This window comes from Cyprinus carpio, chromosome A17 (assembly GCF_018340385.1).
Source record: "Cyprinus carpio isolate SPL01 chromosome A17, ASM1834038v1, whole genome shotgun sequence".
Classification (NCBI taxonomy): Eukaryota; Metazoa; Chordata; class Actinopteri; order Cypriniformes; family Cyprinidae; genus Cyprinus; species Cyprinus carpio.
This window is the reverse complement of record NC_056588.1, coordinates 11,020,786-11,484,740: the sequence shown is the minus strand read 5'-3', so window position 1 is coordinate 11,484,740 and position 463,955 is coordinate 11,020,786. Positions and strand designations below refer to the sequence as shown.

At 36.7% G+C, this 463,955-nt stretch overlaps 27 protein-coding genes, 4 long non-coding RNA genes and 1 pseudogene across 56 annotated transcripts in view; 17 read left to right on the top strand and 15 right to left on the bottom strand.

Moving 5' to 3' along the window:
• The first annotated feature begins 3,574 nt into the window (after nt 1–3,574).
• On the top strand, nt 3,575–17,819 carry LOC109044986 (phospholipase B1, membrane-associated-like). Its single transcript, XM_042774090.1, has 42 exons — nt 3,575–3,733; nt 4,084–4,143; nt 4,227–4,290; nt 4,637–4,669; nt 5,627–5,680; nt 5,767–5,818; nt 5,900–5,956; nt 6,070–6,138; nt 6,222–6,274; nt 6,363–6,444; nt 6,606–6,710; nt 6,957–7,025; nt 7,305–7,373; nt 7,695–7,784; nt 7,869–7,929; nt 8,016–8,074; nt 8,183–8,256; nt 8,416–8,459; nt 8,838–8,946; nt 9,947–9,998; nt 10,284–10,364; nt 10,477–10,542; nt 10,945–11,045; nt 11,163–11,244; nt 11,442–11,546; nt 11,640–11,735; nt 12,025–12,096; nt 12,175–12,252; nt 12,353–12,413; nt 14,697–14,755; nt 14,836–14,903; nt 14,984–15,027; nt 15,165–15,264; nt 15,346–15,397; nt 15,506–15,586; nt 15,816–15,881; nt 16,267–16,361; nt 16,462–16,543; nt 16,646–16,750; nt 16,966–17,061; nt 17,140–17,214; nt 17,304–17,819. Exons 1-42 carry the CDS (start codon nt 3,655–3,657, stop codon nt 17,505–17,507), a joined length of 3,204 nt encoding a protein of 1,067 aa, XP_042630024.1. The 5' UTR covers nt 3,575–3,654; the 3' UTR covers nt 17,508–17,819.
• A 635-nt stretch (nt 17,820–18,454) lies between these two features.
• Nucleotides 18,455–27,277, top strand: LOC109108411 (serine/threonine-protein phosphatase PP1-beta catalytic subunit-like). The gene is made up of 8 exons (XM_042774089.1): nt 18,455–18,611; nt 23,891–24,022; nt 24,389–24,619; nt 24,769–24,873; nt 25,023–25,094; nt 25,456–25,607; nt 25,731–25,865; nt 25,949–27,277. The coding sequence occupies exons 1-8, from the start codon at nt 18,491–18,493 to the stop codon at nt 26,051–26,053; spliced, it is 1,053 nt and encodes a 350-aa protein (XP_042630023.1). The 5' UTR covers nt 18,455–18,490; the 3' UTR covers nt 26,054–27,277.
• A 628-nt stretch (nt 27,278–27,905) lies between these two features.
• Nucleotides 27,906–29,363, bottom strand: LOC109108007. The gene is made up of 3 exons (XR_002020833.2): nt 29,300–29,363; nt 28,142–28,273; nt 27,906–28,066 (listed from the first exon to the last, which is right to left on the bottom strand). It is a non-coding gene; the product is annotated as an uncharacterized LOC109108007 (long non-coding RNA).
• Nucleotides 29,364–29,565: 202 nt separating this feature from the next.
• Nucleotides 29,566–44,213, top strand: LOC109108004 (RAB3 GTPase activating protein subunit 2 (non-catalytic)). 2 transcript variants are annotated; one of them, XM_042774088.1, is made up of 35 exons: nt 29,566–29,912; nt 30,755–30,828; nt 31,636–31,753; nt 31,853–31,934; nt 32,215–32,262; nt 32,712–32,787; nt 32,976–33,077; nt 33,249–33,348; nt 33,474–33,572; nt 33,880–34,028; nt 34,127–34,206; nt 34,327–34,416; nt 34,547–34,686; nt 35,254–35,449; nt 35,542–35,685; nt 35,789–35,871; nt 36,038–36,102; nt 36,190–36,280; nt 36,376–36,497; nt 36,588–36,792; nt 39,007–39,104; nt 39,210–39,315; nt 39,402–39,562; nt 39,667–39,841; nt 40,338–40,478; nt 40,611–40,717; nt 40,961–41,027; nt 41,133–41,203; nt 41,286–41,321; nt 41,417–41,491; nt 41,673–41,888; nt 42,157–42,246; nt 42,480–42,680; nt 43,107–43,271; nt 43,351–44,213. In XM_042774088.1, exons 1-35 carry the CDS (start codon nt 29,801–29,803, stop codon nt 43,501–43,503), a joined length of 4,038 nt encoding a protein of 1,345 aa, XP_042630022.1. In that variant the 5' UTR covers nt 29,566–29,800; the 3' UTR covers nt 43,504–44,213. The 2 variants fall into 2 exon arrangements, with proteins under 2 accessions (XP_042630022.1, XP_042630020.1); XM_042774086.1 differs by having other exon boundaries at nt 41,417–41,536.
• A 2,290-nt stretch (nt 44,214–46,503) lies between these two features.
• LOC109097951 (isoleucine--tRNA ligase, mitochondrial-like) lies at nt 46,504–53,753 on the bottom strand. Its single transcript, XM_042774085.1, has 23 exons — nt 53,457–53,753; nt 53,143–53,265; nt 52,608–52,761; nt 52,296–52,444; nt 51,774–51,823; nt 51,538–51,647; nt 51,335–51,425; nt 51,131–51,246; nt 50,864–51,033; nt 50,687–50,777; nt 50,407–50,558; nt 49,865–50,025; nt 49,677–49,779; nt 49,454–49,547; nt 49,194–49,303; nt 49,024–49,125; nt 48,821–48,946; nt 48,375–48,506; nt 48,169–48,275; nt 47,920–48,065; nt 47,639–47,829; nt 46,949–47,093; nt 46,504–46,704 (listed from the first exon to the last, which is right to left on the bottom strand). Exons 1-23 carry the CDS (start codon nt 53,634–53,636, stop codon nt 46,559–46,561), a joined length of 2,949 nt encoding a protein of 982 aa, XP_042630019.1. The 5' UTR covers nt 53,637–53,753; the 3' UTR covers nt 46,504–46,558.
• An 887-nt stretch (nt 53,754–54,640) lies between these two features.
• Nucleotides 54,641–56,225, top strand: LOC109108005. Of its 2 annotated transcripts, XR_002020830.1 has the most exons (3): nt 55,029–55,043; nt 55,175–55,330; nt 55,537–56,225. It is a non-coding gene; the product is annotated as an uncharacterized LOC109108005 (long non-coding RNA). The 2 variants fall into 2 exon arrangements; XR_006162149.1 differs by having other exon boundaries at nt 54,641–55,330.
• A 207-nt stretch (nt 56,226–56,432) lies between these two features.
• Nucleotides 56,433–58,026, top strand: LOC109108003. The gene is made up of 2 exons (XR_002020829.2): nt 56,433–56,770; nt 57,455–58,026. It is a non-coding gene; the product is annotated as an uncharacterized LOC109108003 (long non-coding RNA).
• Nucleotides 58,027–64,388: 6,362 nt separating this feature from the next.
• On the bottom strand, nt 64,389–79,811 carry LOC109108409 (glutamyl-tRNA(Gln) amidotransferase subunit A, mitochondrial). Its single transcript, XM_042774084.1, has 11 exons — nt 79,679–79,811; nt 71,005–71,164; nt 70,492–70,590; nt 70,297–70,393; nt 69,097–69,255; nt 68,518–68,693; nt 68,315–68,427; nt 67,676–67,868; nt 67,387–67,504; nt 65,648–65,853; nt 64,389–65,245 (listed from the first exon to the last, which is right to left on the bottom strand). The coding sequence occupies exons 1-11, from the start codon at nt 79,739–79,741 to the stop codon at nt 65,028–65,030; spliced, it is 1,602 nt and encodes a 533-aa protein (XP_042630018.1). The 5' UTR covers nt 79,742–79,811; the 3' UTR covers nt 64,389–65,027.
• On the top strand, nt 71,835–72,443 carry LOC122148160. Its single transcript, XR_006162148.1, has 3 exons — nt 71,835–71,974; nt 72,061–72,204; nt 72,307–72,443. It is a non-coding gene; the product is annotated as an uncharacterized LOC122148160 (long non-coding RNA).
• LOC109061908 lies at nt 79,304–85,604 on the top strand (annotated as a pseudogene).
• A 4,369-nt stretch (nt 85,605–89,973) lies between these two features.
• On the bottom strand, nt 89,974–99,138 carry LOC109108501 (beta/gamma crystallin domain-containing protein 1-like). The gene is made up of 15 exons (XM_042774082.1): nt 98,242–99,138; nt 97,579–97,617; nt 97,300–97,418; nt 97,033–97,207; nt 96,753–96,892; nt 94,562–94,688; nt 94,414–94,449; nt 93,486–93,664; nt 93,166–93,292; nt 92,812–92,957; nt 91,700–91,826; nt 91,557–91,586; nt 91,069–91,181; nt 90,792–90,923; nt 89,974–90,109 (listed from the first exon to the last, which is right to left on the bottom strand). Exons 1-14 carry the CDS (start codon nt 99,136–99,138, stop codon nt 90,797–90,799), a joined length of 2,382 nt encoding a protein of 793 aa, XP_042630016.1. The 3' UTR covers nt 89,974–90,109; nt 90,792–90,796.
• Nucleotides 99,139–100,219: 1,081 nt separating this feature from the next.
• Nucleotides 100,220–128,430, bottom strand: LOC122148159 (mucin-17-like). Of its 3 annotated transcripts, XM_042774080.1 has the most exons (5): nt 126,610–128,430; nt 115,346–115,493; nt 104,711–105,876; nt 102,117–102,362; nt 100,220–102,065 (listed from the first exon to the last, which is right to left on the bottom strand). In XM_042774080.1, exons 1-5 carry the CDS (start codon nt 126,912–126,914, stop codon nt 100,220–100,222), a joined length of 3,711 nt encoding a protein of 1,236 aa, XP_042630014.1. In that variant the 5' UTR covers nt 126,915–128,430. The 3 variants fall into 3 exon arrangements, with proteins under 3 accessions (XP_042630014.1, XP_042630012.1, XP_042630015.1); XM_042774078.1 differs by having other exon boundaries at nt 100,220–102,362; XM_042774081.1 differs by lacking the exons at nt 115,346–115,493; nt 126,610–128,430 and adding an exon at nt 108,945–109,352 and having other exon boundaries at nt 100,220–102,362.
• An 894-nt stretch (nt 128,431–129,324) lies between these two features.
• On the bottom strand, nt 129,325–150,195 carry LOC109108001 (chloride intracellular channel protein 4-like). The gene is made up of 6 exons (XM_042774083.1): nt 149,811–150,195; nt 134,906–135,015; nt 133,289–133,414; nt 132,496–132,602; nt 130,856–131,037; nt 129,325–130,235 (listed from the first exon to the last, which is right to left on the bottom strand). The coding sequence occupies exons 1-6, from the start codon at nt 149,877–149,879 to the stop codon at nt 130,071–130,073; spliced, it is 759 nt and encodes a 252-aa protein (XP_042630017.1). The 5' UTR covers nt 149,880–150,195; the 3' UTR covers nt 129,325–130,070.
• A 2,027-nt stretch (nt 150,196–152,222) lies between these two features.
• srrm1 (serine/arginine repetitive matrix 1) lies at nt 152,223–166,051 on the bottom strand. The gene is made up of 17 exons (XM_042774075.1): nt 165,992–166,051; nt 165,211–165,300; nt 164,500–164,622; nt 161,528–161,698; nt 159,314–159,408; nt 158,988–159,176; nt 158,567–158,764; nt 158,368–158,484; nt 157,566–157,741; nt 157,286–157,366; nt 156,904–156,990; nt 156,567–156,708; nt 154,884–154,976; nt 154,004–154,777; nt 153,737–153,920; nt 153,325–153,501; nt 152,223–152,299 (listed from the first exon to the last, which is right to left on the bottom strand). Exons 1-17 carry the CDS (start codon nt 166,010–166,012, stop codon nt 152,288–152,290), a joined length of 2,730 nt encoding a protein of 909 aa, XP_042630009.1. The 5' UTR covers nt 166,013–166,051; the 3' UTR covers nt 152,223–152,287.
• Nucleotides 166,052–167,248: 1,197 nt separating this feature from the next.
• Nucleotides 167,249–173,825, bottom strand: LOC109108406 (L-threonine 3-dehydrogenase, mitochondrial-like). The gene is made up of 9 exons (XM_042774077.1): nt 172,657–173,825; nt 172,323–172,467; nt 171,532–171,574; nt 171,218–171,288; nt 170,405–170,554; nt 170,070–170,242; nt 169,458–169,548; nt 169,060–169,329; nt 167,249–168,278 (listed from the first exon to the last, which is right to left on the bottom strand). Exons 2-9 carry the CDS (start codon nt 172,456–172,458, stop codon nt 168,133–168,135), a joined length of 1,080 nt encoding a protein of 359 aa, XP_042630011.1. The 5' UTR covers nt 172,459–172,467; nt 172,657–173,825; the 3' UTR covers nt 167,249–168,132.
• A 100-nt stretch (nt 173,826–173,925) lies between these two features.
• Nucleotides 173,926–180,747, bottom strand: LOC109107996 (myotubularin-related protein 9-like). Of its 2 annotated transcripts, XM_019121174.2 has the most exons (11): nt 180,438–180,747; nt 179,759–179,785; nt 179,025–179,133; nt 178,491–178,616; nt 177,626–177,799; nt 177,204–177,421; nt 176,936–177,097; nt 176,071–176,212; nt 175,674–175,894; nt 174,878–175,029; nt 173,926–174,687 (listed from the first exon to the last, which is right to left on the bottom strand). In XM_019121174.2, the coding sequence occupies exons 1-11, from the start codon at nt 180,620–180,622 to the stop codon at nt 174,506–174,508; spliced, it is 1,698 nt and encodes a 565-aa protein (XP_018976719.1). In that variant the 5' UTR covers nt 180,623–180,747; the 3' UTR covers nt 173,926–174,505. The 2 variants fall into 2 exon arrangements, with proteins under 2 accessions (XP_018976719.1, XP_042630010.1); XM_042774076.1 differs by lacking the exon at nt 179,759–179,785.
• A 2,873-nt stretch (nt 180,748–183,620) lies between these two features.
• LOC109108000 (protein FAM167B-like) lies at nt 183,621–185,944 on the top strand. The gene is made up of 2 exons (XM_019121178.2): nt 183,621–184,038; nt 184,917–185,944. The coding sequence occupies exons 1-2, from the start codon at nt 183,736–183,738 to the stop codon at nt 185,178–185,180; spliced, it is 567 nt and encodes a 188-aa protein (XP_018976723.2). The 5' UTR covers nt 183,621–183,735; the 3' UTR covers nt 185,181–185,944.
• Nucleotides 185,945–188,817: 2,873 nt separating this feature from the next.
• LOC109107999 (tyrosine-protein kinase Lck-like) lies at nt 188,818–212,359 on the top strand. Of its 2 annotated transcripts, XM_042774072.1 has the most exons (14): nt 188,818–189,106; nt 191,896–191,999; nt 193,781–193,844; nt 193,930–194,020; nt 194,254–194,355; nt 194,817–194,920; nt 195,245–195,394; nt 195,542–195,694; nt 201,014–201,112; nt 201,543–201,688; nt 201,920–202,112; nt 202,238–202,350; nt 202,441–202,651; nt 202,985–203,301. In XM_042774072.1, exons 2-14 carry the CDS (start codon nt 191,901–191,903, stop codon nt 203,092–203,094), a joined length of 1,635 nt encoding a protein of 544 aa, XP_042630006.1. In that variant the 5' UTR covers nt 188,818–189,106; nt 191,896–191,900; the 3' UTR covers nt 203,095–203,301. The 2 variants fall into 2 exon arrangements, with proteins under 2 accessions (XP_042630006.1, XP_042630007.1); XM_042774073.1 differs by lacking the exons at nt 201,014–201,112; nt 201,543–201,688; nt 201,920–202,112; ... (1 more) ...; nt 202,441–202,651; nt 202,985–203,301 and adding exons at nt 204,228–204,407; nt 208,281–208,357; nt 211,158–211,311; nt 211,454–211,585; nt 211,720–212,359 and having other exon boundaries at nt 188,832–189,106.
• A 136-nt stretch (nt 212,360–212,495) lies between these two features.
• Nucleotides 212,496–216,120, bottom strand: LOC109060745 (transmembrane protein 54-like). The gene is made up of 6 exons (XM_042774074.1): nt 215,942–216,120; nt 214,741–214,937; nt 214,479–214,538; nt 214,120–214,311; nt 213,305–213,433; nt 212,496–213,053 (listed from the first exon to the last, which is right to left on the bottom strand). The coding sequence occupies exons 1-6, from the start codon at nt 215,952–215,954 to the stop codon at nt 212,925–212,927; spliced, it is 720 nt and encodes a 239-aa protein (XP_042630008.1). The 5' UTR covers nt 215,955–216,120; the 3' UTR covers nt 212,496–212,924.
• Nucleotides 216,121–216,793: 673 nt separating this feature from the next.
• Nucleotides 216,794–219,953, top strand: LOC109060742. 2 transcript variants are annotated; one of them, XM_042774070.1, is made up of 7 exons: nt 216,794–217,171; nt 217,254–217,425; nt 217,504–217,600; nt 217,682–217,767; nt 217,853–217,938; nt 218,825–219,779; nt 219,855–219,953. In XM_042774070.1, the coding sequence occupies exons 1-7, from the start codon at nt 216,901–216,903 to the stop codon at nt 219,871–219,873; spliced, it is 1,686 nt and encodes a 561-aa protein (XP_042630004.1). In that variant the 5' UTR covers nt 216,794–216,900; the 3' UTR covers nt 219,874–219,953. The 2 variants fall into 2 exon arrangements, with proteins under 2 accessions (XP_042630004.1, XP_018933441.1); XM_019077896.2 differs by having other exon boundaries at nt 216,795–217,171; nt 219,852–219,953.
• A 1,567-nt stretch (nt 219,954–221,520) lies between these two features.
• On the top strand, nt 221,521–232,421 carry pabpc4 (poly(A) binding protein, cytoplasmic 4 (inducible form)). 2 transcript variants are annotated; one of them, XM_042774069.1, is made up of 14 exons: nt 221,521–222,133; nt 226,219–226,412; nt 227,151–227,266; nt 227,714–227,853; nt 227,930–228,024; nt 228,219–228,356; nt 228,451–228,546; nt 229,089–229,358; nt 230,184–230,382; nt 230,586–230,719; nt 231,028–231,118; nt 231,380–231,510; nt 231,811–231,912; nt 232,042–232,421. In XM_042774069.1, exons 1-13 carry the CDS (start codon nt 221,938–221,940, stop codon nt 231,907–231,909), a joined length of 1,899 nt encoding a protein of 632 aa, XP_042630003.1. In that variant the 5' UTR covers nt 221,521–221,937; the 3' UTR covers nt 231,910–231,912; nt 232,042–232,421. The 2 variants fall into 2 exon arrangements, with proteins under 2 accessions (XP_042630003.1, XP_018933440.2); XM_019077895.2 differs by having other exon boundaries at nt 230,184–230,397.
• Nucleotides 232,422–232,875: 454 nt separating this feature from the next.
• Nucleotides 232,876–235,535, top strand: ppie (peptidylprolyl isomerase E (cyclophilin E)). Its single transcript, XM_042774071.1, has 10 exons — nt 232,876–233,029; nt 233,229–233,327; nt 233,440–233,483; nt 233,677–233,703; nt 233,812–233,893; nt 234,016–234,119; nt 234,280–234,403; nt 234,567–234,752; nt 234,901–235,043; nt 235,382–235,535. Exons 1-10 carry the CDS (start codon nt 232,924–232,926, stop codon nt 235,448–235,450), a joined length of 984 nt encoding a protein of 327 aa, XP_042630005.1. The 5' UTR covers nt 232,876–232,923; the 3' UTR covers nt 235,451–235,535.
• Nucleotides 235,536–236,064: 529 nt separating this feature from the next.
• On the bottom strand, nt 236,065–240,292 carry LOC109060740 (kelch repeat and BTB domain-containing protein 11-like). Its single transcript, XM_019077893.2, has one exon. The coding sequence runs from the start codon at nt 240,177–240,179 to the stop codon at nt 238,047–238,049; it is 2,133 nt and encodes a 710-aa protein (XP_018933438.1). The 5' UTR covers nt 240,180–240,292; the 3' UTR covers nt 236,065–238,046.
• A 3,603-nt stretch (nt 240,293–243,895) lies between these two features.
• LOC109060748 (rho guanine nucleotide exchange factor 10-like) lies at nt 243,896–284,444 on the bottom strand. Of its 2 annotated transcripts, XM_042774067.1 has the most exons (29): nt 284,261–284,443; nt 276,401–276,504; nt 272,515–272,874; nt 271,276–271,581; nt 270,272–270,308; nt 269,904–269,992; nt 269,568–269,624; nt 268,950–269,137; nt 268,017–268,133; nt 266,497–266,608; nt 266,288–266,397; nt 265,650–265,727; nt 265,319–265,498; nt 264,806–264,922; nt 264,518–264,610; nt 263,991–264,161; nt 263,167–263,312; nt 262,809–262,999; nt 260,211–260,326; nt 259,968–260,095; nt 258,666–258,766; nt 258,185–258,303; nt 258,010–258,096; nt 257,354–257,565; nt 257,060–257,217; nt 253,316–253,458; nt 250,722–250,896; nt 245,095–245,217; nt 243,896–244,391 (listed from the first exon to the last, which is right to left on the bottom strand). In XM_042774067.1, exons 2-29 carry the CDS (start codon nt 276,450–276,452, stop codon nt 243,898–243,900), a joined length of 4,260 nt encoding a protein of 1,419 aa, XP_042630001.1. In that variant the 5' UTR covers nt 276,453–276,504; nt 284,261–284,443; the 3' UTR covers nt 243,896–243,897. The 2 variants fall into 2 exon arrangements, with proteins under 2 accessions (XP_042630001.1, XP_042630002.1); XM_042774068.1 differs by lacking the exon at nt 268,017–268,133 and having other exon boundaries at nt 284,261–284,444.
• A 2,181-nt stretch (nt 284,445–286,625) lies between these two features.
• LOC109107975 (protein CLN8-like) lies at nt 286,626–292,660 on the bottom strand. 4 transcript variants are annotated; one of them, XM_019121160.2, is made up of 4 exons: nt 292,470–292,660; nt 291,954–292,225; nt 290,769–291,128; nt 286,626–287,900 (listed from the first exon to the last, which is right to left on the bottom strand). In XM_019121160.2, exons 2-4 carry the CDS (start codon nt 292,140–292,142, stop codon nt 287,580–287,582), a joined length of 870 nt encoding a protein of 289 aa, XP_018976705.1. In that variant the 5' UTR covers nt 292,143–292,225; nt 292,470–292,660; the 3' UTR covers nt 286,626–287,579. The 4 variants fall into 4 exon arrangements, 3 of the variants coding, with proteins under 3 accessions (XP_018976705.1, XP_042629999.1, XP_042630000.1); XM_042774065.1 differs by having other exon boundaries at nt 291,954–292,179; XM_042774066.1 differs by lacking the exon at nt 292,470–292,660 and adding an exon at nt 292,266–292,283 and having other exon boundaries at nt 291,954–292,179.
• Nucleotides 292,661–293,101: 441 nt separating this feature from the next.
• Nucleotides 293,102–421,252, bottom strand: LOC109107962 (disks large-associated protein 2-like). 7 transcript variants are annotated; one of them, XM_042774064.1, is made up of 16 exons: nt 420,968–421,252; nt 410,122–410,176; nt 359,342–359,374; nt 332,429–333,582; nt 323,010–323,203; nt 317,420–317,488; nt 316,679–316,838; nt 315,665–315,884; nt 307,561–307,620; nt 304,985–305,137; nt 304,107–304,350; nt 300,526–300,621; nt 299,950–300,404; nt 298,603–298,694; nt 297,517–297,669; nt 293,102–297,040 (listed from the first exon to the last, which is right to left on the bottom strand). In XM_042774064.1, exons 1-16 carry the CDS (start codon nt 421,121–421,123, stop codon nt 296,840–296,842), a joined length of 3,495 nt encoding a protein of 1,164 aa, XP_042629998.1. In that variant the 5' UTR covers nt 421,124–421,252; the 3' UTR covers nt 293,102–296,839. The 7 variants fall into 7 exon arrangements, with proteins under 7 accessions (XP_042629998.1, XP_042629992.1, XP_042629993.1 ...); XM_042774058.1 differs by lacking the exons at nt 293,102–297,040; nt 297,517–297,669; nt 298,603–298,694; ... (3 more) ...; nt 304,985–305,137; nt 307,561–307,620 and adding an exon at nt 308,966–313,357; XM_042774059.1 differs by lacking the exons at nt 293,102–297,040; nt 297,517–297,669; nt 298,603–298,694; ... (3 more) ...; nt 304,985–305,137; nt 307,561–307,620 and adding an exon at nt 308,966–313,357 and having other exon boundaries at nt 316,679–316,811.
• Nucleotides 421,253–431,077: 9,825 nt separating this feature from the next.
• On the top strand, nt 431,078–441,247 carry LOC122148112 (cytospin-A-like). The gene is made up of 5 exons (XM_042773389.1): nt 431,078–431,336; nt 432,807–432,868; nt 433,773–434,129; nt 434,733–434,806; nt 440,975–441,247. The coding sequence occupies exons 2-5, from the start codon at nt 432,829–432,831 to the stop codon at nt 441,245–441,247; spliced, it is 744 nt and encodes a 247-aa protein (XP_042629323.1). The 5' UTR covers nt 431,078–431,336; nt 432,807–432,828.
• A 21-nt stretch (nt 441,248–441,268) lies between these two features.
• On the top strand, nt 441,269–446,594 carry LOC109107964 (cytospin-A-like). Its single transcript, XM_042774057.1, has 8 exons — nt 441,269–441,322; nt 442,891–442,975; nt 443,100–443,166; nt 443,301–443,379; nt 443,481–443,586; nt 444,900–445,016; nt 445,105–445,164; nt 445,552–446,594. Exons 1-8 carry the CDS (start codon nt 441,273–441,275, stop codon nt 445,639–445,641), a joined length of 654 nt encoding a protein of 217 aa, XP_042629991.1. The 5' UTR covers nt 441,269–441,272; the 3' UTR covers nt 445,642–446,594.
• Nucleotides 446,595–448,165: 1,571 nt separating this feature from the next.
• On the top strand, nt 448,166–451,720 carry LOC122148158 (UDP-glucose 4-epimerase-like). Of its 2 annotated transcripts, none has more exons than XM_042774051.1 (10): nt 448,166–448,295; nt 448,758–448,870; nt 449,336–449,449; nt 449,653–449,829; nt 449,901–450,014; nt 450,124–450,190; nt 450,957–451,042; nt 451,130–451,207; nt 451,392–451,506; nt 451,624–451,720. In XM_042774051.1, the coding sequence occupies exons 1-10, from the start codon at nt 448,175–448,177 to the stop codon at nt 451,686–451,688; spliced, it is 1,050 nt and encodes a 349-aa protein (XP_042629985.1). In that variant the 5' UTR covers nt 448,166–448,174; the 3' UTR covers nt 451,689–451,720. The 2 variants fall into 2 exon arrangements, with proteins under 2 accessions (XP_042629985.1, XP_042629983.1); XM_042774049.1 differs by having other exon boundaries at nt 448,755–448,870.
• Nucleotides 451,721–452,105: 385 nt separating this feature from the next.
• Nucleotides 452,106–456,717, top strand: LOC109079571 (zinc finger and BTB domain-containing protein 8A-like). Of its 3 annotated transcripts, XM_042774047.1 has the most exons (5): nt 452,106–452,542; nt 453,258–453,422; nt 453,529–454,364; nt 455,438–455,607; nt 455,841–456,717. In XM_042774047.1, coding segments are annotated over exons 2-5 (1,329 nt in total). In that variant the 5' UTR covers nt 452,106–452,542; nt 453,258–453,420; the 3' UTR covers nt 456,162–456,717. The 3 variants fall into 3 exon arrangements, with proteins under 3 accessions (XP_042629981.1, XP_042629982.1, XP_042629980.1); XM_042774048.1 differs by having other exon boundaries at nt 452,109–453,445; XM_042774046.1 differs by lacking the exon at nt 453,258–453,422 and having other exon boundaries at nt 452,113–452,542.
• Nucleotides 456,718–457,597: 880 nt separating this feature from the next.
• On the top strand, nt 457,598–461,291 carry LOC109108399 (hydroxymethylglutaryl-CoA lyase, mitochondrial-like). Of its 4 annotated transcripts, none has more exons than XM_042774052.1 (8): nt 457,598–457,739; nt 457,903–457,992; nt 458,178–458,285; nt 458,405–458,500; nt 458,622–458,770; nt 458,889–459,141; nt 459,381–459,506; nt 460,290–461,291. In XM_042774052.1, exons 1-8 carry the CDS (start codon nt 457,614–457,616, stop codon nt 460,389–460,391), a joined length of 1,050 nt encoding a protein of 349 aa, XP_042629986.1. In that variant the 5' UTR covers nt 457,598–457,613; the 3' UTR covers nt 460,392–461,291. The 4 variants fall into 4 exon arrangements, with proteins under 4 accessions (XP_042629986.1, XP_042629987.1, XP_042629988.1 ...); XM_042774054.1 differs by having other exon boundaries at nt 457,632–457,739; nt 457,892–457,992; XM_042774053.1 differs by lacking the exon at nt 458,178–458,285.
• Nucleotides 461,292–461,664: 373 nt separating this feature from the next.
• LOC109107973 (gap junction beta-3 protein-like) overlaps nt 461,665–463,955 on the bottom strand; it is a 6,218-nt gene continuing 3,927 nt past the window's right edge. For both annotated transcript variants that reach the window (XM_019121158.2, XM_042774056.1), the window contains exon 2: nt 461,665–463,955. This exon is cut by the window's right edge and continues 263 nt beyond it. In XM_019121158.2, the coding sequence (XP_018976703.1) occupies nt 463,187–463,955 (769 nt within the window). In that variant the 3' untranslated portion in view covers nt 461,665–463,186.

Below are 463,955 nucleotides of genomic sequence, written 5' to 3'. Positions count from 1 at the left end.
AAATATGTAGGCCTACTGTAGTATATACTTCACAAGCAATTTTTAAAACTTTTAAAATGTCCTTGAAATTGTTTTATATTTCATAGGAGGATCTTCAATACATTTAAATTCAGTGCCATGTCAGAAGAATCCACGCCTCATCAAAACAATAAATATCATAAAACACAAATCTCTATAGAGCTGACTCTGCTGTCAAGTGTTAATTGCAGATGTTGGTGTTGTCACCCAAAACAGCAACAAATTGGGTTCCTGCAAGACATTGGTTTAGCCATTAACCTCAAAACATAAAATATAATGATATTCCAAAAAAGACCTCGCAACCAAGACCACAAAGATAACAAGTCCCCAGAACATGCTCAAAACTGCCTGTGTATTAAAATCAGAAGCACCACAGAAAACGTAAACAAGGCTGTGGATCTCTTCAATGGCACAAAGGAGAATATATATCAAAATTGAGACCCCCCCCCGGAATCTGGCTAAAAATAATCAAACCTGTTATAGATCCCATTGCGCTCTATGAATGTGAAGTCTAAGGCCTACTCACCATCCAAAAATCCACCACTTGGGACAAACTAGAGAGTAGAGAGTCCACAGGTACAATTCTGCTTTTATGATTGAGACAAAACACCCCATAATGACAACAGGAAAAAAAATGCACTTCTAATAATAAATGGAAATGGAGACATTACATCTCATGAAATCAAATTCTTTAATTCACGACTGATTATAGAATCACATTATGGTGTGTTGTTAAATTTATCATTTGTTCCAACTGATTAATTTAACAGCTTGTCATATAATCACAATCTTGAAAGCAAGATTTATATTGCATTTAGTTCACAAAACATTCATACTTTCAGGCTCCACAATAAGGCTTAACAGACATCCAAACTGGCACCTTAGTGCAGTCACAAGCATCTTAGCCCAGAAATATAGTGGTTAGACTCATTATAAAAGCACTGCATAGTGCTTATCATTTTTTTTATCAAGTTTCTGACAATTTTACATTCAGTATTTCAGATTTTTGGTATAGCCTTTGAAAGCATTTTGATATCTGACTTTTTGATTCATAGACCACCAGCAATCAAATCCACACAGCTGACCATTAACACTCAGCCACTCGATTATCATTGCAACCAGAAAGACAAACTTTGGTTTTATAATTTCATTTATATAAACATGACAATGCTCAAAGCCTAACCCTACTCATTAGGACTTAATTAACATTTCAACCATCCATCATCTTATTCACATGTAAATCATTTTGAGCTGTAGATGCATGTGCAATGTTAAACAAATTAGTTATCTTCTATCTGCCAGTGTTTAGTAACCTCAGGGTGATATCTTATCAATAAGTGTTTATCTTGTCAATCGGAGAAGAAATCTTCAGAAATCTTAATGACTTTCATCATTCTCAGCATATCTAATCATATCTAATCAGACTCAAGAGCTGCACTCCTGAACCTCCAAACACACACATTAATGACAACAAAAACTGTTTAAATATATGTTTTCTTCACTTTGGCACTGGGATAATTAGCACAGAAATTTAAGTTTTCTGTCAAAACTCATTTAAGATAAAATAAACAATTTTTCTGTTCAATTGAATCTATTTGTTTAGCGATTCTCACTAACAAATGTGAATTAAGTGAACTGACATAAAAAACACAGAATATACCCAAATGTTGTCCCATCTAGTCAAACACAGTTGTTTGAACAAAGCATTTCAAATAGAGCAATATCAATGAAATCTTAAGGGTGTGTGAGTGCAGCATACTTTGCAGCATGAATAAATTATGTAATTATAAGATTATTGTTTTGCTGTTTGCAGACTTTTTTTTTTTACTTTGTTGTTTTTTAGGCTTTTTAGGCTGCATTAATTAATTAGGTAAACTGGAACCTGGAACACTTCCCATAACACCCGATGTACTGGCTACATCGTTAGAAGAATGGCATCTACGCTAATATTAGTCTGTTTCTCTCTTATTCCGAGGTCACCGTAGCCACCAGATCCATTCTGTATCCAAGTCAGAGGGTCACTCCAGTCACCCGGATCCAGTACGTATCCAGCCCAGATGGTGGATCAGCTCCTAGAAAGGACCTCTACAGCCCTGAATGTCAGCGGAGACCAGGACAGCTAGATGAGCCCCTGATACAGATCCCCTGTAAAGACCTTGTCTCAGATGACCACCGGGACAAGACCACAGGAAACAGATGATTCTTCTGCACAATCTGACTTTGCTACAGCCTGGAATTAAACTGCTGGTTTCGTCTAGTCAGAGGAGAACTGGCCCCCCGACTGAGCCTGGTTTCTCCCAAGGTTTTTTTCTTCATTCTTTCACCGATGGAGTTTTGGTTCCTTGCCGCTGTCGCCTCTGGCTTGCTTAGTTGGGGACACTATATTTACAGCGATATCGTTGACTTGATTGCAAATGATTGCAAAGATACTATTTAAACTGAACTGAGCTGCATGATGGCATCAGTGAATTCAATGATGAACTGCCTTTAACTTTCATTTTGCATTATTGACACACTGTTTTCCTAATTAATGTTCAGTTGCTTTGACACAATCTGTTTTGTTTAAAGCGCTATATAAATAAAGGTGACTTGACTTGACTTGTTGTTTTGTTCTTATTGTTAGTTATTTGTTGTGAAGTAATGTTAAGAGCTCATCTTTTTACATATGTTGATTGTCACCATGACTTGATTTTTGTCTGTCAAGTGTTGAGGTCTTTGTACAAACTTCTAAACTTTCTTTGCTTTGAAAAGTAAAAAATATTGCATAGTTCACTTCACATATATTATATAATATGGCTACCAAAATTATATACCAATACTGTGTTAATAGATTAATAAGAAATCTGTAGTTGCTTTGATGACTTTATTAGCTGAATGAGGCATTTTGCATGGAGTGAACAAACAAATTGAAATGACAAAACAAAGTAGTGCTGCTTAGGACAATTTGAGAACAGTTGAGAAAACCAAAAAATCTGAATGCTTCTGAATTTTTCTCAATATCTTGTTTTACAGTGTGTTGTAAAACAGCTTTAGAAACAAAGAATAGTGCCTTTCAAACTACTTTACAAAGCCTTTATAATATCCACATTTTAGAGAGTCCTCTTCTGGACCATTTCTTCTTTTCAGTGAAATTTCTTCTTGGACCAAAACATGTTATATCAAGACATAAAACCAAGGGCCATTTGCATAAAAATGGTCACTATGACTGTCAAGAATGTTTCTTAAGAACTATTTTGATCTGCTACCAAGGGTTATTCAGTATCGTTTTTCAGATTCAAATTAGGCTACTCTACATTTTTATGTAATTCTTTTTTTTTTTATGTACAGTAATTAATATAAAATGTATGGCCAGTCTCAAAGAAGAAGAAAAATTAGATCTTGTAAGACTAGTCTAAGCAGTTTATGCAACCGGCCACAGGACTATAGACCTAGCCAATATCTTACCAATAAACACCTTGATAAGATCAATAAAAAATAAATTCCATGCCATCTACCTTGAAACATGCAAACTAACAGGAGGCGTGTCTGAGTGATTGAGGATTACAGTCATATATTAGAGCAGGTGTCGCTAAACGTTTCAACAGTTTAGTTTCAGAACTGCTCTTTACTCCACGCTGCTCCAAACAGATTTCCATCATGGGAATAAAAGATAAAACTTTCTCTTCCTGTGTACAGATTATGATCCTGGCACTTCTAGCATGCAGGTGTTCAGCAGGTATTTAATTACTTTTGATATTCCACCACTCTGCTTCCAATCTACAGCTTCCTTAGATTATTTTCCTGACATTTTAAGGACTGGTATGATAGTACTTTAGAAATTATTTCTCTTTTAGCCCACTGAGAGGTTAATGATTACTCTGTCATGGAGCAGATGTGAGACTGTATGCATTATACACTTTCTATCTGTCTTCTAAGTCTTTTAATTCTAATTCATCCAGTGCAATGTAGGTAACGCATTCACAGAAATGTATTTGTCACTCCAAAGTTGTGCTTCTATGTCAATACAGTGAGTCAAGTTTGATGATGTGTGCCAGTGTCGTATCAGGGTTTGTTTTGTTTCTGCAGTTACAACTGGTCCTCTTTATTGTGCTGCTTCATCTCCTTCACCCAGCACTCCAGTTTCTGGTAAAGGAATCTACAAGAATCTTGTGAATAAGACAACTAAACTTGATTTCATTGTATTAACTGTCCTATCATCCTTCTCACAGTCCATTCTCTGAGGCCAGCTGATGTGTCTGTGGTATCTGCACTGGTTTTGTCTGATGTGGAGAGGTATGTCCAAATTATCACAAGTGCATTAAAATATCAATTAAGCTTCACTGGAGTTAAGGAAGAAATGTAAGGTCAAAAAACTTACTAGCATAAAAAAGCACATTAGTTTAACTAAAGTTAATTAATACCTAAATTCAGGTCATGCTCTGATTTTAATAGAGAGTTTTGTTATTCCATATTTAAAATGAGAATAGAATTATGCAAAAAACAGAATATGCATATTATCATTAGCATAGATCAAACTGGTGTTTCATTCAAATTTTAAGATTTAATTAATTAATTTCCTTACTTCAAATGCTATTATTATGCCCCTCAAAATGATTAAACTTGGTGTTTTTTATGGCAGATCTGATGAAATTAGAGCCCTGAACATGGTATCCTATAAGGCAACAATCCAATCCTATACAAAAAAAAAAAAAATACAAATAACACCATTAACAACATTTATCATTGTAATTGCATTAGACTGTCATTGTTGAATCTGCACGGCTTAAACTTACCCTTTTTTTTTTTTTTTTTACCAAGTTATCACATTGATTTAGCTCACAAAGACCAATCACATGTTTCTGTGTGATTGTCAGGCTAGATTAAACCAGATCTTTGTATAAAGATTTTGGAAAGATTAAGCCTGAGACCTTGAAATGAAAGTCAAGGCCAGAGGAGAGATACACTAAACTCTGGTTTTCAGATGTTAATTTTCTGAGATAAACAATAAATGACATGACAAGAAAAAAAATATAGGCTATGTATATACAGTGTATATATATATATAGAGAGAGAGAGAGAGAGAGAGAAAACATATATTTTATTACAAGGAGGAAATCCTTCAAACATGTCCCTAATCTCAATCAAATGTGATAATATTGTCTTATCTTGCACACTTAAGAACTTTGTTTTGGGTCTTGCATCGGTTGGCCTGATACTATTGGTCTGTTAACTACTGTTTGCGATAGAGTTATCGATGATCGTCTGCTCTGATGTCCTCTGGAAAACCTCAGAGGACTACAGATATCTTTATTTCTCCTCTTATAAATGCGACATTGTTTAGTGTTTCTGTAAATTCTGTTAAAGTTTATCTTGAGGAGTTAAGGTATATATACAGTATATATACTGTGTAATGCTTCATGAAAATGTTTATATGATAAAAGGTAGAAAGGGAAACAGGAACTGTATAGATAACCAATAAAGTCAATATAGCAGGTGCACTGACACAGGGTAAACACAATGTTTATAGGGGGTGAAAATGGTATATAATGCTACTTTGTCAGTATCTGAAAGAGAGGCAGAATGCCTCAATTTCAAAATACAAAATAACATCTTTTCTCTTTTCTGCCTTAGAAATATTGTTCGCCTTTAATCCGGATGTGTCAACTGTTCTACCTGAACAAAGGTATCATAGAAAGATATTAATATTCACTATTTAATTACAGACACTACATTTTCTGTATGTTTACAATGACTGTCTTTGTGTGACAGAAGCTTGATTGATAAAGCAGAGTACATTATGGAGTCACTCAGCCCTGCTCAGGTAAACACAGTCAGGCCTTTACAACAGTTAGTTCCGGTGTTGTGCCGAATTCATTAAAGGGGTCTTGTCCTGTCATTTCAGTGGAAGTTGCTTCTGCTCTTCATTCCAGTTGATGAGCTCTCTGTGTGTACAGACCAGGTCAGTCATTTGTCCACAAATCCTATCAACCTCTATTACTTATTACATGGGACTTAGTAAACAATCAAAGTACGTACAGCTTTAATTCTGTATTATTCTGTACTTGTCCTTAGGACTTTAGTGCAACCATTGATGCAACAGTGAATAGAGTGGAACAGACACTGGACTCTCTTCATAAGAAGGTGAAGATATTCAATATCCTTCAAACAACAGTTTGAATCATCAATAGAGTTTGTTTATTACAACAGCTTTCATTTTTCTCTAGTTGAAACTTACACTGGTTCATGTTGTTGTTTGGAGTGGACTGTCACATGACCGGTCAGTATTAGACAACATTCTTCAAAACCTAATTCTGGCAATATTCTGCAATGAACAGTTTAATTTAAAAGGCGTCTGTGCATTTTAGAGTGTGTCAGTTCCACTGTGAGGAAGGATATGATGAAAACAGACGCAGGTTGAATACAATAGTACTCATGGCTTCATTGCAGGTACAGTCAATATGATTTGTATACCAAAAAACACACGTACACACACACACACACACACACACACACACACATGCACACACACATTGATACATGTGTGACTTTTGAATATCTGTGCTAAAATAGTTTGACATTGTCAAACATTATATGTGTTTATTGAACAGGAATCTGTCAGTGCTCTTCTAGAGAGAAGAGGCTGGTTCAGTGACCGAGAAGATTTCAGCGTATTGCTTCAGTCCAGTCCAGTGCACACCGATCTGTCAAACCCAGTGAGTCTGTAACACTCAGATATCATTTTAAACAGGCCACTATGTATAAATGTAACCTTTCTAGTGATTCACTCAGTCAGACTTGTATGGAGACTTAAGAGTGTTATTAGTTTTTGAATCAATCTGCTCTTCTAAAACCATAGATATGACTTACGCTGTGCTACAGAAACAAGCCCATTATGACAAGTTTATAAGGATAATTTTGGAATCTTATTATGCAAATTTGTACTTTTTTCTTGTTTTCAGATGAAAGACTCAATGTCTGACTCCTCACGTGACATAAGCATGCTGACTTTACAACTCTGGAATAATTTGGTAAGTTAATATTAATGCAGTCAACACGTGTACATTGTTCCTATAGACGAGGTAGAGGTGAAGTCCTGGACACTTTACTCTTAAGTTACAAAAGTTCAAAGTGTTAAAGGCCCTGAGGTGACTGATAACAAGTAGACTGATAATCAGCTCTTGTGATAACATCTAATCTGAAACTTATTCAACTTAGAAACCCATCTAAAACCACCTATCTAATCTTGCCTTTATATGACGAAGAACTGTAGCCTTCTTTCTGACCAGTCCTAATTATTCTATTTTCAGCTGCAGCCAATGACAGACAAGCCTGAGATGGATGGGCGGGGAATATTCACCATTCCGTGCCCCACTGAGGTGAGGGAGATATTTGATTTATGAGCTCCTTAGCTTTCATAATGCGAATTGCTGAATCAGAGTGGGTTCATAAATATGCCTTTATCTCACCAAACTGGTGAAGACTACGTTTTATGCAAGTTTTTGTCCTCCACCTGTGATAAGGTGAAGTGTATTTCATTTCCATTTCATTTATGTAGCACTCATGTTGTCCTATATGTTTGCCAGTAGTGACACACAATGTTCATAATGTGTATGTTCAAGTCAAGTCTGGATGATTTTCTTTTCTAAACAGACATACACATTCACATATGCTTTACTGAACCTGTTGTTCTGTCCCAGGAAAAGCCGTTTTTGCGAACGCAGAAAAACTCATACTCACCTGAGCTTGGTATCTCTCAAACAGAGGATCCCTCTCCACTTCCCAACACAGTGAGTCCATTCTCACCATAAATTTGCCCTGTTTCTTTGACTTACTTACAGTGTGACTCACTTGTGCTGCATCTGACGTTTCAGGTGATGGGGAGTGAGCTCACCTGTGAGGACCGGTCTCCATCTCCCAGCATACCTACCTCAGGTAACCAGAGATCTCACAATTGTAGCACACCAAGGCTGGAAATTCTAGGAGTTTTTAAAGCTTGTTTCTGTCTGTCTCTTCTGTAGTCCATGCCTTACGACCAGCAGATATCAAAGTGGTGGCAGCAATGGGTGATTCTTTGACGGTGAGGTGATAAACATCAAAATTTAAATTTATCGATGATATTTGCTAATACTGATCCTTTTTAACAAATATGCACAAAAATTTAAAAAAAAAAAAAAAAAAAAAAAAGGCAGCCAATGGGGTAGGTGCTGCACAAAACAATCTCCTGGGAGTGCTCACACAGTATCGCGGCCTGTCGTGGAGGTGAGTGTCTACCCTGATCACTCTGTAAATCATTTGTTAATTGCACACATATGTTGCTGGATTAGTTTTATACATATGATTTACAGGTTTAAATTCTTATCTAAATTTTTAAGGATCTCATGAAGCACAAGACAGATATATTTCATTTTTTGTTTTCAGCATCGGTGGAGATGAGAACCTAACAACTATAACCACTTTACCAAGTATGTGCAAGTGCTCATGTTACTGTCATGTTCTTATTATTATGTACTGTAGATTTATGATTAATCATTAATAAGAATATAATCAACTCAGAAATTATTGTAGTCATTAAGTGTTTTAAACCATATAATAGCTAATCATAACGCTAGAGTTTATAGAGTAAATAGCTGCTTTTTAATCTGTATGACGTACTACGTAACTTGCAGTAGTCCAACGGTGGAGTTAGAGACGGAGTATTATTCTTGAGTCTCTCCTTAAAAAACAGCAAGCCAAATATGTTTACCCTTACCAACTTCTTTTTCTTTATCAGGGATTAGATGGACATGCAAATCAGATTTAGAGGGATTGTGTGTATAAGATAATGTTTGTTTGTCATTTAGATATATTGAGAGAGTTTAACCCTTCACTCACTGGCTATTCATTGGGAAAAGGAAGTGCGAATTCTTTACGGAGTTTTCTGAACCAAGCAGTACCAGGAGCCAAATCTGAGTGAGTAGCTTGTCATCTTATAAACCAGTGACTGAATAAATGATTGATTTAGTATGAAGCATTGTTTATTTTTTTATTTTTTTACATTAACACACACATATGTTTTTAATTTTAAAATCTAATTTATATCAGTGATGTCCAAGCTGAATGTTTTTTTATTTTTATTATTAGTAGCCATTATACTCCAGTCTTCAATGTCATATGATCCTTCACAAAAAATTCTAATATGCTGATTTGATGCTCAAGACACATAGTGTTGAAAACAGTTAAGCTGCTTAATATTTTTATAGAAACCCTGATACATTTTTTTCAGGATGCTTTAGTAAATAGAAAATTCAAAAGAACAGCATTTATTAGAAATATATAATTTTTTAGCACTGTAAATTACTTTACTGTGACTTTTGATCAATTAAATGATGCATCCTTGCTGAATAAAAGTATAACTCATGTATAACTCTCAGAAGATTGTAGTATGGTAATGGATATGACAATGTTAATGTTTTTGTTCTTGGCGGACTGCTACACTGCTGCTGCTGCTGAATTGCTGCTGGTGTTGGTTATTGCTGTTGTTGTAGATTATTGTAAAGCAATTACAGAAACTTGCTACCGGCAATACATGTGCCAATATGGTGCTATGAGTATTTAAGAAATACTGCTGCTGCTCAAATGGCATTTAAAATAACCCACAGCAGATCCATACAGGTGGAGCTGGGGAAGGTGGAGGGTTTCAGAGGAACTCTGAAAGCATGTTGCTAAATGCTCTAGTCTAATGAATACTAACCAGTCATAAAAATTTAAAGCATTAAGCACATTGGCTGTGTATGCAACATGAACCAATCAGTTTGTGCCAAGTAGTTTAATGCTGTGAATATCATCAGTTTGTGTTAATGACCCACCAGCCTGTGCCATCTAGAGTTTGAATTATAGAACTTGGCATTCATTTCTATCAAAAAAAATTGAATACTGTATAATTACTAAAATGTGATTTTTCATTTTGCAGTGATATGGTCACTCAAGCTCATGCTCTCATTAAAAGAATGAAAGCAGACTCGGTTAGTCATTCTCAAAATCTCAAACATACACACTTTTGCTTTTCTTTTGTGGTTGAAAATGTTGTCATAATGTTATAATAATATTTTCAATTCTCATATTTTGATTAAGGTATTATTTAGTTTGTATGTTTGTATTTTTACTGAGCTATTTTCTTTTTGTAAGATATTAAGATTACTATTGTTGTGAGGGATATTTAGTCCCCCACAGCAGGCAAAATCTGACCTGCACAGGGTGCTAAATCTGAACCTCATTCAGACTGTCTGAAAATTTTTGTCTCTTTTCAGCGAATTGATTTCCAGAATGATTGGAAGATTATCACAGTCTTCATTGGAGGAAATGACATATGTGCCCACTGCTCTGATACTGTACGCTGATATTAATAGAACCTGTTTTATTTATTATCAGAGTTTCAGTAATAGATCTGCAATTACTGCTCTATCTCTCTTTATCACTCTCCCTCTTTCTCTCTTTCCTCAGCGGTACTATTCTCCTGATAACATTGTGAAGTATATTCGTGAAGGTCTGGACATATTGCATAATGAGGTGAGGCAGTTTTAGCTCTAGTGCTCTAGTGCCATTTGTTATACAGATTTTCTTTCCAAAATACAGTAGGGTCCAAAAGTTTTTAAAAATCTGGTATTCAAACTGTAAACCTTGAAATAAAGATTTAAGATTTTAAAAAAAAAGTGTTAAACAAACTAGCGAAAAAAGAAAATAATGTATTAAAAAAATAAATAAAAAAATAATAGATAAAATAAATTGGTTTCTCTTTTGGAGCCCTCTTTATATTTCTCTTCATATATCTTATTTATTTTAAACCTATTTAATGTTTGTTATGATAGGCCTGCATTGTAGCAAAAACAATGGTCAAAACCAGATCATTGGTAACAAAATGCCATTGTAAATCCCTGCTGCCTGTTGGAGTTAATCAGGTCTCCTTCTCAGGTCCCTCGTGCCCTGGTGAACCTAGTGGAGCTCCTGGATATAATTCCACTGCGCCGTCTCCATCAGGACCCTACTCTTGGATGCCCTACCTGGCTGGTCAAGTGAGTTTTCCTTATGGTTGTCATGATCTCTGCTTGATTCAGGTCAAAGAACTGAATTCTAATGCTTTTGGTACATGTTAGTCTTGCATTATTTTGCTTTGTGTTTTATTTTTTCAGCATGTTATGTCGCTGTGTTCTGAAACCTAATGATGGATCTCATGAATTCCAGATGTTGCAGAAGTTCAACCAAGCCTACCAGGTACACAACTTATTACATGAAAATGAATTTGTGTAAACATCTGTATATTAAAATTTATTATGAATGTGATTATTGATAATGCAAAGCAAATGTACAGTTTAAAATGTTTATATTATTTATATTAATATGATTCTAAAATGTAGCTGTGCTAAAGTGCATATTAATATTCAATGTATGCTGTTGTGTTTTATTCTCAGCGTGGTATGAGCGAGCTGGTGAATTCTGGGCGATATGACACACATGATAACTTCACTGTGGTCATACAGCCATTCTTCAGAAATGTCTTTCTCCCTGTGTTGGAGGTGCACAGCAATATTAACATCATTTAGTACACAAGCTATCCTTTCTTGAACTATTTGTACTTATTATCTGATATTATTTCCATGTTCTTTTAGGATGGGAGGCCTGACCGTTCCTATTTCTCTCCAGACTGTTTTCATCTCAGTCAGAAAGCTCACACACTCATGGCTCGGGCTCTCTGGAATAACTTGGTGAGCATATGAGTTAAAAAGATTAGATACACATATGTAAATGTATAAGCCTGATAATATTTTATTAATATATTGTATGTAATTAGTTTTACAAGCATGTTGTATGCTTGTATGCATTTATTATTTGGTGTATATAGAGGTGTAATTGAATTGTGTTAATTTAAAATACAATTCAACAGGAAAAAGTACATTTCCATAGATTTTCTTAATAATTGTCATTTCACAGCATCTTAACTCTCAAAAAGGATTTCCAGTTTCATTCATTCTCTCCCTCTCCCATATACTGTAGATGGAGCCTTTAGGTAATAAGACAGATAGTGAGGATTTTACTGCAGGTGTCCCTCTTAAATGCCCAGAAAAGGTGAGTTTAAACTCTGCAGTCTTTCTGTAAGCTCTATCATTCTGTCACATTGTAATGCTTTTTCATATTCTTTTTTAGTTGTCACCCTATTTGAGGACCTATCACAACAGCAATTACACATACAACACCCCTCCTCCTACTCCTCCACCCACAACTGTAAGTCACATAAATATATTACGTACAATATTAATGAAATACAATACAACCTTAAAGTGATCACAATTAATTATGAAATGATTTCTCCCTTTCACTTCAGAATTGGGGAAGTGATTTCACATGTGTGGACACAGCATCCTCTGACACTGTGCCAACATCTGGTAAGAAAAAGAGAGGACAGAAATTAGTTTGCTAACTTTTTCCCACCAGATAACTTTCCAGCTCTCTAACTAACTATTTCTCCTTGTCTTGTATTTTTATATAACAAATCTTTGTTTTATCTTTTTAAAGTATTACAGCATTAAAGTTATTAAAATTCAAATGTTTTTACTTTTTACGTTTACGTTTTACTATTTTGGTATTTAATTAACAGATATATATTATATGTATACAACACACATACAGTATAAATGTATATTCTGTTAATGAAATCACAAAATGTAAAAATGTTGCTTGAATTTTAAGAAATTAAATGATGTAATACTTTATAAAATATTAAGGAGTATAAAATTTGTGATAGATAAAAAATTACTAGAAAAATTAGAAAATACTGATGACGTACATAGGTTTATGGATAGAGACAAAGACGTAAGACAGGCTTTCAGATATCCTGCCATTGTTTGTTATCTTTTTAGGTACAAGAAGCACTGCATTGTTGCTTTGTTGTTGTGTTCAGGTGTCCAGGTAGTCACGGTTGAGATAAAGTTTAGATACGGAACTGTTATGTATTAACACAACCCCACATATTCTTCAATCTATCTGCCGCTGCTCTCTATTTTTGTTTTGGTTTGTTTTGCCGTTTTGAATTATACCTTTTGGACATTGTGTTTTTTATCACCCTTTATCAGAGGATTATAATCTAAAAATTTAATGAAAATCTCTATATGTACTAAACACTACTACTTGAGTTAATAAGTGAATGCTGATCTCTGTCTGTCTGAAATACTTTTACAAAGACTCAATTGTGTAGCTGGGTTTCAGGGGTCTGTGCTGGAGTGGTTTGCCTCTTACCTCAAGGAAAGAACTTTTTCTGTTAATGTTGGTGAATTCTTCTCATCTTGTGCACAAATCTCTTATGGTGTTCCACAGGGTTCCATTTTGGGTCCCCTTCCTTTTGTATTATATGCTTCTGCTAGGTCATATTATTCAGAGACACAACTTATCTTATCATTTCTACACTGACGACACTAAGCTTTATCTTCCTGTTAAAGATAACAGCTGTTATGTGTCCAGTTTTTTTGATTGTCTGCGTGACATAAAATGCTAGATGGATATAAAACATTTTTACAGCTAAACAATGACAAAACTGAAATAATCATCTTTGGCCCATCGGTTCTGGCCTCTGAAATTGTTAATCACCTTGGTCCCCTCTCTTCTAATGTACATGACTGTGTCAAATACCTTGGTGTTACATTTGGTCCCATCTGTGTTTTGATGAACAGATTAGTGCTGTCTTGAAAAGCAGTTTCTTTCAGTTAAGATCTATTTCTAGACTTAAGATGATGATTTCTAAGGAGAAACTCAAAACCGTTATTCATGCTTTCATAACATCAGGAATGGACTACTGTAATTCGCTCTACCTGGGTTTGCCTAAATCAGCTTCAGATCGCTTTCAGATGGATCAAAATGTGTCACTGACCAGCACTAAAATGTGAGCTGTTCTCACAAGTTCTGTGCTGTTTTTAATGTTGCTCTTTGTATGGACTTGCACCTCAGTACATTTATGATCTTCTCACTCTGTATACTGCTTCAAGAGCCCTTCAATCATCTAGTCAATTCCTACTCTCAGTTCTTCATTCTCGTTTTAAAGTTAAAGGTGATAAGGCTTTCTCGGTGGCTGCCCCTAGTGTTCCTCTCTATCTACAGTACTTCTTCTATTTCTATGTTCAAATCATTTTTGAAGATTTTTATTCTGTGGGTTAATTCTTCCTGAGAGTGTACATTTTCATTTGTCCATTGGGTTGTGTTTTGTATACTGTCTAGTTTTTATTTTGTTTTAATCCTGTTGTATATTTCCTGTACAGCACTTTGGTTTCAACAGCTGTTGTTTTCAAATGTGCTCTATAAACCAATAAACTAAACTAAACAATAATATTTTATTTATATATTCCATGTAATGAGATTTGCAAATGTTTTACAAGTATATTATATATTATTTATTTATTGTATTTATTATTTTATTTTAATATGTTTATTTATTTTATTTTGTGTAAATGACTGAATGTTTTAAAACATATTAAGGAGGATAAAAAGAAAGATTAATAACAGATTAAAAAAAATACAAGAAAGAGGAGAAATAGTAATAGGTTGATGGATTGGGACGAGCAGGTTTTCAGATATCCTGTCATGGTTTATTATCCTTTTAGGTTCAAGTAGCACTGCACAGTTGCGTTGTTGTTGTATTTGGGCGTCCAGGTAGTCACATAATCACATTTCTTTCTCAGTTCACAGGCTGCGTCCAGGTGACTTTAAAGTGGTAGCATCTCTGGGAGATTCACTTACTGTAAGTGCGTGTGCATATTTGTTTATTTTGCGATGTTTTGTCATGCTGTAATTACCATTCTCTCTCTCTGAATCTGTCAGGCTGGCCTTGGTGCAAAAGCTGAAAACCTTCTGCAGTTGTTGGATGAGGAGCGAGGGGTTGCATGGAGGTCAGTTTGTGTCAGTCTACTGTATAGAATTATTTTGTTCCGCATGTTTTCTAAGTGTCTGTGTTTAATTTAATTGACAGCATTGGCGGGGATGATACTTTGGAGACTGTCACCACATTGCCAAGTGAGTATAACTTTATGTAACATTTTGTCATTTTATTGTTTGTTATTAGCAGTATAGTTATACTTTTAATATACTTTATTATACTTTGTTTAATAACATGATAATCATGAGTGCCTTGTGTCATTATTTGGTATCAGACATTCTTAAGAAGTTCAATCCAAATGTTTTCGGCTTCTCAAAGGGGAAAAGTAAACGGCCAAATGGCCTCAATATGGCAGTGACCGGTGCCAAAGCAAGGTAAGCAACACACATAGACATATACATGAAAACACAATTTACAGTATCCTCTCAGCTAATGATTTCATTATCTCTATTCAGTAATATACCAGCACAAGTGAGGGATCTTATCACAGCTTTAAAGGATAGCACGGTCAGTATGCGTATTTAATTATTTAATTTAATTAACCAGTTATTGTAGGGCAATAAAGAATCTGATTTATTCAAAGAAAAAAATTTAAACGCTACTCTTATTTTTCAGGAAGTGGACTTTGAGAAGGATTGGAAACTGGTGACACTATTCATTGGGGGAAATGACCTTTGCCAGTACTGTCATGACCGGGTGAGTGCATGATTCTTAATAAAGGCTCTCAGCTCCCCATCAAAAATAGTTTCTTCTTGCATAAGAGAACCTCAGCAGTGACCTTTAAGCAGCTAAAATACATTCTGATACTAACAAACAGAGATGTGCCACTGTGTCATGTAAATGTTGTTTTTCGTATCTAAGACCAGTAAATAACAATTACATTTTGCTGGGGGAAAAAATGTCTGTTGTGTTTTTCTCTACCCAGGCTTCTCTGTCTCCTTCTAAGTACATCAGTCACATCAGAGACAGTCTGGACATGCTGTACAATGAGGTGAGAGAGATGCATTTACTGATCCATATCACATTCATGAATCTTCTTTCACCCACAAAATCAAAAGAAACAATAACAAATTAAATTCTTATTAATTAGAAAATCATTTTGCATAAGAAATTAAGAGTTTTTGCACAGTGACAATTTCACATTTTCACTTATATTTTATTTATATGTGAAATTATATAACAAGATTATAAATCATATAGAATGAGATTTTGAAAATCTAAAATAGAGTAAGTTTTCTTTGAGGGGTATGGTTAGGGTAAGAGGATAGAAAATACAGTTTGGACAGTATAAAAACCATTACACATATGGAATGTCCCTATAAAATGCATGAAAACCCAACGTGTGTGTGCATCCGTGTGTGTGTATGTATGTGCAGGTTCCCAGAGTGCTGGTAAATTTTGTGGGAATCTTAGAGATTGAGGATCTACGAATGATAAAGAGGGACACATTGGGCTGCAGCCTCCTGCAAGAGTAAGTCAATCAATAAATAAACAATTTAATCTAAAAATCAGTGTACATTGTCATGTTCTTATGTACACCAACAGCATTTTCATGACTGTGTGTGTGACAGGAACATTTGTCCATGTTTTCTGAAACCTCGTGAGAACTCTCCAGAAATAAATGAAATGAAGAAGGTCAACAGAGATCTGCAGGTCTGAAGCCAATAAAGTTGTCATTTCATTGATAACTGATTAGCTGAGTGGGCTTTAGATTATCTTGATCTTCAATAATAGAAGTGTTGTTTTCTGTGTCAGATGGAGACTGAAAGACTGGTGTATGGGGGACGGTATGACGGAAGACAGGACTTTGCAGTAGTGCTACAGCCCTTCTTCGAGAACTCTGCTGTTGCAATGGTCGAAGTCAGCACCCTTAAAATACCTCTCTCTCCATAGAGCCTCATGAGATCACATATAAACAATACATTCAGATATAAACTGTTTAAATATGTGTAGAAATATGTTAGGCTACTGTAATGGTTTTAGAGATTGGATTTGAACTCACACTACAACAGCTTAAACCTAGAGTTGCAGTATTAGGGCTAATGTTAAGAGATGAATATCTCTTTCTGCTTTAGGATGGCACACCAGACCTGACTTTCTTCTCTGTGGATTGTTTTCATTTCTCTGAGCGTGGACATGCAGAGATGGCAATTGCGCTCTGGAACAACATGGTAAATACACATACATACACACAATCTCACAGCAGCTTTATTGTATTTAACTGCAAATGTCCTGTGTTGTGGTTTTAGCTGGAGCCTGTGGGCAGTAAACAAAACTACAATAATTTCACATATGACCGCAGTAAGATCCACTGTCCCACAAAGGTGAGTAAATATCCAATGGAAACCACTGTCAGGACAACTTAACCCAGCATGGTCTTTCAATTAATGATCTCTCTTCATATCTTCTCCAGGAGCATCCCTTCATCTTTACACAAATAAATAGTGTCTCTGGCGCAGACTGCCCCACTGATACTATACCGGCCTGGGCAGCTGCTGTTCTGGCTGTAGGAGGCTTGATTATTGGTTGGATCATAACCTGGATCATCTTCTACTACAGAGAACGAAAGAACAGAAAGAGAAACAAAACCACAGAAATGAACGGAACTAAGTTCTAATAAGATTTATATATATATATATATATATATATATAATATATATATTATATATATATATATAGACTAAACCCACCCCTAAGCTTTCCCCTTTTTGCATTTTTTTAAATTAAAAGCATATACTGTTTATTTCATAAATATATTTTATTTATGAATGGATTTTCCAGTTGAGAACATTTTTTAATTCCAACCCTAGCTATATAAACACTCACTCACCGAATCAAAAACAAAAAATTTTTGAAAGAAGATGAAGTGTTTAGATGTCAATAAATTAATGTATTGCTGTAAGTTATTTAAATGATAAATAATTGTAATACTTGTGTAGCAAGTTGTACTTAATGTTTTTATTGAATAAAATAGTGAAATAAAAAATATTATTTGTTTAATTGTTGTTTAATTAAAGTGCAATTTGGTCAACAGTATTTTTATAATTATTTTTGGTATATTATTTTTTAAAAGATTTATAGATTATTATTTCCCTGTATTTGTTACAGAATAAGATCATTGCAACTTTCTGTATATATACATGACCAGAGGATGGCAGCTTCGCTAGTAACGCAGCGAAGCCTCTGGGATAATAAATAATATACAACAATATACAACCTTTTTATATTTAGGAGCATTTTGTTACACTACAGTAAACTGATGGCTTGCAAAAAATACAATTGACAAAATGAATTATTTTAAATGTAATTAATTTTACTCACAGAACACACTGTAATCTGAATCAAGCTTAATAAATTATTACTGATTACATATAAACTATAGCCTAAGTAAATAAATAAATGCCAAAAGTAAACGTACTCTGATAAAAAAAATTTTTTTTAAAAAATCCTCCAAGGAAGGGAAACCAGATACACAAATCGCTAAACGTTAAACAATAGAAAATACCATTACAAATTAAGTTGCTTTCAACAGGCCTTCAAAGCGATTAAATATTCACGAAAAGATCGGTGACATTGACGTAACCGCTTGTAACTAAGCGAATGACGTCATTGCTAGCGCTACCTAGCGGCCGTTGCTCGAAGCGCTGCATGCAGAACTCGGCTCTGAAGATGGCGGAGGGGGAATTAAACGTTGACAGTCTCATTTCTCGGCTTCTTGAAGGTAAGCTGTTAGGATGTGAAGGCATTTTAACGTTTATATAAACATACCCGGCAATTAGCTACTTGTAGTGATCTGTATTTCTGCTGGTGAATGGGAAATTGTGCGCGTAGAGAGGGCTATCTGCGCCCTGTTTACAAACACGGCAGTGGCCCTGGGGTTTGGACAGCCTTCATACCAACGATGGGAGTTTCAGATTAGAGCTAACCTTCCCTTTATCTAGCGAAGCAGGGACGAAAAGTGAATGCCTGTAGTAGTTTTTTTATATATATACAGCAGTAGTTAAAGACACCGAACAAATGCGAGAGAGGGCAGGACGATGCAGTGTCCGCTGCGTCGTTGACTTCAGGCGAATGTAACCGAAGTAATTCTGATTCTCCATTCGACTTTCCTCATACTGTATTCACTAAACAAGGTTACCGTGTGCTTACTCTTAATTAACGTTACAAGTGTGTTTTCTAAATCCTCCAATTAGCGTTACACTGTATTTGTTGTAATATTGCACCGAATCTTACGCATAATTGTACATTGTATGTTTACAGCGTTACGTTAGTCTCTTATGACACTGTTTTTTTCTCTTAGCAACGTTTAACTTTAATTGTTTTCAGTTTTTATATTTATATAACACGGAGTATTACACTGAATCCTCTTGATAATGAACAAATAAATATTCTCTTAATAATATTAGACTGCATACTTTTAGTAATGTTGCACTACGTTCCCTTTTATGAATTTACTTTGTTTTCTTTTTAGTAACACTGCAGTGTTACATGGAATATATAGAGTTCATTATCATTATGAAGAGGATTCAGTGTAACGTTGCTAAGGAAAATACAAAGTAATGTCATAAAGGGAATATAGCATAACCTTACTAAAATAATACAATGTAACGTTATGAAAAGAATAGTGTTTTATTATTTAGTGGGTTCGGTGTAATGTTATACTTTTAATCATGTTACACTGATATTTTATCAACGTTATGTTACAATCCCTTTGTGACATCACTTTGTATTCTCTTCAATAATGTCACACTGAATTTGTGTCGTAATAATGCACACTAAATATTCTCTCTGTAACATTACACTATATTCTCTTAGTAATGTTACACATTATTTTCTCTTACTGTAAAGTAACTTTACTCTGTGACTTTGCTAAAGTTCGCTTTATTTTCAGTATGTCAGAAGTGAATAATTAATGGATGGGATGGTAATTTTGTTCTCTGTTACAGTGTATCAGCTTCCTGCTGTAAAAAACATTTCAATCGGAACATCACATTCTACTTAACATGAATAATCTTTATAATCATTTATTATAATCTTCTGCAATCTGGTGTTTGGCCGCTTGGCTCTGTAAAGGTTCCTGTACTGTAGACTGGATTGTTGGCTTTAATAAATGCCTTTTATAAATTTACTAGCCTGTATATTAAATTTTAAAGAAATTTTGAGTAGTAGAAAGATGAATATTTCTGTCCCTCTATCCTTGGTCAATTTTGTCCATCTCAGTGACTTCTTCTTCACAAACTTTCGCTGTTCATATACTTTTGATAAAAGCAAGCGCTGTGGATTATTGCACCACCCTAATAACTGATATGGCTTTGTGCCCGTCCATCTGTCCCAACACCCTCCTGCTGACCCTCACTCAGCAATGCCATCTGTGATTCTGTGTGACCCTAACGTCCCATTAGTGTTGGGTGATATGGTCATTTTTCAAATCGTCATATCGTCAGCCCATGAGAACCGCACCTGCGTGGTTTAAAACACCAAATAGTTATGCTATGACAAGTACAGAGAGTCTCTCTCTTGCTCCACCCATGCACGATAATATCGTGTATCGTCGATCTCACGGGCTGACGATAAAAATCAATAGTAGATTTCATTTAAAGACCAACAGTTTAACACTAAATATTGGGCATAAACGAACACTTTAAATATAAAGTATTTAAAACAGGTAAGTTCATATATTTGGAGTAAAGTTAAATTGAACAGATGCATCAGTCATACAGCGCTCTGGACCGTGTGCCCCATGATGAGCCCAAAGCAACCCCAACAGAAACCAATGAGATGCATTCTAACATAACTGTGGCATAAAACTCAGTTAATGAGGGCTCATTTAAAATATTATACATATATAGGCCGTTCAGATTACTTGTTAAAGTGGAGTGAAATGCCTTATATCTGCAGACGATGTAGGCTACGTCTGTTTGTGCTTGGAGACTCCTTCACCGGCTCTAATCCTCATTTGCGTGCGTGTGTGTGAAATGCGGTGCTGAAGTGAAATAGCGAGGCAATTTCATAGCTAGGGATGCCGATCCGAACCGATCCGATCCGATACCGAAAATTCTGAGAATCTGCCAATACCGATCCAGTCCGATACCAGCAGTTTTTTTTTTTTTTTTTAATCAGTGTAGAATTTCTATACTTCTCTGTGTTGACCTGATCATCACTCTTTTGTGTTAATCACAATCTACTATAGACAACATCATTTTAATGAAAAATAACAAATGATAAAATATATAATCATATTCTATGACAAAAATACTATTATAAGTGGATAATTCAGCAGCAAAAGATACTCTAGATTCTAGAAAAATCACGGGTGCACAATAATTTTATAAAATCTAGTAAAATATTTTATTTACAAATAAAAGTGAATAAGTCTAAAATCTGGTAAAATGATACACATTGCTCTTTGTATTGTTGTAAAATACATTCATGAAAAAAAAAGTATATACATTTATATAGAAATCTAAAAGCCGTTTCTTTTAAATGTATAGAATGGAGGATGACAGACAGCCGCAGCAGAAAGAAGAGTTTATGTGAACTTGAATTTAATGACTTCAATATTAATCTCTACCTCACATGGAACTATGGAACAGCTTCAGAACTCAAATGTTTTGGTGAACAATAACACATAATAGTACACACAGACTATCGGATTTGGATCGGTTCGTCTGACCGATACCCAATCCGCAGAAAACGCCAGCATCGGAGCCGTAACCGATCCCGAGTATCGGATCGATGCATCCCTATAGATAGCCGAATTATAATAGGCCGGCAAATAAAATAATAATTATTATATTATTATTATAATTTAATACATTAATACGAGAATGAGCCTAATAATGTCTTGACTTATCGACAAAGACATCTGCAATCATCGATACACGATACACACTCCTCTCGGCACAACCCTACATCCCATTTTTCATTTCTTCACACTGCGATTCTCATGGTCTCACAGACACATCTCTGTATGTTTCTCTCATATTCCATCTGTGTCTCTCAATCACACTGCTCTCTCTGTGAAGATCAAGTGGCCTGCTGTCCCAACGGTGGTCATCTAATGGCTGCCCGTCAGGACTTGGATAAGCTTGTGGATTGCTGTAAAATGCTTTAGTGGGAAAGTGGATCAGTTTAGCCTGTCTGTGTCATTTCTTTCTTATTTATTGTTATGTAATGTGACACTAACATGATAGGAATCAGAGCACTGAATTAGTTTTACGAATTGAAGTTGATTGCCACTTTGAACAAGTTGTTTCTGGCAAGCTCATAATCTATCTTAGACTGGTCTGGACTGCGGCTTGTCAAACACACACACACACACACACACACACACACACACACACACACACACACACACACAATCAGATTTTGCTTGTGTTTAGTCATGCTGCAATAACAGGGACATTTCATCAGTTCATAGACTTATACACACATCTACACTTCAGTCTGTACAAATGGCACCATGCTTTCAATCTCGTAAAGTGCTCTTCACTTACTCACACACACACACACACACGCACACACACACACACACACTGTAGTTTGGGTTATAGCGTTCTTTTCAAAGAGCCTCCAATATTTCTGGTTTGTGTAGGATATTGTGAGGGTGGACAGCCTGAAGACTAAAATGGTTAGTGCCTATTATATAACCGTAATCATGGCTGTAAGCAAAGAGCACAACTTTTCCTTCTCTGTGACACTTATACTGTCTCTCAGCTATTCTGAGAATTTCTTAGACAAACTTCTCTGCAAAATGGTTGTCTCGACTGTGTTCGCCAAGGCGGGAACATTCCTGCAGAATTCCAGACACTCTCAAGATTCCCACTCTCTCTCATACTCACTAAGGTTGCTTTTTTTAACTCAAAAATATAGGAAAACGGTAATATTGTGAAATATTATTACAATTTAAAATAACTGTTTTCTATTTTAATGTAATTTATTCCTTTGATGACAAAGCTGAATTTTAAGCATCCATAACTTCAGTCTTCAGTGTAACATGACATTCAGAAATCATTCTAAAATGCTGATTTAATGTTCAAGAAATATTTGTTATTAATACCAATGTTGAAAAGTGTTGTTCCGTTTAATATTTTTGTGGAAAACGTCATAAATGTTTTTTTGTTTTTTTTTTCAGGATTCTTTAAATTAAAAAATAACAGCATTTATATGAAAAAGATTTTTTGTAACAATGTAAAAGTATTTGTAATTTATTGCATCCTGGCTGAAGAAAATTATTAATTTCTTAATGACCCCAAACTGTTGAATGGTAGTGTAAATCATAAGACAGTGTTCAAATAAAAGTATTATGATCAGTTAAATCAAAGTTGTGAGTTTTTTTATATATATATATATATATATATATATATTTGTTACATTAGACCCTGATTGGATAAAGGCACAGCAAGACCTTTGACTGTTGACAAAGTCCACTTTGTAGCCTGTTCTGGCCCACTTAGACAGGAAGAGACCTGTCTGATAAGCATGTGAATTTACCAATCATGGTTTTAAATGTTTATAGTGCCTATCTGAAATGGTAACTATGGTAAAAGACCAGTTTGGAAAAAAGCTAAATCAAATAATAAGCATAGATTAATTCCTAGTATTCATTCAGAAAATAAACTAAATATATAATTCTTTTCATAGATATCTATCCCACCGAGCATAACTCTGAATGTCCTCCAAAGTTTTCATGTCACAATTCAGCCTTTGGCAAATCTAGTGGCTAGTTCTTCTTCCGAAGCACTCATGCAGCTCCTTATAAATATGCCATTGTTTCCAGGCATTAAAAATCTGATCAATCAGATCAGAGCCAAACTGTGAAAGTATATTTTTGTGTGCAATATGTTAAAGTGGATAACTGTATGATAAGTGGGCCAATATGAGCATTGAGTGATTAGAAAATCCCGCATTTGGCCCAGTTATTGAGGCTGCAGTGAAGTTGTCACACTTAGGAAATGATGTTAACCAGATATTAAAAAATGTTGATGTCTACTGTTCCAGTGCGAGGATGTCGTCCAGGGAAGATCGTCCAGATGACGGAAGCAGAAGTTCGTGGACTCTGCATTAAATCTCGAGAGATCTTTCTCAGTCAGCCCATCCTGCTGGAGTTGGAGGCTCCACTTAAAATCTGTGGTAGGTTCGATACTCCCCTTTTCCAGAGGGGAGAACATCTCCACTGTTTTAATTACATTCCTTCCCCTCCATCTCGCAAGGTTTTTGAAATCAGCATGTATGTAGAGCAGGTTATAAATATGAATATAATGAGGATAGGTTTGAGGTCATTTCTCTTTTCTCTGTGGCACACCTGAGACCCCTGTGTGTGTGTGTGTGTGTGTGTGTGTGTGTGTGCATCATAGTCATTAACCTGAATTTTGCATGTTGAGATCTTTAGGCCACTCTTTTCTTTTCTTTTCTTTTCTTTTCTGAATCCTAATCTGATAAAACCCATATAACTTTATTGATTTATTATGTCAGTTTTATAACTCTCTCTGTCTCTAGGTGACATCCATGGCCAGTATACAGATTTGTTGAGGTTGTTTGAATACGGCGGGTTTCCACCGGAGGCAAACTATCTCTTTCTGGGTGATTATGTTGACCGAGGGAAACAGTCTTTGGAGACCATCTGCCTCCTACTGGCCTATAAGATCAAATACCCTGAGAATTTCTTCCTCTTGAGGGGAAACCACGAGTGCGCCTCCATCAACCGGATCTATGGCTTCTATGATGAGTGTGAGCATCTGAGCATATACATATATAAATACACCAAACGTTAACACACACCCACACAAAAAATCTGAAATCATATTGATTTCTCACCCACTGAACAAACTTTCAGATCATACTTTATTTTTATGAATATGTACGTTTTTCTGTCACAGGCAAGCGCAGGTTCAACATAAAACTCTGGAAGACGTTCACAGACTGCTTCAACTGCCTCCCAATTGCTGCCATCATAGATGAGAAGATTTTCTGTTGCCATGGAGGTGAGATCGGGTGCATGAAAGATGGATAGTTTTATAGAAGTGACTCTTGGCCTGATGAAATAGGTCAGCTGAGTCTAAAAATATGAATGCATGCTCTTTGTTACACTTTTTCTGTGTGATGACTTGTCTCTTTTATGTCTGTCTTCTAGGTCTCTCTCCTGATCTGCAGTCAATGGAACAGATACGTCGGATTATGCGACCAACTGATGTCCCAGATACAGGTGTGTAACGCATGTATTACAAAAATAAATACTTGGTTTAGGCCTCAATGTCTCAGTTGTAAAATCTGACAATTTTCTTTATTAAAATATTTCCTGCAATTAAATTGTATTTTATAATTATATTTTCTACAGTGTTATTTTAGTATTATATGTATTATAGCTTTTATTTATTAAATGAGCTTTTATTTTTAGATTTTCAGTTTGAGTTTTAGTTCTTTTATTTCCAGCTTACAGTTTATTTCAGTTTGTCACCTAGTATAACATTTCATTTACAATTAATATTGGTTGAACACTAATAAAAACATTTAGATGTAATGAAATATTATCACAGATACATATTCTCTGTCTCTCTGTCTTGCAGGGTTGCTGTGTGATTTGCTGTGGTCGGATCCAGATAAGGACGTTCAGGGATGGGGGGAGAATGATCGTGGTGTTTCATTCACTTTCGGTGCCGACGTAGTCAGCAAATTCCTCAACCGCCACGATCTGGACCTAATCTGCAGGGCACATCAGGTACTAATTCATTTTAAGCAGTCAGGATCCACTATCCATGTCATAATTTGGAATGCTTGTGGTTAAGGCTTCTATATGTAGATTGTGTTTTAGTTTATGCAGTGAGTGTGTCGTGTTTCACAGGTGGTTGAAGATGGTTATGAGTTCTTTGCAAAGCGGCAGTTGGTCACTCTGTTCTCGGCACCAAACTACTGTGGGGAGTTTGACAATGCCGGTGGAATGATGAGTGTGGATGAGTCACTCATGTGCTCTTTTCAGGTGTGTTATCATCCACATACACACACACATACACACATGCATTGCTCTCACAATGTATTCACACACTCTCTTTTCTCTCTCAGATCCTGAAGCCATCAGAAAAGAAGGCAAAGTATCAGTACAGCGGGGTCAACTCAGGGCGACCTGTGACCCCGCCCCGTACGGCCCAAGCCCCCAAGAAGAGGTGAGCGGCTCGCCACATAGAACCTCACCCTCCATCCCCCCACCTTCAGCAAACTAGCCCTATCTGGGGCAGCTTTACCTTCCCAAATTCCCTCCGAAATCTCTCTACTCGCCCTGCCAAACTTCTTTCTCTTTTCTTAAAATTTGTGTACAGAAATTTTGCTGTGACCAGTGGGATTCTCTTTTCTTTTGCTCTGCTTGTTTGTTTATTGGTATTTTAATAACATGAATAATAATACTTCTTTGGGAAGAGATGCTCTACAAAAAACCCAGAGCAAAACACACACTCATTCTCTCACATGAAGATCTCAGTAGTGTCCTGATATATAAGCATTTTATTAAACTTTACTTCAGTATTCTTTGATTATTGAACATTAATGTTGATTCTTAAAGAAAGAGTGACGATTGTAAGTATTTGAAGGTTGTTGTGTATTTCGCTACACGCTGAAGTTTCAAGACCAGAGGCTTTAACACGCACACAAACTCACACTTAACTCTGTCGATGTGCTTGATCACAGGTCAGCAGATATTTTACATGAATACGGACACAATCCATTGTCGATAAACTAGTTTAATGTGGACAAAGCTAGAAAAGGGATTTTAACTCAGATACCGTGACACACACACATTTTCATAGCTGCATTTACAAACAGCATTGCATGGTCTGTTTTCTTAATACCTCTGGGATTTACAGTGAAACTCTATAGACTTCTGTTTAATGTGCTGTTTTTATGTCTTACGATAGTAATAATTCAGGAGAAAAGTGTCGCGGCATAACACTTAAGACTTGCATGACCCTTGTACATGTCAGTAATAACCTGTCTGAAAATGTAGTCCACCAGCCATTTTTTTCATTGGATAACGAGAACTGACAAAAAAATAGAGCCTCCAAGTGTATGTTCAATATTAAAGAAGTGTACTTGTTTGAAGTTCCCCAACATCATTTAGAAGGTTAAAACTGATTCTATTGGATTTGTTTAAGAGCTTATTACCTAAAAGAGTAGCACATGTGACTAAACAATGCCTTTCTGTGAGGGTTGCATTTCCTCATATTCCTGATATTCACCTGTCAGAATTCATTCTTGTTTTAATGTTTTTATTTGTGTGTTGCTGTTTACTTCTTCTCCTTAATTTATTTCCAGATGTTGGGAAAGCTATCAAAGTGTTCTAAAAGCAGTTCATGAGTTTTGTATAAGTGGGCTTCAAACTTAATAAATGGAAGAAAACTCTCTTTGCCTCCTCTGTGTCCGTGTCCCTTAGCAACCGTATAAATACCAGGCTAATTAAAGTGGCGGAGACCATAGTTCTGGATGCTATTCAGCAGAATTATTCCAAGTGTTTCATTAAAATAAGCAGCTCTGTAACTCGCCAGTGCTGGAAAATGTGCACGAGGACAATCTGTGGTCTGTTGTCATGGCTACTCCAGCCATGCAGGGTCAGGCTCTATTTCAATGCAGCCAAAAGCAGACAATGAGCTACAATTGTGTTCAGTTAATTGAAGCAGTTATATAGGATTGATTTGTCTTTATTATCCCCTTTTTATTTATCAAAATTTGTCACATCTGGTCCATTTTTCTTTCTCCAATCAATTTTAAATGTGACTGTACCTTTATGGACAGAGCTTACATTCTGATTCAAAATTCCTGTTTAATAGAATTGCCCAGCTCAAGTTGGGCTTTGGTGTATATAATCAATAGTGTTTGATCATAAGGTTATGACCTTGTTCCCTCTGAGCAGCCATCAGTGTGCGGCGTCTTCACCACTTTAGCCCTTACAGAAGCTGTAATCCAGTTCCAGGCTGTGTTCACTGCCCTCCTGAGTGGCCCGTCAAACAGGCAGCCACACAGAAGGAGGCAGGGCAGGACTACGTGCAGTTCCGCCAGGAGCCAGACAAACAGCAGGAAGAGGCCGGCTGTCAGCAGCTGGAGTGTGACAGTATCTGCACAGATCTCACTCAGCCAACAACCCAGCTTGCTGTTTCTCAGCAACTGAACCAGCCTGCAGTCTCTGACCGTGTTCTGCGAGGTGAAGGGGACTGATAAGTGACAGGCAGGCCCAGTCTGCACCGCTTCTAATGTGTGTTTCTTTATTACCTGTTGGTCTTGAGTTGAAAGCTGAGATCTGTTAGATGTCTTCATGCAGACCTCATTGCCTCCTGGTGAAATTCTTCTCTTAGCACAATCTGTTCTTAAGCGAAATCTCTTCTCCATGATCAGACTTCTTGTCTAGAACATTTTATTTCATTAGTAAATCTATTTACAGCTGTGTTCTTATAAAGTTAAGCACTAATACACATGAATGCTTCTGGTGCTAGAATCTTATTTTTGCTTTAACTCTTGGGTAAGCAAGTGAACAATAAAATCACTGGCAAACATTCAGACAATAGTATTTCAACTGTTCTCGGGATAATTTATTTATATACCTTTACCTTTACATCTGCCTTTTACATTTGGTTGTTTTTATTATTTCATTGTTTAATGTCAGGTTCCATAATCCATATACTGTGACAACATGGTCCTCTGTGTTAATGTATTTGTCTATAAAGAAAATAAATAAAATGTGACAACTAGCCCTGTAACCATTTCATAAAATATATTCTCTTAAAGTAATCTTTAATTTTAAAGTGTCACCAACAGATCATAACATTCATATATTACAACATAAACACATAACTAAAAAATATATTACTTTGTTTTATTTATTTTTTTACAGTCAAACCAAAATTTATTCTGACATCTTTAACATTTCACAGTTTATTCTTTATAGTTTAGAAAATGGTAATAAAATATGACAAGAACTCAGAGTTAAACTGTGTCAGAACAAATTCATCTTGATAAAAAAAAGACAAATAAACATGGTCAGGTCCCAATTTTATTAAATTTTTTAGTTCACTGTATGAAGAATGTTTTGGTATAATATGTGACAGTTTACCTTATTTTGCTATCCTCACATACATAAATGAACTATAGTGTCTTGCACCCACTAGTTAAAACAAAAACATCAAAAATTATATCTGGTGTCTGAATACATTTTGGTTCGACTGTATGTGTGTGTGTGTGTGTGTGTGTGTGTGTGTGTGTGTGTATATATATAATATATATATATATATATATATATAATATATATATATATATATAAAAAACACACACTGTATGTATGTATATATATATATATATATATCCTGTGTGTATATAATATATATATATATATATATATATATATGTGTAAAAGTGCTCAAATAATCAGCATACCTGAACAAAAGGATCTGTTGTCTTTACCTCTTAAAGAATTTGCTGTCTGAATCAGGAAAGAAACAGTTTTTAACAGTTTAAATGAAAACATTCTACACTGAATCTCTACACTGACACTCTTCAATTATTATATTATATTATATTATATTATATTATATTAGATTAGATTAGATTAGATTAGATTAGATTAGATTACTTATAAAATTATATTATAAAACACATTTAATAGCATTGAAAAGTGCGTGTCCTCCAGGTCAGCAGGGGGCAACAGCGCGATTAGCTTGTCTATAGCGGATGTGTATGTGTCATGTCAAACTCACAGCACAATAACACACTAACAGCTCAGCTGGATATTCTGACCCGCTCGGGTCCAAAAAAACACTCAACACCTTCACAAACTTCACTGACAGGCTCATAAACACACTAAGAGGCGGTTCGCGCACCGGGCGTAGGGTTTATGTGGTAGAATCCGCAGGTTTTGGGTCCGGTTCCGCCCGAAACATGTCCTGCTGTCTGCTGGATTTCGGCCGGGTCCAGGAGCTCAGACAGGTGCGAGACTTTCTCTTCCCCAAGCACAACAACGCCGGGCCCGAGGAAGAGAAAACACGAGCAGGTACTGCTGGAGTTTTTATGTCTGTGTATGTAAAGTCCAGTTTAATGCTGGTTCTCCTGTATTGTGTCAGTTCGGGTGTGTGGGTTTCGCCCTGGATGGTTGGTTTTTGATAGGAAAAAGCAGAATAACACAGTCATGACCAGACCTGGAAGGGCTGTGTGTGTTGGGTTTTGTTTTGCATACATTACGGAAACTACAGTGTCCCCACAGCGATAATAAAACGACAGTGATTAACTTACTAAATAATGTTTTAATTAAAATACATAAATGCAGAACGATTTGCATGAGGCTTAGATGTAAGACTTAAAGGATATAAAATATACTGTTTTATATTGAGCTAATAATAAACAAATTGCATGTGTTTTTGAAGAAAAGGAAACATTTGTAAAAAGTGAATCGTATGATTGTGATGCAGAATAACTTATTCACTCCCTGCAGAGAAAGAGAGAGGGAGATGTAGGGAGGAAGGGAGGTGTATTTGCCCTTGGTGAATGAGTCATCCTGCAGAAAGGTCCTGAAACACATGACTGCGTTAGAGACGGTGAATGAGTGAGCGAAAGACGAAGAGAAAATAAACAGGAAAGGGTATATTAAGAGGTTGTAAGTAAGGTAAATCTTGCATTCATGATTTTGTCATGCGGATGGCAGGTGATTTTTGTCAAAACACTTGACCATAGAGATGTAAGTGAGAAATGAGCATGCAGGGGATGAAGAAGAGAAAGTGTGTATGAACTCTCACAGAGGTTGAAGGACACCAGATCAAGCCGACTGACTGTTTAATGCGAATAGATTCATTCTTGCTGACCACATTATTTACAGCACATCCTTTTCTCTTTCTCTAGAGAATGAGTTAACGTGGGATGACTCCGACTGGGGCTCTTGGGAAAATCCGGATGGTAAAGAGGATGGAGCTCAGGTTTGTATTTAAAGATTGGTACACCAAAAAATGAAAATTAATGTCATTATTTACTCAACGAAATGTCATTCTAAACTTGTATGTTATTATTTTTCTGTGGAAGACACAAGTTGAAATTTTAAAGAATCGATGCACCCATCTTTTCCATACAAAAACTGTTCATAATAACCACAAAATAACATAAATCGGGAAGAACAAAAGAAGGAAAGAAGAAAAGCACCAGGCCCAGATGGCGTTACACCAGCCTGTCTGAAAACCTGTGCTGACCAGCTGGCCCCCATCTTTTCACAGATCTTCAACAGATCTCTGGAGTTGTGTGAAGTGCCCTCCTGCTTCAAACGCTCCACCATTACCCCCGTTCCAAAGAAATCCAAGATAACAGGACTTAAATACCAGAACAGTCAGGCACAAGAACAGTTTCTTCCCTCAGGCAATCTACCTCATGAACAGTTAAATGTTCCCCACTTATGCAATAAAATGTGCAATATCCTTATATTTATTTGTTACCCCTCCATCCTAGTACATCTCTGCATCTTACTATATTCTATTCCATTATTATCTATAGAACAACTGTTCATATAATTTTTTTATTTTTTTTTATTTTGTAATATTTGTACTTTTGTTTTCTTCTTTTTTTTTGTCTGTGTGTGTTGTTGTCTCTGTGTACTGGAAGCTTATGTGACTAAAACAAATTCCTTGTATGCGCAAGCATACTTGGCAATAAAGCTCTTTCTGATTCTGAATCTGATTCTAAATGCACAATAAAAACAAATTTTTTGCTCTGACTTCTGCATGTTCTTCTCTTAGGCTGAGGAGGAGGAGGAGCAACAGAGTGCCCCCTGGCTACAGGACTGTGTGCTGTCTCTCTCACCCTGCTCAGATCTGCTGGTCATCGCTCGAGAGCATAAAGCCACATTTCTCTCTGGTACACACACACACATACACACAGTAGTAATTAGTCTCTTCTTTATTAGTGATTGGTTATTGATTGGCATAACTCGTATGTGAATTGATTGATTGGCAGCTAAGTGGCGGACAGAGGAGAGTGGGCAGGAGGAAATGACCCTCACTGTGACCTGGAGTGGAACGCTGAGCGCTGACGAGGGGTGAGAGACTCAAGAGGAGAGGGGAGGGTCAGGATTGGATGGTTTCATGGGAAATATTTTGAAGGGATTTAATCCCTGAAAGAAGAAAGAATGAGCAATATTATGTGTAATAATGAGTTTGTAAATGTTTTAAAAAAAAACATGTCTATTATAAGGAGGACTGTAAAAAGCAAGAGAAGATAAGATGCAGGAGAACAAAAATTAAAAAATAAAGAGTGTTAAAATGTTTTTTTGTTGCTGTTCACTGGTTTTCAATTTTTTTTGTCTTTTCTTTCCACAGGGAGTGTATCTGTAGTGTTATCTGTATTCCACTGTCCAGCCAGAAGAGGTAAGAACATCACACGCACATACACGCTCCTGTATACAGTGATAGTAAAGCCTTTTATTTTGTTTCTAAATTAAATTGTAGCAAAATAATTGCTTCTTTCTGCTCATCTAAGAATCCTAAAAAAATGTACCACACTTTCCACAAAAATATTAAGCAGTACAACTGTTTTCCAAAACGAAAATAATGAGAAATTTTTCCTGAGCACCAAATCTGCATATTAAAATGATTTCTGAAGGATCATGTGACACTGAAGACTGGAGTAATGGCTTAAAATAGAAAACAGTTGTTTCTTTTATAATAATATTTCACAATATTACTATTTTTTGCTGTATTTTGGATAAAATAAATGCAGACTTGGTGAGCATAAGAGACTTATTTCCGAAACATTAAAAAAATTGTACCAACCTCAAATGGTAATGTCTGTGCTCGTAATGTGTTTATGTGTTTAGGAGTTCTACTGGCCGCCCTGATTGGACCTGTGTTGTGGTTGGATTCAGCTCAGGTTATGTCCGTTTCTACACAGAGGTAGCGTGACGTTTTCTGACCTATGAACTCACCAGCTGAATTCAGACTCTAATGCATTGATATGTTTAATAAAAGGTCATATTAAACAAAAAAATAAAAACAAAAACAAAATCAGCAGAGCAAACAATCAACTGTCTCAACCAACAAATTACACATAAAAGTGTGTGTGTGTGTGTGTGTGTGTGTAGAGTGGTGTTCTTCTGTTGGCCCAATTGTTGCATGAAGATCCTGTGCTGCAACTGAAGTGTCGCACCTATGAGATTCCACGTCACCCTGGAGTAACAGAACAGGTACAGATACCCCTTACGCTGACTTGATGTATTCAGTTCTGCATAAAGCATGTGTTAAGCAATTGTTAGCAAGATTAAACATGACATCTTATCTTAAACAGTGGACCAAACTCAGTCTGCCTACTCTGATGACGTTCTGATCAGATGTTGAAATGTCTGTTTCTCTATCAGCATGAGGAGCTCAGTATTTTGTACCCAGCAGCCCTTGTCACCATTGATGGCTTTAGTCTCTTCCAGTCTTTACGTGCCTGCCGAAACCAGGTTGCCAGAGGTAGGAGAGAGAGACGTTGACCAGGTTATCATGTGACCAGTAGTCCCTGACCTACTTTTTAATTTAGTATCATGTTATTTGTTTTCACCTGTTTTATTCCCTGCATCTGTTTCTTTACCTTTCAGCTGCAGCAGCAGGAAGTGATGTCATCCAGCCTCCACCACTGGCCTATAAGAAGTGGGGCCTGCAAGACATGGACAAAATTACAGACCATTCCAGCATAGGTAAAAGAGTTCTTAACTCTTACGGTTTCTTTTTTATCCTTCAGAAATAATTCTAATATGCGGATTTGGTGCTCACTTTTTATTATTATCAGTGTTAAAACTGCAGTGCTGCTCCATATTTTTTGTGGATTCTTTAATAAATAGAAAGTTCAAAAGGACAACATTTATTGGAAATATTATAAATGTTTTTTTTTTTCGTCACATTTAATCAGTTGAAAGCATCATTGCTTATTAATTGCTTTCAAAAAACGAATTACTGATGCTAAACTTTTGAATTGCAGTGTAAGGTAATGTTTTTCTCTTTCAGGTATTACTACTCTCAGTGTGTTCGATCAGATGAAAAATGCATCTATGCTTGGAGGATTTCATGCTTCGGTTAAAGGAAGCCCTCCTGCTATGAGTCAGTATATCACAGTGGGAGGTGGACCCTACACTGGGTTCTACTATGCTATAGAGGTACAAACACACATCTTTTTCTAGGTGTTGCTGGTGTTTGTGGCTTGTTTGTAGCTGTTCTTGTTGATTATGGCCATTTTTCCTCTATCTCATCTCAGGGTAGTTCTCAGCCTCTTCTCTCCCATGTGGCTCTGGCTGTGGCCAGCAAACTCACATCAGCTCTGTTCAGTGCTGCCAGGTCTGTGTGTCTGGGTTATTTTAAGTCTTGGCTCTTATTAGCACTGACCTGTCATGTTCAGTCTCACTCCATGTTTACTCATTATTGGTCTCAGTCTTTCTCTCTTATCTTCCTCCTTAGTGGCTGGTTGGGATGGAAGAGTAAAAATGAAGAGGAGTCAGTGCAGAAACAGAAGCCAAAAGTGGAGCCGGCCACAGGCCTTCCTGTTAGGTAACTTATGTACAGTAAAACTACCTCCCACCATGCACATAACTGCCTTTTATCTTCTTGTAATCATATACACACAATAAAAAAAAAAAACTCATTTAAGAGCACAATTTCATTTTTTGGCTTTCTTCAGGTTTGGTCTTCCAGATTCTCGTCGGCATGGTGAATCTATCTGTCTCTCTCCATGTAACACTATGGCTGGAGTCACAGATGACTTTGGCAGAGTTACGCTGCTGGATGTGGCAAGAGGCATCGCTATCAGGATGTGGAAGGGTGAGCAGTGTAGCACGACTAATGTAGTCCGATTTGAGAACAGGCGTCTTATGACCCTGTTTCTATTAAATCGCACAAAACAACACGTGACTCACAGGATTTGAATCAGTGTGATGAATGCTCCACTTAACAACTGCACACAAAGCATCACAGCTGCTACTTAAATCAGTATCATTACCGACGGACAATCTGTCAATCTGGACAGTTTGTGTTGAAAAGTTATTCATTTACATTTTTTAAAAATCTTTTTAAACATTAAAAAGTATCATGGTTTCATTATAAGCAGCAAAATTTCCTTATAATAAATGTTTCTTGAATTATTTCTGAAAGATCATGTGACACTGAAGACTGGTGTAATGGGTTCTAAAAATTTGCCTTTATTTATTATAATGGAAAATAGTCATTTTAAATTGTAATAATATTTCAGTATTATTACAATAATATTGCCTTGCTGAGCATGAGACTTCATTCAAAAATATTAAAAAAGAACATTTGCCTCCAAATTTTGAACAGTAGTGTATATAAACAATTATGTTTTTACATAATATCTGTATTATGTCCATGCAGGCTATCGTGATGCTCAGCTCGGATGGGTTCAGGTGTCAGAAGCTCGTGGGGAGAGAGATCTAGCCACATCTCCTTCTATGCCCCGCCGGCATGCCCAATTTCTGGTGATTTATGCCCCACGTAGGGGCATTTTAGAGGTGTGGGGAACTCAACATGGGCCACGAGTAGGGGCTTTTACAGTGGGCAAACACTGCAGGTACATACTCGCACACAAAAACTAAAAAACACACTCCTGATTGCTGCCACCTAAAAAAAAAATGCATATTCATTCAGGTTTCTCTCTTTCAGGTTGCTGTATGCAGGTCACAGGTTAATGGGTGTGAACAGTGTAACCAGTCAGGGCTGGCAAATCCACACACAACAAGTGTGTCTGTTTGACCCAGTTAATGGAGCCCTGAGAGCCGTCACCATACCATTCCACCTGGCACTCAGGTACACAATCATACATAAATATTCATGAAGGTGTGCACATTAATATTCACAAACACGCATACAATGCAGGTTAGTGCAAATGTGTCTGTTCTGTGTTGGTCAGTGATAAAAAGAGCGAGCGCGCTAAAGACATGCACCTGCTGAGGAGACTCACCACTCTTCTGAGGAGCAGGGAGGTGGAGCCAGGTCAGACCTACCTCATTAATATTCATGATAGGACATGCATATACATGAAACACCTCAAGTTGTCATCCATAACATTTTTAAAGAACCACTTCTCAGTGTTGTCTTTTAGTTCTGTTGCACAGATGTGTTCACATGTTTGAGTTGACCTGTAAACTTTGATTGACAGCTCTGCTTGAGAGTGAAGCACAAAGTGTGTTACTGGACATTAAACATCCAGCTATTAAGAAACAGGTTTGTAAGACAGACATATACAAACATAAATATGTTATACAGTATATGATAACAAATTCTTTAATAAAATATCTGATTGATTGACAGGCTCTAGAGTCACTTCTGTCCAATAAGAATGCACCAGTGTCCTGTTTGACCAATGTTACTCGTGCATTATTGGCTAGCCTGAAAGAACAAGGTAACACCCTCAGTCCTCACTGGGCATTGTGTATTTTTTCATATTTAAACACTTATGTCAATGTTTAATCTGTTTTTCATGTGTGTTTGTATTAGATCCTGAAGCAGTGGACGAGTCGTTGCTTCATTTTCCTCCCAACCAAAACAAACCCATCCATACACACACAGACGTTCAATTACTGCACACACCAGATATATCACCCACTGAGCCAGAACATGTGAGTAATCCAAAAACTATCTAGTTGACCTAAACTTATATATCATCTTCACACTAGGACTTGAACTAAAGGCTTCTCCTTTCCATACAGCCATCATTTTCTGGCATTGAGGAGGATCTTGCTCGTGTCGGCCCAGTACTGCAGCGATACACAGAGATGAACTCTCGGCCCTGCGTCTCATTTGCTCAAGACTCAAGTGGGCCACTGCCAGTCAGAACATTTCTGTCTCAATTGGAGTGGGTGAATGGAGAGCTCAGAGTGATTAAACAACCTGATACCGATTGGACCCAACTGGGTAAAACTGATTTATTTCATTGTGCATTATTTGTATGCTTTTTAGCAAATCTTTAGCAAACCTCAAAATGATTACACATTTTTCATGTTGTATGTTATGATGTTGTGCACTCATTTGTAGCATTTCAAATTTTAGTAGTTAATGTTTTAGCTTTAATTTATTTAGACAAAATAGTGTAGAATTTTCTGTACTATCAGTTAAAACACTTAACAATATAATAATCAGCAATATTAGCAGGGCTTAAATTTCTCCGGCACCGTGCCGGATCTCCGGCGTGCGGTGTTTGGCTGTGGGAAATAAAAGTCGTCCTACATTTAAAAACACTTGTTGATATCACGTTCAAGTTCATTAACACGAAAAGGAACACCGCTTTCACTCTCAGTCAGATTAACATTACTAACCAATCAGAAGTTTTTGCTCTTATTAACACGAGACAAGCATTAACTGATAAGTGGAAAAGAAGCCTGGGTCTCGAATGCGATACACTGAAAAAGCTGCGAGGCGCAATGGTCAAAGATTTCCATCTAGCGTCATATTTACATAGAAAAGCTATTAAAAAAGCAGCGGAGCTTTGTAAACAGCTCAGAGTAATCATATGATCTAATAACGATATGATTGCCAGAATGAATTTACCAGGATTTTTGAAACTTTTATGTTCATACATGATCTCTTAACGGTAATTTACCAGTAAAGAGTCAAGACTGTATGTGTGAAAGGGGCTAAACTCTTCCTCTGCATATGCGGTGAGTTTGGGTTGCTTAACGTTCATCTGGGAAAACTCACTTGATTTGTAACGTAAATCATTTAAACCTATGCCAACACAGGAGAATACGTCAACATATTTCTAAATATGCGATTTATTGTACATCGCGATTTCAAAATAAAAGTTTCTGACTTTGCATATGGCCAAATATTAAAATTAAATGGATTTAAACTTCATTGAATCACATGTAACGTCACCAGGCCGTTGGCGCCCTCTGCAGGTATTTGTTATAATATTGGCATATTACATTGTGAATTTAACAGTGTTGTTCAGTAAAACCATGTACTTGGTTTTGATACTTTATTTGAGGCCAATTATTATTGCCTCATTGTTACTTTATATATAAATAGTCATATTAAAGCCTGTTTTTGCACTTAGTTCTATTTGTATTACTAAAAAATAACCAGATTACTCACTTGTCAAAATAATCAGTAGATTACTTGATTAGCAAAATAATCATTAGTTAAGCACTGGATTAGTTAAAACATTTCAAAATACAACTGCATTGTTTTACTTACATTGTTTTGTGGTTAAAAGACAAATATTTTGTCATTTGAAAACTTCTTAAAGTATTATAACATTTTCTTGTTCTAGTGAAGCAAGTATCTGCATCAAGCTCATAATTTTCCAAGTGTATGATATAGATTTTATTCTTCAGGTCAATCATTTAATCATAAAAAAAAAAAAAAATCAGTTTGAATAAGGAAAGCGATAACTTTGCCATAGTATCCTTTCGAATCTTAAAGTTGCCACAGTCATTGCATTCTTTGCATGTGCTGCACTTTATTGTACCATTTTGTTTTATTAGTTAATTTATTATAATTTGAAAGATAATAACAATATTGTTTGATAAGTGAGATCTGATTTTAGTCCTTGAAAACCTAAAAAGTAGTGCAAGTCCTTGAAAGTCCTGGAATTTTATTTTGCAGTTTCTGTACAAACCGTTTAAGTTACCAGTTCTTGGACAATTTTTGTTAATTTAACTGAACTGTAGTTTTCTGTAGTAAACTGTCCTTGTATATTTCCTATTTTATATTAATTTCCTAGTATTTAATTTACCATTATTTCTTTTGAACAAAACAATTTCAGAAATGTCATGTTTTAGATTGTAGGTCATCTTGTACCCTGTCAAGGACAAAGCTAACCAGCAAAACTTGATATCAAAAGCATCCTAAATGTTTCATGTGTTTGCACTATATTGTAGTGAGTAAACTTTCTTGATATTGCTGTTTCAAATATCCCACCATAATCTGTAGTCTGAGCAATGGCAGATACGTTACTAGTTAGTTTCAAGGAAAATCATTTTCTTTTTTTGTTTGCCAAACAACCCTGTGTATGTGTCCGACCCTGCAACCCCCAGAAAAAAGTTCAGGCTCACAATTATTTTTTTTTGCTTTAACCCCTGTATTAGTATTGATGCATAACAAATGTGATTTTTGTATGCATTTCAGGTAGTTTTTTGTTCTGGGGTTGTCTGTCTGGTCAGAGTCCTTTACAAAGAGTTTGTGAGACTCTGCAGGAAAGTGGCATCAGTCCTCAGCAGCTGCTGGTAAGTGATATAAAGAGAAAAACAGAAGGGGTTGATGGGGAATGGTAAGAATAGAACATGATTTGCTTAAATATAATTTCTGCTTTTTTTATGTCTGTCTGGCAGTCTTTGCTCTTGTCAGGTTGGCTGAACAAAGAGAAGGATGTACTGAAGTACCCAGATGCCGTCTCACACCTGGGCACGCTGCTGTCCACCCTCAGCTCCATGAAAGGTCTTTAGCATAATCTGTGAGAGAGATCAACCTGTTTATTTTTATCCAGTATAATACATTTTTAAATGTGCACATATGGATATCAGGAGCGGTGGATGAGTCATGGGACGGCCAGTCTGTCTCGCCCTGGTGGCAGCAGGTGCGCACCGCTTGTGTTCAGTCTGAGAGCACCGCCGCCGCACTACTGGCGGCTCTAGTCGCTCATCGTGTAGCCAAGAATTCCATTACCAGGCTGGCAGAGAGCAAGGTGTGTGTTTGGGGGGTGTTTTTTTTTCTATATCTGAAGAGATAATAGAGTGCAGTATGTGTGTAACACTTTCTCATTCTCTCTCTCTCTCTCAATCTGTACAGTTTCAGGAGGAGTGGGAATGTGTTTCTATGGAGCTGGAGCAATGGGTGGTGTGTATAAAGCAGTTGGAGGATGTTCTTGCTCTGCAAACACTGCTCTGCCTGCCATCTCCTCAGGGCTCTACAGGTGGCGCTGTTACACGCTGCTCGGTCAAAACGCTATTAGAGAGTGGCAGAGGTACATAAACACACAATAAACTACTGTTCCAAAGGTTTGGGTCAGTAAGAAAAAAATTAAATTCTTTTCTTTTTATAATTATATTAATTAATACTTTTATTTAGCAAAGATGCATTAAATTGATCAGAAGTTTATATTTATCAAAAAAATCACTATTATTAAGAAGAATGGAAGAATGGCTGCTGAAAATTCAGCTTTGCCATCACAGGAATAAATTACATTTAGAAATATATTAGTATATTAGTTATTTAAAATTGTAATAAAATTTTACAGTATTACAGTTTTTCTGAATTTTTGATTAAATAAAGCAGCCTTGGTAAGCATAAGAAACTTCTTTCAAAAACATGTAATATATCTTATTGACCCAAAACTTTTGAACAATTGTGTATACGTCGGCTGACAGTAACAATAAGATTTCAAATATCTGCTTTCATACAAGCTAAGATAAAATGATATGAATTAAAATGTTTTCTTATTTGATTTTTTTGTCTTTTAGGTGGTGTAGCAGACTATGTTTCTAAATTGATCTTCAGACAGGGTATGTCTCCAGATGTCCTGAGGGATATTCTACAACGGAGGGGAGAGAATGAGCCCGTGGAACAGCAATTACAGCAAGGCAAGGAGGAGAAACTGGAGGGTAATCACGTTACTTAGATATTAGATCGTTTAAAAATTTTCCATGGTGTTTTCCATTTATAATAGTTCTTTAAGCTATGTGTGTGTTCTGTGCTTGACTGAAGCATCTGTGTGTGCGTTTTTGTTGTCTTAGAGCTGCTGGAGTGTGTGTGTCAGCGGTTCCCAAATTCTCTGTCTCCTGATGTGCTGTTTGCTCACTGTAGCTGGGAAAACGTGGTCCAGTGGAACAAAGACCCCGAGGTAAAGACTATAAACAATCACAAAGCTGTCTTATTAGAGTTGGTAACTAAAAACTAGTTCTTGTTTAGAAATTACCCGAAAAATACCGGAACCAAATTAGTTTTGTTTTTGTTCATTGTTCGTTTGCATTTATTTATTTCTAAGTACTTGAACGTAAAAGTAAAGGAGTATTGAAGGAACTGGAATTCCTTGCAATTTGCTACTGGAGAAATATCAACCAGTCATCTCTCCCTTTCTCTTCAGGTGGGGCAGTACTTAGAGTGGTCAGTGGAGTTTTTAAAGATGATATCCAATCCTCACATTCAGTTTGGTAAGAGATATATGGCGTATATTGATTAGATGAAAGCTGATTTGTGTTGGGAGATCAATGGATAGGAAGTTGCCACAGCATATTTCTTCTATGCTCTTCTATCAGGTGTCTCTGCTATGATGTGGCAGACCTTCATAGTGAAGCGGTTTTCAGCTGCTGCCTTCCTAATGGAAAAGGTTTGCATTTCTGTGTACTCTGGCTCTTCCTCTTTGTGTGCTGTTTAAGATTTAAGAATTGACTGTGCATGTGTTGATGTAGGTGGGAAAGGCACCTAAAGACCGACTGTGCAGACGGGTAAGAGAAGTCACAAAGCATAAATTAATTTCAGATCTGTTTCATTTGAATTAACATCTGTGTGTGTTTGTGTGTGTGTGTGTGTGTGTATTTAGGATGTAGGAATGGGAGACGCAGCTATGAGGAGTTTCCTGGGCTCCAGTGTGCAGTTACTGCAAGCCCTGATGGAGGTCTCATATTCCTCTGTTCTTCCTTCCTTTCCTTTTTTCTCCAGAGTAAGGACTGATTAAACAGTGGATGCATGGGCGGAAGCATGTCTTAAGTTACTGTGGATTTTACAATGATGATGATGGGCAATGAATGGGTTGAAATAAAATGAGACGTATATTCTAATCTTCTTTTCTCTCTCAGGCGGATTCAGCGGTGGAGGAAGTGTCTGCTCCAGATGTGTGCGTAGAGGAAGTGTGGGGTGGTGCTGAGGGTCCAGTGTCTATAGTGGAGTTGGCTCTGGATCAGAGGTCTGTTCACTATCCTCTCGTTCAGCATCATTGTGTGTTAGCGTCACTGCTGCACGCCGCCATGACCTTCTCTCTGCGCCTGAAACCACTCAGCCTGTTTGACAGCAAGGTAAAAGCACACAATTCTGCATTTATACATGTACACCTCAATAAAATTTTGAAATTTGATGTTTGATGCCTTAAAAAAAGTAATGGTGAAGTGATTGTGTGTGAGACACAGGTTCAACTCAACATGTACTGACCTAATTCTACTTCTACATTTCTTCAAATTCAAGAAGCCATTTTACTCGAATATACATCACTATAAGGAAGAAAAGGTTATTGAAATTTCTGTTTTATGATGACTTATTCATGTTGTCTTTTTCTGTCACCTACAGGGTAAGAATGCATTTTTTAGAGATTTGTCATCTATCCAGTTGCTGCCCAGTGGAGACATGGACCACAGTCTGGTGGCTGTGAGACAAGAGGTGAGTCACAATGCCACTCTCAGCATGGGAGGGAGAACTGCAGTCATCAAGATCCATGCAAAATTGCTTTTTATTCCAAATATTTTATAGTTACATGCATCTTGTACAGTGACACTGAAGTGTAGACCAAAAGATTCTTGAATAACAGATCATAAGATGTTTATAGCTTGCCTCTGAAACCAGTGTTGATGTATTACTCTCTTGTGTGTGTGTGTGTGTGTGTGTGTGTGTAGTTTCTGATGAACGTGTTAACAGGCTGGGTGAAGGTTCTAGCTGAATCTGAGGAGAACGGTGTCAAACACAGCAGCACTGAAGACATGTGGCCGTCTGTGTGTATGGAGCTCTCGTCTATACTGCAGGTCAATACTGACATCCTGCGCAGACACCTCGTCTGTGAGCTCTACAACCAGGGCCTGGACCTGCGGGCAGAGGAGGTAAACCTCCTGAGCATATATACAAGAGTGAAATATAGAGATGCTAATGAGCTTTCTGTTTGCTTTTCCTTTTTTTAACCCTTTATTTTGGTTTTATTTTTGTATTTTTTTTTCTCTTTTGTTCTATTTTTTTTTTTGTATATATATTTTTTTCTCTTTTCATTTTGTAATTTTTATTTTATTTCTCTTTCCTTGTAATTTATTGCTTAATTTTCCTTTCTTTATTTTTTCCTTTTTCCATTTTTTTTCCTTAGTATGCATTTTGTCTTTCTACTTTTCTCATTTTTCTTTTTGTAATTTTCTTATTTTATATGTATTTTTTATACATATACTTTTTTTCCTCTTTTAGTATATATCTTTTTTCTTTCTTTTTTTCTTATTTTTAACTTTCTCTTTGTACTTTTTCTTTTTATTGTTATCTCACAGGTGATGATGGAGGTGCAGGACAAAGATGTTTTAGGCTCTCAGCTGCTGGTGTTGACTGGTCAGAGACTCGCTTTCTCTTTGCTCCACTCCCAGTCACAGACCAAACCCAACATGGAGCTGTTGGCCCGTCTGCCGCCCACCCTCTGCACCTGGCTGAAGGCTATGGTGAGATCACACAGACTGCACAGTTCTCAAATCTCTTACCATCTTACACTCATCTGTGTCATGGTTTGTGTGTTGCTAGGACCCCAGTGAGCTGCGCTGTCCCTCAGTCCCTCTGTCTCAGAGCAGTCGACTGATCAATAAAGTCATCGAGATGCTCCCCGAAAACCATGGCCAGTACAGCCTTGCCCTCCACCTGCTGGAGGCTGTGGACTCTTTACATGAAGAGCCCTGATATAAAGAAATGCACAGGAAGAGAGAATGAGAATCATGTTTTTTAAATATTCTAGACTTTAAATGTTTCCAAGAAGCCTGAGACCTGGAAACCCACCCAGTCAGCAGCATAAATAAACACATCTTCATCAGTAATCTGCTTAATTTAGCAGACTTGAATTTCTTTTTCACAACTGCCACTAAAATAACATCTATAGCACTAGCACGTCTAGAAGATGTGCTCTCCCACAATGCCTGTGCACACTGAATGTGTCACAAATAAAGGGCCTGGAGTCTCTAGTGTCTAGAGTGTTATTAGGATAAAAAAATGTTATTCATGTACAATAGTCCTGTAATTAAAGAAGAATGGCGTTCTTTACAAGGAAGCTTTAAAATAATATTGTGCTGTAATCATTATAATCAAAACTACAGTATATTAACACCATGGGGGTTATATTTTTTATTCCAAATTCTAGATGTTCTTGTTCATTTATTCTGCCGATTAAACATGTCTCATTTATGCTGTTTATTAGTAAACAAGCACTAAATGTCATCTGTTATTGTATGTTTTATTTTAAATGTACAAGTTTAAGTGTGGTTGCAAGGTGAGACAAAAGAAAGATTTCGCTTCAGTAGAGCTTACCTTTTATGCAGTCCTGTACCAGCTGTGCCTGGCTGCTCATGTAATGCAACGTTAACCATGATACCAAAAATAAAGACAATTTCAGAGAACTGTTGTGTAGCTCATTGTACTCTAAATGAAAGTGGTAAACTAGCAACAACATTAGAAAATAGTTAGAATAAAAGAACCACGAAGATATTTAATTCTATTTGTTGCACCGAATTATGTGACCCTAGCAGGTGCTGGAGTGAGGGTAGGTTTAGGATTAGGATTGGGTTGGGGACCACGGATCACCATTTAGCCTACCTCAGGAAATCCATCCAATGTCCACTACAGCAGCTTGTAAAGGAGAACTACATGACGAGCTTATTTACTTCACCTTTAAATGGTTTGTTTGATTAAAAAAATATGCATGCCATTAAGAGACTGTTACCGTACTGTGAAAATCTTATACGTTACACACCGTATGATAACCGTCTATTTTAATACAGTTTATGTCGGTATACCGTTCTGTAGATATCGGTATATACACTATTGGGACCAGATGGAGAATCTTACCTGTGTGAACATCTTTCCTACTCCACTCACTGCCTCAGACTGGTCAGTGTGTACTACAAACACACACACAGTGCTCCACACACATTTTCTTATGAGAAACAAAGTCTCAGCTTTCAAGTTCTGTCCATTTCCTCATGAAATCCAAACAATAGATGCCGTTTTGGCGCTCTTTAACGTGACGCCACAAATTTAGCATTATTTGTTGTATTGGGGAAGGAAATGCATCCAGACTGGAACCTCCTGTGTGTGTGTGTGTGTGTGTGTGTGTGTGAGCTCTTCTCTTTACTACTACTTACAGCAGGATATAAACATTAACGAACACAATGTGGTATACAAGAAGTGTTTTAGCTTTCACGTCATATATTTATCTCATGAAAGCCATGTCCAATATAGCTCATTAGTCATGAACTCGTTTACTTAACTTGTTAGTAATTTACATATGTTTGTGTAAATCTGTCATGAAGACAAGTTTTTAATGAATAATATTATTATATAAATTTGGGAAAGTGGGAACACATGAAGAATTACATTGAGATTCATATTCTCTTTCCTGTATGTACTGTTTATTGGCTTAGCAATAAAAGTGACGTCATAAAGCATCAATTTACAGGTGAACCAAGAAACTAAAATGAACAAACTCTCCTCTCACTGAGCCTCATTAATGAAACAAGCAGAATGAACGTGTAAAGTTTGTAAACCCATTGTAAGATAAACTGACATTACAGTAGGTCTTCAGTTCAAATTATCACAATAAAATATACCCCTTCATGACCTGAATACACATAAAAATAAAGACAGACGTGTCAACCAAACCTTTCACCCACCACAAAAACAAGGCCCTTTGCAGTGTACTGAATCATTTTGCTTAAAGGGTTAGTTCACCCAAATCCAAAAACACAAATTAACAAACTAATCACCCTCATAAAATCTCAAAAACATAAGACCTTCGTTCATCTTCGGAACACAAATTAAGATATTTCTGATGTAATCTGAGAGGTGTCTGACCCTGCATAGACCGCAACACAACTGAAATGTTCCCAAGTCCAGAAACGTAGCAAGGAGATCTGTGAATTAATCCAATTATACGAAGCTTCGAGAATACATTTTGTGCACAAAAAAAAAAAAAAAAAAAAAAATTTATTCAGCAATTTGTCTCCTCCGCATCACCCTGGTGCCATTTTGGAGAATATCTCAGCTGCGTCACACTGATACGCTGTTTCCGTTCAGATCAAATCACATAGGAAACCGTTCCAGCGTGACAGTTCAAGTTCTTTTTCTTTTGCACACAAAAAGTATTCTCGTAGCTTCGTATAATTGCGGATAAACCACTGATGTCACATGGATTAATTCACAGATCTCCTTGCTACGTTTCTGGACTTGGGAACACTTTAGTTGCATTGCTGTCTATGGAGGGTCAGACAGCTCTCAGATTCCATCAAAAATATCTTAATTTGTGTTCCGAAGATGAACAAAGGTGTTACGAGTTTGAAACGACATGAGGGTGAGTAATTAATGACAGAATTTCCATATTTGGGTGAACTAACTCTTTAAACTTGTTGCAGAGAACTGCACTGTTCAAATCAGTCAGATCCCAGGTTAGTGCTCACATTGAAAGTATGATCTGAATCTGTTTATTTGTAGATGTTTTTGTGTCAGATGAATCTCCTGTTTGGTTTTTCCTTCCAAATTCCTCCTTTGTTCATTTATAACAGTTCATCTCCCGTTTGACCCCTGAGAAACATGATCCCCCTCTCCCACACCTCCAGACAACTTTCTGCATGTTACAATAGCAGCTTCATTCTGGTCCATGTTAGCCCTTGCAATCTTTTTCACCGGAGGAGGAGGAGGAGAAGGAGGGCCAGTGGGTGAGCAGTCGTCATGGCAACAGTCAGGGTGATTACTTGGCATTTTCCAGCATGGTCTGGCATCGTGGGCAGAGGCAGTCAGGCTCATCTGATGTGTATCGTCGACATCTCGGACAGCGTGAGAGAGAGGTGGGCATCGCAGCTACGATGTATGCACTCTCCTCCCGGATCATGCCCCCTACACAACACACAGATGAGCAGAAGAAAATGCAGTGCAAAACTTCCTGAACAAGTTACTTCAGTGTTACATACTTTTTATAATATTTCTCTTAATAGGGATTAATAAGGATTATTCTGTTTCCGAAGTAAAGACAAGTTTAACTGCTTATCTTTCTGACTTGAATTCTCACCAAGAAAATATTAAAAAAATAAATAAATAAAAGAAACACTGGATAATTTATATCTGAAGAAAAGTATCTTACCTTCCAGGTTGATGAGGAAGGTTCCTGTGCTTGTGATGGCATCCAAAGGCAAATCCCGCGGGAGAGAGTTTGCCAGAGTCGTGCGTGAGGCCATCATGAGCTCTGTCAGCTGGGAGCAGGTGGAAGTGGGCTCCTCTTGAAGAGACTGACAGAGAAGGGTGAAAAAAACTTTAGCTGTGAGCAAATGAAGTACAAAATTGTATTAATTTGAATGCACAGACGGTAATTTTTTTCATAATAAAAAAAAAAACATCATCACGCCAACAACACCAATTTTTTTTAAGCATTTTTTTTTTTTTAAGCAGAGGTGTTCTAATTTCTTTTCCATTGCACTACAAAGAAAACTGGCCAGTAAATAAGTTTTGTGCTTTTGTTCACAGGCCCAGGGCCACTGCTGTCACATAAAACCTTCATGGCACCCATAGCGAATACAAAAATCTAAATGGTTGTTTGAAAACATGTAAATTGCAGATTGACTTCTTTTTTATCTCTGTGACAAACGAGTGTCAGAAACAGAAAGTTGCATAGTGCTTTATGTACAGGGTTACCAGGACTACCTACTGTCAGGTATTGAACTTGCATGTCGATCTTCCATTTTTATGCACTTGTCTGAACAGACACATCACAATCAGGCTGTATTTCTGTGTCCAACATTTGTAGTGTGAACAGGCCTTAAAATCAATGATGTACCTCCATGAGCTCAAAGAACAGGCCGGGCTCAATGACAACAATGAGCTCAAACTCAGCAGCATTACATCCTGGAATAGATGACAGGAAGGAATCTCTGATAGCACACGCCCCCTCCACTGCTTCCTCCAGTCCTGGCCTCCGCCACACAGAACTGGTCTTAATCCAACCGCTACGAAACAAAGTGTCCCCCTCTACAGACAAAGACAGAGGTGAGAGGTGCTACAGTGAGATAACATGTCCATAAATGTACAGCATCTGTTTTGTAAGGAAATTGCGTGTACCATCATGTCCAGGAGCGTGTAGGTACACCTCCTCAGCGAGATGTGGGAGTACAGGAGCGATAGAACGACTCACTCCATCCAGAATCTCTTCTAAAACTGTCTGACATGACCTCCGACCAAGGGAGTCCTCAGGGTCACAATACAGCCTGAGAGACAAAAAGAGAGAGTGAGGCTTTTTGCTACAGAACATTAGAAATATAGCTTAAAGATTTTAAAATCACAAAGTTACATAATCAAATGATTGGTTACCGATCTTTAATGATGCTGAAATAGAAGTTAGATAAATCTCTAGTGATGAAGGATTGCAGCAGACGGATAACACGGCCATTGTCAAACTCACTGTAAGCATCCGTTACTCAGTAAACACAAACACGCATGACATGATCGACTGCAGTGTAGAGCTGGTTCATGCCCAGGTTGTACAAACATTTTAACTCCTTAACTCTGACACTCACCTTCATGCTGAACTCTCTGAGCACGTGCAGCATGTACTGATCTATGTAGTGCATTTGTTTAGGGTCCACGGCCTGGGAACGAGGATCAAAACTCTGGAGATTCCCCAAGAGAAACCTCAGCGTTCTCCTCAGCTGGAGAGAGAGAGAGGGAAGAGCAGCTGAAAAAGAGGCCATTAGCATATAAAAATTTTGATCTACACTACTGTAGTGCAAACTGTGACATTTTTATTTCAGGATTTGAGGAATATAAAGTTCAAAAGAACAGCATCTATTTAAAATAGAAATCTTTTGTAACATTTTAAATGTTTTTTTTTTTTTATCTATTGCATCCTTGATAAACAACAGTATTTTTGAAAAATTCTTTCACACCCCAAACTTTTGAAAGCTAGTGTAAAAATCTCCTTTTGAATTAGCATTATTTAGCAGCATTAGTTGATAAGCCAAACCTTGCTGATGCTGTCTTTAGCAGCGTTTAGTGTGTTCGGTCCGATCTGAACTTCAGAAAACACGTTTGACTCTGCAACCCACCATCTCAAAACATCAGCGCCATATGGAGGAGAGACAGACAAGTCCTGGGAGAGAGAAATCGATGTTTGAAAACACTGACTGATTGGTATTTTCATTCTATTATTGTTTGATCATATTTTACCTTCCCTCCATTAATAACAACGTCTGGGTCGATCACGTTGCCTACGGACTTAGACATTTTTTCTCCTCTCTCACTCACAGCAAATCCATGGACCACAAAAACACAGAAACACACAAAAATTCACCAATACGTTTATCTTTATTTGTATATACATTACCAGTTATGACTTACTTGTAAGGGGCTTTATTCCGCACTGCTACACTGGTGAGGAGAGACGACTGAAACCAACCGCCGATCTGATCTTTCCCCTCCACATATGAGTCTGCACGCGGGTCTGATTCTGAAAGAGAGAGACAGTAAGATCACATTACAACACAACAAAGCTTACAAAAGGACCCAAGACAAGCAGATAAAAAAATACTTATGGAACTAGACAGACACCAAATACTTTAATGTGTAAATACAATTGAGCACCACTTTGACTACTCACCTGGGAGCACAGCGGCCCATGAGGCCCCGCTATCAAACCAGATATCCAGGACATCTTCACCCCGTACATACTCAGATACCGCACCTGCTTTACTCTGACAAACAATTTATAACATATACTGCATCTTTCCTGATCACCAATTAGAATGATTTCATGTTACATAAGAGACTTCTTTAAAAAAAAAAAACATTTTTAATTCTACCGGTAGTATATGAAAATGTACCTTTTGAAGAACCTCTGGAGTCAGAAATGTCTCTACTGGCTCCGTCCACCAGCTGTCACTCCCCTTCTCAGAGAAAACTTTAGCGATGTGTGTCACTGAATGTCTGAGAGAGAAAGAGGGAACTAAACGTACAGTTTAAGATGAGTTTATATGTGTTTGAGTGTGTCTACGACGGTGTAAGTATATACTTGTTTAAGAGTGGCTCTCCAGTCTCTTTATGGTAGAACACTGGGATGGGGACACCCCAGCTCCTCTGCCGAGATATACACCAGTATGTTCTTCTGTCCAACATTGCCAACAAACTGGACCTCGCCGATTCGGGTATCACACGCACCTTCTGCAGGGCATCCTATAGGAACACACAACGAGAGTTTATTTTCTGCAGATAAGCACTTATATAACTTGAAACTTATTAGAAATCTGTCACCTTTGTAATACTTCTGCATGAGTAACTAAAAACTAACATGCTCTGATCAATAAATACATAATATATTTTTTGCAATATTTTTTTACACATTACAGTAATGAGATTTTTTTTTTTTCAGCACTACGGAATAATTTAATTTCAATTAAAAAAAAAATCACTATGTAAAAAATCTAAACAGTCCTAAAAACAGTCTTCGTTTACTTAAAGCAAAATACTACAAATAAAAATTTTGGGGTGAAATATGACCCAGATATGTTCTTGATAGGTTTCATCCAGCTGATGCTGTGGAGTCTATTGTCTCACCTTAGCTTTGTCTTTGAGGCTGGCTGTGTTAATAAACCATTGTTTACTGGCTCTGATCATGACTGGCTGTTTGGTCCTCCAGTCATACGGGTAACTGTGAACACAGTCCTCCTCTTTCACAACGGCACCTGCTTCCTGCAGCACTGAGATTACTGCCCACGCACACAAAACATTAGTTAAGATTCCTAGAATGCATATTCTTGTATTATTTCATATGGTCTAATCTATTTCTATTTCTCTTGTATCAACATGATCTCTTTCCTCCATCTGTCTATCGCACCTGTGGCATTGCCGTCAGTCATCACAGATTTCTTCTGCAGTTCAGGCCCAGCCAGTTCTGTAAACCTGCCCTCCTCATCCACCATGCACTCCTAATGAAGAGAGACAGCCAAGTAAAAGACATGCCAACAACCCAATATTCTTGCTATTTCAGCATACAAAGGTTGTGGTGACTTACAACTGGCAGATTAAAGTGTGTAGCAACACCGTAGTCCTCCATGCCGTGGGCAGGAGCTGTGTGGACCAATCCCGTTCCCTTAGTCATGGTCACATGATTAGCCGGCAACAAAGGCACTTGTTTTGAAGGAATTGTGGGATGCTGACAGACTCCACCTTCGAGGTCTGTCCCTGGAGATGAATGAAAGAAACAGAGAGATGCTTTAAAAGGCCAGTTTAAAAGGCATCATGTGAAGTAATTCAGGCCACAAACGAACACTGGATCTACCTGGGAATGTGGCCAAACTTTCTAGATTTGTCTTCAGTATAGAGGCGAGGCTGTTGATGCGCTCTGAGGCCACTAGGAGGAGCTGCTCATTATCAGCTCGCTTCACTACAGAGTACCTGAAGAAGAGGAACAACATGTGATCATGAACTCCATCAAAACATATCATGTGCATTCCACTCACAGATGCATGGGTGTGTGACTTACTGTACTTTGGGCATATAACAAACCGCTTGATTGGCTGGAATTGTCCATGGCTGAGTCGTCCATATCAGAGCAGACACACGACCCCAACTTTCTAAATCACAGACAAAGATACTGGCATCAGAAACAGCTAAATAATTTTAACTCTGTGTATACGGCCTGTATAAAGAGTGTGTGGGACAGGGACAGAAGGCATACACACACACCTGCTTTCGCAGCGAGTTTGGCTGGCAGGGTGAGCAGGGGGAAAGTGATGTATAGAGCACGGCTCACATGTTCCGGATTATACTCCAGCTCAGCTTCTGCAAGCGCCGTCCTTCACCGAGACAGAGAACATAGCAGAAATACTGTACAACAGCTAAATCCTCAAACACAAAGCGTCATGTCTTTTAAGCTTTATTAAAGGCTTTATGTGAGACTGCACACACTGAGCTTCTCTCACCTGGAAGATGGTGACCAGAAAACAGGCTTGTAGTCCTGATAAATTAAACCCTGTACACAAAGATAGAAAAAGACGGGTAAAGTGAGAAAATTTTCAAAGTCATGAGGGTGCATACACTACTGTTTAAAAGTCTGGGGACAGACGATTGTAATGTTAGAAAATAGTTCTATTACAAAGAAACACTTGAATTTATTCATTAAAGAATATGGCCAAAAAGTCCATAAAACAATCACAGTTTTGACAAAAACACAACTGTTTTCAACAAATTAGCATATTAGAAGGATTTCTGAAGGAACATATGACACTGAAGACTGAAGTAATGAAGTATATATTTTGAAATATATTCAAATATTAAGAAAAAAAGATATTTTTGATCAAATTAATTCAGCCTCACAATCTTGCGTTTTTTAACTTTTACAGTAGCATAAACAGTAATGTAAATGATTGCAGAATATTCAAACTACTCCTTAATACAGAATGAAATCAAACATGTCAAGCTGTGTACAGAAAAACCTCTCTCACCTTGTTGTGCATCTCCTGGAAGACTTTCAGTTGGGCCGCTTCATATTTCCCATCAAAGGTGTAATAACAGTTCTCCCAATCCGCCATCACACCCCAGCGCTGGAATGCAGCACGCTGCCGAGATATGGCCCTCTCTGCAAACTCCCGCGCTGAACAGAGACACACAGGCAGTTTTTGATTCACCAGAAGGAACATATCTTAGCAACATCACTTAACGGACTGTTTCTTTGTTTTTTCAGATAAACACAAGCTTCTAAGATCTAGACAAATTACTTATTTGACCGGAGCTTTCATTATATGTGACATTCTGACCTTTCTGTCTGATTTGTAGAGGACTCAGCTCATTGGTTCCCAGGTCTCCGAGTGCTTTGAGCTCAATGGGAAGCCCATGGCAGTCCCAACCGGGCACGTAGTGCACTTGTCTACCTCTCAGCACCTCAAAACGGTTCCGGATGTCTTTGAGGATCTGCGGGAGAGATCAAATGAAGATGTATATTTCCATTCCTGTAGATTAAGGTATACAACTATATAAGATGTGTTTGAAGTTAAAATAAAGGATCTGGATTCAGGAACATCTACTTGTCTAAAAGCTGTACCCACCAGACCTCTGTATATTTTCTGGTGTGTAATAAAAGTTGTGAAATATTTTTTTTTTAATAATAATACCCGCGCTTGGATGCTGCAAAGATATTGCACAATGTATACTTTACACATAAATAGGGAATCAAGGGATTAAAATTTTTTCTGAGGGGCCCGGAATTCCCCAAACAAGCTCAGCTATTGGACCTTGGTATTTCTAAAACCCTGCATGTGTGCAACTGTGTTCTTCTGATCTGACAGAATGTACCTTATTGAGAGCATGCCCAACATGCGGGTCCCCGTTGGCATACGGTGGTCCATCATGAAGACAGTACTCCTTTTTAGCTTTTTTCTCTCTTTGCCATGTGTACAGCTGGTCAAAACCACATTTCTGTAGAACAACACAGAAAAGTTCAAACTCCATCAAAAGACCACTTCATCCGTGACCTCAAGGTGTGTGGCTGTTATGGAAGTAAGTTTCTACAAATGCTATCTCTTAATCATTAATGAACGTACAGAACAGAACCGCTTAACAGTTTTAACAGCAGCTTTTGTATCTGTATCTGGACCTGTCACATTTACCTGCTGGATCTGGATCTCTCGTTCCAGTAGATTCGGCCCGTTCACTCTCATGGGGAAGTCAGTGCGGGGCAGCAGCACAGTGTCCCGGTACCGACCCGCTGCGTCCCCAGAGCACAGACAGCGCAGTCCCCATCGAGCCACACCGCCGAAACCTACTGCCGAACGCCGAACCAGCAGCATGAGGAACTCTGACAGGTGAGTTTGCGACCAGGATGAGAGTTTGTTGTGGGATGTGACCTCCTCCTCCGCATGCACGTCACTCTGTGTCTACCGGAACCATAAAAGCACCGGCCATCTACGGAAGCGGAGAAGAAACAAACCATAAACGAAAACGCCTTTTTCATGTTGTGAATGAGGATTTGAAACGCAAGAGGGCGCTGCGGGCGACTAATAAGGACTTCGAAGGCAGTGATAAGAGAAATATACAGGGGGCAAGGAAGTCGACCGGAAGTTGAAGTCGGCCGCGTGCCGCCATCTTGTAGCAGAACTTCACTTGCGTTTAGCATCCCATTGACTCCCATTCATTTTTGCGTCACTTTGACAGCGAATAACTTTACATCTGAGGCGTTTAAAGACTCCATTTGGCCATTATTTATTTCTAAAGATACACGACAATGTAGTAAAGGGCTCCATTACCTTCTATGTTACATTATGGCCCCGTAGAAACAGTTTTTGTAAAAATAGGCTAACGATTGCGTCATAAACACCCGACTCTCTGTCGCACAGTAGAGAAATTACCGTACAGACAGGAGGAGAAGCTCGCAGACAATCGGGGAGACGTCAAGAGATATGGCGTACTGGCGTTACATTTTAAAATACTATACAAAATAATTAATCAGAATACTTACCCGTCGCTCACTCACGCCAAAGAACTCCCCGCTCAAGCTCGCCGTCTCTGCAAGATTAACGATGGCAGTTTGCACGCACAGCTACTAGAGATAAAATCGCTAAAAACAGGTTGCTGACGTCATCAAGCTTAGTTTGAGTCTGCGCGTCAGAAACGGAAGTTCTAAAAATCGCTAAAAACGGGCTTCACTTGTCTAAATTGAGTTCAAATTTTCACACTTTATCCAATCCTCCCACTGCCCATCCAAATATACAATCTTTAAAATGTTTAGTTTTATGATCGAATCTTTTATGGGGGCAAAACATATAATGCAATACAAAGAGGACTGAAAGAAAAAAAACTCTGTTGTATCATATTTGATACAAACATTTTAACCAAGTTTCTTCAGTACAGTAAATTCTCATCTTGAAATATTACTAACAATATAAAATTAATCTTAGTTTTATTTTTTCATCAACAGAACTATGCTGTTAAATGACTGTATTTCTGTTTCCTTTAGGAAAGCACATTGTACACTGATCATGTTAATTCTGAATAAACGTCAAAAAAAAAAAAGATTTCACAGATTAAAATGCACGCGTATCACGACCTGAAGGTGGCTCTCCTACATACGCTTTAAACATGAAACTACAGTTTTTGTTATTCAGTTGTTGTACGTAAACATATAGCATAGTGATAAGTAATAAGTTTTGTCGATTTACTTAACGATATCTTAACGGAAAGCGTTCGAGCATTATACTGTACTGTTGCCATTGTTATGAATAACTTTAGCATATAACTTTTAATATATTATTTCAATAAATTTGAGAACCCGTAATGGTTATTGAATACATTAACAGTTTATCATTACTCTTTCCTAATCGGTGGGCAGGTGTTTTTGACGTCACTTTGGGTTTAAAAGACTGCCCCATCACTGAGCATTGAACCTTGATCCAGCAGGAAAGAAGACGACACAGGCATAACAATGAATAAAATGTGGATACTGTGTTTTGCGATGCTGGTCATCACCTTACCATTGTCAACTCAGGTAGGCACTATTATTTTTTCATGTATAGTCTTAGGTTTATAGAAAATGATTTGTGCACTTATTGCATACATGCTTTACATAGTTAGCATAATTAATAATATATGGTAGCAAATGCATTTTCATGTAGATCAAGTTTTATGAAATTGCTCTGTAACATGGACACAGTAAAATGTGAGCACTTTCCTTTGTCTTCATGTCTGGTGTAGGATAGCCCCACTGATCTGAAGTCCTCAGATGCAGGCAATAGCCCACCCGCAAATTCCAGTGCTGTAGGATTGGGTCCTGTGCCTACCACACTGTGCCTGCTGATCCCTGCAGCCACCCTGGGCTTCATCCACAGTAGATCCTAAACTGATGGATGGAGAGCGTTCGCCATTGATGACCAAGAACGAGACAGTGGTGAAATGGACAGCCATTCACCCAAAGAGCAAACGTCCGCACATTTTGAAGACAGAAGAAACCACAACTCACATTCATTTTTGTAATGGATTTTGACTAATGAAATTAAGTAAAGTTTGGAGAATTTCTCCAAGAGGGATTTGTTTGGTTGCACCTGTTTTAGGGAGCTTGAAAGACAAATGCAACTCAGGGTTCTGCTACAGAACCACACCATTGGGCTCTTTGTCGTGTTTTGCTCCATAGTCACTGTTTTAGATCTCACCTACTCAATGGCAAGTTCTCTTGGAAGAGTTTGTTTCTCCTGTGCTAAGTATATGATTGAGGTTAAGCAGATTAAAAACAACATTACTTAAATCAGTAATCACGCATTTAAAATTTCAGCCCGATTTCCATTTCTGTAATGACATTATTTGTACTACAGATTTTACATTTAAATGTGATCAATGTACTACATCTCAAAATGTGTCTGTATGCACAAATAAAATAGATGATTATATATGTTTGTATGTCTTTTTTTTTCAGATTGGGATTAATTTGTTCTTCTAAGATATGTAATCAGAGCTTTATAATAGTTTTTTCCTTATGTGTTTTATCGAAGAATTAGATGAGTACAAATACTGTAAATTTAGCATAATTGAATTCTCCACATTTGTTTTCATGCCAACAACAGACAGAACAAAGTAACACAAAAGAGAGTTTTATAATAGTTTTATTAACGGTAATAGAGTAGAAAATACGGTTACCCTAGATTGGAATTTCTTTTAAAGAATGTAGTGTATTTGATATTTTTGAAAAAAGCTTTTATTTAGAGATCTTCTCGAATAAGAGGATGTGATACTCCTAAAACCAATGAGCAGGCGTTTAATCACGTCACACATCAGAAACTGTGAGAATAAAACACCACGCCTGTCCTGCATAACTGAGCACAGACTCTCTGGCCCACAGCAAACATCTCTGGAAGAAGAAGAAGGCATCATCATGAATAAAATACTCGCATTGTGCCTTGGGTTACTGATTATAACCTTACCCTTTTCATCTCAGGTAGTAGGCAATGCAATTTCTTTCACTCTTGACTTATGAAGATATATATATATATATATATATATATATATATATATATATATATATATATATATATATATATATATATATATCAGCATTTTCCATCTTTCTTATTTATTCTTTAATCATTTTGTTAATTAATTTGTAATAAACTTAGATACATTTGGTACATAATTAGTTGCATGTATATGCAAAATGTTGATTATACAAGAAAGATGTCATCCGTTCTCTGCATACCACATTGATGCAGAAGCGTGAGTGGATTTTGTCTCCTCTATTTCTTAACATTATGGAGTCTAAGTTAATTATTATGTGTCAATATAATTTATTAGAATAGTAATAACATCAACAAAGTGCATTTTCAAGCAGCTTCTCAAAATAAACTTTAAATTGACATATAAAAAGTCTGTATTAAAAAGGTTTGTATAAAAGGGCGGGTTACCTACCGGCTTTGTGGTAACATCAAAATTAACTAGCTCTAATTAATGACTTAATTAAAAAAATATTGTTAAATATGGCTGTATCAGCCTGACTAAACTAGCTTACAGCAGCAAACATTATTTAACAGTCTACTCAACTGCACATTTCTACTTTTAACAGTTTACATTACAGTAATAAAAAATATTCTGCATATTTATTCTGATTTTTTTCATGTTGGTGTAGGGAGAGACTAAACCTAACAACACTGATGCTGGTACTCAAAAAGGGCCCAGTTCTGGAGGATTGGGTCCGCTGCCCACCGCGCTGTGCCTGCTGATCCCAGCAGTCACCCTGGGCTTCATCCACAGTAGATCCTAAACTGGCTGGAGAATGTTTAGATGACCAAGAGGAGCAAAGACACGAAGAGCAAACTTTTCCAAAATTCTTGAAGATAGAAGACACAGCAAGAACAACTCAACAAGGAGGTGCCACAACAACTCACATTAGTTACAGATTAACAGGCTATTATTTTTTTTTTAAATAATAAAAACTGGGATTTTGAAGGAATTGCCACTGTATACTGTACCGAGGGTCCTCCAAACCCCAACAAAACCACACCATGAGACTCTTTTTTGTTGTGTTTTAGTCTTGCTTTAAATTGAACTTAGAAATCAGTCGCAACATCTTGTGAAAGACTGTATGAATCTGATCATTGTAATCCATGTCCTCCAAAATATTTTTGTACTAATTGTGATGAACTATCAATTGTAATGATTAAAATGTGTCTATATGCAAAATTAAAGTGGATGATTTGATATGATTGTGTGTAACTTTTTTTATCCAAATTCAAATGTGTTATTTTTAAACATGCTATAATCAGACTTTTATTAATATGTTTAGATTGTAATATTACAATATTTGAATTGAAGTTTTATAATTCCTCTTTCACACTAACGTCGATATAATAAGTGCGATCTTGGCTTTGAAACACTCTATTTGGCACACCTGTGTTTAGAGGAAGGAAGAGGGACGTGTAACCAATCAAGCAGGTTACAATATCTGTCAACTAGAGCAGAATTAAATAATAATAGTCTATGCTGTCACACCACTCAGGACAATAAAAAACGACTCAGACATCCACTCAAACAAGTTCTCAGATCAGAATCAGTTTGACTGCTCAGGATTCAATTAATCTGACATTAAAGAAAAATCTTCACATCACGTGAATGTTTACTTTTGCTTTTTCAGCTGCCCACATCCTCCATCTCTGGAACAGATGTTTCCTTTCCTTCAGTCTCTCTCTTCATCATCGTCTCTCTTCTTTTGTATCTATACTCACTTCAATCACACTTCTTTCTCTCTATCCAGATTGAAACATTATTATTTCAAACTACAACTCTTCCAGTTTATTGTATCCTATTTCACTTAAGCTCATTAGAAGCTGGCCTGCAATCTTATTTTAAATAAGAGTTTCAGTTTCTGTATTTAAGAGTAATTAATTGTGAAATTTACTAGTAATTTCTGAGTGAAAACGGCTTCTACACTTTTTTTTTTAAAGAAATGATAAGTAAACACTGAATAAACCAAAGTTGAAATACTGAAATAGTATTTTCTTGAAAAAAAATGTTTTTTTGTACTACTCCAAAAAAGGTTACATTAAACAGTGTGTAAGGTCACTTTTGAGATGCTGATGTCTTTTTTCCGATGTAAAACAACATTAGGGTGATATACAGAAAGTGGTAAGCTCAGCCGAAACTCAAATAGGGAACTTGATTCACTTATTTTAGGAGTGTGTTTGTGAGAAACTGCATTTATCTCTTCATATTAGTTGGCCACTTAACCCTCCTGGGCCAACAGCAGGCCTCTCAATGAACATGCAGACACTCTCGAGATGTTTGGTCAATAAATGGTTACCTTGGGTCATTTCAAGTAAAGACTGTATTGTTTCTCATAATGATCCCATAGGGGCCGAACTGATGGTGAACAGAATGTCTCAGCTGTGTTGAATATTTACAGTAAACATCATACCTTTTTTTCGTCTCATAAACAGCTGAGAATGTGGGATGATTCGCAGTGTGTTTGACCCCTGAATTAATAATTTAGAGTTGATATTGAAACAAACAGCCTTTAATAGAATCTGCTGTTGTTAACTAAAACTACTTATTCGATTTCAGTAATTGAAAAAAGCTGAAATAAAATAAATGTTAGACGAAGAACTTATAAAGCTATAATAAAAATGATAAAAATAAAAATAAAGCTATATTTAAAAGAACAAAAATTAATAAAAATGACAAAAGCATGTTAAAAAATACTAAAAAGTTAATGTCAAAAATCTCAAAATTAAAGCTTCAAATGAATGCTTTTGTAGATAATAAAAAGTATATAATAAATAGTAAAACAACAGATTCTAGATTCTATATTTGAATGCATTTTATGAAGAAATAAACCAGAACAAAAAGGGTGTATTGGCTCTGAGCTGAGAGTAAAGACCAGCAGCTATATCTTCTGTACCTGACAGACATGTTTAAGATCATCTGTAACCCTTCCTCTATCTCTTCGAAGCTATCTTTCAGTCTGTTGTGTAAACGTGAAGGCAGAACACTGTTTGTGTTGACTGAAATCATCAGTAACATGCCTTGAAAAGTTTCTTTTCTTTACTCTGTTCAGAGCATCACTATATCAGTAGTTCTGCTCATTTATTACAGTTGACCACCTTTTCTGGTCATAGGATGGATAGCCAAGCTGTATGCAAAACTCACTAATTTATTTTCTTACAGAGACTGCTTTTCTCTCTCTCTTTATTTATATAACCTCCCTATTTCTGACTAGAAGTGAATGGTTAATCTGTGGCTAGTGTAAATGAAAACAGTTGTAGCTCAGTCAGAGAGAACATCTCAGTTAAGACCTATTCAAACCAAGGAAAATACATGTAATGACACCTATAAAGTTTAATACTTATTCTAATTCTATGTGAATAATAGTAACACATTTTATTTATAATGCACTTTATATTTCAACAAAATCCCAAAGTGTTAAAAAACAAAAATAGGCTTTTTTTTTTAAGCTGATGAACAGCAATTCATAATCTATCCTGCTTTAAAGAGCTTGAATATTTCAAATGACAGACAACATAACTGCTGTGTGCGCTTAGAATAAACAGAATGTTACTCTGCTTTGGTGTGAACTCTATATAACTGTTCTTGGTGTGAATGGGACACGCGTGGATTTACACGCGGACACACAAATATTATTCTATTTCTAACATAATATGCCTGCTTGCATTGCTTCTGACAACAAAACAAATGGATTTGGAGCATTCACTTTGAAGCATCTAGTGTAGATAGCCATTGCGTAGACTCAACAGATGTGCTTGTGTAGATATACTGCAGTGATAAAGTGCGTTAACATTAGCACTGATAAAGGTTTATGTTATTAGAATAGCAAGGTATGGATCACTGGCCAAGCAGAAGCAGCTTTATGTTAGTCTAAATGACAAATTAGAATGACTAAATTCTGCGTGGAGAACATTTTCACCCTTGATGAATCACCATCTGTTTTAAAGAAAGCAGAAGGACAGGCTGAAGTGTCGTCTGCAAATATTATCACATTTTTGTCACTGATGGTTGTGGTTTTGTTTTGAGAAAAGAAGTGAAAAAGCAGCGAGAACTAACTGTTATGAATAACAGTTCTAAAGCTTTGCATGCCCATTGGGCCTAAATTCATTATTCATTAGCCACTAATGGTAAATAACTAGTATAATATAGTTAAACGATAAAACTGTTTGCGCTACAAGCTAGTGTGTTTATGAGACCAAAAATAAATTAATATAACATTTATTTATTTTTTTGTATGGCTAAAATTAACAAACCCCCCACCCACCCCCACTCTGTTCTTTGTAAATAGTTTTCTGTGTTGAATCTGAAGATAACTAAGAGATTCATTGACTTAATCTTTATTAAGATTGTTTTATATTATTTATTTTTATGAACAACTTGTCTTTTGTGAAACCTGTATTTTTTTTTTTTTTCTGTGCGAGGTGAAAGATATCTCAACCTCAGATTTACCACACTGAACGGAAAAATGCTTTGTTTTTAAAGTGTCAACACTCAAGTTGGCCAAAGTGTTTTCCAGTAAGAGCAGAAAATAATACAGTTAAACGAAAGTATAACTGGCTAGAGCAAAATAGGTAAAATAATTAACTATAAAATACACGACAATATCACAATATTGCTATTAAAAGCCAGTCTAAATAAATAGGTTTTAAGCCTATTTTTAAAAAGACCCAGATCAGTAATAGTACGCATATCAAGGGAAAGCTTGTTCCAAAGCTTGAGCAGCTGTGTCTCACATATATTTAAAAGTCCAGTGTGGGATGAAAAGCCATGTGATGTGTGTGTGTGTGTGTGTGTGTGTGTGTGTGTGTGCGTGTGCGTGTACATTTACTCTTCTGACACTGAGGGCCCACAGATGGCCAGTTTATTGGGTGGAGATGGATTTGAGTGCACTGCTTCAATGATTAAATTAGATCAGCTTGCTGTAGTGCTACTGAGAGAATCACGTTCAATTGTAATGAACTAATGAGCAGCCTTTAAGGACTAATGACTGAAGAAATACTGTACCGTATTGGGCCAGTGTGTGAATGTGTGTGTGTGTGTGTGTGTGTGTGTGTGTGTGATGTGGTCAGGTGTTTTCATACTGCGATGTGAAGATTGTGTGTGATTTAATTAGTACCTCTGTCTTTCTCTCTCCAGGCTAATGAGAACAGTTCTGACACTCAGAACAGTTACATTACAAGAGGCAGCAGAAAAAAATAACAAACACAAAAAATATTAACCATCACAACAAGACAAAACGTTTACACAAAAACAAAATCATCATATAACAACAAAATCAGAATAATAAAATGACACTGAAGACGGGAGTATTGGCTGCTGAAAATTCAGCTTTGCCATCACAGGAATAAATTACATTTTAAAATAGATTCAAATGGAAAGCAGTGATTTTAAATTGTAATAAAATAATACTGTTTTTTTTTATAAAATAATGTTTACTGTGTTTTTTATAAAATAATGCAGCCTTGGCGAGCATGTGAGATTTCTTTCAAAAAATGTAAAAAAAAAAAAAAAAAAAAAAAAAATTAATGACACCAAATTTTTGAACAGTATATATACAGTACATATAACACTGCATTCATTTTAAAGATTAACTTTTCATACTGTTCTTTTGTAGAACCCTTTTAAGATTTTCATAAGAATTTTTAAGTTACAGAGCTCAAAAGATACTTAATTTTTTTTCTTTCACATGTGTGTAGACATTGTTTATCAAGTGTTAAACACGATTGTGATTGTGTGCCAAACAACTCAACCCACTATTATGGTCTAAATTAACCATAACTTATCAAAATGTGATTAATGATTTCAACACAATCAACACAAGAATCTTAAGGCAAACAGAATTAGATGATTAATATATATATACATATATATATATATATATATATATATAGTCAGGTCCATAAATGTTGGGACATCGACACAATTCTAATCTTTTTGTCTCTATACACCACCACAATGGATTTGAAATTAAACAAACAAGATGTGCTTTAACTGCAGACTTTCAGCTTTAATGTGAGGGTATTTACATCCAAATCAGGTGAACAGTTTAGGAATTACAACAGTTTGTATACGTGCCTCCCACTTTTTAAGGGACCAAAAGTAATGGGACAGATTAACAATCATAAATCAAACTTTAACTTTTTAATACTTGGTTGCAAATCCTTTGCAGTCAATTACAGCCTGAAGTCTGGAACGCATAGACATCACCAGATGCTGGGTTTCATCCCTGGTGATGCTCTGCCAGGCCTCTACTGTCACTTCAGCAAGTGAAATGCATGCTCAATCGGATTCAGGTCAGGTGATTGACTTGGCCATTGCATAACATTCCACTTCTTTCCCTTAAAAAACTCTTTGGTTGCTTTCGCAGTTTGCTTCGGGTCATTGTCCATCTGCACTGTTTAGCGCCGTCCAATGTGTTCTGAAGCATTTGGCTGAATTGGAGCAGATAATATTGCCCGAAACACTTCAGAATTCATCCTGCTGCTTTTGTCAGCAGTCACATCATCAATAAATACAAGAGAACCAGTTCCATCGGCAGCCATACATGCCCACGCCAATGACACTACCACCACCATGCTTCACTGATGAGGTGGTATGCTTTGGATCATGAGAAGTTCCTTTCCTTCTCCATACTCTTCTCTTCCCATCACTCTGGTACAAGTTGATCTTTGTCTTATCTGTCCATAGGATGTTGTTACAGAACTGTTAAGCCATTTTTAGATGCTGTTTGGCAAACTCTAGTCTGGCCTTCCTGTTTTTGAGGCTCACCAATGGTTTACATCTTGTGGTGAACCCTCTGTATTCACTCTGGTGAAGTCTTCTCTTGATTGTTGACTTTGACACACATTACACCTACCTCCTGGAGAGTGTTCTTGATCTGGACAACTGTTGTGAAGGGTGTTTTCTTCACCAGGGAAAGAATTCTTCGGTCATCCACCACAGTTGTTTTCCGTGGTCTTCCGGGTCTTTTGGTGTTGCTGAGCCCACCAGTGCGTTCTTTCTTTTTAAGAATGTTCCAAACAGTTGATTTGGCCACACCTAATGTTTTTGCTATCTCTCTGATGGGTTTGTTTTGTTTTTTCAGCCTAATGATGGCTTGCTTTACTAATCGTGACAGCTCTTTGGATCTCATATTGAGAGTTGACAGTAACAGATTCCAAATGCAAAGAGCACATATGAAATGAACTCTGGACCTTTTATCTGCTCCTTGTAAATGGGATAATGAGGGAATAACACACACCTGGCCATGGAACAGCTGAATAGCCAATTGTCCCATTACTTTTGGTCCCTTAAAAAGTGGGAGGCACATATACAAACTGTTGTAATTCCTAAACCGTTCACCTGATTTGGATGTAAATACCCTCTCATTAAAGCTGAAAGTCTGCAGTTAAAGCACATCTTGTTTAATTTCAAATCCATTGTGGTGGTGTATAGAGCCAAAAAGATTAGAATTGTGTCGATGTCCCAATATTTATGGACCTGACTGTATATATATATATATATATATATATATATATATATATATATATATACATACTGTGTATTATGAATGGCAACCTAACTTTTGATGTAAAGACACCAGCTCTCTTTATTCAGTAAATAAACATTCTGTAAATAACTGTAGCTCATTTTGGATGTAAAAGGCTATAGTCATCCGTTAGAAACAGGATGTGTGCACTTTCAGAGTGTGGTTAAACTGCACACCACATATGCAGTTTGCTGCTTTTGTTGTTGTGCAAATGGTGGATTCAGAAATCTATAACCATTCTCTCAGACTGCAAGTTACCTTCATTCAAATTTTCCCTCCCTGAATTGTTTTCATGCTTTTACAATATCTACTACTGTACTATGGTGTAAGGTTTACAGGAGGTCATTTTCAAGATCACAGTTTATAACACAATGCCATATTTAATTTCTTGCACATTCACAAAATGTTTATATATGGCACTACTAGTCAGTTTAACTCAGTGACTCCACTTATGCATCTGCTGCAGAATAAATGTAAGTTGTATTTTGATCAAATGAAGAAGAATGAATCATACAGACCACAGTCCAAAATAGAGACAGTCTCATATAGATCCAGTGTGTGTGGATACAGCACTCACACTCACATTCTCACTTCTTATGTACCTAGACACCAAATTGAACTCTCATTGGTTTTACTTCTTCTGAACTCTACCAGTTCAGTCTTTGCATTTTGGTTATGATCCTATTGTGTGTGTCCTTTCTCTGACCGATCGGTCCAGCTTTCTCTCATCTGAGTCTCCATGCAAATGGATCATTGGAAAGTTGACTTGTTGTTCCATCCAGTGGGCTACTGTCAACAGCTTCCAGTCCTGTAGTGTCTGACCAATCAGCTGCAGGCTGATGGGAAGACCTCGGCGTGAGAGTGCTGTTGGTACCGTGACAGCAGGCAAACCTGTGTGTGAAGATCATGTACTGTAAATACACATAAATAAACTGAATCCCAAATACCCATACGTAGGATTTATTTTGACTTAGAAAAGATCAGAAAAAGGTGAATGGATTTTGTTTTGTTGGTCAGTTCATTGATCCATTAAAACTTAATTGGGAATTTGTTTATACTGCTTCAGGAAAAGACCCTACTCAGAGGGTCACATTTAGCTGGAGGTCTCATGGCCTTCTTGGTTGTTGTTGCCATGCAAAACTCCCTGACTGACCTCAGTAAGGTTATTTTATTTCGCCTGTCAAATCAGGTGATACAAATCACATTTGCACAGGTAAACCAGAGAAGCCCTCAAGGAACCTTCTTGGAATTAAGCGGAGTAACTTCTCCCTCAAATCCACTTCCTGTGCATACCTGCCATGTTGACAGGCTGGGTGAAGACATCCTCCTGAGCACTGCGTGTTCGGTTGTCTTCCTGTATGAAGTCAGTGTAGCGCGCCGCATCGCTCAGCGTTGTGGGTGTCAGGAGAACGTCAATGCCAGAGCGGAACACATTTTTTAAATCTTCAGTGATAAGACGCCGCATCTGTTGAGCCTTCACAAAGTAACGCTCATAGTTTCTGAAAAGATAAGGAGTGAAATGTGAAGATTCGAAACGCTGATCTCTGTAACACCTCTGTGAGAGCAAAACCAAGACACAGCTGCGTAAAAACACACGACTGCACTGTACGGTTGGATTTACACCAAAATCTTTGCAAATTGAAGATATCAAGATAAAATTTTGGAAGTGCTACTTGTTTTTAGTTACAAATTTTTATAAAAATAAATAAATACAATACAATACAATACAATACAAAACAGTGCAACCCTACAGCTTTAGCTTCAAACTTTGGCATATTGTAACTGCTGTGTAATCATTTCTATTTGGCAGACGATTTCTCACCCAAATTACTTGAAGAAAGTGCATGTTATGTGTTACAATAACTTCTTCTAAAGGCTCAGTATCTAACAGGGCGTGAGAACCAGAAGGGTGTAACTTTACAGGAGGGCCAAAACAAAAATTTGACTTTGTTTATAATAAAAATGTGTACACACATGGATGACAGTATACTTTACAGATGCCTTCCCTAGTGAAAAATAAATATACAATAATGTATTTGAATTACATTTATTTCATGCTAAGTATACTACAAATACATTTACATATTACTAATCTAATTACTAATAAGGAGAGATGACTGATAGGACAATGGTGAATCATTTGCAGATGTCTATCAGCCATCGGCGATGTCATCGTCATCAGCCCAACCTTATAAGTTATATATTTATATGTGTATAAGAGTGATATGTCAGTAAACAGACAATGAATAAAGCAAATAAAATGGTAATAGATTTGAGTATATTCTCATGGTTGACCTACTGTACCAGGCTTACTTCATGTACTATCCACAGGCTTTACCCTCAATACATTTCTCAATGCAAAAGTGGCAAAACAAGTGCAGTTACTTCCTTTTGGCTACAACAGGCTTGGTATTTTCAGTGTCAAGTATTTGGTTTCTAATGAATAACTCCAAAATTATTATTCACTTATGCCCTTTTGGCAGGAGAAAGAGCTCATCAAGAGCTTTCATTTGATATATTTCACCCAAAATGTCACTTACGCTCTTCTGTTTCTTACCCCTCGTGTTGTTGGTAGGATTTTTTTATGTTTGCATTTTTCTGAACAAACATACAGTAAAAAAATAATATTGTAAAATAGTATTAAAATTTAAAATAACTGTTTTCTATTTTAATATATTTTTAAATGCAATTTATTCCTGTTGTGGCAAGGCTGAATTTTCAGCAGCCATTACTCCAGTTTCACTGTCACTTTAGTTAATCAATGTAATGCATCCTTAATAATATATTAGTATGTTAAAAATAAAATTAAGATTAATAAATGCTTTAGAAGTACTTTTAATTGTTAGCTCATGTTAACTAATCTAGTTAATGAATGGAAACTTATTGTAAAGTGTTATCATCAAATCTTACTGACCCCAAACTTTTGAACAGTTATCTAACTATGAATACTAATGTAGTACTAATGCAGTAGTAGAAACAAAGTTTTGTTGCTAGAAGTGGTCAAACATTGGTTCCCTTTTTGAGACTCTCACGATTTCAGTAGGAAGTAGTTTCCAGAGAGAATTCTTCTGCGAACCACATTGTTGAAGCCTTCATGTCGTGTGGTGGCATACATGGCATCTGTGGAGCTGTCGATGGTACTACGATGGCCTGAGGACAAAAAGGGGCATTTTTAGAAACATAGCACTTTTCAAAATTCGAATGGAGATGTTACAATTTTATTTTGTAATTGTAGCTTTAAAATAACACAGAGATTTTAAATCCATCATGTTTGCATGTATGTGCATCATGTGCCATGTGACATGTTTAAGCTTTATGTACCGTATTCAAGCCCATCGAAACGTGCCATGTTGGATGCAACCTCGCAGCAACACAGGACATGGTAACAGACAATAGAGTGCTGTGTGTGTGGCAGAGATACTTCTTGAACCCGCGCCCCTGCCTGCTCAAACATGGCTGCGACTCGACTCCACTGGGCCAGAGTGTCTGTAGACAGGCCCGGGGCGTGATATTCCTAAAATCAAAGAAACTCTATTACAATATCATACAAACATAGGTTAATCTTACAATCTTACAATGAAATTTATGGGTCACATTTCACCCAAAAATCTGAAAAAAGGAAATCTATTTTAATGACATTATTATTTTTTGTCACATTATTGTGCCGCAAATTCTCCTTACTATAAAAATAAATAAAAAAACAGTATACAATAATGTCAGGTTCATTACAGTATTACAGTAATCCTGCCTGGATACAATTTTTTTTTACATATAAAGCAGCATGATTTAAATTTAGAAATAATTTTACCATGATACTGTATAAATATATATATATATATATAGATATATATAGCAAATTTTTTTTTTTTTTTATTTTAAAATAATCTACACCCAGCCTACACCCTTCTGCCGTTTATCCACACTGAGCAGTCCCAGTGGACGGTCTGAATGCAGCTTTACCTTTGGTATACCGACACATATGTCTCTAATGTCAAAGTGTTCAGGAAGGCTGGGTGGGGTGCTGGGTGCCTGGACAGTTGTTGAGTCTCTCTCATCTCGGCCCTGCAGAATCCCTGAAAAACAGAACCGCCCGAAAAACATAAAATACAGATTTAAATCGGTGGTCCTCAAATGTTAATCTCACACTCAAGCAGATCTCATACTCAAGACAGTGGCAGCATCATGGACACTCCTAGTCATGATTCCTGGCACATCCATTGAGTTGACCAGAGGGATGAGTCCGTGACGAGAGAGCAGGCCATAAGTGGGTTTCAGAGCCACAACCCCACAGAGAGAACCAGGGTTTCGTGTAGAACCTCCTGTATCAGATCCCAAGGCTCTAAAAGAAAAGAGCTGATCAGATTTATGTAAACATTATCTGAAGCCTCATAATAATGTTTTTTACATACATAACTCACGATGTGCACATGAACCCCTATTAATCAAATGCAGAGCACTACATTGCAAGCAAATACATTTTGTTCAATTATGCACCAATAAAGTCTCACAAGAACCAAAATTAGAAATATGTTACTGTATATCTACATCTGTTCTTAAAATAATGCTAAAAATATTGAATTATATGATACATTAATTCAGATATATTAAGAACTATTCCTCTGCCTTCATCTTAGAGCACATGCTCAAATATATGAACTAAGCTTTATGAGCATGCTTGTATTGAAGCAAAAGTCCAGGCATACAGTATATTGACTATTAAATATAGCTTGCATGACACTCACAGGAAGCTGCTGAGAGCTGCCACTGCTGCAGCACTACCTCCTGAACTTCCTCCTGAGATTGCCCAGTCAGAATCTGGATCTTCTGTGCTCTGCTCACGGTATAGGGTTGTGTAGCTCCATGGGTTACGAACGGGACCAAACACCTCCAGCTCTAACCAGCTCTTAAGAAAGACCATGCAGACCATAATCCATGGGCGTTCCTAGGCCATTTTTAGGGGAGCTACAGCCCCCTAAGAAGTGACACTCAGCCCCCTAAAATTTTGAGATTACATAAACTGTACACGAATTGTGGCCACCCCGGTCCCCTTTAAATTTCATATGAAAAACGGCAGGATCGGCTCCTTTTGTCTTTCACGTATTCACAAGACCTCAGTGGCACAGAGCGAGAAACAGAGGACAAGGTGTGTTCGATAAATTGTTCTAATATCATATGTGCAGTTCTTTGTCATAAATACAGTTTACAAACATATCATGAGGGAGCAATTGGTTCCACATGTATTTTACTGCGTTTACCCCTCATCACACCACAGCTGTTTCCCCCAGAGAAAATAAAGCACATATAAACGCATACTGTATAAAACGATGTTGCCATTTTTCATTTGAATATATATATATAATATATATATATATATATATATATATATATATATATATATATATATATATATATACCCTCATTGGGGGCTAAGCACCCCTAAAATAAAAAACTTGGAATCGCCCCTGGCATAATCTATTGGTTTTTATAAATTATTTGCACTACAGATTAAACGTTCGTAAAGAAGAGTAAAGAAGTCTGTTATGCACACCAAGGCTTACATTCATTTGATCAAAAATATGGTAAAAACAGTAATACTGTGGAATATTATTAAAATTTAAAAATAACCGTTTTCAAACTGAATATATTTTAAAATGTAATGCATTGCTGTAAATGCAAAACTGAATTTTCAGCTTCAATGTCACATGATCTTTCAGAAATCATTCTAATATGCTGATTTGGTGCTCAAGAAACATTTCCTACTATTATCAATATTGAAAACATTTGTTCTGTTTAATAATTTGTCAAAATTGTGACACTTTTTTCAGGGGTCTTTGATGAATAGTGAAAATTCAAAAGAACAGCATTTATTTGAAATATATACATTTTAAACACTATAAATTCCTTTATAGCCACCTTTGATCATCCTTGTGTGTGAGTCTTACCCCATTGCAAACTCATCTAAATTAGTTTTTCCAACAAGTACTGCTCCTTGATCTAACAGCTTCTGCACAACTGTAGCACTGAATGGAGGAACATAACCTACAAATGCAAACAGACGAAATATGACGTTCACAAATCATGTCTGACACAGCAATGGTTTCTATGTTTCAGTCTTGTGTTAATGTACTTTTGCTGACCTTTAAGCATTTTTGATGCACAGGTGGTCTTGATGTTCTCCGTGCAGAAGTTGTCTTTCACAGAGAAGGGAATGCCATCCAAAGGACCAAGAGGTTTACCTACAAGAAAATACATGGAGCATATGTATTTTATTCAGCCATTAAAGATATATACACTTTACGTGACACACACACACACACACACACACACACACACACACACACACACACACACACACACACACATAGCTATCTAAATGGGGGCATTACACAGACTTCTATAGTTTTTATATACCGATAGTTATACACTTTTTAACCTAAACCCACCCCTACCCCTAACCTACCCTTCACAGAAAAATTTCTGCATTTTTACAATTTAAAAAAAACTTTGTTTACTTTATTTTTATACCAGTTTTATAAATAAGGACGTCCCCAAATGGAGGTTTTTGGCAATTTTGTAAGTTTTTGCTCACTTTTGGGTACAAATTTATCCCCAAAATATGATTAAGTAGGTACACACACACACACACACACCTGTGCGGATCCTGTTGTCTGCTCTCTGTGCTTGCTCCATAGCTGTCTCCCCTGTAATGGTGATAAATGCATTCAGGTAATGTGTTCTTTGTATTTGGTCGATGCATTTTCTGCAGAGCTCAGTGGCGGACACCCTCCCATCCCTCAGTGCCTGGGACACCTGTAGTAAGCAAGGGACATTTGATTTTTTAAAAACATTTTTAAACAGAGTGTTTTGTAATTTTAGTAGGTAGATATATAAAAACCACGTGTCTAGATATTAAACTATATGGTTGGGCGTTAATGTATATATATATAAACTAAAATAATATATATATATATATATGTGTATGGTTGGGCGTTAATGTGTTAGAGTGCTGATTTAATTAGTAGCAACAGATGCTTCCCATCTAGCACCCTATTTAATGTGTGTGTTTGCGTGTCTTGTTTGTCAGTACGTTGCAGCTGCTACTGGGGTTCTGTCGTGCTCTCCCTGTCGGTTCTAGACGTGGTGTTTCTTGAAGTTTCCAGTGAAGTTTTCCTTGTGTGAAATTCTCTGAGATTCCTGCTTTCATTTGCCCATTGCAGTCCCTGCGTCACAGAGCACCCCTGCAGCCACCTGCTTCTCATCACCTTTGCCACTTATGAACTTTCTGAGTTTTTGGTGATAATAAACTGTTTACCTCGCATTTGGATCTTCTGCGCTTCTTTCTTCATTATATCATCACAGAACGAACTGACCAACCATGGATCCAGCGAGAACTACGGATTTACAGGAATATCTAGCAAAGAGTGCACATCATATGGATCAGCAGGACAAACAAGCGCTCACCATAGCTCGGGCTGTGCAGATTTTGGTGATGCAGGTGTCCGAGCTGACTACCCAGGTAGAACATCTGTCATCACCCACTGCGCCAGTCCCACCGCCTGTCCCTCATCAACTTCTTCCCGTGACCAGTCATCACGAGCCTTGGATACCGACACCTGAAAGGTACACTGGTGAGCCTAATCTCTGTAGTGCATTCTTAACCAAGTGTGCCATATTTTTCTCTCTTCAACCGGTGATGTTTGCTTCAGAGGAATCCAAGGTGGTGTTAGTCATGACTTTACTGTCTGGACGTGCGGCTCTGTGGGGGACAGCGGTGCGGGAGAACCACCATCCTTGCTGCTCCTCGTTCACTACACTCTCTCTGGAAATGAAGCGGGATAAGATGCACCCATGTGGGTTTTTTTCTCATCGCTTATAGACTGCCGAAGAGCCTTCAGTGTTACGCCGATTGTTTAGTGTCTGGATGGCCATCTGTCTCGTGTTCTGTGTTACAGGAGGAGCCAGTGAACCTGTCCAACGTGCCAGAGGACTACCTCGACCTGAAGGGAGTGTTCAGTAAGTCCCGGGCTGCTTCACTTCCTCTGCATCGTCCCTATGACTATGCCATAGACTTATTGCCAGGTACCTCTCCGCCTAAAGGTAAGTTATACTCGCTTTCTAACCCAGAGAGGGAGGTCATGGAGAAATCTATTTCTGATTCTTTGGCAGCTGGGCTCATTCGTCCTTCTTCGTCTCCGGCTGGTGCCGGATTTTTTTTCATGGGTAAGAAGGATGGTTCTCTGCGACCGTGTATTGACTATCGAGGGCTGAACAACATCACGGTAAAGAATACTTATCCTTTGCCGCTGATGGTTTCAGCCTTTGAACCGTTGCAGGGAGCGTCTCTTTCCACAAAATTAGATCTGCGTAACGCTTATCATTTGGTCCGCATAAGGGAGGGGGATGAGTGGAAAACGGCATTTAATACCCCCAGAGGGCACTTTGAATACTTGGTCATGCCTTTTGGCCTGTCCAACTCCTCCGTCGTTTTCCAAGCACTTGTTAATGACGTGTTGAGAGACATGGTTGATCAGTTCATATATGTCTACCTGGATGACATTTTGATATTTTCCTCTTCTCTCCAGGAACATGTTCAACATGTCAGATGAGTGCTCCAGAGGCTGCTCGAGAATGGGCTTTTTGTCAAGGCAGAGAAATGCGTGTTTCATGCACAGTCAGTTCCGTTCTTAAGGCCCGTTCACCCCAAGGAATTTAACTATAAAGATAACGATAAAGATATAGTTCTAAAAATCGTTTTCAGTATTAAAGAACAGCAGACTCCTCACCACAACTATAACGATAAAGACAAAGAAAAACAATATCGTTCAAAACAATTTTTTTTCCAGCTGATGAACGATAAAAAATTGACAGTCAATGAGAATCCATCCTGCTGTAACAAGCTCGAGAATTTAAAGCGCCATACAAGCGTGCGCTTAGAATAAAAAGAAGATATTGTTCGCTGGTGTGGACGCTAATATCGTTATCTTTATAGTTATCGTTCTTGGTGTGAACGGGCCTGTAGGGTATATCGTTTCGTATATCGTTAAGGCTGTGGTAGATTGGCCAATCCCGGACTCTCATAAGGCCCTGCAGAGGTTTCTGGGATTCGCTAATTTTTATCTGCGTTTTATTCGCAATTTCAGCCAACTAGCCACTCCTCTGACCGCCTTGACCTCCACCAGAACGACGTTCAGGTGGTCTAATGCAGCTGAGGCTGCATTTTCCAACCTTAAGAGCCGCTTTGTTACAGCTCCCATCCTTGTAGCCCCTGATCCGTCACGTCAGTTCGTGGTGGAGGTTGATGCGTCAGAGGTGGGGGTAGGAGCAGTTCTTTCCCAGCGCACCAGCGGACGATAAGATGCACCCATGTGCGTTTTTCCTCATCGCTTATCGACTGCTGAACATACTTATGATATTGGTAACAGAGTTGTTGGCAGTCAAATTAGCATTGGAGGAATGGCATCACTGGTTAGAAGGGTGTCGGGGGTATCTTTTATCGTCTGGACAGATCACAAGAACTTGGAATACATCAGGTCCGCCAAACGACTTAACTCCAGGCAGGCTCGGTGGGCTCTTTTTTTCAGTCGTTTCGATTTCTCTCTTTCGTATCGTCCTGGGTCCAAAAACATCAAACCTGACATGTTATCTCGTATTTTTGATCATTCCGAGGGCCCGTCTATTCCAGTGTATTTTACCTGAGAGACTTTATCTTCACACTCACATGGAATCGAAGGTCCGCACGGCCTTAGAAGGGGTTACGCCTCTGCCTGGGGGTCCACCAAGTCGGTTATTTGTGCCGGAGGGATTATGGTCAGATGTTATTAGGTGGGAGCATGGTTCCAATGTGGCTTGTCATCCAGGAGTCAGTCGGACCAGGTTTTTGGTCAAGCAATGATTTTTGTGGCCCAGTATGGCTCATGACATTCAAAATTTTATTTTGGCTTGCTCGGATTGTGCTCGTGGTAAGACTTCCAATCGTCCCCCAGGTGGACTCCTTCAACCGCTGCCTGTCCTTTTGAGACCCTGGTCCCACATAGCGCTAGATTTCGTCACAGGTCTCCCTCCTTCACGGGGTAATAGAGGTGTCAATGAATTGACGTCACTTCCTGTTTGTTGCTGCCGTATGCCTCTAGTTTGAGCTCTGTCACGTTATTTCTTTATCGTCTATTTTTTATTATTGAAATCTATTTTATACACCATCATTTTCGTTTCTATAACGTGTGAATATATCCTCTATATCATATTATACAACAAAAACAATCAGAGCACCTTGTTATCACTAGTTTTATTTTGATTTCCCAAGTCCGCTAGTAGCATCGCCAGCGTGGTTGTCGCTAAACCCGCGTGCATTGCTAATACTCTATTCACACACATTACAATTGCTTTACTCACTGTTACTTGCTTTAATGGCGGATGTATGTCTACCTTTGAGTGCAGGTGACGACACGTTTGAGCTGTATTCGGTGCAGCTCGAGTTGGAGGCTGTGGAGAAGCAGATTCGGGTCCTCGAGCAGAGGCAGGCCCAGCTGAGAGAGTGGAGAGCCACGCTGGAAGGCCCTGGGCGACGACCTCTCCCCCTCCGGTCTTCGAGATCTCCACATGGAACCGCTTCTCTCCCCTCCGCGAGACGGAACGCGATGCTGTGATCGTTGGAGACTCCATCGTCCGACACGTCTGTGCTACATTAGCCGAAGTTAAAGTGCACACTCACTGTTTCCCTGGTCCTCATGTTTCTGCGCAGATACCCGCGATCCTGAAGGCCGACGAGAGCCCCAGAGCGGTCGTGCTTCACGCCAGGGTTAACGACACCACGCAGCGGCAGACGGACACTGAAGAGGGACTTCAGGAGCCTGATCGAGACGGTTCGCAGCATGACGCCCCCGGCGACGATCATCGTGTCAGGACCACTGCCCACGTATCGACGAGGACACAAGGTTCAGTAGACTTTTTGCTCTAAATGAATGGTTATTGTCATGGTGTAAAGAACAAAAACTGCTCTTTGTTAATAATTGGAATCTTTTCTGGGAGCGTCCTAGGCTTTTTCGCGCTGGTGGCCTGCACCCCAGCAGTTATTCTAAATGAAATGATCACAGAGAATAGTTTTGATATACTCTGCTTGACTGAAACCTGGCTAAAACCAAATGATTATATTGGTCTAAATGAGTCTACTCCACCAAACTACTGTTTTAAACATGAGCCCCGTCAGACTGGTCGTGGGTGAGGTGTTGCAACAATATATAGTGATATTCTCAATGTTACCCAGAAAACAGGATACAGGTTTAAATCACTCAAAATACTTTTGCTTAATGTTACACTGTCAGATATGCAAAAGAAATCTATTGTATCTCTTGCTCTGGCTACTGTGTATAGACCACCAGGGCCATATACAGAATTCCTAAAAGAATTTTGGAGATTTCCTCTCAGACCTGTTGGTTACTGCTGATAAAGCACTAATTTTTGGAGATTTTAACATTCACGTTGATAATACAAATGATGCATTAGGACTTGCGTTTACTGACTAGTGGCTAGATTAACAAAAAACCAGACGCCACCCGATCTAAATATTCCCTCACAGTTAAATAGTAATGACTTTATGAATTTCTTCACTGATAAAATAGATAACATCAGAAATACAAAAACAAATGTAGATTCTACAGCATCTAATACTTTAGTTTTATCCATCGCACTCAAAGATAAACTGCAGTGCTTTACCACTATAGGACAGGAAGAGCTAAATAAACTTATAAATGCATCTAAACCAACAACATGTTTATTAGATCCTGTACCCACTAAATTACTGAAAGAGTTGTTACCTGTAGCAGAAGAACTGCTTCTCAATATTATTAACTTGTTGTTATCTTTAGGTCACGTCCCAAAACCATTCAAGCTGGCATTTATTAAGCCTCTTATTAAGAAACCACAACTAGATCCTAGTGAACTGGCAAATTACAGACCCATTTCAAATCTTCCATTTATGTCTAAAATTTTAGAAAAAGTTGTGTCTGCTCAATTGTGCTCCTTCCTGCAAAAAAATTATCTCTATGAAGAATTTCAGTCAGGTTTCAGGCCCCATCATAGCAAAGAAACTGCACTTGTTAAAATTACAAATGACTTGCTTCTTGTGTCAGACCAAGGCTGCATCTCATTGCTAGTTTTACTTGATCTTAGTGCTGCGTTCGACACCATAGATCACGACATACTCATAGATAGATTACAAAACTATACAGGTATCCAAGGGCAGGCTTTAAGATGGTTTGGATCCTACCTGCCCGATCGCTACCACTTTGTTTATTTAAATGGGGAGTCATCTCATTTATCACCAGTAAAATATGGAGTGCCACAAGGATCTGTCCTAGGTCCTCTGCTATTTTCAATATACATGTTGCCCCTTGGTAATATCATTAGAAAATACGGGATTGGTTTCCACTGTTATGCTGATGATACTCAACTATATATCTCAACGAGACCAGATGAAACTTCTAAAATTATCTAAGCTAACAGAGTGTGTTAAAAAATGTAAAAGATTGGATGACCAATAATTTTCTCCTATTAAATTCAGATAAGACAGAGATATTACTTATTGGACCAAAAAACATTACACAGAATCTCGTAGATTACAATTTGCAATTAGACAGATGTACTGTTACTTCCTCTACTCTTAAAAATCTGGGTGTTATATTAGACAGTAACTTTTTTTTTTTAAATCATATTTCCCATGTTACAAAAACAGCATTCTTCTATCTAAGAAACATTGCCAAGCTACGAAACATGTTACCTGTTTCTGATGCAGAAAAGCTAGTTCATGCATTCATGACCTCTAGACTGGACTATTGTAATGCACTGCTAGGTGGTTGTCCTGCATCCTCAATAAACAAGCTACAGGTAGTCCAAAATGCAGCGGCTAGAGTCCTTACCAGGTCAAGAAAATATGATCATATTACCCCAATGTTACAGTCTGTGCACCGGCTACCTATTAAGTTCCGTATCAGTTACAAAGTATTATTACTTACTTATAAGGCCCTTAATGGTTTAGCTCCTGTGTACCTAACTAGTCTTCTACAACGCTACAATCCATCACGCTCCCTAAGGTCACAAAACGCTGGACTTTTGATAGTACCTAGGATAGCAAAGTCCACTAAAGGAGGTATAGCTTTTTCGCATTTGGCTCCCAAACTCTGGAATAGCCTTCCTGATAATGCTCGGGGTTCAGACACACTTCCTCTGTTTAAATCTAGATTAAATACACACCTCTTTGGCCAAGCATTCAAATAATGCATCTCATAATTTTGGACTGCAGTTATATCTGATCAAATGCGCATTATTATTCTTTAGCTTGGGTTAAACTAATTAATTTTACTTGGCTGGAACAGCAGCTACGCTAATTATGTCTGTATTTGTTTCTCTGTAACTAGGATTTACACAAGCTCCAGTCTGGATCCAGAACACCTGAGAAGAGATGATGCCAACCCTTAAGAGGACTTCAGATGATGCTAACCCAGAGACAACATACAGAACTACCACATTTTGCTATAAGTTTGATTGCATAATTGCTGTTAATAGTGTTAATCGTCAGTTTGTTTACGTCTCTTATTGATTTTTCTGAACATTTCTGCCGTATCCACATAAACTGACAGTCACCACTGATAAGCTACTACTAAATATTGTAGAAACTTAATTTTCTGTAAAGTTGCTTTGCAATTATTTGTGTCATAAAAAGCGCTTTACAAATAAACTTGAATTGAATTAATACAGTAATTTTAACTGTAGGGGACCGGTTCTCGAAGGCGGCACACTTTATTCCCTTGCCCAAATTACCCTCAGCCAAGGAGACAGCAGTTACTGTCATTGATCACATCTTTCATATCCATGGCCTCCCGATTGATGTGGTTTCCAACAGGGGATCCCAATTTACTTCCAAATTTTGGAAAGAATTTTGTCGGTTACTGGGAGCGACTGTCAGTCTGTCATCTGGTTTTCATCCCCAGAGTAATGGACAAGCCCAGAGGGCCAACCAAGATTTGGAGAGAATGTTACGATGTAGGGTGGCTCAAAATCCTTCCTCCTGGAGCCAACAACTCTCATGGGTTGAGTACGCTCACAACTCGTTACCAGTATCATCCACGGGTCTTACGCCTTTTGAGTGTAGTATAGGTTACCAGCCACCAGTTTTTCCTAGTCTGGAATCTGAAGTCGTGGTCCCCTCTGCTCACGCCTTCGTCCAGAGGTGTCGTCACACATGGAGAAGAGCCCGTGAGACTCTTCTTCAGGTGGGAGCACACACCAAGGCTCAGGCCGATCGCCACCGGCTGAAACCTCCCATATACGTTGTTGGTTAAAAAGTGTGGCTTTCTTCAAAGAACATTCCTCTCCGGTCCGTTTGTAATAAACTTGCACCTTAATTCACTGGCCCCTTTCCTGTCACTAAGATCCTTAGTCCAGTGACAGTCCGCCTTAAATTTCCTCCTGCATACAGGAGAATTCATCCCATCTGCCATGTGTCCAAATTAAAACCCATTTTTCATTCCCACATTAATCCACCTACCCCGGTTCCTCCACCGCCGCGCCTCGTAGATGGGGAACCCGCTTATTCGGTTCGTCATATTCTGGACCCTAGACGGAGGGGACGTGGATTCCAGTACTTGGTGGACTGGGAAGGTTACGGTCCAGAGGAGAGAAGTTGGGTTCCTGCTAGGGACATTCTGGATCATTTCCTGATAGATGATTACAATCTACAGGTAGGTTCTCCAGGGAATGCCAGGAGGCGTTCTTAGGAGAGGGGGTACTGTCATGGTTCATGATTCACTGACTCGCCCTTGCGTGTGTGTGTATGGTTGGGCGTTATAATGTGTTAGAGTGCTGATTTAATTAGTAGCAACAGCTGCTTCCCATCTAGCACCATATTTAATGTGTGTGTTTGCGTGTCTTGTTTGTCAGTTCATTGCAGGTGCCTCTGGGGTTCTGTCGTGCTCTCCCTGTCGGTTCTAGATTGTTGAAGTTGTCCTTGTGTGAAATTCTCTGAGATTCCTGCTTTCGTTTGCCCATTGCAGTCCCTGCGTCACGGAGCACCCCTGCAGCCACCTGCTTCTCATCACCTTTGCCACTTATGAACTTTCTGAGTTTTCTGTGATAAACTTTAACTCGCATTTGGATCTTCTGCGCTTCTTTCTTCAGCATATCATCACAGTCAGGCTGGCTTATTGAATTAATTTAGAGGATGTTTTCAACATTATGTAACACGGTGCCAAGAAAAACAGTGCGGTGAACCATTAGTTAAATTTTTGGTTACGAGTAAGCTGTTAAGTTAATCAAATTAAGATAAGAACATACCTCTCTAATGGACAGGCTGAGCATCGCTGCCGCCGGACGAAACGCTGCACTGGGGGCTGACATGACACTTCCCGTGACGTCTGGCCATCTCTGCTTTTTGATTGGTCAATCGAAGGGCTCTGCGGCATGTGATTGGTTCAGTCAGTGGTGTGAAAGTTCACCGGTTTGTTTTGACTTTGAAGGGCAAGAGATGCGTTTCGCTGAACCTGAGAGTGTTATAAGGCAGTTATGTTTTTTTTATAACCAGTGACGGGTTTATGACACCGTTGAGAGATTCTCAGGAGAAGAGCTTTGGAATGTTTTAGACTGATCAGTCATGTGCTCGCTGAGGGCTCATTATAGGAGCTTCAGTTTCTCAGCCTCCCTCACGAATGTAATGCCCGCGTGGGTCATCAACAAATATGGGAAAAACGAGGTGTTGAGGTTCACCAAGAACGCGGCGCTTCCGATCATTCATTATTCCAATGAAGTGACCGTGAAGGTGCACGCTGCGGGTTTAAATCCCATCGACATCAGTATGAGAGGTAACTTATGTGACAGGCGTTCAGCCCACATCACTGATATCACTGTTCACTCAATTCTCTTGTGGCCTTTAAAATATTGAATGTATGAATCTTACATGGTTAAAAAACGTTTTCTATGACAGTGAGTGACATATGACAATATTCCATAAAGAAAATGTTTGAACTGTCATTCAATCATAATTTGCCTAGTCATTATGAACTGTCATTAGTGAAGCTTATTTATATACTATTTAGATTTTTTTTATATTTGTAAATTTCATTTTAATTGTAGTTTAAGCGCCAGTATTTTTAATTTATATATATATATATATATATATATATATATTATATATATATATATATATATATATATATATATATATATATATAGTTTAATTTTTACATCTGTTGAACAATATACAATATAATCATATATTATCATATACTGTATTAACCAATCAGGACCAAGTTTTCTTAAAAGTCCTAAACCTCATCCTGAAGTCTTTCAGAGGACATAGGCAAGGTGTAGTTATTTAAAAAAAAAAAAATTCATCAAATATTAAATATCTTTACTACTGATCAAAATCAGTGGTCTTTACAAAAGTGCCTTAAATGTACAGAGTGAACCCACCTTTGCACCAGTTTGCCTATATGCAAACTCATGTAAAAACAAACCACTTGATTGTGTTATTGTTTAAGAATGAGTCACAAGGCATGTTGGGATCGGCCTAACCTAGTCTTTAATGCCATAAATGGTTTAAAAAAAAAAGAGCATGTATTTTATTTTTTAAATGTACAGTGAATATATTAAAACATTTTTGGTAAGAGCTTCTAGTATACTTAAGTCTGTCTTTGATCTTTCTTGTAGGTTGTTATGGAGCAGCTACTATGGCCATGAAACGTGACGCACTGAACATGAAGCAGTCAGGCAGTGGGTTTCCTCTAATCCTGGGGCGTGATGTATCCGGAGAGATCGTGGAATGTGGGCTAGATGTGAAGTACTTTAAACCAGGAGATCAGGTGCCATATTCAGCTATTATTCCATATAATATTGTAACATATATATATAATGGACACTAATAACCCTATACCTTAAGCTGTCAGTTATTGAGGCCAGTGTCTGCTTGTGTTTCTCTGTCAGGTGTGGGCTGCTATCCCTCCCTCCGTTTGTAGTCCTCAGTGCCAATGAGGTAATATTCAGACTCATTTTTTATAGGATAAACAGATAAAACATTTAACACATGGATCATTCACATATATAAATTAAGAGCACAATACAGCTGTTGTCCTTAATGCTGTTTCATTGCCTCTATGTCTAGAAGTTTAATGTTCATGTCTGTGACTCAGGTGTCACATAAGCCCAAATCCCTGAGGCATGTTAAAGCTACATCCATCCCGTATGTGGCTGCAACAGCCTGGTCTGCCATCGTCAATACTGGTGGCCTGAACAAAGACAACTCTTCTAAGAAACGGCAAGTACTAATTTGCAAGTATTTCAGTGATCGCCCCATATTGTCTGTTGTTCCTGTTGAGTCGAGTAGGTGCATTTCAGGTGTTTATTTCATCCAGTTAAAGGTGTCATATTGCGTGGAATCAAGCTAAAAAAAAAAAAATCCCCAGCAGCATTGATTTTAGACTATTATTCCTAACTCCTATATTTCATTTCACATTCAAAAATGATTGAAATGCAATCAATTTAATCCCAAGGAACAGAGAAAGGTAGGTTTATGTCATTAGTGGAAAAAAATAAATCTTATAACCCCTTTAAACTAAAAATACTTGTTGTTGTTCCTCTCTGCTTTTTATTGTCTTGTTCTGTCTCTTGTTTTATCTCCAGCCTCTAATTGATTCCATTAATTATGTCTTTGTAGTATTTACTGAATTAGAATGTATCAAAATTAGATTGGGCATCTCAAAATAATTACAAATAACATTAACTACCAGACTGAAGCATTTATTTTACAAATGTGCTACGTTATGTAGCAGATTCTTCTTAAAGACAATTTTATGCAGGAAGTTCCGCTATGCTGCTACATAGTGATCTCAGCAACACTTAAACACAACCAGGATGATTTTATATCAGTCTTACTTTATTTTTAGCGGTTTGGATGAATCATGATAGATGTGGAGTTAATTAAGACGGGCTGTAATAGATCTATCCTTTCCTTATGCAGTGTTCTTATTCTGGGAGGATCAGGAGGAGTGGGAACTTTAGCTATGCAGGTGATAATAATGATTAAAAAAAAAAAAAGTTTTTGCATTTTCCTTAAACATTTTTTACAAAAAGAGTCACATTACCTTGTATTTCATCTCCTCAATGAGTAATAAAATATAATCATCTGTGTGTGATACCTCTATATAAGTGACATTTTGATTAAGTTTTAATCTAGGTTTTTGCTTCTCTACAGATGGTAAAGGCCTGGGGCGCCCATGTGACTGTAACATGTTCCCAGAATGCCGAGCGGCTGGTGAGAGAGCTGGGTGCTGGTGATGTTGTGGATTACACTGCTGGACCGGTTGAAAAACAACTACAGACATTACAAAAGTTAGTATGTTTTTTTTTAAACTTGTGATTGACATTGAGTTTATTTCTTCCCCTTTCACTCTCTCTCTCTCTCTCTCTCTCTCTTTCAGGTTTGATTTGATTTTAGATAATTTTGGGGGTGAAAGTGAGAAATGGGCATTAGATCTTCTGAGACCCTGGAATGGTGCTAAATATGTTACTCTAGTAACACCGTTCCTGCACAACACAGACCGACTGGGCCTCGCAGATGGAATGATGCAGTCTGGATCACCATAGGAAGCAAAGTGCTGAAGGTAGGGACTTCCCTTCCATGAGCTGAGAAAGAATAAGTGAGTTTCTTCTTCCACAGAGACTGGAATTCCTCTTATATTTATGGTTTATCTGTTTATAACCATGACCTTGTGTGGGTGACTTAGCAGCATGAAAGTGATTCTCTTAAAAATATGCTCATGCTACACTATTTCACAAAGTCATGAGCAGTGATCTCACCATAGCTGCTGCTGACCCAGTAAATGGCTAAACATTTCATTATCAAACACACTTTTTCTTTTTCTTTTCACAGCCATGACCCACCCTTTTCCCAGCTTTACACCACCCTGTCCTGTGGCATGGGCACAGAATGAGTGATTTAATGAGTGTATATACTGATCCAGAATGGGAGAAATGAAATGAAGAAGGGTCGGGAATGTAAACCTGATCACCTGACACCGTTTCATTGTTTCGTCAAGGAGGTAGAAGTCTATTGAGTACTAACTCTCTCTCTTTCTCAGCACCACAGGAAAGGAGTGCACTATCGCTGGGGTTTCTTTGCTCAAAGAGGCCCTACGCTAGATGAGATTAGCGAAATGGTTGATTCTGGAAAGGTACAGCAGCCTGTGTGTGTCTGACATGTCTGCTTCCTGTCTCTTCGATCAGTTCTCATAATGGTCAGCTCCTACACGTGATTCTCAGTTTTTGTAGTTTGGGTTGTTCACACTGACAGTGATTTACATCAGTCAAAACTCAACTAAATAGATAAATCACATCTAATTTCCCCTGAAGAATCTTGCAGGAAGAAAAATGACTCCTTATCAAAACAGAACGACATCTTATCTTTACCAGCAATACAAAATGTCACAGAAACAAGACAGAACAGTCATTATGAACTTGTGTTATGTGTTATGTGCATCTGCTTCATGGTGGGAACAATAGTGTGAAGTGTAGCTAACCTACTGATAAACATCAGGTGTTGCAGATAGCAGATGTATTCACAAGAAAAACATTTCATTGAAAGAGTAGTTCTGGAGCTGAGATTTTTGTGAATTTAATAGACATTATAGAAAAGAAAGAAACCATATGAAAACGTTGAAGTACTATAATATTTGATTATTTCTGATTTGAATATATTCTTTATTGTTTAATGTTAAGCAGCATTTAAGGGAGCTTTTCAATATTGGTTAGCAGAAAAACATTTACAGGAACATTACAGCAGTGCAGCAGGCAGGAAATGTCTCTCATCTTGTTTCCTTTAAAGTAGTGTGCTGTTGTGCCTGTATGTGATGTGTTTGCCAACCAGCTATGTTTATGTTTCCGTTCTCAACTTTAAGACTGTGGTTAATGAGTGTCTTGACAAGATATTCATGATAGTAAAATGTTCAATACTTAAGGACAATTTTGGCAAGACTAATTAGTAACACTTAACCACATTGGAAGTCTAAAGTATTGATTTTGTTCATATTAGTGTTATTAATGCTTCAGATTGTAGACATTAAGATTAGAATCAACTGACATCTGATAAGGAGTTAAATAAATCAGTTCATCAGATCATATGTTTCCTCAAGGCAACAGTACATTTACCACGAAGGTGACTTTAACTCTTTACAGGTTCACAGCAAACCGATGAATCTTGGTTCTTTTGTGTATCATACGAGCAGTTTCTTGTTTACTAGCTCTGAGTTTTAACCACAACACCACACTACACCCACAGCTAACCTACTACACACCCACCACTGACTCGACCCCACCACCACTCGAGCAGTGTCTAATGTATTGCAGGCGCATTTTAAAAGTTGATGTTCAGTGGATTTGGATGAAATTAACGTGACACCGATGAGTCATCATCACGTTAAACTGCAGGCATTATTCAAGTCCTCCCAGGATGTTCAATTTCAGTTCTAATATTTGTGTGCTGTTGTGTTGTTGCAGGTCCGTCCCGTGGTGGAGGAAGTGTTCTCATTTGCTCAGGTGCCTCGAGCCTTTCAGAAAGTAGAGCAGGGTCATGCTTGTGGCAAAACTGTAGTCTCCATCGAGGCCCAAAAAGAGTAACTACAGCAACTAAAAAAATACTTATGCTGACAGTTTTTACAGTGTCTGTTGAATTAAAAATATTTATCTAATGTCTAGTGTCTTTATTTCGCATTATAAAATTAGCAGACAAGCCCTGTTCATTATTTAAAACATATTACTATCATATTCGTAAACAAAAAGTATTCTAAATGTAACAGTATATTTTGGAAATATGGGTATGAACATACAAAAACATTAAAACAGATTACTAAACATGTCAGAAAATGTACACAAACATACAACAACAACTACCAAAATATCTGCCTAAAAGAAAACAGAGAGAGACAGAAAAAGCTCGGAGCAGAACAGCAGATCAAGAATTAGCTGCCTTTCAAATTTCTGTGAGTTTTTTGAGCAGGAGTGAACTGATGCCTGATCAGCACAGCTAGGAGGAAATGTTTTTAAAAAAATTCTAATATGTGCAATAGTGCTTTTTATACTTATTTCGCAGAATAATCTGACATACTAAAAAAAAAAACCTTTGTACAGCAACTGTAAAATTGTACGATTCAACAAGTTCCCACATTTTGTTTTCAGTTGAGTATGAATGGCAATAAATGCTGCCTTACATTCAGTGAGGTCTATAATACCTGTTTGTATTCTCATTCATCTGAACAGTTACTCATTTGGTGCAGGAACCCTTGGAAGTATGTCATTTAAACTGTACACAAACTTTTTTCTTATGGGCGCTTAGTTCTGCAGCAAGGTTGTTTTGAGCCAATCATCGAAGCCATTAATGTGATTAATTACTCTGAATGAAATAATGTCATGTCTGCTGATTGGCTGATGGCACCACAAGTACATGCACCAACTCTTTACTAGTGACCAACCTTGAGATTTGACATGAAAGGCTGCAGACAAGGGGGGGAAAAAAACTATTTGAAGCTTTTAGGAGCCCTTAAGCTATTAAGGCACTAGTACTAGTAGTATATGACTATACTAAGTATCTATAACTTACACATTTCTTGCAAAAAATAATTTAGTTAGAATACACAGATACTTATGAAAGGAAGAAGATGCTTTTTGCCCCTATAAAGTGTAATTAGGACAGACAAGGAGTAAACTGGGACATACTAACTAAATTAACCTTGACTCTTTGCTGACACAAAAGATGAACAAGGTCACCTAAAGTGAAGCTACATACAAATCATTATGCTACTGCGCCCTCTTTGGTAATATCATTGCATTGCAAGCAGGACAGTACTTTGTGTTTGTAGGTCAATGCAGAGTAACAACAAAAAAAGTACTAGCACACAAGATGAAGAAACTGTGGGAGGTCTCATTAGGGTCCTTGATGGAGTCGATGAACTTCAGTTGAACGTCCAAAGACAACTGTCATCTATATGGATGATTTCAAAAGGTTTGGTCCCCCACACGTTCTCATCTCGGGATAATAATCCCATCAGTGACAGAGACTCATCTGAGCCGTTTTTGGGGTTTAGATTTAGATCCTCTTCTCAGTGCACAACAGCCTCAGACATTTTAGGGTTTCTGCTGAATAGCAGGAGTTATAGAAACAGCCTCTGTTTTTGACTCAAGCACTAAAGGATTTCCACAGTCCATCTCTGGTTGGGTTTCTGCTCATCAAAGGTGTTGAGAATCACCTGGTTTTTATCATACTGTTGGCCACCTGGATAAGGAGTAGATTAAGAAGTTCAAATTCTTCTCAAGATTTCAACAGGCAGTAACTTTAAACTCACCTCTTCGGGTTTAAATTACACTACCATTTAAAAGTTTGGTTTATAGAAATTAATAAGAAGAGAGATTTATGTTATAAAAGATTGCAATTTCAAGTAAAAGCTGAACTTTCTATTCATCAAAAACGATTTTCACAATATTATGCTATTATTAATATTATTAATAACTGTTTTCAACATTATAATAAAAATATTTTTTTTTTCTTGAGCAATGTTACTTGCAACAAATCAGCATATTAGAATGATTTCTGAAGGATCACATGACACTGAAGACTGGAGTAGCGGCTGCTGAAAATCAGCTTTGCCATCACAGACATAAAGTACATTTTAAAATAGATTCAAGTAGAAAACTGTTACTTTTAACGGAAATAATATTTTATAATATTGTTTTACTATATTTTCTGATCAAATAAATGTAGACAGACAAGGTGTAATACATAAAGAGGGTACAAGGTGGCATCGAATGGGGGTTTCCACTGTGCTGGCTGACTTACACAGAAAGTTACACAGAAATTTGAACAACAAACAGCCTCATTCTGAATTCAGACAAACAAAAGGAGCCAAACAGCAGTGATCTTTCATCACAGAGATTATTGTCACAGTCCAAATGAATAATTTACCTTCATCTTACTCGTTTTTCGATGTCCCTTATCTCCTGCTTTACACATAAAAATCATTTTTCAAATTATTCCCTTTCAAACAATTTCTGACCAATGAATGACTTTTCCAGCTGAGTAAGAAATTTAAAAAAAATACAGTTGTAAAGAAGGCACTTCCAAAGAGTAATTTCTAGCTAAATAAATAACTGAGGATCTCATATTGACAAGAGAACCTTTTAAAGTGTTATTATTAAATAATTTAAAAATTATTTTATTTTATATAATGCTATAAATATTTTTTTAAATACATATTTTGTTTTATTCTATTTTAAAAATATTCATATTTTATAAGAATCGTTTTAGAATATTATTGCCATTTAATTAATATTCCGTTTAGTGTTAAATGGTAGCCCCTTCATCTGTGCTACAGATTCAGACACATCTTCGGCCACATGTGCATGTGAATGTTTCTCTGTTTATTGTTCCACTCCAACTATTCTGTTTCATTTCATGTCTTTTCTTTTATTCAAGTGTATAAAGTACTGACCTTTGACCTCCAGCACAAGGTCGGGCTTGAGATTGTTGCGTATGATTCCGTCTCCTGTGATGCTCCAGAACTGATTGTCTTTGCCTGGTTCAGGTGAGATATTCAGCCTGCCACCTGCCATCACCACACCTCCAGATGTCTCCACGCAACAGTCCTCGACCATCTGAAGAGAAAAAGCAAGAGAGATCGTGGTCATTTGAAAATCAGATTGCACATTTTAACAAAAATAGCATTCTTCCATCTTAGAAACATCACCGTGCTACAGAACATGTTACCAGTTTCTGAAGCAGAAAAGCTAGTTCATGCATTCATGACCTCTAGACTGGACTATTGTAATGCACTGCTTAGTGCATGTCCTGCATCTTCAATAAACAAGCTACACATAACTGCAAAATATGATCATATTACCCCAGTTTTACCATCTCTACACTGGCTATTTAAGATCTGTATCACTTACAAAATATTACAACTTGTATATAAGGCCCTAAATGGTTTAGTTCCTGCATACCTAACTAGTCTTCTACCATGCTACAATCCATCACGCTCCCTTATGGTAGTACCTAGAATAGCAAAGTCCACTAAAGGAGGTAGAGCTTTTTCACATTTGGCTCCCAAACTCTGGAATATCCTTTCTGATAACATTTGGGGTTCAGAAACACTCTCTCGGTTTAAATCCAGATTAAAGACACATCTCTTTAGCAAAGCATTCACATAATGCATGTCATAACCTCGTATTCCAGTTATATCCGATCTAATGCACATGAACATTTTTTGCTTGATTTGAACAGCAGCTATGCTAATTTTTGTCTATTTGCTTCTCTGTTTTTGCATTGGAAGGGAATCCTGAGGTAACTTGAAATTACACAAGCTTCAGTCTGGATTCAGCCTTTACAAAGATCTGAGATGACTGAACACCTGAGAAGAGATGATACCAACCCCTTAGAGGACCTCACCTGACGCCAACCCTGATCCAACATACAAAACTACCAAATTTTCCTACAAGTTTGATCACAACATATAATCATTGCTGTTAATAGTGTTCACCGTTTGTTTGAATACATGTCATTAACTAACTGCATGATTTTTACTCAACATATGGATATCACTTTGACATAGTCACCACTGATAAGCTACTCCTAAATGTAATGTAGAAACTTTCATTTTATGTCAAGCTGCTTTGCAATGATTTTTATCGTGAATACAAATAAATGTGAATTGAACTGAATTAAACAGAACGAGAGTGGACATCACAGGTGCACTCGAGTACAAAATTGGATCTGGAAAGGTGACCAAAGTCTCGAGTACCTTGCAGTGCAGTAGTCCATTCTCATAGACCCATATCTGCTCTGGACCACCAGTTTCCTCCAGCACTTGCACACGGAGCAGCTTTAAATCATCCAGTGGTCCAGTCAGAGACATCAAGAAGCCCGTTTCGGCACTACGCAGCCGGAAATAAGCACGTTTCTATTGAGAAAGACAGAAAATACATGATCGTTTTTGGATGTTTAAAACTAGCAATACTATTATTGATAGAAACTACTACTGATAAAGATCTGCTTTCGTAAACTTTAACTCTCTTAACAATGTATTATTATGTCATCTTGGGTATTAACGGTGTCATTTTGGATTTACTGGAGTGTCTTTATGTCCACATGTTGTGCTGGGTTTGCCCTGCCTTTATATGTGTGGTTCCCAAATAATTAACTCTCACACCTAAAAAGCAAAACTAGCCAAACCCCACTGAATCTGAACACACACACGGCAAAACACAAGTAATTTCGCTTACTGAGAACTAGGCATGTGGTGGCATTTAATACCTGTAATAACGGACGCAGAGAACCAATCTGCTCCCAGCCTTGGAATTTCTGCCAATCACCGATCTCGCTGGGATGGAGCAGGACCTGACGACCATGGAAGTTGCTGTATTCATACAACACCCAGCTGATAATAACAAACACAAATACACAGAGAAAAATCTATTCATTTACATTATTTTCATATCCAAAAGAAACGTAAAGGAGAATAATATCACTAAATTTGGTGTTCTACACCAACACTGAAATCTGAGCTTTGAATGTGCTTCAGAAACCACTCACATTCCTCCATTAACCAATAGAGAGCTGACCCGCCCATCAATGCCAGCCAGAGACAGATTCAAAACGCCATCGGTCAGAACCACTTTACGTCCTCTGAAGCCAGATTTACCGAAGAGTGTGATGGAGGGCATAGAGAACTCCTGAGCGGACAGAGAAACATAGAACAAATGTTTATTACAAAAGCCCAATCATTTTATTATAGAAATCATAATCAGCTATGACAGCCTTGTTTTCAGTCATGTCCTTTGAATACGTTGCACTGTTTTGTACCTTTTAGCCCACAAAACACTGAAGATGTCATAAATCTCTCTAGAATTATTTCCTGCCAACATTTTCACTTTCATTTTGCCTCAACACAATCATGACAAATATTTTTAGCAACATTTTTTGTCAGGAAAAAACAAATAGCCATAATGTAACTATATGACAGACTGCATGAACACACCTCTGCTGAAAGACATGGTGAACTGTTTTTTTATAAAAAAAAAAAAATATAATTAAAAAAAAAAAAAATTAGGTATTCTTTTTAGATTTTCAGCATTGTCCTTCTTGGCATTACAACAAATTCTCATCCTGTTTAGCCAGATTAATAATATGTTCAATGCTAATGTCTAGTTGTTTAAGTTGACAAGGCTTATAAATACATCTAACATGATCAATCAAAGTAATATGTAGTGCCAAAACAGCACTCGTCTAATAGGGCATGAGAAAAGGGTCCATCCTCAGTCTCATTTTCAGTCGGAACAAATTAAATATTCTGCACAGCCTAGGGATGATAGCCCATAGCCTTTTTCTTGACCCCATCATCTCTTCAGTACTCACATGTCCTACAGTGTGGAGGGAGCTGATTTTGCAGTCTGAGTTGAGTAAGCCCAGAGCCTCAGGACTGGGGTATTCTCCTTCTTCCAGTACATACATGTTGTCAGTGAACTGTGGGCCATCGAACACCACCCACTTCAAGCAGAGACATACACAATGAAATGCTGATTATTTTGAAACACTCTCCAATCTTGCTGATTATTTTGAGCAAAGTCCTCTTGAATTTTCAAAAGGTTTATGCACATTTAATGTGTTTCTTTTATAAGGCAAAATTTCTCACCTCCCAGCCAAAACCTTGCAGGACATGGGGTAGAAGCCCTCTGGCAGGGACGCCACATTTTCATCTAAAGACTGCATTGCTCCCTTGAACCCTGGTTCAGCAAACAACTGCACCTGAGAACCAACAAGAGCCAGAGTGTTTCATTAAAGTATCACATGAATGAAGCTTTAAAAAAGGTGCTTCTTAATATAAAATCACTTTGATAAGACGCAGAAGATGATCTGAAAAATGTATCTAGTTGACTGGAATAACTAGATCTTCACTTGAAACTAGGAATCTGTGCCTACAGAATTCCTGAATGCCTGTCATTCACAAAGCTGTACACATCCTGCCTAGCATCTTCATTTATCAAATTTTTTATCATTCTTTCAGCTGAACACAGGACTGTAGTACTCTTAGCTCTTAGCTTTAAATCCACTGCACAGATTTCCATTTATAATCAGACTCCACATGGAACCATAACATTTGGGCATGTCCATTAAACTCACCTTATATCTGGACAGTCCTTCAGCCTGTTCCTGAGGCAGAAAAAAATTAATTATAAGACATGGCAATTCAAACACAAGCAATGTTTTATTGAGTAACAAATACAATTTCGAAAATACGGCAGATATTGCAGACAAATGATTACCAAAACCACAGGCTGAAGTGACAAGATCTTGCAGTTGTGTGCTCCCCAGTCCTCTGGACTCCCGTAGAGACCCTTCTCTAAAATGTACAGCTCACCTGAGAAGTGTGCCTTCTCGAATGCTATCCACCTGTTCAGTCAGACATTAAACATTAAGTCCTTTTTAACTCAGCAGATCTGATCTCTTCAATATTGACCACATTCATTTCAATGACACACAATTTGTCACATATTACACATCCAATAAGGAAAATACAGACAGCTGAATGAATCAATCTCAAGACAGCAGGCAAAACATCACTTATTAATCTCAATAAGCAAACCACAGGCCATAAGTGTATAGAAATCATATCTGTGAGACTGATATAAGAAACACAATGGGATTGTGAATCAGTGAAAAAAATGTAAACACTATTTAAACACTTTTACTTGTCTCATAATTCAATAGGTATGGTATCAAAACATTAAATTCGAATTAACCGATAAAACCAGAAAAATCACTCAGCCTTAATGTGTATATATATATATATACACACACACACACACACAAATGGCAAGATCATGTGTTCAATCCCTAGGGAGTGCAAGAACTGACAAAATGTGTACCTTCAGTGCAAAGTCAAGCATCTGCTTAATGCAAAAATGTAAATGCAAATTTTTGGCAAAGCTGAATTTTTAAGCATCCTTGCTAAATAAAAGTGCTGACTTCCTTAAAAAAAAAATCTTACAATCTCGAGTGTATATTTGTCCTACAAAAAACAAAGCTTGTAATGTTTTGATCTTGGAGCTGGTTAGTTTGGTTCACGACTCTGTATCGAGGACTTCTTTTAATCTTTATGAATAAAAGTAATTAAAATATTTTGAGAACCAAGACTACTTAAAATATGGGTGGTGACTTCTGCACACTTAAATAATGAGTTAAATAATGACAGAATTATCATTTTTGAATGAACTACTTCTGATTTTATCTCTGTAAGCAGCTGCCCACAAGGGCTAATAAACATTTCACTGATAGATTTAGAGCCGTACAAAGGTCGAGGGTTATGAAAGAAAGGAAGAAAAAGAGAGAGTGATGCCTGAAGGAGGAAATAGGGAGTTTACACGCAGACACTCACACGCCAGAGAGGACTTCCACCGATTGTGTCTTTATGCCAAAGCCAGTGGCTTCCATGCTAATGACAGGTTCCATTAGATCCACATTCATCCCTCTCTCGCTGAAATCCAGCTCACTGAACATTCTCACGTGAGGGGTCAAAAATTCCTACAGAAGGACACAAAACCATGAAACAACTTGCAACCTTCTTATTCCAAAAAAAACAGCAGTGTACATCAGAAAAACACAAAGTTTATTAATGCTTTTCCTTTCAAGTCTTCCCAGCAAAACCTGCTGTGAGGAGATTATGCTGTAAACTGTTTTTTTAATATTAATCTTGAACTCTTTTATTCAGAAATGGTCTCCGTGTACATACTGCTAATACAGGACGTATAGACAGGAGCCTGTCTCCCAGTCCACCCCATTCAGTGAAGTCTGCATACTCTCCTTCCTCCAGAAGATACTGGCGACCTTCGAACCCTGGTGCAGAATATCCTACCCAGCTATATATGAACAATAATATGAGTCACTGCTGGATCCAGCTAAAGGCAATAAACCATCAAGAAATGGAGGTATGTGTAGATCTACAGTTATTGGGTGACATATTGATGATCTGTCTGCCTCTGCAGACTTTGACACCAAACCAAAAAACCAAAATCCTACCATGTCAGCTGTACTGTTAAAATATGTACTCACAGGCCACTCAGGATCTTCAATGAGCCGACAGAACTCAGCCTCTTTCTCCTGATGCTGTCAGGACTCTCAGTTTCATCTTCTTCATCTTTCTTCTCTTCCTCTCCTTCATCAAAGTTGTAAATGTCCTGTTCGATCTCTAAGCACTCCCCTTGGAACATTGGTTTTTCAAAGAGTACCGCCTGATTTCACATAGAGAAAAAAAAACACTTTACAGCTACCTGTATATTTAGAATAACTTCCTGTCAACTACATTCACACTTATTTTGAGATACACTAGAACTTCATTAAAATCTAGAATGTGAATCAATACTGAAAGCAACAGAGATCACCAGAAATTCACTTTTCATTCAGGGTCAAAACTGATTCTGCTTTGATTTGTATGGTACATTTTCTACACTTTGTAACTGCATCATTATTATTATTAAAGTTCGTACATTTAAATTATTATTAAATAAAAAACTACCAGGAATGCCAGGAACTAAACTAAGCCAACAAACTAAGCCGACTTCCCTGGTCTATTATAACCATTTGACTGTTTCTTATAAGTGATATTTAATTGTAATTAAAGCATTATCGGATCATTTGCCTCTGCTGTGAGAATCATGAACTGCCAAAGTTCTGACTGCATTTAACTCTAGTTTCAGAAGTCAGACACAATGCGGCTGCTCATTTATGGCTCAGAAATCAAAAGAACAAACAGTGGCACGGGCTGAGCAAGCAAAGAACATGGACAAACCCCGCCTCTGGGCATGCTCAGTCTGGTCCAGACTACCTGCACCAACAGGCACTTTTAATTAAGGCTTTACAGAATGTCTTTCGCCAAATAAATGTGTAAAATTAGTCTTAAGTTGTTGTGTTTTTCTCAGTGAGCTGAACTACACCAATTTGTACAATCAGTGTTCAATGTGATCTAACATATAAAACTCACCTTAATTTCATTGGGATTTTCCACCTTAATTTCACACTGTAAAAAGCAAAAGGAACAGTTGTATATACTGTAAACCTCTGTTCATACATTTTGTTAAAAGATGGAATGAGATGAAATGAGTGTGTGAAAGTGAGTGGTATGTAATTACCATTTTCAAGGGTCGCAGTGATCCTACAAAGGGTGTGGGAAAGCCCCAGTCCTGAGGGCAGGGATATACTCCTTCCTCCAAAACAGCTAAAAGACCCTGGAAACCTGGGTCACTAAAGACCAGCCATCTATAAACACACAACTACAGTAAGAATAGATCTAAAACGCTTTTAGAACCTGGTAAAAGATAACTTTCATTTTGTAATTTAAAAACATGCTTCATAAAGTTTTGGCAAAGAACAAATATGCCAAGGCAGAATTTTTTATTTTTTTGCAACAACATGCAACAACAAGAAAACAACATTCCAACTGACACACAGTCTCTTTCTCTTAGAATCTCTCAACTCCAATCATAGGTCACATGCTTTATTCTCAAAACTTTCCACTTGATCATGCATTGAGTACAAACATGAGGCTTGTGTCCTTCATATCGCATTTTAGCTCTGAGAAAACTAAGTTTTGCTCCCATGCACTACTGATCATAAATTTGAGATCAGTAAGACTTTTTTTTCTAAAGTGACAGTAAAGACATTTATAACATTTCAGTTTCAAGGAAAAATGTTAAAGGGGTCATATGATGTGATTTAAATTTTTCCTTTCTCTTTGGAGTGTTACAAGCTCTTGGTTTATAAAGAAGATCTGTAAAGTTGCAAAGACTAAAGTCTAAATTCCAAAGAGATATTCTTTATAAAAGTTAAGAGTCAACCAGGCCCTCCTAAAACGGCTCGTTCTAACACGCCCCAACATGTCTACGTCATGCTGTGGGAAGATTTGCATAACACCGCCCAAATGTTCACACAAAGAAAGAAGGAGTAACTTTTATTCTCGCTGTTGCCGCCGCGGCCATGTTGTGGAGTCGATGTGTGTTTCGTTGTGAAAGCGAAACTACTTTGTTTGGCCTTCCAAAAGAGGACACAACTAAAAATCAGTGATTAAGTTGTTCCAGAACAGTTCAACCCAAATATACAGATGTGTGCAGCGCATTTTATGGAGGATGTGGACCTGAACCAGTAGCCAACAATCTGTCTGTGGCACAAAGGCTGTTTCTAGTTGGGCAGTTCAAACTTAGCAAGGACAGTCGGGCGCTTCTGACTCACAGCCTGTAAGTACGTTTTTTATATTTAAATAATTTGCCTATGATGATTCAAACGCGAGTTTTCAGCAGTGTAGAGTAGGCTTGTTGTTTCTCCGATTACAAATGCAGACATGGTTTTATGTTTACGCAACACGATATGCAATGCAACACGTAAAAAGACAGTATAAGTCATTATGATCAATAATTATTTCCTAACTGGATGCAACAAATGCCTCGTTTGTAATGGGTTTTATTGGTTTTGTCTCATCGCACCGAGACACAGCATCACAGTATGTTAAGGGGTGTAGCATTTCTGTCACACGCTTGAGGCATTCGGCCAATCACAATGCACTGTATAGCTGGCCAATCAGAGCACACCTCGCTTTTCAGAATGATGAGCTTTGTAAAAATCGAAGCGTTTCAGAAAGGGGGGGCATAGAGGAGAAACAATAATGTACATTATATGGAAAATAATGTGTTTTTTGAACCATAAACCACATAAACACAGTGCATTACACCAAATACACAAAATAATGTCATATGACCCCTTTAAACAGCAACAACGGTTTTTAACATTGATAATAATAAGAAATGTTCCTTGACTTTTCATAGAATTATTATTCATGTGACCCTGCAGACCTGTGTAATGGCTGTAATGTACTAAAACAGAAATCAGTTATTCTATAGTGTAATAATATTTCACAATATTACTGTTTTTACTGTATTTTTATCAAATAAATGCAGCCTTTGTGAGCATGAGAGACTACTTTAAAAACATGAATAAAATCACACCCCAAACTTAAGTGTATATATATGTATGTATATATATATATATATATATATATATATATATATATATATATATATATATATATATATATATATATATATATATATATATATATATATATATATATACAGAGAGAGAGAGAGAGAGAGAGAGAGAGTGAGAGTGTATATAGTATTATATATTTATTTATTTATTTCCTCACTGGGGTAAAACATCATCATAAAGGTGCGAAATTTCAAATAATGATGCACAAAGAAGTTTTAAATCACTTTACTATCAGATTCATATTGGGTGTAAGCATTTATGTAAGATCAGAAGTTCACTTACACTCCACTGTGAACCTTAATGGACCCAGTACTCTGAGGAATACCAAATGAACAGGTCTCTATGGTGTCATCGCAGAATGAAGACATTCGTCCCATCCCATTTAGCTCTGTGAACAGGTCGATTTTTGGTGTGGTGTAGTCCTGAGAGGAAAATATTTGAGCAAGTTATCAAAGATCAAAGCATAATGCATTTTATTTATTTTTAAATTTTTTAATATAATTTGACTGATTGATCAGAGTGGTCAAGCACTGATGCATGTGACTCACGATTTTTGACTCACCCTTAATGCAAGCCTAATGGAGCCAATAACCATGGGTGTGGTTGGGAGCTGCAGGCCATTTGGCTGCATTTCCCCACTGGGCTCTGTCTCCGCCCACTCATTTGCTATCTCTGCTGGCCCCTCCTCCAGTGCAATGGTCCGGCCCTGGAAGCCTGGCTTTTCATACAGCAGCCAGCTAACAGGACAAACATTTACATTAGCAACCTTGCACTTTAAAATGTCACAGGATTTGTCACATTCTAAGTAGAAGGAAGTGATTGTTCTTACCATCCTCTAACAACCTTTATGGAGATGAGTGGAGAAAGGTTTAGGGAGGTGGCATCTTCTGTGTCTCTGAACACCTCATATGCCTCTCCTCCAAAGTTAGGTTGTTGGTATATCACAATCTGCAATAATATTGAAACATTCTCCATAAATGTGTTCAACTGTTTTTCTTTCTTATTTGAAGCTTCTTATTTGAAAGTGGATAATGAACTGGAAAATAACAATAAACTAGCTGTACTAAAATGTATACAGAATAAATGTTTATCTTCAGTTTAGCAATACCTTTCCAGGGCGTCTGTGGAAGCCTCTGACACCAGTTGTCTAGAAATTCAAAACTTTAGTTAATATTCAAACTCTATTTTCATTATAAACTTTTTGACATGAACTTTTTGACATTTTTAAAACTACTTTGACAGATGGCTGGACCTTTGGTTCAAATACAACACAGCTCACCATGGTATTGAGATCAGTGGTACCTATAAAAACAAACTGAAGCCTAGAGGTCTTAAAATTCCTCTTGTGTCTTAAAGACAAGACTGAAAAAATTTCCACTGAAAAAGGACCTAGCAGGTACAGACAACCTAAGCAGTTTCAAATGTGAAGCAAGACTTTCCTACATCCCTGTGAAAAAACTATAAATAAAGGCTTTTCTACACATCAAGCACTAGTGTATGTAGCACATGCTGTTTATTATACAAATATATTATATACATTATAAAAACGGGTAATTGAGTAAAAGTACAAGTATTCAGTATCAATAGTATGTAAAGCACAATTTTCCCAAAATTATAGTTTACATGTGTAATATTGAAGCTTTGAAACCAAATACTTGTACTTTTAGTCAATTACCTGAACTAAACTAAAAATTAGAGAATATTGGGGCTTATTTCTTACTCATAAGAGATTTTTAAAACAATGGACATTTGGTATTAACATCTTTCGTACCTCTGTGTATGTTGGTGAGAGACTGCTGGATGTGGGCAGTGGAATCTGCTGAGTGCTGTTGGATGTAGATGTTACTATTGAAATGCCTTGCAGTCCCATGCTTGAATTAAATTTGTTGGAAGTGAGATTCAAATCCAATGCAGGGACAGAGCCAGTGTCAGGCCTTTGCTGGCTCATGGTGTTAGCTTCTTTGCCTTTATTCATGTATTTTTCCAAAACGTCAGGCAGCTTGACTTCTGAGAAAGTTGGAAGAGGTGGAGGTGTGGATGGGCTCTTTACTGAATCACCAGGTCCTGCCTTTACATTGCCACAATCTGGCAACTCACCAAACCCCTCTTTTGCAGCGGTGACAGCATGAGACAGTGATATGTCTCTACGATCTCCTAAAGTTGGCACCACCTCTGAGCTTGGCTCAGTTCTGCCTCTTTTTGCCGTGTTTGGGGAATTCACAAGGTTTGAGATGATTGACATTTTTTCCAACCTTGAGGGCATTTTTCCAGAGCCTTCAGTGTTCTGTTTTTCTCTATCAGTTTTCTCCTCAGTGACTGTGACCTTTTTGGCTTTGTCTTGTTCCCGTCTAGATGAGAGACCTTTATAAAGAAGGCTGTCCTCAGAACGTTTGGACGGTGGGTTGGTTTTTGCCTGTTCATTTTTCTTCTTGATCATCATGGCTGGAGAGGGATCTTTAGGTCCTGCAGTTTTTCTTGTCCCAAACTGGAACTGTTCTGGGTCAAATATCTTCTCAAAGTGATCTTCTTTAATGGCAGGCAAGGCAAAAGGAGGTGACGGCATCTTGTTCTGCCCATGCTTTCTTGGGCAAAGAGAAAGGGGAGCAGTTCTCCTTGATATTACGAATGAAATCATCAAAGTCATTAGAAGTGTTAAGCTGATTGTCATCACTTGCAGAACAATCCAAACGTCTCTCTGTTTTCTTTTTCTCAAAACCTTGGTCCACGTCTAAAACTAGATGGTGCCTTGCTATTTTGTGAGAGGCTTTTGGGCTCCAAAGGAAGATTTTGAGAAGTAAACTGGTGAATACTTTGGTCAGTTGGTGGTTTCAGCTTTTGTAAGTTAGCAGCTGGTATTTTATCGTTAGGCTTTGTAAGATCCTTGACTTTCAGGTTGGACTCTGTATTTTTAACTTGGACTTCGCTCTTTCTGTCCACTTTGGAAGTCAGTTTATCTGTTATTTTAACTGATGTAAGTTGCTGATCTAAAGTCTGATCATCTTTTCGAATGGGTTTAGAATCAGCCTCTGAAGCCATGATCACTGCTAATGGTTTCTCATCAACTTGCTGTAATTTATTTAATTCATTCTGTTTGACACACTCTGGGTTTGTTTTACGCGAGTCTCCAGATTGAACTGGTTGCCTCTCTAATACTTTGCATTTACCTCTCCCTTCTTCACTTTTAACCTTTTCATCTAGTTGTGTAGTTGTTTTTGGTTGTTTTAAATCTGAATTCATAGCATTTTCCACACTAATCTCTTTAGTCTCAGTCTTCTGGGTTGTCTCAGATGAGTTCTCTAAAATGACCTGAATGATTTGTTCCTGAGAAGAGCAAGACTTCTCTGTACCTTGAGGACTCAGATCACTGGTCGTCTCAAACCCAGCACGGGACTTCTCTTTGACAACATCTGGGTGCTCATTAGATGCAAGCTGCACAAGTGATTCTGTTGAAACTGGTATATCAGAATCTGTATGTTGTTTTTCTGAGTGTGAATCGTTCTTTTCTGAAAGCGACACATCCAGTTTCCCTTTGGTTTCAGTAGGCCCAGATTTTTCACCCTTCATTTCAAAAGAGGCTTTTGACTGTTTGGCTGTCTTGGGTATTTTGGAAATGTCATCAGCCTTAGAAAGGGCACATGTCTCTTTCTCAAATCCAAGAACCTTCTCTTGGTCAACATCTGACTGCTTATCTGGCGTAATCTGGACACGTGACTCTGATGAATCTGGTATATTTGATTCAGTCTGTGGTTTTATGGACTGCACATTTTTGTTTTCTGAAAGCGACAAATCAAGTTTGACTGTGTTTTCAGCAGCACCAGATTTTTCACCCTTTGTTTCAGACGTGGCTTTTGGTTGTTTACCAATACCTTGAGTGCTAAGATACTGGTTGTGTAATGGTCTGTCACATGTATTGAGGAAATTTCATTTTCCTTGGAAAGGTCACATTTCTCTTTCTTGAACTCAGTAAGTGGCTTTTCTGTGACTGATTGCTTATTTGGTATATCCTGGACATGTAGGTTTGATGAAACTGGAAGATCTGACTCTGTCTGCTTTTCTGAGTGTGAATCGTTCTTCTCTGAAGACAAATCCAGTGTGACTTTGGTCTCAGAAGCAACAGATTTCTCACTGTTTGTTTCAGAAGAGACTTTAGATTGTTTAGCCGTCTTGGATGTTGTGGAAATTTCATCTGTCTTAGTAATATCTGTCAGTTTATCTAATGCAACTTGCGCATGTGGGTCTGTAGAAATTGATAGATTTGATTCTGTCTGTCGATTGGTTTGTAAATCATTGTTTTCTGAAAGTGACACATCTGGTGTGACTTTGGTCTCAACAGCATCACAATTTTCACTTTCAGAAATGGCTTTTGATTGTGTAAAAATATTTTTTACTTTGTCAGACTTCAAAGCAGCTGTTCTTGTGACAGACAAATTTGTCATTTTCTTGGCTTTGTCCATTTTTGAATCTGAAGCTGCAGTTGGCTCCGCCTTCCTAAAATCTTTATTGGGTTTTAGTTTTGTGGGACTTTTGAGATGTGGAGTTGCTGACTGTAAATCATCCACCTCCTTGACAGGGCTTTTCAATTTGAGCTCTGGTGATACCCTGGCAACAGCATTCCCAGTGGCTTGATCACATTTGGAAGATTTGCCATCAGCAACAGGACCGTTAACCAGTGATGACTCATTTCCCTCTGGCTTGGTAAGTGGCCGTGAGGCTGGTTCATGTGACTCACTCTCTCCGTGGACAACTTCTCTATCTGAGGGCTGTTTCTGAGGGCTCAGTGGTGTCGTTCGAGACAGCTTCCTTCCTGTTGGTGACACATCAGTCATGAATTTATTTGGACTCAGCTGGGTTTCATTCACTGGCTTCTCCTTTTCAATGGTCTGCTCTGGTTGGTCCGTGCCAAGTAATGAGGAAGAAGGTTTTGCCTCGGTTTTGTTGCCAATGTCACCTGATTTGACTTTACTCTTTGAATAAGAAAAACTACTCTTTGATGTTGGACTTCTCTCGGTGGCAACTGTCGGTTGTGTTTTTGACTTTTGGATATCTTTAAATGCTTTGAATTCAGTGTTAAGTTTTGTTGAACTAGAATTCTCCACTGAAGTTGAGGAAGATGGGGATTTATCAGCAGAAAGGGAATGTTTTAGACTTCTTTCTCTTTTAGGCTTAAGATTGACCTGTTCTTTAGTGGGTTGAGAAGTTTTTGTCATTAGGGAGGCATCATAAACATCCCTCTCTTCCACTCTCTTAGTCGGTGACATTTTCCGCTCTGGGCTTATTGATGCTGCCTCATTCTGACGTTTGGTGGACATCTGTCTTTCAGCTTCTGTAGAAACACTATACACTGTAACAACCTCCAGAACTTTCTTTGGTTTTGTTTTAACGTCTGGTGCGGTTTTCTTGGGAAATCCAGTCTTGATGTCAATTGGTTTATTAAGTGTAACTGATTGGTCCTTTTCTGTTTGAGATTTAATCTCTTTTTGATCTGTCTGCTTCTGTGAAATCCTCTGAACTGGAGACACTTCCATCTTTGATGCCTCAGAGAGGCCTTTAATGCAAGACTTTACAGCTTTTGTTTCAGGGGCAACATGTGGTGGAGGGCTCTTTGCTTTAATTGCCCCATTTGGTCCACTGGTGGCTCTGTCCATACGTTTGGATGGCACAGATGAGTTTTGATGACTGGTCATCCTAGTATTCAATGGTACTTTATTAATAGGCATTTCTGGTGAATAAAATTCCTCCCCAACGTCTGTAGCGTCTCTGTTTTCCGTTGAAAGTTCAAAGGGGCTGTCTACATCCACATCAAGCTCTTGAACAAAAACAGCATAATCTCCTACTGACTCGTTTGTCTGTTGTTTAGACTGCTTAACATTCACACTTTTGGGGTTTGGTAATCTGTGGAAAGACATAAAAGCAACAGCAATGTTGAGAGACAAGTATGGGAGGATCCATGCATTAATCTGCTTTCAACAGCATGCATCACTTTAATGAGAAATAATTTGAATTCTTTAAGTGTGAAAAAACACAGACATCTCATGTCCAAACCATGCCATAGATGCATATTTCCTGTTGAAGAGCTCAAATTATTTCAGATCACTTCTTATGAACATGTTTGGCCGCCTTTGTAACCTTGATATCACCATTGCACATGACTTAAACAGCTTAAACTTTTAACCATGACAACTATGACATATCAATTAATTGTGTAGACTTTTTAGATTACTCAGCTAAAAAAGGCTGATTAATCAAAGGGAATCTTCACAGAATTATTCAGGTAAATTCATTTTGTGTGAAATAAAGATTGAATCATGCAAAAGCAAATAACAATAACCTAAGTGATCACCTAATTTCCACTGTACAGCTGGTAATTTACTTTTATCACAGCTGTGATGATATGATGATGAATGAGATAATCAAATCGAATCATATTACATTGAGGCAGCAGTTTTTTAACATTATGCAACACTCATTTATTTCCACAAAAATATTAAGCAGCAATGTTTTCAACATTATTTATATATTTATTGAGCACAAAATTAGACTATCAGAATGATTTCTGAAGGATCATGTAACGCTGAAGCCTGGATGCTGAATGGCTGTTGAAAATTCAGCTCTGTCATTAAAACATTTTAAAATATATTTAAACAGAATAACAGACATCTTAAATTCTAATAATATTTCACAAATTTACAGTTTTTACTGTATTTTAATCAAATAAATGCAGCCTTAGTGAGCATAAGACATTTTTCAAAAACATTTTTAAAAATCGTACTGACCCCAACGGTGTACTTTATGTATATGTATGTATGTATGTATGTATGTACATATATATATATAAAAAAAAAAAAAAAAAAATAAATACATGCAAAAATAAAAAAAAAATATGTACATACACACAACACACACACACATATGTACAGGGGTTCACAAAAATTTGTCAGCCTGGTTTCGTTTGGTCCTCACACTGCACATAGTGTGACCAATTAAATATAACTACAAAAAAATAATAATAGTGATAATAATATTATTTCCTTTTTAAATAAATAATAAACAAAATAATAAAGTGTGATAATACTATTATATTTTAAAATAAAAAGTAGTATTAAATAAAAATATAATTATTTTATAGTAAACTTAAAAATAAAATGCTAATATTTATTTTTTTATACGAATTTACATAATTTTCAAACTTAAAGGGATGGTTGAATATGATTTCACTTTCTGAACTTTAGTTAGTGTGTAATGTTGCTGTTAGAGCATAAACAACGTCTGCAAAGTTACGATGCTCAGAGTTCAACACAAAGGGAGATCTTTTCTTTTAAAGAAAGTGCTGTTTAAGGACTACAAAAAAGTCTGGTAGGGACTACAACAAGCTTCTTCCTGGGTTTGTGACAACACTAACCCCAATGTTTACATAAACCCCGCCCTCGGGAACACACGTGATGTTTCTGGACAACGTGCACTCTTCGGTTAGCGAATCACAAACACACTGAGCCTGTTTAACCAATCAGAGCCCATTGCATATTTCTGAGGGGGGGCTTTATAGAACCAGGAACTCAACAGACCGTTTTGACAAGAATGGAAACAGCGGTGTAGCATAAAGGTAAAATATGTGAAATTTATGCATTTTTTTTTTTAAAACGAAGCATGAACATGTTACACTGCACCCCACAAACACAATCAAGCTTTCGACAAAAGCTGATCAACCACCCCTTTAAAATCAGCAAGCTTTTATTTTGGCGGGTTGCCACTACCGGGATTAGCGCTGCCGAGTGAAGAGCGTAAGTGAATGAAATGTCACAGTTTTGCATTGTGCTTTGAAAACGGCAGCAGATAGCATAGATTTATGCTCTCAGTTCGAATAGAAATCTTATACATGATTACAGTTTGTTGATCTAAAGTTGTAATTGTGCATTAACAGCTGTCAACCATATCATTTTGGTCGCACATGCGCACCTGCGTACCACTTATGTGCACCCCTGTGTTATATATATAAATGTGATATATAAATATACATATATGTATATATATATATATATATATATATATATATATATAGTATATTAAATCAAAAAAAAGGAAATCTATGGAAAGATCTACGAGTCATTGTTTATCTCGTACTCAAAATCATGGGAACCCAAGTATCACATTGCACATGGTAATCTGCACTGTACAGTCTGAACAAAGGCCTTGCTGCTCAGTAACCCAACACAGACACACAAACACAACATAAGAGTACTTACATTTTCACCTTCTGTACATTCTGCGTTATATCCAAATTAGTCTCACTTTGTGTCTCCGTTTCAGCTTGTTCTTCCCCATCTAGGCTTGACTGAGAACCAACAAATACTCTTTTAGCAAAGACTTTTTCACTGTTTGACAGTTTCAAACTTCTGCATTTCTCTTCATTGCTCTCAGTATGCAGGTGTTTAGGAATGAGGCTGTCTCGAGTTTCCTCCTCTGGTGATTCAATGCTGTCTTTTGAAGCATGAAAGTTAAAGACGGCTGGCTCTGCAGCTTGAGAAGGAGCAGAAGTGTTGCTAGGAGCTGCACAGAGGGCAGAATAACTCTCGGCTGGGCTGGCCAGAGCAGGTTCTGTAGAAGAAAGTGAGTCAGTAATGGAGCGCTCACTCTTCTCCTCTGTCAGGTGAGTTTCCGCCCACACAGCTCTGTGTACTTGACCAGGTGAGGGAGATGATTGCACTGACCTCTCCTCTGCCTTAGGGGAAGTGGTGTTCTTTGGGCCGAGAAGCTCATTATTGCTTTCTTGATTGCTTAGTTTGCGTGATTTTTGTTTGCTGCTGTTTTTCTTCCCTGTGTCTGTTCCTGTTGGTTCTCCAGGCTGAATATCAGAGGATGATGAGTTTCTGGACTGTGATCCCAGATTCACCCCAACCAATGCAGTGTAATTCCCACCACCAGTGATGGTGGTTTTCAAAACTGTCTTTTTACTCTCCGTCCTGCTTGAGACCGTAGGGGACTTTGGTGTGTCAGGGGTGTGTATAGGGACATCAGCACATTTCTTTATTGTTGTATCTGTTGTCTCCTCCAGGTACACCTTGAGCTTCCTGTTCACCTCCTTCACCAGATTCTCAGTCCTCTTGTCGCTGGAGGTTTCAACCCTGCTCACCTTGATCACTTCCACCTCTTTTACACTCCCTCGTCCACTACTGCCGCTGTCTGCAAAAGGCAAGTCTCCTCCATCTGCAACAATAGAGGCTACACTATACACACTGGGACTTCTATTCCCCGGACCAAACACTGAATCGTCAATCTCTTTGTTCTCAGTCCGTCTGTTTGCCTCCGGTGAAAAATTTTCATCCCTGTCATCTGATGTGGTTCTGCTTTTTTTCTTCCGAGAGAAAAAGCTTCCAATACGACTGAAAACTCCACTCTTCTCCTCGGAACTCTGGTACAACAAGAAAGGGAAAAACAGGTAAGAACACCTAAATAAATACAGATCTCAATTATAAAACTGTTATTAAACTTGACCACGTGTGGCTGTGCTGAGAGGGGTTGCAGATTTCAGTCAGAAATGAACTGTTTGAGTTCCACTGGCTAAATTATATTAAATTATATTGGTAAAATAACACAGGAGGGCAATACACAAAAAATGAGAGTGCAGAGTTTTTCAGAGTCATCACATTTTCTTATTCAAAATATTCAAAGTAAAGAGTCACTGCAGATTCTCCTTTTTTTGCTTCTTTATTCAGCTTCATTATTGGTTGTTTATCTTTATTTCCTCAATAGAAACAGTATTAATGGTAATTGATATTTGTTTCCCCCCACGTGGGAGCAGAACTTCCTGGATGACTCTATTTATACTGCACAATGCACACAGCTTATAGTACTTTACTGCTTCAGTTATTCATGATTATACTCTTAATTAAATATAAACTGCATAACCTTAGTTATCGTATTAAGGGATTCAAAATAACATAGTCACACACAGTCATTAGAGAAATTATGTAAAATGTCTCAGGACAGTTTGAGACAAGTCCCAAAACATCCTCTTTACAATTTCAAAATCTGAATGAGACCAACCCAGACTTGTAGAGCACTCAGAGAACGAGTGATGTGCAAGAACAAGAGAAAGTCACCTCATCAGAATATTCATGTCAGCACAGAACCCTAATCAGACATTATATAGCTTTCAGATTCATAACGGTACAACCGAAATCCTTACACCTTGGTAATGTTATATCCAGCAAAATAATATATTTACAGAAGCTTTTAATTAAATAAAAAGGTGGTATTAAATAAAAACTTGGCATTGCCACTGGCATCAATTGTTTTTACGTGACAATATAAATTCTAAATATTCTATATTTAATTAATTTTGAAATAAAGTGAATAAATTGGCATGACTAAAAAACAGAATAATCAAATATGCATTTGATAGCTGAACTTAAGTAATTTTAAGTAATTAAATGTAAGGGATACATATTTCAGATACATAAACATTAATATTAGCAGCACCACGTTGACAAGAACATAATTTCCATACACCCGCGGCAGTTATACGTTATGAAAAAAATCTGAATATAAAAAAACTCGGAGCACCCGAGGTGAAATGACTAGCCTCATACCAGGCCAATTCTCGTTAATAATAGATTATATTTTCCTCTATGGAGCAGTTCTCTCTGAAACACGTACCTCCCTGTCTTTACCTCCACCTACTAACTTTGGAGATGTCCAATTCCTGAACGAATCGTTCTTTAGAGTCAATACCTTTTAATGAATCGGTTCACAAAACAAGACTGGATGATTCATTCACTAAACGGACTGAATCGGATCGAACTGAACCTCATGAAAAAGGGAATCGTCTCTTTCGGATTTGACTGTCGGGGCGAAAGTTAAGTTACTTTAAATACCAGAATAGCAGAAATGTTACAATAAAAATATTTGAAGGTAACTGAATGGCCTAACTGAGCCTAGCTGTATATCAACACGCATATGAAACGTTTTCAGTTGAGTGATGTAAATGACACTTATTGTTGTTGAATGTTCCATTTAGTGTTGATGACTTATTTAAATCATGGCTGCAGCATATAAAACGAGGACATACAGTAAAGGTCAAAAGTTTGGAAACATTACTGTTTTTAATGTTTTTGAAAGAAGTTTCTTCTGCTCATCAAGCCTGCATTTATTTTATCAAAAATACAGAAAAAACAGTAATATTGTAATATATTATTACAATTTAAAATAATTGTTTTTAAATTTATTATACTTTAAATTATCATTTATTTCTGTGATGCAAAGCTGAATTTTTAGGATCATTATCACATGATCCTTTAGAAATCATTCTAATATGATGATTCATTATCAAAGTTGGAAACAGTTCTGCAGCTTAATATTTTTTCAGAACATGTGATACTTTTTTAGGATACTTTGATGAATAAAAAGTAAAAAAAAAAAAAAAAAAAGAAGCTATGTTTTTAAAATATAAATATTTTGTAATAACAATATACACTACTGGTCAGTAATTTGGGGTCAGTAATTTTTTTTTCTTTCTTTTTTTAAAAATAAAATCAATACTTTTATTCAGCAAGGATGTGTTAAATTGATAAAAAGTGATAACAAAGAAAATATATTATTAGAATATGTATTATTAGAATTTTTTTTTAATTTTGAATAAATGCAGTTCTTTTTAACCTTTTATTCATCAAATATATTAGACAGCAGAACTGTTTCCAACACTCATAATAAATCAGAATATTAGAATGATTTCTAAATGATCATGTGATAGACTGGATGTAACGTGACACTGAAGGCTGGAGTAATGATGCTGAAAATTCAGCTTCGCATCACAGGAATAATTTTTTTTTTTTTTAAGTATATTCAAATAGAAAACTATTATTTTAAGTTATAATAATATTTCACAATATTACTGTTTTTTCTGCATTATTGATCAAATAAATGCAGGCTTGATGAGCAGAAGAGACTTCTTTCAAAAACATTAAAAATAGTAATGTTTCCAAACTTTTGACCTGTACTGTATTTTATTACAATAAGTAACATGATTAAAACATATTCTAAAATACCCATACTAAACAAAAATAAACCGGCATGTGACTTCAGCGGCACATTTAAAAGCAGAAATGTACCACACCATGGCGTGTAAAGAATGATTGAATCAGCTCTTTCGAACATACTGTTCAAAAGAAGTGATTCAAGTAATCACTGTAACTATCTCAAACTAGGACAAAACCGAGTGCAGCCTAATTATATAGGATATAATTTTGGGCATCATAAGCATGTTGCGATTCAGCTCAGAACGGAATATGATCCAAACAGCACTTTTGGAAAAATTCAGCGCGCATGTGAGATTCCAGAACGTGCTTGTCTAGGTAGGCAGCTCAATATATTTTGAGACATTCAAAAACTTTCTGCAAAGCACCATAAAACAGCGAAAACAAACACAGATACTTTCCCTTAACATATTATCGGCTTTAAACAAAACAGCTTTCTCCTTACCATTTTATCCAGCTTGAAATAAGGATTGAGTTTTTCTCTGTCTCTTTTTTGTTTTACATATATAATGTTTCCGAAATCAGGACGCAGAAATTATTTCAAGCAGTCCAAAGTTCTCAGCCATAAAAACAGAAGAAACACATAGCCGGCCAGGTATTAATCCAGCTCGGTCCTCGATTACAATCAATATTCAGACTGTCTGTCATTCAATCCCTATTCAGTCACAGACTGCATGTGCCGGAAAAATCACGAAACTTTTTGAAGTCGAAATCCAGTTCTGTTTACTTTGGTGGCACCGGTTCAGGAGCATTGCAGGTTATGCCACATGCAAGCGAGCTCCCTTTAGAGCTGTTGTGCAACTGAAAGTTAAACAACATTATTCATCCACAGTCAAAATATGAAAATCGACCACATCCAGCCAAACGCCACACCCTTCCTCTCTAACCAGCGTGCCGCTCTCCACAGACTACTGGACATTAATAAGGCCAAATAATGCTACATCTACAACCAATAATAATAATTATTATTATTAACTTTATTATGTCATGTCAAATAAGATTACAAATTAGAAGATAATTAGTAGACAAAAAATATCTTAAGTTTTAATATAAAAAAACTATAAAAAATAATTACTTTAGTGATTTAATTGGTCAACTTCCATGTTTCATTTATATATACTTATATAAAATGAATAAAATTTCTAATGTATCTTTATTATGTTTGCATGTTCAGTCCCAATTATGTGTGACCGATGAACTTCACAGTTTGTTTGATCACAGTCTTGCTCTATACGCACTGTGCTTTGAGTATGAGACTAAGGAATAATACTGAATGAATATTAGTATTATATCCTTATATTATACTAATACTTTAGTATTATTACTTTAGTACACAAGAAAAAAGGGAAAATACTTTAATGAATATTCATTCAGAAAAAAAAAGGATGAAAAGTTCCTTCTAAATAGCAGGAAACATAAATCATAAGCAGTAACCATAAGTTACTGTTAATAACTTAAAAAGGGAAGGTGTGTTCTTTGTTTAGCATCACATGGTTATACATAGAGGAATAAAACCTTGAAGTTCTCTTTGTTACGGACAACAGCAAGGCCAGCACTCCTTAAGACTGCCATTGAGGACTTTGTTTGACTTCACTATTGTGTGACTTTGACTTTAGTTTTCTGTCAATTCAGAAGGTCAAACTGAACAGTCTAATTATATTTTCAACTGTTGTTATGGAAATCTTTGATAAAGAGACACTCAGCATTTTAGATCTATTGGTAATGAGCAACGTGACTAAAAGTGGACTATGCATAAATTTCCAAAAAAAAAAAAAATAACAAAAAAAAAATAATAAAAGTGTATAATACTTCTTATCATCAGCAAATAAATCATTTTAAAACTGACTTAAAAAAAGTCACATTAAAATTAAAATGCATATATTTGTATAAGGAAGAGTGTACATTTCAGATCCCTGTTACATTGTTAATTTCTAAAAGTATTTTGTGATGAATTTATTTATTAATATGAATACATAATACATATTTACAGGTGTTGAGCCCAATTCTGTCCTCCTGCAAGATTATTACCCTCCTAGTATTGATAGTTTTCAGTCAAGTGACCGGATCGAAGACCTGGCAGGCAAAACATCAATAGAACTGCACCACAAGACTGTCAATTTTCTATCTGTCCCAATCGAGTGGCAACCTCCCGCTCTCTCTCGTGAAGCCAACAAGGAAGTGACTAAAACTGCAATTCATCGACTGGCCGCTAGAGGCTGGCTCTAAAAGGGAGTCAGTCCCATAGACTCATGCCCAACTTTACAGCAGAAAAAAAAACATGTTTACAGCATGGTACAAAAAGTGGTTTTGGTCTATATAGCTAATCTTGCCCTTCATGACAACTGTGAGGGGGGTGAATTTTTTTATAACTCATCCGTTTAAATTATATTAAGCCTTAAAGTTCTGCATAATTAAGGGCGTGGCCACTTGAGTGACAGGTGGATTGCGCTGTTGAGAATGCCGTTGCGCTAGGTGGGCTTGGCTTCAGCAACCAGCTCCCGCCTTTTTGCCCATTTTCGATTATCCGGGAGAGTCGCGTGGTGACGCGCTGCCAAGATGCTCTTCTGGAGTCTATGGGTGACGTCACGGACACTACGTCCATATTTTTTTACAGTCTATGGTTCCAATCCAAAAAGATTTAGATCATCTCTCAAAAGAATAAAACAAAGATATGTGAACAAAAAGCAAGTTTTTGGCCATTAGCAATCCAAATTACCCACGGCAATATTTCAGTTACTAAACACAGCGGGACATTCTAAAACGTTTAATGTGAAAACACTTAAAGTGCCTTTAAAATGGTGATATTAAAAGATCAAATTCAGTACACACCTTATAGGTGATGCGTGCTTCATACAGGCAAGCAGATGAACCCAGAATATGAACAATGCGCTAAATGGTTAAGTGGCTTCTTTATAATGGTTTTCTATGGGAAAACATTTAATATTAAACTTTGCACATTGCATTTATATTCTATGTTCATCTGCTTGCCTTTACAAAGTATGCATCATCAATAAGGTGTGTACTGAATTTGGACTTTAAATATCACTGTCTTACTACATTACTACTAAATGCAAACATCGTAAAAATAACTGGCAGTTTGAGGAAAGCCTTGTTTTGCCCTCCATGTGGGCGTGCGTTCCTGTAAGGGTGTGACGTCACAAGAAAACTATCAAATGGTAGGTTTAGGTGTGAGGGAGGGGGGAGGATTAGGGATGGGGTTAGAATTAGGCAATCAGGTAGCGACTTGAACGAGGGGGGTATTAATTTGGCAGGGTGTCAAAATTGGGCACAACAATGGAAGAGGATTAGGGCCAAGCAATAATAAAAAATAAAACCATCTCGAGATTAAAGTCATTATAATGCAAGATTAAACTTGTTAAATTTCAAGAAAAATGTAGACATAAAATGTTGAGAATTAAATCATTAAATTACGAGGAAAAACTTGTTATATTTCGAGAAAAAAGTCTAAATGAAATGCTGAGAATAAACAAACACATGTCATGTTCATTTTCTCTGGTTGGACAGTGTTAATCAGCGTCTGCAGTGGCGCAGGTTGTAGAGAGTAATGCTCGTGGATGAAGCATATGAAGGGTTCGAATCTGACTTTTGCCAAACTCGCACTTCTTCCTTTTTTCATCACATATCACATCGGAAAAGTAGAAAACAATTGCCTAACGACTGTTTAAAGGCGTGCTTTTTTAAAGATCATTATTTTGTATATTTGGTGTAACAGAATATGTTGACATGGTTTAATGTTCAAAAAAACACATTATTTTTCAAATACTGTACATTATTGTAGGTCCTCTATGCCCCGCCTTTCTCAAACGCATCATTTTCTACAAAGTCCCTCCTTCCGACAAGAGCAGGCTGCTCTGATTGGCCAACTGACCTAGTGCATTGTGATTGGCCGATCACCGCAAGCACTCGTCGGAAATGTAATGCGCCTTTCCATAATCGGGAGCTTCAACTTTCAAAATAAATGTAAAGACAGTTAATAATGTCCTTATTTTTACCATCAGTTCAAGCCCAAAGGGGAACAGAGTTGCGTGACAGACACAGTGATGAAGCTCATAGGTGTTTGCAGTGCACAAGCCACGGACGGTTAAAACAGCTGACTCCACTGTGTGACCCTGTGTCTCTCTCTCTCACACACACACAAAACGCACAGATACTATTGGCAAAACTCCGCATTTGAACATTCAATAGCAAATACTTAAACTAATAACAAAACATACTTGCAATAGCTGATTCAGAAGCGCCAAATTGTCGTAGCAAAGTCAGAATTACTTTCTCTCCTAGGTTCACGAAACGGTCGTCCATAAAATGTGTTGCTGTTCTGTTGTAAGTAATCTTAAATATTCCTAAATGCATCTAATTTCGGAAGGCCAAATAAAGTGCTTTCGCCTAGATACACACAGCATCTCCCTGACATGGCTGCTTCAACACTAACTGCGGTTACTGAAACCACGCCTTCTTTCTTTGTTTGAACATTTGGGCGGCATCACACAAACATAGAGCCACATAGTGACGTAGATATGTGGGGCATGTTTGAATGAGCCGTTTTAGGGGGGGCATGGCAGAGTCTTAACTTTGATAAAGAATATCTCTTTGGATTTGAGACTTTAGTCTTTGCAACTTTACAGATCTTCTTTATGCACCAAGAGCTTGTAACACTCCAAAGAGAAAGGAAAAACTGAAATCGCATCATATGACCCCTTTAATGATGTATTAAATGGGTAGGTTTAGGTGTAGGTAGGCTATAGAGAGGACTTTGGCAGCGTCTATTTAATAATTTTAATAAAGAAAATAATTTACAATCTATGTTATTATTGCATCCTGTTAATGTACAATAATACTGAGGTGCAAATAATATCTGTCACTATTTACAAGTATAAATAGCATCTAATTACTATTGACACTTATTGCAAAGATCTGCTACTTTTACGTAGCGTAAATTTGCTATTTTCACTTAGTATAAATTGCATGTCGCTTAAAATGCTGCTGATGTCACTTAGTGTAAACAGAATATATCACTATTTTCCCTTAGTGTAAATACCATCTATTTGCACTGAATGTGATATGTAATGAAAAAATGAAGCAGAGAGAGTTTGGCAAAAGGAAAATTCGAACTCTGGTCTACTGCATCATATGCTTCATCCATAAGCATTACTCTCTATGACCTACACCACTGCAGACGCTGATTAACACTTAGGGCTGCACAATTAATCAAATTTCTAATCGCGAGTACAATTATGGATGCCACAATTACATAATCTTTCAAAGCTCCAATTAATCGTTCAAAGTCCACTTATGTTATTCTGCGTGCTTAAGATGTTGTTGTTGTTTTTTCTTTCTACATGTTATCTTAAGAGTTTTTCACATTATTTAAATTTTAGTTTTAGTATAACATTATAATACCATTCATATTTTTAGAAACCAATCTGATGTATATTTGACATTTAAGGCTTAATACTATAGAAATGCACTAAAGGTTTTTCAGTTAGAGTGTTTTCAGCTTGTTTATTTTCATATACAAATACGGCATGCAGTTGCATCAAACAATGGTATAAACATCATTCAATGAAAATTTTGATAATCGTAATTAAAAATCGCAATTACAATTTTAAGGAAATAATCGACAATTATGATTTTGGTCATAATCGTGCAGCCCTATTAACACTGTCCAACGAGAGAAAATGAACATGACACCAGTGTGTTTATTCTAATCTAACATTTATACTTAAAACTTAAAATTTAACCATTTTTATTCTCAACATTTTATTTCCACTTTTTTTCTCAAAATGTAATGATTTTTTTCTTGAAACATAATGACGTTTTTCTCATAATTTATTGATCTTATTCTCAACATTTAATTTGGACAGCCTTTTTTCTTGAAATTTAATGATTTTTTTCTCGAAACACAACGACTGTATTCTCGAAATGTAATGATTTAATTCTTAACATTTTATTTCAATGTTTTTCTTGAAATGTAACGAGTTTAATCTCGCCTTATAATGACTTCAATCTTCAGAAGGTTTTATTATTATTTTTTTATTGCTTGGCCCTAATCCTCTTCCGTTATAGTAATATATATTTAATATACTGTATAATTATATATAATGTTTAAATCATATTAATATCCACATTTTCATGAGCATTTGATGTCCATACATATTACAGATTGACTCAGATTGAACTTAATGTTCTGTTTACTGTGGTAAAGACTGTAGTAGACTACTGTAGACTTTTTTTTTTTGAGCTGTTGTTCACTCAGTTGTGCAGCCTGTGTTGCCCTCTGTAGGCTAATTAAGGAGTTAACAACACTGAGGCTGTTCACCAGACCTTTACATCACGAATGGAACTGAAACAGATCAGTTCATTGGAAAACCGAATATAAATAACTTTATCTAACTACTTATTTCACTAACCAGTTGATTTTTACTAAGTATTTTCATGCAGTAAGTTAAACCAGCAGAAGAAACAGTTTACTGTGTCCTTTCTACAAAAATCATCTGTGCAGAATTCAAAAAAGGACCACATTAAACACGTAAAACATTTCAGACAGATTTAGCATCTGATAGTATTTGTCTTGTTGTACAGAGAGCTGTGACTGCTGTAATGTGATTCTCTGATGAAAGTAGAGCAGCAGCTGCCCAAGGCTAAAGCAAACTAGTCTCTGCATTGGAAATCCAGTTTACTTCCACTTCCTTACAGTTAACTTTAGTGATGTAATTAAAATCAGTATGTTCTTTAACAGGAAATATCAAAGTAAAGAGAATTTTAATATCTGTATTTTATGTAAGGATTGAAAGACAGAGACACCCGGATCAGAATGTTTCCACCTACCTTCCTGTGTTTGCGTTTTGGAGAAGATGGATCTTGAAGTGATCTGAGATCCAGGCTTAGCGTGGAACTAGACAGAGAGCGGACAGGGGTAGGGCAGGTGTCGGTCATCACATAGTCCTCTGTTTGGATGCTCACCTGATCAAAACTCCTGCGGAACAGAGAACCAGTTGTTACTTTAGTCTGGAAGTAAAGTATCAGTGCAACAGATCATAAGGGACTGTATAAGACTGGATTTTATTTTTCTGTTTTATCTTGACAGATCCTTTTCAAACGATTTTTCAATGCAATTAAAAGACGTTTCACCACTAAATTCTCTCGATGTAACCAGATAAGAACATGTCCAGGTCTCATTTTTAGGGAAGCTTGTTTTAAATTTTTAAAATGTTAAAAAACATACCTAACCAGTATATGCTGTTTTTTGCTTAGAACACCCCATTACAGTCAAACCAGCAGCCTCTCACAATTCCCAGCAACTACAACAAAAATTTGACTTTTTCTCACAATTCTCAGTTTCTATCTCTTTTTTTTTTCAGAATTGCACAATATAAACTCACAATTCTGAGAAGAAAAGTCTAAATTTTGAGTCATAATCTTGCAATTGCAATAAAAAGGGCCAGAATCATGAGATAAAAAGTAACAACTGCTTTTTTTTTCTGTGGTGGACACAAAAAAACTGAATTACAAGATGTATACAAGGATTTCAGGAAAATAATTGGATGATTTAAATATAGCACATAATCTCTAACATAACTAAGATTACTCTAATCTGTGTTACAGTACAGCAACAGTATGAGTCTTTTAGCATTAAAATGTTGAAGAATTCATGGCAATAGCTAACAATAGTGAATAGTCACTGGGGTCTTTATACACTGCATTAAATTCTCTGATTAATTGTCACCTTGGTGTCAAAAGGGCTTCCTCCTGGAATAAAGGTTCATAAAAAGACAATAAAAACTGTCCTAACAAAAAAATGCTCCATTCTGTGCAGTGTCAGTGCCAGCTCAGTGAGTGCAGTCAGTAAAAGACAAAAGAATCTTCTCTAGGTATTGTGCAAGTTAACTAATGCACAATTGAACCTTTTGCAACATGTAACCACCAGAGAGCAGTCTGAGATTAATTTTGCTTAGTTTAAGTGACGTGACATACAGCCAAGTATGGTGACCCATACTCAGAATTCGTGAAAGTCAACAAACACACACACCGTGCACACACACACACCGTGAACACACACCCGGAGCATTGGGTAGCCATTTATGCTGCGGCGCCCTGGGAGCAGTTGGGGGTTTGGTGCCTTGCTCAAGGGCACCTCAAACGGCACCTGGGGGTATTGCCGGCCCAAGACTCGAACCTACAACCTTAGGGTTAGGAGTTAAACTCTCTAACCATTAGGCCATGACTTAGCCCACAAGTCTGCACTTGTGTTGCACAAGTTGCAGTAGTTGCACAAGTCTGCTACTGCTATAGCCTTTTTCTTCCCTTGTTTGTCTTCACTTTCAAAATGAATCTTGTGTGGGATATGGCTCACCTCACCAGCACAGAAAAAAAGCTTTGGGAATCATCATAAGTCATTTTACCACATTTCTGTGTCCTATTATGCAAATAAAGATCAAATGATTAATGATTAAAGATTATTTTATTTGACTGTTAAAAAAAACAAGGGCGGTGGAAAAATTTGTATGAATCCTTTTTCTTGAGAACATACAGCATTTGAATAAATAAACTGATTAAAGTTTCAGATTCAATCCAAACGACATTCCAGACTTCATAAAAACACTTTACAGCATAAACAAAACTTGAATGCCATTCAGGGGAAATGACAAAAATGTTCTTTGACAGGTTCTAAAGCAAAGGCCTCGCAGATCTTCTCCCTGCAGCGTGTCTGATCAGCTGGGTGGTTCTGACCACAATCCAGTGTTCGAGTTTGACTCATCACATTGAAAGAGTTCACATGAATTAAACTGTTTGGGTGTCGCATGCAATAAATGGCTAATGATATTCTGGTTTCTTAATACAATCCAACAGCCCTGCTTCATCCTGCTAGTATTTGACAAACTATTTTAGGTTTAGACTTTCCAGGAATATTTTATTAAATCTTCCTTCAGGTATGTTCAGCTTAGACTCAAAAAAAAAGGGGTTAAAACTTCAGTTTCCTCTCTGACTGTTTGAGCCCTCTGGGCAAAAGTAGAAATACATGATCTGGCATGTGTGTTTGTAAGGTAAGCCATGCTAACACAAACAACCTGAAACACCTGCGGCTTTTCATAGTTAATCTGAATAAGCTCATAAACAGTTCAAGATTTTGTTTCATTTACAGATATCCATGAGTACTCATTTCAGTGAATTCTGAATTCACTTGTTGTTTACGTGACATACAGTAGTGTTAGTTTTTCTGTCTTTTCAGTCAACAAGCAAATGTTACAGGATGACCCAGTAACACAGATTCTGGATGTAAAATAAGCAGCATTCTAAAACTTAACAGGAATTGCTGATCTACAGTAACATGTCTTCACCTGACTCAGACAGAGGAGCTGGGTTCCAATGTATATGATATATGAATATGAGGTGTGTGACCTGTCACTCAAAAATTTGATTATGTATGTTAAAAACACGATCTAAATACGAGCATTCATCCTAACTCACATGCCTCCTTAAAAGTATGATTTTGTTATTTACTGCTTACTGAGTAAAACAAGCATCCACCCAATCACATGAGAGCACGTCACATGTGTCTAGTCAGCGTTTGTCCCTGTCACAAATAATAGGTGATACCATTCATCACTTAGATAAAACATTTAATAAATGCAGGAGTGGCAGAGCTTTGTGAATGACAGATGTCCGAATCTCTAGAAATCTGTTGGACTTCCTGTGGAATTACTGCTGATTCTGTGCACACCTATCTGTAACACATACTGTACACAATAGTCTCTGTGAACAACTGATGATGTAAACACCGCACTCGACAACCACCAGACTGAACTGTTCAACCACTCTTTTCAGTCTCACACTCAAATATAACACAGTTAAATCTCCATTACTGCTCTAGCAATCTTTCTTCCAATGAGGATGGAGATCTGCCAGTGTTTTTATGTAAACTGAAACTAACAATATTACAAATAATATTTGTTAATTGACATAAAGCTGAAATAAAATAGAAATACAAGATGGAAGGCTTTGAAAACCTAAAAAAAATTTGAAATGTCTTGCAACTAATTGAAATTAAATTTAAGTTAAAGTACTGAAATTACTAAAACAAAACTAATAAATAAAACTAGTAAAATGACAAAAGGACAAAGTTACTAAAACTTAAACAAAATTTAAGACTAAGATCCATGGCAGAGGCTTCTCTTACTAAGACAGCTGCTCCGTCACCTAACTGTTACATAACACTGACATTTTGACCCAAATCAACACAAATTCAGACCACCCCCCAAAAAGATATGGAAAACTGTCAGTGCAGCATCAGTTTCTTGCTGAGGTAAGATGTATCCAGGTCATATGTGTGTGAGCGTGCACACGATGAAACCCAATGCCTTTGTGTACAAGGTCCACATTCTATGTTCATGTTTACATTCGTCTGAGAGAGTGTGCCCTTTTTTCTTTTCGTCTTCTGTTATGGTTGTGTCTGAAATGACTACATAAACACATGAACACTCATGAACACGCCCAGGGATCAGTTGGGAGTTTGGTGTTTTGCTCAAGGGCACCTCAGTCATGGTATTGCTGGCCCGAGACTTGATCCCACAACCTTAGGGTTAGAAGTCAAACTCTCTAACCACTAGACCACAACTTCCCCATGTCCCCATGAATGTCCTGGCAGTAGCAAGGCTCTGTACTTGCTCTGTCGCAGCAGCATCATAGCAGATCTATTCCGCCAAGACCAAACACATTGACATTTCCATGTATATTACCATACTAAACTCTCTTAGAGTTGTCATGCCAGAATTTCTTTTATTTTAAATCAAAAGAAAAAGAAAGTATTTTTTTTTACTTTACTAATCCTCTCACATACATGCAGTACAAAAACCACAGTCAATCTTCTATTTTATATAATAGTTCTAAAGAAAGTCCTTCTGTTACCTTACTAATCCTCTCACATACACGCAGTACAAAATACACAGTCAGAAGTCTGAACCATGTCAGATGTATGTTTAAGCTCTTAAACCTTCCAAGTTAATTCCTGTAAGTGTCTTTCCTGTCATCACACGTCTCCCTGTGTCTGCTTTCATCTGCCTGGGATTATGTGACTTTTAGAAAGTTGCAGTTTTTGGCTTTGAACATCACTGAGTCTCCCCTCTGGACGTGGGTTTGATATCCCCACTTAATCCTGATTTAATATGAACCGGGTAGAATGCAGTACACTGAATCTGAGAATCATGTTACAGACATCTCATACAGTAAATATGAGTATTTTCTCTCAGGTGTTTTGGAAAGCATTTCTGAAATGCATACAGAGCCAACATTCATGCCAAACACATTCAGAATGTTGAAAACAACGTTTTGTTGCCATGAACAGGGTTGTCATGAACAGAATTTACAGAAACCAACTAAATGTCTATCCACCCTTGATACACTCTTAAAAATAAAAGTTCCTTTAACTGGCATCAGTGGTTTCATGAAGAACATTTACATTCATTGAACTCTTCCCTTGCACAAAAGGTTATGAGAGTTAGGTTACAAATCTTTAAACAAATTTGTTGATTTATTATCGTAGATGTACTATAATTAAATTACTATAAAATTACTATAATTACCTTTGTACTGAATAATTGCATTTCTAACATACTAGAAGGTATTTATAGGCACTGTGAATAGTCTTAGTCAGTGCATGATTAGATTCAAGTGAAGCTTTCAGAGAATTGCCACTACTTAGATGACAACTTTTACTTGATAGTATGCCGAAATAAATTACCCCCCTAGAGCAGGAACACGATTTGACCCTCTAATAATTAGAGCCTTTATTCATTCTGATTTCTGTGAGATGTGTCTGGGCCGGTTGAAACATCACTGTGATCTCGTTACTCCTCTTAACAGATCACAGCGTAGTTTTGTGTCAGCCTTTGCAAGTGTGCATTTCAGAACCCTTATATTGACATAAAGTTAAGACAAAAATATGCAAGATATGGGAAGAAATTCAATATTAAAATATCAGTAGCAAGTTATCAGAGTTTTATCAGTAGACAGCTAACTGCAACAAAAAGAACCATAAATCACCTTGCAATAGCAAACACATCCATTACAAATTATAAAAGAAATATGACATTATTAAAAATAAAAAAAGCAGAACTTTTTAATGTCAGTGATATGCCAGACAATAAAAAACGTGCATCATCAGTTGAATGAAAGCTGTTTTCTCACATCTTTAAAAAGATAGCAAACACCATGAATGGTGTTAACTGTCATCCTCTGAGGTTAGAGACAATAACTTCCAGTTTTAACGCCTGCCTTTATTATTATTATAAAAGGTGCTGACGAATCGGATTTTTAGTAATTCCCCTCAAAAGTCATAGGAAATACAATAACAAACTGTATTCAAAGAATAAAAACAACTTTATAACTGGTTTCCCTGGTTTTATTAGGAAGCTTTATTAAATCACAGATCAGACAGACATACAAATATATGAAAAGCATTGTATTATATAAACTGCAATGTGAAGGAGTGATCAGCTTCTATTTTATCTTGCTCACTGGGTCGTTTCCCAATCACTCTTTGCACATTCCTGCAGCATGAGTCGGTGTGCATATAGGAACATGCAGAGCACCCCAAGACAAAGAGCTTTTCAGACAAAAAGAGGGGGGAAAGTCAAGATAGAAATCCTCCAGCTTTCACATTCTGAGTTTGTTTGTTCTTGTTTAAATTGGTTTTTGGTCTGTTTTCTTGTCTTGTTCTCTGTTTCAGTCTTGTGATCATTTTTTTAGTTGTTAATTGGTTGGATCTACTCTCCTTTGTTTCCTGCCTGTTTCTATGGCTTCTGACTGATCAGAGTGCTTAGTTTTCTGTGTATATAAGCCCTCGGTTTGAGTTAGTTCAGGGCTGAGCTCTGGGGCTGAAGCGGACTCTGAGCTTATGTCTGCAACATACTTTGTTTAAAATTCCTCAATGGTCATGTAAAACAACACCCTTTATACCTTGTCTATATACAGCGACCTGTTTCAGTGCATGTCTCTTTAAATGCTATTTTTAGCATTAGATTTTTAGCAAAACCTGCCTTGAATTTTCGCTTGTTCAGACAGCAGTCTGGAGTAAAATTATTTGCGCAGCAGCAGACATAAACGAATTTAGGTGTATTTGCTGGCGCATTACCATCAAAAACAAAACTAATCCACTGCGTCCTCAGTGGCTCTGATGTCGGGTGAAAAGGAAGACTCTAATTTTCACTTTTACATCCAATGACAAAACACTTTCGAGTCATTGTTGTTGCTACAGCTGCTCGAGCGCAGAGAAAATGGCGGACAGATTACAGCTGAGGGTAGAAATATGCTAATACGGGATGGTCCACCAGCAATCGAGGCCAGGGCCTGAGCAGTATGACTTCATTTTGCTCAGAAAATCAAAACAGCTTGATAATTTAAACTGTTTAGGTTTTTTGGGGATTACATTTTTTTTATTGTAGGGTGGTCTCTACACACTGCTAAGATACATTATATGCAAATTTTGGACCCAGTGTCCCCTTTAACATTAGTTAACAGAATATTATAACAATGCACATTACTTTTACAGCATTTATTAATCTAGGGATATGTTCAATTTTACATGAACTGATACATATTTACATAACAGAAATGAACATTAGCTAATGTATTTGAAACAAACATGAATTAAAAATTTATAAAAGTATAATCTTCAAATAAAAGTATGTTTTTCATTGTTACTTCATGACACCTAAAGCACTCATTAATGTTAATAAAGTGTTACCAGTAAAATGTTATTGTATACTGAGATACAGACAATATGATTTTCCCTTGATGCATTAAAAAAAGTTGCCAGAAATGCAATTAAAAAAATGCAACAATAGTCAGGACAATAGTGTGCTGTTTATTTTTTGTGTTGCCTTGGCAGTAGTAAATTTAAAGCAGAAACCTGAGTCATGTCAAATCCACAAAGAAACCCTGAAATGTGTCAACTGAATACAAACACATGGGTTCTTCAGGCAAAAAGAAAAGCTGTAAATCAATGGAAAAAATATATATAAATAAATGGAAGACGTTCATGCTTAAAACTCCAAACTCATCTATGAATGTTCTGAGTGGAACAAATCACTTCTATTTCTGCTTTACAAAACTGTTCACAGTGTTGCACATCCAGATGTTTGCCGACCACAGTGAGTCACTGCTCCTCCGGAGCTTTCTAATATATGCCAGCTTTAGAACAAATCTGGCAATGGTAACAATTACTCTCTGCTGAGATCCAATCCATGCAGAATTTCTGCTTAAACCAAACACACTGTACAGGTTTGGCTTGTGAGAGCCTAAAGTTTTAAAAGTCCTCACAAATATAGTCAAACATGTCAAAAACAGACTTGCAAGGACATCTGCACTTGACCATTTAAACAGCTCGTGAAATCGACCAAATCGCCCTTATAATAAAAAATTTATGGGCAAATTCTGTATCAAATATTTGCTGTAAACTGTGCAACTTAAGAAAATGTGTTGTTTTTTGGGTTTTTTTTTTTTTTTTTGCTCTATGGGCATGTTTTGTTTTAAATCTACTGATATCAATAGGTTTGTGTGATGATTAGGTTTAGTTTTGGGATTAGAAAACATCACCTCTGTATATAAAATTTTGTCATCACTAATATAGTATAACCACCATGAGAGTGTATGTGTTCTGTTAGTATGTTTATGTCATGTCATCAAAGCTTCCAGCAAGAGCTGGATTTTTCTAAACCCCCGCCTGCCTGCAACACACACACACACGCCCTGCCCAGAGGCAACTTTAACCGTGAAGCTCACACAGTAGCTCTTTCTCATGTCCAACTGATCTGTGTTTCCACACAGTGTGTTCATAAACCGTTTGGCTTTGCTTTTTAATACCCTGAAAAGGCTAATTAACCTACTCTTTTTTTTTTACACTCTCAAACACTTAGTGTTGCCAACTGTGAATGTATATATGTGTTTTTCATTTCATGTATGCAATCTGCTTCTGTTTTACAGGTGAGCCTCAATCTTTTCTCTCATCACAGAGCCTTTTTGATCATTTAGTGTTTGGTAGATGAATCCCCTCTTTAAAAATGTGTGTTGTACATTGTTGCCTAAAACCTAAAGACAGAAACTAGTGTTCTGTTTGTACACAACAACCACCTGACTTCATATTAGTTAAATCAACAGTAACGGAGCAAATTAGATGATTAATCATTAAAATTAGTCATATGCCAGTTCGTAAATGCAGATGAACCCACTGCGGTATAATAAATCTAATTGTCGCTATAAATAGACAAAACATGCATGTTTTGAAAAACTTGTAATACTCTGTTCTGAAGGCTGTGACTCCTGCCTACAGCAGCAGGAAATTCTTGCCAGTCTTCTTCATCTGTAGTCAGTGATGACTTTACTTCCTTTAATATTTGTCTTTAACAAATTACGCATGTTATAATCTATAGTCAAATCAAATTAAGCTGCTGTTTTGTCTCTCATCTGTTATGAAAGTGAGGCGACATATCACTTATATCAGCATGCTTATTCAAGATTAAATATAAAACAAACAAGAATAAATATAAAACAAACTGACAAGTGCAACAGGAAAAAACCTGAAAAGTGTCTAGTCTGGTGATTGAAAGTCATCCATCCAACAGAACCCGTTTTACTACTTGCAGCGATGCTAAGTATTAATTTGCTTATTCATATAATTATAAATTAATTTTAACAGTCTCACTAAGCAAAGCCAGGAACATCTCCAAAATACTAATTAAAATGTTAAATGTACATAAAATGTTAATTATAGACAATAATAGTAATTTTAGGTCTTATCCCAGCATAAGCTCAGATCAATCAGTTCAGAAAAAAAAAATTAAAATCTGTCCTAATCGAAAGAAAACATGTTGATAAAAATATTTAATTCAATATATGGCAATAATATAGCATAATAAAAGATTTATAAGCAATTTGTGTAGACCAGTCATTTTTGACTGGAAAGTGTAACAAAAATGTTTTTATTTATTTATTTAATTTTCTTGTTATACCCTGTGTGAGCAAAGTCAGTAAATTTTAGTCCAAAGCAATAACATTAACTAGCATTTCCGGAAAAAGAAAATCCTCTCCAGATCACAACATGAAGGTTAAATGTTTTAAAATCGTTTTTCATGGTTAAGCGAACATTAAAAGAACATTTGATTTTATAATTTTGCAAACATTTTAGGAGCGTTACTTTTCAGTGTTCTCTGAACATTCTGAAACATGTTGGAAAAATTTTAAAAATGTCAGATGAACGTCTGACTAAAACATTTCCGGGAAAACATTTCATGAACAATGTATAAATAATGTTTTTGTGCTAATGTTTTAAGAAAATTATTAAAGAGAAGATAACTAACATTCTATTAATGTTACTGAAAGAACATTTGATCATAACTTTGAAAGAACCTTGCCACGTTAGTTCTGCTTCTAAGACCACAGCACATGTGAGTCAGTAAATCCAAAAAAGCATCCAGCTTGTGCAGGAAGAAACCTGCTATTAAAATACAAGGATGTCACAAGCCCATTAAGACAAAGGTAAGGGCCTAAACTAGTCAAGCAAAATCCACTTGAATAGACAAAAGCATGTTTTCTACATCAAATCAAACAAAGTTTAAACGTGATTACGCAAGATGAAAATAAATCAAGAGTGGGACTATAATGAACATTGGTGATTCTTGTCAGATTCTGCTTTTGTGTTCAAACCCTTGATTGTTCAACACAGATGAAGCTTTGCTGGAATTGTGGGATTGTGTGGGGAGGTATAAAGAGTGTTTTGAACACTGGCTCAGTGGACGGTAATGAGTCTTTGGCAAGTAGCAATATAGTAAGTCTTAAAACAAAACCTCAGGAGTCACACAGGCTGATCAGCTCAAAACAGATACAGCAGTGTTGTGAGAGGTCAAACCAATGGCATACTAGCTTTCCATTGTGATATGGAATACAATACTGAAATATGTACAGGATGTCCCACCATTGTCTCCACTATACAACTGTACACACACAACATGGCAGTCCATCATATTGCTATTTTTATCAGATAAATCCATGTCACATAAAAACATTTAATATAGTATCAGATAACCATTCATGTTCATGTACATGACTGAATCTCACAAAAACATGCAGGTCACATTTCACTACAAAACCAAATGAAATACACACACACACACACACACACACACACACACACACACACACACACACGTTTACTTAGATATCTAAATGGAGACATTCCATAGGCGTAATGGTTTTTATACTGTACAAACTGTATATTCTATTGCCCTACACCTAAACCTACCCCTTAGAGAAAACTTTCTGCATTTTAACAATTAAAAAAAAACGTTGTTTACTTTATTTTTATACCAGTTTTAGTCCCGAAAGGGAGGTTTTTGGAGATTTTGTCAGGTTTAGCTCTCTTTTGTGTACAAATTTGTCCTTATGGTTAAGTAGGCACACACACACACACATTAATCTTTTTATATTCTCATGACTATTTATTTGTATTTATTTTAAGACTTATACACAATGTGAATGAGACATTTCGAATAATGGTCATGAGATAGGAGGTGCTTAATTGTCATGACTCAAATAATGTTTCATTGATCAATACTGCTGCAGTGGGGCTTCATTATCTTTATGCAAAACCTAACTTATTTCGTTTTAATTTAGGTTGAAATATGACAGTTCTTGAGAAGTTTTAAGAATAACACAAATTAAGGTATTAATCCATCAATTAAATTGCAATAAATATGAATCAAGGTGTTTGTAAGTGTTGCAATACATGAGCAGAGGAATAGCTGACCTTGTTTATTATGACTTATTAAAGAAAGTTATTCTACACTGAAGCGTTACCAAATCATTAATAACATTAAAATGAAACTCCATGCTGAAGAAAAAAAAAAACTTAAATGGTTTAAGATGGCACCCAGTCTAACCAAGTGAAAAGTGCTGAAAACCCCCTATAAAACCTGGCAGAGTAACTAATATTAGTGAGACTGGAAATAACGAGAGATGCCAGCATATGGTGCTCATTCAGATTCCCATGACAGAAATTTATTGGAAAGGGCTTTAGAAATGAGGTGACACAGATCACTCACCTGTGCTCGAACAGTTCTCTGGAAACGTTACTGTGAAACTCTTTATCTTTATTCCTTTTTTTGGACCTCCAGGTCGGGAAACGTTTCTTCTTTTTCTCGCCGGGGCTGGTGGGCAGCGAGTTCGGGTGTGGAGTGACATCTGTGGGGCTCGACGGTAAAGTCAAAACCGAATCTCTGAAACTCGCTCGCTCGTCTTCTTGTGAAGTGCCCCACTGACCCTTAGACCTGTCCGCATCCCTGCTTTCCTTATCGAAGCTCTTTGACTTCCCAAACAGTTTCTTAAATTTGGGCTTTGGTATGCTCATGATTTAGTATTTACGACATATGCCAAGGTGAAGTATCCGTTTAGTCTTACGAAAGTGGCAAAACAGAAAGTTTGAAATGCGCACGCTTTGTTTGGCGCGCGATGGAGCTTCGGTGTTATTCACGCGCTCCTCGAGCGCACTGGAGCGTGCTGGGCGGAGCGCACAGCTTTGAACTTCACTTGTACTTTTCCCTTGTCTTTATGTTAGAACAAAAGCTCGTCTGAGCTGTAGATTCTCACAAGAGGAAATTAAAATAATGATAATATACTGAACCTGGAATATACACACAACTAGTTTGTTCTTAATTTTCTACTCGTCACTTTACAGTGCTCCTTTAATTAAATCTCCAGTGCGCGAATTTGCAGAGGCAACTACTGTAAATTCATTTGAATGTAAAAGAGTTATAGCGCCTCCTGGTGGTCATGCGTCTTAATAACTTAAATGAAATGGGAAACTCACAACTAGTAAAAATGAAAATTGTCATGTTACAATCACAATGAAGTTAATCTTAAAGAAATGTTGCAGATTTTTATCTTTAAAAAATGTTTTCACAATACGGTTTCATTTCATAACATTACATTAACACTGAATGCTAGTTTTATATCTTAATCTTAATTTCAACATTGACATGTTTTTACAAATCAAAATTTATTAGCATTAGTTAATGCACTGTGAACTAGCTCAAACAATTATTTCTAACTTGAACTAATAATGAACATTATATTTTTTATATAATATTTATTCCTTTGTATTTATTCATGCATTTATGTATCAGCCAATATTCACAAATGCATTTGTTGTGTTACCAATGTTTCATCAAAATTTCACTTTCCATTCTCTTTTGAAATATCCTTTAAACTAACAAAAGTCAGTTTCTAAATGACATTATTCAAGAAGTGACCATTTTTTATGGAAAAACAAAAACATTAGCAATGAATTTGATGAATCCGGTGATGTGGTATTAATTGATTTGTTTCTCTTTAAACACTAACCCTGTTTTATAAAATGATAGAAACCAGCATATTATCACAATGATAGATAAAAGCTGATCACATGTAACTCTCAATCCCTCATCAAGCAATGGATAAATACATACTGTGTGCGTGGTTGTTCTTAACATTCAAGAGAAGTATCAGACGTAACAGGAAGAAACAAAGAAGTGGGAGTCTTGCCCTTCAAAAACAGAAATCGCTGACTGTCATAAGTATGAAAGTGACAATCCACTTATTGGTATGGAATGGATATTTTATACTAAAATCATTAATACTCAATTTGTCATAGCTGCCAGCAGTTTATTTAATGAGAGTGCGATGGCATATGGAAAACATGCAGTGTTTTTATAGTTAATGTCAAATCTGTTACTTACATGCACAAACACTGGTCAAATCAGAAACCTACAAAGAGCAACACTATAACATTCAGTTTCTCAAAAAAAGATTAAGGGCTGAATATGTTGGAGGGAGCATCTCTCTCAAAAAAAAAAAAAAAAAAAAAAAAAAAAAAAAAAAAAAAAAAAAAAAACCACACACACACACACACAGCACATTGATGACTCCTTTAAATGCACAAAGCTGAAAAACTGAATTTTAAAAAAGTGGCCCTGGTCCAACTTCCTAATAGTGTGCCAATGATGGTTTGGTCTGAACTCAAAGAAAACTGAATTGCGGTCTTAAAAAAAAAAAAATCCCTACATTTTCACTCCACCATCCACTCCATTAACGGACTTAGAATAAACAGGAGAGGATAAAGAAAACAAGCCCCCCTGCAACACAACCTTCCTGTTTTTTTGTTCCCACAGGGCAACAACTCACTCACTTCCAACAGCAGAGAGATGTGTGTCAATTCTCAATTCTTTGTCCTTCTATGTTCTATTTGAGTTTTAAAATCAATGCTTAACATTTAATTTTTTGCTATACCTTGAGAAAATGTATAAGGCCAGATGTGTCATTACAAGTCATGAATGTATACAATTTGCACGTTCATTTCTGAAAACCAAAAATAATATTTATAATTCTCCATCACAAAAAGAATTGGAAAAAACATATGGCAACCAGTTTCTTTCATTTATAACTTTCAATATATTTTTCCAAATCAGAAACTATAAAGCCATTTTTCTGTCTATAGTAATCCTTCTTTCGATAGCACCACATCTTAAAACAAATCAGCTTCTTTAACTGAGATGCTCTTTGTCTATTTAAACAATTTATTAAAGAAAGAAAGAAAGAAAGAAAGAAAGAAAGAAAATCCCATTTTGCTACTATTCAAATTATTAAGGACACTTCATGTTCTACCTCTAGGGCTACACAGGTGATTCCCTTCATGTGTTTCATGCCATGGAATGCAGTTATGATGGTGCAGCACTCTTTATGTTAAATAATGAATCTAGAGTGAATAAGGCAGATCTATAGAATCTCTTTATGTATCTGAAGTTTATTTTAAAGAGGTCTTTCCTTCAAAAGGTCACAGGTGCTGCAAATTTACATGGTATGTAAGGTGCAATTTTTGCAAACAACTGATGACTAATGTGTACGATATTAACTTCATATTTAAGTGTCAGCCGTCTGATATCAATGTAAGTCAATATACACTTCATTTCAAACTTCAATGAAGGGTCTTTTGAGACTTTATCTGTCCAGAGTGCTACACTCACTAAAACTCGCTGAAAATAAACACTGGAGCTTTCAACACTGTTCAAATGCACTTAGATAGAAACAAAACAACAACAACAAAAAAAAAAAAGTTTCATAACTGTTGGCTTTGCAAGCTTAGAAAAAGCTTATTTTTCATATTTTAAATCCATAATAAAACAAAAGGCTGGTGAACCCACTCTTATTGCTACATAGTGTGGGTGAGTCACATGCTCACACACTATTAGCCATCGATACACTGACAGTATCTGGCACTTCCTGCTTTAACACTTAAACTAAGACAAAATGAAAAAAAAAAAAAAGTGTGAAAACAGCCTTTCGAACACACTGAAGATGATAGATATGTTCTAAAGAGCTGTAACGGGGGAAGGAGAAATCATGCATTGGGTTTTTACTCTAAATAAAAAGAGAAGGAAAAAAGGAGTCCATATCTTGTTTTTTTCTTTCTCATGTGATGGAAAATAAACAGTCCCAGCGCAGGGAGTGGAGTGGACGAGATTTTGAGCCATTATTTGACAAGCCGCTTTGCTACGTCAGCGTAGGCGATCTCAATCTCCTTGTCGCTGGCACATGTGTTGGTGAACTCCTCACGCTTGTAGGCATTGTTCAGGTACCTCCAGATGCCTGTCATGTCTTTAGGAATCTCAAAGCCTCTGTACTTCTTTGCCACCACCTGCAAGCCAAAAGTGAAAAAAAAATTCATTGGAAAATCTTCCTACTCAGTTCGTCATGTAACCAAGAGCAGCAAGTGATTCCCTCTTCTCTTTTATTGTTAGATTAACATTAATGAGGCAGCCGATATTAAGACCTACTGTAATGCACGGATCTAATATAAAGTTACACATCAGATGTTTCTCCCCAACAGTTCCACAAACGTTCATTTAAGACAAAACAGATTATATGTTTGCGTGAATACTTAAATACTGTAATTCTGTATATTATACGCAAGCTTTGGATGACAGTGAGCGTGAGAAGCGAGCGGAGAAACAGTACTCCTCTCAGAAAACTTACAGATAAAGGTAATTACACATCTAAAATTATTATTTGGAGCATTGGGATCGCTAGACGAGGACTATATGAACTAATTTTTGTGAAAACCTCAAAATCAACAAAAATATTATTTTTTTTTACTTTTTTTTTTTTTTGCCTATAGCTCAAAATTAGCCTGTATGCATTCTGACTCATTTTGCCAGCACGGGTCACATATTGAAAGATCATTTGAAGCCCAAAATAATACTATAAAATTCTCTCCAATCTGCAGGGTACAGTAGGATGACCTGTATGGTTTGCTACCTTAACAATGTGGAGTTTGGGCAGCAGGTTGCAGTCAGCCAGTGTCATATCTTCACCATCTAGGAAACTGCGTGTGGAGGCCTTCACTTCCTCCATACTGTTGTGGTCAATCTCATCTGGCAGAGGAGAGCACAGGTACTCATCCAACTTCTGCAAGGTCTTCAGCAGTCCCCTCTCCAAACCTATGTCAAAACCCATTAAACAGTTAGGTAGAAAAAAAAAATGTGCATTGTGTTCATGTCAAAGATGCTGTTTTCACAACTCCAAAATTTCAAAATCACAATTTTTTCTTATTATTAATATTAACACTCAAAAATCCAAAAGAAATCCTAAAGCACAAATAATCCAGATAAACTTTTATTGGATAGAAAAATATAAATATTTTCATTAATAAAATATTAATAATAAATATTAATAATATAATAATAATAATAATAATAATAATACAAAAGTTGTTCTTCATGTAACTTTCCTTGCAGACTGTCACAGCCACTTTAAATCAGTGTTTTAACAAATCACAAATACTATACTACTTAATTGGAAAGACAACAATAATTTACAATAAATTAACCAATTCACTTCATTTACTGACAGAGAATCAATTTCAAATTGTGAAAAATTAAAATCAAGTTTAATAAATAAACTTACAACTGTACTGACAAGCTACACAAATTAGTAAAAAAATAAAAAAATACTAGAAGAATTACTTCACCTTGCAGTGCTGTCAAAGTGGAAACATTATAAAATAATATCTTTGTACATTATAATATTATATAACATATAATATATACAATTATAAAATACAATTTTCAAATAATTTATAATATATAATTCACAAAAAACAAAGGAAGAACTAACTGATTACAGTTAAAAAGAAAATAATCTGCCCTCTAGAGGGAGAAAGTGACTATATATATAAGCAGTGTTTGGTTGCACTTCTGCTTAGCTGCCACATAAGGGCATAATCACACTCCAGTGAAAGTAGATCCTTAAAATTCACCAATTTAGCTCTAAACTTTCAAAAGGAAAAAGGAACACTCAGGTGTGCAAACTAAAATGCTAAGGCATGTTTTGCTCTCCGTGAGAGGTGGTATAGACAATGTTGACGGACTCCAGCTGGAATGAAAACGACTGTTATCACCCACAGTCAACATTTTACTAGGGTGGAGACTCTTGAAGATACTTTATGTTCAGGGTCACTGCCAAACTCTTATTGAGCTGAGGAGTCTTTGAGATGTGTGGCATTGCATCAAAGCAAATTCCTAGAGTATTTATCATTTTGACAATAGTTTAACACCTTCTGATAAAAGTATAGGCTCTCTTATCTCGAAAACTTAGTTGCAGGTAACAGTGTTTACTCTGGAAATTGATCTAACTATCAAATTGTAGCCCTGCCTACAGCACTAAAGCATGTAAATGAGACAATGGATCCAAGCCCTGCTTTGGCTAAACTAGAGAAAACACTGTTTACATACACAATGTGAGACATGACAACCATAACCAGGTCTAATCTCTCAAACTAGAGCAATAGAAAGTGTTTGTACAGATAAACTGAGCTCATCAAATGTGTGATTATTCCACTGAACAAAGTACATTTGGTCTTTTGTATGGAGGTGAAAGAGTGAAATCTTTCTGGTTACCCTCATTGGCATCAGGTTTGGAATTCTTGATGAAGGCAGAGAACTTGGCAAATATATCCATCCCTGCAGTGTTGGATTCTGGGTGTCTGGCACTAAGTTTAGAGTACCTGAGTGTACAAACACACATCCGTCAAATAAAACCTTTTGACGTGTTGTTGACAGACGTGACAATTATGGCGCTTTTTCACTACGTGGTAGGACTCGGCATGGCTCAGTACGGTAAGGCGCAGCTCGGTTCGGCACAATTTGCGTTTCCACTGCAGTTTAGTTTCGCTTTAGAGTGGGTGGGATTATTCACATGTCATTATAGTTGCACCGCTTCTACTGCCACAAGTCCTTAAAAAAAAAAAAAAAAAAACTTTTTCATTCAGCATTGCCCCATCAAGCTCTCGCTGGATCCGCTCCTCTACTATCAACGAGAAGAACGTCTGTTCTTCCTCAACAGACAACAAAAGTTTTTGGTTGTTAAAAAAAGGTGCGCTTGTTCAAAACAGTTGTGTTAAAATAAAACTAATGCTTCCTTATTTAAACCAAGTCACTCTATTTCACTTGTGTCACAAGTTCAGTGATGCAGGTAGTGACAATTCTCTCCGGCCAATCCGTGATCACCAGAGTTTATATGTCACGTTTTGGTAATGGTATGGTTCACTTGGAACCTCAACCGAGGTGGTACTAAAAGTACCAGGTACCAGGTACTGTACCCAGTGGAAAACCCCCCAAAAGTGAACCGTACCGAGCCGTACCATGCAGTGGAAATGCACCATTAAATACACAAACACACTCTTTCACTTACTTTGGAGGGCAAAGGACATCTTCTAGGAACTCTTCAATCTTGTTGACATCCGTCTTGACCTCTCCATTAAAGGTGATGAAGGGAGGGTGCGTTCCTGGGGCCAGATTCTGCAGATCAGCTGGTTTTCTATAATTATAAAATGATGAAATTTATAAATTATAAAATGACAAAAATGTACACCTAAAAACTGCAAAAAATGCATTACTGAGCTATAACAGGAGGTCAGCATGGCAGAGCCCAAAGCAATTTAATGGATTGTTTTTCTTAAGAATACAAGGTGATAAAATGACCTCAGGGGCTGCACACTGCCACAATACAGGGGTTTTCCAGAGCACTCACAGCCCAACACACACACACATTTAGCTTTTTACAAAACCAGTAGGGTAAATACTAATCCTACCCCAAAAGATTCTTCTACATGAATCGTTTTTCCCAACTGAAAATGTTCCAGGATATCCACAAAGGGAGACTGTGAAATCTGAAAACACTTGAGGGTTCAGGAACAGAGGGGGCATATGTCCCATGAGGCCTTGCAGTCAGGAACACTCTGATCTTTCCAACTACAACAACAGGAAATAACCTCACACCTTTGGCATGAGCACCCTATCCCTTTTGGTGGCAAGGAGGAAAGGGTAAGAGAAATGAGAAAGTAACAGCCAGGCAAGCAAAAAAGCCAGCAAAAAAGAAAGAAAGTGAGAAACAAAGCCATTAAGCTAGAAAGAAAGCAAGAAAGAAATAAGCAAGAAAGCAATCAAGCAAGAAAGAAAAAGCAAGAAAAAGAAAGCAAAAAAAAAAAAAAAGAAAGAAAGAAAGCAAGCATAAAAGGAAGTTTCAATTGATTTCATTTCAGGGTCATAAACTTTGAGCTCATCAATGTCTCTGGTACAGCCTCATAAAACACTGACTGAAGATCATATGTGGATACAGGTGTGGAAGCTCTCTTCAAATAATCATTTAATCACACACACACACACACATCATAGATTGATGTGAATATGTTTAAATATTTGAGCATATACGGTGTCAGTCAGATTTAAAAAAACAAGATCAAAATAAAGGAATCTTCCAATATTCTTTGACCGTAAAACTTGGTTATTAGTCTATATAACCTCATTTAAAGAAGTATTTAGGATTCACACAGCATATTGAATACTATATAATAGCAGGTTAAAGTCATAGCTAATATTAGATACCTTAAAATCATTTTCAGAAGTTCAAAATATTACCACAGATCATCAGTGGCTCACACCCGGGACAAAATATAGTGTCACTGCTGCCTCACTGTCATACTAGTGTCTTAAATTCCTCAGTGAAATACTTAAACATGCTCACACCCATCACAGACAACTGCGAATGCCTGATAATGAAAATGAATATCTGAGATGGCTGAAAATAAGATTCACCAATACACACACACACACACACACACACACACACTTACTATGCACAAATTACTTTGCTATCTAAAAGGGGACGCAAAATTGATTTATATTTTATATATGGTTTTTCCAAACAAAGAAAATGTTGTATGTCCCCATGGAAGGTTTTATCAGATTTAAGTCACTTTTAGGGAAATTTCTGCCCACAAACTATAACCAAGAACGTTCACACACACACCTCTTAAGGTCCACAGTGGTGACATTGAAGACCACTCCCTTCAGCCACAGGATCATGAAGAGACGCTGAGAAAATGGACAGTTGCCGATACTCTCTCCATCACTGCCCGCCTGAAAGAGAAAGAAAAATATGTTAGTCTGACTTGAGAAATCAGTAAAACTGTCATCATTCCAACGTGTTGCTCCACATCAGCTGCTAGAATAGCAGCAAACATTTTGCAGTCCCAGGGTCATTACCGCACAACTCCGTACCATCACTGAGAGAGTCTGTATCAGATTATAGCCAGAGAAAACAACTAAACCACATCAAGAACGATAACGGTTAAAGAATCAGCTCCACCTTACTGAGATTTATTTGACAGGGAAGACTAATGTGTCAAATTAACCCAGCTTCAAAACACAAAACCAACATTAAGAGCAGAAGGCAAGCTGATCCCGGATTTAAAAACATGTTGGCCATTTCCACTTTCCATAAATCTGTCATAACCCACTGGGCAGTGAAAGCTACAAAAGTGTACACTAACACTGTGTTCTTTTAAAGTGCCCCTATTATGCCATTTCCAATATTGCCTTACATGCAGTGTTTAATGCAGCTGTAAGTGAATATAAATGATCTGCAAAGTTGTAAAGCCGAAAGTGCATGATAAATAAAGTTATTGTTACCCAAAATAAAGAATCAACACTGTACAGCCTAAACGAGTCAAATTCCACTTCCATGATGGCTACAAGTCACGGGGTAACACATTTGCATAATATACGCCCATGTTCTATGTTGGCTGGCCGCGAACAACTTGACCATATTATTGACAACATTATGAACCTTAAAAATGGCATAATGGGGCAATTTAATGCTGAAGACCATCCAGAGATCCTGAAAGTCATGAAAGTACATAAAACCTGGCTATAACACTTCTATGTACAGAGCATACATTTATTCAGTTAGTAAAAATGTATAACAGTGAAGTGCTATGATGAAGAGAATGGAATTTGGCTAGTCGTGTGATTTTATGTAAGCCTGTCCTATTATACATTTATTTATTTTTTAATTAGGGAATTGGTGGAGTGCCCCTTCAAAGAAGGTTTGTATTATGTTAATGAATTCTTAAGCAATGTAAACACATTTATAATGCCAGTAAATCTTTCTGAAGTGCTAGGATAGCAAGTGTATGTGTGAACATTTTTTGAAAGACATTAATTCCACAGTGGAGATAACACCATCCTCCTCCACCGCATCTCTCGGCTGAATACCAAACTTAGTGTGAACTCCAACACACAACAGACCGTCTCTCCATTAGCCATCCACTAATCTCCAGAAACAAGATGCTTATGACTCAGAGAATAGAGATGTTCCTGTGTGCTTCAGCAATATAGATTCAGCTAATTAAGCAATGAGCTGACAGTGAGACTGACCTGACCTGACAGAAACTGGTGTTCTCTACCAAAACCTATTGAGCTGCCCCATAGGGAGCATTTTAAGGAACTCTTGATGCAAAAATAGACAGACTTCTTTATGCTACCTTCTAAAATAGCTTGTTTTGGCCAAACTATCATCACATACACTACCATTTAAAGGTTTGGTATTAGTAAGATGCTCACCAAGGCTACTTTTCATCAAAAATACAGTAATTTTATAAAATATTATTACAATTCCTTTTTTTTTCAGACATTATTGATTAACAAAAATTTTACAAGAACAGCATTTATTTGAGAAAACTGTTTACTTGTGTGTGTGTGTATATTATATATATATATATATAATTTAAAAAAATGATTTATATATATATATAGGTTCTTGAATACCTAAAATATATATATATATATATATATAATATAAAAAAAAAAAATGATTTATGCTTAAGAGAATTGCATTACTCTTCTCTATGATGCCTTATGCCTATATTAAAATCATCTGAGAGTCAAGCTTCCTGTGCATTTCGTCCAAAGCGTTACAAATCTCGAATGAAAACTCCTGAGGCAGTTTCCTATTTAGGCAATAGGCATAGAGTCAAGTTTTGAAATAGAGCTAGGGAGAAAATATCATTACTAAGACAACGATTAGATGAAATCTCTACCTTTTACTGGATGAAACCCATTCTTTACCATTTAAGGAAGGCATTACACAATCATAAATGGTCTGTTCTGGATTCTAGCACATTCTCAGTTCAATAAACCTAACAGAGCAGCACTGATATCTGAATCAGCTTTTTCCCTCAGCAGTGTATTGTTGTTAGCTCTCGTGTTATCTGGTTTCACACACTGAAAAGAATCCAGCAGCCCAATAAAGAACAGAAGACTTTGTTCTAGAGAGTTCACTCTCTCGTGCTCTTTCATTCTTCCTCCATCTCTCTCCCGTCCAGGCACCCTGCTGGCATCTCTTGTTCATACACTTTCCTCTCTCTCTGTGGTAAACAAAAGCTTTGGTCATTGTAGCAAGTCTTTCTGAAGTTGATTCAGGGTTCATTTTCAGTGGCTTTCTTTTGTTAAAATATGCTGGTGCCCCTTTACATACATTCATTCACTCACTCACAAACTCAAAATAAAACCCCTGTCATTCTGGGAAAGAAAATGGGCATTATTAAAGGAGGAGAGTAAGAGTCAGAGATTTAATGACTCAAGATAATTGAGTGACTTCTGGATTTTACCCAATGAAAAATGCTCACTGTAAGAGGGAATGGGAAGAGTCTGTCTCATAGGGTCAGGACAACAGTTTCCATAGAGACACACAGATGTAGTGTCTGTCCTGTGGAGTTCAGCCTATTAGGGCTGACAATAGACCACACAAAACAACCTGTTACACAAACTCACAGCCAAGAACTGCAACAGTACAGACAAAAGATGAGGGTTATGATGAAGAAAAAACATAAAAAAAAAAAAAAAGGCATAAAAAACTAGATTTGTGCTACTGTGTGTGTATGAAAAATACAACAAAAATGAAAAAAACAAAAACAATTTACAAACAACTTTTACACCATATCTAAACCTAAAACTAAACAAAATGCATATAAGTTGTGAACTCCTACACCATTTGACAAGCAATATAAGTTGATTGAGAAAATCTGTAGAGCTGTACTCTAGACCTAAAATTAGACAGAAGGCAAAATAAGAAATACATTAAAAAAAAGGATTATTACATATGGTCACTTATGCTCATCAAGGCTTCAGTTAATCAAAAACAGTGATACTGCTAAATAACACTATATAAAATAACCTATTTAAAAAATGATTAATAATATATTTATATATGCCACCCTATTCTCTACATATTACAGGTAAAATATCAAAGCATTCCTGAGTGACTGATCACTGGAGTACTGACGCTATTTAATAATGCTGGATAATGACAAAAAGTAATGGCAAAACTGTTGACTCATCAATAATCATTAATCATGCTTAAGTGATTTATTTTCTACAAACATCAGAATCGTAGGCTCTGTTTGTTTAAAGACAAATCCATTCAAATTTAGAGGAAGGGAAATAAATCAATAAAGCAGAAATGGTTTATCACAGAGGCTACAAACAAAGGTTGGTGTTGGTACAATCAGTTTTCTTGCTGTAGTACTAGTAATAGCCTGCAGGTCACCACAGCTGTGGATTCCCCAGGGTGTTTCTACTCATCTGCTCCATTTATCACAACAGACAGCAAACAGCCTCTTTTCACACAAAGAGGTTTAATAATAAGACCAACTGTTTGTATTAATGAGGGATACAGAGAGAAAAACTCAAAAATAATTTTATTTAAAATAATCTGGATTTAATTATTCACTGGTTGTAAAACCAACTCCAGGTACTTTTGAATCAAATTTTACAAAAGAAGCTTATTTACGGACTACAACTTTATATAGCCTATAGCAAAGCCATAAGACATGGCAAAAAACATGACAAGAACAAAAGAGTAGCAGCAGCAAGTAGGCTTTCACAAACTAGAGAGGATTCTCTCCTGTTTATATGATAAGCTCCCTTATGTCTTCATTTCTCCTCTTTTTGTTTTTCGACTCCTCTTCTCACTCACCTCCCCCTCTGTAAGGCCTCTGAGGATGGTGGGGAGGGGAGTAGAATATATTCCAGAAATGTCCGGCATGGGGTGCTGAGTGAGGGTTTTGTGACGTCGTCTGAGGGTAAGCATTTCCTCTCAGACAGCTGCTCACACGTCCAGTCTTACCTTAAAACACATTTGATCTGACTAAAATAACTAGCTACACAACACACCACTCACACCTAAAGACAATGGAACGTCTGTGCTGCATGTTCTTTTCAGCCAATCTTGTACAGAACTGATGTTGTCCCCTTAAAATCGGAAATGACATTTGAAAGATGCCCACGGTCAAAAAAAGAACAGCAGCAATGTGTTTGGGAGTCTGTTTTCCATAGATGTTGCCCTCCATACACAACTCTCTATTCAGAGAGGTCTCGCTCTCTCAGATACATATGGATGACTCTCCAAACACAAACAGAACCCTTTTGTTAAACACCTCTTAAAAACACATTGGGTGCATCCAAAAGAAAAAAAGGGAAAAACAGATGGCAGACTAAGGAAGTGAAAGACTGGATGTGTACCTTATATGGCAACACTGAAACCTTGAAAAAAAGCCTTGGAAAACCCATTCCAAAAGAATTACCAACCAGAGACTGATTTAACCCCCAGCAGAAGATGCAGAAATAGTTCAAATCTTTGGTTCATTTCCAAAAAGTTTTTAAACTGTCTGAATCTGTCAATCGGTTCTAAACATTGAATGTTTAGTATGATGATTCACTCCCTGCATATTAATTTTTCCCCCTGATTGAATAAAATGAAACAATTGTTAAAACAATTTATAAATGTACATAAGTACTAAATAAATTATTAATATATACAGATACTATCATTCAAATATAAAAAAAAAAAAAATGCATTTATTGACAAAAATATTGTGAAATATTATTGCAATATAAATTAACTGTTTTCTATTTAATATATTTGAAAATGTAGTTTATTCCTGTGATGACAAAGCTAAATATTCAGCAGCCATTACTCCAGTGTTCAGTGTCACATGATCCTTCAGAAATCTTTCTAATGCTGATTTGGTGCTGGAGAAACATTTGTGACCTATGCTGGCAAAATGAGTCGGAATTTTGAGCTACAGGCCAAAAAAGTGAAAAATGTTAGTCGATTTTGAGGTTTTCACAAGAAATTAGTTCATTAGGCCCTCGTCTAGCGATCCCAAAGCTCCAAATAATCATTTTAGATGTGTAATTACCTTTATCTGTAAGTTTTCTGAGAGGAGTACCTTTTCTCTGCTCGCTTCTCACGCTCACTGTCATCCAAAGTATGCGCATAATATACAGAATTACAGTATTTAAGTATTCACACAAACATAATCTGTTATGTCTTAAGTGAATGTTTGGGGAAAAACATCTGATGTGTAACATTATATTAGATCCGTTCATTACAGTAGTTCTTAATATAGGCCACCTCATTAATGTTAATCTAACAATAAAAGAGAAGAGGGAATCACTTGCTGCTCTTGATTTAACTGCTTTTGTAGTTTTAATAATCAATTTATTTTAAATTAACAGACTAAAGGGATTTTTACATTTGATTATTTGTTTTTCTTACTCAAATGCTTTTGTTTATATGTAAAATGAAAAAGGTAATGCATTATTTGTTCGTTTCTTATATTTGTTCTACTGTTTTTTTTGCAGCTGTTTTTATTTATAATAACAAAGATAAAATAAAAATAGCTATATTGTGATTATTAATACAGTAATTATTATTAAGAAAAGAACTGGAGGAAAAGATGCAACTTTGCTCTGTGATTTTGTTTTGGAACCTTCAGAAAACTTTAACTCGATTTTTTTTAACTCGATATGTGAACATATAAATAACTATTTTTTGAAAATTTGCTCATTGGGACTCATTTTGCCAGCACAGGTCACATTTATTGCTATCAATGCTGAAAACAGCTGTGCTGCTTATTAGGTTTTTGCATAACATGATACATTTTTTTTAGGATTCTTCGATGAATTTATTTAGCACTGTCTGGGGCAGATGAAGGATTTGAACTCTCTAAAGGAGAAGCACATACAGCTGTCCAGTGGAGACAGTGAGTCATGGTGCAGTAGCTACGGAGCATGTCACCGTCTCCATCTGATCTGTGGTCTCTGTGAGTGATCTCATCTCTTCAAGAAAAGCTCTGAAGACATCACAGAGGGCAACTCAATCCAAATGCCTGAAGGAGGAGTCTCTCACACACAGCAGCACCCACTCCAGCTCTCTTTCAGCCCTCCCTTGTTAGGCCACACTGTGAGATTCCCACAGGACAGAGACGTGAGTGTGTGTGTGTGTGTCTGGAGGTGTGGCCGAGGGGAAGTGCCTAGCAGACTTAATTTAGAACTCCAAACAGCCAGACTCTTCACAATCACAGTGTGCTTATTCTCCAGCCCCTGTGCACGATCTGACCACAATGTTACCTTATAAGGAAGGAGGGAAAAAGAGGGAAGGAGAAAGAGAAAGTTCATGTTTAGTCTGTTTCTTTCAAATGACGTTCACATCAGAAAAACTAAAAAAACTAAACATGAATTTTTCAAATGACGTTCACATCAGACAATCTATGATTTCATGTATTTCTATGGATGGTACTGGGACCCCTTTAAGATGCAAGTTGGGAATACCTACAGAAGGTCAAGCACTCTGGTGAACTTTCTATTCAGAGAATCCTGAAAGAATTCGCAAAATATTAAGCAGCATTTTCAACATAGATAATGTTTCCTATGTACCAAATCAGCATATTAGAAGGATTACTGAATGACTATGCAGAGCTAGTTTCGACCCTGTACGCACACTGAGGTAGAGGATTGGGTAGATCATGAATGATGATTTTAAAGGGGTCATATGATGTGATTTCAATTTTTCCTTTTTCTTTGGAGTGTTACAAGCTCTTGGTGCATAAAGATGATCTAGTTGCAAAAACTAAAAAGTCTCAAATCCAAAGATATATTCTTCATAAAAGTTAAGAGTCAACCAGGCCCTCCTAAAACAGCTCGTTCAAACACACCCCCATGTCTACGTCATGCTGTGGGAAGATTTGCATAATGCTGCCCAAATGTTTACACAAAGAACGAAGGCGTAACTTTTATTCTCGCTGTTGCTGCCGGCGCCATGTTGTGGAGACACATTGTGAAAGCGAAACTTTGTTTGACCTTCCACAAGAGGACGCAACTAGAAATCAGTGGTTAAGTTGTATTTACAACACTTTTCCAGAACAGCCCAACCCAAATATACATATGTGTGCAGCGCATTTTATGGAGGATGAGGACTGTTTCCTGAACCAGTAGCCTACAATGCGTCTGTGGCATATATGGTTTCTATAAAAAACTTCAAAACCAAATTCTCAAACACAGACTCACACCCCTTAATCACATCCTTTAATAACTAAAGAATTTGCCACTGATGATTCAAAAGCGAGTTTTGAGAAGCGAATATTGATCACTTTACACCAGGCTTGTTGCTTCTCTGATCACAAATGCAGACATGGTTTTATGTTTACACAGCGCGATATGCAACACAACGCGTAAAAAGACAGCATAAGTCATTAATCAGTAATTATGTCCCCACTGGATGCAACAAATGCCTTGTTTGTAATGGGTTTTATTGGTTTTGTCTCATCGTGCCGGGACACTGGCCAATACACTGGCCAGAGTATACCTTGCTTTTTTAGAACGATGAGCTTTATAAAAAAAATTGACGAGTTTCAGAATGGCAGGGCATAGAGGAGCAACAATAATGTACATTATGTGGAAAATAATGTGTTTTTTGAACTTTAAAGGGATACTCCACCCCAAAATGAAAATTGTCATTTATCACTTACCCCCATGTCGTTCCAAACCCATAAAAGCTTTGTTCGTCTTCAAAACACAATTTAAGATATTTTGGATGAAAACAGGAAGGCTTGTGACTGTCCCATAGACTGCAAAGTAAAATACACTGTCAATGTCCATAAAAGTATGAAAAGCATGGTCAGAATAGTCCATCTGCCATCAGTGATTCAACCGTAATGTTATGAAGCGACGACAATACTTTCTGTACGTGAAGAAAACAAAAATAATGACTTTATGCAACAATTTGTCTCCTCTGTGTCTCTCCAAATCAGTGTAGCGCCATTTTATTTTTTGTTCATTATTTTAATTGTTATGGCTGATAACCCCAAAATTGTGTAATAAAAAAAATAAATAAACTTTAAAAGAACTTTTAAAAATATTTTTTATTATTATGTTAAATGTACAAGCATGATTAAATCTCCAATACTGACCAGTATTGATAAACATTCAGCCGATAACCAGTTTCTGAAGGACTATGTGACACTGAAGTCTATGCTGTTTTATTTTTACATTTCATTATTCAAATTCTGCAGTTTTTCTTACTACCTTAAATAAACCTATTGTAAAAACTTAATTTGCATCTTTTTTCTATTGTTTATAATTTGCCTCTTCATATAGGCCTATATTTTTTTATTTTTTTATACACACACAAACACATATCCAGCTTTCAACTCTCAGAATTGTCTGTGGTAATCAAAGACATCTTTAATTTGTACTGAACTTGAAATAATTATTTTAAAACAAATTAAATAGAGCTGAAAGTACTACACTTTAATAACATCTGAAAAAGATATTATAATAAGGAAAGCAATTTAACAAGCAAAAGCGGATAAAATATATAGAGACATTGAAATAAATTGTTGGCATCTGAATTCTGCATGTTTCCAGATGCAGACCCCCTGCATCTTATGCATCACCTCCTGTGTAAACATTCCTAGAAAATTCCTCCTAACACAAAAGCAGACCCCAGACTGATGACTCACAGCCATGCTTCCAGCCTGTCATTGGTCAACACTCGCACGCTCACATCAATGGACACATGCAAAGTCTCGCCTGACCAACACCACTGACTACAAATGTTGTACCAGCTGAATAAACAAATGTTTTCCAAATGAACAAAAAAAACATGCAGGTCTCTTTGTTCAGGAGACAAGAGCCAATCAGCTATGAGTTCTGACAAGACCAAAGAACTAAATACATGCAGATCAAGGGCAGAATCTAGACAAACCAAGACGAGCGTATAGGTAGGATGGCCACAGGAAAATTACTCCTGCTAGAAGAACCTGGTCAAATTTGCCTACATTTAACATTTAAAATGAAATTCAAATGCTGGCAATGCTACAGATATCATCGTACAGTGACATCCAATGTCATGATGGCAACGACACATCCACAGAATCCTGTTCAAGCCCTGTGAGGAAATCAGACAGTGCTGACACAGCTCCATATGCTCTTGGCACATGGCTGCAAAAGATAGTCACACACAAACAAACTTATAAGAGACTGTGAGCGTGTGTGTGAGGCAGAACAAGAAAAAAAAAATGGATGAATAAAACACCCATAATGTGTAATGATTATAATGTGTAATGACCTAATGATCTATAATATCTAATTTATGTCTCATGTAACTGGCTATTTATGGAAGATGTAACCTATGGTTAATCCAGTTTTGAAAATAAACCAGCAATTACACAGTCACTTCATTTTTGTTCTTTACGCATCCTGCCTGAAGCTAAACTCCCTCCATATCCACATCATGCTATGCATAAATAATATCAAACAAATTCCTCTAGTCGTGCAGGATCAAGTTACACAGTCTGCAGGCACACAGGTGTGCGGTTTTGTAAATGAGATGATGAAGCCCACAACAACAGAACATCTAAAAATTATTTGCTGGTGCTTCTTTTGCCATCTTTACCTTCTAAATAAATACTGAACATTAAATATTTAAAAAGGGTCCATAATGTACATGTTTTATTTTTTGGTCCAGAGTTTTTTGTCATTTGTTTTTTTGTGCCAAAAACAGTAACATTGTGGCTGATTCATAAACAAACTACTAGGTCTATATTATACATACATATAGTACAAAGTACAAACTTTAGCTGAATTGTGCAGCACAACAAATTAAATTTGGTTTTCCTAATATAATATAAACTCAAAATATTTAAATCAATATATAAAGATTTTTTATTATTAAATAATTGATATTTCATAATTCATATATAACCACAAAGCTCCTCATTTAATTTAAGTTGAAGGGCATTCCTGGTGAAAAATTATTTTGCATCAACCATCTTATAGACACAGACCTCCTACTGTACTCAGCAGACAGAATGGGCGACTCACAGGAGGGGCAGCCGACATAAGCTTTTCATTGGTTTGAAAATAAAAGTCATGCCCACACACAAAACCAGTACAAGAGGACACAACAGAGCTCCAAACTAAAGGATGAAACTTCACCATGATGGCTCACTGTACTGAGATGACTGCAATGCAGCTTTCTGGTCAGATATGAGCCATCTGTTAACGCGACTGGCTGAAGGACGAAACGAGAGAGGGAAGGAGGGGGTGAAAGAGTTTGTGCATGTCTTTTGTCCTTCAGACTGTTCAGTAAGGATAGATCTCATGCAGTGAAGGCATTTGACTGTGTGCTAAAGGCCAAGAATGTTTCCATGTCTGTCTGTTCTAATAATCCTGAAAACACAAACTTTCTCCGGCCGTTTCCTCACCAATCTTTGGATGCATTTAATTCTCTGTGTTTATACAAGATCCCATTTTAGCAGCTGATAAAAGACTGAATTGCATATTTAACATCCTGGAATTGGACTGAAAAAACCTGACCACTAATTTGGGTTAAAAATGGAAGCTGTAAGAGATGAAAGGACACTCTGAGCTTTGCCATAATCCTTCTCCAACACTTTGTGCTCGTCTCGAGGTTTTGACAGACATGTTGCGGTTTACAGCTCAATCGGTCTGAGCCTATAAACTCCACATGAATATCAAAAAAGATAAAATTCAGTATTTCACAAGTCAGCACATCCTGTTTTTTTGTCAAAGGAGCCAACAGTTCCTTCAAAAATACATGCAATACTAAAAAACAAGGCCAAACTATGACCTCGAATTCATAAGCAGTGATTAAACTACAACTCTGCAGTCCGCAGTGAACAATTGTTAACATCAGTTTAAACAAAAATCAAACCAGAGACAAAACACTGAGGTCATCTGACTCTGCATGCAGCATAAACAATAATTAATCTAAAGAGCCAATCAAAGCAGAGCAAGGGTTACTGAGGTTGCATCATCAGCACCTGGACTATGTAAGGCACCTGAGTGACAGTGTCCTTCGGCAGAGTAAACATTACCACTGTCACATGGTGATCTGCCTCACTTTGCAGAGCTAGTTTTGACCCCATACACGCACTAAGGTAGAGGATTGGGCAGATCAAGAATGATCTATACATTTTAAAGAGAATGTGAATGATACTTGCCAATGCAAAACTCTCCCAGTTTACACCACAATGCTAGTATGTTATGGGAGTTTACCAAGGTGTTAGTTTTAGCACATTGTTATAGAGTTACTGGGCTGTTCTGGGTGGTTGCTTACTTAGGCCCTGTTTACACTAGTGAGCTTTCGTATTAAAACACATAACTTTTGCTACAGTTACACCTATCATTTACACTACTCCGGCGTTTTAGACCCTCAAAAACTGAGACTTTTGAAAACGCTGCAGACACCTTTTTAGTTTGAAAACTCCGGGGTTGCGTTTCAGTGTAAACGGACCAAAACGGAGACTTTTGAAAACGATGGCGTGGGTGCCCACATTCGCTCTGCGTATCCTTGACGACCGTGTAAACAATAACATCATGCGCATTGTTGTACCCATAGATGTATATGTAGATCCCCCACTCCATCGATCCAAACAATAAGATGCGTCTGCAATCTAAATAATAGGGAATCTACCTATTCATATCTATGGCTGTACCTGCATGAATGGTCACGTGACATGCGTTTTAGGTTGTGTAGTGTAAACAGAGATTGTTTCTGAAACGCAGGGGAAACGCCCGTGTAGACGAGGATCATTTTCATTCTAAAACGCAGTTTTAAAATGAAAACGCACTAGTGTAAACGGGGCCTTAGACTACCGCATGTATGAGCAATAGTAATAACAATATTTACCTTTGTAAGTCCTTTTAAATTAGGGATGCACATATTATAAAATTAAATATTCAATACTGACCGGTACTGATAAAAATTCAGCCTATAACCTATAGTGTATCAACATATCATGCATTCCTACTTTAACTATCTATAATTTACCACACTTCTAGATGTTGACTTGAATGGAAGCAATTCAGTGAAAAACCAAAATAAGCCTAACATTCAATAAGAGCTGAGAACTGCAAATCCTTGCTCTGCTACATCATACTCTAGTAGAGAAGTCACATCAATTTAATAGACACTGATCCCATTAAAACTCAGAGGCTGATCTCTCAATCTCAAATCCATTAGAGAACACAGAGGATAAATAGCCAACTAAGAGAAACACAAAGACTTCTAAACCAGCCACACAAGAAGTGTGTTCAGACTGTTTTTGAAATGTATTGTACACCAACACAAGCTGCAGTGTGCATTACTGCAATCAAAGTAAAAATCTAAATCTCCACGTGGTAAAGATGGCCAGCAGGTGCGGCTATACAGAGGGAGGAAAGAAAGGAGATGACTGCATTATCAGCCGCCAGCAGGGGCAAGGTTTGCCTGGTTTCTATGGCAACAGTGGGGCTGGTCCTGCTGTGATGTTGTGCAGGAAGAAAAGGTGGTACACACATGCTGTTAATTATGAATGAGAGAGACATAAAACAGACAGGGAGGGAGAGATGTCACCATTATCTTTCTGCTACAGTGTGTGCACTTTCGAAAATAAAAAAATAGAACTCTCTTTACCCAGGTGCCATTGAAACGAAACAAACAAGTGTAAGTGTCACTGCAGCTCATCTGATATCAGCAGTGTCTGTCAGTGCTGAAGTAGGGTGACCTGCGGGCTCTCCTCACGCCGTTCCACATCAAATCCACAACAGCAGGAGAACTGTTTTATTCCTGCTCATGCTCTAATTTTTGATGCTGATTCACTATGTAATGATCAGGCTAAAAATCACAACACCGGCTATAAGAGACAATCATTTCCTGACTAACCCATTCATTAAAAACACATCACCTGAGATTCATATCACTTGAGGATTATATCATGTTACCACACCAATATTAAGCACTTCATACAGTATGCCACATTACAGCAAGACTTTCATAAAAAAGGGGCATGAGGAAGACAAAAAACACTTTATTGTAAAGACCCCATGAAATAAAAATGAGAGTTTTGTGCATTTTGAGTATTAGTTAGAAGCTGTCTAAATGTTACTGTACTTATAAATATTGATCAAATTCACTCAAATGCTCTCTAAAGTGAGCATATCCTTATATTATATTCATGGGGCTATAAAACACAAATATTGCAACTTTTAAAACATTATTTTATATACATTTTATAATAAAATATGTTTCATATATACATACACACACAACAGAAAACTGCACTCCTCAGATTTCCTGCTGGGGTCTTTAACAACTAATCTGTTAGAAACCAAAGCCCATATTTAAAATATGAGTCTCTTCTAATGTTTTGTAGGGTCACTTTACAACTTCCAAAAAGAGCTGACCTATGCAAGTGCCTTCTAACGTGACAAACTGCTGTAATGTTCATTGATATTAATTACAGTCCATTTAATACAGCAGGGGCATCCTTTAATCAAAGGCTCGGGAAGCATACACGCCTGGTCAGCATTTTCAAGCCTGAGATCCAAAGTCATCTGAGCTTTAATGCACTAATAGTTTAGTAATCATGTGGGTTGGAGAGGAGAGCTTGTTGCACACTTCCAAAAAGATCTCAGTCCCCAAACATCCACTGTTAGGAGCCCCCTCCTCTTTCTGTAACTCCCTCCCCTCCTCCATTTCGTCTTTCGGGAGTTTTCCCGCTCTGCCAGGCAAAGGCCTTTGGAGGGAGAGAAAAGAAGAGAAAAGCAAAAGAAAGAAAGAGGACAGCTGGGTTCCAGCAGTGGAGAGGAATTTTAATAATTCCAGTTTGATTACTCAAAGATCCAGGGAAGGACTGGATTCCTTCGCTTCGGTTTATTTTGGAAATGATGAAGAGTTTAGTCTTAAGAACCAAACCAACAAAAATAAAAAAAAACAGACCCTAACACCGTCTCTGGTTACAACAAACAGACTGATTCCTGTGTGGAGTTATAATATAAAACTATGTTATGAAGGCAAAACAATGTTGCAGTAGATAAAGAAACAAATAGCCTACAACGTCCTTTCTAAACAGAAATATCTTGAACTCTGGCAGAGCACATCTGGGCTCTTTTTGGCTCTGTTTAATGTTAGTGAAGGTAACTCTGTATCCTGGACTGGACGGATGTCCTGCAGCAGGGATTGGGAACTGCAGACGTAGGCTACATTGTTGTCGGTTTCCCATGGAACCTCTTCTTAAACCCGCGTGCTCTGTGCATTTGGCTGAGGGAGTAAAATCATTCCCTTTATTTTTGTTACATATAATCATAAGAATATAAAAGGAGCAGCACATAGTCAGACATTGGGTGATATTGAGAAAACGCCTCCACCCATCTGACATCCACATGGACACAGTGTCATCATTCACTCTTATTGTAAAACACAATGGCTGAATCCAATTTATGACATCGTTTAAGACATACTACGGGTTGGGGTGGTCGCTTTGACTGTGAATAGTTTATTTATCAAGAGAAACCAGAATTATGACTCAAATTACAGCAGAAGCCTGTAGTTTGGGAGGTGCAGTGTGAACGTTTAGGTCTCGGTCACCATTCACTTTCATCGCATTTTTTTAACATATATTGAAAGCAAAATGTGACAGAGTGTATCGTTCAGTCAAACATATCGTGCGTTCACAAACGAACGTTATATTGGGAGCGCCATCTCTTTAATCTTCACTTAAATTAGTTTTTAATCAGGCTCTTACCTTCACAAAAAGCTCGATGACGGGTTCGTTATCCCCCTTTACACCGTTCTGAGGTACCGAGAGAGACATCCCCAACTTTTGCCTTTACACGGACGCAAAAACAAACCAAAAATTAAAAACAAAAAGTTTTCCTTTCACGCCTCGAACCGAGTTCCTCGAGCACAAATATCACTCTGCAGTTTTTCCAAGCACAATCGAAATGCAGAGTCCGTTAAAATAAAAAATAAAATGAACGTTTTCTTTCACTGGGTCCAGCTGCCTAGAAACACATCACAGAAAAAAAACCCGACAGAGTCCGCTACTTCTCCTCCTCTATGCGCTCTCTGGATGGCGACGAGAAGTGTGTAAAATCAACTGAGTATTTAAGGCGGTGATGTCATGCGCAGAGGGAAGGGAACTGAACTGAACCCGAACGGTCGCGAGTGGGCCGAACACGTCCGGCGCGCGCAGAATCACTAGAGCTTCCTAAATTGTTTTATACTAACGTTACTGCTAATTTGTAGAGAAAAGTTATTGGACTTGCATTATAAGTACAGTACGAGTCACGTTATACGGCTACTAAAAAAGCGTGTCACAGCAAAAAGAAGTCAGTTTCAGTAAGCGAGTTTACCCACAAATATTATTACCCCTAAAGAGACATATTTATTCATAAATATATTTAACCTAATAATTGTTAAAATTATAGAATAGTATAGAATATCTTATCCCAGTGAATCGAAACTGGTGTAACATTACCATTAATATTATTATTATATTGTATTTGATATTATTATGTTTTAACTTATCCCAGTGAATCGAAACTGGTGTCACTGGTCCATTCAGTTTCCTTTTCTGTAAGTTACCATTATACCAGTAGGTGGTGGGTAAAATAGTAGGATACAAATGTTAAATAATTGCTCTCTAAACTGTCCTCTTGTGTGAAAGAAAAAAATAATGTTAAAAATAATAATGATATATAGAAAGAGAGAGAGAGAGAATATTAGATTAATCAAACATACATTGTGAATTTGATTTGGCTGGTCACATTTGTGCACTCATTTGGCTTCTCAGTTCCTTGTAGAAACCCAAAATTAAAAAGAGCAAGTATTACTGTTAAGGCCTTTGTTATAAACAATGATCTTCCAGCACACTGCACGGAGAAATGCAGCTGATCCAGAAACAAAGCTCTCCTGGCTTAGTCTGACCTCTAGGGACAGTGATAAAGACGGACCTCATGTTTATCTCTTAAACACCTATGTATTCCCACAGCTGCCTGTGGCCAGTTAGGAAGCAGGTGGCACTATAAAATAACAACCAAGGCATAAACAGTGTTGCCTTGGACTGTTTTTGCAGATCAGTCCTTCTTAACCGCACTGCACAATAAGAAGTCACTGAGCACGGACTACTTAAGATTTGTCACTAAGAATTGCCAAGGTGATGACACAAGATAACACATGTACAGCAGTTGATCATCATGTGTCATCACCAGACCCGGGACACCACATGCTTTCCACAGAACCTTCTAGACCACAATGGACAAGTAAACATATGTAAAACAGCCTGTATGCATCCCAAATGTGATGTATGTAAAGCTGTCTGCATCCAACAATACTGGTTGGGTTTGTGATTTAGTCACTTTTGTTTATTTTAAAGGGAAACATCAAACTGCGTATGTAAACTGATGCAATTTAAAGGAAAGAGACCATTTTTTTTTCCATTTTAATGTGACTTTGTTCAAAGCCAGAAATTAATGCAGGGTTCAACAATTTCAAACAACTTAGGTTACAAAAAATATAAAGCAAAAAAAAACAAACAAAAGGATGAATACAGACTTTACTGATTTGTTCTCATGTGCACATTAGAGCTTGAGCACTGCCACGATGCTCAGGTGAACAGAGAGAGCAGCTTATTGGATCAGCTCTCTGGGCATTTTGGTTTATGGATCATGCACACAAGAGGACAAACACACTAGGGTCTGCCGTCCATGCAAACGAAACTCTCGTAAAAAGTCCTGCTGAAGTGAAGAGAGAATCCATAGGCTAACTTGTACATTATTAACTCAGAACTGCAAATAAGCTTTTCATTTGTTTCATCATGACCGTAAAAGCAACAGGAATTATGAGGGGGGTTGGGGACTAAAAAAGGTTTGTTTTTGGATAAACAGTTGTTGACAGTATTTAAGGGTGGAAAAGAGGACAGAATCTGATGAAGAAACTTCAGCTGATCAATCATTTCCACATCATAAAACTCCTCAGCAATAAACATGCCCCAAAAAAAGTCCAAACAAACAAAAGTCTAGGGTGAATTTTAACAATTTGTACATTCTAAGGCTGAACCAACATCAAACATTAAAATGCAGAGAGTGGAAGAGAAAGAGGGAAATGTGATACACAGTATATATCCCCACAACACAGATAATATAGACACATCTGCCCCCCCCACATAGAGAAGAGCTTTCTCACGTAGTTGCTTCTCCACAACATCAAAAAAACTGTCTTCTACTTCACTCTCTGATTCCTTCAGGAAAGGTAGCATTAATTATGTCTGACTCAAGCATAATATTATTTCACAATATAGACAGCTTGTAAGATCTTTTCTCTCTAAAGACGTTCTACTTGTTAATGTTGCAGTCAAATGTCTCCAGTCCATATAGACTACCGTTCAAAACTTTAGGGTAAGCAAAGTAAAAGAATTTGATAGTTTTATTCAGCAGGAATGCATTAAAATTGATCAAAAGTGACAGTAAAGACATTTCTAAACAAGATTTTGGTAACATTTTGCAACTATTTCAAATAAATGTTCTTTCTAACTTTCTGCAAAGAATTGTGAAAAAGTATCACTGTTTCCATAAAACATGAAACAAACCTGTTTTCAACATTGATTAAAAATGTTTCTTAAGCACCAAACAGGAATATTAGAATGATTTCTGAATCATGTAACACTGAAGACTGAATGGGCACTGAAAAATGCCATCATAGGAATAAAATACATTTTAAAATAGACTACAATTTATCTTTTCTATTTTAATACCATTTCACAAAATTACTGTTACTACTGTACTTTTGATCAAGTAAATAGCCTTGGTGAGCATAAGGAAAAAAAAATAGTTATGAACAGATATTAAAAATATGGATATTTTATACAAATACACACATACATATACATATATATATACATATATACATATATATATATATATATATATATAACATATATATATATATATATATATACATATATATATATATATATATATAACATATATATATATATCTATATATATATATATATATATATATATATATATACACACATACATATATATATATATATATCAGTATATATACACATACATACATATATACACATACATACATACATACATACATACATACATACATACACATACATACATACATACATATATACACACACACACAGATAGAGCTATTTAGATATAGGGAGATACTTTTATATTACCAGACCAGACTATTTTATATTGACTGTTTATACAGCTTTAAAAGTGTAACTTCACCTTTTTCTGGTCAGAGTCTGGCTCTGCTTCCTGTCCGTGTCCTCCTTCTGCCCCTCCACTCTTTTCCTCTCCACTCTTCTCCTTTTTCTGTTTCTTATGCTTCTTGTGTTTCTTCTCTTTCTTGTGTTTCTTTTCTTTCTTCTTTTTCTTCTTCTTACTACCTTCTGCTTCTGAGTTCTGCAGAACCAACAAAAAGAAAACATTTTGACCAAGCAAAATCATTCTATAAAAAATAGAAACATCATAAATATGATTTTAATACTGTTTTTAATACTTTGGGCAGTAGCTTTCCTAAATACAGCTGTTTCAATAGGATCCATTTATAAAAAACGAATAGCTGGACCAAAAACAAATCTAATTTTACAAGCAGTCCGGAGCAAATGAGACTGAGGCTTAGGCAGGTGTGCTGTACCTTGTTAGGTGATGGACTCGGGGAGACACTGCTGTTCTTTTTGGCAGGTGGAGGTGGAGAACGGCTAGCAGAGCGAGAAGGTGAGACTGAAGCAGGCCGCTTTTGAGCCGTCAGAGCAGGTGGAGGAGAAGCAGATGGTGAACGCGAAACCTGCCTCCTTACTGGTTGGGGGCTCTGAGAACCTCTACAAATTGACAGGAATAGATAGTCATTCAGAAATCATCACGTGTGTTACACAAATAGAGAGGGAGCTAACAGAAAACATACCTCTGAGATTTACGTGGCTCCGGTGTGCGAGAAACCCTGCGAATGGGTCTGGTGCTATGAGACGGGGACGTCTGACGTCTTTGTCTCTGTGGGGATGAACCAGAGGGGCCGTATCGAGCTGGAGAACTGGAAGACACTCGAGCGCTATGGGCAGAGGGAGAAGAGCGACTATCTCTGCCCCGTTGGGCTGCAGGAGGATTTGGAGAGCTTCTACGGTGGCGGGGTGGGGGTGAAGCAGAGGAGGGGGGAGTACATCTTTTTCCTGGACTACTGCCACGACTCCGTTTCGGGGATCGAGAGGAGCGACGTTTGGCCACAGGAGAGGGCGACCCTCTACGCTTGGCCACGGGTGGGGGAGATGATCTGCGCTTAGTAACGGGTGACGGAGATGCTCTGCGCTTAGCAACAGGTGAGGGAGATGCTCTGCGTTTGGACACAGGTGAAGGAGACCCTCTACGCTTAGCAATGGGTGAGGGAGTTCCTCTGCGCTTAGCAACGGGTGAAAGGGACACTCTGCGCTTGGTCACAGGTGATGGAGATCCTCTGCGTTTGGACAGGGGTGAAGGAGTCCCTCTCCTCTTGGAAACAGGTGAAGGAGACCCTCTACGCTTGGACACAGGTGATGGAGACCCTCTACGCTTGGACAAAGGTGACGGAGATCTTCTGCGCTTGGGAGGAGACCCTGATGAGCGTCTCTTTTGAGCTGGGGGAGGGGAGGGACTGTATCGGCGCTGGATAGGGGGAGTGAAGCGCCGGTGAGGTGGAGATGGAGATCTGAAATAGGAAGGACAGGAGAAAGGGATTAAGAATGAGTCAAGTCAAAGAGTCTTCACAACCCAAAACCACAAAAAAATGTTTAAAAAAAAATGCTGGACTATACCTGCGTCTTGGGGGAGGAGAGGGTGACCTTCGGCGGCGAACAGGAGAAGGTGAACGATGTCTGCGGCCAGCAGGTGATGGAGAACGCCTCTTTCTGAAAAAACAGAGAAAGGGAGTCTAAACTCAATGTTCCACAGTAATAAAGAATATTTCAGTTGAGAGTGCACAACAGGGCTGGGTATCGATTCTGATTCACAAGGTCAATTGTGATTAAAATTTTTTTTTTTATTAAATTTGTTCATTAAATCATAGCCAAGGTCCCTATGATTTCGGCGATGTGGTAAACAATCACAGAATCCAGTCATTTAAATGGAATTTGCTGTAAAACGCGGAAGGTCATGGAAGTTTCCCCATTTTAAATGAATAAATCAAAAGAATTTTAATATCAATACACATATCAAACGGTGATATGGACTACTGTCTGTGAATATTAAACCACGAAAAGACTACTTAAATTTGAACCCTGTATGTTCTGTGTGTCTCCATTTGAATGAAAGGCGCAGATGCACGGTTTCATTTACTACACATATACTGAAGCGCGTGTGACGCTCATAGTGTTTTCAGGCCTCATGATGTTAGGATACCAACATGTGTACTTCATCTTCAAAACTGCTCTGAGTCTCTTCATGAGCATTTTACCTTTTCATTTGAGAATAACTATCGTCATATCATATACACAGAAACTGAAAGGTCTTTACAGCAACCCATCAAAATAGAAGCTCACTTTAACTTGAAGAAATTGTGACAGAAATATTTTTGTTGTACATTAGAATGTACATCTAAATGATAATTAAACCTTAATTTTTAAAGAATAAATCAAAATTTTTCTTCCATGTTTTAATTGATTGTGCTGCACTTTGCCAGAAGTTTAATTTCATTTGATTATAAATTAATGCTTTATGCCTTTTCATAATTCCATAGGATCCAAAAAAAAATAATAATAATAAAAAATAAATTGGTTCCTAAAAAAAAATATTTGTTATCCCATCATAAAAAAGGTTATGTTAAACTCTGAATAAATTGCTGTTAAATTGTGTAAATGTCATGATTGAGTCCAGAAAAAGTTAAAACAGTAAATAATGGATTCCTGAAAAACTTAAATGGAAAAAATGGAATTTGGGAAAAATAAAATGGAATTTGGGAAAAAATAAAAATGATTTCATAGGGCTCTAATCACCTCAGTTTAAAGTTCAAGAGTCTTATAATTCAGCCAAAAATGAAAATTCTGTCAATTTTTTTTTTTTAACAAAACCTAAGCAAAGCAATGAGGTTTGTTCTAACATATGATACAAAGCACGATTGAGCTTCTGTTATAAAAAAAAAAAAAAAAAAAAAAAAAAAAGTTACGTTTGTTCTTGTGTGTCAAGCAAATCATGTATTACTTCTACAATCTCTATAAGAACTTGTCAATTTGAATTTAAAAACACTGGCATTAAATAAGGGACTATAGGAAACAATAGCGAATACATTTAAGCAATTCATCTGAAAAATCGATTTTTTCCCCCTTTTTAATCCTGAAGTGAACAACGCATAGTGTACAGTCATGGCCAAAAGTATTGGTAGTGACAAATTTTGTGTTTAGCAAAATTTGCTGCCTTCATTCACATTGTTTCAAGATTGTCACTCAATTGGTAACCCAATTCAAATGCAAATGTAAAGTACATGCAAATGTTATTATTTTCACCTTGGGGATGCATCTCTGTGCCGTCTCCGTGGTGATGCAGGTGAATGGCTCCGCCGCCTTCTGATTTCTCCATTCCTTGCACCTGCCCCCCTGTTCTGTCTCCTTGGACCTTCATCTTCAGAGGAAGATGATGAGCCAGAGTCTGTAAGCAAACAAAAAACCAAACCAACAGGGATTATCAGTTATCAGTTCTAAATCAAACATCTACAAGAATAAATTTTCCACAACCAAAATGATTCATTATTGCAAGCACAGGTGTGAGAGGAAGAGGGAGAGAAGGGAAGTGAGGACAAACGTGTGTGTGTGCGCGATGGAGCATAAAAAAAATGGTGGTAACCTGAAGAGGTCTGCTGATTCTGTCTGCGATACTGACGTCGCTGCTGGACAGAATCTGCGGTTGACTCTTTGCCCACCTTCTCCTCCTCTGAAATGCAAAGCAGTGGAGTCCTTCAGGGCCCAGGAAACAGCCATGTGCCCACCATCACACACCCATGATGTGCAAAAACATACCCATAACATGCACCCTCCCCTCATCGTTTTAGAACAGAAGAGCTGCAGAATCCATAACATCAGTTCATCACGTGATTTCTACACACTTCTTGTGCAACAGCTATTAAAGTATAACCAAAAGCCAGCCAGACAGGGTTCTGTCTACAAGTCTTGCATTTCTATACCTTTCTGACATGCACACAAACACATGTTAAAGAGACAAATCTCACCGGACTCTGATGCATCAGACCGTCTGGGTTTAGGAGAAGGAGAGCGAGAGTCATTTCTTCCACCAGGCCTGGGCTTCACAGCTGAAATTTTTAGATATGTTACAGTGAGAATCATTTCGCTGCTTAATATACTACATGCAACACAGCACTGATGAAGAACCATTTTGACTTACATAAATAATCAACTATAATCTGAAGTAAATTTATTTTAAAATCATCTTTAAATAATTTCAAAATGCATATAACAAAACAGATTCAAAACTGATTTTGAAAATGCAACCTGACGGACTGGTGCCTGGTCCTGAAGGACTACGACCTCGTCTTCTGGAAGGGCTGGAGGGGTCAGAGCGACGTGGAAGTTTTCTGGGAGGGGTAGCTGACCCACGTTTCCCTGCTCTCTTATGGGGTGAATGAGAGGATGAACTACCAGAGGAAGACCGGGAGCGAGAGCGCCGCCTGATGGACAAACAAGTTCAGGTAAACACAATAGTTGACCTAACTTCTAGCAGTTCATGTGAAGACAGACTGTCTCTGTATAAGTTGAGTAAAAAGATGAGTCAAAGACATGAGAACATTTAGAAAACTTAATGTCACATCATTGTGGCTTTACACCACCGTTTAAATGTTTTTGGAAGGCTTATGCTCACCCAACACGCAATTATTTGATCAAAAACACAGTAAAAACAGCAATATTATGAAATACAATTAAAATTAGTTTTCTTTTATATATTTTGAAATGTTATTTATTCATGTGATGGAAATTCTGAATTTTCAGCACCCATTACTCCAGTCTTCATTGCACATCTTTCAGAAATTATTCTAATATGCTGATTTGGTGCTCAAGAAACATTTCTTATTAGAATCAAGCTGTGCTGCTTAATATTTTTGTGGAAACGCTGATACATTTTTTAGCATTCTTTGATTAGTAGAAACTTTCAAAGAACAGCATTTATTTGCAATATTAACTTCTGTAGCAATTAAAAGTCAAATGTCAATTTAATGCATCCTAGCTGAATAAAAGTACTATTTTTATATAAAATAATAAAAAAAAAAAAAAATAAAACACACACACACACACTGACCTGCGGACAGGTGACCGGCTACGTCTATGCCTAGAGGGTGGTTGCCGTCTAGGAGGGCTCCTACGTCTTGGAGAGATTCGCCTCCTGGGACTAGTTCTGCGACGAGGAGAGAAAGACCTAGAGGCAAAGACATTAGCAGATAAACAAAAGGATCTAGGATAAGAAATCACAGGGCTTCACCATCAGAGAGAAGACTAACCTAGAGCGGGATCGAGGTCGTCTACGAGAACGAGGTGAACGAGAGCGAGAGCGGTGGCGTGGGCGATCTCTACGTCCATCCTTCTCTCTGTCCCTGTCTTTAGGTTTGGGCCTGTCTTCCGATTTGGATGTTTTATCTGGAGATGACTCTTTCACAGCCTCAGACACAGAGTCTGGCTTCATGTCACCCACAAGATCACTGACAGGTAGAATTGGGGGGAAAAAATGTCAGTCAAAAATCCATCCTGTATAAAGGGCAATTTTATACACTATTTTCAATTAAATGAAGTCACTCCTTGAGGCCCAAAATGAATTTACATAAACATTTCCAATTTAAATGCAAAGTCCTTTTATTGTCAAAGGCTATTTGAAGGACTAATATATTCGGATGCCATAGTGCAATGTCATGTTTCCACAGTTACCTAGTAGAGGAAGCCTCCTGAACAAGTGGCTCTGGTTTGGAGCTCTCTGATTGGTCTGGTTCTTGCTTTGGTTCTTCTTTATGATTGGGCGGACTGGAAGGCGGCGAGGCAGCTGGGCTCGGCTTTCGGCGAGGAGATCGAGAGGGACTGGACTTACGGTCACGCTTCACAGGAGAGCGGGACTTCCTCCTGGGAACAAAAGAAAAAAAAAACAGTTAAGCACAAGGCCAATTTACAATATCCTTTATTTACACTGTCAAATGTGCTAAATAGCCATTTCGCTCATTTTCATGCTGACTGACAGCGAAAAGAAATCCAAAACCAACCTTTTAGGGCTTTTTGACTGAGCTCGCTCTTTGCTTTCCTTCTCTCTTTTATCTTCATCTATTTTTTTCAGAGAGGCAAGTTTCTCCTGTTCGATCTGAACATCAAAGAGAAGGAAAACTGTTAAACACTCAACTTGTAGTTTACAAACATGTTATACACATATAATCATTAGGGATCGACCGATATGCATTTTTCAGGGCCGATGCCGATACCGATTATTACAGATCAAGGAGATCGATAACCGATATTTTGAACCGATATGTGTCTAGTGTAAAAATGAAAATTAATGTCAAAATTAAGAATAAAAAGGACTCTGACAAAGACTCTCTTTAAATTATTTTAACACATCTTTAATTCTGAGAACTGTTCATAATAACAACATCAATATTAATAATAACAACAAACATAAAAAGTGCTGGGAGCATCCATCAGCAGCATTCTGTAAACTAAGTAAAACTTGCATCCATCAGCAGCATCCTATAAATAAAGTAAAACTTAAAGCAAATTTAAACAGCGACAAATTAACAAATAATGGAAAATAAATGTAATCTCTCTCTTTCTATATATATATATATATATATGTGTGTGTGTGTGTGTGTGTGTGTTACATTTAGCATTTTATTTGCAACCCAGAATTGCATTAAAATCACACACAACCCATATTGTAATAGTGTTTTTTTTTTATATTTTTGATGTGTAAAATGTTTGTTTGACTGTTTATCACGGCGATACAAACTAGGAATTAAACATAACAGCGTCATCCAGAAACCTGCAATGTGAGATTATTGACAATTTACGTTATTAGCATAGGGTTATTAGCAGGGTGCGATTTGTGAAATAAACAGAGGGGGGGGATGCTTTTGAAAAATTTTATGAAATGTTTTTAATACGACGGAAATTGTATTTAGTGTGATCTCAGTTTAATAAAAACATTGTAAGCCTACGTTAGGCCTATTAATTGTAATGATTTAATGTCCACGGTTATTCAAACAACAAATTACATCGAGAAAGCGATCAAAGAACACAACGGAGCTTTTTGAAACTCCGAATCAGTTAAACCATTGCGTCGCAAAATGATTTCACTGTTTCGATGCGCTTCAATCGGATCGCGTATCGTGAATCATTTGATTCAGATCTAGACATCAGAGCGGGTTTGCATGATGTTTTTTTATCCCCACCGGGGATAAAAGTTATTCAGCAGAGGCAGGGATGCATAGACCAGAAGGGGGGAATCCCCCCATCCCCCCCGGCAAAGCGCATGCCCGGCTAATGGTTATTAGTCAAATGATAGAGCGCGGCCGCGGAGATAACTAAATCAGGAATAGGGAGCTCGCGTCGCGTCAGGGCGTCAGAGCTCGCGCTTAATGCCCTTTCAGCTCTTCAAAATTGCATAATGGTAATTCTGAATCTGTATGATAAATTATTTTGCAAACATGTTAGAATAAAGCAATATTTCTCCAAATATGCGCAATTTTTTTGACTAAGAGCCCTAACGGAACGGACGCTGTTCAGTGAAGCTATGTGAACAACTCAAAAAAATTCATTCGTGTTGATAATCTATTCACAATATAACGTTAAGTTGGCCGAATGGTGAGAGAAGTAGGTTTTAGTTTCACTATCTCAGCACTGATGTGATGATCCGTTAAAGCATATCACTGCAATGACGGACATTGACCGGGAATTCACAGTATAATAACAGAACGGGGCTTGTCATTATAAATCGATTATATTTAGGTGTTTTGCAACTTCAATGTAGTGATTTATTGCAACTTCAGGAACGTTTACTGCATTCTTACCTTCGAGAGATAACTTATTGATGTGTGATGATGATCACTGAAGCAGGCAGCTCCTTTGCTTTCGGTGTGAGAGCGGAACATTTTCCAGCCGCGCCAGCCGTATTGATTGGCCAGGCTCGTGACTCCCAACAAATCAGACGGACGATGGGCGGGGCTTAGTCTAGGCCACAGAGCGGTGCGCTCTGACTGAGGTGGCTGGATCAGTGCCAGATCGCGCATTTTTCAAAATAAAATGGTTTTATCGGCAAATCGGTTTTGAAAATGGCCGATGCCGATAACAATAAAAATGCTTAATATCGGCGCCGATAATCGGCCACGCCGATAATCGGTCGACCCCTAATAATCATACAAACATCCACATAAACCCAACCAATAAAACAATCAGAATCAGTATGCAACTTTTCAGCTCTTCATCACCTGTCTCTGTTTGATCTCCTCTTTCTTTTGCTCCAGGAAGGCAGATGGAATACCAGCGATGTTCTCCTGGGCACTTAGCAACAGCGGCCAGAGGTCTTTCATGAACTCTCGAGCGTTCTTCCCATTCAGAAACCCGGTCAAATTAATCTGCATCATCTTTCCATCTGGATTCTGCAACACAAACAGCAGAGAGGAAGAAAGAGGGGAAGAAACCAAGCAGTTAATACTGACACAGAACCAGAGTGCTGAGCTCTGAAAGTCTACCTACACCTTCCCTTCCTGAACATAAGTAAACAGCTGCTTTTCATCAAGAGCCCAGTACCAGCAGGCCTCAAAAATGTCTCTAAAACCAACAGCCACAGCTGAATGTTATTTTTACTAATAAACCAACTGTATAAAAGGAACAAAAACACTTCTAAAATGAATAAACTGCCTTTGAGCATGCATTACATGTTTAAATGTTATCATCTGAACTGAGATGTACCCTCCCAGTTCACATTCCCTCGTCAAGGAGCAATAAGACCCTCCCCCACCACTAGGGCTGTCTCTTCCTGTGCAATATCAAACTCCTGAGAGATAGAAACATAACAGTCCACAAACAGAGTGCATCAAAACCCCACAAAGCAAGAACAGTCCCGTTGTCTTCGGTGTGAGTGGCGCAGGATCTGTGGGCTGGGGGGGGGCGGAGAAAGGCGCTCCATTGGCTGGCCTCCGCCTCACTACTGCATCACACTCAATCACCTTGAGTTTAATGCTATATCATTTATCTAAATTGCAAGAGACGAACAAGCAATAATGAGTACACAAGGCATGGAAAACTCTTTATTTACAACAAATGAAGAGGAAAATAAACCTGTAAGATCCATGTGCTAAGACAGGTGTGCTGAGTCACGCTCCTGAAGATGTACATCACACCAGAGTTTAGTCATAAGAAAAAGGTTGGACCTGAATTTAGCAATAAAGTAGATCTCCAAGAGCAGGACTGAGCACCCGGTGCCATAAAATGATTTAAACGAATGTTTCTAGTTCAATACAGGTTAAGCTCCAATGACAGCATCTGAGGAATAATTTAAGTATTTTCTAAGTTTTTTTGACACCAAGGACCCAAAATTATGATTCGTTTGCACCCTTCAGGATTATATTTTTATTCATATGGACCCAATTAGACTGTTTTAGAAAAAAAAAAAAAAGTGTGATTATAAAAGAGAACATGTTTACAAAAGCATTTTTTATTCTGCCTTCCCATCACTGTCCTGAAACCAAGCAAATTACTTTATAAAAAAAGGATACAAATGAAAAACTGACTTGATTTAGGAGTATTTTATTTCTACCCAGTATTAAAGAAAAAAGCTCCATTCGTCTTTGGAACACAATTTAAGATATTTTGGATGAAAACCGGGAGTCCTGTGACTGTCCCATACACTACCAAGTAAATAACAGTGGAAAGGTCCATAAAAGGTATGAAAGTCGTCGTCAGAATACTCCATCTGCCATCAGAGACACAGAGAAGGCTGTCTATGGGGGACAGTCACAGGCCTCCTGGTTTTCATCCAGAACATCTTAAATTGTGTTCCGAAGACGAACAAAGCTTTTACGGGTTTGGAACGACATGGGGGTAAGTGATTAATGACAAAATTTTCATTTTGGGGTGGAGTATCCCTTTAATGTTGTGATTCTATACGATGTAAAATTTAAAATACTTTTCTTAAAAAAATTATTGAAGGAAAGATTTCAGTTTATAGAGCGATTTTTGAGATTTATTTTACATTTTTTAAACAATTAAGTCAGTCATCCAGTGTCCCCCGTGGTAGTTTGCTGAGGCCTGATCCTTTTTGAGAACCTTTGCCCTAAAAGCAAAGTAAAGGATGACTTAATTATTCTTAGAGGAACCTGATATTACTCCACAAATGCTGTTGGTCAAAACGTATCCTGTACTGATCCTGAAGCATTACTTTAAGATACTGTATGGCTATGCCATTACAAAAAACTAAAAGCACCTCTTTATTTCTGAGAATAAAGAAAAACCTTTATGTATCATTAATAGGAGCAAATACCTCTCTGGAATCCCAATGAAAGTTTCCTGAAAATCAAATCTTTAAAGACTAAAACAGTGACTAATAAACCGAGCTTAGCTAAACTAATGAAAACGCAAAATGTCACGTGTCTCTCATTCTTTTTTTTGTTTCATTTTGCACAAATGCACAATCATACAAGAAACCAATGTAAAGTTTAAAAACTGATAGTAGAGCTAGTCACTGAGACTGAGAATAACAACACGTATTGACTAATAAATTCCATTTAAATAAAATAGCTATCTTTAACCAAAGTCGTGCTGCGCTATCATCTCACATGCAACGTTATGTTCTTCTTTTTAATCTTTAATAGTTGTATGTCATTTTGGTAATCAAAAAAAAAAAGGTAATCAGGCCTTTGTGTTTAAGATGTACTGCTAAACTTTGACTCTGAAACAAAAAGGCACGAATGATAAAGCTGAAATGACTACCACTGGCACAATGTCAAGCCCTGCTTATAACTCACCTCAAAAAATAAAGCTCATCATCAAGGGAGAGTTGGATTCAGAGAGACTTTTGGCTCGGGTGAGATCTAATTAGGAGTTGGTGCTATACTTCAGATGCAAGGAATAAGATCCATATTGGTTCAGGCCTTTTAAATCATAAATCACATCAACATTAGAACATTGCTGTTCAGAAGGAATGGTGTCACAAAATCATATCTAAAGAGAGAGAGAATATCATTTTTACCCGCTTTTCTGTCTTTTTAAAACCAGACAGACACTTAAAGACTGATGTTAGATGCTTTCTGCTGTTACATCTACACATGGCAAATGTTTCAAATAACTGTCAGCACTGATCTTCAAACCTTCTCTCATCCACCCAAAGAACAAAACACATCTAATATATAACTGCAGCATGTGTGAAAAGACAACGGGAAAGAGCAGAGCGGGCGTCTACCTTTTCCTCCAGCTGGTTGAAGACAAATTCGATGACGACATCATCCTCAAAGCCAAGGATCTCCGTCACTCGCTGGGTTATCCAGGGCTTCACCACTTCCAGGTTGACCTTGGTCATGTCCACCTAATAACAAATTTATTAATAGGATTTTCCATATATATGTTGGTAACTTAAGGGTCCTAATCCTTCCAAATACTATCACCAATTCTGAGTTGTTCTACCTAAAATTATATTTGAAAACTGTGATACTTTTTTCTTCAAGTAATCTTTGATGAATAGAACAGCATTTATTTAAAACAGAAAACTTTTGTAATGAACCTTACTGTCTCTTTTGAGCAATTTAATGCATGAGTGCTGAATAAAAGTTTTTTTTTTTTTTAAGTTCCTTTTTAATTTGTTTCTTTAATAGTGGTTAGAAATATAATACACCCAAAAGCAAGTCAGTTTTTAATTTTAATCTTTTATTTGAAATGGAAAACTTTTGCAACATAAACTTCACTGTCACTTTTAAACAATTTGAATGCATGAGTGTTGAATAAAAGTATTAATTTATTATAACAGTTTTTTATTTTAAAGATCTTTCCTATATGGTTGAACTAATAATTTCTTGTAAAATCTAGGAAACCTGAATACGCAGCACGTTTATGGTAACAACGTGTTATGAACACATTTGCACCAAAGAAAATAAACATGTATTTCCATATTCTCTACCTTCTTCTCCAGACATTCTGCAAACTTCAGTTGCTTCAACAGCTTCTTGTGTTTGTTGCTGAAGCGGTTATCCTGCTCTGCACTGGTGCCCTGAAACAACAAGAATTCACAATTAAAATAATATAAGATACAGGAAATACATATTTTCTGAATCGGAGATGAATATACAATTTGCAGTAATGAGACAGAAAATAAATTGAATTACTTCACCATTTGAGTAGGACATTGACACGTGTGTAATATATAACGTATATTATTACTAATATTTAACTTTTTTCCCTTTGTCTTATTTAAATGTTAATTCTGTTCTCAATGTCATATATGTATGTATGTTTGTACGAAGAGTTCCTTAAAAAAAAAAAAATATTTGTGTGTTTGCACACGTTTGGCGTAGAAAGCTCATTCTGATTCCGATTACACGGCTTGCTATCGTTTAAGAACGGAGTTTGTCGGGCTGGTTTTCGGTTTCAGCCTGTGTTTTAATTCTACTACGCAAACCAGAGTACAGCGGACTGTATAATGTTACAGTGGAGTTTATCTGTAAGAATAAGAGCGGTAATGTGAAATTCAACGCGCTGGGTTCCTTAAATCCGTTGTTCCCGTTTAATCTGTTGAGTATGTTCTGGTCCTCGCACGCAGCCGCCATTACAGCCGCACTCCAATGAACACACCAAATACAGCCTTAAAACAACCGACTAATCAACCAACTGACAGATAACGCGTGCAAGACAACGTATTTGACCTTTATTTTGCGATAGTTGTAAAAGAATATAATACTTACGCGGAAAAACCCCGCGTCCATTTCTATCGTGTGTCAATATGGCACGATGTCCCACAATCCACTGCGTCAACCTCACTTCCGGTGCCTGTTCAAATCTAATAAATACTACTTTGAACTTTTTTTTTTTTTTTTTTTTTTTAGCGTCATAGTGTTTCATAATATACTGAATTGATCGCGAAAATATAAAACAAAATATATTTCATGTTATTTTGGTTAGTTTATTATTTGTGAGTACTGCAGTGGTCTCAATGAACAAAGACATACTGTTTGCTGTATTAAAGCCCTTTATTTGACATACACTGCAATTTTCCACCAGTTCTTTTTTAGATTCATTAACAACTTTTGAGGTTAAATGATAAGTGAAAATTAAGGCAGTTTCAACTTTTAACACTGAAATCACACTTGTTTTTGGAAGAAAGGTGAGTCATTCTATACATCGTCTTATTTATCTTGAACATCTTATATTTTGATTAGTCATTTTTATTTGTCTGCACCAGTAGCCTATACAGAAGGCAGACTAAGACTTTCAGATGGGCCGAAGCCAAATAACGCCCCCTTTACTACTGCAAGGCTTTGGGTGTTTTATCCAGTAGTTTTGCTCTTCTAACAAAAAATGTTTAAACAAAAAATGTGTAAAAAAAACTCTTAACAGTGTATAATAATACATCAGCAATGCTAAGTGATAAAGTACTTAATTCACACCACCAAACTATGCATTGTGAACCCAGAGCCATTTGATAACTGACTTTAAATAAATAGCCAATTCAGACAATAGTAGGTTTAACAAAACCCAAAATTCAATGATTTCCTCAGCGATCGCAGCTGGCACAAAGGCAATCTTTTGATTCACACTAAAGGTAGAAGTGGTTTAAAGTATTTTCTGCCCATGGCTGTGTTCAAACAGACAATTCCTCTTGTACACAATACATGGAGTTGTCTAGAGCAGCGGCTCTCAATTCTAGTCTCTATGTCTCTCTTATCTTATCACAGGATATTCCAACATGATTCCAATTCGAAGCGAACGTATATGTTCCATTCAAAGTGCATTGAAGTGTGCGAGACGTGAATTTAAATTGTATTTATTTACAGAGGTATATGATGTCACACTTGTCCGTGTGTGAAGACGTTATGCAGTGCAAATCCATGAATGAATGTTCCAAAGTGAGGTAACTTCAACAGATTTCCCCTGCTCAGGGAGTAGGGAGCAATGAACACTGTGTAGGGACCATGTCAATGGGAACACAGTTCATGCACGGAGCTCTCTAATAACAAGCTGATTATCTGAATCAGGTGTGTTAACAAAGAGAGACATGCAAAATGTGCAGTCGCGAGGACTGGAATTGAGAACCGCTGGTCTAGAGCACAGAGTGAGGTCTCTAGTCTTCCTTATTGTTTTTGTACAAATGGAGCATCTATGGAGTCAAAATTCAGCCCCTGCCAAAGAGAATGGTATGATTGGTTAGGATTAGAAAGCAGTGTTATAACACCTAGTTATAACATCAGATCACTGAAAGTGTTGAAGGGGAGGTTTGGGCCAGCCAGAATTTTTCTTGGTGCCAACCTTGTTATTTTAATACAGTGCATGGTGTTTCTAAAATAATTAAATTACAGTTTTATCTATAATGTGTGCAATGATTATGGTTTCTGAACCCCCTGAACAGTTTGTTGTCTCAGGCCCCCTCTGCAATCGCGTTCCGGGGAGTGGGGTCCCCCTTGGTAAAAACCGTGTTCCGGGCCCCCTCTCCCTCATCAGGACCTTGGGATCATCCTAACCTCCCCAACAACCAACCCCCCACCCCCACTTACGGTGCCCCTGGCAATGATATTATTATTATTACACTGTATTCATCAGCATTTTGTTGTTTCCTTGTTTTCCCTGTCCCATGACAAATTAAAAACTATGTAAGAACAGGTCACAGAGAAGAAAAGACAGAGTCTCCCGAGCGGTGAGAGAATGTGGGTTTTCACTGTTGGTTTACATGTTTTCTTCACAAGCATACATGTTTAGAGAACTCTTCAGCCGTTCTCTAACTGACGGAAGGTCCTGGTCTAAAGAAATAGCTACCAAATTTGAGATCGATGAGTTTGGAATATACTGGAAAGATGCTGGTGATCTGTGTTTCAGTCCCTGAGAAGACCTGCTAGCTGACAGGTAGTCCTGCATTGTTTTTTTTTTCACGGATGGAGGCCAGCATGTCTGTGACCAGCTCTGACAGCCCATACGCAGGCTTCCAGCCCCAGTCCTGACGTGCGTTGGAGTCATCAAACCTCACTGGCCAGCTGTCCGCTATTAATTGAACATTACATTTTATGAGCATTTAGATCATTGCAAAAAGTTATTCATTTCATTATACAAGAAAACACATACAGATAGATAATGACCAAGATAGGCATTATTTCTACAATTAACCACAAACATTAATATTAAAGGAATAGTTCACCCAAAAATGAAAATTTGCTGAAAATGTACTCAGCCTCAGGCCATCCCAGATGTAGATGAGTTTGTTTGTTCAGTGTAACTGATTTGGAGAAATTTAGCATTATATCACTTGCTTACCAATGGATCCTCTGCAGTGAATAGATGCCATCAGAATGAGTTCAAACAGTTGATATAAACATCACAATAATCCACAAGTAATCCAAACTCCAGTCCAAATTAATTAATTTCTTGTGAAGTGAAAAGCTGTTTAACAGTCCTCTATCCATAATATTGTTTTCTCCAGTAAAAAATGTTGATACTTCATGATGGATATGTTTCTTGAAAACAAAAACACAAATGCTTCACAAGACTATAACTAATAGACTGGAGTCATGTGGATTATTGTGATGTTTTTATCACAAGTTTGGAGTCTCGTTCTGACGGCACCCATTCACTACAGAGGATCCATTGGTGAGTAAGTGATGTTAAATCTCTTCAAATATGTTCCGATGAACAAACAAACTCATCTACATCTTGGATGGCCTGTGGGTGAGAACATTTTCAAAAATGTTTAAATTTTTGGTGAACTATTCCTTTAATGTGGTTACAAAATTATTTCAAAAGGCCATTCTCTCACTGCTGTTCTTACCGATAGTCTGCCGGATGGTATCAGGATTGTATGTGACCCTCAAGTAGGGCAGGTGTTTGCGAATCTCCTCCGCCACTTCTTCAGGTGTGAAGCTCATGGCTGCTATGTTGTAAGTGCGCAGGGAAAGTTGGCTTTCAGGGGCCTGCATAAACTCAATGGTGGCCCTGTGGCAGTCAGATATGTGCATCATGGGAAGCCGAGTGTTGGAGCGCAAGTAACATTCATGGTGGCCGGAGCTGAGGGCATCGTGAAATATCTGGACAGCATAATCTGAGGAAAAGAGGGTGTATACAATTAGGTCAGAATAGAGTGTTGCTTACTGCAAGTAAATGACAAAGCTATGAATGTACAACTAATGACTGTGTCTGTAAGTGAGAAAATGCAGGATGGCTGGTTACCAGTAGTGCCTCCTCCTGGCTTGGTGTGGGCAGAAACAACTCCTGGGTATCGCAAGCATCGGAAATCCAGGCCATATTTGTGGTGGAGATACTGATCCAATCAAAACACAGTTAGGATGTTAACATTTCATAATTACATAGCATGTAAGGGATAAACATTTCTCGTTAAGCTTATGAAGCATATTTACAATGAACTTTAACAAAAAATAATAATCAACAATTATTATCATAATACTAATAAAAAAAAATAAAATACTACTAACAACATTTTTTTAGCACACTATCGGTCAAAAGTTTTGAGATAAACCATTACTTCAATCTTCAGTGTCACATGATCCCTCAGAAATCATGCTAATATGCTAATATTTTCGGTGACTTACTATCAATGTAGAAAACATTTTTGATGATTGAAACCATGAAGCCCTGCCATTTAAATGTTTGGGGTAAGTAAGATTAAAAAAATGAATACTTTCATTCAGCAAGGACATATTAAACTGATCAAAAGTGAGTGTAGATATTTCAAACTATGCAAAAGTTTTCTATTTCAAATTAATGCTAATCACAGAACTTTCGATTCATCAAAGACTTAAACATAAAAACATAAATCTTTACTTCCCCCATCAGCTCTGCATGGACTTTGGAAACCCCATAAATGGTGCGGGGTCTCTGGATACAGAGGTCAGGTGCTGGATCACGGGGAGATGAAGGGCCAAAAGCTCCAATGGTACTAGGTACAAACAGTCGCAAGCAGTTCTCCAGAGCCAGATCTAACACATTATGCAGACCTAAAGAAAGAGGAGAGGGGGAGGAGAAGAGGAGATAAGGACGGGACAACAGGGGAAGGACAGAATGTGGGACGTCAGGGATAGTGGAAACCTTACATTGTAAATGATAAAGACAGTCATTTAGCATAAACACATAAAACATGTTGGACTGAATTTTCCCACCTGTGATATTGATGGTGCGGGCAAGAGCCACGTTAGCTTCCCCGATAGCACTGAGTAATGCGCTGTAATGCACCAGCCAGGTGATTCTGTTATTCACAACTAACTCCCTCAGGTTTTTATAGTCCAGCACATCAGCATATACAAATGGACCTGTAAGGAGGATCACCATCAGACACTGGAAGTTAAATGAGAGCTTTATTCATAGGTTACTTCAAAATATGAATGAAATGTGATTGAAATGTAGTTAACACTTTAAAATAAAGTTCAATTCATTAACATCAGGAATCAATAAATTTTACAGCATTTATAGCGTGAATCTAAGTTAATACAGGTTAGTCTATTCTTGCTAATTCATAAATATACTATTGCTTATAGTTAAATTAATCTTTGAAATACAGTTATGGCCATTTATTCAACTAGAAATGTTTAAAATGCATTATATTCACTACTGCTCAAAAGTTTTTAAGTAATTTTTTGATTTTTAAAGTCTCTTATGCTCACCGAGGCTGCATTTATTTGATCAAAAATACAGTAAAAGCAAAGCTGAATTTTCAGCAGCCATTACTCCAGTCTTCAGTGTCACATTATCCTCCAGAAACCTTTTGATCAATTTAAAGCATCTTTGCTTACTAAAAATAAAATTCATTAACCGATGTTAACATATGTTAACTTATTGTACACTGTTACTGAAATGTATTTGGAGAACTGAAATATACAGAAAGAGCTCCTACTGTAAACCACTCTACATGTGGCTCCACCACAATCTCAATATGTCCATATCAGAGCTGTACATCTCTCTCAGTGTCAACATACCCATGTTATAAACTTCAGTGGGAGGTCTCCTAATGTCCGACAGGATGACGTTTTCCTTTCCATACTGCTTCCTAATGTAAAAGGAATTAAATATTATTCATAGTTAAATTAAATAACAACAAAGTTAAATTATCTTTCGGTTTTTAAAGAATTATAAAGAATCTGCCTCAGAAAATTAAAAAAAAAAGGTTACGGCAAACATCTATGCAAAGACCAGACAAATATCCAATCTATGCAAAGTTGCAAAAACTGTGTGTTCTGGAGTCTGATTTCAAATTTTTCCCATGAAGCACATCTTTCAGCTGTTCACTAACCTCAGCATTTGAGCTAGTCCAACTCCAAGCTGTCCCAAGCCACCTGTAACAGGAGAAAAACACTATCAACAATGAAAGGACCTTAAACACACCACAGCAGTAAACATTTTACAACCAGAAACTTCACCACTCACAAAGCCACAAATGAGCACCAAGTAAGCTGAAAAAATTCCCTAAATCTAAATATGAATTAAAATGTTACTGCATTATTTTTTTTTAAATGAAAACCCTATACTGGAGGCCAGAGGTACAGTAAATGCACAATAAAACAAAACGTGATACCATACATAATATGTGATCAACTCCAGTAGACAACTCAAAATAGAGTTTATATTACAGTGACTACTTTAGACCGACGCCTAAGACGTAGGATTATTGTATAGAATTAGGTAAGCACTCAGGACTCATATGACACCGTTTGTAGTGTGTCTGCAAATCAGTGCAAATGAAGTAAGCACACAAAAATGGCAGTGGCAGTTTCGAAAACAGGCCTAAGTAATTTTAAATAAGCTCCGTGATTGTTATTGTCCAGACATTTTTCAGCTCCACTTCGACTGACAATCTATTTATTCACTCTGTTGCACAAGCATAAAACAGTCGCGCGCTCCATTGTGCGCACGCGGAGAGCTTTTAACGCTGTTTATTCCCAACCTATTGTCACGGCGATCAATAGGATTGTCTCTTATGAGGCACGGAAAACAAACACAGAAGACGTGATGCAAGAGAGATATTTTCACCAAAACATTACAGTTTGTCACACGTTATTTAAGCAGCTGGGAAACAGATGGCACCTGTGATGAGGACTCGAGGACAGTCCGTAGGAGGCTCGGAGGACTCGTAGCTCGGCCATCGGTTGATCTGACGCGGCGATAAACTCATGCCGCGAGCCGACCAGCCTTTACACAACGAGCGGACACCTGACAGCATGTCGTTTATCTGTCAGTTAATAAACATATCAGTTAACCAAACGAACGGGTCAGAAAGAACACATCATAACAATTTAACTTTTTAGTTTTCGCTTAACTGACGGCCAAGTCGTTATTTCACCTTTAAAAGTGAATTGACTGATACACGAACAATATGTAACGTTAAATCAGTAGTTCAGGAAAAAGCGCAGTATCCTACCTTGAGCTTATCAGAACTTGAAATCCGTGACGATGTGAAACACGTGTCTTGCACCAAAATCACAACATTGCTGTGGTGTATCCGGAGGTGGAAAATTAAATAAATAAGTGCTGATAAAAGGGATTTTCATGGTATTTCACCGTTAGAATTAAGAGATTACGATCCGATTGGTTGCCAGAAGAGCGCATCGAATGACCATTGGATAAACTTGCTGGCGGAGCAGAGAATGCTGGGAAATGTAGTTTTATCTTTACACTAGCACGTACGGTCGCCTGATAATGATTGCGGTGTCCATTAGCGCTACAAGAGGGCAAACTTGCTGACCGGCTGCCCACTCCGGATATATATTGTGTAGGTGAGTTTAGCTGAGCTGGGGCTTTACCCTGATGACTTCATTGGCCGGTGAAATGTTATTGTCTGTGTGTGCGCGTGCGCGCGCGCAGATTCCATTTTTTACTAACCAAGATTCATACTGAAATTTTAAGTATTTTAATGTAATGTTAAACATTTAAAATAATATAATAAAATATAATTTCCAAACAGGAACATTATGGTCGCAAAATAAATATAAATTCAAAAATTGAATCAAAATCAAATACACCACTGCTTGGACACATTTAACACATTTATTGATAATAATTAAATAATAATTGACTGGCCCCCATGTTAGATTATACAATTCACTACTGTATAAACGGTAGCAGATTAAAAACACCACAGCAATGTTGTGATTTTGGTGCAAGACACGTGTTTCACATCGTCACGGATTTCAAAGAAATTCACTACATGAGCATTTTTGGACCACACATTTTGAATGCCTGAATTGGTGAAATTATTTTCTTGTGCCCCAGTTAATTTCTAAACCTGCTCAGAAGCATCAAGTAAGTAGGCCTAAGGATTATGTACAGTAATGCTGTATCATCTCCAAGGCATGTATGACCAGCTGACTACATGATCCCTCTCATAACACTGCTACTTAAATAAATACATGGATATGAAATATTGATTTGAGTTGAAATCCTCCATTTTCCAGGATGAGCTGTTCATTCACATTTTTTTTTTTAATTATGTCATCCTTTACTCACCCTCAAGTTTCTTTCTTCTGTTGAGCATAAAAGAAGATATTCTGAAGAATGTGGCTAACCAAACCATTGACTTCCATAATCTTATTTTTATACTATGGAAGTCAATTTGGACCAGAAACTGTTTGGTTCCAACATTTTTCAAAATATCTGCTTTGTGTTCAGCAGAAGAAAGGATTTCATACAAGTTTGAAACAATTTGAGGGTAAGTAAATAATGACAGAATTTTCTTTTTTCTGTTTTTGAGGGGTGAACTATCCCTTTAATGCTAAATCTGGCGATTAACCAATCAGAATCAAGTATTCCAGAGCACATGCATGTTCCAATTGCAAAAGCTGTATTCAACTTCTCAAGCACATTTAAGAATCACCTTCTGGTAGGTCATGAATTTCTCACATTCACCCCATTCAACATTCAGCTGTCTGTAACAGTGTGAAAAACGTTTACAATAAAACATCATGACTGATGCTGAAACCACAGTAATCTCCAAAAAACAAACTACTCAAACACAATACAATATACACACATTTTCCCTTTTTGGGACTGTTTACAATAGCATTTTGCTTGAAGGTCAAGACAGAATGCTGTAATGCCAGTATGTCTTATTAGTATTCAAAAATAGCTTTCGTAAATGACATTATACCTAAAAGCTCATTAATTGCTGGTATATCTGATTGACGGTGACACTAAGGTGACACTAATTTCATTAGACTTGCCAAGAAAGGCATAGTAATAACAGGCTCTACAATGTCCTTTCTACCATGAGGTCACAAGATAGTCAGTTCATCCATGAGGTTCTCAAATGGGGTCAAGGTGTCACAGTGTGTACTAAGCATGTTATTGGTCCGGTCATGTCCAGCTTGTTCACGGTGCTCTTTCACAATGCTCCACACCTCTTCTCGAGCTTCCTCCATGTTCTGAGCATACTCAGTCCACCTGAGGAACAGGCCTACCACAAGCCCATACAAAGATAATGAGGACTCTGTGACATTAACAATGGAAGTATATGTTTTTTATTTTGCTGAAAATCCATGGAGCTGACTTTACATACCAATAATACCAAGAAATGTCAAAATCTGAAAGGAATTACTTACATTTTTAACTTACAATAGTTTTATCACATTACAGCGGTAACTCACCTGTCCATAGCTGTAAGGACTGAGGATGTACTGAGGGCCAAATGGCCAAATCAGTGGGTTCGTACAGTGGGTTGAGGTACTGCTCCTCAATATCAGGCCTCAATAGGGACTGAAACAAACAGTGTGTGTTCTCCTTCACTCCTGCAGCACATCTAGCCCAGCAAAAATGAAAATAAATAAATTATATATATATACATAAATTATATATATATATATATATATATATATATATATATATAAATTATATATATACATATAATTAAATTATATATATATATATATATATATATATATATATTATATATATGTGTGTGTGTGTGTGTGTGTGTGCAAAGGGTCTGAAGTTGCCAGACCAGGCCACCTCGAAAAAATAAATAAATACACTAAAGACTTTTGTTGTTACAAATGATTTATACTTCTGATAAACACAGTTCTTTTTAACTTTCTATTAATCAAATAATCTAGAAAATAAACATGTATTGCAGTTTCCAAAAAAAAGAAAAATTAAACAACACGACTGTTTTCAACACTAATAATATGAAATGCTTTATAAGCACCAAAACAGCATATTAAAATGATCTATAAAGGACCATGTGACACTGAAGACTGGCGTATCACAACATAGTTATTTTAATTTGAATAATATTGCACAATATTACTGTTTTTCTGTATTTTTCATCAAATAAAGGCAGCTTTTGTATGCATACAAGACTTTTTTCAAAAACATTTGAAAATTACTTTGAACTTTTGAATGGTAGCGTATAATGAGTGTCATATAGGGGTAATTTGTGCCCACCTCTCCTGCTCACTGTTACACAGGAAGGTTCCATAGTTAGAAGCGTAAACCTCTTGTGCCAGTCGCAGCAACAGAGCCTCACTAAATTCCAGTGCCAGAGGAAACTGCCGCCACACCTGCCACACACAGTCAAGCAGCAGCAGGAAGGAGGGGCACTCCTGCTTCAGACGGGCATAAGAGTATGCCGAATGAGCACAGCGCTGCTGGAATGGGTGTCCAGCCTGAGAAACAACAAACATGCAACTCATCAACTTTCTGGCAAACAGATCTGAGACTAATATTAGGTATAGTAGTTTAGTAAGAAAGTTATTTTTTGTCATAATGCATCCATAAGCTTTAACAAAATTCACCACACACGTACCTAATGACACATTATGTCACACAAACACACATTCACCTGTATCCATTCCCTCTCTAGCAGGCAGAGGAAGCCAGTGACAGTTCTAGATGTGGGGTCTAGGATTAGCTGAGCCAATGAGCTCATCAGCAGCGTGTTGTCTGTCCCTTCAGAGCCATGCACAAGCACAGAGTGACAGTCCCTGCAAAACACAGACCACAAACCAGAGCGATACATGTCACGCATGGGCCTGCAGTAGCCACCCTTCAAAAACAGACCATATGCCAGAACAACACATGCCTGAGCCATGCGTAAAACACAGGGTGAAAGAAAAAAAAAACTGATTAAAGCAACAGATCTGTGAGTAATGCGGCAGTACTAATATTTGCATCTTGAGCAGCAAATATGCATATTACAATGACTTCTGAAAATTCAGCTTTGCCATCACAGGTATAAATTATATTTTATTGAAATACTGTAAAAAAAAATTCACAATATTACTGTTTTTATTCTATTTTTGATCAAATAAATGCAGGCTTGGTGATTATAAGAGACTTCTTTCAAAAACCTTATAAAATCTTAACAATCCTAAATTTTTGTACTGTTGTGTACTGTGTGTGTCACAACACACAATACATAACATGAATTGATATTTTAGTAACACAAAAGCATTGAACAAAATAATAGGACAGAGAATGTAAAGTATACTACCGACATTTTCCCGTTAATTTTTAATTAGAATTATTTATTAAGCCAGTACATAGAAAAATCAGTGTCAGCCTGTCCTTGCCTTATTCTGGGTCACTATGAAAAGCCTACACTTATTCAATAAAACTGCAATTTTATAAATGCACCACAGATGGCGACAGAGAGCACATAATTTTGTAGGATACCTTTAAGAGGCTAAAGTAAAACATCTTCCCACCTTTCCACACACTCTACCACCAGGCCTGCAGTGGACAGTGCACTGTGAACATGAGAAAGCCATTTGGAGTTCTCCAATTTACTGAGCCAGCGGTCCACACTGTGAGACGGATCACTGCACGCTTCCACCAACTTAATAAGACTCTCCTGCACAACTTTACCCCTGTCAACATGCATGATCACACACAAAATCAAAGCCAAAATTGCTTTCAAAGTCAGATCAGTCACATATTTTCAGACAATTGAAAATGACTAATGTTCCCTCTCACTTTTCATGGTGTCTATGGATTCTTTTCCAGTGGCTATAACAGGATTTAGACTCAACACCTCCTCCTGTCATCCAGGCCTGCTGGGCTTGCTGGGCAGAACGCAGATCGATGATGTAACCCAACTCTGACCCATCAATCACAGCCTGGAGAAGGAGCTCATCCTCCTTACATCTCTTCTTGTTGGCTCCTGTCAAAGGCTGGCTACTTCGCATAATCACCTAGTCAATGGATACAAATAATTTTTACTTTGGAAATTTTGATCTACTGTATATTATGCATTTTTTGCATTTAACAAGAAACATATTATTTAATGCTGAAAACAGTGTTACACCTTTGTACTGTTTTAATGTTGCACTGTTCTTATACACCAATATACAATGACACTTATATTTGAGATTTAAGAGAAAACATCCTACACGCACCATTCCGTTCCTATGGTGACAGTAGGAGAGCACAGGAAATCTGCCGCCCTGTCTGAACCTGGCTGAGCAGATCAGCTTGTCATCGTCCACCTCACGCGGCACAATGACCGCAGATGGATACGATGGGCATACAGAGTAATCTGAGTTTACTGTACTGACTCTCCACCTGTCCCACTGCTCACACACACATGCACATATTATGAACACGCACAAACATGCACATGTATACAGTTATAACATAAGTTATAAACATATATTACTATTAATTTACAAAACAATCTAAAACAATTTTTTTAAATAAAATAAATTAAACCTATACAGTAAAATTTAAAAACTAATAAAAATGACATAAAGCACATAATAAAATATAAGAAAATTAATATAAATATAAAATTATAAACAACTTTACATATAAAAGACACTATAAAACTGGTTAAAAAAGAGTGACAAAAACACTGTAATTATGATACAAGTACAGTACATAAGGGGATAGAAATAAACTGTGAATAAACTGAAAAAGACAATGGGTGATAGAGTAAGCTATGGAGACAAACAAGGCATAGAAAATAAGACTAGCTAAAGAGAAAGAATACACACTGCTTTATTTCCTGTGATTTTAGCAGTCGCCATTAGTTTCCTGTGGCAAACAAAGTGCTTCCTGTTTGTATTCCTTTCAGGAAATTAAACAATAGCTTATATATTAAGTAAAATTTGACCTTAAGAGTAATCATTTTCAGCATCATTTATTTGTGTTTGTCCTTGTGTGTGCTTCTCAAAGCAAGATAAAGACAGAGTGACAGTATCTGAATTAAAGGAAAGAAAAAGTAAAAGAAAGAAAAATACATTTAAAGCGTGTGTAGCTCACCAGGCTTTCTGTTTGTTTATAATATTGCTCCATTGAGGACAGGCCCCACAGGCCGCTCAGAGTAAGGTGTGACGGTCTGTAGAAGAAGGGATACATCTCTGTCACGCTTTCCAGAGATGAAAGAGCCTATAGAGACATGAGATGATATCAGTCCACTCTCACCCACAGCCATAACAAGAAAGGTAGACATTTAATATTGGTGCATTCCTAATTGTATTGTATTATTGTATAGTATTGTTCGCAAGTTGAATCACAAGATCAATCACACACCTCTCTTAAACAAACTGCTTGATTTGAGGGGGTTTGTTTAAATTACATTTTAAAATATATTCAAATAGTAAACAGATCTTTTAAATTGTAATAATATTTCACAATGTTACTGTTTTGCTTTATTTTTATCAAATAAATTCAGTCTTGGTGATCACAAGAGACTTCTTTCAAAATTTTGAAAAGGAGTATACCTAATCCTAAATATGAGCAATATTAATACTAATCCTTTTAACAAGCATGGCTAGTGATAACTATATTTAGTACCTCTATAGAACTGGCAATGTTTAGACATTCCTCCATTCCAGGAATTTCCAACTGAAGAACCAGCAGGTCCTTACATTTAATGGTGATAGTGCCAGAGGATCCCACAGCCCTGTATCAGACACACGTACAAACACCCCCACCCATGTTTAAGTACATTCCTCCATGTTTTCTCACACTCTCAAATTCCACACAAACATCTCCACTGGTGCCTCAGAAGAGACGGAAGCAGGAAGCCATGAGCACAAGGCTAGCAGAGACAATGAGATAAATTACAGCGGTATGACTGAGCTCTAAATACAATTTTAATAGTGTGTAAGCTAACAGTCTCTCTTGTTGTATATCTCCATAATTGGACATTAGAATAGAAACACAAATATTAATATATAGCACTACATGTACATAAATACTGTGGCATTGCATGTAATCAAAACACAGAAAGCATGTCAGAGAGATGTTGCGTAAAAAATGCTCATTGCAAAGCACAAAGATATTGCAAAATGCACTTTTTTCTGTTTTCTTCTCTGCCTTAAGCTAAGAATACATTGCCAAGCAGCTCATTTTAGAAGATGCCTTCATATTCGGACACAAGATGCTGCCCACCGCCACTTCTCTCCACATTTTTAACATTACAGAATAAATTAACAGCAGATCCCAGATCAGAATAAAATGACAGCTTTAATGAGCAATAACAGTCAGTCCACAAATCAAACATTGGGCCTGCTTTAGAAGTGTACCTGGGGTATCCGAAAAGATTCTCGACACTGACAGACAGGAAAAGTGATCGGAGAAATTAGAAAGAGAGAATTAGTTTATTATTACAGAATCAGGTCACTTCAGGGATTAAACACACACAATTAACTAACCTTACTTGGTAATTATGACCCAAATAAGATTCAAAAAGTAGACGCATGGATGAATAAGAATGTGAATTATGCATTTACAAAGGACAAACACATTAAATAAATGATCAACAATATACACAACAAAAAAAAAAAAAACACATCAAAAAAAAAAAACCTTAAAAAACAAATTGAAATGGTAAAATCTCAATTGACAGTCAAAAATATTATTTAACACCACTGAATCAACATACATTTGGTCACACAAACAAAACTAAATTTAAGTTTTAGCTCAGATACAAATAGCTCTGCAGAGCAACAACTGAAAGTCGCAACTATTTAAAATGTGATTTAAGCTGGTCTCAATTGGTTTAAGATGGCTCTGGGTGACCAGCTTAAACCAGCAAGCCTGGCCATGCTGGAAGACCATCTTAAACCAAAGAAAACAACAAACTATCTTAGGCTGGTTTATGACATTTTTCCAGCAGGGTATAATTACGGTCGCCTATTACAGCACACACACATGCACTGGTCAAACCTGAACTCCAGCTGATGAGAACAACTGTCTCTCTACCTTTTCTCAATGGCATCGATGTTCTTGAGGAGAATGAGGAGTTGCCAGGAAGCTTCATCCTTTCTGTCTGAGAACAGAAGGTGGTGGCTGGTCACGCACAGGGTTCCTCTGAGCGCTGGGTGGAAAGGTCTTCTCAGGGTAACATCTTCAACATTAGCGGTCTTGATGTGCTCTGACAACTCCATTTCACAACGACCACCATCTGGTACTTCTCTAGCTGAGTTTAAAGAGCTAGTGGGCGAGCCACACGAGTCTCTGTCTCCGCAGATGTTATAAGTAATCTTATCTACAAAATTGTGTCCCACACCTATATTAAAATATACTTTTATAAAAAACACACAATAAAAAACGCAAATAAAAAACCCCCAATAAGCGACTCGCCACCAACCACTGGAGCATTTTGGCTTCTCTATACTTTCGTTTCCGTTGACACTCTTGAAGTCCCAGCCCTCTTCTCTTTTTTGTGTTTTTTTTTTTTTTTTTGGTTTGTTTATTGTTGTGCCTGTTTTTCTCTCCATATTCTTTCGTTATCACTTTCCCTAACATTTCAGAGTATTAGAATTACAAAATATAGGCCAGAAGGTGTCTGCTTTAGCCTATTCAGGTAACACATGGGATAGAATATATATATAAATATATATATATATATATATATATATATAAGGAATAAGAATAAGAAGTATACTATACAGTAATGACCAAAAGTTTTGGAAATGACAAATTTTGTGTTTTGCAAAGTTTACTGCTTCAGTATTTGTAGATTATTTTTCCACGTGTTTATGGTATACTGCAAAAACAATGATAAGCATATAAGTTTTAAAGGCTTTTATATTTTACAGTGTTGATCCTTGTTCTTCATAACCTCTGCAATTCACTCTTCTAGGACAAATCCTGACTGATGGTGATCCATTCTTGCCTTATTAGTTCTCGGAGTTGATCACAGTTTGTGGGCTTCTGCTTGTCCACTCGCCTTTTGAGGATTAACCACAGATTCTCTATGAGATTGAGATCCGGGGAGTTGCCTGGCCACGAATCCCAAATTTCAATGTAATGATCTTCAAGGCACTTCTTTATCACTCTTGCTTTGTGACATGGTGCTCTATCATGCTGGAAAATGCACAGATCATCAGCAAATTGCAACTGGATCGTTGGAAGGAGACGCTCTTGCAGGACGTTTTGATACCATTCTTTATTCATGGAAGTGTTTTTGGGCAGAATTATGAGAGAGCCCACTCCCTTGGTTGAAAAACATCCCCACACACGGATGGTCTCAGGATGCTTCACTGTTGGCACAACACGTAACCCACACCATCTCTTCTTTGAACAATTGATTTTCCAGATGTCCCAAACAGTCGGAAGGGAGCTTCATCAGAGAAAATAACTTTACACCAGTCTTCTGCTTCTCTTCTGCTGTCCAATCCTTGTACTTCCTGCAGAATTTCAGTCTGTCCTTGATGTTTTTCTTGGAGAGAAGTGGCTTCTTTGCTGCCCTTCTTGACACCAGGCTGTTGTCCAAAATTCTTGGCCTCACTGTGCGTTCAGATGCTCTCACACCAACCTGCTGTCATTCCTGAGCAAGCTCTGCACTGCTGGTGACAAGATTCTGTAGCTGACTCCTCAGGAGGAGATGGTCCTGGTGCTTGCTGTCACTCTGGGACGTCCTGAAGACTTCTTCACTGCAAGTCGAACCACTCTCCTTGAAGTTCTTGATGATCCGGTAAATTATTCTTTCAGGTGCAATATTCTTTGTGGCAATTTCCTTGCATGTGAGGCCATTTTGATGCAAAGCGATGATGGCTGCACGTGTTTCTTTGGAGGTAACCATTGCTAACAAGAACACAATGATTGGAAGCGACTAATCTGGCCTATAACGTTTGTTTTAGAATAGACCTTTAATATTTGACTGATTCTGATTGTTATTCTTTGTTAAACAGATTTTCACTGCAATTCCTCAACATCAGCAGGAGATGGAGACATTCTGTCGTTCCAATTGACACAAGTTGGACATTAGTCAATGACTATATACAATTTAATATAAGTTTAAAATGAATTTATCTGGTTTTATATATATATATAAATATATATATATATATATATATATATATAATATATATATATATATATATATAAATATTTTTTTTTTTTTTTTTTTTTTTTACTAAATTCAGTAATTCAGGCAACACGTGGGATAGGATTTAAAAAAAATATTTTCTTTCTTTCTTCCTATTATTTTTTATTTATTTTATTTTTGCAAGGTTTAACAAGTTTTACTTAAAATAAATAATAAATATTCGTAGTACATAATGTAAATCTTAAAAAGTTTTGATTTAAAAAAGACCCTCAAATATAGGCTAGATATCCTTGCGAGGGACATTTTTTTCTAATATAGGCCTACAGACAGATCCATTTGAAAAATCTAACCACTATGAAAAATCTAATATCTAGAAAAGTTTTAGGCTACTTTGTGTTAAGTTTGTCTTTTATGCTTTTTATATTTCAATAGAATTATATAATCTTTGATTATCAAACTTTATTATGATTATGATATATCTATATCTATATGATATAATAATATTTTAAATACTTTTCCAATTATTTTACAAACCTTCGTAATTATTCAGATAATCGTTTTAATACTATTTTTCTCTGAACTTTTTCGAAGACCTCCTTAGCGGCACTCTGTTGGTCCCCAGTTTAAAAACTCACTACTATGCCTTACCGTTCGTTTCAGATTAAATACTCATTTATATCTTACTGACTCAAATGTTTGATTTTAATTGCTTGCTAATTTGATCCTCCCTGCAATTCCTCAACATCAGCAGGAGATGGAGACGTTCTGTCATAAAACAGTTGACAAAGACTTTCTTTGGATACTGGTGAAATGTGAGTTATAGGCCACAGGGTACATTAATTAAATGTTTACTTTGTTATTACTTAGTTGCCTTTGTGAAAACAAATAGTCGGATAAAAACTGTCTGTCCTGAAACTTCTCATTTTAGTATGTGTGGTTTTCAGCTCGTGTTAGGTGCTGGTTAAGGGTGTCAAGTGACCCTGTACCACCTGAATAGTACCACATGAACACGAAATGTCCCGTTTGGCCGCAACATGCAAGTTCAGATTGCCTAAAGTTCTCTGATACTCTTGTCATTGCTGCCGAACATGGGCGGTCACTTTTCTGTCTATATAAACATTTTCCCAGCACACCTCTTGAGATTAATCACTCGCGCACAGGATCAGGCACAGTGCACGTGTCTGAGCAGTCACAGTCTCGCCTCTCTGGAATGAAAGCAGCTCAGTGATGGAGTTCAGAGAGCTGGGAGCAGACGACAGTTCTGATGGAGATATGGGGGATCTGGATAGTCTGAAAGCTCTGACAGAGAAACTCAAACTCCAAACGCGCAGACCGTCGTACCTAGAATGGAAGGAGCGACTGCAGGCTCGCCCGTGGACTGATGCCACACACAGTTCAAATGTCAGCAGCCCAGGATCTGTGGAGAAGGACACTCAGCTATCCGACATCTGGAAAGATGGGATGCCTTATAAGAATATATGCGGCTTTGATACTATAGACGACGCGTTAGAATGGCTCAGAAACGAACTGGTATTGTATTTATAAGCTTTATATATATAAATTTACATAATCTGTAAAATCCATCTAAAAAAATTTTAGAAATGGTCATTGTGTGTAAGATCTATCTATCTATCTGGGATTTTTACCTTTTCCTGTCTTTGGGTCATTCAGGGCAAAAATATATAAGATACACCACTGTTAAAATGTTTAGGATCATTTTTTTTATATACTTTTATTCAGCAACAAGTACACATTAATTTAATCAAAAATAACAGTGAAGATATTTATAATACTATTTCATATAATTATTTTTTTTTTAATCAAAATATCCTGAGAAATGTATCATGGTACCAACAAAAATATTAAGATAAATGTGATGCTGAAGACTGGAGAAATAGCTGCTGAAAATTAATAAATTACAGGAATAAATTACATTTAAAATAAGAAATGAGCATAAGAGACTTATCCACCTCAAATAAATAAATAAATAAATAAATAAATCTTATCCACCTCAAACTGTTGAACTGTAGTGAATGAATTAAATAAATTATATAAAATATATGTAGATAATATACTGTATATGCTATGTATACTTTATAAAAATATGTAATATAAGAGTTAAACAGTTGATTTGACTTGACTAAAGAACCAGACTGTTGTAAAGGGAGATACATGTAAACTTCAGCATATTACAACACAGGTGGCATGACTCTAGTCTTTTGGCATATCGCACTTAAATGCCACACAAGTGCAGAAACTTGAGTGGGTGTTTGACAGAAAGGTGTGCTCAGTGCCCTGTATATGTGACTGCTCTTCCGAATAATTTAATCTTATAATTACTGCTGGTTATCAAAGACTTGGTGTATGAGCTATAAAATCATTCTCCTCTGTTTCTCCTTTCCCCTCAGAGGGAGATGCAGATGCAGGATAACCGTCTTGCACGGCAGTTGATTCGCTTACGGGTGGAGATCCACAGGTTGAAGGTGGAGCAGGTGTGTCACCGTCACAAAGAGATGCTGGATGATGCCACATATGAGCTGGAGGAGTGCGAGGAGGACTCAGACCTGCTGTGTGACATCCCCATGAAAGCTGCCTTCACTCTGTCCACCCCTCTCAAACATCTTGGTCTCACCAGGATGAACCTCAACTCCAGACGATTCTCACTCTGTTGAGAGGCACGGCGATGAGAGATGCCCCTCAAGAACATTTCTGTTACTTTTGCTGACACTGGAAACCAAAGTTTTGTTTCACATCAGTGTTAAAATTGGACCCTAGCAAAAAAATAAGAATAAAAAAATCACTTTCAGTTTTCTTCAGATCGCTAAGTCTTATTTAACTTTGTTAGACTTGACCACAGGTGGTCATATATGGAAATGCAGTAACCAGCATTACAGTCTATACCACTTGTGAAGGCGGACTCACCACAGGACTGAGAAAGTCGTCAGAGTTGGAAAAAAAGTTTATATTTACAATTGAAAATAACTGAACTGATCTGAAAATCAAGAGGAACCTGCTTCTGTGTCAAAAGGCATGAGATTGGCATGTGAGAGTAGCAGCCTTACAGGAAGTGTGAGTTTGTGTTCAGGCATTTTGTCACCTTTTCTCTTAAATCTTAAAAATAACCCCCACTTTTCAGCTCAGAGCTGCACCAACTAAAAAGCTAATCTCAGTCCTCTGTTCAGCCCACTGTAGGTGGTTGGTCTTAAATAAGTTGGGAGTACGTTTTTGAGAATCTTGTGCTTGGGAAATGTTCATTTACACAGTCAGTTTTTTATAGTGTCCTTTGTACATCCACTGAACCCATTTAAGTTTAGAAGCACTGGAAATATAACACTGCATTTGTGCATGGATACTGTAAGTGCTTATGTCTAAAGCTCCATGATAAAATTAAAACATATCACAGAGGACCTTTATATTTTGACAAATTTCAACTTGGGACTGAATGTGTGTTAACAATTTTTTAAGAGATTTTATATATCTGAAATGAATACTTCTGTTCAGCAAGAATGCATTGAATTGATCAAAAGTGAAAGAAAAGATTTTTGCTTTTTCCATTTACAAAAAATGAAGGATCATGAGACATTAAAGACTGGAGTAATGGCTGAAAATTAAGTTTTGCAGTCACGGGAATAAATCACATTTTAAGCTATAATAAAATAGAAGACAGGTCTTTAAATTGAAGTAATATTTCTCAATATTACAGTTTTATACAGCTGTAATTTTGATCAAATACATGCAGATTTACTGAGCATTAGAGACTTCTTTTAAAAAACATTTGAACGGTAGTGTTTATAATATTTTTGTAATTAATAAAATGTTTGATGTACAAATGTTTAGTGCACTGTTAAGGGTATAAACCATGCTTTTGCTTTCAATCAACCCGAACACAATGCTTGATTTAAAAAAAAATAAAAACTTAAATTTGCCTTAAAAATGCCTTCAAGTAATTTTGAAGATAAATTGTGATTGATATTGTAATTTAGAAAAAAGGAGAAAAACATTGCTGATTCACTGGTACTCATTCACAATAACAAGAATTTATGAATTTTATATTTGTAAATACATGTATTTAAAACCATTATTTTCTTGGTGATCAAAATTTCTTCACAGTATTGTGTTGATGTATGTTTTCGTGTAATTATGGAAACTGAGGAGCTCTTATCGCACATCCTCACATAAATAAACCCAAAGGGTTTTATGCAGTGTTATCACACAAATGAAATGTAATTATATTTATCAGAATAGGCTGCATTTATCGGTAAACAAGTCAAACAATGGACCAACTTCTTTATAGATTGTGACTGCAGTGACGGCACTGAATGACAAAAGGAGTCATGTGACACATGCCAAGAAATGATCTCATGCTAGATAAATATATGGAGGGAGAGAGAAAGAGAGAGAGACCTGACCCGGAAAGCCATCTTTCCTAAAGCTGTTCTCAACACTAATATTACAAGCTTTTGAAGTTTATATCTCATAAAACCCAGTGGCATTAGGGCAAGTACCGTCATTGAACAGTTCACATGAGGGCTACTTTAGATTCCTTCTTCAAACAGAAACATGAACTATTTAGTTCAGCTGAGAAGACACAAAAGGTGTTTAACTGTGTTCCAGATACAGATTCCCTCGAGGCCTAGAAAAGAAAACAAACACTGTGCCATGAAAGTGTAACTCTTATTTGTAGAGCTTAAATGAAACCATCATGATAACCTACTTTGAACTTGAGTGCAAATGTGATAAAGGAAAAAGGTGTTTTGTTCAGTGTTTTCACTGAAACCTAAATTATTCATCAGTTTATTTGTGGCGAATTCAAAATGTTAGATTTGTCTGTCTGTTTGAAAAAACATCTACCCTATTTCCTGGAAATAATTTGGTTGATAAAAAGCTGAACGATCCTGCTATATAAATGGTTTTCAAAAGTTTTAAGGCCAAGGACTCACATGTATAAAGATCCCTTTGTTAGGATTCCCAGTTAAAAAATATTGAAACATAATAATTAAATATATTTTGTTAACAGGTATATTTAGTTTTTCAAACAATAATCAAAATAAATAAATTGATTAATATTGTTCCAACGCATGCAGCTCTACAGAAAATAAGTGCACAAGCTAAAGCCAACAATGGTAAACAAACACCCAATACAAAAGTACGATTTTTTCTGGCAATCTCAAAGCATCAAATGAACATTTGCTCTTACAAGAGATGTAACTGTGAATATATAACTGTCTGTTAAGATGATCTGCCCCACTCAACATCCCCTCTCCTTCAACACCCCCCCCCCCTTCTCAACCACAATACCACCAAAGAATGGAAAAAAACAAAACAAAAAAACAAGTCATTGTTTCAAGCATTCACTCATACTGACAGCTAAAAACAAGAAGAAATCCAGCGAGGATACGACTTTAGCAAAAATCATCCATCTTGGGGGGGACCTTATTGATTAATACAATTATAAATGCGTGACATTTTCACCATATAACCCCCCCCCACCACCACCACCACCTCTGAAACCACAACACCCATTTCTGCTGTGATCTCTGGACTCACCATATGAAACGTCTGGTCAGAAGTTTCAGTTGCGTTGGACGACACAAATCAAAATAAATACAAATGACAGAGCAGACATAGTTGAAAAATGTCTAAATTAAGATGTGTGTTCCTGCAGCAGAAAACTTAAGAATGTACCTCATTTCCTTTGAATGCTTGGGCTGTGGCTTCCTGCAAGAGCATGCACTATTTGCAGACTGATGCCACAACAAAAGTGTGTGGTCTGCTCAGAGAGAATGAGAAGCAGAGAGAAAAAGACCGAAAATGACAAGAGACATGAGCGTCATATCCAAGTATCTAGGTGAAAATGGTCAAATTTGTTTTAATTTACCTCAAAAAATCCTATTGCATATTAGTTTTTTTTTCTGGCATGTGTGGGTTTGCACATGTATATCCACACATATGAATTAGTAAAACAGTGCTGCTAGAGAGGCCTATGGTTTAATGTAACCAGAGGCCTAAATGTTCGGATGCTAGGCACAAATCCCTCATATAATAGCAATGTGTGTGTAACACTTTTAAGCATGAACATTCAAATGTAAAGTTTTGTGGCTCTTTTTAGTATAAGCACAAGCCAGAAACCCATGAGTGCCGTTAAAGTTTCCACTCTTTGACATCATGGCGCCACCAAAGCAGGTGACCCAGAATCCTTCACTCCAATGACACCAGCTGCTCAGAGCAGTGTGCACCTGCTGAAAAATGTTAAATATCAGCTCAAACACCTCAACGACAGGAAGCTCTATCATCAGTTTGCTCTGCACCACAGTAGGGTGTGTGTGTGTATGTGTGTGTGTGTTATGCCTTTGCAAATGATGTGCCGTTGTTAAGGTGGGAAGTCAAACTGTGACGTGACTGACACAGCCTTGACACTTTAGCAGCACATGTCTTTCGATACACGCCGAAGCTTTACAGATCTTGTCGCTTTGTCCATAATCTTGGTTTAGTTGCTCCATGGCAAAATGCGTTCGTCATAAAATATATATCTAAAGACATGACAATGCCTGCTGAACTGGCCCATAACTGATATCAGCATCCTCTGTCAACAGAAAAGGTACGTTTTACCAACTGGGATCTACTTTTTCTTTACTTAAAAAAAGCCAAGATGAGTTTTAATGAGTACAGATTATCAGACCGGTAAAAGTATTCCAAGACAGTTTATTTTAAACCAATAAGTGATTTATTGGATGAAACTAAAGCCTGAGACAGTCTGAGATGGAGCAGAGGAAATCTTTAAAATTATTTTTCTAAGCCTTAAGATATAAAACAAAAGAAAATAAAATATATCAAAAAGAGTTTCAAACTGAGCTGATAATATATGCAAAATAGAAAAAATTTCAACCTTTCATTTAAAAAAGCGAATTATTTATGCATATTTATAATACAGGCTAAAAATCTCGCAAATCTGAAGTAGAAAAGCAGAAGTGAGAGTGTGTTAGGTTTGAAATTATATCTATAAATGTATGCGCTGTTTATATAGAAATTTCTAGAACATTAGCATTCAAAATTCACTGCATATTTATGTAACTTGCAAAGTAATTCAAAAAGGAAATATAATAGCGATAATATCATGTATATCATCACTGCATGTGCAGGATGGTATTAAACCTCAAGATCAGTCAATGAAAATTTCATGATTTTAAATTTAAATTGCAATTCAATCACTAGGGGTGTTTTTTGTTTGTTTTTTTTGGATTGTGTTTTGCCACTGTATTTGAATATTAAATCATTAAAATATTTCTTCTCCAGTCACAGAAAAGAAAAATCCTCATAAATGAACATGGGTGAACTTATTTATTAATTTATTTTTTGAAAAAGGGAAATTTCATAAACATTAGGTCGGAAAAACCCTGTGTTCTTCCAATATACTGCCTTCTTGCTAGCTTGGCTGCCACTCATTCTTTAATGTTTATTCTTAATCTAAATAAAACTTCCATGATGTATGGGTTAAGATCATTGTTTTATTTGGGTAGGTGTCAGTCATAAATAGTAATTTTTCTAAACATTCTGAACGCTGATATAAAATAATGTAAAACACAACAGTTCGATATATACTAGGCCTACAGACAGTAAAATCTAAATCCGTATTTTTTGGCTTAGCTTTTACCGTTTGGTGTGAATTAGTGAAGTTTATCCCTCATGTCTCAACCTCTTGACTTCTGTTTGCTCTCAAGCATAATGTTGATTTAGTGTTAGATAAAAAACTTGTGATTGTGTCGGTGGGATTTGCAGAGGCATTTGATCTGTCTGGCTTCATTTCAAACCTATACAAACACATCTTCTGTAACAGAAGAAACTGGAGGGCTGAATGAGCACAAAACCATCTGTCATCATTTACTCGACTACATTTAATTCCAAACCTGTATGACTTACTTTCTCCTGCATAACACAAAAGATATTTTGAAAAAGTGTTTTTTGTCTATAGTGAAAGTTAAAACAACACTGGACCCCACTGACAAGGTCTAGGAGCACATGTGTCACAAAAACATTAACTATGCTTCGTACTTCATAAAGCAACCATTTGACAATGGCGTGCATCTCTCGAGACTCGCTTGCACTGATACTGGGGTCAGGTACAGGCCAGAGGTCAGTGGAAAGTCTTGTATCCATTTAGAGATTCTGTTTTGATTTGGGCTGTTCTTCCAAACTGTCCCAGGAGCTCACAGTGTTCTGTTTGACCCAGAGGGTTTAGCTGTTTTGACCCAACAGCACAGTTTCTCACGGGTCCAAACCTCACAGAGACATACACATTGAGTAAGAATATTTTTTATTTGCATAATGGGAATCAAAAAATGCTTGTGGGCTTGAGTGTTTACATATTTATACGTTTACAACTACAGTACAGTTCATCCTTACATACAAACACTTATGTGCAGGGATTTTGTCATGAACTTTCCAGATTCATAACGCAAAACACAACTTGTTCAAGACCAATATAAAACACGCACACATGCATACGGATCACTGTAATCCAAATCCCTTTATTTATTAAAAAAACTGTCTGAAACTCAGTATTTGAGCTGGAAAAAGTGTTTAAAGAATTCATAACGAGGATTACCCTCCTTTACAGATCTGGTCCAGAACAGATGTTTTTTGTTGTTGTAGTTGTTGTTGTTTTGTTTTGTTTTAAAAAATAGAACTGTTTATCCTACCATATGGACATATTAAACGTTAGGCCTAAATATGAACCAAATGATAAAGCAGGAAATAATTAATTAACTCCGGTGTGAGCAAAATATTCAGTGTAACAACAGAAATAAAAATCAAAGAGAATACATGTCAAATAGTGACAAATAGATATTATACACACAATAATGTCAAAACATATTTATTGTAAATGTAAAATAATTAATTAATTTACAAATGTATTTATTTTTGTTCGCCAGGACCTAGATCGATAGCACTTATGATAGCACATGTACATCACGGAGATGTCTATTTGACGTCTGCATTTACATCTGCAAGACATATTTTTTCAGTGTTTGCTCATTTGCAATATGTCTATAGGATATTTCTTATCAGATGTCAAATAGACGTTTAGAAGATGTCTTTAAGATGTTTACGATTTAGAATATGTGAAACTGACATCTTAAAGACGTCTATCAGATGTTTGTACACAGCAGATGCTTTCCAGATGAAGCGATCTTTAACAGACCTTTTGCAGATATACATGTGCTGGGATATTGATGTAATAAATATATATATATATATATATATATATATATATATATATATATATATATATATATATATATATATATATATATAGGTCCTTCTCAAAAAATTAGTGTATATATATATATGTATATGCTTACAGTTGTCACTGTTTTCTCTCATTCTTAGTAAATATGGGTAACTGCGGCTCTTTTGATCCTGAGGAGGAATTCTCGTACCATCCGGATGACTGGTGCGATCAATGTAACTGCCCAAAGCCTCCAGCCAGTCAGGTACGTGTGTATGTATGCATCTGCAGAAGAATTTTGTCACAATCAGCCACACTTAACGCTTCTTTTTCCCTTTTACATCCAAGTATATAACAATGTAATATCAGTAATCAAAAAGTTATATAAGTTAGGGTGAACTAAAAAGACTCTTGTGAAAATAAATATTTTATCAGGCAAGCATCCTTAGCAACTGTGACGTAGGCTGCTCAAGCATTTAGTATCGGATTCAAAGCAAAGAGAAAGAAGTATCGGAAGGTATAGCGACAAAGCTACTGTAATAAATGTTTTCCTATACCCCCCAAATAATATAGATTTCACAGATATATATTAAAACTGTGTTGTGTTTAGTGGTTTGTTTCCTAAATGTATTTAAGATTCTTAAACGGTTGAAAAACTAAGATCTTTTTGCCTCACAAATCCTGTAGAAACCTCCATGGAAGTCATTGAATAATTCATGCAATATGCATTCCTGTGACAGGTTTTTTTATTTGATATCATACGATTTCAGAATTTTGAGACAGTTGGAAAAAGGCAGGTTAAATAGTGAGACAGTGACAGAGAAGTTACTAAAGAGGCTTTGTGAGGAGAAGAGAGAGAAAGGAAGTGGTAGAGCCATTCTCTACCTTAAAGAGATGCATTACAAATCTCTGTGGTTTATAACACAAGACAAAACACAACGAAGTCTCACAAAGTGCTACACAAAGCATTGTTTGAAAAACTTGCTGAAATGGAATATGTGTGATTCAGGTGAAAATCCTAATGCTAAGCAAGACCGACAATCTCAGTAGATCTTTTAAAGATGGATGACCACTGGCCCCGCACTTTTAAAACTGATGTGTTGAAAATAGCATGCCTTGTTTTATTTTTTACTTAATCCATGTGTCTAGATACGGCACAATTTGTGTTACTTTTTAACTCAGCCAGTGTATTATCTCTCTTAACACATGTGTTTAGATCTTTTACACGCTAAGGTGTTATAATGACAGCATTTGTGTCAGATGTGCTATTTCTTGAATAAAAAAATGCAATAAATAAATGTTTTCAGGTGTTCTCTTAATCTGAAATGGAATGATTTTAATTTTAGTTTAGTTTAAAAATTTAGCTTTTTTTTTTTTTAGCTTTTTTTTTCTAATTTAATTTTGGCACAAACACTTGGTGGCTGAAACGCCTCAAAATAATAATAATTATAATAATTTTATGGTCCGTCTGCATTGATGTGACTCATTCTTCAGACAGGTCAACCCACTCAAGGTTACATAATTTGAGGGAAATGAGCCTTTGTGCTGGTAATTAACTGTGGACTAAAACTTCTAGCCAAATTTGAGAGACATTTCCTTGTGATTTGTTTTTATTTAAGTGGATTAGAAATTAAAGAGAACAGCACATGTTGTTTATGGCATAATGAGAATGATGGAATGTTTGCTTTTACGGTGTTAGTTGTTTCATAACAGGCTGTGAAATCAGAAAATAAGAACAGCTCCACCCTGTTTAGGGAAGTGGCTTTGTGTGGTTTATGACATTCATAAATTATTGACATTGATGAAATGTCATAAAAACATCAAATGGGAATTTGCTAATCATAGTAAAATAATTAAAACCACTTTCCTTCATACATTTTAAATAGCTTATTTAATATTGTGCTTTTAGTAGTTTAATAATAATAATTGCCTTGACTGTTCTGATTATAAACATAAGCAGAATTACAGTCATTGTTTTGTAGCTCTAACCATACTTTTAATTCATTCATTGGATTTTGACATTGTTTTCTATCCTCTCTTACACAGAACTATGATCCTCTGATTCCGTATCCATCCCAGTACACACCTCCACCATCATCTCCTCTTCCAGGTGAGATGACACATTCAACATGTCCTACAGATATGCTCTTAATGGGTGTTTCAGATAGCTCACTGTTGTCATCTGTGTATTCCAGAGAACCTGGTGGTAGCCTTATACAAATATGAGCCATGCCACAGCGATGACCTTGGGTTTGAGAAAGGGGAGCAGCTGAAAGTCCTAAATAAGTAAGCAAGGCCTACATTAAAACAGTCTGACAATCTCAGTAGAAACTCAAAACATGGTTGACCACTGAGCCCCACTGACTCAAGTTGGGTTTTGAGAAGCTGAGCTGAACTGAATGTCACTTAGGTTTAGATCAGAGTCAGGGTTCCTCTGTTTAATTTTTTTGTGCAGTTTTAAGAGGAGACACTGTCGTGGTTTAAACTCTAATGTGTGTGTGTGTATGTGTGTGCTTTAGCGATGATCCTGAATGGTTCATGGCAGAGTCTCTGTTTACCGGGCAGAGGGGATACATACCACAGAATTTTGTAGCAAAACTGAACAGCATGGAGACAGAACCGTAAGTAGCACAATAAACAATTTCATACAGAGTGCACACACTCACGTATACCCAAATAAATCCACACAAGCACAATTAAATATGTTTATGCAGATCAACTGCTTTGGGTTTCTGAACAGAGAAGATCAAATCTGGGAAATACCGCCCCAAATCTGTGGCTGAAAGTTTGATTCATTTAGAGTACCCCTTGCTGCTTACAACTTTTGATTTACGGGTGTCAGTAATGGAAAGAGTAGAAAACAATACTCCCACAAATCACACAGGTTTTTGAGCATCACTACTCCATTGTCTGCTGATTCCACATTTCTGTGTAACTTTTGGTGTCTTTCTTCTAATCGTGGGAGGAATGAAACACCCCAACATCCTGTATCTTTAAAACAATTGAAATGCCAAAATATGATCCAAATGAGATAATTAATGAGTCAAACTCCTAAGAAAATGATGATAATGTTGTGTTGTAGGTGGTTCTTTAAAAATCTCTCCAGGAATGACGCCATGAGACAATTACTAGCCCCAGGTAACACGCAGGGCTCCTTCCTCATCAGAGAGAGTGAGACCACACCAGGTATGAAACAATGCATTTCTCCCCATACAACACCAAAAAACAAACACGGAGCCATAAGGGCACATCAGACATATGTGTCACATTACAATACTGGCTCAGAATTTCTTGTTTAGTTTCACTATAAAAAGTGAAAAAAAAAATAAAAAATTAAATAAGTGACAGGAAAGGGAGAATTAAAGAACATTTTCCTAATGTCAATAACTGTAAAATGACTCTAAACTCCTGTGTAGAAATTCTCATTGTTATGAAGGTGGATATGTGGCTGTATGTACAGTCGGCAGCCTCTGACTTTGGATGTTCCCATTGTTCTGGTTATTCCCTCAGGTAGTTTCTCCCTATCCGTGAGAGACCTGGACCACACACAGGGTGACATCATCAAGCACTACAGAATCCGCAACCTGGACGCAGGCGGATTCTACATCACCACCAAGATCTCCTTCAGTTCCCTCTCAGAGCTGGTCAAACATTATTCACGTACGTTTGAGTGTTCATATGTGCCTTACACAAATCGGTCAGGTTATTCATAAAAGACATAAGAACGGTTCAGTCAGCTCTGTTTATAGGAGCTCAAATGTAGTCTGGTTGAAAAGTGACAGCATTTGTTTATTTTTCTCTGAGCAGGAGAGGCTGATGGACTGTGCACTCGCCTGGTGAAGCCATGTCAAACCCGGGCCCCTCAGAAGCCCTGGTGGCAGGATGAGTGGGAAGTGCCCCGTGAGTCTCTCAAACTGGAGCGCAGACTGGGGCAGGGACAGTTCGGTGAAGTATGGATGGGTAAGAAGTGTTTTACTTCTACATATAAGTGTATTACAGAGTTGAGTCTATTTTTTAAAGTTGAGATTCATGGTGAACGACTTCAAGTATAGCTTTAGATGAATAAATATAAAGCATATTCGCACATATTTCTTATGAATATAAAGGCTTTTATTTGAAGTCCATGTCACACTACTTGGAACACCAACATAAGAATAAACAAGCAAAACAAATGTATTTCAGCATCCAGGTGTTGTGCCTGGCCAGGTCTGCCTGTGCTTGTCCAGAACTGTTTGCAAATGCAGGTAAACATTGTGCATTGGACCATCATGAATGGGTATAAACATGCATCTACAGGCTTATGTGGTGCTCTTACAAGAATACACTAATGAGTATGTCTCTGCCATCACCTGGCATGACAGAATTGTAAATACAGTAAGCTTGTTAAAACATTTGACTAATGTTTACTATTGATGGTGGTCATAGTGCTGTAAATTAGCAGAATCAGCATTTTGGTTGTCTCATTCTGTGACACACACACACACACACACACACACACACACAGCACAACTAACAACAGTTAACTCACTCTTACATTACAATGGTGTTCAACAGCCATTCACAACTCACTTTAAATCACTTTTGATGCTGAATTTTGGGTGTTGGTAGCTATTAAATTGATCTATCTAGAGCAGTGATTCCAGAAGTTTTAAGAACCACTGATGTAGAATATTAAGTATATGAATTATGTTACATATTTTTGTTTAGATACCAGGAGGATGTCGCAGTTTTAGGATTACAGTAACATCAGCATATATGGCCTAAACTCATGTTTTATGTTTGTATGTTGAGAAGATTTTTCTTCTTTAAATGTGCTCGGTTTTCAAACATAAACTACAGCAGAGAAATCATGCTCATCTTGACCCTAAAATAGAACGTTAGTAGTTTAAACCACTTCCTGTCCCTGGTTGCCATAGCAACCGGCATGTTTCCCTCACTGCCTGTCAACTCCATGACTGCAAGGGCCCGCATCATAGCTGGCATTTTTTTTTTTTTTTTTTTGCAGTGAATGACTTTCCTCATTCAAAGAACCGTTTTATGTAATGAAGTGTTCCATTCATTAAACCTCAGTCATTTTCATTTGTGATAACATCACCCAAATCAATCCCACAGAAATGAAGTCAACCGGTTATCAAGGAGTCAAACAATTTGGAGCCAAAGAAATTTGGTGAAGGAAAACTTTGTGAATTTCTCACAGATCAAAATATGATAATATTTCTGATATGGCAATAAGACAGAAACAATACTACATCTGTACACATTTATAGCTTTATTGAAACTCATTTCTTTTGCAGTAACACATGGGTTTACATAAATGAAATGTCTCAAAAATACATTCCCAATATGCATACAAAGGTCCCCAATTCTATACAGATTCAGGCAAATTAACTTCTACATTTAATCATTTAGCAGACGCTTTTATCCAAAGCAACTTAAATGAGGACAATAGCAGTCAAACCAACAAAAGAGCAATTATCAGAAAAATTAGACAATAAAATAAAATCATATACAGGTCCTTCTCAAAAAATTAGCATATTGTGAAAAAGTTCATTATTTTCCATAATGTAATGATAAAAATTAAACTTTCATATATTTTAGATTCATTGCACACCAACTGAAATATTTCAGGTCTTTTATTGTTTTAATACTGATGATTTTGGCATACAGCTCATGAAAACCCAAAATTCCTATCTCAAAAAATTAGCATATCATGAAAAGGTTCTCTAAACGAGCTATTAACCTAATCATCTGAATCAACTAATTAACTCTAAACACCTGCAAAAGATTCCTGAGGCTTTTAAAAACTCCCAGCCTGGTTCATTACTCAAAACCGCAATCATGGGTAAGACTGCCGACCTGACTGCTGTCCAGAAGGCCATCATTGACACCCTCAAGCGAGAGGGTAAGACACAGAAAGAAATTTCTGAACGAATAGGCTGTTCCCAGAGTGCTGTATCAAGGCACCTCAGTGGGAAGTCTGTGGGAAGGAAAAAGTGTGGCAAAAAACGCTGCACAACAAGAAGAGGTGACCGGACCCTGAGGAAGATTGTGGAGAAGGACCGATTCCAGACCTTGGGGGACCTGCGGAAGCAGTGGACTGAGTCTGGAGTAGAAACATCCAGAGCCACCGTGCACAGGCGTGTGCTTTTGAACCAGAAACAGCGGCAGAAGCGCCTGACCTGGGCTACAGAGAAGCAGCACTGGACTGTTGCTCAGTGGTCCAAAGTACTTTTTTCGGATGAAAGCAAATTTTGCATGTCATTCGGAAATCAAGGTGCCAGAGTCTGGAGGAAGACTGGGGAGAAGGAAATGCCAAAATGCCTGAAGTCCAGTGTCAAGTACCCACAGTCAGTGATGGTCTGGGGTGCCATGTCAGCTGCTGGTGTTGGTCCACTGTGTTTTATCAAGGGCAGGGTCAATGCAGCTAGCTATCAGGAGATTTTGGAGCACTTCATGCTTCCATCTGCTGAAAAGCTTTATGGAGATGAAGATTTCGTTTTTCAGCACGACCTGGCACCTGCTCACAGTGCCAAAACCACTGGTAAATGGTTTACTGACCATGGTATTACTGTGCTCAATTGGCCTGCCAACTCTCCTGACCTGAACCCCATAGAGAATCTGTGGGATATTGTGAAGAGAAAGTTGAGAGACGCAAGACCCAACACTCTGGATGAGCTTAAGGCCGCTATCGAAGCATCCTCGGCCTCTATAACACCTCAGCAGTGCCACAGGCTGATTGCCTCCATGCCACGCCGCATTGAAGCAGTCATTTCTGCAAAATTCCCGACCAAGTATTGAGTGCATAACTGAACATAATTATTTGAAGGTTGACTTTTTTTGTAGAAATATGCTAATTTTTTGAGATAGGAATTTTGGGTTTTCATGAGCTGTATGCCAAAATCATCAGTATTAAAACAATAAAAGACCTGAAATATTTCAGTTGGTGTGCAATGAATCTAAAATATATGAAAGTTAAATTTTTATCATTACATTATGGAAAATAATGAACTTTTTCACAATATGCTAATTTTTTGAGAAGGACCTGTAGATGCATTAAATATAGACAGGTAATTAAACAATGTTGAAAATAAAGAGCTTTACCAGATGATTTCAATTGTTTTAGAGAAGGCAGCTATGGAATTGTGCTAGTTGCCTATTGTGAGATTTATGAACAATGACGTTGTTGCAAGTAAGCAGGCAGGTGAACAGACCATGACAAATTTTCAGTTATGTGAGCTGATCCTCTAAAGTTCAATAATTCAGCAACTTGAGATTTTTTTTCTACAGGCCTGAATCATACATCATTTAACTGTAGACCACACAGCTGAAACTTGCAGAGACTTCTGCTCCGGACACACTTTGTTTTCCACTGAATCGAGTCCAAGTTTCAGATTCGTCATCAGTTATCTGAACAACAGGTTACAAAAATAAATGCCCATATACACAAAATAACCTCCATGTGACCAAATTTACCAAACATTCTTTAAAATATCTTCCTTGGTGTTCAGCAAAACAAACAAACAAACAAACAAACAAAAATGTACACAACTTTCAAACAAGCTGAGGTTTAGTAAATGGAGAGAGAATGAAGGTATAACTTAATATTTACATATTATGAAGTTCATAACTGGATTCTGATATGGATTCCATATGCTGGATTGACTGATAAAGTTGACTGTTGCTGGCCACTGTCCATGCTTTCTTGAGAAAAGGATGCAAATAGTTGATTTTAATAAATGTGTATCTTCCAAACTACAAATTGTAATATTCCATCTTAAAGCTGTTTATTTATTATAGCAGTTCTAAACTCTTCTCTGAGGAAATGAGCAGCCATGTCTGAAAATTCTGGTCTTAATCCAACACTGACTAAACTCTGCAAGGTTTATTTTAAAGGGATGCTATGGGTTAAAAGTTAGAAAACACCTAATTAAATTTGAGGAAGCTAAAATTTGGGGATTATAAGTAACCCTGGGGAATCAGTTACAAAGAATATTAGCAACTTGAATTTTCCATTAGAGATGTGTGACTGTCGAGCAGGAATGGTAGATTTATCTATCTATCTATCTATCTATCTATCTATCTATCTATCTATCTATCTATCTATCTATCTATCTATCTATCTATCTATCTATCTATCTATCCATTTCTGTGTGTGTGTTGGGGGGGGGTCTAAAATGAGCAACAAAGACAGAGTAAAACTATGATAAGCATAAGTTCTCTCTGGAATCTCTGTTTTATCGGAACCATGGAAAATATATTTTCTTTTCAATCGGTCCATTCTTCCCCTGGAACAATCGAGTAGTTGAACTTAAGACGTGTGAGTGTGAGAAACTGAGCAATTTATGGACAACTAACATGTTTTACACCAATGAGTAATAGCCAATCACAGCATACTAGGGCGGGACTAGGCGATGCACTCATGCATGCGAAAAGAGGCCTTGGGTTTGGAGGAAAATACCACTTAAAGGGGTCCTATTATGCTCTAGAGTACTAGAGCAGGCTCTCATACTAGGTTGTTCAAAAAACATTATTTTTCACATATTTTACATTATTACAACACCTCTCTCCCCAGTCTGGCATAAACGGCTCGAATAGTTCCTGTAACAAATGAAGGCCCGCCTTCTGGAATACGAGATGTGCTGTGATTGGTTAGCTGGGCCAGTGTGTGTTGTGATTGACAGCAATCGGCGCCTGGTCGGGAAATGTCCTGCCTCTTACCATAAATGCCTGATGCCAGCTTCAATTTAAATATTGCGTCAAAATCAAATCAATTTGAACACGATTTAAACCCGGATGATTGTAACCACTCTAAGCTCGTCTGTCTTGGGAACACTAGGGCGTCTCTGACATAGTGATAACACTCGTTGTCTTTTCTAGTACAGCTCAACCAGGTCTCGTCCTATTCGTCGATCTTTGTGATGTCACAAATCCTGGAAAATATTTGTTGTAGTCCAAATGAGTCAATCGTTGTAGTTTCTGAAAAGTGATTTTTGTTAAATAAAACATCTCATTTTGAATTGGACTTTGAGCTTCATAACATACCAAATAAAATTAAAAATCAAAAAACAACACCACAAAATAACTAAAGTTGAAAAAATTAAAAAGCATAATAGCACCCCTTTAAAGTAAAAGGAAATAAACAACAATTACGTTTCAACTTAGATTTTTAAAGTAAAATGCCTAAATATCGATATGCGATTGTTTCTTGGACAAGGATACCAGACAAAGACGCTGTTAGTAACGTACCAACAAACTGGATAATTGACTTTGACCCAGCAGATACTTCCAGAACATATCTGGTGGGATGTCGATTTGCTAACATCAAGAAGCCTGTCAATGGATGGCAAGCTGAGTATCCAGTGGTGCTACAATTTGCAGGCAAGTTGCCCTTATTTACATGCGATCATAAATTATAAAACTTGTTAGGGTCGTTCACACAGAATGCGCTTTTCTGTACCATTGCGCTGCTTTAGGATTTTTTTTAAACGTGTGCTTAGGTGTCGAGTCGCGCTTGACACTGTGGTCTAAAAATGTGATGCTGAAGTTAACAGTTTTGAAAAGATGCATACTGTGTGAATCAGCCTGCTAGATAATTCTGTGCTGTTTATATATATATATATATATATATATATATATATATATATATATATATATATATATATATATATATATATATATATATATATATATATATATATATATAGTGATTAATAAAAAAGGTGACAATATATATCCTTTAATATATTGAAGCTTGTAATGATGTTAATACATTAAAACATCTATCTTTCTACATTAATGTAAAAAAAAGAGTCTACACTGAAATCTGCTGAGCGGGACCTTATAAAAGCAGACACACCAAAAGACCCCAAGAGACTCAGGAAACTCAATCGCCTGTTCATTGAAAATGAGGATTCAACTCTTACTGGATACACAAACTGCCATATTCCAAGGAAGGTAATTGAACAGCTACACAGTGCACTAGGAAGGGAAACTGAATTGATGGCACCAAAGACAGCACTACTATTTAGATATTGCAATGCTTAGCACTGCTTTGAAATATTTGTATGTGTGTGTGTATTAGAGTTCTCTAACATGATTACTTTTTGATACATTAGAAATTAAAAATAACATTGGAACTGTGTATTGGTTCATCTATAAACAAAAGTTAATATCTTCCCCCTCTAGAAAAAACTCAAACTTGCAGCTCAAAGACGAGCGGAGAATGATATTCTTTCTGAGGCCAACCAATTTACCCCAGCAATCCAGAGTCCAGAAGAATCTTTAATGAATGAATTTGCTGCCCAAATCATAGAACTTCAGAAGCAGGTCAAGGCTTTGCAGAAGAAAAACCGTAGACTGCACAACATGGTAGTTCAAGGCAAGTATTTTAGATTAAATGATCATCTGTGTCTTCTCATCCTCCTTTGGCTTAATATACAGCCACTGTGGTTGCCACCTCTATAATTCTGTTGCACTTTTTATTTTATGAAATTCAATTTCCAGAGATTCCTGCTTTGTTAGTGGACATGAGACAAATTCTAAACGAGAAAAATCCTACAAAATATGTATGTGAGATTGAAAGTGAGGGCGAAAGTGCACCTATCAAATCATCCAAAGTAAGTATTTTTTAAATTGGTACATTTTGAGTAGAAATTAAAAACATAACATTTAACATTATGTTGGTTGTGCTTTTTATACAACTATTGGTGAAACTTGGAACCACCACTGTCTCCGCTCATTGTTGGGCGACTGCAAAAGCTCAATCTACAGCCAGTGCGATGGCACGAGTGCTGCTGATGGGCCTCTTCAGTGTGGATGTTCTGCTCAAGTCCGACCTCACTGGAGGGATCAACAAATTCAATCCCACTGCAGAGCGACACCAAGTTCTTGATCAGGAAAAACTGCAAGCTTTACTTGGTAAAGGTTTTCCGATATATTTTAATAATTAAATAGGTTTTTGGATAAGGTATTCTAAATATGGATAAGGTATTCTAAATATTAAACAACAAATAGCCTTTAGCTATTACAAAAAAGAACTATATTTGGAGACACATCATATGGATTAAGCAAATACCTTCAAGTGAAATGCCAGCTTATTAGGATATTGTTTGAGTACCACAGGCCAAAGTTTACAAAACCCTATTCTTCACTGTTTGCATTCCTGCAGTATTTAACAAGCCAGCTCATGATTTAATGAAAATGATCATTTCTGCTGTCTTTTGTGAATGTCTAATTGTTTTTCTTCTATAGATGCTGTTGTAAAACAACATCCAGGGACCAGGGTATCTCATATACGAAAAACAATCAACATAATAATTTGGGAATTAAGGCACCAACATAAGCAAGAAAACATGTCTTAAATGTTAAAAAGCCTTCAACAGGATAACACTGTTGGGCCCTTTATTTCTTGTTTTATTTCTTTTTTTTTCATACCTTGCTCATTTCCTTGTTTCATTATTTCCTTGTTTTTGTATTTTTCATGAATGATTATTTCATGTTTAAAGTTGGATGGCTGAAGACCAAATAAATTAGACAACATGATTTTGAGATGCTGTCTTGGAGAAGTTATCCATGGAAGGAGAAATAAGTAATTTATTTGTATTTATTTTGTTTATAAAAAACAAAGAATTAAAGACTTTTTTAATTGACTTCTCAGTCTGTTCCTTATATTTATGTACACACGCACACGGACAACTTTAAAATATAGTAAATGTTTGATACATATATTTTGCATACGTTCACATATATATGTGACATTATACTGCATATGTTAAATTATATGTGATATATATATAATATATTGATACATATATTTTGCATACGTTCACATATATATGTGACATTATACTGCATATGTTAAATTATATGTACATATATTTTGCATACGTTCACATATATATGTGACATTATACTGCATATGTTAAATTATATGTGTTGCCAATATTTATATATTTACAAATATATAATTCCATATATGAAAATATATTAAAATAAATATTTACCTTGAATTGTGTTCCTATATTTCTAACACATATTCCCATATAAATGTGACTATGAGCACCATATTTGTTGACATATATTCCCCAATATATGGAAAGCAGCAATTCCTTATGTATTATTCAGTATATATATTACCACAATGTATTATTCTATATAATTACCCATATACGGAAATATCTTTAATATATTGACCGTTCATATATAATAAAATATATTTTCTTTCCATAAGGACTTAAAGGGATAGCTCACCCATAAAAATGAAATTCTGTCGTCTCACCCTCATGTCATTCCTAAACAATATGATTTTTTTTCTTTTGTGGAAGACAAAAGAAGATATTTGAGTACTGTTTTGTTAGCAGCATTCTTCTTTTGTGTTAAGTAAGTCATACAGGTTTATAACGACATGATTTGATGACAGAATTTTCATTATAGGTGAACTACCCCTTTAAAATGAGACATAAACCATTTATCCTCTCTCTCTCTTTGTTTGTAGGACTGTACAACAACAACCGTCGGGTGGCTATCAAGAGTCTCAAGACAGGTACCATGTCCATCGGTGCTTTCCTGGCTGAGGCGAACCTGATGAAGACCCTGCAGCACCCTCGACTGGTGCGACTTTTCGCTGTGGTTACACAGGAGCCCATTTATATCATCACTGAGTACATGGAGAACGGTGAGACACAAAAATGTACTGAACTTAAACCCTCATGTGGACAAGGGAGGATAGACTTCAATGGAATGACAAATCTTTCATGTTTAGTACTAAATGATTCATTGCTGCGTTCACCTGAACTTCTTTAACAAAACACAGACACATTCACTGAGTAAACTTCCATTTAATCTTTCATCAGGGTTTCATGATCTAACAGGTCTGAGTAATATCAGGACCGTGAGCACTGACTGAGTTTTGTTTGTGTGTGTTAAGCCCACAGCAGTCCGCTCTATCAAAACAAAGCTTTCTCATGGCTTTGAAGATATTGAAGGCATCTCAATATGCATCCCTCACTCAACTGAATGATTCTCAGCAGAGCGACATCAAACACCCTCTTTGACTGTGCAGGAGTATTTTTGATGGGCAACTATTTTTCAGTCTCTTTCATTGACCGCAGTGTTTTTATATTTACAGACATGTGGTATTGCCTCTTTTACTAATATGGACGAATGCATATCTATGAGCCTTTTTAAAGGGTTTCTCCATTCCAAAATGGAAATTTTGTCATTAATCACACACCCCCATGTTGTTCCAAACCCGTTAAAGCTCCGTTCGTCTTCGGAACACAATTTAAGATATTTTGGATAAAAACAGGGAGGCTTGAGACTAGTCCATCTCCTATCAGTAATTCAACAGTAACATTATGAAGCAGCAAGAATACTTTTTGTACACGAATAAAACAAAAATAAAGACTTTATTCAACAATTCCTCTCCTCTGTGTCTCTCAAAATCAGCGTAGCGCCATTTTGGCAATTCTGACTAGTACGCAGGCCAAAATGGTGCTACACTGATTTGGAGAGACACAGAGGAGAGAAATTGTTGAATAAAGTCATTATTTTTGTTTTCTTCATGTACAAAAAATAACACTACAGTTGAATCACTGATGGCAGATGGACTATTCTGACGATGCTTTTCATACTTTATGATCATACACACATCTTTGTAAGCATACAACACTTACATTCCAACATTTATTCATAATATTGAGATTTATCAACAATATACACTACTTTTCACAAATATGGGGGTTGGTAATTTTTTTTGTTTTTCAAAAGAAAACTCTCTTATGCTCACTAAGGACACATGTATTTAAAAAAAAAAAAAGAATACAGAAAAAAAAGCTAATATTGTGTCACAAAACAGGAATATTATTACAATAAAAACACTTTATTATATTTTAATATATTTTAAAATGTAATTTATTCCTCTGATGTAATTTATTCCAAAACTGAATTTTCAGCACTCATTACGCAGTGTCACATGACACACACATGTCACATGGTTTCTTCAGAAATCATTCTAATATGCTGATTTGGTGCTCAAGAAACATTTCTTTTCATTATCACAGTTGAAAATAGTTCTAAAATAACAGAACTATTTTTAGAAAGTTTAAAATATCAGCATTTATTTGAAATATATACATTTCTTAAAAAATGTATAAGTCAGTTTAATTTGATCCTGGCAAAAAAAAAAAAAAAGTTTAAATGGTAGTGTAAATGTTCAAGATTATGGAGTGCAATCTTGTAAAACTTATATTGCTCAACCATTAATCTGAATATTTACCCCTCATTATCGATGGTAGTCACAGCCCTGATGTTTATTCTTTCATAATGTCTGGTGTTTAATCAAATAAGCTGCCTGTCATTGTTCTATAAGAGGCTTTGACGTCTCTCTTGTGAATGGCATGCAGTGCATGTGCTTCATATCCTGCGTTCTCCTTCAGTGTTCTAGAACATAAAATAACCCACTTCAGTTTTATAAAACTCACAAAGTCCTTGTGATTTGTCTCACATCATTCTGTTTTAGTTTAGTTTAGTTTAGTTTAGTTTCAGGTCTGATGCACAATTCAGAAGTCCCATTTTTTCATAACATGTATAAACAGTTTTCAATCTCTGTTACCACTCCTTCTCTTCTAAGGATTAGTTCACTCAAAAATGAAAATACTGTTATCATTTTCTCACCCTCCTGCCATTGCAAACCAATGTGACTTTCTTTCTTCTGTGGAACACAAAAGATGTTTAACACAATTTTGACTATGAGTTGTCACGCATAAAAGCATAAAACGACTTCACATGAAATGGAAAATGTTGCACAAGTCCTAAGGACTAAGATTTGCTTTTTGATGTTTTTACATTGACTTTCACTGCATTGAAAAGTGATATTAAAATCCGCTATAATATTTGTTGGCTTCTGCTTTTTGGGCATTTTTTTTTTCCGATTTTATCCTGAGAAACACCCTAACAGCAGTTTGTTTCAGAGAGGCTAAAGATCTTAATAGCTGCAGCTCTGTTGCATAATGTTTCTCTAACCACTAATACATAATAAACCCCTGATAGACACACCACATCTCAGTGAAACCTACTTAGAACAATGCGCAGCAAAACCAAACTTCACGTTGAAAGCATGTTAACAGTTAAAGCACAAATTCCATCACACTGAAAAGCAGAGGGACAGAGGAAGAGAGGGAAGAGGAAACACTGTGTAATGTATAGAAAGAAGGTCTTTGTTCCATAGGCTAGTATCGGGAATGCTTTCTTATTTAGACCCAACCACCCAGAAACTCACTACAACAAATCAGACTCATAAATGGTAACCATGGTCACAGGTGCTCACAAAAAAGACCTCCACACCCTATCTTTTCTCTAAACTCAACAAAGGCACCTTAGGTCGTCATCACAGGTGTATTCTGATGTACGTTATTTCATGTGTAACCCAGTATGGTTTGTTTGTGTGATTTGCCATCTCATTGCGTCTAAGAGGATTGTCGGGCCTCCAGAATGTCATATTGATGCCAACGGTAACAAAAGACTCTAAGGGGAACAGCCATGTTAACATCGTCAGCGCGCTGATGGCCAGCTCGTGAATTGTCCCGCTTTGTGTTCCCTCTTAAAGGAAGCTGATGGAACATTACGCTCAGCTTGTAAATCTCCCAATTCTTTGTTAAGGATCCATGTGATGTGTTGTCTGGACAATTGTTGTCTGTGTTGTTATTTTAAAGAAGAGGTTGCTGTGCCCTTTTTCCACCCCTCTGTCATTGTAACAATGGAGACACTGAAAGAATGATTCAAAACACGGGAACTTTATCTAAACTTAACCACGACCTTGAATTTTACACTCTAATGCGACCTGAGATGAAAGGAGTATGTATGCTGATAGAGCACTAGTTACTTGAGTTCCTAAAGGGGCATTTTCCGCTGCACCTTTGTGGGAATTTCCTTCAGGGTCAGTCGGTTCTTCTTTTTCCAACACAGCTCGTTGTCTCAAAAGCAACAACTTTGGCCTTTAGCACCAAGCGTCCCAGTGACTAATCCAAACTGGCTGCGCTAATTTCCTGCAGTTGTTATGTTCTAGTTCTTGGATCTAATCTGAGTGCTGTTATTTGGGTTTCCCATAAACTCTGAGAAGAGCCTACAGAATATTTTAAGCACTAAAACAACAGCATTTATCTATCTGCTGCTTCCTTTTGCCTTTGAACTAAAATGGGTGATGGAGAAAGCGTGCTTCCGGTAACATTCAGTTGTGGTTGAAGAATGTTTAAAAAAGGCTGCTGAACACAAGACAGTAGACTTATGAACTATAAATAAAGTGTTGTAATCTTAGGAATTTATTTATTTAGTTATTTATTTTTTGACATTTCATGTTTCCATTCAGTCCATAGCGGTGCATGCTGGGAGCTGAAAATGCCCTGGCCATTCTCACTAGAACAGTTTCTAGCTAAGTTAGTTTTTCTTTGAGTATATTTAACAGTTTACAGTGCATAGTTACTAAATTCTTTGATAGCTTGTTTTGCTCTATGTAAAATATGTTAAAATGTCATGTTGACTCTAATTTTAGGCAGCCTGGTGGATTTTTTGAAGACTCCAGAAGGAAGTGCTTTGACCATCAATACGCTGATCGATATGGCTGCACAGGTAGGCTGCACATGACCATATTAATTAATTTATTAATTTATTTATTTGGTCTGAATTGCACTGAAGGCATCACGGGTGAGACATTTGTACCCCACAGGAAACAAACTGACCCAAACTTGTACTTGTTACAAGCTCAAGTCATTACAGACCCTTGCTTTGCATGTTCTGTTTATCACTCATTCCTCTATTTGACCACTGTCTCTAAGCTTGTGACGGCAGCATTACTCAGCAGCTGCTGTGCTTCCTAATCTCACGGTTAACAATGAGCATGACTGTGTGTGCTGGAACGAGTCTAGACACCTTAAACAACAACAACAAAGGTACTGCTACCCAAGCCAAACTACAAACTGACTAGACGAGCATGCAATATAAATGACTTCATACATATACTATACAATATAAATAATAAGAAATGATTTTTGAGCACCAAATCAGGATATTAGAAAGATTTCTGAAGGATCGTGTGACATTGAGGACATGTATAAATTACATTTTAAAATATGTTATAATAGAAAAGTCATTTTAAATTGTAATAGTATTTCATAATATTAATATTTCATAATACAGCATTTTTACAGCAAGGCTCCATGCTCTGTTTCTTACTGAGAACATATTTACATTCACTGACCAAACATACAGTTTGTTTGCTCACAGATATAAAGGTCATAACGGTCTGATTTGTCACAGCATTTCTTGACCTAATTAATGACACGCCATGCTTTGTTGAGAACATCTCATTATTGTAGGAACAGCTGAAATGCTAGTGCAAAATCTGATGGTATTTCCATGAACTATTCACAAACAGACAGTGGTTTCTGAGTGGAAGGTTTGTGTTTTGATTCAGCTCTTGGTTTTCTTGGTGATCATGTTAAAAATCAGATGGTCTTGATCACTCATGGCATGAATGTGTTTAACAGTGAGTGTACGCTCCTTCGCTCAGTGTGTAAGTGAATGGAGTGTGAAGATGAGAAAACTTATTTTCTTGAGTAGCATTGCTAGAGGGGTGCAGGTCAGAGGGTCACACAGATCATGTCATGTGATAGGTGTAAAGAGATGTTCTCGTTTGTGAAGAAAAGATGCTATCATTTTTCAACAAGATTTTCAATGAAATGCTGGCAGTGAAAAGATAAGAGAGAAAGTGAGAGACATGATGTTTTTAAAGCAGCATTAAAAAGAGACTTCGCTGAAGAGACATCAGCTAAGATGCTGTGTGATATCTTTCAGCTATTCTTCTCCATAAAGTGAGTGTACTTTGTTTAGGGCTTTTGGTCAATTTTTTTGTGTAAATTAATACATGGAAGTTGTTGCCTCTTCTCAACACACACACAAATGAGTTGCATGCCCACACATTTATGCTAACTTGTCAGTTCTGAGAAAAAACTGTAAGGCATGTTCACATCAAACCGATACATTTTTGAACTATGACTGCCTGCATAACACTTCCTTGAACAAACATGTGCACAGTGTCATAGTGCAACATCCTCTATAAAAAGCACAAAACAAAAATCACACTGCCATCATGCATCACCCATAATAACACATCTGCACATACACATACAGAGAAACTATCTGGCCACAATCGCAGATCACAGTTTATTTTGTGTGAAAGAGTTTAAGAAAATGACAGGAAGACTAAAGAGCTGATCTGGAAGAACATTTGTACTTCATTCTCAAACTGACGTGGTGCTGATTCAGAAATAGCAGACTTCTGAGAAGTTCAGCTATCTACCTTACCGTTCTGAGATCACGAAACTGGAGCTAGCTTAAATACGGGGAATATAAGAAAATGACACATTAGACATCAGGAAGTATAGTAGCAAACTAACCTTCTGTATGTGAAACCTGTGGTTTATGCTGGGTGGAGTGGAGCAGCGGGGGTTAAAAGTCAAATCAAGGGAAGTTACAGCAAGAACCTCCCTGTCTCAGGAACTGACCTCTGTGTGTGTAGCTTGGTTTATGATCATAATGAAATGCAAGCCTACTGCGTAGTGTTTTGTAAAATTTGTATGTGAAACACCTATGCAACAATTGTTCAAAAATAGTATGCAACATTGTTGTCACATGGCTTTGTCATGTTGCACATTGCATTATTTACTTTTAGAGAAAAATACATTTTTAAAGAATACTTTATTCAGCAAGGATGCATTAAATTCAAAAATGAAAATGTAGATATTTATAATGGTACTAAAGATTTCTGTTTCAAATAAATGCTCTTCTTTAAATCTTTCCATTCATCAAAGAATCCTAAAAAAAAGTATCATGACTGCTAAAAATTCAGTATTGCCATCACTGAAATAGAATACATTTAAAAATAATATTAAGACAGAAATGCAATATCTGATAAAGATATTTTAAATTGTAATATTTTAAAATATAACTGATTTTATTGTACTTTTGCTCAAACAAATGCAGCTTTGGTGACCATCAGGGGCTTTTTCAAAACCATAATAAATAAAATAAATAAAAAACTGAATGGAAGTGTAATTAAAGTAAAATGTATTTTACAGTCATTTGACAATTTGATTAAAATAATTAATCAAATTCCAGCAAGTATTTATGCAAATATTAATTGCGGGTAATTTTTACACTGGAAAGAGGTGGTCAAGTGAAGCACAATGCATCGTGAAATACAGTATCTAGCACAGTATTCTCTGCTATAGTCATCTCAGTATTTCATGCATAGCACAGTTTATATATTATATACTGCAGAAATGACAGCATGGCAGTATGCTATTCTGAACACAGCCATTATCACGCACACACAGCCTTATTATTATTAACACTGCACTGCCCCCTGCAGGTCGCTGATGGAATGGCATACATAGAGCAGAAGAACTATATCCATAGAGACCTGAGAGCTGCCAACATTTTGGTGTCCGATGAGCTCATCTGTAAGATTGCTGACTTTGGCCTTGCCCGTCTCATTGAAAATAATGAATACACCGCAAGAGAAGGTAAGGCAGAATCTATTGCATCATTCTCTGTTCTGTCCTGTCAATTCACATTAGGATTAGATCACCAGAGAACCTGTACTGTATATGCAAGAAAGTTTGGCTGCAACACCAAAGATCTAAAAAGATGCCTCAAATCACACAGGTGCAAAGTTTCCTATCAAATGGACAGCACCTGAGGCCATAAACTACGGCACCTTTTCGATTAAATCAGATGTTTGGTCGTTTGGAGTACTGCTGACAGAGATTGTTACCTATGGAAGAATCCCATATCCAGGTAACAAACAAGCTCCATATGCTTCCTGTATGGGCTCATTTTGATTTTGTACAGTAGCATCAATGGGAAATGCATTATGGAATCGTTTTGCTACGTCTCAGATTTTTTTTTCACAGTTACTCTTGATCTTTCAGGAATGACAAACCCAGAGGTGATTGCAAACCTTGAGAGAGGGTACCGCATGCCTTGCCCTGATAACTGCCCTGAGGACCTATATGTGATCATGAAACACTGCTGGACAGAGAACCCAGACAATCGACCCACATTTGAGTATCTGCGCAGTGTTCTAGAGGACTTTTTCACCGCCACAGAGAGACAGTACCAGGAGCAGCCCTGCTGAAAAGATTTAGCTTAGTAAACTGACAGTCCATTTGGTCACATTAAAGACTTGTATTAAAAAATATATATATTTTAAAATAGAGTTAAAATCAGCTTTAGTTAAAAGAAAAACTGAGGTTTTATGTATTCTAATGAAAATGTTTTCAATAATCATGAATAATAGTTCAAACATGGATTTTGCCATAGCTTTGTCCACAGAATTTATCATGTGTAAACCAGGTGCATGTATAGTTTTTTTTAGCAGATGGATTTTTTTTTGTTCCTTTGGCTACATTTGTGCTCTCGATGAATGAGTGAACACCCTGCTTTGTGTTTTCCCTTTGAGCTTTTAGTATTTCTGTATTCTGATCCTAGATTTGTCTTGTTTATTTTTTACATAAGCATATATAACTGCATCATGAAATATAGAGCCAGTAAAACAGTCCAAGAGATAAATGGGCCTCATTCTGTCTCATTTCATCTGTATTGACAAGTCACAACAAAAGTGAAAAATCTATTAAATATCTACATCTTCCAGTGTCTAAGCACATGTGAGGAATAAAATGAATAGAAAATAGGACAATAGACAAGATACTTACAGACATATATATATTTTTGACCCGTCATTCCTATTAGGAGCAATTTCAGAAACACACAAAAATATTTTATATAAATGTACTGTAACAAGGAATCCCATCATTGAAGAAAATATTTAACAAACATAAAACAAGCACATCATACATGTTCATGATGATAATATATAAAACACTGTGCACTTTACAGGGTGAAATCAATAGTATTTGCCTTGGTCACACAGTCTGACTCTTTAAAACTAAGGAATAACACAAAACATCAGTGCTGAAATAAGGCAAAGATGTCAGCGCACAACTTCTCTTCAGCTGCTAGCCACTTTAGTGGGCAGTAGCTTTTATGTGCATTGGCACTTGGTATTTTTTTTGCTCCACTGTCATACAGAAATCCCCGAAACGCATCTAATGTTCATGTGATGTATACTTATGAACTATAGCCATTCACTAGTCTCCACAGCAACTGTGTCTCTGTCAAGTAGTTCGTTCTGTTCTGTTGGCTCCTCCTCGTTTGGATCTTCTCCTGGTGGCAGCGCAGTTTCTTCTGGAATCTGGATACGCACCTGAACCCAAACATTTACATTGCATTCAGAGAACACAAAAGGTTTATTAGTCTTAATAAGGAGCTGGCATGCAAAATTACCCTTAAAACATAATCTGGACCCAAAATGTTTTCAACTCAAATTCAGATTTGTATCTTGAATGCACTTAATTCAAATGTAAGTAAACCTTTAACGCTATGTTCATGCTGCCTTGCAAAAACAAATATATCCTTTAGAAAATATACATAATCATTGCATGTAGTTCTGTTTACCCTGACATTTCTCCTCCATGGGCAGCGCAACCGGAGGAAAGAAGTGCAAGCCAAGAAACAGCGGCAGGAGAACACAACCTCCACCACTGACATCAGAATCAATGGAAACCATAGGATTAATGTAGTACCCTGGAGGGAGAAATATATTTTTCATTTTTCTCATTTTAGCATTTCCTTTAGCTTGCTTATTTTGCATCATCTCCCAAAGGGTTCCCACTGCTTTTCACCAATGAATTTACATGACTTTTGCATGACACTCCCATGCATTTGAGATTACTGGATTTTTAAATATCATTTTAAATAAGCTAGCAATTTTAGCCGATTAAATATTTTAAAGCTAAGAATAAATAAGAAAATAAATAAATCTGTCAGAACTTTAAAATTCCATGATGCAAATTTTCTATTACCATGGGAACCCTGGGGCTCACACAAAGACTGAATGATCCTAAACTTGAGTATACGGTATACAATTTCTGAAATGTTCCTACTTCCTAAGAACAACTTTTAAATTGTCTGAACTCATTAAAAAAAAAAATAATAATAATAATAATAATAAAAAAAAAATTCCAACTGCACCTTAAGAAATATATATTACTTTAATTACTAGTATATGAGTGCACAAAGTTCGTACACATGCTTTCAAGACATAACACATTTGTTTTTGCCTTTATAAATTCTGATTTGTTCCTTGTTTTGGTAACTCAAATGCATCTCAATGGCAAAAGAACTCTAACAAAAGTCATTTATGAGGCTCATATCATTAATTTGCATTTGATTACATTAGGTTCCATCAGACTGGATATTCACTGACTCACATAGATGCGTGTGGGGTCAAAGGGGCATTCATTTGTGATGCTGTAGTAGGTCATGTTGGCAGGCAGGTTGCAGTGGGCAAACAGATTGTATCCTTCCCACAGTATGGCTCTCACTGTGGCAACGGTGATTCCCACTGCAGAGGCAGCACCCAAGAGAACAGCCAAGACACTCACAACTAGAAGAAACCAACTCTGCAACAAGGATAAAATGCATTCAGAAATTAATAATACATTTAAAGTGCAATTTTTTCAATATTATCTTGAAGTGAAATAAATAGCAAAAAAAAAAAGAGCAAAAAAAAAAAGAGCAAATGCAATCATTACATAAAGGATAGTATTGTGTGTTCGTGTGTACTCACCAGGAGCTGGTTTTTCTTGTTCTTTGAGAGTACAATAGCAGAGATTCCACCAATAATTGCCTGCAGGTTATAACATGGTCAGATGTATAAATTACAGAGTGGATTCATTCAATGTAAAAGGTGAGTGTGAAGTTTTAACTAACACACCTGCTTATTAATGCATGAATTTTAACCACTACGCTTTATGCCTCAACCACCACGTCACTTGATCATGATCACAAACATAATAAGAAATACATTAGAATTTTGGAGACAGACAAACCATAAGTCCTGCCACAAGAGCGATGACATTGGAGATGGGGTAGACAAGTTTCTTGTTCCAAGTGAACACCTTTATGTGTCTGAGCACAGCTCCGTGTACCAGTGCCCCCAACAAGAAGTTCACATGACCCACAAGCACCAGTCCCAAACCCATCTTCATCAGGATCTTATCATCCTTCAGACTGCCACAACAAAGACCTACAGGAAACACACACACAATATCAACCATAAACACAGAATTGAAGACACCAGATCATCAGATAAACAAGATGCAATGAGTCAAGGAACTATGTGCACCATGAAATCCGGATGAACTTGGGACTACATGAAATATGTTTTCATGAGCCATGACTTCACTGAAAGCAAGCTATTATGAGGTGATGTTTTAAACAGTATTTTTTTTTCTTACACAAAAAATAAATGTTTCTGAACAAAATCCACTAGTCTGCCCTTAATTAAATATTTATTATAGAGCTTTTGTCTTTTATCCAAATTGTGTATAATCTACCTATTTGGAAGTCATTTGGTTTTTATTTATTTTATTTTTGTATTTTATTTGTAAAAAAAAAAAAAAAAAATATATATATATATATAGATATATATACATATATATATTACTTTGAATACATACTATTTTAATATATAATAATAGTATTCCCGGAAGTAGAGTGGAAGGAGAGCAAAACAAATAAATCTTCCATAAATCAATAGTCCTGACACTGGACTGCCAGCAGCCACCCGCCACTGGCAGGTCACGTGACCTGGTGCTAAATGCGTTAGGGATTGAACCCCTAATGTGAGAAAATGAAACATTTTCATTAAAACACATTATTAACATCACAAAGGACATATTTAACAAATGCATAGCTGAGATCTACGTATCTGCCACAGCATAAATTCATGGACAAAAATACATCCGGTTCGAAATAAACATTAAAAAGTCCTTTATGTTGTACTTTATGTAAAATACTTCCATTGCATCAATGAAATTCCGCCCATTACTAGACTCACTAGAGACTACGTTCAGCCTATATGACAGACGGGGATTTTATAGGGCAACAAATGGGCTAGTTCCGTGATGTATTATCAAGATAAACATGATAACCGCACCCAGACTACGTTCGCGAGCCTGTTCATATAGGCTACTCCCTCCCGTCCCCCAAAAATGGACCGTTTAGTTATGTAAACAAAGTCCAACTCACCTGAATTCACCATCCTGAAGTCCTTCTTTCAGATCAAGTCATAATTAAGGGTTTGAATTGTTCAAAGATCTTCTCCTCTCACCGTGCTTCTCAGGCTGTCTTCCTCTTTCCCGTTCACCTGCCTGCATGGCCACTCCCAGTCCGCTCGCGCACCTGTCCTGACCGCCCTGCAGGCGTCGCTGTAGACCAGGAAGAAGAGCCTTCAACCTACATCGATTTTATTTTATTTTATTTTATTTTATTTTATTTTATTTTATTTTATTTTATTTTATTTTATTTTATTTTATTTACACGTTTCTGGTAATTTCAGCCTTAGATGTACTTTGCATTTTTTTAAATTATACTTAAAAAAACAACAACAATAACAATTACATTTTTTGTTGTTGTTGTTAATTTACGTGAGGCCAGTGCCGGTCATGTTGTCATACAATGTCAAATCCAACTTTAAAAGCAAGGCACAAATACTTACAAATATAAAAATCGTTGCAAAGTATAAGTCGGTACAAAACAAAAAGTAAAATAAGTAAATGTTAATTTACTTTTATACATTTTAGGAATGAAAAATAATTACCAATAACATTTAAGACAAAAAAAGCAAAATTAGGTTTAGTTTTAATTCACACTTATGAATAAGAAAATTGGTATTTACATCTGGAAATGCTGTCCATTTTTTTTTTTTTTTTTATATAAACTAGATTTTTTTTGCTGTTGTTGTGGCTGCATTAAAAAAATAAAAATAAAAAATTACAGTCTCAGCGAGTCTCCGTACTGTTAATCGCAGTCAATTGATTAAGTAAACCTGAACACCTGGACCTAATCACCTGACTCTCATTAATACATTAATCTGAGCAGCCTAAACCTCCTCACAGCCTAAGGTTTTAGGAAGGTCTGGAAGACAAGGAGAGTTGTGTAAACTTTTCTTCACTGTTTCTCTCTCAGGTCAAATCTTTGCGATAGGGATGGCGGCGGCTTTTGTCATCTTTTGTTGCACTATAGTGTCTCTAGCGCTGTCTGTTACATCTAACAGGGATTATTTTGATGTGCACTCTGCAGCGTACTCGCCAGGAATCATTCATGATGTCTGGCATGTTCCTGCCATTGCAAAACCTTTCCTGAATGAAATTCCTCAGCCTCACAATTTTGATGGATTTGTACCAGTGTTCCCAATGCCATATGATATTCAGGCCCTACTGGAGAGAGGAAACAGTTTTTCATTAAGGATTATGAATTGTACGTCATAAACAATTCTTAATTTATTAGACAAAGTTCGTATCTAATACTTGCTTTCCAACTAATGTTAATTTTGCTCTAGCATCTTGGAGTGGTCCAGCAGATACTAATGTGTTCCACAAAGGAGAGCAGATGTATCTGCAGGTGTCTGCCTCACCTGCACCTGGTCAGCAGCTTTATGTTCAGTCCTGCCATGCTTCCTCTTCTCCAAACCATGCTGACAAACCTCAAGTCGCCCTTATCATTAACAAAGGGTAGATCAACTCCACAAACATTATTTTTAATCCACTTTCTCCCTGGAATAATTTCACCTTTTTTTTTATGTTTGCCAGATGTGTGGCCTCCAAAGAGTCTTTGGTGAAGTTTGTGCTGCAACAGCGTGACAGAGTAAATGTGATGGTTCGTACATCCAGCTTCAAGTCTTCCGAGGTGAGCGTTCATTAACAGTTATGACTGTGGTCTTACAAACGTACAGAAGTTTGAACTGTAATGCTCTCCTGTTTTCTTTAGAGTTATATTCACTGCAGAGTCCATCTTACAGATTTGGGTCTGACCTCTACCACTAAATTCTGCAACTACAACAAGCTTAAGTCCAGGTTAGTGTGTAAATCTCTTACTCTTTATAAGGTCTTGGTCCTAATAAGCTTTTGAAACTTAAAAAAAACTACTGTTTGTTTTCAGATGGGTTGACCTGGGTGGCCAAACCTCAGTATGTGATTGTTGTAGGAGAAGGTGCAGAAGCTTAATTGAGCATGCAGAATTGCCTGGTTAGTGACGGCCCCTTTTTTTTTTTTTTTTTTTTTTTTTTGGTTTAAAATGTTTGTTTAAACATTTCATTTATTTTATTCCTACAAAAACAACTTTCTGTGACATTGCAAATGCTGTAGATTTGTCATTAAGAAAAGCTGCCAGCTGGCTAGCTGTTGTGTCTTGAAAGTTTTAGTACAAGTGTCTTAACTATATTCCAAACAGTAAGGTTTTGGATATTCCTTCTTTTTTAGTAAAGGGGTTTATGAATTTGAGTTGCATTAGCTGCTTAATTTCCAGCTTGTTGGCATGCATATGTTGAGGGTATAACTAAATTAAATTATATGTAAATGCATGTCTTGGTGAACAATTTTGTAAATGGCTTTTATTTTTTTTTTTTTTTTTTTTTTTTTTAGTTGAACACTTACAATGTCTCACTTGTTAATGTTAGTTATGGCTTTGGTTTTTCTTTTTTCTAAATGTTAAATGCAGTTCTTATAATTCTTAGTTTTAAGTGAATTAGTAAACAGTTTTTTTTTTTTCTTTTTTTGGTCAATTCATGCTGCAGAAGTAATTTTCATTGTTAGTTCGTAACCCTTAACAAGGCGGCCTTTTTTTTTTTTTTTTTTTTTTTTTTTTTTAAATGAACTGCTCAATTTTCATTATACAAAAGTGGTGTTACTGCAGAAGTAAAGGAATGACCATCAAAAACAAATAGAACCTGAAGAACACAAGTACCAGACAAGTTAACAAGGACAACTAAAACAATACACATTATACATTCCACAGCCACTTAATATCTGTGAAAATTTAAAGTATTGAAAGTATGTTTTTTTTTGTGTGTTTTTTCCCCTTCCTGGAACAATAAGAGAAATCTGTATTGGAACTTATTAATCTCTGTTACAGTTTCTCTAGACCTGACTGCAGTAGTAAGCACTGGCCTGCTGATTATCAAAGATCAACAATCTGCTCCACAGGCCACACCGCTGGCACCATCAGACTTTAGCACTATGTCAGACTACAGCACTAAGTCCAGCCCTACAGCCAGAGACAACTCTGATGAAAGATGGATCGTGGCAGGTGACTCTTTCTCTGAGAGCTCAAAGCAAAATGTTGGCAATGTCTCCCCCTGGCCTGTCCAGCGTGGCTTTGGAGGAGGTGTGATGGTCATCAGCCAGGGCCTGGGAGGTGATTTGGCAGTGTGGCTACCAGACATCTTGGAGGTGGAGTTAAACCCAGTGGTGCAGATGGGGATTGGTCATCCAGAAAATCCTGTTGATATAACCTTTCTAAATGGTGAACCCTTTAGAAAGCTGAAACCACATGAAAGCCCAGAGAAGAGTCCGGTAGTTGCTGTGGATGAAGGACAAGCTTATGTAGAAGCTGTGAATTCATATGATGTTGTAAAGGATGGGTTGGACATGTGGCAACTTGATGATGTTGACCACTTTTATGAGATTCAGGAAAAACCTATTGTGAGTGAAGCAGATCACCCAAAGCAGCCTCAGCTGAGTCTCGAATCTGAATTTGACTTTCCTCCAAATGACCAGCCGTTGATCAGCCCTACTCCAAATAAGTTCTCTGAGAGTGCTGAGGATGAGGGAGAAGTTGTTTTTAGACAGTCAGAGATGGTCTTTAAAAGTGTTAAAGGAGCCAAATTATCAGAGCCAGTTCTCTACTCTAAATTGAGTCTGAATCAAGCAGTAAATGGATCCAGTTTTCTTAATTATGAAGAAACGAAGAGGCCCACCATGAACAAACAGGACCATGAGGGGAATGGTGAGAAAAGTCAAAAGGATGAGCTGATAGAGGGTACCTCTAAAATTAAAGGCCTGGTTTCATCCCTGTTGGATCAAATGAGGTTGGTTGACTACTGGTTATGAATTTTATTAAAGGTCTATGATATTAATTTTATTTTTTTATTTGACTGTAGAAGACTGTGGACTGTGCAGTGACCCATTTTTCATCATGCCTTGGTATGAAGGGATTAATGTATTTGGACTTTCAATCTAAATAAAAAAAAATTTCGATTAAATGGTCTCAATTAACTATCTGGGACATTTAGGGTTTTACATGAAACACAACTTTTAAAAGGTTGTCACGAGGGTCCTTGCTAATGTTATGAAATGTTGCTTGCTTTATAGGTGGGTTTTTAAGTTCCACTTAAGCATAAACAATGGCTGGTGTTTGGGTTAATCTTTAGGGGAGACTGGGTATGGTTGTAACACTATTTTTTTTTTTTTTTTTTTTTTTTATTCCCAACATCTGTAACTTGCTGAGTTTGAGCTAGAGTGCTCAAAGTTTTATACAAGGTACTCGCATTTGTTCACTACAAAAGGCACCAATTCAAACCTCTGGAAATATGTCACAGCCCTTATAAGTTGATGCCAAATACATGGAGTGCCTTTTGTTACAATCTACCCCACTACCGGTTTATTGTAATTGTTCAATAAACTAAAAGAGGTTTATTGAAACAAATCTAAAAGAACTATACAAAACAATGTCTCCCTTTCTCCAAATGACCACAGCTCAAATCCACTTTCTGTCTGATGCAGGAGTGTATGTGTAAATTAGACTAGTAGAACAAACCTCCTTACCATATTAATGCTTACTGAACACTCAACTCCAGTGTACCAAGGTAAAGAATATGTAGATCTAACAAAAAACTAAATTTGTGTGTGGGACTGTGACTACGTATTAATTTTCTCAATCAGAGTCACAATGGTGACAAACCAATATTTTTAACACTAGAGTGCAGACTTGGTGGATCCAGAAATTGCAGGGCACATTTATCCACATTTCCTATGGTTTGAGCTGCCACAAAAGCTCCATTATAGAAGGGAATGCTAAAATGTGTTACAACTTACCCCACCCCTGTCATCCAATGTTTAGTTAGCTGTGTTAGCATTATGGTTTGAAATTTGCGGTTTAAAAATGCATCACATTCTGCCTGAGAATCTATAATTTATTCTTATGTAAGTTATGAGTTTATCTGCAACAGTTTAAGTACTAAGTAAAACAGTTTTGGTCAAAATTTTTTTTACATCAAAATATTTTTTTCCTTCTTAAAATCTGTGCATAGCGATCTATTTACAGCCTTGACAACCATTCATATAAGATCAGGGTGAAAGTGGGTAAATAATGAAATTATCATAGGACTCCTAGCTTATCCCTGACAGGTGGAAATGGTGGTGTTACAACTCTCCCCATGTTACAACCATGCCTGGTCTCCCCTTCTTAAAATCTTTATTATAGAGAGCAACTTGAAGTGTCCACTGAGTGGAAAAACAATACGTATATACTTATCTAGTCAAAGAATTATGTCTTTTATATATGGGGTTTCGTGATTTCTTTAAGTCTTTATGACTCAGTGGGTGTTCGTCACTCTATTTGAGAGTGACCCATGTTACTACTGTAGTAGGAACCTTGCGCACCCAGATGTCGCTGTTGGATGTTCCTTTCAAACTGTGCTGCCCTGTACACTGCATGCTCGAAGCGGCCGGGGTTTTTATCTTTCGTTTTTTTTCAGTTATCCCGAGTGTGACCCTGGCTTCTATTTCCTCTCTCGAGCTATAAAGTGCCCGTGCATTTCTCACGCACCCTCTTTCCCCGGCCACCACACCGTGAGTGAATAACTCACTGTTCTTCAGTACCTTTAAAAAATAAAAATAATTAAAAAAAAAAATCCATAAAAAATAACGAAAATCTAAAAAAAAAAAAAAAAAAAAAAAACCTACTTTAAACCAAACGAAGGTTTTTTTTTTTTTTAAAGGGCAAACTTTGTTTTTTAAAAGCCTAGGTCTCGATCTATCCAGACGTTTCTGAAGCCAGTTCCTCGCGGCCGGACTCCATATGCTGTAGCTGTCATTGCTGCCGGCATCGTTTATTTGGGGAGTAGCGTAAAAGTTTAATAGAGGATTAAGAGACTCACTTGTGCCTCTGGTTCTAGGACACTCTTTACGCACTGTCATTTCAGCACTAGAAAAACACGAGCTCAAAGGCTTGAACAACCCCGAGACATGAACGCAGCGACGGCGGGGAGTTATCCGATGGCTTCTCTCTATGTGGGCGACCTGCACCCTGATATCACGGAGGCTATGCTGTATGAGAAATTCAGTCCGGCCGGCCCGGTGCTGTCCATCCGCGTGTGTCGGGACATGATCACGCGGCGCTCGCTGGGCTATGCCTACGTCAACTTCCAGCAGCCTGCGGACGGTAAGACATGACAGACAGCACCCTGTCGTCCTGTGTGTAACTATAAACGTGATGCACATAGCTGTCAGAGTAACGGCAATAATGTGTCGTGCTTTGTGCGTTAATTTAGGGACACTGGAGGTGATGTGTAGTGCGCCCACCGTCGGGCTCTCTCTCTCCTGTGTGCTGTTAAATATATTTCTGAGTTACACATCAAGCTGGTCTTCTTTCCTCTCTACCACAACCATCTTTAATATCTTCAACAACCGCTTTATTCTCCTAATATGGCCTATTTTGAGAAAGTAAGGGTTTACTGACTGTGACCGTCACATCGCATTATGTCCAGCCAATATGGCAAGCTGCTTTAACATACACGAACTAATATTTCAGCTACTGGCTATTTATTTTTAATTACTATTAATTAAAGCTATATTTTTTTTTTTTGATTTAAAAATTGTTTTAATATATTTAATCTATCTCGTATTCAGATACTACTACTAATTCATACTACTATTTCAATAGTGACAAGAACCTATTCCATTGTTATTAGTTAAAAAAAAAATTCCATTGAAATCTATGGGGATCTTAGTTACTAGTCCTTTTTTAGTTACTAGTAACTGTACCAGTAGTTAGAAGTATTTATTCCAATTTTGTGTTACTAGTATTTTACTTTTTAGTAGGCGTACTATTTAAAAATAAAGCAATACCAACAACCTTCTATTATGTTTTTTTTCTCATAACAATATCTAAAATACACTACTATTACTACGATTATACTACTTTTTAGTATTATTTAAAAAGTAGGGCTGTCAAATGATTAATCACGATTAATCACGATTAATCACATCCAAAATAAAAGTTTTGTTTACATAATATATGTATGTGTACAGGGTATATTTATTATGTATATATAAATACACACACATAAATTATATATTTAGAAAATATTTACATGTATATACATTTATATATTTATATTCTTATATTTTTATTATATATAAATATATTTAATATATAAACATAACATATTCTTCTTAAATATATACATGCTTGTGTGTGTATTTATATATACATAATAAATATACACAGTATACACACATATACTATGTAAACAAAACTTTTATTTTGGATGTGATTAATCGTGATTAATCATTTGACAGCCCTATTAAAAAGTAAAAATAATTCTTAGAAATTATTTATGTTTATTAGTATTTCTTAGTAACTATGCCAATAGTTATGAATGTCTACATTCCTATATCTCAAGCATGGTGCAAGTAATGGCAAGGTCATGGGTCTGATTCCCAGGTTCGATACCCTGAATGCAATGTAAGACGTTTTGGATAGAAAAAAGTATTCTAAGTTTATTCCTGTTCTATTAATCAGTAGCCTAATATTAACATAAAATGGATACTGGTTAATTTCAGCATTTAAGGTAGTTTTTGTTCCCATTATCCAGCTTGGTCTGCTCACTCAGGGACTTGTGGCACTTACAATGTGTTGTGAAAACACCATGCAAATAAAATAAATTGCATTTCAAAGTTACAAATGTTAAATTATATTAAATCAGCTTGCTGTACAAATACATGCTTTATCATTTCACCTGTCCTGAAATAATATCTTTACTTAGTGATACAAAGGTTGATCATTGATGCCATGCACCCTGTGGAGGACTGATATTTTGTTCTGTTGAGCATGCCTATTCTTGTCCATTCCTGAAACACATCAAGAGTTAGAGGAAAAACATTCACGCGTTCTGTTCATATTCTGTCTGGGAAATCAATTTGAAAAGCTGTGAAAAATGTAATATAAAAAGCTCAACACTCAACAGAGCCAAGCAGTCTCAATTATAGCCTATAATCAGAATAAAGAACTAGACTAGAATTGAATGTACTGCTTGACCCACATATAGTCAGAGTGTCCTACATCTACTATAAACCTTGGTATGAGACATTCTACACAGAAGCACACCTGATCATTAGGATAATTCCATGTTTTAGCTCTCTAAAGAACACTAGGTATATATCAAGGGCAGCAGTCCTTGTGTGTGTGTCTGATAACCCACGTTTTGCAACCTGGCATGACCTATTTGTGCTATTTGTGCTAAGTGTCAGGAGGGGATAATACCATTGTGAAGCACCTTCAGCTTTGTTTCTATAAATCTAATAATTCAAATGAGACAGTAAGTGTAAATATGTTTGGATTTGTTGTTCTATCTTTCCTATATTTGTCAAGTAATCTGCACAGTTTTACAACTTTTAAACCTCATATTAAATGTTTGTTCATTCCTTGCTGAATTCATCATTTATTTTAGTCATTATGGTAAATATTTGTTTGTTCAACCAGCACAAATTATGTTATGCATAATGTATACAAATGTATAATAGTGTGGAGTTGGTATGATTTTTAAGGTTTTTGAAAGAAGTCTTTTATGCTCACCAAGGCTGCATTTATTTTATTCAGTAAAAATACTAATATTATGAAATATTACAGTTTACAATAACTGTCATATATGTATTTTAAATATAATTTGTTCAATAGCGAGGTGATTCTGAAATATCTTCAATCACAGCTCATGCTCGATTCTGCCCTCCTCTTTCACAGCACTAAGGTTAAAAGGTCAAAAGTTGAACTCGCTCACCTCCATTTAGTAACTCAGAATGGCAACTGATAGTCAATATGTTTACATTTAAGATTCAAAAGTGGTTAGTGGCAATTGTAGGATGTACATCTGGAAGTGTAACTAGGCTTTAGATTGTTTTATGCATGTTTTTGCACATTGTGTCAGTACAATAGTAGTTTACATTACGCATATTCTCAGCAAATGTGCTTAAGCACATGGTTTGGTTTTCAGCATGTAACAGCTGCATTTGTAAACAGTTGCTGGCAGTGGTAAGCTTCAGCCACACACATTCCAGTGTCTTAGACCCATCAGTGGACACAGAGACTTGAACACATGCCGCCTGCCAGTACATTGCTCAAAGGACCCAACACTACTAAATATAGAGTCAGTGAGGGCTGCCTACACTGTGCCTGTCTTTTCTGAACAGTGTGTGAAGAAACAAGCTGACAGGCAAATTCATATTGCAGCCACACCATGCATCTGCTTAATCAGTGATGACGGCCTACTTCTGAATTACTATAGATTGTCTATTAATTTGACAGCTATGTGCTGTCAGTGCATGAGTTAAAATATAAATAAAAATTTAGCTTCAAACCAAAAACCGCTACACTGATGGTAAAAAGGTTGTGTATACTGTCCTGTGCCGGCTAAAAAGTTGTTATTTGCAGTGGTCTGTCTCTCGCTCTTTCACTCTTAGTCTGGGTGATCCCACCAGCTCTGAGCTCCATGTTCAATACAATCACACTGCAAACTGCTGAGGGCAGCAGACACAAGGCTGCTCCATTTTGTTCACCAGACATTTTTAGTGTGTGTGTGTGTGTGTGTGTGTGTGTGTGTGTGTGTGTGTGTGTGTGTGTGCGCTTTGGGGGGGCTCTGAGGTTTAAAAGAGAGGGAGAGACCCATCATAATTTATTACAATAGGAGACTGGTCCCTCATATGCCATCAATTTGATTAGAAAGTAATTTTAAAAAGCTTCTGAAAAACCTTAAACCTAATATTCATCAGTTTCAGTCTTCAGAGTTAACCAGACATACATATATATTTAATCCACAATCTCAATATATAGTGACAGTATACAGAGCACTGGTAAATCTACAGAGAGATGGATTGTGGATTAAATGTATAAGGTTTACTAAAGTGCTATTTTGAGGTCTAAAAAATTTTTTTCTGAGACCTGCTATGGATCAAATCTAACGATATGTCCCTGGAGTTCTGCTTAGCTGTGCTGCCAGTTCATACAAATAATGAAAGACATTTATCTTAAATGCTAACTGTTTTGTGTGTGTGTGTGTGTGTGTGTGTGTGTGTGTGTTTCAGTTTAATTGTTAAAACAAGGAAATTCTTATATATCTTGAAATGGATTGAAATATATAATTAATCAATAATTCAGAGACATATGTTGGTTATGGCAAGTTTTAATCCTCTAGTAATTGTTAGTAATTTAGGTGCTGGGATGTCTTATGGCTCATGTTTTTGTGGTTTCAGCGGAGAGAGCTTTGGACACAATGAACTTTGATGTGGTCAAAGGAAAGCCCATCAGAATCATGTGGTCACAAAGAGATCCGTCACTTAGGAAATCCGGGGTTGGAAACGTCTTCATCAAAAATCTGGACAAGTCAATTGACAACAAGGCCCTGTACGACACCTTCTCTGCTTTCGGAAACATCCTGTCCTGCAAGGTGAGAAGTGACTTTCAGAGCTTCAGAAGCTGAAATTAATACATTAATTTTTATTATTATTATTATTATTATTATTATTATTATTATTATTATTATTATTATTATTATTATTATATTTATGTACTGGGCTGCCCTCCAAAGGCAAAACACAGTAACTACACATCTAGTCAAAACTGAGGTGAATGAATATTATTTCTAATGTATTAAAATATTCTAACTTAACAGAAAAGTAAAAAAAAAAAAGAAACATACAGTGGTATATCTTTTTTTCTCCTTCAGTCCTCCCTCAATTTTCTTTGAACATACAGTTCTTGAAATGTCTGCAACCGCAAAATGAATTGTGGTTTATCATTATTAGCAATTTTCCCAATTTCTGTTAATAAATATGAAGTCAGAAAGGTTGAGAACCACAGTCTTAGCCTTATATTTGGCTTTTGCCATGTTGTATAACTACTTGCATATTTATTTGTAAGGGCAAAAGATGATTTTCTGTCATTAGTGGCAACAAACATTCGAAAAAATAATGTTGTCTGAAATAACGATTTGTTTTTTCTGCTCCTAATACTGTATATATTCATGTTTCTATATTTAGTTTATTTTTCTTTAATAGTTTCTCTATTCAAGAAATAACTCATGGATTAGTTTATTAACGCATATTTCACACATCAGAGAAGCTCTGGTAGTTCAGATGCATAAGAAAAACATTCTGTAATCTGATTCTTGATGCCGTCTCAACAGGTGGTGTGTGATGAGAACGGTTCCAAGGGTTACGCCTTTGTGCATTTTGAAACTCAGGATGCAGCCGACCGCGCCATCGAGAAGATGAATGGCATGTTGCTGAACGACCGCAAGGTGTGAGTGTCCAAGCAGGGTCATGTGACAAGAAAGGAGGTCCATTGATTTGATGATTGATAAGGACAGTGTGTAGTTTTCAATCACTAATGTTACAGAGAAGAACTTTTGGGTGAAAGTTTGTTAACCAATCAGATTCAAAGGATCAGAATCATTTACTCACCCTCATGTTGTTCCAAACCTATATGTCTTTCTTAATTCTGTGGAATGCAAAAGTATTATTTAAAAAAATGTCCGTAAAATTAAAGTTAGTGTGCTGCAGTGTTATTTTGGACCCTTCTGACTTTATTGTAAAATATCTTCTGCTAGTCTTCTAGCATTTTAATGTTTATCAGTCAGTTTTGTCCCTGCTGCAGCTGTTTTGTGTCTGTGGTTGGTCTGCAGCTGTTGGTCTGAATCTGTATTGCATTTCTGCACAGTCACGCTTCTGTCTCCGCTGTTTTTTGTAGGTTTGTAGGGCGTTTCAAGTCCCGCAAGGAGAGGGAAGCAGAGATGGGTGCCAAAGCCAAAAAATTCACAAATGTTTACATCAAGAACTTCAGCGAGGACATGGATGATCAGAGACTGAAGGAGCTCTTCGATAAATATGGTGAGTTTGAGAGAATGTAGTGGTGGTAGCCTTGTAGTCGGGACTTTTTCTCTGAAGATTTTGTTTCTACCTGCAGGTAAAATTCTGAGCGTGAAGGTCATGACTGACCCCACAGGGAAATCTCGTGGATTTGGGTTTGTAAGCTACGAGAAGCATGAGGATGCTAACAAGGTACAGTGAATTTATACTATGATTTGCTCATGATGCATATCAGTTTATCAGCTGATGCTCAAACATATTTAAAATCAGCATGGAATTGACTGTAGTGATTCACTGACATTGTCATTGAACTAGATAGATGGATGGACTGACAGATAAAGAGGTGAACAGAAAGGTGATTTATTGTGATGATATTTCTGTCTCAGGCTGTGGAAGAGATGAATGGTACGGAGCTCAGTGGTAAGACAGTGTTTGTTGGCCGAGCACAGAAAAAGATGGAGAGACAAGCAGAACTCAAGAGGAAGTTTGAACAGCTCAAACAGGAAAGAATCAGCAGATATCAGGTAATGAACTGCTTTGTTGTGTCTTTGTGTGTGTGGTTGTGTACTTAGTTAAAAAGTCATTTGTATCAACTTGTGTGTATATTTGTGTTTACAGGGTGTAAACTTGTATATCAAGAATCTTGATGACACCATCGATGATGAGAAACTTCGTAAAGAGTTCTCTCCTTTCGGCTCCATTACCAGTGCCAAGGTGGGTCAAAGGGGTTTAGTCTATTTCTGTTTGAGCACTTTGGGCAAATTCCAAACAACATTTTTACACCATTGAAGGGCACAGTGAGAAGGGGGTGGTATTTGAAGGGCTTTTCCACCCTTCCACAAGGTCATTAAGAAATGGTTCATGTGTAAGTCACTTTAGGGAAGAATTTTGTTAATCTTAAAGTATTTTTTGCTGTTTATAATAACATGATCCTGGGTGGCGCATTCTCAAAAAAAAAAAAAAAAAAAAAAAAAACTGAGGTAGTTTAATTGAGATGTTACCTGGGATTTAAAGACATTTAAACCCAACAAGCAATATTCCTTGCATATTTGCATTTTTACGTACATTGTCATATTTGTTTGTTTTTAGAAGGCACCACATGAATAAATGGTACACTAATTGAAATCAGTTTGAAGACGCGAAGAGGCTATATTTGATCCAGTTATATAGTATTCTGCTTCTGTGGGATTTATATCTTTGACTTAAACTGATGGAAGAAAGAGGTGAGATCTTATGCAGTCTAAATCTTGCTGTAGGTGATGCTGGAGGACGGCAGGTCCAAAGGTTTTGGCTTTGTTTGTTTCTCTTCACCTGAGGAGGCCACAAAGGCCGTGACAGAGATGAACGGGCGTATTGTGGGCTCTAAACCACTGTATGTAGCCCTGGCCCAACGCAAAGAAGAACGCAAAGCTCATCTGACCAACCAATACATGCAGCGTATTGCTGGCATGAGGGCAATGCCTGCCAATGCCATCATCAACCAGTTCCAGCCTGCCGGTGGTTACTTTATGCCAGCTGTTCCACAGGTGGGTGAAATCCAAAAGTCTTAGACAACAATGAAAACATGGGATTTCAGTCCCATTTAAACCTGGAAACATATTATAGTTTATAAAAGAAAAAATTTAATTTAAATATTTTAATTATTTTTTTCAAGACCTCGCTGTATATTATGGAAGGCCATTTCCACCATAGAAGAAAAAAAAAATCATCTTTGGTAAATCATAATTATGACATAAAAACATTATGAGATACCCAGTCAAAATTATTATACTAAATAAAATAATGACAAAAAAGTTATAATTGTGAGATAAAAAGTCATAATTATCACATAAAAATAACAATTATGAGATACCAAGTTATAATTATGACATAAAAAGTCAAAATTGTAATGGGAAAAAAATGAGATACTAAGTCATAATTATGAGATAGAACGTCATAATTATGGCACAAAAAGTAAAAAATAATGACATTGAAAATCATAATTATAACATACTAATTCATAATTCGTAATCACAAGAGTAGAATTTTTATCTCATCAGTTTATTCCATAATTATCCCTTTTACTCATAAGTTCAACTAATGTCGTAATGATGACTTAGTATATCATAATTTTGACCTTTTATCTCATAATTTCAACTTCTTACAAATATGACTTTTATGTCATAATTATTCACCAAAGCAGTACTTTATTTTCTGGCTGAAATGGACTTCATTGTATATCAAAAGTATATCAATAAATATATAGATAATAAATCAATAAATAAATAAGGGCTCTGAAGTTATAAAATGTTCAATTAAATGATTAATAAACTTTCCGATTATATCTTTTGTTTCCTTCTAATGCATCACAGGCCCAGAACAGAACAACATACTATGCACCAAACCATCTCACCCAGATGCGTCCGAATCCTCGCTGGCAGCAGCAAGGTGGCAGAGGTCAGGGTGGCTTCCAGGGCATGCCCAGCTCCTTGCGCCAACCAGGGCCCCGTGCCAACATACGCCACATGGCTCCCAGTGCTTCCACCCAAGGCCCACGCGGGATCCCCACAGGTGCACAGAGAGTGGGTGAGAAAACCCACCCACTACTGATGTGATGCCTTGTTGTCACAAACTTTGACCTGTTTTCCAGACCCAGACACCTAAGAAATTTATAACCCCTACAAACTTCACATTTATTGATTACGACAAGTGAGTTTGGTGACCATTCTTTCCTGGCCATAGCTTTAATGTTATTTACCTCTTTCCACAACTAGGAGGCAGTAGCCAACTAATGGGTCCCCGCCCTGCCTTGGGGGTGACGACCCCACGTGCCATGCCCCCATACAAGTACGCCACCGCCATACGAAACACTCAGCCTCAGGTCGTGCAGCCTATTACTCTGCAACAGGTAATATGCAATCTTTAAAAACACAAAAATAATTTAACACTTAATATTTGGCAGATATATCAAAATGAATGTCCATTTTTCATACTGTACATTCCAAAGTTGATTTTGGTTTTTGGTATTTTATTTAAAAATTTGTTGATACAAAATTATAAAGAATCTGAATACTGGCAATTAATCAGTTATCATCCAGAACTTGAAAATGATTGACTTTTCCGAACCGAATATTAATATTGTGCACTGCTAGAATTAAGATATAGATTTGAAAAACACAATCAAATTCACATGTTGTGGTTTACTGTCTTCTGCAGGCTCAGCCAGCTGTTCACGTGCAGGGTCAGGAGCCTCTCACTGCCTCCATGTTAGCTGCCGCTCCTCCTCAGGAACAGAAACAGATGCTTGGTGAGATGAGGAGGCTGTAAGCATGTTCAGCCTTTCTAAACGTATTCTTATACTCCCGAGGACATTTTTGTGCATTGGAGTTTCATGTGATAGACTAGTTCACCCAAAAATGTGGAACAACTTTGGAAAAAAAAATTTATCTCTTGGAACAGAAATTGTGGTGGACTATCCTTTTAATTACTTTCTTATTTTATTCATTCTTGTGGCTATCTCTAATTGTTTATTGCCTGTCTTACATGTGCCCGTTCTGTTTTCCCTCAGGTGAGCGGTTGTTTCCTCTCATCCAGGCAATGCACCCCAGTCTAGCTGGGAAGATCACAGGAATGCTGCTTGAGATCGACAACTCTGAGCTGCTGCACATGCTGGAGTCCCATGAGTCTCTGCGCTCCAAGGTGACAGCCGTTAACTATGATAAAAGCCTCCAGTAACAGACACTAGCTCTGCTGTCTTGTGCAATAATGGGTAAAGAGTCACAAGCTTTTAACAATGCAAAGCCTATTGACTGGACCGGGGACATAATATCGTGCACTCATTTATTAGGATTTATGCTTTGCCTAGCAAAGACTGTCCCTGAGATGTAATTTATAATAGGCAGTGGCGTTTTAGAAGTTAACTGCTTATTAGAGGCATGAATCTCTGTGTTGAAGATGGTTTGGGGGTTTGCAGGACTGATGATTTGTCTGTGTTGTCAGGTGGAGGAGGCTGTCGCAGTGCTTCAGGCTCATCAGGCCAAGAAAGATGCCACACAGAAAGTGGGAGTCACCGCTGTGACTGTAGCCGCAACATCATGACAAGTAACGTTTCTTATTATGAGTAGTATTATAATTGCAGTGCTTGTTGTTATAATGACCAGGGTATTTATGTGAATGTTTGAAATTATAATGAAAAACTTAATTGTTTTCATTTGAAATTGTTTTCTGCAGGGTGAAGCTGAAAGACTGAAGAGAGATCACCACTGTCTGGTGTCGTCTGGTGGCAACCAATAACAACACAATAAATAAAAACATGAAAGAAAAAAAAAAGAAAAATACAAAATGACACTTGAACATAAAGAATACAAATTTGTTGCAGGGCTTCTATTTTTAACTCTGTAATAATTTTTATCACCTAAAGTTAATTTTAAAAAGAGGCAGTTCTGTGAAGGAAGAGCCTCTGTATTGTGGCCAGGACTGACTTTTTCTATGAGGAAGTGGGACACTTGATTCTTCAGTGAGCTGTGTGTATGATTGGACCTCACTTGTCCCATGACAGTAACCCAAGTGGTGTGGCACTCTAAATAAAGGGACGACTATTTAAAATGAAATATATTGTCATCTTCTTCTTCTTCTTCATTTTTAAGTAGAGACAAAGGTCATTTTACAGACACTCTTTATCCAAAGTGACTTGCAGTACAGGAACAGTCCCTTTATAGATTACATTTTTTGCTCAAGGGCCCAATAATAACGGAAGTGTTCATAACATCCCATTTCACCTTTACCTGGGACTAGTCACATGACCAAAGCTATTTAATTCCAGTTTGCTCATCCTCTGAATGATGATGTCTGTGTCAAAGCTCCATAAATGCTCTTACAAATACAGCTACCATATTTAATTGGTCTATTGCATTATCAAGATATAAATCATATAAATCATGGACAAGCTAAAGATGGTCCTATTTAAGTAACATATACATACATATGGTTTCCCACCGTTTACAACAGTTACTGGAAATGAAACAATGTTTTTTATTAAAAATTATACATGGTTTTACATGGCTATTCAATGAGTAAAATACAACTGTAACAAAGAATTTGTGTATTTCTGTGATGTTATTTGTCCTCCGCAACACTAGAGGGCGACATACCGTCTCGAGGTGGCGAAGAAGACAGTCAAAAGTCAAGATGGCAGCGACTAAACGTGTTCTTTATGTCGGTAAGAAAAAACATCAAAATTATAACTCAAAATAACAATTGCTTCGCTCTCAAAGTGCACTAATTTAATTCCACAGCCACAGTGATGCGGTTCCGGTTACCAGCTGTAGCCGGGAAAACACTAAAAGATGAAATATGAGCTTGCATTGAACGTTCCGTGCGTTGGAAATGAAATATCATAAAAAGTCTGTTTTTCTCAGGTGGTCTTGCGGAGGAGGTGGACGAGAAAGTGTTGCACGCTGCGTTCATTCCCTTTGGTGACATCACAGATATTCAGATCCCGTTGGATTATGAGACAGGTGACAAACGCACATAAATAAACACAAAATGCATTCTCTTACACAGAAACAGCTTTACGGCAAAATAACGACAAAAATAACGTACATTATATCTGACTCTTTCTGTCCACAGAGAAGCACAGGGGCTTTGCATTCATCGAGTTTGAACTGGCAGAGGTGAACACCTGCTAAATCCCTCTTTAATTAAAACAGAATATACCGGTATCATAGACTCGATTAAAATGCTCCTCATTAGCTCCCTATAGTCTGCACAAACCACAGTTGCATGACTGAGGTTTGTTTGTTGTTATAGTAAAAGATAATTCCCCCGTAGGTCACTTTAAATTACTTTCTGCTTCTTTTTCTCCAGGATGCAGCTGCTGCCATCGATAACATGGTGGGTGATTGAACCGCTGACTTCTCTGGTCTCATAGAATTCAAAACACAGTCAGAATGTGCACTGCAGGAGTCTGGGATAATGTGTGTTTGGCTTTGTGTTGTGCAGAATGAGTCGGAGCTGTTCGGCAGAACCATCAGAGTGAACATCGCCAAACCCATGAGAATTAAAGAGGGTTCTTCTCGACCAGGTGAGGGATTTTTTTTTTGTTTCGATCTCCTGCTTGTCTTTCTGTTACTCTTTGTGATTTTAACTCATTACTTGCATGCTCATGAAACGTAAATGTATGTTCCGTTGCTGCTCTGCTCATAGTGTGGTCTGAAGATGACTGGCTGAAGAAGTTCTCAGGGAAGACTGTTGAGGAGAGCGAGGAGGCGGAGTCAGCCGCAGAACCAGCCAGTACAAATACACAGGAGGTGGGAAAGTTTTAATATAATTGGTTGGTTTTAGTATAAAATAATAATGCGTGATAAATTGTCATTTTGGTATAGATGTTTATAGATATTTCTGCTCAGTGTCTGATGTTCTGTTTTAGATTTTATTTTCTTAGATTTCGCATTTTGTGTTCCTGTGCAGGGAGAACCTCCAGCGAAAAAAGGCAGGAATAACCCACAGGTCTACATGGACATCAAGATCGGCAACAAACCTGCAGGCCGGCTGCTCTTCCTCCTGCGAGCGGACGTTGTGCCCATGACTGCAGGTCAGAATCAGTAAACCAAAAGCTTTAGAGGCTCCTCCTTTTTTTGAGAATCTGTTTTGTTTGGGTGTACTTCACAATACGGATGAAAATATCGATCTACTTTTGTTTCATTGAGACATGTCTCAGGACAACACAGCTGTTTTGTTTGTTTGTTCTCCTGTAGAGAATTTCCGTTGTCTGTGCACGCATGAGAAAGGCTTTGGATTCAAGGGCAGCAGCTTCCACCGAATCATTCCTCAGTTTATGTGCCAAGGTGGAGATTTTACCAACCACAATGGCACCGGGGGGAAGTCCATATATGGACGCAAGTTTGACGATGAGAACTTTGTCCTCAAGCACACTGAACCAGGTGAGACCAGTCTTCAGTTTGAGAAGTTGTGTGTGTGTGTTTTGTAAGATTGTTGCAACTGGATATTCAATAAGGATCAGTAAGTGTATTTGTTGATTTTGATCTGAAATGAAAACTGGTCTCATGTTGTTTTGCTGTGTGCTCATAGGTCAGCTGTCAATGGCAAACTCTGGTCCCAATTCTAACGGGTCGCAGTTCTTCATCACTGTTGATAAAACAGACTGGCTGGATGGCAAACATGTGGTGTTCGGAGAGCTCATAGAGGGCATGGATGTGCTCCGGGCCATGGAGGTGAGTTTAGATTTCCAATCACATCACACATGACTTTTTGGAGTCTCTTCTGCTCACCAAGGCTGTATTTATTTGATATTGTGAAATATCCTTTACAGTTTGAAATAACTGTTTTCTATTTAATATATTTAAAATTGTATTCATTCCTGATAGCAAAGCTGAATTTTCAGCAGTCATTACTCATGATCCTACAGAAATCTTTGCAATATGCTTATTTGCTGTTCAAGAAACATTTATTCTTATTTGTCAAAGTTGAAAACAGTTATGGATATTTTTTAAGTGATTCTTTTAATGAGTCCCTGTTTTCTAATGGCTTTGTGTCTGTACTGTTTCCTCAGGCTCAGGGAACAAAAGATGGCAAAACCAAACAGAAAGTCATAATTTCCAACTGTGGAGAGTATGTGTGACCTCAACATATTGAGTGTGTGTGTGTGAGAGAGAGAGTGTTTCTGTTTTATAATAAAACATTATTCTATATCCAAATAAAACGTTTATACGATTTTTTTTCCATTAAATATTGGTCTCTATACAAGTTGTCATTTCAGGTCAGTAATTCAATAACAATTATTTTATTCATTTTCAAGTCTTCTAGACATATGTATTTGTTGGATTTAAGCTGGGCATCTGGTTCTCATGTTAAATGTGAATCCCTGCAATTTGTTCTTATGTGTATAATGTGTTACTGACTCCATCCTCTAGATGGCATCAGTGTTCCTGGAAAACCTCTGCAGCCATGTCACGCCCTAAAGAACAGATATTGTGCTAAAAGAGCAGCGCTCATAGAATAAGATCAGACCCCTTATTGATAGCATGATGAATGATAGCTTGTGGGTTCAGTCCAGATAAGGAATTACTCCCACCCCCCCAGTCTTGCATGGTGCCCTTGATTCAGATGCGTATCCTCAGCTCACTCAATTCTCTCCACAAAGATACATTTTACATGTTCTTTTTCCTCAGATCATAGAGCTGCATTTACATAAAAATCAGTAAAACAGAAAAAACTGTAAAACAGCTCAAATAATGAACCAGGAAACAAAAGATCTTTTATTGTAAAGACAGAAAAAGTTTGTGAGATGTTAAACTGACATAAAGCCACTGAAAATGTGAAGCCATCAAATCAAGCCATTTGTTTTAAAAGCATATTAGCTTTATACACATCAGCAAGCAATACCCCCCCCCCCCCCCCCATATGACCAGTATTATAGACACTTTCATTTGAATGTTTGAAGAGTTTTCCAATTATCATACTATTTAAAAACATCTTAAAAAAAAAAAAAACGACAAAAGTTGTTACCATTTAAATGTGTTGGGAACCATTGCAGAGTTGGAGGGATTCTTCAGTGAATACATTTTTGAATGATGTTTACTGGAATTGTGTTGTTTGTCCAGCTTCATTAAAATTGATTAAAGCACATGGAGTTAATTAAAAAGCTAATAAAACATTCACATTCAAGTTCATAATCATACCAACATTCATATTCAAATTCCCTTAAGTTTATTTCAACAGTATTACACTAAAGAAACATTTTTAAAATCCATATCCTCAAACTATTACTCATCTCACATTCTCCATCAGTTCATAAATGTCTAGGGGAATACTGAAGCGTCAACAATTGTATCTCAGTAAAATACTCCTGGACACTAAACATCACAGGGTGTCTACACAGATTGCAACATCCAAGTTATAAATGACATTATAATACCTCATTACATGCTATGGATACCATATGAATGTTTTGAGTTTTGTGACATTGTCCCTCTTTGATGGGTTCAGCCTAAATTCATATAAGACAACACCATAAAGACAATATTTTCTCCCTAGCTGTTGAAGATCTGAGAATCTGAGAATCTGAAGTGTGTTTTTTATGGATAAATGTTATTGTATTGAACTGTAATTGTAGTCTTCATTAACAACAGCTTGAGCTTAAATCCTAAAACATTGATGAATGATATTTCAAACAAAAAAGGTATTGCTCATAATAATGCAATTTAAATTAATGTTTGTCTGCCTGCAAATTACAACTTTTATCTTTGGCAATGACTCAGAAATAAAGAACATACACCTTTTTTTTGCCTTCTGGACTTTCCTCAATGAAAGTGCTAAAATCTCTCCTAGAAGGGTCTCAGAGAGAATGCGCCGCTGAGTGTGCTGTCATAGGAATGCACTGGTTTGAACTACATCCGTGAGCCAGTAATATTAGAGTAGCAGCAATTACAGAAGTCAAGTGATTTGTGCTCTTTAAGTTTCCCTAATGTTACGCCAATGTCATCAAAGGTTATGGCTTCTCTGTCAGCTGCTTCAGGACATTTGTTTATTGACCCCTGATGTATCAAAGTTCTAGAATTGAGAGCTATTTTTTGCTATGTAGTTCAAAAAGTGTTTAATTTTTACTTCAAAATCTATTTGCATAGAATCTGTTGCTAGAAAACAGGGTCACATTATTACATCATGTGCTTCAATTGTTCATTTGTGCTCTTCATTGCCATTTTAAGGTTAATTCGCACTGCACTGACAGAATCCGATCAATAGTAACAGAGAAGTTTGTTGGGTTCACTCGGATCGGTGTGTTAACCCTGAGTTGGTCAGTGTTTGTTTTCAGAAACTGAACGTTTAATCGTATTAGTCAGGTCGTGGAATTTCTGGCGATTGTTGCTGTTGGTCAGGGCTGTCGGTGCAATAAACTAGCCTTTACAAATGAATGGGTTTTTAGGTTCAGCCTAAACTACTATCCGATACAAAGTGCACAAAACAAATGAAGGAAGAGACTGCACAAATTAGCTATAAATGCATTTCCTAAAGTTGAATAGTGGAGCTGTGATTTTACATTGGTTTTACATGTTTTTCTTACCATGCAAAGAAACACATTCCAGTTTCAAGCACTACGTGCTGGCACCTTGAACTTCTCTGGAGATAATGTTTAATCTATAAATATTGACCAGGCATTCTCTTTCTCCATGTTTGGAGTGACTCCGAAGGGTCATACGAGGGATGAAATATCCTACTCATGCAATTCTTCCACCTCTCTCAGGCAAGCTAAGAACGAAGGGGAATAAGATGCCTTTGGCCTCCACAGGTGCTTTCAGAGACTCGTCTTTGAATCGACCTCCATCCTCTTCTACAATGAACTGAAGAGTCTGAGATTTATTCACACAGTAGATGCAATTATCAATGACAGCACATCGAAACGGCAGTGTGCAGCCCTGCTGCTGGGAGGCACAGTCATGCCACATCTTCACGATGGTGTTGTATTTAAAGACACTGATGCCCTGTTCACGGTTTACATCAAATCGGTAGATGAAGCTCTTGAGAGCCACCATGTCTGTGGATTTTTTCCTGCTGTTGTTGTATGGACACTCCTGCCATTCGTCTCTCTTGGGGTCATATTTCAACAACCGATAGAACAGAGATCCTCCTGAGACGTACAGCTCACCGTTACACGTAGTGGCTTCGTGAGCCACTGCAAATGCTCCTTTAGGTAGAGGAGCCACTGACATCCAGCGGTCCATTCGAGGGTCGTACTTCTCCACGGTGAAAAGACATTCACCGCCAATGGCATACAGGTTCCCGTCCATGGAGACGAGTTTGAGTTGCGATCGTGCTTGGTTCATGGGTCGGACTTCGCTCCAGCGGTCTGTGATGGGATTGTAGCAGAATACTCTGTCCGAGACTTTGCTTTTCTCCCCAGTTCCCCTGATCCCGCCGGCCACAAACAAGTAGTTGTACATAGTACAAATACCGCAGCCCCTGGTGTTGATGTCTTCTGGCATGACGGTCAGGGTGTGCCAGTCCTTACTGCTTTTATTGTAGCTGTAGATCATGTGATTGTCCTCAAAAGACGTGATGGAGAGAGGACTCTGGGGACGGCTGCTGTTTCTGCTGGGCGGTCTACTTCCTACACGCTCAAACACGTCGTTGATTTCCGCAACCATCAGACACTGGCGGCTCTCCATCCGTTTGCGCAATATGAGGTCTCTCTCTGAGCCCGTGAGGCGCCCGTAAACCGCCGGATCTCTCAGAACCTGGAGAAAGTTGTCACTCATGAACCGATAGGCTGTTTCTTTCAGTTCATTTAGTCGCTGCTTTTTGGCAATCATTAGGATTTCATAGCAGTTCCCAGGCGTGATCTGTGTGGATATGGTGTCGATAGCAGCTTGTACCGCACAGGGCATCTGCAGGATCTTTGCTCCTGTGATGACATCCACAATATTGTCTTTGCTTACGTTCATCTGGGAGGAGTAAACATAATCTACAAGCACTGATAAGGTCTTGTAGCTCATTCCTTTTACCTTCAGGATGTCTCGAGAAAGCCTGGCCTTAAAATAATCACTTTTCTCAGCTAATACTGATTTGTGTGCTTGTATTTTCTGTCCGCCCACCTCTATGACTAAATTCGGCTCTTCTTTTGCAGATAGAGCTTCTCTTACTGCAGATCCACTTTGCTTTAGCCCTTGGCTTGATTCCTGCCCAGTCTGTCCAAGCGATGTTCTGTAGCAGGTCTGATCTGTTCCTTCAGAGGAACTTATAAAGCATCCCAGGGTTTTTTCAAGTGACCTCATTTTTTGAGAGCTTGAATAGGAATTATTTTTGTCCTCTGATGTGGAGGAGACATTTTTAATGTCAAGCTGACTCCGAACCACCTCACCGTCTCTTAGGATATTGGATAATTTGTCAATTTCCTCCTTGTTCTCTGGTCTGAAGTACAGAGAGGATGCCAAACTGGAAGCTATCTTTGTTCCATTCGTTTCTTCTCTAATATTTCCTTGACTTGAAGCTTCACTCATATTTCTCAAACTAAGGTCCAGATTTTGTGCTCTAGATGAGTCCAGAGGCTGTATGTGCTCTTGAAATCCACTGTCACTAGAGACAGCATCTTGTGCGTATTCTGCACCTGTTACAGTGCCATAGTTTCCCAAAATCCTATTGTCAGTTAAACCTCCTGATTCTGATGTATCCCATGTACCCGGGAGACCCTGCAGTATTTCCGCACCAGGGATGCCCGTTTTCTCCATAGCTGTGACACTGTTGTTGTTCCCTTCAGCTGGGATAGGTGATTCTGGAGAGTCAGGGTTTGCTGCGTGAAATATAACGTCTGCTTGTACTGTAAACATGTTTCTGTCTTGCAGAGTGTTGTTCATCTTTCTGTAGTTGCAATACACCTTAGGTCACTCATTTAGTGCTTTCAGATCAATAAAAACAACTCAGAAGTTTCTCCTTTTCCAACAGTAGAGTTAAATTAATCCCAGTGAGCTTCAGAAATGACTGGTAAATCCAATAAGAAATTATTGGGGTAATGATCTTTCAGAGTCAACATTGCTAGGATTCTCCAAGCTGGACATGTTTGCTGTTTGTTCCATCAATGTACATTTCATCCAGATAAACAATAGAAAATAAACACACTTTTCCTATAGCAAGAGAAGATCCTTTTGTCTCTGTGTTCTCAGCTCTGGGTCCAAACCTTCTGAGAAAAGAATTACATGTTATTCATTCATATATTTACAACTGTATTACTCAAATTCATATTCCTCAAATAATATCATGTAATCCAAATGATTAGTAAAGTAATTTAAACACCTTCTGACATGAACTAATAGCCTATAAAGTGGTGCTCTTTTGAGGAAAAAGCTCTCATTTATTCATTTCAACAAGGCAAGTAGTATGTCTGCTGCAGTGACAGTATAGATCATGAGCATCACCCTCCCTGATCAGCACTGAAATGCTCCATTTAAGACACTCTAATGCGCATGCGCACTACTTGCAATCCCACTACTGACAGCCTTATAGATTAAATCTTAAAGAGATCGTGAAACAGTAAGATGAATTTACCCCTTTAGTTAATGTTCTGTCACTATAGTTGTTAAATTACCCATTCTAATAGACCATAAAAATGTAGAGCGGAAGGAAGATAAAAAAGAGAGATATTATTGATAAGGATGAGGAAAAGATGAGGCATTTTCAGACAGATAAAGTAGTCTTTAAAATATTAATACTGAATAGATTCTAAATGATTCAATAGACCCAGTACTTACGCGTTAAACGGCGGGGTTTCTTTGCGCAATTCCTTACACAGACAGAGCAATCTTATGTAAGTCAGTGACTAACGTTAGATCTTAATACATCGCGCTGCAGTGAATCTACACATTAGTCTATCGAGGGCTGAGTTTTTTCCAAATTCAGACCACTTAACCATTCACAGAAATGTACTATCTATCCCATGCTGTAATAAAACGGCAGTTCAATGAGAACTTCTCTTTCTTCTCCTCATCCTCGACCAACTGTATGCGTCTGAATGCCTCGTCTGGAGAATCGGGGTCCACAACATGTCATTATCCCAATGAAGCGAATAAAACGAGATATATTCCACAGAAGCGACCCTGTGCTCCGGATCTGATCGACACCGCCTCTCTGCCCTCGGAGTGCTTTGCAGTATTTTTTAGTTTATTGTATGCTGAGGTAGTTATTGATCTAAACCACACCCCCGTTTGTGTTCACCCTCTACACATCAGAACTGCTGATCAAATGCACTGTGAGCGCGACGCAGCACGCGGCCGAATGAAGGATGTTGCACAACGCTCAAAGGGAACTCCCAAGCTCAGAGCATTGTAACGTTTATTGCTTCAATACTAAATTATTTCATGTGTTAAATCATCTTATTATACAGTAATAAAAGGTGGTAGTGGTTTTCTAAAGCACAGAAAACTAGCGCAATCCGTGAAGAACAGTGAATATATTTGATTTTTTTGACAAAATACTACATAAAACGAAACAAATGCATGTCTACATACATGACTACTATATAAAAAGTTTACAAATGTCAGGTTTTACTCAGTAAAGCTTGAAAAATGGTCAAAAGCAGCACGACTTCATCTGGCCTTCTCAAATGTGAAGTTTTATGAGCACATTAAGGAAAACTCTCCATGCTAATATTATGGGCTACACCGCTCTTTAAGGGTTACTAGGGTAACCACTTGATTTCAGAGAGCAACACACCAGAGTTGAGACTGTCTGTCAGCACATGGTCAGACTGAGATGTCACTATTAGCCCTCTAAATACACACATCAGCTGTTCTGAGTCTGAGGGGACTCGCACAAAGATCCCTGAGTCCACAAAGGCTGAAAGCATTGCATTTATTAGTGTGGCCTCCTGCAGAACAACTAAATCTCACCAATCAGTTTATCTGGAGGAGGCACAATGCTTTTACAGCACTCTGAGTTTTCTACACTCTTTATTATGACAAACAGATATCAGATCAAAACACTGAGATTTTAACAAACACTGAGATGTCAGCTATTTCTCTTTATCTCAAAAACTCGAAATACAATACTTATAAGAACTATTTACTTGGCATTTTGCAAACGGATTAATTTAGGGGTGCATAGTGTTTGATTCTATTGTCTAATCGGCTGAAATATTATATGTATTTATAAAAATATTAATATTTTCACTCAGTGTGTAGATCCAGGTAAGAATATCTAAACATCCAATGATTATCAACCATCACAGTTAAGGGATAAACATGACCTTTTTTATTTCCCTTTCAGGCAGTTACCTTGCAAAATCGATTATTTCGAGAGAAATTTCTCTGAAATGCATCACACTGGAAACGTCGACGACAACAACTATACATTTTCATTTTTTAAATTAAGTTTTTTTTCTTCCTTCTATCCATGCCCAGGTAAATTTTACTGTAAGCTCTAAAATCAGTGTTGCTGCTGGTAAAGTGCGTTTCACAGAAATTCATTCAACCTCTGTTCACCCTCAAATTCAATTTCTTTTAGGGTCATTCCCTTATATATGAGTTGGCAGTTACAGTTCATCAAAAGGAAAAGATACTAAAAGGGACAGAAAATAAAAAGATGCAGTTGAAAACAATTCAAAGCAAACAAAATCGCAAGTGGTTATCTATTACACTTGCACAGATATACAAAGAACGCTGGTTAAAACGTTGGTATATATTTGTTAATATACAAGTCAGAAATATATATCACATTATCTCAATATAAAGCTTTTCCCATACCTTTAAATATTGATAAGCATCAACTTTAAATTAGAATTATGGAGGAATGCCATTTTTTTTGGACATCACTGGACACCAACTTCACTTCAGGACCCAAACAGAATCTCTGGCCTGCCAGAGAATCCCATACAAGTCATTCAGTCACAGTATGTAGCCATTCACAGAGACCAATCTAAAGGCCATAAACCTCAGGTAAAACCGGATTCAACAATTGTTTTAGGACTTCTTTTACAAGAACAACCATTCCTGGAAGCAAACATCTTGAGATGTCCTTTCGTGAAATGTTCTTTAAAGAAAAACAAATGGAATTAAATGAAGAGCTGAACAGATGCAGGTAAGCATGCTTAAAATGTGACAAATGATAGCAAGAGTTCTGCTGTTTGCTAGAGGGCTAGATATGTTCTGCTTCTTTTTTTGTGAAATGTAATTACATAGCAGTTAAAAATTTTATTTTACCACAATTAGACCTGAATATTATCCTACTGCAGTGGTACTGACATTTCACAAATGCACTTTTTAATTTAGGCGAATGTGTTGATTGGTAAAACACATGTCTCGGATGCATGACCGAGTACTCGCTAGTTCAGCTCATTGCTGGAACACATTCTTTTTTCCCTTCATTAATAAATCTTTTTTTCCTGTCCCATGACTGAATGCAGGGTCAGTCTAAGCAACTGCTCTCTCTGACGTGTAATGGCCTATAATGAAGACATACAGTAAAAGCATCATTAGATGAGTAAAAGAAAAAAAAAAGAGTGATAGACACTGGTGTTTGTGCAGCTGCATCCAGACTAAAACCTGATCCACACCGTTCTCTGAAATCCTCCATTTTTTTCCCTCACAGGCTGGGCAGTGGTATTTGCCACACCATAATGGTGGACACCATCTCCTCATGCTTAGACTGTTTTGTTTTTCTGTTGATTCTGCGGTGTCCCAGTCCTCCAGACACCACCAACAATGAGCTCACATTCACTCTCTCAGTCTGCTTGGCCTTCTGGAAGTGCGCTGGCTCATTCAGCAGGTCATATATTGCCCCGTCCTCTGGGCCGTGCTCTAAAGAGCCCTGAGACAGAGCCAGAGAGCCACATGAGGAGGACAGGGAGTCCTGGAGAACTGGAGCATGTGAGGGAGAGCTGGTACTGCTGCGCCCCAGCCCAGAGCAGTTCTCGTCCAGCTGGGTTCCCTCCACCTCATGGGCCCCAGGCTGGCACTGGCTGGGTATGTTGGAGGTGAGAGTTGCCATAGTTGCTTGGGAGACATTACACACTGCTGTTGCCATGGTGAGGAACTTGACTGGGCCATGGTGAGCATGAAAAGAGACCATTCCTCGACCTGGAGCAAGACAACGAGGAAGATTAATGACAAAAACGTTAAAAAGCTTGCTCAAGCAGTATAAAACAAAATAAAAATAGATAAAAAAAAAAAAGTAAAATATATTTCTCATCAAAACAAAATATAACGATTTTATTATGATAATTAATAAAAAACTAATACTCAAATGTAAATATTAAATACAAAAACAGATGTCATTAAAAATGTTATTTTAGCAATATTTATATATGTTTATATATTTATAACTTTTTTAATTGGCATTTAATATTTTCTTTTTTAATATTTCTATTTTCTTTTTATTTCATTGTAGTACTTCAACTTTTTTAGTTACAATGCAATATTTTTAATTTCAAGGTTTTTTTAATACAAAAATTTTCATCTAATATTTATATTTTATTTCATCAGCTTTTATTCAGCTTTTTTTTTAGTTTTAGTTAACAGTGCTCATTATCTGTCAGGAAAAAATGAAAGTGGTATCAAAAGTTCAGGCAGATGGGTTTTTTCATTGTTGGGTGTGGTTTGTTCCTAAACTTGTGCTGAGTTGTAGTATTTGAAAGTGCTACAGACTTAAAATTACCCACAGGGCACTGGGCAGCAAACAAACCTCTGCCATTAGCACAATTCCACAGTAATTCGCATCAAAAACTGGAAAAACTTTTCTGGATTTCTATGTCCTACACATGACAGAATGGATAATACCCACCTGTGACTTTTGGGATGCCCTGCAGTCTGGGCACGGACAGGGCCACTGTGACCCCGAGATTGGTCCCCACCAACAGCAGTCCATGACACACTAACAGACTGCTCACAGAGACTCTCTGCTGTCCTGAAAGGGAACATTTAATTTGCTTTAATTACTTGTAACACAAACTAAATCAGAGAAAATCACATACTATAAAACACTTGTGGCAAGCACTGATGACTAGAGGTACTTGGTGAAACATTCACCCAGTGGAATAATAACATCATGCACACATGCTAGGCTGTGTGGGTAGGAACTCGACAGCATGTGTGGGTAGGTTACTATGGGGATGATGCTGAACAGCAGTTGGTTTCCAAAGAAACCTGACACGATGTGCACTTAGAACTGGTAGGGAGGCCTCATTAGCAAGAAAAGAATGGCAAATGTTCAGACATTTGGTTGAACAAACAACTCTAAATCTGTACATTAAATGGAATAATTTCAATGAAATAAAAATTATAAATGAGCTACTCATGTCCAGTCTGGTCACAGTTCTTTGAATGATATTAAATCTATCAATCATAAGCGCTATCATGGTCTTTCATTCATTTTTGACCCATTATTGGTAAAGAATATGCGATAGATTCACACTGTGAAGAACATCTAAACAAACATCATGAAAACACCATAAAAGCACATTCTTTGAGAATATTTAAAGTAAGTTACTCCGATTATAAAAAATATAGTATAGATTAGAATATAAACATTGGGACCTGTTTTAGTAGGATTTTAAAGGATTTTATGCACTACACTTTTTAGAGACTTTTATCTAAACGCAACAACAATGTGCTTGTCATTTTTAATAGTGTGACTAAGAAGAAAGAATGTCATCGGGCAGAGAGCTGTTCTTTTGTCACTTATCACACATGAGCAAACAGAACTGCAGGGAAAAAGTAACAACACGGACTAAAAAAATACCCTAATATAAAACTATCTGTACAAGCTGACTTTAGTGTTTAAACCAAGCTAAGCTGTTGTGGTCAGCTGATATTGCAGCTGATTTTTTTTTTTTTTACCACCATCAAAAGAATGGCACACTTTGTTGTAAATGATGTCATGAACAATCAAATCTGATTTGTCAATGAGCAACTCTGAAAACCATGTGCTGATGTGCTGGTGTGTGTGTGTGTGTGTGGGGGGGGGGTTGCTCTCTGTAATGCATTTCATTATATTTAAACAAACCAAATCATAGCCAGTATCAACATGCCAGAAATGAATAAGCTCGAATGCAGATCTTACAGGCTGGAGGAAAACAGACATTAAGAGAAAAAAAATCTATCCAACCATTAACCACTAATGGGGTTAAAAGAGTTCCTGAAGTAACATCCTTTCAATTTAAAATTAAACATATTGTCCATACATAATTGATGCGATAATGAATTGAATCGATAACGATAATCTATCTGAACCCCAAGAGTCAGTGCAGCTGTTTTTTTGTGGTGGCGGCTCTGTTTGTGCCATTACTGCACACATGAGTGAGTATTTGGGTCACAGGAGACAAAGCCATCAAAGACAAAGACCACAGCCTCTATTAACGCACACAAGCACACACTGATATCAGTCTTAATAATAATAATTATCCACAAAGGCCATAATATGCATTTCAAGACCTTCATTCCACGCTTGATAGAGGATGACTCTTCTGCAACTCATAAAAAAAGGAAGTTATTCATATTACAATGATAAATGGATTCGAAGAGCTTCTGTACATTTGTAATATAACAGACAAACACCAGCACATATGGAATGCAAACAATCTGTTCAGCAAATCTGTTAGAAGCTGTAAAATCCATTACCAGGCGAACGGATCATGACCATGTCTGCCAGTCATTTTAGCAAATGTTACAAAAGACACTGTTGTACAGACAAAGTGATGTGTGACATTGTGACAAGGTCAGGACACAACACAAAGGAATCACGCTACCAGTACCTCGTCCTAAAATCTGCTCTTGCGTTACTGAACGTAAATCGAACTTAAAAGGGTTTCAGGTTCTCTCTGTCTGCTAGCCATGCAAAATTATTGTATTCAGCTGTACTGAAGTGAAACTCAACAACTGCAGAAATATGATACAGACGAATTTCCCCCCTTTGGTAATTCAAACCATTCTTTATGCGAGAAGAAAATTTTTCAGGTAAAAAATGCTTTGTAGAGTCAATACCTTGTAAAATAAATCTTTATTTGTTCAGTTTGAGGGTTGAAACTGAATGGATTTCCATTAAGTGTCAGCAATAAACGTTTCTGTCCTTCAAACTTCACCTCATTCCATTGATGAGCCACTGATCTGCCAACAGAAAGACAGAAAATACCCTAAAATCCCAAGAAACACGTCAGAGACAAGTAAAGACACAACACGGCAAAGGAGGCGACCAGCACTGCCATTCATGAACAAAATCCTGCCCTGACAAATAAGCCCCAGCTTAAGGAATGATCCGACATACTCAGCACAACCAAGCTTGAAGGATTCTGCTGGCCAGCCAGAGGCAAAATAGTGCTGGAATTTAAAAGACAATAACATGCATTTTAGATAAAGTTACTTCAGTTCAAAAATCAGTCTGATGCATTCAATGATGCCATATGACATTACAAAGCAATCCTGATGGTAAACAATGCATTTTTTTTTATGTATAACGTAAAATGTTTAAAAAAGTAACCAACTAAAGCTTGATGGAAAGTTTGTAGGCACTTCCAATAAACATATTTCTGCAGGGAATTGAACAGTAATCTGGCAGGTCCACACCCTTTTAAAGATGATTCGAATCCAGCTGAGTAGGTACCAACAGCCCTTATTATTGTTAGTCACCAAATCTAGGAAGTTTTCCTAACAAGAGCAGGTAAGGAGATACGCCAAAAGATTACTTAGATCTGACCAATCAGATAGAAGGAAACTTTAGCAGGACTCATCTTGTCTAAAGTGTTGTGTTATATGTAGAATTAGGAAGTGTGAATTCAATGGATTTATTGAATTATTAAGCAGTCATATGAAAATGAGTAACCTCTAAAACTAAAACATTAGAGGTCCTAATCATCACTTAGATAAAGTGCAAAATGCAAGATTTTTCTTTCAAGCACTGTTGTAAGCGGCAGTGAAACAGCTTGAGGGAACTACATCTGCAGTCAGAGACACACCCTGATACTCTCACACAGGAAGTCCTTCTTTTTGCGGCCAGTGTCTCCATGCAGACAGTTTCCTGTGTGGCAAACTGCTGCATAAGCTCATGGTGAGGGATTGCTGAACTCTGCTCAACCTCACCACATTATCCTTCAAACCTTTGATCTCAAAAAAAAAAAAAAAAAAAACTCCCCATCCAAACAAAACACTGTGATAAAGCTGACAGAGCAATTTCCTTTTCTAATGAAGGTCAGAGGGAATATTATTAGCATGGACTGACTGTTAGAAACAAATCCTTGATGTATCTAATAATAGATTAGAAATACATTGTTCTGCAGCTGCACAGAAGCACAGCATCTAAATGAGGTCTTTTGCAATGTTCCTAACTTCCTACAGAGCATACAGTGTGTGGTCGGGAATTGTACTGCCAATGTTACACAAGGATGTTTCAGATTAGGGCTGCTTGATTTGGATTCTCTTGGAATATAAAAATAAAAAAAAGAATTGCAATTGCAGTTTAAAATGCAATTTATTAAAGCCCCAAGTTTGGTGTGCTTGTTTGTAAGGCTTCAAAAATTATTTGATTATATATCAATATTAGTGGTATTAAAATAATAAACAAAATAAGAAGTATTACTACTGTAATATTTCCCTGTAAAATGAAAAAAGTATTTTAGAAAAAATATATAATAATTGTTTTATTTTCAACTGTAAAATCGAAATGACAAAATTCCAAGCAGAAAACTGAAAACTTTACTTTTGTTAAGACAGCAAGTTTTCAGATTGTCTAAAGCTACATAGCTTTGCATGCTGAACAGACCGAAATTTATTAAAAGTTAACAATTAACACTCAGTCAGCTGTTGACAAATTTTGCCATTCAATTTGCATTTGAATAACAGGCCGCTCAGCTAGGAAAAATGATATAAATGATCTCAAAAGTAATGTACTTATGACTAACGATCCTTCCCATTTCCAGGTCTAGAACAACATGCACATATTAGACATAAGGAGAAAAGATATTCAGTGAGGAGCCCCAACACACAGTCAGAGGGTGCCTGGACTCCCCCATCACTATTGTGTTTAAATAAAGCTTCTTTATTCAGAATAAAGAAGAGAATAAAGAAACAGCCCTCTCATTAACAGAACACATGTGCAGTGAGTGACTCAAACCCTATCTAAAAAAATTCAACACATTTGATTCATTTATAGACCGGTTTTCATACTAAAACACACCTCTACAAGACAGAAGATGTGTCATATGATGTTGCAATGAACAAGTGCCAGAAATACCACACCATTCCAGTGTGCCATAAAACTGGGCTGTATAAAATATAAATATAAAATATCTGTGATTAGTTGCTTAACATGTTGGTCAGAGGGTCTCTTCCTGTTGAAGTAGGTGGTTCTTGGCCAGAATAATGTGCAATATGGACCAAATCTCATGCTGTTTAATCTGGCTTTGCAAGACTAAGTTCCTTAGACTGCATTTTACCAATCACTCAAGAAAAGACATTTTGGCAGAGGTTACAGTTCAAGAAGATTACAACCCCACAAACCCAGCTGGTGTTAAAGAGGCCAACATGCCTGCTGCCCGACTGACACTGTTGGTTATTTTGGAAATATTTGGTAAGGATTATTAAAGCCCAGTGTGGACATTTAATCACTGAGATCTGAGCATTCGAACATCTGAGCACCACTCTCACACACACAAAAGCATTAAAGCTATTATGCAGCCACCATTAAAAGCAGAAAGACAGAGAACAAAAATCAATGGTGAGGTCATTTCTAGTATAATCGCTCTCTGAAGGGCTTCCTGAACACACTGGTTTGTGTTGAGCTGCACAAACGGCCCATTCAGGACAACTAATGAAAATGAAACAATACCAAATGCTGGATGAAATCCAAACAACACAATGAGTAGAAATGTGAAATGCTGCCACACTAAGGAGACTCCACCCCTGATATCCCCTAAAAAGCTTTTCTATAAATAAGGTGTAAAACTTCATGCTTCAATTCAATAATGCCAAAAACCGACCTTTTTATTTTGCTTTAAGGAAAAACAAAAGCTGCCCAAAATGACCTCATCTGAGTAATAGAATGAACAAGATCTGTTTTTTAAAGTGTTAAATGAGGTAACGGAGAAAAGAGACTCTGTTATTCTGTTCTTCCAAATGAAAGAGAAATCACATGACAAAGCAACATGCCCACTCATGATGTTGTTATATAAACAGAGAGCTGTAAATCAGCAGAGTCACCTGTAATCTGCCACTGGCTGAGGACTACAAATGAAAGGGAACAGTTTCTAAGGGCTTATCTTTGAGAATCATAGTGTAGAAAGAAATACTTTTGAAGGGATATAAGTTGAAAAAACAAGTTTAGTAAGAACTGAATGAGCAATTCTACTGGTTGTCCTTACATTGACATTGGTAAATGTATAGGTGAGAATTTTTGTGTTGTTGAATTGTAGTATACTCTACCTGGGAGTATGTTGTTGACAGCTGTGGCGATGTTGATGTCTTGCAGGTGGTCGAGAGTCTCGGTGTGGAAGAGTCGGAGGGTGGAGCCGGTGCTGAAGGATATCCAGATCCCAACCCCGGCCACCACCATGTGGGACACGACCATTCCCTCTTCCTGATGGGCTTCAAAGTGACGCTGTCAACATACACACTTTTCATCAATACACAAGCATCCAAATTCAAACATACTTCTATGCACCAGATACTGGCCTTGGCTGGACTGAAAAACACTGGTCTGACTTTGCTTGGCTTAATTTCTGGAAAAATCTGCCTGTGTAACCTGCTGAACTGAGGAATGAGGTAACCCAAAAGAAGGTCCAGAGTAGGAAAAAGAGATTGTGATTTGACCCACTTCCCTCAGAGAGGGGGAGGATGACATTTAGATTCTGATATACTACAGCTTGATGTCTTTGTTGGAACAAACAAAATAACAGGGAACTGCAATGGGAAATTTAACAGGATTTGACAAACAAGCACAACAGAACCACCACATTATTAGACTGGAAAAAAAGAGAAAAAGAGAATCTGACTCTTGAACATCAGAATCTGTGATATCCATCTCATTCAAGATGATCTCAAATAACTCTTTCTTTCTATTTGCATCACTGATTCCTATTTCTTTCCAGCACACCTCTCACATATTCATCCCTGACTCTTTCTTCCATTCCAGCCAATCGTTTAACGGTAAGCAGGGCTGTTGAAGGGTAATGAGCTTAGTAAAGCTGGCTGGATAACAGGTCAGTGTGTCATTGTCTGCATGTTGGAGAGAGAACACATGGCTTTAAAGAAATACTCCACCCCAAAAAGAAAATTTTGTCATTAATCACTTACCCCCATGTCGTTCCAAACCCTTAAAAGCTTCTTTCGTCTTCGGAAAACAATTTAAGATATTTTGGATGAAAACCGGGAGGCTTGTGACTGTCCCATAGACTGCCAAGTAAGTAACACTGTCAAGGTCCAGGAAAGTATGAAAAGCATCGTCAGAATAGTCTACGCCGGCGCTACGCTGATTTGGAGAGACACAGAGGAGAGGAATGGTTGAATAAAGTTGTTATTTTTGTTTTCTTCGTGTACAAAAAGTATTCTCATCGCTTAACGTTACGGTTGAATCACTGATGGCAGATGGACAATTCTGACAATGCTTTTCATACTTTCCTGGACCTTGACACTTTTATTTATTTGGCAGTCAATGGGACAGTCACAAGCCTCCCTGTTTTCATCCAAAATATCTTAAATTGTGTTCCGAAGTCGAAAACAAAGCTTTTACGGGTTTGGAACGACATGGGTTGGAGTATCCCTTTAATATTCTGAGATCTCATATGCTGTGAGAATGAGTAAAGAAACAGAGTTTTTTCACTCTTAAGATAAATTAGATAGTTGTTAGTGGCATCACAGCATTTGGTCAAAACAATATAGACCCACACATATATTTAAATTAGGGCTGTCAGTCGATTAAAACTTTTCATCAAATTAATTACATGATGTGCCAATTAATTAATCTAATTAATCACAAATAAAAGTTTGCTTTAAGATTTGCCCATAAAAATAATTTAAAGTCATCATTGTGTTAAATGAGAAAAATAGCAAGTAGATATTACAAAAAGAAGCTTTAGAAAGAAATATGTTATTGGATTCAACATAAAATTTATTAAACATAAACATTTAGACTACAATAGCCAAATATAAACTACAAACTACAACTACAAACTCATACAATGAAAGTCATTTGTAACCAAATCAGCTTCTTTTTCCCTCTGGTTACCAACATTCTTCCTTATTTTCTTTTATGTTCCATAAAAGAAAATAAGTGATACAGGTTTGAAACAACATAAGGTTGAGTAAATGATGACAGAATTTTTCTTTTTGGGTGAACAATAACTTTATTTATTTATAATTTATTAATATAATTATAATTAATATATATATAAAATATAATATATTTGTCCAATCTGCTGATTCATTCAGGAAAAAAGTAAATGACTCTCTTATGAATGGGCCACTGAATCATTGGTTCACCTGATTCATTCAAAATGTGGATTCATTCAGAAATGAATCACCGCTTTATGTTGCTAAGAGACACACAACAGTTCTGCTGTGGCTTTATAGGTAATATTTTCTTAGGCAAAATTGAGCAAAACAGACAATATTGTGACCTTTATAAAATACAGCACAATATTAACTTCTAATTTACCTAACTGTTGTGTAAAACCACTTTTGCACTTGTGCTATTCGGGACAAAAACAGGACTCATGTGATATTGCTCTGGCTGCTCGTGTGATATCGCATTATATAAATCCATATTATCATATTATATAAATATGAGACAAAAACTCACACAGTGACAGTATATATGTGTGTGTGTGTGTGTGTGTGTGTATATATATGTTTTATAATGTTAATATATGTTTAATATGTTAAAATATCCTATTATTGGGATTTTATAGTAATAGTTAGATTCTTGAAATCTGTAACACTATTTGCTAAACAAAAACCTGGTCGTTTCAGTAGTAAAACAGGTGTCAGTGCAGAAATGTGTGAGACAAGTGCTGTACTACCTCCACAGTGTGTGTATGTGTGCTGATGATGAAGATCTGCCCTCCTGATGAGGCCCAGACGTGTTCACCGACCACCAGCAGGGCTTTAACTGGCAACACCCCCAGCTTCAGTACACGGGCCCCTGACTCGACCCAGGAACCGTCTGCGAGGGAGAGAAAAGACATGGAGACAATCTGAATCTCAGATATCAATGTTTGCAAATGTACAGAGCGGATAAGGGTTTGTCAACACTGAGTGTGAAAGATTTCTTGTGAGAGAAATTAGGTTAAAGGTTACATATGATGTTGTCACAAAGAGGGTAGGGCTGATACTACATCCTGTGCTTCTCACCCACACTGTGTGTGTGGGTTTTTCTGAAAAAATATAGTGACCTCACAGCATTTAGAGAGCAGAATGGAGGCGTGTTGAGTGTTTGTTTAAGTCACAAAGGCATTTTTGAAGAGAGACTTGAAAATCATCAAGGTTAAAGAACACTTCTCATGGTGGAAATACTAGAAAACCAGAAAAATGTTGGATCTCATCTTGGAGCTGGTGTTCTGACTGGGTATCGGCAAACCTCTTTCAGCATCAGCTGAATGTTGTACTGAACGATTCTGTTGCAGTCTTTTTTATGAGATAATTTTTGAGAACACATTCTGACATGTAGGCCCTGTTTACATTAGTGTATTTTCGTTTTAAAATGACATTTTAGAATGAAAATGATCCTTGTCTACACTGGCTATTCCGCTGCGTTTCAGAAACGATCTCCCTCTACACTACACAACCTAAAATGCATGTCACATGACCCTTCATGCAGGTACAGCCATAGATATGAATAGGTAGATTCTCTATTATTTAGATCACGGACGCATCTACGTGCTTGGAGCGATCGAATGGGGAATCTACCTATACATCTATGGGTACAACAATGCGTGTGGGCAGCCACACCATCGTTTTCAAAAGTCTCTGTTTTGGTCCGTTTACACTGAAATGCAACCCCGGACTTTTCAAACTAAAACGGGGTCTGCAGCGTTTTCAAAAGTCTCCGTTTTCGAGGGTCGAAAATGCAGGAGTAGTGTAAATGATAAGCGTAACCGTAGCAAAAGTTATGCGTTTTAAAGCGAAAACACACTAGTGTAAACGGGGCCTTAAAGTAATTTGATTCAGGAGCAAGTGCTTCTTTTAATGCAATGGACTTGTGCAAATATACAATGAATTAAATAATGGCAAATCAATTAACACATTAGATATTTGTACGTTTAGTCATTTTATTAAAGACAGATTGTGAAAAATGTGGCTGAAGCCACTGTGGAACGTGGCACACTATTGTTCAAAAATAATGTTTTGTTTTTTTCACCAAGTCTGGATGTATTTGATCAAAAACACATATTATGATAAACTATTAAAATTCAAAATAACTTTTTTTTTTTGAATATATACCTGTGATGGCAAAGCTGAATTTTCAGAAATCATTCTAATATGCTCATTTGCTGCTCAAGAAACATTTCTTATTATAATCAATGCTAAAAACAGTTGTCATACGTAATATTTTGTGACGTGTGATATGGACAATTTTGAATGAGGAGAAGATAAAATGGAGAGAGAAGCTAAAAAAAAAATAAAAAAAATAAATAAAAGATTTGTGAAAATGATTTATAACATGTTTAATAACATTTTAACTGACCCATAATAATCTTCACAAATCCCTGATCGCCTGCATCTGTTTCTGCCTGCACTTTCCCACCCTCCAACGTATTTGAGCGGATCTTAATTCAGCCTGTTTGCCTCAAGAGGCTCTGATTACATAACACCAGCGCCTACACAGCATTTCCAAACCCTCTCTCATCGTCTCTTGCTCTGATTCAAACAGACTTGTAATGAGCAGAGTTGTAAGAGGGAAAAAGTGCTTTAATGAAGACATACATTTTAGTGATTAAATGTCAATGTTTACATTAGCACTAAAGATGTTCTGTATTCAGCTGAATGAGTAAAATGTAAACAAAGACAGACTTTGATTAAGAACACAAGGCTCATGATCTGATAATGCTACCACATGATGAAAATCACATTGTGTTATTGCATTCATCTGGAACTGTGTAGTACTTCTGAAATGGCTCATTCCATGAGTATCACTAAATGTTAAGTATTACATTGTGAATACTAAGAGGAGAATACTGGAAAAATTACTGTAATATAGTTATACAAACTACAGGTTAAAGTCTGGGGTCATTCTTTATTTGGAGTCTTGGTTCTTTATTTGATCACAAAATACAGTAAAAAACTGTAACATTGCGAAATATTACTACAAATTAAAAGAATGATTTACTATTTGAATATATTTTAATATTGTGATGGCAAAGCTGAATTTTCATGAGCCTCTAGGAATGATTCTAATATGCTGATTTGGTGCACAAGAAATACAGTTGGGCTGCTTATATATATATATATATATATATATATATATATACACACACACACACACACACACATATACACATATACATACACACATACAAAAGAACAACATTTAATTTAAAATATAAATATTTTATAAATGTTATTTACTGTCACTTTTGACCAGTTTACTGTAATGTGACATTGCTGAATAAAAGTAATAATTTCTTTCAAAAAATATCTTGCTGATCCTGCTGGATATACTGTCATAATATATATATTTGTTCCAGAATTGTTGACTTAGTTTGGAGAAAAATAGAAAAAAAGTTAACAAATTTATTAGACCACCACCCAAGCTGTCCTAAACTAACAGTATTGGTGATTACCAAAATAATTTTTTATATGTATCTGTAATAGTTAATCCACCAGTACGTGTAAGCTCTTTAGTCACAGTAGTGTTTCTATTGCTAAAATAATTATAGTTGTCATCCATGAATTTTCAAATCTACTATTTTACAAGAAAGGCAGAAAAAAAAAATAGTAAAGCACTTTATTATTATTTTTATTCAGATACCCAATTACAGATATTTACTTCCAGTCCTTAATAAAAAAAAATAAGATTTAATGGTTCAGTGTAACACTTGATTAATTTCTGACTTCTATTTAGTTGTTTCAGTTTGTTATTTGCCTAATAATTGACAAGTTTTTGACAGATACCTAAAATATTTGTGTTTCCTCTTTATTATGACAGGTGGTCTAATAAATTTGTTTAAGCACTGTATGTATGTATGTATGTATGTATGTATGTATGTATATATATATATGTGTGATATATATATATATATATATATATATATAGTAATAATTCAGAGTAATCAATTAGCTCAATCTGCATATTAAACAATATCCCAAAATTATTTAATAAATATTTGTGGCAGCAGAAAACCGGAGCGAGACTGAAATGGAATATGAGCATCCCATAGAGAAAAGCAGCTGTGGAAAGAATTAATGAGAGACAGGGAAAAATATTTTTAAACGTCTCACTTTCCCTGAGCAGTTTCCAGAGCACTCCCTGCTGAAACCTACTTAGACCAGTCTGAATTCTGAAGGCTAGTTTATGCTGGTTATTTAATGTCATAGTCATGCTGTTCACCAGCAAAACTTAGCTTTGACTGGTTGACCAAGAAAATCTTGGTGGTTAAGCTAGTCAAGAAGCACACCAGCATCCCATACTCTTTTTTTTGTCAGCAGGGATGGATGGATTACTTTTCCTAGCACCAAAATAAAAATCAAAAGCATTCAACCAAATCAAACCCTTATCAAGATTCATATGGCAATCACTGCAGAAAAAAAAAAAAAAAACTCCTTACCATTACCCCTAGAGTAGACAACCAGAGAACCACTGACCAGGCCTGCATACAGACACCCACTCTTGTACACCAGACATGTGACACTGGACTTATCAGGGGAGAAGAAGTGCTGCAGACGAACCTTCTTAGACCGCTGGCTGCTCTTATACACAGATATACTGATAAATAAAACATCAGTTCATCAGATTAGACTCAGGTTAACAGACTAAGAATCACTAGACAAACAAATGGAAGACGTCACACTCTCCTCTTCATCTATATGGTGTTTGTGGATGTACTGGTTGGTGTACACACCTGCCTTCCTCCATTCCCAGACACACAGTCGGCGTCTCACTGGCTTTCTGGTATTCAGGCTTTATCTCGCCATTTTCCAATGGCTCACCCAAGGGCACGTACGTCATGCAAAGAATACGAGACTCCACGTTGAAACACTCAGTCACTTTGGGATTTGAGTTCTGCAGTGCCACAATGGAGACCTGACCCATATGATTGGTGCAGCTGGCCACCTGAAAAGAAAGAGATGATTTCAGAATCTACACACCGATAAAAATATCTCAACAAAACTGATCTGAGTACCAAAGTCTGAAGCTTTTTCCATAGATGGTACACATGCTGAGTGCCCTTAAAGGAGTGTAGCCCATCATTGCAGGCTCTTAGGTGTCTCAGAGAATAGTTATTTTATGACCTTCTATACAGTAAATACAGCATAAAAGCCTTTAATGCAACCTTATACTCACACTGTCCACACAGAACAGTGTTTAATGATGCTTTTAGAGCTCAAAAGGGTTTTGAAAATGATTTAATGCTATTTCAAGCCAAGTACAATTTGGCAACAAAGATACACACACCAGACTGACAGATTCGTCCCATGATGGACTCTAATAAGGAAGCTGAAGTAATTTAATATAAAAGCATTTGAAGTTTTGACTGTAAATTGTCTCTAGACTCACCCACACACATCCGTGACCCATAACAGGCAGATCTGCAGTGCTGTCAGTGTTCACATGAGGCTCAGGGTTGTGAACTGCACACTCCACCTAACACAAATACACATTGGTTTATTGGACCATTTTTGCTATTATAAACAATAATGATAATGAGGACGCAAGATGTTCGCTTTGTCACCTTGAACTCCTGTAGTTTGGACATGACCACAGCCATCTGCTTGAGTAAGAGAGGATGGTTCTGCTTCCTCATCTGATTATCATCTTCAGCACAAAACCAGCCTTGGATGTTGTCTTCCACTGTAAAAACACATTACATTAGTGAAGCTTTCCTCAGATTCTACAAACCAATGGTATTCCCATGTGTATTCTCCTGCTGCCAGTATTATAATCCATTTGTGTGCACCGAACATTTAGTTCTAGCTCAGCTGAGCGTTGATTCACACACTAAACAATATGAATCCAGCTGGCACAATTTTTCAATGTATTACAAACATGTTTATTTAGAAAATATGCTGGGAACATCATATTAAGTTGTTTAAATGTGATTTCAGACATTTTCGAAACAGCTTTGGGTGCTTTTAAGTTCTAGATCTCTAATCACAGATGAGTCATAGACAAAGACAGGATATGGAAACAGGAGCACATTACATGACACATACGTAGAGCCAATTTAGCCATCTGCAGATTACTGATCCAAGCTTGCTTGATAGATGGACTGAAAGTGTTGAAGACTGCAGTGAAGAACGTGGGTCTACCGTACCTTAAAAAGTCAAAATCACAAAGACAGTTCAGATTCTTCTCTGCAAATGCTTCAACAATAGAAACAATACCCATTGTCTGAATTCACTGTAAGTGCATCAGGCAGTATACAAATCTCTGGGGTAGTCTAAATATCTCAGCACGGGTTCAGCTGGTCTGGCAAACGGTCAGACACCTGGAGAAACGGACAGGGTCTCATCCTGTTTATCAGTGACTCTGCAGGATATGATTTAATAATTGGCCAGTTTCAATACTAATGACCACAGACATGATAAGTTTTCTACACGGTTTAATTTGGTAATGGTTAGTATTTTTATGACTTGAAGGGGCTCTTCAACTTTCATTGTGCAGAAATAATACAGTAGATAGAATAATGACCAGAACCAAAATAGTGAGGCATGTAATCCAGACTACTCCCGCCACTAACTCAAAAAAAGTCAACAGCATACATTTTCCAGAAGTCACAGTGTGTGAGAGAGATTTATGTTATCAGAGGAATTAGTTTGACAGCTGAGAGTCTAAAGATACTCCTATAATCCAGACATGAAAATCCAAGCATACAGTTGCAAATAATCAGTGTGTGTGTATGTTTTTGACAACTGCACACTCCAAAGCCCCTGATCCACAGGAGGAGGATAAAAACAGCACAAGACAGTCTTGGGGCTCTGATTAGGGACTTAAGGTCATTCTTTAAGCACTGAGTCACATAAACACAGACATGGCAGTTTGATCATTTAAAAGCCTGAGTTCTGAGACATTCAGCAAGATCGAATCAATTCTAATTATGGTATATTTCTTTTCTATAATAAATTATAATAATAATTTAAAAAAAAAACAATTGCAATGTGACATTATGAACACAATATGAACAAATTAACTACAATAAGGAGTTAAGATCAATTACAATTAAATATGTAAATATATTTATAGCCCTAAAAAATTTAAAATTGAATCAGCAAGATTTCTTTGTAAAGTAGTTAATACTTTTACTCACCAATGATGCATTTAATTGATCAAAAGTGACATTTATAAAGTAACAAACGATTTCTAATTTCAAACAAAGGCAGTTCTTTTTAAATTCCTGTTCATCAAAGAATCCTGACAAAAATTATCAAAGTTTCCACAAAAATATTAATCAGCACAAGTGTTTTTAACATTGATAAAAATAAGAAATGTCACGGTCAAATCGAGGTCACACATACTTGTCTTGTTTCCCTGGTAACTGTAGTTGTATCCTACAGCGATCAGCTGCCCGAATCTCCTCCTCTTTCTTTAAAATCAGGCGCTGGAGACCTGAAACCCAATCCTGAGCCACTGACCCATTAACATTCTGCAAAGAGAGAGTTTAAAATGGAATTTGAGTGTTAAGAACTGTGTGCACCCTGGTTTAAAGATCCATCCCAAAGTGTTTCAGCATAATAGTGAATGTGATATGAACACCTCACCTGATAATTCCCCTTCAGACTGCTGATCATAGTGGAGATCTGGTTCACCAAACCCAGGTCATGGATCAGGTTCTGTAGGTCCTGGTAAAGCTGCCCTGGACCCATATACAACTTATCTGCAAATGAGACAGCCGATTCAAGTTGAAACTCCAAGTAATAAAAATTCTTACCTTTAAATAGCTTAAATAATACCAACATTACAATGCTATTTGCTTAGTTCGGGGCCCTTAAAATTTCCCTTCTTCACTAGCTATAAGGATTACAGCTGAAACTGAATTGTATTATACAGTGAATCGTTAAATGCTGGTTCAGAGGAGTCATTATGAGACTGTGCTGTCTGTTTCCCAAATACTGTCCCATACAATACACTGCTTTGTGCTGCAGAGAGTGAGGGGGAAAGGAGATGGAGAGAAAGAGAGACAAAAGGAGCAAGAATGTATTTTCTTCTACTCAGAGCTAATGTACAATGAGTCTCTCTCTCTCTCTCTCTCTCTCTCTCTCTCTCTCTCTCTTTCACACACACACACACGGATACACCAAAGAAACATGCCAAACATGAGGCTCGGAAGGGAGAGTCAGCCATTGGCCAAATGTTGCCTTGACAACTAGCTGAAATATGTTCAAGTACTAAAATTACTAAAACTGAAATTAAAAATTAATTAAAGCTATGAAGAAATATAAAAAGCAATAAAAGTACTAAAATATAAATTCAAATTAAAAAGGAAACTATGAAAATATAAAAATACAAGCAAATACAAAATATTAATAAATACTATAATAGTATATAAATTAAATATACTATGAAAAAGACGAACTAAACTTAACAGAAAAACTATATAGAAAATTTAGACACTCTTAAGTTTTAGCAAAATTAATAATATTAACATGGTACTCTGGAACTTCTCCATAACCTTTTCACAGCATCTGTAACAGTGACATCACCTTCCCTCCTGGTAGCTTTTATTCTTCATGCTTAATTAGCTTTGGAAAAGTAAAACGAGAGAGAATAAAGAAAGAGGCTTGGAATGCAAGAGCTCTTGATTCAGTGCTCTAGTTTGAATCAGACCTGCTCTTGCATACGGACTGTGTTTTCAGTAACCATAGAGACAACACCATTCTTTTTCAAATGTGCAGAAAAGTTATTTTTCTACCTTCAAACATTAGTGGAATGGCACAGAGAGTCTGGCGTGTCTCATTTGTGTCAAGCATCCAATTGCATACAGACCTACAGTGTTGTACTTCTACAGTGTGGGTTTTTGCATAATGTCTTGTAAAATCCCACCGGAGTCCCTTCTTTTGTCACCTCAGCTGTGCTGAATAGAGCACACGCAATGAAACAGGAAAAACAGTCTTTCCTCTTTTGTTCAGCCTCGTGAGTCAGTCTGACCCGTTCCCTCCAAACCACAAAAACAGAGCAGACAGCCTCCGAGGGGAGAAAAGACATCCTCAACGGCAGATGATTTTGAAAAGAAATGTTGCAGCATTAGGGGTCAAGCACTGAAGTGCTGTTTTATTATTATTCTGTGTTTCCTGAACTGGAGTCTATGAGAGCTGCAAGATCTGCAGAATCCAAGAGATACATACATACATACATACATGTAAGTCGGCACAACATTATAAATATTCATCAAGCATTACATTAAAACCCATATTTATAAATGCATTCGAACAGCAGGAGGTGGGACAGCAGCCATTTTAAAAACCACCCTTTGACTAAAATCCCAGAGGTAACAAATAATCCAGAAGAGATGACTTTTAGTGGACTAGCACAGTGCTAAGCGAACACTTCAAAGCATCCTGTTTTGCTTTGTATAATGAAGAGAAATGTTATGTGTTTAACTCCTGTGCTTTAAGCAGAAAGCTTTTGAGTTCTCTCTATTACCTTTTTCTCTCCCTATCCCCATCTCTCTTAGAGCCTTTGTTGTTTTTCCTGACATGTTTCCATCAATAATTTATTTCTAGGATGTTACATTAAAAGCCAGACTTCGATCATGATTCTGTCAGACATGTCAAAACATCTGGGACACTGGAAAAGCACAGTGAACTGTGTCTGACGCCAGCATCTTCAGAGTCATATTTTCCACAGAACAACAGGGAATAATCTATGACATCTTTATTTGGATGTGTAAGAAATCTGACAATGTTTTTTTCTTAAATGTCTCATTTCTGCACAATAAAATATAACATAAGTGCATGGTTGTTAAAGTGTGGTGCAGAATGAATATCTCTCTAAGCACTTCCTGCCATTGCTACAATCACTTGGTTACGTTAAGTTGTTTGATTATTTTTTAAATCAAGCTGATGTTTCTATCCAAAACAACTTCAAGCACAATATATACAGCTATATTCCTTTTGGAAAAGCCTCATTCAAGGACATAGTTGGGATCTCTGTAATTCATGGCCCAGCCAGTGCTTCAATGTGAAAAGATTGGGTTTTCAACCCAGAACCTGAACCACCATTTGACCTTGACCTCCAGTAATACATGAAAATGACTTTTAGTACTAAGATTTAGTCAGACTTTGAGTTAACTATAGAAATTTGCCACAAAGTAAATGTGTTTGCAATTACATATTTTTGTCTATATAACAGGAACTTACTAGGTTTAGCATTAATGACGACTTTATCTCCAGAGTGCAAGGGGGGAAAATGGGAGTCGCCCATCTCCTCACTCGAGCCAAACTCTACGACCTCAACCAAACTCAAAGGCACGCTCCACTTGAGCAGGAAGCGCTGTCCTGAGGGAACACCTTCACCTCCAGCTCCCACACTCACACCATCCTGAGAGGGACTGAAAGAGAGAAAGGCTAGTTAACTCAGACAGAGGAGAGATTTATGAGAAGAAAGAAAGTTTTACTGTAAAGATTTAGATATTAAAATGTATTCTGGAGTGATCCTGTGCTAAAAAGTTCAGACTGACAGTTATTACAGATAATGGATGTGTGTAACGGGTCATACCGCCAGTTGGGGGTGGCACACATGAGCACATCATTCAGAAGAAAGACTCGCCGTTCTTTTGTCTTAATGATCTCCCCGCGATCATTATAAACGGTTTCCACAACGTCATCAGAACGAATCAGATAACGGCTGCCGCTGCTCAGCAGCTGAGAGACATAGAGAGAGAGAGAGAGAGAGATAAATGGAGAGAGAAGCAGAAACAGCAATAAAAGGACTGAGCTGGGAATTAAAAATGTAAGGGTCCTTCTTTGTCACAGTCATTCATCAGTTGACCCTGGACACACACACACACACACACACGTCCAAAACGGTCTGAGGGTTGATTTGAGGAAAACAATTTAAAGTATAATATAATAAAAAAAAATTACATCTACTTATTACATCATTTTGAAATATTGAAAATATTCTATTATTAGCTAAAAAAGGCCATAGAAGTTAAAAGCTAAAATATGTTTCATACCTTTGGTAAGACTTAATTTAGAGGGAAAAAAACACACCTATCCAGCCACAAGAAAGAGCAAGCAGTCACAGAGTGCAAAGTTTAGCAAAATATATCAGAGCCCCAGATGGTGTGGAGTGTTCAAGCTGGTTCTGTTTACAGGATTGGCTCGGTACTGACTTCATATGAGTGACAGCAGGGCTTCACTAAAACCAGACACACTCTGGGTTTAACCGCACAAAGTGAAACTACCAAATGTTATATAACAAATTTGACTAAACACCCACACAAATACACATTCATACATTTTTTTTGAAGTGTACTACGGTGATCAATCTGAGGACAGGTTCTCACACCCGGTCTCAGAACAGAGGGGCTGCAGTACCTTGTTGAGGTAATGCTCATTCATAGCCTTAGCGATGTGTCTGATCTCACAGCGCTGATCTGCCTCTCTTTTCCTCTCATTTAATTTTTCGGCAAGTGTTTCCAGTTCAGTGAGAGCCATCTGAAGTGGAAGACGGTCGGGATGACCCACCGGTGTGTTTTTTAGCATGTCCTACAAAGAGATGTAAAAGATAATGGATGTTAAAGCAGCCTGTGAAAACTATGACAACAGAAAAACTGTTATAGTAAAAACCTAAGCATACATGAAACAGTTCTGCCTCTTAAGTGAGTTCATGAACAACATGAAAGTGACTCCATATCAGAGTGACTGTTGATGTGATGCTGATCAGAAAGAAAGTGGCGCCCTCTTCTGGAGAGGTTTTAATATTCAAGGCTTCTGGAGCTCATGTATTTTTTTTTTTAAAGTAAAAGAACTGAAAGTTTGTGTGTGTGTGTGTGTGTGTGTGTGTGTGTGTGTGTGTGTGTGTGTGTGTGTGTGTGTGTGTGTGAGAGAGAGATAAGACGCACTTGCAGCAGCATTATAAACTGAGGAAACCGCTGAATAGGCTTCATCATCAGTCCATAGAGGGTCAGATGGTCTTTACTGGTTTCCTGACGATGCTATGGACACAACACCAACAGCAAAGCTCAAGAATGAATTATTAACAAAAAAAAAAAAATACACTACTGTTCAAATGTTTGGGATTAGATCACCAAAGCCTTGAAAGTTGTGATTTACATAGCAGAACAATGTAGAAATGGTTGACGTAATTACAGCACCACAGGAATATTCTGGACTCTTTTGGGATATCTAACCTTGAGGAAGTCAAGGAAACTGGGCTTAGAGGCACACGCCTTCCGCACCACTCCCATCGCCAAACTGAAGTTATTCACATATTCACTGTAAGCATCCAAAACCATGGACTTAGAAAACTGCAAAAGAGACAGAGAGTGTGGTGATGGCACAGATATGACAGGGAAAACCATGAAAAAAGATTGTTCCCTCATGAACTAAAGGAGTTTTTACTGATGCAGATAAATTTTAGACACACACACACACATTTCACAACATTTGGTTAAGGGTGGAGAAAGTTTGTACATGTAGAAACTTAGATGGAGGGTGTGGTGTGGGATTAAAACATGAACGTTTAGGAGTTAAGACGGCACACCGGTGCTACATTAATGTAGTCCTTTTCACATAGAAAAACACTTAATGTAATAAAATGCCGATAAAAAAAATTATTAAATCCTTGAGATGATCAGTGCTGTAATTTTTTAAACCAGAGCTCCCACAACAAATCAATTCAATCTTAAAATCAGATATCTCACCGATGCTACAAACACGTCTCCGATCATCTCCAGCTCATCCCAGTCAGACACACGGCTGGCCAATGCCATCTGGAAAAGGGCATGGCACTGCAATATCTCCCGTATCCGATAAAACACCACCTTACGCTTGCGGTCACTCAGTAAGCGAGGCTCAATCTCAGCCAGCGACTTCTCATATTGCTGTTATGTGCAAAGCATGTAAAAAGAATTTACATTATTGGATAAAAATGTGCAAAAAAACAAAAAAAAATTTTACACAATAAAACACATAAAAAAAAACTAAAATTCCACACTAAAATAAAAAACAACACACACAAAAATAGTAAAAAACCTCTAAAATTCTCTTCAGAGCTTCCAGATAATTCTTCTCACTCTCTAGAATCGTCTCCAGAATGCACCTCCTCATCACCTGTTTACATTATCATGCACACACAATAACAACATACAGGGGCACTTAAGTCATATGCAGAAAATGTATGAACTTCTTGAACTGGTATTTATTTCAAAGAAATTACTTCATTCGCTACTGTTCAAAAGTTTAGAATCAGTAAGATGTTGTTGCTTTATCTGATCAAAAATACAGAAAGAACAACAACATTGCAAGTTATTTTTTTTTTTATTTTAATATATTTTATGCCATAACTCCAGTGTCACATGATCTTTCAGAAATCATTATTGCTGATTTGGTGCTTAAGAAACATTTCTTCCTATTATCAGTGTTGAAAACAGTTGTGCTGCTTAGTATTTCTGTGGAAACCATGATGCATTTATCAGATTATCTGATAAATAAAACCGTTCAAAAGAAGAGCATTTGCAATTGAAATCTTTAATAATGTAAAAGTCTTAACTGCCACTTCTGACTAATGCATGCTTGCTGAATAAATATTAATAAAAAAAAAGACTGACCCCAAACATTTGAACAGTATTGTATATCCAAAAGAAAAAAAAAAAGGCTGTGTGAGACAGTACCTGGTGTTGAGACAGCCCATCAGGTGCAGGTCCCAGCACTGGGTCCACATTAAAACACTCCACCTCAATGAACAGATCTGACTCTTCATCAAAGCAGCTGGGTTTCTTCTCTAATGAAATAATTATGAATCAAATTAATTAAACAGGAGGAGAAAAAAGCAATCATTTGTGAAATAATTAAGCTGGAGGATGTACTACTGTGCTTTTACCATGACAGAGAGATCTGGTGCGGATGAAAGATCGTCCCTTTCTGACCACAGCTTTGGTTTTCTGCAGACCATCTTTAGTTCCATCTTTGGCTGCTTTTACGAGCCGCTGCATCTGTAGCACATGCAACATCATTCAGCAGTGAGTTCTGAACTACAATCACTTAAAGGGATACTCCACCCCAAAAAGAAAATTTAGTCATTAATCACTTACCCCGATGTCGTTCCAAACCCGTAAAAGCTCCATTCGTCTTTGGAACACAATTTAAGATATTTTGGATGAAAACCAGGAGGCCTGTGACTGTCCCATGCCAAGTAAATAACAGTGTCAAGTTCCATAAAAGGTATGAAAATCGTCTTCAGAATACTCCATCTGCCATCAGACGTGCAATCTGGGTTATATGAAGTGACGGGACACTTTTTGTAAGTGAAGAAAACAAAAATAACGAATTTATTCAACAATTCCTTTATTGCAAATCAAAGCTAAATACACGTAGAAACAGTGCATCCTTGTGGCGCGGATGAAACAATAGAGCATACACAGCATACGGTGATAGGAAGAGACACAGAGGAGATCACTGACAAAGGAATTATTGAATAAAGTCGTTATTTTTGTTTTCTTCGCTTACAAAAAGTCTCAAGCCTCCAGGTTTTCATCCAAAATATCTTAAATTTTGTTCAGAAGATGAACTGAGCTTTTAAGGGTTTGGAACGACATGGGGGTAAGTGATTAATGATAAAATTTTCATTTTAGGGTTGAGTATCCCTTTAAAATAACAAGGGGGAATTCACTTAAAATGAGATAAGATTTTAAATGTGTCTAAAAATTATAAAAATCGGGAAACAATACATAAAAACTCTATAAAGAAACCTACATACACTGCAATTCCTGATATATTTTAGCAGTTATTTTCAGGAATACTGCACACAAAAGCGTCGCAACACTTCAGTGAATTCACCCCTGAGATTTCAGATAATTTTAACAGGCTTTAACAAGATGAACCCATCACCATGGAGAATAACTATCCTACTTGAACATAAAATCTCAACAAAACATGCATCTAAACACATGATGGAAAGATCGACACTGACACCAGATGAGTAAAATGAAGGATGACAGAACATGAAGACTGATGGATAAATAAAAGAAACAGCGACTGCAACTGCAGCTCCGCAACTGCAAATCTGCAGAACTTTTCCAAAAAGCAGTCCCATTATTCCAATACTTAATAAATGTTTGCCCTGCTGTGGCAGTCACTGAAGGGGAAAATCATATACCAACAATGTTTCAAACACAGAATGACATGTGAAGCCACACATGAAGTGAGCATGAATGAGAGGTAAAATTGTGAACAACATTCACTCTCCACAGATGACAACAACTACATCAGTGGAGACACAAACAGATGTTTAGAGGGGATGACGGAGGTCTGGGGATTGCACAGAGGAAGCCCACCACCAGGACGACTAGCAGAGATGGAGAGCTGTCAGTCAGGCTGACACACGCATTCTTGTTCTTTTACCTTTTGCTCGTGTTTGTGTTTGAGCTGCTGTAGCTCTACTGTCCCCACTGTGTTTACCATGAGATCTCGCATCTTTTTCTCATAGTGCTCTTTCAATCGCACCAGATCTTCAGACAGCTGAACAAAGGGCAGAGAACGATCACTTCATTCCCTCATTCTATTCAGAATCTCACTCCAGTAATATACCCAGTGTCTATATGGCATATTTACTATTCACTGAAAATATAATTCCATAATATTTCAATAATTTGATAATTATTTATATTAATAGTATTATAATAAATATTTTTATGTAATGCTTGATAATCAACATTACAAACACTTGAAATAATTAAATAAATAATTTTTAAATACACGATTCCTTTAATGCATTTAATTTTGAGCACTCACTCACACACACACACACACACACACACTCTTAAACAGACTCCCACAAATCTCTCTCTCATTGAAGGTTTCATAATTATTACTAAACAATTTCTTCCACCACATAAAAAAAAAAACAACTCCTCCACAATATTAAAAAAAAACAAAAAAAAAAAACACACACACACACACACACACACACACACACACACACACACACACACACACACACACACACACACACACACACAGTATTGACTCAAATAAACCTCTTCTATTAGATCAGTGCTTACACACAAAACAAAACCAAAACCATTACAAGCAGGCTGAAGTCTTTCCCCATTGTTTCTAAATATTAGTGTGAGCAAATGTGAAAAACCTAAGATCTAGGCATCAGATCTCATTACACTCACAGACACCTCTAAACATCTATCACACTAAATCTCTGCTGTTCAAGTCAAAGAAACAGTTTCTGCTGTTCTGCTGTTCAAGAAACAGTTGAATTATAGACAGCAGAGGAAAAAAGAGAAATAATGAGAGAGAGATGGTATGAGTGTGAATACACACATGTGTTTTCTTGCTGGGTGCACGGCCCCTGACGAAGGCATCGGGAAGGCCGTTCTCTCCATGTCCATTCTCTGTGTCACTGGCTTCCTCATAGCTTTCAAACTCACTGGAGCTCCAGCCGTTGTCCAGAGAGCTGCTGCCGCCCTCTTCCCCGAGCTCAACATCATCATAGATCATCTCATCTGGGTCTGACATGCACACAGTTTTCACATTATTCAAAAACAGTCCTCATTCAGTCCCTCATGACCGTCATCAACTCTAACATCTGAGCTGTCAGTCATATGACACTGTCTTATCGCTGAGTAGGCACAATTTACTCTCAGTTTTCATATCTCTCACATTTTCATAGCCAGGCTGCAGGGGTGGAAAAACAATTCATTTATGATGCATCAATTCTCTCAAAGAATTCTGAATCAACCAACTAATCTGAATTACAATCTAATTATTAATAGCTGTAGTTATTGAAAACCATATGGAGGATAAAACAGATACAAAATGTGCAATGTGGTGTGCAATCACAACATGATTGTTTTCCAGCTGTTACCAGAAAGGTTAATAAACATGAACAAATACATCATACAATAACTTCAGATAAAGAAAAAGACCAGATGAACACACCTGTAGTGGATCCAGAGTTCTCTTTCGGTACATCATCATAAATCACTTCATCTGGACCTAAAGCCAACAGAAACATGCCAACAAACACACAAGGCTCAGATTCTCATATTCAACCAAACCAAAGCAGTACAGTGGGTCTCAGAGTGTGTGTACAGTATGTGTTAACGAATCCTCTGAAGGAGGCTGAGCAGTTCCTCAGTGAGAAGGAAGGAAATGTCTGAGATTCTCTTCAGAAACAGGAAACACAGCTAAACAAGGCAAACCAGGCTTCATATGTACAGTACATTCGCTTAAATCTAAGCATTTTATCAGCTTAGCAAAATGCTAAGAACTTACTCTCCATCCAGGCCGTGTTCGCTGGGTCTGACACCCACTTAGCAAGAGCATCTTCCTCTCTGATGACTGGACACACTTCACTGAAAACACTGGACATACCTTGGAATTAGTATACATACACACTTCCCTTTAAATATCCATCTGTGTTTGCACTGCAGTATTTAAAAATTATTATGAGAACATGAAATCCAAACTATTTGGTACATTGTCATGCAAACACAAAACCGCCACACAAATGTAGAAAGAAATACACTAAAATAGATAAAGAAAAAAAAAAAAGAGGTTTCATACAGCAGAAGGACATTAATATGCATCTGACATCTCAGATGACGTAAAGCAGTACCGCACATCTGTGCAATCTCACGCACCTGTCCACTGGAGTATTTCCTGCGCCCACCACAGTCACTGCAGGACACAATGAAACAATTCATGCATTAACAGAATAGCACAGATAAACACATTCAAACATGCTTCATAAAATTCTTAAAATCTCATAAAGCTGAGTTCAGACCATGTCAAAACCGAAAAATGTTCCGTTTGAATCAGGTTTATAGTTTGAACACCATTACACCTCAAGGGGACAGTAATGTGCTGTTGTGTGTCTACCTACTGACCAGTCTGGATGAACTTGCCTTGATATGTTTTTCATAACTGTAAAAACTTAGTACCTAAAGGATTAAGCTTAAATGCATGAAAGCATAATTATACATTGAGCATACATATGAATTAGTAAAATGGTAATAAAAATGTAAAAGTAATGATGAATAAATCTATATATAGTTAACTGTGTGCACATGAATCTATAATATATTTTATCATTTATAATATATACATTGACTGCATAATTTTCATTGTTCAAAATAAAATATTCATATGAATTTATTGAAAGGATAGCCATGCCTAGCATGGATTCACATATTCAAAGCATTCAAGAAACAAAAAACTAAATACTTTCATATTTTAATAGTCCTACTGCTTTATTGACATGCCAGTTTTAAATTGTTTTTAAAGTTTAAAGAACAAGTTTTAAAAAACAGCCACTAATTATGATGAGTATTAAAAATGGTTTTGTGAAATGTGTATTCGTTTGAGAATACTCATGTAAAATTTAGTTAACATTCAGGCTACTGTTACACTTTAGAGAAAACAGGAAACTTCATCACAGCCAAAACCACAGCTAAAATTATCCCCAACTTCCTCATGGCAAAACTTCTTAAAAAAGAGAGACAGATAGCATGAGAGAAATGAGGTGAGAGCAACGAAAGAGAAAAGAGAAAGGATAAGTATGGGGATGTTAAACCCTTTCATTCCAACCAGACCAATGGAGAGAACAAATGAAATGGAAACAGGTGGGAATAATCTCTCTTTTTACCATCTTCATCCATAGAGAAGTGTCGGATGATAACTGGGGTGGTGTAGGTTGGTGGGATAACTGGCACATTTGAGGGCGTTGCATAACCACACGGCACTGGCACTGAATACCCAGAGGGCAACCCAGGGCTACTGGGTACATCCTGAATGTCTCTTTCACTCTCATTGGCTGAGGGAGAGGAGGGAGGGCCGCTCTGCTCTGACAGCAGCTGCTGCTGGATAGGGGCGATGTCAATCACAGAGTAGGGGCTGACTTTAAGCTTGGAGTTGGATGTAGAGGTGGGGACCACACCTGCACCTCCATTCACTATTGATCAGAAAGTACAGTGACTTATCAGGAAAGTCTGAGACTGTAAGTCTTCTAGGAAAGTGAAAAAAATACACATCCAAAAAAAAACAAACAATCATCCATCCAATCAAATAAACAATCATTGTTAATTCATATTATTGTATGTGGGAGGGATTCCTGATTCAAATACCAACATTAACAACAGTTATAGAGAAAGACTGAAGGAGAGTAAAAGACAGATGTAACATCAGAAAACATGCAAGAATTAAAAAGAAAAAAAAAAGTAATACACAAAGCTGTTTTTAGGGCAGACTGATAACTGTACACAGCACAAAAATTGAACTGTGATGGTTTCATGCTCACAAAAGGTAGGGGTTAATTGCATAAAACTCATTGCAGTCACCACAAACCATCAATGAAATACCATAGAACAGAGGTTTTCAATATTTTTAATAGCAAGGATGTCTAAATATGATGGTCTCCTGTAAGAGACCCCTTTATTATATTTATATATATATATATATATATATATATATATATATATATATATATATATATATATATATATATATATATATAATATATATATATATATATAAAAGCACTATATATTTAAATGCATAAAACCCCATTTATACTGCGTGATAAAAAATAATATGTGTAATATTGTACAGAAAACAAAACTAAATAAAAAAAAAATTCCAAAATTAATTGTCTTTTATATTTTATTGTAGGTCAGTAAAAAACAAAACAAAACAAAACATTACATACAAATATATAGTTTGTTTATTAAGTTGAAGCATATCTGAGTTTAAGACTTTTTTCTAAAAACTATAGTGCTGTCAATAGAATAATCATAATCTTGTGATTTCTAAAGCAGAATTAACTAATTAATTTTAAAACAAATTTCATAGATAAAATAATTCATCTTAATATCTGCTGTAAACTTACTGTTCTGCTCGCTGTCAACAGCAGCTCCTGTAGCGCCCACTGGTGGTAGAGGGAGTTCTACTGCATTGTGACAAAGTTCTATAGGAGGAGGGGGTAGATTACACTGTGGGAAGGGTGCAGGAGCCAAAGGGCTGTTATTAGTGGGGCAGTCCTGAGGTGGAAGGAGCAGATCAGCCTCCGCATTGAGTAAGTTCTCCGGGTTTGGACTTGTTCCATTCACGGGTGCGTCCCCGGCTGCTGATGAACAGGGTGGAGGCACGGAGATTCCCTCAGGTTCAGGGGGCAGCCGATCCGCCTCGGGGGCTTCATCACCACTGTCGTCAAACTCAAACCTCTCACCTTCATCTTCATCATCCAACACTAAAGAGAGAGAAACAGATGTTTTTACTGATGTTGAGTATGATACAAACTATAAATTAGAAAGGGCTCAAGATAGTCTGTGAATGGAGTATTTTGTGGTTGAGGTTTGTTCCTGCCTTCCTCTCTGCCCACCCAAGGTTTACAAAGACACATGTTCAGATTTTTAATAGCAAATTCTAATTTTAGGGTATGTACAAGAACCCTCTTATCAAACTGCCTCTCAGAGTTACGCGTCACAACGTTGTAAGGAAAAAGTGAAGCAAAATCAAACACTAAAACTGGGGCACAGGAAGCACACATATGCTGAAAGGAAACATGGTCAAAAAAACCCACGGCTTATTTTCCATAGGGCTGAAGTGCTAAAAAGGAAACATGTCTAATGGGACCAGAGAACAAAAGACAGAGAAAAAGAACTAAAATTCAAATAAACTGATCAAAGAGTTCACACTCATGTGGTTTGGTCTGTACAGAGAGCCATTACAAAACAGGCTGCTTACACTAAATTTAAAGGAACAGTTTACCTAAAAAAATAAATAAATTCTGTCAATTTACTCACTCTTATGTTGTTCCAATCCTGTATGATTTACCTTCTTTTGTGGAATGGCTTAAATTACAGTCTGTTATTCACACAGCTATTGATTTGGTTGTTGTATGAACTAGTTTTATTATACTTCCATGGAGCTTTTGTTCCCATTTTTTTTAAAAAAAAAAGAAATGAAAATTTTTTGGAAAACCACTGTAATTCTTTAAAATTTGCATTTTTGTGTAAGATGAAAACATCATACTGGTTTGGAAAAGCATGAAGTGAAGCATAAATGACAGAATTTACATTTTTGGGTGAGCTGTCCCTTTAAGGACCGTTCAAACTGAGTTTGTCTCTTTCCATCAGTCTTTAAATGATCCTGTATTAGCAAAAAACTGAAAAAAAAATAATCCCAGTTTTACAGTATGGATGAAAGAATGGAGGACAGAGGAATAAGAGAAGAGACAGGGAGCAGGGAGGGAGCCCTTGACGGTGTGAGGCCATTATGAAGCAAATACTTGGCAGTTCATGGATTCTCTGGACCCAGTGACTCACTCTTTAAAAATGTGAGTAATGTGAGAATTCTTTTCCTCCATTCAGCTCTGGATCCCCCTGTCCAATCGCAGCCTCCCTCACAGGGCAGAAGTGCACACAGTGGCCATTATACTCCACTACAGTAATTAAGTCTGTTACAGAGTTTTACAGACAGTTTATTTACAAAACAAGACTGTTTATGCAGACATGAACATCTCTAAACCACTGAAATTCATTACATGGAGTCTTAAATAATGATTGTTTTCCTCTCACAGGGATAATGAGAGGAGTGGTAAAACTGAAAGACTCTGGACCTCTGCCCAGGAAACCATGTTTCCGCTGATGGAAACAGTCATCTATCTCTTAAAGTCAATAAATCCTCCATGGTCCACTAGTATGAGTTTGCTCAGTGGAATAGCAGAGATTCCAAACATAGTGAAAACATGCTGTCCTCCCCCTTCAGACTGCAGAGTCCAAAATCAACCCTGTTAGACCAATTTCCTCTGCTGACTTCCATAAGTAAAGAATATCTCATTTTAAGGCACTTAAAGCCAGGTGCACACTTCTTGGTTTTAGACCACAAATTTTGGGAGAGTTTTTAAATGTAAAATAACCCCCCACTGCTGGGCCTTTTTTTTTCTTTTCTTTTTTTTTCAAACAATAATACTTTCATTCATCAAGGCCACATTCATTGATCAAAATCAACAATAAAAGACATTTATAATATTAAAAAATATTTCTGTTTCAAATAAATGTTGTTCTATTTACCTTTTCATTCACCAAAGAATCCTGTTTCCACAAAAAATATTGAGCCGGATAACTGTTTTTTACAGTGACAATAATAAGAAATGCTTAATGAGAACCAAATCAGCATATTAGAATGATTTCTGAAGAAAATTCAGATTTGCCATTACAGCAATAAATTACATTTTAAAATACATTAAAAAAAGATAACAGTTATTTTAAACTGTAATAATATTTTATAATAGTACTGTTTTTACTGTATTTTTGATCAAATAAACTTAGCGTTGTTGAACTTTTGATCGGTAGCATATTTTATATGCTAAATACATATTTTTACACTTCATGTATTTTATATATATATATATATATATATATATATATATATATATATATATATATATATATATATATATATATATATATATATATATAGTATATATATATATATACACATGAAGTGTATGAATATCTGGTTAAATTCTACACAATATCCTAAAAAAACAACAAAAAAAGTGAAAATGAACACTGGCTTGTACCAAAGGTCTCACTGGGCTCATATCATACAATCTGACGAGCAACAATTTTAAATGAAAAAAAAAAAAAAACGGTCGAGTGTGAACCCATCTTAAAGTAGTTTGGTTTACCACTGTTACTTGTTGACAGATGGGATGTCATCTTTATTCATTGTGAGCTGGCAGGAGCGGTGTCCCTGCATGCCTTACAGCTACACATGACAGTCGGCATGTAGCCATCAACATGACATTCAGTATTGTGAATGTTTACAATGAAACAAACAGGAAAATCTGACTCCATGTTAAAACAGCATCAAAGCTTAAACGGGAGATCAAACTATGACCTCAAGAATCACTCATTACAGTGAGATACGGAGCACCTGGTGTGAGAGTACAGGGCAGAACAGGCATGCAGAGCTCCACTTGGCCACATCTTTAAAGGGAAATGTCAAAGGTTAAGTGTTCAGGAAAGGTGGAGGGGCTTCAGATGAAATAGCTTTCTTCACTTAACTGTGTGATGGGAAAAAACACTAGTCTAAAGAAAGTCACTGAGGCATGAACAGAGAGAGATCTGAAAGTGGCTTTATCAGCTCTCTATGATAATGAGTAGAGTAAGAGGGAGATAAAGTAAGAGCTTTAAAATAATGTGGAAAGTGTGCAGTTTTAGTTTACATTTTAACACCAGCTGATCACATCAAATGGGTCTCATTCCTTACAATCACTGATCCTTAATAAGCTGTTTTTGGCAAAGATCTCAGAGCTACAGGCAGTGTTAAATTATAAAGTGAATACTAATTTGCTGACTAAAAACTAATCTTTCTCTCTCATCTGTCATTCTCTCTGCATCAAGACAGAGCCTCTGTTTTTGGGCAGCTTTTTTCACCTCCCCTGCATTCGTTCTGGCATTCCTCCATTCTTCAACCCACACGCTCCTTAGTGGCTGAGCAATGGAATGTGTTTACACTGTTCATTCTCTTCTCTCTATCCTTCAGGCTCCTGTAAGCATGATTTTCCAGTGCATTCAACACAGTGAGAATGACTATGACCATGATACTGTTCAGTAAAACTTCTGTTGCTTTTAAATGCTTTAAAAATTAACAGTTTAATTTGTGCCAGAATTTTCAAACCTATATCTGCATTTACATACTGTTCGCATGTCAATGTAAACAAAGTGTGTGTGTGCTGAGAGCTGTGAGAGAACAGAGCTGCTTACTGTCAGGTGGAGGAGGGGGGAAATCCTCCCCGTCCATGCTGAACACGCTCATCTGAGACACACACTGATGATCAGGGAAAGATCCTTCACCAACTCTTACAAACCTACAGAAGCAGAGAGACAGCGGTTAGCCACAGAGATAGAGTTCACCCACACAAACACTTCCAAGAATGACCTCACAGCTAAAGCAACAGTTCATCCAAAAATACAATTATGTCATAATTTATACATCCTCATGTTGTTAAAACCCCATACGATGTTATATTTTCCAGGGAAAACAAAAGTTGATATTTTTTAAATAATTGTTAAACCGTTCTTTCCATTCAATGGTAGTTCATAGTGATGATCAGGGCCCAACAAGCTCCAAAAGGACCATTAAAATTGTCCATATTATTATTGTGTGCATATTTACATTTATATAAACATTTGGAGACAATATCAGCACAAAAAAGTAGCAATTCAAAGAGATAAGGAGAGAAAGCATGTTAATATATACTACATTTGTATTTTCGAGAAAGGCAAAAATCATTGCCCTCGACACACAGTCACAGGGGTCTGCAGGAGTCCTCTCTATGACATCATTTCCTGTTTTATGTTGTTTTTCTTTTTTGCGCTTGTTTGTGTATGTTGGTTGCACCACAGGCTTTTGTAAATGTTAATAGAAAGTAGCAGCAGTATTGTAAAACTATTATTCTTTTTGAAATAATAAAATATTATGCCAAACTAGTTAAAGTCATCATGAAATATCAATTCACCCTATTTTGTAAATGCATGTTATTTATTTATCTTAGTTCTTTTTTCTTTTCTTTTTTTGACCTTGTAATTTTTAAATCAAAATGTCCTAACTCAATCTTCTAGTGAAATTGACTCCTCTCTGGTGAAATATGCCAGACTTCTCCAATCATTTAATCTGCTTCAAACCTGCCTCTTTCTTACAATCCACTGCAAGTTTGGATTCATTTTCAAGTGCAACGCCCACTTGAAAAAAACTCCTAAAAACTCCCCGACACAGAAATAAACGGGTTGACCAGTGGTGTCAGTTAACATCTCAACCTCCTCACAATTCACCACCCCATCACATCTGCGCTGATTTACCTGCGCGTCATATTCAACCCTGATGACTCTCATTATCTTGCCTCTGTTTGCTCATTTGCACTGATATGATTTGTGTTATTGCAGGAAAGTACTCCACCAGAAAATACTGGGCTAAAAATTCCTCACCACCCTTTTAGCAAGCTACACTGTACAGTGTGTCAAAGTCAGATATGTAATCAAGTGTCACGTGATACAGTGGAGTGGCAGCTCACTGTTGGCCCAATTATTACATCCAAATGAACAGACATGCACAGACATGAGCGACCCCCCTCCTATCTGTGACAGTGAGGGATAGAAAGACCCTTTATCTCTTTCTGTATCTCTCTCTCACACAGACACAGACACAACAGTGTTTTCCTCTGAACTGTGTTTCCAGATGAGGGTCAGTGGTACAGTGAAGTCATTCTGTGGAACAGAGGGGTTTCTTATGAGGCTGCTGTGTGCAAGACCCTCAGGGTCAGCAAGAGACGAGGCGGACTGACTGACGCACGACTGTATTATCACAGACAATAAGATCCTGGCACAGACACGCAAGCTGTTCTCCCACTACTCCCACAGAACTTAGTATATTCTACACGCGATGACTCATGAGTCAAACATGACAAGAAGAAAATCTGTTTTGCTGACGGCCGTTTGAAACATTTGGAGCGACACAGCAAAACAATAAGTGACTGCCTACTGTTTTAACAGCACTGGTTCCACAAAAAGATTAAGTAGCACAACTGTTTTCAATATTGATAATAATAAAATGTTTCTTGAGCACCAAATCAGCATATTAGAAAGGTTTCTTAAAGATCATGTGACAGTGAAGACTGGAGTAATGATACTGAAAATTCAGCTTTGCCATCACAGGAATAAATTACATTTTACAATATATTCAATTAGATAATGCAATAATATTTCGGTTTTGTTTTCGTTTTTTTTAAATAAATGCAGCCTTGTAGGCATAAGAGACAAAGAGCATTAAAATAGTCTTAATTATTCCAAACTTTTGATCATTAGTGTACATATATTTCTCTATGGAGAAGATGAATGGCATTTTTTACTTTCAGAACTTGACTGTTACACATGATTACAGCTGACGATCATGACTGTGAAGTCTGTCAGTGGTCTAACAAGAAGACAGGATGCTGACTGCTTGTTTAGTCTACACACTCTTTAAAGCTTACCTTTCTTTCTCTCTCACCACAGACTTCATACTGTACGTCATAACAATGTAGATGAGATATGAGAGAAATAAGAACAGATGTCTACCCAGCTTTAGGTGGGAAAATCAGACATGTATTCTGCTTAAGTTGACATAGTTGTTGCAATCTACGAATTTGATCATAACAAATTTGTCCACAAAAGTCGACTATATATATGTGACAAAACTTCTCTTTATAGACATTTGGGGATGTGCACTTGGAAAAATAATCCATAAGAAAAAGAAAAAAAACTATTAATAGATAAATACAATAATTGTTATATTTACATTAAAATAATTATATAAATGTATGGCATGTCCCCATTTTTATAACATAAATGTGTGTGTGAAACAATTCCTGATAAACTGTGCTTTGAGGGAAAAGACCACATACACATACACACACACACACACACACACACACACACAAAAACATCCAACAGGAAACAGAGCAATGTTATTGCGTGTGAAGCTTGTAATAACAACTCACCTGTACAGAACAACACAAACATAACAGTCACATATGCAGAAACACTAATTAATGGACCAAACACTAACACAGCACATATGCCTTCAGAGCACAATGACATCATGACAATATATCAAGAGAGAGCTTTAAATGACACGTTCCAGAGGGCTGTGGCTTTAGAAAAGGCCGCAATGGGATATAAATTCATTCCTACATGACAGTTTCAAGATTTCTTTCTCTGTTCTGATGAAACAACAGACTGTAAATCCTTCAGACCACACTACCACTGAATCAATCAACACTGGAACAGCCATTTATTACTGATAAGGATATTTCAAATAAAATTATATTCATTTTCATCTTCATTTTTATTGTAAATATTTCCCTGAAAAGCTAATGTATTATTTTTTACGAAACACATGAGAAAATAAATAAAAAAAGATGTTGTAGAACAGTTCTTGTGCAATACCTATGAAACATCCAGAGAGGTGGGAACAAATTTGTTAGTACTGTACATGCGTGTGTGTGTGTGTGTGTGTGTGTGTGTGTGTGTGTGTGTGTGTGTGCGTGTGTGTGTGTGTGTGTCAGCATTGGCCATGATGAGTTGATCAATGTTTAGTTTGAACTTGACTTCTGGTTATGTAATTGTATGGGCGAGGGAAAAAACACTGCTGTCTAAATGAAGCTGCAGGGCTTCTGCTAGTCTGCAGTGTCCTGTATCAATCCAGACACGTCTGAGAGAATGAAGTCAGTTGTTCATTTCCAGCGATATCGTTGAATTGATTGCACAGATACTATTTAAACTGAACTGAGCTGGATGATGACATCACTGAATTCAATGATGAACTGCCTTTAACTGAACAATTAGTGTTCACTATGGTCATTTTGCATTATTGACACACTATTTTTCTAATTAATGCTGTACAGTTGCTTTGACACAATCAGTATTGTTAAAAACATTATATAAATAAAGGTGACTTGACTTGTTAGAGTAATATACACCGACATGCCTTATTGCGCACATTTACTTTCATTTAGAAGACAAATCTACAGAATGTGAGACCAGACCTTCATAATTTATTTTACAATGCCACACAATAGTAATTTATACAGTAAATAGCATTCTAAATGGCTAAAGTAAATAAATATTAACCAACAGCAGTAGTGATACAGAGCAAAATTTAAAAGGGAGGTCTAATGCTATTTGATGCATTCTCACTTATTTACACTGTTAAAGAGTTGGAGTCTCAGACTAAGCACGACCAAAGTTTCAAAAAAAAAGTTAGATGTATGATGGAGTATTTCCTACACAAATACACTCTTTCAATAATTTTATGAACGTTTTTTTTCCGAGTTTTTTTCCGAGTATGGCCCTGTATGACATCATAAAGGGTGGAATTCCTTTTATGGGCACCTCTCCCGGAAGAGCGTGCACACATCAACTAGAGCGAGAGCAAGGATTTGACATTTTGTTCTTAGACTATGAAATCAACAATGTCACCAAAGAAGTGTGTTTTAGGTTGTGAGGGAAACACAACCTTGTTCAGCTTCCCAAAGAACCCAGCATTAAGGGAACATTGGGTGCAGTTTTTTTCTCCGGGGCAGTAACAGAGTTGTGTAAGTGTGTTTGTTTGTTCCTGGCATTTTGGTGACGAATGTTTTATAAACAAATAAAATAAAATTTAAGTCATTAACGTTTTTGTTCCTGTTTTATTTACGGCGATGTCACAGCTTGCTGATGATCGCTACACAAAAGCTGTGCGTGCTCGAGACTCTTTAGCTCCGCCCATGCCATGCCTAGAGGAGCTCGACTGCTTTCGGCAAGAAGCGTAAAGCTGTATCTGTCTTTTGTATATCTGATAAAACGAAAAACTCTTCAGAGATGAGAAAGATGTAATACTAACCTATAAGTAGTATGACATGAGATTGTCAGAAACTCTGTGTGTGTTATGTCCCCTTTAATCACAGTTCACTGCTAATCTTCTCTTACAGTGAGCTAGGAAATGCTGCGATGAGAAAGCAACCAGTTGTGAGCGGCAACCAGACTCAAAAGAATGATTTTTACATAATGTTCTTTTGTTTTACAAGAGAAAGAAAGTCATCCCACAACATGAAGATGAGTAAATGACAGATTTTGATTTTTTAAATAAATTTTAACAATCCATTCACTGATTCTTAAAGTGACAATTTAATGAAAGCAGAAACACATCTTTTTTTCCATATTGTGAAATAAATTCAAGTTAAACAGATTAACGAGGGAAAAAAAATAGGACACGACTTGATTCAATCCATTGGTTGTTGATCGGAAGGAGGCTGATCTGAATGTGAGCTTATGATCATTTGTAAGAAAGAGGCATGGAAGATCAAGCTATGATAATTTGATTAAAATTACGTGCTCAAAAAAAAAAAATAGATCAATAAGATCAAAAACATGCATTTAGAAAAAAGGATGAATTTTTGTTTCATGACAACTTTAAAGAATAATGCTAAAGGTACATGTAAACATCTCACATAACACCGTATCATAATAAATGCATTTAAATCTTAGAATAAATTAATTAAGGTCTTTCCATTAAGTCTGAAAAGATGTTTAGGCTGCTGTTCAGGGTCAAAATTTTAATTCACAGTAGACTTACAGAAGTACACTTTACAAACCACTAAATAATGACCTGGAAGAGTAAACGCCACATGCCAACTATCTATTTTCTCCTATAAAAGCTTGAAATGTGTTAAATATGCACCTAAAGCAAACACTGTGACCTCATGCAACACACCCAATAAGAAAACACACACACACACACACACACACACACACAGGCAGGTCAAAGCCAGTCTAAATCCTGCTGGGTTAGACATTAAAGACAAAGGACGAGGAGACGAGAACTTAAGTTTGATGACGAACCCTAACATAACAGCCATGATATCCTGTTATCTGAGTGTCACCATGATAACAAAAGAACTGCAAAACAGACATTAATGCTAAATGATGATTAGATTCACATTCATCTTAAAGGGACAGTTCACCTGATTATATTTTCTTTTGATTTCTACTGACGAATAAAACTCATTCAGGTTTGGAATGACAAGAGGGTGAGTAAATTACAGAATTTTAATTTTGGAGTAGGCATTCAGGAAAGGCAAATTCATAGTGCTTAACTAAAATAAATTTTGAGAAGTAGCATCACTCCTGGCACATTTGGAATTTCCTTGGATTCTCCACAGATTTCAGTAATCCTTCACAGAAAACACAATCGCATACATGGACATGGGAGCTCTAACAATTGACAAACATGGATCCCAAGTGTATTGTATGATCACAACGTTAGATGACCCAACAAAACAACATCTGTCACCCAACTCTTTTAGCACAACAAAACAACCCAATGAATATCAAGCAAACAAAGAGTTTTTTCTCTCCCTTTTGTCTCTTTCTCCCACTGTGTCAAAGTCCCCCCGTCATAAATTCCATTTTCCCTGCAGATTCCTTCAGGAAAAATTTGCCACTCCACATCAAATCTATGATGTCATTCACCCCTAAAGAGCTCTATTGTATATCAACCTCTGTGCAAGTGGAGCACTACTAGAGAAAAACAAGGAAATGTTGATTGGCTGCAAAAAGAAATGCTTGCTTGGATGTGGATTGAACCAGTGAGCTTCAGGCTATGTTCAGCAAGCTTGAAAAGCTTGTAATCCACAGCCTTTATTTACGGAGCAGATCACTGTGGGTGGAGAAGCCCCCTGTTCCAGTGGTGTGGCTATTTGCTAAGCAAATTGCCAGCAATCTGAGCAAATCCTGTCCTCTTCTGTGCTCTGATGCAAAGTGAGTCGGACAAGCATAGAGTCAAACAATGCAGTCGCACATGAGAAAGCTCTTCCACCGTATCACACACACACTCATCTAGGAAAAAGCCAGAGGGCCCCAGATTCCTAAAAGCACTGCAGCTCCTGGGGAAGGAAACGATGCAGTAAAATTGAGATGAAGTGCAAAGTTTCACTAATTAAAAAGAGCATTCCTTAAATGTTTCCAACCATTAGATACATATTTAACTCGGAGGTATGGAGCCCAGAACTGAATGACCCACTGTCTGCATGAAAGCTTAGATCTTTAGAAAGGCTCTGGGAACTATTCAGCAACCTTCTTGTCTACAGGCACAGAAGAATTTAACCTTCAGCCCTAGTACAGATTGTCAAAACTGTGAAGGACAAAAACAGTGCATTTCAACAATGAGGAGTCAAACTGTTTTCATATTGAAGGACACTACGACAAGTTATTTTATTTTTTGTACCACAATAAATTGATTGTTGTAGCAGGGTTCTTTTCAATGATTTTTCAATGACTGTGATTACTGGATTTTTAAATATCATTTCAACCAGCCACAATGTGAACTAAGTGCACCTTTACTCAGTAAATTTTCTGCATCTCATACAACAAACATCCATATCTAGAGGGCTGATAGGATTAGGATTGATCTCACATGAGCGTACATCATATTAACTATATTTCATAATTGTACAGTTAACTTCGTTATGTGATTTTTGTTAGTTTTTAATATGTAAAAAAAAAAAAAAAATACTGAGTGCATAATTAAATTAAAACAAAGGGCCATTTCTAGCTGATCAAAACTGGAACGATTTATAATAAATTCCAAGATTTTAAAAGAATTAATATCATGGCCTGGAAATCACAATTTTAAAATTCCCTAATATTTCTAGTTGTCTAGTCTACAAGTTTTAGATTAGATTATACCAGCCTTATGCATTAAGTGGTTACTGTGAAAGCTCGATGCTTATTAATACCCAAGTGTAAAGATTTTTAATAAAATCTGACATGACTGTTCGCTGTTGTCACTTGCCACGTAAAGCGGAATCCAGCAGGAAAAGCGCAGCCGTCCCATCAAGCACAGATGTTGAAAACTTTAAGTTATTAAAAATATATCATCATTGCGACAGCGCTCAGGCAATACACTTCATAATAGGGTGCAAACTGCAACAAAGACATCAATATTATGCTAAACGTGCGTTACAAATTACAAACTTATTTCAAACATAATAGACTTTCAGTGGATTCTCAAGTGTTTGGGAATTTCATACGCATGATTTATGAACTCACCATCTTTCTGGATCTTTGTGGAAGAAAATTAAGTTTAAATTCCGTCAACTGTGCCGCAACACCGGTTAGGTGCAAAACAGACTAAACACCAAAAATATACTCTGCATCATATTTTTAAGCACTGTAGGCAACTTTTCCTCTTGCTTTTCCCAAACGCAAACCAACCACTCCATGGCCCCACCCACCGCTGCGGCCTCATTGGTGGAGATTTTGTTACCGGTCTCTAATTGGTTTCAAGACACGTCAATCAAATTCCCTGCCTTTCGCCGTGTCGATGGTCACAGGCGTTCCAATCTGTGTCACGTGAAGTATGACTACCGCTCCGCTGCACCTTATGCGTCTCTCACATCCAGAGTTCTAAATCAATTGGTATAATTCTAAAATTTGCTGGAAAGTCTTACAGAGTTTGTTATAATAAATAGGTGAAATAAACACCTAGATTAAATACAATATTAAAGCATTTCACATAAATACTTGTTTTCCTCAAGCCTTAATAATAAAATGAAAATCAAATGATAATTTTGAAGTGGGTTGTGATTTAATGTAACAGATTCCTTTCACAAATGTCCAAAGTCTAGCAAATGGTTGCAGTGTATTTGCAGCGCTATACTGCACTCTAGTGGTCAACACACTCGCTGAATGTTTTCAAACTTTAATGCATTAATGCCGATCTGCGATTCATTTTGATTTGTGTAGGGGATCAAATGTAATTTCTGTACTTTAATAATAAAATTAATAAAGTAATCACGTAACTGGGCCAGCCGTATGTATAGCCGGTATACAGTGCCAGCCAATCAAACTAAACATTGGTATCCTGGAGTTTGTTAGTCCTTCACCACTGTAAGCATTACAAACCTTTGTGGAACATTAGAAGTACCTGACAGGGCCTTGCTGATTAAAAAAAAAAGTGGATAGAGGAACCATCGCTCTCATAGTGAGACTTTGGCTATCCACAAGCAAGACAAGTCTTTGTTTGCTTCTTCTTCTGCTCAGGTTGCTGCTGGCCCTCCTATTTACTGGTATCTTTGATAATTAATTGCAGAACGCATATTCACATCCCTAAAGCTGAAAATTTAAGCTGCACTTTCTGCATTAAACTGTTAACTCGGTGACTCAGAAATGCAAGAAAACATTTCTCCAGAGAAAAAACAAACAAACATATTTTGGTGGTAAAACCTTTATTAGTACATAATAAATTATACAGAAGAGCATCCACGGTAGCTTTCAAGCTTTGAATCTTGAATTTTAAGCCTATATTTAAATATATGCATTTCCCTGTGAGTGATAATTTCAGTTGAAATGTGCACCCAATAACATTGATTAATATTTAAATATACAACAGGTTTCCAGTCACCATACTGAAGACAACTGTGGAAACACAAGCAGTAGTTTGTTCCAGTTTTAAATGAATCATTTTAAATTAACCACAAAATGTAACAAGAAAATACGTTTAAATAATCAGTCATGGTTTTGGTATGCATAGAAGTACATATGAATTCCCAAAATGAAATGAAAATGAAAGAAAAAGAAAAAAGAAACAAACAAAGATAGTTTCAAGGTTAGTGATATTTCCTGTTATTTCCTTCCCTCTCATTCGAGAGTAATGAATGTTGTCTGTGAGCGGTTTAAATATCATTTAGCCTGCTATACATGTATGACACAATCCCACAGTTCACAGAAACCCACAGTTCTGACTCTCTCAGTGTGAAAGAACAGGCTGTCAAAAGCTGCAATGCTCTTTTTAAAACCACACTGAAAAAGACAAGAGCAACTAAAGCCGAGGTATTTTAGCAGCTGGTGATAGCAGTTAAACTGCCCCTTTGTCACTATTACATTATAAAGAAGTTCTGTCATAAATTCCTTAATATTTATACATTGCTTTTTTACACCTGTTGCTATCAGATAATATTGCACATCCTCTTTGTATCATCCTCAAAATACCCTGAGCTGTTACAAAGGTCAAGCATTGAACCATTTTTTTTCCTTCATTCATATCCTGTAGTAGCATTGGCTCAATGTGCAGATTAATTTGGTACATTAAGGTTTTGTATTGTCTGTTATATTTGCCTTAAATGTGCTATATGCCATAATGTGAATTTTCTTTTTTGCTTTTTAACTTCATTTAAAGAATCTATATAAATTATGACAAAAAGAGGAAGCATTTGGTATAACATACAAAAACACAGAGGAACTCTAGTTCGATATCTAGTTCTCGAGATGAAACAATATTTTAAAATTAAATAACTTTCTTTCCATACCTTATCCCTCCCTGGTGCACGTGCACACACACACACACACACACACACACACACACACACACACACACAAAATCACATATTCCTTTCTACAGAGATTAGTCAGCCTCTGTCGGAACAAACCCTATTTATGCAGAACACAAAGAGTTTAGTCAAACATCCATAAAAACTCCTACATCCATTGAACACCAATACACAACCTCTGTAAAAGAGAATTCCTTCGTAAAATGAAACAAAAACAAGGTCTGATGTTTCCAAAGCAGACTGAGTGACATTTAGTGAAATAGAGTGTGGCTGAGATGACATACCATGCTCAATCATAAAGCAGTCAGGGTTTTCTTTTCACAAGACAAAGAATCACTGAGAATAACAAATATGAGCCTATCATGCAGATAAAAACTTAAGAAAAAGACAAGGATTTCCCAGCTTGAGAGATGCTTTGCTGCACGGACTGCCAATGTGCAAAGAGAAATGAGACTCAAACAGCCACTCCTGAAACACCCAAACACACATAAAAGGCTTTTCAGGACACCCAACTCAACTCAGACAGGAAGTTGAAAGCAAGTTGCATAAAACAGATCACATGATTTTTGCAGGCTCAAAGAAGTCTTCCTGAAACACGCATCAGACTTCTAATCTTATACTGTATAGACAGAACTACTGTACTTGAACAGACAGTTCACCTAAAATGAAAATCCAAACTTGAATGACTTTCGTTCTTCAGTAAAACGCAATAGATAAAATATATATTAAAATAATCTTTTGGTCTATATAATGAAAGTCCTGAGAATTTGTTTTGAGCCCCATTGATACTCAGTTTATGGACACAAACAGTTCCACAGAAGAAAGTTGGTCATTCAGGTTCAGAACAACATGAGGGTGAGTAAATGATGATACAATTTTCATTTTTGGGTGAACGAATCCTTTTAATACAGTAAGTAGTAGTAGTTAGTGCTAAACCTAAAGCTCTTAAAACTTCAAATAATACTAAAAACACAACTTTGTGTAGCAGACCGTATCTTCTCTAGACTGTATTTCCCATAAGACCTTGATGTTAGTGTTAATCAGCTGGCATGGGGCTTGTGTCGATCCTGGTCTCGGATCGGTCCATTCTCTGCTGCAGGTTTGTTGTCAAAGTTCCAGTCCATGGGATTGAGAAGCTGCAGGGTTTTCTTATGTGTCCAAATGGGGTTGAGGAAGAAGGTGAGCAGGAAGAGGCCTGTGAAGAACAGCAGTCTTTGAACCAGTGGGATGTGAGTCTTCATCTCCTCCCAATGATTCCAGCACACCCACCACATGTAGTAGGACAGAACCATCCGGCAATGAAACATGTGGATCATCATCCATTGGTTAGCTTTCCAGAACAGAGTCTTAGACCAGCCCGCTAGAAAAGAAGGAATGTAAGAGTTAAAACAAAGTTCAAAACAGGGTTACAGGGTCCAGCTATAGACAGGTTCTAAAAGCTGCCAGGGCTGAGCATATCCACAAACTCATAAAAAATAACCAAAACAATCCAAGGTTTTTATTTAGCACAGTGGCTAGATTAACAAATAAACAGACACCACTCGATCTAAATATTCCCTCACAGTTTAATAGTAATGACTTTATGAATTTCTTCACTGATAAAACAGATAACATCAGAAATACAATAACAAATGTAGATTCTACAGCGTCTAATACTTCAGCCTCATTCATCGTACCCAAAGATAAACTGCAGTGCTTTACAACTAAAGGACAGGAAGAGCTAAATAAACTTATCACTGCATCTAAACCAAGAACATGTCTGTTAGATCCTGTACCCACTAAATTACTGAAAGAGTTGTTACCTGTAGCAGAAAAACCGCTTCTCAATATTATTAACTCGTTATCTGTAGGTCACGTCCCAAAAACCATTCAAGCTGGTCGTTATTAAGCCTCTTATTAAGAAACCACAACTATATCCTAGTGAACTGGCAAACTGTACAGACAGACCCATTTCAAATCTTCTGTTTCTGTCTAAACTTTTTAGAAAAAGTTGTGTCTGCTCAATTGTGCTCCTTCCTGCAAAAAAATGATCTCTATGAAGAATTTCAGGTTTCAGGCCCCACCATAGCACAGAAACTGCACTAAAATTACAAATGACTTGCTTCTTGCGTCAGACCAAGGCTGCATGTCATTGCTAGTTTTACTTGATCTTAGTGCTGCGTTCAACACCATAGATCATGACATACTTATAGATCGATTACAAAACTATACAGGTATTCAAGGGCAGGCTTTAAGATGGTTTAGATCCTACCTTTCAGACTGCTACCACTTTGTTTATTTAAATGAGGAGTCATCTGAATTATCACCAGTAAAATATGGAGTGCCACAAGGATCTGTCCTAGGTCCTCTGCTATTTTCAATATACATGTTGCCCCTTGGTAATATTATTAGAAAATAGGGGATTAGTTTCCACTCTTATGCTGATGATACTCAACTATACATCTCACCATGACCAGATGAAACTTCTAAATTATCTAAGCTAACAGAGTCTGTTAAAAATGTAAAAGATTGGATGACCAATAATTTTCTCCTATTAAATTCAGATAAGACAGAGATATTACTTATTGGACCAAAAAAACAGTACACAGAATCTCTTGAATTACAATTTGCAACTAGACGGATGACGTGTTACTTTCTCTAAATCTGGGTGTTATATTAGACAGCAACTTGTCTTTTGAAAATCATATTTCCCATGTTGCAATAACATCATTCTTCCATCTTAGAAACATTGCCAAGCTACGAAAGATGTTACCTGTTTCTGATCCAGAAAAGCTAGTTCATGCATTCATGACCTCTAGACTGGACTATTGTAATGCACTGCTAGGTGGTTGTCCTGCATCTTCAATAAACAAGCTACAGGTAGTCCAAAATGCAGCGGCTAGAGTCCTTACCAGGTCAAGAAAAAATTATCATATTACCTCAATTTTACAGTCTCTGCACTGGCTACCTATTAAGCTCCGTATCAGTTACAAAATATTATTACTTACCTATAAGGCCCTTAATGGTTTAGCTCCTGCGTACCTAACTAGTTTTCTACCACGCTACAACCCATCACGCTCCCTAAGGTCAAAAAACTCTGGACTTTTGGTAGTACCTAGGATAGCAAAGTCCACTAAAGGAGGTAGAGCTTTTTCTTATTTGGCTATGCTAATTATGTCTCTATTTGTTTCTCTGTTTCTGCCTCGGGTAACTAGGATTTACACAAGCTTCAGTCTGGATCCAGAACACCTGAGAAGAGATGATGTCAACCCCTCAGAGGACCTCAAATGATTGCAACCCTGAAACAACATACAGAACTAAATTTTGCTTTAAGTTTGATTTGCATCATATAATAATCGCTGTTAACAGTGTTTATCGTCTGTTTGATTACATCTTTATTTAAATTTTCTGTACATTTCTGTACATAAACTGACAGTCACCACTGATAAGCTGCTACTAAATATATTGTAAAAACAATTTTCTGTAAAGTTGCTATGCAACGATCTGTATCATAAAAAGTGCTATGCAAATAAACTTGAATTGAATTTTATTGATTCAAATGTAGTTGATTCACAGTTAGCTACTTAGAGGGAATTTGAATTTCTACTGTACTGTATACTGACAGATTTTTGAACTCTGATCTCTGAAATCTAAAGCAAATAAACAGAATAGTTCAAACTGTTGCTCCATCATGACAAGAGTCGACCTGAAAAAGGAAACTGGCAGATAATTTACCGCTAAAGCCTGCTATATTTACATAAAAAATAAAAAAGCAGTGCTGTAGAATGCAAATACACATTCTGTGTGTATGTCTCTTAAAGGGTTATTCCCACAGAACGTGTTTGTTTGTGCATTTAAAAACACAAGAAGCAGGGCAGTGGAATGAAAATCTCATTGTCTAGAGAACTTATTTTTTAGAAGTTGAACTTTAATTTAAAAAGGTTGAAACTTAGTGAAAAAGTTCCTCTTTCTAAGAACAGTGAACAGTTATAGCATAACTATAAAAGAGTTCTCAGCTTTAAAACATGATAAACTGTTGAACTGAGGAAGAAAACATGTTTTTGACATGGCAAAATAGAAGTGAAACTGGCCAGCAGATGAAAAATGAAAGGCGTTTCAGAACCTCACTAGACAAACTGTTTATTTGCAGCTTTGACTGTATATATATTATTTATTAACAAACTGCACTAAATCATACTAACAAACTGAGTTTTCAAGTAAAAAGTTTTACTTTGACCTTTGCGTCTCACCTTAAGCAGCATCCAGGAGATGCAGGTGAAAGGTGTGCTCATCTCTAGCAGTAAAGTCACCATAGGGAGGAAATGACCCAGCCAGTTCCACACAACTGCCCCAGCAAACCCCGTGAGGGCGAAGAAGTGATGCACGGCTAACGGCAGATCGAAGGACCGGAATGCCACATTGGATGCATGAAGGGCCACATTTTCAAACAGGAAGAATCCTGTAGCGGTCAGCACGTTGAACCAGGACCAGTTCTCCTGCCCGAGAATCTTATCAGAGTAGATGGCAGAGTCCTCCATGAGTGCCCGAAGCCCTGCCACCGTGCTCTGGATGCCAAATACAGCCCGTGTCACAGCCAAATCCCAGAAGACTGAAGGAAAGATAAAGATAGTAATGTTAGGAAATTATATAGGCACAAAAATATCACTTTCATATTAAAGGAATAGTTCATCCAAAAATGAAAATTTGCTGAAAACTGACTTACCTCAGAGCATTTAAGATGTAGATGAGTTAGATTTTTCATTAAAAATTCCTCTGCAGTGAATGGGTGCCGTCAGAATGAGAGTCCAAACAGCTGATAAAAGAATCACAAAAATCCACAAGTAATCAACGCAACTCCAGTTCAATCTATGTGTTTATAATAAATTCTTCAAGACATTTTTAACTTCAAGAAATTGCTTTCTCCAGTGAAAAAGCTGTCTTGTCGGACTTACGAAAGAAATATACAGATCAAACACCATTTACAAGTGAAAATGGCCCAAAACAGTTCTAAATAAATATGTCAGTGGATTCGGATGTGAAATGACAACAGGGGATAGACTTTTTCACTGGATGAAGCATTATTATGGATTATGGACATTTAAAGTTGAAACTGACTGACGGATTTTTTTTTTTTTTTTTTTAACAAACATGCAGCTTTTTGCTTCTGAAGACATTAATCGACAGACTGGAGTCGTTTGGATGACTTGTGGATTATTATGTTTTTAATCAACTATATGAACTCTCATTCTGACGGCACCCATTCAATCCATCGGTGAGCAAGTGATGTAATGCTAAATTTCTTCAAATCTGCTCTGTTGAAAAAACAAACTTCTACATCTTGAATGGCCTAAGAATGAGTGAATTTTCAGCAAATTTTCCTTTTTGGAAGAACAATTTGTATTTTTTTTTAAACAATCAACCATATTAATTGGCACCTTTTCTTTGGCTGACAGTGATCGATAGGTGTTAAACAGCAGGCTAGATAGGATGTGAGAGAGGAGGAAGATAAAGGTGTAGAAGATGAAGCCCAGGCTGATGATTTTCAGGTGAAAGTCCTGGGAGGAGTAGTCCATGCTTAAGTTGTGACCCGAGGACAGTTTTAATTTATTTGGCTGGGAGGACATTGCTCAGATCTCCGAACGAATGTCAGACTGCAGTGTCCTATGGTAATACACCACAATCAGCTCCCATGAAACCAATTACCAGTCTAGAACAAGAGAGACACTCATTATATTATACAAACATACCTTCTGGCCCATCTGTCTGCATTAATCACTGAGAAAATACTCTGCCCTCTACTACAGTATTAAAACCAAATTCTGACCTTAAACAACATAAGAAGAAGTTAAAAATAAACTGCAATCTAAATCACACTATAAATGAAGATAATTTCTACATGTTACAAGTTTCTGTTTGTTTGTTTTTTTTTAGTTTGTTGTCATTGCTCTTACCTCTTGTAGACAAAATAACGTTCACAAAACAGATTCTTAATACTTTTTGCGTATTAAAGACGTAAACTATTAATTATGTCTTTTGATGTAAGCGCTACAATAACAAAGCTCACATTCCTTCACCGGGCTCTAGCAACTACACAGTTACAGCTAACCCGTCAGACTGTGAGACGTCACGTGACCTCATCCAATCACATGACCAGCCTTTATAAACGCCACTCTGTCGTCCTCTGCTGACAAAAAGGATGTAGAATTTTGAAGATTGCAGTAAATGTAATTTTTAATAATATATAATAATTTAAACCAACAACACAAACAAACACACACATTCTCACACACAAATTTAGAATTCAATATTTTTATAAATTTATTTGATCACCAATGTGGTGGACATTTCGTAGAGCTGTATTGCAAAATTAAAATCTGTTTTTATGAATGTGTTTTGTTTTGAACTAGATTACCAAAATGTCATCAGATCAGGGTTTAAATAGGCACAGTTATCCACAATTTTGATGTTTTGTCACAAAACTGGTGCTGGACTGGTGAAACAAATGCGAGACGACTGTTGGGAAAAGTTCTAATCGTTGTGTTGTTAATGTTGTGTAAAGTTAATCCAAGACAATCCAAAGAACTAATTTCCTTCAAAAATTTAATGACTGAATTATTTACAATATATTATCATAGCAATAATCAAGTCATGAAAAGAAACACAAATAATCCAGATGACCAAAAACAAAGTCAAATTTGTAATACAAATTTCTAACACAATTCAAACATTTCATGAATACATAAAAATAAACAAAACTGATAAGTTTAACAATAAACAACATTCAAAAAAGTGATTTGGAAAAGCAATGAAGCAGGAAAACCCACATTCAGCATCAGAATGGTGCATGCCCCCACCCCCCAACCCCCCAAAAAACAAAACAAAACTCAACCGATAAGGAAGAGCAGAAAAAGAATTTTGCTTCAACAAAGGTTCAATTATGTATTTATATTATATATATATATATATATTTATATATAACTATTTATATAATTCTGTACAAATAATGAATATTTGGTATTATATTCACCCTTCAGATATGATATACAGTATATATTAAATGAAAATATTCTCAGCTAAACAACTACCTTTTTCATTTGTTAATTTCACTAGGATTTTATAATCTTTTCACATTCTGAGATCCAGGATTAATCCAGTCCCAAGATGAAGCTTCTCTAGAGTAAGAAACCGAAACAGGCGCATCTCAGTCCGCACCGGTACCAAAGGCCTGCTGGATGTTTTCAGATACTGTGGAGCGGAGGATTAACCATTTTCAATGAATCATTTCTTTTTGTTTAATACTGACTAATGATTTATTTTGATGGAAATAAATGTACATATGAATGGAGTAAATGCACATGGTGTTCATGAAAGCATATCTAAACATGACCACTCAGTGCAACCCTGCTGATGAAAATATGGCAATCCTACAAACAAATCAACATTTGAAAACTGATTCCACTGTTCTAAAAGTTGGCAAGAGCATTTGTTCTTCCAGATGTTTGTTTAGATGTCAGCTCACCAAAACACTTTCAGACTGTCAAGTTGAAATGATATGATGAAGCATGGGGAAGACAAAGTGCATGAAGGTCTGTGAACAGCAGAAGCTGTTCAAACATGTGGCACATAAACATATTTGGCACATAAACACTGCCTGCATTACTGGCATGTTTGCATATTGATAATGGAGCAGGTTAATCAGAAAGAACAGCTGCCACATTGCAGGACCGTATAATCACAAACACGTCTTTGCCATGTAGGGGGGAAAAAAGCGTATAAACAAAACATGATTAAAATAATAAGTTCATTATCAATGTTTAAATTTGCCATAATAAAAAATGAATATCATATAATCAGCTGGTAATACCTACAAAAACGTTTTGATAGTTAACATGAACAAACAATGAACGACTACATTATTTTATTAACATTAACAAAGATTAATTCTGAAAAAAAAAAAATTGTTGTTAGTTCAGGTTAATCAATGCATTAAATAATGTTAACAAATGAGACCTTTTTGTAAATTGTTACCCATCAATTGTGTATTACGTGTGTATTTTTCAACAGTCTGACTAGTTAGTAAGGCCAGGAGGGTGTCAGTAATGACCTGTGGATTTCTGTAAACCCTGAAGGCCACGACTCGCACTACAAAGCTATAAATTGCCCAGAACTTGTTCCATATAATGACTAACAAAATAATCCATCAAAACTTCCGCTGGTGTGAAATGAGCTAAAACACTGTATTGTGACTTTAGGCGCAATTTACAGCAGAAATCCTGTGTTTTGGGTTGTGTTTTGAAAAATATACTCCCAAAATTTCCTCTAGCTTGAAGCCAGTTTCATCAATTGCAAGCCTCTCTTAGATGAAATGCTGTAATTGTGTTTGAACAATGAAAAAAAAAAAAAATACATAGTACAGGGAAATTAAAAGAAAATATTTGCTTCTAACGACAAGCTCTTCTCAAGGTCATCTCGTGAAGGAAATTGAGAATATAAAGCTACAAGGTATTCGAGTGGAAGTGATAAAACTAATCTCCTCTAATCTCTGGCCTCCTCTTCTTCTATGATGCAGAGGCAAAAACAGGGCAGTCGCAACAGAATGTGGGGAAATAGTTAGACTTTTGAAATGTAATGTGACCTTGTATGATATATAGGGATAAAAGTGGATAAAATATGGCATTTTTGAATAATATGGTATAAAGTAAGTCTTTGTGAAGGTTTTTGAGGCTGCCGGCAGTGATACTTCAGTGGCTGCGAGTCACTGAGAGACAACCATAAGTGGTCATGCATTTATGCTTCATATTAACAAAACATCAAACTCTTTTATCTGAAGTGTTAGAGCTGGACTTCTGCATGTTTAAGCTGAAATCTCTCTCTGGTACAGAAAGTGGGTCCCTTTAGTGATATATTCTTAATGAAGCCTGCATTTTAAAACAAATTCAATGATTGTATAACAATCCAAAACAATATTGGCTTTTCTGGTTTTGATAATCTAATATAATCAACCATCCTGTTTGGACAAATGCCATCAAACAGACTTGAGAACAGTTTGATTGTACAGTTAATTCATTCTGCATGTTTCATTCTCACAGATGTGTGGTATGTGGACTGCATGCAGTCTTACATCTATCACCAACCGCCAAGTCATCTAGATAATAATGGGAACACCCAAAGTCTCCTTCAGTCGAGACAGAATTATTGATTCTCTTTGTCAAGACACATAGAAAAGATGTAAAAAGCTGTTTTTCTTTTCTTTTCTTTTCTTTTTGTGGAGAACATGGGCCAGATGCTTGATAACAGCAGATGGAGTGGAAAATGGTTCAATAAAAATGAATAAAACTGATGAATGACTAGGTAAGGCTGAAGGAATGAAACATTCAGAGACATGAAATGATAAATCGATAGTCACACAAAACCTTGCAATTCAACTGCAACGATATCTTTTAGAACTTTATTTCCCTTGGAAATACATACAAACATACATTTAGAAGAAGAAAGTGCAAAAATGCATTTTTGAACCTTTACATTGTTGAATTTAGGTTTTAAGCAATTGCACCCAAAAACCTAAAGCAATTAATCTAAAATAACATAAACATCAAGTATGAAGCAATGTGACAGCTGTATATTTGATATCAGTAAGTAGGTGAATAATGAAAACTGATCTTCAATCCGGCAATGTAAACCCTCAGGGTGAGATTTAAATTTTCCCTAAAATGTATGATTGAGGTATTTCAGCACTGGCACTTACATAAATGCTCACAAGAGAGTTCATGAGAAAAATACTCAATGTGGAGAGAGATGGAAAGAAAGAAAAACACAAAGACAAAGAGAGAGATAAATGAATCATAAGAACGGAAATACAAAGCTACAGAACTTGAACGAATGGAACCAGATGGAACCGGAACTAAAGACTTCTCTTCAGGTTTCTTAATGTAATAAAAACAAATGAATTGTTTAAATCTGAGGCCTCAAAATTTAAATTTTTCAATTTTGAAAGTGCTAAATGGATGCCATAAAGACACTCACATCAGATTGACTGTGATTAAAGCTTATATGTAAAGTTTTGCTTCGTCAGGCAACGTCACGTGGGTCTACAATTGCGATATGTTGTGCAATTTTGGTGAAGTATGTCTCCCTAAACAGGGAAAACTTCATATGGATGTTGCAGGCAGTTCTAAAAGGTACAAAACCCTTTTGACAGGTATGAAACACTTTTGTTTCTGATGATTTGTTTGTTGAATGGATCGTGGTATTTCGTAGTATCAGGCTCTGTCACTGAGAGTGATGATGGTGATGGGTGTGATAAAGGTGTTCCCTGTGACTCTCAGAGCCGCGTTTGGGCCTCTGGTATATAGATCTCGATGCTGTCGGCCCGTTCTGATGCTGAGTTTTGGCGGAATGAAGCTGCGCGTTTGGCTGCCATGAGGCGCCGTCGTGCCTCCTGTCTTTGACGGTCAGGGAGATCCAAAGATTTTTCCCTTGTCACACTCTTACGCAATGTCTTCTTTGGTACTGGCGGCGGGAGCTGGAACCATGACATACACAGGATATGAATGTACAAATATTGTGTTCATTTTTTCATTTAAATGTGTGTCAAGTAATATCTGCAGCAGACTAGAGGTACATTATGTTTTTAATTTAATTAATAAACTATACACTAAAAATTTAAAAGTCAGGGATTGGTAAGGCTTTTATGCACACCAAGGTGGCAAACTTAAATTGTTTATTGTTTTCTTTTATTTTAAAATGTAATTTATTCTTGTGATGGCTGAAAACTGTTTTTTGTAATATTTTTGTGGGGACTGTGGTTAATTTTTTTTTTCAGGATTCTAAGATAAATATGGAAAGCAACATGAAAAATGTCTTTACAGTATTGATTTCTTTAAAAAATCTTAACAACCCAAAACTTTTGAATTTATTTTATAAGTACAGCCTCGAGCATCAAATTAGGTTTGATGTCAAATACAACCATCACAAATCCTCTAACCAATCAGCTCTCACCTTCTTCACAGGACTTTCAATAAGCCTCCAATCGTTGGATTTAATCTTCTGCAGCTCATTGAATTTGGAGGTAACATCATCAATGGAAAGCTGCAGCAGGTCCCAGAACCCGGCCAGGTCCTGAGAGGTGGGCCGAGGCATGGCACTGGGGTCCTGCAATAAAACAAAGTTTTAAAAAAGTACACTGTACCCTAAAAATGTAAACAAATCACAAATCGACATATTTTTAAAAGTTCATTTTAAAAATAGTGTTAATTTTAACAATAAATACTAAGAAATTGAAAAATGCTCCATTAAAATTTGTTGATCGAGTTAAAAAATGCCAGTGCACAGTGGACTGGTTGCTTGCATGCATGAACAGTATAAACTGTACATTAGCAACTCAAATGATAAATAATAAACAAAAGCATTTGGAAAACACATTAATAAACTATTTTAAATGCTAAATAAAATGCCATTTAATTTATCAGTTTATTATTTATTGTTATGTGTAACTTTATTTTTAACATAGATTAAAAAATGTATATTAATTTGCCAACGAGTGATTTAGTTCTTTGCATTTTAAGTTCTGAATTAAATGCAATCATAATTGATTTCTTCATTTTATTTTTAAGTGGCACTCCTAATCCTCCACAGGATGCACATCTTTATAAAAGACTGTATTAAAGTCGAAAACTGAAGTGTAACCATTTTTATTTGATGCAATAACTATATTTTTATCATTTGTTGTTATTTCATAAATCTGTATGTGGCCAATTTACCACTGTGAGTGTTTATCATTAAACAGAAGAGTATTTTATTCATGAGGTTTTAGATTGTTTACTAGAACATTGCTCTATCGTGCATACCACAGTACTTGGTCATTTGCGTTCTCTGCATGCCTGGCTCAGATCAGCTGATGTGCTGCTGTGTATCATATTTAATGAATATAGCAGCAGAACAAAAGGCCATCAACTACACCTCAATTACTCCAGCACAGACAACCCCCATAGAAGTGTGGCAGAGTATAAAGCATAGCACAATAATATAAATAGAACACACATACTCGTGCACAAATTGGCATATGTGCACTCTGATGTTACCTACTAGGTTCTGCTGGCAAAGCCAATAAAATTGCTGGAATTTCTGGGACATCAGGAGCTGAGCGCTTCCTACAGCACTCCGGATCTTCCCTAGGACTAACACACAAACAGGAAAAGAGAGATAAATGTTTAACAACCATGACAGCTATTGAACTCACATGCTTATACAGTACATATTTAACTGTTTATGCAGTTAATAAATTGTCTGTACACTTATATACCTGTGAATTCGCAAATAACCATGTAGATGTTTCTGCTACAAAGTATTATGTGAACTCATTAAGATGTCCAAATACCCCAAAAAAAGTTTCTACAAAAAATATTAAACATTGATATATATATATATATTTTTTTTTTACATCAGTATATCAGAATGATTTCTGAAGGATCATGTGACACTGAAGACTGGAGTAATGGCTTCTACAAATTCGGCTTTGCCATCACTGGAATAAATTACATTTTAAAATATACTACAGCAGAAAACTGTATTTTTTACTGTAATTTTATCAAATAAATGCAGCCTTGGTGAGCATAAAAGTCTTTCAAAAACAGCAAAAAATCTTTCCAACCCCTAACCATTTGAATGTTTGAGTACTACATCTGCTGAAATTGTGAAGTGTGGAAACTTTGGGGACTATCCCATAATATATGTCCATTCTTTTGAAATTCAAGTGCTAAGTAGGTACTAAGAAATTTGTTGTTTATAGAGAAATTGAACTTAGTAGCCAAGTAAATGTATATGCTTCTTTACTCGGCTTCTCTACTCTTTACTCGCCTAATTTGTTGGTGTTAGCTGGTCTTGTAGGCTGTATTTATAGGGGTCTTGGGTACTTTTTTTGGGGGAACTTTTGTCCGCCCAGCTAAACACCAGCTGGAAGACCATCTTAAAACTTCTAAGACCAGCAGACCAGCTTTTTCAGCAGGGTCAAAGAACAATGGCAACATGACAGATGCAGTATGTTATATGTGACTGTCAAAGTTCTTCATTAAATTCTTCATTCTTCATTAAATTCAGTATATACTCTCACACTCTACACTTTCATACTGTAATGCATTCTCACATCCATTTCTGTGCATTATCTCCCTCAGTCTGTCGTTCAGAGCCTCAGTGCTGCTCTAAGCTCTTTGCCATGGAAACCTGACAGATGTTGACAGACGTGATTGCTCACATGGCAGCACTCTCAGTGCGAGTCTCTAATAACCTGGAGCTCTGCGTGTGTTTCACCGTTAAATGCGACACTTCTTTGGACTCATACCTGACACTTTGAAATCTGGAACCAAACTCTCCACCAAACAAATATTATAAAATAAAGATTTAACAGCTCATGAAACCGGAGCTCTGTTAACTCACTTTCCTCCGACAGATCGTTCTCTTCCGCCTCTCCCTCCAACTCTTTGCACCATCCCTCCATCTTTTTTGTCTCTGTGTGCAGCAATTGCATGAACCAGCTTCCGTCCCTCCTGCACGAGGGCGACGCTCTTCCTGAATCCGTGGGTTGGGGTGGCGTCACTGTAACCGCCACGGTGGCAATGGGTTCCCGTGGCGAGGGCTCCAACCAGGGCTCGGGGCTTCGCTGGGGACTTGAGGGCTCTGTGGGGGTGCGGTAGTCCTCGCGGTAGCTGAAGAGACCCTGTGTGCGGACTGTCCGAACAGCGCCATACTGCGTAGGGGTGCTGGGCTCGCTGTGACGCTGGAAACCTCCGCCAAACTGAAGACCTTTATCCTCCATTAAAGGAAAACCCTCCAACTCCAGATCAGCCTGAACGGCAGCCGTGACACTATTGGACCGCTTAAACCGGCCCTGTCTGTATGAGAGAGAAAGATCTCAAATGAGACCAACAACATTTCACATTCAGCTGGTACTTTGGCAAATCGCGCCTCTCAAGCCCTTCACACAGAGATAAAACAGAGGTGCTGGGTATCTACCGTCTCTCGTCTTCCACTTGAATCCCAACAGAATGATACTCTCGAGAGCCTTTGCTTTCACACTCAGAATCAGTCGCCTCCAACAACAACACAGAGCTTTAATTGATGATTTCTGACCATGTACATACTTCTAATACTTACATGATTATGAATGATATGATTAGCATTACAATAGTGACCCAGAAATTGTGCAGAATCATAACTATTTCTTTGTGTCACACATTTTACATCAAGATTACATCAAATTTTAAATTATGAATTTTCACTATCTATACACCATAACTTTTTTTGTTTACATCAAGATTACATCAAATTTTAAATTATGAATTTTCACTAGGGGGCTAAAAATTCAGTGGGATTTACCAGAGTCTAGTCCACAAGTGTATAAAATACAATGTGCTATCCAAACATTTCAAAAGAGGAATAGAAGCTTATATTGTAATAACTGTATTCGTTATGTAATCTGGCAATTTAATCTGGTGATTCCTTTTCAGTTTCCAAGTAAAAAAAAAAAGTGACAGAGCACCTGAGGAATGGTGGAAACTCAAGCCTGGAGTTAATAAACACTGAGAGATGCATAAAGTAAACTTGAGAGAAATGACTATGCTGTTTAGTCAAGCCAACTGCAGCTCTAAACAACTGCAGCTCAGACATTGTACATTTATGCTAATCAATTATGCGTTTTTAAATATAATTTACAATAAAAATCATGTATAATGATAACCCTGACCCTAAACTTAACTCTATATATTTGGAAGAATGCATTAAATTGATCAAAAGTGACAGTAAGTGACAATACTTTATATTTAAAAGCTGTGCTTTAATCAAAGAATCATAAATCATGTATCACAATTTTCAAAAAATTATTAAGTAATACAACTATTTTCAACATTAACACTAATAAAAAGGTTTCTTGAGCACCAAATCAGCATATTAGAATTATTTCTGAAGGATTATGTGACACTGAAGACTGGAGCAACTTTTTATCAAATAAATGCAGCCTTGGTGAGCACGAGACTTTGTTCCAAAACATTAAAAAGTCTTACCGACCCAAACATTTGAACTGTGATACATTATTTTACTTTTAATAATTAAGCTGCTATTTTTAACAATTATCGCTATTAAAGCAACACTTTGTAAATTCAGGTGCTCTAGCTGTTAATAAACAGAACTGCACGCACCCCGCAGAAGAACATTCTAACCGGAGCTACTTCTCTGAGTTTATGTCTATGGCGATTCACGCAGGTATGTCTTACTCCGCAGCGGTGACGACCCGAACAGGCTACAATAACAATAGTCCAAAAATAATCACTTATTATAAATGTACCGTAGTGATTTGGGATAAGACAAAAAGGCGGTTTGGTACATGAATTTATGATGTACTCGCTCATTCTATACATTTTGCAAATTTTGAACATGTGTATGCAACAGAGCTGTTATACTTTATTCCTGAGAAGCTAAAATACATTCTGTAATAACTTACATTCTGAATACATTCTGAATAACCGTAATAATGAACTGAAGGTCAATCTTTCAGGTATATCAAAAATGATGTCTGTCGCTTAGAAGAGTCCATCACTGCTAAGAACATCAAACCATCTGAAGAAAGTGTGACTCACACAAGTGTTGGTGAAGGACAGGTTGAGGAAGGGTGAACTCAGAATCAGAGAACAAGATGATTCTCATCATAGATCAGACAAATCAGCTGTCCCTGATCTATAGGTCTGACCGAACATCAAGAAGCAGAAAGGCTGAGCACAGGAATTCTGTTTGAGTGAGTCAGACTGTCAGGCATGAAAGAACGAAGGCCAGGGTATGAGGTTTCTTTAGACACAAGTCAGTCCATAAGGATTACAGCTACAGTAGATGAGCAGTGCTGTCCTTCACTGTAGTACTCTAGGCCTAGGGTAACTGTGGTGAAATCTTCATCCCACTTCATTCACTCTGTCACATTTTATCAAATCTCAAAACTGGTGTGGTGAAGGTGCAGAGGGTGGGCAGCAGATAGTGACCAGGGGTTATCAAAGCAACAAAAACAAAAAAGCACAGATAACTTGTGTGCTATATTCAACGTCTTCTGATTTCAATTACACACATTTAGAAATTAAATAAGAAGACTTTCCATTTCATTGCAAATATAACCAGTTTTTTTTTCCACTAATAATTAAATGATTTTAATTAAAACATACTGTTAACACAGATGTGAAGTGGAAATAACACAAGATATTAACAGAACACTAAAAATGTTTTTTTTATTTATTGTAGTTATGGTGATGGTAGCTGCAACAACTATTTTCAGGCTAAAACCACCACACTTTTCCTAGTCGTTGTCCAGAACTCTATGTGGTAACACATTATATGGAATATTCCTCCCATTACGCTGCCAAAAAAACACAATGTGTTTTTTAATTGTTTTCATAGCAGATTCTGTTTCATTGAAAGATGGAGACTGGCTCATGTCCAGCCAGTGACAGAGAAACCTGTGCTGTTTGTCACTAATATGCAAGAAAAACCTAAATCTAAATAATTGCCATCTTTAGGGCAAACATAATTTTTAATAAAAATAATGCTGTAAAATTCTGTTTCATGACTGGTAATAAATATTTATGGACTCAATTCATCCCCATTGGCAGTTAATTGTGCTCCCTGTGCATAACCTCTAGGGGTCAGTCTGGACAATGAATGCAGAACACATGACCTAAAGGGCTGAGAGGGGCAAACCCATTTAACATTATTTGAACATGATCTCAACAGATATTCACAAGGCAAAGAGAGATAACTGCTGGCAAGAAACAGCTTGAGAGAGGGAGGGAGGGAGGACGAATAGAGGAGATGGGAAAAGAGGGCGATTAAGGGAAGGAGAGAGAGGGAGAGCCCATTCAGTGAAGCCTGAGTTGAATGTTAATTAATAGATTGCGGTATGATGACTCAAAGGAAGCTATTTTTAGCATGACAACACAGACTGGAGGTGTATGGGTTTGTATATACTTTTGTGTTTGGACTCCAAAATAACCTACATTGCATTGGTTAGATAAGATTCAGTTTGCATGAGTGCCTGTGGGTTGGATTTATCACTAGTCAGCACTTTGTTCATGAATATTTTGTTCTCAACAGACAGGCAGGAGCTCAAAACAAGAGGGAAGTGGAAAGAAAAGGCGGATTTCTATTCAAGCTAGTCAAAGTGGAAGTTTCAGCAGAAATAAGAAAAAAAAAAGAAGAAAAAAAAACCAACGGTGACTGTTTCCAAACAGTTTTCCTCAAACACTTTGTCCGTTTCCCATTGATTTAGCCCCACCCTAAAACCCACATTATATTCTATATACTTATAGTTGTCGGCATATTAAACATGGAAAAGGGTATTTTAAAAAGATAAATACTTTTTTAGGGAAAAAAATTGTAGTTTACCAAATCTGTATGAATTTCTTTGGAACACAAAAGAAGATGCTTTGAAAATGTCCATATAATGAAAGTCAATGTACTTCAGTGTTATTTTGGACCCCACTGACAATCTTTTTACAGACAAATACAGCTAAACCATTCTTTTAAGTAGTGATGCAAGTTCTTAGAATAAACTATTGCACTTCACCTGTATTCCTATTGAAGACCTTGGTGTTTTTAGGTACTCTTCTGCTTTGGACACCAGCACAGCTTTATCACAGGTCATCACTGAGCTATGGCTGTCTGTGGAGGGGTGTCTCTTTCCTGCCATCGCCATGGCAGCTGCTTCCATGGCGATAGTGACGGCCTTGGCACTGTCCAGACTGTCAGTGGAGTTATAAAGGGCTCGACCCAAACTCAGACTCACCCCATCAGAGCCCCAGATGCCTGTGAAACAAGCATAAAGAGAAGCTGGTGTCATTTGGAGGACAAATAAGAATATTGTGTGGTTGTGAATGATGCAATTTTCAGAATTAAAGAAATATTCTGTTACAGGTTAAGCTTAATCAACAGCACTTGAGGCACAATGTTGATCACCACAAAAAAATATTTTTGACCTGCCCCTCCTTTTATTTAAAAAATTTACTGCACATTAACATGATTTCAATATAAAGAAAATTACTTATTGGCCTTTGCTGTGTAAAATCCTGGGATGGGAGCAGTGTTGTTATTGTTAACTAAAACTATTAAAATTGTTTTTGTAATTGAAATAAAGCTGAAATAAAATAAAATCTAAATATTAGATAAAAAAGTTAAACTTAAAAAAACATGTTGCTTTGGCAGCTAACTGTAATAAATAAGTTTAATAAGTACTAAAATGTGTAAAACTAAAACTGAAATAAAAATTAAAGCTATTAAATATAAAACACCCGAACATAAATGACAAAGCCACATAACAAAAATAATAAAACCCAAAACTAAAATAAAAATTAAAACCAAGCAAAAAAAAAAAAAAATTCAAAATATGGGTAAGTACTATAATAATTTATAAATATTACTTAAATAACACTGGTTTACATACCCCCTCTGGCCAGTTGTCCCTCATGGTAGGCGTCCTGCGTAGACTCTGTGCTGCTCTGCGCTGTGATGGAGATGAGAGGTTTGGAGGTGGAACGAGGGGGCACAGGTGGAGGGGTCCTCTTATAGGTGGGTGTACTGGGTGTGTAGGTGACCGCTGTTAGAAAGGGAGAGGTTTAATGTCAAATATCTCCAGTGCATCAACATGATGCAACCAAATATTCAAGACTGGAGGGGGACCAAATGTAAACGTTTAAAAAATGGCCAACACTACCATATTAACTGGTCACTATTTTAAGGGACAAGTAGCTTTATCAAAATGAACAAATATGTCAAAAATGAGCCTGGTGAATGCAAATTTTATATACAAAATCCCTCTTCATTAATAAAGGAGAAAAAAGTATGAAATACAGTAGTGCTCTAATGTTCTTGTAAACAGACTGTGAAGCCATGAATTCTGATTTGCAAAAGGTTATCTGCAGATCTCTTCCTGCTCTAATCCACACAGCTGGACCAGGCAGATAAATGGATCTTTGATTTGGATGTGTCTTCTTATTTAGTGTATGTTTTTAGATTTTTGAGGATGAAAAGTTTGAAGGTCACTCATTTTTTGAAAGGTATTGTGTATTTATATATTCACAATAATCGAAAGTGACAGAAACGATGGTCACTGTAAGGGATCTATTATGACCTACAGTAAACCAAATGAAAGGAATAACCCTTGCAGTGTAGTATAGTTATTTTTGAGTGAGTCACAAGTTGAAGCCCTGGGGTCTAAAAGTTACATTGAAAATCTGGGATTGAAAATCTAATTTCAACCTGTAAAGAAAAAGAAAGTGGTGAAAAAAGAGAAACGCTGTGGTGTAAAAAAGAAAGAAAAACCATTTCAGATTCTACACTATTTCTGGGTCACTGATGTGACACTGATTATGTGATTCTTCAGATGCTCTTGGTTACATCATCTCAAATCATACTGGAAAACATATTCATCAGGTTTTATAAAAAAAATATGAAACGTTGTGGCTTAAGTGCTGCTGCCATTAATGCCAAAGTATTGTATTGGAAGTATTGGAAATCCAAGTACTGCATAATTCTAAAATGTATAAGTTTGGCTTTTCACTCCAGTTGTCATGATGATGATATTATGCATAACAGAAGCACAAAAACTAGTGTTCTCAAACTTTAAGACCCTACTGTTTGTCTTAACTCAAACCCTGCTAAACCACATCTCACCACATCAGCCAGCTTTATAACCTGACTGAAGAACATGTGTACAACTGAATCAGAAAGACCGATTGAACGAAAGAGAGAGAAAGAGATTAAAAGAGAAAGATGGATCATAACAAAGAGAAAGTGAAATAAAAAAAAAAAAAAAAAAAAAAAAAAAAAAAAAAAGAGAAAAGAAAAGAAAAAAAAAAACACTATACCTAATATCCAAGAATGAACGAGAGAGGAGAAGGACTGAGCAGAGTGATTCAGCACTGGTACAAAAATAGATGTTACAGCCAAACAAATAATGCAACAGGGACTCATAACTCTCTCTGTGCTGCCTGTTTTATCAAATGAGCTAAGAGTGATGACACTGTGCTTTCATCGTTACGAAGAGAGAAGAAGTGAGGAAGGGGGAAAGAGTTTGTGGGAGTGCATCACAATGAGAGGACATACTAGTGCTTACAATGCTGCAAAATAATAGTGTTAAATTGTATCATGACACTTTGTAGAGTGAGCTCCAAAGTTGTTAATCAATGGTATATTCTTTTGTTGAAGCCATTGGGCCGCATTATAACAACTTTTTAAAAAAAATAACTAAACAAAAAACAGAAATTTCACACGTCTTTTTGTCTGATTTTCAAATACTTCATTTTTTAAATCGTAAAGTTTAAAGTTTGTAATGTTTTGATTCACTTTGTAGTTGGCTGGTTTGGTTCATGGCTCATAACTTAAAGACTTTAGAAGACTTCAAAATTGAATGGGAAAAATACTTCCGGAACCAAGCACGCTGAAAAAAGTGGGTGGGCACTAATGCACTCTATAGGAGATTTATCTGTTTGTCTTACATTTTTGTAAATACTTTGCTTTAAAAAAATAGAGAGAGAGAGAAAAAAAAGGGAAAAAAATGAAGTCATCCATAAAAAAGTTTGAACATTAAGTGGTTCAGCTGAATTAACTGCAGAAGTTTATTAAGTGTTAGTTTACAATATTAGAACCAGAATATCTAAGAATATTAAACATAGTGCTGCCTTGCAGACACATGAAATACAGAGGAAGAGATGAAAAGGAGAAAAACGTGGTTTCCAGTGCATCTGTAAAGATCTGTGAGTAAGGAGGAGGTAGGGCTGAAAGGGTCAAAGAAACGTCAGAGAGGTGTAGAAGGGTCTGTCAGCATGTTTCAATACACTATAGCCAGAAGAGACATTCAGCTAAGAGGTAGTGCTCAGAAACAAAATCAAACAAATACCATGAAACATTAGCATTAATGATCATCATACTGGGAACATACAGTATTAGATTATTCTAATGCAGGTACTGGAACATGAACACTAGTTCGGATGAATATGCCAAGTTACAGCTATAATTTACCTGGTGGTTGCTGGGAAGGACGATCCACACTGCCTGAAGAAGGGAGATGGAACTGAATTCCTATAAGCAAACATACGCATAAACGTTTTGAAGCCCGACCACACTCACACAGACACAAACATACAACCACACGTCATTCTGAGCTCAGTACACATACATTAAAGCGTTAAATTTTGCATCATGGGCTTTGATTTCAAGTAGTCACAGGTTTACAGTTAGAAAATAAAAACAAGTATAGAAACACCTGATGAAAAGTGCTCAACCTTTTAAATAAACCAAAAACATAATTATTCTTCCACTGTGTATTTGAGAGACCACACACCACAGAAAAAGAAAAAAAAAACCCCAAAAAACTATTAAAACAGTAAAATTCAAAAAGCTAACAATTTCAGAATTTAAATAATAATGCCAAAACTGAATCTCTTGAAAACTTTACATCAGTTGAGTTCAGTGCTGCTTTGCACAACCTTCTGATCACATTGTGCTTTTGTGTAATATCACACAGGATTATTTACAATGACATCTAAAGTGTTACTGCTTGTGCCAATTTGCTCAGCTATAAACTTAATCAACAACAGGAAATTGATATTATTATAGGAAATTATTGTAGCAGAACAAGAAGTATAATTCAGCTTACCAGTACAGGAAAAACTAAAGGATGCGTACGTGTGTGTGAAGAGAAATGAGAAGAGAGAGGTACTGTAGCTTACAACAAAGTGTTTAAAAATACTCCTAGTTCAGAGACCACCATGCAACGGTCTACAACAGTTGAGGTTCTGATGTAAAAGTTCTCGTTTTATTATTTAATGAAATAAATAACATTCACTTAGTTACAGATCATCATGATTGCAGACATTTAAGATGATCTCAGAAAAACCAACAATCAGCTGACAGAAGTGAAGATACACAGAGATATTTTGACATGATTTTTCAGGCTTCAGATCTCTGTGATTAATATTTGAAATCTTACAGTCAAAGTGCTTTCATTCTGAAATTTTGAAGCCATTAAGAGAAAATAAAATAAAATCACAGTGGCACAACAATATTGAGGCTGAGTGGTTAAACGCCCACATTCATGAGCCAGACAAGGCACACAATGCACAAGCAGCCAATGAAAATGTACAGAACCAGGAAACCCCTTCGCCCAGAGCAACACTGATTTTACTACACTTAAATGACCCATAAGGATCTGTCAGGTATTTCCTGCTTACTGAAATGAAATATAATAGAGTGGGGATGGGACCAATGAGAATCTTAATGTGTTTATTTGTTTTGCTACAGTCAGTTTTGTCCTGCACTTTAAGCACCTGTGGGTCTGATCTATATATGTACGTAAAACCCACTTTTATTACTCAGGAAATAGCTCTCCAGCACAGCAGAGGGCAATATGTGGACAATGTTGTAAAATAAGGCCTGAGAGCTCTGTTATGGATAAAGGAAGACCTGTTAGCAATGGCTAAATCCCAATATGCATGCTAGTCATATTATAGTATATCAGATAAGGATTAGAGTCTCAATTCACACTAAATGAAAATAGTATGTCAACAATGCAAACTATTTCTAGTGAATGTTCAAAATACACATCTGTCTGTGCTTTTTAGGTTCATAATTCCCACAACCTCTTGCGCTACACAAGACTATCATGATCGTTGGTTTTAATGGCTCTCTGATGCTGTAATAAGACCATTTAATGACTACACATACAGTAGGAGTGGCATGCGAACTGGGAATTAGCAAAGATTTCCATTCTAACATTAAATATTTACAGATAAAAGATATGATGCCAGATTTAATTTTCAGGGAAACACATTTAAAGTCTTCAAAAGCTTGTAAAACTATCCAATGTTTGCACTCTTCTAAAAACTCACTGTAGGTGTCTGTCAGTTGGCTGGCTGACTAACAAAAAGCAGAGAGCTCTGAAAGTCCAGGTTTTAAATAAATAAATAAACAAGAACACATCTACACATATCTAAATGTAATTAGATGCATTAGCTACAACAACTTGATAAAAAAAAATACATTCACTGCTAATAATAATAATAATGTAAACCTGCAATCTCAACTACATTAACTACTTAAGGAACTACAGTTTTAGAATGACTCTGTCACATCAATTAAATGTAAACTTTTGCTAATAATTCAAATGTAATCACTGTATCTGGTTTCAAAATTTCCTCTGATTGTCAGATACAAGGCCATGGCACTGTATTTCTTGATACATACCAAATCATAACTGTTAGAGATAGCCAGAGTGTTTTCTTTTGTACCCTGATATTCCCTTGTACAGTATGTACATGAAGTGGACAATAATACATACAGACTGCTGATGTGACATCAAATAACTTCAGTAAGCCTACCGAAGCAAATGAACTGGCATCTCATTTTAAAGATGGGGAGCTCTCTTAGCGGTTAATGAGAGTTGTGCGTGTAATGTTATTAATTTTTGCAGGGAGAAAAAAAATCACAGTATAACATAGTCTATACATTTACAACAATATAGAGAATCACTGGGGAATATTTTATATGTATATATCAAGGATTATATTAACAGTATCTTGCATCTCATTTATAATAATAAGTTTGCAAGATTAGTATGGATTTTTAAGTGTGCATGATCAATTTTGTTTTAAAGGTTACTGTTAACTATACAAATAGTGGCCAGTTACCTCATTGTGCACATTTACATCATTTAGGTTTTAATTCCTAACCCATATGCAATTTTGTGGCCTGTAGATCTATATCCCATGTTTAATTAAGCTTCAAAATGACCCACATGCTCAGTGTTTTCATGTAACCCCAGCAGACTAACAGTGATTCAATCCTCTCCAACTAAATTCCTTACATGTAAGTAATCTTAAGAAATATCCATTTAATATTAATATCTGATACATTTCCATATATTAATATACCCAGACAAATACCACATTCAACATGTTTTCATCCCATTTCCCACCAGATCTGATTTAGATTTTAGCAAAAAAGGAGAAAAAGAAACAGCAGTCACTTCACAGAGTATCATAACATAGCCGTTGCGTCTTTGAAAGTTTCACAGTACTAAATTTTCCTCCACTTTTACAGTGAGACTTTGGCTCTGTAGACATTGAGTAGAATGGAATAAAGGATTCCATCATTTACACCAGAGAAACAACCATTATATTACATTCAGAGAAAAAAACATTATCAAAATCCATAAAATATATCCAAGCGATATGCAGTTGTTTCAGGTAGTCTTTGGCCAACATCCAGTTCACAGTCTGACTTGTTCCATCTGAAAAAGGATTCTCCCTAACACCCACCCTCAGACAGCATGACCAAGGTACCAATTTCTGGTTGATCTGAGACCAGTTCGTACAGATATTTATTTTACAGTTTACTCTGTAGTTTCTCAAGTTCATTGGAGAGAGTCTTGACTGGAAGTCTTCATTCTCTGCCAAAAAACAATCACAGTATAAATCCGAGTCTCTGTAAAGCCAGAGAGTGTCCCTAGAGAGGAGTGTTCAAGTTCAAGGTGACTCACCAGTTTTGCAGTGTAAATAGATGCTGAATGTCTGAAGTACACTAATGCAGTGCCATTACTGTCATCAGACTGCTTTTAGCTACAACCTCTCTCATAACCTCATCCATGCCTCAAATGTAACAATCTCTCACCCATTTATATTTTCCCTTTTCACACTCTTTACTTCTCATTCTCTCTTATATAATCACACACACACTGGAGAGACACAAACCTGTAAACATCTTGCTACGTAACCTAACAGTCTTGTATTCTGCCTATAAATATTACATATGATTATCTATTGCACATCCCGTGTAGCTTCATGCACTTTTCGGAGAGCTCAGAGTGACAGTGACATATAGGACATCTCTGAATTGTTAGAGTATTTCTTGTGGAAAATTTCCATACTGGCACTCCGTGACAACAGCTGCCGTCCACGTGCTTTCCGCTGCCACCGAATCCAAAGGAAATCCCTAGCGGATGGTGAATGAGAAGGGCTGCTTATGGCTGCTGTTCCCCTTGGTGACCCATTATCGCTTGTTTCACTCTTAGATACATCTAAGGCTGACTGGAGCTCCAACAGGGATAAATTGAAGGGGTGCACAGTCGCTGGGTCTATGGTAGCAAGTCCAGGTGGGTTCAGCTCCTGTGACATTGGTTCATCTATGCTAGTAACTTCAGGATCTAAGCTATCTGACTCAACTGAGCACAGAATTGCAGAGAAGAGAGTCTCAGACTCCAGAGGAGCTGAGTCCACAGTGTCTGGTTGGATTGGGAAATTTATAATGGGGGTAGAAGAATATACAATCTGGCCAATATCTTCTTCGAAGTAGGACTCTGGGATGTTCATGGCACCACCTTCTTCTGCACAGCCCATGAATGTTTCCTTTTTTGACCACAAAACAAGAGCCTGAGTGTCTAGTTCATGTGCTGCTGGCTTTTGACAAGTAGGAAAATGAGGTTCAGGACTTGCTGGGTTTGATATGTCAGATTCTGTTCGGGATTCAGGCTCTGGAGTTGCTGGTTGGAGATAAATGGTGTCCAGTAGTTCTGGAAGGGGTGGTTCTTGTACTGAGGCTTCACAGGAACACTCATAGACAGTTTCTGGTGTCGGAGGGTTTGGCAGGGCTAGATCTACAGGACATGGGCTTTGAGAGCCAGAAACACTGAGCTCAAGAGATTCTAAACTTGGCCATTTTAAGTCTTGAAGATTCATAGAATCTGGGGTCACTGGACTCAGGGCAAAGGAGTCCATTTCTAGTGATGTGAAGTCCATAGGTTCTTCATCTGGATGACTCAGCAAAAACGTCTGCATAGATTCTATAACCGACTGTTCCTGTGTAGTAATGCTATCATGGTCTGGTGTATTTGTACCAGGTTGTTCTGGAGATTCTCGAGAGGGACAATCAAGAAATTCTTGGGGTAGAGTGTCAGTATCATCCGGATCCAGTTTAGGCCACTGCAAACTGGCCACGTTCACCAGTTCTACATTTGTGAAGTCTAAAACAACTGATTCCACATGCTCAGAAGTGGATGACTTCGTAAAGCAATACGGTTCTACCTCTGGCACTGGTTCTGGGGGATCTGGAGGAGTCATGGAGTCCGAATCTAGATCAGGCCAACAAAGTGACGCCACATCAATAGGATCTGGAGGGGTAAGATTTGCAAAAGTAGGATCATCAATGTCTGAAAATTCAGAGTTGGGGTCAGTTTGAAAGAATGGTGAAGAGGCAGAGACTTGCAGGACATTTCTATCTGCGGGTTCTGAAGGAGACATGGATAAAACGTTGGCATCAACCGGTGACGGGCAGTTAACCGCTGCGTCTGCTGTGTTCTGTCGCACCAGGGTCTTGCTTCCAGCCTGGGTGCTGACGGACACTTGAGGAGCAGCTGTCTGGGTTTCCCTTACCCAGCTCGGTGACCAGGTGCTGTAATGTTGCGTAAAGGTGGAAAAGTTCCTGTTGAAAGCTCTGAGCTCAGTGCACAGATCCTTCCTGAGCTCAGCTAACTCTTTACGCATGGCTGACATATCCTCCCTCCACTGCTGGCTGATGGCCAGGGCCAGATCCGCTGTCTCCTGGACACTTGACTGAACAGGCCGTGGCCTGATGGGTGCACTCGTTTTCAGCGGGGGAAACGAGGGAGTTGTGGTAGTTGAGCTATTACCATAAAGGCTGCTGGATTCATCTCCTCTCCCACGGAGCCCCGTATTCCCATGGGCCATGGAGGTTAAGTCTGGCCCCTCGCTGGGTAAATTGTCCTCATTAAGCAAACCAATGCCCTCCAGCACATCATTTCCCTCTGGAAGAAAAATATAAAAATGCCAGTGTATATAATGTGCCCAGTGGTGAGGCCAGCTGGGGATTTGTGCTGTCTGCAGGCTCCATTTAAAGTTCAACCAAACATATGTGAGCCAAAATAAGTTTCAGGCCAGATTATAGTTAAATCTTTTTTTGTGTGTGAAAGATTGTAATCACACAGGTCAGATGAAAATGTTTACAATGCGTTGAAGGAATATAGGAATTAATTATTCAAAGGGAAGACATTCAGAGAAGTATGTACACAATTTAAATCAAAGGGCTTTGTAAAATCGTACAAATTGTTTAGAGTTTTGCTCAGTATGCAATAAACGCAATCTTGGCTCCTTGTGCTTTAGGTGATGGGAGCTAGTTATATTGAGTTATTGTAATCACGCTAGCAAACAGATCCTATTTTGACTCACAGCTTTTTTTCTCCGTTATTACTCTGCCTTCTCACTCCATCCTTTATTTGCATATATTCATCTCTCAAAGCACAAAACAGAGAACTGAAGCCTGAGGAAACCTGCAGGGGATAATAACAACGGCATCTCATAGAGCATCATCAGGTCCCTCTGACAGAGCAGGTCTGTGCTTTGTGCCTTGAAAGGAGGCAATTGCGAGCAAAAGCTTTCAGTCTCTTTTTTGTGTGTGTGTGTCTCAGCAAAGCAGGTATGAACCCTATTGAACATGAGAGGTCCACTTTGACCCATCACTGACCAGGTCTTTACTGGGGGAATCATTGTCTTCAAACCGGTACCTCGACACACAAACAAATAAAAATAAATAAAATAAATAAAATAAAAAAATTGCTCATTACTTTAGCAATAGTTTAACACATGCAATTTTTATGATCAGTGATTGTATTCTTTGAAATGTTCATTGCCCAGTCACTGTTATACAATATATGGGACTCACTATAATGGATTTAGTCATATTAAGCTCTAAATCAAGTGTTTTTAAAGAGACTCCCTTTGTGAGAAAGCCAATATTGCTCGTTATTCTGCAAGCATTTTTCAGTGAGAAGGCAGTGCAAAAAACGCCAGAGTATATTTACTGTCTATCTTTGTCTAATCTCTGATTTTTGGCTTGGGATTGGACCAGGGATTGGACTCTGATACTCTTAATTATATTTATTTAGGTGGTCTGTATCACCACTGACCCTTAAACAGTCTGTAAACTCAAACTCTCAAGCACAGCTTCAGTTGTGGACCCTGTGGGAGAGAGAACTCAAAACTGATGCGTTTAAAACCAGCTTCACGCCCCGAAGAGAAAGTGAGAGAGGGAGAGAGAGAGACAGAGACTAGGAGATGTGCGAGAGTGAGAAAAAGAAAGCCCACAGAGTGACAATCATCCGGCTGAGAAACATTTTGGGATCGCAATACACACCACCTCATGTCTCCATCATTGCTTTTCACCCCCTCCCTGTCTGTTAGCCACGAGTCAACTGAGGCAGAAAATAGGACAAGGTAGAGATCCAAATTGAAAATCTTGAGAGACAAAACACACAGTGGAAGAATAAAAAGGTCATATTTTAATTTGGACACAATATTTATAAAAAAATAAAAAAATAAATTAAAAATAAAAATCACTTTTCACCATTTTATTATTTGCCACAAATTTTGGGGATTGAATTCAATAGGGTTCATATTCTTCTGAGGCACACCAGCACTTACCTTATGTGCGGTTACGAAGCCGTACACAAATCAATCACTCGGCTGTAAGCAGTTCACATGCATGCATGCCATGCTACATGTAATATGATGCATTCATTCATAAATAATCATCTGGATGACAGCATTGCCTCTGATCTGAATTTACAAATCCTTGAGTCTTTCAGCATGATTCAGCATTTACACTCTCAACAATTAAGTCATGCAAATCTTAAATTAACAAATTTTTTAATTTTGTTCAAATTGCTCATTCGTTGTTTTAAAGTTTCCAAAACTGACTCAGGTATGCCCTAAGGCCTTTAAGATCAGAATCAGACTAAGCTCCAAAAGAGAGTAAAAACTGACTTTGGCAAGAAAGTAAAATGCAGTTAATTGCCAGTTGGGTCAAACTGTCAATATATGTGTTTAATTAAAAAGAAAAATAATGAAAACCCCAAAAATACTGTTTGAAGGCCAGTAGGAAACATGTTTTCACTACATCACTCAGCATTCACAGCTGTGGTTAATTTTGGCTTCAAGGCAAACCTAAGACAGTACGTTCATTCATTGAAATCTTTATGCAACTTCTACTTTGAGATAACCACAAGCCGAGACCAGACACAGATGTGCATGGTTATTCACAAGGAAAGCCCACTTACCTGTGGTGGACCTGATGGTGGAGGTGACAGTGGATGATGTCATGGAGGGGACGCAGTCATCGTCCTGTGAGAATCCAGCCTGGATGGCTCGTAGGTAACTGTGGCTGCGTGTCCTGAAGCAGCCCGGCAGGTCCAAAGCATCCATGGCCTGAGACTCCACCTCGCTGAACACGGATTCACACACCGACTCAAACTGCCCGTTAACCTCAGTCTCACTCACCTGCAAAACCAGAAAAACCAAGACAATATATAAATGTTTCTTCTAACCATCCTCCCTTCTTTTTTCCCCCCCTGGCTGCTTTCTTTTATTTTCTTGGCTTTATTTGCTGTTTTGCTGGCCTATATTTCTCCGTCAATTCCAGTGTGCCGTCTAATCTTATCTACAAAGACTGTATGTGAGATAAAAATCGTGATATGGTCACAAGAGAATCTCTGTGGATAAAACATCAAGTCTTCCAGCAGAAATCGGAGGAAATGAAATGCTTTCGTTGAATCCTTCCCATTCCTGAGCAATACCTTCTTAAATCGCTTTGAAAAATCTGAGATGAGCATCTCTGTGATAAAGCGATATCTGTCTAGTCAAGCTGAACTTGTCTGATAGGATTCTTACTACCCATCAGATTCCCATTTAGCAATCTCTAAAATCCAAGATTGCCATCGCGTTCCATTGAAAGGGAATTATCCTCTAATGACCACAGCAAGCCACTGATGATGCTTAGAAAGCGAGAGCGGGCGTGTGCAAAATGAGGGTTCGGAGAACGAAAACCATGTTGTAAGACCTCAAGCCAAATCAATAAAACCCCTATTACTTTAGTTTAAGAGAGAGATTTAGATGTTAGAGGCTGATAAATCTGACAATTTAAAAACAGACAAACACAACAACCACATTGTATATAAATGGCAAAACGGGCCCCACATCCTCTGTATGTGTTGTGGTTTTCTGCACTGTGATGGGTATAAAAAAAACCCTGGATTAACTTGAGCTTTGTGAAGCCGGGCAGATGTGACTCTCACCTGGCTGACCTGGCTGACGCAGCTGGCCTGGCTCAGGGTGCTGACCGCTCTCATGTAGCTCTGGTTCCTGGAGCGGAACTTCGGCGAGTTGTAGTTGGGAGACGGTTCCAGTGTAATGCTGGGATGGATTTCCCTAGAGGTATGAAGATGGTAGCTTTGACTACACAGTGAGACATGCAGTGAGGGCGACAATGAAAGGAGGAAAAGGTAATAAGAAAGAAGAAAGATCTCTATAATCAGTCTATCTATTTATCTATTATTATCTAGGATTGTGTAACATTTTTTTAAAATCATGTATCCATTTCCTTTACAGCCCTCCTCTCTTTCTTTTTCTCCAGATTTATCAATGCAACCTAAAAATGCCATTTCGATTTGCTGTGCTGAAGCATCCAATTAATGCTGGAAAATGAAGCACAATTAAAATTAGAGGCTAATTAATGAGCCACTGTGCTTGTGCATTCAATACATCCTATAAATACAACACAGGACTCCACAAAAAAAAGAAAGAGGGACAAAGGAGAGAAAGTAACAGAGAAAGAAAAAGAATAATGCTATTTAACAAAACTCATTTTTCAAAATAACCTTGAAGAGCTATTACAATCTGAAAATTGTTGAAAGAGGAGTGACCAAAAGATTTTGAGAAGATTAGAAGATGACTTTTACTTTCTACTCATGCAACAAAGTCTCCATTACCTTTAAAAAGTTTCAAGCAGCTAAGTGTGTTTGTCTGCTCATGTTCACCTTAAATCTGCAGTGATATTGGTGAGGTATTTGACCATGTCTCGGCTTGACTTGTCCAAACGGTATGAGCTGTGAACAGAGACAAGATACTTTTTGGGATCAAAAGAAAGATTGAAAGATTTTTAATTTAAATCATGTCTGTAATGATGCTCTAAGCCAGTTATCGTAACTCCACCATTTTCCTATGGGATGTCATATGAATTAATGTGCAACGCCACACACTTGCAAATGTACGTTTATACAGTTGTTCAAATAAAAAAATTATACAACTTTATTGTAGTCAATAAAAATGATTGACTCTTAAACACTGAAAAAATATTCTCAATATTATTATGCATTTAACAATGTCTTTTAATACAGGTGCCAAATCTAAGAAAAAACTATGCTGGGAAGAATCTTGGATAAATGGTGAAAGTTTGGTTTAACGGTTAGTAAAATAGTTTCAAACTCTGGTCATGTATGTAGGAGTTTGGGATTAGCTGGATACATTTTCTACATTTTCTGTATCTAGTCCCCTCCAGGAATATAATCACACTTTCTCCAACTCTCTCTACACCAGTCTCCTGAGATCTGCAGAAATGTGCACACAAACACATTCCTGAACGCCTAGTGTAGATTGTGGTGACATTTCTGCTGTAAGATTCAGCTGGGCAATTAAGAAACAAACCACCCAAACACAACTCAAAGAATTAGCATTCAGCTATCTTTTCTATAGTTGCTGGAGAGCCAACAGACAAAACAAAGGCTCATTCTAATCTGAGATCTTAGGAAGAAAGCAGATAGGAGTGTTTGCTGATGAAGTTACAAAGCGTGACGAGACTCTTCAGGGCGCAGGGACAGATTTGATGCTACTGTTGGTGATTCTTGAGCTAAAAATCAATACAGTCAATGTGTCTCCCTCGGTTTGCATGGTGTGCGTCCTTCTCTGCTGCTGCAGGGGAGATTTCTAAGGCTCTGCCTCATGCTGTAACTACAACAAATTCTGAACTTCCACAGCTAAACTGCAGAGGGCAAATGTTCAGCATGTGTAAGCTCATCATTGCAGGGAGCTTCATTAGAGCTGTATCATGTATTAAGTTATTTTGAATCTTTTCAAAATACTGAAGGAAAACATAGGGATTTTTGGTGCATTAATTTGCCAACACAAAGGGGGCAATTAAATAAAAATTTCTCAATATTCCCAGCAGGCTGTTAAAAATCTAAGCACATTACAATATACTAAGAGATTGCAAAGGTCTCTAAAGCAATTATGAGTGGGTTGCTCTCATGTCCTGGTGCCATTCAAATGTCTGGGTTGTCTAAATTACTGCACTCTAAGATGGTATATTGAACTAATGATCTTCAATAACACTGATTGGTGATGAATCCCTCCAAAGGTCAGTGTTTCTCATCATTCTGTGGAGCTGCTGCTGGCTGTGTGTTGTCAGCACCCTCTTGCAGTCTTCCTGCATTCTCTGTGGATTTCCATCAGTGGGCCTGGGCCATGCAGAGATAAATGAGGCTGACTTGAGCAGAGATGGAAACTCGAGTCTGCGACTTGGACACTTAAGTCGCATAAATAAAGACTTGGGACTTGACTTGGAATCGTGAACAGCTGACTCAAAACTTGACTTGGACTTGTGACTCATAAGACTCGTAAAAAACGCAAGTCATATGGTATGGGAGTTTATATGAATGTATCAGGGAACTGACTGTCTATCAATTTTATAAAGAAATGTGCAGCATTTTGTCTGACAATTAATAAATAAAAACAAATTTAGCCTCAAAAACTAGCTGAAAGAATAGAACAAAGACTTGAGACGTGACTTGGACTCCACCTCAAAGACTTAAGACTTGACTTGGACTCCACTAAAAACACATAATACTTTAAAGACTTGACTTGGTCCTCAGATACTTGTGAACATGTCTGGTCTTGAGTGATCAGCTTGCATGCACTCTAAAAGCTTATAGTGCTTTGATATGTTGTCACTGCATCATCACCCCTGTCCTGCCAAGTCTGCACTGTTCCATCAGAATGTACTGCTGTTCTTTCCTTAGTGGAAAATGTAACATTGCTCTGTTTCAAAAGTGAGACTGCATAAGGCAGAATTTTAACCCGGCAAAGGTTTTTCCAAAACAATTATTAAAATAGAATAAAAACAAGTATATAATTAGAAATTAATTATTTTGTATTTTTTATATATTTACCTAATATTATTACAATATTGTTTGTGTGTGTTTCGAGTCTGTAACTTTTGCTGTTGCTTTTGAAAGAATTCTCATTCTCATCAAGGCTGCTTTTATCTGATAAAAAATAAAATGAAAACATAGTATGACACATTTTTATTATTGAAAATAATTGGTTCGTATTATATTTGTTCCTGTGATGGCAAAATTATCTTAGAAGCCATTACTCCAGTTTTCAGTGTCACATGATCCTTCAGAAATCAACCTAATATGCTGATTTGGGGCTCATTAAACATTTATTTATTGAAACATGTTAAAAATTGTTGTGTTTCTTAATATTTTTGTGGAAAATGTGTTACATTTACTTGCCTTTGTTTGATTTTTTTTGAAAGAACCATTGTAAGAATCAAGAATCAAAAGCCATTGTGTTTTCAGCATGTCAGTAATCTTCAGTCGGTGAGGGCAATCATAAATGTTTAGGCATTCATCACACAAGATGGAAGAGCCACAATAGCATATTTAGGCAGATAACTGATCAGATGGCCTGTTTGAATCTTAAGCCTGTGTTCTCAAGTCTAATTTTCATAACAGAAGGCAACAGTGGGTGACCCATTTCCTCTAGATTCAATAGCTTGAATGGGATCGACAAAAAGTGTCAGAACATGGCACAACATTTGGTTTGAATTGAGTGCAAAACCATCTCTAGAATGACTGCTGGGAAGTGGACCACACTGAATCTCCAAAGGAAGAGTTAAGAACATGCTAGTTCTAAAAATACAAAGACAGATTAAACTAATCTTTATATATGAAACCCTAAAATGACATTTGGAAGTGTAAAATAACATAATAGAAATAATAAATTAAATTAAAGCTGCATGCAGCGTTGAAAGGGCCCTCGCACCCAGAGGCACCTCCACCCGTTGGCCTTAGGAAAACAGTGAAAGGTGGGCAATATGCATTTAAAGTGTTAAATGTAGGAGGAATATTTTATTAATATGTGCCAAACTTCCTGCTGCCATCTGGTGGTGCTATGATTATAACTGAATATTGGCCTTAAATGTCTTCAGGCCATGACTCTTACCAAACAAAATATTTGGGGCAGATTGGACATTACATATTTTAGCTACAGTGTAGTGTAAAACATGACATTTCCTGTTGCGAACATGTGGCACTATAATTTATAACTGAATATCGGCATGTAAATGACATGCCCTTTAATGAAAATGTATGATCTTAGCAATTTAACATTGCAAAGGCATTTAGATAAGACTGACCAAATATAATGTTGAGGTCATTAATGTTGAGCTCTAGGAGGAGGAGTTCAAGCATGAAACATGCCAATGTGTGCAAAGTTACGTCAGTTTTCAATTAAACAATAAAAAATCCAAATCAATCCCACCAATAATAATAATAAACACAAAAATGTGTGACAGGCAGCCCAGCCATTTTATTTTGTCTCTCAAAAGTAGTTCCTACTGCTCTCAAAGACCATTGGCTTTTGTCTGTGCATAACAAAGCTGTAGAGATAAACATATATTCTCCTTGGTAGAGACTACATTTCAGCATGTTTTAACATACAGTAAATCACAGTCATGTACTCAAGACAGATTTTATAAACAATTTTTGTACTGCGGTTAGATCTTTAATGATGTGTTGCTCCTTTTCTTAAAGTAACAGCACAAACAAAAAATAGCTCTCTGGAGAATGCATGAGATCTACTTTACTTAAAGGAATAGTACATTTAAAAAATTAAATTTTAAGTGAATTGCCCCCTCAGGCCATAATAATGCCGCTTGCAGTGTAAAAAGTCCCCTGTGTCCTCTTACATCAAAATCCACCGACATATTTGTATAGAACTTTTATGGAATGTTTTCACTTTTACAGTAAATGGTGCTTGATCTGTGCATATTTCTCTTCTGATTCAGATTAAACAACTTTTTCTCTGGAGAAGGCAATATTATAGATTGAGGACTTGTATTTTTGCCGGAAACAATGATTTGATGTTTGTCTTGAATGATTGGTTTATTAAAAAAACAAAGCCTTTTGCTTCACAGGATATTAAATGATGATTTACTTGTAGATTATTTTGATGTTTTTTATGAGCTGTTTGGACTCTCATTCTAACGGCACACGTCAGAGCATCAGGTTGTGAGCAAGTGATGTAATGCTAAATGTCTCCAAATATTTTCCAATGAAGAAACAAAATTTTCAAGTAAATTTTGAGCACATTTTCATTTTTGGAAAAATTATTCCTTTAAAGGGCCTATGGACTTCTCAAAAGCGGCCGGTGCAAATTGTTACCTGAATGCGATGCTAACTTAAACTGTAGCTAGACTTAATGGGTCACACCTTCTTGTGGAATCCCTGCCACCATACAATCATAATACTGTATAAATATACCTTTTCATAATAAGCAGTGAATGCACTGTTCCATGCACATTTCTTGTGGAATCCCTGCCACCATACAATCATAATACTGTATAAATATACCTTTTCATAATAAGCAGTGAATGCACTGTTCCATGCACCTACTCAGGGGAAGAGCTCATTTGATGTGCTACAATCTCTTTCATTAGATGTACTTTGAGAGAGGCAGTCTTGCCAAATTTATAACATCATGTTTCAAAGCTTTGCATAATGATGTACAGCCCCTGTAATACGGAGCAGAAAATAATCCTCACGTCTGGGAGAGAACAAAGGCACCAGGTGGTATTGTGTGAGAAAGCGGGTGCAGTGTAACAGGAATATTCCAAAATTCAGTGCTGGCTGAATATGGAAAAATATCTGGAATGTTTACAAAGACGGGGAGAAAATATCCAAAAGTTTCACTTCTTAGTGGGCTTGAAATCTCTAAACGTGAAACAAAACTTCTTTGTTGCAGATATAACTGAAGGTTTAGCCTTTTTGTGTGACATATTTAGTATTCAGCATTCAGTATTCAGTGCATGACATGATCAGCAGACTGTAGAAGGCTCTTGCCTTAGTCATAGATGTCTGACTCACAGTCACTTTCTATAACAGACAGCTTTGCTTTTTGATAAACAGATGCAGTAAGTTCAGTTACTCGTTTCTAAGATTATATATGTGTTTGTCATCTTAATTGCTTCAATTTTTGACTCAAATTTACTGGTACAACTAAACAACGGTTTCAAACGTTAAACCAGGGTGTCCCGCCTTCATAACAAGAGAGTCTATAATGTACAATCTGTGATGTGACTGCAGATGTTTCACGATGGCTCATTACGAGATCAAAAAGCATATGCATATTCAACAAAAAGGATCCCACATGTCGCAGAATGTGATTGTAGATAAATGATTGCATGCCTTTTTTCTACTTTATGACTTTGTTCATTAATCACTCTAACCTCTGATTAGATGGGGCTTCTAATGAGATGATCAATCACTGGCTGATCAAAAATCCTACCTCTGGTCTGAAAGTTGTCTTTGCAGCACAGATCTGACAAGAGCGTTGGGTCGCACGCTTTTCTGTGGGGAGTTTTTAGGGCTGCCATCCGAGTCTCCGCTGTCCTGATCACCCATGGCTTTAACATAACTGCTGCTCCGCATCCTTCTGCATGGGATCTCCTCATCTTTCCCTCCCCATTCATCCTGAGGGACCTGTATGTACATAAATACTGTTTTCATATAATGGATATATAATTATAAGCTGAAAAAATTAAATAAAGCATAGACGCACATTCCCCTTATGACATATATACATACATATATAAATATCAAAGACAGAATTGTTAGCAAAGCTGATGTATCCACCAAACTGAATATATGACAGTTTTTCTTGTTTGCAAACCAAAAGAATCTATTTGGTTTCCATGACATTTGTTTGTAACCTTTTTAAGGCATGAAAGCACACAAATCTCTCTCTTTTTTCTGCCATGATAAAGTTTTGATCGTGGGATCCCAAACATTTCTTTCATAACACAAGAATCAATTTTATGTAAACAAACAAATCCAAACACAAAACCGTTCAAAAAAGATACAAAATTTTTAAGCCATTCAAGCACGAGACAGCACTAAAGAGATTTCAATGGTGTAGGCTATATCATTGGTAATTATATCACTATTAATTATAACAGTTTAGAGAAAGATTGTTTAAGATTTATTGGGATTATAAAATAGGAGTGGGTGGATTTTTACCATTATAGTCTGAATGTTTACACACACTGTGGATACACATCTGTGTTCAAAAACCTTATAAAAGTGAATTTTGCCTAATAGGTCCCCTTTATTTTTTTTTTTATTTTTTGTCAGACAAACATATATTTCTAAAATAAAGAAAAATAAATTAAATTGCAAATTGAAAACTATTATTTCAAAACGTATATAAAATGAACAGAAAATAAAACAGCTAGTATGAGGTTTGACTATCAGCATCTTCTTAATGTCATCTAAAAATAAACTTTTTCAGAGTTTTAGGCCCAATTTTTTTTTTTTTTTGGCAATTGTTAGAAGAGTGACTGAGTGAAGAATAAATCTTATCTTTAAGAGAAAAGGGAGTAGCTTAAAAAAAAAAACTTCCTTAGTAGGTCTGTCTGTTTACTAAGCAGTCAGCAAGACCAAGAAAATAAGAACAGCGTATGCAGTAAACGGCCGGATGCTCATTAAAACAGACTGCTCAACACAATTCATTGCCAACACCGCTGACACGGTGACATTGTCACGACTGTTATCCATCACCTATACCAGCTGACATTTACTTCTTGGCAATATCCCCGAAAACATCTTCACAGAAATCACTTGTCACAGACTATCTTTATTTGTGGACAGTGACTGAGTAATATTACCGTTGTCGTCATGATCTTGAATGCTTAATGAATTCTCTTCTTGCGAACGAATAATGTTTCACTCAGATCTGATACCTGACTGAGGGATCACATGACAGAAACAAAGCACTGACATATTTATGACGTGTTCTCCTTTCACACTAGCAAAGACCAATTTTGTCACCTAGCAACCGTTCGTCCTCATCCTCATAACCTTCAGAACACTACTTTACATCAGTACTCTAAAAACATCCTCTCAGAGCACACATCTCTACAGTTCTACAGGCCAAAAGATGTATTCATTATAACACAGTGACAAAAGAACTGAACTATTCTTTTATTTTCTTCTGTGGAACACAAAAGGAGGGTTTTAAAGAACTGTGCTGGTTGCTCTTTTCCATGTAATTTCAATAAAGTGGGAGTGGCACTTTCAAGATTTCAGAATGCACCCTAAATCATCATAAAACTGATCTATTTGAGATTCCATTATAAAAAGTCATATGATTGCTTTGCGTGAAAAGCAACATTAAATTTAAGTCATTATTCACTGAAGATCTTTTTAGAACATTCATGATATTTCAACTTCAAACAACTTATTATTTTTAATAAACTGGTTGATATACACTACCATTCAAAAGTGTGGGGTCAATAAATATTAAAACTGATTTTTATTTTATTATACTGATAAAACATGACAGTAGAGACATTTATTCATATTTATAAACACTTTGCCACCACAGGAATAAATTCTATTTATTATTTTATTATATTAAATTTGTATGAAAATAATATTTCAAAATATGTTTAAATAAACAGAGCCTTTGTAAGCACAAGAGGCTTTAAAAAAAATCAACTTCTAAACTCTGTTTCTTGGGTTTTCAGCTTACTGAAATATGATCTGCTGGAGGTGAAGATTATTGTTTAATAGTGACTTAAATGTTGGTCGACCAGCAAAATTCTTTAAAAAATCTTTCCATTTCTGTTCTACTAAAGAAAGAATGTAAAGTTTGGAACAACTGAAATTTAAAAGAAATTTCAGTGTTTCAAAGTACACAATTGTTAGGCTATGCAACATATTTCATTAAGGATTTGAATCAATTGAAGCACAGTACATGACATTTAATATCAAACAGCTTGATTAACTCTGTGTCCTTTTACCAAAACCTTTTGTTTATCGGACAGCCTCTTGTCCAGGTGACAAGGGGCACATTTCAGCAGCCTCATTGGTCTTTAGCATTCTACAAGAAGAACAATTCTGATCCAGGAGTCAATGAAAATTAGTAAATGTCACGGACACCTTTGTACACACGCACATACACACATAATCCATAGAAGACTTTAGGTTAATTAAGTCTTGAAGGAGTTTGATATTTTTAGACATTTAATTAACCAAAAACGCCAGAGGACAGACACAATCCGTGGTGTAAAACTCTTGATAAATCACTGAGATCCGAGACCCCCTCCCCCAGTATGACTGTATCATACAGCGTGTTAGTGTGTCAACTGGGGAAGATTTTGCTATTCAGTTTATACAAACGTATAAACATGGATTAATGCGAAAATACCAAGCAGGCTGTGTTCCGCTTGTATGATGCATGGCCATAGGTGTATATATATATATATATATATATATATATATATATATATATATATATATATATGTATATATATATATATATATATATATATATATATATATATATATATATATATATATATATATATATATATATATATATATATATATATATATATATATATATATATATATCATGTATTTATATGACAACTAATGTAGCTCATTCAATCAGAATTTATTGTTTTAGCTTTCTGTTTTATAATGTTAGTTTTATTTTTTATTAACTGTAGACTACAGAATGTAAAGCTATTGCTGCACTGATGCCAGGTAGCTTCATTTTTAAAGTATTTAATTCAGTGGATTAAAAAATAATAATAATAGTAATATCTTTATTCTTTCTTTCTTTCTTTTTTCTGAAAAAATTATCACAGTTTCCACAAAAATAGTAAGCAGTACAACTCAAAAAAAAAAAAAAAAAATACTAAGCAGTACAACTCAAACTCAGTACAACTCTGTATGTATGTACTGTACATGTGGAAGAATTGACAATAAAGCAGACTTGACTTTACTTGAAAATATCAAGAAGCAATTAATAAGAAGTGTTTATTGAGCGCCAAATTAGAAGCATATTAGAAAGATTTCTGAAGGACCATGTGGCACTGAAGACTGGATAAATGGCTTCTAAAAAATTCAACTTTGCCATCACAGGAATAAATCGCATTTTACTGTTTGAACAGAAAACCATTATTTCACACTATAACTGTTTTTACTGCATTTTCAATCAAATAAATGCAGCCTTTGTGAGCATTAGAAACTTTCAAAAACATTAAAATCTTATCGACCACAAACTCATTATCAAAGCATGATATAATGTTGTTTAAAATCACAAAAAAATAAAATAATAAAAAATAAATTAGAGTGGTGTAAAAATAATTAAATTCAGAGAAGCACTGAATGTTAATGATCCGTGGCATTTATTTATTTATTTTACTCAAATTGAACCTAATTAGCTATTTAAGCTATTTAGACACATTCAATATTAAAGCTAATTTACTTGTTTGTTTTTGAACAAGTGTCTGTGATTATCTCCTCTGAAAGACCAAACATGTTCAAGCTCATTTAGGGGACAAACAGTGACAAAAATAACATCTGCAGTCACCAACATTCCCTTACCATCTTCACACACTCACACACCCAGCTGTGTCTGACCTCTTTAGTTGTCTGACTCTCACAGTTTATTGAGTTGTTGTTAAGACAGAGTCTCTTTGTGTCCGTATGTGTGTGCGTGCAGGAGTTGCTGTTTGGCTCCTGCTGGCTTGTAAACAGTCTTATTAATTGGTTATTAGATTCACCTTCACTGACCTATCAGAAAATCTATTAAAATGCAATCCTCTCTTCTTGTAGCCTATAGATGCAGGTGAAGAATAAAGAGAGAAAGAGCAAGTTGGAATCATAATGAGAATGGTAAACTCTGCGTAAGAGTGTGAAAGAGTTTGCTGTTAGAAACTGCAAGGCCCAGCAAGAGAGGTCTGTTCCTTTAAAACTCTTCCCATGATCCTTTATCATTCAGGGAGTGAATATTTCTGATGTTCTCAGTGCAGTGGACTAAACCCAGCGATGTTTGGCAACCTCTACTGAAATGTCAAAGTCATAATGCTTGAATACTTCATTTCTGACTTTCAGTGCTACTCTTAAGGACATTCACACTGTTGAGAAAAGTTCAACTTTATGTAAATGGGATGTGATGCGGTGACTACCAACGGGACTGAATACACATCATCTGTCTCCTCCTGTAGTTGAGTTTAGGAAATACAGAGGAGACATTATGTTATGAGCAGTTTAACTGCGTTACATGATTATGTGTGCAGGATTACTATAAAAAATTAGGCATTAAAAAAAAACATATTCATTAAATATGAAGCTGTTTTACTCAAGATACCTTCAAATGAGCTACCAAAGACGAGCATGACCGATGTCCATTGAATAAGCAGACTCATATCTTAAAGTTTTATTCTTCTCACTAACATTCAGATAATAAGTCTAATAAAATGTCAACAATAAAAATAACTAGGTAGGTTAGCTGGTTACCTTAAAAGTCCATACATAACACAGTCAACTCGTACGGTTGTTAACACTTTTTCTGACAAGCGGATGCAATGAGATCTGTTTTCCTGTTTGTTTATGCAACCTTCTGCATAAAGCCTATTATCGTCATCCAAAGTGAGTTAATACTTAGGATCTTTCATCTTCTTCATGATATGATGTACTGTGCACTGCTGCAGTTTATATGCAACCACACATTCTCATTCAGAATGCTAATTTTTATGTAGAAATTACATCTTATTTTTACAAGTACATCTAATCTATGAGCAGATTTTCAAAATTTATTGCCAGTTACACAGCCCAACAGCAATATTAAGGAATTCAGCAGCGGAAAAACTTAGTAGCTAACCAACATTAAATCAACATGTGGACCTGAACACTGCAAAATCATTGTTTGTATTCTTTTTCTTTCTTGAAGAAAAAGAAGAAAGAAGAAAAATCTTACTAACCTCAAAACTAATATGTATCTTGAAATACCCATATTTTACTAAACCCACTAGTTTTTCCTTTGTGTATCTTGAAAAACATTGTATTTTTCTAAACCCACTCCTTTTTAAAGCATTCATCCAACTAAATACACAAGTTTTAAACAAGAAAAGCTTAAAACGAAAAAGACAAGAAAAAACAATTTTCTTGCTTAAAACAAGAAAAAATAATTTGCCATTTGCGTTTAAAGGATACTTTGACATTTACCTGAACCACAAGACAAAAATACTGATAAAGAAATACTTGTGAAGAAAATTATTTTCTTTTTTTGTGTTCTGCATGAATGGGCCATTAAACTTTAATCAGGACAGGCCTTCACCCTGAGCTGTGGGACAACAGTTTCCATGCATTTTAATAATGCATCCATAGTTTACAGGCAATGAAAAGCCTTAATGTAAACACCTCAATGGGGAGAAATAATCAGATCTTGAAAGAGAGATCTCCCAGTTTAAAGTAAATGATCTCCAGAAAAACTTTTTTTTTCAACCTACAATAATCAAGCAACTTTTCAAAGATATTTTTATATAAATATAAATAGGATATTAGGAAGCAGCATTCGAAATCCACATGAATCAACTTAAAAATTTTAGGGGCCAGTTTGAACTCTTCTGCTATCCATCACAGCACTGAGGCTTTTGCCCGTAATGAAGTGAACTGAAGTGAAAATAGCTGCTTTATTGCCACTCAGAATGCGGTGTTTAGAACACCGGACCATCAGAATGAAGGGGCACACGTCCCTCCCGGAGAGTTTGCGTCACAGTGGGCTGCATCGATAACAGCAGCCAAAAATAGCACTGGCGTGATAGACGGCACAGGCTATTTTTGTTGGGGTTGAGAGAACCTATTAAATGCCTGACCCAGAGATGCATCACAGTCATTGACTGCTGGACGGTTTCTGTTCTTTTTCTGCAGGCTGATGTTTAATCCATTTGGACATATTTGAAATACAAACACACTTAAGCTAATTGCATTGCTCAGAAAGACAGATGGGAAGAGGTTGTTTTTATCCCTCAGTGAAAGTCCACATTTTTATCACAGACATGTTTGAGCTGAAATTAGAATTAGGAGTGATTACTGACAAAAACCCATTGGGCTTTTTAAAAAAATGGATGCTGAAAGTGGTTTTGCACTTTTGCTGAAAGAAAAAATGTGTTTGTTTTATAAGTTCAAACAATCTTTTGTGACCTGTAAAGGTACACTTTTGTCTTCATATAAAGCTTGCTGTCAATCATTAGTGGGCAAAGACAGAATCCTATCCATAACAAGCTTTACCACAATGTTGTTATGAAGACAAGCTGTTGCCAGCTGTCTAAGTAGACTCAGTGGGACCCAAAAGAGGTATCCACAAGCCTCTACAACATAAAACTTAATATTGATTTAGGTTCTCTTTCGCTGTGGATTCTTTCTTTCCCTGAGGAAACACTCAGATCCATCCATTCATTAATTATCTCAATGGGGCCATCAGCCTCACTGCTTCTGCTGTGCTATTGCATAAGTCCAGGACTAGTAGAGGCTGCTATGTCAGCAGATGTTTACTGAGAATGTTTTTTCATTGTACCTGCTGATCTAACTGCTCGAGTCAGACATCTGCAATACTAACTAGTTCTGACAGACCAGCATATGTTGTGTTTTGGATGCTTGCCTATTTTGAGATGTTGGTCTCTACACCTGGCTCCTTAACTAGCCAGTGAGGCTACAGTACAGGTCAATCAGATTCACCAGCTTGCTGGACCACCACAGACTAACTCGACCAGAATGAAAATAATTTTAGCAATTTTAAAGAAAAAATATATATTTGTGAAAACTATAATTCCATTGTAAAATTAACAAATAATTTAAATAATAAATACATACAAAAATGTTGTTTTACAGTATTTTTAAATGTTGCATAAATGCAATCCAATAATCAACTTTAACTATATATTAAAGAACTGTACTAAATAATGTACTAACATACTGTTATTAATTCATTAATATTTAATTACAGTATTACTGATTTTAAAAGTGCATAATGTGTATATGAACACAATGCACATAATTTTATAGAAACCACCAGTCAGTAGCTTCACTTATTTTTAGTATTTAGTATTTTTATGCTGTGTTTGATTCATTAAAAAGAACTGACTCATTAGATTCATTTATTTTGAAATCTGACTATACTGGTTGTTCCAAATGTTTATCACTTACTATAAAAAAAAAAAGTATAAACACATTAGATTCACTAGTTTTAACAATCAGACTAGGGCTGTAACCACCACAAACCCTGAGGGGGACAAGTCCCCCTAAATAATTAGAAATGGCCAAATTGTCCCCCCAAGATGGCTAATCAAATCAAAGTAAGCAGGGTTTACTGTTCACAGAAGCAGAGTGTGAATTCCAGCATGAATCGTCAGTTTTGAGATAAGATGAAAATAGCAAAACATTATTTTACAACTGATAGAAATGTTAAACGACCAACCATAAGACAAATAAAAATAAATGTGTGCATATTTTACAATATTATTTGCAAATGGTTAAAAATTATTACTTACCCAGCATTTCCTTCACCGTTCTATTCTATTGACTCATTAGAGTTGTTTGTTCAGAAATCACTACATTGTTTGCACCGCCCGTGTGTAAACATTGTCTGAGTATTTTCATACAGTATCCTGTTTCAAAGAGATATTAAAAAAAAAAATGGAACCAGTTCTGAAAAAGAACAGTCATATTCTAAAACAAGATTGAATTAACTAAAGCAATATAACTGTCTTCTTTAAAGTAGGCCTAATATTATTAAAAAGGTGCCATGGGCATGTACTAAAACACAATAATGATCCCATCAGGACAAGCAATTTCAAGAAGTATTCGCATAGCAGCTGTATTCTACTGTGACAGATATGTGATTCATTTCAGCAATTTTGGAAAGCGATTGCATTTTGCTACAATGCTAACCTGTGATAATTCAGCATCTGTATATAGGATAAAGAGGCCTGATTGTACAAATGAACTAGGAAACAGCAAGAAGCTATTATCCATTGGTCTGACAGTACCATGAATAATGCATCCCGACGAAATGTGATCATCATACGGTATCACAGAAAGATCGATGCTAATCAATATGACTCATTGTTAGCAATAATTCCATACATAAACAACAGGAACAAACTGGTCTAGTCGGAGTGACAGGACCAATAAATCTGCCTCTCAATTTAGCACATTAGCAACTCACAACAACAACACACACATATATTTCGATCAGGCTATATTCTTCACCAGCGTAAACAACATATTCCCTCCTCTGTAACAACCCTTTCAGTGGACTATTACTTTCAACTCTGTTGGGAACCCTCTGAATCCTAAACAACAATCTACAGGCACCAATAAGCCATGGATCAGAAAGCAGCCACACAGAGTTTTGTTTTGAAAATGAATAGCATGACTTAATATTTACGCCCATCACGTACACAGACATTCAAGAATCTCCTCTTACAACAGCAGCTCTCAACTTTTTGAGAGCAAGGCCCCACATGGTCAACAACAATATTCAAATGATTTTCTGATGAGTTTCTGGATAAGAAGGATAAGTAATTTCAAAAGTATTTTTGCTTACAATTTCTACCATATAAATATTTTTAGCATGAATACAAAAATGAATATTAAAAAAAAAAAAGTATAAAAATGCCCATAGTGATTTCAGGTCTATAAACGACACATTTATAATTAGGATAACATTTACATCCAGGTTTTTCTAGTCAGCTACACAAATATCTTACATTTTAGTTTATGCTGATTTTGTCTTTAAGTTATATTAAGTCATCTTGACGTCCCTTAAGTCTGGTGAGGCCCTCTGGTTGAAAACCAATGTCTTACAGCACAATATCACCAGCAGTCACATCTTCATGAACGAGATCTCACCTGCAAATAATGACAAGGCCTCATGGAGGACTTCAGATCTTGAGGCATGGTCGGTTTCTCCAGGTTGAGGGAAGATTTGCGGTAGGCTTCTTTAGCCTGGCTGACAGTAAGCGTCGACCAGGAGCTGCGCTTCATAAATTTGCCCTCGGGGGCCATCGAGATGTTTTCGCATGCAGAACATTTCACATCGTTGTTGCTCTTGGAGGTCTTGAGCGAAAGGTCACCAAAGTGGCCATGGCCTGTGTCCGGGTAACAGTGAGTGATATGATCTCCGTGGTGGCGGCTCATGATGCTGGGAGTCCGGTAGGTGCTGTCACTGTCCAGGTTGTCATCAGAACTCCACCAGCCTGCTATCCCTGAGCGTTGCTTGGAGTCTGACTTGCGTTCCTTACTCTTACTCCGTTTGCTGTGTTTGTGGTTCCCATGGTGATGTCCGTGATGGTGGTGGTGGTGGTGACCGCTGTCTGAGCGAGAGTCTCCCTTGGTGCCGTTCATCTTGGATGACCCCTCGAGTGAGTGGGATTTGGTGAAGAGCTTCTGGACGGAGTGCACCAGATGGCGGATACGCCCGGGACTCTCGTTGCGCTGCTCACTGCTTGTGGTGGTTGCAGACGTGCGCTGGTACTGTAGCGTGTGAAAACCATCTCTATGAATCGGCAACTGCTTCTCGAACTGGTCCAGAAGGTTCGCGGGAATACGATTCATCTTCCCAGACCCGCTGCCCCCACCGCCAACTCCGATCCCTCCACTGCCACCACCACCGCCACCTCCACCGTGAGAAGTGGAGCCATCGTCTCTCGAGCCATCGTGGTGTGAACTATAGTGCATTCTAGGAAATGTGCTGCTGGAAACGTGGTCAGATGCCATAGAAACAGGTATCACCATGCACTCCGAGTGGATGGAGCTGCGGGGCGAGCAGCGGTGTGGATCCAGAGGGCAGCTCTCAGTCGGACTGAGCAGGTAGGGAGAGCGGGAATCGGGGCCGACATGCTGCAAGGGGTCAAGGGACTGATCGCAGTCTGGCAGCCCACAGGTGTGACTGGATATGAAGGTGAGCTGAGGACGACCGCTTGATAAACCTTTCATATTCCTGGGAAGGGGGAGGTAGCTGTCTTCATCGAAGTATGGCGGTGGAGACCATGAATCTAACTGATCTATGAGAGACAAAGAGAGGAAAAGAGAGCGGAGGGGATTAGTGAGTTTGATTCATTTTACTTTGGCATTCAGCATCAGTTTAGACCTTTTTCATTCTTTCCGCAAACTATATTTTGGGGGCATTTTCTCCATGGGCGTGAAGGAAGCATTAATAGGGATGTTTGCAAAACAGTCTGCCGTGATTCAGACGACCTGATTATAAAATCACTGTTATTTTCGTGAGTTCAAGCGATCATGCGGCAGTCTCTCAGCTGCACAGTCATGGAAAACACAATGCTTCAATACATGAATGGAACAAAATCACGTTGTCTGGACGAAAGCACATCCCACAGCCCTCCGCCGATCCTCTCCATCTGATCCTGCCAGGCCTTATGAGGACAGAGTTGCAAGCCTTGCCATTTATCCAATGCAAAGTAAAATAATAGCCTATCATTTTGGAACCGCTGGGCCATCCGTCAAAGCCGGCCCTGGAGAGAGAGGGAGCACTTCGAGGTGCTTCAGCAGTTGTCCTTGAGAGACATTGCTCAGAGATTAAAACCACATTCACTGTGATCTTTCATCACAGCCACATATGGGCAGCCTGTCACTATCTTCATCAGCGCTCAGAGATGCTGTTTTTTTTTACATCCAACTGTTTTCCCTTTCTGATATAACTATTTCATGCTGCTGGATCATATGTCATTTCACACTGGTGATTAATGTGAATTTTCACGTAGTGAAAGTACAGGGTAATGCATATTAACATAAAGGTCATTTTTTAATTGCTGGAGAGAAAAAATAAACAGAACATGTTAATTTTAATGAGTTTTTCAGTGTCAAAAGTGAGGGCTTGTTAAACCCCATTCTTTTTTAATCTCAACTAAGGTAATATCAACAAAGCTGTTTTTCATATCCAAGTGAAAGCACATAGTTTGGCAGACAGTATTTTCACATTCTGAAAATATGAATATGTAGAACATTTTAACTCCTGCAGTATTTCATCTATGTAGGCAATAAGGCTGTTAAAGAATAGACCATTTAACCCTGGAAATTTCTTATTTTTTAGTGTTACATACTGGCACAGACCTCTGATGACTTGAATTTGACTACATACTAAAACAAGCCAAACATGGCACCAGTACCATAGTCAAACCACAATGCAAAGAAACCAATTCAAAACCCTCCCTTGTGTTTAATTAGAGCACAAACAGAGTACTGACCCATAAGGAGATCTTTAGCTCAGGTCAGCACACACCCTTGGGCATCATTATGAATATTCTAGAGTGATCGAAAATAACAAAAATGCAAATCATTTTTATTCTGAGCATGTAAAAGAATATTCTAGAGTGATCGCAAATCGCAAATAGGCACTTCATTAAAATTAAACTTTGTGAAAGGCTGAACAACGCAGAGAATCACATTAAAGCACATCCAGAACAAATGGTTCAATTCTGATCACCATCTGTAAACACTGGCCAATGCAGGCACTTGATTACGTTCTTTCAATGGTTAAAAGCAAGGAACTTTCATGGAATCAGGGTTGTTCATCAGAAAAATCAAAGAGATGCGATTGTGTCCTTAACTCCCAGAAGGCTCTGCAATAAACCACAATGTTACATTTCTGAATCTGAGAGGATGGGTGAAACTGACAGGACCAGAATGGTTCTGGTCTCATTGGAGATGTAATAGTATTACAGCAACCTGTCGTTGGTTATTTCTCCTTCATCGAAATCCAACACAACTGCCATGAAATATCTGGAGACAACAACAGAGGAAAAGCACAGATTGCAGAATGAAATTAAAAGCTTTATATTTCACACTTTGCTTTTAAAGAGACAACAGGTCATTTCTAAACCCAGTGGACTAAATCAGCCACAAGAAAATCACCTTGAGAGAAACAGACCCTGCAGACAACAGAGAAACTTACACTATATCAATCCAGCTGCTGACGACATATGCCATGTTTGAGGCTATTACATCTTGCCTGAATTTCAAACAAATTAAAGAAAATGACAAAAAGAAATATGTCTATCTATATATAAAATGTATAGCATTTAAATATTTATTTTGTTAATTATTATTAACAACAATAATAATGAAGGCTGCATCTGTTTGATCAAAAATTCTAAAATATTGTAAGAACAGTAATATTGTGAATTAATAGTACAATTTAAAGTAATATATAATATACTCCAGTCTTTGGTGTCACATGATCCTTCAGAAATAATAATATGCTCTACAGGTCCTTCTCAAAAAATTAGCATATTGTGAAAAAGTTCATTATTTTCCATAATGTAATGATAAAAATTAAACTTTCATATATTTTAGATTCATTGCACACCAACTAAAATATTTCAGGTCTTTTATTTTATCTTTTGTTTTAATACTGATGATTTTGGCATACAGCTCATGAAAACCCAAAATTTCTATCTCAAAAAATTAGCATATCATGAAAAGGTTCTCTAAACAAGCTATTAACCTAATCATCTGAATCAACTAATTAACTCTAAACAACTGCAAAAGATTCCTGAGGCTTTTAAAAAATCCCAGCCTGGTTCATTACTCAAAACCGCAATCATGGGTAAGACTGCCGACCTGACTGCTGTCCAGAAGGCCATCATTGACACCCTCAAGCGAGAGGGTAAGACACAGAAAGAAATTTCTGAACGAATAGGCTGTTCCCAGAGTGCTGTATCAAGGCACCTCAGTGGGAAGTCTGTGGGAAGGAAAAAGTGTGGCAAAAAACGCTGCACAACAAGAAGAGGTGACCGGACCCTGAGGAAGATTGTGGAGAAGGACAGATTCCAGACCTTGGGGGACCTGCAGAAGCAGTGGACTGAGTCTGGAGTAGAAACATCCAGAGCCACCATGCACAGGCGTGTGCTTTTGAACCAGAAACAGCGGCAGAAGCGCCTGACCTGGGCTACAGAGAAACAGCACTGGACTGTTGCTCAGTGGTCCAAAGTACTTTTTTTCGGATGAAAGCAAATTTTGCATGTCTTTCGGAAATCAAGGTGCCAGAGTCTGGAGGAAGACTGGGGAGAAGGAAATGCCAAAATGCCTGAAGTCCAGTGTCAAGTACCCACAGTCAGTGATGGTCTGGGGTGCCATGTCAGCTGCTGGTGTTGGTCCACTGTGTTTTATCAAGGGCAGGGTCAATGCAGCTAGCTATCAGGAGATTTTGGAGCACTTCATGCTTCCATCTGCTGAAAAGCTTTATGGAGATGAAGATTTTGTTTTTCAGCACGACCTGGCACCTGCTCACAGTGCCAAAACCCACTGGTAAATGGTTTACTGACAATGGTATTACTGTGCTCAATTGGCCTGCCAACTGTCCTGACCTGAACCCCATAGAGAATCTGTGGGATATTGTGAAGAGAAAGTTGAGAGACGCAAGACCCAACACTCTGGATGAGCTTAAGGCCGCTATCGAAGCATCCTGGGCCTCCATAACACCTCAGCAGTGCCACAGGCTGATTGCCTCCATGCCACGCCGCATTGAAGCAATCATTTCTGCAAAAGGATTCCCGACCAAGTATTGAGTGCATAACTGAACAATTATTTGAAGGTTGACTTTTTTTGTATTAAAAACACTTTTCTTTTATTGGTCGGATGAAATATGCTAATTTTTTGAGATAGGAATTTTGGGTTTTCATGAGCTGTATGCCAAAATCATCAGTATTAAAACAATAAAAGACCTGAAATATTTCAGTTGGAGTGCAATGAATCTAAAATATATGAAAGTTAAATTTTTATCATTACATTATGGAAAATAATGAACTTTTTCACAATATGCTAATTTTTGGAGAAGGACCTGTAATGTCTATCTATTATAAACAAATGCTGACACCCTTTAAGAACAACTTAACAGTATAACAGTTTATGTGAAGTCATATATGACCAAAGTAGTTTATTCAGTAATAGCAATCTCTGACTAATTCAGTGAGTGAACCAATTTAGTCAAGGACTCATTCTGGAGTCGTTTTGATCGATTCATTAAAAAAGAACCAGCTCGTAAGAGTCATTTGTATATGAATCTGACTACACTGTTGGCGCGGCATATTTGTTGGTTGATGAGAACTAGTTCTCAAATCTGAACCCTACAAATAAAACCCAAACTATTTTTCTATAGCATGAATTTCAGTGTAATTGGCTGCTGTATATTTAAAAACAATATTTATCGGGGTTAACCGTTGAGACCTTTGAAAATAAGGTCTGTATTCTAAAGGTCTCCATCCTGTGGTGGATGTAGAGGGCCTTTGGACTCAGTACGAGCTCAGAGGAGGTCATCTAAGGCTCTAGAGATTTGTGTGAGTGTTATGGCACTGCTCTACAGCCTGAAGCACTTCCTGTCACCTCATCTCATGATTTCAGCATTCATACCCTGGACCATCCCTGCTGAATAAATACGGCTCACTGCAGCATCCTGCATACTAACAGCATGAGTGCAATCCGCTACAGGCGCCTTCATGTCTCTCCAGCTTTTCCTGCCTCTCTGCAGGGGGCAGCAGGTAGAAGCTTTATTTTGATGACTCTGTTGCTACAGCAGTGCTAGTGAAGACAAATGATCCATCCACCACATTAACACCAGAGAAAGGTGGCAGTGAGACCTGATGGAACTGCTATATACTGTATATATACAGTAGTCAACATTTGAAGTGGATCAAAAAAGTTCATCAAAGTTGTCCTAAGAAAAGAACGGGTATTGTTTTGGTTTTAGGACAACTTTAATGAAAGGTTTTGATCCACTTCAAATGTTGACTACTGTATACTGTTTATATATGAAATGATATAATATTCTGAATACAATGGATTCAGGGATGCTGCCTTAGAATTAACATAAAACAAGACATCTCAGGAGGCAGCATAATTGTGTGTAAAAAAATGAAAGCAGGAGATATCGCTCTTTTGTCAACCCAACATGCTTCATTAAGCAGAATGTTTCCACAATGTTCTACTTTGTTCCAGCTTGACAATTAATCCTCCAATTAATCACCCCACTCAAAAGTGATTGCCACAGCAGCCCTTTTCTTTTTCTCTCAAACAATCTCTCTTCATTTTATGAACTAACTTTTATAGAGTAAGGACATCTTTCTCTCCTGCCCATGAGAAAGAGAGAGAGAGAGATTCCTGGAGTCCGATAAGCCTAGTGAGTTCCTGTTAAATGCTTATCGTAAAGGAGTGAATTAGCATTGCGGTGACGGGGGCTATTATCTGTGCCTGGTTCTTCTCAGCATGGTAAAACATGCTTATCCCAGCAGTCTGAAGACAAATATTTGGTATAAAGATGGATTTATTATGGAATGGAAAGATGATAGAAAAGTTTAAAACACCATTAATAAATATTACTTAAGGGGTGTTCCAACTAACAGCAATTTGCAATGACAAAGCAACTTAATGTCATTCATTTTCACTTAAAGTTGGTGATTTGTGGCAATATGAGTGACTGGTGCTTATAATATATTAATATATGTAATATTTAAGATTAATTTAAATAATCTGCATAACATACTTTTAATTGCTGTTATATCAATTGCTGAATAAAAATGTAAAAACATTTTAAATGTGTCTTTGTAAAATCCAGGGTAGCATTGCATTTCTTAATATCGCTGCAGCAGAATCTGGGAGGTAAAATGTGTTTCATAAATCATGACGCTAAACCTGCAGCTGGTGGGTCCATACAATGAAGCTGGCCTGAAAGGGTCTGAACACAGAACTACGCAGAAAGAATACAGAACAGCTTGCTATATGAAATCCTTCAGGAGTAACCTGTTTATGTAACGTTCAAAAACAGACTCACAGAAAAATTAAAACAGATCAAATAAAATTTACAGTTGCCACAGTAACAGGTACTTAATGTGTCTTCAGCTGTGTCATTTGACACAAACAGTTTCAGATCTTTGCAGAAATGCCATTGATTCATAAAGTATTAAAGACACAATGGTAGTAAATTCAGAACCCAAAAGAGGGATGTTTTACAGCAACACAAATGGCCCCTATTGTCCCATATTGCAAATTAGTTTAAACCCAAAAAGTCAAAAACTTGCAAACACTCCCTATCTCAGCTGCTTATTTACTATATCATAATATTAAACATAGCTGATAATCATGTCACTATACCACAGCTTGGAATGTCACCAAGTCAGGAGTACAAGTTGCCTCTAAAACCACACCTTACTATGAGGTCACGGTCTAATTCCCAATAGTAAATGACATGAAAATTCACCACTTAAATTGCAAACACATCCAAATCATGTAAGAAAACTATTTATATAGCTGAAAATAAAAATTAAAGCTCTATAAAAGCTACTTACATTGTGCTAGACCTTTTCAGGACCACGGACAGCTCCTTAATAGTCAGGTCCCTTTTTCACAACCACAAATTCAAATAACTCTATTGAACATAATTTGATTACAATATAGTGTGCTACAGCCATGAAGTCAAAACCCAAATGACTAAAACACATGAGTAAAATAAGATCTTCCTATAACACATTTCATAATTCGGTTAATAAATATACAAGAAAAACAACACCTTTAACAACCAAAACATGACAATACTTGGACGTGTTGTTGTAAAACGCAAACTGCATAGTGCATACATTTAAACCCAAAACGTTCTTATGTTTTATGCACTTTTCAGTAGAGGTGTGTGCAATTTACACTGTAGAGCAAAACAAAGGGCCTTGTTTTACTCATGAATTGAAAAACCCAAAGGAAAATATTGAGGTAACACATGGGGAATTAATCTCCAAGGTTTTTCATGTCATGGCTGCAACACTCCATAGACTGGGATGAAGAGAATTTAAGGCCCATTAACACCAAGAACTTTAACTATGGTGAAAACTATATTTTCTATACCAATGGACATAAACTGTCTATTATACTTAGGCTGCATTTTGTGGTCTAAAGCTTAAATGCATTTTCTCTGCCAGATGAATTCTACTTTGGCTTCTGATTGGAAAACTGTTCAGAAAGTGATTCTAATTATATAGTTTCTCTTTGTCATTATTGTTGACAAATTACTGGAAATTTATAGTTATTGTTATAGTCATCGTCCTTGGTGTGTGTGGTCCTTTAGTGTTCAATAACAATGCACTAATAGCACTGCTAGGTGTGTTTACCAATTAGCAACAGTCCTTTTTCTCCTTACCCCAGGTGAGATGCTTTTAACATTTTTTAGAAGTGGCTTGGTTCTAGGAATGTGACAGCTGTAGCCCATTTCCTAAAGACTTCAGAGCGTGGTGACTCTTGATGCGCTGACTCTGGCTTCAGTCCACTCCTTGTGAAGCTCTCCCAAATTCTTGAATCGGCTTTTCCTGACAATCTTCCCAAGGCTGTGGTCATCCCTGTTGCCTGTGCACCTTTTCCTACCACACTTTTTCCTTCCAGTCAACTTTCTATGAATATATTTTGATACAGCACTCTTTGAACAGTCAGTCTTTTCAGCAATGACCTTCTGTGACTTACCCTCCATGTGGAGGGTGTCGATGATCATCTTCTGGACAACTGTCAAGTCAGTAGTCTTTCCCATAATTGTGGTTGCATGTTCTAAACTAGCCCAGGAGGTACCCAGAATTTATAAATTAATCAAACTACTCTAGCTCAAAATGGAATATTCTAATTTTCTGAGATACTGATTTTTTATTTTCCTAAGCTGTAAGTAGTAACCATCAGAATTAAAAAAACTCTTGAAATATTTCAGTTTGTGTGCAATGAATCTAGAACATAAGAAAGTTTGCTTTTTAATTATCCATGATATTCAAATTTCTTGAGATGTACCTGTATATGTGTGTGTGTGTGTGTGTGTGTGTGTGTGTGTGTGTGTGTGTGTGTGTGTGTGTGTGTGTGTCTGTGTGTGTGTGTGTGTGTGTGTCTGTGTGTGTGTTTGTGTGTGTGTGTGTGTGTGTGTGTGTGTGTGTGTGTGTGTGTGTGTGTGTGTGTGTGTGTGTTGCTTGCAAATGATTTTATGCCATCAAAATACATGGCTACTTTTTAATGAACATGAATGGAGAAAATTAGATGGTGTAGTTCCAGAATCGTCACCATGCTAGTAAGCCAAACCTTGAGACCTTGAGCTAAACACAAATTTACTGCTGAGCGGTTTTGCTGAGAAAAGAGATCAAAAAGTCAAAGGATCATCATGCCAACATCATCTGTTTGTGTGCCTGCTGGATTCATGTGAGCATACTTAAATACAGATGCACAAACAAAGGTACATACAAGCAGACAACACACATACTAATAAGGGTGCACATCAGCAAACAGGGAAAAGTAAACACACACACAAACACACTATAATAGAGTTTATATTTGTATCTGGATGTAATGTGAAATCTTGTTAGATTAAGTGCCTTGTCTGTTTTACTGCCTGTTTACTGACACAAAGTTCAAGACAACACAATTGACCTTAACCTCAGAACGACACTAAAACAATCACAACAAAGAGAATTTACACCCTAAACCAATCATAACAAAAACAAATTAACACCAAACCCACAAAAGCAAAGAGACTCTCCAGCACACAACAGACAGAGCACAAACTCTGCTTTATCTAAGCTGTGCAAAGGCAAAGGACTCTCAGTACACAAAACTGAATTTATCTGTGTAAATTTAGATTTCTAGATCCAGCAACCTTTTCATAAAGGCTCCCAAAGGGTAAAAACAACCACCATAACACAGAACTGATGATTCACCAAGCACTTTGGGGCAACCTTATGATGCTTCTTTTTAAAATGAAACTTTCATTCATTATTTATTAAAACACACATTTATAAAACTTCAGATTTGCACACACTCTCTAAAGCAAATGTACTGGTTTTATCTGGTATGTTGCGGTTCCTTCAGAGGAAACTGTCATAACATTGTGCTTGCTTGTTATACAAAAGCAGTTTAGCTGTATTTTTAAGGGTGCTGAAGATGAGAGCAAAATCCACTTCCACTCAGCTTCAGTGACAATTTTTTCTACAACTTTTTACAAGAGAAGAAAAGTTTTTAATTGTTTCCATGACCCCTACAAATACAAAAGTAAATACAAATGCAAACACACAGCTTTTCACTAGTGTTGCAGTATATAAAACCGGTCTTGAGACTGGTCTTAAGACCATTTTTGGAAGATCTTGGTCTCGTCTCGGTCTTGACCACATTTTTTTTGTACTCGGTCTTGTCTTGGTCTCAGACTAAGAGAACTCGGGATTTGGGTTCAAGACCGGACAAGGCCACAACTGGAGGGATATCCCTAAATTGCCAGTGCATTGTCTGATTTATTCAGAACTATCATTAATGTGACTAGATGTAAAACTTCCTGCTTCAAATGCAATCAATAACTAACTAAATAACAATATTAAATAATTTTATTTATACCAGTGGATCTCAGTCTCAAAACCCCCTACTTCAAACAACAATATTTGAACACAACAATATCCAAACAAAACACTCCACCCACACAAAATATTTGAGCTGTTTTAGTACATTTTAATGCTTGTTTTGTATTATTTTAAATAATTTAAAGTTATCTTGAGGCCTGCTTGGAAGTTTGTTGAGGCATCCTAGTGGCCCCCAGCCCCCTGGCTGAGAATCAATAAATTATACTGTTATGCCGGTTCAGAAATTAACGAGTAAATGTGTCAAAAATGTCAACAAAATTAATACAAATACCCACAAAAGTCAAGATATTGTTGCAAAAAAGTACTTGTATGAGATCTGGCTTTTTATTATAACATATGACATAAGCTATATCACAAGAGCAAAAGAGCAGTTTATAAAAATTGGATACTGCTTTTATATAAACATTCAATAAACAAAATGTTATTTTTAAAACATTACTCTCAACATTATTTATGCATTTGCAGTTGTACCAATTCAGAAGCATCTTCTGTGCCAGTGCAAAGATGAATTCTGTTGTTATTTATTTCATTTGATTGATAACAGTTCCATAGTGTCTTTCTATTATAACTATTTATTTATTAAATATAAGATTCTTTCAGGAAGTAAATGTGGATCTTTCAGATGAATTTGAGCAGTACTGGTCTGGTCTTGGTCTTGACATGCTCTCACCCTGCCTTGGTCTTGTCTTGGTCTCAACCCCTCAAAGTCTTGGTTTTTTCTTGGTCTCGGATTATAGGTGGCCTTGACTACAACACTACTTTTCACTTCACAAAAGGTTAAATGATGAATTGGAGTCATGCGGATTACTTGTGGATTATTGTGATGTTTTAATCAGTTGTTTGGACTCTCATTACGACACCAACCAACCACACAACAACAACCATTGATCAACAAATGAAATACTACAACACAATTCCAAATCTGTTCAGATGAAGAAACAAACTCATCTACACCTTGGATGGCCAGAGGATGAGTACATCTTTAGCAAATTTTCATTTTTGGATGGATGAATTATTCCTTTAAATACAATAATAAGATAAAGTTCAGTTAAACATTTCATTGTCCCTCCCACATAAAAATGCTTTAAGCAAAATAGTACAAGTATATGACTCTTTATATCACTAATGACCATTTAAATGGCTTTGCAATGTAAGCATCAAAACAAAGTGTGTAAATACATTGATATGATACTTCATGCATGTTATTATAGACCAGGCTTAAAATGCAAAACTCAATTGCACACAATATGCAGCAGGGTCCCTTCTCTGAGGCTTTAGCCATGGAGGTCCTTGAAAAGCTTGACAAAAGGTGAAGACCCTGTATTATAAATTTAGTGTGGTTCAGTTGATAATTGACATGCTTGAGTGACCATGACTCTAGACGCCCCCACACATGATACTCAATACAGACACACAATTTTCCTGTGCACTCTGTCATTAGTTATCAGTTTGAATGAAGGCCAGATAAAAGGAAAAGGCTGATGAGACTCAGTGAACATCCTCTCAGAAAGTAAGAGTCACTATAATGAGGCAGCATCACACATCTGAATCTTTACTGACAGTGTGCCTATCTGGTTCAGGGTGAATTTAGATGTCATTCGCTGACTTCAGTAATTACAAAACATCTGCTGGCTTCTACCAGGCTGATTAAAGTTTTCACCCTCATTTGCATTTTTAACACAAAGGCCAACTGGGAACCCAATGACCTCACTTCCTGTCTAATTATATTCACCCTTCAAATCTATCTATCCCACTGTTCAAAAGTTTGGGTTCAGTACAAGGGGGGTGGGGGGGGGGGGTGTGATTTATGCAGCAAGGATGCATTACATTCACCAGAAGAGACAGTGAATAAATAATTTTAGGTTTTGGTTTCAAATAAATGCTGTTCTTTTGAATTTTCTATTCATCAAAGAATCCTGAAAAAAATGTGTCATTGTTTCCAAAAATGTTAAGCAACACAACTGTTTTCAACATTAATAATAAATATAAATATTTTTTAAACACCAAATCAACATATTAGAACGATTTCTGAAGGATCATGTGACACTGAAGACTGGAGTAATGGCTGCTCAAAATTCAGCTTAGCCATCTCATGAAAAAACTAAATTTTCAAATATATTATGAATAGAATTGGAATGTTTCCCATTATTACAGTTTTTACAATATTTTTTGATCAAATAAATGCAGACTTGATGAGTAAAAACATTTTAAAAATCTTACCAACCTCAAATTTTTTATATATCCATCAATCTATCCAAAGTCCTACAGGATGCAGTTATGTGTTAAATGTAATTTTCTTCATTATAATTAATGACCAGAAATCCATTTCACATATTTAAAAGCTATGAAAATGAACTGAACTAATTTAGCTATGAAAATCATGAATTTAACCTTTGAAGTTGTATTTTTAAAATATGTATATTGGACAGATGTGATTACTTAATAGCTGCTCATTCCTCATAACTGCTGGGATACAGGAATGGATTTAAGGATGTAGCACTATAGAAGCATATATTACTGATTACCGGAGGTTTACCAAATATATAAAAATTATAAGCATGACTCCCTCAAATCAATTCAACACAATAATAGTGTGAAGACACAGAAAATGCTAGAACTTAAATTGATACTGGTTTGTGTGAAGTCACTGAAAACCCCCTTTGATTAGTTTTTTTGGCTTTTTAGAGGAAGAGCATCAGGAAATCACAGAGAAAAACAGCAGTGAGAGACAGACCCTCTGCACCTCACCTGCTTAGAGCAGCTCTCTTATCATACATAGATCCTCATAAATGGAAAGCTCTGAATCTGTGAAGCCCTGATAGCACAGACAGAAATCAGATAAATGCAGACGCCATAAGAACAGAAAGAAATAGTTTCTAACAAACAGAGTATAACATTTGAGACCATACAGACAATAATACATGGCTTCATCTTCCATTATCAAAAGCATATGATTGTATTGGCTGCGCCTAAATATACTGTGTACAATTTATGGTCTTATTTATTGACTGTGTGTGTTCCTGCTGATGACTTTATCTCTCTTAGTCGGCCTGTGTTCTGCGGTTCAGGTCCCACAGGGGTCAAATACTCTTAAGGGCCTTTGGATCAGACAATGCATGCACACACACACAAAATAAAGCCTTACATGTATAAACACACACACTTTGAAGGCCCTGGTCTGGTTACCATTGGATATTTTCTGTGCTCAGCACTCTTAGTCTTTGATAATCTGGCTGACAGCAAAACCCCGAAAGCAAAATGCAGAGGTCAGACAAAGGAGGAACACACAGATAAACTAGGGCTAAATTTAAAAGCATTTAAGTTCTTTTCAGAGGGATGTGAAATGTCTTGGAACATGGATGATAAAATAGGGACTCATTTTACCACTTTCATTGTCTAAAAGGGCCAACAAATAGTAAAAAGAAAGAAAGAAAAGAAAGACAAAAAAAAAAATAAGCAGCAAAGTACAAACCGACTTCATTCAAAGATAGTGCTTCATTCTCTCCTGAGAGAGTAAACTAATGTTTAAAAATGTGAATCTGAGCATTTAGATAACTGGAAAAATTTGCATTCAGTGAGAAAGAAAGCTTTATAAACAGATGCAGATACATATAGGTATGTACCAATATTAAAATTCTGGTCGATACTGATAAGCTGATAATATGTTATTACTGAGAAACAATTAAATGTCTGATATTGAAAGACAAAAATAATAAACACACAAAAAAATGGAGATCAGTTGTTAAATGCCTAAAAGTGAATTTAGGCATCACATTATTATTATTATTATTATTAATAAAATATTTTGAGATTTGCTAAAGTTAACTTTCAACAGTGTTATTAAATTATAAGTGATTTTAAAGATTGACTTTAAGTGATTAAAGTGTTACAGCAAATATAATCTAAATGTAAAAATTAGAGGAAATATGAATGACAGTTACATATCCAGTATCAACCAATAACAACAGAAATAGTCCTCAAAAACCTCACTGATATATTGTGCATCCCTAGTTATGTGTTTGTTAATGAGAATCATTTTAAATTTACTACCGATTATTGAGGCTCTAGCTCTCAAACCATATGAGTGGGATATGGAAATAGAGAGGAGACTATCGGGCTAGAAAAGATGGAGAGAAGCAAGAGCGAGATCAGGGTAAAGAGCAGTGACCTTTATGAGCAACGAGAAGTATTTTTCATTTTATCCAAGTGACTTAGTCCATTTGTAATACAGGGCAGATCTCTCTAGAGCAACCCAGGGTTAACTGCCTTGCTTGGAGGCACTTGAATCTCCTCTTATGGAGTCTGAACCTATACAACCCTTGATTTATGTATGTAAATCTTTAACCACAAAGCCATAATAATGTATGCATGTTTTTAGGAATGTCTTGTATATGTATAGGCACCTACCACAGTTCTCTTTCCCTTGTCTCTGGTATGGTTTGAAATAACTATGTCTTTAGAAATGACTGGTGGAAACGTATTCTGTGGGCGCCAAATTGTTGAGAAGCATAGCCTGTATGTCCCTCAGGAGAAACTGAAAGAAACAAAGTTTATTCCAAGACAAGAAGAAGTGGAGCATGGGCAAAGTCTGTCTGTGTGGGTGAGTGCAGACTGTTGGACATCATCGCTCAAATAATCCTATCCAACACTTTCCACATGTCCTGATGATTTCCAAAACTCTCCTACATTTAAAGTACCAGTATAAGCAATATCTCAACAATCTGTCATAAAAAGATGCCAACAAGGTACCTTATAATAACATTCTATAATGTAATTCTTGTTTTATTTGATCGAAAACACAATAAAAACAGTAATATTCTGAAATATAATTACAATTTAAAATAAATTTCTATTTGAATATGCTTTAAAATATAATCAAAATTTCTATTTGAATATGCTTTAAAATATCATTTATTTTTGTGATGGCAAAGCTGAATTTTACTCTAAATTTCTGTGGAAAGAGTGCTACTTTTTTTAGGATTCTTGAATGAATAGATGCATAGAAAGTTCAAAGGAATAGCATTTATTTAAAATAGATTTTGTAAATGTAAAATTCTTTGCTGTCATTTTAATGTGTTCATTTTGAATAAAAGTATTAATGTCTTTTTAAAAAATCTTACTGACCTGAAATTTTTGAATGCTAGCACAAACACAAACACAAGCACACACACACACACAGGCAATGTTAATAAGACAGGCGAAGAGTTATTAAGAGTTCTGAATTTTGAGCATGCCACTAAAGTTGCCTGTGGAGCTGAAATCATTGTTGCAGAACTGTTGATGGAGGCCCTGTATGAGCAGAAGAGTGTGAGTGTGTTCTGCTGACAGGACTTATTGGCTCTCTGTATCTGAATATCTAACGGGATCCTGTGTGATCCCCATTGGACTCCAGTAAAGCACAGGGTTCCTGTTCATCATTAAAAATCAGTTTAGACGGACGATAACACTGTACTCATCAGCAGCCGTGTCTATTCAACTTCAAACATATATTCATCAGAATCAAAAACAGAGTCATACATGTCACAATCAAGTCTACTAAGAGACTCCAAATGCACTATTCAACCATAACAATAAAGCTGATCTGGTATTTCCCCCCTATTCTGTCAACTTGGTTTTGTCAAACTACAGAAAAACATAACAGCCGCCAAAAATAAACTGATTATGGGTTTCAATAACGTCCTTATGTCATAAAACTGTGTATGACCATCAGTCATTTTACACATTAATTAACTGGGATTATTCTGCCGCCTCCCTTTTTCTCCTTGGTAAACAAGACTGACTCACATGTCAAAACACTAAAGAATATGCTACTTGCAGACAGCAATGACAAATTTATTCCATAAGCAAAAGTAATCAATAACAGGGGGCTTATGACATACAATGAATAGTATTCAACTGGTCATGTGATCTCAACATGACAGCCTCAATCAGGCGACCCACTCAAGAAAAAACAAAGCTTACTAATATGACTGGAGTCTTAATGTCACACTCTAAAAAATGCTGGGTTGTTTCAACCCAATTTTGGGTCAAATATGGACTAACCCAACTGTTGGGTTAAAAAGTTAATTTACAAATGTAACCAAAATTTAACCTAACAGTTGGGTTAGTCCATATTTGACCCAAAATTGGGATGAAACAACCCAGCATTAGAGTATCAAACATTTTTCAAAAGACTATTCATTTCTTTGAGAAAACCTCTACATGAGGAAAAAATAGACAGTGTACCTTTTAAAAAATTAAATAAACCCTAGACAAGAATAAAAAGTGCATTCAATTAGGGCTAAATCAAAAATCACTGCCTGTATCTTGCAAGCTACTACCAGTGCTATTGGCCAAACAGATTTTTAATGACGACTGCGATACTCAAGGGACATTAATCTGCTATCGACACTTAAAACATGTCCCATCAGGCTTTGTGCTTTGTGGACACCAAACGTCATTTGGATGGTGGCCCCTGTGTGACATTTGTGTCAGTGGCACCGCAGAACTGATTGCATTGGGGATCCCAGAACGGTCCTGATCCAGTCCCGAGACTTCATCTGTATGGCTCTGAAACTTGCACCAGCAGAAAACCCTTGAGGGGGAAAGTAAACATTTGGAGTAATTGGTAAATACATGCTTGTGCAGGCAGTTTGGGGTCACATTCAAAACTAGAGCAAATGCATAACATAAAACACATAACACATGACATGACATAATAATTTTAAAATATAATATTTATATTTAAATATTTACAACTAAAAGTAACTATAAAAATAAAAATAACTTTCTAATAGTTATTTTTAATTTATATGCAATTTCCATTTTATTTATATTTACAGGCGAACTATGCTGTCACGTCTTATTATAATTTCACCTAAAAATAATGTTCATTCCTGTTCTATAGAAATAAAACAAATCTTATAAAAGTTCCAGCAGTGAGTGTTTTAGAAGGATCGTTGAAGCTGCATGTCTCTTAGGACCGAGATAGCATCAACTTTCTATCTACAATACGTCACCTTCAGTTGGCCTCAAAAACAAACCTCAATCCACTCATGCAGGCATGTCAAGCAGCAATGGAGAGGCTGAGAGATCGATGCCTGAGATGCATCTGTAATCTTCATCGCACCATGTGGAACAGAAATGTCTCAGCAGAGTACAGAGTTGGAGAGATTCAATTACAGGAGCAGCGCTGAGGAAAAACAGCTGTCTGACTAGTATTGGCCAAATCTGTTTAAATATCATTAGACGGCACAACTGGAAAGGTCACTGATAGCATCAGAGAACGTCTCCAATCTCTGATGTTTAAGACAGTGAAAAATGCATCATGAGGAGAAAATGTTTCTACCTATTTCTTTTTTAAAGATTTATGCACTTCTCTGCATAAAAGCTAAAAAAGGCATGAAAAAGTTCATTTTTAAAGTTATCATCAATGTTTAAAGATGCATTGATAATAAAATTCTGCACAAAACCTACAATATGTTATAAACAATGACCAATAAGTGATAACAAAAAAAATAAAAAAATAAAAAAAAAAAAGTCAAAAAAAATAAATAAATAAAAAAAAAAAAAAATTAAAATAAAAAAAAAAAATATAATATATATATATATATATATATATATATATATATATATATATATATATATATATATATATATATATATATATATATATATATATATATATATCATTTTAAATGCTTCAAGTGATTTATTTTTTTGATGGAGTTTGGGTTCCTTGCCACTGTCGCCCTTGTCTTGCTTAGTTTATAAGACACTTCATATTCAGCAATATTATTGACTTGACTGGACTGATACTATCAAATGAGAACAAAACCTGAATGGACTCAAGCTGAATAATGACACTACTTTCTTCAGTAGAGCTGCTTATAGTGGAATTGAACATTTCGTAATGAATGAACTTTACACAGCTATTAATCTGAACTGAACCAACAATGAACTGACTGGAGCTGAATACTGACACTATTGTCATGCCACAGCTGCTTTACTGCAGAATTTGGATTTACCGCATATTTGAAGTTTGCATCTTTGATTCTGTTACTTTCCTGTTTAATGAATTTTGAAACAATCTCTATTGTATAAAGGTAACTTGACTTTACTTGAATTTAGGTATAACAGCATTATAATGTACCGTATAAAAAAGGATATTAATTTGCTAAGGATTACATCTCCAGTATTAACCAAAACAAAATCTAACATGCCAACATGGTACAGATGTATAGAGAATCACTAGTTGCAGTGATCTAATACAATGCTTCAGTAAGAGCGCAGAATCTGATCTCAAAGTGAAGAGGTTTCATGAGGGCATCCCTAACAACACAACTGACAGTCCCTTGGTGTATGAGCTACATGTGGGTGGCCTTCAGCCATCATCAGTCTCCATGGCAAAAAAATACAAATCAGCAAAAATCTAAATCAGATCTCAAGGAAATAGAGATAGCTTGAAGTGAGTGAAAGAAAAGTATGGCTGATGTCGTATGCACATGCCACTGGCATCCTAGACTGCTGTAGCAACTAGCAGAAGCATGTACTTACTCATTTTTGACTTCAACTTGTCACAGGATTTCAGCAAGTTGTTCTTGTTCTTGCTTTTGAGGCCAAACTTAACTCTCCCAGCTATGTGGCATAGTGGCATTAAGTCTGGTTCAATATAAATATGCCATGATGCTCAAAAATTATGTGAAGCCGGCCAATCAAATTGTATTTTGATATTTCAGACAGATTTGACCATTTTGAGTGTAGGGTCAGTGAACAGGCTGTGGGTGGTCAGATGCTGAGACTATTGCAAGTGACATAATATCTACACTTTATTAAATAAATATTTTGAAATATAAAAAATGGCCAAAAAACATTCTGTTAATCCATTTAATATTTTTAATAATATAAAATAAATATATTTTAGATTAATTTTTATCTGTTTTATTGTCCAATTCAGTAGAATTTGCAACATATTTTGGGATTTGAAGGTTTAAACGTTGGATTGGTTGTGTGGAATATTGGTACAAAAAAGTACACGTACCACAAATGTAAAACAGCCTGATAATATTATGCAAATTTAGGCACCTGACAACACTGTGCTGCTATTTAGCACAGTTCTGTAAGCAAAGGTATGGTTCAAAGCTGTACATGTATCAAGTCAGTCCTATTAAGAACATAAATGCAAATGTGTTGTCAATTCAAATGAATAAAAAAAAAAGTTCAGTTCAGCAGTAAAAAAGTAAAACGTGGTAAAAAAACAAGGGGTCAGAGTAGCTTAATTACATATAGCAAGAGAGACTTTCAGTGACATTTTACAGAGGTGACTTCACCTCTAAACATACATGAACACACCCCAAAACACCTGTAAACACATCCATATTCTAGAGATATTCCTATCTATTCATTCTCTTGTGCAATGCATGGAAACTGTGACTGTAAACAGCAGGAATTATTGCAAGTTGAATGCAGGTGAACCTACAATATTACATTAAGATATACTTTGTGTATGCGCATTGTACAATATTAAAATTGATATTCAAACATGTCGCTCTGTATCTCTCTGACCTTACACACTCAAACTGTGACATTCAAGCATCTAGGCAAATTTGTTTGCAAATCATTTCAAAACAGAAAAACCAAGCAATCACACTTTCTCATCACATATAATTTTGATGATAGCAACAGTATTTTATTGCTGCTTGTTATAAACCATGTTATGTTTCATATACAGCATTCTTTATAACACCAGTGCAGAGATTGAGAGATCTCCCAGAGGCTACAGACAAAGCACTATACAGAATATAAACCTCTTGAATAGATTAGTAAAAGTCAAGGTTTGCTGTAAAAGCTGTAAAGCTGCTCCATAAGACAAAGCTCAGCATAAAGCACATGAGTTTATGGTCAGATGTATTCCAGATCTTGATTTTAGTCCCTAGTCTGTCTTTGTCAGACATCCTGTCCAACTCCCTTCTAATCAATGTAAATGGATTTTTGCCCAATTCCATGTGAGATGATGTATCCCCCCACAGAGGGACTGTGCATTAGCATGTAATGTCATTACAGAGAGCTGTGGGGCAGGAACAGACTGACGGGACCTGCTCAGATATCATGCGAGGACAGAGTGAGGACAGGACAGACAACAGACCACTCTCCGACTTCTTATTACTGTCTGCATGTTGACTAATGAGAATGCCAGATTTGATCCTCATCACAGGGGATTCACCACGTTATGACAAGATACTAATGTCCATTACTGCCTACTGTCCACTGAGGAAAACTGGACATTTGACAGCCTATGTGGTTTAATTATGTGGAACTTAACTTTTAACATCACACGAGTAAGAGGCCGTTCACATAGAATAAGTTTTTACATTGCACTACACTGCTTTTTCATTGTTTTTATGTAAACATGCACTAGATGGACGTGTTTGACCCCCTGATCTATATAATGACTGGATTGCTCATTGAGTTCTAAACTGCCGTCAGGCAGTGAAGCCACCGGAAGTGTTCGAGCGGCCACCTTAGTATTCCCTAACGGCAGGGAGCATCATTGCCTGACAGCAAAAACCTAAAATCACCCGATTTGAAGCATCAGTCACACAGGTTAAAATTTTAAAATATGTGCATGTAAAATAATTTTTATTTCAATTGTTATGTGCAATGCTTATGGTCTTTTTGGGCAGGATAAGTGATATATTGAAATCGTTTAGGTGGGTGTGTCTGCTATGCACTGACGACACAAGTAACTGATCCATCACAAAATATATTTTTTTATGTACGTAATTATGCAGGAAATATTAATCATGAATATATTATTTGGTATTAATATCAGAAACTGATATAAATATACAAGAAATAATACAATACAACCCTCTGTTGCTATATTGCTCTATGTTGTTTTGAAATTCAAATCTTGGAAATAATGCTTCATGTCTTTATGTCCGTACCGTATATAGTTAGCCTTATTACACCGAATAACTAACAATACCACTTACATAGCAACAAAAATTCCTACTATTAAAGATTAATCAAATTCTATAGCGTTTTACTAGCATTACCACTTCCATAGGATTAAAATGTCCTGTTATGCATGTTTAATTAATTATTGATTTAACCAGCACTTAAATCATTACCAGCTTCAATATGAATGCTGTTGAAGAAATCATTATTGAAGCATTTGCAGTTAGCCTACTGTATACGAATAAAACACTAACGAAATAAGATAAAAAGAGTGAATAACTATACAAATTAAGGGTATGCGTATACAAAGCATAAATCTTTATTCAGATTTTAGAATGAACACTTCGTCATTTGTAATACATGTTGAGCATCTGATGTTTATCATGTTCATCTGATATTCTCTACTGTATTGTATTAGAATGTAACTTTTTAATATGTAGGAGAAATTCCAGACATTAAACAAATAACCGTTTACCTGCTCAGGATGTTTGTATTGTGAGAATGAACAGTGAGACTTAAGAAATAAAAGCTCTAACTTATTAGGTGATGTTATCTCATTAAAATTGTACGATTTCCTATTCATTCAACAGAATGAATGAGAATACTAGGGAATACTAATATGACGGTGTGGTGGCTTCACTTTTATTACATCATAAGCAATCCAGGTCTCTATTATAGATCAGTGGTTTGACTGTTGCAATTGTATCTTTTGCAGCATCACTATGTGTGGCATTCTTAAATTACACCGCTGAAGTTCAACTTTAAAAAAAAGTGTCTAAAGACTCTGCCCTTCTTTAACAATCCACTGCCCTGCATCTTGCGTTTTTAAACGCAATTCGATTTGACTGCAGGTATGATGCTATTAAACAAAAAGTGAATATTTTAACATTTTAGACTAAATATTGCCACCAACTCAGCATGTATCCAAGCAACATGCGTCAGCTTCATAACATTCCTGAATGAATCAGTAAGTTTGAACAAATCTGTTTCATTCCTGAGTAAAGATATTCGATCAATGACTCACTCAAAAAGAAAAAAAACACTTTCAATACTGAACAAATCAGTTGAATCAGTGAATGATAAAGACAGTAATGTCTACTGATGTAACCTACAAAAAGAGTGAATAATCCCAATCAGAGCACAAATACACAAACAAGTGGTGTAATGCATACAATGTTAAGGCAATCAAAATAAAAGACCAGAATTAACTGTTGTATAAAATGTTTGATCACAATTTTGCTATATTTGAAGGGTTTTTGCTATATATGCAAGAAAAAGTAAATAAAAAATCATATCAGGAAGAAGTTAGTGTCAAGCCTTGAGTGCCAACTTGTTTTCCTGCCAATAAATTCAATAAATGGCACTGTGGTTCACACGCACAGAGAGTGTGAACCAGCTCTGGAGCAGGGTCAGGATAAAAACCTTGTTTAAAGTATAGACACTCAGCAACACAGCGGGCAAGAATTCTGCCAACACAACAAAAAAGCAGTGAGGAGACACTTAAAGAGCTCATAAATAAAAAAAGATGAAAAAATAAGACTTTTATGACTTTAATTGAGTTCTTTCTCTCTCTCACTCTCTCTCACACACACACACATCTCACTCTCTCTCTCACACACAATCAAACACACACACACACATATACCCATGGCAGCACACAAGCCCTCTTTCTGAGTAAATGATTCTACTTGCCTCTCAATATTCTAAAATCACTCAAGCAGAAGCGTCTATGAAATCTAGTCGGACTCTTGTGAATCGATTTCAAACATGATGCTCACTGAAGTGAATAAACATTTTCTATACAGACATTAGCTGATGCTTCTCTCTCATACTGCGTTTGATCACTGTCATGTAAACAAAAGAAAACAATTTCCATCAGAGAACATTAAATAACTACAGTGCGGACCGGTAACAAGTTCATTTTCCTCTCCCAATTCTATCTAAACATGTACATTTAACAGCACTGCACTTCTAATGTGACTGTAGTGCCAACAGGTCAAATTCAAGAAGACTGTATACAAGAGAGTGGTCAGGAATGTGGGATCAAATGGAGTCTGTCTGCCAATTCTAATTGGATTGTGGTGTGTGATTTAATGTGGAAATAATAAAGTCAGAGGCTCTGTGTAATTTTGATTGATATGACTAAATAAATAGGGAAAAGTCTGTGCTCTTACCGAACAAAAAATATTTTGACTACATAATGAAGCTGGGTGGTTTACAATATACAGTGGGCATTTTTCCAACTCAGTGATTCTGTTTGTTTTTTGTTTTGTTTTTTTGTTTTGTTTTTTGGACATGTTGGTGTTATATCTTTCACTTGGATGTTATAAGTTGCACTAAGTAACTACAGCTGGATAATACAAAAACTGTGTCCATCTTCATTTCAGGCTGCAAGCAAGAAAATGTGATTATTTTAAAGGGGGGTGATTCTAATCTATACCCACTGTATTTGATGCATAAGCGTATAAACAAAAGGCACAAAGAAAATGGCTACAGTTTGACCCACATTTGGTTTGGATTGATAGCAAAACTTTGACAATACAATACGTGCTTTTGCATGAATATGAACGTTCTATTCATAAAAGTGTCATAAAAAAAAATATTTTTCACAAACATTTTATAAACAGCACAGCTGTTTTTATTACTGATAAGAAATATTTCAAGAGCACAATATCAGCATATTGAAATTTTTAAAGGATCACGTGACACTGAAGAGTGGAGTAATGGCTGCTGTAAGTTCAGCTTTGCTTTCACAGGACTAAATTAAATATTACATTTATTGAAATAGAAAACAGCTATAATAAATTGTACTATTATTTCACAACATAACTGTTTTAGTGTATCGCAGCTCATCAGCAAAAGAGACTTTTTTTCAAACGCATACAAAGAACCAACCAACCCCAAACTTTTAACGGCATAGTGCATGTTAAAAAATTTACAGAATAAAAGAATTATCACATTTTGTAAATGCACGAAAACTATAAAATATGGCAGCTTTGCTGATGATCACCAGAACCTAAGAGACCATATAGCACTGTATGTTTATACTGCTACTGCTGACTGTGTGTTATACTACTGTATTTTTTAAGTAACCAACTTAATGATCAATTCAGACTAACATAAATATCACAAACTTGCTGAGGCCAAATTTTCTCGTTGTCAGATTGTTCTCTTTGCCAGCCTATCAGACTGTAGTACACTAAGATGCAGTGCTATGTCTATGTGTGTTTTCTGAAGTTATAGATTTCTTCCAGCTGTTTAACTCTGACCCACGCAGGCTGTATCCCCGCCACCAGCCTCCAAAACATCTCTGCTGCCACTTGGATGAAGTGCAGGTTTTGATGACTGTTTGGATTCAAAGAGGTTGTGGCCTCCAGCTTGGCAACTGTCATCCTGTATCTCTGTCCTTTCATGTTTTTAGAATAATCCAATTCTTTTTCACTACCATCTTTTGCTCTTCTCTTTTCTCTTTCTTGTGAGGCTGCAAGGGTAAATATTCACAATATATCTACGATGATTTGCTAGTGATATTTTTTTCTTATTTTTGTTTTGTCATTATTTGTAACTGAAAAATAGGAAATATATTTTCATATAATACACATATAATATATTCTATATATTAACATGATTTAGTAAAAATGTGGCTGTGTAAATACTACTAATTATTCTCATGTATTACCATATTGATGCCAATTTATTTAGGCCATTTCAGTGCAAATAGATCATCAAAAGGGTTAAAAAAGGCTACAAATATTTCAGCCAGGCCCTCCAATTAAATTCAAATTTAAGTCCAGTATTGTCTTCAGTTGCTGACATTTTGCTTTAAGGTCCGGCATGTGAAATATAAGTTATACAAGTAAAAACTCAAGAACAAACTGTATGAAAAGCACCCTACAAAGAAAATGTCTTTTCCCTGAGATACTTGCAGCGACAATTGCAACACAGCCCTTAGATCTGCCTCTCCACAGCAGTATACTGTGCTGAGGCCACATGTTTTAACTTGTAAATGGCTGTACATATTAACTAAAATGTGCAGCTAATAAAGTTATGTGGGTATGCATGTACACATGGCTGAATTCAGAATGGAACACTAGCTTCTAGCTACTACAAATGGTAGTATTACTGTATGTTTTGTCAAAATCTCATCACATTGCATGTTTAAGAAAAACTTTTTTTCTAAACTGTTTTATCTTTGTATCTGATCTAGGGCCCTATGAAATCATCTTCCTCAAACACTGTGGAACTGAAAGTGAAAGTCGTGACATTTGCCCATACTCGGAATTGGTGCTCTGCATTTAACCCATCCAAGTGCACACATACAGCAGTAAGAAGTGAACACACCCCCAGAGCAGTGGGCACCTATATATCCAGTGCCCGGGGAGCAACTGGGGGTTCAGTGCCTTGCTCAAGGGCACTTCAGCCATGGGTATTGAGGGTGGAAGACAGTGCTGTTCATTCACTCCCTCCCACCTACAACTCCTGCCAGCACCGAGACTTGAACCTGCGACCTTCTGGTTACAAGTCCAAATCTCTAACCATTGGGCCACAGCTGCCCCAACTAAACAAATAAATAACAAACATAGAATGTTTATAGCAAAACCAATAAGAAAGCTTGGAGGCATGGCATACACCTTGACGTAAAATAAAATAAATAAATTACACAAAGTTTAAATAAAGAAAAAGTCAATAAACACTCTGGAACCAAATGAATAAGAAATGAATGTTTAAAAAAAAACTTCCACTTTAGATCAACAAGTCAACAGGGCTTTTCAAAATCCAAAATATTACCAAACAGGTGCTTTTGCATTTCGTTTCGAAATGAAATCTTCTTCGAAACTCACTCTTCTTGTCAGTCAGCACGACTCACTCCTACTGTGTAGCCTATATATGATGACAATATTTTTTTTCCTCCAATTAAACAGTAAAATGCTTATAATGTAAATTCTCAGAGCACTTTGGAGATGAAGTTTCATCTGGTAAAGCCAAACACTGCAAAATCAACACTGATTCAAATTCACAATGTCTGAATAAGGATCCTCAGCTCAGACTAAAATGAAGCACAGAATGATATCAAACATTAGCAATGCATTGAGATAAAGTTTGAAAAGAAATGAAAGAAAAAGAAAGGTATGTAAAGAATGACAGCAGATCAGCGTCACTGCTGCTCAGTGTGTTTATGTAACAGGCACGCTAGCAGAGCAGAAAAAGCAGCATGTGAAGCAAAGAGAGACGCAGCCTGGTTTCTGCTAAAGGTAGCAAGCTGTGATGATGCAAGCAGTGAGGAATCACAACACAATGACTGCAAGCAGCTCTGCATCATGATGAATTTAAGCATTAAAAGGAGATGAGTGCATGTGCTTTCTGAACTCCCCACTGTGCCATTAGAGCACACAAACACAGTCTGGGTTAAGTGTTAGCAACCACACACAGTTCTGGAGATGAGGAACACACTCACCTTCGGTCTCACCACACAATGTGCACTGTGACTCTACAGAATCAGAAAAAAAAAAAAACAAGAAAGAGAGAACTGTGAGCAAATATTTATATACACAGTACATCGCAAGGACAGTCACCCCAAAATGTAAAAATGAATTTTTCATGACTGGGTGTTTTTTTTATTTACTACAGGCATGTAGTTGTACTCAAACTATCAAAGATATAGAAGAGTTTCTTTCTTCATCAAAACAGTTTTGGGGATACTTAGCAGATGGATTATTGTGATGCTTTTATCATATGTTTGGACTCTCATTCTGACGGCCTCCATTCCCAGAGGATCCATTGGTGAGCAAGTGATGCAATGCTAAATTTCTCCAAATCTGTTCCAATGAAGAAACAAACTCATCTAACTTGGATGGCCTGAGAAAGAGAACATTTTCAGCAAATTGTCATTTTTGGGTGAACTATTTGGTGAACCTTTAGTACAGAACACACATAGAACACTCAGAATCTGATATCATATTTTTTTTTATAGTAATTCAATAAAAACATAAACCAGATTATTGTACAAAGAATGCATAAATTAATCTATAAATTAATAAATAAAATACAAAAAGTATATAAAAGCCATGAACACCATTATAACACTCAACTTTTTCCCATGCTTTATCAAGGTAACTTTATCTATCAATTTTCAAATTTTTTCACATTATCTATCAACTATCAACTTTCGTGGAAACTTGCCTGCAATGTTTTAAATGTCCAAATGCATCATAAAATAAAAATGATCAAATTGATCTATTATTAAATTATTAAACAGTGAAATCACTCTTAATCAAAAAGTTGTTTTAGTGAATTGCCTGAGATATGAAACATGCTGTTTTGAAGAAAATATTCATGTATAGTATATGCACACATACTTTATTTCAGTGGACAAATGAAATAAAACCAGTGAGAGAGCAAAAGTGTGCTTAATGAGATTTTGAAAGTGCCTATAGTTTAAATGATAAACACCCGATTATTCATTCAGCAAATAAGCATAATTCCACTCAAGCATCTGTTTTGTTATTCCCACCTGCATTGGTTTGTCATTGATTTCTCTTCTACCAAATTTCAAAGTATTTTGGTAAAACATTTTGTACTCCATAATTATTTAACCGGTGGCCTCAATATGCAAAAATAACAAACAGATACTTTTGGGTCCAATTAAACACACAAGCTTGCACACACAGACACACATTTGCAGCCGAAATGCAAACAAACACACAAACTAAAGCAAGACTCAAATATAAATGCATGGAATTTACAATTTATGAAAAACATTATAGTCATAACATTTTTTTAAAATCAAAATATGAAACCATGTTAAAGAAAACAACTCTATTCATCTGTAAAACATGGGATCTTCACAAGACAACACTGTAAAGAAATTTGAACACCATACAAATTCTGTCATGTATTAATTCAGTTTTCATTTCAATGGCCATTTAATAGAACCGCTTTTCTATAAAAGACATTGCAGTGCTACAGCAGATTTAAATAGTCATTCTGCTGTGTTGAATGGATGATTCAGTGAGTCTGATTAGTATTCATTATAGCGCTGTCTATTTAAGCCATTCCCATGCCGCTAATTAAGAAATGATTGACATTTGTTCATAATCATGTTGAGAGATTTGAACAGGTAACAAATTCAACAGATCAATCATCTCATCAAGTGTCTTGTGTTTCTGGCAGACTCCAAATATACCAAAGTCCAGTCCAAACATCATAAACAAAGCCTAAACTGGGAACACATACTGTAGTATCATGGCAAACAGAAATGGCAAAAAAAAAAATGCAAATACAGCAAAAATCCTATTCCTTTATGGGCCTTTATTGACATGTTTACTGGATCTTTTAATTTCTGATCCCTTTAACTCCCTCTCTGACAGTAAACCAACAAAACTTTAGACAGTGACACCACATATTTGTTATGTTACTCCTCCAAGTTTTGAAACGTTCAGTTAGGACTTAAAAGTAGCAAGAATTGGACAGAAAATTGAGCTTGACAGCAACATCCATATTCATAAAGATATTTACAGTAAAAGATACATGCAGATACTGATCCAAGACCTCATCCCTGGCCAAGACACCAAAAGTTCATATTAACATATCAGTTTGACTTGTGTCCCATTTGAGATTTTGAAGTCAAAAAGCCCCCATAGAAACCCAGAAATAACAATATGCACACAAATTTTGAACGTAACATGCACATGGAATACTTGTATCAGCTGCATGTGACTGAGCAATTTTGGACTTGCGATTCACCAAAATAAGAAGCGCTGACTGGCTCTGCCAAACCTGCGCATAAAAAAAGCGTTTCAACTCATTCCACAACTAAGGATTCCATAATTAACACCAGTATTTGCAGATTAGCCTTGTGTGCTCACACTCTCTGCTTTAGTTGGCATAGTGTTAACGGTGGGAGTGTCAGTGGTGATAACTAGCTTTTCTGTTCTGGTCTTTTTTAACAGGCACGCAAAGGCTTTTCTTTGGCTCTGTGAGGAGACGGGGTGTTAATACCCGATTATATCATTATAGAACGATTCTACATACTATTTTTGTGAACATCGGCTCTCATTTGATGAGGTTATAAGATACAAATTGATTAACAGGAGCAGAATCATGTACAGATATAAACGAGTCAGCCTATAGTTAATGAAGGTCAGTTCAAAGATGATCAGTGCAGATACAATATATCGACAAGCTTCCTGGCCTGTGTAAACACACAGAAACGTGTGTTACTCTATTTAGATTACTATTGATTTCAGTTTCTGCACTCCGAAATAATCCCTCTTGTGCTTGGCTAACTGCTCCTGCAGGAGCTGACAAAGCACTTCTCTACTTTCAGATTGTATCAGACTTTATGAAGACTGTTAGCACTCAGTCTATCATAAGCACTCTGCTTGTAAGAACTCTCTTGGTCCCCAAGAGTATGAAAGATAACAACATACCAAGTCTGCAAAGGAATATACAGCAGCCATGTTCAGACCAAACAGCAGGTGCGAGTGTGATTATTATTATTTTTTTTATATTAAACAATTTTTGAGAAACTTACTTTTTGAACAAAATGTTGTCAGTTACAGTACTACAGCACTGTCAGGTTGTGCTCTGCTAAAGAAAATAGCTCCAAACGAAGCCACAGCAAAAGTGAATGAACCAGTGTTGTTGAACAAATCTGGTGTAAGTGGTCTATTCAATGATTCATTCACATATTCATAAATATGTCAGTTGTATTCATAAATATGTAACCTATTCAGTCAGTTCACTCGGTACAACACATGACTATGGGATATCGCACTCTTGTGACATTTGCTGAAGACACCTTTATTAACACCTGAAAAACCAATGATGCATGACGACATGGACAGGACTACCTGCCCACAGTATATTTATATTTAGTGAGCATACATTCTTCAGCTCTTCAACGTGCTGTTAGGACACCATCATGCCACATTCACAAGAATATCCCATGGTGGTGACTCTTGTTGAAGAAAAAGGCATAAAAGATAAGTTTTTAGCTCGAGTTTAGCATAGCTACCAAATGACTAGTAAACTTTTTCATGAGAAATGACTGAGCATCAGATTTCATGCTGTCCTATGGCATGTGGGTGTTTATGTTCACAAACACTGTCTGGAGTGTTTGGGAATTGTCCATGCTACAATAGGTTGGCTCTTTCCAACCCTGGTGCACGTGTGCACTGCCAGCAGATCTATCATTCCGCACTCACGCAGCGTGTAGCATGTGCTTGGTGGGGCAGTGGCCAGACACGTTCTGCTCCAGTCTTCCGGGGCTCATCTTTTTGGGCCTCTCGCCGTTGTTGGGGATGGCTATGGAGAGTTAGGACGATTGTGTGGAGGCAGAGAAGTGTCTGTGTAGTTTTCACGACAAGGTTCCACTGGCTGCCCTGAGTCGGAGCAGAACTTTAACTTTCATCTTGCTGGATTTGGACGAGGAATGCTCAGATTATATTTTCCAAGCAGGGCAGACTGCGGCTCTTCAAGGCGTTGGATGGAAGTGAAGTAATGGAGGGCCCTTGCATGCATTTTTTGTAGTTTTGGAGAACAGCAGCAAAGTTTGGCAGTGGAGTGGCTTGACCCTTGCACATGAAGTGACCTGACTTGCACGTGGACCCTCTTGATAATGATAATCACGTCATATGGGCAGTGCGTGGACCATTATGGTACATCTATGTTCTGCTCCATCTTGCACATGGTTAAGCGTGTGAGCCTTTCAAAGTATATTTAGGGCTTAGGTTTGCAGGCTATGTGTGAACCTCTGTTTGAGACTTTAGAACACTTGAGTCTAAGGATCTTCATGTTCTAGTGATCTTCATGCACTGTCAGTGCATCCCTTGTGCTCTTGTTCAAACTGCCCACTCTGTCAAATCTCTGACTAAGAGGAAGACAGGAGATTTCATGCTTTGTACGAGTTGTATGCAGGTGCATGGAGCAGATGTGTCCAGCTTTTTTTTGCCAACTCTGCCCCATGTGAAGCTGCTATTTGAATGGCGTCTTTTGCATTGGATTGTTAAAAGCTATGCCTATAGCAGTGGTTCCCAAACTGGGGGGTGTAGCAAGGCTGAGGGATAGTGTACAGTCAGCAGATTATTTTGCAAAAGAAACCTCTGCAGGGTGATAAAGTCTAAACTGTGTAATTTTCCCGCTATCATGCAGCCACTTGCCTGATAAGTAAATAATTGAATGCAAAACATTAATTTGACATATTTTAATTACATCAACATGACTCGCAGTACCCGCTTGAGTGCTCCATTATCAGTTGTAGCAGTTTTGGTTGTATCAATAAGAATCAGAGTTGTATTGCAGGGGGTCATGTAGAAATATAAATGAACGATGCATGGTTCTGCTCTAAGCATGCAAGTTACAAGTTTGTGAAAGGACTGCCAGTGCCAGGTGAACGTAAAGCAGATTATTAATATAACTGAGATTCACAAATACCAAAACAACGTCAACCTGTCTACACCAGATGAGCGCAGCATAAATCCATGACCGCAAACTGATGCCCCGTTCTATTTCTGACAAACTACAGCGTAAAGAGAATCGTGAAAAAATAGTTTCCTCAAAAATATGATGCAGCACAACTGTGTTCAGCATTAAAATAATCAGAAATGGTTACTGAGCAGCAAATCAGCATATTAGAATGATTACTATAGGATAAGGTGACAATGAAGACTGGAGTATTGATGCTGAAAATTCAGCTTTGATCACAGAAATACAGTAGCCTATATGTTAAAACATTCAAATTGATATTTTAAATTAACAATATTTCACAATATTACAGTGTTTACTGTATTTTTAATAAATAAATGTAGCCTTGTTGAGCATAAGAGACTTTCCAAAAAAAAAAAAAAAAAAAAATAGGGCTTGAAAATATTTTTCTCTACAAAACGGGGGCCCAGCAGAAAAAGTTTGGGAACCATTGGTCTATAGTATATAAGACATATGGCCGTTATGACTAATACCCACATGGGTGCTTGTGTACTCTACGAGGGACGTGGAAACTTCATGGGCATATTTTATGATTTTCGTGCGGCTGCCAGTTGGGCATCACTGCATGTAAATACTGTTCCCAGAAGTGGGGGGGGGGAATGAGGTACAACACTGGGCACCACACAGTCGGAGGCTTGGTGAAGCTGAACTGAACAAAGGGAATGACGCATGCAGGTAGCCCCGCCCACATCGTCATGTGTCATTGCCCTTTCAGGCGTGAATAAAGGTGTCTTCAGCAAATGGCACAAGAGCGCAATATCCCATAGTCATGTATCTCGTTTCCCTCCTTCTAGGAACAGTAGTTATATGCACAACTCAACATTTTTTTCCTGAACGAATCAGTTTTTTTTTAATAAATCGGTTAATCAAATGATTCAGTGACTCTGTTTTGAACTAATCGTTGGAGTCAATTATAATAAAGTCACTTGATGCCAATTACTGCCGTATAATGTAACCTGTTGTAGTTTAATGTCTCTCATTACATGCCACACTCGTATGATAAATTAATTTAAAGGGATAGTTCATCCAAAAATTAAAATTTAATTACTCACCCTCAAGCCATCCTAGGTGTATATGACTTTCTTCTTTCAGACGAATACAATTAGAGTCATATTTAAAAATGCCCTGGCTCTTCCAAGCTTGATAATGGCAGTGAATTGGTGATACTCAATAGTCCAATAGAAGTCAAATAAACTGCGTCCATCCATCATAAAAGTACTCCACATGGCTCCGCAGGGTTAATAAAGGCCTCCTGTAGCAAATCGATGCATTTTTGTAAGAAAAATATGCATATATAAAACTTTATAAACCAATCTCTAGCTTTCGCTAACTGTCGTACATGCGTATGACAGAGTTTATTGGACTTCTATTGGATTATTAAATAACACCCATTCACTGCCATTACAAAGCTTGGAAGAGCCAGGATATTTTTAAATATAACTCTGATTCGTCTGAAAGAAGAAAGTCATATACACCTAGGATGGTTTGTATACCCCAGTAAATTAGGTAGATGGATAGGATACCCCAGTAAATTATGGGGTAATTTTAATTTTTGTGTGAACTATCCCTTTAATCTCAAATCATTCAGCCATGTCTAGGGTTATTTTGTGGTTATGATCAGCTGACTGTGCATTATCTCTTACTGTAAAGTTTTAATTTTGAAGTACATCTGCATTTCTGCTAATGCTGCAGACCGAGAAGCACATATCTCATATTTATCTCAGTTTTTCCTCTGAGACAAAATGCTCTAGATCAGCATGAGGGCCCAAAATTAAGGATCCCAGAGGTGTCATTACCTGCTAGTCTGCAAGACTGATTCATTCAAAGCGCCTGACAATACAGATCGATTGCAGAAGAGCCATATGTTCAATAAGGCCCAGCTCAGTATGGGACTACCTAAAGATCGAAAGAGCAGTTTTGATAAAGCTGTATACTAATTGACTTAACAAGGGACATTCTATCATATAATTACACCACTAGAGCTCTAGACTGAGGACTTGCCAGTTTCTTCAAGAGGGCAAAGCTGGAAAATCTGAGTATCTGTTCTTTGCCCTTTAACTGTTTTCTTTTTTTCCCCATGCAAAGATAGCTTAGTCTCTTTCATTGTTACTAAGCTGCTGTTGGCAAATTAACAGCTGAACATTATGAATCTACTACTAAGCCAACTAATAATGATTTGAAACTCTATGATTTTTTTGTGCATTCAAATGGCACTTTATCACAGTTTTTATGGCAAAATTTATCCTTGAGAAAATGCTGTAAATGGAAATTCTTTGCCATCGCAAATTTTGTTTCAGAGGTTTAATTTTATTAAAACTAAATGTTTTAAAAACATTTCAATAGGATTTAAAACTTTATCATTTTATAATATTTTATTATTATTCAGCATTTTTCTTTTTGTAATAATTTGTAAACTTTTCATTTACTCTTGCTTTTCTTCAAATGTGCTTTATGTATATTTTATAACCAATCAAGCTGTAATTTTGTAAAATTATAAGAAAAAAAAAAAGAAAAAAAAAAAAGTAGGAATCATGAAAAAATGTACAAATACTATGTAATTTTGTGTGCATGTGTGTTAAGAATATTTAGTATATGGGAAATGCTAGCTATAAAATAAGCATTAGCAAGACGAAGGAATCTGGTATTTCAGTCCTAAACATCACAGAATGCTGTTAAACACAACACATCATTTGAGATGTTTCAGTTTCAATGTATTTATAAACCAATATTAAAGCAACTGATCATTGTCCAATGTGCTATACTATAATAAAATAAATGTATTTATTTAGAAAGTCCATAAGTTCACTGCCCAAAACTGCCGAAATACCCAAATATCCAGCATTAGCTGTCTGTGTGAAAGCCCTTGGTGAGCAGGTCTGTTCTTCTTTGCAGATGACGGACTCTCTGTAAATTTCCTCTTAATACAGTCGCACCCAATCAGAGCACTGAGAAATGTGGGCGAGTGAGAGCCTCATCTCTTACATTAGAGCAGACGTGAGTCCTTGACTGGACTGTGCTTTTTTTTCCCATTATCTATTTGTCTTAAAACATAGTGCGACAAGTACAGAACATATTCATTCTCTCTCACAGAAGACAGAACTACTAAATAAGTTTTTTAAGTGTGAGTGTTTGTGTGTGTGTGCATTTTGAAAGTGTGAGCGAAGGGTGTTAGACTGTTGATTATTTTTTGTTCGTTATATTTTTTCCATGCTCTCAGAGGCACAGAACAGACTTGTCATAAATTACCTAACATCCAGCATCTTAAAATAAACTTGGAAAAACCATATAATACACAGAAAAGCACAGAGACCTGAACACAGTGAATGTTGTTGTGCATGTGACCTTTTTAGTGTACTTAGGTACAGTAAACAGTCATCAAGTGTTGTTATCTGCCATACAGGGCTCATGCATTTGGGTATGTTTCAGGATTTTAATTAGTTTAAAAGATTACACTAAATACCCCAAACACCCTCACATTTTCAAACGCGATCCTGTAATTGACCTCTGTTCCATCTAAAATTCACAGTATTCGTATCTGGATGATCTATTACTTCTGTTTTTAGATCTACCCCCAAAGAAATATCTCACCCAAAAATTGATACCTTAAAGAGATAGCTCACCCAAAAATTAAATTTTGTTTTCGAAAAATAAAACAGTTGGTGGTTGCCATTGACTTCCATAGTATTTTTTTTTCCTACTATGGAAGTCAATGGCAACCACCAACTGTCTGATTACCAGCAATCTTCAAAATAACTAATTATAACATAAACATAATAAATCAACTAAAAAACCTTTGGAACGAAACTAACACAATCAAAACATTTAAGATAACGCAATATTACCTTAACTATCCCTTTAACTATCATATTAGGCTGTAAATATAAATATTGCTTAAAATATGACACGTCTTAAGAAAAAAAAAAAAGTTAAAAGCAACAGAATATTTGGATTACATTCATATTTCACACATTACTACTGTATAGAACATACTTGTTAACAGTGACAAAGTAAGTATTTATTCAAAGAAGGAACTTCTCAGAGAGTATGTGATTTTGGAGAAAAGAGGACATCCATCATAAACAAAGAGCAATTTACAGTATGCTCATATTGGATATACTGCCCATTGAGGCAATGCTGAGAATGTATCATGTAGGTCTGTTTGCGATACATTATGAATTGTGGTTGGGCCTTTATCTTTGATGCAACAGGATTAGACCAAAATGAAATACTGTAATCACCACTTTTATCAATTAGTTAACTGTATCAGCTGTAATTGTGATCTCGTTTATTTATTGGATGACCTTGCAGCCCTTTTGTGTGGTGAGTAAATGGATGAAGTGCAGATGTAGTCCTGAGGAATGCTGGGATGTTGGAGGACTGATGAAATTCTTCACAGACGAACACCCTCATGTATTATAAGAGAATCTTTCATGAAGCGTTAGTTCTGCGGTCTCTCCTTTCTACAGCCCTTAATGATGTTCTCTCAGTGTACTCCTCCTCTCCTCTCTTCCTGTGGCCTTCCCTTTCTCTCATTTTTCTCTCACTATCTCTATTTCGCCCTTTCTTCTTTATTTCCTTTCTCCCTCTCTCTCTGTTTTCATGAATAGGCTCACTGAGGCGTCAATTGCAGGACTAGGTCTGTGCAGACCTCAAAGACAGGAAGAGAGAACTGACAGATGAGGAGGAGAGTTTGGGTTGACATGAAGTGTCATTGCAGTGCTTTCCTCTGAACTGTGAACATTCACTGCTGGTTGTAATGACAAAGTGGCATAGTTCATAACACTGTATGAACATCTGGAAAGGGCATTTCTTGTTTCAAGGTTATTGGCAGCTTCTGAACTGGCTTGTGATTTAACTGTTCCTCATATCAGTCAGTGGATCAGTGGTGCTACTGTAAGGACATGAAGTAGAATTAACGAGTTAATGAGTAAATTACTTTAATGATTTAAAATATATTAAAACCCATTATAATAAATGGCAAGATTTATATGATTTTCTATTTTAATATATAGGAGTTTCTTTTGGGAAAAAAAGAAGATATTTTATAGAGTGCTTCAAATGTCTTGGTCCATACAATTAAAGTCAATGGGATCCAAAACAACCACAATGACATTCAATTTGTGGAGAAAAAAAAAACTAAATATTCTTTACAAATAAGAAAAAATGCAAACCTGTTTGGAACAAGATAAGGTTGATTAAATGATTACAGAATTTAACTATATATTTTGGGAATGATGAAGAATAGTCTATTGTTTATATAGTTCTTAAGAATATTTGAATATTTATACTGTTTATTCCAAACCTGTATAACTGAGAAATGTAGTGGCCAATCTTTTAGTTCAAAGGCAATAATGACACTTTATTTAAAAAAAAAATAATAATAATCGGAACAAATTATTGATTCAAATCTTTTCAATGAATTGTTTGATCTGATTCACCAAACTTGTCTGGTTCTCAAGTTCAAATCTGTGAGTCTGAAGGGATTAGTTAACATCTCACTGTAGAACAACATGAGGGTGAATAAATGATAAAGCAATTTTAATTTTTGGGTCAGCTATCTTTTAAACTGGGAATGATGGAGAATATTCTCTCATTGTTTACTCTTGTGTTGTTACAAACCAAGAAAGAAAGAATGACTGAGAAATGTACTAGCTGATCTTTTTAATCCAAATGAATTTATGAGACTTTATTTTTTTCAATATGAACAAATGTCACATTTGTGATGAAATTGTTTTTCTTTTCAGTGAATCATTTGACCTGATTCACCAAACCAGTTTAACTCAGTGGCTCACAGCAATTCCTAATTCAACTCAATCCACACAATTTACAGAAATTTCTGACACATATTATACACACTATTAACCAAAATTAACGGAATTCCACGTCTACACATTTTTTCACTGTTATACGGTAGGGGGTGCTATTACACATCTTCCAAAAAAAGTGCTGAATGTCCAGATCAAAACACAGGCGAGGAAGCAAAAACAATGATTGGGTTTGTAAGTAGATGCACAAGTAAAATAATATGACCATCAAGTGTTGATTAAAAAAAAAGAATGCATGAAGCTAGAATTTCTTTTTGCTTCTTTGTTTGTTTAAAAGCAGAGGCCCTGTTTTTTTCTCTCTCTCTCTTTTGGTATATAGTATGTTCAGATATTCATATATGCTGGCGGGGAAAGAGTTAACAGCTCCCTGTGGATCAACATCAGGGTGAATAAATGATGGGAAAAAATATTTTTCAAGCGAACTATCCCTTTAAGAAAGTTTTGTAACAGGAAATAAAAACTTACTGTTTTTATTTACTCCTAAAGGTGAAGTGCAAAAACAAAAACACCATTAAACAAAGTAAAGTAACATGAGCTCTGGATAACTGGAACTGTGCATAGTTGCTACAAAGCATCTTGGTTATGATTCCTCAAAATATCTGCACGCTATATTGACATGTAACTAGTGACATGTAACCGACAACATGTAACTGGCTGGGCTTAACTCAAAATGTGTTAAAATGGTGAGTGAAAAGCCTAACAGGAAATGACAATGAGGAATGCCATCTGTGCAGTGCCACCTCAAGCTGCTGGTGTTGCATCAGACATGCTGTACAGGTGACACATTACTAACAAAGTGTACAGCAAGACTGTAGCCTGGCAAATCAACTGCTGTCATGGATACAGATACTTCTGTAATCTCAGCCAGACAGTTATCTAAAACTGGCATTTATATCATTCCCTAGTATGGTTTCATTAAGAGAGTGAGAAAGAGGGAGAGAGAGCAGATGCTTGTCCACAGTGAAATGTGACTTACTGTCCCCCACAGGTACAATCTGTCTCAACCTGCTATCAGTCTCACATTCCCCCTCAATGTTTTGAGCTAGCGTTCTGGTTCAGTCACACACACACACTCAGACAGCTGCAGGCATGTGTGTGTGTGCTGGCTTAATGTCTGTCATTTATTTAATAAGTTGCTGGTGATTATGAGAGAGACCCAGGAGAAATCTGACAGAAAGGAGGATGCTGTTCTTCCTCAAAACCCGAGAGTTACAGGAACACTCCAGAGGAATAAAGACACACATCTTTCTGCCCTGTACTTGTGTGTTTGTGACGGTGTGCTAGATATAAATTGAAACAAGGTGCAAAAGAAAAGATGCAAGGATGATAATGAAAAGCTTTTCTTTCTTGTCCACACATATTTTTTTCTAAGTAGCCACTTATATGTTGGATAGCGTACAATCACATGGTCAGTAATGCAAAATACAGTAAATCCATGTAGGGTAATACAAGACCTCCTGACTATGTCAGGAATTATTTTGTGAAAACTAGCCCTTACACTATGACCGCTAATACTGTATTTGCCTATTATCCATGGCAACATACCAATGCTACTTTCACGTCTTCCTTTTTATGTTAATGCAGCTTTCAAAATAGTAAAGTACTTAGTGTAATAAAAAAGAATTTAAACCCTAAATAAATGGCTCTGGAATTCCAAGCCTAAAAATGAAAACACTGATCAGAAGAACAAGAACTGATCTGATGTACAAAAATAAAGGTTAAAATAGAAGAAAATGTAACTTGGAGCTAAAAATTATATAGTCCTTAGAAAAGTTACTTATTGCAGATAAAATAATACATACCATTCAAAAGTTTTGGAGTCGTTAAGGTTTTTAATGTTTTTGAAAGAGGTTTCTTATGCTCACCAAGATGCCATTTATAATTATTGATTAAAGAAAGGCAATATTGTGAAAAAAAGTAACAACTGTTTAATATATTGTAAAATTAAATGTATATTCCTGTGATGGCAATGCTGAATTTTCAACATAATTACTCTAGTCTTTAGAGTCACATGATCCTTCAGAAATCATTCTAATATACCGGTTTGCTGCTCAAGAAACATTTCCAATTATTGTCAATGTTAAATATAATTGTGCTGCTTAATATTTGTGGAAACTGGGTTCTTTGATGAATAGACAGTTCAAAAAAACAGCATTTATTTAAAATGGAAAGATCTGCAACCTTATAAATGCCTTTAATGTTGCTTTTGAACAATTTAGTGGGCTTTTGCTGAATAAAAGTATTAATTTCTTTCAAATAAAAAATTAATTAATTTTGAAACATTGCTGGATTGTTTGTCTTGCTGCTAGACAGATAGGACTATGACTATTTTCTATTTGTTTAATGGGAAGATTGAAACAATTCTACAACTAAAATAAAATAATGTGGACTCAAATCAATATTTCATATTCATGTATTTATTTATTTGTTAACCAGCTATATAATAAATAGGATAACATACAGTCAAGACTGTACATTGTCCATTACATATTTAACATGCCCTAAAGAAGAATGCTGAGAAACATCCCAAAAATGTCAATTACCTCCATTAAATATGCAGCCCCTCTGGTAAGGCAGCATTAACAGCAGGAGTTCAAACAACCATCAACAGATTTTGATCCTCCATCTGCTCACATACTTTCTCTGTCTGAACGCAGTCCACTCACTCAGATACTCTTAATAATGAGTAATTGGCAGAGCACACTCACCAGACCCTCAGCTAATGCACCTGCTACCCCTGACCGTGTCAGAAAGAAAGAGCAACGGGCACCAGATGTGAAGGCTGCATCCACCCCAAGCCACAGCGTCACTTTAGACTGACCTAATTTCAGTTTTTAACTGTAATTGCTGGTTGGAAAGAAATTGATCACATCCAAAGAAAGATGAGTCATAAATGATTATCATTATTTGCTGTCTGAGAGAATGGGTGTCTTAAACCGCAACATCTGAACTGATCTGAATGTTCCCGCACTATTTATTGATTGGAAATGAAATAAAAACCAATGAAGAAAATGTGAATCAAACATTGTTTAATGATGTTCAGTTGCCAAGCAACAACTCCCACAGTACATGTATCAGCACCATCATGGCATCAGCATGTATCATAATAAAAGAATGTATCAGATTAAAATTTTTTAGTTACCCATAATATTTTCTCAATATTTTCTCACCCTAATGTCATTCCAAACCAGTATGCTGTTATTTATTTATTTATTTTTTTCAACTGTTTTGGCAAATGGAGAAAATAATCAGTGAATAATGATTAAAGTTTCAGTCTGGGCCACTTAAAGCCACAGCATCATAAGGTGTGAAAAGATTTGAAATAAAGCACATGAACTGTACACTTTTATAGTGTTTCTGTCTTCTTTTGACCTTGACAGCTTTTGACCGTAGTCACTATGAACCATCAGAGAATAGATAACATTTGTAAATGAAAGTTCACCTAGAGAATATTTAAAGGGTTTCTCCATCCCAAAATGAAAATTTTGTCATTATTCACTTACTCCCATGTCATTCCAAACCCGTAAAAGTTTAGTTCGTCTTCGGAACACAATTCAAGATATTTTGGATGAAAACAGGGAGGCTTGAGACTGTCTCATAGACTGCCAAGTAAATAACAGTATCAAGGTCCAGGAAAGTATGAAAAGCATCATCAGAAAGGTCCATCTGCCATCAGTGATTCAACCGTAACGTTATGAAGCGACGAGAATACTTTTTGTACACAAAGAAAATTCCACTCCTCTGTGTCTCTCCAAATCAGCGTAGCGCCATACAGAAGAGCATAAGCTACCTGTGTACTGCTCAGAATTGCCAAAATGGTGCTACACTGATTTGGAAAGACACAGAGGAGAGGAATTTTTGAATAAAGTCATTATTTTTGTTTTCTTTGTGTACAAAAAGTTTATAACATAACACGGTTGAACTGACAATGCTTTTCATACTTCACTGGACCTTGACACTATTATTTATGTGGCAGTCTATGGGACTGCCAAAATAAGTCTCAAGCCTACCTGTTTTCATCCAAAATATCTTAAATTATGTTCCGAAGATGAACAAAGCTTTTACGGTTTTGGAACGACATGGGGGTAAGTGATTAATGACAAAATTTTCATTTTGGGATGGAGTATCCCTTTAACATAAAAATGAATACATACATAAAAAAATGGGCTTAATTTTTGTTTTTTTTTAGTTTACACCAAAATGTCATTATTTATTGACCATCATGTCAATCCAAACCTGTAATACTTTTGGTTGGAACACAAAAAAAGGTTGTTTTTTTTCTTTTCATAAAATGAACGTCAAAGGGGTTCAGTGTAGTTTTGGACCACACTGACTTTCATTGTATGGACAAAAATATTCATCAAAATATCTTCTGCTGCACAGAAGAAAAAAAGATGATGGTGGGTAAATAATGACATTGATTGAACTAATTGAACTACTATCCCTTTAATAGAATGTCATTCTATTTAATAGAAAGTTATTCACAGTTAACGGCATATAAATGAATGTGGATTTGTTCATAGTTCTTGCAGGTTTGTGTTTGTACTCAGGGGAGTTTTATTATTTTATTTTTTGAGAACTCTCAACCATCACTAATTGCACACTCCTCTGAGCCTTTCTGCGGCTTTTAAACAAACAAACATCACAAGCAAAGTTTCCAGAAAACAGGCCAGAGGCAGAGGATGGGGGATGTGTGTGTTCTCCTCACAAATCTCAATTTATCAGCCTTGTGCGTGATTTTGGTCCTCTGCCTATGTTCAGCGTTCATCTGGACAAGGACTTTCAGATTTTATTCGGATTTAGCAGGGCGTCAATAAAGAGCTCTAAAGTGCTCTCTCACCTAATAACAGACTCTATGTTAAACAAGGGAAGAACAGCCATCTGAGACTCTCTCAGCCCTTAGTAACCTAGCAACCAACGCCAACACAGTTTGCCTCTCCGACCAATGCGTGAAGCTCATGGAAGTCCTTAAGTCATTCGTACTGTGTCTCAATACTTCAGGCGAAGAATGAGATGTGTATCCTGAAAGCGCGTTTGCGTAAGTGCTAACCTTTCACATGAATGGGTTAAGATGCAAACAGAATAAACCAACACAAAAGCTTTGAGATGACCGTTTCTGATCTAGTTGCCATGGTGATATTCAGAGCTGAGGTGTCCTGAGTGTGTTAGCATCTCCCATTGCATATGCTAATTTAATATGATAACACACAAACACTATATGCTAATTCCTCAAAAGAAGCCTCACAGAGCTGACCTGAATCCTGCATGTTTAATAAAAGATCTCTTCATCTTCTCAGATCACTGTTTGTGCCAAAGATCTTCATGCCTGAGGGAGCTGGACCTGAGCCAGAGGTTAAACTGAACCTGTGTTAGGCTGCCATTACAAGAAACATTAAAGTGAAGTTCAGCTAACAGCCAGCGGCAACTGGATTTGCACAGCACTTTACTGCTCCATCAAACAATTCAGCAGAGATCCACAACATGGCATACAGAGGAGCAGCTGGAGAAGCTTCAGGGAGGGATTTGCCAGGACAGGAGGTGGTTTTATCTGGTACTGTGCAAGAAAGATAAGCTCAATGTATATTGTATATTTCAGGAATATACTGTATATACAATATAGTAGTGGTGTGCACAGTATGTGTGTGTGTGTACAGTATGTTAAAGCTGTTTGGCACAAACTGTTCGGCTTGGAATCAAAAAAGTAAGCCAATCAGAAACACCAGTCCGGAGCTGTCACACTGCTGTTCAGCCAATCTCAAACTCTTGTTATCTACTTGGACCAAAGAGTCAAGGTTTGGCTGGTTAGCACTGTCCAATTTGCAGGACTGTGCAAAATTCCGACTTGAAGAATTGACTGTTTGTCACGACTTGATTTGTAATGTGAATTAAATAGACTGGAAGTCAGTTTATGGAAGTTAAAAAAATCTCATTCATGTTCTCCCTAGGGGAACGATAACTAAAAAAGCTTTAAAGAAAGACCTACTGTGAGCTACGAGGTTGTTAATCAATGATATATGCTTTGTTGAAGCCATTGGCCAGCATTTTTTTCACCTTATTCTTATTAAAAAAATCATGCTCAACAGGAAGTCCTAGTGAGAAACTACTGTATTTTACCCATGATTCTGCCAAGAACAATCCACCAGTCAAAGAATCAAAATAAGCAAACGGAGCCAAAAAATGAAAAAAAAAAAAAACACAACACAAGGTGCGAATGCAGGAGAGTGGAAATGTAAGCTCATGTAAGGAAGTTTTGCACGTCACTGCGTTCTAAAGTTCAAGATTAGTTAACTCTGACCTGCGAATTCATATCACATAAAGTCGTGTAAGGCATGACCTCGTAGCTGAATTAAAAGAACAGAAATTTCAAACTCCAGCGCTGCAGGAAAGTGGAGTAGATAGTGTGTTTATACATTTTGAATTTATCATTATTTATTATGTGTGGAATTTAAGTTTTTAAAAAGACGTTGCAGAGCGTGACATCACATCACGACCATTACAGTGTCCGAAGAAATTTCATATGCACAAAGTCTAGTGAGACTTTGGTTTTAAAGGTCCCCTGAAGTGCCTTAAAACACGCAGCATTATTCTATGTGGTGACGTAATTTCAGCTGAAAAAGGAAGAGAGGGCGGAACATATGTAGCAGCCCCATCCCCTTTTTAAAATAGCCAATAGCGTTTTGTTTATATCTACTCAGGCCAGAGCCATTGAGCTCAGTAAAGCCGCATTTGACAGCCACAGTCTAATAAAATTACCCCCTAGATTCAATATGAAACTCTTAGTAAAACAAAATAGTGGCCATAATCATGCTGAGGCTGTGTAGTTGTAAAATTTATTAATATATGCCGACTCGTGAGTTGCGCATATGATCCAGTCCATGCGATCGCGTCTCTGAACCAGAGCCAAAGTCCGGATCAGACTGTGTGCGCTACCGCGGTTCGCGTGAAACCGGACCTAATTTGCACTAATTGAAAGCTTATTTATACTGTCTGAATCGTTCCCTATCGCCTACATTGTGCACTACGAGCCTTTCACTGTTTCAGGAAATACTACACTGTGGACAAGTGACCGATCTCAGCCGGCGCTTCACATGTATTTATAGTGCAGGGGGTGGGCACTTCAGTTTATAGAGAGCATTTGATTGGTCAGAAAATTTGATGAAGTACGATGTGACGTCAAAAAAATCGTTGAGCCGTTTTGGCGGAAGTGACAAACTGCAAGCTTTGAATGCTTATATCTATATGTTTTGGAGCACACTGCCTTATAAATAACCTTAAGACTAACATATTGATACTAACACCCAAATAACTTTCATTTTGATTTCATGGGGACTTTAAGCACCTGTATATTCCTATTAAGCAAATTACATAACAGTTAGTCTTCCTAGACTGCACATTTTGCATTAAACATAAAATGTTATTTCTACATTCAAAAACAGCATGTTTAATTTTAATATTTATCTGTCATTTGCTTCATTGGATTGTAGTTCCGAAAATCAAGGCCATTGTAAAAGTGGGCGGGCACTGTTGCACTCTTTTGGCCACAGCCCACAGGAAGTTAAACTGGAATGACAAGATGAATTTATTGAACAATAAATCAAAAAATGTTACACAAGTAATGCATTCTGGGAAATGAAGTGTTCTTCCACGAACTGCAATTAATTTTAATTCACATAAATTAAATTGCATTTTTGCAAGTGAATTGCACAAGTGTAAAATTGACATTCTGCTCACACACTGGCCACTATAGTGGCTATAGTGAAGGGCAGAATTCAGACTGCACACTTCCGGCATGCCTGTCCAAGCTGTGCAAGTGCCATTCAGATGCATGGGAATGCTAACGAATAGCTTTCACCTGATATTGTAGACTTCCTTGGTTTAGACAAACACACTATGAATGCTTTAGTAAATCAAGCCCACATGGTACTGGACATATTACAAAAGAGTTGTGTATAGCACTGATGAGAGCCCTTCTAACCCAGCGTACACACAGCTCTGTGTTGTGGGTGTCTCCTGCTGTCTGTACAGATGTTCAACAGGCTGATATCGGTGAGCCCTGTGGATACAAAGCTACTCAAGTGCAGTGCGCCATACATTCCCCTAGTTGACCTTAATCCAACACCTACATAAAAACACGTGTAAGCAAGTAAAGATCAAATACCAATATGCTTTCTAATACACCCTGGTGCATGAAGAAATACTTGCATATTGACTCATGCATAATGTCCCCACAATAACAGACAGGTGTGTGAAACTCTTGGATGTATTTTAAAGGGTCTATGCCGCAAACTTTACATATTACACATACTTTCCAGCATTTAGTTGATTCTAATAAGCGCTCATCGTCACAGTTGTAAACATAAGGCTTTCTTCTTCCATGAGGGGGTTGGCATAACAACATCGTTTCCAGGAAGAATGTTAAAGAATGCGTCACACACGTTTCCCGGAAAGATGACGACTGCGAAACTCTTAAAAGTTTTTCCAATTTTGTGTGGCATATGCATCAGACATTCAACCAATGGTCAGTGGTAATGATGTCTGAGGCGGAGACTTCACATTTGGTAACAACTGATTTAAATGTACCACCATATTTAATTTTATGCAAATAAAAACTAAGCTGCGATGTTTGAAAGTACAGTTCAATGAGATGTACTGGCTGCTTCATGCTGCCACAACAAACTTATTAAACCTCTTTTATTTTATTTTTTTAAACGTATATCTAACCCAAAAATAATCTAATCATTTACTCTCCATCATGTTCTAAACTCATATCCTGTCATTTTTGTTCCAATTTTTTTTTTTTAAGAATCATTGCAATTTTTGCCATAAAATGACATTTTATCTGAATCCTTTATAATTTTACAAATGAATCCTGCTCTCTCCAAATATAATGCCAGAAAACTTTCAGATCTACCCCTGTGCTATGATATTAGCTGTAAACCTGTCAAGTGCAAAAGCGCCCATTAGCCTGGGCCCTGCAGTGGTTCTGGTAGAACAGGCAGCATCTGTGTGTGCTCAGACATATCCAAGAGGCTGTGGAGAGATTAGCAGTCTTTGCTCTGATATGATTGGTGCTAACAGCCATGTAGCTGCACACAAGGCTAGCATCTGTTCCTTACATTGGCGATCAATTCGGCTTCAGCTGCATTCATTAAAAAGGGTTTCTTCATTGTTTACTCTGGCCCGAGAATCAAAAGCTTTTCTGGCAACCTAATTCGACTATGACTCTGTTAGAAAGTGTTGGCTTTCTGCAGACTAAATCACTCAGCATCAAAATAGGGGAAAGTGATGTAAGAGGAGGGTGAAGTCAGTTTGATATTAAATATGAAGTGTCGGTTTCTATGGGAAACAGAGCAATAATCCTTTGATGCGGTTTGCCACATGATAAGATGATTTAAAGCCCTTTACTGTGGGAGTGAATCAGAAAACAAATGGAGCCAAGATATCTTTTCAAAGACCATTTGGTGTAGTTTGAGCCGGGTGACCGACATTCATTTTCCATTTGAAAGGGTAAAAAACAGTGTGTCATTTCAATCTACTTTAAAGAGAGAGTAAAAATAGAGAGCAGCACAGGATTACAGGCACCCAAGGGCCCCAAATGCTGAGATGTTTCCATCACAGTTTTAAAAAATGAGTGAATCACTGACAAAATCACAACCTTAGACTCATTTCATCTTTTGACTAATAGTTATAGGTAGGGATGCACCGATATAACAATTTTGGACAGTTTAAATAAGCCAATAATTATTTGCATGTTAAAGCTTATAACCAATAAATGGTGAAAATTAACATTCCATATTTTTTTCTAAATAAATTATATTTTATAACGAAATAAATACAATACTTTAAACCAATAAATGACTGATATTAAAATTCTAATTAAATTAAATATAAAAAATTAAAAATGGATCAAAATATATTCATTATATTATTTATTAAAGATTACATTTATCAGTGTTATTAAATTATTAGTGTTTTAAAGATGATGGCAAAGGTTATTGAAATGAAAATAAAGGGGAAATAAGTTTGAAATGTAAATATACCTTATGGTCTGATTCTGTAATTCAATCAAACAATAATAAAACTGTCCAGTAACCAATATGGCACACAATATCATTCACCCCTAATGTAGCCTAAGCTCTTTTTTTACATCCACACACACACACACACACACACACACACACACACACACACACACACACACACACAGAAAATGGTTCCTTATTCTACATATTACACTCTTGACTGGTGGATAATATAATCAATTTAATTAATATCAGAAATAATACTTAATATAATATCACACATTTATTGATAAAACAGCAACATTTCAGCTGGTTCTTCCTGCACGGACTGACACAGCACTTTTTCACAGTGGCTTTCTTACATTCTCATTTAAGACTCCAAGGAGGTTCCTCACTGCACCAAAGTCGTCATAGCTCAAACAGCTCCTCAGGGAGCTCATGCCACCCTCCCGGTGGCCATGTGTTATGGGAGGCAATTCAGATTGAATAAATTATCTTCATGCTTCAGCACTGTGCTAGATTTCATTAAAGACTGACACATCTTTGTTCGATTATAAGGAACAAACAAGACAGGAGCTTTATAAACTCACCGCACAGCTGTCTTCTGCCTTTTATAAGTTTAAATTTATGTTCATGGTAGATGATTTCTTGTCAAAGTGAGGCAGAAGAAAGTGCAAGCAAGTTGTTAAAACAGCAGAAAATTTTTACAACTTTAGACAGTTCCAATTTTGTACAAGGTATTTCAGAGCAAAAAACTGGATCTTAATAATATACATTAATATAAATATATTTTAAATCAACCTACTGACATTCTTTTAACACAAATACACCGTTCTATATAATTTAGAGATAGAGATGCAATAATATAAAAAAAAAAAATCTGGTTTATCAATAAGATGATAATTATTTTCATTTTACATCCAATAAACAATAAATGGCCAATATTAAAAGTCTATATTTTTGTCTAAATAATTACACATAAAGCTTTAATATTAACACAAATATTTAATATAAGAAATTGTATATATGAAGAGTTTAGATGCAAAAGCCTCTAAGTGCTGTATGAAATGTTTATCTTAAATGAGCATTTTTTTTAATCAGGCTCCTATGTTTAGGTTCAGTAATTTTACTTTAATTGCAATGTATAGGTCCTTTTCTATGCTATTAAAGTGAAAAAACTGAACATTAATATTGGAGCCTGATAAAAATGCATATTTTAGATGAAAATGTCAGACGGCACTTAAGAGTCTTTTGTATCTGAACTCTTCATACATCAATAAAACATCAATAAAAATTTAAATCAGTAGTTGGCTATGAGATAATTTTGGCATCACAACAACAATTATAGCAACAATTTATATTTATTCTGAGATTTGCTAAAGCTTGCATCTAACTGTAATTAAAATAGTGTTTTTTTTAGATTAACTTTTGTGAGCGTTAAATTACATGGGAAAAATAGAAAAAAACTGATACTGATTAAATTCAGTTATTGTAACAACATATTTTACACCCCTAATTAAGCTCGTTTTAGATTCATAGTTCAGTGATTTCCAATTAGTTCAAGTTCCAAAAAGTTCAGTGCCAAAATAAAAACAACAAATACAACTGTAGACACAAGTGGAGTACTAAGACAGAGATACTAAACTAAAGTCACGAAATGTCATTATGTACACAGCAGTGAGAAAACTGTAGTGCTGTTAGAGGAATTATTCAACAAACCCTTAAGTAGGTTATTTTAGTAGGTTAGTAAGTTGATCTCAAATATTATGCCTGCTTTTAACTGTCATTGTGTAACTAGTGTTCTGTCGGTTCTGAAAATGTAGCCCAGCACATAGCGAATCCATCACTCTCATTTCTGACAGAGAAGGAGATTAGAGCGGAGGTGGGACGACACATATTAGTGGTTTTTAAATCACAAAGTTTCCATGCTGAATTACAGATTAAATTGCAGATGAAAAAAAAAGTTTCATCTTAATGCAAGAACAGCCTTAAATTGTGACAGGTTTGTCTCCAACAGAGCTGAAAGCGGTGAGATAATTTCCCCCATATTGGAAGGGACATGGAGCAGAAGTGTGTCAGATTATGTAAAAATCCTACTGTGCCTTTTACTAGTTCAAACTTTTCCCTAGAGTCACACAACCATCCAGTAGACACAGAACAGCCCACAGCCAGGTCACACACACATCACAAAATCAGCATCTGAAAAGAGGTAACCGGAATAAGGTAATCGGAAATTGCTGTAATACACAAGAATCCTACGGCACTGTCAAACACTAGCTGAATTTTATCTGAAGTGTTTCTGAAAAATCAGGCTGGTTTAATGGCATAATCAGCACTGTTGGAAATGACACATGCAATAAACTAAAGAGCTAATCACTCTATCATGCTTTTCCGAGGAACTAACACAATCTATTTGGCCCTTGCAAGGTCAACAGAAAGCTGTCATCCACAGAGCCCCAGAGCCCTGATAAATGTCTCAATTTATCAGTCTTCAGCGTAACTGTGTGGGTGTGTATGTGCTCTCTGGAAGGCTGCAAGCTGCTGCTTCTCTGCATCCGTTAGTATTTGCCTGTCTCATAAACATGGCCATGTGGCTCTCACTGTGCTGCTGCCGCCCCACTCGGCTAACCACTCAGCCTCTTATTTCCCAGCATGCATCTGGCAGCCGTCACAAACTATCTCAGTGAGGGGGGCTCAGAGAGAGATGCCAGAATGCGAGCCAACTTGCTTGTCCTCCTGACAAATACATTTGCAAATAATATTGACTGAAAGGTGTGTGATGATGATTATTTGAAATAGAAATCTTTTGTAACATTATAAATGTCACTTTTGATCAACTTAATTAACCTTGCTGAATAAAAATACTCATTTCTTTCAGAAAAAAAGGTACTGACTGCATTGAAATACCTTTAAAACAAAGTGCAAAGTTATAGTGCAAACAAAATATAACTTCTGCCTGACAGCATTCACACGCAGGTCTTATGCACAAATTCATTCATACGCAGTTAGTGAATGAGACCCAGTGAGAGTGGATCTATCGTAGCTGTTGAGCTGTGTGATGTCTCCAAAAAACAAATCAGAGCAGAATCAAATTTGAGACAAATGACATGATAGATTAAAAAAAAAAATAATCTTGAGAGTAGTATTGGCAGAGAAACAAAATATCCAAAATATCCCTCCATGCAAGGGAAAGTCAATATTTAAATAAAAAAGATTTGTCAGTTTGAGTAATTAAAAAAAATAGGACTACATGGTTTGGTTGGGCTCCTGCAGCTTTTATTGGCTTGCCTGTCTGCAAAACAGTTGTGGGACAATTTTCTTTCTTGCTCTGAAGCATGTCAAATAACTCTTTTCTTGCTACCTGAGTTTACACTGACAGAAGATAAATTGTTTTTCTCATAACAGCAGCCGGACTCTGAGTGTGACGAAGAACATTTCCAGGGAAAACTATGAGAGGGAGATGCCATTTACTTTAATCTTACTCTTGAGTTGTCAAACAGGGATCGTTCTTGTCTGAACACTTAAGTATATTAGAGGAAGTGTATATTACGGTGGTCTAAAATGTAGCTCATTGTCCAAAAACGCTAAGGTCAGATTAGCAATATAAGGCCAAGACCATTACAGCCACATCGACTGCTTTTAAAGCACTTACATTAATACGGTATTTTACTCCACTTACAGTATGTCTCACTAGCCTTATGTAATCAGCCAGTATTTGTGTGTTAAAAACTATTTGGAGTCCTTTGGGGGACTGGGAAATTTGTGTCTACTGTAAATGGATTTTCAACCATCAATCATGTGGTTTCTAGAACATATGTTAGTACCTGCACCGTTGGCAGTAGCTATATTATATACATCAGTATGTCCAAATACTACTGTATGTGTTACCAATGAACTCCAGATCATAATAAAGAGGGTCTTTAGTGTACTGTAATTACAACAATCTAAGTGTAGCATTCTAAGCCAACGGGCTAACGGACAGATAATTGGTATATTATCAACTCGTTAAGCTCAGATCTCATTAAACGTCTACTTGTCTCCAAATCCTTAAAGACGGCATGAAATCGATTGGCAAGCACAGATTTCCTTCATTTGTTCATGTATTTCTTATTGAAAAGTTGGGATGGAAAATTGAAGGAGCAGAGATATTTTCATAACTGAATTTAAGAATAAAAATACTAAAATAAAAATGTTGACAGGCCTGTGCTAATTCCTTTGAAATTTCAATTTAGTAGTAATTTTTTTCAACTAGAAAAGCAAAGCTTGTCAAAATAAACCTTGAATGTTGCTTTCAAATGTCTTGTTTGAAAGTTTTGAGGGGAAGATGCAGTAAAATACATAGAAAGATAGAACAAACAGAACAATAGAAAGAACGATAGCTAGCAAGCTAGCTAGCAAGACAGACAAATATACTATGTCAAATATACTCATCAGTATATTTGGACTGCTATCCTGAAACGAAAATACAGTACATTTTAAATGTTTATACTGGTATGACAAGTATACACTAGTTCATGGATGACCTCAAAGCTAGACTAAAAATGGAATAAAAGGCTCTCTTGCACTTGCATTATAGTGATGACTGAAAGTAAATGTTTATCGGAGGCTAAAAGCAGTAATGTATGTGCTCTATTTAAACGTACAATCACAACAGCATATAATATTGCATTGTGAGATAGAAAAACTCATGTAAAATAATAACAGCTCTTACACAGATTCATTTAGGAGTCAAAAAAGCCCTCCAAATGCATCAGAATATTTATCACAGCATGTTTAGTTCTCTGATTTTCAGACAGTCAGAGTGCTTCTATCACTCGCAAACAAAATGTAGGACAATTAAGCTCCCAAATCCATAAAGATACTGAAGTCCTGCTTATGACAAGTCCAAATCTTTGCTACATTCAAAAAAAGAACATCTTCCAAACTACACTGAATGCCCTCGTCAGTGCCCTATCATTCTTTACCCTCTGGGTGCTGTCTGGTGGATTCGCAGTGTGCCAGTGAGAGGCTAAAGAGAGTGCAGGGGGCCAATAAGAGCTAGCATATCACAGCAGTCCTCAGTGTGGGCAGCAAAGAGTGTCTGAAAAACACAACAGCAGAGTCCAGACCCATCTATCAAGTTGTTTCCGTGTCACTTTACTCACTTTTATACATATGTGACCAGCTCCATCATTTTGGCCCATAAACTAATTTTCAGTTTTAGGCACTTAAGTTTGTTTTGTAATGGCAGTCACTGTATATTATGTTTTTGTTGTCAAGATATAATAATTTAAATGGTGGCTGTCATAAAGACGTTTTATTTGTTTGACTTTTCTTATCTGACAGCATTATATTTATTCAAACATATACTGTTCAAAAGTTTGGGGTCAGTAACATTTGTTAATGTTTTTATAAAGAAGTCTCTTTTGTTCAGCAAGGCTGCATTAGTTAATTAGAAATAAAGTAAAAATAGTAATATTGTTATATATTATTACAATATAAAACTGTTTTCTATTTGAATATGTTTTACAATGTAATTTATTTTCTGTGATGGCAAATCTGAATATATAGCAGCCATTACTCCTGTCTTCAGAGTCACATGATCCTTCAGAAATCATTCTAATATGCTGATTTGGTGCTGATTTCAATATTATCAATATTGAAAACACTTACATTGCTTATTATTTTTGTGGAAACCATGATAAATCTTTTTTTCAGGATTGTTTAATGAATAGAGAGTTCATAAGAGCTGCATTTATTTGAAATTATGTAACAACGTAAAAGTCTTCACTGTCACTTTTAATCAACTTCAAAAAATAAATAAAAATAAAATTCTAACTGACCCAAACCTTTGAACTTGTTAAATGCATAATATTTTTACTTATGAGTCCATATATGTAACAATTTAATTTAGAATTTTAGCAATATGCTCTCAGAAGTTTAAAATCTGAAAGCTTTTTTAAAAAAAGAAAATTGACCAAAATTCACATTTTTCTAAAACTTCCATTGCACCTTGTTATTATTTTTTAAATATTAATCATTCTGAAAGTGCACATCACAAATTAACTATTACTACATCTTGCTTTACATAACCTGCTTTCATTGTGGTATTACATAATCAGAAACATCCTGCTCATTCAAACAGTGAGCGTTACCATTTTTCTATTATTTAATCTTTTCTTTCAAGCTGAAAAGAAATACGAGGTCACGTCACGGTGTTGTCAACCCAATGCTAATGCTAGAGGGAGAATAAGAGATTTTCCTGCTTCATTAGTCGCCCCGTAAGACCAAGAGATTATACACAGAAAAACAAGCTCCTGTCTCCGCGCACACCCACCCACACACATCTCTCTCCCTCTCTGCTCCAATGTGCACAAGGATGTGTGACTTTCCCACCCACTCTTTCGCTCTGTCTCTCTGACACCTCCTCTTCTCTCTGTATAGAAGAGATAGAGTTTGTCTTTTGCTCCCTCTCTTGGCTTGCAGCATCTCTCAGATGCACATACAGCACATACTGATACACACACATGCATCTAGAGAAACGCACTCCTCTGCCCCGCTCATGCACACACCCACACACACCAGTATGCGGTAAGTCCTAAGAAGTAGCATCACCGCTCGGCACGTATGCAGAACCATGCGAGAATCTCAGACTCCGCTGCCTAGCTACGTCTCCATGGCAACAAGAGCAGCACAGCCCCGTTGTAGCACTGTCAAATAACAGGAATATAATCCTCGCTAGAGAGAGAGAGAAAGAAAGTAAGATTTAAAAAAAAAAAAACAAGATGTGTTTTTCCATATCTATGAGAGGAGCAGACTGGATTTACCAGCCACTTTCATTTCTGAAGGATTGTGAGACAGACCTCTTCCTCTCTCTCACGCATACTCCTTCAAGCCCTCTCTTTCTTTCTTTCTTTTTCTTGCTCTATTCACTCTTTAACTCACTTTATCGCAGCACAGTTACAGTAGAGTGACGTCCTTGAGGAGGCAGATTCCATCAACTCTTAAACGGAGGCTCTAAAAGAGCTTTTTCAGACAACATTCTGTTCCCACAGCTCTCGTGTGCGTCAGAACTTCGACTCATCATCTGCTTTTGGTCAAAGTCTCTTCCTCCTCTCACCATTTCTGCAGAAGAAGTCTGCGGGAGCCAGAGCGAGTTTGGGCGTATTTTTTTTTTTAACCATCAAAGCATCCTGCTGTGCTTCTGTTGTCTCAGAGCCTTGATTTTAAAAACATAGTTCAGCCAAAAATGAAAATTCTGTCATCATTTACTCACCATTATGTCACTCAAAACCTGTTTGACTTTAATATTTCTGTGGAGCATAAAAGGAAAAATGCTAAAGATTGTACTGGCCACTATATGTTGCAAGAGTGAATGGGGAGCTCCAAAAAAAGAAACACACTATATATTCAAATTTAATTAAAAAAAATTCTATAATTATTTTAGGCATACACAAATATTAAAATTCTGGTCAAATCCAATAAGCTGTTAATTATTTTAACGTTATGACTGATAACTGAAATGAGCTTTATTGTGGCTAATGTACAGTATGAATAATGGATATTCATTTTGAGATTTGCTAAATAATACATTTAACAGTGTTATTAAATTATTCATGTTTTTAAAGATTGACTGTAACTAAGCATCCGATGATGGCAAAGGTAAACTAAAGGTAAAAATAAGAAAATTATACAGTACATCCAATATTGGCTGATAGCGATTAAAAAAAAAAAAAAATCTAATATTGACATTTAAGATTTCAACATTTTTACTTTTGTGTTCCACAGAAGAAAATAAGTCACACAAGTTTTTCAGACATAAGGATGAGTAAATAAATGAATAAAACAAATTTTTTATTTGGGGGTGTTAAAGATCCCTTTAACATTGTTATGTCATGTTGTGGTCCAAATCAAAATATCACTGGGGTTTAAATATGTTTGATAGAGTATACACAAACAAGAAAAGTGTAACTAAATAAAAACAACATTAAAAAATGGGGAAATTATATTTCATATGCTAAACACTAAGATGTGATGAGGAGATGTGGCAAAGGCACCTCATCTTCTCAGCCTTCTGTTACCCATCACCATCTAGTCGATGCAGGGTCATGTCTACTGCTGATGGTCTTCATGTGACTCAACTACATGTCATATGTCAGATGTTGGAGTTGTGTTAACACATTCTTTACCCTAAAGACACCCTCAGATCTCCACACATTATTACAGTAATCAGTCTGACTGTAACCTGATGCATCAATGCTTTGTTTTTATTCATTATTTAATTATTTTATATAAAAATGAAGTGAAGTTTAAAGGCACTTTAAGTGTTTTAAAATGTACCACTGTTTTTAGTGATTGAAATATTGCGACAGGTGCTTTATATGGATTGCTAATGTCCAAAACTTGCATTTTGTTCACGTGTCTTTGTTTTATTCTCTTGAGAGATGATCTAAATACTTTGGATTGGAACAGATAGAAAAATTACAATCTTGTGCTGCAGTTCTATCGACGTTTTGCCTGCCAGGTCTTCGAACCAGTCACGTGACTGAAAACTATCAATTAATAGTGATGTGCTTGAGGACACTGTGAATAAACACTGAGTGAATGCATGTGTGCAAACATGTGAAGAAAAAAAAAAAACTTTTTCCTGATCAGTATCTTTTGCCTTCTGTCCAGTAAATCAGTTGTTCTTTTTTTAAACATAAAGCTCCCTAAATTTTGTTCAATTAATGCAGAAAACAAGAAAAAAAAGTGCCAAAGACAAATAAAATAAGTTTTCCAAAAAAAAAGTATTAATATCTAATAAAACTTTAAATAAAGTAAATTAACTTAACTTAAAAACTTTTTTACTGAAAAAAAACAAGTGAATTTTACATTAGTCAGACTATTTTATGTGAACAAAATACACACACACACACACACACACACACACACACACTGCAGTTCACAGCAATCTATTGATGAAGACATTCATCTGTCTTTGCCACTTGATCAAATTTATGACAACTCTCACTGAGACAAGTCTGAGTTCCCTAGTTCTCATATCTATGTTTGAGTGACAGGACTACAGTGACCATATATATATGGTGCAAGCTGTAACCTGTATCGTTTTTATTAAAGTGTGAATGAAACTACGAGAATGCAATGTCAGCTCATTAGTAGTGACTTTAAGACCTGAAGTGGGTCAGAAAAGGTAAAGAGCTGTGAAAAAATATGATGCGTGTCAGATCCGCGTCATGTTCAGCAACGGCAGGCAAATAACCTAATAACCCAGCTGCTGTGATGTCTGTTATTCAAAGAACAAAAGAAAAAAGTGGAAATCAATAACTTTAGTTTAGTGTTTGATAACTTTATCAATTTCTGTATATTTAATTTTCTACTTGCTGAAGGGCACAGGTAGCTAAATATGACATTTATTATAATGGGTTTATGTGAAGATTGTTTTAAGTTAACTTAAATTAGAAGTTATTTTTTAAAGTCTAATAAATGTTATAATTGATAGCTCTCAATTACACTGTAATATCGAATGGCTATAGTATTTGGGGGGAAAAACAATTTCCTAGAGACATCAGTAGCATTGATATCAGTGATACCTTCAGTCTTAAAAAAAGATGGCATTAAACAAATATTAAATATATACTGTCTTTATGCTGTTTTTTCATTAATTTGAAGATTGAATGTGAAATTATTGCAATATAAAAGTATATTTAAAATCAGAAAAATATGCGATTAATTAATTTTTGTAATCAACTGACAGCACTAATACATAATATACACACACACACACACACACACACACACACACACATATATATATGCGCACACACACACACACATACATACATACATACATACATATGTATGTATGTATGTATGTATGTATGTATGTATGTCTGTGTGAGGGGGGTGTGGGTGTGTGTGGGTGAGTGTGTGAGTGTGCGTGACACCTAAAAAGAGAAGAGAGGAGGGGGAATGCACTGCAGGAGCAAGTATTTAGACCTGCAGTGCTTCCTCTTTCATTCTCTCTCCGTCTCTCTGCTGATATATATGGTAGGGCAGTGACAGAAAGTGCAGTAAATCCACTGAAGGCAATAGCCAGGAGCACACACACATACAATAAAAGCCCCTTTTGAGTGGGGTTCATCTCTGGTTGTTAACATAGATCCACTTGATAAATTTCAGTAATTGGAGAAATCTTCCATATTTCATAAACACTCATACACACAAACTCTAAGATGATCTTGGATAAGCTGCTCATATAGTCACCAAACCCACTCCCCAAATGGCCCAAAATATAAGTCTAAAAGCAGTACAATTTCTCATTCAAAAAAGTAAAAGTATACTATTCTCAGACCAAATGGGGTATGACAGGAACCTGTGGAAACAGAAACAGCAGCACTTCCTTTTGAAATAAATGCCACTTACATCACAAGTCCTGTTTCTGAACATCTACTGTCCCAAACAAGCTGCCCACCAACCCTACAAGTCCTGAACCTGTTCATAACGATGATCTTTTCTGAGCGAGTGTGAACGTTTCGGAGTTCCTGCTGTCTGAACGTGAGATTAGATGAAGGGACCCCATGTCTGCCTACCTGTCAGGTGATGAACGAGTCCGTTTGGCTGTGTCTAACTCGATCACAGACAGGCACACGGTCATGGGTGTGGAGAGCTCTCACTCTTTTCTGTTTGACTCACTGCAGCACGCTTTGCTCTTCTGTCACACACATAGTCTCGTCCTTTCCCCCTCAATCCGTCCGCTTTCATTCAGGCACTCCAAGCATGATTTAAAAAAACGTGAGGAAAGAAAAACAAAAAAAGGCACGGAGGATGCAATGCCCTCCACAGAGAAGTAGCAGTTGGCTGAGCGAAGGGCTCTCTACTGCAGCACAGCGCAGGAGACACACACACACGCTCTAACAGATCTACTGAAACACAGCCACACTGAAAACCTGGAGATGGAGTCTAGAAATGGACAGGATCTATGCTTCTTGTTTAATTTGATTTGTTTTCTCCCCTCCCATCTTTCTCTTTCTGTTAGACAACAGTATAATTTATGCCCACTGAAGAAGTAAAAATGTCTCACTGTTTTTTTTTTTTTGTCTCTCAAATGTGACCGTCTCTTCAGAGAGGAAACCACAAGAGAAATCGCTTCCATCCTGGTCCAAACATGGGCAACTTCCTAAACTTGGGAGTCATGATAACATTCGGAAAGGGGGCGTTTTGAGAAAGAAAGAGAGAGAGAAAGAGAGAGTTGCAGCCTGTAGCTATGCCACTGAACATGAAAGACAAAAACAGCTGAACGGAGATAGACATTTAGACCAGATTTGGTGTCCATCAGTTTACCGTATGTGTGGCCAGACGCATGAAGATGACAAACAAATCATAAAATACGGAACTGCTGATACAAATGATTAAGCAATGAATATCAATTTTAGTTCTTACTATATGACACTCATACATTAGAACCAACAACAGATTTTTATTTATTTATTTATTAATATGTATTCATGTTTTTTATGGTTTAGTAAATGAAGATGCAGGTTGTCAAAATGATAGAAGATGAATTGAATGATAGATACGGGGCAAGAGAGAGTCAAATGGAACTGTGACATCTAAAATAATTCTCCTTAGATGAACAAAGTTAAACAGTACCAATCATAATCCAATTATGACATGGTGTATCAAATAATGACATATGAACTATGATGTGTACTACATTGTGAGGTAGACAGCAATACCCAGCCCTGTAAATTTACAGTAGGATCCAAAACTCTGAGACCACACTGAAAAGCTGTATTTCTAAGCGTCTTTTAAACAAGTACTGTAAATTAATTTAAAAAATCAGAATATTTAACATGTTTTTAAAAAGGAAACGCCATGGCATGAAATAAAGAAATCATGAGCATTCGATTTCATGGTTACTAACAAAAAAGCTCATTTGTGACATTAATCCTTTGTACAAATGCTCAGATGTCAATTGTTTGAAATGCTACAAGTGAATTTAGGTATCACAAGATTATAATGTAAAATGTGAAAAATAGATTAAATCTTCATTATCAGCTAATAATGGTATTACAATGGTATTATATCAGTTTGTGAGTTCATGTATACTGAAAATGGGACATATCCCATACAAATATATTCTGAACTTTTTACTTAAAGTGTTATGATGACAATATCATTTTAATGCCAAACAATGTATATTAAGTAAATGAAAATTCAAAATAGAAGCATTCTCACTAGCGCTCTCAGACTTTTTGACCCTACTGTACATGGACCACACATGGCTTCCAACACTGCAAGCCCCATTAATTAAAAACACACACACACACACACACTCCTCAAGGGTTCCTTTCATGATTAAAAGTGAGTGACAATGAAAGTGACTGACGACCTGCCAATCTAAACATGCACTCAGGCAAAGAGAAGCAGTGTGTGCTCTTAACATGCATATGTAGCAACACAGGCCATATTTACAATCTGAATCTGCACTCTCTGCAGGCTTGACTTAGCATACTGATCCAAACTCATCCTGGGACTATAAATTACAACAGGAGTAAAAACTGTGGATTATTTTAAGTGTGTTGAGCATTTCAGAGATCAGAAGTACGACCTATACCAGATCAACCACGTGTCATCAGTGACAGAACATCTAAACACATCAATGATAACACTGTCAGCATTTCTCACGATCAAAAAGCTAATTTGTTTATTTTTATTTAGAGTATGAACACTCACTAATAGTATGGAGATGTTGGACTTGATCCTTTTCGATAGTATTCAACTGTTTCATGAGGTGGATCATGTGACCCCTCTACGGTCTTCTCTCCCATTGGGAGTACTATCAGCCCCGCCAACTCAGGTCCCTGCTGATTTAATGGCCCTACCAACTCTCGTCACAGTCTCTGAGAACAACCAAGCACTTCTGTGTGCCATTCAGGAGTGAACTGAAAATGTTTAAGTTACAATTCAATTCTTGAATTCGAATTGGCATAGCTAATGAGAACCAGAATACAAACACAAATTTGTATTTAAGGAAGTAGAATTAAAAAGAACTGAAAAAAATGAAATTCATATACTGTCAATCAACATCAATTGTAATTTTTAATAAGAAAAACTAAAGGTTTGTCAAGTCAAACTTTGAATGTTGGCTCAAAAGACCTTATTTGAAAATTTTGGTTTGAAGGTTTACAGGCATTCATAGGCCTTTTAGACAGACAGGTTTGTGGAAGAACCAGGGCTCAATTTGTGCAGGAACAAGCTGGATCCGGCACCTCCGAATTTGTCTGAAATCCGATCCCACACCTAATTTGACAGAAAAAAAACTGCAAGTAGATGCACTTGCCGCGCATCTACATTTGAAATAACAAACTTGAGCGTGCAAAGAGGCGCGACGTGGCTTCTCTCACAAATCCCAATGCAAGGATCCAATACTGATACACATGCGTTTTCTTTCTCCGACGTTTATATTTAGTTAAGACAAAACTGACTGTGCTTATGAGGATACTCACCAAGACGGCCATTTTGACATCATTTTGTGTGTATTTCGCCGCATAAGCACAACAAGCTGTGAATAATAACTCAGTTTGGTACTCACAAGGCGGCTTTATATGCGCGCGCTTTGGAAGTGACTGTGAGCGCACAGAAAACCCTCTTAGGAGCACGCGAGTATCGAATGGCTTAAACTTAAAAAGATGTGCAAATGATACAGCTTTGTGACAATGCAACAATGACTCAATTAGGCAAGTGACAATTCTGTCGACTGTCCCGAAACCCGAGCGAAAGTCTTATCGCAGCATGCAGACAAGATGCGCTGTTGTGAAGCCGCTTTTAGAGTGAGAGTGAGAGAGAGAAGACGCGGTACAGCTGAATCACTCACGCTGGTTTCAAATGAATGATTTAATCTGATAGTATGTGTGGATTTATTTACATGCTCTATTAAATATGTTTGCAGGAATTTCCCTCATTATAAACTCGAAAGCTGATTATACATAATTCTATTATATAGAGATTTGAGAAAAAAAAATATTCCATGATTTTTCCAGGTCTGGAAATTTCATGACTTTTCAAGTTTTTTTAATGACTGTAAAAAGACGCACCCTGTTAATCTTGTAAGCTGGTCCTCCATTGAGCGAATGCTCCGTTAATCACATGCCAGATCAGTCAACCCTGCTTTGTTCCGGGACCTCACAATTTACAAATTAAGCACTGGGAAGAACACTTATTTTCCTGAAATTCCTGCTGGATTTCTTTGAATTATAGTTAATAAACTATAATAAATTCCACTTCCTGTCATTTAAATTCCAATTCAATTTCCTGTGGTATGTGGCCAATACAATTCAAAATCAAACTTTTAAACTGAAACAGAGCCAGTTGTTAAAGACCCCCTGTGGTGCAAATCAAGTTTTTTTTTACATTGTTTACATGTCTATCTGGTGTTTTTAATAAACTTAAAGACAAACCATGTGCAAATCCATGAGCCAACACCATTGCTGAGCATCAATTAAACTGCAGAGTCAGAAATGTGATTTGAAACAGTGTCCGTTTCCTACAGTCACAAATATGTAGCCAATCCAGTCAGCTTGCGGGGCGGGACATTTCATATCATCACAACCCTCTACGGACACCTTGGCAATTTAGTTGCCATTGTCTAGTACGTTTATTAGTTTACTCACCAGACTGATAAAAAGTACACTCTTAACATCAGTCAGTCAAGCATTATAATATGATAATCAAGTATTATTTAATGATAGAACTTTAGTAATTAAAATTAAAACTTGATTACCATGTTTGAATGCAAATTAGTCATTTTAACTGGTCTGGTGGTGGTGCTTTTTTGGTCATTCAGTGTTTCTGTTAAAAAAACATAGGGAAAAAAAATTTAAATACTGATAAGCTAAAATGATAAGAATTCTACTAAGAAGAACAATATAAAACGCTCTAAAGATTAATAAACTGCTGGATTCATGAATATTAATCAGGTTGTGTGCGTTCACTCGAATTGATTTGCTGAAATCAAAACAGGGAAGATAATAGGTGATCCAATGAGATTTGCCCATTAGTTCCGCCCACTACAGGAAAACCCGGTAGTTCTTAAAAGCTGAAGAATTCCAAAAGGAACGCCGTTATTTTGACAGAAAAATACAACAAAGAATATCGTTTACATGTAGCGCGTCACACTAGAGTCTACAGTATGTCAAATACAGGTGCGCTGCACATCCATTTAAGCCCGGCTCACACTGTGCGATTTTGGCCATGATTTGGTCATCTGAGACAAATTTTTTAAATCCTAAAAGATTCCTAATCCTAAACTAAAATCTGTAGTCTTTGATCGCTGTTTGGCATGTTCACCGACAGCCGATTAATGGCCGCTGCGATTAAATTTTCCCTCCGACAAAATTCTGGCAGTCAGAAGATTTGGCGCACAGTCCTGCAGTGTCACTTCTCCTACGACGAATGTCAAACTGTCTTTGTTTTTCAAGACAAGCCATGATCAGAATTAATGCTAGAGATTTATTCTAAACACATAAACTCCGGCGCTCCCGTCCTCCTCTCACAGAATTCATATGATAAGTTGCTGTTGCTATGATAAACACCGGTTGTGCCGCTGTTTTCATGTGGGTGTGTAGTGCTGCTTGCACTATTCTTCTTTTATATGATTTTTATATGATAGCCAACATTACAGCCCCACGTGCAATGCAGCTCGAAATCACTGAACGTGTATGAGTTAATAATGTAGAACTCCGGACAAGTTTTCTTGCGCACACCCATTTTTAACGCATCTTGACTGTCGTACAGTCTTACATTAATGACACCTGAGATCCCACAGTGTGACATGATCATCATGTTCGTACAGTTTGACAAGTACAATCCTAAAGGACTTTTAAAAATCGCACAGTGTGAAACCGGCTAAGATGAACTGAAAAATAGCACAGATTGCTTGACGGAGAGTGAAACTCTATAGCACTCATTCAGAGAGTGTTCGGCTAGTAAAAATATATCTGTGCTAAACTTATACTTAGCCTTCAACTCACAGACTGGCGAGTAAAATCTGATAATTTATTTGACATTTGCTAATGTTAGACATAATTTATTCGCCCAGAGTGAAGATTTTATGCGAGTGATTTGGTTCCTGGTTCAAACATACATATAACTGAATTGATCCAATACTAACACTTGCCCTTGTGTAGCATTTACTACTTCAGTAAACTTGAGTGAAAGTGAAGCAGGTAGCATGAGATTTGGTTACTGAGTGGAGGCGGAGACTAATTTGCATATTCATGGTTCTGTGTATACCAAATTAATCAAGGATGTAGAGTTATATTCAAGCCATTTTAAGTAATTATTTCCATGGGGAAAAAACATTAAATTATGTCATTTTGATGATCAAAGACGAATATTAAGGGATAAAATTGGTGACTGCAAAGGGACTTTTTTTTTAATTCTGCATAACCTAGCAACCAAGTCAGAATTTGTCCTCTAATTCAAACGTCAATCTAAAGACACATACCACAAACTCCATCATCTATTAATCCATCATGGAATCATTTTGCTGGGTTTCATCTGAATAAATAATCAATAAATGACAAATCAAACCAGAACAAGAAGTCGGTGTCAACTGAGTGTACATCTTTTTCTCATTGCAGATGACATGTGTTCCTTCACAAAAAACACTTTCTGTGGCAAGCCCTGAAGGGACAAATACTCATCACACACCTTCACAGAGCAAAGTCACTCCATGAATTGCATCCTAATTCAGTCTATTACAATTCTTCATGTTTGCGTAGCACAGCTGCTCAAAGTTTCACATTGATTTTCTGCCAAAAACTGGGGCTTTGTAGTACATGACCAGGAATCTGTAAGAAATGTCAGTGACAACATTTGATTAGTCTGGCTTTGCTTTGATTTTGTGGCAAATGCTTTTCAGTCTGAATGGTTATATTGGATTTTTAAGTAGTTTTTTCATCATTTCGGACACAATGTGACTGAAAAAAGTGTAAATAAAAAAGTAACGCAGTGACTACTGTACATTAGAGTCTGAATTTACTCATTCACTCACACACTGCATTCAGTATGTACTAAATGGTGAATGAGTAAGCAAGTAGTTTCAGACACAAAATATGCATGAATTCATTCTAGGGTCTCAAGATGCATTTCTATTTGCTACTAGATATACTTTGAATTTATTGCTTAAAAATGTGGTTCTCATGGTGCGAAACCCCCCACAATTTAATTAATGCAGAGAAACAATAAATTCAAACAACCTACTCACTTATAATGCATAAATTATGTTCATGGTGTGTTCACTTCTCACTGCTGTGTGTGTGCACTTGGATGGGTTAAATGCAGAGCACCTATTCCGAGTATGGGTTACTATACTTGGCAAATGTCACGACTTTCACTTTTACTTCATTTTTATAATGTATATAATGCCAATTAATTTAATGTCTTCTAATTAAATTCATTTGGTTTTTTTCTCAACAAATATGCAATTAATTTGAAAATAAATCTGCATATCATATAGTCAATAGATTTTTTTAGGAAACATTTTAGCAAATATTTTTTAGTACTTTTTGTGTTTATTTTAATAAATACAATAAGAAGCACCAATGCTGATTGTTTCATGCACATTATTTCGGCAGCACATCATGATAATTATTATTAACAGTAAAACATTCCAGTTTTCCATGGTTATTTTCCACAACAAAAAAGTAGCAACTAATCTAGATATACAGTACCAGACATTGACTAGACACTATCTCAACAAATGGTATATGATTTCATCACTTGAAGATGACAGCCAAATGCAACCAAACACTATCTTGTGCTTTAGCTTATGATATCTTATTGGGAAGAATTATTGATTTAGGAAAATTAAATCCATTTCAGCCATTCTTTCTTTGATCATTTCCAAAAAAAAAAAAAAGAAGAAGTGATGAGCCAAGGCCACAGTGGATCTTTTCTATCACCTTCACAATTTACAGAGCATTTCAGAATGAAGCCTAAGATTAAAGAGATGGATACTGAAATAGACTTTGATGGATGACACACACTGAAATTACATCTCTGAACTACAAAAATCTAAGAGAAGGGAACTGGAATAATCTGCATGTGATTGTTTAGCGCATTGGTGGGACAGAATAACAGCACAAGAATCTCCCACTGAGGCAGTCATTAGGAGGCTTATATAAAGATTCTGCTGTTCATGAGTAAACACATGCAGCACTTAGAATAAAATAAAATACAATAAAATAACTGTGGTAAATGTGTGTGAAACAACAACAAAAAAACCATTAAGAATACACAGACAATTTTTGAATGACTGTAAATTGAAAAAGAACAAGATGGTTTGTTACTCATTGTTACACATCCCAGCCACGGTTTTTCTTCAGTTTAAGATTAAGTACACAGCACATGAGTAAACATGAGTAAACAACCCTCCTATAATTGTCTAGTTATAATACTACAAATTCACTTAAAATCTTTGTCACGTCTTTTGTACTATAGCCTATACACAAAAGAACAACAATGGAAACGGCTCTTAAAAAAGAATGGAATTCAAGAGAAATTGAATAATGGAGTGCAAGAGGTACCACAAATGACCACATTGTTCCTTCACCCAGTAAAGTCAACTCTCAGGAAGTTCCATTGATGCTGCGGTTCACCACTTGTGTTTTTAGTCACTACTGTACATTCCCATTCTGTTGGTTCAGTCTCCTGTGACTGTGTGGACCCCAGAAACAAACCTAACGATCATTTACTGTACTTCCAACCCACCGCTGGCTGCCATTTCTCATATTCTTGTGGCATGGCGGCGTAATGGGAATGATTCTAGCGGAGAGGACAGAACAGTACGAACAACAGAAAATGGAGGCTTTAGGCACAATGACAAAAAGGAAAGTATGACTTCTCCACATGAATGAGCAAGCACACAGACAGCAGCAATTCAGTTCAGCATGTTTTAATTTCAAGGCGTATTACCCTGAAGTCTATAAAGTAATGCTTAATAACTTGTATGTATCTATAAAGACATTCAAGTTGTGACACCATCTGCCCCTCCTGCCTCTGTGAAAATCTGTATGAACCTGAGGCTGATGTGCCGATGTGCCATTCAAAACCGCTATCCTCACCTCAGTAGAGTGTTATTTCAGTATCTGTGGATCCGGCTAACCTTTTCAGGAGCCTTGTAAACAATTCTCCTTTTTCAAATGGCAACGAGGCTCTCAGCTTGAATTACTTTTCCCATTCATATACCAAATCTCTGTCAGCACCACATTGTAGGCGGCTAATTCACACATGCCTCAAAGCGGACACTGATATATAACTCTGACATATGACTTCAAGGGCTAGTTTGACACATTTTCCCACACACATTATGTACAGATTTAAACTAGTACTTGTAGTGCTATGAATACTGATTTGAACCAGACACACTCTCTTTAAGTCTGCCTTAAACGCATTTATTTATTTATCTATTTATTTAATTAGCAAGATATCACTCTCTCTGCTGAAAGTCACCTTAATGAGACGGATAAATTGAAATCCGTTACAAATTTTCTTCATGGTTAACAATGCAAGAAATTAGCGAATGCAATTACTTCCAAGCACAATTTGATTACAGGGAAATAAATGGATAGTGAATACCAACATATTCACACAAACTCCTGTCAAGAGGCCACAGTGCTGGTGATTCACATCTGAAGGGCCTTCACTATATCTAAAAATCCATTGCACAACAACAAGAAAAAAAATCAATGCATGAAAATTATTGTGTTAAAGTCAGTGATCCTGACTTCAGATGATGTTTGAGGATTTAGCTCACAAAGGGAGTTTAAGATTAATGAACATCCAACAGGATGGCTCCTCTTACTTCATTAGGGAGTCTGTGATGCAGCAAACGGCATCGTTTTATGATATTTACCCCCACATCTGGTGCCATGACAGCCTGATGGATTATGGTTAGTATGTTTATCCTGGGGACAGGGGACATTAAAACGAGAGTTTATTAGTTTATTTGGCACTGGCCTAAATCTTTTTTTGCGTTTGTATATAGGATCGACCGGTCTTATGGAATCATATTACTCCAGTTCACTGCAGGACTTTCACTTCAGCTCAATGGTGGTCAGCCTTTTTGATTCAAGGCCCTCAGCTGTCCAATACAATACGTATTTTTATATGTTAATAATAATTTATTCATTTAAATCATTTCTAAATTAATTTAAAATACAATCTGGTTAAGAAGCATTTTTTCTAAGAAAAGTTTAAAGAAAAAAGCCCACAAACATCATAACACATGAGGTAGCCTTTAAAACATAAGCTAATGCAATTTACCGAATGAAGAACCTACTGAGGAGTCATAAAAATCAACAAAACTATAAAGTGTGAAATGAAAATTAAAGGGTTCCTCTATTGCATCAGCAAATGACTGAAAGGGTTCCTCTTTGAAATCACTTCATATTCTAAACCCTTAGTTCCTAAAACAAAACAGCGCTTTGTGTGTCTGTCCAGATTAAAATTAAAGTATGAGTTCAGTATATTCTTCTAAAATGTTCTTGAGTATATTGTTTTAGCACAGGATCCACACAGGACTGACATTTGATTGCTACAGTGAGGCAAACTCTTTAAAGTTCAGAGAGAGTATTGACCTTCATAACTCTAGGAAAGAGGTACGCTGCTTGAATGCAAAGCTAGAGTCATCTTCTTGATCCTTCCTGCCTACATTAGTTCAAGCTTATTATCACTTCTTACAAGGATTATTGCTGAACTACACATGCTATGCATAGTTTCATCCACAGTATAAAAAAATAGACATGCATTTAAATTCAAACATGGTTGAGAATCTTCTCCATTCATCTGGCGCCACCATCAGATTTTCTGTCACCTCAGAAGACAATAGATATTTCCATACTGACTCACAGTCAAGTAATTATGTTAAAGTAATTTTAGATGGTTGCTTTAGGGAGTTTCTTATTAAACTCTGTCCTCATAGTTATAAGGGTTCCAGACTTTGAATAAAATGAAAAAACTGCAACAATAATTCAAAGTCTATGATCTGAACAACTTGTTCATCAGATATCATCTCAAGAGGTGCCATTAGTTAATTACATCTTTAGAGTGAGTGTCATTTTCAGCATGCAATAGTGATTTGTTGCTTTGGGTATCCTGTAAATTGCAAAAACAAGTATGGGCTGCTACAGGTAAACATTGCAAAAACATTCCAATATTCAACAACAAAAACTGGTCACTGTCTGGCTTAATGAGGTCCAATTGTAAGGCTGAATCAAAGGGAAACTTTGTTTGAGGAAAAACTAAGGTAGGTGACACTGTATTCATAATCAACACAATATTTGACTTTTTTCAGTGAGCATAATCATTCTTACAAAACACATTGACAATTTTAAATACACTAATACAGTACTTACATAATTTAAATCTACATCTAAATCTAAATAAAAAAAATATAAATACAGTCAGGATCACAATGACAGCATCAAATAGGACAATGTTGTCAACAAAAAAAAAATAGTCTCTTAAATGTTTACATATTAGGAGCCACTGTCATCACCATCACAAACCTCAATGTTTTAAAACACTGGTGCCTACTGTATAACATATTTTGCTGTGCATATGAAGAATCAAGGTTGGTTTCTATGGCAACAGGTACACAAATTCTCCCCCAATAACAACACAAATGGGCAGAAATATTATAAGCAGGTTCTTAACTAGAGAAACAATTTCAGCCTTACAGCCACACAAAATGGGAAGTTAAAATGAAAGACTTGTTAGAGATGTTGTTAACTGAGGAAAAATTCAAGATAAAAATTATTTATTAATAAAAAATCCAAGTGAACATATTAGCATGGAAAAAATATCTTCAACATACACTTTTGTTTTAATGTGAAAATGCTTACTTTGTTAAAGCCCTTCACACCAGAGAATACATTCTCCCACAATCCTCGCTACCCTGAGGAGGCTTATATCCTGAGAGGGGAAACTTTCAGTCCATGAGAACCAGACTAAAAAAAGAAGACCTTTAAAATGATTTAATTATACAGCTGTGATGGACTATTACAGATACCTCTTGAGGATGTGCTGTGTGTGCAATAGATAAAAACGAGTCTATAGCACCATCTAATGGTATTAGTGTCTCTCACAGGAGACAGCAGCAGTCAGTATTCTGCAGTCTATAAGCAAAACTGATCAGTTCATTCCTTGGAGCAGCTCATTTGTGGTTATTGAATTTATGATACTCCAATGTCCAAGCATTAGAAATAACCTAAACACATATACAAACAAGATCTAAACCTTTACTCTTTATTTTCAAACAGTTTAAATACATACTTAATGTAACAGAGTAGGAAACTAAAACTACCTCACTGATTAATTAATACTTCGTCAACATCAAAACTGACCTTCAAGCAGCACAGTTATGTAAAAAATAATTAATTGTTGATTATTTCCCCTGATATGCCCTTAATATTGTAATGCTAATTATTCATTAAAATATATAAAACTTACTACAAAATTATTTTGTGTAAGACAAATGAATGACAAATATTTTAAAGGGATAGTTCACCCAAAAATGACAATTCTGTCATCATTTACTAATTCTTTCGCTTCCTTTCTTCTGTTTAATATATATATATATATTCTCTTAAAAATCTTCTCAACAAAACAACAGAATAAATAAAAAAGTAAATGTCTACAACAACCTGTTTGGTTACCAACATTCTTCAAAATATCTTCTTTTGTGTTCAGCAGAAGAAAGAAACTCCTACAGGTTTGGAACAACAGTTGAGTAAAGTTGAGTAAACGATGACAGAATTTTTATTTTTGGGTGAACTATACCTTTATGCTGAGAACTAATTTCTGAATTTTTACGGTTTAATTTATCAGTCAATCAAGACAGCGATCTAACAGTCAACCTCACATTGTTCTTTTCAGCAGCATGAAAAAATACAGTTATTCAACTTTTGAATAAATTATGTGAGCAACATTCCCATCTTATCTATAAACACTGGAGCCTGAAAGTCCATGTTTGAGCCCTCAGTTCAGCATGAACTCACTGACTGAGCAGGGAGTTCTGGATTCTACGCTAAAATAAATGAAGCCATCTACACTCTTTTATTTACACACTATCTATATGCCTTGTTAATTATTATGGTAGCGCTGTAGTTTTGTCACATCACCCACTGGCAGTGTATACTGGGCAAAAGCTGCAACATCTGGCCAATTAACTGCAGTCATAATCTTAATCAAATGTGCAGGTCTGACCCTATTTACCTTATCAATGTAAACATTTCATCAATGCACATTATTGCACTATGTACACACAAAAGACAAACAAACAAGTAAATGCATTTGTAGTCTTAAATCAAAATATATATTTTGATTATTATATACTTTTTTTTACCAGCAGACTAACAGCACTAGTTCTTTACAAAGACTAAAATATCTTAATTCAAAAACAAAGAAGCCAAATCATAATCAAATAGTTCATAATCAATGTTCTTTGTATAGTACGAATAAAAGCAACTATATGTGCACACCTGTGTTTGTTTTTGTGCATAGGTAAGTGTGTCTCTGTGTGAAATTCTCCACAAACGTGTGCGCATCTGCTTGAAATTATGGCCGCAGCTGAAGCAGGTGTGAGCAAAATCACACTTTTTTTGTATTTTCTAATGAGTTTGGAGTCTGTGACCGACAGTGACTGAAGTGGAATCCAGCGCTCTCCGGGCCTTACACCCTCTAATAACAGCCATCTGTCTCCATGACTGTCTGCTCTACAGGCTCAAGGGAACAAGGGAAGGAGGGAGCAGAGAAGATATGGGAGGACACACTTTCAAAAAGATTTTTCAACAAAAAATAAATTACAGCAAGATTTTTTTTGAATTGTTTTTATAATAATCAAAGTTACTACTTTAGATTACTAAACTCCTCACTGTGCAAGGTTCAACAATATGCAGTTTTTTCTGCAGTTACATTCAGATTAGGAGTTATTTTCACTTTCTCTATTTTAACTGGCCACAACACACACAAAAACTATTTTTATATCTACTTTGCAACAATAAATAAATAATATTAAACATAGTTAATACTATTTTCCCTATATTAGTCATATAAAATACAATAAATTATTAAACGTTGCAACAAGTTACAATAAAAGTTACACTTTTAAGCAATTATAGCTGCAAAGTAACTCAATGATGACTACAAATTCAAGGTCATCATTAATCATTCAATGAATTTCGACATGTACACTACCAACCAAAAGTTTGGGGTCAGTATGATTTATTTATTTATTTATTTATTTAATGAATACTCTTATTCAGAAAGGACACATTCAATTTATCAAAAATGATAGTAAAGACATTTATAACATTACAAAAGATTTCCCTTATTTCAATCTTTTTTTTTTAAACTATCTGACTATACTGTACATCAAAAAATCCAGAGAATCCGTATCATGGTTTCCACAAAAATATTAAGCAGCACAAATATTTTTATCACTAATAAGAATTTTTGTCGAACAGTTGTTTCTAGTAATAATACTTCATAATATTACTGTTTAGTGCATTTTTTATTTAAAAAATGCAGCCTTGGCGAGCATAAGAGACTTTTTTCAAAAACACAAATCAACATTTCAACAGTTCCATTACTGACCCAAATCGGCCTTTAAGGGCCTTTAAGGGCTATGAACAGATCGTGATTCATCTATCTAACTTCTCACTTCTAACTCCTCAATGTCCAACCAACAAATAATTTGTGATCATTTATGATGGATTAGTAAACATGCACAATAACGGTAGCTCCCTTCCAGTCTGTGAGCAGCTCTCGGGGGTCAGCATTGCTGATGAGCTGTGTGATGGGTTCCTGAGCTCTCTCATCATGCCGTTCATCGTCAGATCAGGTCAGAGCACTGACTCAAGACAGGTCAAACACACAACCGAACCATGTCAGGCTCTCCACTATCTAATTTCCTGTGCATCACAGTGATGTCATCCTCCTCTCACCTCATGTTTCTTAACCACCCTATCCTCTCTGTGTAGGTGAGTAGTGCCACCCACATTCCCTCTCGGCATATGTGTATTATACATAGATTTGATTTATGTCAATAGAGAAGAAGATGACTAATGGACAGCAAACTTCACATTTTCAAGCAGTAGTTTCTCTGTAAATCAACAAATCTGACTCTTTTGTTTTCTAATCACAAAAGAAATGAATGGGGAAAGTTGCAATGAAAATAATCAGGGAAAGTTGCTGACAAGTTTCACAATGGAAAAAGCAGCTTAGACAACCTTCTAAATATCTTCTTTTGTGCTTCACAGGATTAAAAAGTCATTCGAGTTTGGAAGGAATAATATGAGGGTCAGGAAATGATGAAATTTCAATTTTCAAGACAGAAGACAGGAATTGGCAAGTTATATACTAGGCAATCACAAAGAGAAAAAGTGTGTGATGAAATAAAAAAGGAAGATCAGGGTGCAGAAAGAGGTTACATGCACAATCAACCACATACACCCAGTGTCACTGGCTTTCATTTCCCGAGCACTGGCCACTCACTGCACATAGCGAGTGTCACTTCATGCACACCATTCTGTCTTCACCTCTTCACCTCAATATAATGTTCTCAACCACCCATCAAATCAGAGGAATCAACCACTCCACAGGCAATCCACTTCTTCTTACCCGTAACGTCTCATTTTATTTACTCTTTCTCGGAAAGTACTCAGACCGGCTTCTGTAAGTTGGCTGAGCATTTCATACACAGCACACTACACTGAATTAATTTGTGAGGCCATCTATATGCCATTGTACTACTAACAACTGACAAAACAAAAATATCACATATTATTTATTTATTTCTTTAAAATTGACCCTGTAAATCAGTAAATTAGGTACTGCTCAAATTTAGACAGCTAAGACACAAACAGAATACAAACAAATTAATGTTAGATGTAGAATAGCATTTTACGCTTTTCAATTTAGATGGAATATTTGAACCTAAATTTGATTAATTGTACCAGTATGTCTTTAGCTGTGAATGAACACGTAAATGTCTAAATCTACAGAAACGATACTTTAGTTATTGTTTTAAATCATTTGAATTGTGTTCAAAATTTGGAGAAAATGAAAATGGTTGAAACACAAGAATTAACTAAAGGGAAGTGACATACAGCCAAGTATTGTGACCAATACTCAGAATTCGTGCTCTGCATTTAACCCATCCAAAGTGAACACACACACACACACACAACGTGAACACAGACCCGGAGCAGTGGGCAGCCATTTATGCTGCAGCACCCGGAGAGCAGTTGTGGGTTCGGTGCCTTGCTCAAGGGCACCTCAGTCATGATATTGACGGCCCAAACCCACAACCTTAGGGTTAGGAGTCAAACTCTCTAACCATTAGGCCACGACTTCCCCCTAAAGATATGTTACCATAATATGCAAAAACTAACCCAAACACTGTTGATGAAAAAGCAGGTATCTGAAATTATATATACTCAAAAATTCAGTAATTTGCTTTGAAAAAGCAGATTTTTGCAAAAATATATGATTTTTTATTTTTATTAAACCATATTTTTACAAAATATTAAAAAGTTATTGAAATTTGTCTAATGGTTTTCTGAATTTACCACAGTATTCACAATGTTGCTTCATTTTTAAAGCTTGCAAAATCATCATAAACATATTTATTTGTATCATTCAGCCCTACGTTGGATGCATTTCAAGTGCGCCTTTTCTGGGGAAAAAATGACCTTGGCCATTACAGGACAGATTTTTCATTAGCCTACAGGACTCCCACTACATACTGATGAAACACTAACACTGCACACTGATCTCCTTAAATCTGAATAGCCACGACATAAAGGGGAGAGGAAGCAAGAGGAGGGTTTTCTCTGTCGACTGCAATCTTATATCAGACAGAAAATGAGAGCGAGACAGAGAGAGCACAGAATTCCTACAGGGACTGAAAAATCGATACAAACGCTCTTCTAAGAATGCAAAGCAGGGCCACATGTCATGAAAAGTTTTGTGGAACATCGGCAATTCTAAAAAAGTTTGCGTTCTGCAGACTATCAAAATATTAGCATTTATAAGAAACTCATTCACAAGAACAAATGTAAAATTGTTTTTGAAAGAGTTTCTGTCGCTAAATATACAAAAATAATTTTTGCTTGGCTTCTTTCAAACCACCTAAAGTCAAACCAGTGGAAAGCAAAATATGGAAACACAATGCTAAAATATTAACATGGTTATTAAGAGCAGAGTATGGCACACACACATACACGGATGCACCTTGAATCATTTACTAGTCTGAGGGCAAAAGGAGCCTCAGGCGTACAGCATATTTCAATAACAAATGAGACTACAGGGTCAAACATCAGAAATAAGTCTCTTATTAAAAGTGTGAAGAAAATGGTGTTCCACAAGGTTTTAACACAAAAACTATGTAAACATCAATGGAACTGAAATATGAATTTACACTGAAAAAAAGGGGGCTTTGTCTCTTCAATTCAGAAGTCCATCATAAGCCTACTGATGTAAGGTGTTTACGTTTCACTCCTCAAGACATGATATTGTAGCTGACTATCACAGCCATCCGCCGCTGTAGCTGAACCAGAAGAGCCGTGTGGGTGGCTGTTGTTAGCTGTCTGTCACGCACAGAGGAAAAAACCTTTTCGTGCTCCATTTTTTCTTCACTCTCAAAGGCTTTACAGCACATTTATAACTGAATCTTACTCACTGAGTCTTGAATTCATGTTTTTTTCTGAATTGTTAGCTCATTGCCAGAAGCAAGTGTATCTTCTTGCTCGTCATCAAAAGCTGCTACATATAGCCAAACTTCTGCCTCTCCCTTCATATTGCAGAGACGGAGAGCAGCCAGTGTGTTGGTACACATAGATGCTGCTTTCTGCCTTACAACAGGTTTATACAAAGCTGAAAGAGAGGAAAATCAGTGACACCTATTTGCATAATGAGGGGAAGTTCTGTGGTGGCCACCTCCAATATCTAGAGTTTCAGCTCAGCTCCGAAGCAAAGGCCAAACCTGAAATTTAAAATGTAAATCAGCCGATGCCTGTGAATGCCTAAGATGCGTTAGGTGAAATGGCTTTCAGATGGATATAAAATGATGGTAGGCATTGATAGTGAACCTTATACTGACATGATCTGCATTGTCTCCATAGAAACAGGATGAAACCATGGTCACAGCACTGGTGCAAATACTACCAATTCATTTAGACTCTACACCCACTGGGAATACAAAACTACCAACTTCCAAACTTGGCAACACGGTTCAATACAAATGCCCACTGAATGCAGAAGAATCAGTAATTTCTGCATTTCTATAATTTAAAACTGAAATTCTACTCTCATGAAACATTTTTTTAAATCCATACAGCACCTGGCATCCTCTTCTGCAATTATCTCATTAAAACATGCACCTCTGGGTCTGGGTCAGTCTGTAAACTCATTCTGCCATTGTACCGGTTGTGAAAGAGAAAATCACTTGGCATATTAATGAAAAATTATGCACACTTGTTTATCAAGCTTTGTTTTGACAAATGCCCTTGCTGTCATAGTCATCTTCACACACAGTACAGGAATGTGTAATGAGCAAAATAATATTTCATATTTATCCGGATACTTAATCTTTACGAGAACAGAGACGGCTATGTGATCATTCGCAATGTGGATTCTCTTGAGGCTGCATTCATGCATCTCCTGTCGGGTTGCTAGTTCGTCATAGTAGGAAATTGTGATCCTCAGACTATAGTTATTATATAGACTATGTTTATTTATTTATTTTCATTTTAAGTCATTAGTTAACTACATTAAAAAGAACAGTCGTACTTTTGTTAATTAACGTTTACAAACATTCATATATATTGAAACAAATGTATAGTTATTTGCTAGTTAGAGTTAGTTAATGCATTAATAAACGTTAACTAATGGACCTTATTGTAGTTACCATAAGTGTTACCATAATATTTTATATACTTAGAATTGCAAGACATAAACTCAGAATTTCAGGATATAAACCCAAGATTACCAGATTAAAAAAAAAAAGTCAGAATTGAGAGATAATATATATATATATTATATATATATATATATATATATATATATATATATATATATATATATATATATATATATATATATATATATATAGATAATATATATATATATATATATTATTATTATTATTATTATTATTATTATTATTATTATGCCATGGTGGAAACAGGCTTCCATACAAAAGAGCACGAGAGCATAAAAATTTAAAGAAAGGGATAATGTTAACTTGCTGTCCATCAAAAAATTATGTAAATTGATCACTTTTTTTAGCTTCACTAAAAACGCCAAGATAAACAGATTGTAGCAGTACACAGCAAAACAAATGTGTTCCATTTTTTGCTTTTAAAGTCCACCAGTTCATCTGTTGTGCTGCCAAGTACATTCACAAATGCTGGGCCTAATTATCTAAAATAAGTGTAAATGGTTACCATTAAATTTATGAAACTGTAAGTGCAAAAAGCTCAGATACAATCCAAACACACTCAGTCATCAAATCTGTCCCTTCCCTACAGTAAACCCTTACTCAGAATCAATATTTGTTCCAGGTTTTGCTCCAAATGTTGATTTTTAAGCCCAAAAGACATTTTTTGTTCTATTTTGAGCCCTATATGTGAAGCTGGATCCACATAAGAAGACCAATACTAGCCGAGTCAGACTCTTTGGAGCAGATGAACAGCGAGTACCTCAGTAAATCAATGCATACAGGACGGTCTAACACACATAGGCTCATAGATCAGCATCTGTTTCTGTCGACACACATTTTTAAAAATTATAAAGGCCTCAGGTTCTGGGCCTTAATGTACTTTTGCATTTGAATGACAGGTGTGTGGTTTTACCTGTGTTCCTGTCTGGGAGGATACAGCAGCGTTGTCGCACTACGCTCAGCAACACCTGTCAAGTAAGGAGAGAGATGGAGGAGGATGAGAAACATAGAAATAAAATGAAAATGAGAACAAGCATGCTTGAATGCACATGCAGTCTAAACAGCCATTAATTACAGGCAGGGGCTGTCAGGTTTAGAAAACGCTAAGTGGCCTCCAGGTTTCCCTGCTGTGTGTATGTACGAAGCAGGAACGGTTGCGTGGGTGAATAATTTTATACTGAGAATCTCTTTACATGGGTGTTAGCAGAGAAAGAAGCCAAAACAGGAGATTAGAGAACAAATTTGTTCACTGAGAAAAAACAGAGGCGTCTCTACACACAAAAGGCTCAAATCCGACACCATCGGCACGTACATGAGATGAGGAACGTGTTTATTATAGTAGAGTATTGGGATAAATCTCTCATTCATGTTGAATCAGATGTAACTCGACCATGCCTGTTCCATAATATCTTCATAAATCCAGATTTCTCTCTGACTTCCAGGTGTTTATGGAAGTTCACATACAGTAGTATTTGCATCTCTTCAAGGCCACCATTGAATAATACTCAAGTAAACTGCAAATAACAGTGTGCTATATAATCATTATATGCAGATGAATTATGTAAGTATCAAAATGAGCAAACATAACACTTGACTTTGCTTGCTGATATAATTTTGCTCTCTAATCAGAAACACAGTATATGACTTTGAAAAGTTCTGAAGATCAGATTTTATGTGCAAGTATCCTTCACACTCTAAGCCTTTTACATTGCTCATATTTTACAGTTATGCTGAACTGAACATATAAAACCATAAATCAATCTCCATATAACTGCATTTCACATCTGCAGTCAAGCAGAACAAATTTACCCTCCTAAAGCTTATTAGAATGACGCTGCCATCTAGTGGCTGGGTGGAATCGGTACTAGATTTTTCACTGTGTGTGTCAGGAGAGAAGGTATCAATGCAGCATTTTCACAATACAACTTATAAAGTGGAAACAATTACTGATGAACTGATTATAATTTCCCACCCAGTCTAACTGATATCTCCAAAACCATCACAAATCATTCTCACAATTTTAACAAAACCAAAAAAGCATGTAGACAACTAGAGAACATTAACATGAAATTATTATTTATTATCATTTAACACATTAGGATAGGATAGGATAGGATAGAATAGGATAGGATAGGATAGGATAGGATAGGACAGGACATTATTATATAACACATGAAGAACAGAACAAAACAGAACAGAACAGAACAGAATAGAATAGAATAGAATAGAAAACAGACATAGCAAAAATAAAAAAATAAAAAAGAATAAAGTATAAAAAATAAAAAAATAAAAAATAGAATAGAATAGAATAGAATAGAATATTATCATTTAACACATGAAGAATAGAATAGAATAGAATAGAATAGAATATAAAAAAAGGTGCAATAGAACCTTATTCTTTGGTCATGCTGAGCATCTGATGATTCACACTGGAGGATTCAGGTGCACAGAGGCTCTACACTGTGCACAAAAGAACAAGTTATTAACCAATCAGCTGGAAAATTATCACTTGTGTTGGCAGAAATAAAAAAGTAGACAGAGGGCTATTGGGTTTAGTGTGAGAGAGACAGAGTGTGATAAAAAAGAGAGTGAATTTAAGTTTGCACAATGTGAATGAAAGGAAAAGGATGAATGTCTCAAAATCCCTCAATCCCAAAATAAATTTCTTCCATCTTCCATGAATTGTATTTAGCTCATTGGCGCAAGCTTACAGAAAACAGATTAACATTTATGAAATAAGCTAAATGAGGGATCTGAAACAATTCAGTCTAAACAATTCGTATTAGCATTGGGCTACAGGAGATACAACACATTACTTATGCAAGCTGAAGTCAGGAGTGAGGAGGGCTAAATTTGCTGTTATTTAGAATTTCTTCATGCCTTCACACTGCATTTAAGAAACTAGTGTTCACTCAGATTCTCTGCAGTTGATTCTCTGCAAGGCCCTTTCACATTAAGAATAATAATTCTAAAGCTAAAGTTTTAATAGACATTTTAATTCTGTGAGAATGGGGAAGTCCATATCAAAGCTATAAAAAATAATGACGCAGACAAACAATATTGTTGGGATCACTTTCAGAACATATTTTTTCCTGTTGATGAATGATAAGATATGATAGGATAGTGAGCTACGTAGTTATAATTTTTGGTGTGAAGGACCAGGTTTTAGTGTTTCAATGGAAGATCATGTTTTGTTTATTATAAGGGCATGCAGCAATTTTATCACAATTTTATCAATTTTAGTCACTTTGAATACTCAAGCTTGGGTGGATTTTGACTGGCTGTCAATGGTTTTATCATTCATCAGCTGGAAAAAAAAATGTTCTGAAAGTGATTTCAACAATATTCCTCTGTGTTATCGTTATTGTTGTGGTGTGTACTTCCCTATTCTCATAGAATTGGAATGGTTATTATAACTTAAAGGTATTGTTCACCCAGAAATGAAAATTACCCCATGATTTACTCACCCTCAAGCCATCCTAAGTGTACAGTATATGACTATTTTCTTTTTAGTTATAAAATTGCCTGGCTCTTCCATGCAGTGAATGGTAGTTGATAATTTGAAGACCAAAAAAGTCCATGCATCCATGAAAAAAAGTACAGCTTTAGCTTCAATAACATGTTCATTTAGTACGATTAAATGTAAAAAAAAAAATATGGTCCTGATTGTAAGGTCAAAAGGCCCAATGTGTTTTTAATTTATAGACATTACAAAGTTACGATCCCTATAATAATAATTATGTAATATATATATAATAATAATTACGTCATCAGTGTAGGCTAATAATAGTGCAATAAAACCATGTCACTCTTAAAAGCAGTGAAACAGAATCTCACGTGCACTCAAATGAGTTCAGCATTTGCTCAAGACTCTAGCGCTCAAGTTCCCTGTCCAAACTCTGCATCCTCAAGACTACATCCTCAGAATGCTAATCAAGCTGTGGAACCTGCACTTACAATTCAGGTGAACCATCAGAGAGTGAGAGTGAGAAACCGAATTGAAATTGAAATCAAGAGGAGAGAGAAAGAAATTTCACGCAAGAGCAATTCCAAGGTTCCTCTGCACAGAAAAGACATCACACACTGCATCCTGAACTAAAGCTTAAAAGTCAATTCAAACTCAAAGCAGCCAATCAGAGAGAAACTGCTGACCAGTCTCTGTGCACAAGGACACACAGGAGCCCAGCTGATATTGACCAACATGGCCTTCCACTCATTCACATTTCAAGTGGAAAGACTCTTAAGCAGATCTGCTATATTCTGCTGACTGAGTTACTCTTTTAAAAACATAATGTGTTACTGTTCTGTTTATTTATAATTATTCAAAATTATTGTCTTATTTTAAATGCTTCAAAAGTTTGGTATTAGATTTTTTTTAATGTTTTTAATAGAAGTCTCTTATCCTCACCAAGGTTGCATTTATTTGATCAACAAGTATAATAAAAAGAGTTATGTTGTAAAATATTATTATAATTAAAAATAAATGTTTTGTATTTAAATATATTTCAAAAAGCTATTCATTCCTGTGATGACAAAGCTAAATTTTCAGCAGCCATTACTCCAGTCTTCAGTGTCACATAATCCCCAAAAAATCAATTCTAATTTGCTGATCTTGTAACATTACTTATTAATACCAAATGTTGAACACATTGCTTAATATTTTTGTGGAAAAAGCTAATAATTTTTTCAGGATTCCTGAATGAATAGTGTAGTGTCGTGTCTGCTGCCATGGATCTGAGGGATCACACTCAGTCTTGGGGTTTTGTTTCCAGAAGATAGACTTTATTTCAGAGAGAAACGAAGCCGAGATGTTCTCTGCGAGAAGATCTCCAGAATGCTATGTGGTATCTCCTTATATACCATATTCAGGGCGTTCCAATATTCCATAATTTCCTTAGGCTTACAATTCGATCCCCAGAGAGAAGGGGCCCCCTATTTGGTCTGGTAAGGAGAAAGTTTGGTCTCCCCAGATGTTTCTCATCTGGGTCTGGACATTCTGGTCACGTAGGCATCTTTCTTCCTATACTACAACCATAGGATTATAATGGAATAATAACTATAGACATATATGGCTAAATTCACATTGATTATAGAAAATCTTAATAATAAAGAAAGAAACTGAATAGATGAACAACAGCATAAATAAAATATCACATAATTATAGTTACATTTTATAATGATTAACAGAACATTTTACATGGTTACTTTTATGCATAACAATCCTCACCATGAGGTTTGAGAAAGAAACTGGTGTAAGTGAATATAATGGCTCATGAGGTGAAATGTGCAAGTGTAGAACAAAACAATCAAAAATATTGCACATTGAAAATTCTCACCAGGCTGATGCATCACTTCCTTAAATAAACCTTATTTCAACACCTCAGATAAAAACTGTTATCACATTTGAAAACATTTGTTTGGGATAGGGATTCTTTTTAAGCGAGAATATCTCAGCAGGACCAAAGATGTTGTTCACTTTATCAACACAGCAATCTAAGCTCTCTCAGAATCAGCCAAGTAATGAAGAAATGAGGTTGGTGTTGTGTGAGTACCTGCGCTGGTATCATATGGCACAAAATGAAATTGACTGTTTTCTTTAGAGTTAATGAACCTCCATGCTCCCGGTGCAGGGAACTGACACAGAGGAGCTGGCAACCCAGAGCTCATTTTTCTGCCCAAACTAAAGTGCACCGTCACGTTCAATCTTCTGCTTAGTCGCTTGTGACAGGATAAAGTGAGAAGAGTAAAAAAAATAAAAAGAAAGAAAACAGACTCATAAACCCAAGGGCATCTCAGATAACACACAGGAGTTCACCCAGCAAATACAATAAAAAGCCAATTAAAGGGATAATAAATCCTTTGTTGATCTTTGAAACACAAATTTAGATATTTTTGACGAAATCCGAAAGCTTTCTGACCCTGCATATATAGCAATGGAACTACCACGTTCAAGGCCCAGAAACATTGTAAAGACTTAGTTGAAATAGTCCATGTGACATCAGTGGTTCAACCATAATTTTATGAAGCCACGAGAATACTTTTTGTGCGCAAAGAAAACAAAAATAACGACTTTATTCAACAATTCTTCTCTTCCATGTCAGTCTTGGCCGCCATTAACAACAGTAGCACTACACATGGGTGCATTCCTCTGCTTGTAAACAAGGCTCAGTGCATGCATGTTCTTCATCAGAATGATGCTCCTGTGTCAGCAGCATCACATGCATGCATCACTCTCATGAATGGAGACTGATGCGGAAGAGAAGAATTGTTGAATAAAGTCATCAGTAGGGTCAGTAAGAGCTCGGAATTCATCAAAAATATCTTAATTTGTGTTCTGAAGATGAACAAAGGTCTTACAGGTTTGGAACAACATGAGGGTGAGTAATTAATGACAGAATTTTCATTTTGGGGTGAACTATCCCTTTAAAACTCATCTAACCACTTGAGACACTGAGCAGATGTCATTTGAAACATGAATTAGTGCAAGTTACTGATGAAAATCTTCTATCTGGACTCTAAGAAAGAGTGACTCTACTCAATGATGAGATTAAAAAAAAGATCAAAGAATGTAAGTTCTTTTCTAATGATTCGTCAATGATTTCTTTTTGAGCTCAGCAATAAAAAAAAGTCAATAAAACAATAACAGCTGTAGCACATGGGGAACATCATTTTTCTTCACTGCTGTGCTCCAACTATAAAACTTAGATTATACAAAATAATTTTTGTGTATGAGGTATGCAATACAATATTTACATATGTCTGTATGAATTTATATTGTGATGTGATGTGTTGCATGGGGGGATGTTGGGACTTCTTTTTCCAGCACCCAGTGGTCAATGTCTTTGCTTCTAAGTCCCACCTTAAAAATATAACTGAACAATCCTACCTTAACAACTGATGCTATTTTTTCAGACAAGGTTTTGCTCTTGTCATTTGCAAAACTACATATTTGGAATTATTTACTTTGAAATTTGGAATTGGAATCTGTATTTCGTACGTTTATATGCAGTTGGACTCTGTGTAACTGAAAGAAGTTTATAATAATTTAACAGAAATAATCCAGAAATACTGTAAGACATTGTTGCTGCTGGGTCACATATTGTGAAAGTATTGTAGAAACATTCAGATCAGTTATTTTCACTTACACTAATGTTATCAGCTGTAAACACTTTCAAATGAGACTTCTCACTTTTTAGTTGACTATGGAGCATTTGCTTCACAATTTCCAGAGTTTTTAACCACTTTTACTATGGCATTGATCAACTTCTTAAAGAAAAGTGACAGATAAAATGCTTTGAAAAGGCCCCATAATAATCATAATGAATCAATTTTTTACCACTCTATGTGTACAAATTGCACTGTTTTTAATGTGAAGTGTCTAGTGTGACAATTACTGTGGGTTGTGTGCAATTTATTTGGAAAAAAGCATCAACTGTTGTAAGACTGACTCTGTTTCTCATTTATTAAACACATATGCTTGCATCTTGCTACAATCTAATACATCATAAATATGGAATATATTGTGCGATGGAGAATCCATCTAAACAATAATCATTGCCCTAGCTGACCGTCTTACCACAGGACAGCAAAAGGTTCGTGATGGAGTGTGTGTGAAATGTCTGTGTAATCAGTGTGCATACATGCACAGTGCGCTTAATCAGTGTGTATATAATCAGTGTGTGTCTAATCACAGCTCTCTAAATTACTAAATAGCTCCAACTGTCACAATCAGGAAAAACAAAAACACTCTACTGCACAAGCAGACACTCTCAGGGGTTGTTTCATGTGCATGTATGTATGTGCGCTTCTTCCAGAATTCACACTTTTTTTCGGGCACCTCTTAATTCCCAGAGTAACTGGGGAAAGGAGGAGCTCTGAGACAGCAGCACTAATTACAGTGGTTCTCAAGGAATGTTTCAGTCTGTTAACTTAATAATTCAATGTTACATTAAGTATCTTTTCAAGATCATCTCTCAGACCCCAAACAGAACATGAGGGTTACACACAATGGGGTTAGCAAGGGTGTTTCATCGTGCCACATAGCACAGGAACAAGTTTGTGGATGAAGGCTACATTTAAACTAGCAACCCACTGACCCTGCCACATTAATTCATTAATTTGTTCAGTCAAGAAGCACTAACAAATGCCTTACAGACACACACAAAAAACACTGCCATTCAAGCTGATGACACAAGCACACATACAAAACATGAAAAGCATCTTGCGGCTCTATGTCCGTGAGTTCTCCCGTCATAATACGTTTTGCAGTTCCAGATATGAGCTAAAAATAAAGGCAATCCCATGGAGTGTTTTATTCAAAAGGCTTCACTTCCAAGACAACTAGGGAAAAACAATAAAGGAACCTGCATTATGAACCACATAATACACTGTAGTAGGGATTAGAGCCCGACCGATATGGATTTTTGGGGGCCGATGCCGATGCCGATATTAACTCGAAAAGAGCCGATTTATAAGCCGATATTTTGATTTTGAAAATAAACTGGATATTAGACCCATTTCCTATAAAACTACACTTACACAACATTCAATAGTAAAATATCTGCTGTTCTATGTATGTGGGCTGTATAAAACCATTTTCAGAAGGGATTATGTTAAAAAAAAGCCTTAGATTACAGTCTCAATGACTAAACAATTGCACATCAAAAGTATATATTTAATGATCAAAAGAACACTGCATTAGAGGAATCTTTGCAGAAGTAGTCCCACACTTTGCTGCTACAGCGTTCACCTTTTTCAGCCATCTGTAGGGCAGAAAGAGAGACAGAGAAAGAATAAGCATGTGTATTAATAATATCACCATGTATCATTACTCATGTCATAATTAGAATTAAAATAATAATAAACAGGGATCTCCTACATAGGCAAAAATGAGAATATATATATATATATATTTTTTTTTTATTTGTCAAAGCAATAGGTATTACCTATTACCTACTTATATTTAACTATATTATTACAACATTTTCCTGTTATGTCTGTAAAAGCTGCTTTGAAACAATCTGTAAAAAAAGAAGAAAAAAAAGCGCTTGTGTTCAGCTCACATTTATTTACATGTCCCCTCTGGTTTAATCATTTCTGGACGCACCTACTGTAGTTACTGTAACTACACTATATTTGCTCTCACAGACACATTCACAACGGACCCGTATATCTTCTCCTCTTCTCTTTGTGCAGTCTGAATCAAAACATCGTCATGCGCTGGCGAACGTAAAGTTAGCCTACTGTTACCGGAAGATTACGGAATCAATTCGAAGTTGAATGGTTAACGTTAGTGTCATGAACACACCGCTGTCAATTTTGAGAAGAACCACCTTCAACCAAGTTAATAGCAAGCATTTAAGGGGCCTGCTAAAAAGGAAGCTATGTTAGCGATAGAATAACGTAACAGTTGTTGTTTTTTCGAGGCACGCTGTACATAACTTCTAGTCATTGACTACACGCGCCCCCCCTGCCACAGTTACGCGGTCATTATGTGGGAACCACTGCAGATTATATAGAATAAGTTAAACGCTAACGTTATAGTTTGACCTCTTATTAACGTTCGCGCTCTTCCACTGATAAACATGGTATTAGCTTTGTGGCTAATCTAATATAGCAATGCATTAGCGGCTGTAAGTGATGTTACAGAATATTTAGAAGTGATAATGATAGGACCGTTAGCTAGAACTACCACACTGTTTTTATATACAGTGTAATGAACTAAATCTACAATCATTTCACATGACGAACAACAGACTCACCGTCAAAAGAGTACATCTCAGTGGCTCGGCTGATAGCTTTCTTCTGTAGTGGATTTCTGGCGCTGTTGTCAACTGGGGAGTTGCAGAGCTCCCTCTGGTGGGCAAACTATGCAACACTCATAACATGAGTGAAGCATGAGACTCTGTTTTTTTGTTTCATCGGCCGTTATAAACGCCGATGCCGATTTAAATGCAATTAGCTCATATCGGCCGATAATATCGGCCGGCCGATATATCGGTCGGGCTCTAGTAGGGATGGACTATTAAAGTATGGTCAAATATATATGCAGTTTAGTGCTCTTTATACAAAAAAAAAAATAATAATAATAATAATAATAATAATTTTGCCTGCATAAATTGCAACTGACCAATTAAACCAACATTAAACTCCGATCTAGAATTTTTGTGAATTGAGGCATGAAACATGATACATATATATACTATAACAGCTGGACACCTGTATCCTTTGAAAGCTGACTAAGAAAAACAAACTATAAAAAATAAACTGACATTATATTCTTCCAATTTTAGACTGATGCCTCTAATTAAGTCGTGGCCTAATGGTTAGAGAGTCGAACTCCCCATCGAAGGGTTGTGAGTTCGAGTCTCGGGCCGGCAGGAATTGTGGGTGGGGGGGGGTGCATGTACAGTTCTCTCTCCACCTTCAATACCATGACTTAGGTTCCACAGCTGTGTTTAACCGATATGTAGTATTCAAGTCAAGTCACTGAACTGAACAAACAATGTTTTAAAAATTATTTACAGGTAAAGCAGCTATATAAGAAGCTTTAATAAACTCTCAGCATGGACCACAGAATCCTTCAGATCCCCAGTTAAACGTGCCGTATATCAGCCAGCATAAGTGCAAGATACAGATAAGGCTGATTCTGCTCGTCTGAGTTATTTCTGTAGAGCCGGTGTTTGAAACTGCAAATGAATGCTGCACCCTGCACTTACATTGACAGACAGCTGCATCTGGGAAGCTTTGTACTGCATCTGCTGCTGGCTTGTGTAATATGTTTAAAATTGGTATCTTGAGAGTCATTTTAGAGAACAGCTTAGATAATAGATGCATATTTTGTCAAATCTGCTCTGTCACAGTCACACACACATTTGTACTGTAGGAAAGAAAGCAATCTTTGAATCCTTAAGCTTTTCCAGCAATATACATAGTCACAGCCTTCCAATGTTGACCCAACACCAGCATCAATTACATCTCAGCTGGACTAAGGTGTAAATGCCATCTAAACTCACAGAACAAGTGATTTTTTCTTTACAAAACTGATTGATTGTAACAGGTTAGCCCTGATATTGACTATACAACTAAAACTAAATAAATAAAATGCTACATGTGAATTTAGGCTTCACAACATTATAATGCATGTTATAAAAAAATGTATATTCATGTATATTTGAGATTTGCATAAGATAACATTTAACAGTGTTAAAGGTAATCCACATGTAACAATAATGGAAATCTGCATGTACAATTAAATATCCCACATCATCTGATTAAAAAAAAAAAACGTATATTCAATTAAAATGTTTCAATTATCAATTCTCAGAATTTGGCCTTTACTCATGGGTATATAAACCTTACAATTAAAATGTTTCAATTATCAATTCTCAGAATTTGGCCTTTACTCATGGGTATATAAACCTAATACTGGATGACTTTAAACTGTATCAGTGCAGTTTGCATGTGAGTCTACTCTACAACATGTTGTTTGAGATATACATATTTAATCCTGCATGCATAATATGAATGGATAATTAGGAAATTTAGACACAATTAATCTACAGTCAGTTCTAGGCTAACCAAAGACGGTAAGAAGTTTTTTACAAGTCATGATCAATGTTCAAGAACGTTAAATACACTGTAAAATAAAATGTTAAATAAACGTAGGTAATAATAAAAGTTACATTTATGTCAAACATAGATAAGCGAATTATTTTTTATAGAATCCACTGGAAATACGACAGGTGAAAGTGTCACACCTTCTCTCGGCAGGTGAGTGATGTAATGCTGAGCTCTGCATCCCGCACACTGCCGCGCACAGGCTCGTGAGCGAAGAGTAGACTTAGTTTTCTTCTGCACGTTTCAAGAAACAAGCATGCACAGTTTGCTGGACGTACCTTCTTCCACGCTGACATTCTAGGTATTCATTGAGCTTGCGGCTACATGGTGAGGATGGCAGCGAAGTTTTGAGAGTGCAGTGCTTGTGCTTAGCAGTCGCCGCCCCGCGGGTGCAGATGAGCTGCTGTAGCGCTTGTCCTCGCCGCTGGATGGCGGAGTTTAGGACGCTGCTGCATGCTCAGCACCATCATGATGAGGTCGGAAGTACGACAGCGCGTAGAAGCAGTACGACGGGATTTTCTTTACGGTTTAATGGCATATATGTGCGATTTTCTTGCTCCTTTTCTTATATGTGCTATATTTTAAATCCTGGATTCATATTAAATGTTTAAAATAGTCAGAAATTCAAGATTACTACCTTGAGAAATGTCTTATCATTCAGTATTGTAATTTTAATAATTTGTATTCGCTGGGGGGAAAGGTCATTATAAATCTCAGCCGCTGATATGTCTCTCAAAAAAGAAGGTAAGAGGTAAACACTGAATAAAACTATTTTAATTTGTTTACAATGCCCACGTCCTGGAGAACCCTGTCTGCTGCACGTGCTTGTTGTTGACATTCTTATACTCATGTTCTTGACTATAAACGAGCTTCATTAATTTGGCTTCAATGGTTGGAAATACAAAACGTTTAACGAAAATTCTAGTTTGGTGCATCAAGAAATGTCTGATCTAAATATTTATATATATATATATATATATATATATATATATATATATGTGTGTGTGTGTGTGTGTGTGTGTGTGTGTGTGTGTGTGTGCATGTTCTAAATTAGTATTCCAGTCTAAGGTCCTGCAAAGACTGTTTCCTGCAGCCCAAAAGCAGAGTGTGCTGCTGCAACCGCTCCCCAGGAGCGGAGCATACTTGCACCTGTGCCACCTGTAGAAAGACCTCAGTCCATCACACCCAATAAGTCAGGTCGAGTTTACTTCGTACTTGCTTAAGTCATTAAAAGAATAGATCAGCCAAAACATGAAAAACTGAAAATGCACTCACCCTCTGGCCATCCAATATGAAGATGAGCTTGTTCCTTCATTGGAACAGGTTTGGATTTAGCATTACATCGGTTTCTCACCAATGGATCCTTTGCAGTGATTACTTGTGGTTTATTTGGTGTTTTTATCAGCTCTTTGAAATCTCATTCTGGCACTCATCCACTAGGGTCCATTTGTGAGCAAGTGATGTCATGCTAAATTTCTCTGAATCTTTTCTGATGAAGAAACAAACTCATCTACATCTTTGATGGTCTGAGGATGAGTGCATCTTCAGCAAATTTTCATTTTTTGGGGGCGAAGTATTCCTTTGAAGTTTTAACAAATGGAATTGACTGCTCTTTCTTTCTCTCCTTCTTCAATCCAAATCCCATTGACTCAGTGGACACAGCTGTACAAGGCAAAAAGCTCTACACTGTTCTTCCTCCTCCTGAAGGCTACCTCATTAATAGTGAGGAGGATTTGGTCACACCATCCAATCCAAATCCCATTGACTCAGTGGACAGCCCAGCCGGTGAGTTGTTAAATTTCATACAGAACAAGCACATATTTCCAAAAAGAATGTTGAACAGACTCTCATTTTTTAAACTCTTGATTTAGCTCATCCTGTCCATATCGATACAAAAGGAGAAGCAGGAAAGAGTCAATGATCAGAGCAAATCTAAAACAGCCTGATGTTCAATATTTGTGCCTTTTGTTTCAATATTTGTGTGAATTAAACATAAAGATGACTTACTTTGTGTCTGTTTTTGAATAAGGTTGTTCATTCTGAGTTTTTATTCTGGGTGCTGTGTCTTAATAATATGCTCCACTGAATTGAATGATTTGATCATTTGGATCCACAAGAAGAGATGCACAATTAAAATAAACAGAAAAATCACCCAAAGCTGAAAAACAACTGATTAGTCTAAATAATTCAGAAGTAAAATATAAAACAGGATGTCAATATACAGTTGAAGAAAGGCTAATATTATCCACAGTGACTAATAATTTGTCAGGATTATTTGCAGGCATTACTAGCATCACTTCACCACAACTACTGATATCCATTTCCTGCTGGAGAGTGAGTGAAAGAGAAATAAAAAAGGAAGAATGGTGATGAGTTTAATCTAAGAGATGAAGTGTTATTAATCAGATTCAACAGGGTTGTTAATTTTAATGACACCCAAAATATTTCATGACAAAACTAAGCACACTATAGGAGGTCACTATTTTTTTTACACATTACTCATCCCACAATCGTAAATCTTTTAATTCAGGTGCAGTGTTTGTGGTTTGGCTCAGTGTCAAGTTGTACTCCTCTCCTCTTTCACTAAAAAGCTCTGCAGATTTCCTCCTCCTACTGTCTTTTTGTTGCTATTGATCTGAATAGACCTCAATGGATCTGAGCATCAATAACTTCACTCAAAGACACACTGTCCATGTTATTCAGGCTTCGCTCGTCCCTCCTTTATTATTAACCGGTCTCATTGTATGAGCTGTATGCTGATGAGCTGAATCTTTGCTTCCTGCAGTGTGTTGCTCAGATGTGCGGTCAGTTTCTCGGTTCTGAATACAGATGTAAAAAACCAATAGCTCAGAACGTCACAGTGTGTTTGTATAGTCCTGATGAGCTTGAAAAACCTGCAGAAAATTACTGAAAGAGCAAAGGTATATGTGTGTGCACGCTATCCACTCTGGTAATTGCCTCTTAGTATAATATGTCCACATTTCTTGTAGGATGATTTTATTTGAAAGAGCATAAATGTAAATGTAATGAGGCTGTAATTGATGTCATTCAGTTATAGTGAATTTATTTAAATCCGTTCTTGGCAAATCAACCACTTTAAACCTCTTTTTCTAGAGAATGGTGCCTGATGCCTGTTGGATTTAAAAAGGCTTTTTAATAATTCTAATGTGTGAGAAAGTCCAAAATCCTCCTCACCAAGAGCTGTTTTTGGGTTTTACAGATGCTGATGACCATGAGTTACTTAAACGGAGGAAAAGGAGGAGAAAGAAAAAAGTGTTACCCATTACCACAGAGGCGGTATCCACCCCTCCAGCAGAGGGCGCTATACTGGGCCAGACAGATGCTGCACATCCCAGTGATGAAGGAGACACTGGAATCTCAGTCAGCACAGAGCAGCTCAGCAAGAACAAAAAGAGGAAGATGAAGAAAAAACGTCACAAAGAAAAAGTCCTCACTCTTGGATTGGTGCATCGAGCAAGAGCTGTTGAATTCATGTATGCACAGAGTGGAGATGGAAATTCAGAGGAGTTGCTCGACTTCTTTCGCACCACACAGGATATCTACCTCTCTGATCGCAAATCCTCTGGTATAACATTTAACTGTACACTAAAATTATTACTTTTTTCCATATTGAGAATATAAAGGACATTGAGGATATACAGTAAATAATATACACTACCACTCCAAAGTTTGGACTCAGTAATAAATATATATATATATAATTTTTATTTTTTTTTTTTTTTTTTTTATTTTTTTTACTTATTCTCACCCAGGCTGCATTATTTGATTAAAAATAAAGTAAAAACAGTAACATTTAAATATTTCTACAATTTAAAATAAAGTATTACTAATGTAATATATTTTAAAATGTAATTTATTCCTTTTAGTCATTACTTAAGTCTTCAGTGTCACATGATCCTTTAGAAATAATTCTAATAAGATTTGGGTTTAATTCTATAATGAATAAAAAGTTCAAAAGAACAGCATTTAAATGAAACATATTTTTAACAATGTAAAATGTAATGCATCTGTTGAATAAATGTGTTTATTCATGTATATGTATATATAATAGCAATAAAATAAACATATATTGCTACTCTTCTCTTCAGGCTCCTGTGTAGAAAGCGGCCCCTCTCTTTCCCTCACTGCAGCGGAGGCTCTGTTTTCTCCTCTCTCAGGCAGGACACTGCCCCCTGCTGAGATCTGTAGGCTGTGGGGATTTAGGGCTGTGCTGGTGAAGAATGAAGAGCAGTTCAAATCAAAGCTGCAAGAATTCAGAGATACAAGCACATTACCTGCAGGTGAGTGAGGGCGCTTAGATCTCACATGTCTGAACATCAAGCATATTATCAAGAAATATTAGCCTTTCTTTACCATATTATTTATGTCTATGTGTCTTTCTTTACTCATTATTTGATCTTACTGCCAAAATACTTTTTTTTACACTGAACTAAAATGCCCACAAATATATCATTCAAAAATTTGGGGTCAATTTTTTTTCCCATTAATAGTTTCATCCATCTGTTAAAGTGATCAAAAGTGACAGTAAAATCTTTTACATTGCTACAAAAATATATTTAAAATGAATGCTGTTCTTTTCAACTTTCTACTGAATCCTTAAAAAACATATCAAGGGTTCTACAAAAATGTTAAGCAGGATATTAATAATACATGTTTCCCCAAATCAGCATATTAGAATGATTTCTTAAGGGTCAGGAATAAATGATATTGCAAAATATATTATTGTAGACAACAGTTAGATTATAAAATTGCAATACTATTTCACAATATTACTATTTCTGCTTGGTCAAATAAATGCAGCTTTGATGAGCATAAGAGACTTCTTTCGTGAACATGAAAAAATCTGAACTGGATGCCACTCGATTAAATGAGGTCTTGGGGCAATAGCATAGTACTGTTTTAAATGTTTATTGTAAACTGTGCAGTATGCAGTGTATATTGGGCAGCATCCAGTAAGTAGTAAACAAGTGTTCGATTCCCAACAAGGCCAAAGTAAACAAACTGCTATCTGGTGTAGTATACAAAGTTCTTTCTAGGAGATTTTAGCTTTATTTACATAAAAAAAGGTAAAAATAAAATAAAATAAATAAATACAAATCTGTGTTTAAAAAGAATGTGTCGATAGTGTTTTTGCTGGCATGACCATTTTTAATGCACATATGTGTGCGTGCATTTGTGAAGTCAGATTAGACCTTAACAAGATGATCTGTGTTTTACTGAGGAGCTACAAACACACAGCGGATTAAGGACATTCCACACAGGTGTCCATGGTGACTCCTAAACATAGCCTCCGTCTCCACGACAACCACAGGACATGCAATTTATCCATTTTTTCACCCATACGCCATTATTTTCACCAGTAGTTGCAGCAGGTCATTGACCCTGTTACTCTGAAATTGCAGAGGTGTGTTTCCCTCAACCTTCCTAATAACAAAATATTGTATGGAAATACAGGTGCAATGTTTTTTTTTTTATTATTATTTGGCAGTCATTTAACCAAATTGGTCCCATTGAGAATTTGATCTCTTTTACAAAAGATGTCTGGCCAAAATATCAACCAAATTCAGACAGTAGAAAACAAAAATAGATAAAACCTTGGCAAAAGCATTAGAACACACATAAACATGGGTAAATGTTACATTTAGAGTATTGTTTCTTTCTCTTTCTTGTTTTACAGATGAGGTTTCAGTAGTCTGCAGTCTTATTGAGTATTGGCTGGCAGAGATTCTGCCCATGCAGAGACAGCAGAGGACATGACACCCCCAGATTCAGTGCCTGAGAGGAAAATGACTGTGAATAACCAGCAGGTCTCTGATTGTAATATCTCATTATGAAAGAGATCTTCAGTCATGCTGGCTTATAGTCAAAGAATTCAAGAAACTCTGCATCAATCAGCTGCAGCAACAAGTTGGATTCCTTTTGAAGACCCAGAATGATATATTCTGGGTTATCTTGCCTTCACATGAATAATTACTTAAGAAAAAGACATTTTTTACACATTCTCTGCTGCTTGTTCTTTCTTCATAGGGTACCAGAGATGTTAAAGAAAGTATATTTCTTCAAGACAAAGACTGAAGTATTGTTATTGACTGTGACGCTGAATCAACGGTCTTCCCAGCTCATTATGAGGAGTCTGTGGTTTAGCCTCTTAGCAGCTAATTATCTTAACATCACAAGGTCAGCAGCCCCTCACCGATCTCACAGCCTGTTCGGATCATGACATTTAAGTGTTTGAGCAGTAGACTGCTCACTAACATCATTTACCCAAACCAGTGCCTCATTTACATTTTCTTTTTCTATTCAATGAGCTATTTTGGGCCATCGATGTGACAAGCCACTGTGACTTTCAGTGTGACTAGAAAAATACGTTTTAGTGCAGTTAAGATATTTATTAAAGTTTTAATTCAATTTGTGAGAGAAAGACAAATGTGTGTTTGTTTTCAATAATTGTTTGATATACCTGCCTGCAGTGCACTACATACCATGATCTATTTAAACTGATTTAATGGCTTATCCATGACGTCAAGGAAGGATGACTTTAGCTATACAAGCGTCTCTAGACTGCTCCGTGTGTTTGTGCTAATCTGTGACGGAAGGCAACCCACAATGTAGGTTTGGATGCCATTATAGGATCACATAGATCTGGGTTGGGTCAGACAGAGAATATGTTTTTTATTGCTTCCCATTAGGTTACAGTGTTTAGAAATAATAACCCTGCTATTTCTCTCAGCTGGAATATTGTGTGGAGGACACAGCAGGTGTGATGATGGTATTATAGCAAAATAAAATTGCTACAGTATACCGTTTATGGATCAGGACTGAATATGCACTCAGAAGATGAGAGGCAATCCTTAAAAGAGGTGGAGCAAATATCTGCCAGTCATAAGTGCTCGGAAAAGCTATTTAATTTAAGCATACTAAATGATCTGCCACTGAGTGAGGTCTGTGTATTTAACAGGTTCTCATCATAAACACAAGATTTGTCAGTCTCCAGTGAGGCCCTGAACTCACAGACAGATAAAACCTTGTGTGGTTGAAAGGTGTTGGGAAAGACAATATTCTGCTGTCCCTTATTTATCATGTTCTCTACCCTGAGGTTGAACACTAGACAGGTTCCTTTTGAAGTGTAGCAACAAACAGATGTTTAACTAGGCGAATAAGTGAGACATAATGTTGGCAGAAACATCTCTGATATCCTGTTTTTGTTTCTAGGATCTTCACTTGGAACCATAAGTCATTAAGGTTTTTTTTAATTAAACAAAAGTAGCAGTAAAGACTTTTACATTGTTAAATAAGGTTTATATTTCAAATAAATGCTGTTCTTTGTAACTTTCTATTCATCAACGAATCCTGAAAAAAAAATATCCCTTTACATTTTGCATTTATTGCATTATATTAATGTTTGAGATACAGTAAAGCCTCTTAAAAATAAAAATTAAATCCCATGAAAATATTTTCATTGATAATAAATGTTTTTTGAACACTAAATCAGCATATAGGGAATCATTTCTGAAGGATCATGTGACTGAAGTAATAGCTGTCTTCACAGGAATAAATTACATTTTAGAACATATTCAAATAAATATATTTAAAAAAATCATATATCATAATATTACTGTTTAATATTTTTTATCTAACACAGCCTTCATGGGCATGAAGACTTATTTCAAAAACATGTAAAAAAAAAAATATGATCTGAAAAAAACCTTTTGAATGGTAGTGTAAATATATATTTGACTTGTTTAGTTTTTAATTTTGTTTTGTTTTGTTTTTGTTCTAATAACTGGGTCACTTCTGACCTGTGTGACTAGACTTTATAGTCCTTTCCGGCTTTACACATGCCAGGCTATACAAGGATGTCGTCCTTCACTACAACTTAACCCTGCATCCCTCACTTCGCCACTGTCGTCATAGCTAGCATGTCCATGTGCGTGCTAGCCTCTTTTTGGTAATCTCATTGAGAGAGAGACAGACAGATGGGGCCTCTCTCTATATAAGCTCTGATCAGAGCAAGACAGTGATAGATGTGCAGTCTTACCTGAGGGAACTATCCTCATAAGAAGCCTCTTTCTGTCAGAAGGAACCAGAGGAAAAGGTCCTGCTCACAAACAACGCTCCAAGGCCTAGTGACTAAATTGATATGTTCTTTGGTCTCCCACGTCCTACTTTAGGACACATCAGAAACTTGCAGGTGAGTAAAAGAATCTGGGCAGATACACTGAATTAATCATCTGCAGATGTTTAAAGTTTTGTATTTGTATAATAATTGTATTTACACTTAAATTGGGGCAGAACTGCAGGGCTAAACTCATAAAGCTGACTGGATGTTGATGAAATAGTGAATAATACTGTTCTATAATTCACAAATTTTTACAACATTCCACATGGTCTGATTTCAATTGCTATTATCTCCAATTAGGTCTTTAATTGGCCATTATTACATTAGAGATTTGTTGGATTTACATTCCATTTTAAATTGTTATAGAATTATCATAATTTACATTAGCGTATTCTGTGACTATTTTAACATTTAATATTTCACAGCCAAAAGATATGAGTCATCAGTGAGGCAGGTTAATGTGTTTCTAATTAAACATAATCTGAAGGTTAATGTTTGTCAGTTTATCATACACTATAACCATGTATTTCCACTCTCTTTCAGACATCCACTGTATAGACTGTGACGACAAACTTGTAGTGCCACAGGTCGCTGTTTTTTTGGGTGCGTTGGGAATTGCGATGTCTGGATACAGCCCTCGCCAACTCGCTGTTCACCACCGTCCCTCCACACGCATCCTGCATTGGATGTCCAAACCTGCCATTAATGTTGATAGCCCGGGTTCCCCAGGTCGAACCCGTCTGGCTTCAGCCAATACTGCAATGGCATCCATCAAAAAAGATGAACAGGATCAACCAATCAAAAACACAGGTGACACCGAGCAACCTGTGAAGGCATCACCTGGCATATGAGAAAAAAAAAAAGAAAGAAAACTTCAGCCATACAAGGGGCTTGTGAGGTCTTACTGTGTAAGATGGAGCATAGTCAATAATTTAGTATGTAGTTATTTGGAAAGTGCCTTTGTACAAGAAAGCCGGTTTGCCCTGATTAGATTGTGTGTATTTATGAGGTTGGCCGAAGTTGCACAAATGATTCATCAGATCTGTAATAAAGACCAATTGTCGGTTTGCTGATGAGTCATATATTAAGTTATAGCATCCTTGTGAAAATTACCTGCATGTCTTTTTTAAATCTGTCTAAATATACAAGCATATTAGTTTGATGATGTCATGTTGGGCGCTGTCACTGGTCAAGCGATATTGTGAAATCCACTGATTTTTAATTTACAGAATCAAGCCCACATACCAGCCATAATTTGCAGATGTAGGTCAATGACATCCTGATGACTGGCTCATTACTTAGAAATGTATTTACAGTCAAAATAACACCCCCTGTGACAGGCATGTTTCCTAAGCTGAACCACTTTCTGAAGATTAGTTTGCTGAATTGATTTACTAGGTCTTGTTTATGAGATGTAAGCATACAGGTAGGCTGTAAATGAGTCAGGAGATGATTTATCAGTTTGGTTCTCAGGTCGTAGAGAGAGAATATGGTGTGTTCAAAAACAGTACTGTATTCAGATCACAGAATGCAACTACATGCAGATATTTGGGATGATTGTATAATCTTTTTAAATGCTTATTTTAGCTGTTTTATATGGCTACAGTATTAAAGCCCTAATAACCTAATAAACCTATTAACAATAAATACAAAAATATTGTATAAATTTAGCAGTGTATGAAATTATATGTTATGCAAATAAAAACTTTAAATACATTTTAAAAAACTTAATTTTTCTTAGCCTTTTTTATTATTTTATCTCTTTTTTATTTTATTATTTATTTATTTTCTCTTTTTTTTGAAAGTCAATTAGTTTAATTTATTTTTATTTTATTTTTTTTAAATCACTTAAGCTTTATTTCATTGCAGTCATTTAGGTCAGATAAGATATAGGCTAAACAACATTATTTTAAGATTAAGTGGCTCCTCAAGGTAAGTCTTTAAATTAGGATTAGGGTCAGCATCAGGTCAGAAGTTAAGGTGAACTGATCTGCTTGTATTGTTCGTTAAGCTTTATAAATCATACCTGAACTAGCATAAACCCTTAATAATGATTATGTTTATGAGAAGAATGTACTCACACGTGACTCCTGATGAAAGGGTGTTTACGCAGGCTGTTATATGTGATTTGTCGCTCCTTCAAAAGCTGAGGACAGTAAGATTATTTGAATGAACGCTGTCTCCTGTAGTAGGCTACTCCTTAGTCCTCACGAGGGGGCAAAAGGACAGTTTTTAACGGGCTTCATACCCACATCCTGCAGTCTGCTCATGATCTACTCTTGTCCCGTGAAGCGGTGCGACTCCACTAGCGACAACATGTAAAACTTGGAAGTCAGTCACGGTAAATAGCCTACAAGACCTTCGATTAGGTGTGTAAGCAACAAAAACTATCCATTATTATTGCTTTCGCTATCGTATAGGTGTATATACTGGTCATTTGTATAAGAATTGCATGCGGTAATTTTCTCCTATATTTTATTGCTCTCTGTCAAAGTAACTAATCTTATTTCCTTGTTTTTATAATCTTGCTTTAAAGTTGTTGTTGTTGTTGCAACTTAATTAACTTAGTTAAAAGTTGCTAGTTCATTAAAGTGAAATTATAAGTGATATTAAAGTGATTTTAACTATAAAATAGGCGAGACTGGTAAGTGTAACAAGCGGAAAGTTTTAACCAATTAGAAATTAAAAGAAAAAAATCTAGTGGTTAATTATTGTTGATTCATTTGATTGATTACACGACAAAAATATTTTTATAAAATTCATTTGACAGACTACAGCAAAAAATTACATTATTATGATTATTAGTAATAGTAGTATCAATATTTATAACAGTTATGCTTAAATGTATGTATGTGGGGGGGGGGGATCAACGGGGGCAAATTTAATTCCATGTTTGTTTTGGGGTCTGCTAAATTACAAATTGTGCTGATATATATATCTGTATATATATAGTATCAATATTAGTATGCAAACAATACAATTTACTTTACCTGTTGAACATACAGTGATGTAATGGCATTGTTGGGTGCTGTTCTTCCCTGATAGCAGATGTAGACTATTAAACGGAGACGTTTATTTGATGTCTGCATTTGCAAGATGTATTTCTTAGAGTGTTTGCTCATCTGCAATATGTCTAGGATGTTTCCTATCAGATGTCAAATAAATGTTTCGAAAATGTCTTTAAGATGTTTATGATTTAGAATGTATGTAAAACTGACATCTTAAAGACGTCTATCAGATGTTTGTACACAGCAGATGCTTTTCAGATGAAGCAATCTTTAACAGACATCTTGCAGACGTTTGTGTGTTATCTGGTACCAACCAAATGGTGCCATTTATCAGTAGTCTTGATATTATGATGACCAGTAAAAAACTGTGAACATTAATGAGTCAAATGGATTGTCAGTCTGTCTCTTCCATACAAGACCCAATTTTATATTCTATATGTTAATTATTTTGAATTGACATAGAAACAAAATGTGTTACGACACTCCCTGGTCTTCCCTAATCTATGTCCTAACTATATCCTCACAGCAGTGTAAGTTTAGCAGTGACCATGGGCTTTTGCATTTTCATGCAAACCTTACCACAAACCTCATTCAAATTTCCCTACCATTGGTGGAGAGCTTTCTGAATATCTCTTAACTCAGTATGAGCAGAGATACTAATACAGAATCTTTTTTTATATCTTTAGAGTTATTGATATGTAGTTTTGGCAACACCGCTATGTGATTTGCATATTGGATAAAAAGTTGGACATAGACCACATGTGTATGAATAAACTATGTGGAAGGTTTTTTTCTTATTTTTATTAAATTATTTTTTGTCATCTTCTATAGAGTGAAACAAGCTGCTGGTAACATGGGGAATAATTCTGGAAAAGAACGACATGGATCTGCAGGTAACTAGCTTTTGACAACAAGCACACACAGATATTCAGTGTTTTATTGAGATACCCCCCAAGGCACAGGGACATACAAAGGGATTTTTCACAAGAGAAAAAATAACAGAAGAGACAAAGAGAGATAAATAAACATAAAAAAAGAAAGAAAAGAGTGATATGTGAAGAGTAGATTCCAGGTATGTGAATGTTGAATACTGAAAAAGAAAGAACTTCAGGAGTGTTATTAAATGTATTAGAGCGAGAGTCATTATTGGAATACTGTATTGTTCCTTCTTCCCTGTTATTGGTGGTGTCCAGAGCCCTCAGACTCACTGACTCAGCAAACCTTTCCCACCCATGGAGACGACAAAGGCTTCTTAATGAAGAACAACCACACACACACACATTCAATCAAATCTGTTCCTGTTGGTTTATATTCAAAAAAGTAAATAGTGAAACCTGCCTTTTTTTTAGAAAAATAAAAACTTTTCTTAAATGATTAGTTCACCTAAATTACCCATTTACTCACCCTCGTGACATTCCAAAACCATATTACTTACTTTTGTACATGGTGAAAGTGTCATGAATTTAGTCCATATGACACTTAAAATATTACACTTAAAATAGGGGCAGAATGATATGTGTAATTTAATATATAAAGAAGTATTAATATTATTTATTTATTATTATTATTTAAAAATGCATTTTATTTGGTAGTCACATAATTCTGTACCCAGACAGTGTCTTCTTGTCCCCTGAAATCATGAATATTGACTACATTCTGAACATCCCATGAATAACTGAAATAAACTAAATTAATTTCTGTGACAGCAATCTACGCACACAAGTTATCATGTAAGGAAATGTTTTATTTAAAGAGACAACTGTCAGTTCAGAGAGCTCCACCTCTGTCTCTCTGCAGGCACTGCCGTGGACACATATGAAACACCTTCTGCCTCGCCGTATAGTCTTGTTTCTACCTGTTCACCAACCACTCAGCTGGAGTCCATTTCCAACTATACAAGCACAGCCATCCCTGAAACGGCTCAAGACACTCTGAGTTCCACCGATCAGAATGATGAACAATTGTTGGACTGCAGGACAGAGCCTGCGAAGGAGGCTGAGGATGGATTTAAGATGACAGAATCACCTAGGCAGGTGTCTCATCCTTCAGGTGTGTATGTGAATGGAAAAACAGAAGTGGACCCAAAACTCCTACAGGAGTGTTTCAACACACTGCAGCTCAACAACATTGAAGAATCCACATATATACTGAACGGTAAGTCAGGCAGTCATGCTATGTCCACTCATTCATTAATTAAAGCATGCACATTTTTACACAAACTGCATGCACTCTTAAACATGTTGAGGAAGTAATAACATTCTAAATGTATTACTGTATGTTCATTTGTGGGTCTCAACTAGTGTCGCTGCTTTGTTCTGATCATGAACAGCGAGGAGGGGGAAAAAATGCTAAATGCAAATAATAAAATGCAGTTAGCCAAATAAGCATGCATATTTATATTTGACTCATTCATTCATTTGCATTTTTGTTTATTTTCTTTGTTGGGTTGCCACTTGATGGCCAATATATGAAGAAAATCCTCTTGAAAACCACTAATACCTTTATAGATTTTTATTCACAAATGTTGTTTACAGATTGTTTATTAAAAATTTGTCTCACTTTTATCATATTGCTGTTGCTGTGGTTTTATAAAGGCAATAAACCATTTAAGGTCATGCATTGGAGTGGTTTTACCACGGTGGTAAACTTAATGTAACACACTTCCTTTAGTGGTTTATTGCTTTATTATGTGCTTAGCAAATACTTATATCATTTATAATGTGAATAATAATGAGAATCACTTTTTTGGTTTTTCAGATCTGTTAACATGTTTTTTGATGGAGCGGGAGAAGATGAAGGAGGAATTGAGAAGTTGTAAAGAAAAGATTCAGGTGAATCACAATTGCTTCTTTTTGTAGCATACATACTCTAAGCTGCTCCAAACCCTGACACTCCGTTTGTGCTTGACACTTTGGTTTCTATGATTCGCTCTTTTGAAGACAGAGGAAAATGCAACAGGAAGTCACATTGTCCCCAGAGGTGCAGGTCAAGGATTGTCTGATAAAAGCCTGCCAGGTTCAGCAAAGACTTATGGGACATGCAATCCTACAAATTACTCCTTTCCTGTCTTAGCCCAGGAATGGACATTGTTTTTGTAAATGTGTTTATGTTATGTTTCTGCTAACATGGGCCTAAACTGGTAGTCTCAAGGAATCAGATTTTTAAAAAAAATCTATTTTTGACAGGAATGAGGAGAGGAAGAGATGGAGGGGGCAGAAAAGGGAAAAACTGGTAAAGAGAGGGACAGCAAAGAAAATTGTTATCCCTTGCATAGATTTCTGAATAGATAGATTTAGTATGAAAGAAAGAGAAAGATTATTAAATTTAGTTATAGAAACATTTAAACAGGAGGACATTGCTTTGGTCTAAAAGTAGCTATACAGGGTGTAAGGCTTGCAGAAGTAGGAGTGCTTGAGACACAGATGGAAACAGGGAGTGAACGGAAGATAACTGAGGGGGATGTGGGGAATTCTGTTCCGCTCTTGCAAGAACAAAACTTTTTTGTTTGGCCACTATGACAGCAGTAAGTCCGCATGTAACAACTCACTGACCAAACAACAGAGTGAGTGTGTGTTCCTACCCAGCCTTCTGTAAGTGGACATAACTTTACCATTCAACTCAGCCACTAATCACACTTAGATGAACCAAATTAATAATAGGACGAGTCAAGTCATCTTTATTTTATAGCACTTTTTCGAGATTATTTCAGCAGCAGCATTTGTTCTCATTCAGTAGTGTCAGGTGACAAAAAAATGGAGACAAAAACCTTGGGAGAAACCAGGCTCGGTCAGAGGAACAGTTCTTATCTTTTTAATGTCACCAAATCAAAATCCACAACTCTTATTTTTTATGGAATGTTGCCATGTATTATAAATTATTTATCTGTGCATATCATGTGCCCTCATAATTTTTAATCAGAAAAATTAACTTCCCCTCCCTTTCACAATGGCATCTGTTCTCTGATGACATGTGCACTGGTGCAAGGGCAGGACAATAATCCGTCACCTCCAACAACCACAGCAATTAGCAAATGTTAACAATCCAGTAAATTCCCCAAAAAAAGTCCTGCTTTACATACATCTTTCGAGATGCCGTCTCACTTGGATATACATCAAAATACAGGAGAAAAGTCAGTCACAATTTCTGGTTCATGTTGACTTTAAAATGTCATATTGACACAATAGCCTGACTGAACTCAAAGGTTTGCAAAGTTTTTTTTTTTTTCTCAAAACTGACAAAGCTCTATAATCCAATTGTAGTATGACTTCATTCAGCATGTGTACATGTTTCTCAGGCTACACTTGGCCTCGTTGTTACGCGCTTTCTCCAAAAGACAGAGATGATGCACAACTTGTATTTGATCCTTCAGATATTCGATTATGCATTATGCATATGACCCTCTCGCATGCTACCACACAACTTTCATATTCACTCACTTAATAGTCATGATTTAGAGTCACTCTTTGTAATATTTCCAGTTTCATTTTGGCCTGATTCTCTCACGCAGTGTCAACAAGCTCTCTCTCGCTCTGCTGGACATTGCTAAAATGCTTAAAACCCATGTGCTTACACTGAGTGTACTCACTGAGCATAAAATATGTTATGGGTGTGTGTGTGTGTGTGTGTGTGTGTGTGTGTGTGTGTGTGTGTGTGTGTGTGTGTGTGTGTGTGTGTGTGTGTGTGTGTGTGTGTGTGTGTTTGTGTGTGTGTGTGTGTTTGATGGGTAGTGGTGGGTCCCTTCATCTGCAGTTTTTGTTTCAATCTTACACACACACGTTATGACTGTAAGAAGCTGGTTCCAGATGGACTGTGCTGAATGCAGGAGTCACACACTGACTTTGGGTTCGCTGGAAAAAGCTTTACCCTATTGTATTAGGCCATTGTGTCAGACGCACTCGTCTGTTGGCACTTTTCTGTGTGTAGTAGTAGAGTGCAGCGATAATGTAGTTTGTATGTGTGCGAGGGCTTGTCAAGTAGGGGAAGAGAGTTCTACTCTATATCCAGACCCACACACAATGTACGAAAGCCCCAAAAAAGAGCAACAACTTCTTATCATCAGGGGTGTGGTACTTCCTTAGAAATCCCACTTGAATCAATGAGCTGATGTCTAAAACATCACCACTGTCCAGAGAGAGAGAGAGGTGGGGTCATTTTCTGTCCTGTCTGCATGACTGGAAAGCTGTGAGTGTGAGTAGAGAGAAAGACAGAATTTAATGACTTTAACAAGGTTGGATGATTGCCAACATGTGTTAATGCTGTTTCACTCAGTTCTTATTCATCAATAAAATGAAGTGTCCTTTCATGGCAAATGCTTCAGGAATTAAACAGGCTAATGGGAAAAGGTTTTTTTTTTTTTTTTTTTTGCATCATAAGGAAAAATGATTGAAAAACCCTCCTGTGACAGACCATTCTTATTATGAATATCTTATTATGTTTTCTTAACTAATATTCATTAGTCTTTTAATTTCCTGTGTAGGCTGGAATACACTACACAACGTTTGCCCTGATGCTAGTAGCAGAAATTCAGAGACAGTTTGAGACACACCCTTTTTTTAGCTCCTGACTGATTCCGTCCATTCTGAGGATATTAAATATGTTTGATATTTTGAGCTGATTTTAGAAAACATTGTTTTCTTTTGCCATGCATCTCCTTGCAACAAGCCACATTTCTGTGCCTGAGTTCGTTGTTCTGAAAAACTTGAATGTCTGATTCTCAGTTGTTTAGTGTATATGTCCAGTTTTTTTTGCTGTAGATATCTACAAAATCATGCCAATTGTTTTAAAATCTGTTCAGATATTATACACTGAACAAAATTATAAACGCAACACTTTTGTTTTTGCCCCATTTTTCATGAGCTGAACTCAAAGATCTAAGACTTTTTCTATGTACACAAAAGGCCTATTTCTCTCAAATATTGTTCACAAATCTGTCTAAATCTGTGTTAGTGAGCACTTCTTCTTCGCAGAGATAATCCATCCACCTCACAGGTGTGCCATATCAAGATGCTGATTAGACAGTATGATTATTGCACAGGTGTGCCTTAGGCTGGCCACAATAAAAGGCCACTCTAAAATGTGCAGTTTTATCACACAGCACAATGCCACAAATGTTGCAAGTTTTGCGGGAGCGTGCAATTTGCATGCTGACTGCAGGAATGTCCACCAGAGCTGTTTCCCGTGAATTGAATGTTCATTTCTCTACCATAAGCCGTCTCCAAATGGCGTTTAAGAGAATTTGGCAGTACATCCAACCGGCCTCACAACCACAGACCACGTGTAACCACACCAGCCCAGGACCTCCACATCCAGCATCTTCACCTCCAAGATCGTCTGAGACCAGCCACCCGGACAGCTGCTGCAACAATTGTTTTGCATAACCAAAGAATTTCTGCACAAACTGTCAGAAACCGTCTCAGGGAAGTTCATCTGCATGCTCGTCGTCCTCATCGGGGTCTCGACCTGATTGCAGTTCGTCGTCATAACCGACTTAAGTGGGCAAATGCTCACATTCAATGGCATCTGGCACTTTAGAGAGGTGTTCTCTTCACAGATGAATCAAGGTTTTCACTGTACAGGGCAGATGGCAGACAGCATGTATGGCATTGTGTGGGTGAGCGGTTTGCTGATGTCAACGTTGTGGATCGAGTGGCCCATGGTGTCGGTGGGGTTATGGTATGGGCAGGCGTATGTAATGGACAACGAACACTGGTGCATTTTACTGATGCCATTTTGAATGCACAGAGATACCGTGACGAGATCCTGATGCCCATTGTTGTGTCATTCATCCACGACCATCACCTCATGTTGCAGCATGATAATGCACGGCCCCAATTTGCAAGGATCTGAACAACCTGATCAACTCTATGCGAAGGAGATGTGTTGCACTGCGATAGGCAAATGGTGGTCACACCAGATACTGACTGGTTTTCGGACCCACCCGAGCCCCCCAATACAGTAAAACGGCACATTTTAGAGTGGCCTTTTATTGTGGCCAGCCTAAGGCACACCTGTGCAATAATCATGCTGTTTAATCAGCATCTTGATATGCCAGACCTGTGAGGTGGATGGATTATCTCGACAAAAGAGAAGTGCTCACTAACACAGATTTAAACAGATTTGTGAACAATATTTAAGAAATAGGCCTTTCGTGTACATAGAAAAAGTCTTAGATCTTTGAGTTCAGCTCATGAAAAATGGGGGCAAAAACAAAAGTGCTGCGTTTATAATTTTGTTCAGTTTAAGTCATGTAGTGTATTATTTAGTGAATTTCAGAAGCAAGACATATAATATTGGATTGAAATTTAAATTATAACATCAATAGGTTATATTACAGATTTAAAAAATAGCAGTTGTAGTGCATAAAATACTATTTACAAAATTATACAAAGCTATGCTGCTACACAAAGTGTGCAGTCAACAATTTTACATCGTGCTTTGCCAAATATTTTAAAAGGATTTGAAATGTAATTTTTTAAACACATTACATATTTTAGAGAGCACAGAAATATCTAAATACCTTCTGTTGTCTGTGTTCCTATATCAGATTGACTCTTATGTGTGTCAGAGTAAGTGTAACGTTGTGTATTCTTGCCATAATCAACTCCAGCTGGGGTCTGGAGGCCACAGAGTGATGAAGAGGTTCCTGAGACCTTCCCTGCTCTCTCTTTCTCCTCCTACTCTATTTCCATCCTTCTTCAGTGTTATTTGTTTAGACACAGCTGGGGTCTACAACCTTTTTCAGACTAAGGTACTAACATCTGGCCTACACTAACATGCATATAGTATTAATGTATTTACATACTTATGATGTAAAACTATTAAAATAATCATCACAGAAGTCAAGAGTCATGTAATTGTATAACTTTGGTTGAAGTTAACATACCAGTATTTTTATTTAATGTTTATTTTCTTTTCTTTTTTCCCCCCACAGAATAATATCTCAGTAATTGGCAGTCTTCCAGCTGGTCTTATGTCTCTTTCTCAAAATTTGTATATATAGTAATTAGTAGTTCTCCACCCTTAGAATTTCTTATGAATTTCCCCCCACTTTGACGTCTTTTGTCCTAAATGGTTATTTGTTATTGTGAAGATTTGCACAATAATGACTTACTCACTTTGATAAGTTAGTTGTTTGTCTTTATTTGAGTCATTTTCTCTCTTTGGCAGAATCAACGCAGAGTTTAAGTTAGTTCTCATGAAAGAGAGAGACATAAAATAAAATAGATGATGAAAGAGAGAGAATGAAAGAAAGGTCATTGTTTTTAGATTGTGATTACGAAACTAAGTTGTGTGTGTTTTGCATATGTGTTATCATTCTAGGGAATCACTCTTGTATTTCTTGAGATCTAACTATTGAGAAATCACTTTATTGCCAGGACATGCTCAAGGCTGCAAGCGGAGGAAGATTCCTAAGTGTGTGTTTGTGTTTGTGTGTGTGTAATGGCCCTGGACCACTGCAAGTAAATAGTACAGGATACGTTTCATATCTTTGAAAGAGGACTCGTTACTGATCTTGCTGAGATGTGGAGAACAAGCTCAGATTTCTAAGAATGGAGTTTAATGTAAGCATATTGTGTGTAAGTGTGTGTGTTTAGCAAACAGTGAGAGGTGAGCAGTCAGATTCACAACAAACCTTTTCACCTCATAGGCTCACAGCTGAGTTACAACTCTATCCAAGAGGAAAACATTCATATCCTCAGTCAACTGCTCTGCTCTCAAAGACAAGAGACCCACTTCCTCCTAGGACTACTGTGTATTTTGTAATCGAGTAAAGATACCTTGAGGAACAGGTTTTTTTGGCATGTGTGAACAGCAATGTTCCTATCAAATATGATATGAATTTTTGGATATAAATGTATTTTATTTCATTATAAAAATTATTATATATTATAATAATTATTTATAATAATTAATTTTAATTCTTGAATTTTATATATATATAATATTTAAAATTATGTCTTACCAAGTAATATGAATATTATTGTTATTTCTTTCTGTAGGCAGAACGTGAGGAGTGGCAGCAATTCCAGTCTGACCTGAAGGTGGCGCTTGTGGTTTCAGACAGACTGAGGGCAGAAGCTGAGGAAGAGCTAAATACTTTAAGAGCAGCAAGGCAGGACATGGACACACAGCTAGCCAATGCCTTGCAGGGTCGCCAGGAGTTCGAAAGTCAGTTGGAGAGCCTCAGAGCTGAGTTGGAGCAAAGCAAGCAGAAACTGAAGCACCACCCAGCCACCCACAAGAGGGCCCCAGAGAAAAAAGATCAAAGATAAACAAAATAAAATGAAGACAAAAAAGATGAAGGGAAAAAGAGAAATGCACATGTCTGGTACTACAGAGAGGTCAAGGTATAGTTATCCACTTATTTCAAAAATTGCCAAAAATGAATCCTATACTTACAAAGGCTCAAGTTTTGAGATTGAATAAATGCACAATAAAAACATTTAATATAAAGTATACTGATAATACTTTAAAGTAACTAGTTGACTTAGTTGACTTTAGTTAATGCATTAACTAAATTTAACAATGTGCAAAATATTTGTCACAGTATTTACTGATCTTTGTTAGCGTTAGTTAAAGGGATACTCCATCGCAAAATGAAAATTTTGTCATTAATCACTTACCCCCATGTCGTTCAAAACCCGTAAAAGTTTCATTCGTCTTCGGAACACAATTTAAGATATTTTAGATGAAAACAGGGAGGCTTGAGACTGTCCCATAGACTGTCAAATAAATAACAGTGTCAAGGTCCAGGAAAGTATGAAAAGCATCGTTAGAATAGTCCATCTGCCATCAGTGATTCAACCGTAACGTTATGAATGCGGCGTACACTCTTCTGTGTCAGCTGCGCTGCACTGATGCAATGTTGTCTTTCAAACCAAAGCGTAAATACACAAAAAAACTTATCCTTGTGGCGTGGCTGATACAGAAGAGCGTACGCCAACTGCATACTAGTCAGAATTGCCAAAATGGTGCTACGCTGATTTGGAGAGACACAGAGGAGGGGAATTGTTGAATAAAGTCATTATTTTTGTTTTCTTCGTGTACAAAAAGTATTCTCGTTGCTTCATAACGTTACGGTTGAATCACTGATGGGAGATGAACTATTCTGACGATGCTTTTCATACTTTCCTGGACCTTGAGACTGTTATTAATTTGACAGTCTATGGGACAGTCTCAAGCCTCCCTGTTTTCATCCAAAATACCTTAAATTGTGTTCCGAAGACAAACAAAGCTTTTACGGGTTTGGTATGACATGGGGGTGTGTGATTAATGACAAAATTTTCATTTTGGAATGGAGTATCCCTTTAATACAAATGCCTCTCTTCCTTGTCAGTTCATATCAGCTAAGGTCCATGAAATAATATTTACAGATACATCTTTTGATTTTAAGAATTTATTAGTGAATGTTAAAAGTAACATGAAGGTTAATGTGTTCATTGTTTTCATGTGTAGTTAACTAATGTTAACAAAGTACAGTAACCTTATTGATAAGAGTTAACAATGTACTTTACAATATTATGATTGACAGTACAAATGTTTATATCTTTTAGCTGCCTCTCCTCTACATTTTAAATTAGTGCTTGGATGGTGTTTCGTTTACAACTTTGTTCTGGAATGAATCTGTTGAGTGAATTATTGAATGAATCACTCGGTACTCAAACAGATTATCACTCATCACTACCTACTGATGTAATTATGGAACAGTCACTGTTCTCGGTTTGTCTGTTCATTCAATAAGTTCCATCAAGAAATCATTGTGAATCATAGTTGTTGCATGCCTCAGACATATATGATTTGCCCCATATATAACATTGTTTAGCGATTCTGAATGATTCACTGTTTACAGCCCAAAGTCTGTCAAAGAGACAGTGTGACCTATGTTACATTCATGGAGCATTCCATCATTTTGCAGGAGCCTGTGTCGACTGCCCTCAGATTACCCTGATGTTGTTGTAAATGGTACTTCCCTACCCTCAGTTACTATGACAACAGAATCTGTGAGTAAAAAATAGTTTTTAAAAAATCCTGTTTTGCTATTTTCAGTGTTTATTTTTTGATTTTTTATTATGTATCTGAAATATTAAACAGTAAATATCAGTAAACAGTGTCTAATAATTTCAGACTTCTCAGAGCAAGGCTCAAGCAGCAAGTTTAAACCAACAGAGCAATAAGACCAGCTCCAATAGAGGTGAGTAAACAGGAGTTTCATTTGCACAATATCCCGTTGACTAGTTTTCATTGAATATTTGTTCTTTTGGTAGCATACCAGACTCATACGGACACATTATTTATTCTGTTTGCGTGTCTATGCATGTCCAACAGATAAGAAAGTGGAGAAATCAGTCCTACAGACATGCAACTCTTCAGTTTTAGATGTGACAAATAAGATCAACAGGACAAGGTGAATCAAACATTACCTCTTTTTTCCACCGTTCGTTCATGAGAAATATTATAATGATTTTCAAAGAATAGAGAACTGACATCCATCTATTTTCCCATCAGGACACAGGAGGATTTCCCATCAGGACTCAGGTCGCTGAGGCTTCACGGCAGCTCCAGGCGGAACTCCCTGCTTCGCTGGTGTCAAGGCAGAACTCAGGGATACAAGGTACTGAATTCGACCAAACTAAATAAAATAGCTGATATATCAAACTTGGCAGTCGGCCACACACCCTCTAGACTCAGCCTCAAACAGCATGGACCACCCACAGTCCTTTCACTGACCGTTTGATGCACATTGTACACACAACTGAAAAGCACTTTTTCTGGAAAGCTCTAGTCTGACACACAGGGGTTTTTTTACCAGTCTGCCTGCAAAGGGAAGTCTGGAAATCGTGTTTATAAGTTACTGGGTTGAAGCAACAAACACTGAATTTCCTAAAGTTCAATTTTGTTTTTGTTTTTGAGACACTTAATAGCAGTTTGGAGTCAGTACAATTTTTTTTAAACTAAATGTATTATTTATGTAGCAAAATTAGTATATTTAGATTTAGATTTTTTTTGTATTTATTCAGCAAAGATGCATTAAATCAGCGATTCTTAAACCTGGTCCTCGTGACCTCCCATTGTGCATATTTTGCATGTCTCTCTTGTTTAACACACATGATTTAAATCACCAGCTCTTAAGACGAGACCTCCATGAATGAGCTGTGTACTGATTGACATGGTCCCTACACAGTGTTCACTGCTCTCTACTCCCTGCACATGGGAGTTTTCTTCAATTAAGAACACGGATTTGCACTTCATCACTGCCTGCTGCATCTTCACAGACAGATAAAACTTACTACAGAAGTGTGAAGGGTTATTTAACTGTAATCATGAGATTTGCATAGTAGTCACATCTCATGCACTTTAATGCCCTTTGAATGGAACATATGGGCTCGTTTCAAACTGGAATCATGGCGAAATATTCTGTGATGTCCACTTCACAGGGCACTTACGGTAGAATGGAACAAATCTCTGAACCGATAAAAGACACATAGAAAATGTGCAGAGCGTTATACATGCAGCCTCTGTGAACATAAAAGACTTCTTTCAAAATCATTTTAAACTGTGGTGCATATGTATATTCTGTTGTGTTTTTAAATTATATCTGTGAAATGATAGGGACTTTTTTGCTTCTGCATTTATCATATTTGATTCTGCTGATCATTTTTGTCTGTACAACCATTCATGAAGACCACACTATTATTTAAATCAACTTTTTCTATGCAGGTATATTACTGTGGTACAAACTATTTGAGATACAACCAAACAGCACATATAGAAGAGAATGAATGTCAATCCCCCAGTCTCTTCCTGTCTAAGTTGTTGGTTCTTGGCCTGAAAAAAAAGCTACAATAAAATTGGACTATGTAGAATAGATATATGTAGAATATCTGCCTGACTTTCTTATTTTGCTGCCTCCTGTCTTTCTCACAGAATATTGAGATCACTAATTTCAGCAGTTGTTGGGTGGATGGTTTGGCCTTTTGTGCGATTTACCACAGTTACCTCCCCTCTCACATACCATATGACAAACTCAGTCCAGAGAATAAGGTAATGCACACTTCACACACATGGCTTGCATACAAACATATTAACAGAAGGGTTGTTATGATGATGTTGATGATGATTTTATCCACAGAAAGAGAATCTTACTCTAGCATTCCAAACTGGAGAAGGTTTTGGAATCTCTGCATCACTGGTGGGTGAACTTGATTTTTTTCTAAACAATAATCCATAAAATACTACTACAGAAAAGAATAAACAAATCAACAGACAAGTAGAAAAAAAAAATAAAACAAAAATAACAAATAAATAATAATTAATAATAAAAAAAAATAATAACTCAGTCATGACTTAGATATGATTAATTAGATATGTACTGGCTCAGAAATGATTGGCTGAACATGAGAAATACTCAAACATGACTGACTGGATATGTAAATACCTCAGACATGATTGGCTTAACATGATAACAACCGCGAACATGATAACACAAAATTAACTCAAACACGATTCATGGAAATTATGCAGATATGACTATTATTATGATTTTGTGTGGTTGTTAATTTCTTTTTTGGTTCCTCAGACAGTGGAGGAGATGCTAATAGATGAAGCACCGGACTGGCACAGAGTTCTGGAATACGTAGAGAGCATCTACCGCCATTTTGAGATGTGAGACTGTGAATATATACACGTCCTGATCATTTATAGTGATCACGAATGCTTTCAGAATTCCACCACAGCATCAGTATAAGCTCTGAGGGGAGAACACAACTTCAAGCAACCTTAAAGTGGACTCAAAAGGTCATCTTTAGCTGTTTATCTGGGATCAGATTTTTTTTTTTTTTTTTTTTTTTTTATAACTAAGAGGTTTGTATAAGAGACTAAATAAGAAGGTTTTGCTGGTTAGTATGACCTGCTAACACTGCCACGTATTCTGACTTCTCGCAAGCAACAATTAATTGCTTGTTACATTATATTATACTGAAGAGCTGTCTAATGGACTTAAGGGTTTGTGGCTTTCTTGTGCCATTAACCAATCAGCACTGAGGCCAAAAACGAAGCAAACAGGTTTCTAACTTGTGGGGTTCCTGCACCAGCCCTGCATTCATCCCACTGAAATGAACTGGAATGCTATTGAATAGCTTGTCCTAGTATTATAGATCTCCTGCGCAGCTCCTGAGAAAGGCCGGATTGTCTGTGTAAAGTAGGGTTGTGAGTTGGATGAGGAGTGTCCATCAAAATTACTGTTTTGTTAACCTTTCTGCCCTCTGTTGGTTTTCATGTGTTATTGCAGGTTTCAATTTGTCTGTTTGCCACTTTGCTCTTTTTTATTCAGGTTCTTATACAGTAAGACCTGGACTACTGTGGAAATCTCAAATCACAGAAATCATTACTCTTGTATGTGTCCAAGGTTTTTTTTTTTTTGTTCTTTTTTTTCTGTGATGTTAAGCCTGGCTAAGGATCCAAGCTGATTATTTCAGCAGCTGTAAGATCATCCTGTTTTGTTTTCTTTGATCCCCAAAGCCATCACCGATACTCAGACACCAAAGTACTATTAGTGTGATGTAGATATTAAAGGAAAATAAGATTCCAAAGGCAAGCATTAATAAATAAATATTTTGATTATATTATGTCTGTCTTTCTTACTCCATATTTCAAATGTGTAGTTTTCACTGATAAATGAGTGATGCTTCCCTGCTGGAGAAAAAAGAATAAAAAAGAACACATAAAAATTCTAATGGTTTCCACTACAAATACCATTACAAACATTACAAACCATCAACTATTAACCAGTAAATCCACTGAGAAAAAAAAATGGTTATCTGTAGTGTGTTTTGGGACATTTTTCCATTAGGTTTTAACAAGCCACCAATAGTAGGTGGCAAATTACCAGTAGAGACCCACAGGGACCATTACAGTTTCCATTAATACCAATACAATTCCCATTATAACCAGTAAAACAATTACAGGTTATGTGATGCTTTCTATTGTTTTGTTTTTTTGTGTGTCTGCGCAAAATTATTCTGGCACACACACATTATTGCTTGAGGATTTTCTCCATTCTCTCTGTCGCTATTAGAAATGTATTTCTATTGTATTTGTATTACATTCCTAATTTAAGATTTAGTTATGACGTAGTCTTTGATATATATGGAAGCGATTCTTCCTGTTTTGAAATAAACGAATAAAGACCAGCTGACTGACATATGATTATTGTACCACATAACTTCCACAGGGCAGACACGTAAGCATGGAACTTGTGAAAGTATGGGCGTAAGGAAAAATATTTCTCCTATGAAGAAGTACATTTTTCATAATAAAAGTTTCTGTGAGAATGCTCGATTAATCTAGGTCGTACTTTATGATGGTGCTATACATAAATATAGATTACTTAAATGTCTTCTTTATATTACTTATATTTTTTTGTCTTTCTTTTCCTTCCTTATTTATATTGGCTTACATGGTCTTCAATAGTGTATTTCAGTGAACAAATAATGCATTCTTTACAGGCATTTACAGTTTTAGTTTACTGGACACTGATTTTCTGCTAGTCGCTATTTAATAAATTCTGCATGAATGAATACTCTTATAATAAATAAATTAGTACCGTATTTTCCCACAATATGAGAGACTTTATTTTTAAAATGAATTACGCTGCTTCACACACTTCCACGTGTCCCTGAAACCAGAAAGTGAGAATGAATAAACCAAACAGACTCAGTAAACGGCTCGCCTGTCACTGTGCCACCTGCTGTCACCCGGTTTTCAATAACACCTCATATATCCACACACAACACCCCTGAGAGTGAAAACACATCAAAATGAGATCTCTTATATATTTTTGCATTTTTGTTTTGTTCTGACAGCTAAGAGAACTAACTTTATTCCTTTAGTCAGGTGACTTTAAAAGTCTTACTGTGTTGTATATCAGTGTAGTCAGTATGTATCAGTGTGAATTGAAGTAATCTCTTGACCGTTTTGGGGATCTTGGTGAGGTTTTAATGCTATGATGTGACATGCATTAATAAATGAAAGAGCTCCATTCATAGTGAAACAGGATTGTGCAAATGGAGGTAAAGCCACGTAGTTCACGTACAGGTTGAGTAAGAATAGAACACACCCACATATCTGTTAACAATGGACCAACAATTACAATAATTCACCTTTGTGTGTCTTTCTTTTAATCTGTGCTGAAGGCCCTCAACATGCCTCAGAAGATCTTGGTGACAGGAGGAGGTGGATACATTGGCAGCCACTGTGTTGTGGAGCTCATAGAGGCTGGTTATCACCCCGTGGTCATCGATAACTTCAGTAATGCTGTCAGAGGTAAACAGACTTTAATAATTCACACGTGGTGAAGAAGGGCTTTGGTGGTATTCTGAACACAGAGGGACCCTTCTCAGTAAATCTCACTGCATTACAAAGAGCCTCAGAAACATCATGCACACACAGTGAGCCCTTGTGTGGACTGCATGTAGTATTTGCTGGGGGAAGCAATACACAGACTCAGTAACTAAACTTTTTTTTTTAAATATGAAATTTAAAATTTTATTAATAACATGCATTTAATTGCATATTTATTTTATTAAAAAAATGTAATTTATAAAAAATATATTAAATATATAATATGGTTATTATAGGAATATTGTTATTTTTGCTTTTAAATTTAGGACAAAACTTTTAGATTTAAATTAGTGTTATCTAATTTTTGTAGTTAACGATTTTCAAATTTTTTTTTTTTTTTTTTAATGTCTGTCATTCTTTGTGGATGTGTGTTTTGTTGAGGAGAGGGTGATGTTCCAGAAAGCTTGCGGAGAATAGAGAAGTTTCTGAATACTCAGATTGAGTTCCATGAGCTGGACCTTCTAGATAAACCTGGGCTGGAGAAAATATTCAAAAAGGTAAAAATTAACATGCACTGTATATATCCATTACTTGCTCTGTATAATGAAATCTGATCCTCATATTATTGTTCTACGTTGAGCCACAGCATGCCTCCTGTTTTCTTCATATTTTTATACATGCATATATATGTATATTATTAATCATACATATATTAATATACATACTTTTTATTATTAGTTAGCCACAACATCTACTTTTTATTTTATATTATTTATAGTTTTATATATATATCTCAGACATGTTGTGGCTAAATAATAAAAAAAAAATTAACTTGCATATATATATCTCAGACATGTTGTGGCTAAATAATAAAAAAAAAATTAACTTGCACTAATTCTTACATACTAGCTTTTTCTTGACAAAAACTGACTCAAAACCTGATTTCTGAATCGACCTGGTGTAATAGCGCCCCTCAGTGGTTAATGGAGTTGATTGATCCCTCTCTACTCTCTGTGTCCCAGCACTCCTTCTATGCAGTGATGCACTTCGCAGGACTGAAAGCTGTGGGTGAATCAGTAGAACAGCCTTTACGATACTACAGAGTCAATCTCACAGGAACCATCAATCTGCTGGAGGTAAGAAATGTGTCTAAATTGTAAAAATGTTTTTGCATGGATTCTCCTTATGCATGAATCATTTTTATGCATGGAATATCTATATGAATCTTTGAGCTGATTCTTGAAATGCAGATTCAGTACAGTCTGTATGTGCATGTTAGTGCTTTCGGCTCTTAAGGAATGCCTTACTGTTTGTGGCCCTGTGTATGTGTCTGAATCAGGTGATGCAGTCTCATGGAGTGCGTAATTTGGTATTCAGCAGTTCCGCCACCGTCTATGGAGACCCCCAGAAACTCCCCATTGATGAGCAGCATCCAGTGGGTGGCTGCACAAACCCATATGGCAAGACCAAGTACTTTATAGAGGAAATGATCAGGGACCAATGCACAGCAGAGAAGGTAGCTGACCTCTCTATTATAACACTATTGACTCTGTTTGGCAGGTTTGTCACTGATAAAATATCTTGCAGGATTGGAATGCTGTGCTGCTCAGGTACTTCAATCCAATTGGTGCTCACATCTCAGGACAGATTGGTGAAGATCCACAGGGAATCCCAAACAACCTTCTGCCTTATGTTGCCCAGGTATCCCATCTGACCACTTAAGGTCTAGAAGAGCCGTGTGTGTGTGTGTGTGTGTGTGTGTGTGTGTTTATTGTTAATAGATGTTGTTCTTTCTCACTGTGTATTGCAGGTAGCTATTGGCAGACGAAAACATCTGAATGTGTTTGGAAATGACTACAGTACACCTGATGGAACAGGTGATGAGAGATGCTTTTCAGCATGCTGTTTCCGCCATAACTCTCCTATTTACTTTTTTATTTATTTTTCATTTTATCTGTTCAATTTGTTTTCATTTTTGTTAGTTTTCTTTATTGTTAGTTTGTTGTTGTTGTTTTTTTACTTAAAATTTGGTGAGTAATGTTGCTATTTGCTAACTGAATTAAGTTTAAGTTGAAGTACCAAACTTGCTAAGATTAAAGACTAAAACTGAGATAAAAATAAATCAAACCTAAATAGAAATATTAAAAACTAAAAATAAATAAAATGTTGTGTGAATACTAAAATAACACTGTTTTTTGTTTAGTTTTTTCTTATATATAAATATAATATATATAAATATATAATACTAAAATAACACTGTTTTTTGTTTAGTTTTTTCTTTTTTTTAGTTTTCTAGTTTGTTTATTCTGTTTTTATTTTAGTAGTTTATGTGCTAAATGGTATGATTAAAAAAATAAATGCCGTTAAATTTCTGAGCAATGTCTAATGTTTTTGATATCTAGAGACATTTTCATGATTAATACAGGTAGGTTGTAATGGTTTTAATTTTTATAATATAATGTCTCTAAAATGATTTTGTAGTAGTATTTATTTTATTTTAGTTTTGGAGTTATGAAATATTTTTTAGTTTTATTTCTTTCCTAGTTATGTTGGTTCTTATTTCAGTTAACAAGAATGTTTCCATTTGCTTTTAATTTTAGTTTTCAGTAACAACGATAACACTGGTTTATTCTTTCTGGGTAGGTGTGAGAGACTACATCCATGTTGTTGACTTGGCAAAGGGGCACATTGCTGCCGTCAGGAAACTGAAAGACAACTGTGGGTGTAAAGTAAGACAATTTTTCATCCTCTGTAATGTACTCCATTTTTCACATCCTTTTTCTCAGTTTTACATTTCTGCCCTGGTCTCTGTGTAGGTTTATAACCTGGGCACAGGTACAGGTTACTCAGTGCTGCAGATGGTGAATGCCATGGAAAAAGCTTCAGGTCAAAAGGTGAGGCATAAACCTGCTGTGGTCCAAAGTGCATATATATATATATATATATATATATATATATATTACACACACAAATATTTTATTTAGCTTTTATGAAATTGTGTTATGATGTTTATACTGGCATAAAAAAAAATCGGATTTGATATTCTTTTCAATGCTAGTATTTTTCCTCTGGTCCCAGATTGCCTATCAGATCGCTCCTCGACGCAGCGGTGATGTGGCCTCATGCTATGCAGATCCAACTCTGGCGGAGAAAGAGCTGGCCTGGAAGGCTGAATACGGCTTGGAGAGGATGTGTAAGTGTGAATTGAAATCATTTTAATTCTGCAGTGTGCATAAGTAGATAAGAGTGTAATGGGGTGTGAAGTACTGACAGCTCATGAGTAATCGGACTGTTTCATCTAATCACACAGGTGAAGATCTATGGCGCTGGCAATCCCAGAATCCCACAGGATTCAGTAACGGAACACAGCCTTGAAACTGGATGACTGCAGAATGTTTCTTACGGGGGAAAAAAGGGAATTGCACTCATGGCAAAAAACAGCCAAAGTGGGACCATGAAGTCTTTCATTTTTTAATAATTATATGTATAATCATTATATTACAAGAAACTTGAAGCTAAACAAATTATTTTATCAAATTCAAAATCTTTCTCTTTTGTTTTCTAAAGTCTTCCATTTTCACATCATCTCACTTTTATTAATGTACACTGAATGGCTCATTTCTGATCTAGAATTATTTATACTTCCTTGTCAGTAAAAAAATAAAAAACTATTTCACTCGTTTAGAAATAACTTCTGTGTTCTCGTTTTATGTATGTCCATGGAGGTGCAACATTTTTACAGTATTCTTTTCAGCATTGCACTGATTGTATATTTAACAAGTCTGTACAAAAGGTTTTTTTTTTTTATCCTTTTTTTCCCTCAACACTCTTATTAGACTCGACTGTAACGAGCATCGTGCCCTGTCAACCAATGGCGCTGTTTCCAATGACAGGAAAGGGTCAACATAAGTGCTGAAAAACATACTAAAATGGGACATTTGTTCATTTTCAAGTCCAGACCCTGCTAATATAAATATATCGGGCTTGCTGTACGGGGGCGCGTGTGCTTTAAGCGGTTCTCCGGTCCCGGGCGCTCCGGACACCCACGTCAGCAAAACGTTTTTCCAGCACAAACGGGTTTCGGTCTTTCGGGCAAAGCAGGAAGTGAAAGCCGTTCGCCCTGATAACAAAAGCTGGAGAAATACATCCAAAATAGGCAGAGAAATGGAGATGGTTTGTGAAAGTGGGACATGTCGACCGTACCGGAGTGCGGGTGACGCGGGGCATCTGTGAGTATTATGTTTAAGAGATTGGGGAAACGGTGCCCGGGTAAAGAGGGTGGGCGACGGGGACCAGCACGAGGCTAAACGCCAACCTGCGGGTCGTCCGAGCTCAAGTGATCTGAAATATGAAAAGGCGATGAAGATGCTTACAAAACCGGGTGTTTTGCGTTTTAAAATCCAGTCTGGAGCGTTTCCAGCTGAGGTCGGTTTGGTGGGCGGCTCTCCGCGGACGACAGGGCTCCCGTAAGAAACCACCCCACTGACTCTCGTAATGTAAGAGATGATATGCCTGGTTAATGTTTAAATGTCCTTTTAGTGAATCACAGGCGTGTGTGCGCGTTATCTCAGGTATTTCTCCGGCGGGCGTTTTGCAAATATGGGGCGCAGTGACTTAATCGTAGCCTATAGCCTAATTGACTTTTTTTTAGCGTGTTCGGTGTTGCAACGTTATTTATGTCTTTATGTTAATTGGGTTGGTTATTTATTTATTTATTTATTTATATATGTCTTGCACTGTAACCCAGTTTTTTGTATTTGTGTGCGAGTGCTGCGAGGGAACCAATGATAAGATATTTTATCAGCAACAGTGTCGCCCATTTTTCCTTTATTGTAATATTTTTCATGTTTTAAACTCGCGTTTCTCTTCTTCTATCCATCTTTCTGTATTTATTTCTCTTTTTCTCTCACCCTGTTTCTCTCCCTCGTTACCCGATGCGCAAAGTCGGGTGTTGCCCCTTCCACAGCGAATGTACATGATTGACAGATGTGTCATCCAATCAGAGCACAGTGGGCGGAGTTTACCTGCCTCTTCGTGAAACAAAACCGCTGCCATTACGTCACACAAAGCACAACACTGGCACTGCACATTCAAGCCTGCAGGAACAATGTAAAACTGAATAATGCATAACAGTAAATTACTCATTCTTCGATAGTTTTTCTGTTTGTTTGCTTGTTTTGTTTTGTTTTTTAAGTTGTCCCACTTCCATTTTCAGGCCTGTTCACAAATGGACCAGTGCTGATATGTCAGCCATTCACCAGAGCTGTTTGCTAAAGCAGCTGGACCAGCAACGACAGCAGGAATTGTTCTGTGACTGCAACGTGCTGGTGGAGGGTCAGATTTTCCGTGCACACCGTAACGTCCTGTACGGCAGCAGTGGATATTTCAGGATGTTGCTGTCTCAAGGAGCAAAAGACACTCTAGAGTCTATAAATGCTTCTTTTGATGTCTTCAGCCCTGAGATCTTTGCCATCATCCTGGACTTCATTTACTCTGGTCAGCTGGAGCTCAATAGCTCTAATGTAATAGAAGTGATGTCAGCCGCCAGCTACCTGCAGATGAATGACGTCATTTCCTATTGCAAGGCCTTCATTAAATCTTTCCTTGAGATCAGCACAAAAGAGGACGATGAGAGTCGGTATTTGTGTCTGTCAGACAGCAGTCCACTTCAGGACAGACGTGAGAATGTCATCGAGCCGTCCAAAATGTGTGACGTAAGCATGAGCTCTCAGACCAGACTCTGGGATCAACCAGAGGAGGATCAGACACAGGAAGACTTCAGAGGAACAAGCCCACAGCCGTCAGGGCTTCAGCAGAACTCTCCACCACAGTCCAGTCTGGAGGCGCAAATGGAGGAGGAGCAGTTCAGCTCTGAGCTCCCTGAACACAGAAGAAGAGGAAGCAGGAAAAGAACTGCCAGCAGTCGCTTGGTAACAGAAGACACTTCTCTCATTGACCTGCAGGGAGTGGTATCACACTGCTCTCAGAAAGCAGATGATCTGTATGCCAACCTTCCGTCTATTGTTGGGGTAGTTGGGGTGTTTAATAAAGGTGAGCACAAACCTGCAGATATTGTACATATATAGTTTTGCGTCAGTAAGTTTTTATTTTATCGTTATTATATATTTTTTTGAATACTTATATTTAGCAATGATGCATTACACTGATCAATAATGACAGCAAAGTCCTTTATGCTGTTACAAAAAACTATTTCAAATAAATGTTGTTTTAAACTTTGCAACCATTAAAGAATCCTCAAAAAAGAATCAAAATTTTCACAAAAATATTAAGCAGCACAAATCTTTCCAACAATGATAATAAGAAATGTCCAAAACTAATCAGTGGTGCGTTTGCCAAAAGCATAGTTAGCTAACTATGGAGGTAAGTTCCTCTGAACTATATTGGTAACGACAGACCTTGTGACTTTGCAAATAGTTGTTTTTGGGAAACGCACCCCAGAATAATTTATGAAGAATTATGTGACACTCAAGACTGGAGTAATTGCAGCTGAAAAAATTGCTTTGCAGCATTGCCATCACAGGAAGAAATACATTTTTAAATTGTAATAATATTGTACAATAATATTGTTTTCTTGTGTTTTGATCAAATAAATTCATTAAAATTCAGCCTTCATATATATATATATATATATATATATATATACACACTATATATATACATATATATATATATATACACACACACTCATATATATATATATATATATATATATATATCTATATTATATATTATATATATATATATATATATATATATATATATATATATATCTAAATCTGCCTCCACAATAAAAGTGCTTGTATAAAATAAAAGAATAGTGTTCATATTGCACAAATCCAAATGCCATTTTGCAATTAAAAGCCATTCAAGGTATTAAACAACAGCCAAAAGTTAAAACGGCAAAACATTTTTCCTTTAAGCCTTTTTCTCTTTTTTTTTTTACCCACACATGTTTCTTCTCTAACTCTTTTTTTATTGTATGTTTTTGAACTTTTCTGAGTAAACAAGAAATGCTTTGATTTTAAATAGGCTTTAAATAGTCATTTGATGTGGTGATGCATGAAAGGGATCTGACAGTCAATGTCTGTCTCTCTCTGTCTCAGATTCCACTCCCTCTATGCGTTACAAATGTCCATTCTGCACGCACACAGTAAAAAGAAAGGCCGACTTGAAGCGTCACCTCCGTTGTCACACAGGTGAGCGTCCTTATCCCTGTCAGGCCTGCAGCAAACGTTTCACTCGTCTGGAACACCTGCGCAGCCATTTTGAGACGGTGAGAAACACACTCGGCTTTTTACATGACTGGTCCATTAACACCTCCACAGGCTGTACTGTACATCAACATGCTACTGTTGGTCATTCATTTATATCTTTGACTTCCTGTGTGATCACATTAAGTCAGGGCTGAACTGAGTCACATGTAATGGATGTGATTATACATAATTCTACTTTTCTTCTTAATATGATATCTAAAACATCCCCTGTTTTGTCACTTGTGTTTCACAGATCCATCAGGCCCGTAAGCTGGTGTGCAGGAAGTGCAAACGCCATGTAACTGAAGTCACTGGGCGAGTGGTAAGTGAGGGAACCCGCAGATACAGGCTGTGTGACATTTGCATTCAAGAGAGCGGCTACAGTGAGTTGATCACGGATGGGACTGATGGAAATGAGGGAAAGGAAGGCCTGTTGTTGGGTGTGGAAGAGGACATGAGTGAGAACAGGCAAATTGCATGGGTCATGGACGACGATGACCTAGCAGAAGATTCTGGGGCAGATCTCATAATCCAGGAAGTGGAGGACAGCGACGAGGAAGCCAGTGGAAAGTGATGATATGCTTGTTGTGTGTGTGAAAGGGTGAATGGGGAAAAGCTGTCTTCCTGGCAGTTTAAGACCTGTTAAAATTTCTTAAGGAATATGATTGTGCATTTTTGTACAAATAAAAATACTTTCTCATTGAAAATCTAAAGTATTAAAATATAACAGCTTTTATAAAAGTACAAGTATATTTCTGTAATTTAAAGTATATTTAGTTTATTTCAAAAAGGCATTTATGGGGAAAATGACAATATGGAAATTTAATTTAGATACAAGGCTGATACAATGGGACAGATTTTTCTGTAATTAAAAAAACAAATCTGCAATATTCTAGTTTCAACTTTAATTTTTCAAAACAGTTTTAAGTTTTCACATTAGATAACTACAAATTTAGTTAATGCCAAGGTTTACACATATCATTTAATAAACTATGCTGCATGGAGTTGACATGACCTGCTTTGTGTGATGTGTAACAGAATCATATATTTATTTAAAACAAAACCAGTTACATTGTTACCAGTCACAGGCTCAACATAAACATTGTCTAAATAAAATATTGTATATATCAGTGTATGTGTTTCTGTTTCACTCTGGGTATATAATCTTTGCCATTTGTCTTATTTTAACATAAAATTATTTTTGTTTTGATTATTTGGACTAAAGGAAATATATTTTATAAACAAGCAGTGTTTGTGTGAATCATCATTGGCATTTAAATAGGATAAAAAAAAATTGGGATTAAATTAAATTATTCTACCTTTATGCCAACATTTAACACAACCTTTTAGACAAAAAAAAAAAAACATTCAGCTCTCAGAGCTGAGGTGACTGATGCAGAGAGAGAAATTATGTTTTTATTTATGTATGTATGTATTAATTTCTTTTTTTATAATGCAATTGTGTACAAAGATTAGTACAAATATATATATCTCATAACAAATATGAAATTAGGAAAATATATGTATATATATATATATATATATAATATATATATATATATATATATATATATATATATATAATATATATATATATACACACACACACACACACACACACACCACATATATATATATATATATATGACAGGTACAAATGTAAAACATTTAATTGACCAAATTAAAGTGACAGTGCTTCATAAATCTTTTTACCTTTTTGTTTCTAATATTGTGCAAAGTAGTACAGTATTATTTAATTTCTTTTATAAATTGTTCACAATTTGGCTAAGCTTTACCCCATTTCTTTACATGAATATAATATTTTCCTAGTAAAATAATTAATTGTGCAAGAAAAAGTTTGTTCTTTTAGACTCAATGGTATATTGTACAAAAACAAAAATGACTCCATACATTTTATCCTTCCAAACAGAAAAAAAAAGGTGCCGAGCTGCTCGAAATCTGATCCCTGAGAGCTGAGATCCCGTATTGTCGCGAGATCTAAATCCATTTATGAGCTTATGACGTCATGGCGAATGGGGGGCGTGTGAAGATGGCGGCGCTCGCGATGAGAGTCAGTCCAGGTACTTTCGCTTTTGCTCGGGTTCACCGACCCGCTCTGCGCTCCGCTGCTGCAGCAGCAATACTCAGATCCGTAAGTTCACGTCTGCTGCTCTGAATGTGACGATGTTACGTGCTTTGTATTTACCTAAATTAATTAATTTACTAATGACAATTCAGTTTTATGATTGACAGTTGCAGTGACATATGACGTTGTGTGTGTGTGTGTGTGTGTGTGTGTGTGAGTGATCTGACAGGTCAGTGTGTCTGCCACACAGTCATTCTCATTCCCAGAGAGGGTGAAGATTGTAGAGGTTGGACCTCGAGATGGACTTCAGAATGAGAAGGTGAAAAGTTTTCTGTAATTCTGAATTAACCTGCACCAACACCCAGCATGACAGCTTTGTGCAGTGTGGTGAAACACGTCTGTTTTAAGTCAAACCCTGGTGACACAAAGTTCTGGAAACCATGTAAAGTGAAATATAAGAGCTGTATAATTTCTGTTATTAATCACAAACTCTGCATCCATCAGACCATCGTTCCCACTGAGGTAAAGATCCATCTGATTGATATGCTCTCAGAAGCAGGACTTCCTGTCATTGAGGCCACAAGTTTTGTTTCACCTAAATGGGTCCCTCAGGTGAGATGCAGCACACACCATCAAAGCCTGCAAACAATTCATTAGCAAACTCTCACAACATACAATAAAACACTATAAAGAGAGAGAATTATGAGAGATTGGCTGCATTTGATTGGCAGATGGCTGATCAAGAGGAAGTGATGCGTGGCCTCCACAAGAAACCTGGTGTGAACTACCCCGTTCTGACCCCTAATCTGAAAGGATTCCAGGCTGCTGTGAGTGAAATACACACAGACTAGAATGTGCTAGTGCTATACAGAATATGTTTATTTATATACAATGGTCCAAACGTTTGGTGTCAATAAGATATATATATATATATATATATAATCTCAGGTGAAGGCTGGTGCAAAAGAGGTAGCAATATTTGGTGCTGCATCAGAGCTCTTCAGTAAGAAGAACATAAACTGTTCAGTGGATGAGAGTCTTGTGCGCTTTGAGGAGGTGATGAGAGCAGCCAAACAAGAGGGAGTTCCTGTGAGAGGGTAAGACACCTGCGGATCGCACATTTCAGTCTCTTGGCTATTTTTATTATGGACTTTTTTCCATAACCCAGTGCTCTTATCTCTGAAAAATCTCCCTCTCTTGCTCTGTTTTTCCCAGCTATGTGTCATGTGTGCTGGGTTGTCCATATGAAGGGAAGGTGTCACCAAACAGAGTGGCAGAGGTTGCTAAGCGACTGTATTCCATGGGCTGCTATGAGATTTCACTTGGCGATACTATCGGAGTGGGCACTCCGGGTGGCATGACGGAGATGTTGGATGCTGTGAAGAAAGAGGTTCCCGTGGAGGTTTTAGCAGTTCACTGTCATGACACTTACGGACAAGCACTTGCTAACATACTTGTAGCATTACAGGTTAGTAAGGAAGTGGGTAAAATAAATGTCCAGTACCTCTTTGCCTGTCTGTCTTGACATCTATAATTTTGTTATATTCATATTGGTTTACTGTCTTTTGAGACCCATTCTTATACTGAAACTACTGACACAATTGCCTTGCGTACACACCATGCATTCTGGCCTTTTCATTTTTCACATTCTTAAAATGAGCGACTATTTAATTGCAGCACACCTTTGTTTCATGTGTTCTCTTCTAGAATGGGGTAAGTGTCGTGGACTCATCTGTTGCAGGGCTCGGCGGCTGCCCTTATGCCCAGGGGGCTTCTGGGAATGTTGCAACTGAAGATGTGGTCTATATGCTGCATGGGCTGGGAATCCATACTGTAAGTCTAGGATTGTGTCTGTGTCACATTTACGTCTTATTCTCTCAGTCAGATTTAACAGCAGTCTGGATTCTTTTAGAAAATTCTGATCTGTAAATGCATAATCTCACCAGTACAACCTAAAACACGTTGATTTAATATGGGACGTCACACACAAAATCATGAAAAATTTCTTATTATTATCAATGTTGAAAACAGTTGGGCTTAATCTTCTTGTGGAAACAGTGATAAAAATTTTTCAGGATTCTTTAATGAATAGAAAGTTCAAAAGAACAGCATTTATTTGAAACAAAATTCTTATGTAACAAAGGAAACTGTTTTATGAATGTCTTTACTGTCACGTTTGATTAATTTAATTGCTGAATTTAAAAAAATCGTACCTTCTGAATGGAAGGTGTGTATATATATATATTCCATAAAGACCAATATTAATGACCAATTTCAGAAAAACAAAAAAAGTTAATATTTATTAAACATAAACTGTTCTGCCTCCTCTTTCAAATTTTATTTATCATTTTAGTGTAGGAAAACCTAAAAATTAGGGGATTTTTGATATCAGTCAATCAATGGGTCTTGATAATTTTCCTGCAGCTCTAAAGTCATTTGTCACTTGTGGGATCAGAGAAGGGGTGGAAAATGGTCATAAAATAATAATTATACTTTTAAAAAATTAAATATATGTCACAAAAACACCACTGGACCTCTGGGTATAAAACTAAATCATGAATATACTTTAAAAAAAAGGTTATACCACACATTTAAGCTGTAGTTTCTTTGTTTCAGGGAGTGGACCTGCCCAAACTGTTGGACGCTGGCTCATTCATCTGTCATTCACTCAACAGAAGGACAAATTCAAAAGTAGCTCAGGCCTCCTGCAAGCTCTGAAGTCTTCTTTCTCTTTATAGTGATTATGGTCCCTGGTATGATGACATTACTCTTTTGCAGGTCACACTACGTTACCTCTAAGTTTGCAGTGAAATCTCTTAATTTATAGCATCTTTTAAATAAATATCCCTAAACACAGTGGAGCTGGACATTGGGGATGAGCGCATCCGTTCTCTACTGTGAATGTGTGAATGAGGCTAGTGATGAAAAGGGCATTTGTGAGCTCATATCACCCAATATTCACAACCAGACGGACCTAAACTGTTCTCTTGTGCCTTGATTTCTGATGACATTGCCTACAGGCAATAAATGCTAGAACGGGACAGAATTTGACTTTGAAACATATTATGAATCATATCTAAATGCAAATGTCTTGCTGGTTAGTTTGTATCACATTACTAATCTTAATTAGAGATTATTTGTTTATTAATGTATCATAGAATTAGAAGTCACAAATGGTTTTATATCTGATTTCCCCATACTTGTGTCCGTGAGTGCTTTGACTAATTTTGAGAAGGAAATATCTGTCATTACCAGACAAATGCATTTCTACACTGGTATTCATAACAAACCCATTATAATGAAAAGGCTCTCACGGAACTTCAGATACTAAAATAACACACCATTATCATTGCTGATTAATTTTGTTTCTTTCCAGGAAAAACATTAATAATTTGAGTGCTTTCTCTGTGCTAAAGAAAATCCCTTTTCATTTCCTTTAATTTATTGTAAAGACATGTCTTGTGGGTTTATTCCAGCCTATTGTTTCTCTTTGTGTTGATAACTGACATTATTGAATGATTTTTTTATTTAATAAGAGATTGTTACTTTCACACTTCACACTTTTTTATTTAATAAAATTATTAAATAAATGATTTTAATGATTAAAAACAAGATGATGAGAAATGTGATTTTTTTGTGTTCTTAGTGCCAAACCTATCTTTCTGGTTTACTTGTACCGGTTAGGCTGACAACTGAACTTTTCATAACCATACAAATATAAAACTGGATCCTTCTCACCAAGAGTAAAGTACCCATTTAGTTGTATGAAGTACTTCTGTTATCTGTTTAAGGCTGATTAACTCTATATTTTTCTCTATATATTAATATCTCTTTATAAACAAATAAGCTATACTTTGAGTAGGCATTATGATACATTCCAGAGATTTGATTAATTCAGATGCTAACTGTAACAGCAAATGAACTGTTTGTAAAGCAGTCAAAAACAAACTGAATTGAAGAATGTACAAAGAATCCCACTACCATTCAAAAGTTTGGAATCAGTAAGATTTTTAATGTTCATGAATGAAGTCTCTTATGCTAAACAAGGCCATCAGTTGCTGGTTTGGTGCTTAAGAAAAAATTCTTATAACAGCTGAAAATAATTAAACAGTTCAGTGTTGTTTTCTGCAAACCATGTAACTTTTTTTTTTTTTTTTTACAATGTTTTGATGAATAGAAAGCCCAAAAAGCATTTATTTGGAATATTTTTGTAGCAATATAGCTTTTGATCAGTTTAATGCATTCTTGCCATATAGATGTATTAAAAATGTTAGTGACCGCAAACATTTGAATAGTTGCACAAAGATTTGAAATAGATCAGTGTAAATTGACCACTATTTTAATAAGTTCTGACAAAGGATAATAAATAATGATTTTCATGTTCCATGTTCTGTCAAAGTTAGTAAAGTTAGTAATGTTTCCTCTTTTATTCAATTGTCTGTTCATGATTTAATCTATTGCATTTTCACAGTCTTTTAAAATGTGACAAAAAGGCTATTTTTATACTTTATTTATACAGTATTAAAATTAATAATCTTTAAAAACATACTCATTTACAATACCTGTCATACAAACGAAGAACTCCATTTTGGCAATTTTATAAAAAATAAATTAAAAAAACAACAACAACAAAAACCTGAGAAAAATTCATAAGATAATATGTCAGTGCATTGATTCAGCTTTTGATACAAAGGCAGGGTTTGCAGCATCATTAAAAATCTCAGCTAAAATATGTAACACAATCATAACAACAAGTCTGGACAAAGTCAGACTCTTACAAATGCTTGCCAAGTGACATCAGATAAGTCCACAGTCTACAGTAAAGTTACAACAAAAAATGGAAGAAAAACTTTCCCTGATTCCCTGTTATATTTTATATACCTCAGATTTTTCAAGCATAAGAATTTGAGTTCAGGTGTGTTTGCATATAAACATCCACTATGATCTCTATGAAACTGTGATAGTTGGAACAGCTTCAACTATAAAACTTCTGATCTTTGTAACAAATACCAGGACATTTAGAAATGACTGTTAACAGTGACACCCATGAGGAATTTTCATTACGTCTTTTAACACACAATAGAACTTCACTCTTCCTCCTATCTTTTTGTGTGTGTGTGAAGGTGGAGGTGGATTTTGTATGCAGGGTGTGTTCTCCACGAAAGCCTTCCTGGATATTTGATAACTCAAGCTTTTTCATGGGTTCTCACCTTTGTTCTTTTAAAGAAATGAATCAGAAGAAAAGGAATGCATTTGGTCCCCATTAATTCTTAGGATCATGGTGGTTATGCAGCCATTTGAGCTGGAGTTGAAGCCTGAAGGAACTAGGCTGGTAATCAAAAGAATCCAGGTTTGAACCCAGGTACCATTGATATCACAATCCTGGTTCATCTCCATTGCCCCACTAGGCAGCCCACTTAATCTCTACTGTTTCCGAGGCAAAATTGTCTGAATATGGCATATAGAATTTCATGAACCTTCTGCCAAATGACAAACACCCAAGACTTGCAGTTTTATAGGTCATGTATATCATGTTTAGCTTGTCTAAGTAAATCAGACTGTATCTTGTACACAGGTATTGAGAGATTTGGAGCAGAAGCTCTCATGTCTTCACTCAATCTGTACGCTGGCTTAAATGCTGGCTTGAGCTGATATTTAAACTGTGGTTTAGACCCAGGTTTATAGCCAGATTTAAAATGTGGTGTAGACTCCATCTTAAACTTGGATTTGCTGTCCAATTCATGCATAGGAAGGTTGTCTCGGTATCGTGGCTTGGTGGTTTTGTGGTGTGTCTTAATTATTTTGGCACATTGAATGAAGCGTTTGGAAATCAGGTAGATGATCTCACAGACACTGAGCACTATGCAAAGAGCTGAAGCTCCAACCATGAAATAGGTGAAGACTCTTTTCTCTGTGGGTTGACTAATGTAACAGTCCACAACATTGGGACATGGCTGGACTTCACACTTCACCAGCCGTGGCAGGTAGAAACTGTCATAAATGTGATGGAGGATGTACAGGAAAGTGATCTCGATGCCAGTCTTGACAAAAAGGCTTATCAAGTATGTCCACCACAGTCCACCGTGTTTCTTCCCTGTGTTGTCATAGAGCCTGGCTTTTTCACCGTGCCTCTGACGGTACTTGCGTTCGCGCTCTTTGCGGTACTTCACATGCATGACCACCATCAATGATGGACAGGTGACAAAGATGAGCTGCAGGGCCCACAGTCGGATGTGGGAAATGGGGAAGTAGTAGTCATAGCAGACATTTGCACAGCCCGGC

Bases quoted from the DNA above. Each gene is read 5' to 3' on its own strand.
- LOC109107962 (XM_042774058.1), bottom strand. From the start codon at position 421,123: ATGTCAGCGTGGAAGAAGGTACGTCCAGCAAACTGTGCATGCTTGTTT. The intron at 333,583-359,341 runs GTGAGTGTGTTC...TGTCTCTCATAG, and splicing joins ATTGTGTGGTGAGACCGAAG to ATCAGTTAGATTCATGGTCT. The intron at 317,489-323,009 runs GTAGGATTTTTG...CTCTGTTCACAG, and splicing joins AGACAACTTTCAGACCAGAG to CTCATACCGTTTGGACAAGT.
- LOC109079571 (XM_042774046.1), top strand. From the start codon at position 452,478: ATGGAGATGGTTTGTGAAAGTGGGACATGTCGACCGTACCGGAGTGCG. The intron at 452,543-453,528 runs GTGAGTATTATG...TTCCATTTTCAG, and splicing joins GCGGGTGACGCGGGGCATCT to GCCTGTTCACAAATGGACCA. The intron at 455,608-455,840 runs GTGAGAAACACA...TGTGTTTCACAG, and splicing joins TGCGCAGCCATTTTGAGACG to ATCCATCAGGCCCGTAAGCT.
- srrm1 (XM_042774075.1), bottom strand. From the start codon at position 166,012: ATGGACGCGGGGTTTTTCCGC. The intron at 159,409-161,527 runs GTGATGAAGAGC...TTTGATGTTCAG, and splicing joins AGGAGATCAAACAGAGACAG to ATCGAACAGGAGAAACTTGC. The intron at 158,485-158,566 runs GTTAGTCTTCTC...CTTTGCCTCTAG, and splicing joins CGACCTCGATCCCGCTCTAG to GTCTTTCTCTCCTCGTCGCA.
- LOC122148159 (XM_042774078.1), bottom strand. From the start codon at position 126,914: ATGAGCATACCAAAGCCCAAATTTAAGAAACTGTTTGGGAAGTCAAAG. The intron at 115,494-126,609 runs GTGAGTGATCTG...TCTGTTCCGCAG, and splicing joins AGAGAACTGTTCGAGCACAG to GAGTTTTGATCAGGTGAGCA. The intron at 105,877-115,345 runs GTAGGTGGAAAC...TTGTTGTACCAG, and splicing joins CAAAACGCAAACACAGGAAG to AGTTCCGAGGAGAAGAGTGG.
- LOC109060748 (XM_042774067.1), bottom strand. From the start codon at position 276,452: ATGAGCGTGTTCAGCATGGACGGGGAGGATTTCCCCCCTCCTCCACCT. The intron at 260,327-262,808 runs GTAAGTTCCTGT...TCTCATTTGCAG, and splicing joins CGTCATTAATGCTAAACCTA to ATAAGTTGTATATGGGTCCA. The intron at 244,392-245,094 runs GTGGGTATTATC...GTCTTGCTCCAG, and splicing joins GGGCATCCCAAAAGTCACAG to GTCGAGGAATGGTCTCTTTT.
- LOC109107999 (XM_042774072.1), top strand. From the start codon at position 191,901: ATGGGTAACTGCGGCTCTTTTGATCCTGAGGAGGAATTCTCGTACCAT. The intron at 194,021-194,253 runs GTAAGCAAGGCC...TGTGTGCTTTAG, and splicing joins CAGCTGAAAGTCCTAAATAA to CGATGATCCTGAATGGTTCA. The intron at 195,395-195,541 runs GTACGTTTGAGT...TTCTCTGAGCAG, and splicing joins GCTGGTCAAACATTATTCAC to GAGAGGCTGATGGACTGTGC.
- LOC109108399 (XM_042774052.1), top strand. From the start codon at position 457,614: ATGGCGAATGGGGGGCGTGTGAAGATGGCGGCGCTCGCGATGAGAGTC. The intron at 457,993-458,177 runs GTGAAAAGTTTT...TGCATCCATCAG, and splicing joins ATGGACTTCAGAATGAGAAG to ACCATCGTTCCCACTGAGGT. The intron at 459,507-460,289 runs GTAAGTCTAGGA...TCTTTGTTTCAG, and splicing joins ATGGGCTGGGAATCCATACT to GGAGTGGACCTGCCCAAACT.
- LOC109060745 (XM_042774074.1), bottom strand. The intron at 214,312-214,478 runs GTGAGTACACAC...TCCTTGTTGCAG, and splicing joins ACAAGAAAAACCAGCTCCTG to AGTTGGTTTCTTCTAGTTGT. The intron at 213,054-213,304 runs GTAAACAGAACT...GTTTGGGTTCAG, and splicing joins CATGGAGGAGAAATGTCAGG to GTGCGTATCCAGATTCCAGA.
- LOC109060740 (XM_019077893.2), bottom strand. From the start codon at position 240,179: ATGAACAACACTCTGCAAGACAGAAACATGTTTACAGTACAAGCAGAC.
- LOC109108000 (XM_019121178.2), top strand. From the start codon at position 183,736: ATGGAGTTCAGAGAGCTGGGAGCAGACGACAGTTCTGATGGAGATATG. The intron at 184,039-184,916 runs GTATTGTATTTA...CTTTCCCCTCAG, and splicing joins AATGGCTCAGAAACGAACTG to AGGGAGATGCAGATGCAGGA.
- LOC109108001 (XM_042774083.1), bottom strand. From the start codon at position 149,879: ATGTCTCTCTCGGTACCTCAGAACGGTGTAAAGGGGGATAACGAACCC. The intron at 132,603-133,288 runs GTAAGTGAAAGA...TTGTACACTCAG, and splicing joins GATGTCCTTTGCCCTCCAAA to GTACTCTAAACTTAGTGCCA. The intron at 131,038-132,495 runs GTAACCAGAAAG...GTTTTGACATAG, and splicing joins CAAACCTGATGCCAATGAGG to GTTTGGAGAGGGGACTGCTG.
- ppie (XM_042774071.1), top strand. From the start codon at position 232,924: ATGTTATTTGTCCTCCGCAACACTAGAGGGCGACATACCGTCTCGAGG. The intron at 233,484-233,676 runs GTGAACACCTGC...CTTTTTCTCCAG, and splicing joins TCGAGTTTGAACTGGCAGAG to GATGCAGCTGCTGCCATCGA. The intron at 234,120-234,279 runs GTGGGAAAGTTT...GTTCCTGTGCAG, and splicing joins CCAGTACAAATACACAGGAG to GGAGAACCTCCAGCGAAAAA.
- LOC109108004 (XM_042774086.1), top strand. From the start codon at position 29,801: ATGTCCTGCTGTCTGCTGGATTTCGGCCGGGTCCAGGAGCTCAGACAG. The intron at 32,263-32,711 runs GTAAGAACATCA...TTATGTGTTTAG, and splicing joins CCACTGTCCAGCCAGAAGAG to GAGTTCTACTGGCCGCCCTG. The intron at 35,686-35,788 runs GTACACAATCAT...TGTGTTGGTCAG, and splicing joins CCATTCCACCTGGCACTCAG to TGATAAAAAGAGCGAGCGCG.
- LOC109044986 (XM_042774090.1), top strand. From the start codon at position 3,655: ATGGGAATAAAAGATAAAACTTTCTCTTCCTGTGTACAGATTATGATC. The intron at 10,543-10,944 runs GTGAGGCAGTTT...TCTCCTTCTCAG, and splicing joins TGGACATATTGCATAATGAG to GTCCCTCGTGCCCTGGTGAA. The intron at 17,215-17,303 runs GTGAGTAAATAT...TATCTTCTCCAG, and splicing joins AGATCCACTGTCCCACAAAG to GAGCATCCCTTCATCTTTAC.
- LOC109107975 (XM_019121160.2), bottom strand. From the start codon at position 292,142: ATGTCCTCCCAGCCAAATAAATTAAAACTGTCCTCGGGTCACAACTTA. The intron at 291,129-291,953 runs GTGCCAATTAAT...ATCTTTCCTTCA, and splicing joins CACTGTCAGCCAAAGAAAAG to GTCTTCTGGGATTTGGCTGT. The intron at 287,901-290,768 runs GTGAGACGCAAA...CCTTCTTTTCTA, and splicing joins TCTCCTGGATGCTGCTTAAG to GCGGGCTGGTCTAAGACTCT.
- LOC122148158 (XM_042774049.1), top strand. From the start codon at position 448,175: ATGCCTCAGAAGATCTTGGTGACAGGAGGAGGTGGATACATTGGCAGC. The intron at 449,450-449,652 runs GTAAGAAATGTG...TGTCTGAATCAG, and splicing joins GAACCATCAATCTGCTGGAG to GTGATGCAGTCTCATGGAGT. The intron at 449,830-449,900 runs GTAGCTGACCTC...AATATCTTGCAG, and splicing joins ACCAATGCACAGCAGAGAAG to GATTGGAATGCTGTGCTGCT.
- LOC109107964 (XM_042774057.1), top strand. From the start codon at position 441,273: ATGAAGGGAAAAAGAGAAATGCACATGTCTGGTACTACAGAGAGGTCA. The intron at 441,323-442,890 runs GTATAGTTATCC...ATCATTTTGCAG, and splicing joins GGTACTACAGAGAGGTCAAG to GAGCCTGTGTCGACTGCCCT. The intron at 445,165-445,551 runs GTGGGTGAACTT...TTGGTTCCTCAG, and splicing joins TTGGAATCTCTGCATCACTG to ACAGTGGAGGAGATGCTAAT.
- LOC122148112 (XM_042773389.1), top strand. From the start codon at position 432,829: ATGGGGAATAATTCTGGAAAAGAACGACATGGATCTGCAG. The intron at 434,130-434,732 runs GTAAGTCAGGCA...TTGGTTTTTCAG, and splicing joins ATCCACATATATACTGAACG to ATCTGTTAACATGTTTTTTG. The intron at 434,807-440,974 runs GTGAATCACAAT...TTCTTTCTGTAG, and splicing joins GTTGTAAAGAAAAGATTCAG to GCAGAACGTGAGGAGTGGCA.
- LOC109108409 (XM_042774084.1), bottom strand. From the start codon at position 79,741: ATGTCAGCCCCCAGTGCAGCGTTTCGTCCGGCGGCAGCGATGCTCAGC. The intron at 70,591-71,004 runs GTGTGTGTGTGT...ATTTTCTTGTAG, and splicing joins AGACAACAGGATCCGCACAG to GTAAACCTCTTGGTCCTTTG. The intron at 65,246-65,647 runs GTATGCACAGGA...CTTCACACACAG, and splicing joins CCAGCCTGTCAACATGGCAG to GTTTGCCTGCTGTCACGGTA.
- LOC109107996 (XM_019121174.2), bottom strand. From the start codon at position 180,622: ATGGAGTTGTCAGAGCACATCAAGACCGCTAATGTTGAAGATGTTACC. The intron at 179,134-179,758 runs GTACACTTCTAA...TGTCTGATACAG, and splicing joins AATCTTTTCGGATACCCCAG to GGCTGTGGGATCCTCTGGCA. The intron at 175,030-175,673 runs GTGGGCACAAAT...TTGCTGGGCTAG, and splicing joins TGTAACAGTGAGCAGGAGAG to ATGTGCTGCAGGAGTGAAGG.
- LOC109097951 (XM_042774085.1), bottom strand. From the start codon at position 53,636: ATGCTGCTGGTTCGGCGTTCGGCAGTAGGTTTCGGCGGTGTGGCTCGA. The intron at 51,247-51,334 runs GTAAGTCACACA...CCTCTTCTTCAG, and splicing joins TGTTATATGCCCAAAGTACA to GTACTCTGTAGTGAAGCGAG. The intron at 50,559-50,686 runs GTGCGATAGACA...GTGCGTGGGCAG, and splicing joins GACTGACGGCAATGCCACAG to TAATCTCAGTGCTGCAGGAA.
- pabpc4 (XM_019077895.2), top strand. From the start codon at position 221,938: ATGAACGCAGCGACGGCGGGGAGTTATCCGATGGCTTCTCTCTATGTG. The intron at 222,134-226,218 runs GTAAGACATGAC...TTGTGGTTTCAG, and splicing joins CTTCCAGCAGCCTGCGGACG to CGGAGAGAGCTTTGGACACA. The intron at 227,267-227,713 runs GTGAGTGTCCAA...TGTTTTTTGTAG, and splicing joins TTGCTGAACGACCGCAAGGT to GTTTGTAGGGCGTTTCAAGT.
- LOC109108501 (XM_042774082.1), bottom strand. From the start codon at position 99,138: ATGACAATCAGCTTAACACTTCTAATGACTTTGATGATTTCATTCGTA. The intron at 97,419-97,578 runs GTATTGCTAAAC...ATATTATTGCAG, and splicing joins TCCACAGACGCCCTGGAAAG to ATTGTGATATACCAACAACC. The intron at 91,587-91,699 runs GTAATCATTTGT...TTTCTGCCTCAG, and splicing joins CACTTCAGCCTGTGGTTTTG to GAACAGGCTGAAGGACTGTC.
- LOC109060742 (XM_019077896.2), top strand. From the start codon at position 216,901: ATGGCGGCGGCTTTTGTCATCTTTTGTTGCACTATAGTGTCTCTAGCG. The intron at 217,426-217,503 runs GTAGATCAACTC...TATGTTTGCCAG, and splicing joins GCCCTTATCATTAACAAAGG to ATGTGTGGCCTCCAAAGAGT. The intron at 217,601-217,681 runs GTGAGCGTTCAT...TGTTTTCTTTAG, and splicing joins CCAGCTTCAAGTCTTCCGAG to AGTTATATTCACTGCAGAGT.
- LOC109108411 (XM_042774089.1), top strand. From the start codon at position 18,491: ATGACGTCATTGCTAGCGCTACCTAGCGGCCGTTGCTCGAAGCGCTGC. The intron at 24,023-24,388 runs GTAGGTTCGATA...CTCTGTCTCTAG, and splicing joins GGCTCCACTTAAAATCTGTG to GTGACATCCATGGCCAGTAT. The intron at 25,608-25,730 runs GTACTAATTCAT...CGTGTTTCACAG, and splicing joins TAATCTGCAGGGCACATCAG to GTGGTTGAAGATGGTTATGA.
- LOC109108406 (XM_042774077.1), bottom strand. From the start codon at position 172,458: ATGCTGTCAGGTGTCCGCTCGTTGTGTAAAGGCTGGTCGGCTCGCGGC. The intron at 171,575-172,322 runs GTGCCATCTGTT...CTCCTGTTACAG, and splicing joins TCCTCGAGTCCTCATCACAG to GTGGCTTGGGACAGCTTGGA. The intron at 169,549-170,069 runs GTAAAGATTTAT...TGATTGGATCAG, and splicing joins ATGCAGAGCTGATGGGGGAA to TATCTCCACCACAAATATGG.